This window comes from Polypterus senegalus, chromosome 9, assembly GCF_016835505.1.
Source record: "Polypterus senegalus isolate Bchr_013 chromosome 9, ASM1683550v1, whole genome shotgun sequence".
NCBI lineage: Eukaryota > Metazoa > Chordata > Cladistia > Polypteriformes > Polypteridae > Polypterus > Polypterus senegalus.
The window spans coordinates 124,682,831-125,205,519 of record NC_053162.1 but is presented as its reverse complement, the minus strand read 5'-3'; the positions used below and the strand labels follow the sequence as shown (position 1 = coordinate 125,205,519).

Here is a 522,689-nt window from a genome sequence, read left to right as displayed (position 1 = left end):
TAAAGCTGTCATGAAAGAGCAAGAACAAAAATTAGAACAGGCTGTGCAGAAGAGATTGACACCAGAGATGACATCATTGATGGTAAGGTTGTCAACCACCTGGTATGGATAGGGAGAAAGAGAATCAGAGAATGATGCCATCCCCTGGCTCAGCAGGTAATTATATTTACTAGAGCCCTTGAGCTGTCTCCCATGTGCATTCTTGTGACAATATATGCACAAGTTGTAGATGAATTGTATGAAGAAACTTTTGTAAATGGGCAGTTGCAAAATTGTGTCATACTTGAAAAGTTTTTCAAAGGGTTTATTTTATCCACAGCTTAGATAAAAACACAGAAAAGTGGGAAGCTATTTAAACGTAATGCTGCAATTATCAACAGAGAACAAACTTGATCGACATACTCCCCAAAAATGGGAAAGATTACCCATTACTTAAACAAGCTGCCGTGCACTCAAAGCACACTAGACAGCTACCAAAAGAAATTAAGTTCAAAATTATAACATTAACACCAACAACAACACTATCTCAAGATGCAGCTTAGAAGGAAGCTGAGAGTGGAAATGAGACAAAAGGTGTGAAGGGCATCATTTCGAACCCAAGAGTGAAATTTGGGTCCATAGCCCTTCCAATGGAATATTCAATTACCCAACCTCACCATGAAGAACACAGGATAGACAGGACCTCATAGTTTTAAGTAGTTTTATACACTGCTGGTGAAAGGGGAGTGGGGGGAGAGGTGGAATAATACGGGCTACAAGAAGCTGGCTGCAACCAGAAAACATGAAAGATTGAATGGATTTTAAAGTGAACAGGACGTGACAAGTAATATGAAACTGGACACATTGTCTGATACATAATCACTTTGAATAAAGATTTCTAACATAACAGGAAACACAGGGTTGTCAGAAAGCATGGGGGCTTGAAAGGTCTTTGGATGGAAACCATTAATACATTCAAAGGGAGACATCTTCAATGGTGCGTGAACTAGAATATTTTGAATAAATTCGGCAATAGAAAGAAAGTCTTCTCAATTACTTTGGATGGAATGGACTGTACATCTTAGAGTTCTGTGGTGGACTCTGTTCTATGCACATTGTGCTTCAAAAACATAAACTTTTGCAGCTGGGACTGTACATCTTAGATACTTTTCAACCCACTCAGATCGTCAATGTGTTTCAGAGTGATATCCCAAAGTCCCATTCACAATACAACTGAACCTCATACAAAAGGCTTTTCAAAATCGTGAAAAGAAGTCTATCCACTAATTGGAAACTATTAAGTTTGGAACCAATCCAACTGGTAACCTACAGGGGGTTTCACACACAGCTATGTATTTATTTCCCCCAGAATGTAGGGTTTTTCTATTCAACATGTGTGTAACACCTGAATAACTAAATATTACCATTTGGTGGTATAAATCAAGTACTTGTGATCTGAAGTTATATGGAATATACAGTCTTCCTGTTGGAAAAAAGCAGGAGCACTAACATTGTTTTGCCTGATTCTGATGTTATTCTTGAGATCCTCAAATTCTTGAATAATAAGTGTTTAGAAGATTTTATTCTTGGGAATAATAGACACTGTTTTTTCAGAATGGTTGATGGGATCATATCAATAGCCAAGTTTCCATCCAGTTTTTTGCGACGTTTTGTTATCGACAAACAGAATATACGTAAAAAAATGTGCGAAATTTGCTGTCTCCAGCCTGTTTCCTCCAACTGGCTTTTTATCGATAAAATGGTGTGCGTAATGACGTCATCCCCTCCAAAACGAACTGTCACATAAGTTTTGTTGTATCGTGAAAACAAATCTGCCCTTGAGCCGTTTCCATACATAATTTTGTGTATGTCGCAAATTATCTACCTTTTGTTTTCCATGTTACACCCCCTCCACTAAACAAAGAATCAAAGAAATGGAGAGATTATTCAGACAGTTTTTTGAAATTTGCCAGCTTACTGTTATTTCAGTTTTACAAATAATTGGAATTGTACATAATATCCGAAGACGACAGCAGAATGAAGCAGGTGCTTGTCTGATAGCCCTAGAGCTCGAAGAAAGTACCCCAGTGTGACGAAACCCACGGGTATGGGAGAGACGACGGAATAAGACCTTCTGGGAGGAGGTGGTGGGGAGACACTTCACAGAAAATCTCTGGCTGCAACATTTTAGAATGACACAGCCGACGTTTGAGATGTTGTGCTGATGTTGCGCCCATCACAGGTTGCAACCGACCACCGGTTCCAACCCAAAAGCAGATTGCCATCGCCCTTTACAAGCTGGCAACCTGCGCCGAGTATAGAGTAGTTGGAGAAACTTTCGTGGTTAGTAAAACTACCGTCCATCGATGTGTATGTGCTGTGTGCACTGCTATTAAAGAAAAATGAATGCGGCGTTATATCAGACTTCCGACTGTAGCGGAGACCAATGAAATTGCATACCGCAATTCCTTGGTGCATCCTGTGTCACAGATTTACGGTGCGCTGGATGGCACACATGTGCCCTATTCTTCCCCCGACAGAAGGCTACCACGATTACATTAATCACAAAGGGTGGCCATCTATTGTTCTCCAGGCCCTTGTTGATGACAGGTGCATGAAACAAGACATTTGCGTTGGCACTCCTGGAAGTGCCCATGATGCAGCTGTGTTTGCAGCATCGGATCTGTACAGGTGAGCCTACCTTTCAACATCCCTTCTCAGTGCGATAACAACTGAATTAGTACTGTAACATGCTTCCCTTAAGGTTTTTAATTAAAACTGAAATTTGAATTAATAAAAAATAACGACGTTTAATAAAAAAAAAAACTAAAGTTAATATTAATGAGAGAATTTCTCATATATGCTAAAACATCTGCCATTTAATAATAAGAAAAAAATGTTTAGATAATGAAACACACGGTTTATTAAATATTTTGACTGGCACAGTAAATTACCTTTGCGGTTTTTGTATTATTTAGACATCCTGAGAGACACCCCCAGGCTACAGTTGATGTGGAGGGAGTTCAGGTACCCCTTTTAGTAGCAGGAGACCCAGCCTATCTGCTACTGCATTGGCTCATCACGAGAAATAACGAGTCTCTTCATCAGACCATGCGAACCGCTACGCTATTCTCATTTTGATTGCACGTGATGAAAATGTATTATGTGACACATTTATTTGCGTTAAAGCCCTTTTTTCCCGACAAAAAGTGTTTCCAATGTAGTTTTTGCGACATCTCAAGTATCGATATGGAATTTATGCGCTAAAGTTAAACGGAAAAATATTATGTCGACATGTACAACATTTTATCGATAATTAGCATTTCCATCAGCTAAAATTTGAAGCGCTAAATATTTTTTCGCAAAAACTCCTTGGATGGAAACCTGGTTATTGAGACAGAGCAACAGCTTTACTATTCTTACTACCCAGTGTATAAGAGATCAAGAAGATTAAGTACTTAAAAAACAATACCCACTTTTAATCTTTTATCAGACCTTAGGCACATCAGGTTTATAAGGTCTTTGTAAATGGTAAAAATATACTTAGCCCCTTCCAAATAATGTCTCCACTCTTCTAAGGTTTCTTGTTTTCTTAGTTTTTCTATAGTTTCTTGAGTTAAACCTGGAGCTGCACACAAAAGGCAAAACAAACAAAAATAAAACAAAGCAACCGAAACCCAGACGAGAGGCAGAAATCACAGTCAATAATCAAGCAATACGTCAAAAACCAGGCAGGACACAAAAAATAAGAGAACTCAAAAATGCAAAGACGTTTTTATCCACAGATCAGATAAGGCTCAGTGCAAAAGGCTGACATCGAAACCATACCCCTAGAAATTTGGGACACGACCTTAACAATGGTACACAAAAATGGCATCCATAACAGGAAAAAGGCTAAAAGACATCAGATTTCAACCTTAATTGTGACGCAAATATCCTATTCCTGATCCAATTGACTTAACTTTTTCAAATATAAGTCAAATCAATGTATAACTCAGGGACAATGTTGGGATAACACAGCCTGACACTAGAGGCATCTTCCACAACTATAAAGGGTAATTCCAAATCTGGATGTCTAAGAACTGGAGCTGAGGTAAATAAGCTTTTTATTTGCTCATTGCCTCTTTAGTCCAAACAAATCAGTAGTAAAATGTGAAATAATACTACTAACGTTTTTAATAAATCTCTGATAGTAATTGGCAAAGCCAACAAATTTTTATGCTTGTTTAGGATTTCTAGGAGGAGACTAGTTAAGATTGATTTTTACTTTTGAATCATCTATAGTCAGTCCCATCCTGGAAATCTCATACCTAAAAAACATAATCTTTCCTTTGTGAAATTTGCATTTCACAAGTTTCACAAATAGATATTGCTGCAAAGTAAGCAACACTTTCTTTCCATGAATAATTGTGTTGAAATCAATGCAAAAAATGTAAATGCCATCTATATACAATAAAACACTTATTTCATACATCTCTGAAAGTACCATAAACTAATGACCTAAATACTACGAGTGCATTAGCTGATCAAAATGGATGACTTTGTAGTCATAACGACCTGTAGGAATACTAAATGCAGTCTTCCACTCATCCCATTCTCAAGTTTAGATAAGGTTATAGGCACATCTAAGATCCAACTTTGAAAAAATGCAATGAGATGATTGGGAGAGGATAGTTTATTTTTATGGTTATTTTGTTTAGTTTTTGATAATCAATGCACAGACATAAACCACCATCTTCTTTCTCAACAAAAAATAAAGCCTATTCCAGAGGACTATTGGATGAGTGAACAAAAGCTTCCTGTACATTTTCTATAATATAATCCTCCATGTTTTTTTTGTTCAGGATGGGATAATGCAAATACTTTTAGTTTATGTAGGGGTGTACTTCTTTTGTATTCTTTTGTGGCCATGGAAAACCCATGATTTGGAGCACAAGGGACTGAATAATATAAAATATTAGCTGCTGTTTATGGAAGAGTGTGATTTTTAACTTCAGTATAGGGGTAGTAAATTCTAAATACCCAGAGGCAATAAGCTTACCTTCCACAGAAAGTATTTGTAGTTTGAACTTCAAAAGCACTGGAGAAATGTTCAGTTGTTTGCACAGTCAAAAAAGAATGAATAGAATTAGGGTTAGGGGTAGACTAAGGGTTAGGGTCAGTGGCTCAAAAATTGATGAGCGCTGAAGCATTGGTGTTATTGAGAGAATACGAAATAATCAGTAGATTTTGACACAGGATTTTACAACAAGGACCCACCCTACTAACCCAAACATAGAGTGGATGTTTTAGTTTTCCTGCAGCTTTATGCATGAGGACAATATGTACCCAGCCTAGCCATAATAAAAGCACAAGTGGTCTTTTATTTTGCAGTCTTTCTTTAAGCCCAAATGAAGTTTTTTCCAACTTCATAGGCCCTGGGTTGCTCTTAGTTTCAGCAACATGATCATTTAGGTCCCCCTTTCCCAATTACATTCCAGTCTTCTCTCAGATAAATGAGTGCCCATCTTTTGGGCTACTTCAATAACTGACTTGAGTGTTAACCTGATATTATGTCTAGCTTGCTCATCTTTAATTCCTGTATTACTCTTGTTTGAACACCAAAATTAGAGACATATCAGCCCGTCCAGGCCAGCATATGAAATTCAATAATATAGTAAACGAATAGCGTAACTGTTTTGTACAATCAATCAGATAAGTACCAGGTTGCATTTTGAATATTATTTGACATTGCTTTAAAAAGAACGTTGGCACTAATTGGGATTATCAGAGTAGCGAATAGGATGCAGCATCCATCCATCCATTTTCCAACCCGCTGAATCCGAACACAGGGTCATGGGGGTCTGCTGGAGCCAATCCCAGCCAACACAGGGCACAAGGCAGGAACCAATCCCGGGCAGGGTGCCAACACACATAAACACACCCACACACCAAGCACACACTAGGGCCAATTTAGAATCATTGAATGTTCTTTTTCATGACTGCATGTGGTACCAGGAGTTGCAGTTGCAACCACATAAATCAAGGGCTGTGATGTTGTTAATTACCACTACCAAGTGATAAGCAGCAGTCTAAATCTCTCCTACTTTTTATCCAGAGCTTTAACTTCCCCCTGCACTCTCTGCATATCCAGAAAAATACGTTATGTTGCGGACACTAATTTTCTTGATCAAAGCTGTCAGGAAATCAATAGGATTTCTAATAGTAAATCAAGAGGGAGATGCAAAACTGAAAGGCATCAAACCCAGGAGATAATTAAGTGCCAAAACAACAACGCCAAAGAGCAAGACAAAAATCAAGTTCAAAAGATCAAAACAAAAGTCAGGAACCCAATAGATTAATTCAGAAAAGAAATATTTGAAAAATGTTTAGCAAAGGTTTTATTTTATCTGCAACTCGGCACAGCGAAGTGGACGGCTATTTAAACCCTCCACTGCTCAGCAGGTCACAAACTTGGGTGTTATGTCCCCCAACAACAGAACGGTTACCCTGGCAACTGGAACAAGCTGTAGTGCATTCAAGGCACACGAAACAGCCACCAGAGGAAATACTGTAAAATTCAAATATATAACATTTGCTGTCAGATTCAGTAGTTATTTGCCATGAACGCTAAACCACAAATCCAAATGAGTATTTAACATATTTACCAGTAAACAAGCCAAAGACAAATATGAAATCCAAACAAACTTAATATTCAAATTAAAATGAAAAAAATACAAAGCAAAACAAAATAATTATTTTACCATGTCAATAAAAATTTGGAAAAACCTTCAAATATGGAAAACAATTGCAAAAGGAAATTGAGGGCCAGTGTGTAAGCAACTAATGCCACAGGTTTTTTTTTAAGCTTCTCATATAGCTGTAGCTCTAATAACAATGGCATCTGAGAGACCTTCTTTGTAAGGAAGCCTTGGCCCTGAACATTCAAAAACACAATTAAGGATAAAATGGCAAAACAGTAGACATGAAACAAATGAAGACAGATTGAGGGAGAATGAAAAAAAATAACAAACAAAATAAAAACAATCAAAGCACTGGTGTCTTCCTGATGGAAAGATGGATAGGTAAATTTGCCTTCTAAATCAGTACATAAAACTGATATAGAATAGTTGGGTCATTCATTTGCTCAAATCAAGTGGAATTTACACCTTCAATGAAGAAGAAGAAAAAAATTAAAATAACTGAAAGATAGAAGAGCGAAAAGCACATCAAAGAAGCAACGCATTAGAAATATGAAAACACATGTATTTCACATGTCATTGCTGTCAGGAATTAAATGATTTTACAATTTTTCTTTTATTCTAATTTTTGCCATTTTGAGAGATTACATCAGTGACATTAAAGTAGCCACCTTCATAAGAGTGAAGTGCTGTTTGATGTCTGCACTTTGTTTATAAAAGAAAAATTATCACAGAAACAAAATGTTTAGTTTTTTTTTTTATCAATTTCATTTGTTTTCAACTTTTCTTTTGGTTTTTATCTCTTAGCTGCTTGAGAATTTACAACTTCTACCTATGTAACTCTTTTGACTCTATTTACCTACTCAGCCTGTATATCTACTCTTTCTGGATCCCCTATTGAAAGTTTCCTGGCGCTTAACAATTAAAAAAAAAAAATCTGTTTGATGCACATTTCTGTAACATGACATGAGTTAAAATGGGTGGTGCAGGTTTACTTTGAAAATGTCTGCATTCCAAGTAAAAGCAAGCAATCTTGAATACTCAGTTAATAAACTGGCTAGTATTATGCAGCAGTTAGCTGTAGAGTTTGTTGCCTGGACAGCCAATGCAGCACTTGTAGTAATGTTAAAGGAAACAACCTATAGAAGTCTTAGAGAAATTATGTATATAAAAAATAAATTACAGACATGTTAGTAAATGATCACCTCTAAGCAAGGTTTTTTGCAAGCACAGGCATTTTTAACATCGCACTTTCCCAGGCATCTGTACCAACATGCCTTAAGACCTCTGTTATCATTCCAGTCCCAAAGATCTCCACAGAGTCTTGTCTAAATTAACTAGCAATCCAGTGACTCTCACACCTATAATCTTAAAGTGCTTTGAGAGGCTTTTAATGGTGGAGGTTAAAAAAACCATCGATGTAACAGTAGACCCCAGTTAATATGCTTATAGGAAGAACTGCTCCACTGCTGACGCCCATCCCTTCTGTGAGTCATCTGGCTCTCACCTACCTGAAGAGAAAGGACTCTTTCATCAGATTACTCTTCCTGGATTTTAGCTCTGCCTTTAACACCATCATCGCCCAAACGCTGGTGAACACTCTGTCCCTACTTATATTAAACTCAGTACTTTGCAACTGGATTTTGGATTTTCTAACAAACAGGCCCCAGTCTGTCAGAATCCATGGCATTACATCTTCTGCCATCATTTTTAACACTGGCACCCCCCCAAAAAACACCCAAACTGTATACTCTGATGACCTATGACTGCATATCTTACTATCCGAACAATCACATTGTGAAATTTGCAGATAACACAGCGGTGGTAGGACTTGTCAACTCATATTAATGAGTCAACATACAGAATGGAAGTGGCTATACTAGAGGCTTGGTGCAAGGACAACAACCTCAGCATCAATTTCAAGAAAACTAAGGAAACGATTGTGGACTTTCGGTGCACTGGCGCTATCTCTCCTCTCCCCCTTTAAATCGATGGAGAAGAGGTTGAAATTGTCACCTGCTTCAAATACCTGGGTGTGCATATTACAAATATAAAGAAATGCAACCTCTCTGATAAAGAACACCCACCAATGCCTCAACTTCTTGAGGAGGCTGAAGCGGGCTGGTCTGTGCCCCTCTATTCTGACCTCCTTTTACAAGAGTGTGGTAGAGAGCATCATTATCTCCTGTATTACATTGTGGTACAGCAGCTGCTTGGCCACAGACAGGAGAACACTGAAACGGGTGGTTAGGTCTGCACAGCAGATCATCGGCAGCAGCCTACACAGTAGTCTACTGAGGACATTTACCCCAGCAGGTGCATGAGTAAAGCTTCCTCCATTACGGAGGAAGGAGATTGCACATGGGCTAGCACTACCAGGTTGAGGAACAGCTTATTCTTGGATGCTATTAGACTAAAGAATACAACATCACTATATCTGGATGTATACTCTGTGTGATTTATACTACACTTTGCATTTTGTTCAGTAGTCTCATGTACTAAATTATTCCTACTACCATTTTTACTTGCTGCTAATTACAGGGCATACTGCAATAATATTTATTTTAGCCATCATTATCTTATTGCATTTACACTCACCTAAAGGATTATTAGGAACACCTGTTCAATTTCTCATTAATGCAGTTACATAATCAATCAATCACATGGCAGTTGCTTCAATGCATTTAGGGGTGTGGTCCTGGTCAAGACAATCTCCTGAACTCCAAACTGAATGTCAGAATGGGAAAGAAAGGTGATTTAAGCAATTTTGAGCGTGGCATGGTTGTTGGTGCCAGACGGGCCGGTCTGAGTATTTCACAATCTGCTCAGTTACTGGGATTTTCACACACAACCATTTCTAGGGTTTACAAAGAATGGTGTGAAAAGGGAAAACATCCAGTATGCGGCAGTCCTGTGGGCGAAAATGCCTTGTTGATGCTAGAGGTCAGAGGAGAATGGGCCGACTGATTCAAGCTGATAGAAGAGCAACTTTAACTGAAATAACCACTCGTTACAACCGAGGTATGCAGTAAAGCATTTGTGAAGCCACAACACGCACAACCTTGAGGCGGATGGGCTACAACAGCAGAAGACCCCACCGGGTACCACTCATCTCCACTACAAATAGGAAAAAGAGGCTACAATTTGCACGAGCTCACCAAAATTGGACAGTTGAAGACTGGAAAAATGTTGCCTGGTCTAATGAGTCTCGATTTCTTTTGAGACATTCAAATGGTAGAGTCAGAATTTGGCGTAAACAGAATGAGAACATTGATCCATCATGCCTTGCTACCACTGTGCAGGCTGGTGGTGGTGGTGTAATGGTGTGAGGGATGTTTTCTTGGCACACTTTAGGCCCCTTAGTGCCAATTGGGCATCGTTTAAATGCCACGGGCTACCTGAGCATTGTTTCTGACCATGTCCATCCCTTCATGACCACCATGTACCCATCCTCTGATGGCTACTTCCAGCAGGATAATGCACCATGTCACAAAGCTCGAATCATTTCAAATTGGTTTCTTGAACATGACAATGAGTTCACTGTACTAAAATGGCCCCCACAGTCACCAGATCTCAACCCAATAGAGCATCTTTGGTATGTGGTGGAACGGGAGCTTCGTGCCCTGGATGTGCATCCCACAAATCTCCATCAACTGCAAGATGCTATCCTATCAATATGGGCCAACATTTCTAAAGAATGCTTTCAGCACCTTGTTGAATCAATGCCACGTAGAATTAAGGCAGTTGTGAAGGCGAAAGGGGGTCAAATACCGTATTAGTATGGTGTTCCTAATAATCCTTTAGGTGAGTGTATGTATTAATGGCATTTTGTTATATTTTTCCTTTATCTGTGATACCTTTAAGGGGTTAAGGGTCTACTTTTTATTATGTAGTATTTTTTTTTCTTTTTATGGGATTCTCGTGGAAACTGTTTAATTACTGGGACCTGAGTACCAATCCTTGAGATACTTGAAGATCCTTGATGATGCTTATCAATTTATATTTAGTCGCTAGACTAATAGTCCATGATTTATTACAGTCTTAGCAAGTAATTTATAGTATTTAATTCTGAGATGTACATTGAAAATTTGTATTATTCTTCTTTGCAAGCAATAGAGTATTGGATAGCAGGCTAACCTCACTAGCTAACTCAAATATGGCTGTGTCAAATTGCCTGTGATCTCTGAAAATATTGAATGACTCTTTCAGTTCTTTCATTTCTTCCATCCAATAACTCTGTTTTTCTAGCCATTTATTGACATGCGTACTTTCATGCTTCTACATCAATGTCAGTGGAGGTCCCAGATCAGAGAAATGTTAAGAAGATGAAAAATGTGAAGAAAAGTTGAACAAAGTTGAGAAAGCTGCTTGGATATGCATCAAAAGTGTTTGCATAAACTTTTGCGGAAATTGTAAAGCTGAACAAAAACTATCTTGAAATAGTCAGTGCCTTTTTCAAGTCATGCCAAACAATGGAGTGCAATGTGTTATTGACAATTAATTTTTTTGACTGTCACTTAGACTTTTTCCCTGAAAAGATTGGCATAGACAATGCCAAACATGGCAAGAGAGTCTAAGATTATAAAATAGTAATTTTTACAAGAATTTTAATATACAATATTTTAATTTTTCAGTTGCATGTCACTCAAAAACCTTACCTTATTGAGAAATGCTAAAAATATATTTGGATTCACCACAAAAATACAATCATATTCTAATTTTTTTAAAGGCTTTCTGCACATTAAAATGTTATTAGATTCAGGCTTTATTCCGTGTGGTTTTAAACTTGTGGATGCTTTCTTCCAGAGTTAAAGACTCCCAAATCAAGATATATGAAGCCGCTTCATCACCACTTGCAACTTTTAACATTGACATTGATATATAGACAGTCCCATATTTAGGCTGTTGTGAGGGATTGTTTATCGTGGGGTGCTATAAATTACACAGTACAGATAGCCCTTTTATATATGTTTATTTGATGTTGTATTTATGAGTTTTTGACTTCTCTTTATATCATATAGTATTTCTTCTCACTTTGTATGTTTTATTTTGTTAGTGGTTAAAATTAACAATTTCAAGAGATTTGTACATAATAATTAAAATTTATGAGGAATATATATGTAATCATGAACTTGATAATCACAGTACTTTCAGCCTATATACTCAGCACATGAGACAATTAAGCTGAACTGTACAGATTATAGAGCAGCAGTTTTCTGTCAAATAAAAACTAAATATTTTTAAAGAACCAATTCCTTTGTCCAACTGCACTGTGTGTGGAAACAGAGCCGGCTGAAGGTATAAGCGAGCTAAGCAGCTGCATAGGGTCTTGTGAATACCAAGAGGCCCCCATCTGATTAGGCTGTCATTGAAAATGAAAACTGAATATCATTGAATATGTCAAGGCAATTCTTATTTTTGCATCAGATGCCAGTACATAGTTGAAATTTTCATCTCATCATAGTTGAGGTTTTTGCTCATCTTTATGAGATTACTAATAAGCACTTTTGGTGCCACTGTCTGCTATAGTATGAAGTTCTACAGTATTCTCAGCCTTTCCGTACTAAAATGTGACTATTGCTTTATATTAAGTAGTAAGGAAATCAGTATAGTCATGGTTCAGCACAGTCTGGCATTTTAGATCCCATAAAAAATCAAATCGTTTTCAGGGACTGAAATACTTTCAACAAAAGAGGCTGAGTTGGAAAGTATTTTTTTGTAATAATTAGTAACTTTTTTATAATTGGAAAAAGCAAAATGAGGAGATCTCTACCCTTCAGAGCTGAATACAATCTTTGGAAAAATTGTGTCAGTCAAGGAATGTTAAAAAAAAACCTAACTTCTTCAAAACTTTGTTTTATACAGTATTTAGTATTGTGTTGTGATAAGGAGTCACAGACATTGTGAAAATGGGTGAGAAGCCTCCAAAATGCTCCACAGAAGGCCAAGCTTCCTGTGCCTTCCTGGAAAAGGCCTCACCCCCAATGGGTTTTATCGCTGCTCCACAGTCTTGCCTCAGGCTTTACAGACCCAAAAGAGAATTAAGCTTCAAAAATAAAGTTACAGTATATGTCCCAAAATATCAACATCTCTCAAAGAAAGGAAACCGTGAAAACCTTTGGTTGAAGAAACTAATACACTAAATCATCTTTGTAAATCAAAAACAATTATTTAATAAAATGAAATAAACAAAAATGCTCAAAATAGCAAAAAGGAGTTGCTGAAATACAACTCCAAAATGAACAAGTCTCAATACACAAATCCAAAAAAAATTCATGCCTTGTTTCATGGATTATAAGAAAAAAAAAAACTGCTGGATCTCACTTCTGACTGGAGTAAATAGCCAAAAGGAGGACCCAGCATTCCTCAGAATAGCCCCACATCCTGGGGCTGCACCCACAAAACATAGGAAATGGAGAAAAACTTAAAAGAACTGAAGACAAATAGAAAATGAGAACTTAAATTGGCAGAAATAACATAAACCATGAAAAAAATAATTTAAAATTAAGAAAAAATTGCAATTAAATATAAAATACAGGACATTCAAAATGATACATGAGAAAAATAATGCTCCCATGGAGGAAGAGAAATGGCAATCAATTAGAAGTACATTGAGGGATTTATTGATTAAACATTAAAAGTAAAGAGTAAAGAAAAATCAATGAAAGGCTGATGCGATTTTGGACTTACTGGTGAAAAGAGGCAGTGCAGAAAGAGAAACGGAAGGAAATGTAAAACAATAAACAGAGAGTTAAAATGAAAGATTAAACAAGTAAATGAGACATTTTTATCTGAAAAGTGTTAAATAGTTCATATAATATCTTTAATCCAGGCATGATACCCCAAACAATGTGGTTGCTGGAAAATCTAAATATTTTTCTTGGCAGTGTGTTACAATGGTATTTAATAAAGCAAGCAATCAAAATCAGGCAAGCTCTCAAGATTCAACTGAGATACTCCCAATGTGTCTGTCAGTTTTCTCTGAAAGGTCCAAGTTGCAAGAATCTTTGATTTAAACTACTCCAAGGGTATTTGCATACGTTCCGGTCTCACCATGTAGAAATGACAACACTTTTTATACATGATCCCCCCATTTAAGGGCACCATAATGTGTGAGACAATTGGCATCACATGTGTTTGTGATTACTCTGGGATGTTTCATTGCTTAATTAGTGCAGGCATATTATACCTACGTATTCTACCCTTTGGTGTCAACATAAGGACAACAGTTGTGCCAATTAAAGTCAAAGAAGTTATTATGAGGCCGCAAAACAAGAAAAAAACCATTAGAAACATTGGTAAAACCTTAGGAGTATGTAAAATAACTGTCTGGAATATCGTTAAGAAGAAAGAACATATTGGTGAGCACAGTAATTGCAAATGGACTGGTAGGCCAAAGAAGACATCCACTACTGATGACAGGAGAATCCTCACTATGGTAAAGAAAAAGCCTCAAACGCCTGTCTGAGAGATCAGAAACAGTCTTCAGGAGACGAATGTGTATGCGTCAGAGTCTGCTGTCTGCAAAAGACTTCATGAACAGAAATAAAGAGGCCACACTGCAAGATGCACACCACTAGTTGAACAGTAAAACAGAATGGCCAGATTAACTTGTGAAAAACTACTTCAAAGAGCCTGATAATTCTTGAAAAAGGTCCTGTAAACAGACAAGACAAAGATGAACCTGTATCAGAGTGATGGTAAGAACAAAAGGTGGAGATAAAAAGGAATTGCTCAAGATCCAATGCGGTGGGGGTTTTATGGCTTGGGCATGTATAGCTGCTACAGATACTGGCTCCATTATTTTCATTGCTGATGTAACTCAACGTGGATGCTTTTGGACTCAGTGACAGCTCATTTTAGCAAAAAAAGCCTCATCAATCATTGAAAATGCAATATCTACAAAATGTACTGTTCCTCTAGTCCTCTAGTAGAGTGATTCCTGACTTCTTTTTTAAAGATTTTTGCCCTTACATACATTACATGTATATACTGTATATAGTGACCACATAACCCTAATTTGTGATTAGTGATGTTAGATCATTCAGGTGAATGTCACATTTTAACAAAGTAATGTATGAAACAATAATAGCAAAATGACTGTAAAATATGATTGTTTATTCAATTTAAATTCATCTCCTTCTGCTGCTTGTTTTTAGTAGTATTTATGCATTGCCCTTCTGTGGGTCTATATCAGTATTTTTTTCATTCTCATTTTTGTTGACTTATATTGATTGACCATTTTTCTTTATTACATTTGGTGTTTGCTGAACCTAATGTAGTATTATTTTATTTGTTTGTTTTTACTTTTATTATTACTATTACTTAAAAATTTCAAATGGTCATGGACAAGTCCTCCAACTTGGAAAAAAGTAAACAGGCAGTAACTTACTGGCACAGGTGCTCAAAGAAGAGTCTGTTACACATGTTTCAATATATGTGCTTGTTAGAACATTTTCACATCAAGGTCAGGTATAATAAATCTTTTTGTGTCCTGTGGAACGAGCCCCAGACACAGACAGGCAGACAACGTTTTGTCACCCAACACACACATCTTTATTTACACTATTTACAGTTTTACTTTACTGCACAACCCAGTGCCTCTGCATCAAACCCCAAAGTCCAGGCCTCTCCTTCCAGTGCATGCCTTCTTCGGGCCACCTCCACTCTTCTCCAGCAAGACTTCGTCCACTCCTCGCCCGACTCCAATCCTCGAATGAAAGGAGACGGCCCCTTTTATACAAGTCCGGATGGGCTCCAGGTGCTTTCCGACACTCCTCCGCGGACACTCCCCAGTGTGGCAGAAGTGCCGGCTGCACACCCGGAAGCCCTCTGGGTGTCCCCAGTCTTCTTCCTGGTGTGGCGGAAGTGCTGAGGTTCAGGGCTCTCCAGTCACCAGGGCGCCCCCTGGCAGTGACCATGGGCCCCCACAGGGTTGAGCTTCCAAGCTCTGCACCCGTGTTCCTCAGTGTAACCAGGGCAGTCACCCCCTCGTGGTCTGGAGGAGGCGCAGGCCCTCCTCCAGTCCTCCTGGGCATCCCGGCAGGGTACCACCCCCAGCCGTCTGCCACAGTCCATTGATTTTAATGTAAGGTCAGATCCATGGAAATGTAGACCAAATATCTTTGTACAGCCATTTTGGAAAATGAGACCTTTGTTTCTGTTTGTGAAACTAAATTTTGTGATCTTCTTTTAAAATTCATGAATGATCTCCTGACCATTACTGGTTTTCCCTTTGGCTACATCTCACTTCCCTTCTGAAATGTCCTGCCACTTGATTTAAAATTCAGTCATTCTGGACTTTCATGAAGTCATCCTGATCCTTGTACAAACTACAGCCCGTCTGCTGCATAGCCTGTCTGTGTGGATAATGTTATGGAAAGAAATCCACTATTAACCTTCAAGGTACAGTATGTCACTTTATTTGTAAGACTAAACATAACCGCTGAAGCCAAAGCCGAAAAGGCAGTATCATAAAAGTGAATTTCAAAGAACAGGTTGTCTATATTCTGTTTATGTATCAGAAGATTTAACAACAGTTATGAATTAGTGGTGATATTATTGCAATGATCCATGATTAGATATTTGCCCAGACTGTACCAAGGGGCAATAAGGCTTGAATGATAGAAGACCCTGTTGCGCAATATGACACCCTTACAGTTGAAGATATCAGTCAGAAGCCCACTTGGTCAGTTAAGCAAGGATAGTTCCCTTTAGTTCATTTAGGTAAGCCAGGCTTTCTAAATTCAAGGTCCTGAATTAGCAGCAATCCTTTCTGTGCAGAGAAACCAAATGAAGAGGGGAAAGTTCCAAGCCATTTCTTCACTGGTGATACAGCCTAAAGGATATAAATAAGGCCTATTCTGGCAGAATTATGAAAAAGACAGAAACCAGCTTATGATGAAATTCTAGTTCATCAGGCACATTTAATTAAAGTTTAGAGCTGCCAGTCAGTCAAACATGCACACCCTAGAAAGGTGTCAAGAAGCTCATAATACTTAATTAAAAAATCAAATGCATGTCAAAGAAGAATGTACAAATGCTACATAGGTGGTGGCTAGATTCCACACCCTGTTTGCTAGAACTGTTAGCCAGCAGTGTTGATCACTGAAACTCTGTACCACATATGGACATTTACAGGAAACAAAAGTTGTTTTTGCAGCAACAACTATTAAACTTAAAAATGTATTTTTAAGTAAAATGAAGAAAATATGTGGAACGTGTTTCAACTTTGCGAGCTTTTAGTTCTTTAATCTCTGTGAAATGTCCTGTGTCTTTTAAAATTATTATTTTATTATTAGGAATTCAAGCATAATAGTTACTGGATGTTAATTTAATTTTTTCCTCTCAAGAAAGAAACAATAATGAGACAAACATTCATGTATCATTCAATGTATTTAAGCGTTATTAAAAATGTCTTGGAGATTAGTGTCAAAGCTACCAAACTATAACATATCAAACTTTGCTTTAAATGCCCCTGCTTCTTGCGCTCTACCTATCGGGCACACACTTATTTACTACTCCTTCAGAGGAGGTGCTTAACTCAGAAGGTAAAGACACAAAGAGGAAAAGCTTTATCTAGGCTCTTTTTTTAGCAGAACTCAGGCTCCATCTTTACACAGGTCATTCATCCCAGATCAATTTAATGCATAAATGGGGACCTATTATACTGAAATGACCTTTTGAAATGTATTTACTTTTCTCACATGACCCTCTGAACATAAAATTGCTAATGTAATATCAAGGACAAGCAATACATCTACAACGAAGATTTTGGATTTCATTTCAATGTTTACTATTGTTTTAAATTCTGGTAGAACCCCTTCTCATCTAGCTTGAAAAGTGTAACTCATGCAGCCATGCCCATGGGTGTATATACCGTATTTATGCGTGTACCACGCACACATTTTTCCCCGAAAATTAGCATTAGAAAATCAGGTACGTGTCATACACGAGGAAATGTAATTCTGTAATGTTTACTTCTGCTTGGGCTCACTCGCGTACTCACACTCTCTCTCTCTCTCTCTCTCTCTCTCTGACTCGCGCACTCACACTCTCTCGTGCACTCGCACTCTCTCTCTCTCACTCGCTTGCTTGTCACTCGTGCTCTCTCTGTCTAAACACTTCCTATACAATCACAACGCGTGTCGTACATGGGGCAAAACGATTTTCGTGATTTTCTTTGTAAAAATTAGGGTGTGCGTCTTACACGAGGGCGCGTGGTACACAGATAAATACGGTAATACAACAAATAACAAATAAACTGCAATACCCCCAAAGCTTCCTTCCAAAATTCCCTGCTTGAAGATATACAGTAATCCCTCCTCGATCGCAGGGGTTGCGTTCCAGAACCCCCCGCGATAGATGAAAATCCCCAAAGTAGAAACCATATGTTTGTATAGTTATTTTTATATATTTTAAGCCCTTATAAACTCTCCCACACTGTTAACATTATTAGAGCCCTCTAGACATGAAGTAACACCCTTTAGTCAAAAGTTTAAACTGTGCTCCATGACAAGACAGAGATGACAGTTCTTTCTCACAATTAAAAGAATGCAAATAGATCATCTTCTCTTTAGGAGCAGAGAATTTCAGAGAGAGAGAGAGAGAGCAATCGCAAAGAAAAGCAAACAATCAAAAAATCAATACATGTGCTTTTAAGTTTGCCGCGCCATTTTTTAGAGGAGCGTCAGTATCTTCTAAGCAAACAGCTTCTGTGCAAACAGCCCCTCTGCTCACATCTCCTTCGTCAGGCGCAGAGAACGTCGGAGAGAGAGAGAGAGCGAGACTAAAGCAAACCATCAAAAAATCAATAAGTGTGCTTTTGGAAGCACCGCGATAAAGCGGCATTTCTTAGAGGTGCGTCCGTATCCACTAGGCAAACAGCTTCTGTGCAAACAGCACCTCTGCTCACAGCCCCTCCGTCAGGCGCAGAGAATGTCAGAGAGGGTGAGAGAGAGGCAGAGACAAGCAAACAATCGAGCACCACGCGGGAAGCATATCTTATAGCACTGAGGAGTTTTAGTTAATATGTAATACATGCTCTGATTGGGTAGCTTCTAAGCCATCCGCCAATAGCGTCCCTTGTATGAAATCAACAGGGCAAACAAACTGAGGAAGTGTGTAACATAAATTAAAAGACCCATTGTCTGCAGAAATCCGCGAACCAACGAAAAATCCGTGATATATATTTGGATGTGCTTACATTTAAAATCCGCGATAGAGTGAAGCCGCGAAAGTCGAAGCGCGATATAGCGAGGGATTGCTGTAAACCCACATTTTTTTAACTTCTACTTTCAAATGTTTAATAGTATATGCATACCTTAGGAAAGGACAGACTGAACATGAAATAACCATTATATGTAAGTGTAATACAGTGTAAGAGACAGCCAGCAGCTCAACCTGGCCGGGACTCCCCAAAGATGGAAGGATGGGGGAAGGCAGCTTTTCTTGGAAACTGCCTCCCCCAAGATACTAGATGTCATCTCCCCTGGACTGCAGCAGTGTCCCAGATTCCTACAGGGCACAATAGGACATGGAGTTTGGCACCACAACCCTGCTTGGTACCATGGGTGCTGTTGGAAGATGGTGGGAGTCGGGGCTGACAAGAAAACTTGAGTTCTCCAGCTGACAAGTGCTGACAAGTCACAAGGATGGAAGGAAGGAGGCACTTACGGGTCAAGGACTATATAAAGGAGACCCAGCAAGCAAGCCTGAGTTGGGATACAATGAGATTAACTGCATATTAGCCTTACCTGTAGGGACATCGCGGTTCAAAAATAGTTTCATCCCAAGACCTATAAATGCACTCAATCAGTCTATCAAGTGCTCCTTGTAGAACTGTTTGTACTTATTATTACAATCACCTCACTGTAAACTTGCACTACAGTTATAATTTTGCACAACCTGAGCCACTTTATAAAGCGTGTATTTACATATGATGATGATATCATTTTTAAGATGAAATGCAGCAAAATATGTTTATTACATTATACAGATAAAATGTTAACATCATTTAAATAATCTATATTGTTAATGATTAAACATGTGAGGGCACGGTGGTGCAGCGCTAACACCCCGTTCAGGGATTGTTCCTGCCTTGCGCTGTATTCTTGCTTGAACTGGTGTGACCCTGGATGGATACATGGATAGAATAATTAAACATGTACAATGAAGATATTTTAATGTTCCTTAAAAGTTTTGAAGAATCGGCGTTCTAAGCCTACAGATGGCTTAACATCTTTTACAGAGCTGATTGTGTGGCAATTGAGTACTTGGAGAAAGAAAATGAAGGACAGGAATTGGGGGTTAGTACATTTGAAAGAGACAGTACTGCTGCAGTAAATTATTTTACAAAGGTCATGCACGGCGCAGCACGCATCTTGCGTAAATGTAACAAATTCTGTGCCTTGTCAGAGGAAGAGAAAGCCAGTTTAAGAATCATGTAGTGATTCACACACAAAGAGCACATAGAAGAACAAATACAATACAAAGCATGTAGCAAGCTACTTTAGTTACAATGGTATTTAAGAAACTAGTAAATTAAAGATTTTAAGATGAAGTTTATGATGTTCTACTTTAATGACAAAATAAACTAAAGTGAAAATTTCGAGATTAAAGTTCCATACTTTTTTCCCCACTGTGTGCACCTATTTTTTTTTCTCTGTACCCTAATAAGCTTTCATATGACATTCAGACAGTGGGCTACGACTCGCCTTTTGACAGCAACTTTGATATCTGATAACTTCTTTTATATTTCGGGCACTGTGCAACATTTTGCGAACTTGAACTTTCGAGTTTCTCTGACACTCTATGTCACTCGATCAACTTCCTTTTGTTGTTTATACCACTGTTTAAACCAACAAATAGGACATTTTTTCTTGCCTTGACTTGGTATTTGCTGAAATTCTTCTATATTCCCCCGTGCCTTTGCCATTGCATTTTCACAGAACGCTGAGCTTATGGGCTATTTATACTGATTTGTATATTCAAAGAGGCGTAATTCTGGGAGGAGTTGGCGAGTGGCAGCAGGCGTGTGCACGTTCATTACTTTTCACACAAACCGGGATTTATGTAGCAGAAGAACATGGGAATTGGTGTACGCATAGATTCATGCATCTGGATTTTTTGTGCGTACACACATTTCCGCTTTTGTCCGTTTGCCATTTTTTAGTTATGCATGAGGCCCCTGAATTCCCTGTTTTAATTACTTTTAACTCGCTGCTACTTAGCAATGAGCTGCAAATAACAAAGGAACCAGCAGTTCATAACCTAATTTGTTTGTGTTTATTGGGAAGTGTGTGATTTAATAAAGCCTTTTAGAAAGAAATGTTAGAGAAAAAAATGAATGAGAATTATTAATCTTCTCAGGGTCACAAATCATTTAAATGATATTCCTAGAAAAGAAACTTATATGGCATAAAAATGGCATATTACGCTTATTAGGATTGAACTTGAGGATGCCTCATGTAAAGAGAGAACAGTAGGAGATACTAGAAAGAGCCAGGAAAATTAAAGCCAGAACACATCACAAGAAAACTACAGTTTTCTTGTTTTGGTGGCACCTCCTTGACCCTAACAGACGGAGAGGCACAGTGGAGAGGGGCAAGGTTTCGAGACCACAAATGCAGAAGCAGAAAATACTTCCTCTTTCAGCTACTCCTGTTAGGGGTTGCCACAGTGGATCTTGTTCCATATCTTCCTGTTTTCTACATTTTGCTCTGTCACACAAATCACCTGCATGTCTTCACTCACCACATCCATAAACCTTCTCTTGGGCCTTTCTCTTTTCTTCTTGCCTGGCAGCCCTATCTTTAGCATCCTTTACCCAATATATCCAGCATCTCTCCTCTGCACATGTCCAAACCAACTCAATTTCACCTCTCTGACTTTGTCCAACCTGAGCAAACCCTCTAATGTACTGATTTCTAATCCTGTTCATCTTTGTCACACCCAATGCAAATCTTAGCATCTTTAATTCTGCCACTTTCACCTCTGCCGGCTGATTCCTGGTCAGTGCCACCATCTCCAACCCATATAAGAAAGCTGGTCTCACTACCATCCATGTAGACCTTCCCTTTCACTCTTGTTGATAGCCATCTGTCACAAATTACTTCTGACACTCTTCTCCACCCATTCCACCCTGCCTGCATTCTCTTTTTCCTTTCCACAATCCCCATTACTCTGTATTGTTGATCACAAGTATTTAAACTCATCCACCTTCGCCAGCTCTACTTCCTGCATCCTCATCATTCCACTGACCTTCCTCTCATTTACACACATGTATTCTGTCTTGTTCCTACTGACCTTCATTCCTCTCCTCTCTAGAGCATATCTCCACCTCCCCAGGGTCTCCTCAACTTGCCCTCTACTCTTGCTACAGATCACAATATCATTAGCAAACGTCATAGTCCAAGGGGACTCCTGTCTAGTATCTTCTGTCAACCTGTCCATTTCCATTGCAAATAAGAAAGGGCTCAGAGCCAATCCCTGATGTAATCCCACAAACTAAAAATGAATGCATCTGCACACCTCACCACTGTCACACTTCCCTCGTATGTATCCTGTACAATTTTTACATATTTCTCTGTCACACCCGACTTCCTCATACGATACTACAACTCTTCTCAAGGAGCAGAAGATACAAGTGCCTAAAAATATCACGTGTGTAACATTTCCTGTTCTGATACTTTACATAATACTGGTAATTCAAAATATTAATATTTTGTTAAAACTGTGAATATTAATTGGTAAAAATACTTAAGTAATAAGAATATGGGGTGGCACAGTGGTTCAGTGGTTAGCTTCCTGAATTTGAATCAAATTCTTGGTCATTGTAGAATTTGTGACAATGTTTTTTTCTCTTGATATTTTAGTTTCATCCCACATCCCAAAGATGCACATCTTAACTTAATTAGCATTTTTTAAATATGCACTATTTGAGTGTGATATGAGTAGGCTTTGGCGCCCCTGGAATAGGCTCTGGCTCCAATGACCCCAAACTGGATTCAGTTTGAGAATGTTATGTTAGCCTGTAGTTCTGACACACATCTATCACATTGCTTATTAAGGTATGATAAACAAATGTGCACTAAATTAGGGATCTGTGGTTTAATATCTCATTCTATCTAAATTTGTGTCAGATTTTTGTAATGTTTGGGAATTTCTCTATTTACTCCTTCAGTTTTCTTACAATATTCCTAAATCAAGATTAATACTTCCAGTTTTTCACTATGATAGTTTCAAGCACATCTTTCAGATCCTGCTGGAGTAAAATGGATTGACAGAACCTCTTTGAATTTAGCTGAAATGTATCCTCCATAAACCCTCCGAAAAATACCCCCTCAAATATAAAACTTAACTTCCCCCACAGTTCCCACCTTCTTGTTCTACTGGTATCAATCAATCAATCAATCAATCAACATTTATTTTTATAGCACATATTCATACAAAAAAATGTAGCTCAAAGTGCTTTACAAAATGAATAGAAAAATAGAAGACACAATAAAAAATAAACATAAGTCAACATTAATTAACATAGAATAAGTAAGGTCCGATGGCCAGGGTGGACAGAAAAAGCAAAAAAACTCCAAAAGCTGGAGAAAAAAAAATCTGTAGGGGGTATATCTCAAATAAATCAGGAAACCTTCTTGAAAACATTGCACAATTTTTATTTCTATTAATTTTTCATCGCTGGCGCCCCGCCCAGGGATTTGTTCCTGCCTTGCGCCCTGTGTTGGCTGGGATTGGCTCCAGCAGACTCCCGTGCCCCTGTGTTGGGATATAACGGGTTGGACAATGACTGACTGACTGACTAATTTTTCACCTTCCCTTTTCATTAAAATCTTTGAACTGTTACTTTGAGAGGCATCATCTACCTTTCTGTTACAGGTCCATGGAGCCATGCATATCATTCCCCCCTTAGTTATCTTTGTCATTTTTTATGCAAGAAATATCTTCCAGTATCCATTCAAAGAGAAGAATCATTTTGACCATACAATGCACTATTTAAAATAAGGGATAATGAATTTGTTAAACAAATATGCAACATCCTAGACACACAGTCACCAGTCAGGCTTTCATAAGAATCCCAAAGGAACCCAGATCATATTCCAGATTAAGAAATAGTGCTCAGTTTTGGTTGTAGAGTTCAGTATGATTACATTTGGCTGATATTTATTATATTTAACACAAGCTGAAGATTTGTTGCGTGTCTAAAGAACTAATATTCCTTCTCAAGGTCTAGCAGAGTATATTTGATTCTATTTCGAACATGCCTCTTGATTGTCATCTCAACCTACCATTACGCTTCACTTCGTGAATGGTATTTCCACCTGGCAGCATTTTAATTATATTCCAATTTTTATAGTCTTAGTATTTAAGAAGTATATTTTTTAAACTAGAAAACATTCATGAGCATCAGTAAAAATACCTGAAGCAAGTTAGTAAAAAACCCATGATGATTTGTTTGTAAACAGGCCTAAAATATCAAATGATGAAAAAAGAACTGAAAATTCACATTTTTACTCTTACCACTTTTGAAAATATTACATTTACATTGTAAGATTTAGGAAAGTATTATTAGAAATAATAAGGTTTTGGGTACCAACCAATAACAAAGTATAACAATGGGTGATGGAAACTGGAAAAAGAAAAATGCACACACAAGGTGCAGAAAACATACAACCAATCACAACCATGAAATGCTGAGAGTTTCTTATGTCTTTCTCCACTTCCGCTCGCTTCAAGATTTTTATAGTGCTGACCCAAAAACAAAAGCTGGGTCATTCGATGTCCAGCTGGCGAGTCATTGAACTGTAGATGGAAAAGGTGGTGCAGTTAGTGACTGTATCCCCTCTCCTTTGGGTTGTATTGATAACTTTATAGGAACCCAAAAAGTATTCCCTGGTAAGCACATGCTTGACATGGCCCCACCCCGTCCTGCATCATAAGTGTGTTTTTTTCCCTTTTAAAATACCTTAATACTGGAATTAACCTTGTACAATGTTTTAAAAATTGTTCTGAAATCTTGATATCCTTGGGCAAATAATGGTCCTCAGGACCTTCAGCCTAAATGAAACTAAAATTTAACATACAGAACACAGAAAGTTTACCTATACTGCAAATGTTGCTTATGGTCTGAAACTCAAAAGTACACAGTATGACCAGTAAGCCCCCAAACCCTCCAACACCAACACAACTCCCGGTTCCAATGATAATTTATTTTAACTAATATCTTCACAAGTAATGCACAAACACAGCACAGGTACAATTCCTTGCATTCTCTTTTCCTTTCTTTTCTTCTTCCTCACCTTTCACTCTTCCAGGTGAGTGCTGTCCAGCTCCTTTCCAATTCCGCCTCACCAGGATGAGGTTGAGTGGTTTCCTTTATTCAGTGCTACCACACTACAGGTTGGAAGCACTGCCAGGCCAGGCAGGAGTTCCTTAAGTGGGATGATCTGACCCAGCAGCTCCCCCTGGTGGCACCCATGGAACACCTCAGGACTATCTAATGGGACTGCAATTTCCAGCTCGCTCTGTGGGTACCCATGTAGGCACTCTAGCCCAGGAAGACTGCCACCTATTGTACTGGGGAGCAAATAGGTCATGCAATTGGTCTCCGCTGTCCTATTAAATTGGCCCCAGACTTGGGTAAGAAACCTTGAACTAACCCAGACTGAATGCCAGCCCATGTCTGGTGTCTATGACAACAGCTTAAAAATGATATTTTAAAATGGATGGTCATTGTTTCCATACAGTATATAAAAAAATAATACTTATTATGTATTGTAAATTAATCTTTTAAAATCAGACAAATACATTAATTACACCTAAGATACCGATCTTGTTTGAAGAAAAACTTAACATTCATCTGGTATGCTTGGAATTTTGTAAAATATAAAAAAAAAAATAGCATGGTGCATCAGTGGTTTGTATTGCTGCCTCAGGTAACGCTTATGTAAAATATATACATTTCTGTATTTCTCTCATAACTTTTTTTAGCCTTTTCTATATTTTTTGTCAGTACTTGTGGTTTATGTTGATTGTTAGATCTAAAACAGCTTTAAGTGTAAGTATGTGAGTAAATTATGTCCTGCAGTAACCAGGACTGATATGCAAACAGATAAGGAGAAGACTGATTGTGTGTACCTTCAATGAAAAACTTAAGTTTGTATCTCTTCATGGTTCTCTCACCCTAGGTTGAATATGAGATTTTACTCATTTTCAGCTTTGTCCCACAGCAGTCTACATAAGACAGTAACAAAATAACATTATATTATTTGAAAGATTTATTGTAAACAAAAAAGAAAAACATGGAAAGTTGGTGTGAAATAAATGTTTTACTTATGGTGCAACATTTACAGTTTCTCACGATCCAAGCTGTTACACTAGCTTTGCGACCAATTCACTGGTCTACTAAAAAATATTTTTTCTTTGCTACTGGGAACTTCAGAAGAGCTCTCTATTAATGTTTTTACACTGATTCCATATATGAAAATGAAATTAAGCTAGCACATCAGATTTTTGAGATACACACACACAGACTTTTGAATATCAATAAAATATATTAACACAATATCTGGAGTTTGGACTATGTTCCACCAAAATTGTTTGAATGTGTTTATTCTGAAAACAAACCAGAAGATGATACCAGAGACACTTTAAAACATTTGTACAGTATTTCAATTTACCTCAATATAAAAGCAAGGTCGGTGTGCTCAAAATTGTCTGAGGAAATCGCTTTTGCGCTTGTACTGCATATCCTTCTCTCTTTGCATGAACCAACAGTAGTCACCCATCATGCTCAAAGTGAATTTTCCCCGATATCAGTTTTCCATCAACTTTATATCTTGAGTAAATCTTTCCCCAAGCTCATCTCTGACATCGCTTAGATTTGGTGGAAAAAAGTCGAGATGAGAATGTAAAAAATGCGTCTGCTAATGTACTTTCAGCATATTCTCCACAAGCTCAGCATAATTCTCTGCTCTGTGACTGTGAAGAAAATTCTGGACAACCTGCACGAATGAGGGCGCTGATTCAGTTGGCTTCAGTTTCTTTTTGAACTCATCGTCAAAGATCAGTTCACAGATTTCAGGGCCAACAAAAACACCTTCCTTAATTTTGGCTTCACTTTTCTCGAGACCAAACCTATTTCTTAAATGTTGAAACGCATCGCCTTTACTGTCCAGTCACCCTAGTTGTCCAAGACCTGGAACATCATAACTAAAAACTGGAACATGCTGGATGAAAATGGTTTTCAGATTTGGAGTCAGCAAGTGAAATTTGTTAAAGTACAGGTGAAAGAATCCCAGTAGCAAAATGCTTGTTGACCAGTGTTATTTATTGGTGAGCAGAGCCACTGTTCTGCCAAGTATCACCCACATCACTCTACATGTGATCCTGGACCCTTTCCAGTTAGTTATAAATTACAACATATTCAATGAAACAGCAGAATATACTCTGAAAAATATGGATAAGTCTAGACCATTTGTCAGTATTTCATGGACATTTGGTCTTATAAGAATTTCAAAAAATATCTTGTGGTTTCAAATGTCTCAAAGATCACACTAAGTCTGTACATCAATATGTCATAATTGTTCTTTTTATTTTAACATTACTGCACTACTACTTGTCATTCACTATTCAACATTGCCATCTGGTGGAACAATAGTATCACATTTATTGTTTTGTACTGAATAAAGTATTTTTACATAGAATACATTGTTTTCAGTCTAAGCAAAAGATACGTAGCATGATTCCTTTGCTAATAAAAAATCATAATGCTGTATAAAATAAAATAACATTTTTGCAACATGTGGAGGAATGAAAATAAATGAAAAGGTATGTATATTTTGAGAATACACAAGCATTTGTCTTTTTTTATCTAAAAGCAATATGTTTATTGTTCACTTAAATATTATTAGTTAGAAGATCTTATTTAAGATGGAAAAACATTTAATATTTTTTCTTGTAGTATGCTTAATAAATTTAAAAGATCAAAGCTATACAAAATTAATTATTTAGTAATCCCTTAGGCATCACTATTAAGCATGTGTAATAGGAAAGTGTTCTTGTCTAACTAAAAGAAAACCCAACGATTACAAGAAATTACACATTTTCTTCTATTTCAGAATAGACAAGGGAAAAATCAGCTGAGGTTGTGGCCCTTTCTGTCCAATAGTGTCCAAAGGGGTCTGTTTTTCACAGTCTGTCCTTCTTCATAGCTCTCAGGAATGCTCTGGACAGATTTTATTTTAGCTTTTGTGGATACATCCAAGCCAAATCCCAGAATCACTTTTTATGTCAGGGGTGATTGTCTACTGTTACAAGACTAGAGCTTGCTCTGCTGGCACCTCAGCATTGTTTAAGCTATGCTTGGCTTTCACAGCTTCATGTGTCCAAGGTAAACCTTCATGACCTCCAGTTCCACTTTGGACTGAAATAGACATTTCTTTTCTTATTTCACATTGTGCCTAAAGTGACTGTCTTCTTCTTATTCTTCTTCATCTACATCTATTGCTATTTTAATTTGGGGTCGATGTGCTTGATCAACCTTCTCTACAATTCCTACATCTATATATACAGTATATATTGTAGTGGATGGCCGGCTTCATATTCCGGCCCTCACCCCCAGGCCGCCAGGAGGAGCTCTCCCGAGAACATGGACAGGCCCCGAATTCCAGCAGGGCCTCATGGACCATGTAGTTTTTATGCACAGCCCTGCTGGATACCTTGGGGGCCACTGGGAGTCGCTGTCGGGAGGCCAGTGGACTCTTTTGCGCATTATGACCCGGATATCCGTCACAGGAAGAGTGACGGGCTTACGGGATGAGGAAAAGCATTGTTTACCCTGACCCGGAAGGAATAAGGACTTGTGGACTATTGGATTGAGAGCACTTCTGGGTCGGGGAATATAAAAGGACTGAGGGAACTCCCAAACGGCGAGCTGAGCTGGGTGGTAGGAGGGCAACGCGTCTGGGAGTGGAGGATTGTTGATTTATTAGTGTGAGTAGTTGGTTTATGAGTAGTGTGGAGGGTGTTTTGTGCATGTTAGTGTTATTTAATAAAGAAATCTTGGACTTTTATCCGGTGTCTGGAGTGGTACCTGAGGGTCAAGAGGTGGATAATGGCGTCATCTGCGACAATATATATATATATATATATATACACAGTATATATACAGTACAGGCCAAAATTTTGGACACACCTCCTCATTCAATGTGTTTTCTTTATTTTCATGACCATTTACATTGGTAGATTCTCACTGAAGGCATCAAAACTATGAATGAACACATGTGGAGTTATGTACTTAACAAAAAAAGGTGAAATAACTGAAAACATGTTTTGTATTCTAGTTTCTTCAAGATAGCCACCCTTTGCTCTGATTACTGCTTTGCACACTCTTGGCATTCTCTCGATGAGCTTCAACAGGTAGTCACCTGAAATGGTTTTCACTTCACAGGTGTGCCTTATCAGGGTTATTTAGTGGAATTTCTTGCTTTATCAATGGGGTTGGGACCAGCAGTTGTGTTGTGCAGAAGTCAGGTTAGTTGGACGATCATTTATTTTTAAACAGGACAATGACCCCAAACACACCTCCAGGCTGTGTAAGGGCTATTTGACCAAGAAGGAGAGTGATGGAGTGCTGTAAATGGTCATGAAAATAAAGAAAACACATTAAATGAGGAGGTGTGTCCAAACTTTTGGCCTGTACTGTATATATCTACATATATATATATATATATATATATATATATTGTCACACATGTGCGATTAGGAGGCAGTCAAAGAGCCTAAAGGTGAGTGAAACATCGCGAGATAGAGGGTTGTCACGTGGTACTTACCTAAATCTCTTTTGCTCAACAGAAAATCTGAAAGAAAATAAATTCCTCAACTTCCGACTTCAAAAATGGCTGCAATGACATCACTTCCGGCCAACCATGATGACGTCACTTCCGGCTCCATCAAACTACCTCACTTCCGTCTCATCATTATGATGTTAATTCCGGTTCCTGTTTTCATGCCAACCATTTCCTGTCCCGTAATCCTTTTCCCTATAAATCCGCCATTTTGTTGAAACTAAACTGTTCACTGTTTTGATTAAGACTCTGAATCATTTATTCTTTATTGTCTGGACGACAATATATTGGGATGGTCCCCAAACCTTTGTTTGTGTGTTGTGAAAAATTATTTGGACCAGAACATTCATTACAATATATATATATATATATATATCATTGCCCTCAAAGAGTTCAAATCTTGTAGCACATATTAGCCAGGTAATGAAGCTACGGCATGGGACTGGCTCATTCTGTTGTTTGAAGTTGCAGCAACAGGTGCAACAGGAACGTCTTTTTTGTTTCCCATCTTTTTGCAGATTCTTTCCACTTTTTTCTTCCATCACGAAAATAGAAACGCTTTGTAAACTGTAATAAATATTTTGTTATTATTATTATTATTTCACAGGGTATTTTCTTTCTCTGAGAGTGGGAGGTCTCCTTTAAGGCTTGTTTTGGATTGAAGCTTCAACATAAACTAAGTATGCATACAAATTAGCCATGCCGTGCAATGCTGCCTGAGCACAGGGATCAGTGCTGTATATCCGGTAGGAGTACATATAATATTTTCATTATGGTCAGCTAATGCACTCTTTTTTTTTAATGCATGCGGGGTGGAAGCTTAGAGTACTGACTGGGTCATGACATCTTGCATGCTTAAAGCAGATTGGCAATGACCTTAGAGTACACATGCATGAAAGTCCAACATGTGGCAGCTGCAGGTGTGTGATTTCATAATGACCTCGCAAACCATCATAGGCAGCTGGGAAAAAATGTTCTAAGCCAGTTTCAAGGTGAATTTCCAGGAAAATATTCAGTGAACAAAATCACTGGCAAATACAGCATATTGGCTATGATAAACGATTTGTTGACTTTTTGCCAATCACAATCCCTTTTAATCCCAACTAGGGAGTAGGTGCTTTCTCATCCAGTCCATGACACTTCATTATTTCCGTAGTACAATCACAGGTTTCGCTAAAGGGGCACTACTTCTAACAAGAGCTCTTACTGCCATCTAATGGTCTTTGTATTTGCATTCTAGCCTGCTGAGATGTGCTTTCTTCCTTATGCTTAGGTCTCCATTAGTCCTTTGTTCTACCCTGTGAAATTTTATTGGCATCTTCGCCCCTAGTCTGTATATCTTTCATAGTGCTAATGCACTTTTAGAAAGTAGACCATGCACAAGTAAAAATATAAAGTTGATTTTTAAACATGTTTTTGCTGGGTCAACAAACTAAAATGAATATAAATTTGACAAAAGGGGAGGCCATTCAATCTACCAAACCTTTTTGATTATCTAATAGCTCATCCACATACTTTTTAAAAGACATCAGGGTATCCTCTTCAGATAACTGAATTAGTGTTTTGTATCACGTGCCAATAACCCTTTTTATGAAGAAGTGCTTAAATGATATCCACTTTAATTCTACTTCTGTCACTAAATACATCTTTCATTATTTACTGCGAGGAATACTTTGTGAGTGGTGGCCACGGCTATTACCTGGCCGGGATACCAACAGAATGGAAGTACCAGGGGAGAGGGCATTGGTAATGCAATACCTCCCCCTGGGAAACTAGAGTGCACCACAGATTCCCACAGGGCATGTCGGGAGCTGGAGTTTGGTGAAGCCCTGTTGGGTTCCATGGGGGCCACCTGGAGGAGTTGCAGAGCCTTATAGAGGACCTTCGGCGCACCTGGGAGTGATTCCGGGTACTACTGATGAGCCACCTGGAACATTCCTGGGACATGAATAAGAGGAGCCGCCTCACTCCCTTGAATGGCCAGAGTCGGGAGGAAGAAGGCAAAGCCTGAGGAGGAGTGGAGGTGGATGAACTGGCAGCAAGAAGGGACTGTACAGGTATATACAGTAGGTGTGTTGCCATGTTGGTGTATTGTGCACTTTAAACTGTAAACAAATTGGGTGTTGAGTTTGAACCTTTGTCCTGCCTGTTTGTGTCCGGGTTAGGGTGGCTGTATGTCCCCTGGTGGCTTCACAACTTCTGGATAATTTTATGGATGCCTTTGAAAATTGTAAAGACTCAAATTAGATATGTATGCATTCTTCCTGGCTCAAGATTAAAAAAGACTTCATTTCCTTAGCTTGTCAGACTAAGACATGGCCTTTATTCCTGGGATACTTTTGGTTGCTCTTCTCTTCTCAGCTCCTAGAACTACTATGTCTTTTTTGTAACAATTTTGTAGCATATATTTTATAAAACGGGACCAACATATCAAGATAGAGAAGAGCACTCTGATTTTCACTGTGACTGTGGCTGGATGATACTGCTATGGTATCATCAGCAACAGTATAATCAAGATAACTGGATTAACAACCCTCAGGGCAGACAGTAGCCAGGCAGTCGGTGGCAGATCATGGGGCAGTGGTGTATACATTTTCATCAATAATAATTGGTGCAGAAATCCTGAAAGGATAGTAAGTGTCTGCTCTCCAGATAATTAGGTCTTAACTATAAAGTGTAGACCCTTTTATCTGGAACATTTCATCCCTACAAGACTATTCTTAGTGCAATGACTTTATTGTGTAATTCTGTATTTAAATCCTGCTATAGGATGTCAATTAGATCAACTGGATCCAGTCTTAACTGTGCCACCAGATGCCACATGGCAAGAAATTCAAAATATTACAGACCATAAGCCTACTCCTTTTCCCTGCAAAGACAATTAGGACTTCCTCAACAAACTTAACTATTTCAGAAGGTTTGATGTTACCAATGACACACCTGCAAGGAAATTCACCTGTCATCATGATAACCAAGTATACATCTTGATCTCATCTCAATCCATCCATCTCAAGCCAGGTGATGTTCGGAGAACCTGCACAGAGTCAACCAGTGAATGGCCACAGAGTCGGATTCAGATAGCATACTTTGTTACATGCTCAGGGAATGTGCTGACCAACTTTGACAAAAATAAATAATTTTATTTAGTAAAGGTTCTAATTTAAGTTAGTGTATTCTCTGCCTTTGTTACTAATAACTTATAATTAAGTGTATGTTTAGTTTGAACTAAAGCCCCATAGTTAACTGTGTAAGTTAAATAGTTATTCCCTAATACAATTCGCAACAGGAGAGGATCGGTATATCTTTAGATTGGTTAAATGTGTTTAGATGTGGGAGAAGAAATTCTGGGCCCCCTTTCCCTAATTGCCCTTAGGCAGCAGTAACATAGTGTTTAGGAAGGAAGGGGTATTACATAAGAAAGGTTACAGATATTTTTTCTCCTCTAGAGTAAACTTAATTGACTTCTATATCATGAAGTTTTCAGATGTGCTCAGGTTTCTTACTGTTGCTGAGAATACTGAAAATGCATCACATGCTATTAGACCGGACTCAAATATCAGAGATTACTTTTTTTGATAATATTAGTCCGGTTTCTCCCAGCATACAGAAGATGGCAGCAGTGTGTAGGCAAACAATGAGAGTGGGCAACTCTGCCTGTAAGCCATGTGTTTGGCCCAGGCATGAACTGAATGCTTATTTCTCAGTTTTTAATCAACGGCTAAAATCAGATATGGCCAGCAGAGTTTGTTTTTTTTTTAAACTAATGCGTTGTCACTAAAAAATATTTTTTAACTATTTCAAAACAATAATGCAGATATTTCTTTTTTATTTTTTGAAATGTATATATATTTTGGTGACAAAGTGGCTACCTTCCAGGTTCAGGCTGCTGGTCTAGATTTCCTTTCTAGTCACTATGTGAAATTTGACTGTCTTCCTGTGTCCACACAGACTTTCTCCAGGCACTGCCGTTTCCTTCTTCATCTAAAAGACATACATATTAGTGGAATTTGCAATACTAAAACTGACCATGTATGACTGAGTGTACAAGAAAGAGTGCATTATTATCAACTGGTGCCCCATTTGGCTATGATTTCTGCTTTTTGTATCTGATTCTTCCAGAATTCACTTTGCAATAAGCAGCTTCAAAAAATGAGGGATCTCGTAAGTCACATGGCCAGCAGGAGGAAGTTTAGGTATACAGAGTCAGCTTAAACTAAGGTGTCCATTTTGCATTGATGGAATGGATGTAGTCAATGCAAGTCACTAGACATCAAATGCCAGTGTAAGTAAATAGACCACAAATGTAATAAGCATTGGTAATCTTCACATTTGTTTTGTACAAGAGCAAGGTGAGCATGTCACTTAGGAAAATATGTTTGAGTCAACTTGCAACCTTAAAAATCATTTAATATGCATCTTTAGCAGGACACAAACTCAAAGAAGCAGAATAACTAAGCGGGAAAGCAAAAAAATAAGTAAAACTGATGAAACCTCAAGCATTTTAGAAATAGTAGAACTCGTTTTCAGAGTAAATAGACATAAAATGTATCTTGGGACACACGTGAGTAAAATGTGTTCAATAGCAAAAGTTACCATGGAGCTAATACTCAACATGTTAAGTTACTTGAACACTTTATGATGCATTTTCCCCAGGTACTAATTATATGTATACTCCTTCTCTTTTTAATATTATTGCGGTTGTGAGGAAAATAATATTTTTAAAACTTTGTCCTTTAATTTTATTTTACAATTGTTTTGATAAATTGTATTACAATGAATGAGTTCCACAAGGCTATCAACCACACAATGCTATAAAGATCACATTTCAGTAAAACACAACCTAATGAAAAATATGAATACAACATTCCAAAGAAAAGGTTCAGATGCATTCTATCACAATAAAGCTCCATTCCTACACACAAGATCCATTATAAAATAAGTCTTCATATAAGATAAAATACCAGAAGTAAAAAATAAGAAATGCAGAGCACAAGGCCTGGCAGGCATATTTTAAAATAATAATAATAAAGAGACAAATTCTGGGAAAAAAAACATTTCTCTGTTCCACACTAATTTTTATTTATTTTTTAAACAGTTTTACATAATGTTAATTTACCATTAAATTATCACAAGAACAACAACATTTAATTTTTCATGCAAACGTGTGGCTCAAAGTGCTTTACAAATAGTAAAAGAAAACTTACAATTACAAATTAAAGTAAGTAAAAGTATCCAGTCATTGATCTGCAGTACTTTGGATAATTTGAATCTAGAAAGATGTGTAAGATACACAACAAGATAAATTACAGCACAGAATGATGACGTGTGTATATATTTTAAATATCTAAATTCTATTCCTTGCCGAGATATTAATGTAGAAGGTATTTTTCCAGTGTTGTTTTATCAATGCTTGGAGTTTGTCAGAATGTGTGGGTTTTTGTTTGTTCACCTGCCTCTTCAGGGCTGACCACAAGTTCTCAATGTGATTAAGGTTTGGGGAGTTTCCTCACCAGAGACCCAAAATTTTGATGTTTTGTCCCCCAAGCTATTTAGTTATCACTTTTGCCTTATAGCACCATGCTGCAAAAGGCATTGTTCATCACCAAACTGTTCTTGGGTGGTTGGGAGAAGTTGCTCTCAGAAGATGTTTTAGTAGCATTCTTTATCCATGGCTATGTTCTTTTTTTCTTACATTTACTAAAGATAAAAAAAACAAAAAACCTTTCCTTGCTTCATTGATGATGAAACAATCAATGAGATATAAATTGACATAGTAGCTTATTCTGGGTTTTCCTTTATCTGCTGACTTTTCAAAGTGACATCCTATTTAGTTGCCATTTTCTGTGCAAACACTTTGGCTACCTCAGCAGAATAATGAATGACTAAGTAAAAGGAAATAAGCAGTTTAAAATATATTCTGCTAATCTGACTCCACCCAAAACAACTTGCTCTCTGCCAACTTGTTAAGGACACAAACTACTTCCAAAAAACCGAGATAGAAAGACAGACAAAAAAATTTAAAAAAAAATGGCAACCAACAGTGCTTTGAGTGGAAAGGAAGTGGCGGTACTCCAAAAAATGAGGGGTGGGAGGATTCCCTTTCATACAAATAGATGTTTCCAAATGGGTAGATATAAACCTTGAAAACCAAAGTGGAAAACAAGTCTTCCTCTTGAAAATAACTTGTAAGCATAGACGTATTTCCAATACTCCAAAATGCAAAATGTGGAAGTGCTAATAAAGAATACTAGGGAGTAGCAGAACACTTCAAACAATGGTAATAAGGCTGTTTCTATTTGTATAGTAGTTTGTGCAGTTTATCAGCAGTAGATTAGAACAATGTATATTGATACTGGGATTCCACAAAGACACAGAATCACCACTGTCAGACTGAAATGAGGAAATAATGGTGAAATGCTGAAATAATGGTGGATTCCTGGTTTAAGTGCGATGAACCAGATACTTTGTTAGTGCCCGTGTCTTTTTGAACAATGACAATGGTCCTTCTTTTTGCCCCCAAACTCAATGTATTTGGGTAACTAAATACTTGAGTAACTACATTCTCTGAAAAACAAAAACAAAAAAGAATTTTAAAAAACTACTTAAGACTTACATGTTTTTATTTCAATCTAATACTTAGGTCACCCAGGGAAAGCCTCTCTATGCTTTATTAGGATTTTGAGGCTTGTGGATGCGTTTATACATGTTTCTCCAGTTTTTAAAAATTTAATGCATTTTTCTTCTCTTTAGTTTGTTTAAGTTTAAGTGCTTTATAAATAACCTGTTATGCAATACGTAAGTGTCGGGGCTCATGAAAGGGAAAACACATTTGATTTTTTTTTTGCTGACAATACACAATGTGCTGCTGATGGTTTCCCAGAAGAGTGACAAGGAAACAGAACAGTAGAAATTTGGAAAGGCAAACAATACATACTGGTGTTTTTGTTTTTGCAAAGGTTAAAAGTCACTTTTAAACCACAATAAAATACTGAAATCTGTACAAACTATACATTAACACCAAAGCACAGAGTATAAGGTGTGACATTTTTTACAGCCTTTGCATTTTTTGTGAACGTCTTTTAAAATATTACATGGTAATAAATCATGCATCTAAATTGCATGTCTGCATTGTCAAAATAAAATAGACAGAAATGCAAAAGCTATTCCTTCTTTAAGGTAAATGCCTAACATGCCTTTCACAGCTCACATTTTACCTTTACTCAGTTTAAGATCCTTAAAGTTATGTGTAAAAGTCACACGATATTACACTACTGGCACTTTGATTGCTTTCACAGATAAAGTTAACAGTTCCAGGCTCCCCCAATTACAAATTGAAAAGTTTAGCAAAAAGGATAAATAGGACAGCCTGTGCTATTCATTTGAAATGTCCCCCTCTAAAAAAATATTTTTTTAAATTACACAGATAATGTTAACAGAACCTCCTCCAAGGTATGAGCTTGTCCATCTGGTCTTTCCAGACACTTTCTGTTAAACAGCTGTAATAAGGAAGGAGAGTACAAATCACTAGCAGGGACAAGAAACCCCTCCAAACCATAACATTTTTCATTGGACAATATAACAGACCTGTCCCAGACCCATTATCTAGGGGCCATGACCATCCAATGAGCCTGCCGTGCATTAATCATTTTTTTAATAATTTTTTTTTTCGTATTAAGTATATAAGTAACAGAGTAGGTGATTTTGTTGATTGATAGATGCCCTTATAGTGAACACAAATTCATTTCATATCCAAACTGGTTAAATGGCACTGATGGTAATTCAATACTACCTTGAGCAGTGGCTGGTGCATACATCCAAAATTTCCAGTGTTGACTGTCGCTAACTAGAAAGCAGAGTTCATCAAGTTTGAAAAGTCACATTATAAATATTGGAAAATGTATAAAATTGATCCCACTCGTTAATTGCATAACTCTGACATTGCACCAGAAGATCCCTACATTCAAGACAGAATTCAGGTATCAAGCAGCAGGCGCAAGGCTATTACTGGCATTAGCTGCAAAAGAAGCACAAAGCATAGCTCAAATGTATCATATGTGCCAAGTTTGATTATTTTGGATGACTTGGGTGCAGACAATCCTAACTTAGTTGTAATGAACAAACACCATGGAATTCCACATGGGGCAATTTAATACTATGGTATTAAATTGGTAGGTATGCTTGGAGCTGTAGTCCAATAGGGCAGTCTTCTTGGGTTCCATGGGTGCCATCAGGGGGTGCAACAGGGATACATGATCCCTGCCTTATATTCCATTTGATCCAGAAGTTCACCCAAAAGGCTATGCCCTAGCACCAGAAGTACGCCCCAGTCTTAGATTACAGAAACAACTTAACTTCATGCAACAGAGCTGAAGTCAGGTTGAAGAGGACAAAACTTGCCTGGGAGGACTTGAGGAAAAGAGGGAATTGTGATTGTGTTTATTAAGAAGCCGTTGTAAAGGTAATTATTAGTAATATCCTTATATATGCACCCGATACTTGTGTCTGTGAGGTTGTGTCTGGAGTTTGGATGCTGCAATGCCTCCTAGTGGTCACAAAATATATAAATATAGTCACAAAAACGACCATAAGACGTTGAGGTTTGGGGCAGCCACCCGCATAATTGTTCCTGGCTGCAAAAACAATTCAAAAGGAGTAGACATGTTTACATAACAGAGTCCAAAACAGATCTGATTCTCTTGACACAAGATGGCAGCTTTAAAGGAGGAAGTGATGTCATCATTACTGGAACCGGAAGTGACGTCATTGGCTGCCCTAGAATGGTCTGCAAAAGATTGAGAGGGAAAATTAGTGCACATTTTATATATGGTGGACGACTGGGGGCTATGCCCAGCCAGGATGTTTGGAACGACCAGGATAGGAAGTATTCCTCCCCCAAGCCAGGAGAGGGCAGCCACCCTGGTCAGTATGGGGGCCACGGGAACTAAGCTTGAAAGCTCAACCCTATAGGGGCCCATGGTCACCACCAGGGAGTGCCCTGGTTCTCAGCACTTACGCCACACCCGGAAGTGCTTTCTGGGGGAAACGACCAGGAACACCTGGAGTGATTCCGGGAGCGCAGCCGGTACTTCTGCCACACTAGGGAGTACCGGCGGAGGTTAATCGGGAGGCACCAGGAGCATGTCTGGGTGATTATAAAAGGGGCAACCTCCCTCCATTTATTGGCTTGAGTCGGGAGTGGAGAAAGACTGAGCTCGGGAGGAGAGGAAAGGAGGCGGCCTGAAGAAGGAAAAGGCATTGTGAGGCCTGGACTTTGGGGGAGTTTTGAGGTTGTGTGCACTGTTGTAAATATTAGTTGTGTAAATAAATGTGTGTTGGGGGATTTAACAATATCTACCTGTCTGTGTCCAGGCCATCTTCCCATATTTTATATATATATATATATATATATATATATATATATATATATATATATATATATATATATGCGCATGTGTGTGTGTGTTGTTTTGCTATTCTTGTGTTTCATGTCATTTACATACTCTTTAGCATTTGACTAACATGATATCTGATTCATCTAGTCTTGTATTAAATCTACACTACTCATAATAGTGTTCAAAACCTGCAATGCATTTATTGCGTGGTTGCATTTTTGCTTTGGTGACCTTGGCTTAATGATATTCTTTGGTTAACCCCATAGGTTGATGACTGAGTGAAAGGTACTGTATACTCTGATGCAAGTTCATCTGCTACTCAGAGTACCACTGGCCTCTTGTTACAAATAATCTCTTCATATTAGTGCTTGATTGATTAGTTTCTCAGCATTTCTGTTGTTCATTTATATTAAGGTCAATGCTTAGTTGTAATATTTTAATAAGTGTCACGCACGCGCGAATAGGAGAGCGCAGACGGACCTTAAAACGCTTTGGAAAACGTTCGCCGGCAGGGAGTGGCAGGGTACTAACCTTTCTCCTTTGCTTTCTTCCAGGAAAAAAGACATTCCGCCACCATAAGCTTTCCCGCAGTACGCTATTTCCGCCCTTCCCCCACCATCTTTCCTGACGTTATCAGTCCCATCCTCCCTCACGGTTCCTTCCCAGCATTCCTCCACTTCCGGCTCCTCACTTATAAAATGGCCGTCGACGCCTAGAATGGTGTCGCACATATGAACCTTTTGTGTTTATATTTTGACCTGTTTTGTTTTTTGAATTGTGGATTATTCTACAATATACTTGGCCGGAAACCCCAAACCTTTATGCTGTTTGCTCTTGCATCTTTTACAGTGGCGTAGCCGGCAGGATACAAGTCCAAGAGAAATGACTGAAGGACAAGACCTCAACACAGTGCTGCAGGGGATGAACGGCGAGATCCTGTCCCAGCAGCAAGCACAAGCCGCTACCACCCGGGAGTTGGAGGAAACGAAGGCCAGGTTGGCAGAAGCCCGGAGGGTAAGACCTGATCCGCCTCGTCCAACGCCTCCGCCTCTGGTGCCTATGACAGAAGCGGACGACATAGAGTCCTACCTGGGCATATTTGAAAGGACGGCCACCCAGAACGAGTGGCAGCGGTCTGAGTGGGCGTCCATTCTGGCAACCTACCTGAAGGGACGCGCGCAGTGAGCTTATTACGATCTCCCCGAGGAGGAGGCTGCGAGTTACGACCTCCTAAAACAGGAGATCCTGGCACGCTACGGCATCACGCCGGGCCAGCAGGCGAGCAAATGGCGGAGCTGGCAGTTCGACCCTGAGAAGCCGGCCCAAGCACAGGTCTTCGACTGGGAACCGACAGGGACGGGCGGCCACCCCCGAGCCCTCTCGATGCGCTGCGGAAGCACCACAGAGATCCAAAGAAAAGCCGGCCTCCCCACGCTGTTACAAGTGCAGTGAGACCGGCCACCTACTGCTGACCTGTCCCCTCAACACAACCTCGGAGCCGATGGACTGCACCTGGGCCACCGCGGAAAGGTACTGTACTCTGTCGCACCTGCTGGCAAGTCCAAACACGGGAGTGGTGTTATTGAATGGGCACTCGGTGGTGGCTCCGTTTGACTCCGGCAGCAACATTACCATTGTCGCTCGCCGTTATGTATTACCGCGACAGTGGCTTAAGCAACATTTGCAAGTCACTTTTGTGCATGGGGAGACCAAGTCATACTGTTCTGCTCACTGTTACATCACGTGGAAGGGGCACTTATCCAACTTGACGGTCGCGGTGTTGCCCGAACCCCCCTATCCAGGGATTTTGGGACAAGACTGGTCACACAGAAAACACGGTAAGACAAACAGCGCTCCCGGGGCCTCACTAGGTCTGGTTATGAGGGGGCGAGGCACCCTTCCCGCGGTCTCCACGCCGTGCTCTGGGGCAGGCCCTAATGGGGCAGGCACATCGGGGGATGCTTCCCCGGCGATGGACCCTGACCCGGAAGTATCCGCCGGAGAAGAGACGAGCCAGGGAATACTTCCGCTGACCACCTCACAAGACCCCCTGAGCAGTTTGGACCATCAGTTTCGCTCCATGCCTGCCTCATTTAAAAGGGAGCAGTGCAATGACGATTCCCTGTGGTTTGCCCGTAATGTGATTGTTCTTCCGGGCAGCTCACAAGCTGACGGATCCATGCCACGCGAGCCCTTCTTTGTTATGGAGAATGATCTGTTGTATCGGGTGGCGAAGGTGCGGAAGTTGTTGCTAGTCCCGCGTACCTTCCAGCGGGAGGTATGTGAACTAGCTCATGCTCACCTCCTAGGCGCCCACCTCGGGGCCGAAAAAACCCTAGAAAGGATAAAACTTCGTTTTTACTGGCCCGGGATCAACGAGGAGGTCCGGCGCTTCTGCCAATCCTGTCCGGAATGTCAGATTCGCCAGATTCCTAGGAGGGACCGCGCTCCTCTCATCCCAATACACCTGATAGATATCCTGTTTGACAGAATAGGGGTGGAATTGGTAGGACCCCTGGAACCCTCAAACCGTGGCCATAAATATATATTGGTCATGGTGAATTACGCCACCCGATACCCAGAGGCGGTTCCCCTGCGCTCCGCTAACACAAAAAATATATCGCACGGGAATTAGTCAACCTATTTTCTAGAGTGTGTATCCCCAAAGAAGTCCTCACGGACCAGGGTACACCCTTCACCTCAGATACGTTCAGGGAGGTTGCCAGATTACTGTGAATAAAGCACCTGAAGACGTCTGTCTACCACCCTCAAACAGACGGGCTGGTGGAGCATTTTAATCAGACACTTAAACAGATGCTCCACAAGGTAGTCAACGCCGATGGCAGGAACTGGGACCAACTCCTACCGCTCATGCTTTTTGCTTACCGGGAAGTACCCCAGGCCTCTACGGGCTTCTCCCCTTTTGAATTATTGTACAGGCGACAACCCCGAGGACTTTTGGACATACTAAAAGAGCGCTTGGAGTATTGGAGTATGTGGCGCAACTGCGCGACAGACTCGCTAAAATCAGGCCACTCCTAAAGGACCACGTGACACATGTGCAGGCAGCGCAGGCCCGGTGTTACAACTGCAACTCCGTCCTCCGGGAGTTCCGCCCGGGGGATCGAGTGATGGTGCTTGTTCCTACCTCCTATTCCAAGTTGCTAGCTCACTGGCAGGGGCCTTACGAGGTTAAGGAAAGAAAGGGGCTCATCGACTATTTAGTTAAACAACCTAATCGTCTGCCGAGTGAGAGGATCTACTATGTCAATTTGTTAAAACCTTGGAAGGACCGGGAGGAGTCTCCTGACACTCGTAGATTCCTCTCCCTATTCGCTAGCATGTCTGCCCTTAACCTCGGTGATGAGCTGACACCCCTACAGCGGAAGGAGATAACCCAGGCAATCCAGCCCATCCCCGAAGTAGTGAGCTAGTCACCAGGCCGGACCTCACGGATTGCGCACGATATAGTCACGGACCCCAGAGTAATCGTCCGGGAGAGGCCCTATAGACTCCCGGAGGCAAATTGGAACTGGAGGTGCAACGGATGTTGGATATGGACATTATTGAGGAAAGCCATAGTCCTTGGTCCAGTCCTATCATCCTCGTTTCCAAGCCGGACGGCTCCTGGAGGTTCTGTAATGACTTTAGACGTCTGAATCAGGTCTCCAAGTTCTCCTTATGACATTATGTGCATAGATGAAAACTCATCCATCCATCCATCCATTATCCAACCCGCTATATCCTAACTACGAGGTCACTGGGGTCTGCTGGAGCCAATCCCAGCCAACACAGGGTGCAAGGCAGGAAACAAACCCTGGCCAGGGCGCCATCCCACCGCAGGGCATGCACACACCCACACGCACAGACTAGGGACAATTTAGAATCGCCAATGAACCTAACCTAGATGTCTCTGGACTGTGGGAGGAAACTGGAGCACCCGGAGGAAACCCACACAGACACGGGGAGAACATGCAAACTTCACGCAAGGAGGACCCGGGAAGCGAACCCCGGTTTCTTAACTGCGAGGCAGCAGTGCTACCCACTGCACCACCATGCCGCCCTTAGATGAAAACTTTTAACAAAATACTGCGTCAACAGCAGGTTGATTGATAGATAACCAAAATGAGTATAAAGCAGGAAAATTAAAAAGACTTGGCTCTCACAGTCACAATGAGGCATTATGCAGATGTATTTCTGTTGGTATGAAGGAGAACCCTGTAACGTTTCTCAACACACTTCTGCTAAATAATTAATTGGCTGAAAGATCTGTGTTATTCTGTCAGAGAAAAGATGTGCAGAATTGTTCATAAGGGCAGTCAGTTTTGTTTTAATTTTCTCCTTTGCTATGACCTCCAAGGGGTCCAAAGTAACTGTAACTGATTTTTCAAATAGCTTGTTGATTCCTGGGACTCTTGAAGTGATGTTACCAGACCAGCACATCATAGCATATAAAATTGCATTAGCCACCACAGAGTTATAGAAGGTGTAAAGAATGTCACTTACCACATTAAAGAAATGTAGTCTCCTAAGGAAAAAGAGCCTGCTCTGCCCTTTCTTATATAGTTCCTCTGTGTTCTGAGACGAGTCCAACCTGTTATTAATGTGGACCCCCAAGTACTTTTAGGAGTCAACCAGCTCTACATCCACTCCTTGAATAGTGACCAGACAAAGACTTTTTTGGTATGATGAAAGTCAAATGGTATGATGAAAGTCAATAACCAGTTACTTGATTTTGCTGATTTTAAGATGCAGACATTTCTCTTTGCACCAAGAAATAAAGTCCTTCAACTGACTCCTATACAGTACTGTACTCAGTCTCATCCCCTTTATCAAAACACTTCAGAAGTGAAGAATCATCTGAAAATTTATGCAAGTGGCATTGTATTATATTTGTAGTCACAGGTGTAGAGAGTGAAGAGAAAAGGAGACAGTGCTGTTCCTTATGGTGCTCCAGTATTCATGTCGATATTAGAAACACAGTCCTTGAATCTCACAAACTGCGGCATGCCCGAGAAGTAGTCCAGGACACCATAGGCTCATCCACCTACGTAGCTCTGCGCTTACTGGGACAGGGATGGCTGGTTGGTATTGATACCCACTTTGATAATAAAGGGAGATAATGGGAAAGGAAAATCAAAAATAGGAGCAGCAGTGAACAAAGTCTTAGAGAAGATAATGTTCAATCTGTCTCAGAAGGCCAAAAAAAATTGAAGCAATATTTTTAGTGAAGACAGTAATTTGAGTCACACTAAATCTATAAATTCTGTAAACTAATTGGAAGTGAGCACTTATTTCTCATTATTCAAAGCAACTATTGCACATTTAAGATACGTGCTAGACTGAACAGAAGTACCTTTTCTCTGATCTTTAATAAAAGACCTCCTAAGCTGCATAAGTGCTTCCTCTTTAAGGACAGGTTTCTGTGTGGTTGCCTCCAATGTTACTTCCCTTATACTTTGCCTTTGCACAGTCCTTGTCCCATCTCTTTGTGCCAGCTAGGTAACTTTTTCAAGTGAGTTCCTCACAGATCTCTTAATAATCCTTCATGAAATACAGAAATGATAGAGGCTATATTCCAGAATGTTTTAACTGCCATCATCTTCAATTTGATTATATAGTCAGTGAAAATATATTTGGTTTACCTTAGATTTAATTCTCTGTTGTGCTGCAACTGACTACCTGTGATGACCAGGTTGTCCACAGAGGGCATAAACTTCTTCAATCCAGACATCAATAATCATGTCTGGGATGGATTAGGTGTGGAAAAAAAATTGCTCATGTTGTTTATTTCCAAAAATCAGTGTCCAAAAATAAACAAACCGCAAAAATACATTAATATATAATCCATAAAATCAGTGTCATAGTGCAGTAAAAAAAAAAAAAAATAGTTAAAAACTAGCAGTAAAAACACAGGATGATTTACCTTTCATATATCTCCAGTGCCCCACTCTATTGTCGCCCCTGCTCACCCTCAGGGATCTACTCAGCAGGAGTGAGGCAAATGCAGTCAATCTTTTGACCTGCATCTCAGTAATCTCAGTTTTTTAACCCACCGAGATCATCCAAGTCCAGCTCCCTCGTCTTGCCATTACTACAGGACCTAGGGCACCCAGGAGGGGGCAACTCCAACTGCTTTTTCTCTATTCATTTTTGCCCATGTCTGTCCTACTCAGCCCCTTAATAGTCTATGGGTGCAAGTGTTTTGCTTGATGACTCTGGGGCTGCCCAGCATTTGCACCTGAATACACTCACACAACCAAGGCTAGTGTTCCATATTTATTTCAAATCACATACTGTCACATTACCCCTGAAAAGAAAAGGAGTGTGGTGCACATGCAGGAGATAAGTGGCATGGATGTTAGCTATCAAACGTTGTTATAGCTTGTCTCAATGGCGTCCAACTCAATATTGATGCAAACAAGGCAGTCAGTCTTTATTTTTTCCATAAGCTGTTTGAAGATCAAACATCAGTTGTCACTATGTAAGAAAAACAGGGGTCCTCAATCACAGTCCTGGAGGGCTGCAGTGGCTGCAAGTTTTTGTTCCAACACGGCGGCTTAATTAGAAAGCAATTCTTGCCAATAATTTAATTTCATGGCTTGTTATTGCTTTAACTCGGCTATGTCAGGTCATTCCTGGATTTTCTTTCCCTTTCTAAGGATATCATCCAAATGACTTGAAGGCTAAAATGGATGAGTAATTCTCAGTCCTTCGCTTTTTTCTCTTCACTTTCCTTCCAAGTATTTAATTAAACCCAATAGTGCATGATAAATACACACTGGTGTAAATGGAAACAAGCTAAATGGAGAAATGCTGGTCTCTTGTCATTTGCATGTTATTGCTAATTAAGAGCAATTAAAAACCAAGGATACAGCTGTTGAAGACTAAAATAAGCAATAAGCGTTCAAAATCTTAATAAGCAAGACAACTAAAGTGAAGCAGAAGTGTTACTTGAACAATAAGTGCTTCTTATTAAGCAACTGGGTTGGAGCAAAAACCTGTAGCCACTGCGGCCATCCAGTGCCGTGATTGAGGACCCCTGTCCTACATCACCATTACATTGACTGTACAAGATTATTTTCAGGCATGAATATAACAGGTAATAAAATCGTGGGAGGGAGACACGGCTGGAAAACTGTCAGTCATGTGTGAGTGCCACATGAGATGGACGGGCATCCCTACCAGGAGAGGGTAAGTTTCTTACCTGAACGGGAGGCTAAACAGGCATCCCGACCGAGAGTGAGAAATGTGACTTACCCCAGCCAAGTAGATGGATGGACATCCCAGTCAAGAGGGGATCATTCCTTACCCAGATGGGAAGCCCCAAGCAAATAGACAGGAATCCCAACCATGCACATGTGTAACATCTTCGCTGGAAGGAGGACAGGAAAGGATTGTTTCTGGGGGTGTTTATTCCCCCCCCCAGTCACTAGATGGCAGTGGTCCTTGATATCGACACCCATTTGGGAACCAGCAGGGATTGCTGGGTGTTGTAGTCTGGCAGCACAGTCCTGCTGGGGTCCATGGGTGCCACAAGAGGGCATTGCAGGGACTCCCCATTATGTGTAGCTCTGGCACTGGAAGTACTCCCGGGTCCTCAATAAAAGGGATCAAACTCCCTTGTCCGGGTGAGTCAGAGCTGGGAGGAAGGAAGGCAACACTTGACTAGAGAAGTGCAGTGGTGAAGGGATGGGTATTGAAATGAAAGAAAACCTGTGCTTTGTGCTATACTGAGGTATCTTTGTATAATAAACAACCCTTTATTTGAACCTGGGACTGTATTTGCGTGTTTGTGTCTGGGGCTCACTGCCCCATTTCTATTCCACACGTAAAAAACACTTCATCAATAAATGCAACCAAAAAAAATAATGTGGAGCTCTTATTGCTGAACATGCTCTGGAAATCTGCCTGACAGACTATCCCCTTTACAACACAAAAAAGGGGGCAGGAAGATAGTGAGCAACCAGACTTTCAGTTTACACAAAAAACAAAAGGCCGTTTCAAACAACTGGCACTGTATCTTCAATTGTCTGTTGCTTTTATTGTGTAAGAGCTATCATGGATGGATGGTATCCCGGCTAGGATGGAGAATGTTCTTCAATATTCTACAGCAGTTCCACTTGACCTAGAAGTGCTTCCAAGGTGCAATATTCCGACACTGGAATTACTTCCAAATTCCAATATAAAAGAAGCCATCTCACATTCACCAGGGGCCTCATGTATAATGCTGCGTGTAGAATTCACACTAAAACATGGCATCCGGACAAAGACAGAAGTGTGTGTGCGCACAAAAAAATCCAGATGCATAAATCTGTCCAAGCGCCAAATTCCATGTTCTTCTGCTACATAAATCCTGGTCAGCGTAAAATGTATCACACATGCACGTGCCTGCCACCCCACCCCCTCCCAGAATTGGGCCTCTTTGAATAAGCAAATAAATGTAAACCACCCTTAAGTTCAGCATTCTGTGAAAAGAATGCAAACATGGCAAACGCACAGGGAAAATAGAAGAATTTCAGCGAATACCAAGTAGAGGCAAGGAAAAACGTGCTGTTTGTTGGTATAAACAGTGATATAAACAACAAAAGGAAATTTATCGAGTGACAGAGTGTCGAAGAAACTTCAAAGTTCATGTTCAGAAAGTTTCACAGTGCCCAAAATAAAAAAAAAGAAATGGTCAGATATCAAAGTCTCAGTGAAAAGGCGAGTTGTAGCCCACCGTCTGAGTGTCGTATGGAAGCTTATTAGGGTACAGAGGGAAAAAAAATTTAATAAAAATAGGAACACAGTGGAAAAAAAAACTTGAAATGTCAGCTTTAATCTTGAAATGTCCACTTTCATCACGTTGTTTATTTTGTCATTAAATTAGAATGCCATAAACTTCATCTTAAAATCTTTTAATTTATTCCAATCCTATCATAACTAAAGTAGCATGTTAAATGCTTCATATTGTATGTGTTTTTCTTTGTACTCTGTGTGTGTGAATCACTATGTACTTCTTAAACAGGCTTTCTCTTAAACCGACAGGACACAGAATCCATTACATTCATGATATTACAGCTCTCTGAACAATTTAAATATTAATATGTACTGTATACTTGATATGATATGATACTTGACATTTTTGTGTCTATGCACGGTTTATACACAAGGCCCCAGGTGAGTGAGAATTTGGAGCCGAGTTCAGCAAAGATCATCAGGGATAAGTGAAGAACAATTAAAAGTAAAGAAAAGATCTGAATTGTGTATTCTGTATATTGGAAGAAGAAACCTAGTATTTTCCTTTTCATTAATAAAATTTTATTTGAATCTGGGACTGTCTTGGTGTGGTTGTGTTCGAGGTTTGGGGCACTGTAATGCTCCTACTGCCCACAATTGAAACAAGAAACGTTTGTCACAGTGTCTAGTCCAGCCAGTCTCTTATTAGTCGCCTCTTTTAATACTAATATTGAACGTTTTTCTACTGAATGATTCTAACCTTAGAATCAGGATTCAAATAAACATAACAGGTAGGCTGCAGGTTAAATAGAAAATATAAACTCTAATTTAAATGTTGATAATATATGTTATTTATTAAAGTTATACATCATAAATTGAGACATTTGTGATGAGTTGGCGCTAGGACTAACCCTAATCTTTCATCTAGTGTTGTTAGGGTGAGCTCTACTTCTTCAAAAAACAAAATAGTCTTAAGGCCCTTTAAGAATATACTACAGTGGATTCAGAAAGTGTTCAGTGTAATAAAGCACAAAGCAGCTCATAAAGTGTCTGGGCCACCCAAAGGCAAACCCTGTATATTATAAAGAGCGCAAAAGGCACTAAAGAAAACGTGTGTTAATGCAAAATCGAAACTGGTCCCATTGTGTTGGTCAAGTCTACCCCAAAATGGTCAGGTTTTATTTATGGTGATTTCTGGGAGGAAAAGGGAGACACTGATGGGTTGACCCCGGAAGTGACATCATAGATGGTGGCACATTAATCTTTCTTTCTGCAGAGGGGAAAGAAGAGCTACTGTTATTGCTTAGCACCCTTGGTTGGGCTGGGGTAACATATCATCATCTAAGCCTGTAAATATGTCCCCCATGTTTACATGTGTGATATCAAACACTGTGTTGTGTTGCAGATTTAATCATAAATTTTGCCCAGGATTGAAAACCCATTTGAAGGACTGATTAGAGGCGGTCTCATGGTCTGGAATCCCTACAGATTTTATTTTTTTCTCCAGCCGTCTGGAGTTTTTTTTTTTGTTTTTTCTGTCCCTTCTGGCCATTGGACCTTACTCTTATTCGATGTTAATTAATGTTGATTTATTTTGTTTTCTTATTGTGTCTTTTATTTTTCTATTCTTTATTATGTAAAGAACTTTGAGCTACTGTTTGTATAAAAATGTGCTATATAAATAAATGTTGTTGTTGTAGAGATTCTTGTTTAATTGTGGCTGAATTACTTTCCTCCCCCACCCCCCCCATTTTAAAAGTCTAAAATTATACCAACAGGGTAAAAGTTAGTTTAGGGTTCTGCAGTTTATAGAATGTGATTTGTTTATTTGCAGTATATATGTAATACTGTTTGTTTTATTCCATTATGCAGGCATTGGGAAGGAGGTTTTCAAAACATTAAGTGTAAGTGCTAAATGTATCAGAGGTTAAAATGTTGTTTGGATAACAAACGTGCAGTACTTGATTAAAATGGTAATCATGTCACACTTATTTGTAATTTTGAATAAGGATCCAGAGGGAAGAAGGGCTTTATTTTGGAGTTTCTGGGTTGAATAGCTTAAAACAAAACAGTTCTTCCTAAAGTCAAAGGGAATTATCCTTTTAACCTCACCTTTGCTTATATTGCCAAGATAGGAGTGTTACACACTCTTTACACCATTGTAGTCTGGAGTGTCTACTGCCCTTGGGTGATTTTGCTAAAACCATTACACATGCTAACCCCTACCACACAGCTAATCTCTTAAAGTATACACTGCAGAGGCCGGTATAATTAGACATTAACTGAACTTTATTCATCAAAAAATAAATTGCAGACAGAGCTGATGCAGATGCAATGTTTCTATTACAACTTGCAGATTAAGCGCTGTCCTCCTCCTTTATATATAACATTTTGAAATTTAAGGAAACAACCCAGCACAGGACTAGTCTGTTGAGAAATTGGCTGACAATAGTCGCAGAGCCAATAACAGACATAGTAATACTTTATCCTGGAATTCTTTAAAGTGGACATTGCTAGACTTTGTAACGGCCAGCCCCTTACCCAGCTGGTAGCTACTCTTCCAAGACCTGTGGCCTAGATAAATTACTGAGGCTAATCTACGAATACCAAGCCGTACCTCTAACAAATAAAATTTTCCCCATAAATCGACGGTGTAAACATAAGCACACAAAAGCAGATGTGTAAAAATAAGTGAATATATATATAATGAAACAATAACAAAAAAATGCAACTTTCACACAAAAAATAAGTATATATGAGAAGAGAAGGCGTGCGATACAATTTGCATATTTGCAGCTGGAGATCCACAAAGGGAGAAAATGAATCACATATCAAAAGTAGTCTATTCATTCCTGAGCTTTTAACCCCTGTCAGGGGTCTTCATCAGAGGATAATGCTTAGACTTACAAAGAATCAAATGCAATATATAGCAAAAAATTACGTGGTGGGTAGGTGGCTAAGTCAGTGTGGTCTTATTGGGTGTAAAGTCTTGTTTATTATGAATATGTTCTTAAGTTTGCATATGCTGGATTTATGTCCAAGTGTCTGTTGATGGTGTTCTCATTTGATAACCAGGAATCGGCCAGCTCTCTGGCACTTTTCGTACTGGCCATGAATTTTACTTGTACATTGTCCCAGTTAAAATGTATGTCCTGTTGATTTAGTGTGCATATATATCAATGAATAGCGAGTCCTTTCTTCTGACGCCGTTGCAGTGTTCCTGTATACGTGTTGCGATTCTTTTTGAAGTTTGTCCAATGTATACCGCTGAGCACGAACTGCATGGAATGCTGTACACTGCGTTTCGTGTTTCTGCTGTCGATTTCTTGTTTTTGGCATTAAAGAGGACCGTGCGCAGATTGTTCGTGGGTTTGTGTGCTATTCTGACGCCTGACTTGGCCAGGATGCGCGCTGCACCTTCAGACACCTTGTGGTGATAAGGGAGTGAGTGTCAGGCGGGGTGGGGGTTCTGATTCAAGTCAATTGTTGCCAAGTATTTCTTCTGTGTAGGCTTCGATTAATGAATGTTTGAGTATCCGTTTGAAGTGAACAGATGGAAGAGATAGCATCTCTCATTCGTTTTTGTTTCCTTCGTATTACAGTGGGTGTGGACTCTTCTGAGTAGAGTTCGAACATATACACACACACACACAATTATATTATATAAATATATATAAAAAAAAAACACCACCAAAGCAACAACATGACAACACCATATATACGATAACAAACCCTCCCTTGTCCCAATAACATATAACAAATGCAGGACACAAATAACAAAAAATGAATACGAAAAATGCCAATGATAGTGAACTTGAGTCCGAGTATACAACTGCCCTGAATATGGATGACTGGTCGACAGATAAGTGATGTGTTTGAATTTCCCAGAAAAAAAAGGAACAACCTCACCGTGAATCCTCGGCGTGTGGTGGATAATGTAGTCCAGCCCTGGGGTCTCTGGCGATGATTGAATTGAAAGAAGTCCGGCGGAATGAAAAACAAACTAGCATCAAGAGTGCGATGTGGAAAACAGGTAAAGTTGGTTCATTGTCGTGAAAATGTAATCTCCATCTTTCTCCTTCCCCCTTTCGGTTCCCTCCTGATTGTTTATATAGTAATGAGTCGGCTGTAATTGATTGATTGATTGTAAACAGGTGCTTTCCATCTTGGGGCAGTGGTCTCTCTCCATCATCCGTCCCCCCTGTATTTACGGGGACGACATTCAGTGATACACACATTATAAACAGCAAACGGGACGATGAAAACAAAACACACTCAGTACAAACATTGAAAACACTATTGCTATGTAGCCCCGTTACAACTTGGATTATAAAAGGTTAAAACAAAAAATTGTCGCATAACAAAATTTTTTTCTGGTCATTGCACAAAAGATTATACATTTGTTAATATCTCGTTTTGGTATGGATCTGTTTTACCATCTATTTGATTGGTCTTCTTTTCTGTAACTTACTCCATGAAACCTTGCATAAATGCATGGCTGTCTTCAGAGATTATGACTAATTTAAAGAGAAAATCTTATTAAAGTTTATATTTAAAAAAATTAATGAAAATAACACTGTTTTTATTATAAAACATACCCTAAAGTGTGGACCGTTTATTTAGATGTTTTGTCCTTACTAAAATGTTATATTCACAGTGCTGTGAATATGTCAATATCTATTTGATGAGGTAGTTAAAATTAGTTGAGCAAACTGAACATTGATGTTGTTTATTAAAATTCTGACTTTTATGCATCTTAAACACATTACAAAAGTTAAAAAAAACAAAATCACCCAATAAGTTGTTTTTTCCTTTTTAATTTGAGGAGAAAGAGTCTGACATTTGGCAGGGTTTCATTTGTTTCACATGATAAACACTTTTCACAACAAATACAAAGGAACAAAGTTTGCTGCTAAGTTAGACATGGTACACCTCCTCCTCTCTATCCTCCACTTCTTCTCCAAAGTCAGAGCCCAGTGTGTTTCTTTGAATAATCTTCCAGCCCAAAAGCGACTTTCTGTTGGGGTCAAAATTATCCGAAACTGAAGGTGTAGGTAACTGTGATCTGAACTGCGATTCCCCTGTATCTCCTACTTTCTTGTCCGAATTTTCTCTGGTCATACCATATTGGAATGCCTCAGCATAGCGTCTTAGTTTCTGAGCTGCATTGTCATTCCGGTCTTCCACCCTAGAACAACAAGAAATTAAAATATTTTGCCAGATTTTAAAACTTGGTGTAGTTCAAGTCCAAAAAGGGGGAAAAATTATGTCTATGAGGATGGTGATGAAAACAATTTAAGCCTTACCTAAAGTACCATTTCTTATCTAGCCCATAATCCCCACCCCAAATGCCCAGTCTTGGCCACATACATCGAGGTATCCTTCGCTCAAGCATGACTGTTGTTGCAACCACCTAATGAGAAAAGAGAGAATTGCCATTTATTGGAAGGAATAAAATAAATTTATGGAGAAAGGCAAAATATACATTCTATAAGAAGTCAAAAGCAAATAAAGCTTATTCAAATTTAAAAACCTGAAATTATTTTATGAAATAAATTATGAATACATTTTTTTTTTAAATAAATATGCAAATGTTGGTGATACAGTGATTAGTGCTGCTGCCTCACAGCTTGGGCGCTGCGTTTGAGATGTTTGTGTGCTTTCCCTATGTTTGTGTAGGGTTTTTCTCCAGATTTTCTGGTTTTCCGTTTACATCAAAGTCATGCAGTGGGTGGTTCTATTCTGGCCATGTGTAAGTGTGCCCTGTGGTGGACTGGCACCGAGGGGTAGATTCCCACCTTGTTAATCTTGCTGAGATTAACACTTGTAGATAAGTGGAGTGAAAAAATGATGGATGTAAATGTACTCCACAGCATTAGTAACTGACAGTAATTAGTGGTATGTTCTCAATGATCAAGCATGCAGCATCGTTCCGTTATATATATCTGTATTATAATAAAAAAAATCTTGGGAAAAGATATGACTTTTTGAAATGAAGTCCGGCAAGACGGCGATTTTGCCATTAGATTCTTTCAAGTGACTCCCTACTTACAACCATTTTCAAACAAGACCATGGTCATCTAACTTCTCAGTTGTGTGAAAGCTTTTGCCAGACACACTTCCTGTGCTCTCAGCTCTTATAAATTTTATCAGGACAATAATTTTATACGTTCTAGACACGTCAACGACTAAGTGAAGAAGAAAGAGCAGGGACAAACACTTAAAATAAAAAAAAAAATCGGGTAATTTATTAGACAGAAAGAAATTAAATTCAGACATGGGCAGTGATACATTGCGTTGTCATGATGCAAGTCCAAACACAGAATCAAAGTTCAATGTGATCTTGAAGAAAAGTTAATTCCAAATATTGTTTTTGCTAGTTTTAAAGTAAAAGTGAAAATAATGCACATGTAACAATTCCCATTAAAATAACTCTCTTTAAATTGTATATCCAGTTAACTAAACCTGGGGGTGGGCGAGCGAAGTGAGCAGTGGGGTGGAGCCCCCTAGTTCTAAAAAATAAAACAAACATTACAGCATAGAACCATTTAACATTAATGTGTATGATGAATAGGTAGTCACCCTGAACTTTTAGCAGTAAATTCACAAAATGGCCAGATAGTAGAAATGCAGGGCCTTTAAATGTCCGCATTATTGCTCACTCACTCAATGTGTTATTCCAACCAGCCAGGTGATGTACTGTACATTAAAACAAGCTGTTGTGTACTTAATATGTAGAAGATGTAAGCAAAGTGTACTACCTATTGATGGTGAATCTTACTATTTAGTAATTTAACTATTGTAAAATAGGGAACTTCTCTATTTTTGTTTCATAGTTTAGCACAGCCTTCAGCTTTGAAGAAGTGCAGAAAATAAAAAGAAAGCATTTATACGATTTATTGCCTCTCAAATTAATTTATTGCTAGAGAAACTTCTCTAGGGATATCTATATGAACTCTTTGGAAGACACATGAGGTGTTTCTAAGGGGAAAAATCTTCTTAGACATTTCACTAAATAAATAAATACGTACAAACTGGAAGAATAACAGAAAATTGCCAAATCCAGGCTGGAATTACTGTCAAGTGGGTTTAAATACTGTCAATGTCGTATTTCACTTTATTTTTAATAAATTGGAAAATTTTATAATCTCATGTTTTCATTCTGTCATTTGGAGTTACTTGAAGTTGGGGGAAAAAAGGAATTTAAATAATTACAGCAACAAGGCTGCAAAATAAACTATGAATAAAGTGAAAGAATCAGAATATTATCTGAATCCATTGAATGTACTGTATATGGAGACTTTGAAAGAGGGCAGAAGTCCATGAAACTAAAGCTGATTAACTACCCATGAAAATTAAATTCTCTTGAGTATACCTTGTTCTGTGCTTCAGTTAATTCTAATTACCATCAATCTACCAGCGATTCCATGGCCCACCAGTCACTTTAGACTTGATGATACTGGAACATATGATAAGGCTGGGACACCATTGTCAGCTGAATCCATATATAATCACCCCATATTCACCTCCAGGTAACCTCTATGGGAAAATTAGGTTTCTATTAGAATTTCAGATAAAAAATGGAATTTGGCTATTAAGAAATTTCTTCTTTTCTCTGTGCAAAGCATAATACAATTCAACAAAAATTGTACATGGGACAATGCAGGTCATTTAATTTTTTCTAAAATGTATTTTGACCCAGATTGTATTGGTAAACACTGGCAACATGTGCCTGCCTTACTAGGTCATGTTTTTGAAGTACTCCACACCTGGACCATTTTAGCTAAAATTTTTGCATGATTTCTGGGTCTAAAATCATCACCTATCCTTTAATATTAATATTTAGAGAACAGCAAATGAAAAAGCACAGGTATCCAATACTTCACTCCTCATACAAAGTCTGATTTTGCATTATTGGAAGATACCTAAAACACATTTTATAACTGTATGGGAAACGGATGTCATAACTAGTGGGAAAGTAATGTCTTTATGTTAAAAAAATACATTATATCTCCAAGAAATGGCTCAAGATTTTCTCTAGGATTTAATTAATTTTTTAAAAAGCATGGTGGGTCTTAATCTTTTATATTTTTAATATAATATACAGTATACAAAGGACCACATGGGGCCATATTTGCCACATTGCTCTTTAATGCGGGTAGGAGGAGATTGTTGTGTGTGTGTGTGTTTTTTTTTTTTTAGTTTTAGAAATTTTTGTTTTGTTTTTTAAAACAATATTATTCAGCTTATCCTCTTTGTTTGTCTGGGTCAAATTTTGCAATGAATTTTTGACCCACTTTTACCAGGCCAATTTCCTTCAAATTTTAATTAAATGCTGCTCTCTGGTGACAGTGCAATATTTCATCAGTTTAGAATGGATCACTGCATTAATTATGTTAAAATTAAAGTTTCTCATTTCCTTATATTATACTTTTAGAGATTACACACACACACACACACACACACACACACACACACACACACATATACATATATACATATATATATACATATACATATATATATATATACATATACATACATATACATATATATATATATATATATATATAAATATAATGCTTTTAGTCAACACATATATATTGATTAGCGGTGTTAGTCAAGTGGTTAGTGTGTGAAGAGCAATGTAGACAAATTAAAAAAAAATTATAATTTTTAATTAATATTGAAATTTTGTCAAATTATTTTAATATGACAGTTAAGCAGCGTGTTGGACATTTAATCAAATGGTCAAAGGTTCAAGACCACACACAAACTTTTTTTTTAATTTATTTAATTTAATTTTAAAATAGTTTTTCTTCATTTATATACAAATTTGGTGAAATACTCTTTTCAGTGATTTGGGGATATTGGCTCAATGGATAAAATGATTTTCTAAGAAAGATTGAAGGTTTGATTCTCCAATAGACAAACTCATATTTCTACTACTTCACACATGTAAGGTTTCACCGTGGTTAGGAATTTCTAAAATGAGCAAAGAACATGAATGAATTTTACATTTCATTTTAAGATAGTGGGTTTGATTGCACTCTGTCTCTAATGTAATTTCTGTCAAATCACCTTTCCATCCAAGTCAAGGTTTTTGTAATGTGCCAAGGACTGTGTGGCATTAGGGTGGCTTAAAACTTTTGTTGGTCATATGAGAGACTAAAAATGGCAGAAACCTATCCTCCAAACACAGGACCTGCTTACACACATTCACTCATATTACTTAATCCACATGGACACAACAAAAGTGTGTCCATATTGAGAATGTGGCAAGGCTAGAAATCTAACACAAACTTATGGAGCCATGGGGCTGTAATTCTAGCTACTGCACCCACCATGTCATGTCACCATGTCACCCAGTTTAAAATACTACCTGCAATAAATAACACAAATTAAAGTAGATTTATAATGTAAAAATTGGTTTTGGCACTGCATTACATGCTACGCACATGTTATTACACTATGAGAGGTATTTTCTGCAAAAAAGGAAATGAAAATTAAAATTATAAAATGAAAAAGCAATTTCAAAGGCTGAAAAAATATAAACACCACTTGCAATTTTCAATGTCAACATGCAAGAATGCTGCAAAGATTAAAAATAAAATGAAATAACACCATTTGCAATTTCATTTTTAATGTTTGCACTTCAGTGTAAATAAATGTAAATTATGACAAAGGCTAATTTTTGTCATGTTAAATATTGCAATTAAATAGCACATTAATTACTTCAGAATAACAATTATGAGTGGTCTTCAGATTTTATGAGGCAGTTTTGCGGTGAAGCTCACAATACGGAGATGAAAAGATAAAAATCACATGAATTAATCACAGCCGAAGTGAGAAGTATTCTGTCAATTGAAGTGGCTACATCTACAAAAGACAGAGAATTCTGGGAAATCAAGATGCAAAGCCCCACCCATTGACCCGCATTATTTGTATGTTGAGAACTTGAAAATCCATCTATCCATTATCCAACCCACTGTATCCTAACTACAGGGTCACGAGGGTCCACTGAAGCCAATCCCAGCCAACCCAGGGAGCAAGACAGGAAACAAACCCAAGGCAGGGCGTCAGCCCACCATATTGCAAACGCACACACACACCAAGCACACACTAGGGACAATTTAGGATCGGCAGTGCATCTAAACTGCATATCTTTGGACTGTGGGAGGAAACCGGAACACCTGGAGGAAACCCAAGCAGACATGGGGAGAAAATGCAAAATCCATGCAAGGAGGACCCAGGAAGCGAACTCGTGTCTCCTAACCGCGAGGCAGCAGCGCTACCCAGTGCGCCACCGTGCCGCCAAAACTTGAAAATGAAAAGTTGAAAATGAAAATGCAATGAGCAATAGGTGGTGCCAGTGCTTATTTGCATTTTACTTTTCATTTTTACAGCTTCATTTCTATTCAAGCTGAAAATGAAATTGCAAAAACTGTTATTTAATTTTATTTGTAATTTTTGCATCATTATTGTGCATAGACTTTGAAAATGAAATTGCAAATGAGAGATTGGATTTTCATTTTACATTTTTAATTTTCATTTCCTTTTTTGTAGAAAATACCTCCCATAAATACACCTATAAAATGTGAAAAGTATGCAAATGCAATGTTACAGGCAGTAAACAATTTAACCCAATGAGTGTTTTCCATGTTAACTAATGTTGTCTTATTTTAATTTCTTGTTTTGTCTTTTCTTTTTCTTTTCTTCAGTATGTAAAGCACTTCGAGCTACTTTTTGTATGAAAATGTGGTATTTAAATAAATGTTATTGTTGTTGTTGTAATTACAACACAATTAACCAAAAGCACTATATACAGTTCTGTAATTTAATTAGAAAATTATATATAAAAAAAAAAAATCAGCATATGGTGATTTTACCTGGAGGGTAACTTAAAAATGAGGTGATGTGTAATTTCCACTCCAATAAGAACTTCCCAATAGACTAGTACTTTGGACTTGCAGTGTGGTTGAAATGCACACCCCATCACTAACACTGACTCAGGAACACAAGAAGTCTTCCTAATCCAATGCTTGAATGCCCTACATGAACATGTCTTCCTGCAGCATTTCCCATTTGGTTGAATTCATTGCAACTTTTTTTACAGTTTTTATAAAACAGTATTGACAAATGTTACAAGCTACTGGTGATTGTATAAATGCAGTAAAAACAATGTCCAGTGTACTGTATGTAGCCTATACAAACAGGTAGGCAATCAGGATGAAAAAAGCCAAGACACATGCAAGAGGAAAAAGCTTCATTGTAGATATTTTTAGGAGGACAAAAATCACAGGTAAATCCTTTTTTTTTTTTTTTTCCAAGAAAAATGTACTGTATAACAAGAAGGAAGATCAAAACAAGATTGCTGTAAGCAATTAAGAACATTACTGTACTAGGAGTGAATCATAGACTTAAAGAAAAAAAATCTTTGAGTCATGATTGAGAGAAAAATAACCAAAGCAACACTTTCTAAATTACCTGGGCTCTCCACAGCTCGTCTCTTTCCTGTGCAACCCTCCACTGTGTGTCTGCCATCATGGCGATGAGCAGATTCATCATCAGCAGAAAGGTAAACACAGTTAAAGCTACATGCAGAATCTTCACAATACTTGGTGTCCAAACACTGTAATTCATTGGTATGTCCAGCAACCCAAGAGATAACTCAAACTCCACAAAGAAAAGAGTTGGGAAATCGCCAAACTGAGGATCTTGACTAGGGTCCTGTGTCATGTAAGGCATCCATAGAGCTGGAGTATTAAAAAAAATAAAATAAGTTAAATTGAACTTAAGTAAATATTAACTTACCTCAAACATTTTAGAAATATATTTTTAATAAAACTGTAGTTGAGTAATTTAGACTACTTTGTGATGTTATATTTATACACAACAACAATACCACTTTTTTGAACACCTGTATTATATCACAAAAGAAAGAACTACATAATACTTGCAATACCAAGTCATGTTCTCTCTCATATTGTGCTTTTTATAAAAAGAAACATTATGTTTCAACTGAAAAAGACAGAATATAGCACAGTCCTGACTAAGGAATGAAAGTGTACATAACATACATACACACACACACACACTCCTCTTAATGTAAGATACTTCAGATAGTCTACACTCCAAGAAAGTTTGTGTTAGGTAAGGTTTGAATATTCAGTTGTTGTTTTCTCACCTGTGCTGAAGCCAATCAGAGTAAAGCTCATAAGCCAAATAAAACAAAGAAGGTCACTGAATATTATCTAACAAGAGAAAAAAAAAAAAAGTTGTAAGAATAAATGCATACTACGCAAATCAAAAAAATATTCATGTATTTTAAAGTTCCTTAAAATGTTTTAGCAATCTTAATATTTGCAAATTAGGTTCAAAGAGGATTGTGGGATATGTGCCATCCATAGTGCTTTCTCTGCTTTTTTTTTTTTTTTTAAATGTGTGTACATACATGGCAGACTATTACACATCTACACAAAAAAGTGCCTACTTGAAGATTCAATCATTGACACAAATAAGATAGATAACTAATAATTTGCTTACCACTACTAAACTCTTTATTTAATGTTTCTTAAAAAATAAACTCCACTCTAAAAATGATTTTTTTATATTTTATTTACCCCATTACTTTGCAGAGGTGTACAAGAAAAAAATGTAACGTTAGTTTTTCATGTAGAAAGGACAGCAAAGTTTGATAGACCAGAACCCAATGGTGACCAACACTAGCCAAAAGCAAACCTTAAAAATACCCATGAAAATAATCCTATGTTACCGGTGTTCCACACGGCAAGTCACCATTCATTACGGCATCCCTTTTGTGGGCTACTGATCTCTAGAGCATATCTCCACCTCTCTAGGGTCTCCTCGACCTGCTTCCTACTCTCACTACAGATCAAATTGTCTGATTGTTCTGCAATGTTTCGATAGAGAGACTTTATTAATCCCCAATGAGAAACTCACATACTCCAGCAGCAGCATACTGATAAAAATAATATTAAAACAACAATAAAAAAAGCAGTGCAAGTTAAAAAATGCAAGGTGGAGAGTGCGAGGCAGGTAAAACAGTCTATAATCTTGTATAGTGTTAACATGAAACTGAAGAGTCGATTAATATAGGGGAGGAACAATCTCCTCAGTCTGTCAGTAGAGCAGGACAGTGACAGCAGTCTGTTGAAGCTACTCCTCTGTCTGAAGATGATACTGTTCAGTGGATGCATTGGATTCTTCATGATTGGACAAGAGCCTGCTCAGCGCCCGTCGCTCTACAACGGATGTCAAACTGTCCAGCTTCGTGCCTACAATAGAGCCTGCCTTCCTCACCAGTTTGTCCAGGCATGAGGCATCCCTCTTCTTTATGCTGCCTCCCCAGCACACCACCGCGTAGAACAGGGCACTCGCCACAACCATCTGATAGAACATCTTCAGCATCTTATTGCAGATGTTGAAAAATGCCAGCCTTATAAGGAAGTATAGTCGACTCTGTCCTTTCTTACACAGAACATCAGTATTGGCAGTCCAGTCCAATTTATCATCCAGCTGCACTCCCAAGTATTATAGGTCTGCACTATCTGCGCACAATCTCCTCTGATGATCACAAGGCCAATGAGGGGCCTGGGCCTCCTAAAATCCACCTCCAGCTCCTTGGTTACAACTGGTGTTCAGTTGTAGGTAGTTTGAGTCGCACCATTTAACAAAATCCTTGATTAGGTTCCTATGCTCCTCCTGCCCACTCCTAATGCAGCCCACGATAGCAGTGTCATCAGCAAACTTTTGCACGTGGCAGGACTCCGAGTTGTATTGGAAGTCCGATGTACATAGGCTGAACAGGACTGGAGAAAGCACAGTCCCCTGTGGCTCTCCTGTGTTGCTGACCACAATGTCAGACGTGCAGTTCCCGAGACGCACATACTGAGGTCTGCCTGTAAGATATTTCACGATCTATGCCGCTAAGTATGAATCTACTATCATCTCTGTCCGCTTGTCCCTAAGGAGCGGAGGTTGGATGGTGCTGAAGGCGCTACAGAGGTCCAGAAACAATTCTTACAGCACCACTGCCTCTGTCCAAGTGGGAGAGGGATCAGTGTAGCATATAGATGATGGCATCCTCCGCTCCCACCTTCTCCTGTACTGTACTAAAATGTGGCCAAGATCTTTAGAAACAAAAGTGGCAGTTTAACCATTCGGCTTCTTGTTTCTTATAAGCTGAACAAACAGCTATTCATTCATTTATGCTAAAAGATGGAGGGGAGTTATTTTGACCACCTATAATGGTGGTCAGATGTCAAGATATTTTTGAAATTTTATTAAGCACAGATGTGTGGAAAGGCCTCCAGTCAGTTATTGACCATAAAGTGAAACACATTGCTGTCTGACCAGACTTAACCAATTGTATGCCTTCAGTTATCCTTCATCAACCAGAAGATTGATGTATAGTGGTTTCTCGACAGTGAACAGTAGTAAAGAATCTATACCTGCTTCAACTCTATAGAGATAGTTAGAGATTTTGTTTTTTAATGCTCTCAATTAAAGCAGGTCAAAGATTCAAACCACTTTAATAACATGAACATAAATACCTTTCCTAAAGTCTTTCACTATGTGCTGCCTCAATGACCTGTCACCTCGACATGGGTCATGTGTAAAAAGTTTGTGGAGTTGTTAAAGTACTCTAACATGTACTTAGATCAGTAATATTTGGCCTACTAGGTAAAAAAGATTGGTGAAGGATGAAGCATTTCTGGGACTTCTCCACAATTCTTTAATGTAAGAATTAACAGGCATTTATGTCAACATCCTGTTTATAAAGTATAGTACTGTGTTTATCACAATTACCTCTCTTGTGCTTTTTTACAAACTAATAAACAATGAGTAACAATCAGTTCTCGAGTTACTGGATTTTCTTTTGACGGAAAGTAGGTGGTGAAGCCGAAGGACAAATTTGGCAAACCATTATATGAGTGCCAAAGAGCTTGTGTTTCATTACAACTCCTTTTGTCACTGCAAGTAAATAGCTGTATTTCATATACTGAATATCTAAGAATGGAGAAGTCTGCTGAAACACCACCGTTGTGAGTATCATCATAAAGGATAATCCTTTATTCACCATATACAATTTCTTGTTTTAAGAATTGGTCATTTTTCACATACCCCAACTTACTCTCCAGAGACACTTGGAGAGTATTGGGGTCAGAGTGCAGGGTTAGCTATTTGTACAGCAGCCCTGGAGCAATTGCAGGTTAAGGGCCTTGCTCAAGGGCCCAACAGAGTAGCATTCCTTCAGTCACTGTCAGGAACTGAACTGGCATCCTTTGAGTTGCCAGACAGATCCTTTAGCCAGAGAGCCACCATTGGTGTAAGTAAACAAAATTTCATAAATGGGGTAGCATAAATTACATATAATTAAATATCAAGGAAACAAATTAATTGGCGATTGACTTTAAGTGAGGGAAGATAACAGTCTTGCATTTGTACATCAATGACCAGGTTTGCTCGGTTGTATGTCAGAGACTTAACTTCCTTCTCACTCACTTAGTGAAATGCAAACAAAATTTTGGGGTTTCTCTAGTGAAATTCAATCAACCAGAAACATGACCAACAGCTAGATTTACTAAAGCAATGAATAGCAAAATAGAAAAAAAATGGACAAATGCTTGGTTTTAAATTTTATTAGTGAGAATGTATTATCACATCTTTGCTCAAAGAAGTCAGATTATATCGTTCTTACAGAAGACTCATTTACATATTAATGATTTAAGCAGACTAAATTGACAATGAGTTGGACAAGTATTTTATTCTATTTATTGGTAATAAAACTAAAACTTAGGAAATAATGAGTATTAAAATGCCAATCTCTGTGGTAGCCACTTCAGTAATGTCCGATTCTAAAGGATGTTGTAAAAGGGTAAGTCAGAAAGTATCCACAATAATGCTTGTAACATTTTACAGTGTTGGCTGCATGTTTATAGGTGTGTATAAATTGTCATAACACAGCTCCAAACTGGTATGGCGCAAAAGATACTCAAACTGAACAATTTTCTTTTTAGATTCATCTTTAAGTATTTTCCAGACTCTTTATAGCTTACTTTCCTTTTGGCAAAGCTACTGTATGTGCATGTAACTGGGAGTCATTTTTATTCTTAATTCTCTGTATATGCAGTTTGAAATTTAAAGGCTGGAGATTTCATCTATTTATTATACTCCACTTTAGACTGTTTCTCTTTAATTGCAAGCCAAATTATACAGAATTGCCTCAGCAATTGTACATTTTTAAAGGATAATTAACTGTCAGACAAGTGGATGTCTCTTCACAAATATTAAATGTGTTTACATAGATAATGGTGTATCGACGTCTGTTAGTGCTTACAGTTATGTCATTGATTTTTCTGGCCATGCTCTGCTTATCCTTGATCTTGAAATATCAAGTACTACTAAATTTACTCTAAAGCAGTGACTTCTCATAGTTATTAGTGGATGCAGATTTTAGTAAATGAATCAAACAGATAAATTTATATTTTGGCTGAAACAGATTATTTACAAAATAAAACAGAATAAAAACAAAAAAACCCCCACAACCTCTAGAATACAGGGTAATGCTTAAAACCATTCCAAAAACCAAAAAATTATCAAAAAAAAAAATCAGTCAGGAATAAACTTAACCTGCAACTTATAAAATCAATAATAAATATTCATGGATTGCCCACTACTGAACTTTACAAAATAAGACTATTAAATTACAAGTTAAAAATAAAATCACATCATTTTCATTATGAATACGGAGAAAAGCCGTAGATCTTTAGACAATAAAGAAACACTATTAAATAAACAATGCAGTTTGAATTTGAATTACAGAACAAAGAGAAATAATGAGTTAAGAACCATTTTACACCTTTACCCATTGTAAAGTATTACATTAATGAAAATTATGCTACTGAAAATTAAAATCTATTGAATGCTACAGGCTCAGACAGCTATCAGACAGCTGAAGGCCCAGTAGCCTCTTTAGCATTAGGTTTATTCCACTGAAAAAGATGTAAATTTCAAAACATCACCATAAAGTTATGCCCAGTATCTATTGCTTTATTGATACAAAATTTAGTACACCTCTTTCATGTGAAATGTTTTGAGACAATCACCAACGCAGAGCCCAACTTCATAATAGGGACACTAGAAGCATGTTTCTTTGTGCACCTTTTTAGTTTTTCTGTTGCTTGTGCCTAATTAGCATGATCAACACACCCCTGACATAAACAACAGTGCTTAGGGGGTTAACATCTGTCTTGCCTTTCTATTTGATTGCAATCATTTTGCCTTTCCCCACCCCCACATACCTACTTGCTACAACAAGGAATCTTCAGGCATCTGAATTCACCAAGCATTTCATGGTGATTCAATTGTACAGTGCCGTATGCATTACTTTCACGATCTGTGTCAACATCCGATGACCAATTCACATTTTCCTCACTATTACTTGATTCAACTAATTGTTCAGTTTCAGTTTGCTCTAAAGCGGATTGTACAGCTTTTTATTTTCATGCCATTGTGTTTTGGTTGAAGGTTCTGTCACACTCATGTGTACTGTGGAGTTACCTTACAGTGAAATAACGCATAGTTATTCAGGGTTTTTTTTTTTTTCAGCATGTTATTTCATGCTCTAAATGGCAGCAGAACACGGTTTTGAGAATTGCTTGGGCTTAACACTGTAAAGTATATTATACATCACTTTGAGTCTCACTTGATAATAATCGTATTTACATATACAGTAGTATAATTCTGAACTTGAGCCTTGGGTAAACACCAAGGTGTTTAATGCCAGATTAGTTTATAAATGCAAGACCCAATATATGTGCATAGATCAAAATATTACACTTCAGTCCAAATACCTCATTTGATGTAAACAATATGAATTCAGAGTTTTCATTTTAAAATATGGACCCAGACAAGGCTACGCTCTGCTTGCCAGTTTTATGTACCATCCAAGCTCTAATCATCTATTTTAAGAGAATAACTTAGGGGACAGGGAAGTTTCTCACACATACCTGCTACATGTTATTGGGAATATCTATAAAAATCTTGGGTTACAAGATTCATTTGAATAAAAGTGTTTTGTTTCCTGTGAACAACTTTGCATGTCATCTTAAATTAGATCACTTTTTTTGATCACTCTTACATCATGATAGCCTTAAGCAATGATGGGAATTGAAACATTTAAAAGAAATCTCAGATAAGGGTAAAATTCATATTCAAGAATTTCAAGTCATCCATAAAGTGCATTCCTTCTTCAATCTGTCCAAGGTATGCTGTAATTTAGCTTAAAATTGTACATCACACATACTCAACATGAATAATTTAAATGTGGAACACTGAAGGATTTTTTCCTCTACTCGAGTGAATGTCTTCATTAATCCTTTAAACACATTAAGTTTCACCGGATAAACCTAAAATAAATATCAAATGTATTTCTGTATTTTCAAACGTTTTTTTTAAATAATTTAGTAACAGTTATTAATTCTGTTCTGCAATAAACAGGCATTACTCTGGTTAGCCTTTTTGAATTCTAAGTATAAAAGATGAACTTTTGTTATATTTAGTTCAATGTTCAGCAGTCGCTACTTGGGTAGGAGCAAGATGTTGAATGTGGACTTTGGATTTAATTTTTGATTGAAATTTTGATTCAAGAATAATTTTTGCAAGGTTGTTCTGGTTGTATTTGGACTTACCTGTAGTCTACTTACTGTAATGTTATTTATAAGAGCAATAAAACTTGGAGAAAAAAAATGAAGTGTTGTTTACTTAAAATTAATAAAAACCAAATTCACCTTTCAAGAAACAGTTTGAAAGTTCTTTACAATCTGACAGGAATTATTTTTACTTTCTTCAGATAATCAAGCTTGCTATTATTTTGTATACTAAGTTGTTCTTGTGATAATATTAAACTAATCTCTCTCTCTCCTTGGAGTATAAATGTGTATAAAATAAAACATACTATAATATTGTATATCTTACCGACATGCATGATAGTGAAGCAGTTTTTCCAAAAAAAAAAAAATCAAAATTGCATTTTAGGTATAACATTTATTTGGAGGCTTTCTCTTACCTTCTGTATCACTATAACATATGGCCCCAACATTTCAAATCCTCGAGCAAAGTACAAAATGTTACACCAACACAACACCAGTGCAATTGCCATAACTTCTGTTTCTCCATTTGAACTGGTTAGCCTAAGAATTAGCAACAGAAGTACCAAAGAGGCATAGGTGATACTGTGAAAAAAGAAGATGTGTATCATAAAATAGATATAGATAAATAAGATAAATAGATATAGATGGAAAGATATTTTTCTATATATACAGGAAACAATCAAACACTTAATATCTTAGAGGAGGGGTGTCCAACTCCGGTCCTGGTGGGCCACAGGGGCTGCAGGTTTTCATTCTAACCATCTTCTTAATTAGTGAGTCATTTTTGCTGATGATTAACTCATTTTGCCTTAGTTTTCATTGATTTGACTCAGACCCCTTAGTTGTTTATTTTTTCCTTAATGAACAGCCATACAATAATGAGAAACAAAACAAGCCGCTACATGACCAGCTAACCTGAAAATAAAGAAAGGTAAAGGTCGATCACATTGGTCTATTCAGGTCATCAAAACATCTTGACAGTCTACTAAGGCAGAATGGGAGCAGCAACAAGTCATGGTATTAATGATGGCTTTGATTAACAGCAAGAATTGGCTTCTCATTAAGAAACTGGTTGGAGTAAAATTGGCTGGAGTTTGACCTTCCAATTTAGCTGGTCAACTGTTGACTCGTTTTTGTTTTGTTGCCATTTAATGAGGAAACAAATCAATTCAGAGGACTGAATCCTTAACACTAGAATTACCAAAGCCTACAAAAAAACTCAATCCCGGCCCACCTTAAATCCCTTTGCACCTCTCCTTCAGAGTCTTGTGTTGTAAATGTGATCAGCGCAAGCAAGCAGCCTGCTGTCTCATCCCCCTACCCATCGCCGCAGTTCAATTTGCAAAGAAGGTTCTAAGTGCTCAGTGTTTATCTTGGAATGAAGTGCTTGGAGTTGTAGAGGGTAAATCATATATCATCATTTGGAATACATGCATTTCACGTGTGTTCCAGGTCTACAACGATCTATATAAACACCGCTAAAACAGAAATGTTTTTCCTGTTTTAGTAATAAATGACAAAATGTAGACATGAAGTGTATAATATGTGAACCCTGAAATCCAAATATCAAATAAACACTTTCACAAAAGGTACAAGTATAATACAACAGCTTCTGTAATCAAGAGGTTGCCGATTCGACTCCAGCTGCATCCCAAATTTACTGTTTTGAATAGTGAGCTGCTCTTATTGTGAACATTATACAATAACAAAACAAAAAAAAAAAAAAATATGTGCATCTGTAACTGCCAGGGTAAATTTATAGTACTTGTAAAAGCATTTTTTTCCACTTATTCTCTCAGTCATGATCACAATACAATCCCCCCAATTCTAAGATCGGACTGTGAATGGAGTTTTGAGACGATGATGGGGGATAAAGGCTGAGACAAACACTGGTGAATCTGCCTTCTTAGTATCTCATTGTCACTTGACCATTTTTTATATTCAGTGTTATTGAGTGTTCATGCTCATGCTGAATTAGTATGGTCCATGATGTTCAAAGCCACACTGACAAAAAAAAAAAAAAAAGACATAAGTATATATATTTTCAATAATTAATTTTATGACCTGTATAGTACATTTCAGAAAACATTGTGGCACTGATGCAAAATTATTCATGTTCATTTGCATACCTTTATGCGGTTGTAAACAGTGACTGCGTTTGTTTTTTTTCTCCCCTATCCTGCCCAGTCTCCACATTTTGGTGCATGGTGGTGTTTCTTTTGTACTCCAGGACATGCAAAGGAAAGAATAGTAAAGAGAGGTCAATTCCATGCTATATACAATCGTCCTTCCTACATTTACGACAGGTGTACCTGTTGAGATGTGCACACCTCTTTCTATGCTGTGGTTCCTATTACATTGAAGGAGCAGATGACACCGAGGAGAAGCAGTGGTCTTGAAATAGAAGCTTGTTGATGTTGCATCCTCTTTTTCCAATCACCTTGTCTTGTAAGAAGCGATGCCGAACTTCCTCTGCAAGGTGAGCCAAGAACACTCTTCTTTTCTCAGTGGACCCCATACATGCCTTGCACAGTACAGTACATGTGCATTCATCGTCACCAGGTCAAGCATGTTGTAGCACACAGCAACCAGCCACCTAGGTGTTCAATACATTTACAACACAAAAAGACGCTGACGGAAGGTGCGAAGGGAGTTTTTTTCCATAGGCTTCAGTAATTCTAGTGTTAAAAACAGGGCTATTAAAATGAATGTAAAAAAAGAGTTCATTAGCAGTGAAAACTGCACATTGATTAGGAAAAGGGTTAGAATGAAAACTTGCAGCCACCGTGACCCACCAGGACCGGAGTAGGACAGCCCTGTCTTACAGCATCATAATTACATGATATGGTAAACATATTTATTGCCTTGGATGAGATACTGTACTTGACAATAAAAATACCAAAAACATATTATAACCAAAGGTTGACCAAATCTTACATTATAACATGAAAAGGACCCCCAAGAACAGTCTGTCCAAAATATCTTGCAGCTCCAACTCTTAGTATGTCTGGGATCTGAAGGAGGAAAAAAAAAAAAAAAAACAAACAAAAAAAAAAAAAAAAAACCCAACAAGCTATCAAACTTTTTTTAAAAACCAAAGTAAAAAATTAGCTTTTAAAGAAGAAAAAAATACAACCATAAGTCCCCATCAATATTATCTCTCTTATATTAATGCATTCTAGTTACATTTAAAATTAGCAAGCAGCAGAAAGTGTAGGCTTTAATGCTAAACTAAAGCATCTTTCATTCATTCTGTAAGTCTGCCTATTCTTGCTCTGGTTGTAAAAGCAGGAACTCTGCAGGACCACTGGCCAATCTTCTAAAATATTTGTCATTATATAAAGCACTGCTATGTTATGAAGGAGTATGCACCCATATTTTATTCATATATATATGCAAATTCTCATTTTATTCAGTCCTGTGATTATTTGATCAAAGAAATTTGGCAGGATAGAGATTTAAACTCCTGAAACAAGAAGAGAAAAATACTGTAGATGTCTTTAGGAACATATTGAAAATAAGACTCTCTTAGGAACACATAATATGTAGGTACATGTATTTCAAAATTCAAAATAAAGTTTTATCTAATGGGATGAAGGATGGGGCTCTTACCCAGCCGGGACGTTCAGCATCTCCCTCAAGATGAAAGAGGGCAGGCCCAATGGCTTGTTATGCGCCACGGGTTTGGAGTATGGAAGCTAAGCCCTGCTGGGGCGCATGGGGAATGGCTGAAACCTCTCCTGTTGGACTGGGTGCTCTGTAAGATGAGCTGCCTCAACTCCATTTGAGGAGCCTGAGCTGGGAGGAGGGGAACGAAGTTTGCATGAGGAGGAGAGGAGGCAGAAGTGAGGTGAAGAGAAAGAGAGAAGACAAAGTGTATATCGTTTGGGACTGTGCTGTACTGCATCGGTGGTGGGAAATGGGAGAAGAGTGTTTTCCTCCTTAGAAACAAAGCCTGTGTTGTGCTGGGACTTGTGCTGTGTCTGTTGTGTCAGGTGTTTGGGGAGCTGTGCATCCCCAGTGGTCACACTATCTATATAAATATGAAAACTTGTGTGTATTAAAGTCAGACAGCAGACAAAAAGTAGTAATTTTTTTAGTTTTCAACATTTTACAAAAGTCTCAATGAATTAAGAAACAAATGTTATCTTTTACATGCTGGTTTGAATGTTAATTCAAAACTTAGTTTTCATGACTGTAAAAAATACAAAAAAATGACTCAATTACTTTGCAGTGTCAGGATTAAACAGTCTCACAGAAAGTGCCTTTTATAGTCAAATGTAATTCTATTCCTTTAACAATTTATTTTGGTACAGATTACAAAATCTTACAAGTTATGCTAATTTTTAAATAAGCAAAAGCTATATTTATTATGGAAGAAGATGATCCTCTGTGGCAACCCTTAACGGGAGCAGCCGAAAGAGGAAGAATAAGAAGAAAAGCTACATTTATATAATATGGCTAATATTGTTTTTTCTTTACTGTTTCCTAGGCAGAAAAGAAACAAGAAAAAAAGTGATTAAGTTTTTATCCAGGAAAGTGACAACACAAAGCATTAGAACACAAACACTAAAGAATAACTTTGAAATTAAAATCAGCAAACTTTGCTATGCTGTAGCCAAAAAAACTTCCAAGGTTTAGTAAAAGTGATTCTGCAGTACCTTAAACTTCAATGATGCTTTTAGAATAGATATGTACATTGGAAAAGAATGCAACTACAAAGGAGTATAACTATTGCCAATCATTATGTATAAAAGGAGTACATAGTAAAGTAGATCAACTTTGCATTGAAAAGATACCAATGGCCACTCAAGTTCAAAGCCAGTCATTTTAATTTGTTGTTTCTCATAAGACCACCAACAGTCATTTCACAAATGCAAATATAGGAAAACAAGACTGCTTAATCTAACTTTACACTTTAGGCATACAGTATATAGCATTTCTAATACAGTGATCATAATATCCCCGATTCACAATGTGGCATAGCACTCAAACCATAAATTAAATTTAAACAGTGCAGTAGGTACCCAGGAATCAAAAACATCAGAAGTATAGTGTATCATGACTGAGACTCTTGGGGTTATAGAATTGGCTCGTGTCCACTATTTCATAAGATAACGGGCAAGATAATGGATGATACTGAGGAAATGGCCAATAATTTAGCAGTGTTTGTCGGTCATGTGGGGCTCAGAAGCAGGTGGAAGTAGCAACATTTTACACACTGTTGGACTGCAACCAAAAAACAATAGTGAGGCTAAATGTGCCGATAAAGGACTTTAAAAGGCGAGGATCAGAAATAAGCCATTGTTATTACATTACCTTAAACATTATTATACCAGAAGAAAAACCTGTTTACAGTAATACTGTACAAATATAAACCATGACTTCATAGACACAGGAATATCAGCCAAAGGACAGGACACAACATTCTTTATTAAAATCTAATTAAAATTTCATTGTCCTGTTTAAAGGGGAGTGGGAATTTCTATTTCTGACCAACATACATGCCACCACTCTCTGCTGCCAAAATCTGCACTGCATGAACTACATTTGTTTTCTATGAAAAAAGAAAATCAACCAGCAGCAGAGTATACTGCATAGACACTAAGAACACACCCGGAATTCCTCCAAGTCAGAATATTGAACTTCACTTCTCTTTAAAAAGAAAATTGATATTGAAAGAAAGGGGACAAAAGTAAAATCTGACTAATGGTCACAGAACTAAGTGTATATATTTTTAACATTGCCTGCAAAGTTGACAGCATGTTCTTGAAAATGTTTTTGAAAGGTTCTTCAGTTTAAAGTTAAAAATATGCATTTTTAGTTTTGCATTTTCCATTGAAGGCAAAAAGAATAACCAATACTGGTTTGTTGGTTTAGGAGATACTGTATACATAGAGATACAGGCACACATGACTATACCATTCGTGAAACATAAAAAAACAAAACAAAAAAAAGTCTACCTCCAAAAGCAGAATAACCACAGCTCCAGTTACACTGATTATTTCCCCAATCAGTCTTAGGTGATCATTGTAGGTTACATAGCTTTCCTGAGAGAAAAATAAATAAATGATTGATTTTAGGTCAGTTTTAAAAATGCTATGGCTTCTCTATTACTGTTATCAATACAAGAATTACCTGAAGTGTTTTCTGTACGTAGAGAGTCACGTCTCTTGGATCTGTAGCATTGTCTGTGCGTTGTTTGAGGGGTCGGAAGATGCAGCAGAGTGTAAAGCAAGTAATATAGACCAGATATAGAAGCATCAAGAACCAAAAGTAGTGCTTGCCATATTTGTTCCATTTAAGCTTTACCAATTGATTTAATGGTGTGACTTCAAGAATTCTTCGAGCCTGTTAGGCAAAGTAGCGTAAAAATTAATGGAATTAAAATGGGTTCAAAGGTAAATGGAATTTCCATATCAAAGAGAAAGAAAGAACAGAAGCTGTACAACAAACTATTTCACAACAAGTTTTTTTTTATTAACAACATCAGTAAATTAATATTGTGTTAAAATAAGTTCAACACATTTTTGCTAGGTTTTGTTGAAGTTTTGGGCCATTCTTCAAAGAGAAGATGCGATTCCCCCCCACCCTCTAATTTTAGTTACAATATTACATTTGACTTGTGACTTAAGAATTTGCAATGAGCAAGCACTATAGTGTAAGCTATCGTAATATTTTTTATGACAATGTTTTCTCATCCAATGTTCCTTCAAATAATGCTATTAGTTTTTGGATTTACAATTACTCCTAATTAAACATATGTCAAGTAAGAATTTTATCTCCAGTCTAATTTGTAAAATGAATGTACCTAATCATTATATAACCAGTTTAGCTCAATTCATTTTTGTTGGGGGAACCATTTGATTTTTCTGAATTAAATGTTTTTCAGTAAGGCCTGAAAAGAACATTCATTGAATGACAGGTTTGCTGAGGGGCAGATTCATGAACATGCAACCAACCGACCCGGGTTAATCAAACTAACCGACATGCATTTGTGAAATAGGAGGACATCAGAACATCAAGAAAAGCCACATGGACACTAAGGGAACATGAATATACTTTACAATGAAAGGGATTGGACAAGGATCTGAATCAAAATTAGTACAATTGTTGCTGCTGCTTAGTGGCTCTGTTATTTGTCATAAAGGGGAGCCTCATGATTTATAACTACATGGTATTATTACCTTAAACACTGACAGAATAGATTGCTGAAAATATATGTTGAAAGATCAAGTAAATACATTCCTAAGCATATAGAAACAGGAGAGGTTTAATAATGACAGGCAAGTAATTTTACATTTTTGGGAATGATATGGGAGGACATTTCTGTGAAACCAACCATTTTAATACAATGCTGTTCATATAATGAATATATAAGAAAAAAAATTTAAGTAAATGCGTAGCACAAACCCTAATGAAAAAAAGTGGGAAAATAAATAAAATTGTGCAGGACAAATATATTAGCCAATAACCTATTTGAATTGTGACTTTTGCTGAGCAATTCTGCAGGGCAGAAAAAAAAAAAAAAATTGTAGAAGTTGATTTTAACTATGTTACCACGTTCAACATAAGCAGTTCACAATATTTATTTACCTCTCTTTTTTCACTGCAAACAATAAGCTCAAGAATTGAAGATTCATCGGCCCATGAGTCAATTTCTGTAAGATCGTACAGGTAGGAAGAAAGTGGACCATAGCACCATTGGAAAACACGACGCTTGTTCAATATGTGCTGGAACATCTGGTGAAATTAGTATGAAAAGGAAAAAATGAGAACAGTGCACATTTAAGAAAAAGAAAAAAAAAACCAACCCTATCATCACTAGCTTAGATACTACATTTATACAACCACAGAAAATACATGCAGTCTCACAAGCTTCTAGCCCCTTACATGACAGAAGCAAATAAACAGCTTGTTTCTGACCTTAATTTTCAGTTTAATGACGAATGTTCCAAATTGTTATGCAGAATTGTCTGCTATTCTACAACAACATAATTCCTCAACCGGTGATTCACAAAGTATAGCAAGCACTAGCTTGGGGTTTGACTTCCTTCCAGTAATCAGGCAAATGACCAGGAATTATACTGCAGAATAATATTAAATGTAATCCATTTATCCTGATGTGGTATGATTTTAATTGGCTTTTTATGATAGATTATTAAAAGTTGTTGGGTATGTGGACAGTATGAATTCTGAAAACTGCATTTCTTAGAACAATGCACGATGTATACAAGAGTTGCATGAAAAGCAAATTATAGTTTAAATTGAATAAAAGTATCCAGTGTGTTGTTTTGTAGTTTATTAGAGAGTTAAGCAAATTGCACTGGTTTAGTCTCCATTTGTTTTTTTAGAAGATGCAGATATTTCATAAAATGTACCAACATGCTTTCCATCTTGCCAATGTAAACATTTCTGTACTAGATTCACCCCAAAGTACATTTAAGAATACATTTTGAGTATAACAGTCTGAATTTAAAACTTTTTAATTTTCAGACAAAACAAAGCAAGCAAAAAGTAGAATGTATACTGATGTGCCTCTTTCACCAAAATTACATAATTTTGCTCCACTTTGTTCATGAAGCATTGTTTGTTCTATCTCTTGAACTATCTCATAGTTGGTGAATATAACATACCAGCCATGGTACCTGTCGAAGACTTACCAATTTGAAAGACCAAAATGACCAATCACAGCAAAGCCAAACTGATCAATCAGATTGCTCTGAGGGACTGGATACACAGACTCTAGTATTTTATTATATAGTAGAACATTGGTAGAATAGGAGAGAGAGTACACTGGTTTATTAAACAGTCTTTTTTATGTACTGTACCTATTCATAGAACCAGTTGCACTCCAGTGAATCTATATACTGAACAATGATCAACTGTAATTTGGTATATATTCTATCATTATTAGAAGGGACTTTGCTATTTTCATTTTTATTCACGAACTTGCAAATATACTTAAAATAGTAGATGTGAAATGCTTGAAAATGTTAATGGAACATCAAGACTGATATTAATGGAACTAATTATACCTGGAAGAAGCATATGATGAAGCTGCTGAATGAGAAGAACAAATGATATTCATTGTGAGAAAACAAAGGCAAAAAGTTGTAAGCTTTCAAAAGTGGAAGTCACAAAAACACTGAAAATAAAGCAGATTAGTAAAACTTGACTGGTGTAGTGTTAGAAATGTTGAATGCAGGGAACGTTCTTGGTGCCTCATGAGCAGTTTCCACGCACGGATCGCTATCTATAAAAAATTTATTTGGCGTAAAGCTAGACACATTCTCATGCCAGCTCAATCCATTTTCAGCTTGGTTTTGCAAACTGGTGGCACCCAAAATCAAATCAGTGCACTTTGCCTTTGTGATTTCCGTTTATTTTTTAGATTCACATCCCTAAAATGGCTTTATCAAATACACTGAAATTTACCACATATCTCTCCATTATAAAAAAAAAAATCCTGGAGAGAAACAGTAGGTTGATGAGACATGATCTTCATGTTAAGATCATGAAAGACACTTAAAAGACCTGCGGGACTAGAGAGATTGGCCACGGAGCGTCTCACGGGGACCTTAAACTTGAGACTTTGTGCCAAGAGATTGACCCAGGACCGTCGTGTGATGACGCAGAACATGAGATTCTTGCAAGACACTCCATACTTACAAATAAGAGCAAGGGCAAACTACAACACACTCAGTCGTGTTTTGGCTTTGAGCACACACAGATCCAGGGTTATCAGCGCATATAAAGTGTATAATCACAATATGTTATATATGAAACGTAGATGACTAAGCGAAGAAGAAAGCAGTGCAGAGAAAATAGACTCAAGTGTTGGAGAGACAAAAAAGAAAAAGAATAATCTAGGTGCAAATTCAGAAAATAAGGAAAGTAATTATCAGCCCGGAACAAGTGGAATTGGGGGGGGGAGCACGTCCAATCCGGATATTGACGCTATACACATGCAGAGCAGGTTAGAGATTATGAAAGCAGTGGAATTTGAAAAGCTCAAAAAAAAAGTTGCCACGATACACATGTGGAGAAAGTTAAAGAATATGAAAGTAGGAAAATTAGAAAGTATAAAAAAAAAAAAAAAAAAAAGGTCTCAGGAGCGCAAACAAATGGAAATTATTACTCAAAAAAGGGAAAATAATCACCACGGACCAGGTGCCTCATGCAGAACAGTGTGTGTAGAATTCGCACTATAACATGACATAAGCACAAAAGCCGAAATGTGCTTACGCACAGAAAAATCCAGATGCATAAATCTGTGTGTTCACCAACTTCCACATTCTTCCGCTACATAAATCCCGGTCAGTGTTAAAAGTAACACTTGTGCACGCGCCTACTGTCCCGCCCCGTCTCCTCCCAGAATTACGTCTCTTTGAATATGCAAATCAATATAAATAGTCCTTAAGCTCAGCGTTCTGTGAAAAGACAATGGGAAAAGCACGGAGAAAAATACCAAGTGGAGGCAAGGAAAATCTTACTATTGGTTGGTTTAAACAGTGGTATAAACAACAAAAGGAAGTCGATCAAGTGACAGAGTGTCAGAGAAACTCGAAAGCTCAAGTTCACAAATTCGCACAGTGCTCAAAATAAAAAAAGAAGTTGTCAGATATCAAAGTTGCCGTGAAAAGGCGAGTCGTAGCCCACTGTCTGAGTATCATATGAAAGCTTATTAGGGTACACAGAAAAAATAAATAAAAAATAGGCACACACAGTGGGGGAAAAAAAAGCAGGAAATGACCACTTTAATGACAAAATAAACTACGTGATTAAAGTAGAACATCATAAACTTCATCTTAAAATCGTTTAATTTACTAGTTTCTCAAAATACATCGTAACTAAAGTAGCACGTTAAATGCTTTGTTTTGTATTTCATCTTCTATGTGCTCTGTGTGTGTGTGAATCACTACGTGCTTCTGGGTTTTCTCTACCTCCGACAGGACACAGAATCCATTACATTCGTAATATTACAGCTCTCTGAATAATTAAAATATTGAGAAGTATACTTGATATAATTTTCATGATGATAGGACTTAAAGCATGTTATTAAACATGGGAACACCGTGGCACAGTGATTGTGCGCGACCTTTGATTAAATAATTTATTGCAGCAGTACTAACCACCAATTCCTGTCCTTTCTTTTCTTTCTCCAAATACCCAATCGCCACACAATCAGCTCTGTAATAGACGTTAAGCCATCTGTAGGCTTATAAAGCAGATTCTTCAAAACTTTTAAGGAACATAGAATAATTAAACATGTACCACAAAGTCATTCCATCACGCCAGTCCCAGTAAAGCATACAGTGCGAGGCAGGAAAAATCCGTGAACGGAGCACCAGATCCTTGCTAGCGTAGCAAAACCATGTCCTTTAATTATTAACAATATAGATTATTTAAATGAAGTTAAAGTTTTATCTGTATAATAACATTTTGCTGCATTTCATCTTTAAAATGATATTGTTATCATATGTAAATACGCGCTTTATAAAGTGGCTCAGGTTCTGTATTTTAACTGTAGTGCAAGTTTACAGTGAGGTAATTGTACTTAAGGGCAAACAGTTCTACAAGGAGCACTTGATTGACTGATGGAGTACGTTTAGAACTCTTGGGATGAAACTCTTTCTGAACCGCAAGGTCCGTACAGGAAAGTTTTTTAAGCGTTTGCCTTGTGAGAAGCAGTTCAAATAGGAAGCATGGCTGAGGCAGCGTGTGCTTGATGCTGTATACCTATAATTCTCTTTCCGATCAGCTGCTCCGAGTGGTGCAGTCAGAGTAATATGGAAAGATGATCCGCTGTGGCAACCCCTAACGGGAGCAGCTGAAAGAAGAAAAAGAAGGTGCGGTGAAAGTAACAACGCTAAAGCAGATATGGTATTTGGAATAGTTTGGCCATCAGTTGACCATTACATTGTTACAGGTTAATCACAATCAGATGCTTTAAACTAATAAATATGCAGTTAATTTCAGTGTATTTATAAAGCCACATCAGGAAGGTGGATCTGAAAAAGAAATATAAACCACACAGGAACAGTAGGACTGCTTTGACGCTGGGTGCAGCCAGTCTGGAAAACCAAGTGGAGAACTTACTCTGAGAAATAACGAAAAGACGAATAGAGATCGAATATATGGACATAGGTGTTATGTCAGAAGTATGTAAATATTGTAAGGCTTGGAAGTTTAAGTTAGGAGAATTTCAAAAACCGCGTTTACCTCACAAGCATTTATTGGTTACTTGCCAAAAAAAAAAAATTAACTGCTGATAATGTAGATCGTGTTGTCTTTGCTGAAATTCCAAATAGAGAAAGTTATCCTGAATTATGGTACAAAGTCATTAAACACGTCTCACGTAGCTCATTTAAAAGAGTTCAGAACGTTGGGACTCGAAAGATTCCAAATATTGTTTTTAACGAAGTTCTGAAATAAAAGTGAAACTAATGAAATAGCAACAATTCAAAGAAAAAAAAAATCTTAAAAGTGTGCATCCGTAAAAACAAAAATGGGAGTTGGCGAGCGAAGCAAGCAGGGGGCGAAGCCGATTATAATTGACCTGTAAAAATACAATGGTCCACAGAATGACCAAACTATACTAAATACCATAGCTGCTATATTGTTGTTACTTTCAGTGCACCACAGAGTATTTTAACCCACTGTATCAGAATGTGGAATCGCAGCTATACAGTGGTTGATCGGAAAGCTCTACGGTGGGTTGCCTCAAGAGAATAAAGGGGATATAGCATCTATCCTGGAAAACACTTCTAGTACACGGTCTTTTTGAACTTCTCTCATTCTGCAAATGCTTCAGAGCCTTTCTGGCATGAACCTGGAGACTCCAAACAGTTTCATCCCAAGAGTTGCAAACGCAATGGACAATCAGTCCATCAAGTCCTCCCAGTAGAACTGTTTGTACTGAGAATTACAATTACCTCACTTTAAACTTGCACTACAACCGTAATGTTGCATAACCTGAGCCACTTTAAAAACCATTTGGCTTATCTGCACTATATGTACAAGCAAATTATGCTTATGCTTTTATATTGTATAGTTATTGGTTTTTGCATCATCATTATTATGAAATTATATTATTTTTATTTTATAGGTGTTGAGGACGTCCAGGGGTCTTAAGGACTGGGGGAGCAAGAGTGGCCAGAGCATTGCCTACCCTGGGTTGTAGCGGTGCCTCGGACTCCCGCATGACTTCATGGGAGTTTGAGTTTGGTGCAACCCTGTTGGGATTTGTGGGTGCCTTCAGGGGGTGCTGCAGCAGGGTCTGCTGAACCCTTTTGGGAAGTTCTTCTTCCACACCCAGAAGTGCTTCCGAAAGCTAGGTCATCAAGCACCTGGAGCACTTCGAGGTGCAGTATGAAAGGAATCCGCAGACACTACTTGGGAGCCAGAAATGAGAGAGAGACTAAGCTTGACCGGAGGAATGGAGGAGAATAAGAAAGGAGGAAAAGAGTATTGTGTTTAAGGTGTGCTGTTTATGCTTAAGACTATACTTATGGGAACGAGGAAGGCGTTTCTCACAAGTGAAGAAACAAAGCAAAATTCACCTGTGCTTTTATAAGTGTGCCAGGTTGAATGGCTGGTATACCCCCAGAGTGGTCATAATAGGAAAATTAGTTCATGGAGGAGTTGCATATTTAATCTCATTGTAGCATACAATGACAATAAAGGAATTCAATTCAATAGAAGACAGAAGCCAGTCCTCATCGTCTGTAAATATGCGCCAAGTCAATTTAGATTTCCAAGAGCTATCTTCTTGGAGCTCTTAATACCCTTTTTAATTAAGAGGAAATGCATTAAACTATGTATTATACACTATATTGTTATATTTTAACTTCATTTAAATGAATTAAATAATGTATACTGTTAATAATTAAACGTGTGGGCACGGTGGCGTAGCAGCAGCGATGTGCTGGCACCCTGTTCAGGGATTGGTCCTGCCTCGCACCTTATGCTTGCTTGACTGGCGCGACCCTGGATGGATAGATGGATGGAATAATTAAACATGTACTATGAACATATTTCAGTACTCCTGAAAGTTTTGAAGAATTGGCATTCTAAGCTTACAGCTGGCTTTATATTACAGATCTCATTGTGTGCCGAATGGTTACTTGGAGAAAGAAAAGAAAGGCATTGGGGGTTGGAATGTTTGAAAGAGACAGTACTGCTGCATTAAATTATTTCATCAAGGGTCGCAGCAAGCATCTTTTAGGAGGCAGGAACAATCTCTGGCCAGGGCATCAGCTCATCACTACTACTGCAACACCTTGCCCCCATGTTTAATACATGCTTTAATTCATTTCATCATGAAAATGATAATCAAATATACATCTTATTATTTAAATTGTTCAGAGAGCTGTAATATCATAAATGTAAATGTATTGTGTTCTGTTGGCATAAGAGAAAGCCCATTTTAAAGGCACATAGTGATCCACAAACATAGAACACACAAAATATACAGCGTTTAACATGCTGCTTTAGTTATGATGGGATTGGAGAAACTAGGAAATTTAACATCAATTTTAAGATTAAGTATATGATTAAATTGGACATTTCAACCTTTGCCCCCATGGTGTCCCCATTTTTTCTCTCTTTTGTCTGTATTCTAATACACTTCCATAACACGCTCAAACAGTGGGTTATGACTTGCCTTTTCATGTGGACTTTGATACCTGTCCACTTTTTTTTATTATTATTATTGATGGGCACTGTGCAACTTTCTCAACTTGACATTTTGAGTTTGTGTATCACTCGATCAACTTCCTTTTGTTGCTTATACAACTGATTAATCCAACAACTAGTATGTTTTTCCTTGCCTCCTCTTCACATTCCCAGAAATTCTTTTTTTCCTTACGTGCTTTTGCCATTGTCTTTTAACCAAACACTGAATAGGAAAGGTGATATTTATATCGATTTGCATATTAAAATATGCAAAATTCTGGGAGGAGTCATGGTGGGATGGCTGGCACGTGCACATGCATTACTTTTCACGCTGATCAAGATTTATATAGCAGAAGAACATGGAAGTTGGCGTATGCACAGATTTATGCATCTGAATTTTTTTGTGCATACGCATATTTCTGTTTTTGTCTGTACACCATGTTTTAGTGTGAATTCTATGCATGGTGTTATACATAAGGCCCCTGAAGATGATTGTGTGAAAGAAAGGATTCCTAAAGACTGAAGAAGTATGCTTGCTCCACTGTACACATTAAAGGGTAATCCATTAATGTGCAAGTCAAATTAAGCTTTTGGAGCATGTAATTCTGGTAGTGGATGGATTGCTAAGGCAAGTAGAATAAGGGATTAAGTGAAAGTTTGCAGCATGCAGCTGGTTTCATGCATGGAACTAAAGATCTGATCTTTGTTGTCAGCCAAATGTATGACAAGGATTAGACAAAGGAAAGGATCCTGCATTATACAAAACAGTTACTGGAGAATGTTTTTGGTGAGGGGAGTATTAAGAAAGTTGTGTGAATAAATGGATAAATGTTTTTGGTCTGCCGTGATCTTAATGTAAAACTAAACATGAAGGATGTCTAGGCCGGCAGATGAGCAAAGTGAATTTAGAAGATTAGTTTGGAGTCCATTTCTGTTTATGATACTGAAGGACATGATGACCAGAGAAATCCAAGAACAACTGCCACAGAAACTCTTGTACACTGGTGACCTCATTTTGATTGAATCAAAACTGAAGATAATGTGATAAAAAACTAGTTTGGAGGCAAAAGGCCTCAAACGTTAATCCAAGAAAGACCAAGCTAACGGTTGCAGTAGAAGTGGCAGAAAGCATGGAAAAACGTGTGTGCACAGCCACATGGAGTATGTAGTAAAGGTGATGGGAGAATTTTAATTCAGTACACAGTCTGTCAGGAATGGCTGGGTCAAGAATGTAGTTGTGTGGAGAGTAGTCTGAAAGTGGCAAGTGTGATCATTATTTGTAGAAATTGTGTGAGTGGGATACTAAATTCTGCAACACAGGTCAATTTAGAGATTATTAATGGAGTTGTTTTGACAAACATGGGGAGGTTCCATTACTTAAGTGTCATAAGTACAGTTAGAGGTGCAGGCACAGCCGTGTGTTAACAAGAGTTGCAGGTGCATGAAAGTTTCTGGGAGATGTCCCCAAATTCTGACATCTAAAACAATCTCTTGGAATTGAAGGGTAAAATTTATAAAAGCTGCATCAGAAGTTGTATGCTCAACAGGAGTGAGATATGGTTAATGAAAGCAACACAAATGAGAACAATCAGATGAATGTGTGGAATATCATGGCATGAGAGAAGATGAATTATGATATAAGAATAAGACTCTGTGAAGTGAATAGGTTTTGTACTGAGTAGAAGCAGATTAATAATATATAAAGCAACAGGCAGAGGATGATCACATGAACACTTGCACCAAAATATACATTAATTGAATAAGGCAGAGAGGGCATTGTATGAAATGATATTGGGGGGTTAAAAAAAAAAGGTTTCTCATCCCATAGGATGCCCAAAACCATAGAGCATGGAGGGGAAAAAAAGATTTGGGGGCTAATCTAAGGAAATCTAAAAATAAAATATCGAATACATTGAATATTCATAATAATACCTCTATATTCACAGTTATCTGAAAATATAATTTTGTTTATTTTCTAACAGACGCTACCCAACTATTACAAGTGTTTCCAACGATAGCAGAGTATTTTGAGCATCATTCTATGCTATACTATAGGTCAGGGGTGCCCACACTTTTTCGGCTTGCAAGCAACTTTTAAAATGACCAGGTCAAAATGATCTACCTACATTAAAAATGCTAAGTAATATAGTTGTGAAGGATGGCCGGCCAGTTATCCCGGCCAATACCCCCAAGCCGCCAGGTGGAGCCCTCATTGCAGCATGGAGGTCCCCAGAAGACCAGCAGGGCATCATGGACAATGGAGTTTTTATGCAAAGCCCTGCTGGATGCCATGGGGGCCCCAGGAGGTAGCTGCAGGGAGGACCGAGGGCTTCTTTGTGCCCTGTGACCCGGAGGTTCGTCATAGGAAGAGCGACGGACTTCCAGGTTGAAGAAAAGAACTTTTACTTGACCCGGAAGTGATTGAGGATCACATGGACTGGGGATTGAGAATACTTCCGGGTCAGGGATTATAAAAGGACTGTGGGAGCTCCCAGACGGCGAGCTGAGCTGGGTGGAAGGGTGGCAACGCGTCTGGGAGCTGGAGGATTGTATTATTGTGATTTATATGAGTATTGTGGTGGAGAGTGTGCTTGGTGCACTGTGGCGACAAAATAAAGTCAACTTGAGGACTTTTACCTGGTGTCTGGAGTCGTGGACAGGGGTTCAAGGGAGCGAGAGCGCCCCCTATCGTTCACATAGTATACTTTATACATACAATATATGTTGTCGTACCTTGCATAACTGAATAACCCTTATGGCACAAATAATAATTCATTACATTTATATAGCGCTTTTCTCAATACTGAAAGCGCTATCCACACAGGGAGGAACCGGGAAGCAAACCCACAATCTTCCATAGTCTCCTTACTGCAAATCAGCAGCACTACCACTGAACCACCTGTGAGGATGTCCTCACAATAACAATTCAATATATTTATGGTCACTACAGTATTTGGATTTAATAATCTTCATTTGGGAAATGGCGGATTCCACTGTAGAGGAGTGTTGCAATTTTTGATGCGGGTGAATCACCCTCAACATCTTCCCTTAATGGATAGCACTTAAATGTAGCGATTGGCTCAAGTAAAGACGAGTTTTGAAACTGTCTGTCAAAGTCTGACAGCCAATTTTCAATCTGCTCTGTGTAGCGTATGCTGTCAAGTTGCACACGTGCCTTCCATTGCGTCTCCAGCTCTGACGTGAGGTTTTGGATGTTCCCCAAATCATGGCGCTGCAGCTTTGAGGACAGATATTGCATTTTTTGTTTGAAAGCATTAACTGAGCTACATCATATTGAGCATGGTTTTGTCTTTTCCTTGCAGCTGTAAATTAAGCTCATTCAATATGTTGGTCAGATCGGGAAAAAAAAATGCCAAGTCTAGCAGCCATTGATTGTTATTAAGTTGCTTGTATTCTGCATGTTTAATGATAAGGAGAAACTCCTTTTTCTCCGGCCAGGGGTCTCGAAATCTCAGAAGGAATTTCTTCCTAGCCATCTGTCTCAACGAAGGCCTCTTTTATCATCTCTCCATCTTGGAAGGACTTCTTATGCTTAATGATTGAGTGACTCACCCGAAACAATGCTATGGTGTGTCTGCCTTTGCTTTTGAATTCGCCAAGTGAAAAATGATAGCTGTCCGATTAACTGTGACTTTAGTTCCCCTCTCCTTTTTCTTCTCAGATCGCTTTTCAGAAGGAAGTCAGTTTCGTAGTTTTTATGAACAGTTCGAAAGTGCCTTTTCACATTTTCCTTCTTTGGAATAGCAATGATAGATTCACAGATCAGACAAATGCACTTCGATTGTGACATTGTGAGAGAAAAAAAAATCCTCTTCTAATTCCACATCCAGCCCATATCCTCCCCCCCAACAAATATTTTTTTTTAAATCTTTAGTCGATATAAATTGGAAGGCTAACTAGATCACTTAGATAGTCGGAGTTTTGCAGTAGTTTGCATGTTTGATCGTGCATGCAGGATGACCAGTGTGTTAGAAGAAAAGATCTTAGACTGGCCGCCCTGTATGTCAATCAAGTGGTAAATGCAATAGGGAGGATAGATGATAGACTAATATTTAAAAAAATGTATTTTGAAAATTATATTTTCAAAAATATAATTTCTGAATTTAAGACATCTTTAAGGTTCTGAAGGATGGATCAGAGATGTTGGTCAATGAATTAATGTTAACCATCCTCAAACCTGCTTATTCCAACTCAGAGTAGCCAAAGACCTATCAAGCAGCATCAAGTCCAAGGCATGAAACAGCCTTGGACAAGGTACTAGTTTACCTCAAAATACTTCCACACATAAGTTAATTGGACATTCTAATTTAGCCCTGAATAATGCTCATCTTTTAAATGCGAGAGAAAAAAAACTCTTATAGATAGGAGGAGAATGTGCAAATTGTAGACCAACAGTGAGATACAAACCCATACCAGCGAGGCAGCAGTTCTACTCATTGTTTTACCTATCTGCATTTCTTACTTCAACATCCATACCCAGAATTACAAATAGAGATGTTTTAATCAGTATTAGGAAGCAATAGGACTACAAAATAACAAGTTTCATAAAGGTTTATTTGACTAAATACAGTCAATGACCAAACCATGGGATTTGAGCCACATCTCTTAAACCTGTGAAACTGCGATCACTAACTGCTACAAACACTCTTTTCTGAATCTTTCAAATTTAAATTGCCACAATATTGTGTATGTAGTTACAACAGAGTGTTGCTGAATAGTTTAGAACACTGATTTGTTTTAGGACACAGGAGGGAGACATTAAGTATCTTGTCAGATCCTTCTGTATTCCTATCTATGTATAATTTAGCTGAACTATGTTAAACTACCTGTACTTTTGCCTCATAATGTCTTATCTACTTCAGGAAAACCATATGCACTTCTATCATACACTATTAAGCCCCGTTAAACTGTATTTTCAATAGTGCTTGGTGCTAAACTTTAATTTTCCTTGCAAAGAGTTGCTTTGACATTTAGTATACAATTTATTCAAGATTCAATCAAAGTTAGTCAAAATGAACAGTAAAAGCATATTGTTGAGGCAGTAGTTCAAGAAATCTTAAAACACACATACAAAACATTTATAAAGACAGTACGCAAAGCAAGCAACAGTTTTAGACTGTGTCCTTTAAGCAGTCCAAAAAAGCCCTGGATGAAAATTAAGAGTTTTGAAAGAGAAAAGGAAAAACACACAAAATCACAACAACCACCCCTTTCTGAAAAGAGCTAATGGATAGACAGTCTTCTTCTGAACCCAATGAATGGAACATCCCTGGGCTAGTCAAGGCGAAGAAATAGATAAGATGGAATTCTACTGACTGCTATCCATCACTAGTCTGAAGAACTTTCTTCTGGACTGAACCGAATATTTCAGCATTTGTATTTACCAAACAGAGTATCCAGGGCACTTGTGAGTACTTTATAAATTTATCAAAGAGAAGAAAAAGAAGGACTGTATTCAAGAAAGGTAAAGCCCAACTAACCAACATATTATTAAACAGTGCTTTATTTCAGTCTCAAAGAATAATCTATTGCAGTTGCTTTGTGGACCACATTAATAAAAATAAATAGTGTGCACACTAAAGCTGGGTTTATACTTTACAAGACACATGCTCCAGCGGGCACTGTTGCTACTTAAGCGTCATACCGTTTATACTTGCGCGTGTACTTTACATAAATCTAGAAGATTCCACGAGGTGGCAGTGCGAGATATCATCAAGGTGAGAAAATGTTTGGCTTTGCTGTGTTGTGAATTGCCTGAAACATCCATTAAAATCTGAGGACATCTTGCCACAATATCTCTGAAAAGGATGGGTGTTTAATGATTACATCCATCAATCCAGGGATGTGCCCATTCCAGCTAGCATTGGGCACAAGGCAGAAACAATCCCTGAATGGGGCATCAGCTCATCGCAAGGTGAACACAAGCATACACATACACAAGTGTCATTTTAGTATCACCAAATTCCCAAACCTTCATGTCTTTGGAAGTAAACAGTAGCACATTGTGGAAACACACCAGGAAAACATGCAAAATCCAGGCAGGGAACACCGTGCCGCACCCACAGGTGTAATTATTAACAGTATTCATTATTTAAATGAAGTTAACGACTTATTTGTAAAATACATTTTATTTATTCGTAGGCATCTTTCTAAACACTCAAGGACAGCGAACAATAGGTAAAACACACATTATAAACAAAAGTATAAAAATTTAAATCAGACAAAACAATTGTAATCAAAGAGAAAAAAGCAGTCTTAAACAAATGAGTTTTAAGTTTAGATTTGTAGTACTAGGGTGTTGTACTAAGGAATCCATTCCCAGACGGGTTTATCCATTCCCGGGAATTCAGGAATCCCACATGTCATTCCCAGGAATCCCGGGCTCCCGGGATGACACGGTGAATGGGCATCTCACATGTGAACGGTTTTAGAACAACCGACACTTATTTTTAATAAAACTACTGCAATATGTTGACACCAATAAAAGACTAACCTTATCTACAAGCAGTTCATGCTGTCATATAAGTACATGTATGTAGTCCAGGGGTGCCTTTTCGCCTTTAGATAGATAGAGAGACAGAGAGATAGCATAGTTTTACTTTCAAATAATGCAAAGAGTGTGCGACACATGTTCCGCCCTAATTCTGGGCTCATCAGGCGTACACACTCACTGTACCGTCTCGGGGAGCGAACCTCGGATGTCAGCGCCAGAGGCGAAGCCACGGCGTGCGATTTGTTTATTTGACAGCATGTAGATCGGTGCAATTACATTCATGGCATTCGTAGTCTGAATCACAATCTGACTGTATGGGTGCATGTGGGACGACCAGTCTGTTAGAAGGAAAGATATCTCAGACTGGCCGCCCTGTATGTCAATCAAGTGGCAAATGCAATAGGGAGGATATATGATATTTAAAAGAAATTTTTTTTTGAATGCAATGCGATCTACCTGATCAGATATTGATACACTTGTTCTAAACAACGCCCGCGCTTGCCGTTGCTCTGAAACCCCGCCATTTCAGCTTTTACTGATGCATCCAGTTTCTTGACATCATTCTGTGATGGAAAGTTTCTTGGCACAGATAATGAGGATGCAACAGACTGACACATTGTAATTTCAAGTTGCAGTTCAAAGCTGTTGTCTGACAGACATCAATGAAGTCTGTCCTGTCCCGGCATTTGTGAGCTGCCGAGTGCAGACTCCTCCCAGTCCACTATACTCATTCTTAGTCGGAGCCGGGAGACTAACGACTTACTGCTGGTTGACTGAATCAATCTGCAAAACACTACACCAAGGGCCAAAAAACCGTGCCACTTAATTATTTTCAACTATAACTCTGTTATTTCTTGATCGATTTTTACACGCTATACAGGTATATATATGTGAGCTTGGCCATTCCCGGTTTCCCGGGAATTAGAGCAGTTTCATTCCTGGGAATGCGGAACGAAAAATATCCGGGATTCCCTATGTTGTACCGTGTTAGCCATTATGAATGTAGAGAAAAGCCAAGCAAAATGACATCTTTTATTGGCTAACTAAAAAGATTACAATATGCAGGCTTTCGAGGCAACTCAGGCCCCTTCTTCAGGCAAGATGAAAAAGTGACAATGATTCAATATTTCTAAATGTAGCAATACATGCTATGCTTTAATACATTTCATCATAAAAATGATATCTGGTAAAAAGTCTGCTTGGCGATTGCTGCTGTCAGTTCAAGAGGATGCCCCAGAAGTACGAGTGTGAATTTCCCCTTGGGATTAATAAAGTATCTATCTATCAACTGGATCGGTTTTAAGATGAAGTTTACGACGATCTACTTTAAATGATAAATAAATTACAAAGGTTAGTGGACATTTCACAATCAAAGACGAAATTTCCACTTTAATCACTAAATAGACCTTTTCACTATGTCCTTAGTTTTTTTCTCTGTGGCTCAAATACGCTGCAGTACATTCGGATGATGTACTTACAGCACAGAAGATGGTATGTGAGATTTTTAAAATGTATTGTGTTATTATGTTGGTGAATATAAAAGCACCACGATTGCATTTGTATGTCGGCATTTTGCACACACATCAATTCCCAGAGGATCCTCAAAGCGGCTTTCTGTCACATGTAGATAGTAAACAGAGAATCCGGCATAATGTTCCAACTTGATCACACTGCGTCCTCCGACTTTTTGCAAGTAGTGAAACTTGCAAACGCATTGCGTTAATTTCGGAGGATGTGCTCAGAGGACGCATCAAATAAACGCTGGGAATGCGTGGCAGCCATGATGCGTGCGTTTATGCGTTCCGAGTGTGAAGTATAAACGGGACCTAAAGTGACATAACACCATACCAACCATGGAGCCCGGCTATCAGACACTTTTATCCAAAGTTACAGGCTGCGTTAAAACCAATAGCAAGCAGAGAGAGCATTAGTGAATATCTTGCATCCCTTTGGATTATTTTATAAAAACGAAAAGGGACATGAAGTTTTTTCTAACTTTTATTTACAGGAAAGATAACATATTAAAATACCCTTGGAACGTACAAAAGCAAAAAAGTGTTTTATGTAAAATTTTCAGTTCCTGCCACCCTTCACATAAATTGTCAAGTGTTGTTTGTAGCTTTACACATAGTTAATTTATTACTTTGTTATTCTCATTAAATAACATCTCTTTGACTCTGTCATCTAATATATGCGATATTTAAGGGTGAACCACACTTTCAAAAAAAGTCTAAATGTATAACTCTTGAAAACATAAACACAGTCACAGAAAAATGTGTGGCTCTTGTATACCTCTAACTAATCCTATCAAGACAGTTTGCATTGTATCACTGTTGGGCCACAAATGCTTGGCCACTGCCTAGCATTATTTTAATTTACTCATAGACAAAGTAACAGAAATGGATAGTTACCCGCTGTGGTAGATAGGGGCCGCTCTCGCTCCCTTGAACCCCTGTCCACGACTCCAGACACCAGGTAAAAGTCCAAATATTGACTTTATTAATTCACCATAGTGAACAAAGCACACTCTCCACCACTATACTCATAAAATCACAAATACTAATCACAATAAACAATCCTCCAGCTCCCAGATGCGTTGCCACCCTTCCACCCAGCTCAGCTCACCGTCTGGGAGCTCCCACAGTCCTTTTATATTCCCTGACCCGGAAATGTTCCTAATCCCCAGTCCATGTGATTCTCAATCACTTCCGGGTCAGGTACAAGTTCTTTTCTTCACCCCGGAAGCACGTCATTCCTCTTGTCCACGTGTGCTTCCGGGGCGTAGGGAAAATATCCATTGCTCCTCCCTGCAGCATCCCCTAGTGGCCCCCCTGGCATCCAGCAGGGTTGTGCATAAAAACTCCATTGTCCATGATGCCCTGCTGGTCTTCTGGGGACCTCCATGCTGCAAGGAGGGCTCCACCTGGCGGCTTGGGGGTATTGGCCGGGATAAATGGCCAGCCATCCTCCACACCGCTTAATATCAGACATAAGAAATAGGACTACTGAGATTTTAAAATTGTGACATGTTACTTGTCCTACTGCAGATAAAGCTAGACCAAATTTCAATATAATTTTACTGAAGAGATTCCTCCATGCTACTCATTTACTTAATTGTGCACATAATAGTATATTAATACAATGCAATTACAAATATATGGTTAATAAAAAGCACTAAGAAACTTTTGGAATAATACTAACCACCAAGTTCCCCTCAGCAGCTGCCATTTTAAAGGGAGTCAAGCCTTTGTGATTTTGGATGAAATCTAAAGGGAGCTGTCCAGCATTTGGCTTATCATACGACATAATTAAATCAAATATCTTGCAGGAGGTGCTCTTGTTTGGTTGAAAAACCAGTATGTGCAAAACGGTGTTACCTGAGAAAGACAGAAAAAGTAATTTAAAACTAGTGAATGTAGTTAACAATAAAAGCAACTAAATTGATAAAAAAACACACATTCATTGTTACACAATGATGCAAATACTCCAAAAAACATGCCCAAAAAGGAGCCAAGAAGTAAATATTATTGGAAGGATTGCAAGTGGGTTGAAGAGGTGCAATAATTAACGGATGTAGTATACACTACACTAAACAAGAACATTTAAACTTCCTTACTTTAGACATTTAAGGTAAATGCTGGATACATAAAATGTGCACAATGCTTTGGAAAAGAAAATACATACTTAAAAGGTGAACAAGGGATGGGAGTTATGGGGGGTATTTAGAATATCTAGCACTGTTCAATTCAAACATTTTTAGTAGAGCCACAAAGTCTGCAAATTCATACTGCAGTCATATGAGAAGCAAAACATCTTCCTGCTTTTTGTTTTACTTCTGAAGATTAGTTATACGTTGACATGTATGTTCTTCTCATGCATATATTTAAAAAATGCATACAATAGTTACTAGTTTTAGGATTTAGTCAACAGAAAATGTATTTAATACTTTCTATAAACCTGAAATACCCAAAATGTTAAAATAGTGAGTGATTTGAAAAGGAACAACCAATCCATTGCCATTTACACCCAGTCATTTTTCAATGGATCAATTATCAATGCTTTTAAAAATAAATAAAAAGGAAAATACACTAGAGAATTATTGCACTTTTATATATTAAAGATAACAAAATAATGACACACGGCCTTGGTTAAATTTTGTCATACAACTTGTGATCTTCTTTAAATGTGTAGAGGAATTTAATAAACAGGTAAATAAATTCTAATTAAAAATGTAATGACGAGTAGGAAATAAACTAATTATAATAAAAGTCTACCACCACTTTTGCCTGTCAAAAACAGGACAGAAATATTACCAGTTTAAAATAATATAAATGTATTGTGCTGCAAAGATAAGGTGGTTAAAAGGAAAAAAAAAAAAGCTGACTGGAAAACTAAACAGCTCACCCAAACTGTCTTGAGCATGGATATTTGCCCCTTCTTCAATCAACAACTTCACAATCTCTTCATTCCCAACACTGGCAGAAAATGACAGAATGTGTTCACCTGAAATTCAATGTAGAAAAGCAATTATCCACTAATCCATCCATCCATCTGTCTGTCCTTCTATACCTGCTTATCCAGAGTAGGGTCACATGAAAACTGGAGTCTGTCTTAGCAAGCACTGGGTGCAAGGCAGGAACAATCCCTGGAAGAGGCACCAATACATTAGGCACCCCCACACTAGGGCCAGTTTGAACACCACCAATTCCCCTGAACTGCATGTCTTTGGGCTATTGGAGGAAATTGGAGTACCTGAAAAAAACCCACAAGTACACAAATAGACCACATGATTTCTGTGCAGGAAGCACCTGGGATGAAAACCTTAGTCTCTTTGCTATAAGGCAGCAGCACTACCATTGCATCACCATCCCACACAAAAGGAATTATAAAAGTTTGATACATACACAAAAACACAAAAATACCAGAAAGAAGCAAATATAACTTCTTGTTTTCAGATTAATTAACAGAAAGATTACATTAGAAGAGCAACAGCTTATTAGGAAAGAACTTGTGCTACAATGATGCAAGAACTAAAACGGAACATTTGCCAGATTATATTAGGTATTATAAAACAGATTTAGGAGTAAATTTTCACTCAAGCATTTTCACTATTTTTTAAAATTCAATTAAATGAATTTACTAATTTTACAGAATCAGGCAAATGAAAGAAAACAAATAACTCTAGCATATGTACAGTACTCAGTAAACTCATTTATAAAATTAATCTAATGAAGACTACAGACCAAACAAGTTCTCCTTTAGAAGCTTGTTTATCTCAAACTTTTCAAAGACAAAATTTTAAAATCTTGTCTAAACAATTGCTTAAGTTTTTTTGTTCTTTGTTGTAATACAATCGAGTAAAATTTTCCTGGTGTAAATCTGTGTATCCTAGAGAGGTCCACCTGTTTTACTTTCAGTTGGCTCCTTCAAGAGGTTTCAGCACACAGATAGATGAATGTTGTGGTTAACCACTAACTATGAGAAAATGCAGCTTGTGCTGCAGAGTTCACGGTCTCTCTGAGAGGCCTGAACTACTTTATTTGCAAAACTTAGTATTTCCTTATTTTAATAGAGCCTTGGACCCCTTTATACACATGGGGTCTGAATATAATAAAAATAGAAGTCTGTGTAACTGTCAATTTATGCACTAAATTGTTTCATATTAAAAACTGGCTTTTTTTTGTCAGCCTTGTTTTGCTCGGTTTTTGAAACGGTTATTAAAAGGTCATTTGTGCTCTCTCTCTGCTCTAATGTTGGTAGAATTCTACAGCTCCCTCAAAAAAGAAATTAATTGGGTGTGAAAAGAGCCAGTAAAATAGCAACATGTGCTGAATGGTAATGGATGTATAACTGTTTAAGAAAGCACTAGATGGGAATGTTTCTTGATAATGATAATAAATCATTATAAAGGTTAATAGCCCACTAAAATGAAATTCTATCTAAAGGCCAACTTACCAAAATACACAAGATTTTGTATATTCTTTTGAAAATAAGACCCAGTCACACGTGGTGTGACCACATCAGCTCCCCTGCATATAAGCATCTTGAGAAGATTAATATTTTGATTTACCACGGCAATGTGCAGTGCCGTCTGCCCTGAAAATCAACAACAACAAAAAAAAAAAAAAATCTAAAATTAGTAGCATGAACAAGTATGGTTGAAAAGAAATAGAGAACCTGAATGAACAGAATACATTTAACAGAAATAATTCATTTCTGTGTTAAGCGATGACAGAGGTTTATTACCTCATAAGGACAATTACCTGCATAGAGATCAGAGTTCATGGGTTCATTGATAAGGGCAGGTGCTGCATCCATTAGAGCCACAGCAGCTTCCAGGTTATCAAAGAAAGCTGCAACATGTAGGGCAGTTTCACCAACAGCACCTAATGAGGATTGTATAAAACCTGTTTTTACTGAAACGCCAATATACAGTATACTGAATGGGTATTTGTTAAAGAAAGTACCTCTTTCAAATATATCAACTGATGGGCTATTAACCAAATTCTTAATGGATGTCACATCATTTTCCTTAGCAGCAAATAAAAGTGGGCTTTCATTAATCCTAAAAGAAGACAGAACAACAAATGTGAGAAATACAACTTGGTGCCAAAGGGCAATTCATCCATGCCGATTCCAGGAACACTGTAATGTAATAAAATACACAAGGAAAGAACTTTGTGCATGTGTGCCTATAAACTACCTTTTTAATAAACTGATTTAATTCAAAAGATGGATAAATTAATATATATTTATTAAAAGACCAATAGAAAGGATCTCTTGAACTCCTAATAGATTGAGCCTTCTGAATTTAGGGCTGACAGGAATGGATTACTGTATGTCAAATTTACATCCAGTTAAACACACACCACTATCAAACCTTAATTATAATTTGCCTTAACTAATATTGGGACAAAATTTTTTAACATACTGTATATGTACAATCTCACCAAATGACAACATGCTATATACAGAATAAATAAAATGAGTTGCAGGACTGATTGCCATTTGATTTTGATAGATAAGACACATGTTGCCAGTTGCCCAGATCTAAGCAGTGCAAAAGTTTTTAACCAACTGGCAATAAAATCATTATGAACTTTATCAAACACTGCAGAATATGCAATAATGCATTTCCAAATGTGTACAAGATAGACAGATTATTTGTCAAAATGGTAAATTTAGCAATGCTTTTGTACAGCACCAGGAAGACCTCTCTTTCTAGCCCATGATGTAAATTTGGTAAAAATGAATAATTACTCAGACTATTTTTCTTTAAAACCTATAGTACCTATTGAATCACTTAAAACAACATTTTTCTCTAATGTTATCTTTATGGAGCAAAACTTGTTAATTGTGGGGGTCTGTACAGTAACTATTGTAATAAATGCCTCCTGGCAAATGACAGCCTGTGGACATCAGCATCTTTCATTTAACAGGTTTGACAACATGTTTCAGTAATTCCTTTTTCATAAGGAAACAATACATACAGCACATACACATTATATATATATATATATATATATATATATATATATATATATATATATATATATATACACACATACATACATACAATATTATATATATATATATATATATATATATAGTGTCGAGGATGCCAGGGGCCACGACCTGGCCGGGATGCCTTGGAGGACCGGAAGTGGGCGTGCGCCCATCTGGAATCATGTGGGGGCCGCCTTCCTGTTTGCTTTGGGGGCCACGGGTTCAGGGCATGGAAGCCCCACCCTATAGGGGTCCGTGGTCACCTCCAGGATGTGCCCCAATACCTTGGGGACTTTTGACCTCAGCACTTCCACCACCCCTGGAAGTGCTGGGGGGAAGATTTAAGTGGACACCCGGAGAGCTGCCGGGAGAACATCCGGCACTTCCGTCACGCTGGGGTGTGGCCAACGACGGAATGCCGGGAACCACCTGGAGCTCATCCGGGAGAATATAAATGGGGCCGTCTCCCTTCATTCGGGGCTAGAGTCGGGCGGAAGAAGGACAAGGCACGAGAGAGGTGTGGAGGCGGCCGGAGAAGAAGGCATTGTGAGGCCAGGGCTGACTGTTGGGGTTTGTGCACATTGAATTGGGACTGAGTGACCAATAATTATTGCAAATAAACACGTGTGGTGGTTGAAGAACAACATGTCCGCCTGTCTGTGTCCGGGTCAAGTCCACAATATATATATATATATATATATATATATATATATATATATATATATATATATATATATACACACTGTATATGGTGAAATTATATAGTGAAATAGAACGGCCCGGACACACACAGGTGGACACCGTTTCAGTCATCACCACACGTTTATTTACACTAATATATACAAAGTCTATGTGCACCGCCACCAAACGCCCCAGTTCCCCAAAGTCCAGGCTCTCAACAGTCCTTTCTCCACACACAAATCACTTGGGCCTCTCCTCGCCTCCTCTGCACCGACCTCGTCTTCCTCCTCACCCGACTCCAGCCTTGATTGCAGGGCGGCGGCTCCTTAAATAGGCGGCTGATTGCCGACCATACCTAGCCACCTGTGACAAAAAAAATATATATATTTATATTTATTTATTATATACTGTATACATTTTTTGCCACAGGCATTCTTGCTTGTCATGAGCAATTCCAATGAATTTCTCAAAATAAGGAAACTGCAACAAACCCTGTGTGTGATCCCACCAAGCATTTTACATTAATTAAATTTAATTGTTTGTTTATTGGCTCTTTATGTTTTCATAAAAAGGTTACTTTATTACTAAATGACCAACCAAAGCAAACTGGAATATTCTGTAACCGTTTATGTTAATCTTTTAATGACTTAGTTCAGAGGCCAACATTATATCACAAGAAGAACAGAAATTTTTTCAGTCCAATGGAATATTTCTAATTATATGATCAATGTACAATTTTAATCAGAAGGAGGAAAGCAATAGGCTTAATTAATCTTATGCTTTTGTAAGAATAAATGGATTTATCTTCATTTAACAAAACAATTTCAAATTTTACAATAATTTCAACCTTTCTAGACCAGAGATATCCTGTTTGCATGCAAAAAAAAAAAAAAAATACAAATGGAGTTACAAATATTTTATAAGGATTGTTTTGACTAAAACAAAATTGCTACAAAATTATCTGAAGCAAAAGTTATTAAAAATATTAACCATGCATTTTTAAACAGATTCAAGAAGGAACATCAATCTCCGGATCCTTTCTGCTTGGGTTTCCTCTGGTTGTCTTCCACCGTCCAAAGACATACTGGTTAGGTGAATTGACAATGCTATATTGGCCCTAGAGTGTATTTGGTGTGTGTATGTATGTTCAATCTGTGATTGACTGGAGCCTTTTCCAGGGTTTGTTCCTGGTTTGTGCCCTATGCTAGCTAGGATAGGCTCAGCACCAAAGCCACAATCCTGGATTGGATTATATGGGTTAAATTTTTTTTTTTTTTAAACTTTTCTTTGCTGCCATCTTCATTTTCTTCTACAGCCTCTAATTTTTCTTACAGTCTATTTACATACTCCTGTCTTTAGAATCATTAGAAGAAACCATACAATTTAATTCTTCATCTTTAACTGGTTTCTGAAAGCTCAAATTAGATATTGACAATTTTTTTTTTTTTTTTAAATTGTTCTGCTCAACTGATCACTGATATCATACAATGCATACCTCATGATTCTTCTATAAGCAATTGTGACAGATAGGGGGCGCTATTGCTCTTTTGAACCCTTGTCCAAGATGCCAGACACAATGTAAAAGTCCAAATATTTGACTTTATTTTCCAGTAACGTGCACAAAGCACTCTCCACCCTACTATACTCATAAATCACTAATCAATACACTACAATAATCACAATCCACTACTCCCAGACATGTTGCCACCCTTCCACCCAGCTCAGCTCGCCGTTTGGGAGCTGTCACAGTCCTTTTATAGTCCCTGACCCGGAAGTGTTCCAATCCCCAGTTCATGTGATCCTTATCACTTCCGGGTTAGATAAAAAGTCCTTTTCTTCATCCCGGAAGTACGTCACTTCTTCTGTCACTTTGCCTATGACGCACTTCCGGGTTATAGGGCACATACGACTCTTTGCTTCTCCCTGCAGCTCCCTCTAGCGGCCCCTGTGGTATCCAGCAGGGCTGTGGAAGAAAACTCCATTGTCCATGATTCCCTGCTTGTCTTTGGGGCACCTCCATGCTGCAGGGGGGGCTCCATCTGGCGGCCTGGGGGTATTGGCCTGCCATAGACCACACAATGTAGTTTATCATGTTTAAAGTTGACAATAATTTTCAAAAATGTGTGTGGTGCACATTAGTCCACTGAGAGCAAAGTCTTTTTGCATTATACACAAAAGAATCTACCAAGCAAAAAAAAAAAAAAAATACCTCATACACCCAACAAAAATTAACTAAAAAACACACACATCTCAAACAAAAGACAAAACACATATCTCACTGAAATAATGAATCATTAGTCCATGACCATAGATCTCCTTGAAATGTGCGAACAAAAGGTAACTTTCTAACTTGACCTGATCCAAGACATGAGTGTCCCTGAAAGTAAACTATACAGCAGATTACTCCTGCAGTGGGGAAAAAAATAGAAGAGTACTCAAACACTGCAATTAACTGCTTAGTGTTCTTACATGTGTTATTTGCAGGCTTAGCATATTTCAGGAAAAGGGGAAAACCAGTTTCTGGTTTGGCTATAATGAGTTAAAAGTGAAACAGCTGAAACATATTTGACAAGAAAGTGTTATGAAATTGTCAGCATTTCAACCTGAAACTAATGAAGGTATGTAAAGGTTGGTTTATAATTTGTTAAGATCAATAAAACTGATATAAAAAGACCTGTCAAAAACCTATATTAAAGCTTAATGAGAGTTTGTCAAGTATGCAGATCCACACAATTTAATGCATCTCAATCAAATATTGCATAAATTCACCATAAATACAGTACAATATTATGGGCTATGTTTGTTTCCCCCAAAGTTTAAGTTTGTTCTGCTTAAATGTTTCATTAGCTTTATATACAATAAATGTTGAGAGGATGATGGCGTATTGTTGAGCAATGTTGCCTCATAGCTCCAGAAGGCTAGAGTTACATATCTGGGCTTGGTTATTTTTTTGGACTTGAACATTCTTTTCACTTCTACATGGATTCTTTTTCAACCATCACTTTAGTTAGCTCCCACTCTCAAAATGTATGGTGGTTAGTCTGACTGGCTACAAGACAGGTCCAGTAAAAAAAGTGTTGGAGGATACATGAGATAGTGTTGTAATTGAAAATGCTTGATCCAGAATTAGACCCCTGCCTTTAGCTGCTGCTGAAATAAGTGGGTTCTCAAAGTGAATTTGGATCAAAGTCACTCAAAAGGAACATTAAGATTTTGATTCCTAAGGTATAAAATCTGATGTCAATTACAATGATCCAGATAAATGACATCCAACATTGATAATTATAAAATATTCAAATGGTTATTTTCTGTCACATGCTAGAATTTCTGCTAAAGTGGCATGATAGTTGCATACAACGGTTGTGTACTGGTCAGATAAATAATAAAAATCTTATATAGCCAGGTACACTTACAGAAAACCCCAAGCGCATAGAGTGATTTGGTGCTTTTTCATTGTAGCATTAAACAACAACTAAAAAGAACAGTTGTAAAGAAATAATGCAATTAGAAAAGGTTCATTTTGACAGATGGAACAACTACATAAAGAAATGTATTTTAAAGATTTGAGGCGCATGCTTTATTTGAATAATCCTAGGAAATAACAAAAAATTTCAAACAGTGAAGAAAAACGTGTGTTGAGAGTAGTTCTAACAAAACAAAACAGGTTAGAAGTATATGACAAGAGCAAAATTACACTCATGTGCAGCAAAATTACACTCATGTGCAGAAGAATACAAGTTACTGCCTTGCTTTTGAGCAACCAGCAGTATACACATACGTGTGCAAACTGAGGCGTAGCCCATGTTGGAGGAATCAAGTTACACTGAAGATGCCAAGAATGTAATAAAAACTATTGTATCATACAGGATTTTCCTGAAGTTTCCCTAAAAACAAGAAATTCAATAAATTGAATACATTCATTGTGTTAAGAGGAAACAATCTTTCATGCTCCAGTGCATTCCTTTGAGCTGTCAAAACCACCTCAAAAGGGAAATGCCAAGTTCATCATGGTGACTAATTTCAGAAAACCAAATTTTAAAAATACATAAAAGTCAACTTCCGTTTAACCACCACACATCGGAATGCCTGTAATCCACCCAATGCTCATCCTATATGAACCTTTTACTTTACTTTAAGGTACAGGTGTAGCTTAATACCAAGGCTTTTATCACAAATACTAATACAGGTGTACTAATGGACCTTGGATCTCATACTCTTAAAGCACCTACTATTTTATAAGGCATTGTTATTTATTCATTTATATGCTGCCTCTGAAGCCACAAATAAAAAAAATAAAACTTTATATACATCTTCAGCGCCTGTCCTCTGTATTTGCATGTTTTAAACATCTATTAACTTGGGCTCCCTCTTCAAAATGCATGCCCATAAAGCTTGCTCCTCAAGCTCTTATTTTCAAGGCGCCTTTCTCACATCCTGTCCGGTTTTATACTTGCCTTCTCTGACAGCATGCCTCATATGCCTTTACTTCTCCTCATGTGTCTCACACTCACACTTCCGTTCAATGCTTAATCAAAGCCAAATTGACCAATCACACCAAAGTCAAACTGACGAATCAGATTGCTACTGTTTTGTTACATACTAGATAATATTTTTGGTGTTGGAACCTATTCTTAGATATTTTTACTGAGTGATAACCCTGTATTGGTGACAATGTCAATATTGACTAGCCAACATTTTCCCCATGAATAACACACATTAACAAACACTAAAGGCAAGTTTGATATTTCCTATAAAATAGTGTATATAAAGGGGAAATAAGTTTTATACTCCTCCCAGAAATAACCTGACACAGGAGTGTTTAATATTGGATTAAATTTAGTTTCAATTGATCTTTTTAACGAGAAACCAGGATATGTGTTTTTCACAAGTTTATTTGAAATTTACCGGCAAGTGAACAGAGAGGAATAATTTTTAGTTTGTTGGCAGCTGACTCATCTAAAATTTCAGTACACATATCTATACCTGATCTGGGGAATTTGGAGGCAAAGTCAACACCTTGAACTCTGTGATGTTCCTCTGACCATTCTTGAGCAACTTTTGTTGTATTTGTTCATTTAACCCCTATCTGTTGTGGAGGATGGCCGGTTGTTTATCCCGGCCAATACCCCCAAGCCTCCAGGTGGAGCCCTCCTTGCAGCATGGAGGTCCCCAGAAGACTAGCAGGGCATCATGGACAATAGAGTTTTTATGCACCGCCCTGCTGGATGCCATGGGGGCCACGAGAGGGGGCTGCAGGGAGGACCGAAGAGTTCTTCGTGCCCTATGACACGGACGTTCGTCATAGGAAGAGCGACGGGCTTCAGGGGTGAGAAAAAGCATTGTTTACCCTGACCCGGAAAGAATAAGGACTTATGGACTGTTGGATTGGGAACACTTCCGGGTTGGGGGATATAAAAGGACTGTGGGAGCTCCCAGACGTGGAACTGAGTTGGGAGGCAGGGTGGATAAGCGTCTGGGAGTGGAGGATTGGTTTATTGTATTTTGTGATTTATTATTGGAGAATTGTGGAGAGGAGTGTGCTTTGTGCACATAATTAATATAATAAATAATTATTTGGACTTTTATCTGGTGTCTGACGTGTGGTCTGAGGGTACAAGGGTGCAAGAAAACCCTTAAATCTGTCACACTGTATATATTAAACAATACATCATCATAACTGTGATGTTGAAATCTTTTGGTGTTTTGAGGTAACACAACAGCTACAGAAACAAAGAAAAGAACACTTTAATGTGTTAAGCAAACATTAATTTTTTTATTATAAAAAAAAACTATTGGTAAGTGAAACAATTTGCACAAAACGTGGTTTCACAAGAAAACAGTTTCATGGTTTAAAAAAAAAATATATATATATATCTAATTCAAAATGTTATCACTTTTAAAAAATTTCTTACCTCTGACTTTGTTTTAAGTGAGCTTCATCAATCTCTTGTTTCCAGTCTTTCTTGTGTTGGTATCGATACACTAGCTCATTCCACCACTTATATAGTAAACTTCTGGCTCTTAAAGGTAGTGGAAGAGACATATTGGTGGTCAGTTATCTAGAAAAGATGACAAAATATATTTGTGATTATGTGTTTGTGAACTTACTCTGGGCATTCTATATGCAGCATCATCAGTAATAGGTAGTCAAGAAATGGTATTCTTTGGAGTTTCTGTTCCAAGAAGTGAATCAACAACTTCAAAATAGTTGAATTCATCTTGAAGAAATTCAATTCACAAGTGATTGTACTGCAATATTTAAGGACAGACAGACATACCTACCTATGAACCTCAAGAATTAGTGCAACTCAAGAAACAACAAGGCCCTAAAGGTTCAAAGTTCCTTTTCAAAAGGAAAGCTCAGATTCTCAATCAGTTTAATAGATCATTCTTAAATTTCTCACAGACCTATTTAGAGATTTCATGTTTTGTCACTTCATACAAAAATTTTCTTGATCTTAAAAAGACTATACTAAAATGTTCAGAAGGCACTGTACAATTGTCTACAATGTACAGGAAGAGTCTTTCTGCATAACCTATTTAAAGTTTTTAATTTCAAGCTTGCTTTAATGATTCAGTAGAATGTTTCAGCTGAAGTACAAAGCAACATGAAGGTTTGCTTAATATGTAATCATGCAGTAGTCTGAACGCAGTAGACATACAGTACATGCATGCAGATATGTGCAACAGGCACATGAAAACAAATCACAGAAAACTAAATACAGCAAAAAGTATTAAAAATTACCAAAAATTAAATTTTAAATTTGTAAGCATTTCAACACACAAGCACAATAATAATACAAATTCAGAACGGTTTATGACATTTGTCAAGTAACTGCATGATTAACTTGAAAATCTAATTGAATGTAAAACTAAAAACAATTATAATGGTTTTTTTTCATGTGTATGTTCCAAGGAAGAAAAAAATTACATGGTTGAAGTTTCAATAATTGTTATTATAACTTTTTGCAGTTCTATTAATGACTAGCAAAATACCCGTGCTTCGCAGCGGCGAAGTACTGCCTTAAAATTTTTATTAAGAAGAAAAATAAACCTTTTTAAACTGAGGGAAAATATACCAATAATTATTTGTTAATGATCTCTTTGTATACCACATTGTGAGTTCGGCCCCCCGGTTGTAATATAACCAAGCTGTGCGCTGAGCTTACTCTTGAGCATGCAACGTACAGTTGGCCATGTGAACAGCAATCTTGTTTCATATCTCACAGCTTGGATTGCTGCTGTCATAATCGGTTTGAGTTTCATGGTTTGTTTCAATTACGACAGCATTTGTAGGACTTGTGTTGAAGAGACATTCTGTATCTGTCAAGCGTTGGAAGTATACAACCGGTTTCTTCGATAACTTCATATCCAGCTTTTGAGAGTTTATACAGTAATCCCTCCTCGATCGCGGGGGTTGCATTCCAGAACCACCCGCGATAGGTGAAAATTCGCGAAGTAGAAACCATATGTTTGTATGGTTATTTTTATATATTTTAAGCCCTTCTAAACTCTCCCACACGGTTTATAAATATTCCCCGCACAGTTATACAGCATAAACCCTTTATATTCTCTTAGTTATTAGGTAAGATTCGTTGAAATTATGTATGTAAACACACTTTTTATACAGTATACTACTCACAAACATACGCATCGTATATCACTGAGGAGTTTAATATGTAATACAGTTTTAAACATATTGTAATTGATTAGGTAATATAAAAATACAAAGTGAAAAATCTATAACATGTAAATGCTGTACATAAAACCAAAATGTTATTTTAAAGATACTGTGGAGCGTCTCCGATATCACAGATGTTACAACCATTACGATAGACAGGTCACCGGCAAAAAATACCTACAATGCAAGAAAAATTGTATAAAAGTAGAAAATTAGTTATGGGTACTCACCAACAATGACACGACGACTTGTCCGATAACGATGACATTTACTGCACTGTCACAGCTTTTCTAAAGGAGCCTCTTCAGGCCAACAATTGTACCTTTTCAGCAATTGTTAACATCTTCCGTTGGTGCTTGGGCACAGACCCAGAAGCAGGAGCAGCAGCAGATCGTTTTGTAGACATAACGAAGGGCTTGACTACAGTACGCACAAAGAAACACGTTGATGCCGAATGAGCGAGACGAGATGCCGACTTCACAAAGAAACATGTTGATTAGCTGAATGAGCGAGACGGGATGCCGGCTTTCAGCGAAATCGAATTCTGCGCTCCCCGTCGCAGAGCCAATCAGCACACAGGATCTTAACTGCGTGCTCTGACTGGGTAGCTTCTCAGCCATCCGCCAATAGTGTCCCTTGTTTGTATTCAAATGGACAAACCAACAGAGGAAGCATATACAGTACACGTACCAGAAATAAAAAGACCGCAGACATCCGCGAAGCAGCGAAAAATCTGCGATATATATTTACATATGCTTACATATAAAATACGCGATAGAGCGAAATCGCGAAAGTCAAAGCGCGATATAGCGAGGGATTACTGTACATTCATAAACATCAAAGTGTCCACTACTGAAATCATCACCTGTCAATCTAAGATGTTTAAGAAGCATTGGCGGTTGTCGAAAGGTGTAAAATATTTGGCCATTTCGGTACACTTGAAAGTGACAACCGAACAATTCAGCGGCAGCCATCAACTCATATGCAGATGCATAGGTGAAGGACTTAAGCATTTCACTCTTATAGTGCTCCTGTGTAGTATAATTATCTCCTGTACCGTCATCAGTCCACACCTTGAACCTGTCCCAGTCATTCAATACATAAGACACAATGTTCCTCTGGATATCAAGAGTGAGCCTGATATGGCCGTGCAATATATAACACAGAGAATGGAAAAGGTAGGTGCCATCTCCGGGCATGGAAACCACTTGGTAAGTAACAGTTCTTTGATCGATGGTGATCACCTCGATAGACATGTTAATGGGGGTACGGCTGGAATGATAAAGGAAATGAGTACCTGAACAATGTAAAGGAAGTCTAAAATACCTACACAATAACTATAATCATAATAAACGAACAATAAAACAGCGGAGAAGCCGTGGATTAAATAAAAAGGCTGTAGTTATCAGCAGGGAGACGTGAATCCCGTGGCAAAGCAAGGAAGGGAATGTCGAGACTGGAGCAACGGACGGCCTTATATAGGCTGGCAGCCAACAACGTGGGAGGTGTTGGGATGGGGGAACCAACGCTGCCTCACACGGTGACCGAGCTGCAGGCTATGGATGTATATATGTACACAAGTAGGATTCAGTTAGTGCTGGGAACCCACGTACCATATTTCTTGAAGATGGGCCCATAAGTAACAAAGACCGTTGAAAAGTTCAATATGGCGACCGACAGTGGCATCATACCACCGAAATAAGTACCAAATTTCAGCCTTCTACCTACACGGGAAGTTGGAGAATTAGCGACGTTGTAAAGTTCAATATGGTGGCAGACAGTGGCGTCATATCACCGAAATAAGTACGTACAGTAATCCCTCGCTATAACGCACTTCGACTTTCGCGGCTTCACTCTATCGCGGATTTTAAATGTAAGCATATCTAAATATATATCACAGATTTTTTGCTGGTTCGCGGATTTCTGCGAACAATGGGTCTTTACATGCTTCTTCAGTTTGTTTGCCCAGTTGATTTCATACAAAGGACACTATTGGTGGATGGCTTAGAAGCTACCCAATCAGAGCATGTATTACATATTAACTAAAACTCCTCAATGATATAAGATATGCTTCCCGGCTTCATTGTTTGCTTTTCTCTGTCTCTCACCCTCTCTGATGTTCTCTGCGCCTGATGCAGGGGGTGTGAGCAGAGGGGCTGTTTGCACAGAGGCTGTTTGCCTAGAGAATACAGATGCTCCTCTACAAAATGCTGCTTTATCGTGGTGCTTCGGCATACTTCAAAGCACGTATTGATTTTTTGATTGTTTGTTTTTCTGTCACGCTCTCTCTCTCTCTGACATTCTCTGCTCCTGACGGCGCTCCTTTGAACAGAAGATATGTTTGCATTCTTTTAATTGTGAGAGAGAACTGTAATCTCTGTCTTGTCATGGAACACAGTTTAAACTTTTGACTAAAGGGTGTTATTTCATGTCTAGAAGGCTCTAATAATATTAACAGTGTGGGAGAGTTTTTAAGGGCTTAAAATATATAAAAATAACCATACAAACATATGGTTTCTACTTCGCGGATTTTCATCTATTGCGCGGGGTTCTGGAACGCAACCCCCACAATCGAGGAGGGATTACTGTACATTGGTTTCGGTTAGCGCAGGGAAGCCGCCTACCAAATTTCGTGAAGATGGAGCCATGAATAAGAAAGTTCAACATGGTGGATGTTGTTGACCATTATGCGTAGAATTTCGAAATGAAACCTGCTTAACTTTTGTAAATTTTAGCCTTCTACTTACACGGGAAGTTGGAGAATTAGTGATGAGTGAGTGAGTGAGTGCTTTGCCTTTTATTAGTATAGATTAGAATAAAAAGGATAGACAAATGTCTTTTGAAAAGAAAAATGGAGTGTATTTCTTGCTACAAAGTGTTTTCAGAGGAAGATTTTTCTCCTGTCCCTTTTTATCATTGTTGCTTCAAAAAAAGAGAAGACATATATGTCATTATGTCATAGAAACGAAACTTCATGTTATGAAAACCTAATACGTTATTTTTAAAATCTCCATCACCGATATAATTAGAGACCCATGTGGAACCAGTTAAAGCCCATTTTCTGTTTTCTCCTTGGTATATTCAGTGATCCAGTTGTTTCATTGCCAATTTTGGCTCTGCTTAATATTTGTAACTTGTGTGGACTCATGAAATCCTTCTGCAATTTTTCTAACATACTTAATGTTTGGCTGAATGGGTACAGATTCTGGCTATTAGCAATTCCAAACTGACCTTATGTCAGCGAGTGTGGACATGTGTAAAAGCGAGCTCTGTGATATACTGCCATTCTGGCCGAAAGCTCTGGCTCTGACTGGATTCAAAACTGACTTAAAGCAAGTTTCAGAAAAGAAAAAAAAAACAAAGCCTGGGTCAATATTTAAAATCATTACGGTATATCACCATAAACCAGGATTATTTTTTATGTAGGGTTAGTTTAGATCAATCACTCTCACATAAAATTAAAGATTTTAAGTGACAATTTTTATTCAAAAATGCACTAGAAATCGTTAATACGTTTTTATCTTGTACTTTATCTTGTATTTTGTTGGCTATATGTGACTAAAAATAAAATTGTGAGCCAGCCATTAAACAATTCTCTCTCTCTCTCATACACACACACACACACACACACACACACACACAAAACCTTTTAAAAGGAAAAAAAGTGTAAATGCAGAACCTTCTGGATAATTTGCAAATTTTAATACTTAATAAATGACAATATTGGGCAAAAAATAAAATGTCATCATATACCTGCTAAAAACCCTTTATAAGAAAGGAATATAAAAAGAGGACAAAAGATATCATCAATAACTTCCAGGCATAGTTCCACTTACACATTTCAGGGCATAGTGTTCTTGTTTCAGAACCAAATGGTTACATTTGGAATATTTTGAAAATGCTTTCTTTAAATGAAATCATTATTCAAATTACAGGATAATTAATAAAATGACACAGTGAACAATTAAATGAAAAAGTCACAACACACACAAGATATATTAAAATAATTAAACCTTTGTAAGAAAACTGTTTAATATAAAAATCAAAATAACCAAATTCTGTAATGGACAGATATTATAAACCCCAATCTTTGAAATTGGAACCCTTTCAAGTACAGTGCATTTTAATTGTAAACACACTGTGTTGTTTCCTTTAAAAAGGGGTCTTGCTACAATATGTTTAATAGATTCAATGTTTTTACATGTTCTAAAATTTTCACTAGCACCACACATATGGACTTTTCATTTCACAAAAACAGACAAGTGATATTTAAACAAACACACACACACAGACACACACACATTTGGAATGACAATGTGCAGAATGATCTAGTAGACCCTATTCCAGCAATGACATAGTTAGAAAGGAAAAAAAAACCCACCGAGGACAACAGCTCCTATTTATATATATATAAAAAAAAAAAAAAAAAAGAAGGAGTACCATGCTTAAAATCATATACTACAAAAAAAAACTGCGAATGCAAATATGGATAGTCAAGAAGATGCATGTGTTTTGTGGACTTGGAAAAGGCGTTCGATCGTGTCCCTCGGGGAATCCTGTGGGGGGTGCTCCGGGAGTATGGGGTACCGGACCCCCTGATAAGAGCTGTTTGGTCCCTGTACAACCAGTGTCAGAGTTGGTCCGCATTGACGGCAGTAAGTTGAGCCCGTTTCCAGTGAGAGTTGGATTCCACCAGGGCTGCCCTTTGTCACCGATTTTGTTCATAACTTTTATGGACAGAATTTCTAGGCGCAGCCAGGGTGTTGAGGGGGTCAGGTTTGGTGGACTCAGGATTGGGTCACTGCTTTTTGCAGATGATGTTGCCCTGTTTGCTTCATCAGGCCGTGATCTTCAGCTCTCTCTGAATCGGTTCACAGCTGAGTGTGAAGCAGCTGGGAATAGAATCAGCACCTCCAAATCCGAGACCATGGTCCTCAGCCGGAAATGGGTGGAGTTCCCTCTCAGGGTTGGGGGAGAGATCCTGCCCCAAGTGGAGGAGTTCAAGTATCTCGGGGTCTTGATCACGAGTGAGGGAAGAATGGATCGTGAGATTGACAGGCGGATTGGTGCGGCGTCCATAGTGATGCGGGCTCTGCATCGGTCTGTCGTGGTGAAAAAGAAGCTGAGCCATAAGGCAAGGCTCTCAATTTACCAGTCGATCTATGTTCCTACCCTCACCTATGGTCATGAGCTATGGGTAATGACCAAAAGAACGAGATCGCGAATACAAGCGGCTGAAATGAGTTTCCTCCACATGGTGTCTGGGCTTTCCCTTAAAGATAGGGTGAGAAGCTCAGCCATCCAGGAGGGGCTCAGAGTAGAGCCGCTGCTCCTCCGCATCGAGAGGAGTCAGATGAGGTGGCTCAGACATCTCATCAGGATGACTCCTGGACACCTCCCTGGTGAGGTGTTCCAGGCACATCCAACCAGGAGAAGGCCCCGGGGAAGACCCAGGACACGTTTGTGGGACTAGGTCTCCCGACTGGCCTGGGAATGCCTTGGGATTCTCCCGGAAAAGCTAGAAGAAGTGGCCGGGGAGAGGGAGGTCTGGGCCTCTATGCTCAAGCTGCTGCACCCGCGACCATCCTCTTCCGCTTATCTGAGGTCAGGATGGATGGATGGAAGCTGCAGCATGCTAAATAAGTGGGGAACCCTTAAAGATGTGCCAAAGGTATTTTAGAATGACAAGTATGGGACAAGGTGGGTATTGCCCATTCTGTTGTGCTTTAAGTGCCACACAAAACCTACTAAGAGAGAGTTGATTTAACAAGAAATCAGAAATCCAACTGCTCCTTGCCCCAACCTCCATTCCAGAATGTGATGTACAAAATAATGCACCTATAAGCAGGTTCTGGTTCTGTAACTGGAAGTGGCCTTGATGTAATCACCAAAGGTTACTACAGTTTCCTTCAAAACTAGATGCACTTCTCTCTTCTTAGCTTTCAGTTTTCAAAGTGTATCAGAAGAATCCTCCATTTGAGCATGGAGCAACAACTTCACACAACATCAGACATTATTCTTAAAGACTTGGGCTCTTAACACTGCTCATCTGTACCAAGATGAATTATTACTCTAAGTAAAGAATAAAATAGCCATTCTCTTCTGTATTGTATGTGTCCCCATCTGGTCTGTCTTGCATCTCATCTTTTACGTCAATATACACAGTGCCCTCCATAATGTTTGGGACAAAAATATTTTTTTTTTTACCTCAACTTACCCCTCTGGGCTGCAATGTAAAATTGCAAGTCAAACAATTCAAATAAGATTAAAGTGCACATAGCAGGCTTTAATTTAAGTGTATTTACATACATTCTAGTCACACCATGTACTATGGAAACACATTTTCTCTATGGTGGTAACGAGTGAGATTAAAGCACTTTCTGGTCTCTGGCCCACAGTTCATGTTGTTGAGTAAACTAGGTTTATGTTAGACCAAAAATCATTAAATAATTGATAGTGCTTCTGTGAGTTGGCACTGTATGCAGCATGGGAACACTCAGATACCTGCCTCGTCACCTTGGCCCCCAACACAAACCCAGAATAGTGTTCAACTAAGATTAAAGTAGCAAAAGTCAGTGAGAGAAAATCTCCACACAATGTCTACTACAGAATTCAAATATTCAGAAATGTAATTTTTCACTTTTTTCATAATGCAGTATACAATACACCTATCCATCCATCCATCCATTTTCTAACCCGCTGAATCCGAACACAGGGTCACGGGGGTCTGCTGGAGCCAATCCCAGCCAACACAGGGCACAAGGCAGGAACCAATCCAGGGCAGGGTGCCAACCCACCGCATTCAACAATACACCTATCCCCTGTTTAAACCTGATTATAGCAGCTTCAAGGATCTCGGGACCAAAGCCCATCCAGAAATATTGGAGAGAAAGACAGAAGACAACCCTGGGTGGGACACCAGTTTATTTACTGCATGCAAAAATAAAGCAAAACAAACCCATATAGAGACAAAGGAAAACATACAAAAGCCAGCTAACCACCATGTTTCAAAGGGCTCATTCCAGCTATCTAGGAGAAGAGGAGCTACTTGGAAATTATCAACCAGTTCACAAAGTGGGTTGAGGAATTTCCCACTAACCTCAAAAATGCAAGTGGAATAACTTCCTATTTAGTCAATGATATTTATTATAGCAGATTACTCACTTCACAAACAATGTATGGGAAAATAAAGCTTATTTTAGGAAAAAATATATATATATTTTAGCCTATACCTTCAAAGTTTTTATCCAAGACATCTTTAACTTCTGCCACTAAAGAATCCAGTAGAAAGTCAGTAGTGATGTATAGAAACAGCCGAGTTCTGCAAAACCAACATGCCCACCTTTAGAAGTATACAGTAACTTAGTCTAAGCAATTAAATATATGCCACAGAGCCCTGCCCATCTGACTCAATCACAACAACTTATGCTTGCTGGTTTATTATTTTCAGTTATGATTAAAAACCATCTTCGAACGAGCCAGTGGCATGCTGGCAGAAACAGACTGGCTAATCAGAAATCCCACACCATGCAGTTTACCTGTCACCAGCTTGAGACACAAATAAACAACTATTTCAGAACTCTCACAGGGACTGCCCGAGTGGACAATTTAATTCAGTTCATACGGACTGTAGTGGTTACAAAGTTTCACTGTAATTAGTCTTTAAATTAGAGAACATTTTTTTAGAACTGACCTATTTTCAGCACTCACTTAATTTACAATTGACCAAAGCTGTTAAAGCTACAAACTGTGAAAAGTGTGTCCACATGCTTGCATTTATTCTCACACATTTATTATTTATTTATTTTTTAAACTGCATACTATATGAATTCAACAGTGGCAGGTATGAGCAACAATTATGACTCCTCTACTGGTCTTCCTATATGCTACCATATCGGATATTAACTACATCATAATACTCTCACCTTATTAGGTATACTTGCTTGTTACCACAAAATATCCTATAATGTGCTTGCCCCTCAATATACATATTGTACATAATGCAGACATAGTGGGTATTGCACAAAGCAAGTTCTGAAATCAAGGTTTAGCTGAACAAGTCTTGTTTGAATAAGACTCGTTTCTAATCAAAGTTCAATCAGTTGCATGAACACAAAGGGTTTCTTATTTTATTAGCTCAAGATAGGCTTAAGCACTCTTAATTTTTAACCAGCCCCCCAAAAACATTGTTGGCTGTATCTATCATGGTTCAAAAAACACAGATGGGAGAGTGTCATGTACAGACTGAGTACCTGCAACTTGACTAAGTGTGAAGCTGGTGGGATACATGGAGCATTATGGGATGGCTTTGAAAAGGTTTGAGTTTTATTTTAACAAAAAGTAATGCTTCAGCTTATTACGATTCCTTTTCTACACCAGCATACTTAAAAAAATAAAAAAAAAATAAAAAAAAAAAAGTGGGGTTGGAATGTATCCTCTATTAAGGCGAAAGAGAAACTGCATGGTAATTTATAGCAGACAGATTAATGCCCAAGTACATTAGGGTTGTGAATTTGTGCAATGCATAGTTAAACGTTGATGGAATTATTCAAAATAAAAAAGGTTCACTTGAGTTAACCAGCTTGATTGTGAAAGCAGTCGCTAAATGCCAGGCTTCAAGCACTTAAAATATGTATTCTGCAACAATGTGATTGATGTAAATTAAGCACCCTTGGCAAGAAAAGAAAAATTATACAAGAATATATTTCAGAATTACTAGGGGGAAAAAAAAATGGTATTGCACATTTAGCAAAAAGAAAGCGTCACCTTCTGTCACTAATGGGGTGAGGTGCCCCTGCAACTGGTCATATTCAAAGACATTTAAATTTTAAAAAGAAAAAAAAAATTTAAACTAAACAGTACTAAAAATGGCACTTTACTGGGTTGTGTTGTTTATTGTAGAACTATTGCTTGCCCTGCCAAAAAAAAAAAAAAACACACACTACATTCTAGGAAGGGTTCTTTGCATATGCAATTAGTTCTTTGAACTTTGAAAAGGTTCCTAATATGTTGGAAAAGCAAACATTGTGTACAGTAGGATCCTTATCAGGACACAAACAGATCAAAAAACCTGAAATTGGTCTATTTTATTGTATGCAGCAGAAGTCCTTTTAACAGGATTACCTCATTTTTCACAAATCTGATATTTATTCATGGTGGCTGTTATGAATCTACATTAAAGTTCTTTCTGAATCCTTCATATGGGATGTTCTTTTGGGAAGCAAAAACAGTTCCTCTATGGCATAACTCTGAAGTACCACTTTGGCACTTTTGTTAAAAAAAAAAAAGTTTGGATTAATGCTATGGAACAATTTGTATTTTATATAGCCAGCCTCTGCAGTTATTCACAGGAGTGCAGTCTTTTGGACTGGTTACAGTTGAGAATCCTAAAGAACATTATCTAACATCACTGATAATCAATGGACAAGAACATTTTACTAAGTTTCACTTAACAGAAAATAAATGAAAATAAAAACTATTTTTTCCAGAAGTCCATATAACTACTTTAAGGCAAAGGATATACTCTTCGAAACTCCAGACATACAAATGCCTTTCCAAAATTCTCTGCATGTTCAACACTGTACAGAAAGCTGCAAAGAAAAGAAAACTGATGCCTACTGTCTGCACAATTTACTGCATCAAATTGACCTAATAATTCACAGCTTCAACTAACTAAAACTGTTTTTTGCAATTCCAAAGTTTCTCTCCAAGAAAACATCATCGGGGACAGACTGGTATTCTGCAAAAGGTACAGGGATTGGACTGCTGAGGACTGGGGGAAAAGTCATTTTCTCTGATTTGAATGCGATATCAATACGAATTTTCAGTGGATAGTAGTGTTTAATGTTTAAATGATAGTATAAATAAGAATTCAGCAACAATAGATATAAAATCCTTCTGTTAACAATAAAAGATGCTGACTAATAATAATTTAAATGTATGTTAAGAACTCTTAAGTATTTTCAGAGTATACTTTAGGTTATAAGCTTTTACCAAATTATAATTAAATTAGATTAATTTAAGTGATAGTGTAACTAATTCAACAATATTAGGTATTTAAAAAAACAAAGAAATTTTCATAAAATGTGGTTTCTCATCAATCATGAAATTTATGAACTCTCAGTCTGCAAAATTCTTAAGATTCATCTTTAGCTTGGTGTAGGGCTGACAAAAAAGCGATGACAAGTTGCCTCAGTTACCAAATGAGACTTTCCTTAATCCACTTTTGTAGAATGTACACTGGCTATTAGAAATCAATTTCTCATAGCAGAATTTTACTGCTCATAGGTTGATCTTTGATGGCTCATGATACTTCAGAGATTCTTATGTATCTTTCATTTAAGAATCAACTGTATCAAACATTCCTTAGAAGAAATAGATTCAGGCAAAAAGGTGACATGAGATACAACTGAAGTAAAAGGAGTTAACATTGAGAACTCTGTTTGAAAAGCTTGTTATATTTTGTGGGATCTTTTTCTATCTTAAGTAGAAGAGATCTTAAGAAATATTTTATTGGACTGATGCATGCATCCAAAGTTACATTTCTTTTGTTTGTACAATTGGAGCACAGGCAGATAAAGTGAATTGCAAGTGGTCACAGTGTCACTAAAAGGATTTGAAGCCTTAACCACCAGAACACATTGCCAGCATTTTCTTCCAGAATGACTATGATTTAATTGAAGCACAGCAATATAAAATTAAATTAGAGCAACTAGTATTGCAAAAGCCACAAACAACGTTCCACACATCACACCATATATTACAGAGCACACAATACAAATACTTTCAATTTGCAAAAAAAATGTCAAGACATTACTTGAAAAATCTGAGTTCATTGTGTGACTTTGCTGAGATCTTGGCTGAAACTCAAGAGGAGACACATAAGAATACCAGGATATTTTTTTCTTTACAACAAAAATTTGAGAAGCATTAGACAGAAGAAAAATGTCTCAATTTTATTTATATTTCTGATCTCACTGTTGTCTAGGAAAATCCAAAAGGTTATTAAAGATCTTTTTCATTTCTTTGAATTCAGTGTGGCTTAAAGGCTGGTTTAAACTTGACAAGTCCATGTGTAGGGAAAATGACATCAGACCTCTTGGCATTTTCGCTCTGAGCAGTACAGAATGTTTTCTAACTACGCAGCACTAAAACAAAAGGGTTACAGTAACAGGAAACAACAGATTGAGCTTTTGTGCAAACAGGAAGGAGATGCTACAGTGGACAGAAAGTCCTCAAAATTAGATGACTGAAGGATTGAATAATACTGCAAAGTCCAATGGATACTGATTTCTGCTGCAATATAAAAATTGAAAGGTCAGATTTGGCATAAAGGGTGGTACGGTGGCGCAGTGGGTAGCACTGCTGCCTCACAGCAAGTAGACCTGGGTTTGCTTTCCAGGTCCTCCCTGCGTGGAGTTTGTATGTTCTCCCCGTGTCTGCGTGGGATTCCTCTGGGTGCTCTGGTTTTCTTCCACAGTCCAAAAACATGCAGGTTAGCTGCATTGGCGATCCTAAATTGTCCCAAGTGTGTGTGTGTCCTGCGGTGGGTTGGCGCCCTGCCCGAGATTGGTTCCTGCCTTGCACCCTGTATTGGCTGGGACTGGCTCCAGCAGACCCCCGTGACACTGTGTTTGGATTCAGCATCATCCACAGATTTATGTGGTATAGCGGGTCCGCGGCATCAAAAAAAATATGGCAATGTTTTTAAATCCATAGAGCCATGTCAGTATCCATGGGCGCGGTTGCACGACCATGGGGAGTTAATGAGGTAGTTGGGGCAAGTCACACCTGCACATGCGGGTACAGTCATTCTCAATTGCTTTATTGGCTTTCTGCGGCGTGTGATATAAGGTGCTGCGCCCACGGAGATGTGAATATATATGGGCCGGCACAAGGGGAGGGATAAAGAAAAAGGAGAAATCGATGGAAGATGAAAAATGAGACAAAGATCGAAAGAGGTTAGAAGACGTGAAAGGCAGTCTTAGCAGGAGGATCTGGCCACCTGAAAAGAAGAAACCATGTGAGCTGGGGCCTCGTGAAGGAGTGTTCACTGTGGCACTCTAGGGGTTAGTTCGCCCCGCTGAACATTCAGGTGGAGTGTGGCGAACAAGGCAGGTGCCCTCCCTAGACTTCCGAGAAGGAAGGAGAGCCACTCTTGGATGCTTTGGCCATGATGCCTGGAGGCAGCCAAGATGGAGGTCGGCCGAAAGGAGCTCATGGATGTGGAGTCTTCGCTGGCTACGCGAAAAATTGGTGAGCCGGGGAGAATAAAGAAGAGGCGGGCAGAGATCAGGATGAGTTGGTCTGCATTTTAATGAAATTATTTATAACTTTTTATACCCATGATAGCATGTTGCTGAAGGGAAAAGTGGAGACGAGGAGGTGATGGGTAGGTATGGTGTCAAGGAGAGGAATTAAGAAGGTCAGAGGATAGTGGATTTTGCCAAAAGGATGGACATGGCTGTGGTGAATACGTATTTTAAGAAGAGGGAGGAACATAGGGTAAGTACAAGAGTAGATGAAGATGCACACAGGTAGATTACATCCTATGCAGAAGAGTTGGTCTGAAGGAGATTGAAGACTGCAAAGTGGTGGCAGGGGAAAGTGGAGTTAAGCAGCATAGGATGGTGGTCTGTAGGATGATGTTGGAGATCAAGAAGAGGAAGAGAATGAGGGCAGAGCCAAGGATCAAATGGTGGAAGTTGAAAAAGGAAGACTGCAATGCTGAGTTTAGGGAGGAGGCAAGACAGGCACTGGGTGGCAGTGAAGTTACCAGACAGCTGGGAAACTACAGCAGATGTAGTAAGGGTGACAGAAAGAAGAGTGTTTGGTGTGACATCTGGAAAGAGGAAGGAGGAAAAGGAAACCTGGTGGTGGAATGAGGAAATACATGAGAGTATACAGAGAAAGAGGATGGCAAAGAAGTGGGATAGTCAGAGAGATGCAGAAAGTAGATAAGAGTACAAGGAAATAAGGTGAAGAGAGAGGTGGCGAAGTCTAAAGAAAAGGTGTATGAGAGGTTGGACATTAAGGAGGGAGAAAAGGACCTGTATTGATTGGCTAGACAGAGGGACTGAGCTGGGAAAGATGTGCAGCAGGTTAGGGTAATAAAGGATAAAGATGGAAACGTACTCACAAGCGAGGAGAGTGTGTTGAGCAGATGGAAAGAGTACTTTGAGAGGCTGATGAATGAGAGAGAAGAAGAGGAGGTTGGATGACGTTGAGATAGTGAATCAGGGAGTGCAATGGATTAGCAAGGAGGAAGGACAGCTATGAAGACGATGAAAAATGGAAAGGCCGTTGGTTCAGATAACATACCTACGGAAGCATGGAGGTGATTAGGAGAGATGGCAATGGAGTTTTTAAACAGATTGTTTAATGGAATCTGGAAAAGTGAGAGGACGCCTGAGGAGTGGAAAAGTGTACTGGTGCCGATATTTAAGAATAAGGGGGATGTGAAGGACTGCAGTAACTACAGGAGAATAAAATTGATGAGCCACAACACGAAGTTATGGGAAAGAGTAGTGGAAGCTAGGTTAAGAAGTGAGGTGATGACTAGTGAGCAGCAGTATGATTTCATACCAAGAATGTTTGCTCTGAGGATGTTGATGGAGAAGTTTAGAGAAGGCCAGAAGGAGTTGCATTGCGTCTTTGTGGACCTGGAGAAAGCATATGACAGGGTGCCTTGAGAGGAGCTGTGATATTTTATGAGAAAGTTGGGAGAGGTAGAGAAGTACATAAGAGTTGTACAGGATATGTACGAGAGAAGTGTGGCATTGGTGAGGTCTGCAGTAGGACTGACGAACGCATTCAAGTTGGAGGTGGGATTACATCAGGGATCGGCTCCGAGCCCTTTCTTATTTGCAATGGTGATGGACAGGTAGACAGACGAGATAACACAGGAGCCCCCGTGGACTATGATGTTTGCTGATGACATTGTGGTCTGTAGAGAGATTAGGGAGCAGGTTTAGGAGAGCCTGGAGAGGTGGAGATATGCTCTAGAGAGCAGTGGAATGAAGGTCAGAATACAGGTGTGTAAATGAGGAGGTGGTCAGTGGAATGGTGAGATTGCAGGGAGTAGAATTGGCGAAGGTGGGCGTGTTTAAATACTTAGGATCAACAGTACAGAGTAATGGGGATTGTGGAAGAGAGGTGAAAAAGAGAGTGCAGGCAGGGTGGAATGGGTGGAGGAGTGTCAGTAGTAATTTGTGACAGAGGAGTATCAGCAAGAGTGAAAGGGAAGGTCTACAGGATGGTAGTGAGACCAGCTATGTTCTATGGGTTGGAGATGGTGGCACTGACCATAAAGCAGGAGACAGAGCTGGAGGTAGCAGAGCTGAAGATGCTAAGATTTGCACTAGGTGTGACAAGGATGGATAGGATTAGAAATGAGTAAATTAAAGGGTCAGCTCAAGTTGGAGGATCGGGAGACAAAGTCAGAGAGGCGAGATTGCATTGGTTTGGACATGTGCAGAGGAGAGATGCTGGGTTTATTGGGAGAAGGATGCTAAGGACAGAGCTGCCAGGGAATTAAGATAAGGTTTAAGGATGTGGTGAGAGAGGACATCCAGGTGATGGGTGTAACAGAACAAGATACAGAGAACAGAAAGATATGGAAGAAGATGATCCACTGTGGCAATCCCCAACGGGAGCAGCCGAAAGAAGAAGATTCCCATTTTCACTGTTTTTATGGATTATTTATTAGAACTATGGAGCACTGCACTATTTACAGTATTTGAACACTGTTTTTGGTTTGTTTTTAAATAAAAGCACTCTGCACTTTTTCCACTATCCCCTTTGCTTCATTGTTGAGGTCTTCACTGCCTAGCTCATCAGCGACGTTACCAACGGTGTTGGGTTCAAGAGCTGGATGGAAGCATGGAACAGAGCCCACATCGTCACATTCTAATTGCTCAATATACAATGAGCAGTAAAGGGAGTGCTAAAGTAGTAGTTAGATGCTGCTAAAATGAAAATGTTGAGATGGATGTGTGGAATTACAAAAAAAGGACTGACTAAAAAATGAGATATCTAAGAAATTACAGGAAACTAGGTTGAAGTGGTATGGACAAGTAATGGAGAGAGACAATAACTATCTGGGCAAAAGAGTGATGGGAATGAAGGTTCAGGGGAAAGAGAAGATGAAGGAGGCCAAAGCGGAGGTGGATGGATAAAGTAAGAGAAAATCTGAAGGATTTACCTAATAAAATATACTCAACCAACCATAAACTTACCATCAGGATCAAAGAGTATATGAATTAGAGTGAGTGCCCCAAATTTAGGGTGTTCATATGAAATGTGTCAATTTACTTCATGAGGTTAGTCCATCATTCATTTTCTAACCTGCTGTATCCTGCAGGGGGTGCTGGAGTCTACCCTCACCAGCCCAGGGCGCCAGACTGGAACAAACCCTGTAAAGGGCACTGGTCCATTTCAGGGTGAAAATGAGGTGAGAGTATATAATAAACAAGAATATTTGTGTCAAATGTTCGAAATACAAACAGTTAAACTGAAACTTACATTTTAAAGTCTAAATATTATTAAGTTCAATAGAAATTTGCCATTTTCACTTTCTGATAGAGGTCCATAGAGTGCTAAATCCCTAGTAAAGGATCAAAAATAACATCACATTCACTGAGCTTAAAAACAGTCCAAATTGATAACCCATATGCCAGTGTTTGAAAATTGATATTTCTAACCTTCTGAGGGTGGCTGTTAAGAGGGATAGGACCACTGATAAAAAATAAAATATAAAAAATATATATTTGTGATCTGCAACCATAAAATGACACTATGCATGCCTGTTCCCCACTTTTTCAAAGTTTTATGAAAAGATTAAAACTTTGACCTCTCATATCACCACTGGGGTCAGTTACTGTGGCATGCACAATTTTCAAGTCCTTCCAATCCTTTTTGATAAAGACATATGGGTTTACTCTTTATCATATAGGTGTAATTTCCCTCACAAAATATGGTCCAAAAATGGGGGTTATGCAGGCCTATAGGGACTAAAATAGAGGGGAAACTCCAAAAATCTAATTACCTTGAATATTAGACATCAGGATGATTCGAATAGTAGGTCATATGTGGGGGTTTTCTTGTATGGGAGTCAGGAGCCACTGAAAAAAAGTAGTGATTTCAAAGCATTCATGAGTAAAAGCATTCATGAATAATTCTTATGATTACAAAAATGTACAAAAATGTTTTCTGCTTAATCTTATCAACGTGCTTCAAAGACAAAAAGGCAGAGAAAAAAAAAAAACTATAGCATTACATTAAAGGCATTCTTTCCTCTGATGTTATAAAACATAAGCTTACAACTGCAGTAATAAAGTCATACCATAAGTAGTCAAGTATGTCATATTAAGTATCATATTTATTAACTTTACAGTAATAAACTGTCCAGTTTTAAGAATGATGTATCATTCCATTACAACGGAAAAGGGTTAGATTTTGGTCTAAAAAGTATTCTAGTTTGAACAGAATACTCCAAGACTAACTGCGGATCTTGGACATAGTGCCAGTTAACTACTTGTAGGTTTTACTTCTTTAAATATACAACTCATGTACGATGCTGCAGAGATATCAAAAGTGAATGTGCGAAAGTTAAAGACTGATCACATGAGGAAATCCAGCAATACACGTTTAACTTTCTGTTCAATCATAAAGTGTATCCATTCCTACAACCGCCATCCGATTTATTAAGCTTCATAAGGAGACAATGCTAACGTAAGCCAACAATGAAGAAATATTTTTAAAAGTTTTTCTAAAATAACATTAAGATGCATGAAATGCTGTATAAAGATCCTGGAGTTTATAACAATATTAATACCATGTTTGCAAACTAATTTATTTCCTCCTTAACTGTTTTAAACTGAAATTGCAAACATCAACACGTTTAGATTTTACCGATTCAAAAATGCGAAAGATGTGGGTTTCCTTCGCATCACAATATCAGCATAAGAAAGTATCAAAAAAACAATAGAACGAGAAAATGCTGACAGTGCATCTTGAAGCCACCTGCCTTCTCACCTTTTTTATCATCACATGCCAATATCACTTTTCCTGTTTTTCACTTCGATTACATTATAAACGTCAGTCAGCTTTTTCAGATGCTGAACTCAGCTCCTTTTCCCAAAGATAAGAAAATAGCTCAGCCCCCGCATGGACTCGTCGTCCACTGAGCTCAACGGCTGCCCAACCCACTTGCGGGTGTGTGGAGAATCAGCCAACAATGCAACATAGTTTCAAGGGGGCCGGGTTATTATTTCCACCCACTTCACCTGCTTAAAACAGGGCTGGGCTTAAAGTGAGAAGAATGTAAAGGAGTGGAACTCGTCGTTTAGTAGAGTGTGGAACAATGAACAAATAAAAGAACTGATGGCATCTTTATAACTATTACTGTACAACTACTATTTTAAGCGTAATAATAACAATAATCGTGTTATTTGGGGGAAAACAAATGCCCTTTTGTGTTTCGCATTAATTCCAGCTGCCAATTAACTCACAACGAATGTATTTGGATTGTGATAGAAAACACACATTATCTGAAGCGAAAACGCCACTGACAAGAAGGTGCAAATTCTATTAACACAGCCACTGGGTACGCCGGGAATTCAAAGCCAGAATCCGCAAGACAGCAGAGCTAAACTCTGTGGTATCGACCCACTGTGACAGAATAATTTTAAATTAGGACTCACTCTCATTTTCTCCGACAAATTCCCTTGTTTGTTAACCGCTTTATAAAGGGTTATATCACCGTCTTGTCAGGACGATCTTTGTTCTAGCACATAAGGTAAACATCATTTATTGTGCTGCATTGAGTCTTAATTAAGTGATGCAATATATTTAAACCTGATTATCAAGTGAATTATTTCATTGTTCATCTGCAATTTTTATAAACAGGACAAAGAGTTGTTAAAAAGGTAGTCAAATTCTGGATTGAATCCAGGAAGACGTCAGCAAATTAAATTTACTGGAAACTGCTTTCCATTTGCCACACCTCAATCTAAAGAAGCATTTGTAAAATAAGACTGAACAAGTAATCTGCAGTAGTGACACACAATGTACTAAATTTTTAATATTGTAAAACCTGTTAACCGTCAGGGTCAAAGAAAAAAAATTTGCGCACGCCTGCGTTTACCTATTACTGTACTACAGCCGGTAAGAACGCTACGAGCTGTGCACATTGAAACAACTCTCCCTTGTGCTAGATCAGTGGTTCCCAACCATTTTCGGCAATGCCCCACCTAGGCCTCTCCAAAATCATGATGGCCCCCACTGTAACATATTGTAACGACACGGCAGCAAGCGCTGGCGGCATGATGCATTGTGAGTAATTTATGTAAAGTTTACTGTTGTGTTAAATTAGCAAGGCAATCGAATTATTGTTCCTGTTGTAATTGTTGTATGTGTTTGTGTTCAACTGGTGGGGTGGATTTGGGTTATTGCCGTCCGGGGTTATTAAATTGTAAATAGTTACCATCAATGAGAAAGGTGGCTTCGTTAATGACCTTGGCAATGGCTACGCAATGAGATTGAGCTTTGTTTTCCGACTATCTGCTCTAATAAAGAGATACAACAGCACAGAGCTGTGTATTGCTAAGATTTCAACTAAGCAATGAATGCCGAGACACTCGGAGTGCGGTGTATGGGACACGAGTGCTCGCTTGCCTAATGAGCTAGGTACAGCTGCGTGCATGCCGCTGGCCGACCAGCTTGGGGGAAATGCACGGCTGAGATCGGCTTTGAAAACTTTAAGACTCAACCACGGGTCGCTACAATATATCTTATTCATATTATTACCAATTTAAAAAGTAAACTCCTACTCACGTGGAGGAAGCCCATAATGTCATTAATTTGGTCTAAACAAGATTCCAAAGAACATGGAAACAAAAGAGGGAAAAAGAATAGTTGAAATACTGACAAAGAAATCACTAAGAAATTGTTTTAAAAAATTAATATAATATGAAGTAATATGAAAATAAAGCTAATAGTTTTGAAAACATACACTCGCCTTAAGGATTATTAGGAATACCTGTTCAATTTCTCATTAATGCAATTATCTAATCAACCAATCACATGGCAGTTGCTTCAATGCATTTAAGGGGTCCTGGTCAAGACAATCTCCTGAACTCCAAACTGAATGTCAGAATGGGGAAAGAAAGGTGATTTAAGCAATTTTGAGCATGGCCTGGTTGTTGGTGCCAAACAGGCCGGTCTGAGTATTTCACAATCTGCTCAGTTACTGGGATTTTCACGCACAACCATTTCTAGGGTTTACAAAGAATGGTGTGAAAAGGGAAAAACATCCAGTATGCGACAGTCCTGTGGGCGAAAATGCTTTGTTGATGCTAGAGGTCAGAGGAGAATGGGCCGACTGATTCAAGCTGATAGAAGAGCAACTTTGACTGAAATAACCACTCGTTACAACCGAGGTATGCAGCAAAGCATCTGTGAAGCCACAACACGCACAACCTTGATGCGGATGGGCTACAACCCCACCGGGTACCACTCATCTCCACTACAAATAGGAAAAAGAGGCTACAATTTGCACAAGCTCACCAAAATTGGACAGTTGAAGACTGGCAAAATGTTGCCTGGTCTGATGAGTCTCGATTTCTGTTGAGACATTCAAATGGTAGAGTCAGAATTTGGCATAAACAGAATGAAAACATGGATCCATCATGCCTTGTTACTACTCTGCAGGCTGGTGGTGGTGGTGTAATGATGTGGGGGATGTTTTCTTGGCACACTTTAGGCTCCTTAGTGCCAATTGGGCATCATTTAAATGTTTAAATCCCTTCATGACCACCATGTACCCATCCTTTGATGGCTACTTCCAGCAGGATAATGCACCATGTCACAAAGCTTGAATCATTTCATATTGGTTTCTTGAACATGGCAATGAGTTCACTGTACTAAAATGGCCCCCACAGTCACCAGATCTCAACCCAATAGAGCATCTTTGGGATGTGGTGGAACGGGAGCTTCGTGCCCTGGATGTGCATCCCACAAATCTCCAACTGCAAGATGCTATCCTATCAATATGGGCCAACATTTCTAAAGAATGCTTTCAGCACCTTGTTGAATCAATGCCACGTAGAATTAAGGCAGTTCTGAAGGCGAAAGGGGGTCAAACACAGTATTAGTATGGTGTTCCTAATAATCCTTTAGGTGAGTGAATAATAAGAGATGTGATAGTCATAAATATAACTTTAATGAGGGCTTTTTCTGTAATATTTTGATTATTTTATATTTTTGCAAATTTTTTCATTGTTACAATTCATATTATATTAATGGTAAAAATGATTTCTAAGTAGAAAAACCCAAGCTGGTTGTAAAATCATAAAGTAAAGGTTTCTTCACCATCTCTTATATGTTTATATAAATATATAAATGTCTCTGTAAAAAATAAAAATTATTTGTTTATTTTTTGTATCTTTTTTAACAGTGAATTTCAGTTTTTTCATTTTAAAATTCTTTAACGTACCTAAATTCTCAAATTTCCTCCCTAAAAAATCAAATTGCGCCCCACATTGGGAATCACTGTGCTAGATGCAAGGGGGACCCACTGTGGCGAGTTTGGGAAGCACTGCACAAGTGTGTAGTGTCTTCCCCAGCACAAAGTGTCCGTTACGTATCTTCAGTTTTAATAGCGTTGTAGCTTTTTTTTCTTTGGAATTAATCTACTATATATTGTTATGGCATTTACTAAAATGCGTAAGCGTGTGTTTTTTCCGAACAAAGATTTTTAGTGAAGCAGTATTTAGTTGTATGAAATTAAATCAAATGTGAAAAACTGGCTGTGCAAAAATTTGGGTATCCTTGTAATTGTGCTGATTTAAACGCATGTAACTGCTCAATACTGATTACTTGCAACACCAAATTGGTTGGATTAGCTCATTAAGCCTTGAACGTCATAGACAGGTGTGTCCAATCATGTGAAAGGGTATTTAAGGTGGTCAATTGCAAGTTGTGCTTCCCTTTGACTCTCCTCTGAAGAGTGACAGCATGGGATCTTCAAAGCAACTCTCAAAAGATCTGAAAACAAAGATTGTTCAGTATCATGGTTTAGGGTAAGGCTACAAAAAGCTAACTCAGAGGTTTAAACTGTCAGTTTCAACTGTAAGGAATGTAATCAGGAAATGGAAGGCTACAGGCACGGTTACTGTTAAACCCAGGTCTGGCAGGCCAAGAAAAATACAGGAGCGGCATACACGCAGGATTGTGAGAATGATTACAGACAACCCACAAATCATTTCCAAAGATCTGCAAGAACATCTTGCTGCAGATGGTGTATCTGTACATCATTCTACAATTCAGCACAACTTGCATAAAGAACTTCTGTATGGGCTGGCGCCCTGCCCAGGGTTTGTTTCCTGCCTTGAGCCCTGTGTTGGCTGGGATTGGCTCCAGCAGACCCCCGTGACCCTGTAGTTTGGATATAGTGGGTTGGATAATAGATGAATGGATGGACATCTGTATGGCAGGGTGATGAGAAAGAAGCACTTTCTGCACTCATGCCACAAACGGTCACTTGTTGTATGCAAATACTCTTTTAGACATGCCAGATTCATTTTGGAACAAAGTGCTTTGGACTGATGAGACAAAAATTGAGTTATTTGGTCATAACAAAAAGCACTTTGCATGGTGGAAGAAGAACACCGCATTCCAAGAAAAACACCTGCTACCTACTATCAAATTTGGTTAAGGTTCCATCATGCTGTGGGGCTGTGTGGCTAGTTCAGGGACTGGGGCCCTTGTTAAAGTCGAGAGTTGGATGAATTCAACCCAGTATCAGCAAGTTCTTCAGGATAATGTTCAAGCATCAGTCACAAATTTGAAGTTACACAGGGGTTGGATATTCCAACAAGGCAAAGACCCAAAACACAGTTTGAAATCGGCATTCATGCAGAGATAGAAGTACAATGTTCTGGAATGGCCGTCACAGTCCCCTGACTTGAATATCATTGAAAATCTATGGGATGATTTGAAGCAGGCTGTCCATGCTCAGCAGCAATCAAATTTAACCGAACTTGAGAGATTTTGTATGGAAGAATGGTCAAAATATCTCCATTCAGACACTCATCGAAGGCTATAGGAGGCGTCTTTAGGCTGTTATATTTGCAAAAGGAGGCTCAACTAAGTATTGATGTAATATCTCTGTTGGGGTGCCCAACTTTATGCACCTGTCTAATTTTGTTATGATGCATATTGCATATTTTATGATAATCCAATAAATTTAATGTCACTGCTGAAATACTACTGTTTCTATAAGTCATGTCATATATTAAAAGGAAGTTGCTACTTTGAAAGCTCAGCCAATGATAAACAAAAATCCAAAGAATTAAGAGGGGTTCCCAAACTTTTTCATATGACTATGTAATATATATGTGTGTGTCTGTGTGTGTGTGTGTATCTTTATATATAATATGCTATCGTGGCTGTCAGTTTGTCTTTCCAGGTTTTAACATCACCTGTAGATCGCAAACTGATTGACCTGAAATTTGATACACATATACTACGCGACATCTACTATCCGCCTTCGGGGTGATGATTGACCTCCAAGGTTATTACTATTTTTATTTTAGTGTAGAATCAACTCTTGGCATTGAGCAGCATGGCGGCTGTGCAGCTCATGCATATGGGCGCCATTCTCATCCCTACCACCTTTGCCGTCACTTCCCCTACCTCGTCATATCTTAATTCATTCTTGAGGCAGATTGAAGAATTAAGTTCCAGCTTAACTGAAAAATTAAAGAAAACGTAGTAAGTAATTGCAACACAAACACAGACTTAATCAGTTTTAACGCAAAAAGATGCAGAAAAAAAGAAGAGAAGAAACAGGCAGCTAGGGTGGAGAAAAGAAGAGCTGCTCAGGAAGCAACAAGCACATCACCCTCTGAGGAAACGAATGCTAAACGCACAGAGAGAGTATGAAAACTATGAATGCACAAGTCAAGTATATTAACTGTACGTTATCGTGCAGTATGCTGTTACAGGTATATATATATGTGTGTGTATATACAGTATGTGTGTTGTGGACTATGCCCGGCTGTTTATCCCAGTCAAGACCCCCAAGCCACTAGATGGAGCCCTCCCTGCAATGTGGAGATGCCCCGAATTCCAGCAGGGCATCATGGACTTTGGAGTTGAAGTGCACAGCCCTGCCGGATAACGTTGGGGCCGCCAGGGGTCGCTCCAGGGACAACCAGGGACTGCTATTTGCCCTATGCCCCGGGAGTATTTCCAAGTCACATGAGCGGAAGGGATGATATAATTCCGGGCTGTCACAGTTGATTGTGGCTCATCTAACTAAGGTGGATGCTTTTCAAATTTTCTGCATGTAGAGCAAACCTAAAGAGTAATCAAAATTATTAATAAAAAAAGATCAGGAGTGAAATCTTTTTATAACCAATTTGAACTAAATAATTTTGAGGTATACTGTGGAAGGATCACATAAGAGATCTGTTCGGGAATCATCCCCAGTTAGAATCACCATCAAAATGTGATGACTAATTGCAGAAGGCAGCTCACGTATTTCCATTAATCCATGTTATATTCATTGCCATTTGACGTCCATGAATTCCGTCATTGAATAAGGTGATAATAAACGCACTGTGGCAGATCTGGTTGAATTTGCTCTGCTGTACCCAACATTCAAAGGTGTCAATCCGCAGCACAACAGAAAGGCTGAGAGACACAGCGCAGATCAGTCACAGACACACTGTCACACAGACACAAATGGGACACTCCAAGGTGAGCACTGCATGTATCAAGTGATCCACAATCCGTGGATAAAATATATTGTACTGTATATTTAAAGTGTAATGTGAATAAAAGTACATGCTGCACAACTAATTGCAATTGTCTTTAAAAATAAATAGCAGCCTCTGTAGGCGCCTTTGTGGTAAACAGAGAACCTGGCGATTTTTACGAAGGTCAGCATTAAAGATCCTCTTCAGTGCTGAGGCAACAAAAAGCACCGGGATTAACACATCTGGACCTGCTGTTGAAAAAAGCACCCCTCCCCCGTGAACAAATTGTTCAAGGTCCGGATAGGCGATTGCTAAAAAGGACAATAATAAAACATTTCCTTAAACAAATACGATAGTTGTCCTGTCTGTATCATTCCTAACCAATCTTCCAGTTACAGAAGCTCAATCCCAGTCACTAACACTCAAAGTAAGAACCATTCTACCTAATTAATTTTTAAAAATGTAAACATCTAAACCTGCAATCAACAACCATAATAACAGTTGAAATCATCACTCAAATGATTTGTTTTGTTATAAACATGAAACAAGATGCACATTTATGTTTAATATATCTTTACTAGGGGTGTGTGCCCCTTGGCTGCCTATGGAGTTCCAACCCCACTTTGATAGCTTGCCTTGCTCGCTATCGGTCCACGGTGGAATTTTCTATTAAATGGGAAAAAAAAAAGAAAAGCTGACTGTTTGGGGTAACAATTCACACTGGAAGGACATGGGACCTGAACCCACGCATGCCTTACTATGTGGTGGCAATGCTACTGCTGCACCACTACTGTTTTGATCCGAGTGGATGTATATAATGCATTTTTTTTGTGTAGGCCTATGTATGTTAAATTGGTAGCACTGACATGAGAGTATCATTTTATTTTCCTAATGAAGACAAAAAAATATATATATAGATGTATACTATATGACATATGGTTCTGAAGAAAAATAAGCATTGTATGAAAACGTTGCATAAGGCGAAGAAGGGATATTAAGAAGTAGTGATTATTACAGAGAGAAAGGTGTCTTCGCCCATATTACTAAAGCTCTTTTTTGCAGCATTATGTATTCTAGAAGTCAGCATTTGAATGATGTATAATTTATAGTTTTGATTCTTGTCACTAAGTATTATTAGGCACAATCATTTTAAATGCGTTGATCATCCACAAACATTCCTTTTGACTGTCAATTCTTTCGAAGTTTTGAATGCTGCTGATGCTATATGTGCTTCAAATGGAGCTTGATGAATAATGATTTGAAGCACTCAACGGACATGAGCACTGATTAATGAAATGTGAAATGCTGTATGAAGCACCAAGCAGACATGCGCACTGGAATTGAATCATGGAGCATGGTTTGAAGCACTGTGCAGACATGCACACTGGGATTGAATTGTGGAGCAGGGTCGAAGCACTGTGCAGACATGCACAATGGGATTGAAGCGCGATTTGAAGCACTGAGCAGACACGTGTATTGGTTAATGAAGCATGGTTCGAAGCACAGAGCAGACATGCGCATTGGGATTGAATCATGAAACGTGGTTCGAAGCACTGAGCACACATGCGCACTGGTTAATGAAGCATGAAGCTCAGTTCGAAGCAGCAAGCAGACATGCGCACTGGTTAATGAAGCGTGGAACGCGGTTCGAAACACCAAGCAGACATGCGCACTGGTTAATGAACCATCTATTGAGGTTTGAAACCCCGAGCAGACATGCGCACTGGTTAATGATCTGTCAAGATGGTTGAAGCGCTGAGCAGACATGAACAGTTAAAAGAGGCTTTGTGAAGCCTTAACACACTCGAAGGCATTGTGCTCTATATTTTTGAGAGTCAATCTGACACTTAACTCTCTACTTATATTTTGTAATTTGTATTGACACTATACACTTCAGTTGAGACAGTTAAGTGATGGACTGAAACGACAATTCAGGTAGTTACTGACAATTCATTATTGTTTTTGTGAATTGCTGTGATTTCCTTCACCTGATACACAGTGTCAAAGATATATTTTCATATATCAACTTTATATATATATATATCTATACTAATAAAAGGCAAAGCCCTCACTGACTGACTGACTGACTGACTGACTCACTGACTGACTGACTGACTCATCACTAATTCTCCAACTTCCCGTGTAGGTAGAAGGCTGAAATTTAGCAGGCTCATTCCTTACAGCTTCCTTACAAAAGTTGGGCAGGTTTCATTTCGAAATTCTACACATAATGGTCATAACTAGAAGCTATTTTTCTCCATTTACTGTAATGAAGTTGAACTCGAAAGCCATGGAGGGCGGAGTTTCGTGTGACATCATCACGCCTCCCACGTAATCACGCATTACGTAGAAAACCAGGAAGAGCTACAAAAAGCGCTGAAGAAAACATGTATTATATAATTAAGAAGGCAGCAAAACAATTAGAAGCGAGCGAGTGACATATAAAACCATATTCAGCGGCTCACGTGAACTGACCCAGTGCGCAGACAAAAAGCAACAGTTCCAAAGAGTGCTGAACAAAAACCGAATTACACTGCTACCCTCAAATAGATCAACCACATGCCGTGGCGCAATGGTAGAGCCTAGGCCTCTAGCGCTGGCGTCCGAGGTTCGATTCCTGAGAGGGAATGCACTAAGTATATACGCACGCTTCTCGATTCATTTTAGCCTCGCATCCCCTTGGTTTGAGACATATGAAAAAATATGCGGTTAACGCAGAAAGACAGATCACCAATTGAAGCTTCATGAATAATGGATACTTTATTCGCGATCAATGATTGTTTTGGTAACGCCATACTCAGTGTATTCATTAGATGAACTGTAAAAAAGTAAGAGCGAGGGGAGAGTAACTTATTGAGGCACACAGGCAAAACCACAATAGCACGCGGGCTCGATGTACTGAAGTGCGCGTCAACTCGATCTGAATTGCGCGATCACATTCGAAAAAATATTTCTTTTCAAGTTCTATTTAGTCCATATGTGTCAAACTCAAGGCCCACGGGCCACATTCGGCCCGGCGTGTAATTATATCCGGCCCGCGAGATCATTTTATATACTGTATTATTTTTATTAATGGCCTGGGGATATGAAGCGCTGGTAAAACTATAAACTACAGATCCCATAATGCAGCACTTACAGCGTTAATCAAGTCTAGCTTATGATGGCACTATGAGACAAAACATCAAGATAACCTGAAAGACCTGAATGCAATGCACAAGATACAGAAAGCAGAAGAGTTAAAGAAGAATCTGACACTTCAGCAGACGTTTTTACCCGTGCAAAATCACAAAGTGATTTCAAGTGAAGCTGCTTTTATGGGAGACACAAATGCACCAGTGCAACTTGCCCCACTTTCCCTGTTGCCAAGTAATGTTGAACCAAGTCGGCACAATGGTGTTCCCAAATACGCACTTTGCTGATAAACTGAGCGCACTGCGCACTGAATTCACGCGGCGCTTTGGTGACTTTGAAGAACAAAAAAATAATTTTGAGTTATTTTGCAACCCATTTGCCGTCGATGTGGAAACTGCACCGGTGCAGATTCAGATTGAGGTGATTGAGCTGCAGTATAATGGCACACTGAAGGCAAAGTACGATACTGCAGGGCCCGCACAGTTTATTCACTCCATTCCCGCACAAATGCTCCAGCTCCGTTTACATGCGGCTCGACCCTTGTGCATGTTTGGTAACACATATCTGTGTGAGAAGCTCTTCTCAGTCATGAAGACTAACAAAACAGCACACAGGAGTCGCCTCACTGATAAGCACCTGCAATCCATCCTGAGAATCTCCACAACACAGAACCTCACACCAAACATAAACAAACTTGTTGCCAAAAAATGATGCCACACGTCCAGCTCTGATAAAATGACATAAGAGCAAAGACAACTGAATGATTTGATTTGTTATTGCTGAAAAGAACAAATTTTATTTATATTTCCTGGTTTTGTTATGCACCATGTTCATTTTTTAATTTGTATAATTTTGACAGGATATATTTTTATGGAGAGCAAAATCTTTTGGGATATTTAAAATAAAAAAAGTTTATTTTTTATATAAAGTTTATTTTTTATATAAAATTACATAAGAGTAAAGAAATTTGAATGTTTGTTCTTTTAACATTTACTTTATTTCTAACTTGTATAATTTAGACAGGATATATTTTTATGGTGAGCAAAATATTATAAGTTATTTAAGGTTTGAGTTGATTTATTCCAGAATAATATTCTGTCGACTAAATAAAAATTCCTTCTATTTAAAATTTAAATAGAACTTGAACAGAAACGATAGTTCATAATATCCACGCAGACTTGCATGTAAGAGCGGGAGTCATCCGTTTTAACAAACAGCGTATTGCACTGATACGAAATAGCCTGCCCATTTAATTATTTAGGAATGGATAAATAAATTAAGATTTTGTACAAATAATGTTTTTCATTTATCTTCCTTCATGGATTCTGTCACCCCCAGCAACAGTTGCTCGCACCCCAAAGACTGTATATATGTGTATATATATATATATATATATATATATATATATATATATATATATACTGTATATACCTGTGTGTGTGTATATGTACTGTATGTATGTATATATATGTTTATATATATATGTGTGTATGTATATATATATGTATTTGTGTGTATGTATATATATATGTGTATATGTACTGTCTTCCCCGGCCGGGACATACAGGAGGACGAGAGGAGGGCTTGTGCCTCCTCCAGACCGCGAGGGGGCGTCCGTCCTGGTTATGCAGGAGGCCTCGGGTAGGGGGTTTGGAAGCCCAGCCCTGTAGGGACCCGTGGCCAACCGCCAGGCGGCGCCCCAGTGCCTTATCATCCCGGGAGCCCGGCACTTCTGCCACACAGGGGTGTGGCCAAGACTAATTGCCGGGAAGCAGCTGGAGCCCATCCGGGTTCCTATAAGAGGGGCCACCTCCCTCCAGTCATTGGTGGATGTCGGGAGGAAGCAAGACAGAACTGGAGAGAGGACTGGAGGCAGCCAGGAAAGAAAGGCATAGAGACTGTGAGCCCTGGACTTTGGGGAATCGGTGCAAGAGGCACTGGGGTTTGTGCTTTGTAAATAATTCATGTAAATAAACGTGTGTTGGGTGAACTTACGATGTCCGTCTGTCTGTGTCCGGGCCAGCGTTTACAGTACATATGTATATATATGTGCATGTGTGTATATATGTATGTATATATATGTGTGTGTGTATATATATATATGTGTATATGTTTATATGTATATATGTATGGATATGTATATATTTATATACGTTTTATATACGTTATATATGTTTATATGTGTGTGTGTATATATATATATATATATATATATATATATATATATATATATATATATATATATAAATATATGACAGAAACACTCATAACAGTGACAAAACAATTACATTGACAATCATGTTACGTTATTTTCAAAATGTTTCCTTTTCTTTTTCATTACTTCTTTAACACACTACTTCTCAGCACAGGTATTTTGCTAGTATATAATAAAAGGCAAAGCCCTCACTGACTCAATCACTCACTCACTCACTCACTCATCACTAATTCTCCAACTTCCCGTGTAGGTAGAAGGCTGAAATTTGGCAGCCTCATTCCTTACAGCTTACTTACAAAAGTTGGGCAGGTTTCATTTAGAAATTCTACACGTAATGGTCATAACTGGAACGTATTTTTGTCCATATACTGTAATAGAATGCAGCTCGAAAGCCGTGGGAGGCGGAGTTTCATATTAAAATATTTAACCAATCACATTTCAGCTGTCATTTGTGTGCCAGGCAGAGAGAATAGAATGCAGCTCGATTGCCGTGGGAGGTGGAGTTTCGTATTAAAGCATTTAACCAATCACATTTCAGCCATCATTTGTTGCCAGGCAGAGAGGCTTTCACAATCTGTTGTGGAGGCACTCTAACACAGAATAAATGTCGATTAACCTGTTGCTTCAACCAATCAGATTTTGAGTTGGTGTCAGTAGGGCCCTCTAGCAGGCGTACGGCAACATCACCGTATTATATATATATATATATGTGTGTGTGTGTGTGTATATGTATATATATGTTTATATGCGTGTGTGTGTGTGTGTGTGTGCGGGTGTGTGTGTATATATATATATATATATATATATATATATATATATATATATATATATGTATATGTATATATATATATATATATATATATATATATATATATATTGTGAACTGGGACCCGGACACAGGCAGACGGACATTGTATGTTCACCCACAAACACTGTTTATTTACAATATATTGACAATTTGTTTCAGTGCACTTCCCAGAGCCTCCAGCACCGTTCCCCCAAATGTCCAGGCCTCACAGTCTCTGTGCCTCTCTCTTGGCCGCCTCCCGTCCTCTCTCCAGCTCTGTCCTCTTCCACCCAACATCCACCAATGACTGGAGGGAGGCGGCCCCTTAAATAGGAACCCGGATGGGCTCCAGCTGCTTCTCGGCATTCCTCCGTAGCCACACCCCAGTGTGGCGGAAGTGCCGGCTGCGCACCGAGAAGCCGTCCGGGTGTCCTCTGTCGTGGCGGAAGTGCTGGGCTCCCGGGATATTCAGGCACTGGGGCGCCACCTGGCGGTGGCCACGGGTCCCTACAGGGCTGGGCTTCCAAGCCCTTCATCCGAGGCCCCCAACATAACCAGGGCGGATGCCCCCTCGCGGTCTGGAGGAGGCACAAGCCCTCCTCCTGTCCTCCTGGGCTGTTTATATATTGTAAAAGATGCAACAATAAGCAGCATAAAAGTTTGGGGTTTTTCGGCCCCGTATATTGTAGACAATCCACAATTCAAAAAAGAAAACTCAGGTCAAACATAAACACAAAAAGGTTCATATGCGCGACGCCATTCTAGGCGTCGGCGGCCATTTTATAAGGGAGGAGCCGGAAGTGGAGGAATGCTGGGAAGGAACCATGAGGGAGGATGGGACTGATGACGTCAGGAAAGATGGCGGAGGAAGGGTGGAAGTAAGCGTACTGCGGGAAGGCTTATTATGGTGGAGCGTCTTTTTTCCTGGAAGAAAGCAAAGGAGAAAGGTTAGTACCCCGCCACTCCCTGCCGGTGAACGTCTTCCGAAGCGTTTTAAGGTCCGTCCGGGGTCTCCTATTCACGCGTGCGTGACAATATATAAACTGCTCAAAAAAATTAAAGGAACACTTTGAAAACACATCAGATCTCAGTGGGAAAAAGATATCCTCCTGGATATCTATACTGATATAGACTGGGTAATGTGTTAGGAACGAAAGGATGCCACATCGTTTGATGGAAATGAAAATGATCAACCTACAGAGCCCTGAATTCAAAGACGCCCCAAAAATCAGAGTGAAAAAATTATGTGGCAGGCTAGTCCATTTTGCCAAAATTCAATTGCAGCAACTCAAAATTGTACACAGCACTTTGTATGGCCCCTGTGTTCTTGTATACATGCCTGACAACATCGGTGCATGCTTCTAATAAGATGACAGATGGTGTTGTGGGGGATCTCCTCCCAGATCTGGACCAGGGCATCACTGAGCTCCTGGACAGTCTGAGGTGCAACCTGGTGGCATTGGATGGACCAAAACATAATGTCCCAGAGGTGTTCTATTGGATTTAGGTCAGGAAAGTGTGGTGGCCAGTCAATGGTATCAATTCCTTCATCCTCCAGGAACTGCCTGCATACTCTCACCACATGAGGCCAGGAATTGTCGTGCACCAGGAGCCACTGTACCAGCATAGGGTCTGACAATGGGTCCAAGGATTTCATCCTGATACCTAATGGCAGCCAAGGTGCCTTTGTCAAGCCTGTAGCGGTCTGTGTGACCCTCCATGGATATGCCTCCCCAGACAATCATTAACCCACCACCAAACTGCTCATGCTGAATGATGTTACAGGCAGCATAATGTTCTCCATGGCTTCTCCAGACCCTTTCACTTCTGTCACGTGCTCAGGGTGAACCTGCTCTCATCTGTAAAGCACAGAGCACCAGTGGTGCATCTGCCAATTCTGGTATTCTATGGCGAATGCCAATCGAGCTGCATGCTGCTGGGCAGTGAGCTCAGGGCCCATTAGAGGACATGGGGCCCTTGGGTCACCCTCATGAAGTCTTTCTGGTTGTTTGGTCAGAGACATTCACACCAGTGGCCTGCTGGAGGTCATTTTGTAGAGCTCTGGCAGTGCTCATCCTGTTCCTCCTTGCCCAAAGGAGCAGATACTGGTCCTGCTGATGGGTTATGGACCTTCTATGGCCCTCTCCAGCTCTCCTAGAGTAACTGCTTGTCTCCTAGAATCTCCTCCATGCCCTTGAGACTGTGCAGGAGACACAGCAAACCTTCTGGCAATGACACGTATTGATGTGCCATCCTGGAGAAGTTGGACTACCTGTGCAACCTCTGTAGGGTCCAGGTATCACCTCATGCTACCAGTAGTGACACTGACTGTAGCCAAATGCAAAACTAGTGAAGAAACAGTCAGAAAAGATGAGGAGGGAAAAATGTCAGTGGCCTCCACCTGTTAAACCATTCCTGTTTTGGGGTCATCTCATTGTTGTCCCTCTAGTGCATCTGTTGTTAATTTCATTAACACCACAGCAGCTGAAACTGATTAACAACCCCCTCTGCTACTTAACTGATCAGATTAATATCCCATAAGTTTCATTGACTTTATGCTATACTCTGATTAAAAAGTGTTCCTTTAATTCTTTTGTGCAGTATATATATATATATATATATATATATATATATATGACAAAACAATTACATTGTCAATCATGTTACGTTATTATTAAAATGTTTCCTTTTCTTTTTCATTACTTCTTTAACACACTACTTTTCCGCTGCGAAGCGCGGGTATTCTGCTAGTATATATATATATATTAAAAGATTAGATAAATTTTGCAATCTTTTTATGCAACACTTAATTTTCATCAAAACCGTACGTCATATAGTATATATCTATAAATATCATTTTTTCGTCTTCCTTAGGAGAAAACAACAATGATACTCTCATGTCAATTAAACCAATTTAACATGCATATGTCAAACAAAATATATTGTCTACACCAGCTGAGGTAAGAACAGCAGTATTAGTAGTAGTTGTGTGGAATGCTTTAATTTCTCTGAATAGGTGGCTCAATGATATTTCAACTCTCTCTCAGTAAAGTCACCAGGGGTTCACGTTGCCGATTCTTCTCTTGTGAAAAGTTTTTTTTTTCTATTCCTCCATTTAACAAAAAATTCCACCATGGACCGATAGCAAGCAAATTGAGCTATCGAGAGAAGGTTGGGCACATGCCCCTAATTATATTGTGTATGTAAAAAGTTTCACTGTAAAACGTAATAAGCTTCATAATTGAGTGTTTGGAGACCCTGGTGTTGTACTGAATATTTATTGTAAAAAAACATAATATGAACTACTGTCCAACATGCTTAAATGGGTCTTTTCGTTTCTAATCGCTATATGGGACAATTCACTATAAGCACTTTCAGCCAATCAGCGCCTTCCAAACATGCACCAGGACAGCGTGAACCTTTATTGTTAGTGGTGCGGCCCTCTCGTTTCATTTAGTTATTAGACTATTTACTGTTAAGTACTGTTTGAGCTACTGTTTAATACAACAAGTGGTTTACTTAGTTCTTAAATCAATATTGAAATGCACACACAAGCCTCCTAAATTATTTATTGAAATGCCTACAATACATTTACAGAGAATGTTTTAGGAAGCTGTAGTTTTTACTTGTTCCCGTTATGAATTATAATTTCTCAGTGTTACATATTATTCGTTACTACTCATGAGTCCTTGATTCTGTTTTATATTCTGTATATGCAAACATTTTAAATGGAGCATTTATTAAACTGACTAATGCAGACTTGTCATCTTCTTAAAATGACTTTATTTATATGATATTGACAATTAATCATAAGGTGAAAAATCAAGGAGGCTATGAGTTTGCAAGGACTGTGCTGTTTCTTTTTTTTTGTGACATTGTGTCAGTGCATGACATTAAAAATGCATTCTGTCCTAAATGACAGCACACACGCTTTTTGATATTTCCTAAAGGCCAATGTGTCTCAGTTTGTTCATTAATATATTTTGACACTGTGTTTTAATCAGAATTATTATAAACATATTACCCTTATTTATTCCCCATGTAGATATGTAACGTTTGGTGGGAATGCATAAAAAAGTACTAATACACATAATAGTTATTTTGCCTGGTTTATAATAAACAAAACTCATCATTTATCTGAATTGTTCTACTTTGCATTTTTACATTTGGCAATGGAATGCTTCAGTATACGTTCGATTTATTACACGTCTTAAGGTGTACATGGTCAGTATTCTCCATTTCATTTGCCCCCAGTGTAAAGTGTGCCAATGTAACTGAGGTGTGGCAGAAGAGCTCACATAATGGGAGAAAAGGCACCTCCTCACCCTGATGCCCAGGCTCTTCTCATAAATATTCCCATCTTGTGCTTTTTTCTTGTTCCTGCCAGTTTACTATTATTATTATTATTCAACACTTATGTAAAGGAAATATATGTCTTATTTTATATATATGAAAGGAAGGATGGTAAAGCCTTGAATGAAACTCAGTGTTGATGCTTTGGGTAACAAGGCAGGTAAGGAGCAGGGAACATTAAATGTGTCAGTGACTGCAGGGGATTGTGTAACTGGAAGATGGTTTAAGAATACAGAAATTACAAAAGCTTGGTCTTTCAATAATTCTATTTACATCAATGATTTATCTGTTGTGTTACAGTTCAGAAGGCTACTTATTTATCCCCCACCACAGCCTTTGACCAGATGCATTCACAAGGAATGGATGATGCTGACAAAGTCAGGTGCTTTTTTGAAAGTTTGGATCCAGATATGCTTATCCAGCTATTCATTCTTGTTAGTATTTGAGTGACCTTTATGTCCACCTCTGGATAAATTTGCATAAAGTTTCTTTTCAACATTTTGGTCTCATTAATGCAGAAGGCTTTCCCTAAATTTCAGAAGATGCTGTCGATAGCACTGATTCTGTTTTAAAGACAGCTGTGATTAATTATGCAGAACACGCTTTTTTTCTTACATTGCTTTTTGGAAATCAATAATACATATCAGCTACAGATCTGGGAATCGCCGAATACTAAAAACGTTCAATGAGGAGTGTCTTGCTCATTGTGATGACCAAGTTGGCTTTGGTGAAAAGTTTTTTAGCCTCTCTGATATGATCGACATGGAGTAGAAGAGATTCTGGATTGTTATAATATGTGCTGCCTTACTCAAATATGCTCATCAATTTGTTACAGATTCTAAGTGGATACAATTCCACACCACGAACAAGGTGCCCCATGTTAATCGTTCATAATGTCTCCTAAACATATTTGTTAACTTACAGACAAGTACTACATAACTGTCTTTTTAAAAAGTTCTTTTTTTAGCTTTGGGCAAGGACCACACACAAGCCCCAACTAGGATTTGAACTTGTCTCAGCACACCTTACAGATGCAGCAAGGCCTACTGCTTTTACACTTTGAGCCAAAGAAGTTCGGTTGGTGAGCAGCTGACCAAATCAGCTGTTGACTGCACAGATATCAATGATGTCATGATGCTAGTGTACCTCAAAATCACATGACGGGTGCATCTGAAAAAAGCCTTGAAGCCGTGGTTCGAGCACCAGCACTCGAAAGCTTGACACGGTGTCAACACATCAGTATCCAGCAGCCCATAACTAATAAGCAGGAGTGTTTGGGGTATAGAGGAAGACAGAACGTGTGTGGCAGGAGATAAACTATTAGGTAGGGAAAGTTTTCTTTTATTGTTTTGGAAATGTGGTCCGTAACCCATATAATGGAGTAAAAGACAGGGCATGGTATCCAAGTAAATCATCAAAAACTCCAGAACCTCAGAGATGTATTTACTTATTATGTTTGTTGTTACAGTATTATATGAATTTAATTTTGTTAATACTATATTATATTTTATTAATATAGTTTTGTTTTTTAAATAAATATGACTATTCGCTAATCTAATCTACTGTATATCATTTTTAAAGTAGCTGTTCTGTTATTTGTCCTTTCTCTTATCCATCATGGCCTACAACCCAAGCCCTGACGGATAATCAAGATATTACTGAACTTCTTTCTGAGGGCAAATACTGCTGCTCCTTACTAAGTGTGTGCATGCTCAGTAAAGAGTATCCATAAATTTGTTTTCAGCAATTTCTTAATAGGTGGGATTACATTAGGGATTGGCGAGGAGATTAGACAAGAGTCCCAGTGGACTATGTTATTTATGGATGACATTATGATCTGTAATGAGAGTAGGGCGCAGGTTAAGAAAACCCTGGAGAGGAGACATGCTTTAGAGTGGAGGGGAATGAAGATCAGTAGGACCAAGACGGAATATGTATGTGAATGAGAGGGATGTCAGAGGAATGGTGAGGATGCAGGGAGTACAGTTGGAGAGGTTGTATGAGTTTAAATACTTGGGATCAACAGTACAGAGTAATGGGGAGTGCAGAAGAGAGGAAGGTCAGAGGAATAGGAATGGAGCTGCCAGGACAGAGGAAAAGAGGAAGGCCTATGAAGAGATTTTCGGATGTGGTGAGAGAGGGTATGCAGGTGTTGGTTGTGACAGAGCAAGATGAAGAGGACAGAAAGATACTTCTAACAGGAGTAACAGAAAGATAAAGAAGTCTTGCAGGACTTGAACTAACTATACCATGAATAGTATCACCAAGCCATAGGCCTGTTAATTAATGTATTCTGCTTAGTATAAAACATCTAAAATATCAATAGAAAGTTAAAGCAGACAGCACAGTGATGCAGTGGTTAGCACTGGCTTCTCATGGATTTGGCTTCTGTTTGTGATGAATTCAACTCCTACCTCTGAAAGAACATTTCCCATGTGTAGAGTGAAGTTGGGGACATTGAGTGTGAATGGACCCTGCTCAAGTCCTTAGCTATGGAAGTGGCTGCTAAAAGCTGTTGCCTTAAGGTGATTGAAGCATCTGATGGAGACAACCGTGGGACCTAATGGTGGACATTAGAGGTAAGGGATGCTGTCAGACTGAAGCGGGTGGCCTTTACAGAAATGCTTTCTTTTGAATCTTTTGACACTGTTGAGATGTACCGACAGGCTAACAAAACTATTGCAAAAGTGACTGTGGAATCAAAAGCTTGAGAATGGGAGGATTTTGGAGAGGCCGTGGAAAAGACTATCAGCTGGCATCAAGACTGTTCTGTCAAACTTTTCAACCCCTCAGGAGGGAATAGCATGACCTTGCCTAGATGGTGTTAAGCAGGGAAGTACTGACCTTTTCTAGGAAAATTGTCACACTGTGGTAGGAACACTCCAAAAACTCAATGAGCATGTCATCCTACCACTGTTGCTAAAGTCACTATGGTGGTAAGGCTGCAGGTCTGAATTAAATCTGACTGCAGATGTTGAGAGCTCTAGACATTGTTGGGATAGCGTGCTTAACTCGTCTGTTCAGTGTTGCATGGAAGGCAGGTAAAGTACCCTTGGAATGCCACACTGGTGTAATCTGCATGTTTAAACATAGGTGACCAGAGGGTGTGTTCATACTACAGAAGGATCACTCTTCTCCATCTCTCAGGTAAGGCATATGCAAGAATATGGAGGAACTAATACATCCAAAGGTTAATCCAAAGATACAAGAGAAACAATGTGGATTCTGTTCTGGCTAAGCAACAGCAGACCATCTCTTCTCCCTGGTGCATTGGCTGAAGGGTTTATGGCAACATGATAACCCATTCTATATGTATTTTGTAAATTTGGAAAAAGCATATGCCCGTATCCCATGGCCTGTGTTATGGGAGGTGCTGCAGAGATATGGGGTAACAGGGCTGCTCTTGCATAATATTCATTCCATATATAAATTCAGTGAGAGTTTAGTCCAAATATTTGTTGACAAAGCTATGTTGTAAGAGCCAATCTTAGAAAGTTAAAGTTTTGAGTTAAACTCTCATTAATGTTTGCTTAATTTGAATAGAATATAATTTCTTTCATAGTCATAGCTAATGGTGTAGTCTTTTCCCCCTATAAGTCAGTAAAAGATAGAACTTTCTTGCTATAACTGAAGTACCAACAGACAGACGGACCTACCTAAGAAGTGAAAGCTTCCACCCTAAGCATATAAGGCGATCCATTATTTTCAGCCAAGCAATACGGTACAATCTTATTTGCTCAGACCCGACAGACCGGGATCAACAACTGCAGGAGCTCAGACAAGATTTAACCAGACAAGGTTATACCCGCAAAACAACAGACACTCAAATAAGAAGAGCTACTGCCATACCCAGAGACAACCTTCTGGAATATAAAACCAAAGACAACAAGAACAGCATCCCCCTTGTTGTCATCTACAACCCACATCTTGAAACACTTCAAAAAATTATAAAAGAACTTCAGCCAATGCTAAACAACGACCAAACACTGAAAAATGTACTTCATGAACCTCCCCTCCTGGCATACAGACAACCACCAAACCTTCAGCAACTAATTGTCCGAAGCTCCCTAAATGAACCAACAGAAAATGGCACATCTCCCTGCCTACAGAAAAGATGTAAAACTTGAACATCACATAAAGGGATCATTTTCCTGCAAATCATCTAATGTGGTCTACCTAATTCTCTGCATGAAATGCCCTGACACTGCACTCTATATGGGAGAAACTGGACAAACACTCCGCCAGAGAATTAATTTACACAGGTTCCACATTAAATGTGGCAACATAAATGTTACTGTAGTGGCCCACTTCAACAGCCGTGGACACTATCAGAGGGATTTTAAAGTCACAGTGCTTATGGGCAACTTCAAAACACAGCAAGGGAGAAAAGAATGGGAAGTTAAACTCATGTTAAAATTTAATACATTACAGCATGGCTTGAATAAAGACAAGAGTTTTATAGCCAGATATGATTGTTTACCTCTCTCAGAATGACACAGATAACCTGACTACAGACCCACATTGTTTTAAAAAACTCATTAGAAACTTCAAAAGACTTTTTTGGACAGTTATCTTATTCAAAGATCTTGACCATACATTGTTCTTCTTTCTCTTGTTAAATTAACCCTAGCCTTAATGACTCTATTAATTTTTTTACATTTACGATTTTTCATTTAAAGATTTACCAGTGTTGTTTCTTGTCCTAGATTGTATATAAACATAGGGAACTCCAGTTTCTGTATTACATCTTGCCTGAAGAAGGGGCATGAGTTGCCTCGAAAGCTTGCATATTGTAATCCTTTTAGTTAGCCAATAAAAGGTGTCATTTTGCTTGGCTTTTCACTGAGATACAGTGTGATAATGGCTTCAGTTGTTGTTTAGAACAGGTCCCAGTACATAGGGACTTAAAAGACCCATTTTCTACTCAGAGATGGGATAGGCATAGAGTTTTCTAATTGTCGTTTTGAAGTGGTTCAGAAATGTTAAGTAAATAGTAACGATTTGAAATGTAACAAGATTTAAGCTTTGAACAGAACCTTTCTTAATAAGAATTTTTTCTTTTATTTTGCTATTTTAATTTTCTTTTTTGTTTGAACAGTTTTACTTTTAAAAACAAAGATATTTTGTCTGTGGAATCATTTCTCCGCGTTAGGCTTTTATTGAATCCCATTTTTTGAGTTAGAGCTGCTGGACTTGGGTAATTTTGGACAAACGCAGCTACATATGTCTTGTCACCTGTCCTTTCTGTGGTTTTAAAGGACAGGATATCATGGTGTAGTGAAGGAGGTAATGGTGTCCAGTTGAGGAGGCTAGGGGTTGCATCATTGCTTTATGCAGATAGTCCTGTTTGTCGTGTCTCACTGTAACCTATGGCACACACTTGAGTGATCTGCTACTGAGTGTCATGTGGTTCATATGTGGATCACAAATGCAAGTCTGGGGTAATGGTTCTCTCTCAAAAAAAGTGGATTGCTCTCTTCAGCGGCCTAAAAAAAAACAAACTTTTTGTGGATTCAAGTGTGAACATGTTTGTAGCCAAAAAAAAGGGAAATGCGTACGGTAACAAAAAAATTACATTTATTAAACATGGCATACGTATTTTTGTATGCAATTTGCACTTTATAAATCACAATTGCTTTGTAAATGTGCTTTTGTAAACACACCGCGTTGCTAATTAACTTCATACCTAAGCAAACAAGATGCTGCAGATGTTCATTGCCTGGTAGAGCAGCCTTCTGCCTGAATCCCCATCACCTGTCTGTGCTCTGTAAGTGAGTAACATTAAAATACTTCTCCTCTGCATTCTGGCAGACCTGGCACATGTAATGATGTAATTGCTGACATAATGAATAATATAGAAAGTATGAAAAACTCAGGGTTCAGCCAGATACCTTACCAACAAGCCATCCACCACATCCAGTACTGTCACATTTGCCAAAACAAGTTTGCCTCAAAATAAATTAATCACAGGTTGACCCAGGCCACCAAGACTTTGTTTTTCTCATCTTGGCATCACATATGACGTGTGCATTAATAAAATGTAACTGCTTCTTCTTCTTCTTTCTGCTACTTCCGTTATTGCATACAGTTAATAAAGGTAGCTTTAGTCTCGTTTGGTGCCCTAATTGCAATTTTAGTGCAGTAAAGTGCTTCAATTATATTAGGAGAATCAGACATTACAGCAAATTGCCTTTTTATGTTGACAAAAATATGTTTTATATACAAAAACTGAATGTATTGTCTCCATTGTAAGCTAATGACTTTCTGCACAGCTAGCATGATTGAGTGCAGCTTGGCTGAGACTTTCCTGGACTGTTGGTCAATTCCCTGAGAAGTGACAACAGACAGCCGATATAAACTGACAAAAAAAACACAATTTCTTCAGTGTTAATACACAGCATTGGTTCTCTTTAAAAAGAAAATGTAATCTGTACATCATAATTATCACTTTGAGGTTTAATGTGTTTGTCACATTAACACACATTATAGTAACAGCTCAGTGATATAAATGATTATTGTTATAAAATAATTCATATCCCCAAACTGGTATTATATTATTATAATAATGTGTGTGAGTCCTCATTTAGCTTGTCTGTTTCAATTTTCCTGTTTGATCATGGGTGTCCTAATTTCCCAATTTCTCAAAAATGTTGTGAACACATGGGTCAGAGTTGCCATAAATGCATATGTGGCGCACATATGGGAGTCTGTAGAACCAACACCATTGATAGATATGCCCGAGCTGAGCTGACAAATGGGGACAAATCTCAGATGAAGCATGGGAATGGTGGAAAAAGTGCTCAGGTGCTTTTATTAAAAAAACAGTCAAAAGCAAAACTAAAAAGTGTCCACAGTGCATTGTTCTAAAAAAAACAGTACATAAATCCATAAAACTAGGTGAAAAGTGGGGGGATAAAAATCATAATAAATCCATTAAAATCAGAGGTTAAAATGCAGTCTCTAACTCCTCCCAATCTTGGCACACCTCCTTTGTCACCCCGGCTCACCCATCACTCACATAGCTGGCATAGACTCAACAGCCACGAACTCTTTTCTGCTGAACCCCGTCTTGGATTCCTAAAAAATGTGCAATCAGACCGTCTGAGGTCGGCTCTCCTCCCGTCTTTCTTCACGCTCACTCAGTTGCACCTAGGATGCCTAGGGAGGTCATCTGCCTTGCTCACCCTACTCCACCCAAATATTCAGTGTGGCAAACTAGCCACTAGAGTGCCACAGCCTACACTCCTTCATGGGGCCTCAGCTTGTACTGCCTTCTCCTTCTAGCTGACCAGATTGTCCTCCCAAGACTACCTTTCACATCCTTTAACCTTCTTCTCATTCTTTTGATCTTTTTCCCTCCCGATCCCCCTGTGCCGTCCCATACTGATATGGCTCCGTGGGTGCAGCACCTTAATTACATGCCACAGGAAGCTGATGAAGCAAATGAGAACGATCATGCCTCCATGTGCAGGTGCACTTACCCTAATTACCTCTAACTCCCCGCGGTCATGCAATCGCACCCACAGAGACTGACACAGCTGTCTGGATTAAAAACTGGCCATATTTTTTGAAACCGCACACCCACTATAACCCAGCATATAAATGCATAAATGTGCATTTGCACATTTCAGGCCTCTTTTTGTTTGTACACATTGTACATTGCCTTTAGTGGAGGAATTCAAGTATCCTCATGTATGGTCATGAGCAAACTGTAAATACTGAAAGAATGAAATTGCGAGTTTATGTTGCAGAAATGAGGTTTCTTCAGAGGTTGGCTGGACTGACACTCCATTGTACGGTGAGGAACTCAGCGTTTCTGGAGAGTCTCAGAATAGAGACTCTGCTGTTGTGGATTAAGAGGGGCAAATTGAGGTGATTTGGGCATTTCATAAAGATGCCCCCCATGCAGCTTCCCTATTTCTGTTGCAGGAATATCCCACTGAGTAAACACCCTGCAGCAGACCCAGGACACGCTGGAGCAATCTGGACGTCGTCTCGTCTCTCTATGTACCTGTACAGTGTATAGCAGAGATGACAATAAAGTTGACTTTGACTTTTGACTTTGAGCAATTATATCTAAGGGCTAGCTTTGAAATGCCAGGGGTGTCTGGGCTGATCTGCGTAGCTTGCTGCCTTCATGACCCTCACCAGAAAAAGCAGTTTCAATGATAAGGTGAAATTAAATCCAAATTTAATGATGGCTTGCTATCTGTGTGGAGTTTTCATGGCCCTGTTAGTTCTCTGAGTGTCTGTATGAAATTTCCTTAGGGTACTCTGCTTTTCTTTCAAAAGTTTAAAGATGCACATTTTTTTGCCTCACTTCTGCACTGTCTTGTGCAAAGCAGGCTGCAGAGAGCTTAAACAACTCAGCACATCCACATAAAAAAACGACAAGTGGTGAGCGACCTATCTTGAAGGCTTTTACTGGACATACTTTGTTGTAAACTGAAATATATACAAAAGAAACATACAGACATTTACAGGTGTACAATCAAAGACAATAAAGAATGATTTACAAAGCAATACATAGCAGACAGTGTACATTAAACAATAAAGCTTTAAAAGACACTTACAAGGCGAGTGATTTCCACGGTTGGATCAAGACAAAGAGAAGCGCATAGACAGTGGTTCAAATTGCTGCGTACCACAACTAACCAGACACAGGAGTTTATATACCCCAAGGATACGTTTTAGACGTGACTGAAACAATAGATAAAGGGGTGCCTATGTGAGACACATGGGGTGTATTGTATTCAAATGTTTATTATGGGACCTATTACGTGAGTTTCATAGACTTTTATAGTACCACTGTGAATGTGGGACGTGACTGACTGGTGTGTTAACAAATGACAAGATGAAGGGGGAGCACAGTTCAACAAATAACAGTCTCAACTAACAAGATGTGGCGCAGAACACACATATTGTTATGAATTCCAACTTAAGCTCGTACTGGCTTCCAGGAAAGTTTAGGACAGGTTTCAAAACCCTCCTTTTAACAATAATAATACATTTTGCTTATATAGCACCTTTTCTATTAACATATAAAGCCTGAAATGGCCAAGGTCCTACTTACTTATCTGAACTTATCATTATTTACAAACCAGAGCACACATTAAGATCTCAAGATGCTGGCCTGCTTATGATTCCAAGGATTAATAAAATACCAATGAAATGTTGAGCTTTTAGTTACAGGGCCCCAAACCTGTGGAATGGTTTGCCTGCCGCTATAAGAGAGGCAACTTCTGTCTAAACTAGAATCCTTGAAGCCTACAAAAAAACTGGTAATCCCAGCAGACCTTAAATCCCTTCGCACCTCTCCATCAGCGTCTTTTGTTTTGTAAATATGTCAATCAGCACAAGCAGCAAGCAGCCTATTGTCCCATCTCCCATTTTGATTGAGCTCAACTCAAGCAAAAATTTCTCCCAGCTCAAGCCAAGGCTCCTTATCTGTGTATGAGGTTCTTGGAGTTGTAAAGGGTAAATGATACAGTATATCGTTATTTGGAATACATGCATTTCATGTGTGTTCTGTGTCTGTTTTTTATTTATTTTGATCTTGCCTGTACTCCATAGCATAGTGTTTTCAAATAGTGACATTTTCATGTTTGAATGTGTGTGTGCGTTTATGTGCGAGCAAGAGAGGCAGAGACAGATTCAATCTCATTCAAGTAGTTACTGGAATATAAAATAAACACTTTCACTTTCGTATAACAAAACAAGTGTGCTTTTATTGAAGAATAAAACTGAATAACAAAAAGTTCAAGTGACAACAAGATACCCAGAAGACACGATTGACCAGTATTTGTATGTCTGCTTATATTCCTTCAACAATGTCTTTTGCAGATTAAAAAAACTTTACACTGGCTGTTGCAGACTAAAATCAAAGGCTTATTCTTTTTTGGGCACATACACCATCAGTATGAGACAGCTGGATCTAAACACTTGCGTGGCAAATTCCACATGTACTAAAGTGACTATAGCTACAGATGGAAGTCCCGTTTTACTTTATGGTGCCAAGCAGAGTTGCGTTGTAGTGCAGTGGTCTATTAGCCAGCAAAAGCGTTGTGAAGAAGCTGTCTGTTACAGTCGTGCTTTTGTCCAGTCTGATAGTGGTAACGGGCTATCATATCTTTGATTGCCAGTACAAGAAATTGTTCTGAGCAGGTATCAGCCACAGCACCCACTGTTGTCATTGCTGTTCTTGTGAAAAAAATGGAGATAAATGCCATCAACTCATAGAGGGAGAGGCAAGTTCGTTGTACCATGTGAACGTCACTGAGAGAATAATAATGAATAATAAAAAAACAAGCCTAACAAGTAACCAAAATTTATACCGCATGTTACAGTCTAAAATTAAATATTTTTATTATATTATAGTAATAATAATAATAGCAGCTCACTGCTTAAAATTCGGAGCACATAATCTTGAATCTGGAGCGTTTGGGTTATAAGGTAGTGGTTCTTTCCTCTGCACCATTCAAGAACATGTATACACTCCCTGTCGATTGACATTTGAGCTTGGGTTTTTAACTCTTTGACAGCAACATGTAAATCAAATGCTTTTTTTCTTTGGTTATATTGTTGAATAAAAGCGCACATGTTTATTTGTTATTTAGACTAAAGTCTTCACTCATTATACACGTCACGTCATTAGTAGTATAACATTGAAAAAGTTTCTGGTTTAGGTATGTGTTCAGCATTTCTAGCATTCCCTTTCATCCTACACTTACCCAGATCTTTGTAGACATGGAACACACATGAAAGCATGTATTCCAAATAATGATATACTGTACTTATCCTATACAACTCCAGGAACTTCACACGCAGATAAGGAGCCTTGGCTTGAGCTTAGAGAACTTTTTGCCCGAGTTGAGCTCCATCAAGGTGGGAGATGGGACAACAGGCTGCTTGCTGCTTGTGCTGATCAACATATTTACGAAACAAAAGATGCTGATGGAGAGGTGTGAAGGGATTTAAGGTAGGCCAGGATTACAAGCTTTTTTCGTAGGCTTCAGGGATTCTAGTGTTAAGCCCATGCTGAAGATTCACTACTTCAGTTTAGCAAACCCTGAGTAGAACTGCTGATTAGCTGTGCATACTGCATTTCTGTTGTTAATCATTAGTACAAAAATATAATATTTATAAACTGTTTTTAACCCGGTTTCTCTTCTCACCATTATCCTATGCTTGCCTACTTATGGAAAAATTATCTTAGGTAAAGGAGCACTGGAATCATTGGATAGAAGTGTCCTTTCATTAGATTGGCTGGCCCAGCACTGAGTCTGCTGTAGAATGACAAGTATAGGGGAGGCAGGACGTTTACTGTGCCTGGCTTGTCTATTACTTCTTTTCTATAATCTGACCATGGTTCTCCAATTGACTGATGGACAGATATTGTTGTTTTTCATTTATGTTAGTTTCTGTTTTGTTTTTGATTTATTTTAACAAATCTAAAAAATATATTATAGTTCTGTATGTAGTGAGTGGTATAATTTATACTTGCATTTTTGCCTTGAGAGATGCCATGGCACTCTGAACACTGTGCAAGAACAAGTAGTTTGTACTATTGTATGTCTGATGTAGCGATGATCAATCATCCTTCAGCCTTGCAAGGAGTATTACTAGTGTTCTCTTTTGTGTGTTTTATTTACTCCATTTTGTGACATACATTATGGGACATTACATGCCCAACTTCCCTGACAAAACGTACCTGGAAGGTGGTCTCTCTCTGAATTGTCCTTGTCAATGTTTCTTCAATTTTTTTTTACTGTGAGGTTTTTTTGGGAGTTTTTTCTTGTTGTCTTCAAAGGTCAAGGGTGAAGGACTGTCACAAAACAGGCCCTGTTAAAGCATATTAATGCAGTCCTTGTGTGATTTTCAGCTATACAAGAATTGAGTTGTTGTTATTTGACATCTCTAAAATAAGCTTAGGTTAGTTAGTGTATGTGTGTGCTCTATTATGGATTAGCTCTACGTCCATGATTCCTCATATGTCCCTGATACTGCTGGAATAGTCTCCATTTCTAGAAAGACTGAACTGGACAAAGTGATTAAATGTGATAGATGGATATTTAAATGAAAAGTAGAGGCAATATTAAAACTTATAAAAGCAATGTATTCATATTGATGAAAACATTGTCCCACACATTCTTAAAATTAATAGTTCTTTAATTGTATTTTACTGGGGTGTGTGATTCCTTGTATATCCATTGCTTGACAAAGAACCATTTCATTATGGAAAGGGTTCTTTGCATATGAAATTTTTTGGGCGGCTTTATAAAGATTCCGAATATGTAGACAAAATATACATTTTTAATAAATAGCTAAATACTAACAGATTAAGAAAATCAGCAGTTATATTGTATGTGGCAGAGTCCTTTGAAAATCACAAACCCACTGATATTTCACAAAATTCTTTTAATTTTTTCATGGATTTTTTATGCAACGGATCTAAATAAATAGTTTCTTCCTGCAACCTTCATGTAGATTGAATATTGAGAAAAAAAAGGCTCTCCAATGGCAATGCTCCGAAGAACCATTTTGGCACTTTTGTTTCTAACAGTAAATGTGTTATGGGTTCTCTCCTGGAATTGCCATCTTCTCGTGGTGAATTGCTTTTTGTGCCTCTGTGATCCTTGGAACTATGTTGTCTGAAGCAGAAGCTTGTGGTAGGGCCTTCCAAGACAAACTGGTGCCCATGTGAGGAGTTAGTCAAAAAGTGATTCACAGCCCCTAAGTTTGCATCGTCACAAATATAAAAATAATACCCCACACAGTATCAGTTACAGTGGCCTCCTGGAACCATGCCTGGGGGGAGTTCCCGCAGGTGAGTCCCTGGTGGTCGAGACTGCCAAGGGCCTGGGCAGGCACAGCCTGAACTTGCAATTTAAGACCATCCTCTTATATTGGCCCACCACCTATAGGTGGAACAGGGACCAGGTGCAATATAACCTAGGCATCATTCAAAGGCAGATAACTTGGTGGACTGTAATACACACACATAAACTGACTCTTGTGACATGAAATTTCGCTTCCCTTGAGGGGCAAAGAGCGGGGGTTGGCGGGTGAGTTGAAGTGTTACCAACTAGATATAGTTGCATTCATGTTTACCCATTCACTGGGATCTTTACTCTAGAGATGCCTAGGGAAAGGGGGTTGGGCAGTAGTGGGGTTCTTATTGTGCTCCTACTCGGTTAATTGCTGTGTTGGAGTTTGCCCTAGAGAATGAGTGGGGGATGTCTCTGTAGCTGAAGGTCATATAGGGAAGAATTTTGACTTGCATGTGCTTATGTGCCAAATGATAGCTTGGACTATTAGAATTACTTAATGTACTTGGAGGTAATCATGGAAAGGGTCCCAGTTAAGGACTACATAGTTCCCCTGGGCAAGTTGACTGCCTTCGTGGGTAATGATGGAGGCAGTTGGAGAGATGATTGGGAGGAACAGCCTGCCTGATGTAAACCAGAGCGATGTTTTGCCCATAACAAAGACCATATCTGAACACAATGGTGGCTAATAAGTATACTTGGTGCCAGAGCACCTTAAGCCAAACATCTAAGATAGATTTTATAATTGATTCATCAGATTTGTGGCCTTGTGATGAGTTGGGTCAGATGGCAGAGGTGGTGCCTGGACAAACCTGGAAACCCAAACAAGAAGTGAGGAAGGGCAATGGAACCTCAAATCCAAAAGAAGTAATGTGGATTCTGTTTATGCTGTGGAACAGTGGAACACCTGTTTAACTTCATGAGAATCCGGGATAGGGCATGGGAGTACACCCAATCAATCTACAAGTGTTTTGTGGTTTTAGGGAAGGAGTAAGACTGTGTTCCTCAAGGGTTTCTGTGGCAGGTTCTGGGAAAGTGTGGGGTTTCATGACCCCTAGTAAGAGCTATTTGGTCCCTGTATAATCATTGTGAGAGCTTTATCCATAAATCAAAAATCAGCACAATTCCCTGTGGGTGTGCAACACCATCAGAGCTGTGCTTTGCCTCCTATCCTGTTTGTGATTTTCATAGACAAGATATCAAGATGCAGCCAGGGAGGGAAGGGTGTCCAGTTTGGTGGCCTTGGAATTGCATTGCTACTTTTTGCAGACAACGTAGTCCTGTTGTGAACTCCAGCACACATTGGAATGGTTTGCAACCAAGTGTGAATGCACATACAAATTTGAGGCCATGGAAAAAAGTTGATTGTCCTCTGTGAGTGAGTGGTGAGATACTGTCTCCAGTAAAAGGAGTTTCAATATCTCAGGTGTCTTGTTCAAGAGTGTGGAGAAAAGAAATGGTGAAATTGACGGACAGACTGGATGGCTGAGTGCAGTTATGTGGCCGCTGTAGCAATCCATAATTGTGAAGAAAGAACTGAGCCAGAATGCAAAGCTCTCTATTTATTACTCAATCTATGCCATGTAAGAGAAACAAAGGACAATGATAAAGAGTTCGGGTACTCACTTGGTAACCCTGTATAACTGAATGGCAAATAAAAATTGCAGAGAGGTCTTTTCAGATTTGAATCAGGACAGAACTGGAAAAGATGGCAGAGGACATCACTTCTGGTGTCAGAAAAGTCTGAAAAAATATGTAGGTCTTTTAAATGCAGAAAATTCAAAGTGGGGTGGCAAGATTAAAACTGACGGCTTGTTCTATTTTTTGAAATTGCGCTGAAGGCTCTCTAAACTGTCTGTGCCGGTGCTTTGCAATTTTATTACATCAAAAAGATAGAAACGTCTGGTAAATAGCAATAAATCTATCATTGTTATTATTATTTCATAGGGTCTCCTCTGTTTGGGGTGGGGGTGGCAACAGGCTCATTCAAGATTTGTTTTCACTCTTTGTTTGCTAAGTGGCTAATTATTATGCATGTTTAGGGCAGAAGCCTCTGTCTCCTATGTTAACGTGGAACTCGAAGATCAACCTACACATTTGGCTACAAGCACAGATAACTCATCCTACTGAGTCTATAATGCAAATGATCAACATTATATAACCTGGGGTGGTACCACCAATGTTAGATGTTACAGCTGCAGAGGACGCCACTCTGGCCTCACAAAGCATTATGGGGCACTGGCATTAAAAAAAAAAAACTTCTAAACCGGCCGAATTATCAGTAAATAATTTGACGAACAAGGGTGAACGCATATGCAGCAAATTCACTGAGAATAACACTTCGGCCAAATACACTGATCAACATTAGTTACAATTTGCATTTTGAACATGGGATGTTGTCTCTGTTTTGTAATTAAAGATGTAATGTTTTTGTTTTTATTCATTGCATCTTCCAAATCTATTTCTTCAGAAAGTGCAGAATCCTTTATCATATTCAGTCACTCTTACATTGATTTCATTGCATAAACTGGCCAAGAATGCTCTGTGATTTATGTTTAATATTTTATTATTGAAAAAAAAACTATATGGGTCATCTGAACTTTTTTGAAAAATGACAATATTTCATATTGCCTTGGTTCTTTGCAAGCAGTAACCTTTTGACAGAAGCTCTGTGTTTGCTCTGTTTTTCTTTTTGTTTCTGAAATTATTTTTACCAGTTAATAGTCTGGATAAAGATTAGATTTATTCTGGCTTCTCACTGATAGTAGCATCTAGAAATCAGATAAATGGAATTTAAATGGATTTTAAATTTACCAATGTGTAAGAACAATTTGCTAATTAAATAAGTTATTAAATATTTGTCTATATATTAGTGCATAGTCCATGGGAGGTTCTTACAACCTACAGAAGTAGAATTGAATTGGTATATTCTAACTATTTCTAGTCTCTCTGACTAAACAATATACTTCTTTAGTGACCTGCCTTGCCGTGTGTAAGGCGTTGAGGGCACATGGTTTTAAAGTGTGTCTTATGTGCCAATTAACATGAAAGACAACGTGCTCTATTGAATTTGCAGCACCATATGTTTAAATTGTACTGAAGAAGCAAAGCATCTTTACGTATAGAAACAACTAAAGTTTGACAAGGAAAGCTAAGTTTAGAGAAGATACATTTTTTCTAATTTCTTGCCTTTTATTCTACGTGTGTAACAATCTTTAATCTTTATTCTTGTATGGACACTAAATCTTTTAAAATGAACTTTTGGACTGAGAGATTTCTTCCGGCATATGTTTTATCCGTGCCTGATCCTGCCTTATGCACCCACAGGTACACAATGATCTGCACTCAATGCAAACTCGGATGTCTCGACTGCCCTTGAAATGGACTGTGAATTGGGAGGGTTCCAAAGAAAATTGTAAGTCGACCATATATCTTTTTACAAGATGAGGTGCCAAACCACTAGCGCAAAAGAACAACAACAACATATTGTTTTTTTCTCCTCTTCGCTATTTTGTTATGAGATTCATTCTTTCTGTCACTCATAATGTTCCCATGATCTGCTGTCATCTCCAGTCTTGGCTAGTTCTAGCTGGGAAGTTCATTTTCATCACCTTAGGGAAATTCTGTAATTTTGCTATTTGTCATGTAACTAGCCTGAAGATGCAACATAGAGCTGCTGGTCAGGGGGTGGGGGATACCATACATACAGTATTATTCTGGTATTCTTTTTTCATAAGGTCACATTTATAAGTTCAAGGCAAAGAGTATCTTCCTTTGCTTTAGGAACTACCTTTAAATCACTAGCATTTCATTTTGAATTGTTAATTTATTCAAGTTAACTTAAAAGTTATTATACAATTAGGACAGGGAAACTCCAACTGAAATAAAAGCAAGCATATGGATCTTTCACTGCAAACTGAGAAGAAGTGAGTCCATATAATAAATATTTAAGTACTGAAAATTATTTTACATTTTTCATTTTTCATACATTGGATGGACTAATTTCATTATTATAAAAATGGTAACCAAGATTAGTTACACTATGAATTTAATTTCAAAACTTACAATTACTTTTTACAATGCGGCTGCTGGGTGGAGTATGACAGTTTGCACTACTGTCACACGGTTCCAGTCAAAGTTTAAAAGCCAGCTTAGTAATAATAAGGAATCAGTTGAATCAGAAAAACTATGCATTGGTTCATAAATTATCTGCTATTGATTTATAGTCAAAGTTTCCATAAAACAATATTTTTCTTTACAATACCATTTTAAAAAAGTTTTAGCATTTTATGTTGACATTTTAAAATATTCATAAGCATTAATTTTCTGAAACCACTTAGTTCAATATTGGTTTGCAAGGAGTCCAAAAAACTTTTGGTTCCAAGGAGAACTTGGAATGGGAGGAAATCACCATGACTTGATAAAACCCACATGATAACAGGGAGGCCATAAAACTTTACACAGAGATAGAATTAAAGTCAGGATTTTATGCAGTTTTAATTCTACCTACTATAATAAAGTCAGGATTTTATGCAGTTTTTCTTCTACCTACTATACTACACTTATAAAGGAAAAGAGAATTTATAAAAGTAGATGGCAAAAGAGAAAGGAAAGAGCTGTATCCAAGAAAGCCTTCATTAAGTACATGTCACATTTAGTAGTTTAAAATAATATAACATTTCCCAAAGACATTGAAGTATAAGAGAGATATATTTGGCTTCAATGTTTGCAAAATACCAGATGGCCTAGCAAAGCCAAGGAGTTTCAAAGTTGAGCAAGTGTATCAATAGTTTTTATATCTCATAGTTTAGGTTTTCACCCACCATCATTTTAAAAAGACTGAAGAGTCTGTTGAGATACCCAGGATATCTGAATGCAAATAACATTAGATTTCCATTAGGGAAGGAATTGGTGTCTTGCTTTATCTCTCAGAGTTTGTGTGTAATCAAGGGGGTAAGATTTAGTACTTAGGTAGACAAATATTGTATACAAGTGAATGCCTAAAATAGATTAAAGAAAACATTCTTTACTAGAGGGTATATTGGCACTCACTGTTTTGGAATATACATAAAACATCTTCCATCTCTTGTATTTCTTTATTAAATGTAAGCAAGAGTTGTCTCTTAACCAACAAAGCTTTGAGAATACTCATTTCTCTACAGCAGTTTCTCTGTACTAGACAGAGGAATATTGAGGTACAGTGTTTCACAAAGAAAAATGTATAATGTGTAAAAATGTTAAAAAAAAAAAAGGCTTTCAAAAAATGAATTTCTCTGAGAGCTGTTCAAAAATACAAAAGTACATAATAAACAATTGAATGTGGAATTTTTAAATATATTATGAATTAGTATGGGAAACCCTGATTTTAATGAAAATTTTTCATTTCATACTTTTTTTCATCTTTGATATATAATTCGTTTGTATTCTTGGTATTGTGGAGTGTTTAGTTTCACTTTTTTAATATTATGTAATTATTTATTAATAAAAAAAATGAATGTGGTGGAAACTAAGAGGATGGGTTTAGGAGCAGGTTTAGGAAGAAATGTTTAAATGAAATGAGGAGACCACCATCAGGGAGGAGCAGTTTGGTTTTATGCTGAACAGAGAAACATAAAGAAGCATTGAGAAAAAATGATGACCTTGCATATGGCATTTATAGTCTGTGGGGCCGGGTGACATAGACATGAACAATCAACAACATGGCAGACAACAAGGCAACTGCAAGAGATAAGACTCTTTAAACAAAGCCAAACCTACACAAAGAATCCTTTCCAGTCGTTTACTTTGTTTGGCACTAAAGCACTCAGTTACATATCATGTTTCTACCACAAAATTTAAAAAATGTTTGCTTGCTGTTTGTTAACTGTGATATCAGAACAAAAGATGAATTCCAGCAGATATGATGTATTACTCACACACACACTACAGCCGAATGACCATTGCCCATTCACCTAACCTGCCTGTCTTTGGACTGTTGGAGTCTCCACATTGGGAGGACCTGGGAAGCGTACCCATGTCTCCTTACTGCAAGGCAGCAGTGCTACCACTATGAAACCATGCCATTATGGCACAAGCGTAGTTAAACACAAAAAAACACAAATAAGCCCAAGTTAACTTGTTTATTGAAAAAGGTATATCTACAATTTTAAATGTAGGTTAGATTACAGAGTCTTATTAAAACACAGTTGTGATAAGTAACAGATATTTATAGCAGTAGACAACAGTTATAGCCTGGTAGTCAGACATATTAAATAAAACTATTATTACTGTTAATCAAAAATGTACACACAGGTGAGCCTAAGTCCACTCTAATTAAACCTAGGCCTACCTATTAGTCAATTGTACAGTAGTACTGTATAGTACTTCAGTTGTAAATTCTTATTTTAAGATAGAGGCATGCATTTTTATATACATTTCTATTTAAATTATGTACGGTGATTGAAAAGGAATCTGCACAATTTGCAGCCTAGTTAGTTACTGTTCATCTTGTTAGTGTACATGACAGAGAAACAGTATGTAAGCAGCAGGTCTTGAATTTCAGTGCTGGACTGTGGAAATTATGCAGATTATATGTTCCACATTGTTTAGCTTGGTAAAGCAAGAAAATCTCATGGCAGTTTTAAAGCAAAAAAAAAAGGCTTTCCTTATTGCCACTTTTATTCCTGTACAAAATTAATTCATTAATAAAAATTATGATTCATTGATGTTTTGAGATTGCAGTGATGTGAGCTGCAATCATCTGAATCTGAACTGTCACACATTTAAATAAGGGAGTTAAAAATGATAATGATGGCTATCATTTTTTTAATATGTGTAGCAATATAATATATATATAATATATATAGGGCAGCACGGTGGTGCTGCTGCCTCACAGTAAGGAGACCCGGGTTCGCTTCCCGGGTCCTTCCTGTGTGGAGTTTGCATGTTCTCCCCATGTCTACGTGGGTTTCCTCCAGGGTGCTCTGGTTTACTCCCATGGTCCAAAGACATGCAGATTAGGTGTATTCCCGATTTTTGATTGTCCCTAGTGTGTGGGTGTGTCTATGTGTGTGTCCTGCAGTGGGTTGGCACCCTGCCCGGGATTTGTTCCTGCCTTGCGTCCTGTGCTGGCTGGGATTGGCTCCAGAAGACCCCCGTGACACTGTGTTAGGATATAGTGGGTTGGAGAATGACTGACTGACTGACAATATATATACCTGATAAAGGAATGAAGAATTTTTGTTTATCATCTGAATGAATGAACACGGTTGTAGTTGCCCATCCAACCATCAGTCTATACTCCAAATTGTTTATCCCATTCAGGATTTCAGGTAGCAGGTGTCTATCCCAGCTGCACTGGGCACAAGGCAGGGATTAATCTTGAAATGCCACTCTTACCCATCCACACTTACTCATATGGAACCAATTTAGAATCACCTAATGATAATCTTACATGCAAAACTGGGATGTAGATGGAAAACTGGGATATCCATAAGATACTCCTCTCTGGTAATGCAAATTAAAGTCCTAGCATGTAAAAGTGTAGGTCAGTTACAATAAAATCAGCTGCTTCCTATATTAATTCAAAGATATATTTTATTAGCCTTTATGCTAATTACTGCACGTCTGTTTCCAGCTCATGGAAGTACCTCTATTATGCCTAAAATTTTCTAGATTTACCATTTGGTGTATGCAGGCATGTGCAACCTTAACGTAAAGACTGAAGGCTAAAGCCTGTAATTCTTGGCATTAAAAATAGGACTTTTTTTAATCCTATATTTTCAAGCCTCTTTCTGTTAAGATTATATGCACAAGCCACTGAAGACCTAGAAAAAAGTTCAGTACCGTTTGCTCCCTTAAAGGTAGCCGCGGTAATTAAAAAAAAAAAAAAAAAGAAGAAAAGGAAAGAAAGAAAGAGCACAAAACACACTGTTCAGAAAGTAGCTGAGGGGAAACTTGCTCAGTCCTTAATTTTAGTTAGCTGTCTTTCAAACAGACCCAGTGTCAGGTTCATTCTTTAGGTTTTCACCTTGTTTTTGTCTCCAACTTTTATTATTTACACACCCATAATTCTTGACCCAGCAGCTTCTTTTGTTTTTTTTTTCTGGTTTTGACCTTGTCCTCACTCATTCTTTCACAATCATATCCTGATTATTTTGTACCTTCTCACAGTTATTATCGGGTACACTGTATGCATCTTTAACAACCATTAAGGAAGTCTTATGTGTCCCTTCCATTTTGTAGAAAAAAGCCAGATGTTTAATGTCCTCATTTTAAAAAGAAGATCAAAGTCTTGTCATGGAAAGAACAGATAAGAAGAAATTTGTTTTGTCAAATTTTTGCTAGCATCATGCTGTCTAGCAAATACCTGGCTGAAGACTGGTCAGTGCTATTGCCGGTCATCCCCAAAATCTTCTGTTATGTCATGCAGTCTGTGTAGATTGTGTGTGCTTTTTCTGGGGTATTGCAGCTTGTTCTTTTTCATTTTCAAAGCCACTCACTCAGTTCTGCATTGGAGGTTTTGCTGTTTCAATGTAAGTAATTCATAACTAATGTATTTCCCATGTGGTTGAAGGATGTCACTTTACTTAATATTTAAATCCATACTACTGTATTTTGTCAGATGATGAAGATGCCAGACTGTATTTGCAATGATCTGATTCCAGTCGTGACAGAACCTTCTCAGTCCAATTCAGGGTCAAAAAGCTGTCTCATCAATATTTTGGAGAAGGCTGAAAACAGACCTGGACAAGCTAGTCCATCATAGGGACCACTATCATTCACACACACACCCACACACACCACAATTTGCAGCTGCCAAGTAACCTAACTAATTCCTTCTCAGATTGAGCAATGTTCAGCCATATTCATTTTCATTAAATGGGACTTGTGATGCTATGCAGTTATGAAAAATGTTAGGGAATAACATAAGTAAAAGGCAAACTTTATTACAGGAAGTGACCATTACGGATATCAGATGAATTTGACACTGTGATGGTAAATTAAAGGATGACCAGATTTTCACAGTCCCAACCTGAGGAACTTGTTTAGCATGTATGCAAATATAAAGCCTGTCCTTATTAGTTTAATGCCTACTTTATCTCATCATCATCAGAAAGAGATTGGAGCAAGGGAAGAAAAAGACAAAAAAAACAGATCAGGTTAGGGAACATTTACTGGTATAGCGCGATGCCGCACCCACCACACAACAAAACAGCTCGGGATCCTGGTTAGCTACCCCCCAGGCAGACTCGCGGTCTAGTTCCACCCTCTGGGAACGACCCTCTATCTGACGCAGCTAGGTGTTAGTGTGCATTTCCTTGGCCTGGTCTAGCCACTCTGGTTCTCAACAATTAGGATCATGTGAGCTGGATCACCCTTGGGGAATTGCGCCACATGACCACAGAGCCATAACTGACATTCCCTCACAATGAAGGTAATGTGCCTCCTTTGGGACTCCATGAACAATGCCTCATTCAACAAAAAGTCAAACCTGCAGTGCCCAAGGATTCTAAAAGAGACACAGTACCAAAGGAGTGCAGTCTTCATCTCAGGTCACTGGATAGCATCCATGTCTCGCAACCATATAGCAAAACAGGAAGTGCCAGGATTCTAAAGACTTGGACCTTTGTCCTTCTGTATAGATATTCGGAGTGTCACACACCCCTTTCCAGCAACCTCATGAGCCCCCATTCTCTCCGAATCCATCTGCTCACTTCATAGGAAGAGTCACCAGAGACATAAATGTCACTGCTAGGGTAAGTAAACTTCTTGATAAGGTTGACACTCTCACCGCAGACAGACACACTGCTGATGGCTGTGCCTAAGAGGAAATAAAAGGCCTGGATCTTGGTTTTTATCTAGGACACTCACAAGCCCAAATACTCAGACTCTTTACTCAGTCTCTCGAAAGCCTCGATCACAGCCTCCATGGACTCCGCAAAGATCACAGTATCATCAGCAAAGTCAAGATCAGTGAACATTGAACTAAGTAGGAGCAAGAACACATTCCTGATGAAACAAAAAAAAAATCACAAATGAGTACGTGGGATTCCACACTGCATACAATGGAAACAAATAAATGGCATTACTCTGTTTTTGTCTTTTTTTGTTCAATAATGATGCTGTTCAAATTTAACACAATTTCTTAATCAACCTTTGCCCCTCAGGAGTTTTGACCATGCTATAATATGTATATTAACTCAAAGGAGAGGGTATGGGGTGGAGGGAGGATCCCCCTTGGATTTTCATATGCTTGGATTTTATAGGCAGCCTATAAAAACTGGCACATTTTCATATTCTTCAGTTGTTTATACAGTACAATTTATTTTTGTATAGCCCAAAATCACGCAAGGAGTGCCACAATGGACTTTAACAGGCCCTGCCTTTTGACAGCCCCCCAGCCTTGACTCTCTAAGAAGACAAGGAAAAATTCCCAAAAAACTCTTTAAGGGAAAAAAATGGAAGAACCTTTGGGAAAGGCAGTTCAAACAGAGACCCCTTTCCAGGTAGGTTGGGCATGCAATGGGTGTCAAAAAAGGGGTAAATACAATACAATACACAGAATAGAACACAAGTAATCCTCAATACAATATAATTCAACAGTAAATGATATCATATAATGCGATTTGGATTTGTTCACAGTCTTGGAAACCTCGGCCATCAAGCTGCCTCCCCCTGTTGGCCATTCAACATCTGAGTCAGGGCTGGGCCAGCTACTACGATAAAAGGACCCCTCTACCTGACAATTCCTGAGATCCTATATCAGAGATGAATTTACCCAGTGCAGGTGGAACAACTTGGCAGTTGGGCAGTGGCACCAAGTGCCACATTTGAGTACTGAGAAGAGAAAAAAAAAATAGGTGAGGGTTATTAACAAATTATAACTATCATATTACTTCTGTTTTAGAGCTATTGACTAACAACAGAGATGCAGCATGTGCAGTTAATCAACATGTTTAGTCAGGATATGATAAACTGAAGCAGTGAGTCTTCAGCCAGGGTTTGAAAGCTGAGACTGAAAGGGCATCTCTTATAGTAGTATGCAGTATAACTAAAGGCACAACCTTCCACTATTATTTTATTACTTAAAATCATAAGCAGACATGCATCCTGAGATCTTAATGTACGTTCTGGTGATTTTTAAATCTGGCTTAAACTTAACCGGGAGCCATTGTATGGATTTAAGAACTGGAGTTATGTGTTCATATTTTCTTGTTCATGTAATAATTCTTGCTGAAGCATTTTGAATTAACTGGAAGCTGCATAAAGGACAGTTTGAACATCCAGTGAACACCGAAATTGCAGTAGTCAATCCTACTAGAAATAAATGCATAAATTAATTTCTCAGAATCACCCTTATTTAGAAAATGCGTTTATTTCCCAACATTTTTAAGATGGAAGAGACATGATTTAGACAGCTTTGAAATTTTCACTTTAAATGACATGCTAGAGTCAAAGATAACTCCTAGATTGCAGGCTGATTCAGTAAAATAAATGGTGATTCCAACTGAGTTAAATGATGACAAAATATTGTTGCAATCAACATCATTCCCTCCAATAATTAACATCTTTGTTTTATCGTTGTTTAAAGAGAAGTAGTTCTCATCCATCCACTCCTTTAATTCACTAACACAACTAATTAAAGATAACATTAGAGAAACTTCATCTCATCTAAAAGAAAGCTATAACTGGGTGTCATCTGCATACTAGTGAAAATTAACATTATGTTTTCTAATGATAGATCTCAGTGGAAGCATATAAAGTGAAAACAGTAAAGGTTCCAGTACTGAGCCTTGCAGGACACCGTATCTCAGTTCTGTGCATAATGATGGAGTACTGTCAGCACATTTCTGTACATGCTGAAATTGATTTGATAAATAAGAGCTAAACCAGGCAAGGACAGTGTCTGTAAGCCCAACATCATTTTCTGGCCTCTGTAGTAAAATAAAATAGTCAATGGTGTCAAATGCTGTGCTTAAGTCTAACAACATAATTACAGTGGGGTTTCCTTCATCAGAGGATTTCAGAATGTCGTGTGCAACCCTCATTAGTGCTGTTTCTGTACTATAACCAGTGCGGAAGCCAGACTGGAATTTCTGAAATAAATTGTGATGCATAAGGTGTGACTAAATTATTTTAGAGAGAAAGGATAAATTTGAAATGGGTCTATAATTATTAAGCAGGCATGTGTCTAGGTCTGACTTTTTAAGTAATGGTTTGATGACTGACTCTTTTAGTGCATCAGGTACTGCACCATGCAATAATGAACTATTAATAATGTTAAGAACATCAATTGCACTTTTTACTAGTTTTGTTGGCACTGGATCTAGGGAGCAAGTAGTTGATTTCATTTTAGAAATTAAAGTCAAGACTTCCTGCCCTGTTACAGGATTTAAATTTCTAAAGTGTTAAATGCAATGTGAGACAAGGTCTGCCAAGCTAGTATGTGGTTTGCACTGTGATGCTGAGATCTGGGATCTTATATTTTTAATTTTCTCATTATAGAAGTTCCTAAAGTCTGTACTGCTAATGTTTGTTGGTATTTTGCACTGTAGATATGAATTCCCATTTGTTAAATTAGCCTGTGCTAAGCAGTACCCTAGGATTTTTATTATTGCTATCTACTATTTTAGAATGTAGTGTGAGCAAGCTTTTTATATTTTTTAACACTCTCTGTCCATGCAATGTGAAAGACCTGCAGCTTTGTTGTTCTCCATCTGCGCTCCAGTTTTCGACTAGAGCTCAAGTGTTCTCATTTAATCAGGAGAGATTCTATGTGCTTTGCTTACTTTTGTTTTAAGAGGAGCCACTGCGTTCAGAACATCCCTCAAGGTCACATTATGAGAATGCATAGTCTGAGATTGGGTCTATCCCTGTTACCATGACATCACATTGCGCTAGTAAATATCATTGACAGTGAAATAGTAAATTATTGTATTATGCAGATAATGGTGCTGTGAAAATGATTTAGTGTAAATGTTTATTTACTCTTGTGCATAACATCACTGGGTGAATCATTCATAGCTAGATAATCTTTTGTTTTCCTTGCTTCCATTTTATACTTATTAAGATTATATAACATACCTGTTCCAACTTAAAGCATCAGGAATAATGCAACGTACTTGTTCGCTTTAGCCTCTGCTCAAACTACTGCCAAGACTTCTTAAAGCAGGAACAATTTGCTGATACAAATGTTTCTGCACGTGGCTTTATAGACTTTCCAGTGAAGAATTGCATACATGCGCATTATCAAGCAGTCAGTGACAGTCCACACAGTCTGCTGGTGTTTTATTAACTTGTATTGGGGATCTGTTTGCCATCAGTTCTGGCTATTCAAGGAAAAAAGGGGAAATATATAATATATATATATATAATATATAAGTTGATGTAACCACTGTCAAGGTAAAATTGAAATGGTAAACTAATTCATTGTTGAAATTACACAGAATGTTTCTTCTTAAATTCGCCAATGCTTTTCAGTTGGAAATTTTTAAATTTTGAAGACGGAGCTGGTGAAATGCTACCAGTGTCGTGAATAGAGCAAATCATGTCAAGTGAATCTAGCATCATGCCAACACAAAAGGCTTCCTTGCCTTGTTCTCCATGCTAATCTATTCCCATTAGAGACAGCCAGAGACTAATAATAAAGTGTGCCAAAGGACCTACTAGTCTCAGGTAGAAGTAACAATATGCTGTATTTGAAGATAAATAAGTAAATGAAAACGCTGAAATATCAATATTTATTTTTTATTTTGATAACATGAAGTCTAACATGCATAGTCACACTTTCCAGCTGTTATAGGCCACATGGAATGCCTTTTAAAATAGCAAACACGCGCCTGAAACAGTTATTTTTACACTGTTTCCCTATCGTGTACCAATTTAAGAATGTTGGATTGTCCATCCCACTGTGTGTCTCTCTCTCTTTCTCTTTATCCGCAATGCACAAAAGACCAGTCGCTATAATTTGAATGGGCTGCTATTTACTCTCTACTCAGGAAGTTTCTGCCTGTATTCTTAAACCTTCCTGAAACTTGTGGAATAAAGATCTCTATGTACCTGTGTGACATGTTTCTGTCAATCAGGCATCCAGACCCAGTCTATTTTCAAGGAAATTAACTGGCTGAAACATTGTGTTAACCGCATTGCAGTTTTACCCTAAATTGCAATAAATTGCTCTTGCACAGCACATGCTTAATTTAATTTGTTTCCCAACAACCTATTTGTTTCAATAGTTTCTGACAGGTAGACACATTGGGCACAATCAATGATGTATAAAGTTTAACTAATTCTGCCAATTCATTATACTTTTTGAGGACTGGATTGCTAACTGTTGGAGGGGGAGGCGGGTGCCCCTGACCAGTCAGGACAGTCAGTTAGTGTCCGGGCCACTCTGCACAACCCCACACTAATATTAATTTCTGACTTTGACCCTGCTGTCAAGTCTAAGTATTTACTTTAGTGCTGTGAACAATCTTTAAACATGTGTCAATGAATCCCATTTTTGAATTCAACATGGAATCAATATACTATTCCCTGATGATCTGCCTGGTTAATATGAGAAAATGCTCATATCCAACACAGATTTAACATGCACTTCAGAAAAGTTCATCCACCTAAACCTAAGCATGTTTGGGCCCAGCCTGTACTTGGATGGAAGACCATCTAGGAAAAGCTTGAGCAGCTGCTAGTAGAAGTATTGGAGATGCCAGCAGTGGACGCAGCAGTGAATATAGATCCCAATGCCCCAGTGCAGTGACGGGCACAATGTGCTGTAAAAATGGTGCTATCCTTCAGACGAGATGTAAAACCAAGGTTCTGACTCTCTGTGGTCATAAAAGATCCCTGGGTATCATTTGTAAGGAGCAGGATATATTCCAATGTTCAGGCTAAACTGTCCATCACAGCCTTGTCCATTCTGGCCCTCTAATGCCCCCCACCCATGTCTCTAATTGGCTATCTCTCTCTCACCACTTCACCACCTTAGAGATAATGTGTGGTGAACATACTGGGGCAATAATGGTTACTGTTGCATTTTCCAAGTGGATGCTACACATTAGTGGTTGATGAAGTGGCTCCCCACTCACTGTGTAAAGCATTTTGAGTAGTGAGAAAAGCACTATATAAATGTAAAGAATTATTATTATGCCTGGGGTAAAAGGATAACCTATCGATTCCCCTGCTGATGGATCCAATTGTAACTATTTACAGGAAAAACACATTAAACTAATTTAAACAGAAAACCAAAACCTTACTTTTATTTATGCTATTTTAATGAAAAAGTAAAAAATGGAAAAATCCTGAAAAATAATGAACTTGTTTAGCAACATTGGTGTTAGTTAAAAATTTCACCTTTAGCACAGTTAATTGATGATAAAATTGAACCAGCAAACTATTTAATCAACACTTAAACATTCCAAGATTTCTATTATGTAACAGATGTTTGTGGAGTATTGTCACTCAGAAATGTTTCTGCGAAATCCTTGTTAATCACTGTCAATCTGCATTCTTTCTTAAATGTCATTAAGTTCATGAAACCTGTTTGCCCTGAAAGCCAAGGCCCTTTCTGTTACTGCTTCCAGCAAATATAATTGGTGAACATTCGATACATGTCTTCAATAGGACTTTTTAGCAGGCAACATTTCTGTGGCCTTTTAAATATAGGTAATTATTGTCATACCTCTAACATTTGAGTCATTGTGATTATTTTGACTTGCAGATTAATGGTCAGTTAAAAAAGTTCAAAATGATGATCATGGTGATGACATTTTGCACAAACTACAACTGGTTGTTTAAACGGAGCATTGTGTTTATCTGCAATTGTCCATCCATTATGAAAGCTAGTGAATCCAGGTTAGGGTAGCTGGATATATCTGCAATCATGATTTTAGTTCATGATATTAACCAAGGTGTACTTAATAAAAAGATATTTTCTGGTTACTAATTCTCAAAGGCTTGATTGTATTATTTTTATCTAAGTACAGAGTAACACAACAACAGAACCACTTGCCTCTTTTTCACATGTAATGTTGGTTTCTTCAAGAAATTATTGGTCACTCATATTATTCCATATATTAACAGATGCATGGCACAGATCACAAGAAACCTTATCTGAAAGATTCTCAGGACAATTCCAACGAATCTACCCTTACAGACTTTGTGGTAACAACTATAAAAATGTTGGTTTAAGAATACACAGAGTACAAAGTCACAACATCCTCACATACTGTATGATTTGTTGCTGTTAATGTAAATAAATGGGTTAGATAATAACTTGCATAAGCCTTGGATTAATCTGGGATGCAGAAAAAGCATTAAAACACTAAACCATTACAGGACACACTTGCAGACAGCCACACCCACAACCTTGTCCTATTGTCAGGCAAATTTAGAGTCAGTAATTGGCCTTAAATTCACCTCTTTAAAAATAAAATTGGAGTATCTGAAGAAGAGCCACATTGAGAATGTCCAACCTCTAAATATATAGAAGCCAGAAATGAAATCAAAAAAGAGATACAAGGCCACATTTCTGTCTCAACATGTCACCCTGTACATGTAGCATTTATTTGATCCATCCATCCATTTTCTGGATCCTATTTGTTCAAATTGTGCATCCACAGTTAGCTAGAATGCATACCATCAACTTGGGTGAAGAGTCATTTGTTAGCAATGTTGAAAAGTCATTATTTCTTCTTTTTTAGTTTGTACATGTATTTTAACTTGCTTATTTCAACCCAGTATTTTGTTTAGGGCAGGGGTCCTCAATCACGGCCCTGGAGAGCTGCAGTGGCTGCAGGTTTTTGCTCCTACCCAGTTGCTTAATAAAAAACACTTATTGCTAAAGTAACACCTCTGCTTCACTTTAGTGATTTTGAGCCCTTATTGCTTAATTTTGTCTTAAACAGCTATTTTAATTGCTCCTTATTATCAGTAACATGCAAATGACAAGAGAGAGCAGCATTTCTCCATTTAGCTTGTTTACATTTACACCTGTGTGTATTTATCTGCACTATTGGGTTTAATTAAATACTTTGAAGAAAAATGAAGAGAAAAAAGTGAAGGACTGAGAATTACTCGTCCATTTTAGCCTTCAAATCATTTGCATGATAGAAAGGGAAAGAAAATCTAGGATATGAGAATGACCTGACATAGCAGAGTTAATTTAATTTCATAGCTTGTTAGTGCTTTATTGGCAAGAATTGCTTTCTAATTAAGCAACCAGGTCAGAACAAAAACCTGCAGCCACTGCGGCTCTCCAGGACTGGGATTGAGGACCCCTGGTTTAGGGGGTTGATTCTGTCCCACATGAATTAGGTATAAAAAACAAGTTTATTTGTAAATCAATTGCTGGCTACAAATGTATATTCCAAGTCAGTTTTAAGTTGCTAATCAACCTAATGTTCACATCTTTATGATTTGATGTGATGTAAATGTAGCAATAGAAAACCCATGAAGACAGAGGAACAACATGCAAACTCCACAAAAACCATGGCAGCTTTAGAGTTTAAACCCAGGGCCCCGGGACTGCTCTAGTTACAAGCTGAAAACTTAAAATTATTTTATAAGGATAATGTACTTCTTTACATTTGTGCTCTCGTTTTGAATTTTGCCCTTTCTCTTAGTCATCTGGCTTCTAATTATATCCATAGTGCTTTTTTCCCCAAACACAAAATAAATGGTTAAAAACTTCTGTAAATTTATAATGTTTTCAGACTCTAAGTGAAATAAAATGCTTTGAGTTGAAAATTGAGTTGATTTGTTGAAGTAGTCTAGAATATAGCTAGGTGTTTTATTTGACATTAAAAAAAAAATCATACTTTCTATTTTTACGTAAATAACGTACTTTCATACTGGATTGATTATGTTGATGTAAAATACTTTAAATGAGAGGTTGCTCAGTTCTAGTCCTAGTGGACAGCATTGGCTTCTTGTTTTCACTGCAATCAGTTTTTTACACAGAGACTGGTTTGTGTTTCAATAGAACAAATACCAAGTACCAGTTTAGCCATGTTGGATATTTTAAATCAAAAAGCTGTAGCCTCTATCATCCAGATAGTGAATGGAAGAATGTTCCTTTAAGAAAAATTAAATGTAGAGTGAGTTTTGTTTAAAACGCAGGAGTAAAAATAATGGATACATTTATTTCTGTTCAATCTGTTCTTAAATTGAGATTGCGGCATACTGCTAGATACACTTACATGTCCACAATATCATTTCAGTAGTCTTAGTAACTGTGAGATTTCAAGGTCATAAGCTAAAGTTTCCTTACAAAATTAAAATGTATAGTTTGTATAAAAAACCTGTCAAAACATTTCCTGAAAACAAATAATACTAAAATTTCTATATTTTTTTCTGTGGTAAAATTCTGCAATATTTCATTCTTATGTTTCATATTATTCTTGAAATTATTATTGAAGTAATTAACTCTACAAGTAATTTTCAAAATATTAACAAGGTTTATTATGCATTCTAAATTGAATAAGGGAAAGTAATAGTTAGTGAAACATACAGAACAAAGGCCTCATGTATAATACTGTGCATAGAATTCACGCTAAAACATGGCACACAGACAAAAGTGGAAATGTAAGTAAACACAAAAAAATCCAGATGCATAAATCTGTGCATACCAAGTTCTGTACACTTCCCCTTTACAGATCCCAATGAATGTGAAATTTACCACACATGCACACCCCTACAGCTCCACCTCAACTCATCACAGAATTTTGCATATTTTAATATGCAAATCAATATAAATACCACCTTCCATTCAGTGTTTAGTTAAAAAACAATGGAAAAGGCTAATATAAAAAAGAAGAATTTCAGTAAATGCGAAGTGGAGGTAAAGAAAAAACTACTATTTATATGCTTCTGCAGTGGTATAAGCAACAAATGCATGACAGATGCACTTGAAAGTTCAAGTTCAAAAAGTCACACAGTGGCGAAAGAAAAAAGAAGTGGTCGGATATTACAATTGACATGAATAGGCGAGTCGCAGCCCACTGTCTGTTTATTCTGTTTCAGATGATATTACAAAAACTGACCCCTGTGCGATGCTCAGGCAGTGATGGTGATGCTGTGCTGAGCATGTCTTTGGGTGCTGGCTGCATACACACCTCTGCCTCAAAAACTGGCTATGTGCTGACAGATGCTATTTTGGAGTCACAAAATGCAATATTGGATGCAGTAAGAGATGTGGAAAATGAACCAAGGAATTTAAGGGCTGTACTATGTGATAACAACCACAAATTACATTAATTGGTTAAAAAATAAATACTGCATCTGATTATCTGTTTTTACATTCTGCTAATTACAGTCAAGTAAAGTTTTAATGCTATCCCACTTGGCTGATCATTTGGTGGGTTAGGGTTAGGTTCATCATAGCACCTCTCTTCAGGTACATTCTTGCACACTGCAACACACTTTCTGTGTGCTATAGAGTAGCCCATTAATACAGTGGAAATGCTTTCTATTTACATAAGCAATTCATTCTCTGAAGGTGCCTTCATAGTGTAACCACAGCACCAAGCGCCACAACGGACAGATTCTCTGCTCTTTACTTTGAGGTGACTCACTATCCTTATAAGGACTGCTTGCCTTTTGTCGCATTAGTTGGAAAAAGCACTTGCAGCTGTGTAGAGCTGCTGTTTTTATATGTTCTCCAGCTATATATCAGCAATGCCAGGTCCTTCTTTTGGTGATTCTTCCCTGGCTGATGTATTTTGTCAGGAGTCATTATAATAGCAATGTGCATGCAGTTGACTGCTCCGATTACATTTGGAAATCCAAACGTTGCTGTGAATTGCATTTTTATGTTTTCAAGTTCAACTACAATGTAAGGAAATCGTATCTATCTGGATGAAAAGCAGATAATACCATCCTATACAGTTGGCCTGGTGCATCTCAGTGATGCTTGTGAAATACCCGATCGTCAGCAAGTTCATGTATAAAAGCTTCTGTGGCTAAAAACCTGAGAATGGACAGAACTTGCAAAGGATCAAGTAAAGCACAATTCCACAAAGTGTGCCTTTGTAAAGCTGGCACCAGTTCAGCACACAGCTCTAAGAAGATAGCTCTTGGAAATCAAAATCAACTTAGAAGCCAGTCATCTGTAAATATGCACGCTCTTGTAATTCTTCCATTTGCAATGTCTTCTAACAACACTAAAGCAGTCATGGTAGTTGGAATAGTTTGGCTATTCCGTGCACCATTACATTGTACTGGAATGAGTACAATCAAGTGAATTATATTTGTAAACGATATGCAATTAATTTTGGGACATTTGATAAAACCCTCATCATAGATATGAATGTAAAAAAGAAAAGCAGACTACAGAAACAGAACTACTGCTTTGATGCTAGGTGCTGCCAATTTGCAAAACCGAGCAGAAAAGTGTATACGTAAGGGGGGACCCTGCCATACAAATGTGTATGGCTTTACATCAAGTTTAGTTTTTATACATCTCGAAGTGAGCATGGAAATGGGCATACGCAACATTTTTGTGTGTTGTGACAGTTTGGGGTTGTATCGCTCCCTTGAACCCCTGTCCAAGACTCCAGACACCAGATAAAAGTCCAAATGTTGACTTTATTTAAATGCCACAGTGCACAAAGCACCCTCTCCTCCACTCTACTCATTAAATAATCACAAATAACAATAATAAACAATCCTCCACTCCCAGACGTGTTGCCACCCTTCCACCCAGCTTAGCTCGCCGTCTGGGAGCTCCCACAGTCCTTTTATTCTCCCTGACCCGGAAGTGTTCCCAATCCCCAGTCCACGTGCTTCTCTATCACTTCCAGGTGCAAGTCCTTTTCTTTTCACCCCGGAAGGACATTGCTCTTCCTCTGACGCATTTCCGGGTTACGTAATAAGTTTGTACTTATTAAATATTTTAGTTGCAGAAGCTACAGCTTAGTTCTTTTATTGCTATTCTTGTATGTGCTTTCACTCACTTGTACTTTGTAAATTGTTCTGCATTAAAATATCAGCTGCTACAAATAATGAAACATATGCACAGATCTTTCTCTTTAAAAATCTGCTTCAGACTACTACATTACCCAAAAGAGTTAACAGACAAAATGCATACTCAGCAGATTGCAAATTGCTGGAATGTGCACTTACTGATAGTCTAAAGATTGCGCGTGATTAGTCCTTGTTCACACGCAGACAAGTTATCCTTGCACTGCACCATTAAGTTGACATTGAGAGTCTCATGTTTACCATTTTATGTAGACAGTCATGCATAAACAGCATGAGACTGCTTTATGTTGAAATTCCTTTTAATTCTCAGGTACAAGTGACTGAACAAGGCATATTGTTATCTTAATTTCAATCAGATCACAGATGTTGCATTTGCCTTGTTTTTGATTTCAGAAAGATGAAAAACAGTTGAACTACAGTGCGTACTACTGAGAAACATAACAGTAAATAATGATAAAGGTATGAAAGTGGCAGGATATTTTAAGAACTGTGGCAGATTTCAAAAAACGTTATGTTCTAACTTAAACAAAAAATAGGTGCTGTCACCACATGAACATTTTTGCTGTTGAAGTAGTTAATAAATATCTAACGTTAAGGAGCATTCAGTGTATCATTTGCCTACCCCAAATATTTGCTTTTATTTTAACTAATCAACAACATGGAGAGATAAACACAAGGAGTGTGTAAAGCCCACCTGAAGTGAAACTGGCTTTTAAACTCAACAGTGGGTTTAGTTTCAGGCTGAGAAACACTCTCTTGAGGTTCTGGGGTCTTTCCCTAACAGTTCACTAAGAATGCTCTAGGTGAGTGGTCTTTAAGTTCAGTTCTTGTGGGGAGGAACTGAGGCTACAGGTTTTCATCCCAACCAAGTTTTTATTCTGTTAATTTTATTCTTATTTTAATTAAGCAAGTTATTTCCCTTTTTCTATTTTATTTCTCTATCAATCAGGAAATTACAAGCTAGATAGGCTTCATAGGCTGACTTAAAGGGGTAAAAGTTTATGTTTGCAAGAATTAATGCCTTTTGTTTTTTAATACTTTATTCTTTTGGATGTCCTGATCATCTAAGCCTAGTATCTACTAATATTTACACAAGTGGGTAACAGTGAAATAGGTGCACTTTAGCATTCATTATTGCTTGCACTGATGCTTGCTTGCTCTGCTCATCATTGTCAGTATTTCGATACAATTATAATAATAATAATAATAATACATTTTATTTGAAAGCGCCTTTCAAAACACTCAAGGACACTGTACACAGTAAAAAATAATAATAAAAGTAAGAAAATAAAAAGCAGGCAAAAGAGCAGGTAATTTACAAGATCATAAAAACATAAAACAGTTCCAAGATAGGAAAATGGAGAAAGTTATGTGGGATAAGCTATTTTGAATAGGTGAGTTTTTAGTCTAGACTTAAAAAGAGAGAAAGAGGTGATGTTTCTTATTTCAGGAGGTAGGGAATTCATATTATGAGTGCAAACTCCACTGAAAAAAACCCAAGTAAAAAGAAATTGACTATCAAGAGTTTAGGTAAAAACAGACAAAGTAGAGAAGCCACTGCTGTACGTCATTCCTAGTTAAAGGGCTGGGCACTACTTTTAGCTGTCCGGTGGGCTTCCCACTGTAACATGGAGTGGGAGTGTAAATATTTACCTCTGTATCACCATGCTGACCTGATTTCTTCCATTATTCTGCCAATCCACATTTTTCATCTTGATTCTTTGTTTAGAAGGAGCAATTGCTTCTAGGATATTCTGCCAACACATAAGTTATACCACTGGTTTCATCCTTCATCCTGCAACTTCATAACTATTTGTGTTGTCAGTTTTGACTGCACAAGTCCCATGGCTTCTTACTGCGCCGCTGGGCCCTGCTACCATCCTGTCCTGTTTTTGCTTCTTTTCATATGAAAGGTCTCATTGTCCTCTACAACTAGTTAATTTAATAGCTTTCTTCATGACATCCAACATGCAGCACACAAGTGATAACTTTAATACACTAATTCAAATATAGCACATATTTAACATGCTGCCTCCCTGTCACACAGCTAAAGACAATGCATGTGCAATAAAGATGTTGCAGTGGTTAGTTTGCATGATGCTACAGCCTTATGAATCCAATTTGTATTCCATGCTCTCATTCACTGTGTGAAATTTGCCCGAGTGTTGATCTGTGATTGACTGGTAGCCTGTTCAGAGCTAATTTCTGCCTTGCACCCTATGCTGTTGGTCTAGTTTATGTCCTTTAATTCTAAATATGATGAAGTAGGTTTGAAAAAAGTTTTAATGGAATTGTGAAGACATAGACATACTCATCATGCACCTGGTGACTACTGCACTTCAACACTAAAGTCCGGAGTTTTTGTTACTTAAGTTATGTACGATTACACAATTCTGCACACTGAAACAGGTCTATAATGGAAAACGAGTTAAAGCTGTGACTCTTGGCAGTCCTTCAATTTTAGCACATTTGAAAAATTATACAGTGTTTTCATCATACTTCTGTAGTACTATTTATTTATTTTTTGAATGTTATTAAATTATTTACTATCGATATGTCTGATTATACTTTTGTCACAACTTTTTACACCTTTTTTTGTGTTTATTTCAGTACCAGCTTGGACTCAGGCCAGATTAGTGGGTACTAATAATACTGTAAATATATTTTCTTCTGATGAATTTATCATTTTAAGTGTCTAATGTCAGTTATATTGCGTTCTCTTTCATGTAATGGTGATAACATATTTTCTGTTTTTCAAATATATTTTAAAAAGCATTACAGATCATATGAATTCACTACTTTTTTCCATTTCATACTCATCTAATAAGTTTCAAAAACATGGTGCATTGAGAGGTAAAAGATATTTTTCCACAAATTACAATTACTTGATTTTGAGTCTTTGTCCAGGGGGCACCACTTTTGTAATTAAAGTTTCATTTCAACAACAAATTTTGGCTTTTGTCTGCACTCACTGTTTAATTTTAGAGGGACTTTAATGTATTTTCCTTACTTATAGCTTCATGGTTGAAAAGTTGTTGTTTTTTTTTTTTAAACTTTATAAATGCCATAAAGAACAATGTTTTATTTTGCCGGGCGGCCATAATGGAAGGACAATACAAATGGAGGTATATCCAAGCTAGGATGATGTCTAGTTCTAATCCCGGTCAGAAACAAAGACTAATGGATGGGTGGGGGAGTTTGTCTACCAAAGACAATATATTCCACAGAAGGGAAGGAGGTAGTGCTACCTTGGCATGGTCCCAGATTAGACACCAGCAGGGCTGTGTGGTACCTGTAGATATGTAGGAAGGCCCAATATAAATGAAGCTGCCTTACCTTGGTCAGGAAATCAGAATCAGGAGGCAGTGGGTGACACTTAACAGGAGGAGCAGAAGGTGAGAAAGAGCATTCACCTGCTTTGTAATTGTGATTTTGATGATTGTGCACACTTGGTGAGGTATTTTGGTGTAATAAAATGCTTTATTTGAACCTCGGACTGAGCTGGGTGATATTGTGTGTGAGGTTTGGGGCTCAGTGGTGCCTCCTTGTGGTTACAACTTGTATTTCTTCAAACTAAATGTATCCACTTCACCGTCACCACCTAACAGAGCAAAGAGAAGTAAATTTTTCCTGTCATGTAAACCCCACCTGCTATTTTCAAACTAGCTTATAGCCAATTATATGATGTATAGCGTGGATGTGATTAAGATTCAAGTGACTGTCGTTCTTATGACTGTTGCCCAATCTAACATTCTCAATGGTGAGCTTATCCTGGCAGTACAGAGCTCAAGGCAGGAAACAGGTCGAGACAGAGTGGTTAGTCCATTGCTGGACCCACTCATGCACATACCCAAGGCCATCTTAACAGCATTAAAGGCCCCCAGGCAAAGCAGTGCCCTGGGGCCCCAACCGACACAACCATTTACAGGCATAAAAATGTAAATTGTTGATAACATTAAACATGTATTTATTGTATTGATACTTACAATAAAATCAGTGTTTAAACATTAAAAAACATGCAAGACAGCAATGATTAATCAACACAAACATTTGAGCAATATAACACGAGCCTTGAAAAATTCATAATTTCAACATATAAATGATTCTCAATTGGTAATCCATACAGGCAGAGATGGCACAGTATGAAATTACTATGAATTATTTATTATTAATCAAGTGTTCAGCACAAACATTTGTAAAATTTCTTTTCAGAGAATTGAGTTGATGTGACATTAACATATACGCTTTTACATTATGTAGTTTACAAGATCCGTGCACATACTGTACATGCATGTGAGGTTGCAGAGATGACCGTGATACTAAATCAGAGGCGAATGCCAATGTCCACTTGTAACACAATAACAAATGTTTATAGTTTAGTATTGTATAGTATTTATTTATTGACAGCAAGTCACAACATACATAGATTAGCATGGGGCCCCTATGCTCCTGGGCATGCCCATGCGTTAAGATGGCCCTGCACCATCCTCACTCTCACAAAGATCCAATATGGAATTGTGTCTTTGGATTTAAGCGAGGAAAATCCTTATAGACATAGGGAGAACATGCATAATTCCCTTGGTTGTGACTGTGTGAGGAGTTCTAACCCAGCACACTCTATCTGTGTTATCCACTGTGCCACCATTCCACTCACTATAGAAAGATATCTGCTAACACAAAATTTTGTATTGGGAATTAAATTCTGCCTGGGAGATCATTACTATTTAATACACTATAACTACACTGCTCACAAAAATTAAAGGAACACTTTAAAGAAACACATTAGATACATCATATCTCAATATGAAGTTGGATATCTATACAAATAACGACAGGGCAATGTCTTAGGAACAAAAGGATGCCAAATCTTTTAATGGAAATAAAAGTTTTCTGCCTACGGAGGGCTCAATTGTGTAGACACCCTAAAATCAGAGTGAAATGAAGATGTGGCAGGCTAGTCCATTTTTTTCAAAAACTTAATTTCTGCTACGCAAAATGCTTTTCAGTATCTTGTGTGGCCCCCACGAGCTTGTATGCATGCTTGACAACGTCGGGGCATGCTCCTAATGAGACAACAGATGGTGTCTTGTGGCATTTCCTCCCAGATCTGTATGAGGGCATCCCTGAGCTGTTGTACAGTCTGAGGAGCAACCTGGCGGCGCCTAATGGACCGAAACATAATGTCCCACAGATGTTCTATTGGGTGTAAGTCAGGGGATCATGAAGGCCATTCAATTGTTTCAATTCCTTCATCCTCCAGGTACTGCCTGCATACTCTTGCCACATGAGGCCGGGCATTGTCGTGCATTAGGAGGAAACCAGGACCTACTGCACCAGCGTAGGGTCTGACAATGGGTCCAAGGATTTCATCCTGATACCTAATGGCAGTCAAGATGCCGTTGTCTAGCCTGTAGAGGTCTGTGAGTCGCTCATGCTAAACGATGTTACAGGCAGCATAATATTCTCCACGGCATCTCCTGACCCTTTCACGTCTTTCACATATACTCAGGGTGAACCTGCTCTCATATGTGAAAAGCACAGGACGCCAGTGGTGGACCTGCCAATTCTGGTATTCTATGTCAAATGCCAATTGAGCTCCCCGGTGCTCTGCAGTGAGCACAGAGCACAGTAGATATTTGGGCCCTCAGGCAACCCTCATGAAGTCTGTTTCTGATTGTTTGGTCAGAGACATTCACACCAGTGGCCTGCTGGAGGTCATTTTGTTGGGCTCTGGCAGTGCTCATCCTGTTCCTCCTTGCCCAAAGGAGCAGATACTGGTCCTGCTGATGGGTTATGGACCTTCTATGGCCCTCTCCAGCTCTCCTAGAGTAACTGCTTGTCTCCTAGAATCTCCTCCATGCCCTTGAGACTGTGCAGGGAGACACAGCAAACCTTCTGGCAATGACACATATTGATGTGCCATCCTGGAGAAGTTGGACTACCTGTGCAACCTCTGTAGGGTCCAGGTATCACCTTGTGCTACCAGTAGTGACACTGACTGTAGCCAAATGCAAAACTAGTGAAGAAACAGTCAGAAAAGATGAGGAGGGAAAATGTCAGTGGCCTCCACCTGTTAAACCATTCCTGTTTTGGGGGTCACCTCATTGTTGCCCCTCTAGTGCATCTGTTGTTAATTTCATTAACACCACAGCAGCTGAAACTGATTAACAACCCCCTCTGCTACTTAACTGACCAGATTAATATCCCATAAGTTTCATTGACTTTATGCTATACTCTGATTAAAAAGTGTTCCTTTAATTCTTTTGAGCAGTATATTAACAAAGTGCATTCTTATAAGAGTTGTATATTGGAATTTATTTGCAACATTCATCGTACATAGTTGCTGTGTTTTTCTCAATGTCGGCTTTTGGTATCACTATCTCCTCATATTTTAAAAATGAAACAGGATGGTGACAATTGAATGACCAATGGTAGACACGGCTTTAAGCCATCATAAATGACACCAAGTAGTATAGTAAATTTTAGGATGACCAGAAGGGGGCTGATCTGCCAGTTAGCTTTGGTAAACTCAATTTTGATATTACATTTTCTAAAAAAATCTGTGATTTTCATGCATTTACTGTATTTTTTCTGTAAAGCATAAAATATCAGAAATTCAAAATTTTATTGTGTCTGGGACTATGACGTTAAACTGCATCCAGCCCTATAAGTTGTCCTCCACTTGCAGGGAAAACTTGGGAGTTGGTGGCAGAATTGGCACTTCAGCCACTGTAATTACTTCATGCAGCTCCAAAATGGCAGACAGGACTCCTTTCTGCTCTCCAGAAGTAGAGTAGCTCTGCTGCAGCCACCCATAGGAAGGATGCTCGCATTATGATGGGGATGGGGTACAGCCCTTGGGAGCCTCATTCCCAGAAGAGCCAAAACTGCTGGAGAACCAATGGGGCCAGGCCTGTTGAGGATCTGAACTGGTGTGGTGGTGAGGCATTGCCCAATGCATGGTAGCACTCGGTCCTAATTTGAGGTGGTCGATCCGGGTAGGTGCTTGGAATGTCTTGTCTCTCCTGCATGATGATCATTTTCCTCTGCTGTCAGAAGCATCACAGTAGCAGCACCCTCTGAGGTGTGCAGACCTGGGGTCCCCATGGGTCTGACGACCATATTGAAAGTGGCTCAGAGTTCCTTGACTTTACAAAAAGTCAGGGGCTGTGGATCGCTGGATCCTAGCTCCTGGCTCCAGTGCCATGAGCCACATCATTGGACTTGGTACTCCAATACTGGTTTTGTTAAAAAACGCTGGTCTATATGAATGCTGGCTATTTTAATGCCACTTGAATTTTTCATAAAGATGTTTTACATCTCAGCCCTCCATCGTTATCCATGTGTAATCTCGTCCTCACACACTTGCCTGCTACCGAATTCCTAAATCAGGTCAGTTAGGTCCAAGCTCCTTTATCTTTATATTTTATGAAGGGGTGTTTCATTAAAGAAATAACCAAATTTGATTTGATTTCTGAAATAACGTTACTGGCGAGTGTGAACTGTGAACCAGGAACGTGAACATGAAATAGTTCATCGGTGATTGTCCAATCACATTTGATTAAAAAACCTAAAACAGTACTAATTTGCTGCCAATAAATGTGGTAGTGTCCAGGGCATACAGAGCTGCGTCCCCAGAAGAATATGAAACCAACCAATTAAAGCACAGCCTCAGGTCACCTGCATGCCAAAAGATGAAGGACTTAAATACAAGTTCATTTGGCTGGCATCCTTCACTCTGGAAATGTAGGTATTAACACAAAAATGAAACAAATTAAACGAAGTCCAAACTATTTTTTAATGAATGTTGACATGTGATGACACCAAGCACTTTGTGCAAATAAACAAATTTATTTCATGATTATTTCACATTATCTAACTAATTTAAGTAGAGTTTATAAATATATATATAATTTGAAGATTTTTTTTATTAATTTAAGAGATAATTATAATTTTATACATCACATTCATTCACCACTCCATTGTTTTCTAAATAAACAGGAACTTGGGAGTCTTTGCAGACAATTTTTAAGCTTTTTGATGATTTCATGGACTGATCCTTAAATCCTCTATTAAATGAACTTTGATTCACAGGAGGCTTTGTCAATTCCATCTCTTCTATGCAATTCTTGTCTGAGTCAGATTCAGTAATTTCATCATTAAAGGCTTGAACGTGACGGTGCAGTTTCCTTGTTCCGTACGTTTTTGAGTTTTCAACTCTGTATGGAAATCAAAAAGCAGTAAACAATTACAAAAATATCAGTAAGGGCACAGATAAGTAAAGAACAACAACATAAATGTGCTTTTATTCCTACCTTAGATACCACTTGCTCTCTAATCCATATTGTTTTCCACAGATCCCAAACCTTGTCCACATCCATCGAGGCAGCCGTCGTTCCAGCATTAGTATAGTTGCTACTACCTATGAAAAATATTAAAGCTACTTCAGACTGGATCAATTAACTTTACATCTATTTATTTAAGGGTGGCTAATTGGCTAGCAATGCTGTCTCACAGTTCTAAGCTTCTGGGCTGTAATCCAAGACTGTCTGGGTGGAATATTAACATTTTTGATGAGTATGTTAAGGTTTTCCACAGCTACTTTGATTTGCTCACAAATCACCAAATTATTGTAGTTAGGCTTATTGGTGATTTTAGATTCGCCCTGTGTAATTAAGTGTACCCTATAATAGCATGGTTGTTTTCTGACATACCTCTCTCTATAATCATTTATTGGAGTAGCTGGTTTAAAAAAATAAGCCAATTTATTTATTTCCCTTATTCCTTTGTAAACATAACACATTCAGTATAGTTTTGGTTATTTATACTACTGGATGATAATAAACCCATCCATCCATCCATCCATTTTCTAACCCGCTGAATCCAAATAGGGTCACGGGGGTCTGCTGGAGCCAATCCCAGCCAACACTGGGCACAAGGCAGGAACCAATCCTGGGCAGGGTGCCAACCCACTTCAGGACACACACAAACACCAAGCACACACTAGGGCCAATGTAGAATCGCCAATCCACCTAACCTGCATGTCTTTGGATTGTGGGAGGAAACCGGAGCACCCGGAGGAAACCCACGCAGACACGGGGAGAACATGCAAACTCCACGCAGGGAGGACCCGGGAAGTGAACCCGGGTCTCCTAACTGCGAGGCAGCAGCGCTACCACAGCGCTACCACTGCGCCACCGTGCCGCCCCATAATAAACCCAGTTCTTTAATTAAAAAAAAAAATGACTAAATATGTTTGGTAAAAATCTTATTGAGCTAAGAAATGGTCAAACTAAACATGCTAGAGTGAAGAATATGTAAAGAAAAAATCATAGTCACAAAGCTGAATGCAGTATATATATATATATATATATATATATAAAGTATGTTTAAAAAGCATTTTAACAATGATTGAAAAATAGCTTATAATATTACCTAATTAGATAGAAACATAATAATTACCTTTAATGAAAGTGATATGTATAAACAAAGCAAAAAAAAAATTACACACACCTGGGGACTCATGCATAACGTCATGCGTAGAATGCACACTATAACATGGCATATGGATAAAAGCGGAAATGTTCGTATGCACAAAAAATCCAGATGCATAAAAATGTGCAAATGCCAACTTCCATGTTCTTCAGCTCCATAAATCCCAGTCAGCGTGAAAAGTAACGCAGGTGCACACACCTGCTGTCCCGCCATAGCTCCTCCCAGAATTACACCTCTTTGAATACGCAAATCAATATAAATAGCCCTTAAGCTCAGCCTTTTGTGAAAAGACAATGGCAAAAGCACCGGGGAAAATAGAAGAAGTTCAGAGAATACCAAGTGAAGGCAAGGAAAAACTTACTATTTGTTGGTTTAAACAGTGATATAATCAACAAGAGGAAATTGATCGAGTGATATAGCGTGTCGGAGAAACTCAAAAGTTCAAGTTTACAAAGTCGCACAGTGCCCGAAATAAAAAAGAAGTTGTCAGATATCAAAGTCGTCGTGAAAAGGCAAGATGTAGCACACCGTCTGAGTGTCATATGAAAGCTCATTAGAGTACAGAGAAAAGAAAAAAAAATAGGGACAAAGTGAGAAAAAAGCTCGAAATGCCAACTTTAATTTCGAAATTTCCCCTTTAATCACGTAGTTTATTTTGGCATTAAAGTAGAACACCATAAACTTCATCTTTAAATCGTTTAATTTACTAGTTTCTCAAATACCATCGTAACTAAAGTAGCACGTTAAATGCTTTGTTTTGTATGTGTTCTTCTATGTGCTCTATGTGTGTGAATCACTACATGCTTCTTAAATAGACTCTACTCTTCCTCCGAAAGGAAACAGAATCTTTACATTCGTGATATTATAGCTCTCTGAATAATTAAAATACTGAGATTTATACGTGATATCACTTTCATGATGATAGGAGTTAAAGCATGTTATTAAACATGGGAACACAGTGGTAGTGATAGAGACGAGCTGGTGCCTCGTCCACAGATTGTTCCTGCCTCCCACAGGATGCTTGCTGCTCCGTTCGCGATCTTCGATGAAATAATTTACTGCAGCAGTACTGTCTCTTTCAAAAGTACTAACCCCAAATTCCTGTCCTTCCTTTTCTTTCTCCAAGTAACCAATCCCCACACAATCAGCTATGTAATAGATGTTAAGCCATCTGCAAGCTTAGAATGCCGATTCTTCAAAACCTTTAAGGAACATTGAAATATTTTGGAATACATGTTAATTATTCTATCCATCTATCTTTCCAGTGTCGCGAATTGAGCGTGGAAATGGGTGTATGTAACATTTTTGTACGTACACACCGTTTATACACAAGGCCCCTGGTAACCACATACATGAACACTAACAGCACTAATACCTTTGATTTCTTTTCAGTTTAGTTTCATTGTAGTTTATGCTTTTTCCAATGTTCTTTATGATTAACTGACATATTGTAGTTGACCTAATTTGATTAAATATTTCAACACCTTGTTAATTGCATACGTTTTCACTGTGATTCCCATGGCCTTATAATGATTTTTGGGAGACTATCCTTGAAAGCATATAGTTTTTTTTTAAACAGAGAAAGTATGAAACACTGAAATGGTAGATGAGCACCTGTTCAGAAATTAGGGGATCAAAATAGATACTATTATACAGTGGAAAAACAAGCAAAATGCATTGAACAGAAGCAGTTTATATGGTGCCACAGGAGGTTACCTTAAAAAGCAACCACTTCATTCTGGAAGAGGGTAGAAATCAAGGACCACTTCTATTTAGTTTGACGATTCTGGTTTTGAGTTTTGATGTAATAAGTATTAAACATTATGGTTTATTTTATATGTGAATAAATAGAAAATCTCTGAGCAACTAAAAGCAATGTTTTTTAAAATATTAAATTAATTGGAGATTCCAAAGTGAGTGATACTGACATAATCAAAAAGCCCAAGATTAAAAAACACACTGGTGCTACATAACATTTACCTTGGGGTGTTCAAACAAAACTAGTGATTTTAAATATACTGTAAATACTTATACAGTAATCCCTCCTCGATTGCGGGGGTTGCGTCCCAGAACCCCCCGCGATAGATGAAAATCCACGAAGTAGTAACCATATGTTTGTATGGTCATTTTTATATATTTTAAGCCCTTATAAACTCTCCCACACTGTTAACATTATTAGAGCCCTCTAGACATGAAATAACACCCTTTAGTCAAAAGTTTAAACTGTGCTCCATGACAAGATAGAGATGACAGTTCTTTCTCACAATTAAAAGAATGCAAATATATCTTCTCTTCAAAGGAATGCGTGTCAGGAGCAGAGAATGTCTGAGAGAGAGCGCGCAAGAGAAAAGCAAACAATCAAAAAATCAATACGTGCTTTTGGGCTTTTAAGTATGCTGAAGCGCCACGATAAAGCGGCATGTTTTAGAGGAGCGTCCGTATCCTCTAGGCAAACAGCCTCTGTGCAAACAGCCCCTCTGCTCACACCTCCTCCGTCAGGTGCAGAGAGAGTGAGAGAGACAGAGAAAAGCAAACAATCAAGCACCGCACAGGAAGCATATCGTATATGATTGACGAGTTTTATTTAATACGTAATACATGCTCTGATTGGGTAGCTTCTAAGCCATCCGCCAATAGCGTCCCTTGTATGAAATCAACTGGGCAAACAAACTGAGGAAGCATGTACCATAAATTAAAAGACCCATCATCCACAGGAATCCGCGAACCAGCAAAAAAGCCATGATATATATTTAAATATGCTTACATTTAAAATCCGCGATGGAGTGAAGCTGCGAAAGTCGAAGCGCGATATAGCGAGGGATCACTGTAATGTGTCTTATAGCAAAGCATATTTGAGAAATAATTATGGATTGGAAACTAACAAACATTCTCCTGTTACATCAAAGAAGTGAGTTACCAGGCCAACCCTAGTAACTATAGTCCATATGCCTTAATATAATCACAGCAAAATTAATGGAAGGAACTATTACAGATGATATGAGCAACAAGTAAGAGTATTAATGAAGAGTCAATATGGATTTAGAAAGAAGAAATCATGCTTAACAAATACTGTATATTAGGAAGCAACAAAAGAATTCTGTCATTGTGGTGTTTGTGACATGAAATACTGTATGTTGGATTTTAAGAGAGTTTTGATAAGGCTCTCACATCTGTAGTGTAGGATATGCTGTACAAAATGATTAGATCAGGGTAGAAGGGAGCAGGGAAAAGGACTACATCAAGAGGTGTAAAAAGTAGATACATAAACTTTCATCATTGACTCCTACCCATAAAAACAGGAACTTAATCCATGGGTTATTGAAAAACTGGCAAGAGCTTGCCTTACCTAACTAGCTTTATGACAGCTGAACTAAAATGCTGGTAAAAAGTTGCACATGGCAATGAGGTTGGACTTTCCAGAACTGCAGATGTCTTGACAGCTTACATTGTGATTGGCCTCACTGTATCTGAAAACAGCACATCATAAATCAAGCCAGCACCTGTATTTTCTGAGAAAAATATGCTGGGATGCACAGCACCGAGCAAGAATTAATCATTTACCAACTGTGACTCTACAACTGTAGATGATCACATGAGGAATATAAGTATTCATATTTCATGAAAAATAGGCAAATGGCTAGGAACATGAATATCATAGGCAGGAACTCAAGACCTCTTCTTGGAACCATAATCCTTCCAATTTCTCTAATACATGAATTTGATATTGTCTGTACTTCAAATTCAGATTCCTTATACACCATAATGGGAGATGAGGAATTGGATTGAGGGATCCAAATACAGGATGCCAATAATTTCAGACTGAATACTTCAAAAGGAAGAATGTACTTCTAAAACATGAGTGTATAAGTTAAGTGACTTACTTGTCTTATGATTTTGAATGGCCTTCTATATTGTGGGTACCACATTTGAAATTGTATATCTAATCTCAATTTTTTTTGTGCACATCCACACACCCTGAACTATTGTACAGTGATGGTACTTGTCATGTTGGTCCTCAAACTCCTTGTATTTAGCATTGGCTCTGATTAGGCTGGCACAGACCCTGGACCAAATTTGCTTCAAGTAATGAATTGTATTTTTAGAGCCCAATACTGGGGAAGACATTGGAGAAACTGACAAAATAGGTGGTTTTAAACCATGCATTTACTGAAAGAGGAAGATTCCACTCCAGCTAGACTTTTGAGCATTTGTAACTCTGCCCACAGCAAATAATTGTATCCATTCAACTAAAAGTCAGAAACATGGCAGCAAAGATAATTTTGTAGTTAACTATTGATCCTCTCCATGACACACACTTTGGTTCCATTCCTGAAATAATAGATACAGGAAACCAGTGTAACAGAAAAATATGGGCAATAAAGAATTCCGACAGCTTCTTAGCTGTGGATGATTTCTTTAGTAGGATAAAGTGGGTTGCTTTAAAAACAAAGAGATATTTTCTGGCTTGCAGAATTCGGTAAATAAACTTGAAGTTAATTGTCATGCATACATACAGTGGTGCTGTAAAGGTTTCAGCTTAAAGTTACCTTCAAATGTAAACAGATCTTTAACTAAACCAATGAAAAGGGATAAAGAAAACAATATAAAATAAACAGGATGCAAAATGTTATGTTATTTATTGATCAGACCTATCTAACACTGAATGTTTTTGTCAGAAAAATATTATTGAACCATTCAGTTAAGTTAAGTTCAATTAAGGGGATAATTAGAATAAGAAATGTCAATTAATGGGATGAGAATTAACTCTGAGTTTGTATGGACCAGCCCTATTAACAAAGCATAAACCTGAGTTTTAACTGCCGGAGTCTGGTCTTGACCATACTGGTGTTTGATTGCATGCCATGACTTCTGCAAAGGAAGTTTCAGGGACCTCAGAAAAATACTTTTTGATGCTCATGAGGCTGTAACAATAACTAAAGAATATTGGTTTCATTAGACTACAGTCAATCAGATAGTGTACAATTGGTGAACATTCAACATCATTGTTACTCTCCTTAAAAGTATAATATTCACAAAGATCTCATATTCACAAAGAGCACTTGCAGTTGCTGCTCCTCACCTGTGGAACTCTTTACTTCATTACATAAAGGAGTCATCTACAATTGAACTGTTCAAAACAAGACTAAAGATCTGATGGTTTCCTCGTTGTGATTATGTAACATTACTTCCATTTTTTATTTATTTTATTTATGTTCATATATTTTATTTCTATTTATGTTATTTGTATGTTTTCTTTTATTCTATTATTGTAAAGCACTTTGCCCACAACATTCCTATGTTGTTTTAAATGTGCTATATAAATAAATTTACATTGACATCTCCAGAGTAACACTTAAGGATCTGCTGCCCTCTCTTGCACTGCCTAATGGCAGTGTTCCCTATCCATGCAAACATTAAACAAGAAGAGTGTACATGGGAGGACAGCAAGAAGGAAGCCACTACTCCACAATAGGAACACTGTTGCCCATTTACATTTTGATAATACTCCTAACCAAGGAGATCACTACAAGAATGTTATGTTGATGGAGAAGCCAAACATTTTTTTTTTTTGGTGTAAAATGTTATGTTTGACAAAAGACAAATACTACATTTCCACATAAGAACCTCATGCCAACCATGTAATACGGTGGTGGTAGTATCAAGGTTTTGGCCTGTCCTGCTATGAATGGTTTGAGACAGCTTGACATCATTGATGGAACTATGAATTCTATCTAGATTGTACCAGCAAATTAAATGGGAGAATGTCAAGGTGTCCGTGTGCATACTGGACCTCAACAGAAAGTGGTTCTTGCAGTGAGACAACAACCCTTATAGATGCCACGGAGGCTGGATGGGCATCCAGGCCAGAAGAGGGGATAGTTCCTTACCCGGATAGGAGGCTCCTGACAGGCAGATAAGCATCCCAGCCGGGAAGGAGAAAGGGATCAGACCCAGAAGCAAGGACCAGAAGAGATGGACGGACAGCCCACTGAAAAGGAAAGATGTTGCTGTGGGCTTTTTTCTCCTCCAGCATACTAGATGGCAGCAGCCCCGGATATCCGTGCCCAGTGGGAAGCCAGTAGGGCATGCCAGGAAATGTAGTCCGGCAGGGCAGCCCTGCTGGGGTCACTAGGTACCGTGAAAGAGGGAGCTGCAGTGAGACAAACCCTCTGCTATAATGGACTTCCATGTGACCTGATGAGGAGCAGTCACATGGATCATCCCAGGGCAAGCTGGGAAAACAAACATGGCCAGCAAAGAAGGAAAACACAGGTGAGTTCCCCTTTAATTCTTCCTAGGGGCTGAGTGTACTGATCCAGGCAACAAAATTTTATCACCGAGGCTGATCAGTCCTGTCCACGATCGTCCGGTGTAGTGACCCCGGCTGAATGATGGTCAACTCTCAGACTGATGGTTTATGAATGTTTATTACCATTTCCGTGACCTTGTTTCATAAACACTCCGTAAGAGCTATAAAGGCAAAGTACAAAATAAAAAGCATGTAAATAACAACAAACATTCATAACTTTTGTTTTGCATATAACACAGAGAAATTAATACCTTGGTCACTTTTCAGCGAGGTGCTGTTTGTTAACCCCATATGTTGCCATTTTCCTTTCCTATTCCCCACAAAAACTACACAATTATGTAAACCAAACACACCCAATAACTTATTAGAATAAAACTCACTGAAACACTGTGATTCAAGCCCTGCAGAAGCATCATGTGTTTCTTATATCCGAAGCCACCTCTCTCAGAGATTCTACCGCTTATACTGACAGAGCCTCAACCAGAAGTGACCGTCATATCTGACGGAAAAACATGAAGCCTTCTCAAATAACCCATGGAAAAGCCAGAGGAGCCAATTGATCTGGATAGGCTTGAGAACTTGGTAAAGCTGTTGTTAACTCTGTGATATGTCCTGGACAATATAGTGATTGCTGTTAGAGAGGTCAAGAAACTGGCAGAGGGCCCAATAAAAGCTGTACACCAGTATCTTCAACAGAGGGTCATAGCGGTAATAAATAAAGTTGATTTGGCTATACAGGTAAGTGAAGACTGTATAGTATATGAAATGGGAGTGCAGTGTGAATCAGTCACTGAGTCAGATGATGGGAATTCAGTAACACTCACTCCAACAAATAATATATGTGAGGGGAAGAGATGAACGGGCAGCCAACTGAAAAGGAAACATGTCACTGGGGGCTTTTTTCACCCCCAGCACACTAGTTGGCAGCAGCTCTTGACATCCATGCCCAGTGGTAAGCCAGTAGGGCATGTCGGGAAATGTCGTTCAGCAGGGCATCCCTGCTGGGTTCAATGGGTGCCGCAAGAGGGTGCTGCAGGGAGATAAGCTCCTTGTTATAATGGACTTTCATGTGACACAGAAGTGCTTCCATCGGGTAAGAGAATTAAGGATAGAGAGAAAACTTGTGTTTTCGTGCTTGTGATAATTAATGGAGGTGAACTGAATAAACCTTCCATTGTTTGAACCTGGGACTCTTTGTGTGTTCATGTTTGGGAGGTTGGAGCTCACTGATGCCCTGGTATCCTTCACACCCTAAACATGCAAGTTACTCTACCACAGAATAGTTAAAGAAGGAGAGAGCATTTATGAAATGGCTAAATAATAATAATAATAATTCTTTACATTTATATAGTGCTTTTCTCACTACTCAAAGTGCTCTCCTAAATGAAATACAAACCTTAATCCAATAAAAATGTTATGGCATAATTTGAAGAAAGCCCACTAGTATCATTAAGATAAAACAGTTCTGTAAGGAAACTGGTGGAATGGGCCAAACCTCCTCCAAGCCAATATGTGGGACTGATCAATACTTATTCAAGTCATTAAGTCATTGCTGCTCAATTAGGTCTCACCACTTACTGAAAGCATAGATTAACATACTTGTTCCAGCAAAGACATTTAATGATGCGTCACTTTGAACTATAAATTAATTAAAAGGTATAATATTTTTGTACTACTTGTTGTTTTTTTTTTCTCTTTATCTATTTTTATGACTTAAATGGAGGTCTGATCACATTTTTATACCAGCTTATGCAAAGATTCAAAAGAACTCCTAATGAGTCCATAAACTTTATATCATCACTGTAGTATAATGACATTTTTATTTTTATATTTCCTTCAGTTCCAAATGAAAAAAAGATATTGTATATGATTTTTTGATACACATGAGGACATTTATTTTTCAGTATGAGTGGCTGTTGAGTTGTAATGAAATTAACCGATAAAGGCTGTAGAAGACCTACTGGGAACCATGGTAGTTCTTATTCTCTACTGTATATTATACAGTACAACTTTTAAACAATTTTCAATAGCCAGCCACCAAAAATGGTTCAGTATAAATTCTTTTGTAATGTACAGTGTCACACATGTGCAAATGTGCCTGAATAAAGATAATTCCACACCAGACCAAGGGAGGCAAGGTGCACTGACTTTCGCTCTCTCAATCCTCTGCCGACCGTTCACGGGAAATCCCACCACCTATGATAATGTCACTTCTGGTTCTGGCGCCTATGATGACGTCACTTCCTGTTTTGGCACCTATGATGATGTCACTTCCGGTCCCAGGCCTTAAAGCCGCCATCTTTGCTTCTATAAGTCAGTTCTGTCTTAGACTTTGTACCAGTTACAACTCTCAAACATTTACCTATTTGCAGTCAGGGCATATTACATGGGTGGCTGCCCCAAACCTTTTTGATGTCCCTTGTGTACTGTATTCTTATCACAAAGAATGAAGCTTTTAAGCCAACACATCTGCTGTGGATTTATTCATTATGAACTGCAATACCTGGGGTTTGTTAGGTTAGGGGCTTGGCTGAATTAATTTAAAAGTAAGGTTTAAATAATAATAATGTAGCATAGAAGAAATTATTACATTTATTATGAAGTATAATAGGAACTGGATCTAGGTCATTTGCCTTGTCATCATAATGCAAAAAAGCAGATAATCTGGTTTTCTCCCCAAGGCAATAGGAGACATTAAAATCAAAATGGCTATAGACAGAGCCCAAGAGGCATAACAAAGGTTAAAATGTTTTGCAATCTTCAAATAAAACTCTGTATGTCTCACTGATATTGCAACCTGGATGAAGGAACATCGTGTTCAGCACAAAATGGCAAAGACACACCTTCTTTTAATCACAGCTCATCTTGTCTGTTCAGTATCTCATCTCTGTACAGCTTGGTTCATTATCACTAACACCTTCCAAATTGGTATTCAAAATTGGGGTGGTAATTGATGACCAGCTTTTCTTCAAGGATCATGTTACTATGGTTTCTCTGCCTTTCAGATTCACTCTGTACAATATCCATAAGATCAGAATGTATCTGATAGAATATTCAGCACAATGTCTGGTCCAGGCTCTGGTCTTTTTATGGCTGGATTACAGCAACTGTCTGCTGGCTGAAGCACTGACATGTGTCACCAAGCCACTGCACCTCAGCACCACACTGGACTAGTATGAGGTTTTTCACAGTGGTCCTTCCACCAACCCCAAGTTTCCCTGTAAATTGGAGGACCTGCTTGCAGATTAATATATACCCAGGACAAAGGTATTGCAGGTTGCTCAAGGGCCAAATGGAGTAGTCACTTCTACCATTTACAGGATTCAAACCAGCAAATCCGAGTGCCAGCACAGATCCCTAGCCTCAGAGCCAACACTCTGTCCTATATTAGTAAAAGTAGCAGCTGAAATGTAGGTAAATGGCTCCAATACCTGTCTCCTGCAAGTAAACAAAAAATACCATAACAGACCAACTGGACACCAAAAAAAAGTGCATGAGTAGAAGCCCAAAATGACACACTAAACCAAAAATCCAGTAAAGAGCCATTAGTGGCAAAAAAAGTCCTTAATTTCAATTTAGCTTTTTTGTGAATGGATCCTATTTATATGAAAGCCACCCATTACTAAACACGCTTGCAGCTGCATGTGAAGATGAATGTGAAGGTGAATCCGATGAATGAAAGGACAGCAATGTGTACAGAGGAAATGGTCACTTGCACTTGAAGAACAGCCATAAAAACTACATAATTATTCAAACACTGGACAAAAGTAAAAGTAAAGATAAGCATAATAAGGACAAATAGTGAAACCAACAGACAATCACATTGCAAGTAGCAGTAATTGAAGGTGCAATTTGAAGATAGTTATAGCATTAAGATATTTTTCTGAAGTGACAATGAATCCAGGTGAAGGACAGATTTCTCAGCAAAATGATTCATACATTATGTGGGAGATGAAGTATAATGTAACTAAATATAGTTTTACATACATCTGAAACCTACAATTACTCCTAATAAGAAGGATTGTGGAGAGATAGTGTATTCATAACTTTCACTTATTATGTTAATACAAAAAAGAAATTAAGAAGATAATAGGAATTTGGCTTATTTGGCACGCTTCATGGAGTAAAAAACAGAGTAAGTTATTCTTGAGTTATACAACAGACTTACGAGGCTAGATGCTTAGTACATTATAAAACATTAGCATCTATATTCAAAAGAAATAAAGTACTAAAAAAATCCACAGAACAGCTGCTAGACTGGACTGCAGAATATTAAAAACTAAGGAAAGATTTAACAGGTCTTGTTCAAAAAGCAGACGCTTTTTGTTTACTTTACTTTTGTTGTTTACTTTAGTATCTCATTGTTTGACTTTTGCTCTTAACCAGACATTACTATGTTTAATTCTCTGTAGTGTATTTTAAGATTATTTATGTACTAGTACTAAAATATAGAGAATTCCAACAAAAAACAAGTGGCGTCCAGTTTTAAAACAAGACCCGAGTTAACAAGCTGAATCTTTTCAGTTCATGAAAATGCAGATTAAGAGCTAATATTATACAGATCATTAAAGTTATAAAGTCAGTTACTGTGCTAGAGCTGATGCCAGCAGTTACTTTAAAATTAATTATTCACCAAAAACATGGGCATATATAAAAGTTTGTTAGGTATGTTGAAATATTTGTCTACACAAAATGAGCCATACATACATGGAATAAGTTACCAAGTATTAGTATTTTGGGGACCTTAAAATGTTAATTTGATTATATATTGTATGCATTTGATGCAGAGGGTTTGGAGTTCTAGGTTGTTTTTTAATGACTTAATATGTATAGTATACCCACTTCCTAAAATTATCAGAATGAAACTGACAAAAGAAAAAAATCTCAGGGTTCAAAAAAAGTGGCAAAAATTGTTCAGATCAGGTTTTCATTCTAATCCTTTTCCTAATCAGAGAGCAGTTTTCACTGCTAATTAACTCATTTTCCCTTCATTTTAATAGCAGTGTTTTTAAGGATTCAGTCCTCTGAATTTATTAGTTTCTTCGTTGAATGGCAGCCAAATAGAAATGAGATGTGAAACGAGCCAACAGACGGCCAGCTAAATTGGAACGTCAAACTCCAGCCAGTTTCACTCCAACCAGTTTCTTAACGAGAAACCAGCTCTTGCTGTTAATTAAAGCCGTTATTGAATATCATGACTTGTTGCTGTTCTCGCTATGCCACAGCGGACTGTTGATTTTACTGTTTTTTCTAAGACCACCGTCAAGATGTTTTGGTAACCTGAACAGACCACCATGACCGAGACCTTCACCTTCCTTTATTTTCAGGTTAGTGGGTCATGTGGCGGCTTGTTTTGTGTCTCATTATTGTTTGGCTGCTAATTAAGGAAAAAGGAATAACTAAGGGGCCTGAGTCACGTCAATTGAGAATAGGGCAAAACAAGTTAATCAGCAGCAAAAACAGCTCACTAATTAAGAAGATGGTTAGAATGAAAACCTGCTGCAGCCACTGCGTCCAACCAGGACCAGAGCTGGACACCCCTGTATTGACCCCTCAAAATCCTTGCATTTTGCCATTTTCACTAATGTTACACAGTCAGTAATTATATGAATTTACTAAATTGTCAGCTCACCCAGATGCACTTACAAGTGAAAAAAGTGCACCCAGCTATTAATTAACCTTCAAGTAGATATAAAGAACACCCTGCCCGGGGTTTGTTTCCTGCCTTGCGCCCTGTGTTGGCTGGGATTGGCTCCAGCAGACCCCCATGACCCTGTAGTTAGGATATAGCGGTTGGATAATGGATGGATGGATGGATAGATATAAAGAAATATACTGAAAGCAAGGTATTATTTCTGTCAAAACACTGGATATTTTTTAACTGTTGGCAAAATGATTGCTAAAATAAAAATCAACATATTGAATTGTCACGGAATTTTGATAACTCACTTGGGCTCTCCAAATCTCATCTCTTTCCTCTGCCACCCTTGTCTGTGTGTCCCCTAGCATGGCAATTAGCAGATTCATGATGAGGAGAAAGGCAAAGATGGTTAAAGCTGCATGGAGAACTTTCACTATGTTTGGAGTCCACACTGAATAATTTAGTGGAATATCCAGAAGTCCTAGAGACAACTCAAATTCTACAAAGAAAGTTGTGGGGAAGTCACCAAATTGTGGATCAGCAGAGGGATCCTGAGTCATGTAAGCCATCCATAGAGCTAAGGGAAAATAAAGGAAATAAATGTAAATTGGAATATAAATGTACAGCATAAATCCTCATATGAACAAACAACAATAAGGAAGCCAAAATTACTTACTAACCTGCAGTGAAGCCAATCACAGTAAAGGTCATCAGCCAAATAAATCTCAACATATCACTAAACATAATCTGCCAGAAACAAAAGGACATGAATTAAATAATAAAAGAAAATTTTCTGTTTTTGTATATTTTGTAGCAAATGATAATGTTTACTGTTTGACAATGTTATTTTAACTGAAGTGTGTGAGACTCAAGGACTATGTTTCTGATGCAGATGTGAGCAACACTGGCGCACTACAAGGAACAGTCTTGTCTCCTTTTCACTTCACTCTGTACACCTCTGACTATAAATATAATAGCAAGTCTTATCAATTGCAGGAATTCTCAGATGATTTTTCATTTATGGATAATATTGATAAAGGGGCATAAGAGAGAGTATAGGAATTAGGTGGAAAACTTTCTTTCTTGGTGCAAAGACAATCATCTGCATCTTAATGTCAGCAAAACCAAGGAATTAGTTATTGGCTTTCGACGTGCCAGAGACTTTATGTTCGGTAACTATTCAGGAAGTAGATGCAGAGGAGGTCATCTCTTACAAGTACTTGAAGGTCCACATTAATGACAGGTTGGACTGGTCTCAGAACAAAAACGAACTTTATAAGAAAGGGCAGAACTGGCTCTTTTTCCTTAAGGGACTGCTTTTCTTTAATGTGGGATGTGACATCCTTTACATTTTCTTCAGCTCTGTGATGGCCAGTGAAATTTCCCGTGCTATGATGTGCAGAGCTGGTAACATCACTTCAAGAGAGGCCAATTGAATTAACAAGTTAATTAAAAGGGTAGCCTTAATTATGGGATGCACTCTGAACCCCTAGGGGTAGTAGCGAAGGAGAGAATTAAAACAAAACTGAATGTCATTATGAGCAATGCTACACATCATGACACTGAGTACTTTTAGCCAACTAATTATTTAGCAAAAGTGTGTGAAGAAATGTTACTGGGGCTTCTTTATACCAACGTCAATATATCTGCAGAACGCCTCACTGTAACAGAGACAGCCAAGTCAAAAGTTGTTTTTCTTTTTCATTTTTTTGCTTTTTAGACATTCTGGTATGCATTCATACCATGGTGTGTGAATATGTGTCTATCTATCTATTTGTGTGTTTATTTATTTAAAGAGCTTCTGTAAAAAGCCACATTTCCCCAGGGCAAAAATAAAGTTCTGTATACCTATAAATAAAGTTCTATCTAATATGACTGGTTCAATTATACTGTATATGCCTAGATGCCTAGAGGCATAGGTTATTACTCTTGCTTCTGAGGAAAAAGTGGAATGTAATGCCCTCAGCTGTATGTGGGTGATAGATCTCTGGATATTGCAAAGCATATCTTGTGTCTTTGAACCAGAAGTTTATGAATAGTCTGCCAGGCAGGTGATAGATAATATTAGAGCATCTCTGTACACTATAGAGCAGATATTCCTATCAAGAGGAAGTCAAACCTTCATATCACATAATAAGAGGACAAGAGAGAATCTGCCCATGTTAATGATTTAAATATATGTATATTATAAGACATCATGCTACAGGGGTCAAGAAAGGTACCTGCTAACACAGTAGAGGGAGTCAGATTATTGATTTGTCAGGAAAATAGTCAGAGGAATTACAAAATAAAGTATATTGGCAGTTTTACAAGCAGTTTGTTTTCCACATTGCAGCATGCCTGAATGTCTGCTACACACAAATACATTTATATGGTGCAGACACCATATTTTCTCATTGGCTGATCCTTTCTTAGTGTGTGATAGATTTTTATATTCATTGGTCTTTGCTTTCAGTTTTTCTTTTAAGCTGTTTAGAACTGCACTAACCCAGGCAGACAATATTTGAAAAGTATAGGTTGACTTGTATAACGAAAGTTTATTAGATTTCACATAAAAGATATGTATAAAGTAGGGGAACAGTAGCACAGTGGTAGTACTGCTACCTTGCAGTAAAGAGACCAGGGTTTCCGCGCTTGGTTTTCCCTGCATGGAGTTTGCATATTCTCCCCATGTCTGTGTGAATTTCCTCTGGGTGCTCTGGTTTCCTCCAACAGTTCAAAGAAATTAAAGTTAAGTGGATTGCCAATACTAAATTGGTTTTTGTGTGTGGTTGGGGTGTGTATGTGTGTTTGCCCTGCTATGGGCTGGCACTATACCTAGAGTTTGTTCCTGCCTTGTACACTGTCCTGCCTGGGATAAGCTCCAGCACACCCGGCGACCCTCTTCAGAACACAAGGAGTTAGAAAATGACGGACTTACTCATTTGTAGACTCATGCCAATGAATTTTATTTTGAATACATTAATTAATGTAGCAAATATGTTTTCTTGTATTTTATATGACCCTACAACCCTGAAATAGATTAAACAGGTTCAAGAATGTTATGTTGTTTTAAGAGAAGAGTAAATGAATATATGTTGACAAAGATGGCAAAATATTACCTTAAAAATGTGCAAACTTTGTTAGAAGTGCTATACAAATAAATAGAGAATAATGGTGAACTATGGAAGAGAATTAAAGTGAGCAAAAAAATAAAAGTTCTTTAGAATTACAGAAATCTGAAATTCAGATTACGGCAGAAATTTGAAGAAAGGCAAACAAGTTGAACAAAGAGAAAAAGGTTGAGTTATAAATATAATGACAGCTTAAGTAGTTGATCAGTATTATAGAATGTTTAGTATTTTTATTGCACAATCTCATACTTGTCTAGTTTTTCAAGTATTGCACTGCAAGTAAGTACAAATGATCGCTTGTCATTTTTGTATTTAATGGGATAATTATATGTTGTAGTTGCTAGTATAGCTTCCACACAAATCCTAAGAACCAGATTTCAATATTGGCATGGAGTTTGCATTACCTTGCCATACATACATAGGCTTTTTTCTACCATGTGTGTGGTGTGGCGAAAGCATTAAAGTGGTCTGTATGTATGTGTGTAATTAAGGCCTCTGGTGGGCTGATGTAATATCCAGGATTTGTTCCAAACTTGCACTCTGTGTTGTATGGAGAGCTGCAGTTTCCTTGTAATGATGTCATGGACTAAAATTGCTCACAAATTAGATGACTGTTTACATCAATTCATCAACTGAGACATGACTAAATGCAATAATAAGAACTAAACTTACCTTGTGAACCATTACAACATATGGGCCTAGCATTTCAAATCCACGAGCAAAAAAGAGTACATTACACCAGCCAAGCACCAGTGCATATGCCATAATTTCCATTTCTCCTTTTGAGTTTGTAATCCGCAGCATAAATAGGATCAGTAATAGACAAGAATACGTTATACTGCAGAATAAAAGAAATCAAATGAAGAAATTTTAAATACAAATAATATGTGTGGCAATCCTTTTTAAAATGTTGCTTTAAAGAGTTAATACCTGAAATGTTTTGTGATTCTGAATTATCCAATAATAATTTAACTAACACACTCCTAGATTGAAGCAGGAATAATAGGTTTTAAAATGCAACTAACTTCAAAAATCTTTTTTTATTCATTCCATTATTATAAATCATGCCACACTTGCTTAACAGATAAACATTCATCCATCCATTTTCTGACCCACTTCTGAAGTTCAAATAAAATGTTTATAGCTCTGTGTAATGTACACTGAAGATAACATTTGAAATTCATCTATGTAGGTAGTCAAAAAATATTTGATGCAGTGAGAATTATTTGCACCACTTAATTTAATATATTTTAAAACCCAGCCACAGGGGATGCAGAAACCAGTGAGTTTCTTTGTGCCGGTCCCAAGCCTGGATAAATGGGGAGGGTTACATCAGGAAGGGCATCCGATGTGAAACTTTGCAAAAATAAATATGCAGACAACGTAGATGGTCTGCTGTGGCAATCCCTAACAGGAGCAGCCGAAAGGAGAAGAAGAAGAAGAATATATTTAATATTAACCACTATGTTAAAACTTCATGAAAATATAAGAAAATGTACAAGTTGCAGACAGTGGAGCTACTGCCTTACAGATTCAGTGTCTTGGGTTTGAATGCTGTGTGCATTGTTCTTATGGAGTTTGTTCGTTATGCCTTGTCTCTGTATGAATTTTTTTCTATGTGTTCTAGTTTTCCTGACAAGACATGGCAGTCAAATTAACTCTAAATTGCACACTGTGTGTGCATGAGTGTCCTAAGATGAAATGATGCCTTTGTTCTGACAATTTGTTCATAGCATCATATGTCTGCTCTCAGTGAATGTGTTGTATTGTATTGTATTGTTCATAGTTACAGCAATTAGCTCCGGTCCCCAGAAGACCTGAATTGGGTAAAAAAAATGTATTAGCTACGTGCTAGCACTTCATAATAAAGAGCATTTGCAGTTACAGTGTACAGTGTGCACAACTTTTTTTTATCTTTTATCTTAATAGATAGATAGATAGATAGATAGATAGATAGATAGATAGATAGATAGATACTTTATTAATTACTTTATTAATCCCAAGGGGAAATTCACAATAATAAAATAAATACACTTACTAAATGTTTTAGATAAGAGAACTGAAAGACAGTTATTTTTTTTGCCTTATTCCTCCATTCTATAATTTATTAGTTAGTTTACTAGTTGCAATTCCCTCCAGAAAAAGATGTGAAATTGGTGATAAAACTAAAGTTTAACTCAAATCTTTCTTTTTTTAAATCAAAAAAGCCTCTTAAAAGGAAGAAGCAGTATAAATGTAATCAATCATTAAAATTTGCAAGTTGGAATGATGAAGGCCTCAATCATGAACTTAAGATAAAAAAATTATCTTCCCATCCTTAAAGGCTAAGATAGTATTTTTATAGGTGGCCCACCTTAATATGTTAGGATTTAATTCACAACCTGATTATATTTTAGCACAACAAACAGGAAGTCAGCCCAGGTTTAACCATTAAACAAAAACTGCACATTTTAAGGTCAGCTAGAGAAAGAGAGCATCACAGATTGTGTTCCCCCAGCTATCATGCCATTATCTCTTTAATTGCACCACTCTGCTTTTTTTATAACTGTCCTTATGCAGTATATCATGTTTTACTTTAATCTGCATTGTTAAAAAATGTCTTCTTTGACATGGTGAGTAGCATTGAAAAGTTTGGTTTGAAGTTGTTGTTAGATGTCAGATATGTTTCTGTATTGAATTTTGCTTTTATCGATTGTAAACAGAGCTGGCTCAGTGTGGAAAGCATTTATGTCATCATCTAATTTGTATAATGGACCCTTAAGCTTTATTATTTTCTTTACTGATTTTTCAGTAAAGAGGTCAATTTTAATCTCTTATTTCACCTTCAACTCTTACTGAGTCTTAATCTCTTCACAGTTATGCAAGGAAAGGGCCAAAGGGGCTCCATTGGTGGACTTAGTTTAGAGCATTTATTTACCTTGACCTGACTCTGAATGTGACTATAGAGATGAAGAATGCAACTGGAAATAAAATTCAAGGCCACTAAGAAATGACTTGCACATTTAAGGAAATCTATAAATTCTTATATTCCTCACAGTGTAAAGAAGGCAACATTTAATCCATGGATTTTTTTTGATGAATTACAAATAAACTCATACCTCAGCTTGAAAACCTTAGTTCAGAAGAGCTTAATAAACTTCTGAGGCTTCCTGAAATTCAAGATGCCATTAACTCATTGCATAGTGGAAAGGTGCAGGTCCAGACGGCTATCCAGTGGAAATTTAATAAAAGTTTTTAACACAGTTAGTTCTTTCCATTATTGCTACCAGTATTTATTGAAGCTACAGAAAAATAAATTCCAACAAAAACATTATGCTTGTTTTCCCAAAGTAATTTAAACACTTGCTGCAATGTGCATCATAGGGAACAATTCCACTTTTGAATTTTAATGTTAAAATACTGGGGAAAATTTTATCTAGAAGAATAGTGGAAGTGCTTCTCTCAATAATAATGTCAGGATTATTAGTGGACAAAACAGAAGAATTTATTTTGTGTACAGCTGCATAAAATTACCCCTAACATTTGTTTCACATGTGATTTTGCTATTGCAACTTGTGAAACGCAGTAAAAGGAAATTGTGTTGGATTTTATTTATTTGTTTATTTTTTTGTGGTGGAAAGTAAGAAAATGTTGCTCCATAAGGTTTATTCTTCCACCAAAGCTGCTGCATCTTTGCTCAACCATACCCTCCAACATCATCCTGATGACTCACAACTTCTTCCCTGGAGGCTGACATGTTCTCATCTGCACTTCTTACGTGCATTTTCATTCAGTTCCACCTTCCACCACTCATTTATGGTGAAAAGCAACACCAGCCTGTATTCACTTTACCCAACTTTGTATGCCAGAGGTTTGCCAGCAGGCATATCCCCAGGCCAATACATTTTTAGCAGTGGCAAAATGATTTCCAGGTAAGTGTTCTCTAGTTACACCCTCTTTCCATGTTCTTCACTGCAGTAAAGTGACAAGCTTTTGCACATGAAGAAAAAAGTTACAGAAGAGATAAAAATATATGTGTCGATGCTATAAATTTTGTTTGTGAAAAAACATAGTTTGCTTTAACATTTTTTGTGCAAAGCAAAACTAAGTTTCACTGTGAATTTAATTTTGTGAAGATCATTGCTCATCACTAGTTTAAATCAACCCAGATTTATTAAATATAGATATTTACTATCTAATGTTCATCACATGTTTAAAATAATATGTTCACCTACTGAATCTGAATCTTCAGGGATTTTACTATGATTGGATTCAGAAAAAGCTTTTGCTCTGTTTACAATATTGTTCCTTTTTGTTTTTGTTTTTTTTATCTGCAAGGATTAAATTACTTTGTACTATTCTAGAAGCCTCAACACATATTAATTACATGAACTCAGATTATTTCAAATTAGAATGCAGAACCAGACAAGGGTGTCCATTATTACCAATGCTAGCTATTCAAGACACAGTTAGAGATAAGAGATCATAACTGAATGGCTTAAACAAAAAATATCTCTTCACACTGATGATATGATGGTTTATATCACAGACCAGCATGTATCTTAGTCATTATTAATAAATCTGCTAGGAGAATTTCATAAGACATCCAGATTCAAAATTAATTTAAATAAAAGTGTTTTTGTCCTGGGAATTCTCAGACTAGTCTAGATAGCATTTTGCTGATTGCGCCAGGACAGATTAAATACCTGGAAATAATTACAATTACAAGGACATATAAAGATTTATTTCAACAAAACCTTTGTAGTATGACTCAAAATATAAAACAGTGAGTTAAAAGACGGTCCTCATTTCATCTTCCTTTAGGTAGGAGGATCAAAAATTACAATTACAATGGAGATCTTTCCAAACCTCCTACACCTCTTTCAGATCATCTCTCTGTGCTATACATCAAAAAAACTGTTTTTTAAGAAGTAAGATTCAGTTGAAATATTGTTTAATTGGAACTCACAACTGCCATGAATTAAACAACAACGGTACAGAGAGGTAGAGCAGAAGGCTGCACAACACTAGTTAACTTTCAGTTTTATTAATGGGCTGCAAATATTGATACAATAAAATAATGGAAATTAGCAGAAGTTCACAAGTCTGCACCGGCTTAGTCTGCAGCAGAAATTAAATCCTGTTCTAAATCTTCCTTGCATGCTCTGCTCTGTGTTCTAGTCAACAATTACCATCAATTTACCAGCATCTCAGTTTTTCACAATTTACTAAAGATATGGAACTAATGTAGGACACATTTTAATGTGGAAAAGCGCCTATTTGTTGGTTCCATACACCTCACCTATTTCAGTCATCTTTAGCCCACATAGAATTCAACATAGGTCAATAGGTAGACTTTTATTTTCCCAGAAAAAAATTGTTTGTAGTAACAAAGTATAAAACATAGGCCACTGTTACATAGATACAAGAAACAAACCAAGACACTTCAACTAACAACCAGCATTGTCATAAGTACACATGATGAAGATTAGTACAAAGGAGAAGAATCACCTTACAAAGTAACAGAAATCAAAATGCTTCTAGCTCTGGAAATGGAAAAGTTTGCAAACTAGTTGCTCTTTACCTTTGAAGCCTAAATTTACAGTCTGATGGCAACAGCTCAAATTTCTGATAAAGAGGATGACTATTGACTGACAGAATTCAAGTTTACTTTCTTTCTAATCTATTTATGATACAGCTCAGTGATAGAGGTCTATTGCAAACAAATAATTTTACAAATTTTTACAGGGCTGTTAAAATAGTTTATATTCTTAATGCTGAGGTTGCCAGAGGAACAATTATAAAAGCAAAAGTAACAACAGATTTAATAAAAGATCTATTAAAAAGTGTTATTACAATTTTGACCACTTTTAAACAATTGTGTTTCCTAAGAAAGGACAGTTTAGCCTGTTATCAGTGATCATCCCAAGATATCTGATTGATAATGTTGAGAGGCTGGGAGGAGTGGAGTACCTAAACTCTACAGCCATACCCTTAGAGATATTTAGCTGTGAAAAGGTAAGATCACATCATTGAACAAACTCATCAGCAATAGGTCCATGGCTGTCCTCCTTGTCTTGTGGAAGACTGACAATAACAGAGCATTTACAAGTTTCAGAATATGTCTGTCCTTGACATGTCAACTCCTGCAGTCATTTGTATATAAGATAAACAAAACAGAAGACAGACAAATACTTTGAGGTGTTCCCATATAGTGGCACGGTGGCGCAGTGGTAGCGCTGCTGCCTCGCAGTTAGGGGACCCGGGTTTGCTTCCCGGGTCCTCCCTGTGTGGAGTTTGCATGTTCTCCCCGTGTCTGCGTGGGTTTCCTCCCACAATCCAAAGACATGCAGGTTAGGTGGATTGGCGATTCTAAATTGGCCCTAGTGTGTGCTTGCTGTGTGGGTGTGTTTGTGTGTGTCCTGCGGTGGGTTGGCACCCTGCCCAGGATTGGTTCCTGCCTTGTGCCCTGTGTTGGCTGGGATTGGCTCTGGCAGACCCCCGTGACCCTGTATTCGGATTCAGCGGGTTAGATAATGGATGGATGGATGTTCCCATATATGAGTTAAGACTATCAGAAAGACAACCATTAACACTCACGTTCAACATGATTACTGCATTTAGTGTGCATGCCAGTCATTATCTTCATGCTATTTCAAAATGAACCCAAGAGAAAGTAGGGTGAAATGACACCTTTTATTGGCTAACTAAATAGATTACAAATACAAGCTTTCGAGGCAGCTAAGGCCCCTTCATCAAGGTTACAGCAGCCTCCTGTATAAATCTGTATCAATCTATGGCTAACACAGTACAGCACTCTACTACAATGAACCCAAGGTATCAGCCCACAGTTCATTCAATTTTGTGCTTATATTTTAGCTTGCTTGCTTTATTTCATTTTTCACCTACTGTTCAGTTAATGTGCCATGTTGAAATGGGAATCCTTATCCCAGACGGTTATCTTTTTCATTTCTGACTTTTCTTTTCTTAAAGATTTTTTTACAGGTAGGAATACATTTTAGGCAGATATGTTCATCTGTACCCAAAAGAGGTGTAACTTAAAATTCACATGCACTTTTGCAGAAATACTCCACCCAAAAATGGTATTTTTTAAATGCCACTTACCCCTAGTTAGTCTCATGTTTTCATGCTGAATTGAGAGAAATTTATCACATAACAGAGCTCAATGGTCACCAGTTCTGCACAAGTGTAAATAATGTGAAAAACATCCATGGAAAAAGAATAAATAAAACTTATGTTGTGTCACATAATCCAACCAAAGTCTTGAAGACCTGTCATTCATTGGCCTTGTCTTCAATTGAATAGTCTCTCTCATTAGTATTTGGGTTTACTGGTTGAGCATGAGCTAATAATTCAAGAAGTAACTATTTAACAATAGATAAGCAAAAAAAGCATTTGTTTTACACATTTTCGGCTAGCATCTGGATAAAAGATGTGTATTATGCGACACAAGTAAAATTAGTTTTTTTTTTTTGTTCTTTCATCCAATATTGTTTCTTACATTGTTTGCTATTGTAAAGAACTGGGGTCAGAGTTGTTAAACCTGAGTACACACAAAAAGAGGCTTAAAATATGTGTACATAGCTTCCCATGCAAACGTCTGGATTTAATAAAGAAAACATGACTTGAGAATGTGTGTGTATTTACAGCAATCCATTGTATGTAACATTTTGGAGAAACTAGGAAATGATTACATTCTCAATAAAGTAGGGAAATTCACCCAAACGTTCTAAATGACAACTCACATGCATAATAAATCATATCACCAAGCCATTATTAGACTGATTAGGCTGTGCATTGACATAAAAAAATATATTGCACCTTAAAAGTGATAATTATGATATACAGACTACTTTAGTTCGCTTTTAAGTGGACCAATTCAACGCAATTGCAATGAAGAACTTTTGAGTTTTCATCAGTGTATATAACCTACATGATCACTTCACAGGGAACTGACCAACAGGTTAACAGTATCTCAGCCAAGCTTCAAACCATCATGCTCACTGTACTGAAAGCCATGAGCCAACTGATGAGGCGCTACATTTAGATTTCATCTGCCAGAAGAAAGGGCCTGAGCTGTCTCAAAAGCTTGCATATTGTTATGTGTTCAGTAAATAAAAGGTGTCATTTTGCTTCCCTTCTCATTGCATCCATAATGGCCAACGTGGTTCAAAACACTACTACTACAACCATTTTGGGAAAAAGAAATTGTATATCTCTTGAATAAACTTAGTTAAATATGCTAATATTTTAACAGCAATAATTGGAATAATACCAAATGGAATAAAAGTGTGGTGTGAAAAATCACTTGTAATATCTGACAGAACATTAGATGCAAAAAGACTCAACTGGAAAAATCCCAATCCACCATCTCTAACTTATTTGTAAAAGAATGTTCCAAACTGGAAAAAAGCCATTCAGTAAGAACTGATTATTATAATCCTAAAGTAAACAAGAGGGGCCTGTGCTCAACATTTTTATTTAACATTCTGTTCCATCCTATAGAAAGATGTTTTATTTATGACATGCGTTTATCTAAAGCACCACTGGAAATAATGTCTTCCACCTCCTACTGTAGTATTTCCTATTGTTCTGTGACAGACTGTATTGTCTTCTTCCTATTGTTTTCCTGGAAGCAAATCACATTTCTTTTATTTATTTTGCTTAATATTTTATATTGGGTGAGCTCAACAAAGAAGATGTGTTCATTAACCCATAGTTTAACTCTCAACTTTCTATCTTTCTATTATATTTTCATGTTTCATTCATGCTTGCAGGGGTTACTTTTTACTGCCTAAAATATTCAATTAGTTTGTCAAGTCTAACTGTCTATCTCTATAATAGACAGTCTGTCTGGGTTTCCTTATCACCAGAATCTGGCCTTTTGGGACATTATTAGGAAAACTACAGTCAGAAAATGAATGGATGGATTATTAAATTGATTTTCTGACTTATTTCTGCAATAGTTATGAGGCTTCAACATGCAGGTACTTCTTTCTAATTCGGCAAATCATTTTTCTTTGTTACTCCTTAAACAGTGATGTCTGTAGTCTTTACATCTATATTCTCCACACACACTGATACAGCCTAGTCAGTGCAATATAATAAGTGGAAAAACATAAAATAAAATAAATACACTCACATAATAACATGAAATGGACCACCCAAAACTGTCTGACCAAAATATTTTGTAGGTCCAACTCTCAGTATATCTGGGACCTTGAAAACAGAACAAAAATTTATTCAGTTATTGGAAATAGATAGATAGATAGATAGATAGATAGATAGATAGATAGATAGATAGATAGATAGATAGATAGATAGATAGATAGATAGATAGATAGATAGATAGATAGATAGATGCTTTATTAATCCCAAGGGGAAATTCACATAATCCAGCAGCAGTATACTGATACAAAGAAACAATATTAAATTAAATAGTAATAAAAATGAAAAAAATTAAAATAAAAATTAATGTTAGCATTTACTCCCCCGGGTGGAATTGAAGAGTCGCATAGTGTGGGGGAGGAACGATCTCCTCAGTCTGTCAGTAGAGCAGGACAGTGACAAAAGTCTGTCACTGAAGCTACTCCTCTGCCTGGAAATTACACTGTTAAGTGGATGCAGTGGATTCTTCATGATTGACAGGAGTTTGCTTAATGCCCGTAGCTCTGCCACAGATGTTAAACTGTCCAACTTTAATCCTACAATAGAGCCTGCCTTCTTAACAAGTTTGTCCAGGCCTGAGGCGTCTTTCATCTTTATGCTGCCACCCCAGCACACCACTGCATAGAAGAGGGCACTCGCCACAACTGCCTGGTAGAACATCTGCAGCATCTTACTGCAGATTTTGAAGGATGCCAACCTTCTCAGAAAGTATAGTCTGCTCTGACCTTTCTTACATAGAGCATCAGTATTGGCAGTCCAGTCCAATTTGTCATCCAGCTGCACGCCCAGATATTTAAAGGTCTGCACCCTCTGCACACAGTCACCTCTGATGATCACAGGGTCCATGAGGGGCCTGGGCCTCCTAAAATCCACCACCAGCTCCTTGGTCTTGCTGGTGTTAAGGTGTAAGTGGTTTGAGTCGCACCATTTAACAAAGTCTTTGATTAACTTTCTGTACTCCTCCTGCCCACTCCTGATGCAGCCCACAATAGCAGTGTCATCAGCGAACTTTTGCACGTGGCAGGACTCCGAGTCATACTGGAAGTCTGATGTATATAGATTGAACAGGACCGGAGAAAGTACAGTCCCCTGCGGTGCCCCTGTATTGCTGCACACAATGTCAGACCTGCAGTTCCCAAGACGCACATATTGAGGTCTGTCTGTAAGATAGTCCACAATCCATGCCACCAGGTGTGAGTCTACTCCCATCTCAGTCAGCTTGTCTCTAAGGAGCAGAGGTTGGATGGTGTTGAAGGCACTAGAGAAGTCCAAAAAAAATAATTCTTATAGCACCACTGCCTCTGTCCAGGTGGGAGAGGGATCGGTGAAGCATATAGATGATGGCATCCTCCGCTCCCACCTTCTCCTGGTATGCGAACTGCAGAGGGTCGAGGGCATGGCAAACCTGTGGCCTCAGGTGGTGAAGCAGCAGCCGCTCCATGGTCTTCATCAGATGTGACGTCAGAGCAACAGAAATGAGACACAGGTGGTAAACTTTAACTTTACAAATGCCTTTCAGTGCTGTTTCTGTGGCTGATGTTGATACTGCATTCTTTAAATAAAAGCTCAGTTAAAAAAAAAACAAAAACCTAAAGAATCCTAAATTACACCAAATGACTTGAATAGAGAAACACCTACCACTAATAGAAGGATAACCACTGCGCCAATTAGACTAATCATTTCACCAACCAGTCTGAGATGATCATTGTAGGTGACATAACTTTCCTGAAGATAAATGAAACATTGTGTTCAGTATAGTGATAACTTTAATAGTAAACATCAGTTTCTTATGAGTTGAGATTCTTAAGAAGGCTGTCATTTGTTCATGTTTTTCGCATCTCTCAAACATGAACTTGATAAGCAGGTTAAAAGAAAGATGGTTGTATTATTATTATTTTCTAAATAAAATAAATCAGAGTGTGGCTGCAGTGTTTAATCTGATTATCTATACAATTAAGTTTAATTTTGATGGCAGTTAATTTTTAAGTGAGAAAACTTACTCTAATATCGTCATTTATAAAACTTGCGATGTACAAAAAGAGACACATACAGTGTGTACACAACCTTCAATTCAAAAGTCAGGATTTATAAAAGAAAACTTGACAGGAGAGCTTTGACCCATGCATAAGCAACATTTCAGAGAAAGTGAGAAATGACGACACTCTTGATAAGATAGATAGATAGATAGATAGATAGATAGATAGATAGATAGATAGATAGATAGATAGATAGATAGATAGATAGATAGATAGATACTTTATTCATCCCAAGGGGAAATTCACATACTCCAGCTGCAGCATACTGATAAAAAACAATATTAAATTAAAGAGTGATAAAAATGCAGGTAAAAATAGACAATAACTTTGTATAATGTTAACATTTACCAACTCCGGGTGGAATTGAAGAGTTGCATAGTGTGGGGGAAGAACGATTTTCTCAATCTGTCAGTGGAGCAGGACAATGACAGCAGTCTGTCGCTGAAGCTGCTCCTCTGTCTGGAGATGATACTGTTGAGTGGATGCAGTGTATTCTCCATGACTGACAGGAGCCTGCTCAGCGCCTGTCGCTCTGCCACGGGTGTCAAACTGTCCAGCTCCGTGCTTACAATAGAGCCTGCCTTCCTCATAAGTTTGTCCAGGCATGAGGCACCCCTCTTCTTTATGCTGCCTCCCCAGCACAACACCGCATAGAAGAGGGCACTCGTCACAACCATCTGATAGAACATCTGCAGCATCTTATTGTAGATGTTGAAGGACGCCAGCCTTCTAAGTAGTATGGTCGGCTCTGTCCTCTCTTGCATAGAGCATCAGTATTGGCAGTCCAGTCTAATTTGTCATCCAGCTGCACTCCCAGGTATTTATAGGTTTGCACCCTCTGCACACAGTTGCCTCTGATAATCACGGGGTCCAGGAGGAGCCTGGGTCTCCTAAAATCCACCACCAGCTCCTTGGTTTTGCTGGTGTTCAGGTGTAAGTGGTTTGAGTTGCACCATTTAACAGAGTCCTTGATTAGGTTCCTATGCTCCTCCTCCTGCCCGCTCCTGATGCAGCCCACGATAGCAGTGTCGTCAACGAACTTTTGCACGTGACATGACTCTGAGATATATTGGAACTCCGATGTATATAGGCTGAAGAGGATCAGAGAAAGTACAGTCCCCTGCGGTGCTCCTGTGTTGCTGACCACAATGTCAGACCTGCTGTTCCCGAGACGCACATACTGAGGGCTGTCTGTAAGATAGTCCACGATCCATACCACCAGGTATGAATCTACTCCCATCTCTGTCAGCTTGTCCCTAAGGATCAGAGGTTGGATGATGTTGAAGGCACTAGAGAAGTCCAGAAACATAATTCTTACAGCACCACTGCCTCTGTCCAAGTGGGAGAGGGATCAGTGTAGCATATAGATGATGGCATCCTCCGCTCCCACCTTCACCTGGTATGCAAACTGCAGAGGGTCGAGGGCATGGCAGACCATGGCCACATGTGATGTCAGAGCGACAGGACGGAAGTCATTCAGCTCACTAGGATGATACCTTTGGGACTAGGGGGATGCAAGATGTTTTCCAAAGCCTCGGGACTCTCCCCTGTTCCAGGCTCAGGTTGAAGATGCTCTGTAGAGGACTCTCCAGCTCCAGCGCACAGGCCTTCAGCAGTCATGGCGATACTCCTTCTGGACCCACTGCTTTGCTGGCATGAAGTCTCCTAGAACCAAGATCCTGTGGTAACCTATCCATTGGTATAATAGTGACCATGAGCTACCAATTTTAATTAAGTCCATTGTACAAGTTTAGTTTTTGAGCCCTGCTGCTTAGGAACCTGAAGCAACTATTATAAGTTGTCTGTGTAGTATTCTGTTTTGTAAAAGTTAAAAAGTTATTCTCTCATTGATTTTCAGGTTTTTACATGTCCTGTCTGTCTAAGCTGTGCAATTTAATAAAAAAATTCTAAAAAGTTATAATACAATACCATAATACAATGAATTATCCAATGAGTAATTTCCAAACGTTTCTTAAACCCACCGTAATACTTTTAATCTATGCAGTTAAATTGAGAGGACTTCAAATAATTTCCCCTGATCACTTTAAACTGTATATAACCACAAATTCTTGTATCTCATCACTTGACTCATTAGCATTATAACTACTAGACTAATAATACTCCCCTCTTTTATTTTTCCTTCCTGCTATTCACACATCATCCTTATTCTACATATTAGGCATACAGAAATGTACTTTGTCAGCCTAACATATAAATCTGACTGGATTCAATCAAAATACACTTGCATTCCTTCACCTTACAAATTTTATTGTAAAGAATTTGACAAATCACACCTTTAAAAAAAGACCTTAAAGAACTTGATGTACCTTGAGCTAATCAAAAAATAGATATGCTGTATTATATTCTAGAATATTTAACAAATCATTATTGCAATACTGTTTTCAATATACTTTAAAGTAAAACAAATTTGACAAATGCTTTCACATGGATTTGTCATTAGAAATCCCTCTCTACATTTCTCAGTAGAATGTCAAATCTTGACAATATTACACTTTAAGAAAATTAAATAAAGATCATTTTACAATAGAGGGATTACAGTTTGACTTTCTTAACCTTATTTGCTTATCAGGAAAGTGAAAGATTTCTTTGGCCAATGTATAATAATCTGTTTTACTGATATAAGTGTATAGTAAGGCCTTCATGACAAACCAGTTTACTATTCATTTCATTTTGTAGTGAGAGCTAAATATATAAGTGAGCTAGGGTGACTTTTGCAGCTACACACAACAAGTATTTATGCTTCAAAAGTGGAAAGTGCACATAAATCCTTGTATTTGTTTTGGCTTTAAGCTAAATGAAACTTAAAAAACATTATCTGATCATATGTTACCCTTTCTTGACAGTTAAAGGATCAAGTTCCCGTAGCTTGTTTTGGATTGCCTGAACTCTGTCACCTAGGAATAGTATTACAAGATTCCTCCTCAAATGTTACAATTTCTTTTTCTGAAGGTTGCTTTGGGGAATTTCTTTGTAGGACACTCTGTACACTTAAAAAAAACTCCTACCTGCTTTTTGTTGCTGTTTATCCATGCATTTGTGTAAAGCAGGGTCTACTAATTGCAGTGATTCAGGTTCTTTTATTTATTGTCTTTTACCAGCTTGGTGCCACATATGTCCTTTGTAATTGCTTATTTCATCAATAAACCTCTACACTAGTTTCATTTTTTGACAGTTTTTTTCAAGGAAACCTAAATATTTTGGTTATATGCCACACATTACACTGTAATACAATGAAAAGATAATAGTTACTGAAGATAAGATTGGAGATTATGGCACAGGTCACACATACACAGAAATCTGAAGAAATCCAATGAAGAGAAAAAAGAAACAATAGAAGCATTACATTGAGAAGTAACACTACTGTAACGAAGATAACATTTCAGTTGTTTTCAGGTTATTAAATAAGACTAATATTTGTTTTTATTTTAGCTAACCCTAATTTTATCAAAATAACATGTAGCATTTAAGTGAATAAACTGTGTATTTAAACAGGAGTTGATCAAAAAAGATTTGGAGAAAATCAAGTGCAGGCATATGACAGGTAGTCCTGATAGGTAGGCAGTTAGGAATGGTGGGAGAAGCTTCAGAAGAAAAGGTGCAATGGACAGCGAGAGAAGTGACATTTTAGAAGACATTGTGGGTAAGGTTGAGACCACTTTAAGAAGAGGAAAATGGAGTCTGTTAGATCTATTCTTTTTTTGAACCATCAGCTAAACAAATCAACAGGAAAAACAATATGTTTTAACAAAAAGTTGAATTCTATGATGCATTTATTCATTCTGGGAAGCATATGCAAAAGTAAAGCAAATGTTAAATATAAGTATTACTATCTTTTAAAATGTATATGTTTAAGCTCAAATAAACTAACCAACAGCCCTGAGAGAACAGTTTTTTGGTAAGGGATGCCTCCAACTATAAAAACTATACAACATGCATTCATGATCCATATAGGTCTACGTGACTTACATACAATACATGCATTAGAAATGAGTTATCATGTTTAGCCCTAATGCAGCAGCACCCACCATAAATCCCAATTATCTTTTGCGTTAACGGAGAATGCAAAACTTTCCTCATTGTGGTGGTTCTATAACAATTATATCTTGATACACCTTAATAGTTTAATTCTTTGAAAGACCACAAACTATAATAAACAAATATATACTGTGTATACATCAAAATGTAATACACTTTTACTTCTGAAACACACTTTTAATTGTCACCCCATACTATGATCATGAAGAAGAAGTAAGTAATAACACTAACTTACCTTTTACTTGAATACATTTGGAGCCCATCCCAGCGGTCATTGGGCATAAGGCAGAAACTGCACTTGGACAGGGTTCCAATATATTGCAGGGTAAACACACATACTGTATATGCATCCACACAAACACATACTAGGGACAGTTTAGTAACAGCAATTCACAAACCTGTGTCTCTTTTTATTATTGGAAGAAACCAGAGTGAACTTACACAGACATGAGGAGAACATGCAAACTCCATGAAAACACACACACACACACACACGCACACACACATACATACAAACATATATTTATATATATATATATGTTATGGAATATGGCCCGGACACAGACAGGTAGATATTGGTTTAAGCACCACACACGTTTATTTACAACTATTATTTACACAAGTGACACAGCACACAACCCAATACTCCCCCAAAGTCCAGGTCTCACACAATGCCTTTCTCTCTTCAGGTCTGCCTCCACTCCTCTCCTCCCGAGCTCTGTCCTTCTTCCTCCCGATTCCAGCCATCGAATGGAGGGAGGCGGCCCTTTTAAACCCACCCGGACGTGCTCCAGGTGCCTCCCAATGAGCTACTGCCAGCACTCCCTGGTTTGGCGGAAGTGCCAGCTGTACACCCAGAAGCACTCTGGGTGTCCCTGGTCTTCTTTCCCCCGTCACCTCCGGGTGTGGCGGAAGAGCTGAGGGTCAGGGCTCCTCAGGCATTTGGGCACCCCCTGGTGGTGACCACGAGCCCCTGTAGGGTTGAGCTTCCATGCTCCTTTTCTGTGGTTCCCATAGCCACCAGGGCGGTTGCCCCCATGTGGTCTGGAGGAGGCGTAACCCCTCCTCCGTTCCTTCTGGGCATCCCAACTGGGTACCAACCCCAGCCACTTGCCACTATATATATATATATATATATATATATATATATATATATATATATATATATATATATATATATATATATATATATATACTACAGTATATGACATACTCTGTATGAAAGGTGTGTAGATAAATGAAAAAGGGAAAAATCTAAATCAGAGACATATCGGTGGTAACTCTAAAATGAGAACAATGGGAACAGTAGAAAGGAGAAGGAGATAGACATTTAAATAGATGGAATATGTGACAATTACCTGCACGTCTTTTTTTACATATAGCAAGACATCCCTGGGATCTGTTGCGTTGTCTGGACGTAATTTAAGTGGTCGAAATATGCAGCACAGGGTAAAGATGATGATGTACAAAATATACACAAGCATCAGTAAGCGAAAGTAGTGTTTCGCATATTTCATCCACTTTAACTTAGTGAGCTGCTTAACTGGAGCAATTTCCAGAATTGTACGAGCCTATTAAAAAGAAAATTGATAAATCAAGGTGTAGAATATGAATATGCACAATGCTACTGGAAAACATAGTAAACAAAATGGAAAAACGGGTATCATTAAACAGTATTGTCTTCTGTAAATAGATCAAAGATTTAAGGTGCCACGTTTTGTCTCTTCATACGCTTTTTACAAAGAATATGAATGCAGAGCAAGTTTCACTCATTTTTTCAATGCCCAGACTACTATTACTCTGAAGTATCACTAGTTGCAGAGCTCAGCAACTGAAACTTTTCATAATTTAATTTAAAAGATAGCATTTTATTCTTTTTAACAACAAATATAAATTATACAAAAACTTGATTATATGGTTATATGGATAACTCATTATATTTTCTAGGTAAGACATTAAAGGTCTTAATACATCTTAGCGCACTAAATAAAAATTGCAGGAGACTTGTTTAATTATAAAAGCTTGGCTTAAAAGAGTTTCACTCCAACAATGACAAGGAAACTAGAGTTGAAATATTCATTTCTAATGTTACTAGTGAACTAATCTCCAACTCGGAAGGGCACTGCATAGTAGAGAAAAAGAATGGAACCAACTGGGAAAATAAAGAATTAATAGTTAAACATCTCTCTTTAATCGCTAATATGAATACTTGTAAACTCATAATAACATATTTTAATTGTGCAATAAATTCTACCCTAGATAGATCATCTCCAACTCTAATAGCAATGTCTAATGTGGCCTTGATAACTTCATGCTTTATCAAGGACCATAACATGTCTGACCAAAGGAGATTTCTCTACCTGCATTAGAAACAATGTTTTTTGCCTCCTTCGGTAATATCACAAGACTAAACTGGATTTATTAAAGGCAGGCACTTAGCTTCCAATCTTCAATGCCTGTTTAATGTGATATATTCACCCACAAAGTCAAACGCCCAGGAGATATTATTATCGTTTGATGCAGAAAAAACATTTGATATGGTTGAATGGAACTACCTTTTTACCATATTGGAGAAATTTAGGTTTGGCCCAAACATCTGTGTATGGATCAAACTACTGTATACCAGTCCAGAAGCTTCAGTTTGTATTAACATTAATTCAGACTACTTCAAACTACTGTAGAACAGAGTACTAGACAAGGATGTCCCATGTCACCACTGCTGTTTGCAATTGCCATTGAGCCACTGGCTGCTCACTGTTGAAATGCTTATGAGATAAAGGGGATTATCAGAGAAGGACTGGAACAGAAAATTTCTCTATATGCAGATGATATGGTACTATATATATCAGATCCACAAAATACTGTGATTGCAGTCATAACAGCACTAATAGAATTTCAAAAGATTTCTGGTCTCAGAAATTGAATTTGATCAAAAGTGTGCTCTTTCCAGTGAATTCTTAAATACAGGATTATATTGTACACCTTCCCTTTTACCATCATAAATCAGTTTAAATACCTAGGGGTAAACATCATGAGTAAACATAAAGCTTTTCATTATAAAAATTTTGATGTCTGCATGGAAAAAAGTAAGCCTTGCATAGATGGTCTATCCTTCATCTCACTTTAGCTGGGAGATGAATATCCTTCCTAAGCTTCTTTTTCTATTTCAAAAAATTCCAATATACATCAATAAATCATTTTTGAAGAAATTACGATTCAACTATAACCTCACTTATTTGGAATTCAAAATAGCCCACATCCAAAAGGTGCCCCTACAAAGACCTAAAAAAAGAAGGTGGGATGGCTCCACCTAACTTTCAATTTTATTACTGGGCGGTGAATATACAAGCTATAAAAACCTGGACATTGACACAAATAGGTAAGCAGATGCAGGCTTGGTCCATAAGAGAAATAAAATCCTGCAGTAGTTCTTTGTATTCCTTGCTGTGTACCCCAATAAGTACAAGTCATCGCCAATATCCTAACAATCCAAGTGTGCTTCACTCACTCAGAATATGGAACCAATGTAGGAAGTATTTTAAGATAGAGAAGCTTTTGTCTGTTGCATCTCTGCACGAGAACCATCTTTTTTCACCCTCTCAAACGTACCCAGTTTTTAATGTCTGGAAAACATCTGGGATTAAATCACTTAGAGATCTGTACATTGACAACATCATCACATCCTACAAACAATGACACTCCAAATTTAACTTTCCAGCAACACATTTCTTTCACTACTTTAAATTAGAAACTTTATTAAACAAAACCTACCCAATTTCCCTCACCTCCCACCTACCTCTATACCTGAAGAAATTTTAAACAGTCTTGAGGACTCAAACAGCATTTCTGTAATATATGAAAACAATATAAAGTCCCTCACTTTCAAAGATCCCAGAGTACACTGGGAAAAGGATCTCTCACTCAGCATCTCAGAAAAGGAATGGTAGGTGAATTCAGTCGAGCTCAAAATGTGCAATGTATACAATTGTTCAACTTAAAATTATATATTGAGTGCACTCCTGGTGTTTAAAAGTGTCCGAAATGTTTCCCGGGCAGGATTCAACCTGTGAACATTGCAATCAAGTTCCAGCCTCACTGGGCCATATGTTTTGGGCATGCACCAAATTAATATCATTCTGGACAAAAATCTTTAAATCCCTATCAGACACCTTGGTGTCACAATCACTCCTAACCCATTAACAGCTGTGTTTGGTGTTCTTCCAGATGGGCTTAAAGTGGAGAAGGACAAACAAACTGTGATTGCCTTTACTTCACTATTGACACATAGACTTATCTTGCTCAACTGGAAGAATCCTAACTCACCTCTTTTAAGTCAGCGGATAACTGATGTTATATATTATCTACAATCGGAAAAAATCAAATTCTCACTTAGAGGATCTGTACAAATAGCATTTTAGAATCCGCATTTAAATTGAGGATTCTCTCCCCTCTTTTTCTATTATATCTATCTATCTTTATTTATTTATTTACATATTTTTACTATTATTAAAGTTCTACTCTGCTGACCTAGCTCTCTTTCTCATGGGTGGGAGTTTATTTGTTTCAAACTTGACTTGCATGTATGGAATGTTTTTTAATTTTAATAAAATAAATATACTGTATAAAATAAGAAACTTTTTTTCTTTTAGTACATCACACTTATTTTTAAATCGACTACTTTTTTATTGACAACAACCTGTTTCTTTTTATTAAGTCTAACACTCAAACTATAGCTAAGTAGATAAATGCTCTGTTTTGCTTCATGCAACAACAAATTACAAGACAGAAATACATCACAATAACTGATATCACTAAAATGGATCACAAATATGTTAAATTGCCTCTCCCTGCAGTTTATGAAAAAAGACTTGCATTGCATATAGACGTCATCTTGTTGATCACAGGAGAAACAGAGCAAATAATACTTAAGTAACAACACCCTTATTATAAACATAGAACAAAGGCTAACTAAATTCTGGCCCAACCAATACATAAAAAGAAATCCAATTGCAAATATCAACAATCTAGAAGGATGTAGGTGGAATTTAAACCACTCAACATAAAGAAATGATATATTTAAGAAGTATTTACGATGATACATACTTTTGAATGCATTGAAAAGAAGGTTTTTGCCAAAGACTTTTTTGAAGAAATATAAAACCTAATCTAAAACTTAAATCACTTTGTGATAGCTACATTCAAGGAAGCTAAAAAATGAACACCTTCTACGTTAATCATTACATTACGAATAAGTTATAATTTTTTAAAAGAAAAATAAAAGTCAATTTGTTTGCATGTCCTACAGGAGGATTTTGGTAAGGTTATTGACTGTACCATGTACATTTGGGTTTATGTATTTCCATATAGGAGGCTTTAATAATTTTTGCCTCAGATTATTTTTTCTTTAAGGTTACATTATATTTTCTAGTGTGATGAATCATAGGCTGTCTTTGAATATCTTTATAATATTTTTTCTCTGAAGATTAATTATTTTGATTATGTTTTAGTTCTGTCATGGCACCATTTTGTTTTTGATGTGGATTGATAATAAAAGTGCATTTGAGTTTCTGAGTAAATTATGGTTCAAGATATATAGTTAACATTATACAACCATGAGTTTTGGTTGGCTATTTTTGGTATTGGGTTATCATTCAGATTATTATCTTTTTTTTGTTTTATCTAATATTCAGATTTTGAAAACGTCTCAGTTCTTTGTTGAATTCTACACAATAAAAATCTGATCACAAATTAAAAAAAAAAGTATTTGCCAAGTTTTTTGTGTTTGATTTCCTCATCTCCTGATGCTCACTTTCCATCTTCCTATCCTTCTTGTACTGCTACATGCATAACATTATGTGCATGTTCTTGCCCAGAAGCATTTGTTCACACTAATAAAATACTTATATACCCAGAAATACAGGTCAAGTTGTCCCATTTATGAACAGTTTCTTTTTAATGGCGACAAAAATGAATGTGGTATTTTCTATTAAGTGTTACAGACAGAAAAGGAAAGCATGAGGAGCTGAGCAGACCAGTGTCTGATTGTTCTTTTGCACAGTACTACATCACAGCTATGCCTGCTGCCATAATTGTGTTCTCTCCTTCAAATTTTCTCCCATCCTTTAATTACAATGGTGCAGTAAAACAGACAGAAAATGTGAATGATCCAATAATGGAGTCCAAAGAATTTGGTGCATCTTTAATATTTTTCTTTCTTTATCATCCTCTTATTCTACACTGCTGTCACCGACTAGTTCACACTAATTTTGCCACCACCATCCCCATCTGTTCTCGTCATTCATAAATCATTTTGAGAAGTGTGATATTTATGGCTTTTTTCTCCTTTTTACTGCACAGTTAATGGTTTGTGTTTCCTGACTGTTGTCTGCATTATGTTACATAATGCAGTAGTTATGAATGAACTTAATGGGAGCAAGTAAACAGTTCTATTACTCAATAGATGAATGTGGGCTGCAGTTAGAGACTGCTTGCATTATTGAGTCATTAATAATGGGAAAACATTTCATTAGAGTTTGTTTTGATCACTGCTATTAAAAGTTGAATAAAGTGTCATTATGTTTGTTTTAATGGAATCTGGTGTTATTTTAGGAAATATTTTCAGCTTTGGGAATGCATACTTTTTTTCCTATTTTAATTAAATGTACTTAATGTATTTAATTATATGTAACTTTGTGATTAATGGAGTTTGCTTTACAAGGGCTTTCCAGGAACACATTGTGCTCGCACAACTATAAACACTAAATATTTTGCTGTAGAAAACAGAACAAGATAGGGGTGCAACTTGTCACTTACACTATTTGCCATTGTTATTGAACCTCTTCCTATTCATATTGGATATATCCTAAGGGACAGACTTCAACAGAAAGAACCTCAATATGCAGATGATAGGGTACTTATACTACTGGACCATATTTACCATTAACAGGTTAATTACGTATATTGTATAAATTCCATAAATGTCCTGGTTCAAGATTAATTTATTATTCCCAATCAATACTGTTGCAGTTGAGCTTCAATTCAATCAGTCTTCTCTTACTGTCTTAATTAAAAAATCAAAAACCTAATTAAACTTAACTTAAGAACCCGATGGAAGGTGTTCAGCAGGATGTTAATTGATGGGCATTAATATCAGTTTACATTAGCTATGATAATAATAACAATAATAATATTAAGTACAATTTTAACACAAATGTAACTACATCCATTTGGAATTTTTAAAAAGTTGTGGATTTAAAGAATCAATGCCAAAAAGAGAGACATGATAGGGGACATGGCACTACCTAACTTTCAGATGGTTTGTCTGGATGTTTCACTATTAAAATTGGTGCACTGATAACTTGAGAGACATATGAAAGTTGAAATTGTAATCGTGCACAGAATATTGATTTGTTTTGTTTGGAATTACTTTATTTTACCATGTGTTTTAACTAACCTGTATTTCTATTGGTGTGCATTATTTAATTTGTAAAGTTGTAAATGTATTTTTTCTGTTGTGGTCAGTAGAGGGCACCACTGAGCCCCAATCCCCAAGACACCACACCACTCAGGGTTCATCTATGACAGGTCCCAGACCAAACACAGTCCCTGTCACCCTTTCTTTCTTTTCTCACCTCCACTCTCTACCAGCGAGTGATGTCCACCACCTCTTGACTCTGACTCCCTTTGCACTCCGGGGCAAGTTGAAGCACCACAAAACAGGGAGCTCCCAAACAGGTTCCAAATAATGCTAAGGATGCACAAACTGGATCCTGGCAGAAGAGCACTGCCACCTATCATACTCGGGGATTAACTGACCCTGGTAGAAATACTCCCTGTCCATCCGGTAGTCCTTTTTCCCAAGTGGAAACTAGGAACCATCCTGACTAGATTACACCTCCATTTAGGCTGCCCTTCCATCCTGGCCTCCCCGCCAGGTAACACATTCCTCTCTTTCCCAGGTGGCATGCTTGTCCATCCATTATGGCATCTACACTGTAAACAATTCTTTAAGCCTGCACTTAGTGTAGAACAATACAAAAATAAATTGAATTGAACTAAATTTCCTGGAATTGTTTCTGATGATTATATACTATGACACTTAATTATTACTTTCCAAAAACAAGACAAACTATAAAATACATAAAATTAAGGTACCTCTCTTTTTTCACTGCAGATGATAAGCTCCAGGACTGAATTGTTCTCTGCCCAAGAATCAATTTCTGTAAGGTCATAGAGACAAGATGACCGTGGTCCCAAGAGACACTGGTTTATTTGACGCTTGTTCACTATATACTGAAAGATCTAAAAGATAAGACTGAACTTTAACATTGTGTTGTATCCATCTTTTGCAGTAGCTCCTCCATATTTGATTCCCCTTAAAAACAGATGCACATTTAAGACTTAAAGGGTTATTTTTTATGTTTATTTTTACAGCAATACCTTACTGTATTAGGCAAAATATTAGACTGACTTGTTTAGCTGGATAAAAAAAGAAGTACCAACTCTTGGTTATGAAAATAAACAACGTATTTTCTTTGCTTACAGCAGCAGTTGAAATCTTGTGAGTGGAAACAGTAGTAGCTTTGCCCACTTCTTCATCATGGCCTTAGCTATCCACACATCTATTCAATTATCACACTGGTTATTTTACTTGCATATAACAAGTATTTTCTCATTCAGCAAGGCCGTATTTTAGGAACACCATTATTAGGTACTTACTTTTAGACACATTTATTTGTGGGTAATTTCCACATGAACGTTTACATAAATATATTTTTCTATTTGGATAATAAAATGTTCTTTCTCAGTTATGGTACTTTTAGATATATTTGATTAGTACAGTAATTCAGTACTTACAGTACATGCTAGGTGGATTTTAGACTATGGAATGCTATTGTGTTCTACCCGTTATTACACATATTTCCACTTTTTTCCATGTATTCATTTAAAATCTTTATATTTTTACATTTTGTCAAGTGAAGCATTAGCTTTTATTGAAACAGTGGGTACAAAAACAACCATCAGATCTTCTACTCATTCATAGAAGTCATCAGTTGACTAGGAAGCATGTTTTCATACTGTGGAAGGAAAGTCACACACACAAGGAGAATAGCTAAATTCTGCAGAGTAGACTCCAAAGTCTCAGAAACTCATTTCTCTGACAGGTGAGAATATAAACTGTCAACAATTACTGAAACAATGGACCACCAATTAAATTCCATATAAACTGACAAAAACCAAGTCCAAATCATACCAACCTCCAAGTTACCCTCAGCTGCAGCAAGTTTGAAAGGAGTCAATCCTTTATTGTTCTGGATGAGATCCAATGGAATTCTACTGTTTTCCTTCATGTCATAGGCCATGATTAAGTCATATATATGGCAGGAGCTAATCTTGTTTGTTTGAAAGATCAGAATATGCAGCACTGTATTACCTGAAAAAGGAAAAATAGTGTTTGTTAAATACAGTATGAGGCAGTGACGAGTTAAGCAAATATAATATAGTCTCTAATACCTTAAAACTTGTTCAGAATGAAATGATAAAAATATGCAAGCTTTTCAGCCTGAACCCAAACAGAGTATGCTGCAATGCTGATTTTGTAAGTTGGCAAGGATTAACTCCTGTGTACTAAAATACTTAAAATACAAGTTTCAAGCATTTGTGGTTTATAGTGTGTGTTATTGTTCCTAAATGAAGTCAAAATGGATGGCAAAAATCACAAGATCTAGTATTGTATGATCTCTGAATTTCTAATTCTAAAGAATAGTATGCCTATGGAGATTCATCTAGATGACATATACCAGGACCATTCTTCTTCATATGCCACAATCAAGATGGGCTTGCTGATTGTTCCAAACAATGTCTGACTACATTTGTTCTTCCAAGGTGACTCTCAAACTAATGAATTTACACAGGAAGAAGTTTATGAAAAATTTCAGAACTGGGGATAAAAGTTGTTTCCTCTTTATAACCCAGAGTCCTAACAGCAATCAAAATAACTGAAACATAGTGAGTCTCCTACACCAACATATATTTCAAGGCCCAAGATAGTGCACAGTTTTCTGTGATGTTGAGGATGTAGTTCAAATTGATTACATGTCTCAAAATGACCTCAACGCAGGTGTTTGCTGTATTTGCTTTGGTGTTTGTGACCATCACTAATGTAAAATCAGCAAGGAAAGATGTTATTTATCCCCTTTCTGCTTGATGACAACGTCCTTGACCATAGTGTTACAAAGGCTTACTCTGTGAGACTGGGGATTCAAGGAGATATCAAATCCACGCTTTACTTCTGACCTCCCCCTATGTGACTACCATTTGTTCCCAAATATCAAGGGCTACCTACAGTGCATCCGGAAAGTATTCACAACACATCATTTTTTCCACATTTTGTTATGATACAACCTTATTTCAAAATGGATTAAATTAATTTTTTTCCTCAGAATTCTACACACAACACCCCATAATAACAACTTGAAAAAAGTTTACTTGAGGTTTTTGCAAATTTATTAAAAACTAGCAGAATACCCGCGCTTCGCAGCGGAGAAGTAGTGTGTTAAAGAAGGTATGAAAAAGAAAAGGAAAAATTTTAAAAATAACGTAACATGGTTGTTAATGTAATTGTTTTGTCATTGATATGTGTGTTGTTCTCATATCTATCTATCTATCTATCTATATATATATATATATATATATATATATATATATATATATATATATGTTGTTCTCATATCTATCTATATATATATATATCTCTATCTATCTATATATATATATATACCCGCGCTTGGCAGCGGAGAAGTAGTGTGTTAAAGAAGGAAAGAGAAAGAAAAGGAAACATTTTAAAAATAATGTAACATGATTGTCAAAGTAATTGTTTTGTGTATTTGGCGACAGCGTCACAAAGTTGTTTTCGGTAGCTGCATCAGAAAATGTACCACGACGTCTGACACGCCTCCTTTTTACTGTTTTCTCACAGCTTGGATTGCTGCTGTCATATATATATACACACACAGATACACACACACACACACACACATACATACATACATAAATATATATATATATACATATATACACATACATATCTTCATATCTATATACATATCTACATATACACATATATATACTATATGTATATATATATACATACATACCTATCTACATCATAAATACACACACATACATACATACACACACACAAATTATATACATGGGTGTATGTATGTATGTGTGTGTGTGTGTGTATATATATATACACATACATATACTTGTGTGTATGTTTGTATGTGTCTATATGTGTGTGTATAGGTTTGGTCACTGAGTGCAAGGGAAAAATAATAAATTATAGTCTATAAGTTATTAAACAGTAAAACATTAACGTTTTAAGAAGTACAGGCACATTGAAATTACATTTTCTATGTGAACGTTCAAATTTGTGCCTCTGGTAATGTGCCTTACCGGCACATTTAAAGAAAATTAGTTTTGTGTCCTCTGCAGTGTTAAGAGAAAGGCTTTGGTTTGGGATAAAAGGAAAAAAGGTGTAAAGAAAGGAAAGTTGCCTTTTTCTTTTATATAGTATAGAGAGATGTGTTAAGCTGGCGTTATGATCGCCTTTTGGGGACAGTCGCGGTGGGTCTTGTGTAGACTGGTGAGACGTCCTCGCCATTAATCGGCTGTGATGGCATTGTCAGTCCTCCAGTCCTGTGCGTGTCTTCTTAATCCGAGCTGAGGACCTCATAATCGTATGCGTGCAAAAGAAAGTGTGAATCGCCTTAATATTATTTTGCCGTGGTGTAGAAAAGGGGTCCGTGTTTGCACTTGTCTGGGCTATAGCGCGGGGAGGATGAAAAAATTAAAAGTGCTCACTTTGACTTAAGGCAGAAGCGCAGTCAGCGTCTCAAAGGCGGCACAGCTATGCAGCGCTGGCTGCTCGACTTTTGCTGGGCAGGAGACCCCAGTTTTGCAGACACGTTCATGATATCAAAAGTCTCAGCGCTCTTTGGAGGTCATTCATATATATATATAGCAAAATACCAGCTACTGCAGCGAGAAGTAGTGTGTTAAAGAAGTAATGAAAAGTAAAAGGAAACATTTTAATAATAGCGTAACATGATTGACATTGTCATGAGTGTTGCTGTCATATATATGCCTGCCTAAATAAGTCACCCTCGCTTCGCTCTTACTTTTTTACCATTCATTTAATCATGGCTAGTGGCGGAAAAATTATAAAATGGAAGGAGGATGGCTTTACCAAAACAATTATTGATGGCGAATCGATTATTCATAAAGCTTGAATTGGTGATCTGTTTTTCTGTGTTAACCTCATATTTTTCATACTTCTTCTCAAACTAAGGTGGTGCGAGGGTAAAATGAATCGGGATGCTGATCAATGTAATCGGTGTACCAGGAAATCATGCATTGACAAAAGCTCCCCTTTGCTTGTAATGCAAAGTGTGATTAAATGCATTATTTTTAACGTTATGGAGCACATGCATCAAAGCTTCTCAGCTGTGCTTGTGCTAAGAAAAGGAAAATTTTAAAAATAGCGTAACACGATTGTCAATGTGACCTTTTGTAAGTAGTGCCTGGAGGATTCAGTGTGTAGAAACTCTAGAGACAGCGTGTGTATTAACTTGTGGATTTTTCTGTGAGTATTTGGTGGCAGTCTGACGAAGTTGCTTCGGAAGACAATGTTAGCCGCGGAGCTCAGCTCAGAACGAAATAAGATGAATGGGAGGGGAGATGATGACGTGACTCCCCCACCCGCCTTAACTGTCAATCCCCACAAACACAGTCTCTCGGAATTTGCATAAGCACACCCCTTCACCTACAATTTTAACTTAGTTACAAAGTGATCAAAACTCTCGTTTATATCCTGCGTCCTCTCATTAAACTTGTATCCCGCATTACCTGTGGGCATGTGAAACGCCAGCGGTAGCCTGTCTATGAACTTAATTTAAAGTTTAGGTTTACACCTTGCTTTCTTTCCGAGGTAGCAGCACTCATGAATATGGTAGTATATGTCACTCGCTCGCTTCTTATTGTTTCGCTGCCTTCTCAATTATATAATGCATGTTTTTTAAGCGCTTTTGGAGGTCTTCCTGGTTTTCTACGCACTGCGTTGACAGTCAGTTCACGTGATTACGTAGGAGGCGTGATGATGTCACACGAAACTCCGCCCCCCCGTCTTTCCAGCTCAACTCTATTACAGTTAATGGAGAAAAATACCTTCCAGTTATGACCATTAGGCGTAGAATTTCGAAATGAAACCTGCCCAACTTTTGTAAGTAAGCTGTAAGGAATGACCTTGCCAAATTTCAGCCTTCTACCTACACGGGAAGTTGGAGAATTAGTGATGAGTCAGTGAGTGAGTGAGTGAGTGAATGAGTGAGTGAATGAGTGAGTGAGTGAGTGAGTGAGTGAGTGAGGGCTTTGCTTTTTATTAGTATAGATAAAAAAAATTGAGAAATCACATGTACATAAGTATTCACAGCCTTTGCTCAATACTTTGTCGATGCACCTTTGGCAGCAATTACAGCCTCAAGTCTTTTTGAATATGATGCCACAAGCTTGGCACACTTATCCTTGGCCAGTTTCACCCATTCCTCTTTGCAGCACCTCTCAAGCTCCAGCAGGTTGGATGGGAAGCGTTGGTGCACAGCCATTTTAAGATCTCTCGAGTACTGTGTCCTCAGCAACATCTTCCAAAATATTCTATAGAATTCCCAAACAATCCCAGCCATTTTAAAATACATAATCTCTCCAGTGTACACCTTCCACTGGATCTTTTCCAAGTAGGCTATGTCTAGTAAACCAACCCTGGGAGGTGCCATGGGAATATTTTACTATAGGTTCAAACCACCTCAACTGTTTCCTTTAAACCTGGAGAAACAACAGTACAACTCCTATGCCCTCTCATATTACCGAGTTCTTCACCTTGTTGCCCTGGCAGGAATCTCATTATGAGCACTTGTACTCATGATCGCATTCTTTTGCTCACTACCCGGAGGTTGTGATCACAGGTCAGGATGGGTAAAACTGTTTGGTAAAATGGAAGCTTCATCTGAGGACTTAGCTTCATCTGCATGGTACAGTATAACATTTGCAAAACTTTTCCCCCTCTTGTGAACAAGACCACATACTTGAACATACTTGAACTCCTCCACTTGTGGTAACTGTTAATCTCTCACCACTCTTTTTCAGGGAGAGGTCTATGACCTCATATTTGGAGGTGCTGCTTTTTATTCCAACCACATCATACTTCTTCAAACATTTACAAAGTATGCTGGAGTTAACAGTCACACGAAGCTAAAAAGAACAAAACCATTTACAGTCAGCAAAGATACAATTCTCAGGTTTCTAGACTACATATTCTCCAGTCATCAGCTGCATACTGACATCCCGTCCATGAAAATCATGATCAGGAGGGGTGGAAATATTCACCCTTGGTGGAGTCCAATATACATACTAAAAGAAGTTGGCTGAATGCAAAATATGTTAACACAACTCTTGCTCTGCAAATACAGGGGTCCTGGAGCCTCATACTCTTGAACAGTATTCTCCAAGATACAAAGTTTTAAACCTTACCCATTTTTCCCACACAAAAATGCAGAAAGAATTGGCAGATATTCATCATTATCAAAAATCTGTGCAAGAATAAAGAGCTGGTCCACAGATCAACAGCACAGATCTGAGATTTCACTATTGGAAGGTTTAGTGTGCCTATTTTCATCCTGATTGTGTCTGTCATTTGACTGTCATCTTTCATTTGTAGGTGGTAAAAGCACATTGTGAGTGTATGTGATTTTTCAAACTGAAAAGTATCAGTCTATGTGATCACCTAATCACCAGCTGCTTGCAAGGGAACACTACTCTGTGGTAAAATGCAATTAGCAGTCTGTGGTGATCTGCTGTGGCAACCCCTAATGGGAGCAGCTGAAAGAAGAAGAAGAAGAAGATAGTGTCCAGGTTTTAACAAAAAACAGTGTACTCAGGCTTGGTATTTGGGGTAAGTATAGGTGCACAGTAGCATGGTCAAGTAGTTCTGGGGTGTTATTGAGGAGACAGGCTAGATATGCATTCACAGTTCAGCAAGTTTTCTCATTAATGGTGTGGGGTGTGTAATTAGGCACCTGTGCCCAGTGAAGTATAAAAGGAACCTCGCAAGGCAAGGCTGTCTTTGATTTAACAGAGATAATAATTTGAAGAGCACAAAAAAATTAATAATGTATACAAAGTAATTTATTTTTTAAAAGTAATTGGAAAAAAATATCTATTTCATGAATGGAAAGAATCAAACAGGAAATGTGAGTATAACTGTATAACCTACCATGTCGGTCTTGAGCTCTTATATCTGCCCCATTCTCAATCAAGAAACGAACAATTTCTTCATTTCCTGTGCAGGCCGCAAATGACAAAATGTGTTCACCTGGAATTTGACACAGGCAAAAAAAAAAATAAAATAAACAAAAAACTAAGTAAGTGACAACTACGATAAAAATTAAATATAAGTCCCAAAGGTCTAATTAAGTTCTGACCTTAATTTAAAAAATGCTAAAAAAAATTTACCTCAGAATTTTTCAGGACTGACTAAAATTATCACTTGGTCATAAATCAGAATTTCAAGTTAATTTTGAAAAATAAATACTCTGAATAACAGTTCCTCTGTTTCCACAGTGTGTGTTATTTGGATAAATAATAGTAAACAGTTTAAAAGTTTTCATAATGAATGATTTGATACATCTAAAGTATATAATTTCAATTTTTTTATATTAGATTATTTTCAGAAATGCATAGGAGCATAGTAATTAGCAATCCTGGCCCACATCTCCAGTAGACTGGATTTGAAGTTCTTTTTTGTTTGTTTTTTTTGACGTACTCCAATTTCTTGTCCACATCCCAAAGAATTGCATATTAGTATAACTTGTGACTCTAAACTGGCTTGATATGATTGTGGGGGTGTGACTATAATATGTGATGAACCCCACACAGAGTTGATTCTCACCTTACATGTCTAAGGACAAGATTCTATAGAACTTTAAGTGAATTAAGAGGATTCAGAATATCAAGAGGTGGCTTATTTCCCATATTTTTGAAGTCTATGCATGTTACAAAATTCATATACGGAATCCACCCATTTGTTACGTGAACTTGTTTATTGTGATTAATATTCAAAGGATCAGATTTTAAATTGAAATTAATTAAGTTATTAAGTTATTTTTGTCTCAATATTTTTCTATTGTATGTTCAACAGACAATGAATGAAGTACTTTATCTTTAGCTGGTAAAGTAAATTTACAGGCAGTTTTTAACTTGCTTCAAAATTATCAAAAATTGATTGAAATTTACAATCATTTCCGCTGCTAAAGAATAACTGCAAGTGTTCCAGAAAAGCTATTTATGTTTTAAAACTTTCAGATGTGTTTATTGTGTGCTTTGTTTCATTATTTCATTTAGAAATGCATCCCCCTAAAGTCTGAGATCTTTCAATGGTTGCACATAAACTATTGTATTTAAGAATTTGTTGTAGCTGGGGTAAAACCTACCAATATAATTTGTTTTAATTCGGTGATTATGGTGATTAACAGGGCAGTTTATGTTTTGTAGTGAAATTGGAAACCTGGGTATTTATTAAAAAAGAATCTCAGTGATATTGGGAGAAGGTAGTTGTCAGTAAAAAAAAAATTAAAAAGTTGACTGATATATATACAGTAATCCCTCACTATATTGTGCTTCGACTTTCACGGCTTCACTCTATCGCGGATTTTAAATATAAGCATATCTAAATATATATCATGGATTTTTCGCTGGTTCGTGGATTTCTGTGGACAATGGGTCTTTTAATTTATGGTACATGCTTCCTCAGTTTGCTTGCCCAGTTGATTTCATACAAGGGACGCTATTGGCGGATGGCTTAGAAGCTACCCAATCAGAGCATGTATTACATATTAACTAAAACTCCTCAATGCTATAAGATATGCTTCCCGCGCTGTGCTTGTTTGCTTCTCTCTATCTTTCTCGCTCTCTCTGCCTGACGGAGGGGGTGTGAGCAGAGGGGCTGTTTGCACAGAGGCTGTTTGCTTAGAAGATACAGAGGCTCCTCTAAAAAATGCCGCTTTATCGTGATGCTTCGGCATACTTAAAAGCCCAAAAGCACGTATTGATTTTTTGACTGTTTGCTTTTCTGTCGCGCGCTCTCCCTCTCTGACATTCTCTGTTCCTGACAAGCATTCTTTGAAGAGGAAGATATATTTGCATTCTTTTAATTGTGAGAAAGAACTGCCATCTCTGTCTTGTCATGGAGCACAGTTTAAACTTTTGACTAAAGGGTGTTATTTCATGTCTAGAGGGCTCTAATAATGTTAACAGTGTGGGAGAGTTTATAAGGGCTTAAAATATATAAAAATAACCATACAAACATATGGTTTCTACTTCGCGGATTTTCATCTATCACGGGGGATTCTGGAGCATAACTCAACTGTCGAGGAGGGATTACTGTATATATATATCTATATATATATATATATATATATATATATATATATATATATTTTTTGTCACAAGTATCACTCAGAGACATCATAAAGGTTTGGGGCAGCCACCCATATATTATATCCTGTATACATATATATATATATATATATATATATATATATATATATACAGTATATATATACTGTATACACACACACACATATATATATTGTGGCGGATGGCCAGGGCCCATGCCAGGCCCCTTCAGTATATGTTCTGGGGGAGCAAGCATGGGAGACCCAATACTTCTCCCTGGACGCTAGATGGCAACCGCCCAGGGTTGAAGCAGTGCCTCGGACTCCCACAGGGCTTCATGAGAGTTAGAGTTTGGTACAGCCCTGTTGGGTTCTGCAGGTGTCGCCAGGGGGTGCTGCAGCGGGAACTGCTGGGCCCTTGTGGGCAGTGTTTTCGCCACACCCGGGACTCAGCAATCAAGCACTGAGTCGGGAGAAGGAGGACAATGCTTGCCGGGAGGAGTGGTGGTGAAGAGTTTTGGTGGCTGTATTGTGTATTTGGGACAGTGTTGTGACTGAGGGACATGGGGAAGACAAGGGCCCCCAGTCGAAAAAAGAAAAATAAATTATTTAGAATGGACTGAGGTGACTCCTTTTATAGAGCACCCAGAATTGTTCAAAGTGTCACATGATTTTCTTCCATCAGCAATTCTGGGTGTGGCAGCATTCCTGCCATGAAGGGCTCTGCCGTTCTCCATGTGCCAAAAGGCTGTGATAACGGGTCCCAACAGGACTGAGCTTCCAAACTCCAAATCTGTGCCAGTGTCCTAAGCCGGGGGGACTGCCCTTTGCTGTTTTGGGGGAAATAATGGCTTGTGCAAGCTCTCCCCCCTGGTCCTTCCTTTATGTAGGTATCTGAGAGAGGAGAGATTGTGTATATATTATCACACATTTGTGCTTGGGAAGCAGCTGAACGGCCGGAACAAAAGTAATTCCACACCAGACCAGGGGGTGGCAGAATGCAGTACCTCTTTTTCTCACTTTCCTGCAGACAGTTCGTGGGAAATTCTGCCTGACGACGTCACTTCCGGGCCCTGTGATGATGCCACTTTCGGCTCCACCCACTGTGATGATGTCACTTCTGGTTTAAATCCATGGACGAAGACCCTCCTAGTTCTGGCCCTTTTGATGACGTCATGTCCGGGTCCAACCCTATGGCGGAGGACCTTCCAGTTCTGCCATAGATGACCTCGTTTCCTGTTCTGACCTTTAAAGCTGCCATCTTACCTTCATACCATCAGTTCCATCTTGAACTCAAACCTATGCACATCAGTGACATAACATATACCCTTTTGCAGCCAAGGAACAATATATATGTCTACTTATTGTGACAATATATATAAGATATATATATATATATATATATATATATATATATATATATATATATATATATATATACAGTATATAAAGATAGAGAGAGAGAGACAGAGCAAGGAAAATGCCACAAGACTTCTTAGCCAACAACACACTGTGTCTGCCTGGGGGTGCTGGTGCCCATCCTAACAGAAAAGGTAAAATGAATTAGATATTTATTCATTTAAGAAATTAAGAGCAGTACATGATTATATGTGTATTGACTGGCTGAAAAATGCCTGAGAGAACTGGCCTGCTAAGCACTAATGAGACATACAAAAAGACCACTAGAAGAAACACTAGTATTTAGTAACTAGTATCTTATTCTCTATTAAGAAAAAGAAGGGAGACGGTCATCGAAGTAACACAAAAATGAAAAACAGATGTGAAAAAGGCAGTACAGTATTTATATTTGTGAGAGGAACAGTTAGGCAAGTTGCTCTAACTTGGAAAACAGTCACTAGGTTTTGTTTGAATCTGTGTTTTGACACTTAATGAATCTGTTTTCATTTTAATTTTGATTCAGTTTTTGTGTCAGTTTATAAGGAAAATGCACTGTAAATGCCCTTATAAATTTCTAAGTGGCATTAAATTATAACCTTAACCTTGCTGCACTGTGACAGCTGTATGTGCAATGTTTCACAATTTTTCTGTTAGTGCAGTCATTCCCTTAATAAGAATAAGTGGAAAAGATGATGGGGGTTGCAAATTTCAAAATTCCAGATGTTAGAGCAGAGTTTGCATACCAGTCTGGTGTATAAAAATATAAATAAAATATAAATATAAATAAAATTATTTTATTTTGCTTGCTAGTTTCTAATTAAAATACACAGTTTGCATTAGAAATGAAATGAAGCAGCTCACTTTGCTCATGTATCGCTACTGCCTCGCAGTTAGGAGACCTGGGTTGGCACCCTGCCCAGGACTGGTTCCTGCCTTGCACCCTGTGATGGCTGGGATTGGCTCCAGCAGACCCCCGTGACCCTGTGTTAGGATATAGCGGGTTGGAGAATGACTGATTGATTGATTGACTTTGCTCATGCTCAGCTACACCCACTAGATGGTACATGCCTGCACTTTTACATTTTTTCAGTGCTTATATATGCACCTTAGTTCGCACTATGAAAGACGTGTGTGTGTGCGTGTGTGTGTGTTTATGGAGCGGTTCGCTGTGCTCACACTCAGCAAAGCCACTGGATTTGTTGTGAATTCTATAGATGATGTAAAAACTTATACATGTGTGACTTGCACTTGGTGAAAAGGCGCATGCATGAATTTTTACATTTTTTGGTGCTTGCATATACCTCACTTCTTAATCAACCTAAGCAAACAAACTCAGATTTGTGGTACATACGTGTTATACGTTCACACAACAAGGTATTGTACGTTTGCCTGAGACAGGTTCCAGCCTGTCCCGCTTAATTTGTGCCACAGTGGGTGTATTCTATTCAATAACTCATACCAATTTTGTTATTCTCATTTTTGAAAATGCTGCTGCGTACATTAGTAAATAATCACTATGAATAAGCTCTTCTTTTGAAAGGTGTGTGCCTGTTTTTAAATTTAAATTTTAAATTAAAGTATTGTTAATCGGTTATTTATTATTTTTTTTAGCTGATTTCGGGGTCTGGGGTAACAAAGCAGGACTTTATACTCACTCTAAAAGTGAACGATTAAGAGCTATTTTCATACGGAAGAAGGAGCTCATATATCTCTTGTAAAGGTGCTTGTTAATTCATCATTTTTTGGGAAACTTGCCTCAGAACATTAACTCAGTTAAATTCTATCATTAAGTAACTGCTTTAGTGAAGAAAAATAATGGGTAAAAGAAATACTTTGTCTTTAAAAAAAAAAAGAAAACAGTTTTAGTGTGTTTTTAATTTTGAAAGCAGAAAATCAACACTAAAGGTACTTAAATCAATAGGCTCCAACTATTAATTCCACCTGAAGTATACATGTTACTTCTAACCCAGATTTAGGTTTTAGTCACACTCATAAAAAATACATTCTGCAGCTTTTAAATATTTAAAAAATTAAGCTCTATTCAAAACTCAATCACAGCTGACATTTTTTACTAAAATAATTTTCTAATTACAGAAAATAAAAATGTTCCAATGTTTGTTTTCTCATGTCCATCCATTCATTTTCCAACCTGCTGAATCCGAACACAGGGTCACGGGGGTAGCCGGAGCCAATCCCAGCCAACACAGGGCACAAGGCAGGAACCAATCACGGGCAGGGTGCCAACCCACCATAGTTTCTCATGTTCCAAAACTAATTAAATATAGAGGATTAGACACGTATCACCCCATGTTGCCCTCAGGATAAACTTGGTGAAGAAGCAGTAATTTATGAGCCTGATTTCAGTCTTCTTTACTTTTAGCCAATGTTCAGAAAGATAAATTTCTTCATGATCACCACATTTTCACAACAAGGGGTTGACAGTGATGGAGACCTAAAAATACACTCATTGGATGCTTCTAAATTGTTAAAGGTCTGTCTTGAAGCTAAGATCTGAAACATGGAGCACTGATTGCAGTGTCAATTCATGAAGAAGACAGCCAAGAGGCTGTAACCCATCCAGTTCCATGCAAGGAGGCTCGACTGTCCATATATAATGGTTATGCTGTCACAGAGAAGTGCAGCATTAAACACTCCACCTGTACCACGTAAAGCACAGTTCTTAAAGTCATTGCTTCATCACCTGAATGCACAAAACGCTCAACATTCCTGTGTCAGGGTCAACTGTTTTAAATATTACTTTTATTATCTCTGCCGGGGGTTCTTTGTGTAAGCTTTTGCCTTTGTTGTTTGTTGGTTTGTTTTTTTTTTAACCTCATGAAATCCCTTGGTTCATGTATTCAGTCTAAATACTTCTGGTTTTGATTTTGATTTTTGATTTAAGATGTTTTATCATGGTCATTTTGTCCTTTCTGACAAGGACCATCTTAGAGCAGGCATATCCTCAGAGGTCATGGCACTGTCAATCACGACTTGACGGGATTAAAGGTAATTGAAGAAAATACTTCAACAGCCAACTTCATTGATTCCAAAAACCTTAAAAAAAATATAATTCTTTTCTATGTTTTCTTTCTCTGGTTTTTGAACTCTTTGCAATCCCTTTTGACTTCAGCTTTGTCTTGCAATTCTTTGCTTTGCTTACTGTACTGTTGTTGCCACGGGGGTGCACAAAACAGTATGTTTCTCCGGTCCCAAGCACAGATAAATGGGGAGGGTTATGTCAGGAAGGGCATCCGGTGTAAAATTTGGCCAGATCAACATGCAGACAATAATAAATCTATACTAATAAAAGGCAAAGCCCTCACATACTCACTCACTGACTCACTCACTCACTGACTCATCACTAATTCTCCAACTTCCCGTGTAGGTAGAAGGCTGAAATTTGGCAGGCTCATTCCTTACAGCTTACTTACAAAAGTTGGGCAGGTTTCATTTCGAAATTCTACGCCTAATGGTCATAACTGGAAGGTATTTTTCTCCATTAACTGTAATAGAGTTGAGCTGGAAAGACGTGGGGGGCGGAGTTTCGTGTGACATCATCACGCCTCCCACGTAATCACGTGAACTGACTGTCAACGCAGTGCGTAGAAAACCAGGAAGACCTCCAAAAAGCGCTTAAGAAAACATGCATTATATAATTGAGAAGGCAGCGAAACAATAAGAAGCGAGCGAGTGACATATACTACCATATTCATGAGTGCTGCTACCTCGAAAGAAAGCAAGGTGTAAACCTAAACTTTAAATTAAGTTCATAGACAGGCTACCGCTGGCGTTTCACATGCCCACAGGTAATGCGGGATACAAGTTTAATGAGAGGACGAGGATATAAACGAGTTTTGATCACTTTGTAACTAAGTTAAAATTGTAGGTGAAGGGGTGTGCTTATGCAAATTCCGAGACTGTGTTTGTGGGGATTGACAGTTAAGGCGGGTGGGGGAGTCACGTCATCATCTCCCCTCCCATTCATCTCATTTCGCTCTGAGCTGAGCTCGCGGCTAACGCCGTCTTCCGAAGCAACTTGTCAGACTGCCACCAAATACTCACAGAAAAATCCACAAGTTAATACACACGCTGTCTCTAGAGTTTCTCCACACTGAATCCTCCAGGCACTACTTACAAAAGGTCACATTGACAATCGTGTTACGTTATTTTTAAAATCTTTCCTTTTCTTAGCACAAGCACAGCTGAGAAGCTTCGATGCATGTGCTCCATAACGTTAAAAATAATGCATTTAATCACACTTTGCATTACAAGCAAAGGGAGCTTTTGTCAATGCATGATTTCCTGGTACACCGATTACATTGATCAGCGCATCCCGATTCATTTTACCCTCGCACCACCTTAGTTTGAGAAGAAGTATGAAAAATATGAGGTTAACACAGAAAAACAGATCACCAATTCAAGCTTTATGAATAATCGATTCGCCATCAATAATTGTTTTGGTAAAGCCATCCTCCTTCCATTTTATAATTTTTCCGCCACTAGCCATGATTAAATGAATGGTAAAAAAGTAAGAGCAAAGCGAGGGTGACTTATTTAGGCAGGCATATATATGACAGCAACACTCATGACAATGTCAATCATGTTACGTTATTATTAAAATGTTTCCTTTTCTTTTTCATTACTTCTTTAACACACTACTTCTCCGCTGCGAGGCGCGGGTATTTTGCTATATATATATATATGAATGACCTCCAAAGAGCGCTGAGACTTTTGATATCATGAACGTGTCTGCAAAACTGGGGTCTCCTGCCCAGCAAAAGTCGAGCAGCCAGCGCTGCATAGCTAGCTGTGCCGGCCTTTGAGACGCTGACTGCGCTTCTGCCTTAAGTCAAAGTGAGCACTTTTAATTTTTTTCATCCTCCCCCTGCGCTATAGCCCAGACAAGTGCAAACACGGACCCCTTTTCTACACCACGCAAAATAATATTAAGGCGATTCACACTTTCTTTTGCACGCATACGATTATGAGGTCCTCAGCTCGGATTATGAAGACACGCACAGGACTGGAGGACTGACAGTGCCATCACAGCCGATTAATGGCGGGACGTCTCACCAGTCTACACAAGACCCACCGCGACTGTCCCCAAAAGGCGATCATAACGTCAGCGAACACATCTCTCTATACTATATAAAAGAAAAGGCAACTTTCCTTTCTTTACACCTTTTTTCCTTTTATCCCAAACCAAAGCCTTTCTCTCTTAACACTGCAGAGGACACAAAACTAATTTTCTTTAAATGCCGGTAAGGCACATTACCAGAGGCACAAATTTGAACGTTCACATAGAAAATGTAATTTCAATGTACCTGTACTTCTTAAAACGTTAATGTTTTACTGTTTAATAACTTATAGACTATAATTTATTATTTTTCCCTTGCACTCAGTGACCAAACCTATACACACACATATAGACACATACAAACATACACACAAGTATATGTATGTGTATATATATACACACACACACACACACACACATACATACATACATACATACATACATACACACATATATATAATTTGTGTGTGTGTATGTATGTATGTGTGTGTATATATGATGTAGATAGGTATGTATGTATATATATTATATATATATGTGTATATGTAGATATGTATATAGATATGTAGATATGAAGATATGTATGTGTATATATATGTATATATATATATATATGTATGTATGTATGTATGTATGTATATATGCATGTGTGTGTGTGTGTGTATATATATGACAGCAGCATTCCAAGCTGTGAGAAAACAGTAAAAAGGAGGCGTGTCAGACGTCGTGGTACATTTTCTGATGCAGCTACTGAAAACAACTTGGACGCTGCTGCCAAATACACAAAACAATTACTTTGACAATCATGTTACATTATTTTTAAAATATTTCCTTTTCTTTTTCATAACTTCTTTAACACATGACATCGCTGCGAAGCGCGGGTATTTTGCTTTATATATATAAATCACAGCGACACTCATAACAGTGACAAAACAATTACATTGACAACCATGTTATTTTCAGAATGTTTCCTTTTCTTTCTCTTTCCTTCTTTAACACACTACTTCTCCGCTGCCAAGCGCGGGTATATATATATATAGATAGATAGATATATATATATATAGATAGATATGAGAACAACATATATATATATATATATATATATAGATAGATAGATATATATATATATATATATAGATAGATATGAAAACAACACTCATATCAATGACAAAACAATTACATTAACAACCATGTTACGTTATTTTTAAAATTTTTCCTTTTCTTTTTCGTACCTTCTTTAACACACTACTTCTCCGCTGCGAAGCGCGGGTATTCTGCTAGTAAACAATAAAGATTTCTGTACTGGATTGGTCAATTCCCGAGTTAACAACGACCGCCACCAGTACTGATAGCCAACAGGGTACTGGTGGAAATTGGGCTACTGTTGGCTGAAGAAGGAGAAGAAGGAGTGGAAACATGTCAGGAGGAAAGAGGAAAGGAGGAAGGTAAAGAGAGTGGAAATGAGGGTAGGAACTTTGAATGTTAGCAGTACTGTATGACTGATAAGAGGAGAGAGTTAGCCGATTTGATGGAGAGAAGGAAGGTTGATATATTGTGCGTGCAAGAGACTACATGAAAGGGGAGTAAGGCCAGGTGGATCGAAGGTGGATTCAAATTGTTCTATCATGCTGTGGACGGGAGGAGAAATGGGTTGGGGTTATTCTGAAGGTACAGTATGTCATGAGTGTTTTGGAAGTAAAAAGAGTGTCAGACAGAGCAATGATTATGAAGCTGGAAATTGGAGGTATGATGATAAATGTTGTTAGTGCATATGCACTGCAAGTTGGGTGTGCGATGGATAAGAAAGAAGGTTTCTGGAGTGAGCTTGATGAAGTGATGGACAGTATACCCAAGGGACAGAAAGTGGTGATTGGAATGGATTTCAATGGACATGTTGGTTAAGGGAACAGAGGAGATGAGGAGGTGGTGGGTAGGTATGGTGTCAAGGAGAGGAATGAAGAAGGAAAGATGATAGTGGATTTTGCAAAAAGGATGAGCATGGCTGTGGTGAATGTGTATTTTAAGAAGAGGGAGGAACATAGAGTTACATACAAGAGTGGAGGAAGATGCACACAGGTAGATTACATCCTGTGCAGAAGAGTCAATCTGAAGGAGATTGAAGATTGCAAAGTGGTGGCAGGGGAAAGTGTAGTTAAGCAGCATAGGATGGTGGTCTGTAGTATGACGCTGGAGATCAAGAAGAGGAGGAGAGTGAGGGCAGAGCCAAGGATCAAATGACGGAAGTTGAAAAAGGAAGACTGCAAGGTTGAGTTTAAGAAAAAGGTAAGAGAGGCACTGGGTGGCAATAAAGAGTTACCAGACAGCTGGGCAACTAAAGTAGAATTAGTAAGGGTGACAGCAAGAAGGGTGTTTGACGTGACACCAGGACAGAGGAAAGAGGAAAAGGAAACCTGGTGGTGGAATTGGGAAGTACAGGAGAGTATAGAGAGGAAGAGGATCGCAAAGAAGAAATGGGATAGTCAGAGAGATGCAGAAAGTAGACAAGAGTACAAGGAGCTAAGGCACAAGGTAAAGAGAGAGGTGGAGAAGGCTAAAGTTAAAAGCATATGATGAGTTGTAAGAGAGGTTAGACACTATGGAGGGAAAAAAGGACCTGTATCGATTGGCTAGACAGAGGGACCATGCTGATGAAGATGTGCAGCAGGTTAGGGTGATAAAGGATAAAGATGGAAACATATTCACAAGCGAGGAGGATGTGTTGAGAAGATGGAAGGAGTACTTTGAGAGGCTGATGAATGAAGAGAATGAGAGAGATAGAAGGTTGGATGATGGGGAGATAGTGAATCAGGAACTGCAACAGATTAGCAAGGAGGAAGTAAGAACAGCTATGAAGAGGATGAAGAATGGAAAGGCTGTTGGTCCAAATGACATACCTGTAGGAGCACGGAGGTGTTTAGGAATGATGGCCGTGGAGTTTTTAACCAGATTGTTCAATGGAATCTTGGAAAGTGAAAGGATGCCTGAGGAGTGGATAAGAAGTGTACTGATACCGATGCCAATTTTTAAGAATAAGGGGGATGTGCAAACCTGTAGTAACTACAAGGGAATAAAATTGATGAACCACAGCATGGTTATGGAAAAAAGTAGTGGAATCTAGGTTAAGAAGTGAGTATGGTGTTATGCCAAGAAAGAGCACAACAGATGCAATGTTTGCTCTGAGGATGTTGATGGAGAAGTACAGAGAAGGCCAGAGGGAGTTGCATTGTGTCTTTGTGGACCTGGAGAAAGCATATGACAGGGTGACTTGAAAGGAAATGTGGTATTGTATGAGAAAGTTGGAAGTGGCAGAGAAGTATGTAAGAGTTGTACACGATATGTACAAGGGAAGTGTGAGAGTGGTGAGGTCTGCGGTTGGAGTGATGGACGCATTCAGCATGGAGGTGGGATTACATCAGGGATCGGCTCTGAGCCATATCTTATTTGCAATGGTAATGGACAGGTTTACAGATGAGATTAGACAGGAGTCCCTTTGGACTATGATGTTTGCTGATCTGTAGCGAGAGTAGGGAGCAGGTTGATGAGACCCTGGAGAGGTGGAGATATGCTCTAGAGAGGACAGGAATGAAGGGCAGTAGGAACAAGACAGAATACATGTGTGTGAATGAGAAGGAGGTCAGTGGAATGGTGAGGATGCAAGGAGTAGAGTTGGCTAAGATGTATAAGTTTAAATACTTGGGATCAACAGTACAGAGTAACAGGGATTGTGGAAGAGAGGTGAAAAAGAGAGTGCAGGCAAGGTGAAATGGGTGGAGATAGTTTAAGGAGTAATTTGTGACCAGCAAGAGTGAAAGGGAAGATCTACAGGATGGTAGTGAGACCAGCTTTGTTATATGGGTTGGAGACAGTGGCACTGACCAGGGAGCAGGAGACAGAGTTAAAGATGCTAAGATTTGAACTGGGTGTGATGAGAATGGATAGGATTAGAAATGAGTACATTACAAGGTTGGCATAGGTTGGACGGTTGGAAGACAAAGTCAGAGAGGCTAGATTCCGTTGGTTTGGACATGTGCAGAGGAGAGATGCTGGGTATATTGGGAAAAGGATGTTAAAAATAGAGCTGCTGGGCATGAGGAAAAGAGGATGGCCTAAGAGAAGGTTTATGGATGTGGTGAGAGAACATGCAGGTGATGGGTGTAACAAAGCAGGATGTAGAGGACAGGAAGATATGGAACAAGATGATCCGCTGTGGCAATCCCTAATGGGAACAGCCGAAAAAAGAAGAGGATTGTTGTTCTTCTGGTTTTGACTTTTGCTTCAGAATTTTGACTACATCCTTATTTTCCAGTTGCCTGCAGAAATCTTATACTCTTACAGCAGTAGTCTTCAAAAAACAAGCCACTTTAAACAAGCTTTTGGAATTTTAAAACAATGCTTGTTTTTTGTTACTTCTTTTGCATACCAGTGTATCAAAAGTGAGAACCATCACTGTCGCATATTAAGTCGAACACCACCTTGGTATTGACTGGTATGACCGATCTCTTTCATCTCCAAGGCACACTGGTGGTTGTGTCTGTTTCAACACAGTTTTTACTGTTCTACAGCTAGTAGATGAACAAGGAACAATATCCTGATGAGTAATCATAAATAAGTATTTTCAAAATGCAGAGGTTTATTTATTAACTGTAAGCTTGCATGTGCATACATGTATTGTTGTTTTGAATCCCATTTCCTCATTACCTCTGCTTTACCCTATTGATCACAAACATGGAGACCCATCAAAATGAAATGCAGAAAATATATTCAGCAAACATCCAGATAAAACAACACATTAAAAGCTCGCAGTACATTTACACAGAGATTTTGTTAATTCTGTTCTTTTCACTCCCTGGGATATTTTAACATTCCAAGCTATAAAAAAAATAAAATATCCATTCATCCATCCATCCATCCTCTTCCGTTTATCCAAGGTCGGGTCGCGGGGGCAGCAGCTTGAGCAGAGATGCCCAGACTTCCCTCGCCCCAGCCACTTCTTCTAGCTCTTATGGGAGAATCCCAAGGCATTCCCAGGCCAGCCGGGAGACATAGTCCCTCCAGCATGTCCTGGGTCTTCCCCGATGCCACCTCCCGGTTAGACGTGCCTAGAACACCTCACCAGGGAGGCGTCCAGGAGGCATCCTGATCAGATGCCCGAGCCACCTCATCTGACTCCTCTCGATGCGGAGGTGCAGCGGCTCTACTCTGAGCCCCTCCCGGATGACTGAGTTTCTCACCCGGATGACTGAGCTTCTCACCCTAGGGAAAGCCCAGACACCCTGCGGAGGAAACTCATTTCAGCCGCTTGTATTCGCGATCTCGTTCTTTCGGCCACTACCCATAGCTCATGACCATAGGTGAGGGTAGGAACACAGATCGACTGGCAAATTGACAGCTTTGCCTTACGGTTCAGCTCCTTTTTCACCACAACAGACCGATGCAAAGCCTGCATCACTGTGGACGCTGCACCAATCCGCCTGTCGATCTCACACTTCATAATTCCCTCACTCGTGAACAAGACCCCAAGATACTTGAACTCCTTCACTTGGGGCAGGATCTCGCCTCCAGCTCTGAGAGGGCACTCCACCCTTTTCTGGCTGAGGACCTCGGATTTGGAGGTGCTGATTCCCATCCCAGCCACTTCACACTCAGCTGCAAGCCAATTCAGAGAGAGCTGAAGATCACGGCCTGATGAAGCAAACAGGACAACATCAACTGCAAAAAGCAGTGACCCAATCCTGAGTCCACCAAACTGGAACCCCTAAACACCCTGGCTGCGCCTAGAAATTCTGTCCATAAAAGTTATGAACAGAATCGGTGACAAAGGGCAGCCCTGGCGCAGTCCAACTCTCACTGGAAACGGGTTCGACTTACTGCTGGCAATGCGGAACAAGCTCTGACACTGGTTGTACAGGGACCGAACAGCCCTTTTCAGGGGGTCCGGTACCCCATACTCCTGGAGCATCCCCCCCCACAGGATTCCCCGAGGGACACGGTCAAACTCTTTTTCCAAGTCCACAAAACACATTTAGACTGGTTGGACAAACTCCCATGCACCCTCCAGGACTCTGCTAAGGGTGTAGAGCTGGTCCACTGTTCCGCGACCAGGACGAAAACCACACTGTTCCTCCTGAATCTGAGGTTTGACTATCCGACAGACCTTCCTCTCCAGAACCCCCGAACAGACTTTTCCAGGGAGGCTGACAAGTGTGATCAATAAATAAATAAATAAAATAAGTAAGTAAAATAAAGTTTATAGTAAACTTTAAACATTATTACAAATGATACTTCTATTAAAACACATGTATTGATTATATTAATAATTAGTAGCAGTTGTAAGAGTATAATGTGATTTTAGTAAATTAATACTGTACTAGCTGTGCTATCTAAGATGAGTTGAAATCTAAAAAATCAGCATGCACCTCAGGATTAACGTTTGAAATGCACCGTGCAATGCATATGGATCTGTTATATGCCATTTGGCATGAAATTTCTAAAAGCAGTGTTAATATTTGTGATGTGCAACCTATTGGAATGACAGAGACATAGCAACTGGAAAGACGCACAGATAGACACACAGACATTACACCTTTTATTAAGTTGGATTTTGTAGCATGCCAGATGTGTACATTCAGTATGTAGTGCTAATATTGTTTGCAATATATTCACTTGCAATGATCCACTATTACTGAATGTATGGTATTAAATTGATTCAACTATAGGACATACAGGTTTCAGTTCATCTGCTACTTTGATCAACTTTAGAGTGCAGCAGCTGTTGCTTAATTTTTTCACAGTTAGGAACAGGTTTAGTTAGACTAAACCGTAGGCTAAGGTTTTTTTGTTTTTTTTAAGATGGAGCACAAGGTTAGCTCACAGCTGCAGAACAACCATGGGATGAACTCCTGTTAATATGCTGCTTTCAGTTTGTTTCAATGGACCATCTATAACCAGCATTGAAGCAAGACACATTAATATTGCGGATTCCTGGCCTAGTGCGTTTATTGCATACTCCATCATTAAATGAGTATACTGTAGGTCACACAATGAAGGAGATAGTACTGATGAATGAGACTACAGCGGTAGCAGCTTATCAATGCTGCTCTAAATAAAGATACTGGATAGACCCTATGATATTGAATTAATTTAGATATTTCAATCAATAATTTTCTTAAACTACATATTGAAACACAAGGTTGTTGAGGAATAGAGGCTGTCCTAGCAATACTGGACCAAAACTGGATGACATGGCTGTCATAAACAATTTAGAATTGTCTGATCAACCAGAAAAGCACATCTATGGGATGTGGGAGGAAACTAGAATCATCTTCAAACAAACAGTCAGAGCCCATGCTTGTAATTTGAACTTAAAACTCTAGAGCTGCAAGTTAGCGGTGCTACACAAAGCACCAACATGAGTCTCTTCCCCTCTAGATTATGAAAAGTCCCAGTCATATTTGGCTGTTGAATAACATTTTTATGTCACTGCTCTATCTTTCACTTTTAAGAAGTTTCAGACAAAGCTTATTTTTCAAGATATCAAAGTTCTTACCAAAATACACAAGATTTCGTCTCTTCTTGCGAAGGCATTCACCTGTTGCCCGAGGGGAAAACACATCAGCTCCTCTGTGAATCAGCTCTTGGACAAGGCTCATATTCTCATTCAGCACAGCTATATGGAGTGCTGTCTCCCCTGAAATGCAACAGCTTGATATAATAGACAAGCCAATCTGACTGCATTATGAAATAGTAAATAATCTTTTGACACATAAAAACAAATAAATCAAAAGATCAAATAATATGTAGTGACAGAAAGCAAAGAAAAATTTTAAAACACTTAAAATTATGTCTTAAAGCTCCCACACCCAATTATACAATTGCACATCTGATTGCCCATTGATACCATGTTTATGCAGGGCTAAAAATAAGTTTGCATTTACCTTTGTAGAAGTCAGACACAATCGGTTCATTAATGAGGTCAGGTGCCACCTCAATCAAAGCAACAGCAGCTTCTACATTGTTGAACAAAGCAGCAATATGAAGTGCCGTTTCCCCAAGTGTCCCTGCATAAAAAGCAAATTAACTAATAGATTACTTCTTTTCTACTAAGTATACAGTATTTTTTTACTTTGCAGACCATACCTTTCTCAAAAATATCTATTGTGGGGCACTTCATTAATTTCTTTATGGATGCCACATCATTTTTTTGGGCAGCAAGAAAAAGAAGATTCTGGTGAATGCTGCAAAAAAGAAAATGAAAGAATTCACTAACTCCATCATTTGTATTAAGTTCTTCAAACTATTGAAATTTTATATTGATGTTCACCTTAACACTAGCAAGATATCAATGTTTGTCAGCATACCCTTTGTAAACATTTACAGTTTTTAAAGATTAAAATGTTATTAAAGCAACCCTATCTATTAATATGCATTAACTAATGTTTGTCTGTATATTGATTACATACATACTGTATATATTGTAATATGCAGATATCCATTCACTCAGTTTTCTTTTACCTAAACACTGAACTTCTCAGCAAGGTAAGATCTGTACTGGATTTATTACGAGTTAATCGTATTTTACAGGAAGTGATATACAGTATTTACTGCAAGACAATTTGCTGTGCCCAGTCAAACAAGCAGAAAAAATAATTCTATTCTGGCTCTTTTAGGTTTTAATATTTCAGTGCTTTGGCTGGAGATTTTTCAGAATGCAGCTTTAACGAGGGTATCTTTCTAGAAACTAGTGATGAGAGAAAAAAATTGCATGATACTGAATAGGTTGAAAACATTTGTTTTGTTTTGCAAAAAAAAAATTCACTAAACAAATGGTGTTTTGCCACAAGTAAAATCTGCACTATTAGCATATATATTTTCAGTCAGTCAGTCATTCTCCAACTGGCTATATCCTAACACAGGGTCACAGGGGTCTGCTGGAGCCAACACAGGGTGCAAGGCAGGAACCAATCCTGGTTCCTACAGGACACAAACACCCATACACCAAGCACACACACTTTGGACAATTGAGGATTTCCAATACACCTAACCTGCATGTCTTTGGACTGTGGGAGGAAACTCATGCAGACACAGAGAGAACATGCAAACTCCATGCAGGTAGGACTCGGAAGCGAACCTGGGTCTCCTTACTACGAGGCAGCAGCGCTACCACTGCAGCATTGTGCCACCCTATATAATTTCATCTCATTTGCAATGTTTTTCTCCATGTGCAAAGCATTGCAAAATTTAGTCTGGTGCATTTAGTTAATATTTAGTAAAGAAGGAAGAAAGTCATGAAGCGCATTGTGCACATACAAAAGAACAAACTTGGCAATTTACAGTTCAGTATTGTCCCTTTGTTATAGGCTTTATAACGATATAGTGTTAAACATTGTAAATGCAACATAGCCTCTGTGCATAACACTTTACAATGCAATCAGCTTGTTAGTATCTTATTTTAGTTTTTGTGGAAATACGTTGTAATTGTATTAAATTTGCATTTACTATCTGTTTATATCATTCATTTTGCCACCTTATACATTCTCTTTGTATAAGTGAGCTAAATAAAAACAACCACCTAATTTCAACAGGTGTATTTGAAAGAGAGTTTAATTGACTAGTAAAATGAGCATTGAATTCAGCAAGGCCACTAGAATTCGGGACAAAGATGAGAAGAACATGTACAGTATACCACACCAACAGGACATACTGTACTAGGCTGGAATTAAATCAAACACTAAGGCTTGACGAGTCTGGAAGATTAAAATGTGGCTAGTAAAGTTAAAATTTACTGAGGACTCTTGGCCATAGTGTAAACATGCTGTTAAATTAAAAGAACAAACCGCAGGAGAGACTTTGCATTCTTCTTTCTAATTTATACCCCTTAGGACACAACTGAAATCAAGAATATCCATATATGAACAAAATGCTTAAATCGAACAGGTATTTTAATGGTGCATGGAATAAACTAACTTGTTAAGATATTGACTTTATCTATCTAGGCCATTAAATCTAATACCTTATTGTAATTGGCCTACAGTCAACTCAATTAAGTTTATTATTATTAAATGCACTTTATTTTACAAGTAAATATACATAATTTTGATATCAGCTCTTAGCTACAAGCTACACAAAGGCTGCTTCTTGACATTATGGCCAAGATAACCTTTTTAGGTACGTTCGCATATAATACACAAAGCACCTATTGCGATACCCCATGTATGTTTGTCTGTCAATTTGCATGAAACATCTCATTCCTCTGTTGACCAGTTTAGTTGAAATGTGGCACACTTATTCTTCAAGGAAATTTGCCAAGACAGTATGATTTTTGTTGAGATATCTTAAACAGATCATGCTGTATACAGTTTTAAAATTTCAAGATCTCCCATTGAAAAGCATTGGCGAACTTGCAAGCCTATTTATCTTAAAACGGAGAAACATTCATTCATTCGAAATTAATTTACCGTTTCAACTTTATCTTGTCAGCGATTACACCAATTTGTATATTTTGTGTATTTTTTTCTCTTTTTCACCTCTGTTTGCCAAGGACTGCATGCATGGATAGAAAGTCTTTGTCACTGGCTGTTTACTTGCATGAGGGAGCAAGTCGAGATGGCTGATTGCTCTATGAAGTCTTCCCAGCGAATTGAGCACAAACAGAAGAGAAGCAGTGCATCAGCATCTCACTTCTCTGAATGCTTTAAGTTGTAACAGTCAGTCGGTCATTGTCCAACCCGCTATATCCTAACTACAGGGTCACGGGGGTCTACTGGAGCCAGTCCCAGCCAACACAGGACGCAAGGCAAGAACAAATCCCTGGGCATGGGCGCCAGCCCACCGTAGGGCACACACCCACACACCAAGCACACACTAGGGATAATTTAGGATTGCCAATGCACCTAACCTGCATGTCTTTGGACTGTGTGAGGAAACCGGAGCACCCGGAGGAAACCCACGCAGACACGAGGAGAAAATGCAAATTCCACGCAGGGAGGACCTGGGAAGTGAACCCGGGTCTCTTTACTGTGAGGCAGCAATGCTACACTATTTATCAGAAGGATTGAAATTAAGTCTATGAAGAAATTTGCTACAGTACCATCCTGCTACAGACTAACACCGTTCCTCTAGTTATGTACAGTAACAGCATGGTGGGCACAAGCACATTTATTTGAAGGTAAAAGAAAAATCCTTACAATGACCTTATTCTGAATGTGTATTTGAGCATACTATCTCACAAACTATGCAATGAAGCAATGCACCATTCAGGGTTGGTTCCTGCTGTGCAGCCATTGCTGTTAGGGTATGCGCTGGCTCCATGAGACAACGAACTGGAAGAAGGTTTGAGACTTTTATGTTATTACTAGCTGTGTTACCTGTTTATGTAATTAACGTCGACCTCAGTGTTAACGTTTGCAGTGCACCATCTATTGGAATGTATTTTTGTAATGAATACAGTAATAAAATGTATTGCATTTTTATTTCCAACAGATAACACATCACAAATATTTGTAGCAAAATTCATTACTACAAATGTTTGTGATGTGCCATCTTTTGGAATGACAAATATGATGCATATGTCTATGTTATATGCCAGTTGGTATGGGATTCATCAGGTGTTCACAATTCCTACTTGCCCTAATGCATGCAGAAATCATGTTGCAGTGTGACAGTTTTTCCATTTCGGGTAGTTGCTATAGGGGAAAAGTGTAGGATTTTAATTTGGTTGGATCCATAAAAAAATCCAAGAACTGCCAGTGGTGTAGCTAGTACATTAGGGGGCCCATGGGAAAAAATATTGAGGGGGCCAAATATAATATTAAAGGAAAATGAAATATAAATACTTCAAGAAATAAAACTTAATAAAATGTAGATATATTTAGTTAAATATGTAGTTTCTTTAAAATAAGTTTTTGTATGTTAAATATGTAATTTTTGTGTAAGAGAATGAAACAGTAAATACATTATTTCAGAACATGAACAGGCCATTTAAAATTTAAATACTGGGTAAATTATGTGTTATTTATTTAATCGAAGGAAAATTTATTGCAAATTAATTTAAAACTACTATTACATGTATATCTTATTAAGCGGGCACTATTGTTGATCAGCAAAATTTGCCAAAACGTATCTTGCAGCTAATATGCTGTGTTTGCTGGTGACCTTGCTCACCATATATTTTCTGTGCAAGCATGTTAGATCTGATTGACATGCCACGATGTGAGTGCTCAGCCTATATGTGTACATGTCCCAGATGAACTGTTTTACCCATTCAATAAATATGAAGGCCACAGGTTTCTCAAAATGTTAGCAAAATAGACAAAGAAAAGAAAAAGGCATAATTGGACACACTGATGGTTGAGGCACAGACAATACAGTCTGTCTATTTTACAGAGGGAACTAGAGCTTTGCAATCTATACAATTTACTGTTGCATGGGTTTATTACAGTTTCTTCCAGTAAAGGCTTCCTAAGATGCTTTTGTCATTGGCCATTTACTTGTTTGTGTGTCACTATATGATATTTTGATTATATTTAGACTTTTGAAAATCAACAATTTATATTGACAGTCACAATCCTGCTCAAAAAGTGCTTGCTATATGGACTGGTAAACTTGAAACCGTGAAAATATATAAAAAAAAAAAAAGTTGGTATTTCCTGTCCACTCCTCGTGGTTGCTACGTCCCTGTCGCCGGCATGTTAACATGCGATTAGCTTAAAGTTTTTTTCCCTTGTGAAAAATATTTCCACAGCATTCAAACTGTAAAATGTTTAAAAACCCACTCCAGTTATAAATTAAATGTAACATTATTACAAAATCTTCCAACAACATATTGTAACAGCTTCACCACCCATGTCATATTCAAAGGCACCCAACAAGTATAAGTGTTACAAAGACTAGTAGAGATGAGTTTAAACGCATATCACACATTATATGGAATGCCTGGTGCTCTAATTGTATGACATAAACCATTATACATCTAGGTTAAATGCAGCTGGAAACTTAATATCAATATATTTATTTTTATTATCTCCAGTTGTGCAGTGATGCTTTTTGAATTGTTCTGAAGTTCTGTTTGTTGTCATCTGTACACAATAATTGAACATAGAAAATAATGTGCACTTTGTACTGTACTCACTTGTTGAAATTTGCTCTGGCGTCGCCCCTGGAGCTCTGTTCACCTTGCCCCCTTTTAACCCACTTTAGCATACGTGGCTCCTTCCTCTCCCCTGCTAACTTATACCTGCATCAGTGTAGTTTTATGAAGGGGCTGTTCAGCAAAAAAAGATTGGTTCATAAATGTATACATCAGTGGTTCTCAACCTGTGGGGCGGGCCCCCCTAGTAGGGCACGAAGTAATAAAAAGGGGGGGGGCGCAAAGATGTGAAAAAAAGAAAACAAAAATCAAAAATATGAAAAAAACATCTGTTGAAACCAAAACAAATTAACTTAAACTACATTCTGATACTAGAACAATAAATATAGAGTTATATAAATGTCGATAAAAGTTAAGTAGGTATAATAAAATATGTATCTACTTTTCAAAAAAATGTTAGGAGGGCGCGATTAAAACTGTTATGAAAACTCGGGTCGCAAATACTTAAAGGTTGAGAAATGTTGGTATACATTGATTCAAATACATTGGTCTGAATATATACATTGGTTTGGATACAGCTGTTCATATATATATATACAGTATACATATATATATATATACATATATATATATGCACAGTACTAGGGGGCTTTGCCCCCTGCTCACTTCGCTCGCCAACCCCTCCCTCCGCACAGCGCTTCGAACATTTAAAAGTCTGTGCAGCAGCTGTCGGTTTGTCTCACTAACTTGTCTCATGTCCAAGAAAAACACATCTCGTCTCCTTCTAAGCCTTCAAAGATTTTTTTTTATAATAGAGAGATATGGTTTCAGATATATACAGTACATTGATACTGGTTTAGATATTGTGGACACAAGGCAGACCTCCAATTCCCCCAAACACCCAACAAAGATTGGCATGGTCACAAGTTAAAAAGCACAAGAGTCTTTTAATGTGGTAAAAATTCCACTTCCATAGACACAAGTACAATAAAGTACAATAAGCACACTCTTTGTCTCCCTTTCTATCTCTGTCTTTCACTGGTCACCGCCTCCTACACTCTTCCATGCATGTTTTGTCCACCTTCCACCTGACTCTGGCTTGTCCATTTGAGGCAGGCAGCTCCTTTTTATCTAGTCTGTGCAGAGATGCTTCTGTTGACATGACATTGCAGCTCCAAAGTACTTCCAGCTGAGGTTGGATCCCTATGGAGTAGGGACTCCCAAATCTCACATCTCCCTCTGCCAGCCACAATGCCTTTATACCAGGACTACAATACCCAGCATTCCTTCTGGGCACCCATGTGGGGATCCAAGCCTGTGAAAGCAGTCTCCCCCTGTCATTCCACCTCAAGGGGGTCCTGGCTGGGTAACAACACAGGCTGCTCCTCACAGTGTCCCTCCCTCTGCTGAACTTTGTAGTGTAAGGTGTCTGGTCCCATGACGGCCGCTGTTCTCCAAGGGAGGATGTTGAGGTTGGCTAGTCCATGACTCCATCCTGGATTAAAGAGACAACAACATGATGGGGAGGCGATGCATTGACATTGCCTCATGGCATCTAAATCTGTCACAAAGGGACAGTGCCTCCAGCCATGACCTGGCCAATGGCAATCACAGCACTGCTGCCACCCTTTTGGGGCCTGTGACCTGCAAGTCCAGAAACAAGACTGGAATCCCTGCTTCCCCTCTGGCTTAGCCAGGAATGGCTTGTCTCTTCATTTCAGTAAAGTGAGGCCATCAGATGCATGTGAGCACAATGGCTCCATCTTTCTCCCCCAGGCAATTGGTCATCACATGTTGCTTGTCAGAGCCAAACTACTTGTCTCCCTTCCCCTTCCAAACCATTTGGGGACTATTCGCATTGATTTCCTTCATTATGTACAGTACTGGTGCCACTTACCTCTACTGCCAAGTCTACCTTAATAGGGAGTCCGAGGCCAAGTCTCCACAGGTATTTTTCCATCTGTTTCAGGGGTGCCATAGTCTCCAGTCCCTCAATCATCATGTTCAGTCTTCCAATGATATGTAATAAAGAATGCACAGGCTGGAGCACCCTCTCCTGCTCCTCCACATTAAAATTATCATTAAATGATTGTTTTGGACAGAGGTGGGTTCAAATACTGACCAATCCTGTTCAACAGACGTGAGCTGTAGAGCACAGGCCTCTCCTGCGCATGCTCAGTCAGTTGTTGCATGATCTTATGGGAGTTGGAGTTTTGGAGGTTTGCTGTTTGTCGACTGAGATCCACCTTTATCAACACTCATTCCCTAAAACCTCCATACCTGTGGTGAAGACATGTTAAGCTCGCATCCATCACGTCCATCAGGCAGGGTCTTTAGAAAGCACAAGCATCCATCTGTGCCTTTCCGCAATCCCTTGGGGCAAGTCACGTCAATCTTCAGGAAGTTATAGGTTGAGGTCCACGCCACTCAGTTCATCTGAGCACATGCCATTGTCGCCAGTCCCAGGAGCATTCAGTGGCCACAGACAGGCTACTGGGCATTCGCCATTTATGAGGTATAAATATTGAGCACACATAACCCAGTCACAGGGCATTGAATCCCTGTATCCATTGTATACCTCAGATTAGACCCCGTCATTCAGTACTTCTATCTCTCGGATGGCCTTTTCACTACTCTAGTCGGCTCCACTGCTGATGACGATGCTGTGCGCTGGGCCTCTCGCTGCCTTTCTGACCGACCTGGCTTTTCTCCTACCCAGTTGGACGGGTAAGGGGCACGATTAGCTCACTTGTGCTGTAGCACTGTTGTGTCACGGTTTGTCCACAAGAAAAATTTTAAAACAGGTTTCTGCCAAGTAGACGGCCAGAAATTCTGCCGACTACGCCACTAGTGAATAATTAGTTAATATATATACATTGGTTTGTATAGGTCCGTTCTGATATATATATTGTGACAGATAGGGGGCACTATCACTCCCTTGAACCCTCCGATCAAACGTTAGACTCCAAGTAAAAGTCCAAATTTTGACTTTATTAATAATGTTCAGTGCACAAAGCACCCTCTTCACCACTATACTCATTAAATAAACTGCAATACTACAATAAACAATCCTCCAACTCCCAGACACGTTGCCACCATTCCACCCAGCTCAGCTCCCCATCTGGGAGCTGCCACAGTCCTTTTATAGTCCGTGACCCGGAAGTGCTTCTGAACCCTCAGTCCATGTGACTTCTTAGCACTTCCGGGTAAGATCAAAACTCTTCTTTTTCTTCACCCCGGAAGCACGGCATTCCCCTTGTCCATGTGACTCGGACGTACTTCCGGGGCGTAGGGCAAATAATATTCTTTGCTCCTCCCTGCAGCTCCATCTAGCGGCCCATGTGGTATCCAGCAGGGCTGTGGATGTAAACTCCATTGTCCATGATTCCCTGCTGGTCTTCGGGGCACCTCCATGCTGCAGGAAGGGCTCCATCTGGCGGCCTTGGGGTATTGGCCGGGATGACAAGCCGTCAATAGACCACAATATACATTGTTTGAAATACATTGGTTTGGATATATACATTGCTTTAGTAAATCCATTCAGATATATACAATGATTAAGATATATGTAATAGTTGATATACATTAGTTTAGATATATATACTGTATTTTGGTTAAAATAGATTGGTTTAGATATTACTGTACATCTGTTCATATTGTCTGAGACACACCCACTTGGATATGTTGGTCAGTTCAGATATATACACTCACGGGCTAATTTATTAGGTACATTTTATTAGGTCAACTGCTTTTTAATGCAAATTTTTAATCAGCCATTCACATGTCAGCAACTCAATGCATTTAGGCATATATACATTGCCAAGACAACCTGCTGAAGTTCAAATGAGCATCAGAATGAGGAAGAAAGGTGATTTAAGTGACATTGAATGTGGTTGTCAGTGCCAGATAGCCTGGTCTGAGTACTGTATTTCAGAAACTGCTGATCCACTGGGATTTTCACACACAACCACACTAGGATTTACAAAGAATGGTCTGAAAAGGGAAAATATCCAGTGAGTAGCAGTACCATGGACGAAATTCCCTTGGTGATACCAGAGGTCAGAGGAGATTGGAGCCTGGTTCAAGCTGATAGAATGGCGATAGTAATTCACATAACCACTCATTACAACCAAAGTATGCAGAAGAGCATCTCTGAATGCAGAATATATTGAACCTTGAAGCAGATAGGCATAGCAGCAGGAGACGACACTGGGTGCCACTCCTACCATGCAAAGAATAGGCAAATAAGGTTACAATTCACATAGGCTCACCAAAATTGGACAAAAGGAGATTGGAAAAACATTGCCCGGTCTGATGAGTCTCGATTTGTGCTGTGACATTTGGACAGTAGGATCACAATTTGGCACCAAAAACATGAAAGAATGGATCCATTCTACCTTCTATCAATGGTTCAGGCTGGTGGTAATGCAATGGTGTGGGGGATATTTTTGGCATACTTTGGGCCCCTTAGTACCAACTGAGCATCATATAAATGCCACAGCCTATCTGAGCATTGTTACTGACCATGTCCATGTTTTTATGACTTCAGTGCATCTATCTCCTTATAGATACTTTCAGCAGCATAACGAGCCATGTCACAAAGCTCAAATTATCTCAAACTGGTTTCTTGAACATGTCAAAGAGTTCACTGTATTCAAATGGCCTCCACAGTCACCAGATTTCAATCCAATACAGCACCTTTGAGATGTGGTGGAATGGGAGATTCGCATTATGAATGTGCAGCTGACAAAACTGCAGCAACTGTGTGATGCTATCATGTCAATATGGACCAAAATCTCTGAGGAATGTTTCCAGCACCTTGTTGAATCTATATCAAGAAGGCAAAAGTGCAAGTGCTTACGTCTAAATAGAACATTGTTCTCTTCAGAATATAATAATTTATACCTTCCTGACATAGAACACCTTTAAATGTAACAATGCCAATATGGAATATCAGAAATCCTCAAGCTGCTTTCTATCAGTGATGAACTTCTGTTTTAATAAAACAAAAAAATGATTGCCCCTGACAAATACACTAAATCAGTAGTGTGTGCCACCGACGATGTGCGAGTTTGTGTATATGTATGTGTATGTGTGGTTTTGTCAGATTACTATAAAAAGAATTAAACATCAGTTATTTGTGAAGCAAGAATATTCTATTATATTTCCTCCATAAAGACGATGTTCTTTTAGCAAACAGGACTCTTACCCTTCCTGACGTAGATCACCCTTTATCACTGTGCCGCTTTCAGTCAAAAATAAATAAATGTTTGATGAGGTGAACAAATGTGACATACTGCTGTGATCAATGCTTTCTGTAACTCGGATTTTGAGAAGAATCTGTCCTGGAAGGGACAGGAGGAAGTGAGCAATGAGCCAGGGTAGGATGGAGTAAAGTGAGGAGGTGGGTATCTGGGGATGTGTTTTATAATAATGAAAGAAAAGGGCTTTGGAATCAAGGACCCACAACCAAGATGGCTTATGAAATAAAATGTGACCAACAGGCATATGCTTCTTGTATAAAATATGCACAATAACAACAACAATGTAAAAGCAATGATGAAGTGAAACAGAGATGTTAAACTTAGGTGGCTACGCTGTGCCTACCAGTAAATTTCAACCATTTTATTTAAACCAATATACATACCTGAACCAACCTGTACTGTATATCCAAACAGATGCACAGTGATCCCTCCTCGATCGCAGGGGTTGCGTTCCAAAACCCCCCTGCGAAAGGTGAAAATCCACGAAGTAAAAACCATACGTTATATTGTTATTTTTATATTGTCACACTTGGGTCAAAGATTTGCACAGAAACACAGGAGGTTGTAGAGACAGGGACTTTAAAACACTGCAAACAAACATTTGTCTCTTTTTCAAAAGTTTAAACTGTGCTTCATGACAAGACAGAGATGACAGTTCTGTCTCACAATTAAAAGAATGCAAACATATCTTCCACTTCAAAGGAGTGTGCGTCAGGTGCAGAGAATGTCAGAGAGAGAGAGAGAGAGACAGAGAGAGAAAAGCAAACAATCAAAAATCAATAGGTGCTTTTAAGTATGCGAAGCACCGCCCGACAAAGCAGATACAAGGAAGGGAGCAATGTGAAGGTAGCCTTTCAGCATTTTTCAGAGGAGCGTCCTTATCCTCTAGACCAGTGTGCGAACAGCCCCTCTTTTCACACCCCCTCCGTCAGGAGAAGAAAATGTCAGAGAGAGAGAGAAAATCAAACAATCAAAAATCAATAGGTGCTGTTAGAGCATTTAAGTATGCGAAGCACCATTCGGGAAGCATGTCATATATCATTGAGGAGTTTAATTTAATACATAATCCATGCTCTGATTGAGTAGCTTCTCAACCATCCGCCAATAGTGTCCCTTGTATGAAATCATCTGGGCAAACCAACTGAGGAAGCATGTACCATAAATTAAAAGACCCATTGTCCGCAGAAATACGCGAACTAGCGAAAAATCCGTGACATATATTTAGTTATGCTTAGATATAAAATCCACAATGGAGTGAAGCCGTGAAAGATCACTGTATCTTAACCAATATTTATATCTGAACTGATGCATCTGAACTGATGTATATATGTAAACCAATCTATTTAAACAAATATTTATATATGTCATACCAATGTGTCTGAACTGATATATATACTACTGGTCAAAACAGCTTCAAGCACAGCTTCACAGTTATCGAAAAAAGCTAGTCCCAGTTTCTACTGTGAAGAGGAGACTTTAATCTGCAGGTTTGACAGGACGAATGGCAGTAAGAAAGCCATTCCTAAATGGACAAAACACAGCCTGGAAATAATCAGCTGTGCAGTACTGCAGAATGGATAAAGTCTCCACTTCACAGTAAAAACTGAGACTTGCTTTTGACTACAACTGTTAAGCTATGCTTGAAGTTGGCGACTCTCAGAAACTTTTCTTCTGATTGGGCTCCGACTTTGGGCCTTCAAGTTCTCTTCCTATCAGAGTTTCTTCCAGTTTCCAATTGTTGTCCAGTTGGATTGTTTAGGACACTGTGCTCACTGGCACTTTGATATTTTTGCAATTTCTCATTATGAAAGGCCTACACTTCATGCTGGTCTTTCTCACCAATTTATTAATTGATATTTTCTTGCAATTACCACTGGAATATTGTCCAAGTAGTAGCTCAGAGGATGTAGTAACACAATCTGTTCCAATTCTGCTTTTTTTCTGAATGTCCCCTCATAGAGTTTCGCCTGCCTGCTCTCTTACAAGTTTAGTTTCTGCCCTATGTATATCCACAAAAAGAACAGATGATATTTTATCTGCAAAAAGAATAAATTGTATTATTCTTAGTTTGTTACTTGTGCTAAACAATGGCAATCTTTTTTGTAATTATTGTATAAATGAACTGGCATAGTGCCTGCATGTCAGCCTTGTCATGGAATTTCCTGATTTTAATCTCATCTGGGGTGTGTGTGTATGTGTGTATGTATATGCCAGTTGTACTTTTTTCTAGTATTTCTCAAGTCTGTCACAGTGTGATCAGATTGCAGTTTGAATGTTTCTAAAAGTGATGATTGTCATGTTAATGTTAAGGATAAAAAGTGACACTGCAGACAGTTTGCATGTTTGTGAAACCTTTTTCATAATAACTTAATGCCTTTTCATACTTAGTATGTTTAAAGTAAATCAAATTAACTTCAGTTTAAATAAATGGCAAAGTGAAAAAATAAGATAATTAAGAAAAATAAGTCTGTTTTTCCTTCAAATTAGGAAAGAAATGGGATTTCATTAAAAAATATTTAGCTTCTTTTTCTGATCTGTTTATGTAGTATTTGAACTTTTCATTTTGCATGTTGTTTAATAAAAATATTAAATGTGATTTCAAGCCTGTGAGAGTTTCATCAAGAACTGTAAAGTTTTTTTTTTGTTTTTTTTTAAGATTCATTTTGAAGAAACTACTATGCATTTTCTAGTTATTTATACACAGACAGCTTGATCCAGGTCTATAAAAGACCCGTTGTCTTCTATTGATGGCAACCCTGCCCAACAGTTTGTGATCCTATAATGTATTCATACAAGGAGGAGTCAAGCTAAAGTGAAAAAATGGGATTTAATAGAAAATGGAACGAACCTCAACAAAACTGATAATGTCATTTCTAAATGTAGTCTCTACCCTTCTCAATGCACTTGCACCACCTGCCTGGAAGTGCTTGGATTCCAGCAGAATAAAAGGTTTTGTTGCAACCACTCGTGCACCTCTTTCTTCACGTCATCATCTGTCACCCAGATGTTTTTTTAGAGGTCCAAAAAGGTGTAAATCACATGGTGCCAAATCTAGTGAATTTTTCAAACTTCAGTTTCTCCAGACAAGCCTTGGTGTTCTTAGCAGTGTGAGGGTGGGCATTGTCTTGCAGCAAAAGGACTCCTTGAGACAGCAGTCTCCACTGCTTGGATCAAATAACAGGCTTCACATTGGTCTCCAGTAAGTCACAGTAACCTAAAAAGCATTAGTCTGAAAATTCAGTGAAGTTTAAGTGTTAAGGAAATGTTTAAGTAGCTGTACACTAAGGGTGGCAACTGCACATTGTCAGGTATAAGCAAACAAGAAAGAATTTTGTAACAAAAGTTCATTATATAAACACCACTGTTTCAAATAAGAGCGTTAAGAAATTTTCTTATAGACAATGGATTGAGAGAGACTCTCGACTCACTGCTATTTAAGCATAGGAACTGGCATAACATGCAACATAAAGAGATTCAGAAATTGGTGGATATAAATATTGCATACTAGAGAATCGAAGTACTACAGCTGTTAATGGTATATTTGGTTGTTATATCTCTTTTAATTATTCTTCACGATAAATATAATGTATGGGTGCCTTTACTTTTGACTTTTTCACATTTATATTTAAGTTACTTTTTCTCACCATACAGGTACATTTATTTACATCTACATTTATTTGATGTGTTCTAATAGATGGATGTCCTCCATGGTGCAATATACTGTAATGTGAATTGAACATTGTTTGAACTGTCAGGCATTATTGTTTTAGCTGTAAGGACTGTGCATTACTTATGTGCTTCAAAAAAGAATGAAACAGCCTTGTTTTTCAAGCTAAATTATACAGTGGTGTGTGATCAGAAAGATTAAAAATGTGCATATTTTGGGTAACTAAAATGGTTAGTTGTATTATATAGTGTTATGAATGCTTGGCCAAATAGTGATCAGAAAATAAAATATTTAATTTATCTTTAATTGACTGAATATGTCAGAGATGAGTAACATCTAACTTCACGGTGGAAAAATTCAAAGATTTGTCTTTTAGACATATAGGAATCTGGTACACAGAAAGACTGAACTATTTATTGACTGAACCAAGAATTACAGACAAAAACTAAAGCTTAGTTATGACCAGAAAAATCACCAAGGGATTACTTTCAACTGTTCTTTTTTAAAGGCTACAATTTTCATTGTTTGCTAAGGTGCTTCCTGCTTTGGCAGCCTGCTGGTATCATCAAGGCCACATAAGTAGCAGTAGTGGTGATTATAGAAAGTAGAAAACAAAATGGCACTAGTGACTGAAGTCACCAGTAAAACAGTAAAATAATAATAAAAATAAAAACAAATGTATCAAATACAAAAAATTAAATACAAAAGGTTAGAGTTTCGAATGTGTTCCTAACATATAGACATGTTGTTTTCTAATTAAAAAAGTACAATGAAAACAGTCTAACTAAATTTCTAGGTATAGTTTTACTAGTAAAACTCAGGAGAATAAAATCTTTTGCTTATTTCTTTTGTATTGTGCTTCAACGTGCATGCCTTATTAATCCCCTGGGCCTACCACTATGCAGAAACGTTGGGTTAGCACTTCACATCAGTATCAATCAATCCATATATCAATCCATTTTATAGCTGAGTTTTCCAGTTCAGGTTCATGGGTAGCTATTGCCTATCAATGTACAACTGGAAAAAGGCAGGAACCACTCTTAGCTGATTAAAAAGCCACACTTTCACATATACTCAATCTAACTCTGAATGGGCCAGTTTAAAGTTTTCAGTTAACTTAACTTAACATAGCTTTCAGATGTCAAAAGTTCCAGATGAAAGACCCATATAGACACAGAGATAACATTCAAACTCCATACAAATACTGACTTCGCTAGTGTTCTGTCATGCAATTAAGAATGCTTATAGAAAAAGACTAATTGCCAAAAAAAAATAATTAGCCAGATTCCCCTGGGGACAAATGAAGTTCTACCTGTCTGTCTGTCTGTTGATCCACTGCCTAATTAATGTTATTTTTGACCTGCTATAATGGAAAATAAGATTGCAGAGTTAATTAGTTTGAAGGGTTAACAAAAAAGAGAGATAATAAAATCTTTAAACAAGTGGAAATTATACAGAACTGAAGTTATGTTTTCAGCAAAAAATATATATATATCATACATGCCTTGTACTACTGTACATATGTGCTAATTAAAAATTATTTTATACAAGTAAAATTATACCTTAAAACATGTTCCTTAATTCAATATGGTGTTATGGATCCTATAGCAGCAGTACTGTGTTCAGAGCAGAAAATAGTCACAAACAGGGTGCCAGAATATCTCCATGTCCATTCACACATGCACAATCTGAAAAGAGTATATATCTGGAATTGCAGAATAGCCTCACTTGCGTGTGTTTCGTGATGTAGGAAGAAAACCATGGCACCCAAAGTAAAACCCATACAGACATAGGGACAAAATACAAACTGCACACAGACAACATCTCCGCATTGGATTCAAACTTAGGACTGTAGATCCTTAAATCAGTATTATTATTATTATTATTATTATTATTATTATTATTATTATTATTATCATATCATCTACATATGTAGGTGTTTTATGCCGTTTTAGAAGTTATTCCATTATTAGACAGGGGAAACAAAAACAAAGCATGCCATAATTAAAGGAGGTTATTTCAATATAATAAGAACAACAATGAATAAACATATAAGGGCTTAATTGTTCTAATTTATGCTCCTCCTGATCACTAGTAATGTCGTTAAACTCCTTCAAGTGAGCTTGGTTATAGAGAAAGATATCCTGACTCAAAGTCAGATATCTTCATTTTCTTGTAAGAGCTTCACAGTTCTTACTCAGTATTGCCCAATTAGGAACTTGCAAAATTGATTTGCACTACTATAGTACAAATGAAGACAAGCAGAATTACCTTGTTTAGTCCTTACTTACCTCTGGAACTGCTGTAGGTGAGCTTCATCTACTACTTCTTGCCAGTCTTTCTTGTGGCTATGTCTATATACAAGGTCACTCCACCATTCGCTCATTAATTGTTTAGCACGTAAAACTAGAGGTGGCTTCGTGGTGTTAAACTCTGCACTGGACACTGTTAAAACAAAAGATATTTTTAACATATGTTATTAAAATGGAAGATCTGATGTGACATTATGTACTTGAAAAATGCTATCTGAAAGCCCACAATTAACATACTGTAAGTGATGTTATATAAAAGAAATTTTCAGAATTAAACACATTCTAATACTCCAGTTCTTATAAGAATTTCAGTAATTGCTCTTGAATTACATGAAATTTAATGAAGTTTAAACCTCTCCTAGTGGTGTGAATTAGAATTAGATATACAATTTCAACATAATATATCATTCTCGAATCCACTTACATCAACAACATTTATTTATATAGCACACTTCCATACAACCAATGCAGTTAAAAGTGCTTTACTAGATGTCAAAGATGAAGTTAGAAGAAAAGAAAAACAAATAAGATTAGTCAATAATATTAAACAATAAGTAACAAAGAAAGGAAAAAAAATAATCTAAATGATATTAAAAGCAGATAAATATCAAATAGAAGAGTAGTGTCCTTATATACAGTACAGCGCCATGACATACTGTAAGTCTCTAAGGATAAGCCCAAGGATAAGGTCAGATGGCCAGGAGGACACAAAAAAACAATAATAACTGAAAAAACCTCCGGTTAGAGTGGAGAAAAAACAAAATTTTCAGGCGTTCCAATTAATTCTTAATGAATTTCAGAGTAACATGGGGCTGGAGCCTAGCCCAGATTCAATTTAGTCAATTTTTTTTTTTCATATTTTCACAGAGTGCAATCCCGCTAATACAGTGTTGGAACACTGCACATCTTTATACATATACTGCAATATGATCCTGTCATTCAAAAATAAGCACAAAACGAGATGGAGGCCTCAAAAAACCATAAATCACACCAGCTGTTCACCCAGGTCTGGTGCCCCTGAGCAAGCCTCTCGACACGGAGTTTAACCGTAAATCAAAAACAAGTCTTCAGTCCTACCTAGGCTTTTAAATAATAGAAAAAAATGGAAAACTGTAAACCCTCTGGAATATAAAACAAAACAAAGTTTCTTTATATTTAAAGAATTGTTGAAAAGGAATTCTAAAATAGAGCAAGACAAGCAAGGCAAGAAAAAGGAACAACATTGGTAAGCAACCAAATCCAACAAAACACAAGCCAAAAACAGTACCTTTATAAAATAGCAGTGGTCAAAGGGTAGGATAGACAAATATGAAAAAGAATTGTAAATTGAAAAAAAACAGGAATCAAAATTAGTGTTTTAAGATGCTTTGAGAACATACAGGATATACGACAGAAGACAATAACAAGGAAAATAAATACATACAATATGTTTTTAAACATAATACAAAATGACACAACAATAAGCAGCACAAAATCAATAATATCATGATAGATATAACCATAAAAACAGATCTAAAAACATCCAAAATGATATTTGAAAATCATTCCAAAAATTATATAAAAATGAAAAACAAGAGCCAGAGAAAGAATCCTGGTTGAACCATAACAATACAGTAAGTGTTTGACAAATTAAAGAAATGTAGCCCGGCAAAGGTTACTGTAATGTAATGTAACTGTGCATTACATATTGGGAAATAATAAGTTAAACGTCTGTTGTAGACAATGCATGGTGATGGCTGAAGCAGTAAAACAGGATTTTCCAGTTGAAGTAGGGCATACTTTAAATACTCTCCACAGGTACCATATCTATCCAAAATACATTGCACAAAATAGGCTCTTTGCTGTGATTACGCAGATAGACCCTTGAAAAAAGATATTTATTTGAATGACTTACAGCTTGGCATAGTGGAATTGGATGTGTGAGTGGTTAATGTTGTCTTAGTAAAGAAAAAGGACAATAGTTGGAGGTTTTGTGTGGATTATTGCAAATTAAATTAAAGTGACCCACAAGGATGCATATCCTCTTCCTTGAGTGGAAGAGTCATTAACCACATTAAAACAGACACAATGGTACTCTACCCTTGACTTGGCTAGTGGATACTGGCAGGTGGAGGTTGCTCTAGATGATCTAATTGGTTTGTACAAATGGAATCGAATGTCATTTGGTTTGTGGTATGTCTGGCAACTTTACAGTGTTTTATGAAATAATGTTTAGGTGATAAAGTTTGTAAATTTTTATTTGTGTATATGGATGATGTTATCATCTATTCACCAGATTTTGAGACCCATTTGCTGCATTTGAAAGCACTGTTCAAATGACTATCTAAATATGGATTAAAACTTAAGCCAGCCAAATATTATCTTTTTCAGAGACAAGTGAAATACCTGGGACATGTTGTAAGCAAAGCAGGGGTGTCCCCAGAACCTGAAAAAATTAGCTGCAATAAGAGAGTAGCCATCACCAATGACTTTCAGGGAAGTCCATTCTTTTTGGGGTGTGTGGGATATTACAGATGATTATCCCCTCTTTTGAATAATTGTGTCCCATTGCATGCCTTGCTTATAGACCTATCAAGGAAGAAATAGACTGCATCCATAGAGTGAACTTCAGATAGTCAAGCTGCTTTTGAGGCTATTAAAAGTGCTCTGATTTCTCCACCACTTTTGGCTTTTGCAGATTTTAGTAAATCTTTTAAGCTGTACCATGTCATGATACCAGTATAGGTGGACTGGGTGCTGTTCCCTCCCAGGAGCAAGAAGGGAAAGAACATGTTATTTCTATGCCAGTCACAGTTTGCATCCTGTGAAACAAAATGATGAGAACTGTAGCCAGGGAAAGAAGGGTGGCGGCTTGGCAAACATCTACTCATGCTGGTTAAAGTGTAAAGATGTTAGTTTTGGTAAATTCAAGTCCTTTGAGTATCTCGCTGTTGTTATTCATGGAGATTCTCAAGTTCTAGTATTATCCGTGTATAGACCTCCTAAATTTAACGTGTCTTTCTTTGAGGAATTCTCAGACTTAATGTCAATTTTAATTACGAACTATGACACACTCTTAATAGTCGGCGACTTTAACTTTCATATCGATAATCAGTGTGATCTAAAAGTAAAGGTATTCATGAACCTCCTGGACTCTTTTGATTTGAGACAGCTCGTTAATCAGCCTACACATAAAGCAGGTCATACGTTAGACTTAGTAATTAGCAAAGGACTAAAAGCTGATCTAAAGCAGGTCACTTATATTGGTCTGTCAGACCATTTCCTTCTACTAATTAATATAGAAATAATGATAGAAAACATTCACGAGAAGCATATTGTTAAAAAATTTTTCTTTGACTCATCAGCAGCTGTAAAACTTACAAACATTCTAAGCAATCAGTCCGTTTATAGTGCCAACTATAATAGCGAGGATAATGTAAATAGTAAGGTAGAAAGATTTAATACTAAAGTGAGAGCTGCTGTTGATATAGTTGCACCTGAAAAGACTGTTAAAAAATCTTCTAGCATTGTTATACCATGGAAGACCCAAAGAGTGTCTGATTTAAAGAGAACATGTCGTAGAGCTGAGCATAAATGGAGGAAAACTAAACTGATTATCCATTATAAGATATTGAATGTTAAAATAACAGAATACAATAACACAGTCCGTCTTGAGAGGTTCACAGCTGTACTTATCAATAGCACCTGATGACTCTGACTCTCTCGATTCACTAACACAATGTCTTACTTGTATTTCTGAATGGATGAATAGTAATTTTCTCAAACTAAATAAAGAGAAAACTGAAATTTTAGTTATTGGCAACACTGGATACAATGAGGTTATCTATACTAATAAAAGGCAAAGCCCTCACTGACTGACTGACTGACTGACTGATCACTAATTCTCCAACTTCCCGTGTAGGTAGAAGGCTGAAATTTGGCAGGCTCATTCCTTACAGCTTACTTACAAAAGTTGGGCAGGTTTCATTTCGAAATTCTACGCATAATGGTCATAACTGGAACCTATTTTTCTACATATAGTGTAATGGAGTTGAGCTCATGGCCGTGGGGGGCGGAGTTGTGTCTGACATCATCACGCCTCCCACATAATCACGTAAAATGACTGTGAACAGCTACTGCAGAAACAAAGCACGGTCTGAACCGTAACTTTAAATTAAGTTTGTAGACACACTCCCGCTGCCGTTTGTCATGCCTACGACCAATGTGGTATTCGCGAGATACAAGTTTAATGAAAAGACATGAGGTAATCACGTGAAATGACTGTGAACAGCTACTGCGGAAACAAAGCACGGTGTGAACCATAAGTTTAAATTAAGTTTATAGACACACTCCCGCTGCCGTTTGTCATGCCTACGACCAATGTGGTATTCGCGAGATACAAGTTTAATGAAAAGACACGAGGTATAAACGAGACTTTGGATCACTTTCTAATGGAGTTAAAATTGCTGTAGCAAGAAACTTTTAAGTGCTGGGTCTTAGCTAACATTAAATAAACCCGTTGACATCGCGAGATCGCACGAGCACAACTGAGAAACTTCGATGCATGTACTCCGAGCGGCTCACGTCAAATGACTTTGCAGGACTGGAAAACATAAAATTAAGTTCATACACACGCTACCGCTAAATGTTCGCAGGCAATTTCCACAACTTAATCCCGGGAATGCCTGTTGAACATCTTACATTGACGAGTACCGATTTGGGTGGTGAACACTTCGATGAATGAAACCTGTTATCTTTACAGTGGTTGACAAACACGGAATATAACTTGAACACAACACATCCTCCAAATACGAACCTGATTGCAAGAAATAATGATAATCAAATCCATTATGACAGCAACACTCATAACGGTCACAAAACTATTACTTTGACAATAATGTTACGTTATTTTTAAAATGTTTCCTTTTCTTACCACAAGCACAACTGGGAAGCTTTGATGCATGTACTCCATAACGTGTTAAAAAAATAACGCATTTAATCACACTTTACATTCCAAGCAAAGGGGAACTTTTGTCAGTGCATGATTTCCTGGTACATCGATTACACCGATGCACACATCAGAGCTACAAAAATGTAACAGTCGAATAAAAGCGCGTTGCTACGACGGATCGGAGGCAAATTTCATTTCAAAAGACTACCCGACGGAAGCCTTGATAAAAGCGTGGTTTTGTGCAAACTGTCCAAATACGAACCTAATTGAAAGAAATTATAATCAAATCCTTGATGAAAGCAACACTCATAATGGTCACAAAGCTATTACTTTGACAATCATGTTACGTTATTTTTAAAATGTTTCCTTTTCTTAGCACAAGCACAGATGAGAAGCTTCGATGCATGTACTCCATAACGCGTAAAAAAAATTAACGCATTTAATCACACTTTGCATTCCAAGCAAAGTGGAACTTTTGTCAGTGCATGATTTCCTGGTACATCGATTACATTGCTACACATATCAGAGCTACAAAAATGTAAGAGTCGAAAGAAAGCGCGCTGCTACGACTGATCGGAGGCAAATTTCATTTCAAAAGACTACCCGACGGAAGCCTTGATAAAAGCATGGTTTTGAGCAAAATGAAAAGCAAGCAAAATTAGATGAATTACAGAAAGCGGTCTTTGTGGCTCTTACTGGGGATCATTGGACTTCCGTGATGGTTAGTAATTCTAATTACATCTACTTACAAAATGTTCAATGATCACACTGTTTTAGCCTAATGTACAAAATAATTTTGTCTAAGGTTACTCAGAGTTTAAAGGTAAAGCTGGTCAAATTACCTTTTATGTTTCTGCCTTATTTTTTAAGAAGAAAAACTGCACTTTATGTTGAAATTTTTCTTATTATTATTTAAAGACAATACCATTCTGAAAATGTACTTAAAGTACTTAAAATACCACTTTATTTTTAAGCCTGCCCAATTTTAGCTAGGGATGATATTTTTGTTTCTGTTTTGAATTGAAATGCAGTTTAAAAGCATTTTTTTTCAGAAATTAAAAGAGCTTGAGTTTACAATATTCATGTCCATGTCTATTATTTGATTCTGTCGCCCACTAAAACCCTTTTAAATAAAAAAAAAAAAACATTTGCGATTTGGGGCAAATTTTCATGTGTGATTACATACGATTAATCAAGATTAATTATTACACAGCCTCTAATTAATTAGATTAATTTTTTTAATCGAGTCCCACCCCTAATATATATATGTATATATATGTAGATATGTATATATATGTGTATATACAGTATATATGTAGATATGTATATGTATATATTTGTATATGTGTGTATATATATATGTATATGTATATATATATATATGTGTGTATATATGTAGCGGTGCCACATAGTGTTTAAATGTCAGTGCTGTGTGTGTCTCGTTTTCATTGTCCCATTGACTGCGTTGTGTGTATCAGTTAATGTTGTCCCCGTAAAGGAGGACGGATGATGGGAGGAGTTCACAATCACTTACCTGGAAAACACCTGTATGTCAATTAATCAATTACTGCCGTCACGGATTATTTAAGGAGAAGAGGAGGAGACGAAAAAAGGGGAGACCAGCACGAGGAGAGAGAAGGAGAACAACCAATAACGCATTCACGATTACAACCTGCCTGCCGTTTCATTCCATTGCGCTATCATCCAGTTTGTATTTCATTCATCCGGACTGCCTTTCAACCTGCTTACCGCTGAAGACCCCGGGGTCGAATCATCATTCGCCGCACGCCGAGGAATCACGGTGAGGTTATTCCAAACGCCGGGAAATACGAACATTACTATCGTCATTAATCAGTACCCGTATTCAGGACATTTATTTCACGTACCGGACTCAAGTTCATGATCATTCCGTTTGCCAGCCATTTGTCGTTTGTGTGGTGTGTGTCATATGTAACGTGGACAAGGGAGGGGATTTATATATATATATATTGTCGGGTTTGCTGTGGGATTGTTGGGGTGGAGGAATATTTGAGTGTACATTTGTCTTGTGGCGTGTCTTGTCCCATTTAATACATTTATTCTTGTTTCCTTTTACATTCTGCTTATTGTCTTTGCTTTTCAAACCGTCGATTGTGGGGAAAGTTAATCTGTGTAGGAGTACGGCTTGACAGGAAAAGGTTTCTCAGTCAATTATCCAGGCCACAGGTCTTGGAGGTGTAGCTGCCGGCTGGGAATAAGGGGTCGGCCGTTACATAAGTGGTGCCCTCTCTGAGGAATCTTTATTTAATTCGATCACTGTCTGCCTTTAAATTTTCCCCAAAAATATCATGTCTTTAGGGCGTGCCGAGCAGGACGACACCATTGCTTCGCCGGTGTGATGATGGAGTAGCCGGGCGCGCACGTCACGGTCAGAGCGTGTTCAGCGGTGCGAGAGGTGGTGGATTCTTTGCAGTCGCTGTACCTCGAAGATCACTGTGGACCTGAAGAGGAAGGCCTGGAGGACGTCTCGCCTCTGTGGGAGGATCTGGCGCAACAAATAACCCGGCTGGAGGAGAAGATCCGCGAGGTTGCGAAATGCGCTGGAGCGAAGCAGCCTTGCGGGCTCGCATCAGCAGCTCCCAGGAGGAAATGAAAGAATACATCAACGAGCAAGTTCAACTCCTGGGGCGGGAAATCGTGTTGTGCCTCCAGAGGCGGGATCGACGCTGGCAAGATTCTCTTCAGGGGGAAGTCCAAAGGTGTCTCCAGAAGATAAGACCGTCGCCCCGTCATTCAACGCCGTACGTATCTCGGGAGGGGAGCGCATGCCTCAATCGGCCATTTGTTCCTGGGGTGCGCCTGTCTTTTCCCAAGTTAGGGGCTCCATATAATGTCGATGATGTCCTGAACTTTGTGGAGGACGGGGAGGCGTACCTGGCCGTTAACCCTCTAACCCCGGAAGAGCTAATTGGGGTGATAGGGACATCCCTCTCGGGACGGTGCGGAGCTGGTGGCTGACGGCCAAGAAGACCATTTTCGACTGGGGATCCTTTCGTCGATCTTTCCTCGCGGCTTTTCTTCCGGAAGACTACGAGACCGAACTGGAGGACAAGCTGCGGTCCATGGTGCAACTACCTTCACAAACCATCCGGGACTTCGCCTATGAATACCGGGCTTTGTGTTTGAAGTGGCGGCCGGCTATGGCTGAAGAAGAGGTGGTCCGCCGCGTCCTTAATGCCTGTAACCCGCGGTTAGCTGGGAGTCTCAGGGGGGTGGTGGGATCGGTGGAGGACTTGGTGAGGGTAGGCTCCCAAGTGGAACGGGACTGGGGAAACTCCAAGACGTACTGGCACAAAGTTCAGGCCAGTACACGAGAAACCCAGCCCCTAAAACCACAACGAGCCAAACCTTGCGGTCGGAAGCCGATCTCGCCATTATGCAAGCGAGCACGTCCCTTCTGATCGTCCCAGTGATGCTGCGGGGGTGGCAGATGGATGCGGTGGTGGATACCGGGAGCCACCATACTTTAATCCGCTCAAGCCAGTGGGAGAAGATTAGCCGACCGACAGACAAATTAACATCTGCCCCGTCCGTCCGATTTGTATTGGCGGATGGGAGTGAACACAAGGCCCTGGGCAGAGTCCCCTTGAGGTACAGTGTACTCGCCACCACCTGGGATATGAATACGTATGTCCTGGAGGACCAGCACCTGTCAGTTCCGTTACTCCTTGGGCTGGATTCTCTAGCCACCATGAGGATGACCATCCATCTCAGTCCCAGGGGGTATACGGTACCGGGGGAAGGGATATGCGAATTCATTTACAAATCCAAAGAAGATCTGGGCTCGGAATTTATCGGGTTTTACGCAGCAGAGAGGAGCGGCGCAAGCACCTCGGCGGCAGCCCCAGTGGAGGGACAACCTGAAGAGGTGAGGCCGGTGCTGAAGAAGTGGGCGAGGTGTGGACGGAGAAGTTAGGAGTTGCCCGTGGGGTGACCCACATGGTCCACACCCTCTCCACTGAAGAGGGGCGTCATTAAAGAACACCTCGATCGGATGCTCGCCGAGGGAATAATAGAACCATCTTCCTCCTCCTGGGCGTCCCCTGTGGTCCTCGTGAAGAAGTCGGATAATTCCTATCGTTTCTGTGTGGACTACAGGGGTTAACGAGAAGACGAGCCTGGACGCATATCCCATGCCCCTGGTTCATGAAATCCTGGAGTCACTGCATGGAGCTGCAGTATTTAGCACCTTAGATCTCCGCAGTGGCTATTGGCAGGTGCCGATGGGCGAGGGAGTAAAAGAAGACGGCAGTCATCACCCCTGAAGGCCTGTTCCAGTTCAATGTCATGCCTTTTGGGCTTAAAAATGCTGGGGCCACTTTCCAGCGGCTCATGGAGCAGGTTCTGAGGGGGTTGATAGGCAAGATCTGCTTCGTGTACATCGATGACGTCATTGTTTACTCCCTTCTATAAATCAACATCTCCGGATTTAGACACCATTTTCCAGCGATTTCATCAAGCGCACCTTACGCTGAACACGAAGAAGTGTACCTTCATTCAACCCACATACGCTTCCTCGGGCACATTCTTTCATCGGAGGGGTCGCTGTAGACCCCGAAGACCTTGGCCATCCGGGAGTACCCCACGCCCACAGATTTGAAGTCGTTGCAACGTTTTCTTGGGTTAGTGGGGTGGTACCATAAGTTTATTCCCCGGATGGCAGATATAGCGGCTCCCTTGAACCAGCTTAGGAAAAAAGATGTCCCGTGGGAGTGGACGACAGAATGCCAGGGCGCGTCGGCGACTAAAGAGCCACCTACAAGAGCCACCCGTTCTGGCCCAACCGATCCACAGCTCACCTTCCAGGTACAGACAGATGCCAGCAACCTGGGGCTCGGCCGTGCTCACTCAAAGAATTAACCAGGCTGAACATGTCATCGCGCGTACGCCTCACGAGTTTTGCGCGGCGCTGAGCTGAACTACTCGACAGCTGAGAAGGAGTGTTTGGCTGTCGTGTGGGCTGTGGAGACATGGAGACATTATTTGGAGGGTTGAATTCGAAGTGTACACCGACCATCACGCTCTGACCTGGGTGTTCAATCACCCGAAGACCTCCTCCCGTCTGACCAGGTGGGTCCTCCGCCTCCAGAATTTTACGTTCAGGGTGACTTACCGGAAGGGCTGTGGTAACATCGTGCCGGATGCACTATCTAGGGTATCGGAGCCGTCGGGGATGGTGTGTTTGGCAGAGGCGAAAAAGATGATCCTCCCTCTGCCAAGGAGCCTTGAAGACCTAGCCCAAGCACAAGCTACCAGTCCATTCTGCCAGAACATCAGGGAAGGGCTGGAGCAACAGCGAACTGACCGGGTACACTTTGTGGACCTCCAAGGGGTCTTGTACAGGACTATTCCATCCACCCTTGGGGTCTGCAACATCAACTGGTGGTCCCGGAAGAGCTCGTCCCGACTTTCTGAAGCACTACCATGACAGTCCTTTAGGTGGTCACCTTGGAAGGACAAAAACTTTATTAAAGATTCTGGGGGTTGCGTGGTGGCCGTCTGTCCGGAAAGACGTGTGCCACCACGTGAAGACGTGTGCCACCTGCCAACAACTAAAAAACCCACCTGGTAAACCGGCGGGATTACTTCAATCGACGATCGCAGATGGACCAGGAGAGACTTTGGGAGTCGACCTAATGGGGCCATTTCCTATCACCAGCTCGAGGAAGACCGTCCTGATGGTAGTAGTAGACTATTTTTCGAAGTGGGTGGAGCTGTTTGCGTTAGCCGATGCAAGGGCTAACAAAATATGCTCCATCCTGAAGAATGAAATCTTCACCCGCTGGGGGGTGCCAAGAAACATCATCTTGGATCGGGGTCCGCAGTTCACAAGCTCCATATTGGATGAACTTTATGCAGCCTGGGGAGTGAAGAAAAACCTCACCACCGCTTACCATCCCCAGGCCAACATGACGGAGCGAGTGAACCGGACCCTGAAGAACATGATCGCCTCCTATGTGGGTGAACGCCATCAGGACTGGGATAAATGGCTCCCCGAGCTCCGGTTTGCCCTGAACACGCGGTGCATGAAGCCACAGGTGAGACGCCTGCTTTGGTTGCGCTGGGCAGACAGCTTAAGGGCCCACTCGACCGACTCCTTCCCAGCACCCCTAGTCCAGAATCCACCAGTTACAATAATTTGGTTAAGGTAGAGGGTTTACGGCGGAGAATCCAAGGGAGGTTGGTGAGTTCGACATCCAGACACGCCAAACTGTATAATGCCCGGCGGAGGGAAGCGCACTTCCAGCCGGGTGATTTGGTCTGGATTAGAGCTCACCATCTCTCAGATGCCAGCAGAAAATTCTCCGCCAAGCTAGCGCCTAAATGGTTAGGTCCAGCTAAAATCATTCAACAAACAGGTCCAGTCAATTTCCAGATCCAAAGGGGTATCGGCGCTGCCTCCAAGTTAGACACCATCCATGTGGCCAACCTCAAGCCGTGCCGGCCCTCCCTTGTCCAAGGTTGGGGGAATGTAGTGGTGCCACATAGTGTTTAAATGTCAGTGCTGTGTGTGTCTCGTTTTCATTGTCCCATTGACTGCGTTGTGTGTATCAGTTAATGTTGTCCCGTAAGGAGGACGGATGATGGGAGGAGTTCACAATCACTTACCTGGAAAACACCTGTATGTCAATTAATCAATTACTGCCGTCACGGATTATTTAAGGAGAAGAGGAGGAGACGAAAAGGGAGACCAGCACGAGGAGAGAGAAGGAGAACAACCAATAGCATTCACGATTACACCCTGCCTGCCGTTTCATTCCATTGCGCTATCATCCAGTTTGTATTTCATTCATCCGGACTGCCTTTCAACCTGCTTACCGCTGAAGACCCGGGTCGAATCATCATTCGCCGCGCCGAGGAATCACGGTGAGGTTATTCCAAACGCCGGGAAATACGAACATTACTATCGTCATTAATCAGTACCCGTATTCAGGACATTTATTTCACGTACGGACTCAAGTTCATGATCATTCCGTTTGCCAGCCATTTGTCGTTTGTGTGGTGTGTGTCATATGTAACGTGGACAAGGGAGGGGATTTATATATATATATATTGTCGGGTTTGCTGTGGGATTGTTGGGGTGGAGGAATATTTGAGTGTACATTTGTCTTGTGGCGTGTCTTGTCCCATTTAATACATTTATTCTTGTTTCCTTTTACATTCTGCTTATTGTCTTTGCTTTTCAAACCGTCGATTGTGGGGAAAGTTAATCTGTGTAGGAGTGCGGCTTGACAGGAAAAGGTTTCTCAGTCAATTATCCAGGCCACAGGTCTTGGAGGTGTAGCTGCCGGCTGGGAATAAGGGGTCGGCCGTTACATGTTTATATGTGTGTGTGTGTGTATATATATATATATATATATATATATATGCCAGCAACACTCATGACAATGACAACACAATTACATTGTCAATCATGTTACGTTATTATTAAAATGTTTCCTTTTCTTTTTCATTACTTCTTTAACACACTACTTCTCCGCTGCGAAGCGCGGGTATTTTGCTAGTCAGAAATAAACTTGATGCTTTTGGATTAAAAGTCAAGACGGAAGTAAAAAACTTAGGGGTAACTTTTGACTGTAACCTGAATTTTAAATTGCATATTAATCAGAATACTGTACTAGGACAGCAGTTTTAACTTAAGAAACATAGCTAAAGTTAGACCTCTTATATCATTGAAAGATGCTGAGAAATTAGTTCACGCTTTTGTATTCAGTTGACTAGATTACTGTAACACACTCCTCTCAGGACTACACAAAAAATACATAAATCGTTTGCAACAAGTGCAGAATGCAGCTGCTAGAATCCTAACTAGGAAACGAAAATCCGAACACATTTCTCCAGGTTTGATGTCACTACACTGGTTACCTGTGTCTTTCAGAATTGACTTTAAAATTCTGCTTATGGTTTATAAAGCCTTAAATAATATCGCTCCATCTTATATATCACTCTTACACCTTACATTCCAAATCGTAACCTTAGATCCTCAAATGAGTGTCTGCTTAGAATTCCAAGAGTAAAACTTAAAAGAAGTGGTGAGGCAGCCTTCTGCTATTATGCACCTAAAATCTGGAATAGCCTGCCAATCGGAATTCGCCAGGCTAATACGATGGAGCACTTTAAAAAACTGCTGAAAACACATCACTTTAACATGGCCTTCTCATAACTTCACTTTAATTTAATCCTGATACTCTGTATGTTTAATTCATTATAATAACTATTCATGGTAGCTCTAAAATCAATACTAACCCCTACTTTCTCTTCTGTTTCTTTTTCCGGTTTCTTTGTGGTGGCGGCCTATGCCACCACCATCTACTCAAAAAATCATGATACTCCAACATTGATGAACTAAAAGCCAGAAGTCTGCATGACCATCATCATCAAGTCCTTCTGTGAGAACCCTAAATACAAAGGGGACTGTTTCATTTATGTGAGGTAGAATGCCCAGAGGGGACTGGGTGGTCTCATGGTCTGGAATCCCTGCAGATTTTATGTTTTTCCTCCAGCCATCTGGAGTTTTCTTTTTGTTTTTTCTGTCCTCCCTGGCCATTGGACCTTACTCTTATTATATGTTATTTAATGTTAAATTATTTTAATTTTTTACTATGTCTTTTATTTTTCTATTCTTCATTATGTAAAGCACTTTGAGCTACATTTCTTGTATGAAAATGTGCTATATAAATAAATGTTGTTGTTGTAGCTCCTTCAAGCTGGAACTATTGGGTCTTAAATTGGCCATGATAGAGAAGTTTAAGGATTATCTATTAGGTACTCAATTCTTAGGTTTCAGTAATAATAACCTCTTGGTGCACCTTAAAACTGCTCAACTGGAACCCACGGAGCAACAATGGGTTGTTCAATTAGCTAATTACAATTTGAAGATAAAGTATCACCTGGGTTTGGTGAATAAGAACGTTGATGTTTTGTGTAGATTGCCTCAGGAATTACAAACCAGTTGTCTCGTAGTATCTACCAGTGCTGGGGAAAAGTCAGTACAAGATATTGCTGTGAGAGTCTAATGGAGAAAACACAGCTGGAAGTTATTGGTGATGCAGAGAAGTTGGCCTTCAACGTCTGAGCGGAAAGCCCAGTCTATGGGCTGTCAGAGACTATTGTGTGCTGGTAAGAGATTGGCAAGATCTTTTAACTGGGGAATGGAATGTGCAAGTAATTTTTTCATTAAACTGAGGAGGAAGGAGAAAAGACCTTGTTCATTTTGAGAAGAAATTGTTTTTAGCCAGGAATAGGAAAGGATGTTGGATAGTGAATAAAAGAGTACCTGCGTTGTAACCTGAGTAAGTTGGGGCCGGAGGCAATGGCATCCTTGCACCCAATTTCCTGGTCTGCTTCAATGGAGTGTGAGCATGGTGAACGCAGCCCCAAGCAGACATGGCCGTTCCTCCGAAACCCCCTCTTAAACACTGATACAATGGGAAATTTTTCATCTCCTCTTTGCGGATCAGCTATTAGCCTGCTGCTTGCTGCCGTGTCACGTGTTCTGCATGTCATGCGCAGTTTCAAACTTTTAAAAGACTTCACCACAGCTGACCTAGTGTCTCACTGCCTTGTCTCTTTTCCCCCAGACATCCTCTGCTTTATTTTTTATGCTTTATTATGCTGTATTCGAATATAGTTTCTGTTTATTGAAAACCCTGAATGAACCTGTGCAGCTTTGCGACCCAAGCATGACAGGAGGTTGTAGCAATTCATTATTTATCTTTGGGTTGGGAGGGTGATCCAAGGTCTAATATTTTGGTAATGACAAACCTTTTTTTACAAAAATTCCTTTGGGTAATTCCAACTAGAGATCAGAGAGTGAGTACTGCAGTTAGGGTTTTGTGGGAGGTTTTGATCCAGCCTTTGGGTGTCCAAAAAGATTGCTGTCTGATCGAGGAGCAGGTTTTGAATCTGCAATATTTCAAAACCTTTGTGAGATGTATGGGTGTGTGAAACATTAAACAACTACCTACCATCCACAGGGAAATGGAGCATGTAAGAGATTTAATAAGACCTTATTGGAGCTTTTGGCCACCATAGAGTAGGAGGATCAGCAGGATAGGTAGAAACAGTTTTTGCCAACACTGGTTCATGCCAATAACAATACAATACTTGCTAGTACCAGTTTCACCCCTTTTTAGGTATTGTTTGGGCAACATGCAAGGCTTCCCATACATTTGGTGAAGGGAACTTTTCCAGCTCCAAGAGAAGGAGTAAAGGATGTAGATAAGTGGGTGGCTGAGCACAGATAGAAGTTGCTTAGAGCCTACAAGTATGTATTGAAGTTTGGTGGACAGAATAGAGAAATAGATCAGAAACATTACAATCAGCATGTAAAGGGAAATCCTTTGTTATCACGCACCCAGGTATTGGCTGACAATTTTCAGCTGAAGATAAGTTGGCTCTTTCTTGGCATAAGCAGCCTTGGATTATGATTGGCCTTTTCAGCCCTTGCAACCAGTTTATAAGATGCAACCAGAATGAATATAGAAGAACAATGTGAGGAAATACATGTACCTAGGGAGTGAAGTGGGACCAAGTGAAAATGGGGTCCTTGGTGGCAGGGCCTTGGAACAACAAATAGTAGTACCAATTGCACCCTGCCTATATTTTCAGTAACCTCCATAGACCCTACACAGGAGAATGGCAATCAAACTCTGTGCATGGAGGAATGTGAGTTGAGGAGGTCACATAGACAAAAAAGAGGAATTTCCCCCTCTTGAAATATCATGAGGAATTTTGATAGTAGTAGCGACTAGCATGAAAAATACTCAATCAATTAACAAAGCAACAATTACAACACAAATAAAATCAAATAATCAATTGCTCAATCAAAGAAAGGAAAAAAACACAACATAATGTGGAAATCTGCCTAATTAAACAATAAAATACACTTAAAAAAATCCCCCAGGCATATAATACTTTTTTTTTTTTTTAACAAAATTTGAAAACATACGCATAGAGTAACATTCCGATGTATTCAGGGACTTAGTTATCTAATTTGAATGTTGGAGAATTTTGTTATTTATTTGTGTCATCAAACAAGTAGATATTTCATATTATGTCACAAGAGTCATAGTGGCACAGAAGCTATGTTTCTGCTGATTACTTACGATCTGTTTTTACCAACAAAAGTGGCTACTGAATTTATAAACTGAAATTATTACTCTAAAGCTAAATCTGAAACAGTAAACTAATCTCTAAGTGAAAATGTACAGAATTTCTTAAGGGTAGTTGTTAATCCATTCATTTCTAAGCCCATATTCGAGAGCAGGGCCACAAGGCAACTAGAAGCTATCCAGACAAGTAGTGGGTGTAAGAATCCCTGCCTGCCCATTAACATACACACAGACACACACACACACACACACACACACACACACACACACACACTAGTGCCAATTTAGAATCCCCAATTCATCTAATCTGCATGTCTTTAGACTCTGAGAGGAAACTGGAGCAATCCCACGTAGACCCACATGCAAACTCCACACAGAGAGAACCTAGGACACAACGCCCGGATTGCAAGGCAGCAGCACTAACATTGCATTACCATGGCATGTATTTTCAAATTATTAATATCTTTACATTAATTGTGGCCTCAAAAAACATTGAGGAAAAAATACCCTTTTTTGAGAATTATTTTATAACATAGTGTATCTGTTGGTTGGGGCCAGGCCCCCACAAACCTTTAAACACCATCCATGTCTGTATGACATTTTAATTGCATTAATCAAACAGCATGATAGCACTGTACTTAATCATTGCTTCCTCCTGGTGCACGTTTCCTAGATTCAAATAATACAACCAGTCATTTTGTGTGCGGGTTTTTCTCTGGGCACTACAGCTTTCACCTTTCCCAAAGACATGAATTTTAATTTAACGTAATTAAAAACAGGCCTTGTTTGAGCATGTTGTGTGCAGAAGTGGGCATTCTGATGGACTGGCACTCGATGCAGGGCCTGTTCCTGCCATAGCCTTAATTTGATAGGCTCCAGCACCCCATAACTCTGAATCAGATTAAGTAAAACTGAGAAAAATATTTTATGTTATATTTAGAAATGTGCATTCCAAGGTTGGAAATGGACAGTGCAACATACTAAAGAACAAATGAATTGAGTTAAAACTTTTATCTCTGTATGCAATAACTTTATAGAAAACCCAGATACTTGAGCTGCAATGTAATACATTTATTCCAGGATTATAGGGTATGAGCTATGTTGAAAGACTAAAGAAGGTTTGCAGTTTAAGGGACATGAACTTAAGTGATGACATAAGAAAACAATGCACACAAATGTTAGAAAATACTTTCTACTCAGAACTGCACACACTTTAAATACATAGTACTGATATTTAAATTTGACACAGCACTAATTTAGAAATACCATAGGAAAAGAAGTTGAGAAAATTAACTGGGTTATTTGAGTTTATATAATTTTATTAGGCAAGCATGTGCATATGTTTAAAAATTTTACTAGATGGTTGCTTATACACTGACATTTTAAATTACTTATATGATAACACAACCTTTATAAGAAACATTTTAAAGAATAAAGTACATAAGAATGCAATTCTAGTACTAAATGCCAACAATTCTTGGAAGTACATAATCCAGTGACAATTGAAACATGATATGATTTTTAGATAAAAATCAAAGGTTAGTAAAATTAATGGTTTGGAGAGAAAAAAAAGTTTTTTTTATGTCATGCTGTTTTAATCTTAAGTGCCGTCTCACTTTTCAAAGAAAAAAGATGTAATGGCTACTATGGGAAGGCTGAGAATAAACTTGATATACCTTGATATATAGATAAATGCTGCAGTCAAAATTAGCTTTTTTCAGCTTAGGGCCATCACCTAAATGAAACTATTTCTGTTTCAACTCCTTTACACCACCATAATTATCTCTATAGTGGTGTTTCTCTGTCCAACTACAGGGAAAATTCCATTACAATGAATATCTTTACAACAAAATTTTCATTACAAAGAAGTATTTTTATGGTCCCGACAGTTTCCCAATATGACACAATCCTATAGGAATCTTTTTACTATGAAATATATTCAGCAGATACTTTCATTACAACGAAGTGCCCAAAAGACCTTTAAATGACTTTGACTGAATGAATCATCCAAAGAGAAGTTAGTTCTGTGGTCACAGCTCAGTTGTGCACAATGATCCCCAAACTAGAAACATTGAATTTTTTTTTCTTTAGAACTTTACTTGTACTATTTTTTTTTTTTTTTTGCTTTTTTGTTTTGGTGTTTTTCAGTGATACCTTTTGCTTATTGCTCATCAACATTTGAAAAACATCCATTGGAATTTAATTAATTATCACCTTCCTATAGAAATGGCAGACATGAAAAAACGATAAAAGTTCATATTAAAAAAAAAAAATGTAAAATTTTTGCAGGTCTCGATTGCGGAAAAAAGTAAAAAAGACATTGCCAGTTAATTTGGAATTTTGCTTCGAAACCTCTTATCTTTTTCTAAAGACCAAGCAAAAAAAGAAGAAAAATCCCGGGTTGCAAACGTATGCGAACTGCTGCATTTGAAGACGTCGAAAATGCAGTTTTTATTTGGTTCAGTGATGCTCGTTCAAGAAACATTCCTATTAGTGCACCACTCATTCACGAAAATGTGAGGTTTCTAAATTTTCTTGGGACCTCCCCTAACTGGACAACACTCTGAAGATCACCATGTCTGTGGAAGACTGTTTATCCATTACCAGAGCAACAGCAGGCTCACAGGTGTGCTGCGGCTTTTTACTGAAGCAAACAGAAAAGATCTCAGTGGGTGATGCAAGGAACATTGTAAATGCAGGGAACAGCATTACTTGGCCACTAACCCGGCCATGACCCTGCCTGACTGCAGTGTCTGTGTATAGGAGAGTGGCAGATCATGCTACAAAAAATAACCCTGCTGTTCCTGTTTCAAGGTGAAAAAAGCTGGTTTTGCTAAAGTATTGAGATTAGGCCTCGTGTTTTGGGGTGCAAGACAAAGACTTATAACGCAACCCCGATCTTTTATGACATTCTTCTTTGTTGCTTCACTGCAGCGCTGTGAGCATGCTGTTGCCCTGCCCCAGCAACGCACAAACAATCTTCCATAAATGCGGCAATCGCGCATCCGGAAGCACTTCAGCATGTTGTTCCTGTTGGGTGGGGAGTGGGGGGCTGGGATCCCAAAAGAGTTCAAAAACCTCACAATATGAAGAAGAAGAAAAGGATGATTCAGCTTCTGATTTATAGCTGTGCTGTCCACAACATGCTTCCATATTTAGATAATATTCATGTCGAATCCCTCCCACCCAATTACACAGCAGTGCTTCAGCCATTGGATTTGGGCACCATTCGCACCCTGAATGTGTATTATCTTTAGGAAATGCTGAGAAAAATTCTCGTCAGCATAACTTTAAGGCATGGTGGCGCAGTGGTAGCGCTTGTGCCTCGCAGTAAGGAGATCCGGGTTCGCTTCCTGGGTCCTCCCTGCATGGACTTTGCATGTTCTCCCGCGTCTGCGTGGGTTTCCTCCTACAGTCCAAAGACATGCAGATTAGGTGGATTGGAGATTCTAAACTAGCCCTGGTGCGTGTGTGTGTGTGTATACTGGGCCCTGCCCAGGATTGGTTCTTGCCTTGTGTTGGCTGCGATTGGCTCTGTGACCTTGTGTTCGGATTCAGCAGGTTGGAAAATAGATGGATGGTGTGGGGAACAGCCCGGACACAGACAGATAGACATGATGTTTAAGCACCACACACGTTTATTTACAATCTTATCTATACTAATAAAAGACAAAGCCCTCACTGACTGACTGACTGACTCACTCACTCATCACTAATTCTCCAACTTCCCGTGTAGGCAAAAGGCTGAAATTTGGCGGGCTAAATCCTTACAGGTTACTTACAAAAGTTAAGCAATTCTGCGCGTAATGGTCATAACTGAATCCTACTTACATACATATATACGTCCATAGCCTGCAGGTCGGTCGCCGTGTGAGGTGGAGTTACGTCCCCCATCACCACGCCTCCCACGTAGTTGGCTGCCTGCCTATATTGCATCCCCCATCCCCACGCCTCCCACGTAATTGACTGCCTGCCCATATAAGGCCATCCGTCAGCAGCAATCCAAGCTGTAAGAAAACAGTAAAAAGGAGGCGTGTCAGACGTCGTGGTACATTTTCTGATGCAGCTAGACGGAAACAACTTTGTGACGCTGCCGCCAAATACTCGCAGAAAAATCCACAAGTTAATAGACACGCTGTTGCTAAATACTCGCAGGCAAATCCACAAGTTCATAGAGACGCTGCCGCTAAATACTCGTGGGCTAATCCACAAGTTTATAGAGTCTCTGTCGCTAAACACTCGCAGGCAATTTCACAAGTTCATAGACACACTGCCGCTAAATATTTGCAGGCAAATGCACAAGTTAATACCGGGAATGCCTGTTAAGTATCTTAGATTCTTGAGTAGCAATTTGGGTGGTGAGATGTCTAACGAGGTGATCACCAGAACCAGAACTGTCACTAACCGAGTGGTTTCCATGCCTGGAGATGCCGCCTGCCTTTTACATTCTCTGTGTTACATATTGACGGCCATATCAGGCTCAATCTTGATATCTGGAGGAACATTGTGTCTTATGTATTGAATGACTGGGACAGGTTCAAGGTGTGGACTGATGACGGTACAGGAGATACTACACAGGGGCACTATACTAGTGAAATGCTTAAGCCCTTCACCTATGCTTCCGCATGTGACTTGATGGCTACCGCTGAATTGTTCGGTTGTCGCTTTCAAGTGTATTGAAATGGCCAAATATTTTACACCTTTGGACAACCGCCAATGCCTCTTAAACATCTTAGATTCACAGGTGACGATTTCAGTAGTGGACACTTTAATGTTTATGAATGTTTAAACTCTCAAAAGCTGGATGTGAAGTTATCGATGAAGCTGCTTGTATGCTTACAACGCTTGACAGATGCCGAATGTCACTTCAACACAAGTCCTGCAAATACTAACGTAATTGAAACAAACCATGAAACTCAAACCAATTATGACAGCAGCAATCCAAGCTGTGAGAAAACAGTAAAAAGGAGGAGTGTCAGACGTCGATGCAGCTAGATGAAAACAACTTTGTGACGCTGTTGCTAAATACTCGCAGAAAAATCCACAAGTTAATAGACATGCTGTCACTAAATACTTGCAGGCACATCCACAAATTAATAGAGACGCTGCCACTATATACTCGCAGGCAAATCCACAAGATCATAGAGATACTGTCGCTAAATACTCGCAGGCAATTCCACAAGTTCATAGACATGCTGCCGCTAAATATTCGCAGGCAAATCCACAAGTTAATACCAGGAATGCCTGTTAAACATCTTAGATTCACGAGTAGCGATTTGGGTAGTGAACACTTCGTTTAATGAAACCTGTTATCTTTACAACGGTTGACAAACACGGAATGTAACTTGAACACAACACGTCCTCCAAATACAAACCTGATTGAAAGAAATAATGATAATTAAATTCTTGATGACATCAACACTCATAACAGTGACAAACAATTACATTGACAATCATGTGTCACACACGTGCGCATGGGAGGCAGCTAAAGGGCTTGAGTGAAGGCAGTTCGGAGGCATGCCGGGGTGTGGCAGAGTGCACTGACTCTTTTTCTCCCTTGCCTGTAGACCATCCCCGGAGGATTTCACCTGGCTCTCCTGACATCACTTCCGGACTGAGCCAATGGAAGTCGGCCACACCAGCTCCAGTCCCTCTGATGTCACCTCCGGCTACGAGCCAATGGTGGAAGACCACGTGCCAGATCCATATGACCTCACTTCCTGTCTCCCCTTTAAAACCTGCCCCTTTTCCTTTGTTTCCTCAGTCTTGTTTTGGACTCGTTGTATGCACTTCAGTGCTCTGTTTTGAAAAACGACTTTTGCAGCCAGGATACCACAATATACGGGTGGCTGCCCCAACTCTTTATCTGTCCATGTCTCGTTCTTGTGACAGTGGCGTAGTCGGCAGGATGGAGAAGTCCCGGAAGAGAAGGGGACAGGACCTGCAATATACCCAGGTGGGAGCGTACCGGGGCCGAGTATTCAGGCGGGGAGGGTGCCCCGTGGTTCGGCGTGACCCGGTGCGGGCTCCGCTCCCGGCACTCATAACTAGGCCATCTGGAGAGGCCAGGGAGTGTGCGGGTGGGGCTCACAGAATTGGGCTGCCCTGGAGGGGGGAGGCAAAAGGGACTCAGTATGCTCTCTTGGGGGAGAGTGCCTGCCTCCCTGTGAAACCAAAGCCCCATTTACCACCTAGGGGTGCCCCAGACTGGCAGGTGAATAAAATAAAAAAATGGAGGTTGGACCCTGAGCGCCGACCAACAAACAAGCCTGGTCCTTATGGGCAATGGTAGGGCATTGGCTACGGCCATTTGAAAACACGCCCTACCAAATAATAGAGCAGGTAGCTTGCTATCTGCTCCTGGAAGCGCTTCCCCGTGGCTTCACCCAGCCGGTTTGGGGCAAGCAGTTTAAGAACATGTCTGAGCTCATAGAGCTTATGGAGACGCAGAGGGCGGCCTCACACTCTGGGGGAGCAGAACCGTCCTCATGTCAAACTCAGCCGGGTATGTTCCAAGACCTAGCCCCTCCCTGTACAATCCGGAGCTCAGTATGGCCCGCGTGCAGCGGGGCGCAAACCGCTTGGAGGCAAGGAGGAATGCAGGTGGAGGGCGAGGAGGGTTGGTGTGCTCTGGCTAATCCGTTGGCGGTCCCACATACTGGCGTGGTGATCGCCAACGGACACAAGACCACAGGTTTGTTCGACTCCGCAGCAACATTTCCATTGTTGCCCGCCGCTTTGTGCAACCGCAACAGTGGCTAAAATTTAAGACCGGTATAACCTGTGTCCACGGAGACATCCGCTGGTACAGGTCCGCCGCTGTGTCATCAGTTACGGAGGGTCAGTTCAGAAACTCACCGTAGCGTCCTACCTGATCCTCCACACCCGGTGATACTAGGGCGGACTGGTCTAAAATCAAAAGCGGTGAGACACATACCACTCCCGGGGTTAATTTGGGCCTCGTTATGGACGGAGATAACCCGTCTCAAGCTGCCTCCACGCCGTGTAATCAGCCGGCAGAGAGAGCGAAGCGTCGCCCTGACTGACGTGGCAACTCCCGGGCCGTCGCGGGCTAACACGTCATCCACCAACGCCGCGGCGGAGCGGAGGAAACCACGCCCATTGAGGTCGACGCTGACCCTCTCTCCGTGTTGCGGTTCCAATTTAAAGAAACGCCGGCTTCTTTTAGAAGGGAGCAATGGAATGATGACTCCCTGAAGTTTGTAAAAAATGCAGTGGTCCTTGTCAATGGCCAGCGCACTAATCAGTCGATGCCACAGGGCCCCTACTTTGTGCTAGATAATGACCTCCTTTACCGTGTAGCAATGCATGACGGGCAGGAGACGAGGCTGCTGCTAGTGCCGCGTACCTTCCGGCGGCAGGTCTGCGAGCTAGCACACGCCCACCTCCTAGGTGGCCACCTGGGCACCGAAAAAACTCTGGAGCGGATCAAGCTCCGCTTCTACTGGCCAGGAATTAATGAGGAGGTTCGTCGCTTTTGCGCTTCCTGCCCGGAGTGTCAACTGCGACAAATTCCTAGGAGGGACCGTGCTCCTCTTGTTCCTATTCCACTGATTGACGCTCCCTTCCACAGAATCGGGGTCGACCTGGTGGGACCCTGGAGCCCTCAGCCCGAGGACACAAGTACATTTTAGTCCTCGTGGATTACGCTACACGATACCCCGAAGCTGTTCCGTTGCGCTCAGCTACCTCTAAAGCCATCGCACGGGAATTACTAGGGTATTCACGCGCGTGGGGATCCCCAAAGAAGTCTTGACAGACCAGGGGACCCCCTTCACCTCGGAAACGTTCAAGGAGACTGCCAGATTACTGAAAATAAAGCATTTAAAGACCTCGTGTATCATCCTCAAACCGACGGATTAGTAGAGAGGTTTAATCAAACTCTCAAGCAAATGCTGCGTAAGGTGGTCAGCGAGGATGGAAGGAACTGGGATCAGCTCCTCCCCCTCGTCCTTTTTGCCTATCGGAAGTCCCACAAGCCTCCACGGGTTCTCCCCTTTGAACTACTGTACAGGCGACAACCTCGGGCATATTAGATATTTTGAAAGAAGGCTGGGAAGAAGAGGCTCTTCCCTCCACAAACATACTGGAGTATATCGCGCAGTTACGCGATAGATTTGGAAAGATTCGGCCTGTCCTTAAAAGTCACATGGAGGAGGCTCAAGCAGCACAGGCCGGTACTACAACCGGGCACGTCTCTTCGGGAGTTCCGCCCGGGAGATCGGGTCATGGTCCTAGTGCCTACCTCCCACTCTAAATTGCTTGCCCACTGGCAGGGCCCCTACGAAGTTAAGGAGAGGAAGGGACTGGTCGACTATTTGGTGAGTCAACCCAATCGTCGGCCAAAGGAGCGGGTTTATCATGTGAACCTGCTGAAACCGTGGAAGGACAGGGACCCCGATCCCTCCTCCGCCAGCCCCGCCACTCTTCGCCACACACACGACCTTAACTTCGCACGGACTTAAGTCCCAGACAGCGGCAGGAGCTGGAAACAGTTATCCGGACCGTTCGGGAGGTAGTCAGTGAGAACCCGGAAGGACCTCTCTGATTGAGCACAACATCGTGACAGAGCCCGGGTTGTTGTCCGAGAACGCCTATCGCCTTCCCGAGGCAAAAAAGGCTGAAGTGGAGCTTGAGATCAAGCGCATGCTGGAGCTAGGTGTGATTGAGGAAAGTTATAGTCCCTGGTCCAGCCCCATTGTGCTCGGCGGTAAGCCTGACGGAAGTTGGAGGTTCTGCAATGACTTCCGTCGGCTTAATCAAGTCTCCCAATTTGATGCTTATCCAATGCCACGCGTGGGCGACCTCCTCGAGAGGCTTGGACAGGCTCAATACCTGACCACACTTGACATGACGAAAGGGTACTGGCAGGTTCCTTTAACGGACTCCGAAGGAAAAACGCGCTTAGTACCCCTAGCGGACACTGGCAGTATCGTGTCCTTCCATTTGGGTTACACGGGCTCCAGCAGCCTTTCAGCGGCTGGTGGACAAAGTGCTTCGGCCTCATAACTCATACAGTGCTGCCTACCTGGATGACGTGGTCATCTATTCCAGCACATGGAAGGAACACCTACAGCATGTCCAAGCGGTATTACGGACACTTGGTGAGGCGGGCTCGGATTAATCCCAAGAAATGCTTCTTGGATTAAGCGAGGCCAAATATTTAGGCTACCTGGTGGGTCGGGTACCGTAAGGCCACAGTGCTCCAAAATTGATGCCATTCTGAAATGGCCCGTCCATGAACCAAGCGGCAGGTCCAAGCCTTTCGGTTAGCGGGTACTACCGCCGGTTTGTACCCGGTTTTGGAGAGAGCGGCGCCTTGACTGATTTAACAAAGAAGAGGGCCCCAACATTGTGGCATGGACTGAAAAACAGGCGCTGCATTTGGTGACTTAAAGCAGGCCCTTACGCCCACACCTGTTTTGATGGCACCTAACTTTTCTTTGCCTTTCATCCTCCAGACGGACGCCGGACACAGGCCTGGCGCCGTGCTGAGCCAAAGCGTCGATGGTGTGGAGCACCCCATCATGTTCCTGAGCCGGAAACTGTTGGACCGGGAGACCAGGTATGCTGCGGTGGAGAGGGAGGCTCTGGCGATTAAATGGGCGATTACTCAGCTTAGGTACTACCTGTTGGCGGGAATTCACCCTTGTCACGGACCATGCACCTCTACAGTGGATGGCCCTCCACAAGGAGTCGAATCCGCTGGTCACCCGGTGGTTTCTTGACCTGCAGCCGCATAAGTTTTCGCGTTCATCGCCGGGCGCTCCACGCCAACGCTGATGCTCTTTCTCGGGTTCACGACCTCTCGGTTAGGGTCGCCCGACCCGCCGGGTCTGGGCTAAGGGGGGGGCCTTGTCACACACGCGCATGGGAGGCAGCTAAAGGGCTTGAGTGAAGGCAGTTCGAGGCATGCCGGGTGTGGCAGAGTGCACTGACTCTTTTCTCCCTTGCCTGTAGACCATCCCCGGGGGATTTCACCTGACTCTCCTGACATCACTTCCGGGACTGAGCCAATGGAAGTCGGCCACACCAGCTCCAGTCCCTCTGATGTCACCTCCGCTATGAACCAATGGTGGAAGACCACGTGCCAGATCCATATGACCTCACTTCCTGTCTCCCCCTTTAAAACCTGCCCCTTTTCCTTTGTTTCCTCAGTCTTGTTTTGGACTCGGTTGAATGCACTTCAGTGCTGATTGTTTTGATAAAACGACCTTTTGCAGCCAGGATACTACATTATACGGGTGGCTGCCCCAACTCTTTATCTGTCCATGTCTCGTTCTTGTGACACATGTTACTTTATTTTTACAATGTTTGCTTTTCTTTTTCATAATTTCCTTAACACACTACTTCTCCACTGCGAAGTGCGGGTATTTTGCTAATACACAATAAAGTGCACAAACCCAGTGCCGCAGCACCAAACACCTTTCAAGTTCTGGCCTCACAATGCCTCTTCTGGTCCGCCTCCACTCCTCTTCTCCGAGCTCTGTCTTCTTCAGCCTGACTCCAGCCATCGAATGGAGGGAGGTGGCCCCTTATATACACGCCCGGATGTGCTCCAGGTGCTTCCCGACGCTCTTCCGCCGGCACTTCCGCCACACAGGGTTGTGCACCTGGAAGCACCCCGGGTGTCCCTGGTCCTCTTCCCCCAGCACTTCCAGGTGTGGTGGAAGTGCTGAGTTCCAAGGCTCCAAAGGCACGGGGCGCCCCCTGGCGGTGACCACGGGTCCCTACAGGGTTGAGTTTCAAAGCTCTGCACCCGTGGTCCCCAAAGCAACCAGGGCGGTCACCCCCACATGGTCTGGGGAAGGCACAAGCCCTCCTCTGGTCCTCCTGGGCATCCCGGCCGGATCGCCACCCCAGCCATCTGTGACAGTGGATAACTTGTAGACAAGAGATTAAAATTAGCGTGAAAGAAGCTATTGAAGTGATTGCAAACGCCTGGACGCAAGCTAAAGAAAGCACTATAGTGACAAATACAGAATCTCATTACTATGAAATTTTCATTACAATGAAATATTTTTTAGCTCCCTGGCAGTTCGTTGTAACAGAATTTTACCTGTAATTCAAAATGCTGTTGCCAGAGTCTTGATTGGCTGTAAAAAGGACATTATGTTTCAATTCTGTTAGCTTCTCTTCACACATACACACATTCACTTGATGCTGTGGCATCTTCACTATAGTAACAGCCTCGCTTCTTAACAAGGTCAGCTCCCACAATCTATTATTTTATATCACAGTTTAAACCTTACTTTTATTTACTTGCTTTTAGGTAACAAGTAAAGTCCTGTTTAACTTTATTGTTTTAACTCTCTTGCTTTACTTTCTAAACATATATGCATTTTTAATTGCTGTTAACTGTTAGTCATGGTTCTTAGCTCTGTATTGCATTTACCTGTGTTTTTTTTTTTATCTTTTTATATTGTTTTCTTCTTTACTGTTGCTGATTTTATTGTTTTAAGGCACTTTGGTGAACTCTTAGTTGCTTTAAAAGTGCTAAATAAATAAATTTGACTTCTCACAGTTTTGGCTGCAGAACATTATTTTCACTTCTGACTAAGTAATAAATTGAGTTCTAGCCTTGTCCTCAATACTAATTGCTCCAAACCAAACAGTAAAATGGAAAATGTAAGGATGGACTTAGTCATTGATAACAGGGCTGAAGTGAAATATCAATTACTTTAGCAAATTACATTCTTTAACTGTCTTAGAAAATAAAACCTATATTGAGCCTTCTTAACAATGGAGTGTAGGTTAACTTCTCATTTGAGGTTTCAGTCTCCAGGAACTTGAAAGACTGTATGATATTAAATGATTAAAATATTGTATTTACAATTTTAAGTAGATAAAAAGGGTGGTGGAATGCATAGCATAGGGGGTAATCTGAGTATAGCGGCCATTAGTTTTCTTCACTCCAGTGTTATTCCCATTAGTGAGAACTAAAATTAAACAAGTCATTACTGAAAAAATAATTTTCTAACTAAACTAAACTTAAACTTAACTAAAAATGAAAAATAAAATTTCAAAAAGACTGAAAACAGAAACTAAACAAAAACAAAGATATTAATACATTTAACAAAAGTAGTTTTTGTAATTTTAATTTGATTTTCACCACACTAGTCTGTGTGCATAATACACATGCGAGCATGCAGTTTCATCCATCCATCCATCCATCCATCCTCTTCCGCTTATCCAAGGTCGGGTCGCGGGGGCAGCAGCTTGAGCAGAGAGGCCCAGACTTCCCCCTCCCTGGCCACTTCTTCTAGCTCTTCCGGGAGAATCCCAAGGCATTCCCAGGCCAGCCGGGAGAAATAGTCCCTTCAGCGTGTCCTGGGTCTTCCCCAGGGCCTCGTCTCAGTTGGACGTGCCCAGAACACCTCACCAGGGAGGCATCCAGGAGACACCCTGATCAGATGCCCGGGCCACCTCATCTGACTCCTCTCGATGCGGAGGAGCAGCGGCTCTACTCTGAGCCCCTCCCAGATAACTGAGCTTCTCACCCTATCTTTAAGAGTTTCCAGTTTCCAGTATCTTTATTAAATATGGTATTATTTGATAATTGAGCAATCTTAAGAGTGACTGGGAATGTGTATTAATTTGTGTGCATGTGGACATAATCCTCACTGCTGGCATCTGAATCTATTGATTTCATTGTTCATTTCATATACCAGTCAGCATTCCATTCTACAACTGAAGCCTCATCATTTGTCAATAACTTATTCTTTGGATTTCATTGGCCACAAATGGCCATTAGACACAGATGTTCCGTTGTCAGCAAATGGCAGGCAGCTTTTAGTAAACTTCAATGAAAATGTGCTTAAATGAAAAAGTGTCACTCATTTGGAAGATTCAGCCTAATAAATCAGAAATTATAGCCATGGAGGATTTGTCAAGCTCAATTAGTTACCCCCACACTTCAAATTCAGTCAGCATTTAGACTGGACACATGTTATCTTTATACACCAAAGAAGGTAGGAATTTCAACAATTTAATCTTACTACCCACAGATATTAATTGTTCATTGTTGGTACTTTGGGTGGCACAGTGGTAGTACTGCTGCCTCGCAGTAAGGACAGCCAGGTTCGGTTTCCCGGGTCCTCTCTGTGTAGAGTTTGCATGTTCTCCCCGTTTCTGCATGGGTCTTCTGCGGGGTGCTCCAGTTTCCTCCCACGGTCCAAAGACATGTAGGTTAGGTGTATTGTTGATCCTCAATTGTCCCTAGTGTGTGTGCTTGGTTTGTGGGTGTGTGTGTCTGTGCAGCAGACCTCCGTAACCCTGTGTTAGGATAATAGTGGGTTGGAGAATGACTGACTGACTGTTGGTACCTTTGCAGTGACAGAATAAGCAGATGTGTATTATGTGGTCAATGTCATCAGCTGAGGCAACATTACACACATATACTTAGTTTTAATCAGGTTATTATTATTTATGTTTCACCGTGGGTTGTATGGTGTCGCAGAGCGCATTTCGTCACACTATTGCGATGAACTTCTCTATGTTAAATGCTTCATCAATAGCAAATGGATGGACTGCATTAGTCTTAATATATTTAGAATGTTACAATATTCTAAAGCTTTTAACAGGGGTTCATGATGCATTGTGCTTGGGAGCTCATCAGCACTATTAATTTTGAAATATGCCATCCTGCTTGGTTTATTATAAAAACAGTAATGTACCTAATCTGTGCTGCGTTGAAATAAACTCTGCTGATGGTTATGTGTGCAGTAAACGTTATAACATTCCAGTGTTTAATATATGGCTATGGCTCATCAGTTATAAAGCACTAGAACTATCTGATTCATTGCAGAATGCAATCTTGATATGCCATGCAAATTTATCCAGTGTAATTAATGCTATCTTCAGTTGTTTTATTGTATTCTTTTGACTGTTTCTGAAGAGTTTTGAGCATTTGAAAGGTGCTATATAAATAAAATGTATTATTATTATTATTATTATTATTACACAGTTCCACAAGTCCAGGTTTGTTTGCTAACCTGGTCAGTGCCTGTATTGAGTTTCCATGTTCTCTCCATGTATACATTGACTGAGTGTGCATAATTTCAGATATTGTTTAATAGCTTTGATATTAGAAGTGTCTCATTAAGCGCTCTCAGTTACCAAAATCTGTTTATTCCTACATGTGTTGCTAAATTTCAGATTTTTAAGATTAAGCTCATAGGTAGCTCCCCTGCTTTTCCATGTTGCTCATTAAATGAAAGATCTGAAATGTTACAATAAAAGAGGTTGGGTATTTAATGTACATTTTTGCTTATACAAATGCAGCTTATACATGGAAAAATCTCTATTTCTGTTATTGTTAGTATTAACACAGTTGAAGTAGTGACTTCAACTGTATTTCAAAAAATAAGAATTATTCCCTGAAAACATATATTTTCAATGTTTCAAAATAGATAGATGACATATAGTCAACATCACAAAATATCAGAAATAATATAAAATAAAATTATATGTGTGGTTAAAATGCAATATAAAATTTAGGTCAGAGTCCATGATTAAATTCTATATCTCAGCCTTCACCTTTAAACCTAAAGGATCACATTCTTTCTAATACCCTCACTATTTCTATTTTTACCAATAACTAAGATTATTTTTTCTTATTTAGTTTGATTAAGCTAGTACTCTTCCATTCAGAAACAGTGCTAAGAAATTGGATCAGAGAGGCAAGAGCGTCAGATGAGTCAGGTGCTATAGATAAATAATTGTGTGCATCATTTGCATAACTGTGATAGTTCACCTCGTTTTTTGAGATAATCTAGCACTTAGACTGAAAAAAGAAGCGAACCTAGAATAGATATTAGTGTACATCATATACAGTATCATGGATCTCCAAAGTACAATCACCACAACTTACAAAGAATTTTGAAATAAAACTGAAACAAATTTAAGAAACCTCTAGAGAGGCCCACCCATTGTCTAAGGCAATTTACAAGATTATTTTGACCTACAGTGTGAAGTGCTGTACTCAAAAAAAACCCAAGATATATGGCCTCTGTCCACATTAACCCACAAATCATTTACTATTTTAAGCAGTACAGTTTCTGTATCTGATTTGTTCTTAAACCTGACTGAAACTTATCAAGAAAAGAATGTTTAGCCAAGTAATCATTTAACTGTTTAAAAACTTTTTCTAGAATTTTACTTAAGAAAGGACATTAGAAATTGGTCTAAATTTGTTAAAGACAGAGGAGTCATGAGTATATTTCTTGAGCAGGGGTTTAACAACTTCAGTCTTTAGACAGTCAGGGAAGATCATTGTATCTAATGATGAGTTCAGTATGTCAAGTACATTATCAATAAGGACATTGGAGGCTTCTTTGAAAAAGCCTGTTGGTACTGGTTCAAGGATGCAAGTGTATGGTTTCATCTGAGAAATTATTCTGCATAGTTAGGGTAGATCTCTTTCAGGGAAGAAGTTCAATTCTCTTAAAAGAGTATACTGGGATAAAACCTATAAGGCATTAAACGGTCTAGCCCCCGCCTATTTGAGTGTCTTGCTCCATTGTCACAATCCCCCTCGTGTTCTTAGATCCGCAGATCAGCTGCTCCTAACTGTTCCCAAGGCACGTTTTAAAGCTCGTGGTGAAAGGGCTTTCTCCGTCTGTGCACCCAGGCTCTGGAACTCCCTGCCCTTAGTGGTTAGGCAAGCCGCTTCAGTCGCCACATTCAAATCTCGCCTAAAAACGCACTTCTTCACATTGGCTTTTAATTCTTAACCTGTTTCATTTTCCACTTGCCTTTTGCTATTGTCTCTATTTTATTTGATCCCTTGACCTGTTTTTAGTATCTCTGTTTTAATTCTCTCTTAATGTTTATTTTTAATATTTTGCTTTTAGTCCTGCTTGTTGTAACTGTACAGCGCTTTGGTCAGTTGTAATGCTGTGTTTTTAAGCGCTCAACAAATAAATATGGTATGGTATGGTATGGTATAAAATAGGATTAACTTTGTGGAGTTGTACTATATTTTTTCTAATATAATTTATTTTGTGTATAGAAAATATGGCAATAGATGTACAAGTTTCAATTAGTTGTATTTAAAAGGCATTCTATTGAATGAAAACAATTATTGGTTGGGAATAAAACTATTGGATTACCAGCATTATCCTTTATAATTTTATAGAAATAGGATTTCCTCTCAAGGTGGACAGTGTTGTTATACAGTATTTAGTTATTTGTGCCTTCAATATATCATAGTGGACTGTTAGTTTAGCTTTTCTCCATTTGCACTCACCTCTTTTGTATGTTCTGTTCATATCAGACACTCTGGGTTTTTTTTTTAAATTTCATTAATCCCAAAGGAAATTACTTGATTTTTTCGTATACCCCTTGGGATCAGAGCGCAGAGTCAGCCATTGTACAGCGCCCCTGGAGCAATTGAAGGTTAAGGGCCTTACTCAAAGGCACAGCAGAGTAGGATCTCTTTTGGCAGTGACAGGGATTCGAACAGGCAACCTTCGGGATACCACCGCAGATCGCAGATCCTTAGCCTCAGAGCCACCACTCCACCCTTTTTTCTGAGTTATGATAGTGCTGCAGAATTTCTTAACAGTTTTTTAAAGGGGCTACTATGTCAGTTGCAGCTCTTATGTTAGCATTCAAACTTCCCACCTTATTTGTTACATTACTAGTTGTATTAGGACAAGAACTACTTTCAGACTGATTCCTTAGAATATTAGCAAACCTTGAAGCTGCAGATGAATCAAAATAATGATTTTTAACAATGCACTACTCATTAGTTATAGTTACCAATATTTCTAAATCAAATATTATGCTGAAAATGGTCAGATATACCGATATCCACGACCTGTTTACAGTCAACTTTTAATCCTTTCGAACTGCATGTGCCCCCCTCTTACGTGTGGGTTGACTGATGTGCTGATTAATATTAAAAGAGTGCAGTAAATTCATGAATTGTCTTGCTTTCAGGTCAGTCTGATTTTTTTCATGAAAATTGAAATTGCCTACAATTAGGAACTTGTCATAGTTAGTTATTATAATAGATACTAATTCTGAAATTACCACAATAAACAAAGAGTTATATTTTGGATGCCTATAAATGGTCAATATGAGAGACTGCAATATTCCTTGAATAACCACTTCAAGATACTCAAAATATACAAAAGTACCAAAACCGACTTCTTTACAGTTTAATCGACTTGAGTAAATACTCATTAAACTGACACCTTTTTTGCCCTGGTGAACCGAATGAACAAAATTGTAATTTGAAAGTGCTGCTTCAATTAACACTGTTGCAATATCAATGCTGGGCCACATTTCACTTAATGTAAGAAAGTCTATTCTTTTGTCAATGATAAGATAATTAGTGTAAAAAGTCCTGCTTTTAATGCTCTAATATTTATTAAAACCACATTTAAGGTATTGGAAGAGCAGAGCTGAATCAGAATGTTATAACAGCTTGAAATGGTAATTAAGTTATTCATGTTTATGCCGCTTTGTCCAGATTTTTATTTAAACTCCGGTCTGTTACGGTAGTTTTAATACAGGGCACATCTATAGGTGAACTGGTAAATAGCTTATTTGCATTTATACCATTTTGTCTGTGTTTTTTAGTTAGACTATGGTCTGTTATTAGAGTGCTAATACAGAGAACGTCTGAACCCACTATATAATTATCACATCCTAACAGAGGATTATACTGAACATTTGAACTAAAACTATGTAGTCAAGAAAAACAGGTTACCTTTTAAGATATTTTTGGAGAGAACCTGAACGCTGAATCTGTTTTGATACAGGCCATCATTTTTGTAAAAATCAAGAGGTCCCAGTTGTCAATGAAGCTAATGTTTCATCTCTCACAGAAGGTTCTCATGCATGTGTTTAAGTCCAGGAGTCATATGTAAGTTTGTTCTAATCTACACAACATGGAAGGGGACCTTATGCAACAGTTTTCAAAGCTGGGGTCCTCTTCTTCATGTCGTAAATGAGAGATATGAAGTTGAATGTCGTTGATGCCAGCGTGGATTACAGTTATCCCAATTGTCCTGAACTTTTGCTTCCCAAGGAGTGTTTAGGCTGTTCTTTCTATATCTTTATCTTGTGTGTCAGGGAAACATGACACAAACATTTTACAGTCAGGTAACCAAAAGTTCAGGTGGTGCATGATCAATTCTCCTATAACCATTACATTACCACTGTCTGCAGGCATGGCAGAAGAACGGAGAAGGTCAAAGCAGTTGTGAGTGGTGATACTATATTGAGGAAGTAGAGATGACCTGGGTTTGGTCACCTCCTTCTGTTGTTGATGTTTCCAGGTTCCATTATGATCCAGAGCATAAGCCGGTGTAAAGCTGAATCGGGGCAAAGGTAGCTGAATTAACCTTGATGAAGTTTGCAAGGGGTGAGCTTTCTGATCCCTGAGATGCTTTTCTCCGGAAAAAACCTGTTGAATCTGCATCTCTAGGGATTCCAGTTCTTCAGCAACATGTTGAGGCTCACAGTCAGCTATCTTCAAAGTGTCTTCACACCCAGACATATATAGTGGTGACACAATACAGCCTTGACAGAGTCTGACATCCACAATGAACAAATCTGACTTAATGTTAAGTATTTTGACACAGCCCTCACTGCATTAATGTAGGGAACAAACAGCATGCAAGAACTGCACTGCTATTCCATATTCCTGCATCACCTCCAGCAACACATGATGTGGGGCATGGTCATATGCTTTTTCCAGATCTACAAAACACATGTATACTGGGTTATCATACTCCTATGCACCCCCCAGAAACTACCAGGAGAAACAGCTGGTTTACTGTTCTGGATGGAATCCATATTGTTCCTCTTGTATTTTTGGCTCTGCTATCAGATGGATTCATCCCTCCAGCACCCTGGCATACAGTATGCCTAACCTATAAGGCTAAGAAATGTGCAATCCCTTCATAGTTGGAGCACACCCTCTGGTCCCCATTCTTAAATATGGGAACCAACACATCAGTCTGCTATTCCAAAGGTGTGTTACCTGCCTCCCATGCAATATTGAATAGATATGTTAGCCACACTATCCTGACAATGGTCCAGTGCTTTCAACATCTCGAATCAGATTTCATTCACCCCAACAGCCTTAACCATGTCCCCCCATTGAATCTTCGGATGATTATAGTGACTTTGACAATATTGATGGGATCCTCCCCACTGGACATTTTCAATGCTGCCAACATTATGTACACCTGCTCGAGTAGTTTCTCAAAGTGTTCCTTCTACCACTCAACAATTTCCCGAGAAGAAGTCAGCACCTCTCCATCCCTCCTTAAATCAGTCTGGGCAAGGTTGCAACTTCCTCTTCTGAGGCGTTGAACAGTTTGCCAAAAGAAACTAAAGGCCATACACTAGTCTTTCTCCATGACTTCTGCAAACTCTTCCCATGCTTGAGGTTTTGCTTCCACAACCACCTTTGGAGCAGTCCTCTCAGCCTCTTGGTACCTCTCAACCGAGTCAGGAGATTCCACAGAAATTATTTTCCTGAAGACTACCTTCTTTAGTCTGACAGCTTCTCTCACATCTATTGATGTCCACCATTGGGTCCTAGGGTTGCTATCACGAGCTGCCCTGACCAAATGCTTTCACAATTGAAGTCTTTAACAGGATCCATTCAGACTCAATGTCCCCAACCTCAATCTGCACATGGGAGACGTTTTTTGGAAGGTAGGAGTTGAACTCATTACAAATGGAAGCCTAAACCAGACATTTCTAGGCCATTCCACACAATGATGTCCCTTCAGGTATCTCTGTCATTGCACAGCTCTCAACTGGAGGCTTGTATCCTCCCACTTGCATGAGGTCTTTCACACATGGTAACTCCAGAGTAGGAGAGGGACCACCCCACAATCTAGAGGTTTGGTTCAAGAACACATACAGTGGAGGTGACATCAACTATATGTAGCTGGTACTTTTGCACCTCTCACACCAGGTTCTTTCCCTTTTAGAGAGGTAACATTCCAATTACCCAAAACCAGTCTTCATTGCCAAGATCTTGTCCATCTGGGTCCTTCCTGCCATTGTCCATCATTAAACTGTCATTAGACCCAACCCTCCCCATTTGTCTTGCAGGTGGCAAGCACACATGATGGCTCTGTATTGCCATAATGCATGTAAATTATATTAACTTTGGTTATTTATTTTTTGCAATGAAATGATTCTTTGCAATTTAATACTAATATTTTATATTTGTCTTATTAAAAACATTATTTTACCATGTCAGTGCTTTAAAATCCATTAGCAGTAATTACAAATAATTAGATGTTCTTTACATTTAACATGTAGCATGGTATAAGACTTATAAAAGTACAACAATATTAAAATTACTGTACTTTAAAAACAAACTTGTTTCCAAAAATCAGTCAATCAGTCAGTATGTCGGTCATTTTCAAACCCGCTTAATTCTGAATAGGGTTGAGGGTGTCTGTTGGAGCCTATCCTAGCTAGCATAGGGTGCGAGGCAGAAGCAAACCCTGTACAGGGTGCTAGTCCATCTCAGTGTTTCAATAAACTGAAATGATAATAAAAAGAACTTTAATATATTACTTCTTATTTTACCCATGTTAAAAATGTTTGTATTGAAACTTTTTGGCCACTAATTTCAAATAAAATAAAATTTTAATATATTGAAAATGTTACTGGGTCTGTAAGCCTTCTCAGAGACACAATGCAGAATAGGACAGGAGTTGTAACTTTGGAGTCTGCATATTCTCTCCATTATCTTTACACATTTACTCTGCTTTTTCCCGTTTCCCTCTACGCCCCATGTTGTAGATTGAAATACTGTTAAATTTACATTGACATTGTATTAGTGTGTGCACTGTTAGATTCTGGCATATATTCCTGGTTTGATTCTTACTTTGACTTTGACTCTAATGTTAAAAAAAGCAATAGGTTTGCATGTGTTATTTTAGAAGTGGCTCCAGACTCACTGTGTAAATCACTTTGAGTAGCAAAAAAGCGCATTTAAAGAATTATTATTATTATTATTATTATTATAGCAGACTACAATTTGCAATTAAAAATGAAAGGATCTTACTACAGAATCAGTTTATTTCAAGTAGCATTTTCATAAACTAAACACCTACATGTTTAAGAGCAAAAAAATACAATACATTCCTTAATAACTATCAATTTTCTTTTCATTTTTTTCTTTACCATCTCAGAAAAATAGTAAATTCCTCACTTGGGAAGATTCATTCTACTAAATAAAATGACACAAAAGGCTGTTTTACATGGAGATATATAGTGAGTTATTCTAATGTAATGTTAATGTATTGTGCAAAATTGTATTGTAAATATCTCCAATACATTTTAAGTAGATAGGAAATGTCTGCACTGATGTTTATGCCTAAAAATTATTGAAAATTGCAGTTTAATAGTGAAATAGCAATTACAGATAACTTTAATGTGTTTTAACTAAACATATCAAAATATAGTGTTATATATCTATAGTAAAATTTTAATAGAGAAAAGTCAAGCAAAATGACATATTTTGTTGGCTAACTAAAAAGATTACAAACTGCAAGCTTTCAAGGCAACTCAGGTCCCTATATATATTGCAGATTGTAGATATTACATCTGAAATGTAATTTTTATCAATTAAAATGCAATTACATGTGTGTCACATTTAAATTTTGACTAAACATGCACATATCTGAAATATAAATTCCCCTAAGCAGTCAACGTGAAAATCCCTTAGCTGAATATATTAGAGACCAGGAATTTAAGGACCTTCAAATCTCGACTCGATATTATTTTGGAGAATCTAGAATAGGACTGACGAGGTTCTTAGGCTGAATGCCCTGTTCTCATTAAAAGTGCGGTAATATCTATAAATACCGAAATTTTTTTTTCATATTCTGTCTAGTCAATATTACAATTTGAATTTTTATCATACAAAACATTTTGTGGATGTCGCAATTTTAAAATCTAGTATCTAGTTATTGGTACTCATGGGAATGTAATTTTTATTCTTCATAGCGCAGTTATGGCTTGCCAAATTAAAACAAAAAACATTAAAATGGTTTGCTAGGCATCCGATCTCATAATCATTCAAAACTGTCGTCACTTGTCTCCAGCATAGGCAGAAAACGCACAACACACAAATATAAACTGAGTCTGGTTGTTAAAATTCTTAAGGTTAGGAGTTTACTAATGTAACTTAAAATCAGAAACACAATTATAAATATAGCCTTGCCGGTTATTTCGGAATGCAGCATCTGGTTATTACAATTAAACAATGTCAAATATATAAACGAAGTTTTAAAATCCTTTCTTTACAAAGCGGAGAGCAATTGAAATGTTAACTTACTTGTCTAGTCTGTGAAGCTGTCCAAAGATTTCAAATGGCAGGTTAACTTACAGCGTGTACACAGCAAAGTCTTATACTTTTCATCTGTCTCTGTTTTTGATTATTTAATAATGCCCTCTGTCTTGCAGACTTTATCTCTTTTTGTGGAAACTGATGACTCCACTCACAGCTATTTACTTTAAGTCTTATCTGTTCCTAAGATGTGTCGCACATGTAAAATTCAATTTGTCAGCCTGATCTCTATCGGTAGGGTTGGTAATGCTGATGCTGCTCATTCTGAGCTCCAGAGTAAAGACACATTATACTGGTATTTTTATACATGATTTTACCTAACCTTCCCCTCTGTCTGGGTCAAATTTTGCAATTTTATTACCCACTTTCATCCATCCATCTATCATCCAACCCACTATTTCCAAACTACAGGGTCACGGGGGTCTGCTGGAGCCAATCCCAGCCAACACAGGGCGCAAGGCAAGAAACAAACCCTGGGCAGGGCGCCAGCCCACTGCAGGGCACACACACGGGCCAATTTAGAATCCCCAATCCACCGAACCTGCATGTCCTTAGACTGTAGGAGGAAACTGGAGTACCCAGAGGAAACCCACACAGACACGGGGAGAACATGCAAACTCCACACAGGGAGGACCTGGGAAGCGAACCCGGGTCTCTAAACTGCGAGGCAGCAGTGCTACCACTGCGCCATCGTGCCACCCTTACTCACTTTCACTGAACAGATTTCCTTCAAATTTGTCATCTCTGGTGACAAGGAAAAAATTAATACGTTTTGACCTTGGATAAGTACATTAATTACGTTTAATTTAAAATTTTCATTTACCTATATTATACTTTTACCAGTTGCACATATATAGTGCTTTTAGTCAACACACATATGTATGAAAAATTAGCGGTGCTGGTCGAGTGGTTAGTGTGTTGCACTTTCGATCAAACAGTCAAAGGTTCAAGACAAATGCAGATAAGTTGATTAAAAAAATAATTTTTCATTAATTCAGTTAAGCAGCATTGGTCAAATGATTAGCATAATGGACTTCAATTAAATGGTCAAAAATTCGAGACCAATGTATACAAACTTTTTTCTTTTTTTTTGTTTTTTTTTTAATTTTTCCAATTATTCATCATTTATGTAGAAATTTGGTGAAATACTCTTTTCAGTGATTTGGAAATATATCTCACTGGGTAAAGTGTTGGGCTTTTCTAGGCACACTGAAGGTTCGAGTCCCCAATGTACAGATGCACATTTCCAGTACTTCACAGGTGTAAGGTTTCACAGTGTTTAGGATTTTCTGCAATGAGAAAAGAAGATGAATGAATGTTATGCTTCATTTTAAGATCGTAGGTTCGATTCCACTCTATTGTTAATGTCCATCCATCCATCCATTTTCCAACCCACTATATCCTATCACAGGGCCACGGGGGTCTGCTGGAGCCAATCCCAGCCAACACAGGGTGCAAGGCAGGAACAAATCCCAGGCAGGGCGCCAACCCATTGCAGGACACATACACAAACCCACATCCCTAGCACACACACTAGGGACAAGTGAGGATCGCCAATACACCTAACCTGCATGTCTGTGGACCATGGGAGGAAACCGGAGCACCCGGAGGAAACCCACACAGACACAGGGAAAACATGCAAACTCCATGCAGGTAGGACCCGGGAAGCAAACCCAGGTCTCCTTACTGCGAGGCAGTACCACTGCGCCACCGTGCCGCCCCTTCTATAGTTAACCTGGTCAGAAATTGCACTTTAACGAATCTATGCATTTTAATTGAATTACATTAATTGTTTTATAAACGCTCCAAGATTTTATGTTTAGTCACATATGACCAAGAAAATCTTAGCAGAAGAAAAGAAACTGTGTCACTTAAAAATATTTACTATTTACACAGGGGATGCACAAACCAGTGTGTTTCTTCATGCCGGTTCCAAGCTCGGATAAATGGGGAGGGTTACGTCAGGAAGGGCCTCCAGTGTAACATTTTGCCAAATCAATATGTGGACAACAATACAAATTTCCATACCGGATTGGTCAAGCCCCGTGTTAACATTGACCGCCCCAGTAGTGTTAGCAAACAGGGTGCAGGCGGAAATTGGGCTAGTGTTGGCCGAAGAAGAAGAAGGAGAAGAAGAAGGGGGAGACATGTCCGGAGGGAGGAGGAGAGGAGGAAAGTAATGAGAGTGGAACTGAGGGTAGGAAAGTGGTGATTGGAGTGGATTTCAAAGGAAGACTGCAAGGTGTAGTTTAGGGAGAAGGTGAAACAGGCACTGGGTGGTAGTGAAGAGTTAACAGACAGTTGGGAAACTAGAACAGAAGTAGTATGGGTGACAGCAAGAAGAGTGCTTGGCGTGACATCTGGACAGAGGAAGAAGAAAAAGGAAACCTGGTGGTGGAATGAGGAAGTACAGGAGAGTATACAGAGGAAGAAGATGGCAAAGAAGAAGTGGGATGGTCAGAGAGATGCAGAAAGTAGGCAAGAGTACAAGGAGATAAGGCACAAGGTGAAGAGAGAGGTGGCGAAGGCTAAAGAAAAGGCGTATGATGAGTTGTATGAAAGGATGGAAACTAAGGAGGGAGAAAAGGACCTGTACCGATTGGCTAGACAGAGGGACAGAGCTGGGAAAGATTTGCAGCCAGTTTGGGTGATAAAGGATAAAGATGGAAATGTACTCACAATGAGGAGAGTGTGTTGAGCAGATGGAAAAAGAGTACTTTGAGAGGCTGATGAATGAAGAGGACAAGAGAGAGAAGAGGTTGGATGATGTGGAGGTAGTGAATCAGGAAGTGAGATGGATTAGAAAGGAGGAAATAAGGACAGCTATGAAGAGGAAGAAAAATGGAAAGGTCGTTGGTCCAGATGACATACCTGTGGAAGCATGGAGGTGTTTAGGAGAGATGACAGTGGAGTTTTTAACCAGATTGTTTAATGGAATCATGGAAAGTGAGAGGATGCCTGAGGAGTGGAGAAGAAGTGCACTGGTGTTGATATTTAAGAATAAGGGGGATGTGCAGGACTGTAATAACTACTGAAGGATAAAATTGATGAACCACAGAATGAAGTTATGGGAAAGAGTAGTGGAAGCTAGGCTAAGAAGTGAGGTGATGATTATTGCAGTATTGTTTCATGCCAAGAAAGAGCACCACAGATGCGATGTTTGCTCTGAGGATGTTGAGAGAAAAGTATAAAGAAGGCCAGAAGGAATTGCATTGCATCTTTGTGGACCTGGAGAAAGCATATGACAGGGTGCCTCAAGAGGAGCTGTGGTATTGTATCAAGAAGTCAGGAGTGGGAGAGAAGTATGTAAAAGCTGTACAGGATATGTACAAAGGAAGTGTGACAGTGGTGAGGTCTGCGGTAGGAGTGACGGATGCATTCAAGATGGAGGTAGGATTACATCAGGGATCGTCTCTGAGCCCTTTCTTATTTGCAATGGTGATGGACAAGTTGACAGACGAGATTAGACAGGAGTCCCCATGGACTATGATGTTTTCTGATGACATTGTGGTCTGTAGCGGTAGTAGGAAGCAGGTTGAGGAGACACAGGAGAGGTGGAGATGTGCTCTAGAGAGGAGAGGAATGAAGGTCAGTAGGAAGAAGACAGAATACATGTGTGTAAATGAGAGGGAGGTCAGTGGAATGGTGAGGATGCAGGGAGTTGGCAAAGGTAGATGAGTTTAAATACAGTATTTGGGATCAACAGTACAGAGTAATGGGGATTGTGGAAGGGAGGTGAAAAAGAGAGTGCAGGCAGGATGGAATGGGTGGAGAAGAGTGTCAGGAGTAATGTGTGACAGACAGGTATCAGCAAGAGTGAAAAGGAAGGTCTACAGGATGGTAGTGAGACCAGCTATGCTATATGGGTTGGAGACGGTGGCACTGACCAGAAAGCAGGAGACAGAGCTGGAGGTAGCAGGGTTAAAGATGTTAAGATTTGCACTGGGATTGACTAGGATGGATGTTATTAGAAATGAGTACATTAGGGGGTCAGCTCAAGTTGGATGGTTGGGAGACACATTCAGAGAGGCGAGATTGCGTTGGTTTGAACATGTGCAGAGGAGAGATGCTGGGTATATTGGGAGAAGGATGCTAAGGATAGAGCTGCCAGGGAAGAGGAAACGATAAAGGCCTAAGAGAAGGTTTATGTATGTGGTGAGATAGGACATGCAGGTGATGGGTGTAACGGAACAAGATGCAGAGGACAGAGAGTTATGGAAGAAGATAATCCACTGTGGTAACCATTAACAGGAGTAGTCGAAAGAAGAAGATGAAGTAAGCCACATGTTTTAAGTACTTCAAGAACATATGGAAAAAGAAGCAACAACAGACAGTAAATGGACCAGGGTTAGCAAGACATTTGTTTTATCATGCTAGAAAGTACTTGGACCAAAAAAGCACCTGCATAAATGATTGATTCCATTGGAGACAATGAACATTTGACAGCAGAGGGAGAAGAAATCAGTTACGACTGATTGCTGAATGAGAACAGAGAAGTCAGGGCACAGACAGAGTACATTAAAATAAAAAATGTGCAAAGAATAGCATTAGAGCAGACAAAAGGCACTGTATGTAAATGGATTGGCAGCAGAGGCAAAAGACACAGTAAGACTAGGAAATATTAACGATTTGTATGACACCAACAGAATGCTGTCAGCAAAGTACAGCAAATCAGAAAGGCCTATGTAGGATAAGGAAGGAAAAGCACTGTTGGAAGAGGGACAAGCAAAGTATAAGATGGGTGGAACATTTTGAAGAACTACTGAACAGATCTTGGCCTTTGAACCTATCCAATGTACAGCCAACAGCAGAGGACGTAGACAAAGACTATTGTATTCCAACTAAAGATGTAACTAAGGAAGCTATTAGACAACTGAGGAATGGAAAGTCAGAATAGACAGTATCTGTTCACAACAACTTCAAGCAAATCTAGATACTACATCTGAGATACTCTACTCCCTCTTCAGGAATGTCTTGGTAGAGGAACAAGTACCATCAGAAAAAGATTCCTAAGAAAGGCAACCTCAGCACTTGTGTTAACCACAGAGAAATCATGCTATTGTCAGTTCCTGGAAAAATGTGCAACAGGATTATCCTTGACTGAGAGAGAGAGACAAAGTTAATGCTCAATTAAGAGATCAGCGAGCTGGCTTTCACAAGAACATATTGTTTTCAAACCAGATTGCAACATTATGGATCATCGTTGGCTTTGAAAAGATGTTTGACAGTACGGCCGGGGAATCCAATTGAAAGATACTAACACACTATGGTGTTCCTAGAAAACATATCAACATTATTAAAAATTCAAATGATGGGTTGTCATGCAAAGTCATCAATGGTGGACAACTCACTGAAACCTTCCCAGTGAGAGCCAGGGTAAGGCAAGGATCTCTACTTCCACTGCTTCTGTTCCTGCTCATAATCAGCTTCATTATGAAGTTATCAACAACTCAGATATGGAATGGAATCTATTGGACTTCTTGGAAGCAGCTTGATGATCTTGACATTGCCAATGTCCTGGTGCCAATATCTTAAAAGCTACCTCTTCATAAGTTGTGTTTTATATTAATAAATGAACAACTAATGTCATCAAGACCAACATGATGTGGGTGCTTGAGAGAGCCAACAAAGTACTTAAAACTCATTCATTAAATGCAAGATAACAAAGCTCTTCGGGAAACACTTGCAAAACACCCTTGTTCTTTACTTGAGCTCTTTGTTATGTTGTTCTTTATGTACTAACATCGGTTGTTTTCGGCAAATGTACCCCTCAATGAAAACCTGCCATTTCCCCAGTAATACAGGCTAAAGATTAGCACAATTACCCATGCCACAGTGAAGTTAGCAACAGTACAGAAAAGAAGTCAGCTTATTTTAAAAAAAAACTGCTAAACACTCATTATTTTAACATGGCTTTCTCATGTCTTCATTTTAGTTTAATCCTGGTACTCTGTACATGCATTTAATTATCATTATCATTCATGGTGGCTCTGAAATCCGTACTAATCCCTACTTTCACTACTGTTGTTTTTCTGTTTTTTTGTGGTGGCGATCTGCGCCACCACCACCCGATCAAAGCACCTTGATGTTCCTACATTGATGGATTGAAGGCCATAGGTCCACATGACCATCATCATCAACTTGTTCCACGTGAAGCCTGAAAACCATGAGGACTGTTTGAGATAATTTATGTTAGGTAGAATGCCTAGAGGGGGCTGGGAGGCCTCGTGGCCTGGAACCCCTGCAGATTTTGTTTTTTTCTCCAGCCGTCTGGAGCTTTTTTTTTAGTTTTTTTCTGTCCTCCCTGGCCATCTGACCTTAATTTTTCTCTATGCTAATTCCAATAGTATTGCCTAATTTTATTTCTATATTTTGTCTTTGTTTCTCTTTCTTCATCCTGTAAAGCACTTTGAGCAACATCTTGTTTGTATGAAAATGAGCTATACAAATAAATATTGTTGTTGTTGTTGTTACCCCATTTAGAGGGCTTAGGCATATTTTTGCTTTCTTAAATAAATTTCTGGTTCATGATTTATTTTCTTTTCTGTATACTTTTTGTTTTGGGTGATAGGTTGCAGGGCACTTCTCAGTCCACTGGTTCAAATGAGCACCAGCAAAGATTGGTTCAAAGTAGCAAGGTAAAATTCAGGATAATCCAAATTAGTTCAGTTCAGCTGAATTTAGTTCAATTTATTATATTTGAGCACACTTACAACCAACAGACTAGAACACTATACAATAATTATACTTATAGTATGGCTAAAGGATAAAAAATGCAATATAAACACAAAAATTACTATGAAAAATAAACCAAATAAACAGAAACACCATTCTAAATTGGATGCAGGTGTGAGGATGCTCGATGATGGACTTGCGTCATATTTAGGGTCAGTGTGTGAGTGTATGTTGTGTGTGAAATATGAATACTTTGGTACATGTATAATAGATTTTGTGTGGTATGGATTGAATTATGGACTCATTTAGTGTGTTTATAAAAATCACAATATTTCTGTCTGTAAGTTTGTCTTCAGAGATGTTATGTTTACTTCAGTAGGGGATTTTGTGTATCATGGTAGATTCTTAAAGCTTGGCAAAAGGTATTCTTTTGTTTATATTTATTGGCAGCAAGGAAGTGTAATGAATATTCACTAGGTCACTATGACTTTTTTGTGTTTAGAAAGATTTTCACTAATATAAATGGCCTTCTTATGATATATTATTATTCCTATGCAATATACCAACATATTTTCTTTTTAACTAAACAAAGACGGCAGTACCTGCAGATGCTACTGCACCACCAAGTCTGAAAACTTTGTTACAAAGTGTGTTAAATGTTGTCTCTCATATGGATTGTGCTGCTTATATTATCTGAAAAACATACCATTGCTGTACATTGCTTTACAACACTGCTTAGCGTAAAACATTTCCCCAGAATTAAGGGAGAAGTTGAGCAGCCACGGCATTCTGCAAAGATCACTCAGCTAGACCACAGCTTACATGAACTGACAATCCGAAGAATGATCCACCACTTCCGTAATCATTGTAAATGAAAGCAGAAGCAAGGTTAATAAACTGATGTCCATCCACATTGGCTAGAAGAAAATCAGATCAAGCTGGCTTTTCCTTCTATCTTGCTTTCAAATATTCGCTCAATGGACAACAACCTGGATCACCTCAGACTTCAATAGATAACCAAGACAGAGGTGAAGAACTGTTGCAGTTTTATCTTTACCAAAATGTTTTTGCATTATAACATCCCAGTTGCAGCCATTAATTTGGACGGGTTAACCACTTTCTGTGCTTACATAGCCGTTTCAGAAACCAGTAAAGTATGTGGAGGTAATCTGTTTATTTATGTGAATGACGATTGGTGAAGAAATGCTGCAATAAAGTCACGTCACTGCTGTCTAGTACTGGTACATCTAACTATAAAGTGCCGTCCTTTTCACGTGCCACAAGTGTTTACTGTTGTCATTATTCTGGCTATTTACGTGCTTTACGTCAATGTCTTGTGTTTCTGAATGGATGTGTAGTAATTTTCTTAAGCTAAATAAAGAGAAAACTGAAATTTTACTGATTGGCAATAATGGATATAATGAAGCTATTAGAAATAAATTTGATACGTTAGGATTAGAAGTCAAGATGGAGATAAAGAATTTAGGGGTAATTATTGACTCTGACCTGAATTTTAAATCATATATTAATCAGATCACTAGGACAGCATTTGTTCACTTAAGAAATATAGCAAAAGTTAGACCTCTTGTATCATTGAAAGATGCTGAAGAATGAGTTCACACTTTTGTTTTCAGTCGGCTAGATTACTGTAACGCACTTCTCTTGGGACTAGCCAAAAAAGACAAAGAGTAAATCATTTGCAACTAGTGCAGAATGCAGCTGCTAGAATCCTAACTAGGAAAAGAAAATCCGAGCACATTTCTCCAGTTTTGATGTCACTACACTGGTTACCTGTGTCATTCAAAATTGACTTTAAAATACTGCTTATGGTTTACAAAACCTTAAATAATCTCGCTCAATCTTATATTTCTGTCTGATGCCTTTCATTCCAAATCGTAACCTTAGATTTTCAAATGAGTGTCTGCTTAGAATTCCAAGAGCTAAACTTAAAAAAAGTGGTGAGGCAGCCTTCTGCTGTTATGCACCTAAAATCTGGAATAGCCTGCCAAAAGTAATTCACCAGGCTAATACAGTGGAGCACTTTAAAAAACTGCTGAAAACTCATTATTTTAACATGGCTTTCCTATAATTTCATTTTAGTTTAATCTTGATGTTCTGTATATTCAATTAATTATCTTTACTATTCATGGTGGCTCCAAAATCCATACTAACCTCTCCTCTCTCTTTTGTTCTTTTTCCAGTTTTCTGTGGTGGCGATCTGCGTCACCACCACCTAATCAAAGCACCAAGATGTCCCTATATTGATGGATTAAAGGCCAGAAATCCACGTGACTGTCATCATCAAGTCCTTCTATGAGAACCCTGAATGCTATGAGGACTGATCATTTAATGTTAGGTAGAATGCGGGGGCTTGGTGGTCTCATTGCCTGGAACCCCTGCAGATTTTATTTTTTCTCCAGCCATCTGGAGTTTTTTTGTTTTTTCTGTCCTCCCTGGCCATCGGACCTTACTTTTATTCTATGTTAATTAGTGTTTTCTTATTTTAATTCTTACTTTGTCTTTTTTTCTCTTTCTTCATCATTTAAAGCACTTTGAACTACATTATTTGTATGAAAATGTGCTATATAAATAAAGGCTGTTGTTGTCGTCACTCCAAGAGTTTATCTTAAAGAAGCACTGAGTGTATTTTATAGAAATGTTACAGAGGTGCAAACTGAATATTCTGGTGGTTTTATTATTGTGGCTGGAGGATTGTGTGCTGAAAAGGAGGGCATCCATAATCTTATCCTCTTGTCGCCAGACTGGATAGGTGAGAAAGTGGGGTAGAGCTTTTACCAAGAAGTTGCAGGGCACCAGTTTGACCACCTTCTTAGAGCTACTGACTTCTGATTTGAGTAAATGCCTGACACCATACCACAGCAGCATTTCGGCTTTCAGTTGGTCGTAATCTTCAGCAAGCTGCTCATCAAAGTCATAATAAGCCCACTGAGCCACTCCCCTCAAGAATACCACCAGTATGTGTGCCCACTGCATACACTCCCAGAGATGACAGATAACAGTACACTGAAGTACTAGAAAATATATCTCAAAATCATCATCCAGATGTAACAGCAACAGATCAACCATTAGTCGCCCCTTTTTGAGGGCGACATGTGCCAATTTTGTACCTCCACCCTCGCAAGCTGAGTCTGTTGTTTCCAAATCTGGAACCTGAGTCCCTGGAATTTTGCTGCCATGGCCTGAATAATTGTTGCAACTTTTTTTCTTCTGTCTTCCTTGCAACATGAGTAATCCTGAAAACTATAATAAACAACACAAAAAGGTCATAAATAGTTGGGGCACCAAATGGTGGACCCTGTATAAATGTTGAAAAAGCAAAAAAAAAAATGAGTTTACAACAATTGTGATAATATCTTTTCAGATGCAAGCCCAATCCTGGACTGCCTTAAAATGGTGGATCTTCTGGTTATGAGTTACAAGTCCTTCCAGCTTTAGAAAAAGATCATGGTGTGTGGTACGCCAGAAGTGATATCAGTGATGGTATAGCTGTCGATCTTTCAGTCTGCAGAGGTAAAAAGAGACAAGGCATTAGCACAGGGTGCCAACCCCTGGAGCAAGAGGTAATTACCATCACAAGAGCTTTTAAGCTCTTCTCTATGAGCATACACTTGACACTATAAATTCCAAAATCAAGAATATTAAACGGAACATTAAAAAAAGAAAATCACAGAATTTGGTCAACAGAGCAGAAAGGAAGGTGAAGGGAACAATGGTTTTAACTTCCTGCTATGGAGGATGGCATGTAGCAAGTCAGTATCTTAAACAGACTTCTCAGATAAATGTGACCCTAATGACTGCAGCACCTGAGAGTAGTTATTTAGGCAGAGCCTCCATCCCTTAAATCACAGGAAACATGAAAGGGAGCAAAAATGAAGAAAAGTTAAAAACAAAAATTAAAATGGTAAGACAGCAGAAAAAAAAGAATATAATTACAGAGATAAATTTAAATGGGGTGAGTCACTGTGGTGAACATATTAGATGTTAGAACACACCCTAATTCAGATAAAATGAAAATGTATCCACCTATGAGATGGCTACAAAAATCTGTTGATGAACCCGATCAGCTTTAACCTGCATAAAATGAAAATAGCGCATAAAATGCAAATAAAAAAATAAACACATTATTTATGAAAAAATTAATACATGAAATAAACATCAAAAAATGAGTGTGTGGACTAACCAATAAAAGGTAGATGCGTGACGTAAATAATAAATAACAAGTCTGTGAGATTCACATCAAAACATGGGTGGACAAAATCAAGATTAAAAAATGAGTGACTTTCTATAGTTGACAAGCAAGAACCCTAACTAGTAATTTGATGGAAGAGTTTATGAGCAAGAAAGGGAGGAACGTTTGAAATAAAGTAGGATCCTTAGCTTGTTTTAAGAGTAGAGTAATAAGTTCCATGTTAATTCTTGTATTTAAATCACCAGATAAGATGATTTCTCAAATCAAAATAAAGAGAGAGATTTGATAGTCATTTCCAGTGGGTTTAAATTAGTTAAAATGTGAGTCCATCAGCCCTAATAGTCCTTTAGCTGTGTCCACTGTCTTTATCGATTCAGTTATAGGGGCATTTGAAAAGGAGGCTTCCTGCTCAGTATGGTATGTAAATGGTGCTTTGTTTAATAATTTCTCAGTTTCAGAGGATGAGCCATTTCATTGTTCTGAAAATTAGATTACAATAACATTCAGTAAATTCTTTCTTAGTCATCCTAGGGGCATAATTTATTTTAACACTTTAATAGAGGGAATTGATGGATGAGAATGCTTTTTCTTGTTTCTTAGAGCTAGTCGTTTCTAGGTTTGGCATCTGATACAAAATAGTGCATTTAATATTCTGCCCTTTGGAGTAATAATGGATTTAGTTCAGCTCTATTATTGGTAATGGATTATTGTTTTGAGTTGAACATGGGAGGTTTGTTGATTCTAGCACAGACATCTTAGATTTAAGGTCAGTGATCACTTAGGCCTTAAATTGGGGGTGATGGGAGGAGAATACAATTTATGAATAAAGTCCCTAATTGCTTCCTGGAATATGCAATGAATGTCAGCTGAATTTAAGTGATAGTGAACTGCTCACAAAAATATTTGTTAATTTAAAGAAAAATACCAAATATCAATTGTGGGGCATGACCAGGGATATGTTTTAAATACAGATTGAAATTATGATCGGAAATGGGCGAGGAGACAAAAATGGAGAAAAAGGAAATTTTTCATAGAACATGTGAAGAAGGCAAAAAGATTTTGAGAGATTAAGATAATTACAGAATTTATCTATAGTTAAGATAGATTGTGGGGAGTAATGTAGTAAGAAACAGGGGGATCTATCTATCTATCTATCTATCTTAACTCACCACAACATTTGCATCAATATCAACTACTAGTTTGCAATCCAAAACTTTAAAAGACCAACTAGTAAGGTCCATGAAATTAAAGGTACAACATGGGTTTAAATTATAAAATATTACTGCTAATTTGCCATCCCCAAAAAACCCTAAAAAAATAGAATCAACCAATACAGTCTGCAATCAACATTTTTTAATCATTTTTTTATTGATATCAAAAACAAATAGTAAGCCAACAAAAAAGAATAATGACATTTTCATGTGTAGATTTTGAAGAACCCAATACCGCTACCCCCCAACCCAATACCCAACCCAAACTGGAGCTATTTAAGAAAGTATATTACGTTAGAATTAATAAAACACTCAGGTCACTAATAGGCTCCAGAGGTCCACAAGCCCAGCTGAGTAAATAAATCTAATAGAATAGTGTCAAATTGAATTCAGGCAACTGATACGTAGAAAATGATGTGTTTTAAATGTGGAACAATGCAACAAATCATGCAGGGTGCCCTGATAAAGATGCACAGTGTCAAAAATGTAAGTATAGCCATTTTGCAAAGATTTGTTTTCCACAGCGTAATATATATGCAGATGTACATCAAGTAACTACTCCTGAAGTTATGGTGTTGCATTCTGAAAACAATAATATTAATATATCAGACAAGATCATGTACATTGTTTCGATTACTACTGTATCTGAAGAAATTCCAGTTATCCTGATGCTTGATATATGTTCAGCTGTTACTATTTTACCTGTATCTGTTTATTGTAATTTTTTCACAAAGAAGTCATTTACAAAACCAAAACTGTGAGCAGTTAGTTAACTAAAAGAACAAATTCCTGTTTTTGGATGTCTGCCAGCCTGCCAGTGACTGTAACATACAAGCCCAATAGTGTGGACGCTGAGTTTTATATACTGTAGTAAATGAAGGAACACCTATACTGGCTAGAGATCTTTTTGCTGCACTTAATATGCAATTAATGGGTGGCTGCATTACTACATGGCCATTTACTTCAGTGCAGCCAGTGTCAGCAATCACACCATTGGTTAACAACAGTGGACTGAGCTGTGTAAAAGATTTTCTGCATAAAGTAAAAATATGAGCAGATGTGAAGCCAGTTCAACAGAAATTGTAACGTATACCTTTCTCAATCAGAACAGCTGTTTCAGAGAAGCTAAATAAGATAGTAGAACAAGATGTAATTTAAAAAGTGCAGTCATCTGAATAGATTTCACCAATTGTAGTAACAATAAAGAAAATTGGAGGGATTAACTTATGTGTTGATTTGTGTGAGCCTAACAAAGCAATTGTAATTAACAGTTATCTATTACCAAATATGATTGTTATAATAAATGTGTTGGCAATGTTTCATCTACCCTTTGCTATGTTTCTGTGTTGTGTCCTCATCTACTAGGTTCATCCTCTGGTACATTATCAGTTGTAGTGGGTTCAAGTGTCTCACTAGAAGGACCCGGAAGCGTAGGGCCGACCACACCGACACAATGGGTCAGCTCCTGAACTGCATGATAAACAACTTAAAGTTGTTTTGTACTGCATTAATGCAGCAGGATTGCAATTGAATGTTTTGTTTAAACTGTCATTTTGAAAAAAATTCTCGTTCTTAGGTCACATCATTTTCAAGAAGGCTTAAAGCCAGATCCAGAAGATTTGAAAGCAATCATGCACGTATTACACCCTCTGATTTGCAGGAATGACATTCCTTTTTGGGTCTCACTTCTTGGTATGCTAAATTTATACCTAATTACACATCACTGGTTGAAGCACTGAGAACATTACTTTGTGGAACTTAAGTTCTTATATGGTCTGATGCAGCCCAGTACAGTTTTGACACTGTAAAAGAATTCATTGTAAATAGCCCAGCACAAACTGCTTTTGACACTACTGTAGGCACTACTGATGCTTCAGACTACAGCTTAGATGCAGTCCTTACACAGATTCACTCAGATAATAAAGAGAGAAACATATCATTTGCATCCAGACCACTCAGTGAAACAGAATGAAAATACTCAACAGTAGAGAAAGAGGCTCTGGCATGCATGTATGGTACAGAAAAGTGGAGAACTTACCCGTGGGGATATCACTTTACATTACGGACAGATCATATAGCCCACTGACGACATTACCAATAACTAAGGGACTGGGAAGAACAGAAACGTGCATAGCCAGATGGTCAGCCAGACTTCTAAATTTCAATTACACCATTCAGTACAAACCAGGTTCAGAGAATATTACAGACGATTGCTTGTCATGGCTACCTTTACCTACACCAAATAGTACACCTGATGAGGACACTAACGAGTGTGACACTGATAAAAGTATTTCCTTCCATTATTACACCAGAACAATTTAAAAATGCCTGGTTTAAATGCCCAATACATATTAAGCTAAAAGAGCTTTTGTAAAAGAAATAGCCAAAATCTGAAAAGTTTGGATCTAAATCTTCAAGTGTATTTCAAAGAGAAGCATGAGTAATCTTTAATGGATGACTATGTCATTCATGTATCTCATCTCTTGCTGGTGCCACAGGACTTACAGGACAGACTTGTACGTATTGCACATGAGAATCATCAAAGAATTGTCAGAACAAAACAGAGATTGTGGCATCTTTTTGGAAGGCCTGGAATGGATCCCCTGGTGGAAGTAACAATTTTTTTCACATATAACATGTCAACTTCATGACAAAACAGCTATTATACACATTCCACTTCAGCCAATATCTTTTCATAACTTTGCATGGGAGAAACTTGTAACTGATATTATAGGACCATTTGCTGATGGAGCCCTGGACTACCATTTTGCAATAACTCTGATAGCAAATGGCTAAACGTAGCTTTTACCACTGCTACTGTGAATTCCATTCCGCAAGTCATTTTTCAGCTGAGTCAGACACCCAAGGGAAGTAATTTCAGATAATGAACCTCAGTTCGTCTCTGCGGAATTTGAAACTTTCCTGAGATAGAGGAATATAACACACAGGAATTGACATTGCACTATCCCAAGGCAAATATTGAAATTGAGAAATACAACAGCAGTCTCAAAGAAACACCAGCTTTGAAGGACATTGGAAAACATTGATTTTGGAGTTCTTACTTAACTATTGAGCAACTGACCATGTAACAATTACGATGTGTCCTTTAGAACTACTTCATGGTAGACAGATGCTCACAAAGTTACATATTGCAGTGTTTTAAGAAAACCTAAATCCTGAAACACAGAAGGAAGCTATTATGGATACAATAAAACAAAAACAGAACTAAAGTAAAATTTAAAAAGACCTGAAGCTAGGAGAAAGTTGATTTTCAGCTTTGATCTTCACTACAAGTGAAAAACCAGGAATACAAAAAAAGAGTAAAATCTAAGCTTACTAGACCACTTAGAGTATTGAGAAAGAAAGGACAGTATACGTAGGAGCTGTCAGATAGATGTATATGGAATGCTGTTTTTCTTGCTCCTGTTTGTTTAACCTCTGGAGAGGCAATTGATGAAGGACATTTATCTATTCCTAATATGCAAAACAACCTTGCCTAATCTGAGTTAGAAAACCACCTGTGTGGGCAAATGACTACCAGATGTAAATGACAATAATAGTTTAATTTTGTTTGAATGCCAAAATGTATTTTCACGTGTATCTCAACTTTAAAAATCCTGTATGATATCTGAGATGATTCAGTTCATGCTTTGTTAGTTTACAAAAATATAATTGGTACAAGCTTTACTTACTTCTTCTTCTCTTGGCCACTCCCGCTAGGTGTTGCAACAGCAGATCAACCTCTTCCATATCTTTCTGTCCTCTGCAACTTGTTCCATTGCACCCATCACCTGCATGTCCTCTCTCACCACATCCATAAACCTTCTCTTAGGCCTTCCTCTTTTCCTCTTCCCTGGCAGCTCTATCCTTAGCATCCTTCTCCCAATATACTCAGCATCTCTCCTTTGCACATGTCCAAACCAATGCAATCTTGCCTCTCTGACGTAGTCTCCCAACTTGAGCTGACCCTCTAATGTACTCATTTCTAATCCTATCCATCCTCATCACACCCAATGCAAATCTTAGATAAAATATCTCCTTTAAAACATAGGGAGGTTTCCTTTAAACGTTCAGCTCCTTGGTATAATTCAGAATTGCGATCTATGAAAGCAGCTGGCCGACGCCTTGAGAGAATGTCACGTAAGACTGGCCTCACCGTGCACATCCAGGCTTTCTCTGACCACCAAAGAGCTTACAGAGAAGCACTAACTGCTGCTAAGAACACCCACAATGGCAGAATAAAAGAAATTGGCCACGATAACCCAAGGGTTTTGTTCTCTGTAGTTAATAAACTACTCGAACCAACATCTGGCCCAACTACCTCTTCTACTGAAGTCTGTGAGGAATTCCTCCACTTCTTCCATAACAAAATTAAAGATCTAAATAATTCAACTAACATAAATACATCATCTATTTATATCTCTCCCTGTTTTCCCACTCCATCCAGCTCCTTCTCTAAGCTCTCACCAGTCACATCTGCGTTCGTTAATAACCTGCTTTGTAAGATGAGGCCGACTACTTGTGTACTGGACCCCATCCCCAGCACACTACTTAAATCCTGCCTTCATGCCATAATCCCGACTGTTAAAACAATAATAAACTCATCCCTTTACAGTGGCTCTGTACCGTTCACTTTTAAAATCACTTCTGTAACCCCAAATGTTAAAAAAGTCTGGTCTTGATGCTGACAATCTTAACAATTTCCGGCCTATTTCCCACTTAACTCTCCTGTCAAAAGCTCTTGAGCGTGTTGTAGCCTCCCAGTTCACCAATTACTTAACCTCTAATAATTTGATGGAACCCTTTAAATCTGGTTTCAGCGCGCGGCACAGCTGTGAAACTGCTCTGCTACGGGTAACCAATGATTTACTTATGGCAGCAGACTCTGGACAAACCAGCATATTAATTCTATTAGACAGCAGCATTTGACACTGTCAGACATCACATTCTACCGTCCAGAATGGAGAACATGCTGGGTATCTCTGGCACTGCACTCCAGTGGTTCAAGTCCTACCTGACTGATAGGCAAGAGTTTGTTAGTCTTGGCAACAAAAGATCCAGCTTGGCGTCAGTCACACAAGGAGTTCCTCAGGGCTCTGTCCACGGCCCTCTTCTCTTCTGTATTTATATGCTTCCTCTTGGCCATATTATTCATAGCTATGGACTGGGTTATCATTTTTATGCAGATGATACTCAACTCTACTTCAATGTTAAAAGTGGAACTTCATCAGAGCTTTCTCAGCTCACAGCCTGCCTTAGTGAAATTAAAACCTGGATGGAGCAGAACTCTTTAAAATTAAATTGCAACAAAACTGAACTCCTGCAAATTGAGACTAAAATGCAACTTAATAAAATGAGCTTCTTCCTAGTCCATCTTGGCGGTGATCTTATCAGACTTGCCTCTATCTTGGTGTCACTTTTTATTCCTCCCTCTCTTATTCCACCCACATAAATCACATTAAGAAACTTTCTTACTTTCACCTCCATAACATATCCCATGTTCGCTCTTTCCTCTCCTTTTCTAATGCTGAGAAACTTGTCCATGCTTTTATCACATCCCGCCTTGGTTATTGTAATTCGCTGCTGGCAGGTGCCCCTTCTAATCTTATATCACAGCTCCAGCTTATTCAAAACTCGGCTGCAAGAGTCCTTATTCGAACCAGCAGCAGCGAGTACATCACATCCATCCTGCTCCGTCTTCACTGGCTCCCTGTGTCTTACAGAATCGAATATAAAATCCTACTAATAACCTACAAAGCCTTAAATAACCTTGCACCAAACTACATCAGTGACCTTCTCCATCACTATGTGCCTGCCTGCCCACTAAGGTCCTCTGATTCTGGCAATTGTGTTGTGCCCAACACTAATCTACACTCCATGGGTGACAGGACCTTCAGCTGTTGTTGTGATGTAAGATTTTGCATATAACTTGATAAATGTTTTGCATGTCTTTATTTGTAACTTAGGCGAAGCAATGTAGTTTAGTGTTACTTTAGTGATTTCGTGTTTGCCTACTTTACGACTTTTCTTTGTAATTTTACGACAGGATTTGGGGATGTGTCTTAAACCAGTTTGATGAGTATTTCTTTGCTAAAGTCTTTCTCTCATCCCCCACACAAAGCCAGGTTAGCTTAACATATGGTCTTGGGGGGTTGCAGGTGTTAAGATGTACTATTTCCCCCATTGGTCTGAGATATGGCTGTCTGGATTGGCTGTAGGGGTTGGACAGAAAACCTATAAATTTGCTTGTTCAACCACATTCTTTCTCTCTAACCAACATATGATGAAGAAGCATCTCTCTTGCTAACCTGTGATGACGTAGAAGTATCTTTCTCTTGTTAACAACTGATGAAGACCATCACACCATGAACTGATGAAGACAACACAATGAAGAGCACAGCACATATTGAACAGACATATGGCTGAAAGCTGAGCACCAATGATGCCTTAACTAGAGACATTTTAAGTAACTACAAGTCTGTGTGCCACCTGAGTTACACATCAAAATTTTATCAGGTTGTATGGTTGCCAATATTCAAATGTACTGTGCATTTTGTTATTATTTATGAATATTTATGAATATTATCAGTAATACATTATGTTATATGTAATTTAACTCCTGCTTGTCTTTTTACTACATCTAATTGCCTGAGGTTATAGATATAGAAGGAAAGGTGGGCATAAATTATATACAGTGGTAAATCTATGAGATTAGGCATTCTAAAGCTACATATTAATAATACAATAGGGGAAAGTAGAGCAATATATATTACTCTACCAAGATAAAACAGCTGTATAGCGCCCAGACTCTGGAATGACCTACCGAAATTAATCAGGTCAGCTGACTCCATGAATTCTTTTAAAAAAACAACTTAAAACTCATCTGTTCAGGAAGGTTTTTAGCTGTACTTGACTTTATTACCTTTCTCTCAGTTTACCTCTCTGTCAAGATGCTTATGTAACCTGTATGTGTGTGCTAGACCATCAATTATGTTGTCTGTTAGGCTTTCTCTGAATTTGCTGTCTTAATCTTCTTTATTTATTTATTTGGTTTGTACAATGCTATATACTGTATACCCTGCCGTTCTTTCTTATATTCTGTAAGTGCCTTGAGCATGGGAAATAGTCCTCTCTCTCACGCCTTCAGCTAGTTCAAAATACAGCTGGTAGGCTCCTAACTCGTGCTAGCCGGAATGATCATATCACTCCCATTCTGTACACACTGCATTGGTTCCCAGTGTTTTATAGAATTCATTTTAAAGTTTTGGTACTTACTTTCAGAGCTTTGCATGAACAAGCTCCGGAGTACCTAACCAGCCTGCTCCAATGACATACAGCTTGCTGGACTCTAAGATCTGGGCAACAGGGTCTTCTTGTTGTCCCACGCACTTGGCTTAAAAACCCGTGGGGATCGTGCCTTTCAGTCTGTGGCACCAAAACTATGGAATAGCCTGCCTTGTGGTCTGCGTGGAGTCGAGTCTGTTGATTTTTTTAAAAAAAACAAGTAAAAACATTTCTTTTTAAGCAAGCTTTTAATCAGTGCTGAATAGTTCCAGTTTGTTTATTTATTGGTTTTGTTTATGTTTTTGTTTCAACTGTTTGTATTTGTTCTGTATTTGCTGTTCAGCGCTCTGTGACCTTTAGTCTGTGAAGGGCGCTATATAAATAAACTACTACTAGTACTATATAAATAAAATGTATTATTATCTTTAACTCTGCCACCTCCAGCTCTGTCTCCTCTTTTCTGGTCAGTGCCACCGTCTCCAACCCATATAACATTGCTGGTCTCACTACCGTCCTATAGTCCTTCCCTTTCATGCTTGCTGATACCCGTCTGCCACACATTACTCCTGAAACTCATCTCCACCCATTCCACCCTGCCTGTGTAATGGGCTAGAATTCAGTATTCTAAAGAAAATTACATTTCTGTGTGTTACTTATTGTAATGGGTTATAAACCAGTGTTTTAAAGAAAAGGCAGAATTTCTGAAAAATTCTGCTACAGGTTATTGTTGATGGTTATCTACAGGACATAAATATTTACCTGCCTGGCTAAATAGTCAGACTGCTTGATTAAGTGTCTCATCCACACACAATGTGGTGATACAGAACTGTCAGCTTCCTTTGGTTTGATTAAGTATCTCATCCACACACAACGTGGTGATACAGAACTGTCTGCTTCCTTTGGAAATTAACAAGTTCTGGGGACATTGGTTTATAATCAAGAACTTTTTGATAGCTGGCCACAGTACCATTGTTGAACCAAAGTAAATGTGTTTACACTATTTTTTCAAGAGGAGGAAATTGGCTTGCACCATTGTTGATCTATGCAGAAACTGAAGCATTTTTATATCTTTCTGGTAAACGGAGAATAGAAAACAGAACAGAGAAATATGGTCTGAGTCTCGGGACTGCTGCCTGTTTCTTTTCTGCTGTTCACCATATCACTATGTCTACACCCTGTAGCAACAGTGGCTTGTACCTTGCCCAGGTTCCCCTAGGCCTCTAATGAAGAGAAGGAATCACATTGCATGACAGTTACAGTCAAAATAAAGAAACTTTTTATTAAACAAATTTTGCATACAACTTAAACTATAATTTTGACAACATATTTTCAACCATCCAAAGAGGCATTTACACTTAGTAAAATATCCAGAGGTGCTTGTCAAAAGTTGTATTGCACTGAACATGTCTTAGAAAAGGAATAAATAGTAAATATTTTTTGTAAACCAACTACACTTTCTGTTAATGTTAATAATCTCTGTCCACTGACACGTCAGCTATATGGATTTTAATGGCACTGGTTATCTTGATCTACCACTTGCTTTTTTTGTCGTAGGCAGTACCTCTAGCAAACGTGTCTATAAGTGACGTTTGACTTGAGAGTTCTCTAGCTTTTTCAGTTTTACCTAAGGACGTGGGGGGTGCCAATCTTGGTTCCATACATTCATGGTACTCCAAAGCATGTTTTTTTGTGTTGCCGCCTCCGGTGACAACTTTATCTCTACAGCATTGGCAGTAAATAGTTGTTTGGTCCGCATCCGACTTTTTAAAACCAAAGTATCTCCAGACAACAGACATGGCTCCTTTTTTCAGCAAACATTCTTCTGTGTCATCATGTTCAACTGTATCGTCTGCTACAGCTTCAGTTTTGGAATGCTTTCTATCCATTTTCACCGCTCAAAAGCTCCACTAACGCATGAACTTTATTGCATGCGTGTTTAGCGGTGTAGCAGTGAAAATGGTCCCCCTCCCCCTTAGTTTCCCGCTGCTCCATGTTCCGAACATTGTTCAGGCTATATAAACCGTTATTGCAGTATAAGGAAAATTTCATATCATAAAAATAAAAAATGTTTTTTGGTATGAACCGGTATACCTCCCAGCACTAGCTAGTGGTGAAATAAATCTAGAAAAGTTGCCTGCTGTGGTCTAGAATTCAGAGGTTTGATTTTTCAAATGAATATTCTGATATCAGCCATAATTAGAACAGAAAAGTAATTGTGAGGAATACAATATAGGAATTGCATAGGCCATTGACTGTGACAAGCCTCCTGTTTTGACTATTGATTAGAAAGCTTTATATGACTCGGGATCCTGCTCATGAACATTCCTAATCCCCCTTTTAATAAATGTAATTTTCCTGAATGCCACCCCACAAAAACCACCACTAAGTAAACACTGGGAAACTTTCAAAAGTTGTTAGCATTATATGATGGCTATAACCCTGAGTTTGCATTTACCCCACTAACAGTCTCTTCCTCAGTGAAGAACACTGATACAATAAAAAACAAAGGGTTATGGGAAATAAAGTTTCTTTGAAAACAAGATTCTTGAATGGAACTATGAAGTGAATGAGGAAGAGAAGGAGGTGGAGTGAGATCAAAGATTGTGGCAGATGGTCTGCAACCCTCAACAGTGTCCACCCCCAGTGCATCTAAAAAACAAAAGAAAGAACATCCCCTTATCATAAAAAATACAAAAGATTATAAAATAGTATTAAACTGAGCATTCATAAGCATTTACAAAGTTTCATTTTTTTATAAAAAGAAATACCATGAAATGCAGATCAACACAAGATGTTACCTTGTAAAAGGGCAATCAGCATTATGATAAAAAGAAACCAGTAGCAAATAACTTATCTGTGGCTGTAAGAGTTTCATCCACAAAGTCATATGCTGAGTGCACTCAACCATGAGCTGCCTTTAGGCTTTGTTGAGTATATAAGGTAGTGCTGGAATCCATCATGTTTTGCTTTTTTCATTACTGGGCCAATTGCATGATTACCATCTTCTGTAAAATGACTGAAGTTAAGAAAGAAATGCAGGCATGAACCTTTAAAAAATGTGAGTACATAGAGTTTCTTTAAAATTTTTTTGGAAGTTGCTAATAACTCAAAAGTTTAATCATAAATATGTAGGGCCAATGGAATCACTATGACCAATACATATCTAGTGAGCTTATATGATCTCTGGGGTGTATTTAGGCAGCCTTTTAAAACAAATGGACAACATTTGGGTCAGAAAAGACTCCCATGGGCTCCCTGAGCATGGTAGTTTTTAAATTTTGTACAAGCCGTGCCCTTGTAGTCATTCAGTTTGCTTTTCAGATCATTTAGATCATGTTGAAATGGTAGCCATGTTAAAGGGAGTGTAATTCTTCAGTGATGTTTCTCTTTGATTTTTGAGATTTGACCCTTAAACTGGAAAAGTATGCTTGCATTATACCATTTTTAGAATTGATGTGCCTCATTTAAATTCCATTTCATGGTGTCCCAATAAAATTCACCATATTTAGCTGTAAACACACTGGAGAGTTAAAACTACTTTGAAGAGTATGAAGCAGTAAAGTGAGACCTGCACCCTGTTCATGACACATTTAGCTTTACAAGGTAAGTAGAGAAACCCAAGTTTTTAAATATAGTTGAAGGAGAAGTTTGGTATTTTTCAGGTTGAAGATATATTAATTTGTCACATGAAATTGCATTCCAAAGCAAAGTATATTGCGTAAATTTTAAAAAATAACTAGCCAGCTTTTGCATGTTGTAATGGAACTTATGGATACCACAGTCCAATCGTAGAGAAAAGCCTTACAATTTACTGACTGCATCCATTTCTCAAGATAAAAATGTTATTGAGTATTGATCCATGCCATGAGGTTACACACATTACAAAATAGATTGTCCATTTCATTTTAAGAAGGAAAAAAGCAAAAATCAACCCCTTGTTGTGAGATTCAGCCATTTTAAAAAGAGACTGGCTATGAGTTTTACTTCACTGCTGGTCTTCCTCCTTCAACATCCTTCATTAAATATTGATACTCATATGTGAATATGTCTCTGTTTTGTATCCATCTAGCCAGAAATAAATAAAAAAAAACAAACTTACAATTGGTTATATTCTTTCACAATATGGAGGCTTATTTAATTATTTCACAGATACTGTCTGCTACAGCTGGAATGATAATGTACACGTTTTCTTCAGTGAGAGAGAGAGAGAGAACACACGTGTAGCAGGAAATCAAGAACCGAACAGACATTATAGGCATCCATTTATCCATCCATCTACAGTGGTGTGAAAAACTATTTGCCCTCTTCCTGATTTCTTATTCTTTTGCATGTTTGTCAAACAAAATGTTTCTGATCATCAAACACATTTAACCATTAGTCAAATATAACACAAGTAAACACAAAATGCAGTTTTTAAATGATGGTTTTTATTATTTAGAGAGAAAAAAAATCCAAACCTACATGGCCCTGTGTGAAAAAGTAATTGCCCCCTGAACCTAATAACTGGTTGGGCCACCCTTAGCAGCAATAACTGCAATCAAGCGTTTGCGATAACTTGCAATGAGTCTTTACAGCTCTGGAGGAATTTTGGCCCACTCATCTTTGCAGAATTGTTATAATTCAGCTTTATTTGAGGGTTTTCTAGCATGAACCGCCTTTTTAAGGTCATGCCATAGCATCTCAATTGGATTCAGGTCAGGACTTTGACTAGGCCACTCCAAAGTCTTCATTTTGTTTTTCTTCAGCCATTCAGAGGTGGATTTGCTGGTGTGTTTTGGGTCATTGTCCTGTTGCAGCACCAAGATCGCTTCAGCTTGAGTTGACGAACAGATGGCCGGACATTCTCCTTCAGGATTTTTTGGTAGACATTAGAATTCATGGTTCCATATATCACAGCAAGTCTTCCAGGTCCTGAAGCAGCAAAACAACCCCAGACCATCACACTACCACCACCATATTTTACTGTTGGTATGATGATCTTTTTCTGAAATGCTGTGTTCCTTTCACGCCAGATGTAACGGACATTTGCCTTCCAAAAGTTCAACTTTTGTCTCATCAGTCCACAAGGTATTTTCCCAAAAGTCTTGGCAATCATTGAGATGTTTCTTAGCAAAATTGAGACGAGCCCTAATGTTCTTCTTGCTTAACAGTGGTTTGCGTCTTGGAAATCTGCCATGCAGGCCGTTTTTGCCCAGTCTCTTTCTTATGGTGGAGTCGTGAACACTGACCTTAATTGAGGCATGTGAGGCCTGCAGTTCTTTAGATGTTGTCCTGGGGTCTTTTGTGACCTCTCGGATGAGTCGTCTCTGCGCTCTTGGGGTAATTTTGGTCGGCCGCCACTCCTGGGAAGGTTCACCACTATTCCATGTTTTTGCCATTTGTGGATAATGGCTCTCACTGTGGTTCGCTGGAGTCCCAAAGCTTTAGAAATGGCTTTATAACCTTTACCAGACTGATAGATCTCAATTACTTCTGTTCTCATTTGTTCCTGAATTTCTTTGGATCTTGGCATGATGTCTAGCTTTTGAGGTGCTTTTGGTCTACTTCTCTGTGTCAGGCAGCTCCTATTTAAGTGATTTCTTGATTGAAACAGGTGTGGCAGTAATCAGGCCTGGGGGTGGCTACGGAAATTGAACTCAGGTGTGATATACCACAGTTAGGTTATTTTTTAACAAGGGGGCAAATACTTTTTCACACAGGGCCATGTAGGTTTGGATTTTTTTCCCCTAAATAATAAAAACCATCATTTAAAAACTGCATTTTGTGTTTACTTGTGTTATATTTGACTAATGGTTAAATGTGTTTGATGATCAGAAACATTTTGTGTGACAAACATGCAAAAGAATAAGAAATCAGGAAGGGGGCAAATAGTTTTTCACACCACTGTATCTTCCTAACTTATCCAGGAGAGTTTTCAGGGCAGTTCAGGAGTCTATTGCATAGAAAACATATACACTTACAAATACACCTAGCCCACTTTATCAACACCAATTCACCGAAGTTTAATCAAATTAAGGTTTAGTACGTTTTTACAGAGGTTTTCTGCAAGTTCTGCATGGAGTTTACATGGTCTCCCCATTTGTTTATAGATTGATTGATGATATCAGTGAAGGTCGGTGAGTTTATTCGCTCAAAAAAGTTATCCTCAGGTGTTTCATCATAATATCTTCAGCAAGATTGACTTATCATGCATTAAAAATGTGATAATTGATTTATCATACTTTAACCTGTTCTACTGCACACTCTTGTCTGAGTATTTTTTTTTTAATTGTACATGTGCATGAAATGCCACAGAAACTGTGTGATGTTCAGATGATTTCTTGGCTTTTTCAAATATCTAAGGTTTTTATTAAAAATACAATGGAGTGTAATCAATTCAATTCAGAAATACTGTTACTTGTACAAATTACAATGAAACTCATATGTGGTAGTTTCTCTACAATGTCACTCTGTGAATTTCACTCTTTATGCTATGTAAAAAATAATAGCACACTGCTTAGGAAAACAATAATTGAATGATTTGAATGCACATCTGCCTATTATTAAAAGCCATGGCTGAGCAAAACTGCTGAAGAAACCTAGTTGAAGAAGAAAAAGTAGTATAGATAATAAGCAGAATATAGCTTGCCGATGGGGGGCTTGTCATTACTTTACCCATATGTAATAAGTGTATAAGTTTAATATGTCACTGTGCTCTGTGCAAATATATTTTATAAATCTACCTTTTTCTACTCACATGCGCAGCTGACACAGAGCCAGATTTAGCACAGGGTTCATCATATAAGAACTACTAGGCAAGCATTTTAAGACAAGGCAGTTAAGGACAACTATGAAATGGGCAGTCAGACTAATGACTATTGTGTACTATTTCTGTGTCAAACAAAAAATAATGGCTAAATTACATTCCATTTGGAAAACTTAAGTCAGCCTGAAGCCTCTCCTGAATGAAATGGTTGTGACATTTTATTTTTTTCTCTTCTCTTCAACAATAGCAATTCAGATCTTAATCATATTAACTTATTAAAATTTAAATTTACCAGTTTTTCTTTGATTTTCATACTCTGATTTCAGGGATACAAAAAGATGAATGCACAGTTTACTAATTACAAATGCCTATGGTCTCAACAATAAAACTTTGAGTTGCTTTGAGTGGTAAAATATACAGAAGCTGAAAAAACAGCTTTGATATATAAAACCTGGCATACACACATTAGTATGCAATATACCCTTTATAAATTACAATCACCTTGTAGTTGCGTATTCATGAATATGCCTCAAACTTTATCTAGTTGTCTCAATAAAACTACCATCTCTGAACCATTTTAATTAACCTCATACATACAGTGCCCTTCATAATGTTTGGGACAATGGCCCATTTTTCCTTGATTTAGTGCTGTGCTCCATGGTTTAAAATTACTAATCAAACAATTCAGATGTGATTAAAGTGCACACTGCAGACTTTAATTGAAAAGAATGTGCATACATTTCGTTCGCACCATGCAGAAATGCTGATACTTTTTCTACATGGTCACCATAATGTTTGGGAGAATTGGCTGTTTGTGATTACTCAGGTGTTTTTCATTGCATCATTATTGCAGGTATAAGGCACCTAGGCTTACTTCTACCCTTTTGAGTCTTATGTTTCCATTGTTCAACATGAGGACAAGAGCTGTACCAATGAAAGTCAAAGAAGCCATTATGAGGCTGAAAAACAAAAATAAAACATGTCAGAGACATCAGTAAAAACATGATTACCTAAATCAGTCACCTGGAATATCATCAAGCAAAAAGAACGCACTGGTGAGCTCAGTAATCACAAAGGGACTGGGAGGCCAAGAAAAAACTTCCACTGCTGATAACAAAAAAATACACACTATGGTAAACAAAGAGCTCCAAACGCCTGTCTGACAGATCAGAATCAGTCTTCAGGAGGCAGATGTGTATGTGTCAAAGGCTACAATATGATCCGCAAAAAACATCATGAATAGAAATACAGAGGCTCTACTGCAAGATGCAAACCACACGCTTGTCACAAAATCAGAATGGCTAGATTACAGTTTGTGAACAAGTACTTAAAAGAAACAGCAGAATTCTGGAAAAAGGTCTTGTGGACAGACAAGTCAAACATCAGATTGAAGGCAAGAGCAAAGTGTGGAGACGAAAAGGACCTGTCCAAGAATCAAAGCATACCACCTCATCTGTTAAATATGATGGTGAGGGTGTTATGGCTTGAGCTTGTATGACTGCCACAGGTACTGGCACACTTATCTTCATTGATGATGGAAATGCTGATGGCAGCTGCACAATGAATTCTGAGGTGTATAGAAACATCTCATCTGCTCAAGTTCCAGTAAATCCTTCCAAACTCATTGGACGGCACTTTATCCTACAACAAGATAATGATCCCTAATGGCTAGGAATGGGTTATTGAGCTATTTATATTTATATATGGGTTATTTACAGCTTTCTGCACACTCATCTTTGACTTTACCTAATATAATTATTGACAACTAGAGATTGCATTGGTTTCTAATTAGGAAGCTTAAACGAATTCTTCAGTACAAATAGGCAGCATTGGCCCTCTTAAAAGGCAACTACAATAGAATCTATTCATCTTATTTACCACTTTTGAGGTTTAATATGTTTATTATGTCACCACACAATATAAAAACAGCTCAGTCATATAAACTATCGTATGTTGAATTGTCATTTAGCTGATTTGGCTGCATTTCCCTTCTGTATCAAGGGTGTTGTCATTTCCCAGTTTCTCTAAAATGTTGAGTACAGATGGGGCAGAGATACCATAAATACACACAATTTCTCCTGACAAGTTTTGTTTTATAAATCCCAGCATTTGCCTGGAGGCCCAAGACATGCATTTGCAAGTTTCAAAAAAATCTGACCCCTGGTCTCCACTCTCCACCTATAAAGCATCCATGGACTGCTCTTCTAATAAATTCTATCGACCTACCGTATATACTCACGTATATGTCGGGTCTTGAAACCAGAAAAATTGATCATAAAATCAGAACCCGACTTATACGGCATTCAAAAATGCAACACTTAAATTTGCCTCCTCCAAACTTGCACTAGTTTTTTCAGACACATCGAATTTTGTTGCAGCAGCATTTTCTTTTGCCACTTCAACGACTTTTAATTTAAAACCAGCTTCATATCTTCTTCTGATCAAACACTCCATCGTAGATAAGGGATACTCTTACAATAAAGGCGTATGTGGGTGTGAGATACTGTAATGGCTGACTCACCCTCCAAAACTGGCAACTACACCACCAAGACTCATGGCCTGGCAAGTGGAGGACATTAGCCAGAAGAGCTGTACTTCTTCCATATAAACTTCCCCAATCGATGATCAAAAATAAGCCAAAAAACAAGCAGTATGTTAAATAATAAAGTGAGTATATATTGATAAAGAAAGAAATGAAAAAACTCCAAACAATATATATATCATACACCAACCGACCTCGACATAACATTTAACCCCAAAAGTGTCCGGCGGAAAGTATAATAAAAAGTGCAGCACAAAGTCAGTATACAATACAAACCCTCCCTTGACCACACACTGAACGCAAACTCACTAATACACACAGAAAACACGAAACGCACATAAAAGTCCAGAAGATTTAACAGAAAATGGATAATGTTTGTGAACCTGGTTCAGCTGGAAAAATAGTTCCATGGAAATTACACAGATGAAAATGATGGCTTGCTCCACTCCCCAAACAACAAGAAACAGTCTCATCGTGGTTGTCCTCGGTACGTGGCATAATCCAGAACCCTGGGGCTTTGTTAGCAAAGATGTTGTTATCGGGCATGGAAAGTGGTAGGTAGATAAAGGTGTGAATGATTTGAATCTGTGTTTTCTCCTGACTCTGTAATGAAATGGCAGTCTGGTAGAACAATTTTTTTTTTCTTTCCGTCCTTCCATTTAAATAGCAAATAATCAGATGCAGGTGATAGAATTAACAGGACCAATTATTGTGAGGGGCCACGGTTCCACAGTTATCCTTCTCCCCATTGTTTCCAGGGGAGCATATTTACATAGACACACACACACCATGTAAACAGGAGAATGCTATGAAAGACGGGACTCAGCACAAAATACATTTACGACAACATTAACCATGTAGCACCGCTACAATACGAACAACACTAAACAGTGCAAACATTGCTTCGGAATAGTTCGGTATTACCGTGTGGTCACGTAGGCACAATACATAGAAAAAAAAGGCTGTGTGCTCAGTGGTTACTCTCTCAGGTGGGTGTTGGCATATCATAATCTCATGGACCAATAGTGTGAGTTTTCGACATTCGACTTATATGACTGACATTATAAAATACTGGAAATTATACAGTAAAATCAAACCCAGACTTATCAGCAAGTATAAACAGTAATTTGATTTCTTTTTTCCACCTTCACAATGTCTGTTAACTGCAGAAACACTTTAACAATTTTTTCTCACCTTTTTATTATAATCCTGTATTATACATGAAACAAATTATTTTATTATACATGTGTGACTTCGTACTGTGAACTTACCTACTTCATGCCCACCACAAATGACAAAGGAAAGTCAGCTTTACTTGTTATGTGAGCCACACCTGACCTGTAATTTGGACTAGGGTGATGCTCATTACTATGGCGAAGTCCAGCAGTTTCAGTAGTGAAAGATTGAGATCTCATTTTGTCAATTATATGATTAAAGATGTTCATAAAAGTCTGCACTGCCAACGTCTGTAGGTATTTTGCATTGCGGTTCATAACTGCTATTTGTTAAATTAGCAACTCCTCTAAACAGTTCATGGGGATTATTTCTGTTGGTATCTATTTATCTAGAATAGTGTTAAAGAAATACCATATAAAGAGCTTTTTCTTAACTACTGTCTGTCTACACAGTTTGGAAGACCTGCAGATTCTATGCTCAGATTTTCAGCATTCTAATCAAAGACTGTGAGTACTCTCATTAAACCAGTATGAGTTTATAAGTGCTTTTATGAACGCCATTTCAAAAATTACTTTTGGCCACTGGTTCAAAACCACCACCAAATATAATTTATTGCCAACCTGTACATCTTATTATTTAACCTTTTTAATCAATTTGTTACAAATATTAATTTCATATGCAAAAGAATTGCTTCAAATAAAAGCATCTAATATATTTTTGTCAGTTGGAAAATATTAAATACTAGCAAATACCCGTGCTTCGCAGCGGTGAAGTACTGTCTTAAAATTTTTATTAAGAAGAAAATTAAACCTTTTAAAACTGAGGGAAAATATACCAATAATTATTTGTTAAGGATCTCTTTGTATACCACATTGTCAGTTCGGTCCTCCAGTTGTAATATGATCAAGCTGTGTGCTGAGCTTACTTTTGAGTATGCAACGTACAGTTGGCCATGTGAAAAGTAATCTTGTTTTAAATCTCACAGCTTGGATTGCTGCTGTCATAATTGGTTTGAGTTTCATGGTTTGTTTCAATTACGACAGCATTTGTAGGACTTGTGTTGAAGAGACATTCGGCATCTGTCAAGCATTGTAAGTATACAACCGGTTTCATTCGATAACTTCACATCCAGCTTTTGAGAGTTTAAACATTCATAAACATCAAAGTGTCCACTACTGAAATCGTCACCTGTGAATCTAAGATGTTTTCGAGGCATTGGCGGTTGTCCAAAGGTGTAAAATATTTGGCTATTTCGGCTCACTTGAAAGCGACAACTCAACAATTCAACGGCAGCCATCAACTCACATGAAGAACCATAGGTGAAGGACTTAAGCATTCCACTCTTATAGTGCTCCTGTGTAGTATAATTATCTCCTGTAGTGTCATCAGTCCACAACTTGAACCTGCCCCAGTCATTCAATACATAAGAAACAATGTTCCTCCGGATATCAAGAGTGAGCCTGATATGGCCGTGCAATATTGTAACAAAGAGAATGGAAAAGGCAGGTGTCATCTCTGGGCATGGAAACCACTCGGTAAGTGACAGTTCTTTGATCGATGGTGATCACCTCGATAGACATGTTAATAGGGGTATGGTTGGAACGATAAAGGAAATGGGTACCTGAACAATGTAAAGGAAGTCTAAAATACCTACACAATAACTATAATCATAATAAACAAACAATAAAACAGCGGAGAATCCGTGGATTAAATAAAAAGGCGGTGGTTATTAGCAGGGAGACGTGAATCCCGTGGCGAAGCAAGGAAGGGAATGTAGAGACCAGAGCGACGGATGGCCTTATATAGGCAGGCAGCCAACAACGTGGGAGGCGTTGGGATGGGGCACCCAACGCCGCCTCACACTGTGACCGAGCTGCAAGCTATGGATGTATATATGTACGTAAGTAGGATTCAGTTTGCGTTGGGAACCCGCATACCAAATTTCTTGAAGATGGGCCCATAAGTAACAAAGATCGCTGGAAAGTTCAATATGACGGCCGACAGTGGCATCATACCACTGAAATAAGTACATACATTGGTTTCGGTTAGCGCAGGGAAGCCGCCTACCAAATTTCGTGAAGATGGGGCCATAAATAAGAAAGTTTAACATGGCAGACGTTGTCGACCGTTATGACCATTACACGTAGAATTTGGAAATGAAACCTGCTTAACTTTTGTAAGTAAGCTGTAAGGAATAAGCCTGCCAAATTTCAGCCTTCTACCTACATGGGAAGTTGGAGAATTAGTGATGAGTGAGTCAGTGAGGGCTTTGCATTTTATTAGTATAGATATTTTATGTTAGTAAACAAAGTTGTTCTAATTCCTTAACTGCAATTGCATGCTATGTACCATTTGTGACATTAAACCTTACTATTTCATTTTGTTCATATAAATTTCCAACAAGTCAAATTAGTAGACTTTCTAGATTGCTGTTGATTCGGTGCCTGATATGAAGAAAAAAAAAACCCATTTAGTATAAAATAAAAATGATATTAAACAGATATTGCATTGCTCCAAATATGAGACAACCAAACATCATTTCTGTTTTTTTTTTTTGTTCTGTTGTTTCATTTTATCAGCTTAAACGAAACAGGAGAGGAGCCTTAAATTACAACTCAGTTATTTCAGGTGGAATTATATTGTCTGTTTGGAGAAACACTTATTCTCTGTATCATATCATATGAAATCAGAAATAAGGATGCCAGAGGAAGGACCTATTAATAATTAATATCAACATACATTTATGAGCAAATTATACAATTTTAACAAATGACCATAGAAAAATGTATCTGTTCCTATGAGTAAATAAAACACAAACTCAGAGATAAAAATACTGTTTTAGCATATTTGTTCAAAATTTGTTCAGTTAAACAAGAAGACAAGTTATGGACATGAATTATTGTTCTTCCACAAGGTGAAAAGATGGCAGACTAATAAAGAAAATGGAAAGAGAACCAGAAGATGAATGTAGTAACCAAAAACAAAGTAGGGTTCAGAATCACAATTGTGCAACTAAACCCAAAATGAATACAAGATGCAAAATCAAAAGAACCTAAGAGTATTAAGAACTGAAAGACCTATAAAGGCCCATTATTAAACTATCTTTGCTTTAGATAATTTTTGGAGTTTATGAGACTCTTTTATAAATTCCAGCATAGCATTATAGCCCTTTGATATTATGGTTTTCACTTGTGTGGTTTAATGATTCAGAATCTGGCATTCTAGTTTATGATTCATAGGTTTATCATTTTGACTTGATTTTCTGTCTTAGAGTTTTGGATCAGCTTGAATAATAGTGGTAAATGACTCCTTACAGTCCAACTATGCTAACTATTTAGCCCTGTGATTTTCAAAATTTTTTTAAGAAACCTTTTTTGTAATTTTCTTTGTCAGAAGATAAAGGCAACTCTTGGTCTGTTAGCAATTACATCTTAGCAGTTCTCTCTCTAACATTCTTTTTGTTAAAAGACTATATGAAAGAGCCAGTTGGAGATAAAATGGCAGGAAGTTAGCGTTCGTGCTTTGGTTCAGCTTATCCACTTCAAACTTTTGCAACTGGCATAACAAAGAGTTAATGAACCTAATATCTTAATCAAAGCTGTACTCATGAAAGGTTTTTACTATCCACACATTTAGAAGGTGACTCACATATGGTACTGGCTTAAACACAGTCATATCTATAGCATAACAATATGTGATTACCAAGACATGTCCCTGACAAAAGGACACTGTGTTGTAGCAATGGTGCCATTAAAAACAAAATGGCATTGTGGGAAATTTTGGTAACATAAAAAAAAAATTAACACACAAATTAAAACATACAAGGCAGGCAGCATTATCATCACATTTTCTGGAATTAAAAAAAGAAAAAAAATTAAAAATTATTCATAGTAGGAAAAATTAATACATTTACAAATTTCTTATGACAATTATATGTTAGTTGAAAATTACCCTGAAATAAACTAGTGCACTATCCAGTGTTAATTCCTTCCTTGCACCAAATGTTGAACTGAATTTGTAGCAGCACATTTTCTTTTTCATTGTTTATCTGTGAAAATAGTGTATGTCCTTGTTCTAGAGTGTCACTGAATGATGTGAATAGTGGCAGAGATTTAACAGTTAAATAACTGTGTAACTGTAGGGCTTGCATTTTCAAGGAGAACTGAGAAAGGCCCCACCAATCAACATAATTCTAAAACCTGAAGTCTCATTTTAGGACTTTTGAATCATTTGCCAAGAAGGAAGAGAAGAGATGGAGGGGTTAGTCAGGCTAAAAAGAGTATCCTGCTGGACTGGAGTGGAATATTCAGAGGTTGGCTAGTGCTCAGCTGAATAAAAATAATATTAATAATAATTAAAAAAAAAAAAAACACAACAAGTAGGTGCACACTTCTAATGGCTATGGAGATAATGCAGAATCAATGAACACTGAAAGACTGATGCTTCAAAATACCAATATGACTGATAACGTTACTCTCAATTTAGGATACCGAGCTATACAAGTTATTGGGTCTGCTAGTGATAAGCAGTACTTATGTTTCATCTGCAAACTAATTATTTACACTTGCATCAACAGGATTTTGTAAATAAAGTGGTAAACCTTGCTAATGTAGGAGTTTCTTACAAATTAAACAGGATTAGTAATGGATGGTTTGAATTGGCCATTGAAGAGTAAAGTTTCTGGGAAGGGAAAAACAGAAATCAATCAAACAAACAAAATAATGAACAAGCAAAACAATGGGCACTGTGGCAGTCCAGGACTGACTCTATTATAAACTGCTGTATAATCTGAAGACCTCTGAATTAACTATACATAAATTAACCTTGATTGGAAACTAAAATGTAAAAGATTTGTTTCTGATTGATTCTTTGTTTTATGAGGAGCTTCATTACGTAAAGTCTATTGTACAAATGTAACTTATAGTTATTAGTAAGAAACTCTACAATAGCATTAATCTCTTACAGCAGCTTAGGCCTGAACTTCTTAGCATAATAATGAAGTAGTGGTATTATTTAAATACCTTAGTTCTCTGTCTGAACATATCATTCATTGCTAAGACAAGGAAGACCTCAAAAAGAAGTCAAAAAATGAAATAGTTTAAATTAGGAACATTAAAACATAAATTGGCAACAGCAAAATTTTCAAGATTATCAGTCTGTAAGGACTAAAAATATATTAAACTGTAAAAAAAATAATACAAACAAAATGTATAGAATCTTGCTTTTCAGGTATTTATTGTGATTTTTAACATAGAATGTTGTACCATACTAAATTTTATTCTCAGTTAATATTGTCTACAAATGTTTTTAAAATTCCCCTTAAATAACCATTTGCACAATTTTGAACATTAATAAATACTGTATACATATACTACAGGTAAAATTCTGTTACAACAAAGTGCCAGGGACCTAAAAAATATTTTGTTGTAATGAAAATTTCATAGTAATGAGATTCTGTATCTGTCACTATAGTGCTTTCTTTAACTTTTGCCCAGGCATTTGCAATCTTTTCAATAGCTTAATCTTTTGCGTTAATTTTAATCTCCTCCTGTTTACAAGTTATGCTGACGAGAATTTTTCTCAGCATTTCCTTGGGATAATACACTTTCAGGGTGCAAATGATGCCCAAATACAACGGCTGAAGCAGTGCTGTGAAATTGGGTGGGAGGAAATCAATGGGAAAATGTGGAAGCATGTTGTGGGCAGCACAGTTGCCAATCAGAAGCTGAATCATCCTTTTCTTCTTCTTTATATTATGAAGTTTCTGAACTCATTTTGGATCCTCTCACCCCCCCACCCAACAGGAACGACACGCTGAAGTGCATCCCGAAGCACGATTGCCATGTCTGCAGAAGATTGTTTGTCCGTTGCCGGGGCAGGGCAACAGCAGGCTCACAGTGCTACAGAGAAGTGCCACAGAAGCAAACCCTAAAAGATCGGGGTCACGCTGCAAGTCCCTGTCTTACACCCTAAAACATGTAGGTGTGTCTCAGTACTTTAGCAAAACCAACTTTATTCAGCTTGAAACAGGAACAGCACAGTTATTTATTGTAGTGGGATCTGCCACTCTCCGATACACAGACACAGCAATCAGGCAAGGTTTGGGAGTTAGATTAGGTTAATAGCCAAGTAATATTGTTCCCTGCATTTATAATGTTCCTTGCATCACCCATTGAGGTCTTTTCTGTTTGCTTCGGTGAAGAGCCGTAGCAGAGCTGTGAGCCTGCTATTGCCCCGGCAATGGATAAACAGACTTCCACAGACTTGATGATCGCACTTTGGGACGCTCTTCGGCGTGTTGTCCAGTTGGGGGAGGTCCTAGGAGAGTTTAGAAACCTCACATTTTTTTGAATGAGTGCCGCATTAATAGGAATGCTTCTTGAACGAGCATCACTGAACCACATAAAAACTGCTTTTTCTTCAAATGCTGCAGTTTGCATACTGCAACCCAAGATTTTTCCTCTTCTTTTGCTCAGTCTTTCAAGAAAGTTGACAGCGTCGATGGCAAAATTCCAAATTCACTGGCAACGTCTTTTTTCATTTTGCCGCAATTGAGAGCTGCAAATTTTTTTCTAATATGAACTGTTATCGTTTTTTTGTATCTGCCATTTCTATAGGAGGGTGACAATGAGTTAAATTCCAATGGATGTTTTCAAATGTTGATGAGGAATAAGCAAAAGGTATCACTGAAAACCACAGAAAACAAAAACAGCAAAAAAAAAAATTACAATGTTTCTGTTGGGAGATCATTGTGCACAACCAAGGTGTGACCACAGAACTAAGTGCTCTGTGGATGAAAATTTCGTTGTAAATATATTTGTTGTACCGGAATTTTTTCTGTATTTTACTGAAACATATGTTTCATTTAGAAATGTTAACTTATGATTATGCTCATTTCAGTTCACAGATATTAATTGCTGATAGCATTTGCATCATTTATACCCACATTATACTGAATGGAGTATATTTTGTCAAATCTTTCCTTCTGTATATATTTTGTCACTATCTGCCCTGCATATGAAGATGACAGGTAAAAGCACATGTGAACTTTTTTATTGTTGTCATTATTTAAATCTGAAAGTTAACTACTTGTTCTTTTTAAGGTAAAATTATTATTTCAGACATAACATATATCTTCCAGTACATCATTTTCTACATTCACCTGGTTTACAGAGTTTTTACTGGCGATTTTCAAGCCTTTTAAAGATGTTTGGGAGTGATTATTGGATTCTCCATTAGCAGAACATGGATTCACATTAGACACTGCCATTCCTATCTCATGTGTGAAGCTCTCATTGAAGTCAGATTTATTATGATTCAGTTTCTTAGTAGCATGTGTTTTACAGCTTTCAACTCTAAACGGAAATTAAAAAACAGAAAGCAATGGTAAAGACATCAGCAAATGAACACACAATTAAAGGATACAACCACAAGCATGTTTTTATTCTTACCTTAAGTACCATTTGTTCTTTAATCCATATTCTTTTCCACAAATACCAATCCTTGTCCACATCCATCGAGGTAGCTTCCGTTCCAGCATTATTATAGTTGCTACAACCTATAAAAAGTATTAAAAACTTCAGGTTGGCTCATATTACTTTTCATGAATTTAGGAGTGGCCAAGTGACTACTACTACTGCCTCATAATTCCAAATACACAAGTCCTCAATGAGATGACATTTCGTCACAGTATCCATACCTAAACTGTACCAGTTTCCATTTGCCAAATAAACAAACATGCACATCTTTGGGACGCTGGAATAATCCAGAACACCTACAGAAAACCCACCATTTTTGAGGTACCAGTGCTAATCCTTGTGCCAACTGCCAAACATTTTTTAATGTCAAAAAATGTTAAGCCAAAGAATTAAAGTTAAATTCAGCCAAACACCATTTAACTGGCTGAACACAGAAACAAGAGAAACAAATTTTGGCACTTGTGCTAGAGAAAGAAAAAGAGTCTAATAATAAAACATGGCACGCTTGTGCAGTTAAAGTAGAACATACAGTGGTGTGAAAAACTATTTGCCCCCTTCCTGATTTCTTATTCTTTTGCATGTTTGTCACACAAAATGTTTCTGATCATCAAACACATTTAACCATTAGTCAAATATAACACAAGTAAACACAAAATGCAGTTTTTAAATGATGGTTTTTATTATTTAGGGAGAAAAAAATCCAAACCTACATGGCCATGTGTGAAAAAGTAATTGCCCCCTGAACCTAATAACTGGTTGGGCCACCCTTAGCAGCAATAACTGCAATCAAGCGTTTGCGATAACTTGCAATGAGTCTTTTACAGCGCTCTGGAGGAATTTTGGCCCACTCATCTTTGCAGAATTGTTGTAATTCAGCTTTATTTGAGGGTTTTCTAGCATGAACCGTCTTTTTAAAGTCATGCCATAGCATCTCAATTGGATTCAGTTCAGGACTTTGACTAGGCCACTCCAAAGTCTTCATTTTGTTTGAGGTGGATCTGCTGGTGTGTTTTGGGTCATTGTCCTGTTGCAGCACCCAAGATCGCTTCAGCTTGAGTTGACGAACAGATGGCCGGACATTCTCCTTCAGGATTTTTGGTAGACAGTAGAATTCATGGTTCCATCTATCACAGCAAGCCTTCCAGGTCCTGAAGCAGCAAAACAACCCCAGACCATCACACTACCACCACCATATTTTACTGTTGGCATGATGTTCTTTTTCTGAAATGCTGTGTTCCTTTTACGCCAGATGTAACAGGACATTTGCCTTCCAAAAAGTTCAACTTTTGTCTCATCAGTCCACAAGGTATTTTCCCAAAAGTCTTGGCAATCATTGAGATGTTTATTAGCAAAATTGAGACGAACCCTAATGTTCTTTTTGCTTAACAGTGGTTTGTGTCTTGGAAATCTGCCATGCAGGCTGTTTTTGCCCAGTCTCTTTCTTATGGTGGAGTCGTGAACACTGACCTTAATTGAGGCAAGTTTGGCCTGCAGTTCTTTAAACGTTGTCCTGGGGTCTTTTGTGACCTCTCAGATGAGTTGTCTCTGCGCTCTTGGAGTAATTTTGGTCGGCCGGCCACTCCTGGGAAGGTTCACCACTGTTCCATGTGTTTGCCATTTGTGAATAATGGCTCTAACTGTGGTTCGCTGGAGTCACAAAGCTTTAGAAATGGCTTTATAACCTTTACCAGACTGATAGATCTCAATTACTTCTGTTCTCATTTGTTCCTGAATTTCTTTGGATCTTGGCTTGATGTCTAGCTTTTGAGATGCTTTAGGTCTACTTCTCTGTGTCAGGCAGCTCCTATTTAAGTGCTTTCTTGATTGAAACAGGTGTGGCAGTAATCAGGCCTGGGGGTGGCTACGGAAATTGAACTCAGGTGTGATACACCACAGTTAGGTTATTTTTTAACAAGGGGGCAATTACTTTTTCACACAGTGCCATGTAGGTTTGGATTTTTTTTCTCCCTAAATAATAAAAACCATCATTTAAAAACTGCATTTTGTGTTTACTTGTGTTATATTTGACTAGTGGTTAAATGTGTTTGATGATCAGAAACATTTTGTGTGACAAACATACAAAAGAATAAGAAATCAGGAAGTGGGCAAATAGTTTTTCACACCACTGTATTATGCTGATCTTGTTTAATTAAGAAATAACCATGAGAAATGTGTATTTAAATTAAAGTATTAAACCCAATTAGCATGTCAGAATGAAAATTGTGTAGTATAGAATAACCATAAATCGGATAATTAAATGTACTGTATATGCTAAATTAAATTAAAAAAAGAAATTTGATTAGGAACAAGAAAAACTTACACGATTAGTTAATTACCTAGAAACAGAATAACCTCCCCTAATCAAACTGGACAGAGACAAAATATACAAACAAAACTCAAAATGAAGGCTATATATAAGACAAATGAATCAAATACACATTGGGGTTATACATAGCATACCAGCAGCAGTGATGTCTGTAATTTCTTTAAGGTTTTGTTTATATACAATTTTTAAGCATTTTTGCTATATGTTTCTTTATATATTAGTTCACATTATGCACTTCACTAATTTGAATCCCTATTCAACTAACTGTATAACTGTCTACTGTGATCCCAGAGGCCTTATAATGAATTTCAGACCTTCACTGAAAACAAACATCCTTTAGATAGAGATAGTAGGAAAACATTGAAACTAAAGATAAGCAGCAGTCCAAGGGTTAGTGGATTTATACAGACACCATCATACAAAAGATGAGCTGTGTTGAAGAGAAGCACATTTGATCTCACCCTACATTGAGGAATTAAAAATTACCCTTAAATAGTAACCTCTTCTTAACGGAATACGCTGGTGAGTTAAGAAAACTGCAACCACTGTTATTCAGTATTTCATAGGAATAAATAAGGACTAGATGATATAAATGACCTGTAAAGTAGTAAGTAGAAACATTTGTGATTTATCTTCGTGTCAACATTTATTAAAAAAAAAAAAAAAAACATGGGACCCTCTAAGCAGCTATAAGCAATAATTATGACATATGAATTGATTTAGAGATTGAAAAGTAAAAGGTAATAAACAACAAAGAAATGACAAGTGCTTTATAAACTATACCCAGGAGTGTTCAAGAAAGCTGGGACTACAATATATAAATTCTTAATATGCATTTTTCAACACTCATTGCATACTAGAGAAATAATTATAGACTGGAAGATAGCAAACTTTTTTTTGCTGTGTGAAAAAGGTGAGCGATCAGACTGACTCTACTAACTGTAAACCAGGAACCTGCTGAGTTCACAAGAGCTTACTTCACCTAACCAGCCCTAAACCAAAATAAATTGATGAACTAACCTATAACAGCTGCCTCCTGAAATCAAATAAAAAAATAAGACACAAAGGAACAAATGGACAGATCAAATACTGCACTAGCAGAAAAACAAACCATGACGGCACTTGACGAAAATGATACTAGAATTACTTACTACTTACATTGTGATTGGACCCAATTAATCTAAAAGCCAGCCATCGCTAAACATGCCAACACCTGCATCCTAAGAAGCATGTGACAGTGTGCACAGCAGCAGGCTCAGAGACAACAATCACCAGCTACAACTCTACAACTGTGGAAATGACAAAAGTGACTAAAAAAGACATAAGCATAACAATGCCAATTAACAAAATGCATTCAAATAAATATTTTGATTAAAGCATCCCTCTTTCTATATCGTCACATTCAGATGACCTATTTTAATTTCTCAAGCAATCTGTGATGAAGCAGCACAACAGTGTTGGAGCATAAATATCCCAGACTAGAATCCAAGACATCTTCTGTGGACCATATCTCTTACAAAGTACAGTATGAGTTGTGCATGTGGGCTCCTCTCACATTTGAATACAATATTGTCTCCGTATCATACTATAGTTTCTCAATCCACTATGATGGGAAACAAGGAATTGAAATACATAAGACACCATCACTTTCAATCTGGACACATGGAAGAAGTGATGCACTTTAAAACAAGACAAAGAAAGATTAAGTTAATGGCTGTACTTGTTAGGCTACGTAAAATAGCCATACACACTGATCTGTTATACAGTTATATGAAAAAGTTTGGGAAACCCTCTTAATTCTTTAGATTTTTGTTTATCATTGGCTGAGCTTTCAAAGTAGTAGCTTCCTTTTCATATATGACATGCCTTATGGAAACAGTAGTATTTCAGCAGTGACATTAAGTTTATTGGATTAACAGAAAATATGCAATATGCATCATTACAAAATTAGACAGGTGCATAACTTTGGGCACCCCAACAGAGATATTACATCAACACTTAGTTAAGCCTCCTTTTGCAAATATAACAGCCTCTGGATGCCTCCTATAGCTTTTGCTGAGTGTCAGGATTCAGGATGGAGGTATTTTTGACTATTCTTCCATACAGAATCTCTCCAGTTCAGTTAAATTTGATGGCTGCATGGACAGCCTGCTTCAAATCATCCCATAGATTTTCGATGATATTCAAGTCAGGGGACTGTAACAGCCATTCCAGAACATTGTACTTCTCCCTCTGTATGAATGCTTTTGTAGATTTCGAACTGTGTTTTGGGTCATTGACTTGTTGGAATATCCAACCTCTGTGTAATTTCAACTTTGTGACTGATGATTGAACATTATCATGAAGAATTTGTTGATATTGGGTTGAATTCACCCAACCCTCGACTTTAACAAGGACCCCAGTCCCTGAACTAGCCACACAGCCCCACAGCATGATGGAACCTCCATCAAATTTGACAGTAGGTAGCAGGTGTTTTTCTTGGAATGCAGTGTTCTTCTCCCGCCATGCAAAACTCTTTTTGTTCTGACCAAATAACTCAATTTTTGTCTCATCAGTTCAAAGCACTTTATTCCAAAATGAATCTGGCTTGTCTAAATAAGCATTTGCATACAGCAAGCGACTATGTTTGTGGCGTGAGTGCAGAAAGGACTTTTTTCTCATCACCCTGCCATACAAATATTCTTTGTGCAAATTGCGCTGAATTGTACAATGATGTACAGATACACCATCTGCAGCAAGATGTTCTTGTAGGTCTTTGAAGGTGATTTGTAGGTGGTCTGTAACCATTGAAATCAGCAAAATTACAAGGGGACCCAAATTTTTGCACAGCCACTTTTTCACATTTGATTTAATTTCATACAACTAAATACTGCTTCACTAAAAATCTTTGTTTGGAAAACACCCCAGTACTCAGATGTTCCTAGGAAATGAAAGACATACCACTGTTATCGTTTTTGTTGAAAGTAGAGTAAATTATTATGCAGGCTGAGAGGGGTTCACAAACTTCATATTACTGTACTAGCAAAATACCCGCGGTTTGCAGCGGCGAAGTACTGCCCTAAAAGTTTTATTAAGAAGAAAATTAAACCTTTTTAAACTGAGGGAAAATATACCAATAATTATTTGTTAAGGATCTCTTTGTATACCACATTCTGAGTTCGGCCCTCCGGTTGTAATATGACCAAGCTGTGTGCTGAGGTTACTCTTAGGCATGCAATGTACATTTGGCCATGTGAAAAGCAATCTTGTCTCAAATCTCACAGCTTGGATTGCTGCTGTAATAATCGGTTTGAGTTTCATGGTTTGTTTCATTTACAACAGTATTTGTAGGACTTGTGTTGAAGTGACATTCAGAATCTGTCAAGCATTGTAAGTATACAACCAGTTTCATCGATAACTTCACATCCAGCTTTTGAGAGTTTAAACATTCATAAACAAGTGTCCACTACTGAAATCGTCACCTTGAATCTAAGATGTTTAAAAGGCATTGGCGGTTGTCCAAAGGTGTAAAATATTTGGCCATTTCGGTACACTTGAAAGCGATAACCGAACAATTCAGCGGCAACCATCAACTCACATGCAGATGCATAGGTGAAGGGCTTAAGCATTTCACTCTTATTGTGCTCCTGTGTAGTATAATTATCTCCTGTACCATCAGTCCACACCTTGAACCTGTCCCAGTCATTCAATACATAAGACAGAATGTTCCTCCGGATATCAAGAGTGAGCCTGATATGGCCGTGCAATATGTTCCAAAGAGAATGGAAAAGGTAGGTGCCATCTCCGGGCATGGAAACCACTCGGTAAGCGACAGTTGTTTGATCGAAGGTGATCACCTCGATAGACATGCTAATGCGGGTACGGTTGGAATGATAAAGGAAATAGGTATCTGAACAATGTACAGTAAGTCTAAAATACCTACACAATAACTATAATCGTAATAAATGAACAATAAAACAGCGGAGAAGTCGTGGATTAAATAAAAAGGCTGTAGTTATCAGCAGGGAGACGTGAATCCCGTGGCGAAGCAAGGAAGGGATTGTAGAGACTGGAGCGACGGACGGCCTTATATAGGAAGGCAGCCAACAACGTGGGAGGCGTTGGGATGGGGGACCCAACGCCGCCTCACACAGTGACCGAGCTGCAGGCTATGGGCGGATATATATATGCGTAAGTAGGATTCAGTTAGCGTTGGGAACCCGCGTACCAAATTTCTTGAAGATGGGCCCATAAGTAACAAAGACTGTTGAAAAGTTCAATATGGCGGCCGACAGTGGCATCATACCACCGAAATAAGTACCAAATTTCAGCCTTCTACCTACATGGGAAGTTGGAGAATTAGGGACGTTGGAAAATTCAATATGGCGGCTGACAGTGTCGTCATACCACTGAAAAAAGTATGTACATTGGTTTCGGTTAGCACAGGGAAGCCGCCTACCAAATTTCGTGAAGATGGGGCCATGAATAAGAAAGTTCAACATGGTGGACGTTGTTGACCATTATGATCGTTACGCGTTGAATTTCGAAATGAAACCTGCTTAACTTTTGTAAGTAAGCTGTAAGGAATGAGTCGGCCAAATTTCAGCCTTCTACCTACACGGGAAGTTGGAGAATTAGTGAATTTTGGAAAATTAAATATGGCGGCTGACAGTGGCATCATACCACCAAAATAAGTACGTACATCGGTTTTGGTTAGTGCAGGGAAACCACCTACTAAATTTCGTGAAGATGGGGCCAGCCTTCTACCTACACGGGAAGTTGGAGAATTAGTGACATTTGGAAAATTAAATATGTTGGCTGACAGTGGCATCATACCACCAAAATAAGTACGTACATCGGTTTTGGTTAGCGCAGGGAAGCTGCCTACCAAATTTCGTGAAGATGGGGCCATAAATAAGAAAGTTCAACATGGCGGACGTTGTCGACCGTTATGTGTAGAATTTTGAAATGAAACGTGCTTAACTTTTGTAAGTAAGCTGTAAGGAATAAGCCTGCCAAATTTCAGCCTTCTACCTACACGGGAAGTTGGAGAATTAGTGATGAGTCAGTCAGTGAGGGCTTTGCCTTTTATTAGTATAGACTAGCAAAATACCCGCGCTTCGCAGAGGAGAAGTAACGTAACATGATTGTCAATGAAATTGTTTTGTCACTGTTGTGAGTGATGAGTGTTATTTACATATATAATATTTACACACACACACACACACACATAAACATATATATATATATACATATCTATACACACACACATATATAAACATATATATATACATATACATACATATCTACATATCTACACACACAGCTATTTCGTATCAATGCAATACGCTGCTTGTTAAAACGGATGACTCCCGCTCTTACGTGCAAGTCTGCGTGGATATTATGAAGTATCGTATTTGTTCAAGTTCTATTTAAATTTTAAATAGAAGGAATTTTTATTTAGTCGACAGAAATATCTTTGGTAGGAATGGTAAAAACAGACAGGAATATTATTCGTGAATAAATCAACTCAAACCTTAAACAACTTATAATATTTTGCTCTCCATAAAATATATCCTGTCTAAATTATACAAGTTAGAAATAAAGTAAACGTTAAAAGAACAAACATTCAAATTTCTTTACTCTTATGTAATTTTATATAAAAATAAACTTAGATTTTAAATATCCCAAAAGATTTTGCTCTCCATAAAAATATATCCTGTCAAAATTATACAAATTCAAATATGAACATGCTGCATAACAAAACCTGGAAATATAAATAAAATGTGTTCCTTTCAGCAATAACAAATCAAATCATTCAGTTGTCTTTGCTCATATGTCATTTTAGAGCTGGACGCCTGGCATCTTTTTTTGGCCACAGGTTCGTTTCTGTTTGGTGTGAGGTTCTGTGTTGTGGAGATTCTCAGGATGGATTGCAGGTGCTCATCAGTGAGGCGACTCCTGTGTGCTGTTTTGTTAGTCTTTATCACTGAGAAGAGCTTCTCACACAGATATGTGCTACCAAACATGCACAAGGTTCGAGCCGCATGTAGACAGACTTTTTTTGTTCTTCAAAGTCACCAAAGCGCCGTGCAAACTCAGTGCGCAGTGCGCTCAGTTTATCAGCAAAGTGCGTATTTGGGAACACCGTAGTGACGACTTGGTTTAACATTACTTGGCAACAGGGAAAGTGGGGCAAGGTGAACTGGTGCATTTGTGTCTCCCATAAAAGCAGCTTCACTTGAAATCACTTTGTGATTGTGCACGGGTTAAAACGTCCGCTGAAGTGTCAGATTCTTATTTAATTATGCTGTTTTCTGTATCTTCTGAATTGCATTCAGGTTACCCTGATGTTTTGTCTCGTAGTGCCGTCTTAGATTAAATTCTGTAATTACAGCCACATTAGCTCCACAAATGAGACACACTGGTTCAGTAAACACATACTCAGCCTCTCATCGGTTTTTAAAGGCTCTATTTTCAGAATCAACTTTTCTCTTCAGCATCGTGTGAGCTAGCTTCACAATAACTTGCAGCATCATAAGGTAGACTTGATTAACGCGGTTAGTGTTCGGCAAGGCAGCTGAAGCGCTGCATTATGGGATCTGTAGTTTATTGTGTTACCAACGCTTCATATACCCGGGCTTTAATAACAATAATACAGTATATAAAATGAAACTCTCCCTGGTTTAATGAAAATACTCGAGCTCTTAAATTAGAGTGTCGAAAACTGGAGCGCAGATGGAGAACAACAAAGCTACATGTCTTTCAAATTGCATGGACAGAGAGTATAAATAAATATAAAAAAGCCCTCTTTAAAGCTCGCTCAGAATACTATTCTACATTAATAGATAGCAATAATAAAAATCCTAGGGTACTTTTTAGAGCAGTGGCTAAATTAACAAATGGCAATTCAGATCAACAGTGCAAAATACCATCAGATATTAGCAGTAGAGAGTTTATGAACTTCTTCAATGAGAAAATTAAAAATATAAGATCCCAGATCTCAGCATCACAGTACCTATTCTAACCATTATCAATAGTTCATTACTGCATGGCACCGTACCTGATGCACTAAAAGTGTCAGTCATTAAACCTTTACTTAAAAAGTCAGACCTAGACCCACATATACTAAATAACTATAGGCCTATTTCAAATTTACCATTTCTCTCTAAAATACTAGAGAAAGTAGTCGCCAGTCAGCTTCAGTCACACCTTACGCGTTACAATTTATTTGAGAAATTCCAGTCTGGCTTTCGCACTGGTCATAGTACAGAAACGGCACTAACATGGGTTGTAAATGACATTCTGATATCCTCTGATGAAGGAAACTCCACTGTAATTATGTTGTTGGACTTAAGTGCAGCATTTGACACCATTGACCATTCTATTTTACTGCACAGGCTAGAAAACGATGTTGGGCTTACAGGCCCCGTGCTCGCTTGGTTCAGTTCTTATTTATCAAATCGATTCCAGTATGTACAGAAATGTGCAGACAGTACTCCATCATTATACACAGAAGTTCAATATGGTGTCCCGCAGGGCTCAGTACTGGGACCTTTACTGTTTTCACTTTACATGCTTCCACTGGGATCTCTCATTAGGAAACATAATGTTAATTTTCACTCGTATGCAGATGACACCCAGTTATACCTTTCATTTAAATCAAATGAAGTTTCTCCGATGTTGTCTTTAATTAGTTGTGTTAGTGAATTAAAGGAATGGATGAATGAGAACTACTTGTCTTTAAATACAGATAAAACAGAGATGTTAATTGTTGGAGGGAATGACGCTGATCACAGCAATATTTTGTCGTCATTTAACTCAGTTGGAATCCCAATTAATTTTACTGAATCAGCCTGCAATCTAGGAGTTATCTTTGACTCTAGCATGTCATTTAAAGAGCATATTACAAAGTCGTCCAAAACATGTTTTTTCCATCTTAAAAATGTTAGGAAATTAAGGCTTTCTAAATAAACAGGATTGTGAGAAATTAATTCATGCATTTATCTCTAGTAGGATTGACTACTGCAATGCGGTGTTCACTGGCTGTTCTCTATACAGCCTCCAGTTAATCCAAAATGCCGCTGCAAGAATTATTACAAGAACAAGAAAATATGAACACATAACCCCAGTTCTTAAATCTTTACACTGGCTCCCAGTTAAGTTCAGGGCAGATTTCAAAATCCTCCTTTTAACATATAAAGCATTAAATGGCCAAGGTCCGCTTACTTGTCTGAACTTATCATGACTTACAAACCTGAGCACATTAAGATCTCAAGATGCCGGTCTGCTTAGGATTCCAAGGATTAATAAAATAACAGTGGGAGGTCGAGCTTTTAGTTACAGGGCCCCTAAACTGTGGAATGGTCTTCCTGCTTCCATAAGAGATGCCCCTTCAGTCTCAGCCTTTAAATCCCGGCTGAAGACTCACTACTTCAGTTTAGCATATCCTGACTAGAGCTGCTGATTAACTGTACATACTGCATCTCTGTTGTTAGTCATTAGCACTATAACATAAGTAACATGATAATTATATTTGAATACTAACCCTCACCTATTCTGTTTCTTTTCTCGGTACCCAAATGTGGCAATTGGTGCCACGGCCCACCTGCCAAGTTGTTTGCCTGCCTATGGTAAAGTCATCCCTGATGGAGGATCACAGGAATCATGGGAAAGAGGGGTCCTTTCATCGGAGCAACGTTTCAGCCATGGCATGGCCAAATGGGGAGGCAGCTAGATGGATGAGGTCTCCAGGACTCTAAAAATATCCAAACCTAATTATGTCATATCATCTACTGTTAAACCGTACTTCTAAAATTTTTATTATTATGCTGTCTTAAGGAATTGTTCTGTTCAGTATATTGTATTGTATTGACCCCCTACTTTTGACACCCACTGCACGCCCAACCTACCTGGAAAGGGGTCTCTCTTTGAACTGCCTTTCCGAGGTTTCTTCCATTTTCCTACAAGTTTTTATTGGGAGTTTTTCCTTGTCTTCTCAGAGAGTCAAGGCTGGGGGGCTGTCAAGAGGCAGGGCCTGTTAAAGCCCATTGCGGCACTTCCTGTGTGATTTTGGGCTATACAAAAATAAACTGTATTGTATTGTATAGTGTTGGTTCGAGCAGATAACAATAAGTTTGTTTGGTTTTGGGAACGTTGGTTTGGTGGAGCATACTTTCCAGGACTAACATCGTCGACTGATATAAACCCTTCGACAGCTCCGGAACCGTAAGTAATTTAGAATGTATCGCCATTTGGTTGGTTCATCAAAATCTATCTTTGAGCAGTTCGGTTTTGGTACCTGTCCTTCTGACATCTATTGGCAAACTGAGTAACGACGGCTGGGTATTAACAACGGTCATTGTTTAAATTTTAGCCGATCTCAGATCTAAAATGACCACGCCAACATAATTATTACTCCAACTCTGATTAGAGTCGTAAAATACGGTTTGTTTTGAAAATTTGTTTTGCTGTAAAAAATCAAATGAGGTGCGCCGAAGAGCTGAGTTCACGTCTTACAGCCCCGTTTAAACAGGAAGCTCTCCATTACATTGGTCGAAAAGGTCTATTTTAAGCACAAATCAGTGCTATGATATCAAAATCATTTCAAGGACTTAAAAAAACAAATAATTCTTTGCGGAGAAAGTATGGATTTCACAAATGTAGAATTTGTAGCCCGATTCGATCTGGCTCCTAGTTGCTAGTTAAAAAAATAAGTAAAGTACAAGCAAAATCATAGAATAATATGCCAAGTGGACTAAAAATATAAAAGCAATTAAAAAAAAAATTGATGAATATATATAAATATAATAAGTAGAGGCAAATATAGCACCTTCTATTTCATAAAGGCATACTCATACTGGAAAGCATATTATCATGGCACAAGCAACTGGTGGCAAAGGCAGTAAGCAATCCTTATTATCCTAGAACTAGGCCTTAATATCCTGAGACTTCAATTAATCTTTAGCTTATGTTACTTTAGCTTGGTGAAACACAATTGGATACAAGCAGTCAAATACTAAGAAGGAAATGTCTTCCATATGCAAACTGCCAACTACTAAGCTGACAAGTATATCATAATAACACTAAACTACCCCCGTAGGCCCACAGATAAAATATTTAGATGCACCAAGAAATGCTCACATTTTTCTATATTCTTAAAGTGCCACAAACAGTTAATTGTTTTTAGTTTGGATCTTGCCACTCCACATAGCAAGTATAGTCTTGTACTGAGTAAGTAGAATACTTTGCATGTAAATTAGGATATATATATATATATATATTGCAAGTATTCAAAGTTCCCCATAGTTACAACATGTGCTCCTAATTAGAAGGTGATTTAGATTTCAGAGTCTTACCACCTTGCCAACTATAATGGGATCTGAACAGCAACATTCTCTTTGAGAAAAGATACGCAAGAGAGAAACAGAAAGAGTAAAAACCCTTCTGTGTACCCCAGGTGAAAGTGTTAAAGCAGACCAGGTAAGCAGATGAACTGTAATAAGTAAACTAGCAAAGGCTCAAAACCAAAAATCAACCTAAGCTGTTGTCTAAGTCACCACATGAAACAAAAGTCAAAAAACAGTAATAATCATTTTGTTGCAAGGAAAACAAGCTAAGCATTTATGACAAAAGGTTTGAAGAATATCCACAATCTTTGATGATAATGTATACACATCTTCCATTTACAGTTTATTTCATCACACAAACAAGCAACTGTTGTCACTCCATAGCAACCATGTCACAAAATGGCAGTGCTCACAAGAAAAACCAACTAGTGCTGCAGTAAATTAAACAACAAAAGGTAAAGAAAGAAGTAAAAGTGAATTATTTAAGTTTAAAAACATTGAAAATAAGAAACCGATAGGAAAAATGTATTGACTAGAAAAATATTGTGTGTCTATGCTTTTCATTAAGTCTAGTGCAAATTTTCAAAGTCAAATCAATTAAATCATCTAATGAGTCTCCAACTCTTGCCAATTCATATTTTATAGCCTCTGAATAGCCTTCATGAAAAGTTGAGCAAAAAAAAAAAAAAATAGAGCAATATCATTTCAGGGGCACATGCACAAAAATGTTGCGTATGCCCATTTCCACACTCACTTCGAGATGTATATAAACTAAACTTGGTGTAAAGACACACACATTTTCATGACAGCCTCACACCATACATATGCACTTTTCTGCTCAGTTTTGCAAATTCGCGATACCCAAGCGTCAAAGCAGTGGTACTGTTTCTGCGTCAATTCCCTTTTTTTTTTAGATTCACATCTATGATGCAGGCTTTATCAAATACACCAAAATGAACTGCATATTGTTTAGAAATGTAAAGCACTTCATTGTAATCATTCTGTAACAACATAATGGTATAAGGAATGGCCAAACTATTCCAAATACCATAGCAGCTTTAATGTTGTTACTCTCAGTGAACCACTGCTGCTGATTGGAGAGCTCTATAGTGGGTTGTGTCAAGAGCACAGTTATTATAGCACACGCTGCAGCGCTAAGGAAGGCCACCAGCATCTGCAAGGATTCCATTAATCCATGCCACAGTCTATTTGAACTTCTCCATTCTGGCAAATGCTTCACAGCTTTTCCTGCATGAACCTCAAAACTCAGAAATAGTTTCTTCCCAAGAGCTATAAACGCACTCAGTCAGTGCATCAAGTGCTCCTGGTAGAACTGTTTTTATTTATAATTACAATTACCTTACTGTTAACTTGCATTTTAACTGTAATATTGCACAACCTGAGCTGAATTATTAACCATTTGCACTATCTACACTAGATGTACATGTATATTGTACTTATGCTTTCATATTGTATGTTTTTCATTGTTTTTATTCATATTAATATTTTTTATTATTTCATGGGAAATTTATGGAGGAGTTGTATATTGAATTTCATTGTACCATACAATGATAATAAAGGAATTCAATTCAATAGAAGAGAGCATGTATTTACAGATAATTATGACTGGCTTCCAAGTCAATTTAGATTTCCAAGAGATATCCTCCTGGAGTTATTAGGATTTACAGTATACTTGATATCATTTTTATAATGAAATGCATTAAAGTATGTATATTACATTTTACAGATAAATTGCTAACTTCATTTAAATAATAACTGTTAATAATTAAACATGTGGGGTCATGGAACTAGAGCAGTAGCAATGAGCTAGTGCCCTGTCCAAGATTGTTCCTGCCTCATACTCTAAGCTTGCCCGTACTGGTGTGACCCTGGATGGATGGATGGAATAATTAAACATGTATAATGAAGATTTTTCAGTGTTCCTTAAAAGTTTTGAAGAGTCTGTGTTCCAAGCTTACACCTGGTTTTGCATTTATTACAGATGCTTACAGATGCGTTCTAAGCGTACTGATGGCTTAACATCTATTACAAAGCTGATTGTGTGGCGATTGGTTACGTGGAGAAAGAAAATGGAAGGACAGGAATTGGGGGTTGGTACATTTGACAGAGATAGTACTGCTGTAATAAATTATTCCATTCAGGGCAAGGTAATTATAGTTAACAAAAACTGAAACTGTTATTAAAAAAGCATTTTAATAAACTGAAATAAAATAATTAACAATACTGAAATGAAAAACTAAAACTAAATGAAACTATTAAAGTAGCTAGAAAGACTAACTGAAATAAAATAATTTACCAAAAATATTTTTAGTTTTCGTTTTTGAATGAATATTCTTACCGTTAGTCTTTAACCCTTGTAACTTTTAACTCTAAAACAAAAAGTAATCCACCACAAGCCACCAGCATATATTCATCCAGTGGATGGCAGCTGGTGAAGGAGGGAGGGTGTTCACAAAGCATTTGTGGTGCAAGAGCGAGCTGAATATGGGCGTGTAAAGCATGTGAAATAGAAAGCGATTTACTATGCCACCTTTCTTTGTGCTTGCTGTATTTCAAGATGTAATTCAAACCCCTGGAATTGAAATGTGCTGGTCAACAAAATCTTTACCGCATGGACAGAAAAATCATGAGTGAGTAAAGTTTCAGTTTATTTCTCAGGTGTCTATGTTTTATTTACAATAATTCACCTGCCACTTCACACAAAGAAATCCTTCTTTTAAATAAAACTGCACTGATGAATAGACTGACAAGGTCATCATACAAGATAAGCATATTGTTACTGACTAAACACTTTTGCTTTAAAAAAGTAATTTAACAATGAAGCGCTACAAACCTTGTAAACTTCCTGAGTTGGCAACGTCTCTACTGAACTACAGGTAGGTAAGCAAAGAGTGTCTGCCAACTGGTGAAAAACTAAACATACTAATGTGTTTTTGTATTTATTCTATATTTATTAATTGTTCTTTTTTTAGTTTATATTCACAGCTCAAAATACCTGATATTGTGAAAATAATCTATTAGCAGAATTATGTTTTAAAACATTTGTCCCCCTTTTTTCAGTTTCTCTGTCTCTCTCAAAATAGATAGATGAAATATCTTATTCTTTTTGTTCTTAACATAAGCCATATGATCTATATTGCATACCAGAGAGTTTTCCTGCCTTGCATCCAAACCTGCAGGGGTAGACTCCAGGGGCCTCATGTATAAACGCTCACTACAAACGCCACTTCCACGCTCACATCACGATGTATACAAAAAGCCACACACATTTTCACGCCAGCTAAATCTTTGGTGTACACCGGTTCTCCACTCGGTTTTGCAAACTGGCGACACCCAGCGCCAAAGCAGTGCTTTTGTTCCAGTGTAGTTTCCCTTTCTTTTTTAGATCCACATCCCTGACACAGCCATATCAAATACCCTGAAATTAACCGCATATTGTTTATTAGTTTAAGGCATATGATTGTAATTAATCCGTAACAATATAATGGTCCACGGAATGGCAAAACTATTCCAAATGCCATCGCTGTTTTAGCGTTGTTACTCTCAAGTATTTATCCCACTGTATCTGAGTGTGGAATCATAGCTCTACAGCAGCTGATCAGAAAGAGAATCATTGGTATACAGCATCAAGTACACGCTGCCTCAGCCATGCTCTATTTGAACTGTTCCCATACGTCAAACTCTTCAAAGCCTTTCCTGTAGGGACCTCACGGTTCTAAAACAGTTTCATCCCAAGAACTATAAACAAACAAACTCAATCAGTCCATCACATGTTCCTTGTAGAACTGTTTGTATCTATAAGTACATTTACCTCACTGTAAACTTACGATGAAGTTATAATACTGCACAACCTGAGCCACTTTATAAAGTGTGTATTTACATATGATGACAATATCCTTTAAGATGAAATGCAGCAAAATATGTGTATTACATTATACAGATAAAGTTAACATCATTTAAATAGTCTATATTGTTAATAATTAAAAATGTGAGGACACGGTGGACAGCGGTAGAGATGAGCTGGCGCCCGTTCAGGGATTGCCTCGTGCTGTATTCTTGCTGGGACTGGCGCAATCCTGGATGGATAGAATAATTAAACATGTACTACAAAGATATTTCAATGTTCCTTAAAAGATTTGAAGCATCAGTGTTCTAAGCTTACAGATGGCTTAACATCTATTACAGAGATGATTGTGTTTGCGATTAGGTACTTAGAGAAAGAAAAGGAAAGACAGGAAGTGGGGGCTAGTACATTTGAAAGAGACAGTACTGCTGCAGTAAATTATTTCATCAATGGTCGCGTACGGCGCAGCAAGCATCTTGCGTGAAGCAGGAACAATCTCTGGACAGGGCGCCAGCTCATCACTATCACTGTGCCACCGTGTTCCAATGGTTAATAAAATGTTTTAATTCTAATCGTCATGAAAATGATATCAAGTATACAGCTCAGTATTTAAATTATTCAGAGAGCTGAAATATCATGAATATAATGGATTCTGTGTCCTGTCAGAGGAAGAGAAAGCCCGTTTAAGGAGTATGTAGTGATTCACACACACAGCACATAGAAGAACATATACAAAACAAAGCATTTAACGTGCTACTTTAGTTATGATGGGATTTGAGAAACTAGTAAATTAAATGATTTTAAGATTAAGTTTATGATGTTCTCCTTTAATGACAAAATAAACTACATGATTAAAGTGGAAATTTCGAGATTAAAGTTGATATTTCGAGCCTTTTTTCCCCACTGTGTGCCTATTTTTTTCTTTTCTCTGTACCCTAATAAGCTTTTATATAACACTCAGACGGTGGGCTACAACTCGCCTTTTCACGGCAACTTTGATATCTGACAACTTCTTTTTTAGCTTTTTGAGCTTTCGAGTTTCTCTGACACTGTGTCACTCAATCAACTTCCTTTTGTTCTTTATATCACTGTTTAAACCCACAAATAGTACGTTTTCCTTGCCTCCACTTGGTATTTGCCATTGTCTTTTCACAGAATGCTGAGCTTAAGGGCTATTTATATTGATTTGCATATTCAAAGAGGAATAATTCTGGGAGGAGTTGGGGAGTGGCAGCAGGCATGTGCACGTGCGTTACGTTTCATACTGATTGGGATTTATGGAGCGGAAGAATGTGGAAGTTGGCACATGCATAGATTCATGCATCTGGATTTTTTTGTGCATACGCACATTTCTGCTTTTGTCCGTACACTATATTTTAGTGTGAATTCTATGCACAGCATTATGGATGAGGCCCCAGGTTTTTTGCAATCCTGCTCTGGATAAACAGGTTTATATAATGTACTAGCAAAATACCCGCGCTTCGCAGCGGAGAAGTAGTGTGTTAAAGAAGTTATGAAAATGAAAAGCAAACATTTTAAAAATAACGTAACATGATTGTTAATGTAATTGTTTTGTCATTGATATGAGTGTTGTTGTCATATCTATCTATTTATATATATATATATATATATATCTGTATATATATATATATATATATATATATATATGTATATATATATATATATATATCTGTATATATATATATATATATATATCTGTATATATATATATATATATATATATATATATAGCAAAATACCTGCAATTGGCAGCGAGAAGTAAAAAGAAAAGGAAACATTTTAATAATAACGTAACATGATTGACAATGTAATTGTTTTGTCATTGTCATGAGTGTTGCTGGCATATATATATATATATAAATATATATATATATACACATCTATACACATATATATACACAGTTATATATATATATATATACATATACACACATACATATATATACATACTGTATATATACATACTGTATATACACATATACATATCTACATATATACTGTATATACACATTTATATATACAAATCTACATATATATATCCACATATATATATATATTAGGTGGGACTCGATTAAAAAATTAATCCAATTAATTAGAGGCTGTGTAAGAATTAATCTTGATTAATCGTATGTAATCGCACACGAAATTTGCCCCAAATCGCAAATGTTTTTTTTTAATTTAAAAGTGTTTTAGTGGGCGACAGAATCAAATAATAGACATGTACATGAATATTGTAAACTGAAGCTGTTTTAATTTCTGAAAAAAAAAAAGCCTTTAAACTGCATTTGAATTCAAAACAGAAACAAAAATATCATCCCTGGTTAAAATTGGGCAGACTTAAAAATAAAGTGGTAGTTTAAGTACTTTAAGTAGATTTTCAGAATAGTATTGTCTTTAAATAATAATAACCAAAATTTCAACATAAAGTGCAGTTTTTCTTCTAAAAAAAATAATTCAGAAACATAAAAGGTAATTTGACCAACTTAATCTTTAAACTCTGAGTAACCTTAGCCAAAATTATTTTGTACATTAGGCTAAAACAGTGTGATCATTGAACATTTTGTAATTAGATGTAATTAGAATTACTAACGGTCACGGAAGTCCAATGATCCCCAGTAAGAGCCACAAAGTCCGCTTTCTGTAATGCATCTAATTTTGCTTGCTTTTCATTGTGCACAAAACCATGCTTTTATCAAGGCTTCTCGGAAGTCGAAATGATCAGTCGTAGGAACGGCTTTATTCCGACTCTAACATTTTTGTAGCTGTGATGTGTGCATCAGTGTAATGGATGTACCAGGAAATGATGCATTGACAAAAGTTCCCGCTTGCTTGGAATTGAAAGTGTGATTAAATGCGTTATTTTTAACGCGTTATGGAGTACATGCATCGAAGCTTCTCAGCTGTGCTTGTGCTAATAAAGGGAAACATTTTAAAAATAACGTAACATGATTCTGCGTTAACCTAATATTTTTTCATACGTCCCAAACCAAGGAGATGCGAAGGTAAAATGAATCAGTAGCGCGTACATACTCAGTGCATCCCTCTCGGAATCGAACCTCGAATGTCGGCATTAGAGGCTTAAGACTTACAATTGAGCCACAGCATGTGGCTTGTCTATGCGAGTATGTACTGTAGATCGGGTATATATATACATTTAAATATATACCCGCGTATCGCAGTGGAGAAGTAGAAGTTATGAAAAAGAAAAGGGAACATTTTAAAAATAACGTAACATGATTGTCAATATACAGTAATTGTTTTGTGAGTGTTATTGAATGTTGCTGTCATCAAGGATTTGATTATCATTATTTCTTTCAATCAGGTCGTATTTGTACGATGTGTTGTGTTCAAGTTACATTCCGTGTTTGTCAATCGTTGTAAAGATGACAGGTTTCATTCATCGATTCGTTTCTTACTGCATCAATAAACAGCTCGTCTTCTTCTTTATCTGAGACCTGACACACTGCATGCACGGGTTTTTTACACTGTCTTCCTTTAGCGGGACATTGACTTTTTCCACCGTGTGCTTTGTTTCCACAGTAGCTGCATTTATGAATATGCTTATCAGACGCTTCATATTTTTTGCTGCCTTTTCAACTGTGTAATTCGGTTTTTGTTCAGCGCTTTTTGGAACTGTTGCTTTTTATCTGTGCACTGCGCCAGTTCACGTGAGCCACTCGGTGTACTTGCATCGAAGGTTCCCAGCTGTGCTGGTGCCATCTCGCTATGTCCATAGCTTATTTAATGTTACCTTAGTCCTGGCACTTAAAACTTTCTCTCGCAGTTTCGCTGAGTTTGTGTCAAACACCACCCTGACCATCTCATCTTCCTCTCCATAAGCACAGTCCTTCACCCGTGAATATTTACCCGTGGCAGTTTGCTATTGGATTGCCGCTGACGGACGGCCTTCTATGGGCAGGCACTAAATTACAAACGCCAGCGGCAGCCTGTCTATGAACTTAATTTAAAGTGTAGGTTTACATCGTGCTTTGTTTCCGAAGTAGCAGAACTCGCTTCTTATTGTTTCGCTGCCTTCTCAATTATATAATGCATGTTTTCTTGAGCGCATTTTTGAGGTCTTCCTGGTTTTCTATGTACTGCGTGATTACGTGGGAGGCGTGATGATGTCACACGAAACTCCGCCCCCACGGCGTTGAAGCTCATCTCCATTACAGTAAATGGGGAAAAACTGCTTCCAGTTATGACCATTACGCGTAGAATTTCGATATAAAACCTGCCCAACTTTTGTAAGGAAGCTGTAAGGAATCAACCTGCCAAATTTCAGCCTTCCACCCACACGGGAAGTTGGAGAATTAGTGATGAGTCAGTGAGTGAGTGAGTGAGTGAGTCAGTGAGTGAGTGAGTGAGTGAGGGCTTTGCCTTTTATTAGTATAGATATATTGTTCCTAATTTCAGATACTGTCTCTGTTGTTTTGTGCCCATCCACAATCCTATTACCTACTCTTGCTCTGCTCATGAAGGGTTTACTGTTCTTATGCATGGGCTATTCAAGTCTCACTGCCCCTTACTTTGACACTAAATGCTTGTGTTCCTTTGTTTCCCTCAATACAGCTAGGTGGGGTCTGCACACTGATTCAAGCCCAACAGCCCTGCTGTCCCTAAGCCCCCATGATTTTCATAATCACAGCTGTCAGAACAGGATAGAATCTGTTTTCTGATATTTTATATCTTTTCAAGCCTGCAGGTGGTAAAATTCTGTCTATAAACTGAATGTGCCGGAGATGGAATCAGAGTGGTTGGTACAAAATAACAAAGAACAGTATAGGAATTTTTTGATTACGATATCAAAGGCTTTAATTGTAAGCACATTGTTTTGGAGCAGAATATGTTGTGTGCTGTAGACATTTAGAGTAAAAACCCCTCAAACCTTAAACTTTACATAAATTTCATTATAAATTGGTCAATACTGGGCAATACAAGGAAAGGATAAGTGCCAATAGTCAGCTCACATTTGTTCAGCACAAATTGTATAGAAAATATTTAAAAAATTATAAAATTGTTCATATTCATTATCTGGTTTTGATTGCTTGTTTTCATCGAGGAAAAACAAAACCAGATAGTAAACCATGTAGCGTAGTAAGCTTCCACTAACATTAATTGTATCCAAATCCGTTAAGTGTGCGGTTCTGTCTGATTGTGACACTACACTAAACTCCATAGTAGCTCCATGCCATAATAATTACGAAAACTAAAACTGAAACTAATAGATATAAAAATAAAATAGAAATGTCTTTGTTAAATAAAAAGTAAATTAAAACTAAAAATACATGATGAAGGAAGACTAAAACTAAACTGAATTTCCAAGTAAGGTCAGAAAAAATATAAAAATAAAAACTAATATAAATATGCAAAACTATAATAACCTTGATCCAGGGTAACACCTGTCCCAGCAAACATCGCTACCACTGTGCCACCGAGCCCCCACATGTTTAATTCATGCTTTATTGCATTTCATCATGAAAATGATATCTGGTATACATCTTAATATTCTAAAATGCTCAGTGAGCTGAAATATCATGAACATCCTGTTGGCGTAAGAGAAAGCCTATTTAAGAAGAACGAAGCGATTCACAATTGGGTCGTGGTACACATAAAATATGAAGTATTAAACATGCTACGTTGTTATGATGGGATTTGAGAAACTCGAGTAAATTAGATGTTGATTTTAAGATGAAGTTTATGAAGTTCCACTTTCATGACAAAATAAACTGAGATTAAAGTGGAAATTTCAAGATTAAAAGTAACATTTCAATTTTAATCTCCACATAAACTTTTTTTTCTTCATTGTGTCCCTATTTTTTTTTCTTTTCTGCGGCCTTAATACTCTTCCATCAGAAACTTGCTTTTTCATATCAACTTGACATCTGTCCACTTCTTTTTTTTTTACTTCAGGCACTGTGCGACTTTCTGAACTTGAACTTTGGACTGCCACTCAATCAATTTAATTGCGTTGCTCATACCATTACCTAAGCCACCAAACTGTACATTTTTCCTTGCTTCAACTTCACTGAACAGGGCCTCCTCTTCGTATTCGGTAAAATTATTCTTTTTATACACATGCTTATACCATTGTCTTTTAATAAAACACTAAATGGAAGGGGCTATTTATACTGATTTGCATCACAAACATTAATACTTGCAATGAATCCCATACTAAATTCCATATAACAAAGACATATACATTGCACGATACACTACATACAATAATGCTGGGGTCTACGTTGATTTCTTAAATTTCAAACAGTTTTAGATGGGAAGCATAACTAGCATTGTATAAAGATGTAAGGCAGATTTAACACATGAATCTTTTCAGTGTAAGCAAGGAACAATTAAGAGGTGATAAAATATACTGTATATACTTTTCTTTTAATTCTAAAGAGAGTTATTAGAGTTTATACCAACTGTATTACTTTTAAATGTGATGATGTGGGTTCTGCTCCACGCTCCCATCTTCCTTCTGGGAGCCCTTGAACCCAACGCTCTCGGTAATGTCACTGATCAGCTAGGCAATGAGGCACAATATAGCAAGTGAAAAGTGCTTTTATTTAAAACCAACAAACAATAACACTGTCCAAATAAATAGTGCAGTGCTTCACGAATAAGTCATTAAATAAATAATCCATTAAAACAGAAGTGAATCCGTGGAGGTTAAAACAAAACCAATATATAAATCCTTAAAAAAAACGACGAGCTTAAAACAATGGCTGGAAGCTGTCTTTTTAAAAAATAAAGCCCGGTGCCTTTCTACTGGTGACTCCTCTACTTCTCCCATCCAGGCTATGCACCAGGGGAGCCACCCTACCTGCAGCTGACCTTCTTCTACCTTCTGTTCTGGAAGCATCCCGATCCCTGGCTTCGGTTCAGCTCTCTCTAGACGGACACTTGGCTTCCCCCAACAGCCAGGACGCTCACGCTGGGGAATCCACCTTCCCAAGCCTCCCAACTCTCGCTCTCTTCTACGGCGAGTCATCCTTCTTCCAGTCACTCCCACTCTTCACAAAATGCTCAGCGACCACTACCAACTGCCCTAGGTGTCGGTCAAACACCCCGCTAGGGCTCACTGTCCAGCTGCCTGCGAGCCTGCGCGCACTCGCTCCGGCTATCCTCTCCCTGCTTTCTGCCTTCTTCTCCTGCAACCTTCATTTGTCTTTTCTTTTTCTCCTCCCCGCTAGCCGTCTCGTGCTTCTATTTATCACGGGGACGTGGATCAGCTGTGGCAATCAGTATCTCCCAGGAACAAATACGGATGTGGACGACACCTTAAGCGAAGATCGCCCACATCACGAATTACCCCAGGAACCACTTCGGCCACACACACCACGCTCCCTCTCTAAGCCAGGAGTGCAGTGATTATTTATTTAAAAAAGTGGCCCTGTTGACATGAGCTGTGGAGAGGTGGCTAGACAGGAAATTTTACTGGAATTATTGGAAAGAAACTGTTAATTGGCCTTCACATGATTATTTTAGAAAAAAATGTATGACTTTTTATATACCAACATATGTATTAGTAATATAATATATTAGTTGAATATAACCGATGTTTTAAGTAATTAATAACTGGATAACTCACCTGGGCTCTCCAAATCTCATTTCTTTCCTCTGCCACCCTTGTCTGTGTGTCTCCTAACATGGCAACTAGCAGAAACATGATAACTAGGAAGGCAAAGACCGTTAAGGCTGTATGGAGAACCTTCACTATGTTTGGAGTCCACACAGTGAAATTTAATGGTAAATTCAACAGTCCCAAGGACAATTCAAATTGCAAAAAGAATGTTGTGGAGAAGTCACTGAAATGGTCATCTGCAGCAGGATCTTGAGTCATGTAAGGCATCCACAGGGCTAGAAAAAATAAAGAAATATTAATTTGTATATGAACAATATAACTAAATTTACTAACAAATTAAAATAAAGAAGGAGAAATTATTTTTGTTACTAACCTGTACTGAAGCCAATAAGAGTAAAACTCATCAGCCAAATAAATCTTAACATATCACTAATCATAATCTGCCAGAGAAAACCAGAAAGAATTAAATGAAAAAGGAATATCTTCAGTTTTATTATATAGTATTATGGTACTATTCACAATATGACATTGTTACTGCAGATTGGCATTAATATGACAAAAAAGATAACAGTGGTATGTCTTTCATTTCCTAGGAACATCTGAGTACTCTGGTGTTTTCCGAACAAAGATTTTTTTAGTGAAGTACAGTAGTATTTAGTTGTATGAAATTAAATCAAATGTGAAAAACTGGCTGTGCAAAAATTTGGGTACCCTTGTAATTTTGCTGATTTGAATGCATGTAACTGCGCAGTACTGATTACCTGCAACACCAAATTGGTTGTATTAACTCGTTAAGCCTTGAACTTCATAGACAGGTGTGTCCAATCATCAGAAAAGGTATTTAAGGTGGTCAGTTGCAAGTTGTGCTTCCCTTTGACTGTCCTCTGAAGAGTGACAGCATGGGATCCTCAAAGCAACTCTCGAAAGATCTGAAAACAAAGACTGTTCACTATCATGGTTTAGGGGAAGGCTACAAGAAGCTATCTCAGAGGTTTAAATTGTCAGTTTCAACTGTAAGGAATGTAGTGAGGAAATGGAAGGCCACAGACACAGTTGCTGGTAAACCCAGGTCTGGCAGGCCAAGAAAAATACAGGAGCGGCATATGCACAGGATTTTGAGAATGGTTACAAACAACTCACAAATCACCTCCAAAGACCTGAAAGAACATCTTGCTGCAGATGGTGTATATGTACATCGTTCTACAATTCAATGCAATACATAAGGGTACAAAGGAAAAAACCAAGATGCTGACTGTATATTCCCCTTTATACTGTACTGCATGTACTATAGCTAAAATACATATTACAACTAAAGACATATTGTGTGTAAACATTCAATCTGAATAAAACAGTGACCCCATTGTTGCTGTCTCACAAATCCTGATACCCAAATTTGATTCCTTTCCATACCTATATAGACACACTGTGGGTATTCTGAACTGGTCTGCTGTATGTTTGTATAAGTAAGGCCTATAGTGGATGTGGAGTGATAACCACCATAACTGGCCCCCAGCTTGTACACTGTAATGTCAGGACTGGCCCAAGTTGCTTGTGATGCTGAGCCAAGACTAAATAAAATAATATGAAGGAGGGAAACAAAAAAAAACTTACCTTATGGACCATGACAACATATGGACCTAACATTTCAAATCCACGAGCAAAAAAAAGTACATTACACCAGCCAAGCACCAGTGCAAATGCCATAATTTCCATTTCTCCTTGTGAGTTTGTTATCCGAAGCATGAATAAGATCAGTAATAGGCAGGAATATGTTATGCTGGAGAAAATAGAGATGTTGAATGAGATAAAACTTCATAAAACAATAATTCTGTTATAACATTTTACTATGATCTGTGAAAGTGTTAGATATTAGGATTTGAAATGGACAGGACTGTTTCCTGTGTTGTGCTCAGTGCTGCAGAGATCTGCCCCAATGTGACTCCGAATTGAATTATACAATTTTGAAAATGCTATGTTCATATTATATGAGTTTCATGCTATTCAGCCAACACTTAGTATGACAAAGGGTTTTTGCAGATGAACAACTTGTTTATTGTGAATAAATAAATATTAGATGATCAGAAGAAAGTACTCTATAAAATACAAATATTTCACATAATTAACTCCTGAAAGCAAATATATTAATTTGCTCTGCAGGTTTAATGGGTTATCATGTATTATAAATATTCAAATATTAATTCCGTAATGTAAGAAATCATCAAAATACTATATAAAAGCCTAGTTCTGATCATATTATACTATGTGTATCATACAGTTAATGGATGTACTTTATTCAAATCTGGAAACTTTAAAAGATTTATTTTATTACATTAGATGGTATAGAACATTCTCTTTTGAAACATACAGTCTCAGTATTGGACCATTTAGTTTCACATTATATTAGTGAATATTTGCAAAATATTAGTAATATTTTACTTTCCCAAAAATAAACGATTTCGGCACTAATACTAATCAAACAGATACTAAAAATGTAAAATAATAAAGGATGTTCTTACAGGTCTCAATAAAAAGGGCTGAACTACATCCACTATTATATATTTAAACTGAACAACCAACATCATATTTTAAGTAAAAATAAATGCTTAGCCTGATATGTCAAGCAAATATAACATATATAGGAATACAGCATAGTAATTTGTAAATTAATAGTGTAAGTTACATGTATAATAAAAATGGGTCTGTCTTCATTGCGACGATCTGTTAAATGATTAATTGAACAATAAATGCCTCTTCCCTATGCAAAGTCTTTTCAATTACTTTTCAGTCTTTTCAAATATTCTGGATGCTCTCATGCAAATTTCATTTCAATTCATAAATTACAGTTGTTTACATATTTTCACTTTTAAAGCACAAGCACTTTAAGTGACCCATTCAAAATTACACTTTCATTATCTAAGCAATGTGTCGATATAATTAATATTTTAATTAAAATATTAAGTGACAACCTTTAAGAAGTATCTGGATGAGATATTGGGACAATGTAGATATTAGCTAAACAAATAAGCATGATGGACTGAATGGTCACCTCTCATTTGTCAGATTTCTTATGTTCTCATAGTCTTATATTTATATTGACCTTCAGGTTTTCAGTCTATCATAGCGACTAAGCCACACTGCCCTTTAAAATCACACATGTTGCTTTGCCCTCCAGTATGCACACTGCTCAATTAACAAAGCACTTAACCATCACAGCCTAACGCCAAGTTTCAGGGATATCAATCTGTACAGTTATGAACCATAAGCGATTGTGAATCAACTTCACCTGCTTTGGTGCAAATTAAACTGACAATTGATGTACTGAAGAGGCAATAGCAAGACAACCTCCAAAAAGCAAATGGTTTTGCAGGTGGTGACCACATACAATTACTCTCTCCTTATTCTTCCTCACTAATTCTTCTCTAGTTTTGCATTTTGCTAGTGTCCTTGTCAACCAATTCAGGTTACACAGGTAGTCCAGCCCCTTTAGAATGGCAAATCCATACATGCCACTGCCAGAAAATCTGCGGTGTCTCCCAGCACAATCGAATGAGCTTGGAGAAGATACCAGGAGATGGCCCATTACACAAAAACAGCTAGACAGGGCCACAGAAGAACATCAGTCCAGCAGTAGTCCCAGTATCTGCTCTTTTGTACAATTAGGAACAGGAGAACCACTGCCAGAGCTGTACAAATTACCTCCAGATGGCTACTGGTGTGCATGTTTTTGAACAAACTGTCAGAAACAGACTCCATGAGGGTGGCATGAGGGCCCGACATCCTCTAGGTGGACCTACTGTCAGGAGTGCAGGCATGTTGGGGACATACAAATTACCGGGTCACATTACAAGTTGCTATGATGAAATTCACTCAAGTTGGATCAGCCTATGATTTCAATTTTTGACTTTGACTTTTGGTGTGATGTTGAGTGTGATATTTTAGGTTTCTCCCACAATAGGGTGGCAGCCTGCTCTGGTTTTATAATCCCTTGTTATCCCAAATAAAGGATATGTCTTTCTTTGACATTGCTAGAAAGACTGGGTTCAGAAAATGGATGGATGGATGAATTCATAAATTGAATTTCTTGTGGAATATCAGTAATACTTTGGTTATGAGGTTTCACACACTCATAAATACTTTTCTGGATTAGGTGAAGAATTTTTTTCCTTGGTACTCTTTAAAATGGTAATCTGCATGTCTGGTTCCAACACTCACTGATACAGTTCAGGCAGTCCATTATAATGAGTGGTAAAAGATAAAATAAATATACTCACATGATGACGTGAAAAGGGCCACCCAAAACGGTATGACCAAAATATTTTGTAGCTCCAACTCTTAGTATATCTGGGATCTTGAAAATGAAATGAGACAGAGTTGGTAAAGTTTAATTTCACTCCAAATGCTTTTCTTATTTTTCTCATGGCTGAAGTAAACACTGGTTTAGGTACATTTTAAATGAAGGCTGGGTGAAGTAAAAAAAAAAAATTAAACATAACAGCAAATTGCTTCAATACATGGACACCTACCTCAACTAGAAGGACGACCACAGCACCAATTACACTAATCATTTCACCAATCAGTCTAAGATGATCATTGTAGGTGACATAACTTTCCTGATGATAAATAAAAAGGGTGAGACTTTTTATTTAGCAGAGTCATAACTTCAACTGTAAAAATCAGCATCACTTGACTTGAAAGTCGTAAGTAGGGTATCATCTGTTTTAAGCCTTTGGCAACTCAGAAAGAAGGATGAGTGGATTGAAGGATTTTCTGTTTTCCAACAACATAAATCAGAGTGTGGCAGTAGTCTTCATTTCTATGATCATTGTAAATATGTTTGAGTTTTTAGGTATTTAGGCAAGAAAATTTATATTTTTACAAAAGAGTAGGAAGCACTGATGGAGAAAAAGTGATACTTAGTAAAAAGATAAATAAAAATATACAACATAGGAGCACAACACAATTAAGTACATTAGATGAAAGTTCAAAGCTACATGGAAACAGTGACTCTGTATAGAATCTGTAAATGACCTGGTGTTAAATTAAATTATATAACAAACTGATTGTGCACACCTTAAAAATCCTTTGCCAGTAAGAGAAAGCACAACAAATGCAGCATTAGCATGGGAGATTCAGCTGTGCCGGATGTAAAGAATTAAACACAGAAAAAGACCCTTGCATATGTTGCCAGGCAATCCCATTTTCATTTTTCATTGAAAAAGTAACTACTAAGAAATACCAAATATTTGATAAGCTTTCTCAGAAGTATGAGGATAATTTGTCATTACTGATGACACGGCAGAGTGGTGGCTCTGAGGCTAAGGATCTGCGCTGTTATTCAGAAGGTTGCCGGTTCGAATCCCCATCACTGTCAAAGGAGCTCCTACTCTGCTGGGCCCTTGAGCAAGACCCTTAACCAGGGGTGCTGTATAATGGCTGACCCTGCGCTCTGACCCCAAGGGGTAAGAGAAAACTAACAAATTCCTAATACAAGAAATTGTATAAGGTGAAATAAAGAACACGGCGGTGGGCTGGCACCCTGCCGAGGGTTTGTTTCCTGCCTTGCACCCTGTGTTGGCTAGGATTGGCTCCAGCAGACCCCCGTGACCCTGTAGTTAGGATATAGTGGGTTGGATAATGGATGGATGGAAATAAAGAACAAAAAAAAAGTAACACTGGTTATATTAAAGTAAGGCTCTACATATTTATAGCTTTATGTTAACTCTAATTTAATTTTGATATTTTCTCATTACTTTAACTGGACCATGATGAGGCTGTTCTCCAATATTTGGCGGTGCCACTCTGATTAAAGCAGATTGCAGAGACCAGTGATGCAGGTAAGAATAAATGAAAAATGAACAAATCTACATAAGGCTATTCTCCTATTGCTGAAACTAATTATCACTGACATATTTATTTTGTTAGAATACCCAGAGAAGACTGATTGGTCTTTTGACATCGGAATCCTTAGAGATTCATTTTTTCCAATGTCCTTATCTGCAAGAATTTTTGTCTTCCTGTTCTCTCTGGTTACCCGACCATAGTATAGTATTTGTTTATTAAACTGAATACTTATGGTCCCATCCTTAGTCTTAAAAGCAGTTTTTATAAACAATAGCACTTTAGGTTTTAATTTTTTTGTAACTCTCTGTGATGTATCTAATATTATTGCAAAGCAGTTTGAGCTACTACTTTGTAAAATAATGTACTATGGAAATGTTTTTTATGTCAGACGAGAGCATAGATCTTTCAAGACTAACATAGAATGTCAAACTTAAAACCATCTAGTTATGTACTGTTTATAAATAGAAGGAAAAAAAAAGATGACCACAGAGAAAAGACAAAAAATAATTTATGAATAAAGTTTGATGTATTATACTAAGTGAATGTGTGTACACATGCAGAAGATAAATATAGATGAAAATAGCACTAAGATGGCTACTACTACATTTGAGAAAGAGAGATAGAAAGAAAGACATGACCTAGGTGAAGGTATACCACGTTTCCCTAGGATCTCAAAACAGACTATGTACAGAGAGAGGAGACATGAGGCCATGTGGTGGCAGTAGTGGAGTTGCTCCTTATAAATAAAGGGATTATGTTGTCTAATGGGAGTTGTGAGACACCATGGAGGTATAGCAAGAGGCCAGGTGATTCCTTGGCTTTAAGATTGCATTCAATTCTAAATAGAAAAGTGTGAGACTTTAAAAATTTTTAAATGGTCTGGTGACCTAGTACTGAAGGGAAAGACCTGAAACTATAAGGAAAATAGAAAGTTTAGTTCTGTAGGTTTAAAACCTTCAATGGCATAGATTTAATTAAGCCAATGGCAAAGGCTCAACTGGACTGAGGAAGGTGTTGTTTTGATGGTCAGACCACCCCACCTGATAAATAGGAGTGAACAATCATGCAGAAATGCTGTATTTGGGTCCTTGAATCATATCATTAAGGATCTTAATTCAGAGAAAATAATTGTAAGCTTGCCCCATTAGTCGTAAAGTTCAAGTGAGGGTAAAATAATTTTTTTATTTTACAGAAAATGATTAATGTTGGAACACAATTGTGTGTGGCAAATGCATATATACCATGTTTGTGAAAAAATATAATTTTGCTTGAAAAACACAGAATGTATCCTTTAAGAACAAGTCTTGTAAATTGTTTGCAGGCTATACGTGAAGTGTGAGAGATGGAAGAGGTATAAGGGTATGTTGACGTGACTGAAGGTTTTGGATTTTGTCGGTGTTGTGACATTCTATATTACTCATATAAAACAAGAAATGTTTGCAGAGAGCAATATTAGACCTTAGCTGGTGCTTTTGCTTTGGGTGAAGGCTAATTTCAAACTGTCTTGTAAAACTCTAAAATTAAGAAGTTAGATTTCCTGAAAAAGCTGAACATATTTGGTATGAGCTTGGAAGAGAACCCATTTTCTTTCAACTGTTGACATCACCTATAGTGTAATCTTACTGCATTTTTTCCATAAGTGAATGCTGTGTGATGAGGACGGAGTTTCTAGAAAGCTTCTGTTTCATTGAAAGGTGATTAAACTAATGTAAAACTAATAAAAACTTTTTGTTTTGGACTGACCGGTGACTTTCTGGGCAAATTAAATGTTAAACTGGAGGTACTAAAGGATTTAAATAATGTATTGTGGATACAGAATTCTCTAACTCAGTTGTTTGATTTATTGTGTAACTTAATGTTTATGAGTAGTTTTGCTTTAAGTGAATATTTTTTTCTTTTTATCAGTTAAATCGATACTGGATAATTTTCTTAATAGCACAAGTTTTAGATTACATGTTTGTTTTGTGCAACAATTTACCACATTATAGCAGGGGCATTTCACCTATCCTCTTGGGCTTGGTAAGGTTTTGGGTGCAAGTCCTGAACTTACATCTGGCACAACTGGGTTGGGGACTTTGATCCTTTTGCTTCATCAATTGTCCAAGGAGGGGAGTCCTAATAAGGATTTATTCCTCTAAATGGTGAGGCATATCCCCCTGCTATAGTGACATTGTTTCTCTAAGATCCTTCTCAATTCACTGAATTATTTCCTTGATATTAAAGTCATATCCGTTCATTTCTTATACTCTCCAAATCTGGTAAAGGGGGGTAACATCTTGGTTGTTTATTCAGTCTGGCACAAACACAATCCCATCCTCCACAACATTTGTCTTTATATTGGAGGCAGTTTTCCACCCTGGAATGAAACTTATGACACTTGATGAAATTTATGAAAACTGTAGACCTGTAACATTTCAATATCAATGTGGAATTTTTTTCTTTTTCCTAAATCCTTTGTTTTTAACAGTCAACTTCCATTAGCATTTAAGACAAATGTCCCTATATCCTCTCCACTCTATGTCCAGCCTTTTAACATTTTTGTGTATAATGAAGCCAGTGACATCCTTGTATGGGTCTGATAGACCTCTATCTCTGTCTTCAGTCTGGTAGCGTGACTTGCATCCTCCAAGCTCCATCTTTTTGATAGCCATTCTTAATAACATCTCTGTATTCTCAAAAAACCTAAATAAACAGCATATTAAACGAAACTTTGTACATTGCCTTTTCTTATTGCTACATACTTTATGCTATGCATTTGGACATCGATTCTGCTTGTCTCATTTTGCGCATTTCTTCAGACATTTTGAAAAATGTCCCTAATTTCTTCTTTTTTGTGTGTTGTCTCTAACTGCTTGTCTTCCATTCTTTCTCTGTAAACATTCCCCTTTTGCCACCTACATGTCTTCTATAGGCCCAGAAGGTGATCCAGCTTGCAGGATCCTCATTGTGGCTGGACCAGGCCAAGGGTATGTCCACAATAACACCTGGCTGTGGCAGATAGATGGTCATTTCCGGAGGGTGGGACTGGACTGCATGTCTGCCTGTGGGGTTGCCAACAGATCCTGAACTGTTTCGTTGTGTGGTGGATGCGGCAATGCACTGTACCACTGCATGCTCCCCACCCTGACCTGACCTATCCACATATCATCCTTATACTTCATATTAATTTCATACAAAGTTATTTTGTTGACTTTATAATATGCTTGTTTTCCCTAAGCATATTTAAAAGTAAAAATGTAAATAAGGCATGTGTCTGAAAGATTTTAAAGAACCTGGATATATTTTGAGCCAATCAAGGAAACCAATTTTTGAAAAGACAGAAACCCAGGATATACATCATAATTGCAATTCTTTTTCAATACTCTTTAAACTAACTGGATTTTTACAAATACCTCAAAATGGATTTGTCCTTTGAAATCTGTATTTTGTTCAATGGGATGGAAAATCAAAACAATACCACCTTTTATAAAAAGGAGGTGAAACATCAAGCACGAAAAGGAGGATTACAACATAACTTCTTCTACTTACTGCTTGTTTCCTTGTAAGGAAAAGTAAAAGAATTTTATGATCAGCCTCTTGCACAAGCTGGGAAGCCCTTGCATTTATGTTGGCTCTAAACTAAATGAAACAAACAAATTACAAAAGGAATGCATGGTGCAGCATTCAGGTACGTTTAGGGACTTACTTAACGCTAGAATCCCTGAAGCCTATGAAAAAACTCGTAATCCCAGGCCACCTTAAATTCTTTCGCATCTCTTCGTCAGCGTCTTTTGTTTCGTAAATGTGTCAATCAGCACAAGCAGCTAGCAGCCTGCTATCCCATCCCCTAAACCCCCAGACAAAGACCGACGGAGCCGAGTCCGTCGCAAAATTATCAGAGCTCATGTCTCTTTATCTGGCAGTGAGGTGCCTGAAGTTGTATTGGGTAAAAAATATATCTTTATTTGGAATACATAAATTTCATGTGTGTTCCATGTCTACAATGATCTGTGTAAGTGTAAGATGACAGGAACTGCTGAACACATACCTAAGGCAGAAACGTTTTCCATGTTATACTAATAATGATGTGAAGTGTATAATGCGTGAAGACTTTAGTCTAAATATCAATTAAACATATGTGCTTTTATTCAACAATATAAGTGAAGAAAAAAAAAACAGCATTTGATTTATATGTTACTGTCAATGAGTTAAAAACCCAAACTCAAAAAACATTGCAGTTAAAAACCAGTGCTGAAGGAGTACTGCCTAACTTGTGCGTGACTAATGCTTTATTAACTTGTATTTGGGTACTTTAATAACTTATTTTGAGGATCTGTTTTGTTATAAGGAATGGCTATCAGAAAAGTAAAAAAGAAAAATACACAAAATATAAATGTAGCAAGGGAAATTGTAACAATAAATCAATCAGTAACTGTGGGTTCCACAAAATATTATACTGTTTTAGAGGAATGCTCCACCCAAAAGTTATATATTTTTAGATGGTATTTAACCGGCACAGTTTGTAGTATCAGTAGAGTTAAAGTTTTAACATTATTCATGCAGGATGGCAATAACAACGTTTCTGATGGGATAGAGGTCTGTAGTGACCAATGCCAATCAGTAGTAAACAATAACAAAACGTCTATGAAAAAACCTCATGTTACTCACATTAAGTTATCCAGTCAGTTGCTCATAATGTAGCAAATACATGTATTCTTAGTAAAATTTTATTAAATAATCCACCTCCGGAAAACACTCTTATTAATAAAAATAAAATGCACTTAACCACAACTGAGCATTTAAATTGAAGAAGAATAAATCTCAATAAAATGTAACTTTTCTAACAAAATTCCTTGAAGAATTAGTATACTAGTGGGAAAGTGGTGCTACAAGCCTTCGGTGCGTTCTGTGATCCTGGGAAATGTGAACTCACTACCAAATAAGATTGACAAACTGGCTGCGCTGGTGAAAAATGTCAGGACTAATATCCCTGATGCTAATGTGGAGCACCCCGGGTTTAGCACAGTTAGAGCAGACGGACACACAAGTACCTGCGGAAAGCGGAAAGGAGGAAAGGACTCACTCTCTATGTAAATACAAGGTGGTGTAACTCTGGACATGTAAAAGTTAAAATCTCCACTTGCTGCAAGGACATCAAACTGTTGGCTGTAAGTCTTCGTCCCTACTACTTGCCTAGAGAGTTTGGACACGTCATTGTTGTTATTGTTTACATCCCTCCTCGGGCGGACGTGGAGATAGTGGGCGACATCATCCATTCTGCTGTTGCTAAACTACAAATGCAGCACCCCGAGGCGCTTGTGCTAATTGCTGGAGACTTTAACCATGTGATGCTGGACAAAACATTACCTGCCTTCTCCCAGTATATGGATTGTAACACCTGGGGAAATAGGACTATTGACCTACTGTATGCAAACATTAAAGACGCATACAGTGCCACCCTGCTGCCTGCGCTTGGGAAGGCAGATCTGCTGGTTCTGCTTTAGCCTCACTACAAAACCAAGAGTGAGGGAGCTACCTACAACCACACGCTCATTCAGGAAGTGGTCCCCTGAGGCAGAGCAGGCTCTGAGAGACTTTTAAAGAACTACGGACTGGGATATCCTGCAGGGATCTTATAGTGAGAACATTGAGAATGTTATTGACTGCACTACTGACTACATCAACTTCTGTATGGACATTGTAGTTCCAGTAAGAACACTACGCTGCTATGCTAACAACAAGCCATGGATTACAAGTGACATCAAGGGCCTTTTGAACCAGAAGAAAAGGGCTTTTAAAGGCGGTGATCAGCATGAGCTCAAGCATGTGCAGAAGGAATTCCGAGTCCAGCTGAGGGCGACGAAGGAGCAGTACAGGAGTAAGCTGAAGCAGAATTTGCAGAATAACAGAATAAAGGAAGTGTGGTATGGGATGTAGATCATCACTGGCTGCAGCTCGAAGCAGGGTGCTACCATCGTGAGAGATATGGAGAGAGAAAATCAGATGAACAACTTCTTTAACAGGTTTGACCACCCTAACCCACTCTCACCTCGGAGTACTGTACCCTTCACCCATCCTTCTGCTGATACCAGCATAGGAGAGCGTTTCCCCCCACCCACAATTACAGCAGCCCAGGTAAGCAGAGAGCTGAGGAGACTTCATGCTAGCAAAGCAGTGGGTCCAGATGGAGTATCGCCCCGACTGCTGAAGGCCTGTGCATTGGAGCTGGGGAGTCCTCTACAGCGCATCTTCAACCTGAGCCTGGAACAGTGAAGAGTCCTGAAGCTTTGGAAAACATCTTGCATCACCCCAGTCCCAAAGGTATCACGTGCTAGTGAGCTGAATGACTTCTGGCCTGTCACTCTGGCGTCACATGTGATGAACACCATGAAGCGGCTGCTGCTTCACCACCTGAGGCCACAGGTCTGCCACGCCCTCGACCCTCTGCAGTTCGCATATCAGGAGAAGGTGGGAGCGGAGGATGCTATCATCTATATGCTACACCGATCCCTCTCCCACTTGGACAGAGGCCTCACGCCTGGACAAACTGGTGAGGAAGGCAGGCTCTATTGTAGGCACAAAGCTGGACAGTTTGACATCTGTGGCAGAGTGATGGGTGCTGAGCAGGCTCCTGTCAATCATGGAGAATCTACTGCATCCACTAAACAGTATCATCTCCAGACAGAGGAGCAGCTTCAGCGAAAGACTGCTGTCACTGTTCTGCTCCACTGACAGACTGAGGAGATCATTCCTCCCCCACACTATGCGATTCTTCAATTCCAACCCCTGGGTGGTGGATAGGGGTAAATGTTAACATTATACAAAGTTATTGTCTGTTATACCAGCATTTTTATCACTCTTTAATTTAATATTGTTCTTTATCAGTATGCTGCTGCTGGAGTATGTGAACTTTCCCATGGGATTAATAATGGATCTATCTATCTATCTATCTATCTATCAGATTTTGACAAAACTAGTCGAATGGAAGCCAAGCCGCTTCAAGCAGAAAGACAGACAGACATGACCATGACAGCAGCTATTTTTCATATTTTATGTGAATATACCTAAAAACATTATCTGTTTGCTATATTTAGCACCTAAAGCTCTGTTGACAGTTAAAGGATCTACTACATATAGCTTGCTCTGGATTACCTGAACTGTAACATCCAGGGGTACTACAACAACAGCACATTTTCACACAAATAGTGCAGCTCAAAGTGCTTTACAAGATAAAGAAAGAAAAGTTTATAAAAAAAACAAAAATAAGACTAGGCAATACTAAGTAACAAAGAATAAAGTATCGATGGCCTAGAGGATAGAAAAAGAAAACAAAAAAACTAAAAAAAAAACAAAATCTGCAGTGGTTCTAAGGCCATGAGACTGCCCAGACCTCACTGGGCATTCTACCTAACATAAATTTATCCTCATGGTTTAAAGGCTTCATGTAAAAGAATTTGATGACTATTACAATATTAGATTCCCCCACTGTCCCAGTTTTTCTTTTGTTGCTATTGCTTCTAGGAAATTCCTTTCCACTACACCGTATATGCTTTGAAGACCTGCTGCATGTTGTCATCTGTTGTTTGCACACAATAGCTATTTGACACATTAGCAACTGAAGTTAGAAAAATAGCGTATTAACAGTTGCACAGCATAACAAAGGTAGATAGGGTTTGAAAGGGTACTTAGACATCAAAACTACAGATAGTTATTAGAATCATTAAGAAATTACAAATTTGCATGTGAAACAGGTTGGTTTTCAACATTTCACTTGCATCATAGCAGCGAATGGATGCTAGAGGACATGGTGAAGCAGAGATCAGGTCAGAGTGTAAAAAGCACTAGAATATATTAGGTGGGCAGCAACCTTCACACTCAGTTGTAAATATGAGCTGTTGAAGGTATCTTTCCCAATATGAAGTTACAACAATGCAGCCTACAAAAAAGAGACAACTGATCAAGAAGTCAAAAGGACCAGTTAATGAGGAGGGATCACATTTAAAGGATTGCTTACACAAAGGAGGAACGCGCAAAGACAGTGAAGAAATGTGTTGAGTGTAAGGTAAGTAGAATAACTATTTTTACCTTCAGATTATTTTAAATATTTTGGTCTGCAGTGCATAGTCAAACGTATAAGCATTTGCTTTAGAAATGTCATGAAGAGAACTACTGATATGATTAAATGAATAAAAGGCAAGAATGTAGTAGGAGAATTGTTAATGTAATACACAAAATATACTAGGAGATGATTAAGAGATCAGCAGATGTCCTGTAAACAACAAGACTGGACAACTGTCACATTCAAAGATATTTCCAGGGTAATAACTGAACCTAAAAGATGTAATAAAAACAAGAGTGTAACAGAATAGACTTTTATTTGGATAAGTTATTTGGGTTTAAGCTAAAGAACCAATCAGAGTGATGTATGCATTAATTAGCACTGCTATGTAAATTCAGTTGTTTATAAATGGGACCTCTGCCCTTACTTTTTTGATCATTCTGTAATAGACTACTGTGATGAATGCTCCCTCTTCTGCATTTGCTGAAGAGATAATTAAATACACAATTAACAGGTTTGCTCCTGCCTGGTTACTGACTCAAAGAGGTTTTATCAAATTGTCCTAGTAATGGATACATTTCTTTCTTTAAGTAATATATTGATTTCTTCTGCATAAGTCATCCATGGTGAAGCTGAAGTGTCTGAGAGTATGTTAACCTAGGAGAATGACAAATGAGGATAAAATACTGGTCTCAGAGCCAAAGAGATAAGAAAAAATAAAGTGAAAATGGAAAGAGAAAAGAAAAGAAGCAGTAAAAGTAATAGGATGTTGAAAAGGAAGATGTTGGAATTCTGTAATGAAAGACTGGAAAGGAACTGAATGAAAGACAGAAGGAATTAAAATACTGTCTGAATCATGCAGAGGAATAACAATTTAGGGGGAAGGAAAGATTGGGTCTTCAATAAAAACGAGATCAAGTTAGGGTTGAATGAGCAGGTGCACAGGCAGATAGATAAAAAGAGAATAAAGAGTGGAGCTTTTGGAAGCCAATTAAGTTAGGAAAGCCAACAAAAGATAGTGAAGACAGTTAAAAACTAACAAGATCAGGGAATGAAGAGTCTTAATTGTGGAAGAAGTTCATTAAGCAAATACAAAGATTAAGCCAGATCCTAATGAGAAGTAACCTGTAAATTATAGATTTAAGACATCACATTCACATAGAATGTAATGAAGAAGCATTTAACATATCAAGAACTGGTCATGCAGTACAAGTTAAGCCTGCTGTTTCTTAAAGAAAGAAAAGCAAAAAGTAACTGAATTAGCTGACATGAAGACAATACAGTATGCTTTTTTAACCGATGACACTAATCTTTGTTTATGACTTTGACTCTGCATTACTTCTTTCTACACATCAACCACCTATATAATGTTGATTGATGTGTATAGGTATATGAAAAAAAGAAGTCATAACAATAAAAATTTTGAAAGATGATACTGCACATTAAAATGCTGCATACATCCATCCATTTTCTAACCCGCTGAATCCGAATACAGGGTCACGGGGGTCTGCTGGAGCCAATCCCAGCCAACACAGGGCACAAGGCAGGAACCAATCCTGGGCAGGGTGCCAACCCACCGCAGATGCTGCATACAAATACTGATCATTGTTAATGTATCCCTATATTTTTTAAAGAGTACAAGTATAAGAAAATGTGCTGCATAAAACAAAGCGTGAGCCTGGAATGTTTCTAAATAGACACAAAATGGTTTTAATATAACTAAAAGGATAGGTTAAAATCATTTTACAATCCCTTCCTTTCAAAGATCCAAGAGGACACTGGGAAAATGACCTCTCAATTAATATATCAGAAAAGTAGTGGAAAGTAGCAATGCAGAGAATTCATTCGAGCTCCATATGCGCAAAGCATACAATTATACAACTCAAAATTATATATCGAGCACATCTGTCTCGACTAAAACTCTCCAAAATGTTTCCAGGGCATGATCCAACCTGCGAACGTTGCAACCAAGCCCCAGCCTCACTGGGTCACATGTTCTGGGCCTGCACCAAATTAACATTATTCTGGACAAAAATTTTTAATTACCTCTCAGACAGCCTTGGACTCGGATGGGTTTAAAGTGGAGAAGGACAAACAAATTGTGATTGCATTCACTACACTGTTGGCACGCAGACTTATTCTGATAAACTGGAAGAACCCAAACTCTCCTCTTTTAAGTCAGTGGGAAACTGATGTGTTATACTATTTAAAATTGGAAAAAATCAAATACTCAGTTAGAGGATCTGTACAGACTTTTTTCAAAACATGGCAGGATCTAATCAGTAATATTTTAAAATAAGTTTATAAAGCACAGAGAATTTATTAATTTAGGTATTTTTACAAGCCTTAAATTTTACACCGCTTTGGCTTGCTCTCTCTCTCAGGGGTGGGATCGATCTGTTCTTAACATAATTATTTTTTTTTGTAAAAACTTGATTGCTATGTATTGATTGTAATAAAATTAATAAATAAAAATTAAAAAAAATATATATATATATAACTAAAAGGAATATAAACGTAAAGCTACATAAAATAAGTATAAAGCTATATATTTAAAATTAGATTCAAAAAGAGGTAGAAATTAATTAAAATGTACTACATAAATACACATTGAGACAGAAAGTTATAGATAAATAGAAAAGATAGTATTTTAAATATAGGGCATGAAAGATTTAAAGGCAGATTGATAAGTAGGTTTAAACTAATAGATGCATATATAGATGTAAAATGTGAAACAAAAAAGGAGAAAGATATTTTTAAGAGAAGATGTAGTAAGTTTTACCTGCACACTTTTTTTAACATATAGCAAGACATCTCTGGGATCTGTTGCGTTGTCTGGACGTAATCTAAGTGGTCGAAATATGCAGCATAGGGTAAAGATGGTGATGTACAAAATATACACAAGCATCAGAAAGCGAAAGTAATGCCTTGCATATTTCATCCATTTTAGCTTGATGAGCTGCTTCACTGGAGTAATTTCCAAAATTTTATAAGCCTATTAAAAAGGAAGCAGAGAAATCAAATATCAATAAAATATAATGCATATTCATAAAAATCCTGTGAAACATGAAGAACAAGAAGCATAAGTATCTTTACACCATATCATTACAGCAATTTGACAAGGATTTAGGGTGTTTTATACACCTCTATGTGCATTTTTATATAATAATTCCATAAGATTATTTAGAGAGAAAGGAAAAGATATCCTTATTTTATTATGCCCAGACTACTACTTTAAAGAGTCACTGGTTTCAAGGCTTGGCATCTGAAACATCTAACAATTTTAAATAAAAATAACTTAAAAAATATGAAAACTTCTTCTTTCATCAAGAAACATGAATTCTAAATACAAAAACTCAATAATGTGGATAAATCATTAAATTTTACAACTACTAAGTGTTAAAAAAATGCTTTAGTTGCCTTGCATTTTTATGCAATCGTTTTGTTCACCCCACTGAATTAAAGCTGAAAGTCTGCACTTCAACTGCATTGGAGTGGTTTCATTTAAAATTCATTCTGGTAATGTACAAGCCAAAATTAGAAAAAAGTTGTCTCTGTCCAAATGTTTATGGACCTAACTGTATGTATATTGTGGCAGATTGGGGGGCTGTTGTCCCCTTGAACCCTCGGACTAGATGCCAGACACCAGATAAAAGTCCAAATTATGAATTTATTTGAACAATACAGTGCACAAAGCACCCTCCTCTCCACAATACTCATATAAATAAACACAATACACAATGATCAATAATCCTCCACTCTCCCAGACGCATTGCCACGCTGCCACCCAGCTCAGCTCAACCCTGGGATATCCTACAGACCTTTTTATAGTCCTTGACCAGGAAGTGCTTCTGAACCCTTAGTCCATGTGATTTCCTAGCACTTCCAGGTCAGATAAAAAACTCTTCTTTTTCATCCCAGAAGTACGTCATTTCCTCTGTCCCTGTGGCCAGGACATACTTTTGGGTTATAGGGCAAATACAAGTCTCTGAGTTTCCCTGCAGCGTCTCCTTACGGCCCGCAGGGCTTTGAAGGAAAACTCCAATATCCATGCTGCCGGAAGGGCTCCATCAAGTGATGTGGGGGTATTGGCCGGGATGAACATACATATACATACATACATACAATGGGTACGGAAAGTATTCAGACCCCCTTCATTTTTTCACTCTTTGTTATATTGCAGCCATTTGCTAAAATAATTTAAATTAATTTTTTTCCTCACTAATGTACACACAGCACCCCATATTGACAGACAAAAAAGAATTTTTGAAATTGTTGCAGATTTATTAAAAAAGAAAAACTGAAATATCACATGGTCCTAAGTATTCAGACCCTTTGCTCAGTATTTAGTAGAAGCACCTTTTGAGCTAATACAGCCATGAGTCTTCTTGGGAAAGATGCAACAAGTTTTTCACACCTGGATTTGGGGATCCTCTGCCATTCCTCCTTGCAGATCCTCTCCAGTTCTGTCAGGTTGGATGGTAAACGTTGGTGGACAGCCATTTTTAGGTCTCTCCAGAGATGCTCAATTGGGTTTAAGTCAGAGCTCTGGCTGGGCTATTCAAGAACAGTCACAGAGTTGTTGTGAAGCCACTCCTTCGTCATTTTAGCTGTGTGCTTAGGGTCATTGTCTTGTTGGAAGGTAAACCTTCGGCCCAGTCTGAGGTCCTTAGCACTCTGGAGAAGGTTTTTGTCCAGGATATCCCTGTACTTGGCCGCATTCATCTTTCCCTTGATTGCAACCAGTCGTCCTGTCCCTGCAGCTGAAAAACACCCCCACAGCATGATGCTGCCACCGCCATGCTTCACTGTGGGGACTGTATTGAACAAGTGATGAGCAGTGCCTGGTTGTCTTCACACATACCGCTTAGAATTAACACTAGAATTACCAGAGCCTACGAAAAAACTCGTAATTCCGTCCCACCTTAAACTGCTTCTTAAATCCCTTCACACCTCTCCGCCAGCGCCCTTTGTCTTCTAAATGTGCTGATAAAGAGAAGCCGGCTATTCCATCCCCCACCAATTTAGAGCGTGCACGAACTTCTCTCAGCTCATGCCTTGATTGAGTATCTGGGAGTGAAGTGGAGTTTTAGAGTGAAATAATAGATCGTTGTTTGGAACACACGCATTTCATGTCTGTTCCGTTTCTACAGTAATCTGTGTCAACACATTGTTAAAACAGAAACTTTTTTTATATTCTAGTAGTAGATGACAAAATGTAGGCATAAACTATATAATGTATGAAGCCTGAAGTCCAAATAGCAAAGAAACATTTTCACAAGAATAACACAATTGCACTTTTATTCAAACATATAACTGCAGAAAGAAAACGCCGCCTTAACATGCGACATTGACACCACTTTACTATAACTGACTCTGTGGTTCAATAGATACAGCCCCCGCTTGGGAATCAAGAGGTCACGGGTTCGATCCTGCCCCTCCCTTTTCAGAAGTAAACTGTTCTTAGTCTTACTGTTTTAGAATAAAAACATACTTTTGATTTCAGTCTGTAACAGCCGGTGCAATTTATGATCTTTGTAAAGGTTAGCTTTTTTTTTTTTTTTTATTCACTTTTCACTCTCTCAGTCGCGTTCAGAATCAATCCATACAACCCCATCTGACACGGCTGTTTTCACTAAAGACGCTATAGCTCTGCAGTGTACCACGATGCATACTAACGCCCACCCCGGTTCTGACACACAAACGCTGGCGAAGCTGCCTTCTTCGTATCTCACCGTCACTTGCTTTTCTTTTTATTCAGTTTTATTGAGTGTTCCTGCCAGTCCCGCATGTTGCTGTATGCTTTTTCTTTTGCACCCCATGACATGCAGAAGAAAGAATGGTAAAGACCAGTAACTTCGGCGCTATATGCAATCATCAGACACTCCCCATCTGCCCGTGTCGTTCAAACACAGGAACATATATTGGTGTAAAAGTATAACAAAAGTGCACTTTTATTCAAGTGCACTTTTTCCATCGCCTTTTCCTGTAAGAAGCAGTTTACACACTTCTCTATGCTGTGGTTTCTATTACACACCTGAAAGAAAGACAATATATGTGAAAATATAATCGCACTAATGCAATATTATTTGAAAACGAACAGCGTCAGATCGGACTGGCAGGAACACTCAATAAAACTGAATAAAAAGAAAATCAAGTGACGGTGAGATACTGAAGAAGACAGCTTCGCCAGCGTCTGTGTGTCAGAACCGGGTGGGGGGTGCGTTAGTATGCATCATGGTACAGCACAGAGCTATAGCGCGTCTGTATTCTGTTTCTATTGTACTCCAGGGCACGCAGAGGAGAGAATAGTAAAGAGCAGTAAGTTGGGCTATATGCAATCATCAGACACTCTCCATCTGCCCGTTGTTTTGTTATACTTTTCAATACTTTTATACTGCTCAAGCGGGCATGCTCAAAAATACACGTGTAATGCCACGAAAAGTGCACGCAGACACTTCATTTCGCAAACAAAACAAGTGCACTTTTATTCAAAACTACCTGTATAACCGAAGAAAAAAGAAAGCAAGATACAGTAGGCGATTGATACGACATCTTGCGGTGCAATGCTAAGAAGTGAAGATTTTCATTCCGTGCTATATAAAATCATCACATTCAAATATTAACAGTTCCCACACACCCACTTTCGTCAGGTGCTCATTCAGTGTAACAGAAACCATAGCACAGAGAGGTGTGTACACGGCAACAAGTACACGGTCGTAAATGTAGGAAGGACGGTCCTTGGGTGTGTGGAACTGTTAATATTTGAATGTGATGATTTTATATAGCACGGAATGAAAATCTTCACTTCTTAGCATTGCACCATGCAAGATGTCGTATCAATCGCCTACTGTATCTTGCTTTCTTTTTTCTTCGGTTATACAGGTAGTTTTGAATAAAAGTGCACTTGTTTTGTTTGCGTAAATGAAGTGTCTGCGCACTTTCGTGGCATTACACGTATTTTTGAGCATGCCCGCTTGAGCAGTATAAAAGTATTGAAAAGTATAACAAAACAACGGGCAGATGGAGAGTGTCTGATGATTGCATATAGCCGGGTTACTGGTCTTTACCATTCTTTCTTCTGCATGTCATGGGGTGCAAAAGAAAAGCATACAGCAACATGCGGGACTGGCAGGAACACTCAATAAAACTGAATAAAAAGAAAAGCAAGTGACGGTGAGATACGAAGAAGGCAGCTTCGCCAGCGTTTGTGTGTCAGAACCGGGGGGGTGGGCGCGTTAGTATGCATCGTGGTACACTGCAGAGCTATAGCGCGTCTTTAGTGAAAACAGCCGTGTCAGATGGGGTTGTATGGATTGATTCTGAACGCGACTGAGAGAGTGAAAAGTGAATAAAAAAAAAAAAAAGCTAACCTTTACAAAGATCATAAATTGCACCGGCTGTTACAGACTGAAATCAAAAGTATGTTTTTATTCTAAAACAGTAAGACTAAGAACAGTTTACTTCTGAAAAGGGAGGGGCGCAGGATCGAACCCGTGACCTCTTGATTCCCAAGCGGGGGCTGTATCTATTGAACCACAGAGTCAGTTATAGTAAAGTGGTGTCAATGTCGCATGTTAAGGCGGCGTTTTCTTTCTGCAGTTATATGTTTGAATAAAAGTGCAATTGTGTTATTCTTGTGAAAATGTTTCTTTGCTATTTGGACTTCAGGCTTCATACATTATATAGTTTATGCCTACATTTTGTCATCTACTACTAGAATATAAAAAAGTTTCTGTTTTAACAATGTGTTGACACAGATTACTGTAGAAACGGAACAGACATGAAATGCGTGTGTTCCAAACAACGATCTATTATTTCACTCTAAAACTCCACTTCACTCCCAGATACTCAATCAAGGCATGAGCTGAGAGAAGTTCGTGCACGTTCTAAATTGGTGGGGGGATGGAATAGCCGGCTTCTCTTTATCAGCACATTTAGAAGACAAAGGGCGCTATGGAGAGGTGTGAAGGGATTTAAGAAGCAGTTTAAGGTGGGACGGAATTACGAGTTTTTTCGTAGGCTCTGGTAATTCTAGTGTTAAGGCCAAAAAGTTCTATCTTGGAGTTTGCTAAAAGACACCTGAAGGACTCTGAGATGGTGAGAAATAAGATTCTCTGGTCTGATGAGACCAAGATGAATGCATATTTTTAAAACACATTATTATCATTCATTTATAAGATGCACAACATAAGAGAAGCGGGAAGGTGGCACATTGGTTAGCTCTGCTGCCTCAGTTCTTCAAAAGAATGGATTGAAACCTAGCCCACTCATTAAATGTATTTAATCTCTCTTTCTCTTTTTTTTTTTTTTAAAGAAAACACTAAGTATACTGGTTTGTGCTCAGGTTTCAAAGAAGTGAGTTTAAAGCGGACTCATCATTGTCATTGTCATCATTGTCATGTGGCCAGCTTATAAGAAAGTACAGTATGTCTTTTGATGGACTGATGATCTGACCCCTGATTCCTGCCTTCTGCTGAATTCTGCTAGAACAGGCACATACTCTCCTTGTGATCCTGAGTTGTAGTAAGTGGGATAAAAAAAAATGTAAAACAATATGAAGAAATGCACCATATAAAGGAAATTTAAAATGAAGCTACATTTAAATATATAAAAATATAATTCTATTTTATAATCTCACCACTGTTTAAATTTCCCATCATTTAAAATTCATAATATTATCATAAATACAGTCTTGCGTTTGGATATTGAAAGGTGACTTCTGCCTTCATTTTATGTTGTAAGCCATTTATGTACTCATTGGTGACACCTATTTATTGCATTATTATTATTATTTTTTTGATAGACAGAAGGGAGATGCCTATGTAATATGTATGCAAAATGGGGCTGAAAGAAATAGCATTACCTTATTATTATTTGTTACTCATCTATTAAGTTATGAAAATGTATTTAGGTTTACCACAAGGTGTCAAATGCTATTTATAAAGGCAGTCACTTGGATATTGCAACTGCCTGTAATACTAACTAAACTCCTTAAAATCATCTTGGAGACATGGTTTGGGACCTGGCAACATAATGCCTTTTACTTGAAATTGCACAACATTGATCTATTTAAAATTCAAATATGCCTCTTAGTGAATGGAAAGGGCAGATTTCAGAAAAGAACACCTTCAGACTTTCTATGCCTGAGCTTTATTACTTAACTTTTTAAATTAGCCTTACAGGAGTCACAGCCTATTTTTACTGTTTTCAATGTAAACAATGTTTCAGAGATACGGTTATAATTGAACATGGAGTACTCAGCATGACAAAAATGTTAAGTATGACAATTACATTGCAAATCACCATCCAGATGTTGTAAGTGAAATCTCAGTTGATCTAGCTTTCTATACCACTTTGTCCTAGTGAGATTCACACAGAAAACACAGAGAACAAGGCTGAAAAGACTTTCCTAACCCAAAAGTATCCACTATCTTCTGGGAAATTCACTGAGAGGCATTATCCTTATAGCATGTTCACCCCGAGTCTCTGCCAAATGGGCTATGCATACCTTGTATAGGGTGGTCCAGATCAAATTATGCAATTTTCATTACGCTATAACTTATTAAGTTTATTACATAGAAAATCACCCGAAAAATCCCAGACCATCGAGAAGTGTGCGAACTGACGACATGAAGAATTGTCTCTGCGCCGAAGTGGAATCGTCCCCGCATAAATCAAAGTCATCCAGATGATCTGGATCTGCATAATTAGATCAGGACCATTCTTAATTACACATCCCTACTTGATTCCAAAACCACAAGAATCAGCTTCTCTCAATACTGACCGCTGACACTATCCTTACCATTAAAGAAAGAAAGTGTTGTTTAAATGCTTAGCTACAGTTTTTTCTCATCATCCTGCAATTCAATGTTCAGAGAAGGAGAAGGATTGAACATACCATATCATTTTCTAAACCCACTTAATCCTGAGCAGGGTCATGGGTGGCTGAGGACTATTCTAGCAAGCATAGGGTGTAAGGCATGAACTATCCCCTGGAAGGGTACCATTCCATAGAAATATCATGTTCCTTAAGCCTTGTTTTAAATTTAAGTCACTGATAAAATTGACTTATTTTAATGCAGGCAGTGAAAAGGGATCTTTTTCCATTTTGCTTTCAATTACAAAACAAAATAGTTAAAGGCACAAACACTAAATATAAAAACAAAAAGGCATACAGTTAAATGCTTATACAGTATATGAATAATGGAGTAATTTTTAGAAGTAACTCATGCTGATTTGCAATAAACTTGTAACAATTTTGTTTGATATTGTAATTAATGAAACCCTCAAAATGTGTTTCACTCCCCCACTGTTAGTTCATTTGCTGTGCCTTTTTTAAAATCACTGAAATGCAACAACTGTAAGTTTTTGGTTTTTAACAATAGTGAAATGTTTCACATATTTGGTAAACAATATGTGAAATCTGGCAGGACTCTTAAATAAGACTTGAATGTGCCAGCATTAAAATGGCTACACGATAGCTTGGGAGGCATATGATACTTGAAAACTAATATTTTTGAACAGTATTGAGGCTGAGAATAAGAAGTTATACACTATTAAATCAATAATATTTTATTCTATACTTGTTGGAAAGGTGAGGTACTATGACACTGAATTGCGCACATAATTAAAACAATAAATAAATAAATAAACCACCATCGTACCTCTCTTTTTTCACTGCAGATAATAAGTTCCAATACTGAGTGGTCATCTACCCACGAGTCAATTTCTGAAAGATCATAGAGATATGATGACCGTGGTCCCAAAAAACAGTGGAATATGCGACGTTTGTTCACTATATGCTGAAACATCTAAAAGATGAAATTTAACTTTAAAACTGTGGTTGACACTATGCTCTTCCAGTAGTTTCTTCTATTCTGACTTCTTTTAAAGAAACAAAATGCTTAAAATAAATCACTAGACAGACTAAGGTATATTGTACCAACCTTGACCAGTTCTTTAAAAAAAAAATTTTAAAAAAGTAACGTTTTCAGGCTACATACTGTAAATGCAAAAAATATATTTTCTAAGCATTGCAACTTAGTAATGCTGTATTTTATGAACATTACATTACAATGAATGTGCCATATTAGTTCAGTTCATGGGCCCCAGTGGGATTTTAGAATATGTAATGCTTGTATGGTTTTCCACTGTTTACATTAGTTTTCCATTTATTTTCCATCTATTAGCTTAAAACCTGTATCTTTTTACAAAATATCATGCACTACTGGAAACAGTGGGTATAAAGATAACCAGAAAATCTTCTGCAATTTTATTTCAGGTCATTGGATGACAAAGAAGCTAGGATAACAGGCAAACTCCAAACAGAAGACACAGTAGGAGAGGAAGAAAAAGCCCAAGCACACTGAAACAGCAGTACATCCTGTCTAATGCTAGTACTGAATATTTTCTTTAGAAATAAATAAAACTCTGAGCAACATCTTTAACCAGCATCTCAGTTTTGTCACAAATAAGAATATAAACAGAATTTCATATAAAGTGCAATCAGTAAAATGGTGACTGGCTGATTTAATGTCATCATTTAAACAAAAAAATCAAATCAAAAATCATACCAACCATTGAGTTACCCTCAGCTGCAGCAAGTTTCAAAGGAGTCAATCCTTTATTGTTCCGGATGATATCCAATGACATTCTACTGTCTTCTTCCATGTCATATGACATAATTAAGTCATATATTTGGCAGGATCTGAGCTTGTTGGGTTGAAAGACCAGGACATGCAAGACTGTATTACCTGATACACAGATGAAAAATGTGTTTGTTAAATACAGTATGATCCAACGGTGAGTTAAACCTATGTACATTACTCTTTAATGTCAGAAAACTGGTTGAAAAATGAAATCACTATATGTACATATGTGGGGTAAACGAAAGGTTTCTAACCTGCATCTGAAAGGGGTATTTTGACTTTGTAAGTGGCAAAGTATTAGATCTTCTATACTAAAACATTTCAATTGATGTTTTGGAATTTATAGTATACAATGCATATTTTTGTTTCATAACAAAGTCGAAACAGATGCCTAAAATCACAAAATGAATTACAGTGCATCTGGAAAGTATTCACAGCGCATCACTTTTTCCACATTTTGTTATGTTACAGCCTTAGTCCAAAATGGATTAAATAATTTTTTTTCCTCAGAATTCTACACACAACACCCCATAATGACAATGTGAAAATAGTTTACTTGAGGTTTTTGCAAATTTATTAAAAATAAAAAACTGAGGAAGCACGTGTACATAAGTATTCACAGCCTTTGCTCAATACAAAATTGAGCTCAGGTACATTCTGTAGATTCATGCTTGTGTAGTCAATCAATTTTATGATCAATATTATTGGCAAGCTTGCAATTTAGGTATTATCATGTACAATAAATTAAAAAATTATTGCAAATGCACTAACTTTTGATCATCAGAATATTTTAGTTGGGTGTCCAAAATTATAAAAAATAAAGATATCTGTTCAACTGTTCAGTAGTTTAATGTTCACAGAAGAAAATTAAAATAAGACCAGAACATTACTAAAAGCACCCTTCCATAATATTTATTTGAACATGTTTTGGTGAGGAATACAGCCTTCAATTTTTTTCTAGGCATCTATTTCCTTCTTGCACTTTTTTGCTGTTAGTATTCCCAATCTTTAGTTGAAACTTGTTCTGCTTTGGAATGCTTTCTTTGACCAATACCAGATTTAATTTTTTCCAAAGGTTTTTGATCACATTGAGATCAAGAGTCATTGCTGGCTATCGGTGTTTTCAAATTAAAAAAATAAATAAATTTAAACATGTCAATACGGAGAAAATAATAATTCCATTAACTAAAACTAAAATATTTTGGAAACAATTTTAAAAATTATTTTTAAAGATAGAAAAAAAGAGCAACAACAGGATAAGAAATGTGCAACAACAAAAAGAGATTAAATTCCCTTCCCACCAGCAGCTACTCCACCTTCATAGTGCTAGCAGCATGCCCTACGTATTCCTATTACAACAAAATAAGCAATTTTTAAATAAGTCCACTTCCTTTTTCTAAGGATGTTATTGTGGATGGAGAAGATAACTTAACATAAGCAGCAGAAAGTTTTAAAATATGTTCCTTAAAGAGTGTATTGGACATTGGTTTTGCTTTTTCCAGAGAGATTCCAGAAGAGATTCCAGAAGGATCTTAGCAGCTAAAGAACTCACAGAAATCAATTACTTATTAGGGGATATAAAAGAGGACAATAGAAAATCAAGAACTAAAAAAGCTGTGCAAGGAATAAAAACATCCAAAACTAGCAAAAGAGGTGAAAACAGAGGTGATATGGTAGGAAGTTGGGACCAAAACATATGAAAAAGTAGCCTGGCTCTTTCAGAGAGCATAAATTATAAACTGGATCTTGGACTAACTTCATTAAACGTTGTTTTAAAAGAGTTGTATAAATCGTATGAACAATTTTATATTGAATAAACTGGTGATTCATATTACTGGAGCAGTTTTTCACTTCTTTAAAGATTTAATCCCAGTTTATGACAGAAGAGGAGTGCAGATTTAAATCCCACATACTGGCTTTTTATGAGCATCCCAGAGATGCACAAACAGCACAGATACAGGTTTTAATTGAAAAGTGGTTGTTGAAAAATGAATGAGATATGGGGAATGACAGAAGGATTCCACATGCTTTGAGAGCAGACCGAGCTGTAGATAAAAGAAAAAAGTTTTGAAAGGCAGTGAAAATTTAGAGGAAAGGAATGAAATAAACCCTGAATACCCAGAGAGATTGCTGAGTATATAAGTACCAGAAATGGGCCAGCACGGACATGAAAAGAGACGCATACCCATATTAAGAGCTTTATTATGAAAGATAGGTGTCTGCAAATACCATTTCACATAATTGTGCCTCTAAGTGTGCACAAAATAAACTCTTCAAAAAAATTAATGGAACACTTTTTAATCAAAGTATAGCATCAAATCAACGAAACTTCTGAGATATTGATCTGGTCAGTTAAGAGGCAGAGGGGGTTGTTAATCAGTTTCAGCTGCTTTGGTGTTAATGAAATTAACAACAGGTGCACTACAGGGGCAACAATGAGACAACCCCCAAAACAGGAATGGTTTAACAGGTGGAGGCCACTGACATTTTTTCCTCCTCATCTTTTCTGATTGTTTTTTCACAGGTTTTGCATTTGGCTACGGTCAGTGTCACTACTGTTAGTACAAGGCGATACCTGGACCCTACAGAGGTTGCACAGGCAGTCCACCTTCTCCAGGATGGCACATCAATACGTGCCATTGCCAGAAGATTTGCTGTGTCTCCTAGAACAGTATCAAGGGCATGGAGGAGATTTCAGGAGACAGGCAGTTACTCTATGAGAGCTGGACAGGGCCATAGAAGGTCCTTAACCCATTAGCAAGACCAGTATCTGCTCCTTTGGGCAAGGAGGAATAGGATGAGCATGACCAGAGCCCTACAAAATGACCTCCAGCAGGCCACTGCTGTGAATGTCTCTCACCAAACAATCAGAAACAGACTTCATGAGGGTGGCCTGAGGGCCCGATGTCCCCTAGTGGGCCCTGTGCTCAGTGTCCGGCACTGTGGAGCTCAATTGGCATTTGTCATAGAATACCAGAATTGGCAGGTCAAACACTGGCACCCCGTGCTTTTCACAGATGAGAGTAGGTTCACCGTGAGCACAGCTGACAGATGTGAAAGGGTCTGGAAAAGTCGTGGAGAACGTTATACTGCCTGTAACATTGTTCAGCATGACCAGTTTGGTGGTGGGTCAGTGATCGTCTGGGAAAGCATATCCATGGAGGTATGCACAGACCTCTATAGGCTAGACAATGGCACCTTGATTACCATTAAGTTTCGGGATAAAATTCTTGGACCCATTGTCAGACCCTATGCTGGTGCAGTGGGTCCTGGGTTCCTCCTGGTGCATGGCAATGTGGCGAGAGTATGCAGGCAGTTCCTGGAGGATGAATGAACTGATACCATTGACTGGCCCCCACACTCGCCTGACCTAAATCCAATAGAATATTTTAATCTGTCTTTCCAGTAATTAAAACATTACATAGTGATCTGATTATAAGTTTAGCTCTTTGGATATATAACTATGTAACCGACCTTAATCCACTGCTTTCTTTATGTATACTGGATGAGGAGGCCTTGGAAACCTTTATTCACAAATGGGCTAACTCTATCAACTGTGGCTAGTGGAGGGTGAGTGACCAGCTGGCCAAGGTCATTCTAACTTCTATGATTCAGATTCTGATCACCATTACAACTAAACTATTTGATGTGATCACTCCTGCCTTCTGTCTGTGGTCCTCCAGAGGTTAATTTTTCTCCTACTGCACCAATCTTAGGAGTTTTTCGTTTTCTTCTCCTCCTTGTCATCTGGTTAATTAATCACATTAAGGATTCAGTAACTTTAATATATTAATAATAAAAACAATAATATACTAATATATCTATAGTTTAAATCAGTATAAATTGATAGAATAAAAAGTCCCCTGAATTACTAATTTCTTAATGTGTAGATCAGAACATGGTAGCTATGGATATATATATTCACGCAACTCAGAGGAAAAAAAAAAGAATTGCTTTATTTCACTAAAATATTGCTTGCTTGCAGTGATAGATTAAGTACACGTGTAGCATGCAATCAATGCTATCAACTGAACTGACGCTACACATATACATTTAGTTTAATCAGGTTATTGGTAAAGATGTTTTAACATGGTCAGAGCAGTGCAGCACAGCACCATGAATTCAGATTTGATTTCTAGCCTGGTCAGGGTCATTATGGAGTTTTCATGTGTGCGGGCTGTGTGAATGTGACTACAGAAGATTATGTGTTTTACACATAATGTTTATTCCTATAAATGTGTTGTTGTTAAATATCATCCACCCCATTTAGGCACAGAGTGAGCTATGCAGGTTTCACATGTTGCTCTAACAGTTGTTAAGTATTTGATGTAAATAGAAATGCACAATATACATGCAAAATCATTAATCTATATTTCTGTTATTAACACAGCTCAAGCGGTGACTTTAAAAGCAGTTAAAAAAATAACCAAAATAAGAAGACTTGAATTGAGTAGACTGACAACATAGCATCAGCAAGTATAAAAAATTAATTTAAAATAAAAGTATATGTGTGCGGTGATCTTACTGTTCACAAAGGGAACCACAAAAATTAAAATGAAAACCTCTTTTGAATTAAAATAAAAATTTGAACTAAACTTATTGCAGGTTAAAGTAACAAATGACATCAGAGCATACTATCTGCTTGATGGTTGCATTTTTTGATCATACTTGAAGACCTGAACTGCCTGTCTCTTGACTGACATTGAACTCGACATTCATTCTTAATGTTCTAGGTGATGAGTCAATGTCGTGGTTCATTGTCACTTTTTGAGACTGAAACTGACTGAGGCTCCAGAAGTTACCCAGTCACCAATGGCTCACCAGCAAATACTACTTCTATATAGGCATGGTGATAGGAGTAGATCACAGTGTCACTGTTCAAGACGAGGTTCTCTTTTATTTCATAGAAACTATTATGAGGATCATTAATGAAATTTTCTTTGGATGGTGCCTCCCAATAGGTCAATTTTCTACGTGTATTCCTATCAGAAGCATATACCTCCAGACAACATTACTGTAAGAATCATTGAGCCACCCAAACTCCATCACCATGCCAAGGTCTCAATCTTATGGTGGGGATATAAATGTGTATTTTAAAATGTTATTACTTTAATGTATATTTCATAAAACTATAATAAATATCTGCAATAGTTTTTTTTTATATAAAATAATAGTCAAAAACTATTTATTCTATGAATGGGAAGTATCACACAGTATCAAAGAGGAAGTGTAAATATATAACCCACCTTGTTGATCTTGAGCCCTTATATCTGCCCCATTGTCAATCAGTAAACGAACAATTTTTTCATTCCCTGTGCAGGCTGCAAATGTCAGAATGTGTTCACCTGGAATTGGACAAAGACAAAAGCACAAAGAAGGCATAAGAAAGTGACAAGAATAAAAATAAAATGCAAACCCAAACATTTGAACTGATTCTACTATTTTTTCCAAGACCGGTTACATTTATTACATAATCAAATAGCAATCAGAATTTTAAGTTAATTTGGATAGTATAAAATCCTGGTAAGTAGTTACTGTTTTCACAATGTAACTAACTTGGTTGAATAATTGCTTATTGTTTAACATTTTCATGAAAAATACTTCAAACTCTTTGTCACGAAGACATCTCACAATATGCCTACCAAGGAGATGATTAGTGCAGAATTTGTAATACAGTAGAATAGCATATTTTATACTAAGCATCAGAACCTAGTGTAAATGAACTAAATGTGCATAAAAGACATTCTTTCCATATTGGAAAGTAAGGACTATTACTATACAGAACATAATTAAAAGTTATTAAATTATTAATTAACTGCTTTAGTTAGGCAAATTAACAGGTTAGGATAAACGTTTTCCAAAAAACACTACATTCTCTAGCTTGTAAACATTTTGAAATTAAACTCAATTCTAAATTGAAGGTGAAGTTATTATTGTGAGGTTTTACGGTTCTCTTCCTGTCTTATTTCGCCTCCAGACCTCACCCTATTAAGAAGTGATACAGAAGAAGTGAGGAAACTAGGACTAGGTTGCTAAAAAGTTTTTGAATGTCTGTTTTTTTCTTGTTCAATAGAGGATTTATAAGATTATATCCATTTTTATATACTGTAAAGTTCATGTTAAGCACAAAAAGAGACAACTGGCTGACAGTAGGTACCTCAGTAGAAAGTGCAGACATCGCACTATAATAGGCCACTTTCTACTTCAGACCATGAAAAGTCACATTTACATTTGGCTGTCAGAGGATAGTTCTTGCATCACTGCTAAATTCTTCACCATTGAACAAGTTACAAACAGAGCTTGGTTTTTGAGCTTGTTTTTTTCAAGATATAAAGGATCTTACCAAAATACACAAGATTCCGTCTCCTCTTGGGAAGGCATTCGCCTGTTGCCCGAGGGGTGACCACATCAGCGCCTCTGCGAATCAGCTCTTGGACAAGATTTATATTTTCATTCATCACAGCAATATGGAGAGCAGTCTCTCCTGAAAAATCAATAATATAATATAATGTCACAAAGTAATTGTCTTGCATTATGGGATAGTAAGTAATCCTACTTGTCAGTTAAAACATGTTAACCAGAAGATCAAATAAAATATGACGACAGAAAGCAAAACTAAACAGTACTTAGAATTATGTCCTAAACAAGCTTTCTATTTCAGCCACTTTGCTGTAATATTAAGATTGCATATCTGATTGCTCACTCATATTATGTTTATACAGGACTGAAAACATGTCTGCACTTACCTTCAGAAAAGTCAGAAATAATGGGTTTATTAATGAGATCAGGTGCTGCCTCAATCAAAGCAACAGCTGCTTCTAGGCTGTCAAACAAAGAAGCAATATGAAGCACGGTTTCTCCTAGTGCACCTGAGCAAAAACAAATGGACCAATCAATTACTTCCATTACGCAAAGAGAAATTAGTATTTTCTCCTAAATATACAGAATGTTTTGAAATACAAACCATACCTTTCTCATATATATCTGTTGAGGGGCACTTGATTAATTTCTTAATAGATGACACATCATTTTCTTTGGCAGCAAGAAAAAGGGGATTCACATGAATCCTGTAAACAAGAAAATTAAAAGAATTCACTAATTCAGTATTTTGTATTTGCTGATGGAATACTTTTTACCTGTAAACAGGTGCATAACAGCACAAATGAATGTTAATGTATGACTATCAGTATACATTTTATTATAAATAAATACAGTACATTGATGGATTTTCTTGCATGAAAAAACTGCAGTTACAGTTAGTGCATTTTAAGAAAAAGTGGTAATTTTTTTTAGCTCCATGACCACCACAGAACATTAGAACATTAGAAACTATTTGAGGAGGCCATTCAGCCCAACAATGCTCACCAATCCTATCCACCTAATTTCACCCAAGTAAAATTGTTGAGTTTGGAAGGTCTCTAAAGTCCTACTTTCTGCCACACTACTTGGTATATTATTTCATGTGTCTAAGGTTCTTTTCTTAAAAAAGAAACTTTCTAAAGATTATGCAAAATTTAACCTTAAAGGATAAGTTTGGTATTTTTGAAGTCGAAGTAATTTCTTCACAGACCTGGTATACATGCCTATGCCACATGAAATTGAATTGTAAAATTAAACACTTTCTACAGATTAAAAAAAATATCTTGCTTGCTCTGGCACTTTACAAGGGAGGGCATGGGGCACGAAGGAAAAGGTTAAAAAGCAAATATGTCCACTGAGATAGCTGTCTAGTATTGATCAGCACTTCCTGTGTTTCCAATGCACGTTTGTGACAACAAAGGGGATCTGGAAATAATAATTGTATCGCATATGCCTGGTAGTATTTTACTTGTGGTAAGGATACATTTACTGTTCACTTGTTTGAATTCTTATGTAAACGTGGAAGTGAATTAAAACAAAACCAACCATGTGGGATGTTCACTGTGATTTGGATTATTGAGAGAAAACCCCCCTCCCCAGGAGTGTCAAAGGTTGATGCACAGGAAGACTAAGTGCTGAGCTATCATACACAGCTTGTCTTCTTTTAAAGAAGTGTAGGACAAGATAAAAAGAATGAACGGTAAATACTTGAGTAAGAAAGATGAATTGTCTAAAAATTGATTTTGGGTATATAAAAGGGGATATGGATAAAGCAAATATATTTGCAAAAACTTTTAGAAAAGTCGCTGAAAATTAAAATTTGAATGAACAATTTAAAGACATTAGAAATCAACATACTATGAAATATAACTAGTTTCTGAAGCATTGGTCTGAAGACAATAATTATGTGAATGACAAGTTGACTTTAGTAGAACTAAAATCAGCGACTTCTGAAGGAAAAATATAACTCCTTAATTAGATAAAAGGCCTTTTACCAAAAGCATGGGAAAATCAGCAGTATTACCGATAGAGAAACCAGGCAAGAATCAAATTCTTCTATTCATATAGGCCTATAGCACTTACATCAAATTTTAGCAAATTGATGGAAAGAATAATTAATAGCAGATTACAGTTTTTTTGGGAGAAATAGGAATTGATTACAGTATTTCAAAGTGGATTTAGTAAAGGCACGAGTACAACTGATCATATTTTGAGATTGAAATCTGAAATAAAGAAGGCCTTCAGTAACTAGGAGATACAGTGGTGTGAAAAACTATTTGCCCCCTTCCTGATTTTATTCTTTTGCATGTTTGTCACACAAAATGTTTCTGATCATCAAACACATTTAACCATTAGTCTAATATAACACAAGTAAACACAAAATGCAGTTTTTAAATGATGGTTATTATTATTTAGGGAGAAAAAAAAAATCCAAACCTACATGGCCCTGTGTGAAAAAGTAATTGCCCCCTTGTTAAAAAATAACCTAACTGTGGTGTATCACACCTGAGTTCAATTTCCGTAGCCACCCCCAGGCCTGATTACTGCCACACCTGTTTCAATCAAGAAGTCACTTAAATAGGAGCTGCCTGACACAGAGAAGTAGACCAAAAGCACCTCAAAAGCTAGACATCATGCCAAGATCCAAAGAAATTCAGGAACAAATGACAACAGAAGTAATTAAGATCTATCAGTCTGGTAAAGGTTATAAACATTTTGTGTTTACTTGTGTTATATTTGACTAATGGTTAAATGTGTTTGATGATCAGAAACATTTTAGTGTGACAAACATGCAAAAGAATAAGACATCAGGAAGGGGGCAAATAGTTTTACACACCACTGTAGTTGTTGCAGTATTTTTAAGACATGGAAATATAATATGTTATGGAGAGATGGGTTATTAATTTAAATATACAAACTAGGATTAAAGGGGAGAATATTTTGGGTGATAAGGGACTTTGAAAGGACCTAAGGTTGTCAATGAAACATCAGCAGAAATGAGAATAGAAAATGGCACACCACAAGGTAGTGTTTTTAGTTCAACTTTATTTTTTTTCCCCCTTTTCTTTTAAATGGTATTGATTTTATTGTAATCATTCCATACAAATAGATCAAGAAAGAGAGAAAGAGAGCATGGTCAACGGAGCAAAACTTAAAGCTTGTAAAAATACATAAATTGATGAGCTTAATAGGCGGATAAAGATAAATGGAGAAGAAAAAGAAATGCAAAGAGAATTACTTCCTCAGTGCTTTAGGAGCTTATTCTAAAATATTATTGATTAGATCCTGCCAGGTTTTGAAAAAGTTGCACAGATCCTCTAGCTGAGAATTTGATTTTTTCCAATTTCAAATAATATAAAACATCAGTTACCCACTGACTTAAAAAAGGAGAGTTAGGATTCTTCTTGTTTATCAAAATAAGTCTGTATACTAATAGTGTAGTGAAGGCAATCACAGTTTGTTTGTCCTTTTCCACTTTAAGCCCATTTGGAAGAACACCAAACGCAGCTGTTAATGGGTTAGGAGGGATTGTGACACCAAGGCTGTCTGAAAGGCACTTTAAAAATTTTGTCCAAAATGATGTTAATTTGGTGCCGGCCCAAAACATGTGACCCAGTGAGGCTGGGACTTGATTGTAGCGTTCGCAGTTTGGATCTTGCCCTGGAAACATTCTGGACAGTTTTAAGCGAGACAGATGTGTTCAGCTGTTCTCCCCGTGTCTGCGTGGGTTTCCTCTGGGCACACCGGTTTCCTCCCACAATCCAAAGACATGCAGGTTAGGTGGATTGGTGATTCTAAATTGGCCCTAGTGTGTGTGCTTGGTGTGTGGGTGTGTTTGTGTGTGTCCTGTGGTGGGTTGGCACCCTGCCCAGGATTGGTTCCTGCCTTGTACCCTGTGTTGGCTGGGTTTGGCTCCAGCGGACTCCCGTGACCCTGTATTCGGATTCAGCGGGTTAGAAAATGGATGGATGGATGGAAGTGTTCAGTATCACAGGTGCCGCAGTGGCAGTGCTACTGCTTTGCAGTAGACAGACTGTGGAAGATTGTGGGTTCGCTTCCCGGTTCCTCCCTGTGTGCATAGCGCTTTGAGTACGGAGAAAAGCGCTATATAAATGTAATGAATTATTATTATATAATTTTGAGTTGAATAATTGTATGCTTTGCGCATATGGAGCATTCTCTGCATTGCTACCTTACACTCCTTCTCTGATATGTTGAGTGAGAGATCTTTTCCCCATGGTCCTCTTGGATCTTTGAAAGGGAGGGACTGTAAAATAATTTCATATATTGCAGAAATGTTGTCTGAGTACTCGAAACTGAGCAATATTTTTTCCAACATAGAGGAAGGTGCGAGATGAGGAAAATCGGGAAGGTTCTGTTTAACAAAGTTTCTAATTTGAAGATAGTGAAAGAAATGTGTTGCTGGAAAGTAAAATTTGGAATGTAATTATTCATAGGATGCAAAGATGTTGTCTGTATAAAGATTTCTAAGTAATTTAATCCCAAATCTTTTCCAGATATTAAAAACTGCATATATTTGCGAGGGTTGAAAAAGCTGGTTCTCATGCAGAGGTGCCACAGATAAAAAATTCTCCATCTTAAAATGCTTTCTGCATTGGTTCCATATTCTGAATGAGTGAAGCACAATTGGGTTATTAGTATATTGGCGATAACTTGCATTTATTGGGGCATAAAGCAGGGAATATAAAGAAGTACTGCAGGATTTTATTTCTATTGCGGACCAAGCCTGTGTATGTTCATCTATTTGTGTCCAGTTTTTTTATAGCTTGTATGTTTGCTGCCCAGTAATAAAACTGAAAGTTAGGTAGAACCATGCCACCTTCTGCCTTAGGTCTTCGTAGGGTCGCTCTTTGGATATGTGGATGTTTTGAGTTCCAAACAAATGAGGTTATGGTTGACTTTAATTGCTTAAAAAATGATTTACTGATGTATATTGGAATGTTTTGAAATAAAAAGAGAAGCTTAGGAAAGAAATTCATCGTAACGATGTTAATTCTTCCAGCGAAATTTTGTTGATAAAGAGCTTTATGTATACTTATGATATTTACCCCTAGGTATTTGAACTGATCTGCAATGATAAAAAGGAAGGAGTCCAATCTAATATCGTATGCTTGAGAATTCACTGGAAAGAGCAGTTTTATTTAAATATTTAATTCTGAGACCAGAGATCTTTTGAAATTCTGTAAGTGCTGTTAAGACTCCCCCCTCGAACTGCCACTTTATCGTGGTAGAGGGGTTTGCATGTACCAGTGATCCTAGGAGATCTGTTGTCCGGGGCTTTACGCCCTTGGTAGGGTCACCCAAGGCAAACTGTTCCTAGGTGAGGGATGAGACAAAATGCGGTTCATCAAACCTCCTATGAAGAATAAAAATTTTGGACAGCGTCTTCTCTCGCCTGGAAATGGGTTACCGGGGCCACCCATGGGGCTCGGCCAGGCACAGCCCGGAGGCAACGTGGGTCCCACTTCCCATGGGCTCACCACCTATGTGAGGGGCCAAGGAGGTCGGGTGCAGTGTGAGTTGGGTGGCGGGGACCTTGGTGGTCAAATCCTTGGCTACAGCAGCTGGCTCTTGGGACGTGAAATGCACCTCTCTGAAGGGGAAGGAGCCTGAGCTAGTGCATGAGGTCGAGAGGTTCTGGCTTGATATAGTCGGGCTCACTTCGACACACTGCTTGGACTCTGGCACCAATCTCCTTGACAGGGGCCGGACTCTCTACCACTCTGGAGTTGCCACAGTGAGAGGCGCCGAGCGGGTGTGGGCATACTTATTGCCCCCCAATTTGGAGCCTTTTCATTGGGGTTTGCCCCGGTGGACGAGAGGGTAGCCTCCCTCCGCCTTCGGGTGGGAGGATGAGTCCTAACTTTTGTTTGTGCGTATGCGCCAAACAGCAGTCTGGAGTACCCACCCTTTTTGGAGTGCCCGGAGGGGGTGCTAGAGGGCATACCTTCTGGGGAATCACTCATTCTTCTGGGAGACTTCAATGCTCACGTGGGCAATGACAGTGAGACCTGGAAGGGCATGAATGGGATGCCCCCCCCCCGATCTGAACCGAGTGGCGTTTTGTTATTGGACCTCTGTGCTCGTCATAGATTGTCCATAACGAACACCATGTTCAAGCATAGGGGTGTTCATATGTGCACTTGGCACCAGGTCGTGTCATCGGCCTTGCGGCCACATGTCTTGGACACTCGGATGAAGAGGGGGCGGAGCTGTCAACTGATCAGCACCCGGTGGAGAGTTGGCTTCAATGTTGGGGGAGGATGCCGGTCAGGCCTGGTAGGCCCAAACGTATTGTGAGGGTCTGCTAGGAACACCTGGCAGACTCCCCTGTCAGAAGTAGCTTCAGCTCCCTATGGAAGAACTTTGACCATGTCCTGAGGGAGGTGGGGGACATAGAGTCCGAATGGGCCATGTTCCGTGCCTCTATTGTTAAGGCGGATGACCGGAGCTGTGGCCGTAAGGTGGTCGGTGCCTGTTGTGGCGGCAATCCCCGAACCCCTTGGTGGACACCGGTGGTGAGGGATGCCATCAAGTTGAAGAAGGAGTCCTACAGGACCCTTTTGTCCTGTGGGACTCTAGAGGCAGCTAATAGGTACCGGCAGGCCAATCGGAATGCGGCTTCGGTGATTGCTGAGGCAAAAACTCGGGCGTGGGAGGAGTTTGGGGAGGCCATGGAGAACAACTTTTGGATGGCTTTGAGGAGATTTTGGTCCACCATCTGGCGTCTCAGGAGGGGGAAGCAGTGCAGTGTCAACACTGTATATGGTGGGGATGGTGCGCTGCTGACTTCGACTCGGTACGTTGTGGGTCGGTGGGGAGAGTAATACGAAGACCAATCCCACTAACATGCCTTCCAATGAGGAAGCAGAGCCTGGGGACTCGGAGGTGGGCTCCTCCATCTCTGGGACTGAGGTCACCAAGGTGGTCAGAAAACTCCTTGGTGGCTGGGCCCCGGGAGTGGATGAGATACGCCCAGAGTTCCTCAAGGCTCTGGATGTTGTAGGACTGTCTTGGTCGACACGCCTCTGCAACATCGCATGGACATCGGGGACAGTGCCTCTGGTTTGGCAGACCGGGGTGGTGGTCCCCCTCTTTAAGAAGGGGGACCGGAGGGTGTGTTCCAACTACAGAGGGATCACACTCCTCAGCCTCCCTGGAAAAGTCTATTCAGGGGTCCTGGAGAGGAGGGTCCATCGGATAGTCGAACCTCAGATTCAGGTGTGGTTTTCTTCCTGGTCATGGAACAGTTACACTCTTAACAGGGTCCTGGAGGGTGCATGGGAGTTTGCCCAAGCAGTCTAAAAGTGTTTTGTTGACTTGGAAAAGGCGTTCGACCGTGTCCCTCGGGCACCCTGTGGGGGGGTGCTCCAGGAGTATGGGGTACCAGACCCCTGATAAGGGCTGTTCGGTCTCTGTACAACCGGTGTCAGAGCTTGGTCCGCATTGCTGGTAGTAAGTCGAACCCATTTCCAGTAAAAGTTGGACTCCACCAGGGCTGCCCTTTGTCACCAATTCTGTTCATAACATTTATGGACAGAATTTCTAGGTGCATCCAGGGTGTTTAGGGGATTCAGTTTGGTGGACTCAGTATTGGGTCACTGCTTTTTGCAGATGATCTTGTCCTGTTTGCTTCATCTGATTTCCCTTAAAGATAAGACGAGAAGCTCAGTCATCCAGGAGAGGCTCAGAGTAGAACTGCTGCTCCTCTGTATCGAGAGGAGTCAGATGAGGTGGCTCGGGCATCTGATCAGGATGCCTCCTGGACGCCTCCCTGGTGCGGTGTTCCGGGCACTTCCAACTGGGAGGAGGCCCTGGGGAAGACCCAGGACACACTGGAGGGATTATGTCTCCCGTCTGGCCTGGGAACGCCTCGGGATTCCCCCGGAAGAGCTAGAAGTGGCGGCCCAGGAGAGGGAAGTCTGGGCATCTCTGCTCAAGCTGCTGCCCCCGCGACCCGATCTCGGATAAGTGGAAGAGGATGGATGGATTGATGGATGTTAAGACTGTAGGCACAGTATTTTGTGGGTCTGATATATACAGTACCATATAATCTGCATATAGAGAAATTTTCTGTTCAAGTTCTTCTCTGATCAGCATTTCGACAGTGAACTGACATTTAATGATAAACAAACAATCTACCTAGTATAGTATCAGATTTAGATATCTCTTTATTTGCAGAAGATGGGGCTATTAGGAAGAGAGGAAGAAACTTTGAATATCTCCGTCAGGAGGTACAAAGTACGGTCTGAAATGTTGAATTATGGGCCAATCATTGGCATTTTAAATTGTCAGTAGCAAAAACAGTGGCAGTGCGCTTCTCATTAAGAAAAGTAAATCCTTGCTTGAGTATAATTTTCCAATAGAATGGAAGAATGAATTTAGATTTTTGGTAATGATATTTGATAATAAATTAAATAGGAAAATACATACTCAAGAGATTATTAAAAAAAAACATAACATTAGACTTAACCATATGAGATGTATGTCTGGACAGTTATGGGTGCGCAGATAGAACAGCACTACTTAAAATATAGACCTCCTTGATTTAAACTATATTGGATTATGGATGTCAAGCATATGCCTCAGCAGCCTCAGCCTTGTTATCATGATTAGATAAAATACAATACCGGACAATTAGAATATGTTTAGGCACATTTCCATCTACTCCTACAAATGCACTGCTGGTAATGATAAAGAGAAATGCCGTTAAATGCCTTAGAAAATGTTTGCTTGATCTGAACTATTGGGCTTATTTATGAGACAGAGAGGTTGGGAGGATGCACGGATTGCACGTTGCCGCATCCACCACACAACAGACCACCTGGATTGGGATCAGAGTGCAGTGGGTGACATGTCGGCACGACACTGGAGCAGTGTGAGGCTTTTAATGGTGGCTGAAATTCCAGTCCTGTCACCAACCTTCAAGTTTTCCCTGTAAGTTGGAGGACCTGCTTGTATGGCTGTATGCAGATTAAAGTCATACCCAGGATGAAGCAATTGCAGGATAAGGGCCTTGTTTATGGGCCCAATGGATTGGAGACACCTCTGGTGTTTATGGGATTTGATCCCTAGCCTTAGAGTGGCTTATTTAAGGCAACAATAATCATCCAACTGCTGAAATTTTGAAAGACTGCTGGAAATATCAGTATGGAAAAACAAAGCATTACTCTTTTGGGAAAAAGAGTGATATTAGTATCAGATTTAGATTTAGAGGAATACTCAATAACGTAATTTCAGTATGGCCACCATGGTATTTAGCTAGGCCAGATATTGTTTGTAATTTAACTCAAGAAATAAATGATACACATTGTGAGGCCCGGGGTGCGTACAGCCCCCCTAACCCCAACACAGACAGGCGGAATGCACAGGTTTTGCCACATAGCACACAGTTTATTGCCTTCCAGAGCACAAAGTAAAGCACAGAGCATAGTTCCTTCTTTGCTGCCAATTCTTCTGCCTCCACTCCTCCTCAGGCTTTGTCCTCTTCCTCCCGACTCCAGCCACTGAGTGGTGGTAAATGGCTCATTTTATAGGGCACCTGGAAGGAGTCCAGGTGCCCAATGAGCTTCTTCCGGCAGCACTTCCAGGTGTGGCAGAAGTGCTGCCAAATAGGGCCTTGTAAAAGTCCAGAAACTGTCCTGGAAAAACTCTACCCATCTCCCAGCCCCCTCTTTTTCTGCAGTTATATTCTTGAATAGAAGCGCAGTTGTTCTATTATATTTGTACCTTTTGTGAAAGTGTTTCTTTGATATTTGGACTTCAGGCTTCACACATTATACACTTCATGTCTACATTTTGTCAATTATTACTAAAACATGGAAAAGGTTTCTGTTTTAACGATGTGTTTATATAGATCGTTGTAGACACGGAACACATATGAAATGCATGTGTTCTAAATAACGATATAGTATTTACAAAAGGTGTCATTTTGCTTGACTTCTCACTCTATACAACTCTAAGCAACTGACACGCAGGGAAACAGACTTGAGCTGAGAAAACTGTGTGGCGGTGGGAGGATGTGATAGTAGGCTGCTTGCTGCTTATCAACACATTTACAGGCCAAAAGATGCTGATGGAGAGGTGTGAAGCAAAATAAGGTGGGACGGATTTTTTCGTAGGCTCTTGTAATTCTAGTGTTAAAGTCTTCCATATATTCACATTTTGGAAGAGTAATTTTGCCGATTCCCACACAGAAGAATGCCTGGCACTAGTGAACTACAGTATATTGACATAGTAAAATTTGTCATTGTGACGATGTGGGTTCTGGCTCCACGCTCCCATTGCTATACAGGAAGCCCTGAACCCAACACCGTCGGTAATGTCACCAATGAGCTAGTCAGTGTAGGCACTAAGCAAGGGGACGGTACAACGTGCAAAAGTGCTTTTATTAAAATGAATTCAAAACAGAGTGTTCAATAAATAAAGTGCAGTGCCAAAGTTCTTCAATAAACAAATAATCCATTAAAAACCAACGCGGAGGTAAAACCATTAGAAAAATCAATCCTTTAAAACCAAAAGGTAAAATGTTTCTTACAGGAAGCAGTTTTTTTAAAAAAACCAACAACAAGAAGGCTGGTACATCTTTCCTGTTGGCGTTAGCGTCTCACCTGCTTAGCCCGTTTGGGCTTAGCAGCAGGCAAGATGCTCTCTGCAGCTGCCCTCTTCTTTGCACTTTCGCGAGACTGGAGACCTCCCGATTCCTGGCTCCGGTCTGGCTCTCATCCCAGCCTCGGAGACTAGGCTTCCCTGACAACCAGAACGCTCATGCCAGGGAGTTTACCACCTAAGCCTCCCGACTCCCACAGCCTTCTCGGCCTTACGCAGCCAGCCATCCTTCTCTGGTTACTCCCGCTACCTGGTCACTCAGCAGGAGCAACATCAACTCAAACACCTGGGTGTCGGCCTAACACCCAGCTTCCTTGCAGCTGCCTGCGAGCACTCATTCGCTCGCTCGCCCGCTCTTCGCGGCGCTCTCTCTCTCTCTCGCACCGACCTGCTTCCTCTCGCTCCCGGTAACCTCCGTCCTTTCTCCTTCTTTCGTTTCATCTCTCCCAACCGACTCGCGCTTCTTTTTAAAGGGCAAGGGGCCATAGCAGCCTATTAGCCATGGGTACGAATCACAGATGTGGGCAGTTCCTCACCTGTGCACTCGGGGAGAAACGCCCACACCGCAGAACCGCCCCGTGGCTTGCTATGGCCCAACGACTCCTCGCTAAGCCGCCGCGAGAGCGTTGACTATTTATTTAAAACGCCCTTTGCTAAACGAGCTGTGGACCCGCTATACCATTGTCATTAGATACGGGGGTCTTCACAGACTGTCTTAAGACTGCTGTAGATAAACCTCTACTTAAGAAACATAATCTCGACCCCTCGGCTCTTGAAAATTTTAGACCCATCTCTAACCTGCCTTTAAGTAAAATTCTGGAGAAGGCAGTCATTATGCAGTTAAATGACCACCTCAATAAACATGTATCCTTGATGAATTTCATTCGGGTTTTAGAATAAATCACAGCACAGAAACTGCACTCGTTAAAGTAGTAAATGATTTACGGGTAAATGCAGGCAGAGGCCATTTATCTGTTTTCATCCTCTTAGATCCGAGTGCCGAAAATTGACACCATTGATCATAATATTCTTAGAAATCGCCTTAGTCAATGGGTGTGCCTCTCTGGCAGGGTCTTAAATTGGTTTGAATCCTACCTGGCAGGGAGAAAATTCTTTTTTAGTTGTGGTAATTACAACTCAAAGACACAGGATATCCGATATGGTGTTCCACAAGGCTCTATCCTGGGTCCGCTGCTCTTCTCAATCTACATGCTCCCGTTAGGTCAGAATATCTCAGGGCACAACGTGAGCTACCACAGCTATGCTGATGACACACATGTATTTATCAATAGCACCTGATGACCCCGATTCTCTTGATTCACTAACACAATGTCTGACTTGTATCACAGAATGGATGAATAGTAACTTTCTCAAGTTAAATAAAGAGAAAACTGAAATCTTAGTGATTGGCAATAATGGATACAATGAGGCTATTAGAAATAAACTGGATACATTAGGATTAAAAGTCAAGACGGAGGTAAAAAACTTAGGGGTAACTGTTGACTGTAATCTAAATTTTAAATCGCATATTAATCAGATCACTAGGACAGCATTTTTTCACTTAAGAAACAAATCAAAAGTTAGACCTCTTATATCATTGAAAGACGCAAAGAAATTAGTTCACGCATTTGTTTTCAGTCGACTAGATTACTGTAACGCACTCCTCTCAGGAATACCCAAAAAGACATAAATCATTTGCAACTAGTGCAGAATGCAGCTGCTAGAATCCTAACTAGAAAAAGAAAATCCGAGCACATTTCTCCAGTTCGGATGTCACTACATTGGTTACCTGTGTCATTCAGGATTGACTTTAAAATTCTGCTTATAGTTTAAAGCCTTAAATAATCTCACCCCATCTTATATATCGGAATGTCTGACACCTTATATTCCAAATCGTAACCTCAGATCCTCAAATGAGTGTCTCCTTAGAATTCCAAGAACAAAACTTAGAAGTGGTGAGGTGGCCTTCTGTTGTTATGCACCTAAAATTAGGAATAGCCTGCCAATAGGAATTCACCAGGCTAATACAGTGGAGCACTTTAAAAAACTGCTGAAAACACATTACTTTACAATGGCCTTCTCATAACTTCACTGTAACTAAAATCCTGATACTCTATATATCCAACTCATTATAATAACTATTCATGGTGGCTCTTAAAACCGTACTAACCCCTACTCTCTCTTCGGTTTTCTTTTCCGGTGTCCTTTTGGTGGTGGCTTGCCACCACCATCTACTGAAAGCACCGTGATGTTCCAACAATGATGGATGGATTAAAAGCCAGAAGTCTGTATGACCATCAACATCAAGTGACTCTGTGAGAACCCTAACTACAAAGAGGACCATTTCATTTATGTTAGGTAGAATGCCCAGAGGAGACTGGGCCTGGAACCCCTGTAGATTTTTTTTTTTTTTTTCCTCCAGCTGTTTGGAGTTTTTTTGTTTTTTCTGTCCACCCTGGCCATCGGACCTTGCTCCTTTACTATGTTAACAAATGTTGTCTTGTTTAAATTTCTTATTTTGTCTTTTATATTTCTTTTTTTCCATTATGTAAAGCACTTTGAGCTACTTTTGTATGAAAATATGCTATATAAATAAATGTTGTTATATCAGAAGCGGAAGTTTCACACTGATATATAGTGCTTCTTTAAAAAAAAAAAAAAAGTCAGAAACAGTCTGTCACCTCGCACTCAGCAGGAGGATACAGAAAAAAATATAAAAACACAGAATTTCTTATCAGTAAAAACATTAATCCAAACAACTTTGGACTTGCAGTGCCACAGAGCCTTTGACCTTTTTCTCTTTGTACATATAGGGGATTCTGAAAGCTCTGTGGACTTTTCATTTTTTTCACATTTTGCTTCACTGCAGCCTTGTGCTAAAATCATTTACTCCCTACATCAAGCAGAACGCAATACCTCAGAATGACATAGTGAAAACAGGATTTTAGAAATTTTTCCAAATTAAAAATAAAAACCTGAAATAAATATCACAGTGACAAAAGCACTCAAACTCTTTAATCAGTACCTAGCTGAAGATCCTTTGGCAGAAATTGCAGCCTGAGTGTTCTTGGGTCTGATGAAACAAGTGTAACATACCTGAAGTTGGGAATTTTTTTCATTCTTCTCTGCAGATCCCCTGAAGCTCTGTCCGGTTGGGTGTAGACCATTGGTGGACAGCTATTTCCAGGTCTCTCCAGAGATGTTTGATCGAGTTGTCTCTAAGCCATTGCTGCGTTGCCTTTGCTTCATGCTTAAGTTAATTGCTCTGTTAGAAAGTGAACTTTTGACCTGGTCTGAGCGGTATTCATTAATGACATCTCTGCAGTTTGCTTTTCTGTGGCAGCAACAGATGGAGCAATCTCGGAGCATAATGCTGCCAACACCGTGATCCACCACTGGAATGAGCACAGGTGATGAACAGTGCCTAGTCTGATGCAGACATGATGGAATTTTTGGGTTTATCAGACCAGATCTTGTTTATCACAGACTGACAGTCTTTTAGATGTTGGTTTCGCAACTCCAAGCAGGCTTCCATTCATCTTTTACAAATGAGAGGCTTCTGCCTGTCCACTCTGCCACAAAGCCCAGCTTAGTGAAGTGCTGCAGTGATAGTTGTTCTTCTGGAACCTTCTCCCTTTTCCACCAGGTTCTCTAAAGCTCACCTGGAGTGACCATGGGTTTCTTCATCACCTCTCTTACCATGACCATTCTCCCACAACTCAACAGTTTGACTGGGTGACCAGCTCTAGGAAGAGTCATGGTTGTTTCCAACTTCTTCCATATAAGAGTTAAGCAACTGTGCTCTTGGGAACTGTCAAATGCTACAGGAAATTTTTTTTGATGCCTTCCCCCGATCTGTGCCATGAAACAAGACTGTGTCTGTGCTGTTCAGGCAATTTCTTTGACCCCATGGCATTTTTTTTATTTTTTTTGCTCTGATACACATTGCAAACTGTTGGACTATATGTAGACAGATGTGTACCTTTTCTAAACATGTCCAATCAATTGAATTGACCAATGTGGTGTGGTGGTGAATGTCTTATGGAGTGTTTTAGTGGAATTATTTTATTTGTGCATTTAGAATTTGCACTGAACATACTAGTTAATCAGCAACAACAGCTGAGGTTATTGGCACACGCTGTATAAAGTAGAGAGGGGCTAAGTAGGGGAGAAAAAGTTGTTATAAGGAAACTGAAAGAAATGCAGGATGCTTAAGAGTCGTCTATTCAACCATTTTTTTTTTTTTTTAAATTCTGTCATTTATTTCAGGGTCCTAGCCATAATGAGTGACAGTCAATTGCAGGGTGCATGTATGGGCAGTCAAATTGGCAGCGACACTACAGATATTGTGATAATGTGCGAGTAAAACTCATGCAGACAAGGGAGGAACATGAAAAATCTACACTGACAACACATCCAGGATTCTGGATCTGTGAAGCAGCTGCAGAAACTATTGCTTTACCATTCTGCTCCATTTCATTATAATTATGTCAAAATATGAATGTTTCTTTTTGCCTTTTATGCCATTCAAAAAATTGCCCCTTCATTTCACCAAGATAACAAAAACACAATATGCCATAATTATTGAGCGGATTGGAATGTAACTAGGACAATAGTGAAAAGACGGTAGTGACTGAATCGTCTCCGTTTGGATTTCCAATGTTCCTACTTAATGGTCCCAATTTGTGTTCCATTTCATCACTGTTGATGTTGCTTCACTTCTTGGTGTAAGCCTAAGTATTAAGAAAGACATTCTGAATCAAAGTCAGATATCTTCAATGTATTTTTTTGAGCTTCCCTGCAAGAGCAGTTCTTACTGCATAATATGACTAATCAAAAGGCAAGCAGATTTAATTTGTTTAGTCATTACTTACATATGGAGGTGTTGTAGGTAAGTTTCATCCATTGCTTCCTGCCAGTCTTTCTTGTGATGATGTCTATACACAAGCTGACTCCACCAGTCGCTCATTAATTGTTTAGCACGTAAAACTAGAGGTACTTTTGTGGTGTTAACTTCATCAGCCACTGTTTTTTTAAAAAAAAAAAAAATAGAAACATTATGAAAGCAAAAAGTTCTGACCAAACATTATACTTATCAAAAATAGTAAGTGAAAGTGCACATATATTTTAAGTGCCATCATTTTAAAGAAATTCAAAATTAAAGACAATATTATAGTATAATTTCTGTACAGTAGTTTTAACACCAGACATATGTAAAACTAATGGAAAACAAAGTTTAATGTTGAACTCTCTTACCATGTTGTAAATGAGTTAGTTATTTGATTCACCACAGAACATAATATCCTGAAATCTACCTAATCTAGTTCAGGACTGCATAGGGCTTGAGCCTATCCTGAATTCAATGTAGTGCAATTTTACTTTAATAGAACACGGTTTCTCATGGGAAAGGATTTGAATACTGCATAGATCATATAAATAAGAAATGGGAAAATAACATATGTATCCTACTTCTACACTGAGTGTTTCTATGAACAATAATACATAAAAGGAACAATAAATGAAATTAGTAATTCTGGTTCAGGTTTTGTAACGGTAATAAAGCAAGGAAAATTAAAGAAGAGTAAAGTAATACAAGTAAAGCCAGCTAGCTTCTGAGAAAAGGAAAAAAATGTATTCTATTTTACATAGATCTTGAGGAACCACATCTTTTAATGCCAATATTTCTTGATAAAATTGAAAATCAAAATAATCCCAACCTTGAACAACTGGCCATCAAGCCCTTCGTGGACATTCCACAACAGAATAGCGTACCAGTTAGGGCTAAACATTCATCAGTTCCAGATTTAATATAATTTGCAACTGTTTCAATAACTGATATTGAAAATAAGCTTTTATCCTCATTTCTGAGTACACCAACCATCTTTAAATATTATAATCACATCTGACCTCAGACTATGCAGATTCATTATGGTTTGCTCATTATCAAGCAAAATGTAACTCTACATATATACACAATGAATAAACAGAACAAATGTGGCCATCAGTCTTGCTGGTTAAGCATCCAATAATGATCATTAAAATATTGCAGGATAATATTTTAGCAGAATTCCTTGAAATATGGTCTTGTACGTTTTTTTGCATTCATTCTTAACTCTTCATGATTCAAGTCAGTGTCTATATGTTTTTCATTTGGACAGGTGCACATTTCATTTAAATAATAGGTTTATGATTACTATATAGTGCTAATGATTCAAATGGATTTAAAGTACAGAAAAGCAAATATTTTGGCCTTTTGTTACAATTTTCTGAAATGTATCAAATGCAGAGCACAGATGTCTGACACAAGCAAAAAAGGAGATGGAGAATTAAAGGGCTGGGTAGAATGGCTTCCAAGATATCAGTGTGTCGCCACAAGATGAGAAAACAGACTCTTCATGACATTTGTAAATGAAGATGCTCAGTGTATGCCCAAGTTTCTTAAAATATTTTAAGAAATATATGTTAAGAATATAATACGTTGCCGCCTGGGGGTCACGAGTAACCATTGTATTTAATGGAAACGGCTCACATTTGGTTTGTGAAGTATGTCGTGGTGGGTTTCAGTGGGTTGTTTAAGCATTCAGCATTACTCTGCTATGAAGGTTGGCAGTGATTTTCCAAAGGCAACAGAGGCATTTTGACCCTGACTTAATACATTAAACTGGAACTAATCTGCCTCATATCTTGCTTTTTTATGTTGTATGACTGCATTCATAATGAAGTGTTAAGCTTGTGTTTCTTCCAGAGGGGGCTGGGCGGTCCCGTGGTCTGGAACCCTTGCAGATTTTATTTTTTCTCTCCAGCTGTCTGGAGTTTTTTTTGTTTTTTCTGTCCTCCCTGGCCATCGGACCTTACTCTTATTCTGTTAATTAGTGTTGGCTTATTCTAATTCTTACTTTGTCTTTTATTTCTCTTTTCTTCATCATGTAAAGCAGTAGTATTAGGCATGCGGCTTCTGTCAAACTGTCAATCAAAATGATTAATGATCTAAAGTCCCGTCCCCTTGTCCCCACCTCTTCACGTGACCTGACCCCACCCCCTCCACGTGATTGGTGGATGTGAAGGGAGGCCCTGGAACATTAGCAGGTACAAAAATGTCAGGTACTGTGCGGTTCTCCAGGAAACTATCCGGCCAATACAGATCACCAGGGGCAGGTACCTGAGGCTCAGGCTCCTAGATCTGGTCAGCTGAAGGCATAAGGTCTGGCCAAGAAGGCTGGTCTGGAGGCTAGCTGTTAGGCGCAGAGTACTCAGAGTTGGGCACGATAGCCTCAGGTCAAAAACAGGCTATCATAGGGGGCCATCTGGTCCGTAGACCATCATGGCTGATCAGAAACATAGCCGAAGAGATGCCGAATGTTAACCAGTCAAAACAAATTGCTGAAAAAGTTTTTTATAGCCTGGCAAATCCTGGCCGCTTGGGGAGGTAAAGACTCTTTGAAAAGAGACTCCCACCCCACCGGCCTGATTGGGCCTCCTTTGTGTCAAGAGTATTTTGATGGATGTCTTTTATTCGGGTCTGTGAAATGTACTTCTGCATAAAAAAACCTAAGGTCTCGGGAGTATGGTCACTGTGAATAGTTAATACAGAAAAGAGAATACAGAGCACACGCCGCACTTGTCCCATCTCTTTTGAATAGCCCTAGGTGAATTTTGAACATCATGTCCTATGACTGGTTAACACTGCGGACACAGGCGCTAGATCTCCGTCATATTGACCATTACAGAGTAAAGATTATAGAATCTTTTGCACTCTCCATTACAAGATCCATAGCACCCACAGGAAGTTTGACAATTAAGTGAAGACCCTTTAGTTTGTCAGAATCATGGGGGTAGCGCACAGGTCCATATTCTAAAATATCTTAGATTATATCTATTTAGTTAGCATGTCGGCACTGTTCATTTTCAACATATGTGGTATATTTCCCTGAACAGGGGCTTCTTGTCAAAAGGTTAAAATAAAACAGAGATCCGAGATACTCCTATTGAAACAGCAACATTTGTTATATAGTGTATAGGTTTGTCGTGCATTCTAATTCTTAAAGCTCTACCAAAATATTGTTAATTTCAAAGCAAAATGCAACCAATCATTTTGTTTATAACTAAATTAAATAAACCTTATAAATAGATCCCGGTGCTTGATAATACTTAACAGTAATTGATATCATTAAATGATACTTCTGTGTTTTATTCAGGTTTAAAATTTTAATATTTTAAAAATTTGCCTTTTTAAGTTTTATTTAAAAATGAACTCTTTAGGACATATTCAGACTATTCCAGACTGTGCATGTCAAAGAAACCTTATTATTTATTTCAAAAGGTTTCTTTTCGTGCTGGTTGTCACCTATCAATGTTTTTTATACATCACGACAGTTTTTCAAATTGTAATAACTCCTTTATAACTCCACTTTTTCATGTGGTTATTTACTTCATAATTAACTTTATTTATTTTGGCAAAAATGTCCTTACCATCAAGACTACCAGTCTAGTTCAGATTCTAAACTCCAATATTTAATGTTCTTCCTGAATCAGGAGGAACACAAGCCTCACTTTTAGTGCCAGATAAGATTCTAACAATAACCGGCAAATGTTAATTAGCCTCATACTAGCAGATGTTAAATAATGTTTTCCCCAACTCTTTCCAACCCCGTGGAACTGCCTAAATAGATGACAGTTTAGCTGATAATATACCGCAGAACACGTAGGTTCTGTTGTAGTGTGCTGTGAGCTTGGGGTGATCCCTTGTTGATCCGGTCTTAATATGTTTTTAATCTCCTCTGTGACTTAGTATTTGTAAATTTTAGTTTTTACTATCTTATATTTGTGATATGGGCGAGTCAATGTTTCATTTTGGAATAATAATGTCTAGCTTAACTCTGCCCCTGACGATGATCCCTGCAAAAACCCTGGTCCTTTGACGCATATTCAAAGAGAGCGCAGACACTTGTTGACTCTTGGAATCACAGTTCAAACTGACGTCCCCTTCACCCTGAATGCTACTAAAACAAAGGGTGCTTTTTCACAAACAGAGAGGAAAAGCAGTTTTCAATGATAGCTGTCCTAAGTCACCTGGACTATCTAAAAGAAAGAATAACCCTCCCAGTTTTAGTAAAATTATAATCCTTGTGGTAACGCATATAATAGATATGATCTAACTATTCATAAAAATACTTTCCATTTTGATTGGCCTAACGTGTCCAAAATAAACCTAATCAACAGCCCTGTAGTGTATAGGCTTCTATAACTTACTATAACCGTTCTTATTTTCAGGGGTTCATAACTGTTGTAAAATGGAAGGCTATTACCAAGCATTAACAGAATTTCTAAAACTTTGTATTATACAAAGCACCCCGAGTACCAAAGTGTTTATAACCTGTTGATGAAAATGCGGTTTTAAATTAAAGCCTGAACAAGATAACCGTTTTCTATTCAACATATAAAATGTTTAGTAAATAAAGAGACTAAACACAATTTATAACAAAAACTGGAACACCGATGGACAGCTGAATAACCAAGGGAATCTAATTTAGCTTGAAATGCCGCAGAGTGTTTTACAAATCATCCCCTAAAACAGTGGTTCTCAAACTGTGGGCGGACCCCCCTAGGGGGATGCGAAGATGTGAAAAAAAGAATCAAAAATATGAAAAATACAGTACATCTATTGAAACCAAAACAAATTAACTTAAACTACATTCTGATACTAGAAAAATATAGAGTTAGATAAATGTCGATAAAAGTTAAGTAGGTATAATAAAATATGCATCTATGATATATCATTTATTTAAAAAGGACATATTGGTATTAGTGGGGTACTTTCAAAAAACGTTATGGGTTTCGATTAAAACGGTTATGAAAACTCGGCTCGCTTTTGCACCATATGTTTAAGTTACTACTTACTACTGTCACAGAAACATTTGCAAAGGACTGCTGAAGCTTACAAATGTGTAGGATATTACATTTAAAAACCTTAAAGAGAATAATAAGTGGCCCACCAAAAATAAGGTTTACTTAACAATGCACAAGATGGAAAAAGGAGGTACCAGATTAAAAAAAGAAAGTGAAATCCTGATCCTCAATAGACCCTGACTAGTACCGTGTTAATATATTGGATACTCTGTCCCTGGTGAAGTAGCTTAAAACATACCCCAGTAACACACGCACTCAACCCTCTGCTGAAGAAGGCGGCTTGTTGCACCGTTAAAAAAACTCAGCAATAGAAAATTACCGTTAAAAGAAAAAACCTTTAAAATCAGAAATGTGGGCCTCTCAGAACCCTATTAAGCTTGGTCATTCCTTTCATCACTAGTTTAATAGGTTCAAGAGTACAGATATGAATACTCGCGCAAGATGTGCCTTGTACCTCGAACACTTAAGGCTCTAAGACGGCAGAAACCCCCGGCTTTCAGCATCCTTTTAAACACTATGGAAAGTGAACTGGATAAACAAATGAAATTTATACTTGAACGCTGTGACTTGAGCACCGATGCAAAATGAATACTTTATACGTCCGTCTTGCAAAGATCCCTGACCTTTGTGAAAAAAGCGGATAAAGAAACCGGTACCACAGAAAAATGCATGTAGATATATACTTTTTAAAATCAGACAATGTAATCTCAGAACTGCTATGTGTTAAGATATAATCTCCTATACACAGGTACATATTAGAATATTCATTTACCCCATGATTCAACAATATACTTGACACGTCTAAAATCATCCAGACTTTGGGGATACTAGTTTCAATTAAAATAATTACATTTCGCGAAATGAATGAAAACACCGTTACAGTAAGCTCTTGGAGTCTGCCTCTAACTGGTTGTCCAAATGAGAGTTTATAAAGCAAAAATGTTTTGTTATCTCAGCCTTTTAAAAACAGACGGCTCCGTACAGAGAAAGTCAGTTTCGAACGATTACGCATTTCACAAGCGGGGCCCTTTTGCACTTAGTTCAGAATACTGACCTCTTAACTATGCCAGAGCTAATATACAGCCTGTCTGCGCTTTTAAACCCTGCCTCTAGCTAAACAAGCACACCTCATTATAGCCTTCTGGCTCTAAGAGCAGAAGCATATGAGTTATGAATGAATTTTCAGAGACAAGAAATTTAAATGTGATAAAGGAAAAGTTGTCTTGGAAACAGAATGACTTCATCATACCTATATTACCTTTATAAAATCAGTACAAAAGCTGATCAAAAAAAGAATAAAAGAAAGATCGTGACTTATGGCTGATACCTCAAGCAACGCAAAAAATGGGTCACCTGGAAAAAACAAAACATCTAGCAATACCAGGTTGTGTGGTGTTCACACTTTATTTTGTTTTATGGCACTGTGTATTTGACCTATAATCTTTTGCCTGTTATGGAGCTCTGTCTAATTACCTGAAGGTACAGGAATTGGGAAGTGAACTATTATGGTAAGAAAATGTTTTAAAGGTCTACATAAGTAAGAGTATAAAGGGGAAAAGTGTCACCCTAAGACCCTCCCATGACAAAACAAAAATCATAGCTAAGGTAGAAACCTGCTTTCTTATAAGTCTCCGTTGAAATGCATAAGTGTATTTACAGAGTTTTCTTTTGTCAAAAGGCTCCTAGGTTATAGAAATGAGCTAAGCAAAAAATTAAAACTCATCACTGGCCACAGCAAATCCAAAAACACACATGGAATCTGTCTCTCTTGAGCATTGTGGTGTTACTTTTTAAAATAACTTCATTATATTATACTTACAAAAAGAGTAACCAAACATGTACAATAACAGGGCTTTTACAGGCAGGAGTGTTAAAAGACACACAAAGCGTTTGTAGCATGAGACTGCTCCATGTCTTGAAAGGTAATAAATCAAAGTGGGAGGTTAGTATATGACCCAAGAGCCGTGAACGAGGAAGTATGTAAATGGCCGGCAGAGATCCCTAACCCCCAAACATTCCTGAGAGTACCAGCAGACAAGCTTTCTGCACGCGGCAGGGGGGCTCAGACCGTGTCTGCGCTCTGAGGTCTGCTTTCAAGGAGGGGCAGACATCCATGAAATGGCTCCTGACAGTTTCCTGGGGCAAGCAGGTGGGTGTGAGGTGTTGGCGGGTTCAAGGAAGGGGCAGACATCCCTCAAACTGCCCTTGACAGTTTGCTTAACCAATCAGTTGCAGGGGAGGGTTCAAGGAGGGATCTGGGCGGGGACAGGGTGTCCTTCACATCCACCAATCACGTGGGGGGTGGGACCTGGTTACGTGCAGGGGCGTGGCCAAGGGTGGCGCTTCCGGACTTTCGTCGTAAAGGGCGGGGCTTAAGGTCATTAATCATTTTGATTGACAGTAGCCGCATGGCTAATACTACTTGATTGACAGTTTCACAGAAGCCGCCGGTCTAATACTACCTAATGCACTTTGAGCTACATTATTTCTATGAACATGTGCTATATAAAAAAATGTTGTTTGAAGAAAAAAAAAAATAAAGAAAAAAGGTAGTTCAGTATAATTTATTGTATGCCTTATTTATGCTTGGTAAAATTAATGTAGGACATAGGGACAATTCTGCAAAAATAGTGGAGTTTTTAACCTCTTTTTAAACAAATCTATGAAAAGCACTGAAGTGCAGTTTCAAGTTACTTCAATTTTTTCACACATTTTTTTCATGTTTTAAATGAAGTGATTAGTTATGTTAATTTATTTAATTTGATGGCTTAGGTGGGCAAAGGAAAAGGAAAATATACCACACAAAGGTGTCTGTGGCACACTTTTGAGTAAGAAAGGACCACTAGATTCCCACAGAATAGAAGTACAAACACTAAACCCCTCGCGACATTAATGTAAAGGGGAAAAAATTAGGAAAAGTGCTGTAATCATGTAAAGATTTTTTTTAAAAAAAGTGCACACTGAATTAACAATTCTGAGCATACTAGAAATGGTGATATGTTCATCAGAATAACTGAAGTCATCGTCTTTGAAAAATGAAATCAAATTTAAATCAGATATTTTGTTCTTCTATGCATCAGTTTTATGGAATACTTTAAATTCCACTCTTAGGGTCAGTTATATAAGTCAGCCGAATATACTGATGTATACTTATTATGTTACGAAAAACTGAAAAAAAGGCTACAAATTCTGACATTTTTATCATCATGTGAAAATTCATTAACAACCCTACATTTACAGTACCATTTCTTTATAAACCAACTAGCCCACCCCCAACCCCCTGGGCACACTATGTGACAGCCACTTTGCATTTCTGCTGCTTGTGTTGTGAAGAGGGGGGCTGAACGCTTGCTAAGGAGATGCGGTCGCTCCTCCGAAACCCCCTCATAAATGGGGATACAATAGGAAACAAATACATTTGTTTTTACCTCCTCTCTGCACGATCAGCTGGTGGCTTGCTGCTGCTGTCGTGCTACATGATCTGCATGTCGTGCAGTGCTTCAAACATTTACACACCTGTACAACAGCTGTCCTTTTGTCTCACTGTCTTGTCTCGCGGGACGTTAAAGTGTCTCTAAGAAAATCACGTCTCATCTCCTTCCAAGATTTTTTTTTTTTTTTTATAATAGACAGATTAGGATTAATTTAGCATTTGTTACACCTTTAGTAACAAAGACAAGATTAAAATGGCATGTGTTCATTTTTGCAAATATTTCAATGACTCACAAGTAGTATCTAATTATGGTCAAATGACTGTCACCTAAGTGTTGTCTGTGATTAATATGTCATTTGTGTAAACCTGGAGCTTCCAAAGCACAGAAGTGTAAATACTTATGGAAACACTAACTTCCGAGTTTTTCTTGTGTGCATCCAGCCTTGCAAGCAGGTCCTCCAACTTGAAGGGAAATCGTGGGGATTTGGTGGCAATATTGGCACTCCAGTCACTGTAAAAACATTCACACTGTTCCACTCCATTCAAACTAGTGTGTCACCCATTGCACGACTGTGCTCGGGTCCGAATTTGGAATCCTGAAGTGGTTCGTTGTGTGGTGGGTGCGGCAACAAGCTGTATCAGTGCATGCTCCCAACCTCCCTTTCTTTCTCTTGTTCAGTTAAATATCTACAGAAATTGGTTTAGAAGTTGGAACTGCATTCTTACAGAAGAGGTCACGTTAAAAATACTGAATGAATAAATGTGAACAAATCTTCAGTCATACAGAAAATTATGATGACTTTCAAGGGGAATGAATACATTGGCATGCCACTGTATATATGAGAACTCATCTCCGAGCTTATAAATGGGAAATGCAATATAAAATCGAATCAACTGAAATGAGTGGAGTTTTTGGACTCCATATTTATATAGAAAAAAAGTGATACAACAACATGAGAAAAAAAAGAAAGCAGGACATCAAAGAGCCACTATATTTTTTCCTGGGCTATAACAACAACAGCATTTAATTTATATAACACATTTTCATACAAATAATGTAGCTCCAAGTGCTTTATAGAGCATGAACTGTGTTGATAGACTAAAGAAACTGAATTCTTGTAGTTTACAGAAACTGAACTTATGAGGAAACATCACAAAAACATTAAATCACTATGGTAAGCTGTTAAACTTCAAAACTAAAACTAAGAATTTACAAGCTCAACTAGAAGTTGGTTAAGAGCAAATTTTATAAAAATATTAGAAAATATTTTGCCCTTATAGAAACACTAATTTCAAATGAAATTTTTAAAAAATACTAGAAATGTTACTAGGCTGTAAGGTTGTGGAGGTTAGCACCGTTATCCATGTATTCCACAGATGAGTTAACTTCACGGCTCAGTCAATGTGACGAGCTTGAATATTCTCCCATTGTATGTAATCATTCTCTTTAAATTTTCCAGTTTCTCTCCAAAGTGGTTGTAGATTGCACAGACTGACATTTTTACATTGACACTGTAGAAGTTCCTGCTATGTTAATTTCTGGTCTCGTATCTCTTCCTGACCTGATTGTTGCTGTTAACTCAATTCTGTTGGCATAGACTATTTTTTTTTTCTTTTTAAGCATTTTATTGATTTTATTAACATCAAATAACATTCCATACCAGCAACTCAAGTTTAACAAAATTAGGTTCAAAACAAATTAACCCCCACCCATGAGAAACAGAGCTAGGCCAGCAGAGTAAAACTTTAAACTAGTAAAAATAAGTAAATAAATAAATTAATAAATGAATAAAAATAAATAGAGTAAAAAAGAGGGGAGAAAATCTCCTTCCTCAGTTTAAATGCTTATTATAAAATGTTACTGGTTAGATCCTGCCAGGTTTTGAAAATATTTTGTACATATCCTCCAAGTGAGAATTTATTTTTTTCCAATTTCAAGTAGTATATAACATCAGTTACCCACTGACTTAAAATAAGTGAGTTAGGATTCTTCCAGCTGAGCAAGATAAGTCTACATGTTAATAGTGTAGTAAAAGTGAGATAGACTTTAATGGAAAAAAATGATAAGGAAAACTGATGGCTAGATAGGGGTCTTTTTATTGTCTGTAAACTACATGAACCATAAAGTTTCCCATTACCAAGCTGGTTTATTCCATGTTGCATTCCTTTAAGCTAACCATCTGCAGGATTAAACAGCAGAAGGGTACAAACCATTCCTAAGCACCTTCTCAAATTTCTTACTTAACCATCTCAGAAACACCATTAGGTCAATTTGATCTGATATACAAGATTATTCTAAATGAAATCAATAAGAAAAACTGTTAACTTTGAATATCCCCTGCTAAATCCTATTTTAAACTTTGTCAATTACATTTTGAACAGTCAGAATGATAACTGCAAATATTTGTAATTTCATTTTGACTGAAACAAAGGAAATTACAAAACTGACAGCAATGGAGTGTTCATATGTGAAACTGCATATTCACTGTTCAAAATAAGAATTACAGATATAACTGATGTTCTTTAAGAAAAAAATACTTTACCTTGACAAAATAAAAGCAGAGGTGCTATATCAAAAATTCAAGCTAGTTAAAATTTTGTTGCAGATGCCCCAAGTTTTAACTTTGAGTAGTCAACATGTAATTTCCCGAACAGAAATCACTCTAGACGAAAAAGTGACAAGTGTCTCATTTGTATGGCGCTTAATAAATTGTTTACAAATTTCTAGTTCACATTCCGTCTAGGCAATACTGAAATACAGATATGTATAATTTGAAAATTATGCTGTTGATATTTCAAATTGGAAATGTAGTAATTTTGACTTATCGGAACCTAATTGTTATTAATTAGAGTGTGGTTATGACTTACCAAATTACAACATCAAATGTTAAAGTAACTTGCCATAGTTTCAGGGTATTTTAAATTTCAAAAAATTTTGTATTCTACATATACATAATATACCCAACACAACCAAACGAGATTTTACATGCCTAAATTATAACCTTAGGCGTTCATTAAAGTCAGTTAAATTATATTGTATCAGCATATTAATGCATTTAAAGTACAGCTTTGTCGGTTATTTCAGAACAAGTTTATCTCGCTTTCAGAATCACGTAGCAGAAAACAGCGTAAAACAATAAAATCCTTAGCTTATAAAGCGTTCAATTGCTGAAATAACTTACTTGTGGCTGCCAAGTGTTGCCAAAAAAAACCCAAACAGCAATTGGAATTGAAGCGTATGCGCCACACTTGCCTCGTTTTATACCCTTTACCTGCAAAACCTGTCGTCTTTTTGATGATTTAATAGGTTTATAGCACCAGTTTTCTTTTCCTGGAACAACATTGAAGCTTTTTTTTTCAGGAAATTAATTCACCTTCAACCAATCAGCTTTAAAGACAACCTCTGATATCATAAATGAGGTACTGAATGCTAGGCACACAGTATTATATTTTTAAACAATCAATTAAAAATTGGATTACTTCAGGAACCAAAAAGATTTTTTTCAAAGTAAGAATCTTGCATGTTTCCTGCAAATTCCAGTTTATTCCGTCAGCGCCGATATTTACAGATGATTGGCTGCTGAAGGACTGCCCTAAATAACATAAACGCAACGACCACAGATCTACCTGATAAAGTAACTCTGCCTTTCTGTACGATGTTATCCTTATTTTAAGACTATAAACACACTCGTTTGCTGTGATTTATTGTCAGTCCTCTCAGTGACTGAAAATGTGCTGTACACGCAAAAAAATTCAGCTCTTCGTCAAGATGTCTATTTGTGGAGCGCTGCTCGCGCTATTAATCATCGATACACGCAACACAAGTTTTTTTTTCTCATAGTTTCACGTTAAACATAAGCAGAGACACATATTTACCTAATTTGATGTAAGAGTTCACGTGGTGACCAATCCAACCATTTTCCAAACCTGCTGACTAGAGGAGGGTCGAGAAGAAGCTGGATCCCAGCAAACAATAGGGTCAAGCAGAAACCTACACAAACCTAAATTGTAGGTGTGTGTGGTGGCAATTTTCCATTATAATCCGGCGAGATAAAGTTAACTTGAGGTTCAGCATTATTTTAACAATTAAAGCCCCGTTTCCAAATGTTAAAGTAATTGGGGGGAAAAACTTGTGTAAGTAAATCGCATTTTGCAACTTTCAATTCACAAGCGTTCTTTTTTACCTTAAAATGTGAATTTTATTTCGCTAAAATGAAATTGTTCTCAAAACGCTATAAATCACTGCAATCCAGGGCCGTGTCATGGCATAGGTGGTCTAGGCAAGCACCTAGGTCGCCTTCTAGTGGTCAGGGCGCACTACTGCAGTCCCATTTGTAGATTCCTACCTTTATTTTAAGAAAAAATATGTCCGGACCGGACCAGAACACAAAGAAATGTTTATGCTGTGCGCTTCAGTAGTGCCTGCAGTGTCTGTATTATGCACAGCACAATCTGTTGCCCAGAAATGGCCCTGGGCGACGATACATTTTCAAGCAATACAGAGCTACGAACAGTCGGACTTAAAGCAAATGTCATATTGTTTTATATTTATATTATTTTCGCATACATGATGTTCGTCCTAATGTCTGACGACCTACTCAGTCCAACAATGATGATGACGCCAAAATTAATAATACAGAAGACATAGACTTGTCGAAATAAAATTAAACGATAAAAACGGCAACAGCACTGTACTACGCTCTTAAGTGAATCGCTAAAAATTGATTTAACCCAAATAATGACGGTCTGCCAAATGGACATATATTAAAACTTGTGTTAAAACTTAGCAAATATCGCATTTTCTTGCTCTCCGTCATTTGCGAGATTCGCTCTGGGCACGCTAAAGCCTTTTTGTTTTGATAGATATTGCATTATTTGCATACACGAGCAGGAATTGTGGGTAAAGATTCATATTTAAAGATAATCATTATATTCTCCGTTTCACTGAATGTTGTCATTATGCTAAGTTTTTAATTTATTTTATTATTTTAAACGACATTACATGTTACGGCATATAGAGGTGGGTAAAAGTAAGTTTACTGCTGTGAGTATGTGAGGCCGGCATTTTGAGCACTAATGAGATTGTACCTATGTGCACGGTGCCATTGTGAATTTTTTTTAAGTTAATAAAGCTATTGTAATAATCTGCATGTCTTTTTCCATACAACTGTAAACGTGTTTTTGCTCACCCCGTATGCATGTATATATATATAAACAGTACCTGCCAGATAACACAATATACCTGACACGTGTTTCGCCGTAACTGGGGCTCCCCAGGTGTGTGAACATCTGACGTCAGTTCCAAGCCTCCGAAACTGCGCCACGGCGGCTGGTCCGATTACCTAAAAGGGTGAAGATCGGAGAAATCAGAGTATTACATTCATAGGTCTGAATCGCAATCTGATACAGAATGTCACCATCATTAAAAGGTACACGTTGAGCTGGTAAATTAAATAGATAACTTTAAAAGACGTGGGCAGTTTTTACCAATGACTGAAGTGTTTATTGATTTTCTTTAGAGTAAAGCTAAAAATAATAAATGAAGAGTACTAATACAGCCCGAAATGGCACCCCTCAAGAGCGTATTTTTCTGAGACAGTCTTGTAAACAGACGCTGCTATAACTCGAAGTTCTTAAATTGTGAATTCGAAGTCCTCAATATTCGCCGTCCCCAGTGCTATTCTGTTCTCATCCGAAACAAGTATGGTGTTTAATCTTAATTTCAAAAGGTGCACTTAATTTGTGAATTTTTTATTTCATTTTCACAAGCTGTCAAATATTTTACTGCTTCATTTTGCAATGAAGATTTATAGAGTGAGGCTTTCTTGTAGAATAAACACATCCATAAATGAAGTATATTCCAATATAGATCAAAGCAATAATATTGGTGCCTGATGTTGATTTTTTAACTTGCACTAAAATATTGAGTTGTTTCTCCTTTCACATCTCCTACATTTTCTTATTAAGGAATGTGAATTGGAAATTTAAAAGGAAGTAAAATTGTTCAGCAATAACTGGAATACTGTAATCTGCTCCCTAATTCAACATGTCTTCAGCTACTTCCTAAGATACTAACTGAGTTCTTAGGTGGGCTCAGTTCTCTTACAATATGAATAAGTACTGTGCTGCCAGCAAACCTCACTCCTGACTTTATTGTTAACATTGAACCATGTCACACAGTCAGTATTTCTTCAAGATACAGTAAGTCACAAACTAGGGTGGTGGATAGTGAAAAATCTTCCTGACTTATAATTTTAAAAGTGGTTTTAGAAGGATTCTTTACTAATCAACCAAACTCAGATGAAAGTAGGTGGGTGAGTGGTGAAAAAAAATGGAGAGAAAAAAAGAAAAACAGACTATTACTGACCAGTCTCTTACCATATGCTCATTTAACCCATGGCCTCCTTCCCCTTACCTTATAAACTGCTCTGTTGTAAAGTGCTACCTTTCTCACTGCTTCTGGAGCCTTTCCTCTGTAACATTGCTCCACACTGCCCAATGACCGCAAAACAAAATGGCAACGGAGGTTAGACAGACCTGTACCTTAACTTGGCTCTGTATGATCTGTTGCATTCAGCATTCACATTTACCAGGTGTTGGCAAATAGGCAAAATATGAAAATTTATATGCTTTAAGATTTTTCACACCTGCTTTTTGCATGAAGTGTGCAGTAGGTAGTGTTAAGAACAGTTTATGTCCCAAGCTTTTTTTTTAATGTTATGTAAAATTGCTTGACTTAGTTTTTGTTACTTTCTTTGCTGTGTGCTGCTGACAATGTTTTTGATGTTACTTGTTTCTCCTGCTTGTCTTTTTTCATGTTAAGCGCTGTTTTTGTTAGAATGAATTTAATTACTCACATGTTGACAATGCCAACAGAAGTGCAGAAAATGAATTGTCTTATACCAGGGGTCCTTAAATGAATACTCCACCCAAAACATATAATTTTGTTTTATCTGTTACATAGGTATTGGCTCCCTACTGGTCCCCATTGAAGCTTGTTGTATCACAAGCTTTGTCATCTTCATTCTCCATGAAATCTAGATAGTAAATATTTTTCTTGGCCATCACTAAAAACAACACAAAGTAAATTACAAATAAATAAAATAATGCTCTTGTGTAGAGTATTCCTTTAACTTCAGTCCTGGTAGTTTGATGGAGGTTGTATTTTTATGCATGCTCATGCTAGTCTTTGATGCAATATACTAGAGTAAGTTTATTGAAAACTACATACATAACAGCTAGAGTGTCCTCTACTGTTTCTTATCAGTCCCCCCTTTTCTAAATAAGATACCATTTCTGCATTCACAGTTGCATAAAGTAATCATTTGTACACGAATAAATATAGCATCAGTGTCACCAACATGTAATTGCAATAACCATTTTAAGTTATTGTAAATAGTAGCATCCTGCCAAATTCACTGAATAAGGTTCTAATCTTTTCTTTTATAGTACTAATTCAAATTATAAGCAATGCTGACTAGCACTCTTTAATGGTTTAATAATCTTTTAGGTTTAATAATCATTCACTTTGGCCTTTATACTCCAACTGTCAGAGGGACTGAAAGTTTTAGGTCTAAGCTCTCAACTTCAGCTGGAGTGACCACTTGTTTATTTTCAGCACTGAACTGAGTACCTAATAATCCTGAGCCACAAGAGCTCTCTGGACCCAGGAATTCCTTAGGTGAGATTTTTAGTAGATGCCGTTGATTCCTACTCAGTGTGTTACCATACTCAGTAAATACTTACTTGAACTTGGTAATGTCTCTTTGATAATCTTTGCAATTGGCCTCCATTTTTCATCACATCTGACTCATACTAGGTCCCCCTGTCCTAGTGGACACAAAGGTTTAGTTATAAGAATCTGGTATTTGTGTTGCCTCTGTGAATATCGTTCAGTATGCTGAAGAAGATGTTGATCTGATAGTAGTTGTGTCCTTAACTTAGCTTACACCTTTCATGGACCCTAGAAAAACGTCTGCTTTTATTTAACACCTTTCCAGTTCAAATGTTCCAGTGGTGTCTTTTTTTGTTTCAGTATCCAGCCTACAGATTAAAAAGTTTGTTAGAATATCCTGAAAAGGACTATAAAATTATGGACCAGAAGATGACTAGAGGTAAAATACAAAAGAAAAGTTTTACTTTGTAGCAGGGGTCATAGATAATAATAGATGATAAAAACTACAAAAATACTAAAACCAAAAAGATTAGTCAAAAAATAATGCATACAATCTTCACCAGAAGTTTCAAAAACAAGATTACCAAAAGAACTGCAATGTAAGGGATATGAAATTTATACAGATTGTTAGATATCAACTGAACAGAGCAACCATATTTCATAGTAGTTGTACTATGATATTTCACCAGCTTCAGCAGAGATCAAATACTGTAGGGCAAAGTGGTGGCTCTGAGGCTATCTGTGCTGGTATCTAGAAGGTTGCCGGTTCGAATCCCCATCGCTGCCAAAAGAGATCCTACTCTGCTGGGCCCTTGAGCAAGGCCCTTATCCTTCAACTGCTCCAGGGACGCTGTACAATTGCTAACCCTGTGCTCTGACCCCAAGGGGTATGCGAAAACGAACAAATTCCTAATACAAGAAATTGTATAAGGCGAAATAAAGAACAAAAAAAAAAAAAAAACTTAACAATGGTTATAGTCAGAGGTGGATCTACCCTTAGGGCATTCTGGGTGTGTGCCCTGGGACCCCAGATGGCAAAGAATCTTTTCACCAAATCCCCTTGACAAAACTGTCATGTGTCCATGCGATAAAAATAATTGCAATCACCAAGACCTAAAAGCCCATACTCAATGAAACAATCCAATGTTCACATGTTGTAATCACCAAGGGGAAATCCCCTGCTCAATTTAATGATTATGGGACCACACAAATAAGTTATCAAGGGGAACTCCCCTTGGTCTATAAAAAGATTGTGGGAAAGTGTGAAGATGTCACCAAGGGGGATTCTCCCCTCAGTCAGTTAAATGATTGAGTTTCCATACACCAAAAGCAAGACTAGGAATTATTGCGCTGCATTAAATGACCAGGGGCCTCATGTATAAACGGTGCGTACGCACAGAAATGTTGCGTAAGAACTTTTCCACGTTCAAATCGCGATGTATAAAACCTACACTTGGCGTAAAGCCACGCACTTTTCCACGGTACCTCATGCCTTGTCGTACGCAAGTTCTCCGCTCGGTTTTGCAAACTGGCGGCACCCAGCGTCAAAGCAGTGCTACTGTTCTTGTGTGATTACTCATTATTTTCATGACGCGGCTTTATAAATACACAGGAACTAACCGCATATTGTTTATTAGTGTAATGCATCTGATTGTAATTAACTCGTAACAATATAATGGTCCAGGGAACAGCCATAGTATTCCAAATACCATAACTGCTTTCGCGTTGTTACTCTCACTTCTTCTTCTTTCAGCTCCTCCCGTTAGGAGTTGCCACAGCGGATCATCTTTTTCCATATTACTCTCACTGCACGACTCGGAGTATTTATATCACGGTATCTGAGTGTGAATCACAGCAGCAGCTGATCGGAAAGAGAATTATCAGTATACAGCTATAAGGACACGCTACCTCAGCCACTGCAAAATGCTTTAAAGCCTTTCCTGTACGGACCTCGCGGTTCAGAAACAGTTTAATCCCAAGAACTTTAAATGCACTCAATCAATTGCTCCTTATAGAACGGTTTGCACTTATAAGTACAATCACCCCACTGTAAACTTGCACTACAGTTATAATATCTCACAACCTGGGCCACTTTATAAAGCGCGTATTTACATATGATGACGATATCATTTTTAAGGTGAAATGCAGCAAAATATGTTTGTTAAATTATACACATAAAACTTTAACTTTATTTAAATAATCTATATTCTTCACTGGGAGTGTCGTGAAGGATAGAATAATTAAACATGTACTACGAAGATATTTCAATGTTCTTTAAACGTTTTGAAGAATCGGCGCTAAGCTTACAGATGGCTTAACGTCTGTTACAGAGCTGATTGTGTGGCGATCGGTTACTTGGGGAAAGAAAAGCAAGGACTCTTGGGGCGGCCATGCCAATATATATTGAATATAAAACAGAAAGAGAAAATAACAACACAGCTAAAACGCAGCGACAAATTTCGACAAAAGATAAATATTTGTCATGAGCACGAGGCTCATGAAACAAATGTTTAATAATGTGCTTTAGCTCCTATCATCATGAAAATGATATCACGTATACATCTCAGTATTTTAGTTATTCAGAGAGCTGTAATATCACGAATGTAATGGACTCTGTGTCCAGTTGGAGGAAGAGAGCCGGTTTAAGAAGCAAGTAGTGATTCACACACATAGATCACATAGAAGATCAAATACAAAACAAAGCATTTAACGTGCTATTTTGATTACGATGTAATTTTGAGAAACTGGTTAATTAAACGATTTTAAGATGAAGTTTATAATGTTCTACTAAATGACAAAATAAACTACGTGATTAAAGTGGAAAATTCGAGATTAAAGTTGACATTTTTCCCCACCGTGTGCCTTTTTTCTCTGTACCCTAATAAGCTTTCATATGACACTCAGACAGTGGACTTACAACTCTTCTTTTCACGGCAATTTTGATATGTGACTTCTTTTTTATTTCCGGCACTGTGCGATTTTGTGAATGTGAGCTTTCAAGTTTCTCCAACACGCTATGTCACTCGATCAACTTCCTTTTGTTGATTATACCACGGTTTATTTGAACAAATAGTATGTTTTTCCTTTGCCTCCACTTGGTATTCGCTGAAATTCTTATATTTTCCCCGTGCTTTTCCCATTGTCTTTTCACAGAAGGCTGCGCTTAAGGGCGATTTATATTGATTTGCATATTCAAATAGGCGTAATTCTGGGAGGATTTAGGGCGTTACAAAATGCGCGTGCACGAGCGTTAGTTTTCACGCTGATCGGGATTTATGTAGCGGAAGAACGTGGAAGTTGGAGTACGCACAGATTCCTGCATCTGGATTTTTCTGTGCGTAAGCACATTTCGGCTTTTGTGCTTACGCCATGTTATAGTGCGAGTTCTACGCACGGCCTTATACATGAGGCCCCAGGAGTCTGCACACTGTATTGTTTTAAGTATGACTAGCTCTCTGTTATTCTTTAAATCACCCAAGGGCTTGTGGGGGTCTTAATTTGGGCTTGGTTCTAGCAACCATAAACAAAAATTGAGCAAACTAATGACACCCACAGAAATTCAAAATGGTATTGTGAAATACAAAATAAAATATGCAATCCATAAACTAAGAGAGATTATGCAAAACATACAGAGAATCACAACATATATATATTTCATTCCATTGAATGATAAAAGTGCAGCAGTCTTGTGTACACCAAAACACAGGAAAATGTGTAAGCCAAAAAAATCTGATTTACAAAACCTGACATTTGCACATTTCTATGTAATTTACACTTTAAAAATTACTATCATCATGTAAATATGTGTACGTAAATGTGCCTAAACTCCCTTCCGATTGCCATTCTGAAACAGCTATATATGGATCATGCAAATCTGCCTCATATATATATATTTTTTTGTAACAGATTAAGATGCTTGCTCGCACCCTTGCACCCTCAGACACCACGTCCGACACTAGGTAAAAGTCCAATAATGATATTTATTATATCAATAATGTGCACAAAGCACCCTCCACTCCCAAATACTCCAATAATAATAATAACAATAATAATAATCCTCCACTCTCCCAGACGCTTAGCCACCCTGCCTCCCAACTCAGCTCATCGTCTGGGAGCTCCCACAGTCCTTTTATATTCCCTGACCCGGAGGTGTTCCTTCCCAACAGTCCACAAGTCCTTATTCCTTCCGGGTCAGGGTAAATAATGTTTTTTCTCACCCCGGAAGCCCGTCGCTCTTCCTATGACGAACTTCCGGGTCATAGGGCATCAAGAACTCTTCGGTCCTCCCTGCAGCTCCCTCTCGTGGCCCCCATAGCATCCAGCAGGGCGGTGCATAAAAACTACATGGTCCATAATGCCCTGCTGGTCTTCTGGGGACCTCCATGCTGCAAGGAGGGCTCCACCTGGCGGCTTGGGGGTATTCCCCCCCCCAGCGACGAATTATAAAGATTCGGAGCGGCCTGCCCCGAGAGGGAAGTCTTCCTCCAAGAGGACATTCCGGTTGAGCCTTGATTAATCTGAATATCTTGGTCCCTGGAGAACCTAGGGGGAATATTATTCCAGTTTGATATCTTGTCCCCCTCTCTCCAAGGACAGTATCGCCAAATGTGGCCCAACCTTCGGCACCCGTAGCACTGCCTCCGTCCTCCTGGTATTCTCCCCCTGCGGGACTGAAAACAATTGGGAAATGTTAGGTCCGCCCCTTGTTTTGCTGGGAGTGAAACCCCTGCCGCCTCTAATGGTGCTTTCTCTCTTTCTTTGTCAGGAGACCCCCGTTTTATTTTCGGGATCTCCTGCTTGATCTGGGGCTTGTCCACAGTCTGAGTCTCTACTAGATGAAGAGAGACCCTTTACTGTCTGCACCCCTTTTACTTTATAAATTACCGGTGGCGGCGTCTTTAGGGCTGTCTCGCTCCGGGAGTCAGCACTGTGTAGCTGCCCCGGATCAATTTGCCCTTCCGCTGGCCACTCGGTTATCGTACCGGCCTCTCTTGTAGGGCACGCATCCACTTGGCACCCGCTATGGATTAAACGCGGGCCCATGTCATTCTGCGTCCCTATTTCATTATATACGGTACCGGCTTTACCTACCTGTACCGCTAAATCAATTAAGACAGGTGGCTCCCGAGACAATCGCCGCAGGTACTCATTTAATTTGTTCATAGGCTTTTCAGCCGCTCCTCTCAAGTCTGCAACGATCGTCTGGATTGTTTGCACCACCTGTAAAAAACTGTGCACGGGCTGAAGCAACTTCTCCAGCTCGTGCACGTCCAAAAATTTATTCAATACAACCGGAGGCACGCTCAAGCCATCATTAGCCTTACCCTCCGGCTGGGAGCCAATAAACACGGCCGCTCCTGGCACGTGCTTCGACAGGTCCCGCAAGGGAGCCTGGGATTTGGAGTTTTTTGGAGGACGCGGTGCGCTTTTGGCTGACTGCGATCAGTCTGCACCAATTTGTCGACAGACCGATCAGTCATTTCCCGGACCTCCTTACTTTTTTGCAGGGAGAGCGGTGCTTCGCTCATCTCCCTTTTCCCCTTCGGAAAAACCAAGTCCGTCTTTTCTTGGGTGAAGCCACAAACAGCTGAACATGGAACGTCACCTTCCTGGAATTCTTCGTGGTAGGTCACGTGTCCCTTGCCGGCACCCGTAATGCGGAAGTCCTTCGGGTTGCTCGTTTGCCTGAACGAGAGCGCGCCATCGCTTTCGGGTTTGTCTTCTGCCTCCCGCAGAGCCTTCGGATGGACATCTGGGAGGTATGTACATGGGACATCATGTGTTAAATTAAAAAGATTGTAAAGTACATTCCCAGCACATACCTCGTCGGAGACGTCTTCCTCCGGAAATCTCTCCCGAAACTCGTAGCTGCTTCATGGCTCGTCTTGAGCGTAGGCAATGCCGAGCTTTAGACCTCCGCTGTGACTGGCGCTCTGCTTTGTCTTCTTCTTCCCCATTACGGACTTGAAAATAGGGATAGTGGTGTTTTTTCCTGTGTGTGTCGACGCTGTCTTCCCGGGGTATTCTGTCCACAATAAATTTTTTTTAAATACAGGTCCTCTGCCAAACTGACGGCCAGAGAATCCTGCCGGAGCTACGCCAATTGTAACAGATTAAGATGCTTGCTCGCACCCTTGCACCCTCAGACACCACGTCCGACACTAGGTAAAAGTCCAATAATGATATTTATTATATCAATAATGTGCACAAAGCACCCTCCACTCCCAAATACTCCAATAATAATAATAACAATAATAATAATCCTCCACTCTCCCAGACGCTTAGCCACCCTGCCTCCCAACTCAGCTCATCGTCTGGGAGTTCCCACAGTCCTTTTATATTCCCTGACCCGGAGGTGTTCCTTCCCAACAGTCCACAAGTCCTTATTCCTTCCGGGTCAGGGTAAATAATGTTTTTTCTCACCCCGGAAGCCGTCGCTCTTCCTATGACGAACTTCCGGGTCATAGGGCATGAAGAACTCTTCGGTCCTCCCTGCAGCTCCCTCTCGTGGCCCCCATGGCATCCAGCAGGGCGGTGCATAAAAACTACATGGTCCATAATGCCCTGCTGGTCTTCTGGGGACCTCCATGCTGCAAGGAGGGCTCCACCTGGCGGCGTGGGGGTATTGGCCGGGGTACATGGCCGGCCATATCTTACAATATATATATATATAAATTAAGGGAGCACTTTTAATCAGAGTATAGCATCAAGTAAATGAAACTTCTGGGATATTGATCTGGTCAGTTAAGTAGCAGAAGGGGTTGTTAATCAGTTTTAGCTGCTTTGGTATTAATGAAATTAACAACAGGTGCACTAAAGGGGCAACAATGAGACAACCCCAAAACAAGGAATGGTTTAACAGTTGTTGGCCTCTGACATTTTTCCCTTTTCATCTTTTATGACTGTTTTTTCACAAATTTTGCATTTGGCTACTGTCAGTGTCACTACTGGTAGCATGAGGCGATAACTGAATCCTACAGAGGTTGCACAGGCAGTCCAACATCTCCAAGATGGCACATCAATACGTATCATTGCCAGAAGGTTTGCTGTGTCTCCCAGAATAGTCTCAAGGGCATGAAGGTGATTCCAGGAGACAGGCAGTTACTCTAGGAGAGCTGGACAGGGCCGTAGATGGTCCATAACCCATCAGCATGACTAGTATCTGCTTCTTTAGTCAAGGAGGAACAGGATGAGAACTGCCAGAGCCCTAGCAAATGACCTCCAGCAGAAGTGTGAATGTCTCTGACCAAACAATCAGAAACAGACTTCATGAGGGTGGCCTGAAGGACCGACGCCCTCTAATGGGCCCTGTGCTCACTACCCGACACTGTGGAGCTCGATTGGCATTTGCCATAGAATACCAGAATTGGCAGGTCAAACACTGGCGCCCTGTGCTTTTCACAGATGAGAGCAGGTTCACCCTGAGCACAGGTGACAGGGTCTGGAGAAGCCGTGGAGAACGCTATACTGCCTGTAACATCTTTCAGCATGACCGAATTGGTGGTGGGTCAGTGGTCTGGTGAGGCATATCCATGGAGGGACGCACAGACCTCTATAGGCTAGACAATAATAATTAATAATAATAATAATTCTTTGCATTTCTCACTACTCAATGGCACCTTGACTACCATTAAGTATCAGGATAAAATTCTTGGACCCATTGTCAAACCCTGTGCTGGTGCAGTGGGTCCTGGGTTCCTCCAGGTGTATGTCAATATGGTGAGAGTATGCAGGCAGTTCCTAGAGCATGAAGGAATTGATACAATGGACTGGCCCCCATGCTTGCCTGACCTAAATCCAATAGAACACCTCTAGGACATTATGTTTCGGTCCATCCGATGCCACCAGGTTGTTCTTCAGAATGTCCAGGAGCTCAGTGATGTCCTGGTCCAGATCTGGGAGGAGATCCCCCAGGACACCATCCATTGTCTAAGTAGGAGTATGCCCAAACATTGTCAGACATGCATACAAGCACGTGGAGGCCATACAAACTACTGAGTACAATTTGGAGTTGCCGCAATGAAATTTCGGCAAAATGGACTAGCCTGCTGCATCATTTTTTCACCTTGATTTTCAGGGTGTCTTTGAAATTATCCATCTGTAGGTTGATACTTTTAATTTCCATCAAAGGAGTGGCATCCTTTTGTTCCTAACACATCACCCAGTTCATATCAGTATAGATATCCAGCATGATTTTTTTCCAGTGAGATCTGATGTGTTTTCAAAGTGTTCATTTTTTTTTTGAGCAGTTTATAATGAACATGTAAAGTGAAACAATGGTGACAAGAGAAGAGAGGCATAAAGTTTGAAGACTGAGAGATAGAAGTTCTTGTTTCTGAAGTGGAGGCATGCAAGGATATTTATTTGGTGGCCTAAGAGCAAGTGTCACCAATAAATACAAAAATATTAAATGGCAATGTTACTGCCACCATGAAAGCATCAAGCTCTACCAGATGCAACATGCCTGAAATAAAAAAAAATGGAACTACCTCAAGGCAGAGGTGAAAAATAGGATTGCTCATCACTAGCAGAGTGTGTGTGCAACAGAAGGAGAAAAAAACACATCAACGGTCTGTGATTTTGATCTGCAAATGGCATCTGTAATTAGTGATGCCTTATTGTGCAGTATTATGCTAGAGCATACAGATGTGGCAGAGGAGATAGCTTCAGGAGAATCAGGTTAAACACTTAATGTACATTCTAGAGTGAAATAACTACACCTGTGCAAAATACAGGTGTTAATAGGCAGGTAGAGAGTGGAGTCATCTGGCTTCATATCAATGAGGTCAAAGAGAAGAAGTTTACTATGCTGTGCCACGTTATGTAGCACAATACATGCAACTATGATTCTGCTGATTTTTTTTTAGGTTGGTACAGCAAACTCCCTCCTGATGCATCCAGCCACCACCATCTGCATTTGAGAAGTCCTATAGTGTGCTCAACAACTGAATGTGTAAGAGCATGTGCAGCTTTATAGCTCCTCTCCTTAGCACTCTGGAGTTCAGGGAAAGGCATAAGGAGGCAGTGTTTGAGTAGGTGGCCGCTATCCCCTGGATCATGTAATAACCTGATTGTTGTTACAATGAATAGTGTTGGCCATATAAAACACTGAGGGTTCAGCTGGTTACCGAGAGGGGGTAAGCAAGTGCACTGCCACTATCCTGTGCGTGCGTGTTACTGACCCATGAAAAGGTAAAAGTACACTACACTGTATGCAGCAATCACAATCCGCACCATCAGCAAGTTGTCTGCCAATGCTACTTTGTATCAAAATAAATGAATCACGATTTTACCCAGGTCAACAAACTACAACATTTGTCTGTCTCATCATGGCGTCACAAATGACTTGTGTGTTAATAATAATAATATTAATAATAATAATAAAAATACATTTAATTTATAATAACATCTTTACCATGCCTATGGAAAGCAACTGCTTACGGTTAACAAAACAGCTTAATTCTCATCAAGTGCCCTTATTGCAATATGAGTTCAGCCCATTGCCCTGATTATGTTAGGAAAACTGGACACTGCTGCAAATTACCTTTTTCTGTACACCCACACCATATGGAAAATGAATGTATTCATTCAGTTAGTCACTTAATAGTCTTCACTAGAGCATGAATAATTGAACTGAAGTTTGGCTGAATATTTTCTGACTTGTCAGCCACCTCTCTCTGGTGGGTACTTGTTGCCAGAAAGCTATCCGTTATTAAAACCTGGGTATGAATAGATATAACCTGATTTTGGCCACTCATCAGCATGAACAAAAAGCTCATTCCTTGTTGCATTTAACCATTTCCATAATCTTTAACCAGCATCAAAAAAGCCATGTTGTGTTAAACCATTAGGTTATGAATAGGCTATAAGGCTGCGGTGGGTTGGCACCCTGCCCGGGATTGGTTCCTGACAACAGGAAACCTATATAAATGGAGGAAAACCCAAGTAAGTTCTTCAGTTCAAGTACGGAGCATTGGTCTATTCATCATATTTATCACTTTTGAGATATAATGTTTGTCACATCAAATCACAGTATAATAACAGCTCAGTGATATGAATTATTGTGTGCATGAGAAATCATTTACCTGATTTGGCTGCATTTCCCGACTTTATCAAAGGGGTCATCATTTCCCATTTTCTGTTGTGTACAGCTGGTTCAAAGTTACCATAAATATACACAAGTTCTCCCGTGAAGTTTTCTTTTATAAATCCTGATGTTTGTGTGAAAGGTTGAATACTCATATTTTGGGCCTCATTTTGTGTATATGCAAGTTTTATATATCTGATCCTTGGCACTGTCCTTGAACTACTTGTTCCACTGGTACAAGCACTTCCTTATCAAAAGTGTCAAACTTCTTATAGTGTTGGGGGATTAATATAGTTATTGTTTAATGTATGCTTAGCAATCCATCATGATTTGGTGGTTTTGGGTGTTGTAGTTTTTTTTTTCTTCTGTCCACTCATTTCATTATGTGTCCTATATCTAATAAAGTTTTATTGTTATTTTTATTTATTTGCTTGCTGCTGTTTTTGTAAACATAGGACTCTGTTGATACCGCATAACCACCAGAAGCTGCAACTTGTTACATTATCTCTAAGTGGAAACTTTTTGTTTAAGTATTGTCTCTAATGTCCAAGATTTTAGATTCCAAAGTAAATGCCTTTTGCATTAGCTAGCATAAACATCTTTTCAGGAAATTAGAATGACATTTGACTTTTGCCTACAGGTTTGGTTAACATTTTGATCCTGGTGATTTGGTTTAACTTGATCTTCTAGCTTTGACCACTTCATTTTATTTTATCAAACAATACTCATTTTCATCTGCTGGTGCATTTCTCTTTATTTTTAATGTTTTTATTATTGTTCTTATTATTCTGAACTGGCTGTCCACTTGGCGGTACACAATCAGTCAGTCATGTCTTTCTTTAAATAGCATATTTCACAAAGCACAATCTCACAAGGTGCCTTACAAAACAATAACAAAGAGAAAAATAAGGGTGAAATTTAAAGTAGCAAGAGAAAATATAAGATCATCTGATTAAGTTCCAGGCTGAGTTACCCAAAACAATAAATCTTAGTGATTAATCAACAACTTTAAATTGCACATATATAATATACGAGACTCTTTTTTCATGTGTTCGTAAAAACTCCTTTTAAGCAGCTACAAATGACCATAAAGTAGAATTTAACCTCACCCCCAAAATTACCTACAAAAAAGCATTACAAATCAACAGAAAAACAATGTTTTAAAAATAATATCATTATATGTTTTCATTATTGGTCCTGCAGTGAAATTAAGTAAACTTTTTAAAATAAGTACAAAGTAAAAATAACATCATAATTTAATGACCAAATACAACAAAGAGTATAAATAAACAGAAAATGCTTATGTATGACATGTATTGTTTCTAAGATGAAAGCAAAAGAAATGACAGGCATGCCATTAAAGAAGAGGACACCTTTCTAAAGATAAACTTGTTTTCCTTTAAAATGACAGCAGAGCAACACTGTTTAGTTAGGCATGCAGCAGCAATTTCAAAGGTTAAAAAAGCCAAAACTGGTGCAATACAGTGAAAAGAATAAGTCTGCACATTACAACCTGTTTTACTCTTGTTTAGACACACAGACACCACCTCAATAGTATGGTATGTATTTAATTTTTAAAGTCTGTTTATCTTTCATAATCATAATTGAAGTCAATAAATTCCATTATACATTAACACTAGAATTACCAGAGCCTACAAAAAAACTCATAGATCCGTTCCACCTTAAATCGCTTCTTAAATCCTTTCATTTATTTATTTACTTAATTCCTACAGCGTAAAGTCACAAGTAAAATGCAGAGCTTCCCATATACATATACAAAGTACAGCGATGGCAAAAGTGCAATGTGCATTCTTGCTCTGATGTAGAAGGGTCGTCATGATCTGAGTTTACTTCTGTTATAGCACGTCTATGTGAAGACAGCAGTGTCAAATGTGGGGGTGTTTGGGCTCATGAACGCGGCTGAGATAATAAAACTGAATAATAAAAAAAAAAAACAAAGCTAACCTTTACAAGTATCATAAATTACACCGGCTGTTACAGACTGAAATCAAATGTATGTTTTTATTCTAAAATAGTAAGAATAAGAGCAGTTCACTTCTCACAATGGAGTCATGGTGGATTAAACTCGTGACCCTTTGATTCCCAGTCTGCAGCTGATATTGTTGCACCACGGAGGGAGTCATAGTAAATGCGTGTCAATGCTGCATGCTAAGATGGCTTTTTTTTCCTGCAGTTAGATTTTTGAATAAAAGCGCTCTTGTTCTGTTATATTTGTACCTTTTGTGAACGTGTTTCTTTGATATTTGGACTTCAGGCTTCACACATTATACACTTCATGTCTACATTTTGTCAATTATTACTAAAACATGGAAAAGGTTTCTGTTTTAACAATGTGTTTACATAGATCGTTGTAGACAGGGAACACACATGAAATGCATGTGTTCCAGATAACGATATAGTATTTATAAAAGGTGTCATTTTGCTTGACTTCTCACTATATACAACTCTAAGCAACTGACACGCAGGGAATTATATAGTTTATGCCTACATTTTGTCATTTACTACTAGAATATGAAAAACGTTTCTGTTTTAAAAATGTATTTACACAGATTACTTTAGAAATGGAACACACATGAAATGCGTGTGTTCCAAATAATGATCTATTATTTCCACTCTAAAACTCCACTTCGCTCCCAGATAATCAATCAACGAATGAGCTGAGAGAAGTTTGTGCATGTTCTAAGTCAGTGGGGTGATGGAATAGCCGGCTGCTTGCAGCTTGTCTTTATTGGCACATTTAGAGGACAAAAGACGCTGGCAGAGAAGTGCGAACGGATTTAAGAAGCAATTTAAGGTTGGACGGATCTACGAGTTTTTTAGTAGGCTGTGGTAATTCTAGTGTTAATATTCTCACAGTCATTCCGGTGGTGCACTTTGTGTTTACTTCTCAGAGATATCTCTCTATTAAAAAAGGAAATCTTGAGACGAGACGAGACTATTTCCAAGAGATTTTTTCAAGTCCTGAGAGAGGAGAGATGAGACTTTTGCCAAGAGATTATTTCAATTCTCAGCCTCTTCCCAACCATATTCAACCACACACATGGCCCTCTCACCTCTCATTCGTGTGAATGCTTTTGCCAAACACATTTCCTGCTCTCTTATAAATTTTTACGTTTTCCTCACTTTAAGCTCCCAATAAAAGAAGACTTATTATGTCCAAATCTTATTGAAGAATTTCATCCTGAAGGGTTATCAACAGAAGAAATGAATACATGGGCAATCCTAGCACTGAGAAACGATGAAGCCAAACAAATTAATGCAAAAAGTGACAGTCAGTTACACAGCAAATTGGTTAAATGCGTATCAATAGACTATGCTGAAACAGTTGGTGGTGATCGTGCGGAAGATGAAAACATCAACTTACAATATCCCAAAGAAAATCTGCAACCGTTAACACCGTATGGTCTTCTACTGGCCAAATTACTTTTGAAAGAAGAATGCATCCAAGAAAGGTAATGTAGTACATCTTCCGTGGATATCATTAGACACCAAAGGAGATCTTGATATGCCATTCATATTAAAACGTTAACAGTTTCCCGTTAGAATAGCTTTTGCAAAGACAATTAACAAATCACAGAGACAAACGTTCGAAAAAGTCAGTTTATTTATTGGAAAGAAAGAAACGATATTCACTCACGGGCAATTATATGTTGTGGTGTCACATTGTAAGTCCAAACACAGAATTCAAATTCAATGCAATATTGATGAAAGTTGAATTTAAAAAATTGTTTTTACTGAAGTTTTACAATTAAAGTGCATGTTTAAAAAGTATTTGCATGTTAATATCAAAACCAAACAGAACAAAAGCATATATTGTAACGAATAACTCTAACATAACATGAAACATAATTTACTTCAAAATATTACATTTTACTATTTTTTAATATGGTTAATAGCTTGCTGTAATTTAAAATAGTTCTATTATGCGTATGTAACAATTCCCATGAAAATAACAATCTCCTTAAATTGTACATCTACATCCCCATACACGAGTGGAAGATCCACAAAGTGGCTAGTGTGTATTGCCAGCCCATGGATGGCGAGCGTAGCGAGCAGAGGGCAAAGCCCCCTAGTAGGATATATATAAAAAATGTTATATATTATTTAAAGGGAACCCACATGAAGTTAGCAAAAGTACATTTTCCATGTAGCTATGCTGTATTAGCATGGATATTTATCTGTACTTTAAGTTAGCTGCTTTGTAGTGCTCCACATGTACAGCTTTACCTGTACATGTACAGATGCTTCAAGCAAATAGACTTGCCAGCTTGACAAGCACAAAAAATGGTTGTCTTCAAATCTGAGGTACACAGATGCCCACACACTGTGCTGCTAGTTTTTGAAAATGTCTTTTCTCAGCCATAAGAATCTGGCAGTGTTCTCAACACTATGTCGTGAGTATATTATCATAGAAGTTCCATTGTTCTTTATTTTGGTTCACCTATGCTACAGTTACGTTTAATGATGTTGTTTGTAGGAATATTAGGCACTATTTTATAGCTTCCAATGTGTACAGCTTTACCCACACATGGACAGCTGCTTTTTAAGTAATGATATTTACTAGCTCAGCATAAGCAGACCAAATGGTTCTCTTAAGTCCTGAGTTATGCCTGTGTCTACTCATTGTTCTGCTACTTCTGAAAATGTCTTAACACTATACCTTGACCGAATCAAATAATATAAAAATCACTATTGTAATGAAGCAAAATAAAATGCAGTAAAACCAAGTGTAGCAAAAATAGGAAATGTATTTGAATAGATTTATTTGAGATGTACTGTATTTGCTGTTTTTCCCCATTCTTCTTTGTAAAACTGCCTCAGCTCTATCACATTGCGTGGGGATTGTAAATGGACAGCCTTTTTCAACTCCACCCACAAATTGTTTATTGGATTGAGATCTGAATGAGAAATATAGGACAGGAAAAAAACAGTTGGTAACTAAATGGAGAATTCTTATTTTCTGTTTTCATAGTTTTTTTTTCATGGATTAGTATTAAATACTTGAGATGCAACATCTACAGCTTAGTTCTTTTATTGTTACTCTTGAATATGTTTTTCCTCTCTTTTGATTTATAAGGAGCTTTGGATGAAAGCATCAGCTGCAGTAAATAAGCAAATATTTCCTTGCATCTTTATATTACTAAATCCAGCTAACACCCAAATTCCTTCATCTCTCATCTACTGTATATTTACTCTTGAAATGATTACTAGTTAGGGTGGATGTCCTATACCGCTTCCACAAATACTGAAACTACACAACTGGAAGAATATGGACTATACCATTTGAATTTGGAAAAAAATAAAATTTTATTTTTGAGGAACATTTCATGATTTTTTCAGAATTTGGAAAGAACTCATCAATGTATTTGTGAGGTAAGCATGCTCCATTTTTCACCAAGCACTCTGAGTTAGTTGGGGATTGACTACTGAGTTTCTTGGATTATCTTTGAACACTGTGGTTTGCTAATGTGTTGTGTTCATTAAATAAATAAAATATTTTAAAAATACACATTAGACTCCAATACCTAAACCATTTAACTGAAAAATGCATAATTAGCAGTTACTAGAATGTTTAGTAGAAACTAGATTATGTATCCATCCTTACATCCATCCACCCATTCATCTCTCTATCTTCCAAACCTGTTTTATCCTGAGCAGTGTGACTGGAAAGCTGGAGCATGTCCCAGTAAGTATAGGATGCTAAGCAAGTACAAACCCTGGATAACGCGCCAGTCTATAAAAGGGTGAGCAAACACACATAAATCATTTCCAATTTAGCATCACCAATCCACCTAACATTGGTACCTAAAATATGAGTACAGTAATTAGTCTTAGACAAGAAAAGTCTGCTGTATGTTTAAATTCCTTTAATTGATCAGGTATAATTACTTAAAAATGCATTTTGTCATCTTAATTTCAATCAATTTATAATTTCTGTGCTTGCCTTTTACTGAACAGAGAAATAGTTGAATTGCATACTAATAAACATCCATGATCATTAAAATGATAAAAGTGTGAAAGAGGTAGGATGTTTTTAAAATGGCCATATATTTCATGGTCTAACTTAAATGAGCATGAAAAAGAGAACTGAAGCTAAAGCAAAACGATAAACACTGTTGCAATTGGTTCTAAACAAAAGATTGTCTTTGGTATTGAATTATTTGTTTGCCTACCTTATACTATAGTATTTACTTTAAACACACCCTCCACTTTTACTTTCTCTCTGCCCCCTCTCTCTTCCTTTCTTTTCCATGGTGTCTTTGTCCTGCTAGCTAGATGGTTATCCACAATTCATCTCTTAACTCTAATATGTCCAAGTAACTTGAAAATAGTGTCCTGTAAACATTAGAACATTAGCAGAATCTAGACAAGAAAAGGCCATTCATCCCAACAAAGCTTGCCAGTCCTATCCACTTAATTCTTTGAAAAAAACATCTAGTCTAGTCTAGTAGTTCCTAAAGTCTTACTGTCTACCACGCTATCCATCCATCCATTATCCAACCCGCTATATCCTAACTACAGGGTCACGAGAGTCTGTTGGTGCCAATCCCAGCCAACACAGGGTGCAAGGGAGGGCATACACACACGCACCAAGCACACACTAGGGACAATTTAGAATCACCAATGCACCTAACCTTCACGTCTTTGGACTGTGTGAGGAAACCCACGCAGACACGGGGAGAACATGCAATCTCCACGCAAGGAGGACCCGGGAAGCAAACCTGGGCCTCCTAACTGCGAGGCATCAGTGCTACACACTGAGCCACCGTGCTGCCCTCTACCATGCTACTTGGTAGCTTATTTCAAGTGTCTATAGTTCTCCATGTAAAGAAACACTTCCTAATGTTTGTGTGAAATGTATCCTTAACAAGTTTCCAACTGTGTCCCTGTGTCTCGATCCACTGTACTAATTCCCTTCATAATTTTAAACACTTCAATTATGTCACCTCTTAATCTTCTTTTGCTTAAACTACAAAGGCTCAGCTCTCTTAATCCTTCTTCTTTAGTCCTGGAATCAGCCTAGTTGCTCTTCTCTGGACATTTTCTAGCGCTGCTATGTCCTTTTTGTAGCCTGGAGACCAAAACTGCACACAGTACTCCAGATGAGGCCTCACCAGTGCATTATAAAGCTTGAGCATAACTTCCTTGGACTTGTACTCCACACCTTGTGCTATATAACCTAACGTTCTGTTAGCCTTCTTAATGGCTTCTGAACAATATCAGGAAGTTGATAGCATAGAGTCCACTATGACTCCTAAATCCTTCTCATAAAGTGTACTCTTGATTTTCAGACCTCCCATTGTGTATTTAAACCTAACATTTTTACTTCCTATGTGTAATACTTTACATTTACTAACATTAAATTTCATTTGCCACAAATCTGCCCAAGCCTGTATGCTATCCAAGTCCTTCTGTAATGATTTAATGGATTCCAAATTATCTGCTAATCCACCTATCTTGGTATCATCTGTAAACTTAGCCAGCTTGTTACTTTTATTCCTATCTACAACATTTATATATACTGAAAATAACAGCAGCCCTAGCTCTGACCCCTGTGGAACACCACTCTTAACATCACCAATTTATGATAAGGTTCCTCGCACCATCACCCTCTGCTTCCTGTATCTGAGCCAATTCTGCACCCATCTAAAAACATCATCCTGAACTCTAACTTCTTTTAGTTTGATGCCCAACCTCTCATGTGGCACCTTATCAAATGCTTTCTGAAAGTCAAGATAAATAATATCATATGCTCAGTTTTGGTCATATCCTTTTGCTGCTTCCTCATAGAATTCCAGCATGATAGTAAAATGAGACCACCCTCTTCTGAACCTATGCTCTCCTGTTTCTTGCCATGTGCTGCTCAATCTTATCCTTAATAATTCCTTCCATTAATTTTCTTGTGATGCATGTTAAGCTTACTGGCCTATATTTGCATGGATCTGCCTAGTCACTGTTTTATATAACTGGATAATATTTGCCATTTTCCAGTCCTTCAGAATCTCCCCAGTGTGCAGTGACTTCCTAAAAATATGTGTTTGTTTATATACATATTCACTAGCCTTCTTAAGAGCTTGAGGGTAAATATTATCTGGTCCTGGTGATTTGTTTGATTTCAGCCTATTTAATCTGAGCAGTACTTCTCCCTCTACAATTTCCAAATCCTTCAGTACCTCCTTAGTAGTCTTGTTTACCACTGGCAGGTTATCCACTTCATCACTTGTGAAGACCTCAGAAAAATGCAAGTTTAGAGAGTCCACTATTTCACTTCTGTATCTTTTAATTCCCCTTTACTATTTCTGATGCACTTCACCTCCTCCTTGACTGTTCTTTTACTATTAAAATACTAAAGTAATCTCTTAGTGTCGTGTTTCACCATATATGCTATATTCCTTTCCAACTGTCTTTTAGCTTTCCTAATATCTTTCCAAATGGTTGCCCTCATATTTTCATACGTCCTTCGATTCACTTTGGAGATATTAGTCTTATATGCCTGATAAAGCTGTTTTTAACTTTTCAGCTCCTTTTTAACTTTTTATTAACCAACAAGTGGAGTTTTTTATATTTCCTATTAATTCCAAATTTAGGTATGTACCTGTCCTGCATTACATTTTAAACCTGTTCCACTGCTCCTCAAATGTCTCCACACTTAAAAACATATTCCAGTCTATCCTTCGTAGACTTTGCCTCATCTGCTCAAAATTTGCCCTATCCAAGTTAAACTTAACAATTTTAGTCTTTGCATCTACATTCTTACAAAACATTAAGAACTGTATATTATGTTTATTTGACCCTAGTGGTTCAATCACCTATACACCCCTCAATTCTATCCTGATTATTACAAAATACTAAATCCAGACCAGCTTTACCCCGTGTTGATTCTTTAATATACTGTGTTAAAAAACATAGTCACTGATTACTTCTAAAAACTCCTACTCTTGTGCTCCTCCATTTGCAAGGTTATCCCAGTTAATGTTTGGATAATTAAAGTCCCCCATATAGTAACCCCTTGTAAACTTGCTATTTTAAATATTATTAAAAAGATGTGTGTTGAAATTATTGTCTGCATTGGGTAATCTATAACACACTCCTAAAATAAGGCCTCTTTCCCTAATGCCTTCCATTTAAATTCTGTTTGACATAAACAGTAACTCCACCTCCTTTTCTGTTCTGTCTATGCTTCCTAAAAAACATGTAACCCTCTATGTTACACTCATCCTTATCTTTGTTATTTAGCCAGGTTTCCATTATTGCTATAATATCATAATTATGCTCTGCTACATACAGCTCCAACTCACTTGCCTTATTTTTGATACTTCTAGCATTAAGGCAAGCTATTTTTAATGTGTTACTACTTCTATATTTAAATGTTGGGTTAGACTTTACATTACTATGCATTTTTATTTCTACATCATTGTTTGTTCCTACACATGTAGCTCTAAATCTGGCCTGTCCTAAACTCCCTGCTTCCCCATTGCCTAGTTTAAACAATCCTTGACTAGCCTACACATACGCCTCCCCAATATATTGGTGCCCCTCCGGTTCAGATATAACCTGTCATGGTGGAACAGATCCCATTTGTTCCAAAAGAAGTCCCAATGCCCCATAAACCTATACCCTTCTGCCCTGCACCAAGATCTGAGCCACGCATTAAGCCTTCTAATCTAATCAGTCTTACCTGGGCTGGAGCCTGGAACCTAACTCTAATTAACTAATGTGGATTGCAGAACTGACAGGCTACCCTTATGTATGTCTTTTGTTCCAACATGGACAATGACAACTGGATCCTCTCCCACTCTGGCCAAGAGCCTATCCCTAACCCTTCTAGAGCAGTCCCACCACCTGTGCACCCAGAAGGCAACACACGTTGCAAGACTATGTTTCTGAAGAAAACTTGCACTTCGATCCCCCTAATGACTGGGTTCCTAACTATTACTACCTCTGTCTTTCTGAGAACAGGTTTTGAGGTGGCCCACTGGAGCTCCTCATCCTTCCCTTCTTACTCAGAATCATCAGAGACACTGTCCAGCTCTGGAAGTACCTTTAAATGCTCTGCAACTTATAATTCTGGGGTTGATGCCCTCGGACAGTGTGCACTCTTTACGCATTGTGATCATGCCCCACCTATATCTACCTGTCTGGTCTGGAATCTTCTCCCACACCTCCTTAGGGGTACACACTATCTTTCTAAAGAACACCTGGGTCAGGGTCAATTCTCTAATAAAACACAGGCCAGCCAGCTCATCCTCTAATTCAGTGACCCTGAACTCAAGGTGCTGGATCAGATAGCATCTCCTGCAGATGTAGCCCTCATACACAACTGGCTCCTCCATGCCATCATCTTAAAAACACCAACAACCACAGGACTTGCATTGCCATGGCCTTATTTTTAAAATTGGATTCAGGATTACTAAAACTGCCTTAACATTTTCTTTTTTAATTAAAATTAAAGAATTATAAAAAATTATAGAATTGCTACAGGTATTTTACACCTTCTGTCCCCTTAAGCCCCTATACTATTCTCCTTCTCAACTGCCTGCTGTTTGTCCTTCTATGAGATTAACTTTACTTTTCTCTGTCTGTTTTTCTAACTTTGCACTCCTTGTACTCCTTACGTAAAAGCTCTGCACTCACAGTTTTTTCACTGAGTCCATATTTTTTTTTCTCTGTGGCCCTTATATGCTTCAATACTTATTAATTATGTACTGCTACATCGCAGTTTTGTATTTACAGATGCCCATATCAGTTACTGCTTCTTTCTACCTTTCAGCCTCCTTGATTCTGGTTCAAATACAGATAACAAGAACAAGTACATGTATAAGTACAAGGGACTTTTCCAAGCGCACCTCCAAACACCCACTACTTTTGCTCCTATGTGGGTGAAAAAAAAGCAAAAATCCCTTCTAAAAGGAAAAAAAGTTTTTACAATTCCTGCATGGTTCCTTAGCGGCAACCAACACCCAAGTTTATAGGAGCAAAATGTATTATTTTAATTAACTCTTACACCACAGAAAACCCAAAAGCTCTCAACAACTCTCAGCAGCCTCTCTTGTTTGCAAAGTTGACGTCATCATATCCTCTCCTCAGCCAACCTCGTATCAAGGTTACAAGAAAGCTCAGAAATATCCTCTGAAAGTCTTGATATTTTTCCTGAAAAGCTCCTGGTTTTGTTCAAGGTCAAAGTTCATTCCTTAAGTTCAAAGTCACAGTTAAAGGCCAAGGATCTGCTGGTAGCAGCCTGATGGCCTAACCTCCAGTACAGGCAACGGTGGGTTCACATTCAACACTTTGCTTCTATCTGTTGACCAGGGAGACTTGTTCTACTATTCTGCTCATTCTCCACTTCATTTTTATTTTTACTTTTGTAGCCACAAAGTAATTAGTCCTAGGATAGTATGTTAACATGTAAGTTATTCTACTCACTGGTCATGTTTTTCATAACTACTAGCTTCAGCAGTGCCAGCTCATCAGTCAATATTTCAGATGGCCCTGTGGAGTCCCATCCCTACCCTCTGATACCTTTTTTCTGCTTTAATTTCCACTTTTCAACTCCTTATCCTCTACTGCCTCATAAATTCAATTAATATCCCATGTCCAATCATTGACTGTGTGTGACTGTTAAAACACTTCCCCCAGCCCTAATTTGGATTGAGTGGATTTAAGAATTTTATGTTATACTGAATTCTGAAGACACACATTTATCATGCTACATTGATGTTTACATTTCATCATCTAGATAAAAAGTAGAGTCAAGTGTTATGTTAATAGTTCATGGTAATTAGACAATGTCACACACAAATATGCGCTTTAATGTCAAAAAGTAAACCTCTGACCATAAGTAATATTTAAGTTTTTAGCACATATGTTCATATTGAGTTTTCACAGTTTCCCTGTGTCTGCATGGGTTTTCCTCCATACAGTTTAGGCTAATAGACAAAACAAAAGTATGCAGAGCTCTCTTATACTTTAATGAACTTTGTGATGAGATGGCCTTAGAATACTAACACATCCTGAAGTAGTGAATGTTCTAAATGCCTTTATTCTGTTTCTAAATTGATCACTCATTGGCAAGAGCAGCAACAGACCAAAAGCATTATAATTAATAAAAATTAAAATATAAATGGACAACATCAAAGTTGCAATAGCCTGTATGAACTAAAAGCATTAAACTGTGCAAAATGAGAAAATACTATACAAATAAAATGTATGGAATCTTAATTTTCAGGTATACATATTGCAATTATTGTCATTTTTAACATAAACAATGGTTAAACATACCAAAAATTTTCTGAGTTAACATTTTTTTAAAATGAAAAACGTTAGTGCCCTACATTCTGTACACATTTATTATACCGCCACATTCTGAACAATGATAATGGAATCAGTATAATTAACACTTTTAAAGAAACTTCTCTTGAAGTTTCAAATATACTAGCTGCTAGTTATTAATATCAGTACACACATGTTGTCAGTCTTCCTTATTTATACTTATACATTGTATGTCATTTTGTCTTGTCACAATTTTTTTTAACATTAAAAAATTGTGAAAAAAACAGGCCATTTAGCCTAACAAGTTCATCCTTCTTATACACCTAGATTGTCCAAAATAACATCAGCATTCTTTTGCATGAGAACCTGTCAGCTAAGTTAGAAATACTATATATACACTTCCATTAAAGATTAACATTTTCTTAATTTAAGAGAAAACTATAAGTTTAGACATCATATACATCTCCCAGTCCATCATTTTCTAAATACAAAGAGTGTACAGGGCTGTTGAAGATGATATCCAGGCTTTCTAAAGATTTCTGGGACTGATCCATGGATTCCTCATTAAATGTACTTAGATTCACTTTAGACATTGATATATTCATCTCTTCCATGTAACTCTCATCTGAGTCAGACTTGTTCATTTCGTCATTACATTTTTGAATATTATGATACAGTTTCTTTGTAGAGAAAGTTTTAGGGCTTTCAACTCTGAATGGAAAATGAAAAGTAGAAAACATTGATAAAGATATCAACAATGGCATACACACAATTAAAGGACAAAGCGATGAAGATGAGGTTTTTATTCTTACCTTAAATACCACTTGTTCTCTAATCCATATTGTTTTCCGCAGATCCCAAATCTTGTCCACATCCATCGAGGCAGTCTTCGTTCTAGCATTATTATAGTTGCTACAACCTAAAAAAATATATAAAACTTCCTTTAGTTTGGATCATTATACTCTATGCATTTGAATTTATTTAAAGGGTAACACTTTGTGCTTAGTCTCCAGCATGGGTGCCTTATTGCTCCAAGTGTATAGGTTAAACTCCTGCTGCTTCCACAATGGAGGCTTTGAACAAGGTCCATTTGAACTCTATGTCCCTAGCCTCCCCTGGGATGTAGGAAAGCTCTTTCAGAGGTTGGAGTAGAAAGTCTTCTGGACAGGGGCCTCTCCCAAACATTACTAGGCCACCCATACTACTTGCTTGGGCTTTTCAGGACTGTCCGGGTCTGTCCAGGCACCTCCCCCACCATCTGACTCAACTCACTACCAGGTGGTGATCAGTTGAAACCTCTGCCCCTTATGACTAATTTTATTAGATCAAATAGACTGTCTTATAAGAATTCTTTGTAGTTATCCTTCGTATGTCTAGTTATTTTGTTACAATATATTTGTGTAATTGCTTAAATTCTTGGCTATTGAATATATTTTGTGATGATCACAGCTGCTTTCTAAGTGTGTCCTTTTATCCTTTTTTCTTTTCCTTCTATTTTGAACATATAACATATATTTTATTTCATGCTTATCCTAGACATCCTTGTTTTACTATTGAACAAAAGCAGATCATTTTTTACTTAGAGACAGTTTTACAAGCAGTAAACAAGAAATAGACACCACAAGATAACAATGGAAGACAAAAATATGACATTAGCTTAAGCCCAACTCACCATAGCAAAATAAAGAAAAATGCTAGTAAAGAGTGATGAGTAGCAATGAGGTCAGTCTTTTTAAATTGACAAGGCCCTGACAGCTTAGTTTGTGATTATACCCTACTTATCTGGCAAGAACATTAAGGCAACATGTGCCTAGGAAACAAATACCAACTGTGATTGGTCCCATGGCTCAACATAAGTTACTTGACTAGTCAAATACCAGAAACAAAATTTACCATAATGAGTCCACTCTCAGTTGGCTGATAAAGTCTGATGCTAGTGATCAAACTGAGAGAAGTGGTAAATTAAGACACAGTGTGCAAATAGGTGCAAAAATGGTTTTAACACAGAAAGGAGTCATGTATGGCATAAAGAACATTTTATAATTTAGGTGATGCTAAAAAAGTAATCTTTCACGAAACACTGTTGGGGGTGCTATTTTCATTTCATTAAATGTCCAAGGGTAGGTAACTAAAAATCTATACAAATTTGCTGATGGCATTAAACTAAGCAGAGTGGTGGTTGTTTTAGAGTTAACAAAATCAATACAAACAGACCTGAATTGACATGGGTGGACATATGGTAGATGAAGTTTAGTTGTAAATACAATGTTTTACACAAGCAACGAATAAATATTAAATATATTTTTTCAATGGTAGATCTAAAACTTGAAAGTGCTCTTTATGTGGAAGTTTACCAAGTCAGTGTAGTATAGCGGGTCCGCAGCTTAACATTTACTGTTAAGTGGCCTGTTTTTAAGTAAATAAATAATTAAATGGCCAGCTCAATCTACATGGGTGTGCATGTTAACGCAGCTGTGGGAGATTGGTGAGGTAATTGAGGTACGACGACCCTGCGAGTGCGATCTGTCTCAATTGCTTAATAAGCTTTTTGTGGTGCACAACTGAAGCGCTGCGCCCATGGAAGCATTTAAGGGAGGGCTGTCACAAGAAAGGAAAAGAAAAGAATGAGAAAGAAAAGAAAGAACAAAGAACAGCTTCGGGGGGGAAGAGGCACAATGTGGCAGCCAGCCAGTGTGGAGAAAGGCAGCGTGGACATAAGCCCCACAAAGGATCAGCACACTAGGGGCAGATCGTCCTTACTCAATATTGGTGAGGAATCGGTGCAATCAAGAGGTAGTCCTACACCAGAGATCTGAGGTATGCAAGGGGAGTGAGAAGGAACATGGAAGAACACCGGACCCCCTAGCAGTCTGGCTGATGCCACTCGAAGCAACTAAGATGGGGTCTGATGGTGAGGACTGCAGCTGTAGTGTCTCCTCCAGCTGAGCAAGCAATGGGTGAGCTGGGGAGACAAAAAAGGACTTGCACTGGGCTCATCAGACAGAGCATGAAGAACCCAATGAACTGTTGGTTTACTCTCATTTTTAATTCTGATTTTTAATCTCACATACTGTCGCCAGTTTTTTAAGGATTATTTATTTATTTATTTTTTTTTTTTTTGAACAATGCACTACTTGAACAATTTTTGCTTGGATTGTTTTAATTAAAGCACTGGAGCACTTCTGTACTTTTATGCACCTATGCCTCTTGCTTTGTGTGAGTGTCATCATCTGCTGGCTCATCTCCTGGGCACATTATCAGTGGTATTGGGTTCAAGAGGCTCCGCAGAAGTACTCAGTAGCATAAGGCCAGCCTGCACCATCACAGTCACACTACTCAAAAAAAACCCCAAATGAGACTATAATAGGAGGTTATCTTACATAACATGCACTGCAGAGTAAAAGTCAAAACAGGTTATTCTTGAACTGCACAACATGATGCACAATATCTTGTGCCTTTTATACCTCTTTTTTTAAATAAGAAATAACAGTATTCAAGAAGATCTAAAACACAGCTGTTCGACATGTACTTGGATTGCACAATATTAAAAGAGTTAAGGAGATTAATATTTTTGTTTAAGCAAATTAAGATGTGAGGTTATTGAAGTGCTTAAAATTATGAAAAGAGTTTTTAGTGTTGAGGGCATCTCTTGCTTTAAAATGAGTTCTTCATCATAAGCATGGGCACAGATGAAAGGTGGATAGGGGAAATTTCATAGCAATATTGAAAAGGCTTCCTTCACAATGGGAACCATAGACATATGGAATAAGTTACCAAGTAGGGTTGTAAACAGTAGTACTTTGGTGACCTTGAAATCTAGATTTGACAATATTGTAGCAAGGCTGAATCTTGCATCATCTGGCTTTAGCAGTAAGTCAGCAGCAGTATGAGCCAGCTTTGTATTATTCAAATGAGAGACGTCAGTGGCCGCCACAGGTGAGTCTATAAAAATGTCAAGCCTGCCACATGTCACATGTACACCATTCTACTTTGACTAAATCAAGAGCGATGAAAAGAGCAAATGAAATGAGCAAAAATCCATTGTGTTGGTGTTGGCAAACGATACGATACATTGTAAAAGTTTGATGAGCTATTTTGGACTGAATAGCCTGCTCTTACTGAAACTTCTTAAATTTGTATTTCCTGGAAAAAACTTATTAAGGAATTATATTAAAATATTACAACTTTATAAACATTATTTACTCATGATAAGATAGCAAAGTTTTGGGTTGCATTTACAAAGATACTTTGAAATCACAGCCATCCTTTTCAATGACTCTAAATACATATATGCTTCAAAGACAGATTAATCTTCCTATTCCACATTGCAAATCAATTCATGGGACCTTTAGCAAGTATTTAAATCAGCGTTTCTCAACCTTTAAGTATTTGCGACCCGAGTTTTCATAACAGTTTTAACTGCGCCACCCCTAATATTTTTTTGAAATGTAGATGCATATTTTATTATACCTACTTAACTTTTATCGACATTTATCTAACTCTATATTTATTGTTCTAGTATCAGAATGTAGTTTAAGTTAATTTGTTTTGGTTTCAACAGATGTTTTTTTCATATTTTTGATTGTTGTTTTCTTTTTTTCACATCTTCGTGCCCCCCTTTTAGTTACTTCACGCCTCCCTAGGGGGGCCCGCCCCACAGTTTGAGAACCACTGATTAAAATAAATGTATGATTGCCTGGTAAAAATTCAGATTTAGTGATTTAATAATAAATTGCAAACATTATTTAAAACATTGTGCTGACACAATAGTGATAGCAATTACTTAAGCTTACTTTTGTATGTAATTAAATCCACTTCATAAATACACTGATAAAAACTGAAATATTATGTTGGATGGTATGATTTCTCTCAACCTTCATTTAAAACAAGCTATTAAAGTCCCCCCCTAGTTAACATGCCTGCACAGGTTTACGGTGCATTACCTATCTGCAGAACAATAGTGTTTGTAGTGCATAGACACTTGCTTAAAGTGAGTACTACTTTATTTACAAACACATTTGTATGATCAAAGCAATTTCCGTATAGAGGCTTTGGTTCATGATACAACTAATATTGTCTTTATGTAGATGTCAAAATTTTACTTGAAGATGGTATATAATAATAGTTATTACTATCTAGAACAACTTAAATGTGTTAAATGTAGTCACTACTGCCTCACAATAAGAAGACCAGGGCTTCTGTCCCAGGAGGTATAGGTGATGCTCAAAATATCTTTGCATATTGCATATTGTAACCAGCTTAATAGAAAATTGGGTTTATACAGTGTGGAAACGACCCGGACACAGACAGGCGGACATGTTATAATTCACCACCACATGTTTATTTACACAATTATTTACAAATATGGTCACTCAGACCCAGTTCCTTAGTGCACAAACCCCAACTCTCACTCAGTCCTGGCCACAAATGCCTTCTTCGGGCCGCCTCCACACCTCTTCTGCCTTGTCCTCCTTCCACCCGACTCTAGCGCTAAATGAATGGAGATGGCCCCTTTTAAACAGTCCCCGGATGAGCCCCAGGTGTTCCCGGCATTCCTCCTCTGGCCACGCCCCAGCGTGGCGGAAGTGCCGGCTGTCCTCCCGGCAGCTCTCCGGGTGCCATCCTAAATCTTCCCCCCAGCACTTCCTGGTGTGGCGGAAGTGCTGGGGTAACAAGTCCCCAAGGCATTGGGGCGCCTCCTGGTGGTGACCACGGGCCCCTACAGGGTGGAGCTTCCATGCCCTGTACCCGTGGCCCCCAGAGCAACCAGGAAGGCGGCCCCCACATGATCCAGGGTGGGCTCTGACCCTCTTCCGGTCCCTCACGGCGTCCCGGCCGGGTCGTTGCCCCTGGCATCCCTGACAACAGCTAATTATTACAAACGTGGTAATTAAAAATACATTAATGTAAATGCAAGACTGATTCACCCTACTCATTAAAATATGAGGGATCTTTTTAATTTAACTAAAGTTGATATGACTCAAAATGCCTATTACAAACTATGGCCATTCATTTTTTTGTTGACTTGAAACATTGTTTTTAAAATGTGATTCACAATTTTGCAAATTATCAGGAAACATATTAAATACTAATAAAAGATTTTTTCCTTAATCATTGGGAAATATTATTGTCAAAAATGATGTTAGGTTCAAGTAAAGTAATAAAATTGTTCCAGGCATCAAAAATAATAGGCAGTTTGGTTACTCTGTGTTCAAGGTCTTTGTATTGTTCCATTTTCACTGATGGTGCACACTCAGTAATTATTTCAATTTACAAACTGTTAGTTCCACAAGATACATATGCAAGTCAGAAAGAGTGCAGCTGGCTCCTGCATCAATTGACTTTAAAGTAGTATAAAGAGGTAAAAGAGAAACAAGGTATTTCTTTAGAAGAATTACATTTTTCAATGCTAGGAAATGGATTGTTAAACTAATAATGTATATCATAAATTGTTGCTAAGGAATTTGGATAACTCACTTGGGCTCTCCAAATCTCATCTCTTTCCTGCGCCACCCTTGTCTGTGTGTCCCCTAGCATGGCAATTAGCAGATTCATGATGAGGAGAAAGGCAAAGATGGTTAAAGCTGCATGGAGAACTTTCACTATGTTTGGAGTCCACACTGAATAATTTAGTGGAATATCCAGAAGTCCTAGAGACAACTCGAATTCTACAAAGAAACTTGTGGGGAAGTCACCAAATTGTGGATCAGCAGAGGGATCCTGAGTCATGTAAGCCATCCATAAAGCTAGAGGAAAATAAAGGAAAGAAATGTAAATTTGATTATAAATATACAATATAAACCCTTATATGAATGTATAAAAATAAGGAAGCCAAAATTATTACTCTTACTAACCTGCAGTGAAGCCAATCACAGTAAAGGTCATCAGGTAAATAAATCTCAACATATCACTAAACATAATCTGCCAGAAACAAAATATCATGAATAAATGACAAGGGAATAGCTGCAGTATGACTTGGTTTACAGTATGACAGTTAGCAAAATAGTATTTAAATAGCTGGTTTTATATTGTTTCTCATAGGTCTTGCTTCTAAAAACAAAAGTGGAATAATGTTCTATTGAAAGTGGGTGATAGAATGGCTGATGTTGCAAAGCAAGTTCTTAGTGTATATATGAACTGGAAAATTTCAGAGTTTGGGTAATCCGTCTATGAGAGCATAGCTACTGTATATGCTAAGGACAAATATTTCTGTCCCAAGGATGTCACACCTTCACAAAGAGCAAAATGAGAAGAGATGTCACAAATTCACACAACAAAATAAGAGAAGAAAATCTGATTAAGGACAAGCTTTTGATATAATATGATAAAGGTAACAACTGGCAAATAGCATACAATCAGATTACTGATTTGTCAGAATCTAAAACTATAAGTGACTTGCCAAATTTGTAATTAAAGTAATATAAATATGAATGTTTTTAAAATTAGTTTAAATCCTAAGCCCTGTTTTTGTTTCGCTTCCATGGCCCTTAAACCTAAGGCCTAGTGTCACCAAAAGCCTTGCTCATGTTGAGTTTGGATTGTACTGGTTTCTAAAAGTGTAGGTGAAGTCACATGTAGCTTTGCATTATGCATATGTCATGATGGAGGGGATGATAACAATAACACTAATAAACTACAAACAAGACTCAAATCCAAAGGGATAGTCACATTAATGATTATGAAGATATTTGCTCTACACCAAAGGAAAAACATTACAAAGTACACAAATTGTTTAATTACTCGTGACACATTTTAGAACTCAAACAGACAACTTCTTACTTCTTCTTCTTTTGGCTGCTCCCATTTAGGGGTCACCACAGTGGATAATCCATCCATCACTCTTTAATTTAATATTGTTTTTTATCAGTATGCTGCTGCTGGAGTATGTGAATTTCCCCTTGGGATTAATAGTATCTATCTATCTATCTATCTATCTATCTATCTATCTATCTATCTATCTATCTATCTATCTATCTATCTATCTATCTATCCCTTTTTGTACATCATTTTCTGCAACACAGATATCCTTCATGTCCTCCCTCAACACATCCATACACCTCCTCTTTGGCATTCTTTTTTTCCTCTTCCCTGGCAGTTCCAACATTCTTTTCCCAATATACCCTTCATCTCACACTGTCCTTATATACATCTTACACCACTCTCACATACTTTTCTGCTCCTCCTCCTGACTCATACAGTACCATAACTCTTCTTTTTGATCTTTTGGATCATGGTTAGCAACCCTCAAGGCAAACACACAGTCCAGTACCACGCTCTAGAAATGACCATTTATCTGCAACAGCCAGGTGTTACATGGGCATTCCCTTGGTCTGATCCAGCTACTCCGGTCCGCAGCAATTAGGATCCAGTGTGCTGAATCACCCTCAGGAAATTGCACCACATTGTGGTAGTGCTGTAACCTTCACTCCCTCACAATTCAGGTAATGCACCTCATTTGGGACTCCATGAGCAACTGCTCATTCTACACATAGTCAAACCAGCGGGACCCAAGGATTCTCCAAAGATACACAGTACCGAAGGAGTCCAGTTTTCATCTGAGAGATGGACTAAGACAGATCAAAGACACCATGACAGCAAAAATAACAGTAAAATTCAAGTCAATGTTCTCATTGTTCTGATCCTGTCTGATAGATAGATAGATAGATAGATAGATAGATAGATAGATAGATAGATAGATAGATAGATAGATAGATAGATAGATAGATAGATAGATAGATAGATAGATAGATAGATAGATACTTTATTAATCCCAAGGGGAATTTCACATAATAATAATCTGAAGGAATAAACTTACCTTCTGGACTATAACAACATAGGGGCCTAACAGTTCAAATCCACGAAAAAAGAAGAGTACATTACACCATGCAAGCACCAGTGCAAATGCCATAAGTTCCATCTCTCCATCTGAGTTGGTTACCCGTAGTATAAGTAAGATCAGTAATAGACAAGAATAAGTTATGCTGGAGAAAAAAGAAAGATTCAGTGAATGAGGAGACATGAATACAAATAATAATTCTATTGTGGCTTTTTAAAAAAAATCCTTGAAAGAGTTACAGTTCAATATCAGAATTTTTTGCACTTCTGAACTAGTTGGTTGTAATGTATTCCACAATTTAAGTAAGAATTGTGAAAGTAGTTGCAGATTTAAAAGTGCAACCAATTTCATATTCAGATATCAGTTTTTCTATTTATCAGACCCTCTCATTATATTATAAATGTAGCTATACTTGCTCAATAGATAACCATTCATCCATTTTCTGACCCACTTCTCAGATACAGTCTGAGATTTCAAAGCACATTGAGCACATTTATGCTGATTTTGCTACACAAAAAAAAAAAAAAAAAAAAAGCTGCCCATTTTTGTGCCTGACTGCATATGTAACTGTATTAATCACGTTGGTTATACTTAGTGAAAATATAAACAGACAGGTGCCATGAAACATACATACATACACACATACTTTGTAAATAAAGACATTGGGTGCCATGATGGTACAGTGGGTAATGCTGACGCCTCATGGATCCACGTCTCTCATGCATGCCCGCATTTTACTCTGAAAATTCTAGTTCACCTGCCACATCCTCAAAGTCAAGGAAATTACGTTAACTTCGTATTCCAGATTGGCCCAGTGTAGGTGTGAATTTGTTGTGATAAGATGGTGGCTTTTCTAAGATTTTCTCCTTCTTTCTGCCCAATGCTGTGTTGATAGTTTCTGTCCCCCTGCAACCCTAAAGAAGTTAAGGATGTTTGATAATGTTACACTAGGTTCATGCTGTTCTGCTGCTATTTAGAAAGGTAAAGTGTCTGCATATATAGTTGGGGAACAAATGCTGGTAAAGGAGAATTGAAATGGTGTTACCTTGGCGCATCAAAACATAGAAGATACCCACTTAATGTGTTATAAAGCGAGCTTGAAAATTGAGCCAGCTCTGCTACCAAATATTATTATAGGTCTCAGAATGGAGGGATAAGGTGGTGGAAGTCAGGAGGGCTAGTAATAGATGAGTTAATATAAGATAATTATTTGTAAATTAAATTGTGAATGTAATTTCTGCACATGTACTTCAAATGTTTTGTGAAAAAGAAAAAAGGAGGCATTTAAGAGGCACTGGAAGCAGAAGTGAGCTAGGGTTAAGGAATGGGGAGATAATTATGCCCAAGCAGATATGAATGGGGGAGTGGGAAAGAAGAGTGATAGATACAAAGTTGAATACAGAGAATGTGGATTTGAAAGAAGAAACAAATAGGAAGAATACAGTATGTTCCAGAAAGCAGCTTTGGACTGGTGTGCTAAACGTCTGCTTTCTGAAAGCACAGCAGAATGTGACAACTTGTAAGTGTAGTGGAGCTCAAAATCAGATAGATTACATCCTCGTGAGGGGAGGAGACATAAGGTTTATAGCCAACTGTAAAATACCAAAAAAGCCTTTAGGAAACAGCACAGGCTCATACTAACTGATGTGGATGTTTGAGGATTAAGATGTGTGGTATGATGGAAGAAAAGAGTGAGAAGTTTAGAAATTCGATAAGAGAAAACAGAATTTTTTAGGTATTTCCATTGGGAAATTTAAGAGAAATTAAAACATTACGCATGAAAGTAGCAGAGACAGTGTTGAACATAATCCACTACAAGGTAACATGTGGTTTTGGTGGGATAATGAAGTTCAGGAAGCAGTAAGGAAGAAGTCAAAGGCACTTAAGGATTGTAAAGTGAGGCATTTGATACAGAAGTAAGGATAACAAGAGCATGGGTGGGGGAATATATGTTTGTGAAATTGAAAGCAAGACAGGAAAAAAGTATCATTAAATGATAGAAATGAACAGAAAACAACAAAAAAGGTCTGGAAATTATCTTTATAATTAAGAATAGAAAATATACCGCAAAATAAAAATGGTATTAAGAATAGATGGTGGTTCTAAAGGTTGGTTCTAAAAAACTCACAAGAGTGGCAGAAATGATCTGAGGTGTCAATAACAATGGTGGGAACTACATGTGGAGAAACAGAATGTGTAAGATACAATAGATTTACAACAGAGTTCAGCTCTTAGCCCTTTCCCCATTGTTCTTGTTGTCAATATTCTCATGCTAAAAAAATTCTTTAGTTGCCTCAAAGTTTCATGCAATCGTTTTGTTCAACCCACTGAATTAAAGCTGAAAGTCTGCACTTCAACTGCATCTGGGTTGTTGCATTTAAAATTCATTGCGGTAATGTACAGAACCAAAATTAGAAAAAAGTTGTCTCTGTCCAAATATTTATGGACCTAACTGTATGTCCCTCAAATGACAATACTTAAAAGTTTTTTATTTATATTTTTTTTATTGCATCCGAAATGGAATCTGGCAGTGTTTCTCAACCTTTGTGGCTTCAGGACCCATTTTTACCTTTTTAAGTTCACTGATGACCCACATATAGCAATCAAAATCTAAAAGCAGGTTTTGGAGGTTGAAATGACTATGAGTGGAAGAGCGAGGTTTCCCTTGGTGAAACAAGTGTGGTTTTATCTGAGAAAAATAGCACAGCACTGTCAAAAGTTTTGGTGGACTGGGAGTGGTTTCTGTGCATCTCAGCAGCTGAAAGAAGATTTTTTTTTCTTTGTGTGTTTGTGACCCAGTGACTAGCCGATTTTCTGATGTAATTATAAAACATCATTGTGCATTGATCACAGTATACTGTACATTGGGTATTGATGTTGTCATGCTAATTTTTACATTTTTTATTTTAAAAATCTAAATATCATATAGGAACACTAAATGGCCAATGAAAAATCATCTTAGAAAACCTTTACTAGAAGAATTCAAAATAAACACACACACCACAGTAAATTATATAGATTACTGGCTCTCTCTGTAGACAGAACATATTGTCCACGCCTCAATCATCAGTGTGTCCAGTTATGCCTTTTTGTTTTCTTTATACATTCAGAGCACCGTACAGCAATAGGCACGAGCGCGCCTCTTTTTTTTTTTGTGTTAACATTTTGAGAAGTCTGTGGTCATCATATTTTTTGAATAGGTAAAACCGTCCACTGGGGCCATGTACACATATAGTCTGAACACCCACGTTGTGAAAGGGAACTCTATACAGTGTGAGTAGTGGCTTCCCCACAATTTCTAAAATAAATCACACAATGCATGCCCGGTGTTTTATTGAACCACACAAACTAAAGAAATGTGCTCCAAAGCTGTTCTGCACATGCGCAGTATACATTTCACCTCATACCTCACTGTACCCATCGATTTGTGCAACCTTCGGAAAAAATGTTGGCTGATGGTGGGTAATACCATAAAAATCTTATGTTCATCCTAATGTTTTGACTTTTAAATGTATAAATATGTGCTATAGTAGCATATTTCAACAAGTCAGCACAAATCATCAAAACACTGGCATTACTGTAAGCATTCGTGAATGTTCTGCACATGGCTGCTAAAGCTCTGTGATGTCATGCTGACCTCACAAAGCATCACAGAGCATTCGGAAAATATTGGAAAGAATCACAGAGCACTTGGAAAATAATTTTCATCTAAACCCGCTGCACAACGTATTTCTGGGAAATATTTGGCGAACATAGCATATTAGCTGTAAAAAAACATATTGACGAATTACACTGTTTAACACTAGATCTATTTAACATTAGAATCAGAGACATGGGCAATAAAGAAAAGAAAGGAAAAGAAACTTGAAAGAATCAAAAATGAGATTTCAAAGGCTGGCTTTCTTAATGAGTCCAAGAAATAAAGAGATTAGGATAAGGACTGAAGTGTTACATATCAGTAAGAAAATTAAATACATATTCAGATCGTATGGGCAAGTAATTAGTAAAAACATATAGGGCATGAATGACAGAATATAAAGAAGGCTTACCATAGAGATAAGGTCAAAGGAGAGACAGTTGCTAAAATAGGAGGACTGTGTGAAGATGAATATGAGGAAGAGAGGTTAAGAGGGGATAATGTGAAGACTAAGTGAAGATGGAAGAAACTCCTTAAGGTGGCTGAGTCTTAGCAGTGGGATAGGAAGAAGAAGAAACATGTTTGCAGAGAAACAGTATGAACTGTCTTTAGCTATTCATAAATAATTGCTGTGTATGGGTCTACTTAGCCCCAGACTGGTCAGATTGCCCAAGCTGCCCCCATCCACTGCTGACAGTACCTACAATGGGCACATGAGTGTCAGAACTAAACCATGAAGCAATGGAACAAGGTGATTTGGGCTGATGAATCACATTTTCTTTTAGATCATGTGGATGGCTGGGTGCATGTGTGTCATTTACATGGGGAATATGATGATATGAAGATGATAGCAGGGTGGACCTTGAGAAGAATGAAGGCCAGTGAAGGCAGTGTGATGCTCTGGTCAATGTTTTGCTGGGAAACTGTGGGCCCTGGCATTAATGTGTATTGATATGAACAACCTGCCTAAAAGCTGTTCCAGACCATGCATACTCCTTCATGACAACAGTACCCCTGATGGCAATTGCCTCTTTCATCAGGATAATGTGGACTGCCTCACTGCTAAAATTGTTAAGGAATAGTTTAAGGAACACGTCAAAGAGTTCAAGATGTTGAATTGGCCTCCAAATTCCCCAGATCTAAATCCAATTGAGCATCTTGGGGATTTGCTAGAAAAACAAGTCTGACCCATTGAGTTCCCATCTCGCATCATATAAACCTTACAAAATCTACTGCTAAGCTCTTAGTGACAGATACCACAGGACACCTTTAGAGGTCTTGTGGACTCATTGCCTCAACGGGGGACCTACACAGAATTAGGCAGATGGTTTTAATGTTGTGGATGATCATTGTATAATAAAAAAGCAATATGAAGCTTTTCAAACATTCAACATTTAAATCTGCAAAATATTCTATAATAGTTTTAATGTTATACTATGTGTATTGTTAAGCAATTGGATTTACTTCTGGTAATTTTAACTGATGTTTTGATGACATAAGACAAGAGACAAAAAAATGACATTTTATAGAGCATGTTTCTCTGAAACATATTAATATTTCACTATTTAATTTCTAGCAATATTAGTAAAATACAACTTAAAAGTGAAAAATAACAAAATTGTTCTTGCAGTGTTGTATGAAAGGGGGTACTTTAAGACAAATTTTGAGTTTTAGTGAGTATTGTCATTAAAAATACAGCAATATATGGTATGTTTAAAATGCATAATCAACTTAATATTAAAGAGCAAAATACATGTATTTTGATATTTTATAAAATTTTAACATATAGCAGTACAAAATAAAATTGTTTAATAAAATAGAAATGCAGAGTGTAAGTTATATGAAAATGGAGCTATATTCAGTTGTATGTAACAATTTGTACAATAAACTTCTTCACAGTGCCAGATATTTTTCACCAAAATATTTTTGTACAAAATACATTTCAAATTCTAAGATGATGCTGGCATGCGGCACAGCAGTTAAGAAACAAAAGTGGGTCTGAGTGAAGGGCAAAGTCTAGTAAATACAGTATGACACTAGGCAGGCTAGGAATGGGTTAGCTTCTGTATATTATTATTTCAAAACAAAATATGTTCATGTGTATGTTTCATAATACTTTGATCCAAAATGAATTATTTATTAAATTTTTACATATATTCATTTGTAGTAATTATGTGCAATATACCGCATGTGCTATATAAACTAAAATCAGTAAGAATGTTAATGATACAGTGTAAAGAGTGTGACAGTAACTTTAAATCTGTTTGTTTACTTTTCTGGAATTAAGATCTTTGCCCCTCACTTCTGTGTCCCTTATGGTGGTAACAAGGTACATTGTCATTGACCTATTGGTTTCTTTCAAGGAAATCACATTTCATATGCTTCACTTTACCCTTTTTAATTTTTTTTTTTGTTTTGATTGGTTGACAAGTATATACTGTCACATTGTAAGTGAGATAGGCTGTGTGAGTTCACCTTATAATAAGCGAGCTAGGGTAAAAGAGTTCTTATTATAATATTCAGACAACTTCTCTGGGTTCCATTATCTCCTGTTACCTATTACTCCTGAATTGGAATCTCACTTTATTTAACTTTGTTACAAACACTATGTTCATAAAAATGAATAAATCAATGAACTATTAAATTAATATTCTTGAATAATTTATAAATAATGAGCCTTCAAAATATATGTGGAATTTCTGAGAGACAGATATTCTTTAATACTGTATATTTAGTAACAAAGTGTTTAAATCTATTTTCCACACTCACTGATACAGCCTACTCAGTCTAAAATAACGAGTGGTAAAAAATTATAGAAGAACAAACACTCACATGATAACATGAAAAGGACCACCCAAAACTGTTTGACCAAAATATTTTGTAGCTCCAAGTCTCAGTATATCTGGGATCTTGACAATGGAAAAAAAAATATGAATTACTAATTAGGAAGTGAGACACAGCTGGTACACTTTCAGTTTAATTCAAATGCATTTAATTATTCTTCCTGGGGCTGAGATTAACATTAGTGTATGCACTTTATGTGTAAGTTAGTGTTTTATCATGGGAAGGCTTTTAGGGAAAACCTTCCTGAAAACAATAAATCCTTTTTTTATCAAATACATAGACTGTAGTTATAAGTTTCACCTCTGCTGCTACTCCTGTTTCTCTATTTACACATTTAACAGTTTTTAGGGATATACAATTCACAACTACAATGCACTTGCACTCAAGACTATAGTATACTACCTTATGACTTCAATTTACTGTAGCATATTTCTTGTACCCTGGATTGATCTTCATGAGAAAAGAATTACTTTTTCCAGTTCTCAGCGGAACAAATAGAACAAAAAATACAAACAAAAAAGCAGGCTTAACAAAGTTTTAATCTATAAATATTATACTTGTATAAACCAAAAGTATAATACAGATGTGACAATTGTGGCAAACGACCAGGGACCTTGCCCCACTGAGATGCCTGGAACAAGGAAGTATCAGGAGAGGGGCAATATATTCCCCTGCAAGAGGGCAGCCCTTCTGGATTCCATCCATTGCCACCACCAGGGGATGCCTGGATGGTTCCCGAGCCATGGACTGCAGCGCTTCCACCATACCAGGAAGTGTTGCCAGAACAGGAACCAGATACGAACGGAGTACTTCCAGATGCAAGTGCAGCACTTCCGCCACACAAGGAAGTGCTGCTGGAAGATCATCAGGGAGCACCTGGAGCATATTCGGGTGTGCCATAAAAGGGGGCGCCTCACTCCATTCGGGGAGCCAGAGTTGGGTGGAAGAGGATGGAGCTTGCGGCGGGAGGAGTAGAGGTGGCAAAAGGACTATGAGCAATATTGGGGGTTTTGTGCACTGTGTGTGTCGTGTAAATAAATGAGTGTGAATTTAGACACCTGGGTCCTCATGTATAATGTCGTGCGTAGAACTCGCACTATAACATGGTGTAAGCACAAAGGCCGAAATGTGTTTACGCACAGAAAAATCCAGATGCAGGAATCTGTGCATACTCCAACTTCCACGTTCTTCCGCTACATAAATCCCAATCAGCATGAAAAGTAACGCTCGTGCACGCGCTTTATGTAACGCCCCAGCTCCTCCCAGAATTACGCCTCTTTGAATATGCAAATCAATATAAATCGCCCTTAAGCTCAGCCTTCTGTGAAAAGACAATGGGAAAAGCACGGGGGAAAATATAAGAATTTCAGCGAACACCAAGTGGAGGAAAAACATGCTATTTGTTAAATTAAACCGCGTCATAATCAACAAAAGAAAGTTGATCGAGTGACATAGTGTGTTGGAGAAACTTGAAAGCTTACGTTCACAAAATCGCACAGTGCTGGAAATAAAAAAGAAGTCACACATCAAAGTCGCCGTGAAAAGGCGAGTTGTAGCCTACTGCCTGAGTGTCATATGAAAGCTTATTATGGTATAGAGAAAAAAAAGGCACACAGTGGGGAAAAAGTACGAAAGGTCAACTTCAATCTCGAAATTTCCACTTTAATCATGTAGTTTATTTTGCCATTAAAGTAGAACATCATAAACTTCATCTTAAAATCGTTTAATTAACCAGTTTCTCAAATCACATCGTAATTAAAGTAGCACGTTAAATGCTTTGTTTTGTATGTGATCTTCTATGTGCTCTGTGTGTGTGAATCACTACTTGCTTCTTAAACCGGCTCTCTTTCTCCAACTGCACACAGAATCCATTACATTCGTGATATTACGGCTCTCTGAATAACTAAAATACTGAAATGTATACGTGATATCATTTTCATGATGATAGGAGTTAAAGCACGTTATTAAACATGGGTTTCAAGGCGCAGTGATTGTGTGCGACCTTCGACGAAATAATTTATTGCAGCAGTACTCAGGGGCGGCTCTAGGCTTGTGGTGGCCCTGGGCAAAGGAAGAATCAGTGGCTCCTTCGCCCGCCAATGTCAGTAAGGTAGCTTATGCACGGTGGATGGCCACGTCCGTTGCAGATACTGCATGGCCGCCTCGTGCTCATGAAACAAGCATTTAACTTTTCCCGAAATTTGTCGCTGCATTTTTAACTGTGTTGTTATTTTCTCTTTCTGTTTTATATTCAATATATATTGGCGTGGCCGCCCCTACAGTCCTTGCTTTTCTTTGTCCAAGTAACCGATCGCCACACAATCAGCTCTGTAATAAATGTTAAGCCATCTGTAAGCTTAGAGCGCCGATTCTTCAAAACGTTTAAGGAACATTGAAACATCTTTGTAGTACATGTTTAATTATTCTATCCTTCACGGCAGTCCCGGTGAAGAATATAGATTATTTAAATGAAGTTAAAGTTTTATCTGTATAATATAATAAACATATTTTGCGGTATTTCATCTTAAAAATGATATTGTCATCATATGTAAATACGCGCTTTATAAAGTGGCTCAGGTTGTGCGATATTATAACTGTAGTGCAAGTTTACATTGGGGTGATTGTACTTATAATTAGGCTACAAACAGTTCTACAAGGAGCAATTGATTAAGTGCGTTTAAAGTTCTTGGGATTAAACTGTTTCTGAACCGCGAGGTCCATAAAGGAAAGGCTTTGAAATGTTTTGCCGTGGCTGAGACAGCAAGTGCTTGAAGCTGTATACCGATAATTCTCTTTCCGATCAGCTGCTGCTGTGATTCACACTGAGATACAGTGATATGAATACTCCGAGTGGTGCAGTGAGAGTAATATGGAAAAAGATGATCCGCTGTGGTATCTCCTAACGGGAGCAGCTGAAAGAAGAAGAAGGTGCAGTGAGAGTAACAACGCTAAAGCAGTTATGGTATTTGGATTACTATGGATATTCCCTGGACCATTATATTGTTACAAGTTAATTACAATCAGATGCATTACATTAATAAACAACATGCGGTTAGTTTCAGTGTACTTATAAAGCCGTGTCAGGAAAATAAGGTGTAATCACAAAGAAACAGTAGCATTGCTTTGACGCTGGGTGCCGCCAGTCTGAAAAACCGAGCGGAGAACTTGCGTACGACAAGGTATGAGGTACCATGGAAAAGTGCGTGGCTTTATGCCAAGTGTAGGTTTTATACATCGCGATTTGAACGTGGAAAAGTTCTTACGCAACATTTCTGTGCGTACACACCGTTTATACATGAGGCCCCTGGAGTCCGTGCCTGGCTGTGTCTGAGGCTGGACACAATTAATACCAGCACAACCTGGATCATTCTGTGGTTCAGAAAGGAGATGAAGATCAGCAACACATTCAACGTTTAAATGTCAGCTAATAAATTCTAAAATGTCCTGTCTATAAAACTAAATGCATTCTTCTGACGTTAAAACATAGAATATCAAAGTGTAGTTTGTGTTTAAGTAAGGCACTTCTTATCCATATCAGATGCAGGAGCTTTATTCAGAGATGACATTTTAAAACTATTTCAGAAGCAGCAGCTTTGTATCCTGGGATATCATTTCATAAATATCTCAGAAGCAGCACTTTCATTTCCCTCCTACCCCACAACAAATTTCACATCCTGATTCAGCACTTAATGGAATATCCTAAACACACTTGGTGGTAATATTGTGTGTGTGGGAGGGGGGATAAGTAAAACATCAAATCAGCTGGTTTTATCATTAAACTTTCATAAACAAATAACCTATTCTTAAAATGAATAACATACAATTATAACAATGCCAGATATTATAAATGCACAACAGCAAAAGAACATTAACATACAAAAGAAGTGCACTTTTGCAGTACTTAAATCAGTTAATTTCTCCTTTGTATATTTTAATTTCTGAGCATTTTTAGTATCTATTAACAGCTAGGTAAAAAAGTAGAGGAACCTAAAATTAGAGCATATATCTAAAAAAGAGGAACACCTACCTCTAAAAGAAGGATGACCACTGCACCAATTACACTAATCAATTCACCAGCCAGTCTAAGATGATCACTGTAGGTGATATAACTTTCCTGAGAATACATGAAATTGGTAAGACTTTATATTCAGCATAGTCATAACCTTGGTTGCAAACATTTCATAAACAGGCTGTCATTTGTCAAAATTTTTGATAACTCATAACCTTGAACTAGGTAAGCAGATTAAAAAAAAGAACTGGTTAAGAGAAGGAATTTGTATATTTCCCCAAAGCATAAATCAGGTTGTGATCTTTACTATTAAATTTAGATTAAAAATGAATATTAATATTTTTTCCAAAAGTTAAAAACAGTAAAAGAAAAAGCAAATTCTGGGAACACATTTAAATAAAAATATAAGACAAATAATTCTTTGATAATAATTCTTTGCATTTATATAGCGCTTTTCTCACTACTCAAAGCACTCAGCAATTGCAGGTTAAGGGCCTTGCTCAAGGGCCCAACAGAGCAGAGTCCCTTTTGGCATTTACGGGATTCGAACCGGCAGCCTTCCGATTGCCACTGCAGATCCCTAGCCTCAGAGGAACATAACAAGATGGATTACAAAAAGTTTAAAGCTACATGACAATAATGACTCTAAATCGCACTTGTATAGAACCCCATTTAGAATCATAAGATGTTAAGTTAATGAGAAATGCAGTGTCCAAGGCCAAAGAATCCGAAAATGTACACACCAATGTGAATCAAAAATAAACACAATTACTACTATTAAATAAACACAAAATAAAATAACACAGGTACTACTACTACTGGTGAGGCCAAAACCCCAGTCACACAGTTAGGTGGTTCCACCTACTTTAGCTCTAAATACAGGAGACATGACAAATCAACACTACATGAATATATAATAACAGCAAAATTCATAACATTACCAAAACACAATGACAAAACAAAACCAAAAACTGAATTAATAACATCCATCCATCCATTATCCAACCCGCTATATCCTAACTACAGGGTCACGGGGGTCTGCTGGAGCCAATCCCAGCCAACACAGGGCGTAAGGCAGGAAACAAACCCTGGGCAGGGTGCCAGCCCAGTGAATTAATAACAGGAATATAAAATTATATTTAGACCTAAATAAACAAAATGGATAATATCCTGAACCATCAGGGGAGTTAGTTTTTTGTAATAATAGTTTTGTAATATGTACATTTTCTAATATATTCAGTAATAGTAAGTTTTTGTGATATGCATAAATTCAAATTAAATGGAAGTTCTAGCTAGTGAAGTAATTTTTCCAAAGTTGATTTAATAGATATTATTTTTCAATTTCCAACATCATAATTTTGTCCAGTATGAGTTTTAAAAATAATTTGCACAAAGATTAAGTTTTTCTTTGTCCGGCAAAATCTGCAATAGAATTGTCCTGCACTGGACAAATCTACTAAGTTGAATTGAAAGATGATATCATTATGACAAAGAATGGGTGCAGTTGTAAATACATTGTCTAATTTGTCAAATAACTAAGTGATATAAAAGATAAAAGTTCAGTTCAGTTTCCTGGGAACTTAAAATTTAAATGAAAGCTACCTTCATTTAGTTCATTTTTCTCCCATAAATGCATATGCTGAGAATATCACAGAGTTCTTGTGAAATATATAATTTTCTAATTTTTATGTACAAATTGTTTTTATGAAGACATAAGAAAGACTTTCTGACATGTGAGACATGCTGTTGCATATTCTTACAAAAAATAGTATACCATCAATGTAAACCAACATGAAGGCATCCAAAACATTTCTAAATATGTATTTTACAAATGCCTAAACTACTGGTGCATTGGCTAAACCATATGGCCAGATACTATATTTGTAATGACTTGTAGTTATATTAAATGTGGTTTTCCATTCATCTCCTGTGTGCATATGGAACAGAGAGAGACAGTATGAGTCAATAATATTCTGGTAATTTAGCTGCTTAAATATACTACATGAGAACTGGAATATAAATTGTTGGAGGGATGTGCCTAGGCTGACAGGATAGTCAGTTAGAAATTAATTCCTGGCTATGCTCATGACAGTATGTTATTAAACAGCAACAAAACAGTAGAAAATAGAATTTAAACAAACTCATTTTACAATACTCTTAAGTAAAAACATTTTACAAACTCTTTTAGATGATTTTGTCATTTGAACCCTCCCTCTATTTTGTTCAATGCACTACACAATCATGGCAATATCAAACTTTATATAAAAAAAGGAAGTGACATTTTGCTTGTTAGTGGGATTGCAGCCTTATGTGATAAATGGATTCCTACCCTAGTGACACAATCCATCTTTCTCAGGATTGCCTCTGAGAAATTTCTTTCCCAGTGTGCTTATAAAACATACAGCCCACCATAAGCGGAGAGATGAAAGGAAAGTGAAAATAGGAGAGCTGGGAATCTAAGTTAGGATATCAGACAAATACACTGAAGTTTTTGTCCTAAAAGTGCAAGAAATTGTCCAGAGAAAAGAAACTAGGTTGATTCCAGGACTGTAGGGGATGAGTTATGAGGAAAAGATTAAAGGAGATTAGTTTTTTTCGGTTTAAGCAAAAGAAGATTAAGAGGTGACATGACTGAAGTGTTTAAAATTATGAAAGGAATTAGTACAGTGGATTGAGATTGTTACTTCAAGATCAAGATTTTTCACAAACATTAGAAAGTTTTTCTTCACAAAGAGAATCATAGACATATGGAATAAGTTGCCAAGTAGTGTAGTGGACAGTAGGATTTTGGAACCTTCAAAGTTAAACTTGATGTTATTTTGAAAGAATTAAGAAGATGGGACTGACAAGCTTTGTTGAGTTGAATGGTCTATTCTCATCCAAATTGTTCTCATATTCTAAAAAGTAATTAAAAACATCAGAATCACAGAATGAAAAGACTGAGTAGATGACAGAGTCATATTCATCTATAACGCTGTATGATTTACCTAGAAAGCCCAAGATAACGGTAGACCCTGATGAGAAGTTTTAAATTAGAGACTTTAACCATCTATTCAACCTTGACTGTAAATGATGAAGCATTAAAATATCAAGAATCTGTAGTCTTCTGAGACTATACTGTTTGTTAAGAGAAGAATACCATAAGGAACTGTACTAGTTGTTCTGAGGTAAACATGTTTATTTGTCTGATGACACATTTCTCCAGCTCTTATGACTTTAACTCTAAATCAGTTCTTTCTGCATAATATCCAACCTTGATAAGGTGATGAATGGATAGTGTATATGGAAAACATTAATCAAAAATAAAAACACAGACGGATAATAAATGAAAAGTTAATAGAAAAATACTGGTAACAAATCAGTGCCCTTTACTAAATTAAGAAGGAGAATATGAAAAAAGGGAACCAGACATATTCAAGAAATAGGCAGAAAAATTTCCAAATAATATAACTACAAGGAACAAAAATACAGAGGTGGATAGAGAATTCACTATTAAAATATATACAGACTCCCAGATGTACAATTTAATTAAATAGTACTAAAAACATAGAAAAAGAAAATTACAGACAAGAAAACATGATATATGAAATACTGAGCCTGAAAGATGCATACACAGATGGAAATGGAGAAATTCAAATTAGAGACATATGTGTTTAGATAGTGAAATGTTTAAAAAGTGAAAATGTCTTCCTCTGTTTTTAGGAGGGGAAGTATCAGCATTACCTCCACATTTTTTTTCACATATAGCAGAACATCCCTGGGATCCGTTGCATTGTCCGGACGTAATTTAAGTGGTCGAAATATGCAGCACAGGGTAAAGATGATGATATACAAAATATACACAAGCATCAGGAAGTGAAAATAATGCCTTGCATATTTCATCCACTTTAACTTGACCAGCTGCTTCACCGGAGTCATTTTCAGAATAGAACGAGCCTATTAAAAATAAATTTGAAACAGTTAAAAAAAATCAAGGTATTGATAATTCATAATGTCCCTGGAAAATGTGATGAACAAGGTGCATCAAAACACATCATTCAGAAACATAGTGCTCTGTAAATATACAAATGTTTCATATTTCTCCTAAAACAATTTTATGAGGGTTTGTAGAAATCACGTTTCACTGAATTTATGTAATACTTTGGGAACTACTCTGCAGTAGCACTGGATGCAGAGTTTTGGCATCCAAATCATACCATGCTTAAACAATAAAAGATAATATCTTCTCTCATTTAAAGATATAAATTCTAAAATTCAAAAACTTGCAAATAGGTTCAATAAAGAATTCCTCATTAATGTTCACTGTGATCCCTAATATAAACCATCATAAAAATGGTTAGCAATGTTAGGAACTTCTTCTTCTTCTTTCGGCTACTCCTGTTTGGGTTTGCCACAGTGTATCATATTTTTTGCATATTAATTTGGCAAAATTTTACACCGGATGCCCTTCCTGAGGTAACCCTCCCTATTTATCCAGGTTTGGGACCGGCATGAAGAAACACACTGGTTTGTGCATCCACTGTGGTTGGATTAGGAAAATAATCACATAAATCAACAATAAGCATGAAATCAAAGTCACGGAACATTAAAAATATGTAATATAAGTCAAGATCATAATTGTGAGTGTATTGTCACACACCCTCATTGCTTAGTTAAAGGTTCTGGCACTGCCCCATACTCAGACTAAACTGGGAAAAACAAAAAACATCTTTGCCTATCTGTTAAGACAACAGTATTGAAACCACTACTCCCACTTTAATCTTTCAGGTGCTCCTCTATCCTTGAAAGACAACTGAATATTAGGTTATTTGATCTCATAGATCTCCAGGTAGATGGTGTTGAAGTTGAATCTTTTAACTGAAATGTAATATGTTATTACTAATTGTATGCTTAATTGTTCTGCATTACACTTATTTTAATGTAATAAAAGTAATAAAGAAATAACTTGGAGAGCAGTCATGAAGATTTTGAAAACAGTATCTGTTTATTATTATCATTACTCATTTATAAAATACACAACATAAAAGGAAACGGGGCATCACAGAACATTTTTTTCACTGGTGCCTCAAAGCTCTTGAAGGCTTGGTTTAATTCCATGTCTACGCATTATGTGCAGTTTGTACTTGCCCTCATCTCAGTGTGTGAATGCATTTTTTTACAGCTCTCTGTGTTCCCATGTTTCTAAGAAATGACTGCTAAAATGAGTTGCTGCACTCAAATGGCTTGGTATGAATATGTATGTTCTGTAACGGACATACACCCTTCAGGCTTGATTCCTGTCTTGTGCTATATATTGTCAGCATACGCAAAGGCCCCTATCACCCTAGTTTGCAATAAGTGGGTTACAAAATGGACAGATTAGGATTAAACCAAAAATTTATGCATAAAAATATGATTCTATATTTTATGGTTACACTGCTGCATAAATTTTAATTTCCTCACATTTGTACAGCATAAACCTATCATAAGTATAGTCACTTCCATTTGAGTACTAAAATGTGACTTCTGCTTTACTTTTGTTTTTTTGTAAACTGTGACTGTAGTCCTTGGTAATCTAAATTAAATTCACACTGTCTCCAGTTCTTTCAGAAAGGTGAATTACTACCACATCATAAACAAGACAAAATAAAATAAAAATAACACGGTACCTCTCTTTTTTCACTGCAGATAATAAGTTCCAGGACTGAGTTGTCATCTGCCCAGGAGTCAATTTCTGAAAGGTCATAGAAATAAGTTGATCGTGGTACCAAACAACTCTGGTGAATGCGACGCAAGTTCACTATATGTTGAAACATCTAAAAGATAAGACTGAACTTTAGAATTGCATTGCACTTAGCTTTTCCAATAGCTCCTTCATAACTAGTTGTTCATTTTTATGGCATTTTATGCTGTTAGATGCCAAAAAAACACCACAATGTTACAGAGTTAAATTAGTAAAAAAAATAACATATGTATTTCCATATGTGATGAGGAAGTCTGGAGTGGCTGCACATCGTCACACATGCATATAACAGTTTTGTTTTTCCTTGGCAACACTATAGTTTACCAAAATTAATTTTAACTCCTGATTGTCAGAAGGATTTTATTTGTATGTTAATGTCTACACAAACCTTTACAAGAACTCATTACTCTATTACGTAAATAAAGTGTCACTGCTCTGTTATGATTTATTTGTACATACTGTATGGTTAAAATTTTCATTTATCAAATATTTGAACAATTCTGGGCAACATTTGGATGCTAGTTTGTGGTGTTATGGGTCCACAGCTCATTGAGCATAGGCCATTTTTTAAATAAATAATCACTGCGTTCGTGGCTTTGTGAGGGGGTGTAGTAGTCGTAGCAAGCCGCGGGGCGATCTGCGGTGTGGGCGTTTCTCACCGAGTGCACAGGTGAGGGACTGCCCACATCCGTGATTGTTCCCGTGGCTAATGTGCTGCAGCTGCTATGGCCCCTTGCTGTATAAAAGAAGCGCAAGTCGATTGGGAGAGGGATCAGAAAGAACAAAAGGAAAGATCAGAGAAAAGAAAGGAAACAAAGAGGATGGAGGTTACAGGGAGCGAGGAAGCAAGGCGGTGCAAGAGAGACAGACACGCGGAGTGTGTAGGCGAGCGAACGAGCGCTCGTGGGCAGCTGTGAGGGCCTGGGTGTTAGGCCTAAACCCAGGTGTTAGAGTTGGAAGGCGCTCCCGCTGAGCGAGCAGGTAGCGGGAGTGACCAGGAAAAGGCGACTGGCCGCAGAAGGCCGGAAAGGCAGCGGGAGTCGCGAGGCTTGGTGTTACAGTCCTTGGTGTGGGCGTCCTGGAGACTAAGGAGTTCAAGTCTCAGGCCTGGAATGAGTGCCAGACCAAAGCCAGGATCGGGAGGTCTCCAGACCTGTGTGTGAGTGGAGAAGGGCAGCTGCAGGGAGCGTCTCGCCTGTTGCATGGGCCCGTATGTGAGAAGCAGGTGAGATGCTAGTATTGTTTTTACCTCCACGTGTTTCTTTATTGGATTATTTATTTGAACAGTTTTGAAAGCACTGCACTTTATTTGAACACTGTTTTGTTGATTGTCTTAATAAAAGCACTTTGCACTTTTTGAACTATCCCCTTTGCTCAGTTTTTGCCTCCACTGTCTAGCTCAACTCGGTTATATCTGTTGACAGTGTTGGGTTCAAGGGCTTCTGCCCCTCATGGACCCTGTGATCATCAGAGGTGACTGTGTGCAGAGGGTGCAGACCTTTAAATATCTGGGAGTGCAGCTGGATGACAAATTGGATTGGACTGCCAATACTGATGCTCTATGTAAGAAAGGTCAGAGCAGACTATACTTTCTGAGAAGGTTGGCATCCTTCAACATCTGCAGTAAGATGCTGCAGATGTTCTACGAGACGGTTGTGGCGAGTGCCCTCTTCTACGCGGTGGTGTGCTGGGGAGGCAGCATAAAGATGAAAGACGCCTCACGCCTGAACAAACTTGTTAAGAAGGCAGGCTCTATTGTAGGATTAAAGTTGGACAGTTTAACATCTGTGGCAGAGAGACGGGCACTAAGCAGACTCCTGTCAATCATGAATAATCCACTGCATCCACTTAACAGTGTCATCTCCAGGCAGAGGAGTAGCATCAGTGACAGACTTTTGTCACTGTCCTGCTCCACTGACAGACTGAGGAGATCGTTCCTCCCCCACACTATGTGACTCTTCAATTCCACCCGGGGGAGTAAATGTGAACATTAATTTTATTTTAATTTTTTCATTTTTATTACTATTTAATTTAATATTGTTTCTTTGTATCAGTATACTGCTGCTGGATTATGTGAATTTCCCCTTGGGATTAATAAAGTATCTATCATTCTATCTATCTATCTATCTATCTGAACAGTGATGGGGCCGAACCCGCATCGTCACATAGTTGCATTTTAGATTATGTCATGTTTGTATATTCTTTCCTGTGTTCATGACTTTTGACTTTGTTTTCTTTCTTTCCATTTGTCTATTCATTTAAAGCCTGTAATTTTTGGCTATGTCATATGGAGTATACAGTAGGACAAAACTGAAAACAGTGGGGAACACTGACAACCAGCAGATCTTCTACCAATTTACTGCAGGTCACCATTAGAATAAGAAGCATGTATGTATACTGAGAAACAAAAGTCATGCATGTGAGAACAAAAGGCAAACTCTGTACAGAAGACTTAATTAAAAGGACAAAAATAGAGCTCAAGCACAATGAAGCAGCAACCCATCCTGCTACATCTATGTTATTCAATGTCTTCCTCTACAAATAAGAATCAATAACCAGCATCTCAGATTATTGCACAGAACAATCACTAATGCCTTTATTTAAACTCACAAAAATCAAGTCAAGATCATACGAACCACTGAGTTACCCTCAGCTGCAGCAAGTTTGAAAGGCGTCAATCCTTTACTGTTCCGGATGAGATCCAATGAAATTCTATTGTTTTCCTTCAAATCACAAGCCATAATTAAGTCATATATCTTGCAGGAGCTGATCCTATTTAGTTGAAAGACCAGAACATGAAGCACTGTATTACCTGATAGAAACAAAAATACAGTATGAGCCAATAAGTCATATTGTATATATTATAGTCTGTAATGGCAGAAAATTAAATGACAAAAATCTGTACATACAAGGCATAATCAAAATGTTTACAGTATGAACTTCAAGACAGTATTCTGATTTTATAAGTGAACAAAGATTACTTCCTGTGTAGTAAAATCTGTGAATTACGAGTGTCTAGTATTTATCGTTTACAACGCATATTTCTTTTTTCACAAGCAATCCAAGATCAAGTTTTGTGCAATCACTGAATTTCTAATGCTATAGAATAATATAACTTTAGAAATTCATACTTGACTAGTCAATGTGCCCCAAATCATTAAGACAGAAAGCACTGTAGGGGTTTAGTTATAGGTCACATGAATCTATTCTTCATGAACAAACAATATGAGCAAATTCTTTATATGTGAGCATGTCCAATGTTCTTGGGAGAAATTTGAGCTAATGAAATCAGACTGGGAAAAATGTAAAAGATTTCATAACTGGGGATGAAACGTAAATACCTTATAAGACAGGGGTGGCGAACTCCAGGCCTGGAGTGCCGCAGAGGCTACAGGTTTTCATTCTAATCCTTTTCCTAATCAGTGACCAGTTTCCAGTGCTAATTACCTTTTTCCCCATCACTTTAATAGCCATGTTAGAAGAGTTCAGCCCTCTGAATTGATTCCTTTCTTCATTAAATGATAGCCAAGCAGAAATGAGATGTGAAACGAGCTAACAGATGACCAGCTAAACTGGGGCTTCAAACTTCAACCAATTTCACTCCAATCACTTTCTTAATGAGAAGCCACCTTCAGAATGTTTTGGTGACCTGAGAGGTCAACCTTACCAAGACCATCACCTCTCTTTAATTTCAGATATTGTGTAATGGGCACAGGGGAGCTGGTCATGTGGTGGCTTATTTTGTTTCTCATTATTATTTGGCTGCTAAGAAAAAGTAACAACTCTGGGGCCTGAGCCAAGTTAATTAAAAGATGTAATCAGCAGCAAAAACTGGTCACTAATTAAGAAGATGGTAAGAATGAAAACCTGCAGCTACAGCTGCACTCTAGGCCTAGAGTTCACCTCCCCTGTTATAAGAAATAGCTCAAAAAATACAAGATGTGATTCTCCAGCATCAACGAAATTCAAGGCCTTTTCCAGTTCTAGCAAGATCATATCAATAATATTTTATGATGTTGAGTGTGTTGTCCATATTTATTACATGCTTCAAATGGCCCTCAGAACTGGTCGTTCTGGTTTGCATTTGTGTTATTGCTCTCAATCATAGAAAACCAGCAGGGAAAGCTGTCAGCTCTCATCCTTCTGCTACATGACAATGCCCCTACTCACACTGCTGCAAAAGCTGCTCTAAAAAACTGTGAATTTGATGAGATGACACACACACACATTATTCCGCAAATCTGGTTCTGTGTGGCAAGTACCTGTTCCCCATTCTGAAGGGCTGCTTCTAGATACCTTATTATGCCAATTATGACATGTCAAGTCAGATACAGAAGAGTGGTTTGACAAGCAAGATAAAATGGAATGAGTGCCACAGAAATGCTTTATTAATGTTAGAAGTGTGTTCACAAGGGTTATATTGAAAAATAAATGGGTCTGTTTTTACTGGTGTTTTTCTTAATAAGTCAGACTTAACATTTTTGACTATCTACAGAAATGGTTCAACCTCATTGCATTCTGCTTATCCTGATGTGGACCATACTAAGCTAGGATGACTAGGCTACCATGTTCATGGGAACTTTGTCCAGCACCTCTGGGGTGTAGACAGCTGAAAGATATAATCCGTCACGCATGTCCTGGAAATGCCCATGGATCGCCTAACAGTTAGTTGCCCTCAGTAACATCCCAAGGGTGGTGCCAAGAGGGCACCTAAAATACTGTACATCCCCAAACTAAATTAACTAGTTTTGAACTGACGAAGAAGCATGTCAACTCCAGTACCCTCTCAGATTACTGAACTATTCACCCTATTACAGGGGATGAGCCCGGTAACCCTAAAAAGCCAGTTAATTTTGGCCATTTGTACTCACAATCTCAATTTTTTGCATACAACCCATGTGAGAATAGTTGAGGATAAATATGGTGTGGAATGGTAAATTGAAAGCTTTGTCACAGAATTTATTTTCCACTTCATTACCATAGTCTAGTAGAATCCCTTTCTAATGTGCTCTATGCTAATTTGTCAGTCAATAACACAATTAACTCTTTTCTCATTTGTAAACAAGACCCAAGGTACCTGAAGTTCTCCAACTGGGGTTATCGTTCACCCCTTTCCTGAAAAGCACAATCTACTCTTTTCTAGGAAAGGACTATCACCTTAAATTTGGACGTGTTAAGTCTTATCCCAAATAAGTCATACTGTTTTGAACCATTTTAGCACATGCCAGAGATCGCAATCTGATGACGCGAAGAGGATAACATTATCTTCAAACAGTAGACATGCAATCCTTATCTTCCCAAAATAACATACTCTCTAATTGTTGGTTGCACCTTAATTTACTGTACCTGAAAATCATGAACAGTAGGTGACACAAGATGCACTACTGTTTTAATTCAATTCCCACATTGAACAGACTTGACTAAATGCAAAGTATGCAAACACGGCTCTCATGCTGCAAATACAGGAACTGCATAGCATGCAACAGCAGCCATGGAATCCCATACTCTTGTAACATCTTCCAGAAGGCAACAAGGGGTACATGGTCATAGGCTTTTTCAAAATCCACAAAGCACATGTAAACAAAATTGAATAATTCCCTTGAACCCTTACATATCTGTGCAAAAGTAAAGAGTTGGTCTAGTCTTCAATGGTGCAGACAGAAATTTCATTAATCATCCTGGATCTGAAGGTCAGCTATCAGACAGAGACACTTACTTAGGTCAAGTATTGCCTCTTCCTTTAGATCAGATTGCCATAAACAACCCTATCAAGGACAAAGACCTACAAACAGAATAGTTCTAAGAATCACTGAGATAAATTACCACACCAAAGTCACAATCCTAGATGACCACATACCATAAGCTTGTATTCCAAAAATGTATTTGATTTTGTGTATAATGAAAAAAAAGTGAAAAATAATCATCAAAAATATTTGTAGTATATGCAGTTAAATTTCTTTTAATAAACCAGCAGAAGTTATGCTTTACATTCATGGAAAGAATTACACTATTTGAAAAAACAGAAATGTAACTGTGTGACAAACCATGTTTGTCTTGAGCTCTTATGTCTGCCCCATTCTCAATCAGTAATTGAACAATCTTTTTATTTCCTGTGCAGGCTGCAAATGCAAGAATGTGTTCACCTGGAATATGAAAATGATAAAAGCACAAAGTTGAGAAAGTTGCAAGGATAAAATACAATACAAACCAAAAGGCCTGATCCAATACACAAAAAGGAAAGAACAAGAATGAAAAATAAAAACCCTGAAGGCAGTTACTCTGTTTACACAATGTGTGTCACTTGGCTTAATAATGGTTAATATTTTGAAGTTTCCTTGAAATATAAAATAATATCTATATTTAATTTTATACCTTTCTCAAAAATATCTGTCGTAGAGAACTTGATTAATTCTTTCCCTGTGAGGATATTTTGCATCCGGATATTTTTTGACATATAACACCCCACTTTCTCCTCTCCTACACTTGGTCTTTCCTAAAATATATATAATCATTGCTATTATATTTTTCTCCATCACTTTAATTGATCCATTCTTCTGTAATTCCAACAGTATCATAATCACAACTTCAATACTACTACTTCTAGCTAAATCATTTTTTTTAGGTTTTGTCTTCCATATACTGTATGTCTTACTTGTGTCCATGCTGACTACTTTTAATACTAAAAACTTCTCCAAAAGTCATTGCCTCCTGAATATTTGTTGCATTTTTTTGTTTACTGTAGCCTGTCACTGGCAACTTTGGGAGTAAGGCAGACCTAATACTTGATGGAATGCCTGTCTTAGATAATTTAGAATTTCCCAACCCACATACACTCCATATCTTTTTTAATTTGGAGGTGGACAAGACGCCTTTTACTTATTTAGATTTCAGGGTTGAATTTGAACTCAGAATTTTTGAGCTATGAGTTATCAGCACTAGCCATAACACCATCATGAACCCCTTCCTTGTCAACACCATTAAAAGTCACATTTCTATTTTGCTATTAGAGTATATTATTTGTAACATTGCTTAATCCTTACCAAAATACCCAAGATTTTTTGTCTTTTTTTGAAAGCATTCTCCTGTTGCCCGAGGAGTGTCCACCTCAGCTCCTCTGTGAATCAGCTCCTGGACAAGATTCATATTCTCATTTATCACAGCAATATGGAGTGCTGTCACCCCTGAAAAGGAACAACTTTATAAAATATCACAGACAGGGTAATCTCATAGCATTTTCTTTATCATCTGAAACATGCTAATCAGTAGACCAAATGAAACAAAGTCATGTAAAGTAAAATCAAAATTAAAACCACTTGTAGATTATGTCTTAAACAAACCTACTTTTGGCAGCTACTTCCAATTATCAGATTGTATATGTGATTGCTCACTCATATTGTGTTTATGCAGGGTTAAAACATGTCTGCACCTACCTTTATATAAGTCTGAAACAATGGGCTCATTAATGACGTCAGGTGCCGCCTCAATCAAAGCAACAGCAGCTTCCAGGCTGTTGAACAAAGCAGCAATATGAAGTGCAGTTTCCCCAAGAGCACCTGAACAAAAAACAAAAGAATCAATGGATTACTTCCATTAGGCATGCAGAAATGGGCTTTTTCTACATAGTGTACAGTATTTTTGCATGATTACAGAACATACCTTTCTCAAAAATATCTGTCTTGGAGAATTTGATTAATTGTGTAATAGATTTCACATCATTTTCTTTAGCAGCAAGAAAAAGAGGATTTTCATGAATCCTGTGAACAAAAAAATTAAAGTAATTCACTAAACTGGGAGATTTTATTTTTGTTCGCCATCAGTAAACTGATGCCTAACTTAACACTAAAGAGATGATATTGTATGACTATTAATATACATGTAAAAATGTTTAGTACTTTTGAAGGTCAGAATGCTACTAATGCATCTCTTTATAACAAAATATTTTAATTAATGTTTTTGTCTATACATATGACCTACAGTATAATAAACTGATAACCATCCATTCTGTCATTGTAGTGAAGCAATGCAGAACTTGTCAGCAAGGTAAGTACTTGTACTGGACAAATCACCAGTTGATTGCAGTTTGCACAAATAATATATTCACTAGTAGACAATTTGCTGTCCAGCCAAGTGAACAGTGGAAAATCTGGTCTATTCTGGCCCTGCAAAGGTTTAATATTTCACAGTTTTGGTGACATATAATGGTTACTGTATATGATAGCAATCAGCTGCCATGGTCAGTGTAATGCATGTTTGAAATAGGTGTTTGCTCATTTAGTACATAGTTAGTCTGATCGTTTAAAGTTAAAAAATCTTCACTTAATCAAAATTCAATACTTTCAGATTGTTATTGAAGATTTTTAGTCGCCTCTATCCTTGTAAAAAAAACTTTAACTCAGAAACATCGTTAGGTATTCAGCACTGGCTGCGAAGTCCAGATCATGACATCTGTATCGATTTTAGGTTTTAACTTTGACTAGGCTAGTCCAAAAGTTTAATATTGCTTCTTTTTAGACATTTTGATGTGTACTTGCTTTTTTTTGGCTCAGATGTCTTATTGTATAGTAACTATCTTTCAGCTTCATGGACAGATGCCTAGACATTCTCTGTATGATTCTTTTTTTTATACAGTTCATCAATTTTAGTTCCTTCATTTATGGCACATCATCCAAGTCCTGAGGTAGTAAAGCATCTCCACACCATCATACCACCACCACCATGTTTGACTGTTGGTACGATGCTTATACTTTGCAGTGCTATGTTTATTTTACATCAGACATAACAGAAGCCATGTAGTCAGTAATGTTCCAAATTTGTTGCTTCTGTCTGAAGGGCATTTTTTTAAAAGGCTTAGAATTACCCAGGTGCTTCCTGGCAAATATATATATATATATATATATATATATATATATATATATATATATATATATATATATATATATACTGCTCACAAAAATTAAAGGAACACTTTAAAGAAACACATTAGATACATCAGATCTCAATATGAAGTTGGATATCTATACAAATAACGACAGGGCAATGTCTTAGGAACAAAAGGTTGCCAAGTCTTTTAATGGAAATAAAAGTTTTCTGCCTACAGAGGGCTCAATTGTGTAGACACCCTAAAATCAGAATGAAATGAAGATGTGGCAGGCTAGTCCATTTTTTCAAAAACTTAATTTCTGCTACTCAAAATGCTTTTCAGTATCTTGTGTGGCCCCCACGAGCTTGTATGCATGCTTGACAACGTCGGGCATGCTCCTAATGAGACGACGGATGGTGTCTTGTGGCATTTCCTCCCAGATCTGTATGAGGGCATCCCTGAGCTGTTGTACAGTCTGAGGAGCAACCTGGCGGAGCCTAATGGACCGAAACATAATGTCCCACAGATGTTCTATTGGGTTTAAGTCAGGGGATCGTGAAGGCCATTCAATTGTTTCAATTCCTTCATCCTCCAGGTACTGCCTGCACATTCTTGCCATTGTCGTGCATTAGGAGGAAACCAGGACCTACTGCACCAGCGTAGGGTCTGACAATGGGTTCAAGGATTTTATCTCGATACCTTATGGCAGTCAGAGCACCATTTCCTACGCAGTAGATGTCTGTGCGTCCCTCCATGGATATGCCTCCCCAGACCATCACTGACCCACCACCAAACCTGTCATGTTGAACGACGTTGCAGGCAGCATATCGTTCTCCTTGTCTTCTCCAGACTCTTTCACATCTATCACAGCTGCTCAGGGTGAACCTGCTCTCGTCTGTAAAAAGTACAGGGCGCCAGTGGCAGACTTGCCAATTCTGGTGTTCTTGAGCAAATGCCAGTCGAGCTCCACGGTGCTGGGCAGTGAGCACAGGGCCCACTACAGGACGTCGGGCCCTTAGGCCATCTTCATGAAGTCTGCTCCTAATTGTTTGGGTAGAGACATTCACACCAGGGGCCCTCTGGAGGTCATTCTGTAGGGCACGAGCAGTACTCAGCCTGTTCTGCCTTGCACAAAGGAGCAGGTATCGGTCCTGCTGATGGATTGAGGACCTTCTACGGCCCTGTCCAGCTCTCCGAGAATAACAGCCAGTCTCCTGAAATCTCCTCCATGTTCTGGAGATTGTGCTGGGAGACACAGTAAACCTTCTTGCTGCAGCACGTGTGGATGTGCCATCCTGGAGAAGTTGGACAACCTGTGCAACTTCTGTAGGGTTATGGAATCGCCTCATACTGCCAGTAGAGATGATTACTCAAGCCAAAACTAGCACGAGTGGAAAACCAGCCAAAAAAGATCAAGAGGGAGAAACTTTAAATGAGGGTTTTCTAATTGTTGCCACTTTAGTGCACCTGTCGTTAAGTCCATGAACACCAATACAGCTGAAAATGATTAACAATGACCTCAGCTGCTTAACCAACCAGAAAATTATCAGACAGGTTTAATTGATTTCATGCCAGGCCCAATAAAAAAAGTGTTCCTTTAACTTTTGTGAGCAGTGTGTATATATATATATATATATATATATATATATATATATATGTCAGGGATGCCAGGGGCCATGACCCGGCGGGACGCCAGGAGGGACGGAAGAGGGTCAGAGCCCTGCCTGGACCACGTGGGGTTTGCCTTCCGGGTTGCTTTGGGGGCCACGGGTCGAGGGCATGGAAGCCCTTCCCTGTAGGGGCCCGTGGTCACCGCCAGGAGGCGCCCCAATGCCTTGGGACTTGTTTCCCCAGCACTCCCGCCACACCAGGAAGTGCTGGGGAAGATTTATGACGGCGCCGGAGAGCAGCGGGAGGACAGCCGGCACTTCCGCCACACTTGGGCGTGGCCAGAAGATTGCCGGGAACACCTGGGGCTCATCCGGGTCCTCCATAAAAGGGGCCGTCTCCATTCATTCGAGGCTAGAGTCGGGTGGAAGAAGGACGAGGCAAGAGGAGTTGTGGAGGCGGCCCGAGAAGAAGGCATTGTGGCCAGGACTGAGTGACTGTTTTGGGGTTTGTGCACGTGACTGGGTCTGTGTGACCAATGAACTGGGGTCTTTGGGACCTAAGTATTGTAAATAATTTGTATAATAAACGTGTGGTGGTGTTTTAAAACAAGATGTCTGCCTGTCTGTGCCCGGGTGGCGTTCACATCTGGCGTAGCCGGCAGGATGCTCCGCCTGTTCCAAGGCGGGGACCTGTTATCAAAAAATTTGTTGTGGGCGACCCGGCGCAGCAGGGGACCCTGCGTACCATCGGGGCTGCGTGCACACAGCCCCGCTGGGTAAAGAACCCCACGGACCGCCAGGGGTCGCAGGAGGCCGTTATTCCCTGAAGTGGGCGGGCGGCGCATTGGAGGAGTGCAGCGGGCTCCCACAATCAGCGCCATTGCTGGAGGCGCCCGGGACGGCATGGCGTCCAGAGAGGCCACGCCGAGGACGTTTCCTCGGTTAGACGGGACCTGGGAGGTGAGTTCCCTGCCTATTGGCAGCCGGCCCTTGGGGCCGGGCGTGTTTTGTTTTCCAGGCAGGGACCTCCCGGATCCGCGTCAGTGGCGGGCGCATGCTGGTTTGCGGGGCTCCGGTAGGACGGCGGCAGCCGCGAGGGCTGCGGAGGAAGAGACGCTGCAGCTCGAAAGGTGCTGGCAACAACAAGGCTGCCGGCAAGCGCGTCGCCGCCGCCGAAGGGGAGCCAAGCTGGCCGCGACCAGAAGTCCCTCCCCTGACAGGCACGCGATTGGGCGGTGTGTCTTGTGTGCCCGCCGATGACTGCAGAGAGGCGGACCAAGGAATGTCCATCACGGGTGGGGAGACCCGATTGGGCGGAGGAAAAGGTCCACAGGAAGTGGCCGGCGTCGGAGGCTGACAGCCAGGTAGGCTCCGCGTCGTTTAACTTCCTGTCTTTGCCGGCTGCTCTGGCGGAGCTGGGGTGTCTCTTCAGCCCGCCGAGCAGCGTGTTACAGATGCTATGTGCCCTGCCGGGCTGAGGTGCTGGAACTGGAGAGGAAGGCGCTCGCGGCGCTGAGAACGTTTCAATCAACAGCGGGGCGTGCGGCGCTGGAATCTCCAGCCGGAGAGGTAGCGGAGGCGGTGAGTACAGCCGACTCCGTACAGCATGCGGGAGGGTCTGTTGAAAAGGCTGTGATGATAACGATCAGTTCGAGTAAGCAGCCCTCCGACAGGAGGTGCGGCGCCGCTGGCTGTGCGCTTGGGCGAGGGGAGTCGAGAGGGCGCTGAATGGACACGGGCTGCTAAGTGCCCCGGGTCCTAGCGCCCTCGCCCGAGTCGGCTGCGGTCTTGCGCCGCACTATAGGGACGCAGACGGGACAGAGGCGCCTTTTATTCCATAAGGAGTCTCAAACCGTCATGGCGTCCCAGAGTGAACGGAGGAATAAGAGGCTGGGTGCCGATTCCTCCGATATGTTGCGGACACAGACGGGAAAGGGGCTCGTGTTGGTTATCGAGTCGCATATCGTCAAGGCGTCCAAAGTGAGGGAGGATTAAGCGGCTGGGTGCCGCCTCCTCCAATACAGTGAGGCAGCGTTGCTGGGTGCAGCGTCGGCTGGCCGCCCTCTGAGGGAGCAGAGGGAATCCCTGAGGCCGGCGGTGAGAGAGCAGGCGGTGCCGACAGTTCCACTATCGAGAGGGACACGGAAGCCGCGGAGAGGGTGCCGATCAGGCAAGTGCCGGGTGCCGTTGGAGGGGAACGCTGCCCGTGCGGCACGAGCTGGGTGCTTTGGCAGCGGTTCTGCCCCTGTATTCTCTTTGTAGGGACGGACCCGGCGAGTTGAAGGACCCCTTCGTGGCGGAACAGCCCTCTGATGTCGGGCCGTCTGCAGAATGATCTCTCTGCCGGTGCGCAGGTGCGCTCACAGCTGGAGGAGCCTACGGGGAACAGTGGCTCGGAACAAAGGCGTGGAGGTCTCGGAGGGGGTGCCGATCGAGGAGGCCCCGGGGTGCCGGTAAAAGGGGGGAGCACAACCTGTGCGAGGCGCAGGGATGCACCATGGGTTGGTGCTCGGATTGTGTCTCCGCCCCTGTCCCTGCTAGGAGTGCGGGGCGGACCCGGCTATCCTCGAGTGGGACCCATTTCGGGGCTCTGCTGCCCTCGCGGGACGGGTCGCTCTTAACCACGAGTGGTCTTCGCTGGCTGTGGGGCACTGTCAGGGATGCCAGGGGCCATGACCCGGCGGGGCGCCAGGAGGGACGGAAGAGGGTCAGAGCCCTGCCTGGACCACGGGGTTTGCCTTCCGGGTTGCTTTGGGGGCCACGGGTCGAGGGCATGGAAGCCCTTCCCTGTAGGGGCCCGTGGTCACCGCCAGGAGGCGCCCCAATGCCTTGGGACTTGTTTCCCCAGCACTCCCGCCACACCAGGAAGTGCTGGGGAAGATTTATGACGGCGCCGGAGAGCAGCGGGAGGACAGCGGCACTTCCGCCACACTTGGGCGTGGCCAGAAGATTGCCGGGAACACCTGGGGCTCATCCGGTCCTCCATAAAGGGCCGTCTCCATTCATTCGAGGCTAGAGTCGGGTGGAAGAAGGGCGAGGCAAGAGGAGTTGTGGAGGCGCCCGAGAAGAAGGCATTGTGGCCAGGACTGAGTGACTGTTTTGGGGTTTGTGCACGTGACTGGGTCTGTGTGACCAATGAACTGGGGTCTTTGGGACCTAAGTATTGTAAATAATTTGTATAATAAACGTGTGGTGGTGTTTTAAAACAAGATGTCCGCCTGTCTGTGCCCGGTGCGTTCACAATATATATATATATATATATATATATATATATATATATATATATATTAGTCACTAGTTTTGTACTTGTTTCTCTCTTTTTTGCCCAATGGCTTTCTTTTTTTATGAATTTCATGTTATTTAAGAGAACAAAACAAATACAGCAATTTCAGCCAATGACAAAATTAAGTAATGCAGCAATAAAATTGTTGTGTTTGAAAAAGAAAAAAAATTGGGGAAAAAAATCCTTCAAAACTATAAAGAAAACAGCCTCCTTCACCCAGCTACATCAATGAGATATATGATGAAAAGACAAAATAAGCTATATGTAAATTGTTCATTTATATGAAAACTGTAGCAAAAGTCAAACAAAGACACAATACAATATATTTTTTTTTGGTATAGCCCAAAATCACACAAGAAGTGCCACAATAGGCATAAACAAGCCCTGCCTTTTGCCATGCAGTGGGTATCAAAAAAAGGAGGTAAATACTATAGAATACACAGAACAGAACACAAGCAATACTCAATACAATATAATAGTGCAATAGAAATATTACAAGTAAAGAAGAGAATTCAACAGTAGATGATATTACATAATACGATTTGGATGTATATATATAAGCTATATATAAGATATAGCTAGCTATTTTACAATAACAAACTGTCAAATTCTAAAAAATTCCTGAACTGCTCCTTGAAGAAAGAATTTTAAGATTATATATGAAATCACTTTCCCATAAATGTATAAGAGGTAAATTAGGATTCTTCCACTTAATTGAGGCATGTGGTATTGTATAGGATATCATAATGTATTTTCACTTGTATGATTTTATCATATCTGGTATTACTTTAAATATTACTTTTAAAGGTGCTGGAAGTGATTTCAAACCGAAGGCAACCAGAAAAATATGCAGACTTTTTATCACAAAATATTCTGATTTTACCGCATTCTTAAAACATAATATGACCCAGTGAGGTGGGGACATATTAACAATGTTTACAATTTAAATAGTTTTAAACATTTTCATACACATGCGCATGGGAGGAAGCTAAAAGGCCTGAGCAAAAGTAATTCCACACCAGACAAGAGGGTGGCGGAGTGAACTGACTCTTTTTCTCACTTTTCTTCAGACTGTTCATGGGTCATGGGAAATTCCAACTGGCCCTGATGATGTCATTTCCAGTTCTGACCCCTGTAATGATGTCACTTTTGGTTCCGGCCCCTTTGATGACCTCACTTCCAGGTCCGAGCCTATGGATGAGGACCATTCCAGTTCCGGCCCTTTTGACGTCACTTCCTATACTGGCCTTTAAAGCCATCATCTTTCCGCTATCCCCTCAGTTCTGTTTTGGACTCATCTGTACAACATTTAATCCTATTTTGCAGCCAAGATATAATATACGGGTGGCTGCCCAAACCTTTTTTGGACTCTGTCAATTATTGTGACATTGGCGTAGTCAGCAGGATGTAGGATTTCCAGAAGTACCAGGACCCAGACCTAAATCATATCCAGGTGGGAAAGTACCGTGGCTGAGTTTGACCGGCCAAAATAAACAAAACGGGGAATGCAAGGGTGGGGCTCACAGGATTGGGCTGGTCCAGATGGGGGAGGCAAAAGGGGCTTATTATGCTCTCTCGGAGGAGAGTGCCCTCCTCCTCACTAAGGCAGAGCCCTTAGCTAAACATGGGGGTGCTCCAGACTGACAGGTAGAGAATGTGACACGGTGGAGATTTGACCCAGAGTGGCCAACCCACCAACTGGGTTTCACCCTGTGGGCAAAAGTAGAGCAATGGCTACGGCCATCGGAAAATTATACCCTACAAATACCTACCTGCTCCTAAATTATCTTCCAAACGGCTTCCCCCAGCCAGACTGGGAACTACTATTTAAAAGCATGGCTGAGCTCATAGAGCTCGTAGAAATATATAGGACAGCCTCACAATCAGGGAGAGGCTTTGTTCGATTCCGGCAGTAACATTTCTATTTTTGCCCGCCGATATGTGTTACCGTGACAGTGGCTAAAAAATAAGACCTACTTGTACAGATCCACCACCAGTGTCATCAGTTACGAAAGATCGCTAAAAAAACTAGCTGTAGAGGTTTTTCCAAATCCACCATTCTTGTTGATACTGGAGCGTGACTGGTCGAAAATTAAAAGTGGTTCAGCACTTTCCACTCCTAAATCAAAATTAGGCCTAGTCATAGACAGAGACAACACGTTTCAAGCTGCCTCCACACTGTAATTAGCCAGCAGAGAGAGGCAATGCATCCACTCAGTGTGATGTGGCATTTCCCTGCCATCACGGGCCAAAACATCATCCAACGCCGCTGCAGAATAGAAGGAAACCATGCCCCTTGAGGTCGGTCTTGACACCCTCTCCCAGTTACACTATCAATTTAGAGAAACACCGGCTTCATGTAAATAGGAACAATGTAATGACGATTCCCTTAAATTTGCAAAAAAATGCAGTTGCTCTTGTCAATGGCCAACACACTTATCAGCCCAAACCAGAGGGTCCTCACTCTGTTTTAGAGAACAATCTCTTGTATCAGGTAGCTGAGCATGAGGGGGAGGTTCGGAAGCTGCTGCTAATTACCCGAACCTTCTGGGGCAGGTTAGTGAATTATCACACGCCCATCTCCTAGGAGGTCATTTGGGCACAGAGAAAACTTTGGAGCAGATTAAGCTTTGCTATTATTGGCCAGGAATCAGTGAGGAGGTTCCTGCCCAGAGTGTCAATTGCGACAAATTCCTAGTAGGGACTGTGCTCATGTTGTTCCCATTCCCCTGATTGATGTCCCCTTTGAAAGAATTGGGGTTGACTTAGTTGGACCCCTACAGCCCTCAGCCCAAGGACACAAACATATTCTAGTTCGCGTAGATTATACTACCCGGTATCCGGAAGCTGTTCCATTGCGCTCAGCTACATCGAAAGCCATTGCACAGGAATTGGTAGGGGTCTTTGCACAAGTCAGCATCCCTAAGGAAGTCTTGACGCACCAAGGGATGCCCTTCACCTTGGAGACATTCAGGGAAACAGCCAAATTGCTCAAAATAAAGCATCTAAAGACCACAGTGTATCATCCTCAAACCGATGGTCTCGTAGAGGGGTTTAATCAGACTCTCAAACAAATGCTTCGCAAGGTGGTCGGTGAAGATGGAAGGAATTGGGATCAGCTCCACCCCCTCGTTCTTTTTGCATATCAAGAAGTTCCACAAGCCTCTACAGGGTTCTCACCTATTGAATTACTGTATGGATGATAACCCCGGGGTATATTAGATATTTTAAAAGAAGGGTATATTTGCAGACCATTAATTAAAGGAAATTGGGGTACCGCCACATCACCTTCCCCTTTAGATTTCTTTAACATTCTATTTTTAAACCATAATTGTTTCTAATGCCATAAAAAAACAATGTTACAACTGTAAAAGTCAAATTCATGGAGCCAGTTCAGGGTAAGTATAATACAACATACACACTGAGTTACCCAGTGATGATTACACTTCTTAAATACACTATGAACTACATAGTAATAATAACGCCTCTGTGATGAAGATAGTATAACAGAAGTCATCTTGACAGCTCAAATGTATCAAGTGGTGTACATTGCGTGCTGCATGGAATTAAAGGATTGTAATGGATAAGGGAATTCACCAGGCTCACATCAAGGTGAATTTAAAAAAAGAGACATGTGTGAGACTGATAAAGGTTGAACTAGAAAGGGACTGAGTTTGAAGAATTATTGAGCAAGAGGAAGAGTGCAGGAAGGAACATCATCAGGAAAATGGCAGTATACAGATTAATAAAGGAGCTATGATGAAAAAGAATGTTGGCAGATATTAGAGCAGGCACCTGTAGGCAAAAAGTGATGAGGGAGGCATGCTTACTACTTTCCTATTGTTTATTAACAAAGTTTTAACTTGTTCTTGTTCATTAGTCCTGTTGACTCATTGAAAACCATCTCCAAGTGCCAATGAACAACAAAGATAAAAACTCTTAATTAGTGTAAGATACCCTAATTCAAGATTTTCATAAGAATTGTAATGATTTATTTCATAATGTTAGAGTAAATAGTAAACAAGAATTTGAAATATTAAAATATGTGCTTCAATTTAAATGTCTAGATATTCTCGATTGTAATAGAAATATGTAATGTATCGCCTTTTGATAGAAGTCCATAGAGGGTCTACATCCCTAGTAAAGGATCAAAAATTAAAAATAGCATCATACTCATAATCACTAAACTTGAAATAGTCTAAAAAGAAAGTCCACATTAGATTAGATAAATGTATTAATCCCAAGAGGAAAAATCACATGCATACATCAGCAGAAATATAAAAAACAAGGATACAGGCTCACAGGACAGATAATACAATCAATCAATCAAGCAAACAAACAATAAGCAAATACATATATATATATATATATATATATATATATATATATATATATATATATATATATATATATATATATATATTGTGCTGAAATTTAAAGATGGACTTTTAAAGAACACTTTACTGGTTGATGGGATAACTCTGTAGTAATAGGTACTGTAAGATGGGATGGTAAAAGGAATAAGGGAAAAACTGAGTGAAGAGATGAAGAGTATGAATCAAAAAATATTACAGTTAGAGGGCGTCACTGAGGTAACACTGCGGCTTGTAATGAACATGCTTGTTTCCTTAGTGGTCAACTAGTCACATTGCTTGAGAACTGCTCATCTCTCACCAGCACAATCCATTGAAGTCAGCATGACAGAGCTGTGTTTATCTGCTATTCCACAAGAAATAGGGAAGAAATATAATTTTTCATATATAAGCTGAAATGGTGGGACAGGAAGTACTTGCTTTACTGGACACTAGTAGTGATCTGTGCATGATTCAGAGAGAATGGCTGTGAAAATTAAGCCTTAAGAGGTTGAAGCAGGTAGATGTATATAAAGTGTGTCCTTGGTGATGTAAATAATATGCAAATTCCAGACAGATATGCAAACTCCAGTCTAGATTTTGAACTCAGGACACTGGATCCATAAGATAAACGCACCTACCCACAGTACCACCCTAAAAGTAATCCATTTGCTGTACATAATTATTATATAGTGGGCAACAAAAAGAAAATATATTTTAACATCTAAACAATATTCATAAATATGATCAAATTACTTCTTTAATATATTTCTCCATTGTACATAAATTGATATTTTAACATATTGTATGAGTCCCAGACAAAATTTCTTGCAACATTCTGATTAATCCTTTACCTTTTTGTTTCAGCCTTAATTCTGTTACTTCAACAACAGCAGCAATGTTTTCTAAGGGTAATGCTAACAGAGAAATAAAAGAACATAAAGTTCTAAAAAATGTATAAAAATATAAACAAGAAGGGATGTGTCTAGGCTGTGCCAACACCGCGCTAATATCTTACATGAGCTTTTTATGCAACTTTTCTGTACCTATATTAGAGAGTTAATACCACTGAAATATACACTTTAAATCTAGGCTGTGTTTTCAGTTTGATCATCTATAAATAGTTTTTAAATAGGAATATTGTGAAAATTAATCATAGAAACACAAATGTTCAGTGCAAATTTTGGTTGTTGTTAAGCATGGCTCTGTGCCAGAATATATTTTCCATTAATAGTTACACCAAAGTAGACTTCTCTAGCGCCTTCAACACCATCCAACCTCTGCTCCTTAGGGATAAGCTGACTGAAATGGGAGTAGATTCACACCTTGTGGCATGGATTGTGGACTATCTTACAGACAGACCTCAATATGTGCGTCTTGGGAACTGCAGGTCTGACATCGTGTGCAGCAATACAGGGGCGCCGCAGGGGACTGTACTTTCTCCGGTCCTGTTCAGTCTATATACATCAGACTTCCAATATGACTTGGAGTCCTGCCACGTGCAAAAGTTCGCTGATGACACTGCTATTGTGGGCTGCATCAGGAGTGGGCAGGAGGAGGAGTACAGAAAGTTAATCAAAGACTTTGTTAAATGGTGCGACTCAAACCACTTACACCTTAACACCAGCAAGACCAAGGAGCTGGTGGTGGATTTTAGGAGGCCCAGGCCCCTCATGGACCCTGTGATCATCAGAGGTGACTGTGTGCAGAGGGTGCAGACTTATAAATATCTGGGAGTGCAGCTGGATGACAAATTGGACTGGACTGCCAATACTGATGCTCTATGTAAGAAAGCTCAGAGCAGAATATACTTTTTGAGAAGGTTGGCATCCTTCAACATCTGCAGTAAGATGCTGCAGATGTTCTACCAGACGGTTGTGGCGAGTGCCCTCTTCTACGCGGTGGTGTGCTGGGGTGACAGCATAAAGATGAAAGACGCCTTACGCCTGGACAAACTTGTTAAGAAGGCAGGCTCCATTGTAGGATTAAAGTTGGACAGTTTAACATCTGTGACAGAGCGACGGGCACTAAGCAAACTCCTGTCAATCATGGAGAATCCACTGCATCCACTTAACAGGATCATCTCCAGGCAGAGGAGTAGCTTCAGTGACAGACTGCTGTCACTGTCCTGTTCCACTGACAGACTAAAGAGATCGTTCCTCCCCCACACTATGCGACTCTTCAATTCCACCCGGGGGAGTAAATGCGAACATTAATTTTATTTTAATTCTTTTCATTTTTATTACTATTTAATTTAATATTGTTACTTTGTATCAGTATACTGCTGCTGGATTATGTGAATTTCCCCTTGGGATTAATAAAGTATCTATCTATCTATCTATCTATCTATCTATCTATCTATCTATCTATCTATCTATCTATCTATCTATCTATCTATCAAATAGACACAAAAAGCATATTAATTATTTATTGTTTATTATTCCATAAGGAGTATAATCACTCATTACTTCATTTCCTAGTTATATGAAGATGTATTTCAAGAGCCTTTCAGGGTTTTTGTTGTTGTTGTTGAAGTTAAAGCAGTACTATAACTGGTTTTCTAAAACTAGTAATTCAAATTTAAGTTTAAATTTAAGGAGGACTAGACAGTTTTACTGCTACAGGTAACTGAACGTTTGTCCCATTCATTCAAAACAATAAAGATACTGATGGCGAGAATACCTGATCTTTTCAAGTATTGGGCATGCCAAGAATAACTGGAACCACTCAGAGAGAGATTACACTTTATTGATTAAACTAAATTTTAAATCTCAGCCATAGTATATTTTCTATTCTCTTTTTTTGGTTTTCCTTCACTTTTCTCACTTCATCTTCCTTTCCAGATGAGCAGCTATGCTGGGGAAGCTAAATGTTTAAGGGGTGTAATCTGAAATACTAGAATGCTTTTGTAAAAATTAGCTCCACTCTCTTTAGATTTCTTTCTGAGATGTTTGACAGTTTGAATCAACCTTTCTACAAATCCATTATACTGGGAATTGTTTGGACTTGATGTAATATGTGCAAAGTCACATTGGTTTGAACAGTTTTTGAACTGAACAGCTGTAAATTGTGGTTCATTTTACTGAAGACTTCATTTGGCACCCCTTGTCTGGAACAAAAATAGCTTTCAAACATTTTACTACTGGAGTTTGGTTTCGTCCGTTACGAGAGATGGACATCTGAGGCGGAACTCTGTTAGTACTGGTGTTATTTTATGTCTCTTTTTATCATACCAAGGTATTCTGTATTTACTCAACCCAAGGGGGTTCAATTACAGTATTTGCAAGCATATATGAGCATGAGTTGTAGAAAAAAGTCTCAGAAAGGAAAAGGCAGCTCAAGCTTCATCCAAGCCTAAACAGGCATCAAATTCAAACTCAAGGTACGGCCTGCCAGAGACTGACCTGGAACAGACAGGTGAAAGCACAGATTTCCGGGGATCAGACGCTGCTGCATCGTCTACAACTGAGAGCGAAATTGGGAGCGAATGTGCGAGCGTGTCGGGCCAGGATAACTCGTCGAATCCAGAAGGTTTATTGAAACTGAAAATGCCTTATCTTCCGTGTTGTCAACTACCCCTCACAAGCCAGCAACACTGACTCCAACTGGGCTTGCTACTTCACCCACAGACCACGGAGAAGACCAAAACGATCTGTTCAAGCTGAAGGCAAATATCACCGCAATGGCCTCAAGACATAAAGGAGCTCAAGAATAATATAAAAAAGGATATAAATGATATAAAGAAAGAAATAAAAGACAAACACAAGAAAATCAAGAAGCTACTTCAGGATTTTGAAGACAAGGAAAAACATTCAAGTAATAGCTTTGAGACAACCTTTAAAGGTATTCTAGAAAAAAATTTTAGGAAAAAATGCAGGAAAATGTGTTTAAGTTTGAGAATAAACTTAGAGCATTTGTCGCTCAATTTGAAGACGTTAAGCAAACATTCACAACTCAAATTGAAATTGCTGAACAACAGGCATCTACCACTGACAGAAAGCAATGGCTTCAAATTCCAAATGCAAAGTGCTTGGAGACAGACTAGCCGCACTGGAAGATGAATGCAGATGGAATAATATCAGAATTGATGGTCTACCCAAAAATCATGAAAGTCCAAATCCAGTGAAATTCGTAGCTGAACTATTTCCTAAAATAATTGGAGAGGACTTCAAATCAGGCACTGAGACAGCAGCAGCTTACCACATACGTGTATCGAATACCTCAAAACCCAGGACTTTCATTGTGTGCTTTGAAAAATGACAATTTAAATTACATACAATGTTACTTCTCAGACAGAGACAACAGATTATATTTGAAAATAATCACATTCATATTTTCCCTGATTTCTCACCTTCAACAGCTGCTAAACTTGCCTCATTTTATAGCATTAAACATTGCTTACGGAAAGCCGAGATCAGATACAGCCTCTTGTATCCTGCCAAACTGAAAGTGGTCATTCAGGGCAAGCTCTACATTTTTAATTCTACAGAGGAAGCACAAAAAGAGCTAACAAAACTGATCCAGACATTTTTGAAATATGATTGCTAGTTGCATTGGGTCCTGGCATGGTAAAGAAGATCTTACCTGCTGTTTGATCCACTCGCAATGATACTGGTACTGTAATTATACATCTTATTTCCTTCTTGGCCACTTTTTGTTTTCGTTTTTATTACAATTATATGCATGTATGTATGTGTATTTTTTTTTTCATAGGGGACTGTTTAACATAATACCCTTGGTTTACTGTATTAGGGCTTACTATCAAGCGTTATCTGTTTATCCACGGCTACTGTTTAACATCTTTCCCTGGGTTTACTTTCTCAGGGCTATTTAAGATTATATCCTATGTTTATATTATTTGGACTGTACTGTCAGTAGATATCGCTATTTTAACCCTTATACACCACTGCTGGAGAGCTTGTTTTGTTTTGGACGTGCCTTGTCTCTAGGTATGTCAGAGGACTGGAACTTTGTGAAGCATAGTCTAGCCTCTCGTGGAGGTGGGGGGGGGGAAATAAGCTATTTCTAATCCTTTTAATCCTTATAATTGTAAGAGCTGACGTAACAGTAGGCTTTATGGCAATAACTCCAGGAAAAACTGGAAATTAAGGTCAAACATATCTTATGTAATAATCTTCTATCTTAAATTAAGACTACTAAATGTCAACAAAAGTTCAGAAGCAATGTCTCCATGACTAGTTAACTTTGTGTGCTAGAAAGTTAAAGGTCTCAATCACGAATTGAAGAGAAAGAAAGTATTCTCTCATCTAACAGGTCTAAATGCTAAAATAACATTTTTACAGGGGGCCCACTTATTAAGCTAGAATTAGTTTCATCTGCACAGAGACGGGACTGGCCAAATATTTAATTCCAGCTTAACAAAGAAAACTAGAAGTGTGGGAATTCTTACACATAGAACAGTCTTTTTTGTAGTAAAAGATGTATCTGATTCTGAAGGGCGATATGTGATCGTCAAAGGAAATTAATTTAACTGTAATGTGATTTTGACAAATATCTACACACCCAATGTGGATGATAGGGACTTCATCTAAAACATATCTGCATCCATTCCCAATGTGAACACTCATAAAATTACATTGGCTGGTGACCTTAATTGTGTTTTAAATCCAGACTTATCAGACCATTGGAGATTTCTAAACCCAAACTCAAGAGCATATTACTTCTGCTCATTAGTGCATCACTGTTACTCAAGAATTGATTATTTTTTTATAGATAACAATTTCTTGCCTAAGATTAAATCTTATGAGTATGACACTACTGTTATCTCCGACCATGCCCCTTTGATCATGGCGCTCAAAACACTATGCCCCACATACTCATCTCTCAGCTGGCATCTTAACCCCCTTTTATTAGCAGTCAAGAACTGTGCAGAATTTATATCCAAGCAAATCAATTTTTTTTAGAAACAAATGCATCCTCACAGGTCTCTGCAGGAAAACACTGAAGGCTTTCTTAAGAGGACAGATTATTTCATATCTTTCCCACAAAAATAAATCGGAAAGCAGAGTTCATCAGTGAAATTACTAGAATAGATCAAGATGAGGCATTTCATGGGAAGACATAGAGAACTCACCCTCTTGACAATTAAAGAAACAGAACATCTCATTTTTAAATCAAGATATCATTACTATGAAAACAGAGAGAAGGCTAATAAGATCTTAGCTTGACAAGTACACAAGCAGGGAGATTGCAATGCAGTACCAGTAATTACCTACAAAGACGGAGACAAAATCATTGACCATAAAAATATAATGCACATCCTTCCTAAGTTTCTTTTTCTAATTCAAACAATTCCACAATAAATCAATTAATCATTTTTAAGAAGTTAGATTCAATCAAAACCTAATTTATTTGGAATTCAAAACATCCACGTATCCAAAACGCAATCCTACAAAGACCTAAGGCAGAAGGTGGCATGGCTCTACCTAAATTTCAATTTTATTACTGGGTGGTAAATATGCAAGCTATAAAAATATGGACATTGACACAAATAGAAGAACATACACAGACGTGGTCCACAATAGAAATAAAATCCTGCAGTACTTCTTTATATTCCTTGCTTCATTCCTAGTAAATACAAGTTATCGCCAATATACTAACAACTCAATTGTGCTTCATTCACTCAGAATACGGAACCAATGTAGGAACTACTTCAAGATAGAGAAATTTTTATCTGTGGCATCTCTGCATGATAACTACCTTTTTACACCCTCTCAAAAAATGCAGTTTTTAAGGTTTGGAAAACATTTGGGATTAAATCACTTAGAAATTTGTACATAGACTATGTCTTCACATTCTACAAACAATTACACTCCAAATGTAACTATCCAGAAACACATTTCATTCACTACCTCCAAATTAGAAACTTTGATAAACAAAATCTGCCCAGTTTTCCTCCTCTCCCACCTACTTCTATTCCAGAAAAAATATTGATCAGTCTTGAGGACTCGGACAGCATTTTTGCAATATATTGTGCAACTAGACCCAGACACAGACAGGCGGGCATCGTTTCTTCACCCAACACACTCATTTATTTACAATAATATTTACAGTAATTCAGTGCACTACCCAGTGCCCCCAGCACCGATCCCCCAAAGTCCAGGCCTCACAGTCACCAAATGCCTTCCATCTGGCCGCCTCCACTCCTCTCTCCGAGCTCCGTCCTCTTCCACCCGACTATTGCTCATGAATGAAGGGAGGCGGCCCCTTAAATACCAGCCCGGATGGGCTCCAGCTGCTTCCCGAGGAGCCTCCGCCGACACACCCCCGTGTGGCAGAAGCACCAGTTGTGTAGCCGGAAGTCCTCCGGGTGTCCCTGCTCCTCTTCCCCCCAGCAATTCCTGGTGTGGCGGAAGTGCTGAGGTCCAGGTTTCTTCTTCCAAGCCCTCTACCTGTGGCCCCCAACACAACCAGGGCGGTTGCCCCCTCGTGGTCTGGAGGAGGCACAAGTCCTCCTCCGGTCCTCTTAGGCGTCCCGGCTAGGCTCCACCCCAAGCCGCATGCCACAATATAAAAACAAGTCCCTCCCTTTCAAAGACCCTAGAGTACAGTGAGAAAAGCTTCTCTCACTCAACATTTCTGAAAGGGAGTGGAAGGCAGCCATGCACAGAATTCACTCTAGCTCCATATCCACAAAGCATACAATTATTCAACTTAAAATAATCTATTGAGCACATCTGTGTCATTTAGAATTGTCCAAAATGTTTCCAGGGCAATATCCAACCTGCAAATTTTGCAATCAAGTTCCAGCCTCATTGGGCCATATGTTTTGGGCGTGCACCAAATTAATATATCATTTTAGACCAAAATCTTTTAACGCCTTTCAGACAGCTTTGGTGTCACAATCTCTCCTAGCCCATTAACAGCTGCGTTCCGTGTACTTCCAGATGGGCTTAAAGTGGAGAAGGACAAACAAACTGTAATTGCCTTTACTTCACTATTACCACGTAGACTTATCTTGCTCAATTGGAATAATCCTAAATCACCTCTTTTAAGTCAGTGGGTAACTGATATTATATGTTATTTGATATTGGAAAAAATCTAATTCTTATTTAGAGGATCTGTGCTAAACTTTTTTAAAACCGGTCAGGATTAAATTAATAACATTTTAGAATATGCATTTAAATTGAGGAACCAGATTCTCTACCCTTTTTTTTATCTTGTCTTGTCTTGTATTATCTATCTATCTATCTATCCTACTATTAAAGTTTTACTCTGTTGGCCTAGCTGTGTTTCTCATGGGTGGGGGTTGAACTTAGTTCTGTAAAATGTAACTTGCTTTTATGTAATGTTATTTGCTTTTAATAAATTCAATAAAATGCTAAAAAAAAAAATACTGCTTCACTCAGTACTCAATGCACACACTTTAGGATATGCAGAACAGTAATCACTGACTATCAGAAATTCTTTCCTATGACATAAACAAATCAAAACCAAATTTTTCATATGATCTCTCTGGTAAAGGATGAGGTGTTAATGGCTCTGCAGGATTATTAGGTCTATTTTTGAAACATACTGAACATCTTACCAGTTCGTCACTTACCTCTTTATTAATCTTGGGCCAAAACATTACCTCATGTGCCCTTTCCTTACACTTTTCAATTCCTACATGCCCTTCATGAATTTTTTGTAGCATCTGCTTTCTCACTGATATTGGTATCACAATTTTACAGCCTTTACAGATAATCCCATCCACATCTGTAAATTCTACCTCACAGTTCCAGTACTCACTTACTTGTGGAATGCAGTCATGCTTGTTTTCTGGCCATCCTTGAATAATTACGTCTTTCAGTTTCTGCATTGCTTTATCATTTTCTGTCTTTGTTCTGATAAGCTGTGTTTTGCTGTCTGACACTGGCATTGCTGTTACCACCATATATACATATACTTCTATTGCCTCTGAGATCTTTTGTTCATGTCCGTATTTTTCATCTACTGCTTTTGACAGGGTGTTAGCTGTAAACATCCATCTCCCAGGAGTCAATGTTATCTGCAGAGTGTATCTTTGTAAATTAATCATCATGGATTGTATACATAGTGTACAATCAGTTTTTTGTTTAATAAAGCAATCAATGGTTTGTAGTCTGCTTCAACCATTACAGTTTGTCCAGACACAAATTGATGAAAGCATTCACACGCAAGAGTCATGTTCAATAGCTCCTTCTCTATTTGTGCATATCTAGTCACGGTTCCAGTAAGAGACATAGATGCATATGCTGCTGGCTGCCATGTTTTTTCATGCTTTTGTAGTAGCAAAGCTCCTAATCCATATTATGAGGAATCAAATGAAATCTTGATTGGTTTATGTGGATCATTGAACTAATATATATATTAGACACATTTGGAATAAATTTTGAGAGATAACCATAAATCTCTGTATGTCTTTCTTTTAATAGCAGATACATTTGATTTATCAGGTTTTCCTCTTTTGCTGCTTAGAATTTCTCCTATAAATGTTAGCTTCTGTATTCCTATCATATATTTTTCTTTAGCTTTAAATTTAATGCTCTTGTAGCATCCAATACTTTCTTCAACCTTCCATCATGTTCTTCTTTTCAAGATCCCCTTACAATTGTGTCATCCACAGAGGTGTCAACTTCATCTAAATGTTCAAAAGCCATGTGTACTGTTTTGTGATAGACCTCTGGCAATGATGCTATGCCAAAAGACAATCTCAGAAATCAATATCTGCCAAATGGAGTATTAAATGTGCCTAATTTAGAACTAGACTCATCCAATTTTAGCTGTCACAGTCCTGAAGAAGCATCTAGTTTACCAAAATATTTTGCATTTGCAAACTGTGCCGTAATATGTTCTCTTGTTGGAAGTTTGAAATGTTCCCTCTTGATAGCTCAGTTCAGGTCTCTGGGATTGAAATATATTCTTAAATTACTGTCTTTCTTTTCAACAATAACCAGAGAGCTCACCAACACAGTAGGTTCACTAACTTTCTTGATTTCTTTCATGCTTTCTGGACTGGCGAGCTTTGTTGGGCTGAATGGCCTGTTCTCATCTAGAGTGTTCTAATGCTCTCAGTTCTGTCCAGTTCCTTTTGTCCTTCAGGGAAAAACTGACCTTTCTACTGGGGTGCATGACAGGATTTATGCTGTTTTCTGTGCTTATCATGTGTTTCCCAGAAAGACAACCCAGTTCTTTAAAAAGATCATTATTGTTTTGGAGCAGTGTTTTATATTGTGTGCTGCCCTCCATGTTAATACTAAGTACTTTCAATCCAGTTAATTTTCTCACAAGCAGACAATCCTAAAATTTCCTGAACATCCTTTCGCATGACTACAAATAACAGTGAGTATTATTTGTTTTTGTATACAATACTAGCCATACGTTGCCCTTTAGCAGGTATTTGCACTCCTGAATATCGAGTATTTTTTTTTCTGGATCATGCAAACTTGGTCTGGGTTGTAGTTTTCTATTTCTTTTCAGGCATGATGTTCACTTGTGCTCCGGTATCTAATTTAAATGAAATACCTGGATTGTCCACTTGAACTGCCACTATTTCTTTCTCCCATTCACTTTAGTCAATGCATCTACACAAAATTCCTCAACTTCAGTTTCTTCTGCAGTGTGAACTTGGTTTTGTTTCACTTGAGACTGACAACAGCATGCAAAATGGCTGTATTTTCCACATTTTTTAAAAACTTTATTGTATGCTGGACACTGTCTATGAGCATGATGTGATCCACAACGTACCCATGCCTGTTTTATGCTGTTTGTTTTTTACTTCCATTTTTATTTTTCTCTGTATTTACATTTATTTTATTCTTTTCTTTTTTGTTCACTACATGTACTGATTTTTCTTTATTACAACTTTCTTTTACTTGTACTTTCATTGTTTTGGCTGCCCTGCTTATTCTTACTACTTTTTCCAAATCCCAATCCTGCTTTCTTAGTAGCCTTTCTCTAAGTGCGTTATCTGGTATTTCATAGATAATCCTGCCTTTTATGAGGGAATGATTAACTCCCATTAACTCCCTAAATTCAGACATTTTACTCCGTGTGTGCAACTTGGTTAATCCTGATTAATCGTTTTAAGCTTGCATCTTTATACAAGTAAATAAACTATGCCTCTCATAAGTGACATTCTATTTTGGAATACAATATCTTTCAAATTTATCCAGTGTAACGTCTAACTTCATATGTTTTCCAGGATCAAACTGAAAGTTGTTATAAATCTCCAACACTTCCTCCCCAGTTATTTGTGATAAAATGGATACTTTCATTTTTTTCATCTGCACCAATTGCCACTTTTAATCATTGTTTAAATCGTTTACAGTTCTTGGCAAGATTACCTGAAAACTGAAGGCTAGGAAGTGGCTGTAAATTCACAATTTTCATGACATTTTCATTCTCTCTTCTTTTCATTTGAAACAATTCTTTCCACAACACATTTCTACTTCAATTGCACCACTTCTGACACCATGTCAGGTTCTGAGATCCATCCATCCATCCATTATCCAACCCGCTATATCCCTACTACAGGGTCACGGGGGTCTGCCGGACTCAATCCCAGCCAACACAGGGCACAAGGCAGGAAGGTTCTGAGATATATGAGTCAAATACAGTTGAATGTAACACAGAGAGTTATTTAGTGAAAACTTTACTGATTTGATTATAAGGTGCTTCACTTACAGGTAAGCCATAAATCAATTCTATTTCCGTGAATCATCTAAGGAGCATCTAACAATTAACAATAACTGTAACATAATAAGTGTAACATAAAGGAGTGTTTGAAAATTACTTTTCTGACACTAGACACATCCATACATCTATTATCCAACCCGCTATAGACACTAGACACATCTCAAGGATAATTAAAGCAAATAGGATGCACCTGGTCACAATTTGGAGTGCCACAGCAAAGGGTCTGAATACTTACTGTATACAAATAACAGATTTCAGTTTGGGCAGAACGGTTCGCTTCCTGGATCCTCCCTGCGTGGAGTTTGCATATTCTCCCCGTGTTTGCGTGGGTTTCCTCTGGGCGCTCAGGTTTCCTCCCACAGTCCAAAGACATGCAGGCTAGATGGACTGGCGATTCTAAATTGGCCCTATTGTATGCTTGGTGTGTGGGTGTGTTTGTGTGTGTCCTGCAGTGGGTTGGCACCCTGCCCGGGATTGGTTCCTGCCTTGTGCCCTGTGTTGGTTGGGATTGGCTCCAGCAGACCCCCGTGACCCTGTGTTCTTTTTTTTTTTAAGAATTTGTTGACTTTTCTGAAACATTGTTTTCACTTTGACCTTATGGGATATTAAGTGAGAGACTAGAGGGAAGCCCTCCTGGGCAGCTGTGGCACAATGGATTCCCACAGGGCACGCTAGGAGCTGGAGTTTGGCACAGCCCTGTTGGGTTCCATGGGGGCTGCCAGGGGGAGCTGCAGAGCCCTACAATGGATTTCCACCACACCTGGGAGTGATTCCAGGTAACGCTGGTAAGCCACCTGGAGCTCTCTCAGGAGGTGAATAAAAGGAGCCACCTCACTCCATTTAGGGAGTCGGAGTCAGGAGGAGGTGGATAAAGCTTGCCAGGAGAGGACTGGAGGTGGAGAAGAAGAAACAGGAAAGGTTATTGGGCTGGACTGTGCTATTGGGTGCTTTATGTACTGTGTTGTGGGGAGAAGAGAAAGAGTGCTTCCCCACGTGAATAAAACGTATGCTGTGTGACAACTTCATGTCACTGACTGTATGTGTCAGGTTAGGGAGGCTGTAGCGGCCCGGTGGTCCACAACGCATTTTATTATAATAATGACTACATTTAAATGCTTTTTTCTGCATAGTAAAATTACTGGAATACATTAACAACAAAGCTTGTTAAATCAGCTGAAAGGTCTCAGTATGAATTACTAACAATTGTCTAAATCAAAAAATGAGACAAAAAAGGTCCCAAAAGGACCGGGAACAGCACTGGGACGATGTCTGGATCCATCTTGGACTCCCAAGTCGCTGCTGGGAACCAGTTTGTCCGAGTTGTACGCCATTTTTACAGACTGACAAAAACACACCCAAAACTCCCCAAAAAAATCAATTTTACAGGAAAAATTATGCTCTAAAACATTATATGCCAGTGCCTGCAGGTGAACTGACACTCTAAAACATTATATGACAGTGCCTGCATACAGTATATAGCACCCGATGACGTGTTCCGGCCAGCCAATCACTGTAATGCCAGCACCTGACATGGCTACTGGCATTACAGTGAGGGCAGCACTTACCTGCCCCTTGACTGGCTGTCTCCAACCCGCGAAACGTGCGGGGCAGAGACTCGAGCATGGCACACGAGCACATGTGGTGCTCGTTCGAGTAGTTCTATGCTCCAAACATAGTGATGCTCGAGGCGAAGACATGTACAGCCGAGCATGCTCGCTCATCACTATTCACCACCTCTGAGGACATGCCCCTAACAACCAATGCATTAGCCCTAACAATGGGAAACTCAAATGGCAGCAATCACAAAATTACTAAATACTGGATGAAACGGAAACAAAATATATTTCAAATTTCAAACAATCAGATGTGTACCCCAACCTCAGGGTGTTTCAGCCTTTTACTACAAGTCACCCTCAGCTGTGGCAGGCCCGCCACAGGCTGATCAGACCTGGGTATATTTTGAATGGTTACTAAGTGGTCATTTGCCAGCCCGTACTGTCTCCTTTCGCTTCATGCACAACCAGTGACTGCTTCTTTCAGTGACACTGGTGAATTCCTTAATTGCCTTTCAATTGGCCTGCCCTCTGATGCCCACTTCCTTCAGCAGCCTTGTAGTGGAACTGGCTACAAAGCCCCTGCAGCCCACCTGTACTGGATGCACCTTCACTTTCCAGCCTTGCTCCTCTGCTTTAGCTGCAAGATTGGTATACCACAAATTTTTTCTTTCATATGCCTCATCGATGACATCCTCCCAAGGGACTGTCAGCTCAATGATGAAGACACATTGGCAGAAGTTAGACCAAAGGACCAACTCTGGGTGCACTTCAGATGGGAAGGTGAGTCTCTGATGTAGGTCAACACGCACTTCCCAATTCCTGGCTATATTCAGCGGGCATGAGTCAGAAGGTGAAGACTTGGTCCACTGTTTCTCCTTTTACCAGATGAAGGAAGTTAGTTGTGGGAAAGTAGCCTGGGCATTTAGGGGGAAGGTGTTAGTTGACACTCTCTTGTCCTCTAGTGCCAAGGCCATGCACCTCAGTACTTGATTATGACACCATGTATCTTCCTTGCATTAAGCTATTCTTATAACCCACCAGAATGCGTTTGAGGTTTGCCGGGGCCACACCCTGGTGACAGGCTGGGTCCTCTCCATGCCAAATAATATGTGACTCTAATGATGAAACTTAGCCTGTTTGTTTCCATGTTCCACAGCTCGCTTCGTGTGATTTTATGACACTCTATGCCATCCCACCTCATCCAGCAGTCTTGCTGGGCTAGGGAGACCGCACTGGCACATCTGGCTGCTTCCTCATGGCGGTGTACCTCGTCCACCACCAGATGCTAGCATTCATTTGGTGTAGCATTTTGCCATATGGGTGTTGTTGGTTCCAAACAAATTTTCTCCTCTGCCATGCTGGACCTCACAATGTTCCAGTGTCTGAGAGTGGCCTTTGCTTCTGCCAATCCTGAAGCTGTGTCCCATTTCCTTCCTGTTGCTGGGATTAGAGCAGCATTTCTTATGAAAAGGTCACAGGACTTTTTGATTGTCATATCTAGTTTTGCTTTGGTGCATTTATATTTCTCCACAAAGCTTGATATAGGCAGAGAGAGGGCTCCATTCCCATATAGGCCTATGCTGCTGATGTATCTTGGTAGTCCAAGCCACCTCCTCATTTGTTCACTAACTATAATATAGGATAGTGTAACCTCATACATGGTAATTGACCACATTAGAGAAATTATGGAAAAAGAATAAACTCCTAGCATTATTAATCCTACTTAATATATACTTTATGCTTGCTTTATGCTATCTGGTCACTGCCAATATTGTTACATTCCATAAAATAAGCCATGCATATTGAGGAACATATGCTAAAAGAAATCAAAATCTTAATTTTCTCATTTGTAAGAGCTGCTTCAAAAAGCCAATAATTACTCAGTATACCTCTGCTTTAGAATTGTTTTTTACACTGCATAATGGTATAATGCAAATAATCAGAACATAAAATGTAATTAGTTTAGTCCTTACCTGCAATGCTGTTGGAGGTGTGCTTCATCAACTACTTCTTGCCAGTTTTTCTTGTGGTGATAACTATATAAAAGTTCACTCCACCATTCTCTCATTAATCTTTCAGCACGTAAAAATAGAGCTGGTTTTGTTTTGGTTAAATCTGCACTTGGCACTATTGAAACAAAGAATACATTTAACAAACAATATGAAATTAAAAGATCAAACCTCACATAAGTCACTTGAAAAATGGCTGAAAGTGTATAGTTTGTATACAATAATGGTTTTCAAACTGTAGAAATTAGCAAAATTAAATAAAATGTGACTCTAGTTCCTGTATATTGGTTTCAATAATTGATGCAAATAAAAGTTATGGATTAAATATAGTTTAGTGATATAATGTCATTTACATATCCAATTCACAGCAGAACATTCTAATCCAGTCTTGGGTCTCAGGTGGCAGAAGTCTGTCCCAGATTCAATTCAGCTCTATTAAATTTTAATAGAGCACTACTCTCACAGGACAGGATTAGAATATTATATAGATGCACAAATACAGATGAGTAAGAGGAACAAATCAGCCTCTGTATTAAATACTTCTGAATACTTTTGGGATATTTCCTGTGGTGTTTCAGTGCCAGTCAAACTGTCATGCACGTATTAATCCATAAAAAGGCAGCCCCTCTTTAAATGATATAACTCTTATTTCACGTGCAGGTATCTGGGAAAAGAAGGCAAATCTAACCTGGCCTCCCCAAATGGTACAACCCCACACAAATGAAAATGAAACTATCCATCCTTCAATCCATTTCCTTAACCTGCTCATTGCATTTTAGCATTTTACAGTGAACACCAAAAGTAAAAGAAAACAAGAAAGGTGATGCAGAGAAACCGAGGATTAAGTGAAGGAAAAAAAGCACTGGTGCAGGAGGTTGCAGTGTAACATATAATAATAACAGCTTTATTTGGACCAGATGGGAAAAGTTGTCATTCGTTCACTTTACAATATTGGTTCATGACTTCAGTAGCACTAGTTGACAAAAAAGTAGCTATCCGTCATATTCTATTAAACACATAGAGATTGTAGCATTACTAACAAAGTGTGTGTAGCTAATATTGGTGTGCAGTGCTTCACTGACAACAATTTTAACATTAGTTCACTAAATAATGTAGCACCACTATCTAGGTTTTGTACCTTTAGGTTTCTGCAAGCTTTGATTACTTTGCACATCACATATCTTGGTTTGCTTTTCTATTATCACCCTTAACAATTTCCATGAAAAACCCTGTTGTGGATGTGGTAAAAGTGATTGGAAAGTTTGGCATTAACTATCGAGTGTACAAAGCTGAAGCTACCTATACTCTACAAGACAACAATCTTGACCACAGCAAGAGGTAGCTCTAACATCTACATGAGTGCAAAGACAGCTGATTTAGGAGTTGTATGTCTCTTTTTATTTGTTGGCAATTATCATGACAGCCCTTAATAACCCAGGCACACCCTCAGGAGTAAGGGTGGGTTGGTCTATATAATGTCAGTCCAGGGCTGAAAGACTGTTCAATTCCATCTATGTGTCTATGCAACAAATAAAGGGAAAAATAAATGAAAACATTTAGTAATCCTGGTTAAAGGTTGCAAGTAGTAATAAAGAAAGAAGATCTAAAGTAAAATAAGTAAAGTTAGTTGGAATTTGAACAGAAGAAATCAAACATTCCCTTTTCCGCAGAGCACGGAATAAAACCCTAACCAGGAGGCCCACATTCTTTGCAAAAATTGAAAATCAAAGTTTCAGTCAAATGCCCATCCTGGACATGTTATAATATAATAGCATACGTGATATTGTCACAAGTTCAATGAGTCCATCTTGTAATAAAAGTTGTACTTCAATAACTGATAATGAAAAAATAAGCAGCTAAATCCATTTCAAGCACAACTATCAGGGGTGTATTTGCCAAAAACTATTAATTTTAGCATTAACCAGCAGCTTTACAATGCTCGTATGTAACATACAAGCAATTTTTTTGTGTGTTTCCCAAAACGTCACTCTATCAGCATTTAACATGCAAGGATAAAAGTAATACTTTACCCCATAAAAAAAGACTGAAAACTAATAACCCAATTGTGCTCCACTCACTTAGAATCTGGAACCAATGTAAAAAGCATTTTAAGACGGAGAAGCTTCTATCTGTGGCACCCCTGCAAGAGAACCACCTCTTTCAACCTTCACAAACATATGCAGTTTTTAATATCTGGAAAAAATTTGGAATTAACTTGCTTAGAGATCTTTATATAGACAACGTCTTTGCATCCTATGAACAATTACATTCCAAATTTAACATTCCAGCTACACATTTCTTTCACTATCTTCAAATCAAGAACTTTGTTTAACAGAACCTTCCAGATTTTTCTCATCTTGCACCCTCATCCACGCTGGAAAAAATATTGCTCAATTTCAAGGAATTAGACTCCATCTCTACAATATATAAAATCATTTTACAATCCCTTCCTTTCAAAGATCCAAGAGGACACTGGGAAAAAGACCTCTCAATTAATATATCAGAAAAGGAGTGGAAAGTAGCAATGCAGAGAATTCACTCGAGCTCCATATGTGCAAAGCATACAATTATACAACTCAAAAATATATATCGAGCACATCTGTCTCGACTAAAACTCTCCAAAATGTTTCCAGGACATGATCCAACCTGCAAACGCTGCAACCAAGCCCCAGTCTCACTAGGTCACATGTTCTGGGCCTGCACCAAATTAACATTATTCTGGACAAAAATTTTTAATTACCTCTCAGACAGCCTTGGACTCACAATCCCTCCTAACCCATTAACAGCTGTGTTTGGGGTTCTTCCAGAGGGGCTTAAAGTGGAGAAGGACAAACAAATTGTGATTGCATTCACTACACTGTTGGCACGCAGACTCATTCTGATAAACTGGAAGAACCCAAACTCTCCTCTTTTAAGTCAGTGGGAAACCGATGTGTTATACTATTTGAAATTGGAAAAAATCAAATACTCAGTTAGAGGATCCGTACAGACTTTTTTCAAAACTTGGCAGGATCTAATCAGTAATATTTTAAAATAAGTTTATAAAGCACAGAGAATTTATTAATTTAGGTATTTTTACAAGCCTTAAATTTTACACCGTTTGGCTTGCTCTCTCTCTCTCAGGGGTGGGGATGGATCTGTTCTTAACATAATTCTTTTTTTTGTAAAAACTTGATTGCTATGTATTGATTGTAATAAAATTAATAAATAAAAAAAAAAGACTGAAAAACAACTGATAGACAAAACAACAGACAACATTGTTTGCATTCCATGATACTTTAGTTATTGCATATACTGTACATTTGAGAAACAAAAAAACAGCATACGCTGTCTAAGGAAGTGTAGAAAATTTTAATTCATACTGAAATTTGATGATGAGTCTGTTGTGATGTGAAAATTTGCATACAGGTTGATAAATATTTTGTGTATCTTTATTTGTAACTTAGGCAAAGCAATGTAAAATTAGTGTTACATTAGTGAGAAGCATTCATGTTTACCCCTCTAGGACTAAGTCAGGAAAGTGAATTTTATGACAGGATTGAGGGAAGTTCCTCAAACAAGTTTAGCAAATGTTTCTTTGCAGGCCTCTCTCTCAATCAACCCCCAAAGGAAAACCAGACTGCCTAGCTGGTAAGATTCACGACGGCAGGTGTGAAGCTGTTCTCTGCCCCATTGGTCTGAAGTATGTCTGTTTAGAATTGACTTGTATCACAAGCCTTTAAGTACCATGACACCCTATTGGCTGTAGGGGTTGGAGAGAAAACCTATAAATTTGCTTGCTTTACCCCTATGTCTCTCGCTTACCAAACTGATGACAGACCATCTCACACACTATGAACTGAAAAGGACAATACAATGAAGAGCACAGTCCGGCAGCCATATCAAGACAGGCATGCGGCCTGTACTGATGAAAGCTGACCACAAATGATGCCTTAACTAGAGACATTTTAAGTAACTAATAAGTCTGTGTGCCACCTGAAACTACACATCACCATAGGTTGCTTGGTTGCCAATATTCAAATATATTTTGCTTATTGTTATTATTTATGAATATTATCAATAATACATTATTTAAATTGTAACTTAACTCCTGCTTGTCTTTTACTACACCTAATTGCCTGAGGTTATAAATGTAGAAGGGAAGGTGAGGAGATGTTATATGATACAATTCCTTATAAACAGTGCTAAGTCCGTGAGATTTGAGGCATTTTGACTAAGGCTACATATTAATAATACAAAAGGGGAAAGAAGACAAAACAGAGTCCACCTCTGACTATCAGTATGGGCTGTCCATAACAGCAGACCAAGTGAGGAGACAACTGAGGAAGCTATGCATAGGAAAACCACAAATACACATAGAGTCTGTCCTCAGGTTCTTAACACCTGTGCTCACCAGCTTTGCTGTATCCTATTTCAACTGGTCAGTCTGTCCCTAAGGCCCCTGAGTGCAGCTGCTGTGTAAAACCCCCTGCAATGCTCATGCTCCAAAAAGGGCAGGTGCCTCTACATCTAATAACTACAAATCAGTGTCACCTATATCTCACATTATAAAGACCTTTGAGAGACTGACTAGTCATATACTACAGTCGCACAAAGATCGTAGTGAAGAATGCAGTCATCTATCTGTTTATCCTCAAGGTTTATACTCACCTGGACCAAGCTGGCAGCACTATGAGGATTATGGTTTTTTTTTTTATTATTTCTCCAGATACCATTCAGCCATCCCTGTTAAGGGGTAAACTCAGAGATATGTAGGTGGATGAGCGTATAATGTCCTGGATAATGGATTATCAGTCTGGCAGACCACAGTTTGTAAGGCTCAAGGACTGTGTTTCTAGGGTGCTTGTGAGCAACACTGCAGCACCACAAGGAACAATCCTGTAACATTTTCTCTTCGATATGTACACTTCATACTATAACACCAGATCATATCACTTACAGAAATTTCTCAAATGATTCTGCATTAATGAGGTGTATTGATAAGGGGGGTGAGACACAGTATAGGGAGTCACATGGAAAACTAGACTTCGTGGTCCAGAAAAAATGGTCTGCAACTTAACATCAGCAAAACCATGGAATTGGTTATTGACTTTTGACATACAAAAGAAACTCTATATCAGTGGTGGCGAACCTATGGCACGCGTGCCAAAGGGGGCACTCATGGCCCTCTCAGTGGGCACGCGCGCTGTCGCCCGAGCACAGAGTTCGTTACTATAAAGCCAGAGGAATGCGGGGCCGGGCTGCTCCCCTCACCGCTCCCCCTCTTCACGCGCCGGAGGACTTTTCTCACATCACCCGCCCCTCTGCCCTGCAGCCCAATGGGAGCGCTTCCTCCCTCTCCTGTCTGGGGTAAGGCGGGCGGCACACATGCTGCTTGAGTGTGCGGCACGGACTGCAGGCTTTTGAGTCTGTGATTCCCGTGGTGGGGTTGGAGGGGATGTGGTATAGCGGGTCCACAGCTCAAAATTGAAAAGGCCAGTTTTAACAGATAATTGCCGCACTCACGGCTTAAAGGGGGTTAAGGTAGAGTGGCCGGAGCGGTTTCCGGGAGCTTTGTGATGCGGGCAGTCCTCGCTTAAGCGCACAGGTGAGGAGTCGTCCGCATCTGTAATTATTGCCGGGAGTTGCTAATCGCCACACCTGATCCACGACCCCGTAATATATAATAGAAGCTTTGGGGGCGGAGCTTAATAGGGAAGACCTGCGTGAAACACTTGAGAGGATCGAAGGGATGACAAAGGACAGCACAGTTAGTTATGAAAATGAAATCCTTAAAGTGTGGAATTCTCTGCCAAATAATCTTAAGTCAATGAAGGCACTTGAGATTGCTTTCCTTACTTTGTTTGGAACATCTTATGCTTGTGCGCAGCTGTTTTTACCTTTGAATTAAATCAAATCTGACACCAGAAACAGACTAACAGATGACCTGAGTGCTGCATGTGTTGCTCTCAAACTTACAAAGTATGAACCAAGGGTAGACAAATTATCAGCATGCATACAACAGCAAAAAGCACATTAATTGTTCAAAAGCATACCGAATGCAAACTTTTACCTTTCAACAAAAAGTTGTTTGTATCATTGAAAGCTCCATTATTATGTTTTTCTTTTAAGACAAAAGATGTTAATGTATGAGTGGCTTTTCTAAACTAAAAGCTCAGTAGATAGACAGACAGAGCATCAGTATTGGCAGTTCAGTCCAATTTATCATCCAGCTGCACTCCCAGGTATTTATAGGTCTGTACCCTCTGCACACACTCACCTCTGATGATCACGGGGTCCATGAGGGGCCTGGGCCTCCTAAAATTCACCACCAGCTCCTTGGTTATGCTGGTGTTCAGTTTTAGGTGGTATTCAGGTTAAATTGCCATGTTGGCACTTTGCGATAAATAAGTGGGTTTTGGATTGCAGTTTGGGCACTTGGTTTCTAAATGGTTCGCTATCACTGCTCTATATCATCTCACTCTATAGTGAGTGGATGTAGAGGAGGTGTACTTCTACAAGTACTCAGGTTCCACATCAATGACAGGGTGGTCTGGTCTCAGATCACAGAGGAACTATATAAGAAAGGCAGAGTAGGATCTTTTGTCTAAGGAAACTGCATTCCTATATTGTAAGTACTGACATCCTTCACATATTCTACAGCTCTATGCTGGACAGTGTAATTTTCTATACTGTGGTGTGCTGGACCAGTAATATCACTTCAAGAGAAGCCAGCTGAATCAAACAAACTAATTAAAAGGCAGGCTCTGTGATGGGGCACACTCTGGACCCCTGGAGTGAAGGACAGAATGAAAACAAAACTGGTGCTATTATGAACAATGCTGCACATTCACTGTTTGACACATTAGCTTTGAGTACTTTAAGCCAATGGGTTACTCATGAGAAGTGTGTCAAGAAATGCTACTTGGGCTCTTTTATGACAACATCTGTATGATACCTGACTGAGACTGCAACTGTCAAGTCAAACGTTTTCTTTCCTTTTAGTCATTATGGTGTGTGTTCAGACCATACTGTGTGTGTGCATGCACATGTATATATATTTACTACATGACTTTCTGTAAAAAGGCTAATTTCCCACTTGGAAAAAATCGAAACAAACTTTATTTAAAGATTATTGAAAAGTAACAGATTATATACATTACAGTTTACAAAATGTTAGGCTGTCCAGATGATATCTGTGCATCTGAAGGAGTGTGCATTCTTATAAATAAACACATCAAATTGGTTCATCATAGCAATACCATATGGATTGTTCCCAAAAACACAATCCACATGGAGGACCCAGAAAAAAACTTTTTTAAAAACCCATAAGAGGGTCAATACATTACAATTAATAAATTATAAGAGAGCTGTGAAATGCCAGTGGGTTCATAATTTTAAAATGGCCGCATATAATAAATCAGCCTAATTCAAGTATTCTTAATCTGTCAGTGATCTACTAGACAACTATACATTAAAGATTTCTGTTTTGTCCACATATTAAACACCTTTTCAAAGTCCAAAAGATTAATTTCATATGCCAACAACCATTTACAAAATGAAATAGTTCTTTGCCAAGAAACAGTTTAAGGAACCACACACACCACTAAAGTGCCATAAAAGAACCATTACTATTTTTTTTTAATCACTGTTTGAAAGGCTATCTTGTGCCTTTTTTCAGAGTGACACTGTGTTATCTCTCTATTATAAAAAAAAAAATCCTGGAGAGAAACACAAGGGCATCTTCACGTTAAGATCATGGAAGACATTTAAAAGAAACCGCGAGATGGCCACAGAGCGTCTCACCAGGTACTTTAAACATGAGACTTTGTGCCAGGACTATCTCGCGATGACATGGAACATGAGATTCTTGCAAGACATGCCCTACTTACAATCAATATCAAATAAGCCAAGAGGCAGCAAAACATTCAGTCGTCTAAAGGATTTGAGCAGACACAGATCCAGGGCACTTGGCGCATATAAAGTGCATAAGGACAGTATGTTATAAATTAAATGTCGACATCTAAGCAAAGAAGAAAGCAGTGCAGAGAAAAGAGACTCAAAAGCGTTGGAGAGAAAAAAGAGTGAAAAAGAATAATTGAGGTGCAAATTCAGAAAATAAGGAAAGTAATTATCAGCCTGGAACAAGTGGAATTGAAAAAAAAAGCACGTCCAATCCGGCACAGAATTAAAAGACAGGTTAAAAGACAAAGTAGAACTTCATAAAGACGTTCAGAAATGCTGGCGCTAAACACATGCAAAGCAGGTTAGAGATTAGAATTAGAAAAATATAAAAAAAGAAAGTAAAGATCGCAGTAGCACAAACAAACAAACTGCCTCATTTAACTATGCACCAGTATAACTTTGGTTTTGCACAATAATCACTACACTATTGCACCTTAATACTTAATTCTACTTTATTCACATAATTTTACTTATTTATTATGTTCTACTATACTGTTATCTTTCAATCTATGACTTTTTGTTAATCTAACTGATATTCTTCTAACTTTGCACAGTTTTTGATAAGTGGATCAGGATGCATTTCACTGTGTGTTGTCCTGTTTAACTATACATGTGACAAATAAAGAATCTTGAGAATTTCAAAAACTGAGTTTACCGCACATGCATTTATTGGTTACTTTGTAAAAAAATTATTAACTGCTGATGATGTTGATTGTTTTGTTTGTGCTGAAATTCCAAACAGAGAAACCTATCCTGAATTATGGTACAAAGTCATTAAACACATGTCTCACTGACCTCATTAAAAAGATTCAGCATATTGGGACTCACAAGATTACAAATATTGTTTTTACAGAAGTTCTGAAAGAAAAGTTAAACTAATGAAATAGCAACAATTCAAAGAAAAAAAAAACAAACATGAGGGTTGGCGAGCGAAGTGAGCAGGGGGCAAAGCCCCCTAGTCATCTAAAAGAACAAGCTCTTTTTAGAAAAGTAGGGTTTTGATTTACAAAATCATTTGTCTTATAAACAATGTGACTGATTTTGTGTTTATTAAATTATAATGTTTACTTCATATTACTTTTCAACATTTTATTTTATCCCACTTAAAGACCTAAACCATCACCCCATAATGAGAGTTTTGTCTATCGATGCTTATGATTTTTTGGGAAATAGCATGACAAACTCGCTCATGTATTATAAAGTTGATTGTTAATCAATAAGATTCATTATTTCACAAAATAAACACAATACCATCAGTAGACATTTAAATACTCTACTGAATTATTCTGAGCTACAAACGATGGTCTGCTGGCAATTTGTCTTCATTCTGGCTTTATTGCCATATAAAACTTCTTTTCATGCGCTGACCCAATGCTATGCCTGATGAGCCATTCTTGGCCTGATTCTCACTCTTCCTTTTAGGTGCCCTGGGCAACACATTTTTCGCCCCAAATCTATATATTGTTTGACCATCTTAACTTGTAGTGCTGATGATCCTATCTTTTAGAATACATGATATTTAGGGTGTTTACATGGGTTGAAAAGAAGCACAAAACTGGATCAAAATATGGCCCAATGTTATTTTCCCCCAGATGTATTATAGCAGGTGCCAATTTCAGTTAAATATTAGAATTACAATTACCAACAAAATTTAGCAAACAGAAGATGGGCATTCATAGGGTGAGGCATAAATTAGGAGTTTAAAGCATGCAAAAACATTGGCATCAGTAAGGAAATAAAATATATGGTTTCTGCACTAGAAATGTGCACTTACTTCATTTTCTAATGAAATCTATTTGAATATAATTGGCTGAATTCTAATTTTATGAGCTAGCACTTAAGTACGTTATGTAATTTTCTGACGTAGATGTTTCCTGATATATGCTTGTAAGTAAAGTTATTTTTGTGAGGAAATGCCTAAAGCATTAAGACTTCATATTTAGAATCTGCTCTATGGACATGCTGTGTCAGCAGATGTAAAGCACTTAAACACTCTGTAATAAAAGTAATTCTAAGCAGCTTTAAATAAAAATATCAGCTATAAAAACCAGTAAAGGCCAATTTACACTTTCCATGCATTGTATTTTCTACAGTACATGAAGTTTTACATTTTTTCTTTAAAAGATTACTTCTAAATACAGTATCTCATATTTTAATATTTCAAATATCCTTGGGCACATGCATTAATTATTGAATCTACTTAATCTATCTAGGAATCACAGAGATCCTTCTGCCCTGCTTATAAGCTGCATATTGATTTATTACGAAATTCACACTGAAGTGTCAAATTGTTTTGTTTTTTTGTCTTCTTTTCTAATTTGAAAAAACCCAGTAGTATCAAGTCAATTCGTCTTAGCCATTTGTCTTCATTATGGTTTAGAAAATAAATATAGGACAGAAAGACAGTTTTACATAAACAACTGAATTTTTCAATAATTTAAGACAAATCCATTTAAAGCACTGAACATCAAAACCTAATTATTACAAAAGAACAACAAAAATGGGTTAAATGATTAGCCACGTAAATTACATAGATTTGTTTCTATAAGCAGACAATGAAAATAGATGAATGTATCAGACTAGCGTCCCATTTGTCAATGACGGACAGTTTGGGTAACCCTCACACTTTTCTCACTGATTCATTCGCTTCTGATTTGTTTCTTTGACTCTTCTGAGGAATACTTCGATGCTTTAATCACACAGAGAGGAAGTAAAAATTTGCGCCTGCCGACACGATAAGACCGTTTACGTTCAACCACTTGAAAACTTCTGACCACCACCTGAGCTGTGCATCTGCATAAAGTCAGCAAGTATGAGTATGAGCTTAGGAATTAAATTAATTGAAGGTAGTTATACAAAGAACACTTGGTGCAGTTCAGTTTTGAGTGAATTGTTATAAATTGCATTCGTCACTATGTTAGTTCACAGTAGGTGCATTTACATGTGCCTCAGTAACCCGAAATCCACTAGTAATCGCCACTCTGTAATCAACCAAAATCTGTATTTTAAAAAGTACTTAAACCCTTATTCCGGTTAGAGAAACCGAGTTATTGGCCTCTAAAAAATATATGATAAAACGTGGCTAACCTCATGATGTGGCCACGTTAACCCTTGACCGGGTTGCTGTTGGCTTTTGTTCGCTAAATATGACCGTAGAACTCTGTCAGCCTACACATTTGCTTCGCATACTCTTTCAGCAGCGACGGATATAAGCGTTATTAAAATAAATTTAAAGATACAAACGTTTAGGCCATTGCATTGTTCCTTCTCCAGGCTGAATTAACCTGCCTTAATATTAAAAAAAAAATGTTAAATATATGATGACGAGCTGAACATACAGTACTAAACTGAGCATAACAAGCTTTGAGAGCAGCATGGTAACACGTTGAAGCAACTTGCGTTACATAGTCCGATTACTTTTTAAAGTAACCAGCAACTTAACGCAATACTTATATTGAAATAAAAATGCATGCGTTATTGTTATTCCAGCAGCACTGGCTGTAAGGCAAAATACACTTGCCGGGTCCTTTGCACGGCTCATTCTCACAATCAAGCAGAAAAGAGTGTGCTGCACGCATTTTGGTAACTGAAATCCGAAACAGAGGCCTCAGTTTAACATATTTATACATCACAAGAAAATTGTCACTGGTGTCATGTTGATTTTCAGATTCACGGTGGTCGATGATGATGTTTAACTCCTTTTCGGATAGTTTACTGACGTTGGAGCGTTTTGACAAAGGAGAATGCCAGGAGATTACTTGGCCAGGGCCACGGATTTTTAAGAAACTGGGCTTCTGCCTTAACCGAATCATTCACCTTAACCCAGATATACCCAAAAACACTCAGTGTTTTTTATCGTGCGTGTTGCCAACTTCATTATACGCCAAGTTAACCTGTTTATATAAATATGTTAATATAAATGTAACGGCGGAGGAAAAACAATACATACACACAGTACTTTTCTCGTTGCTCAAAAAATACATTTCCGTTATTAACATTTACGGATATTGCATCACAATTAGAGCGCAAAGCGTCGTTCTATATTATCAAACAATTTCAACCAATATCTCACAGGTTCGTCTATGGCAACGCATCAATTATTCATTCATTGAATATTCTTGCACATTAAAACAAGAGATTGATATTGAGTGCTAAAACACAACTTAAATGTAAATTTGCATGCATGTATCTGATTAAAAACATCGTCGTTTAACCATTTATTATATTATATATTTTTGCTCCGAAAATATATGCTGAATTTAATGCATTCTTACGAGAATTCTTTACAGGGTAGACTTTGTTTCATCTTTATCAGCATCATCAACGCAAACCCGGTTTAAAATTGCATGAACTGAAGTGACACAACCAGAAACACCTAAAATACATCGTTTAAAAAGTCGTTTTATTATACGCAATGCTTTTGCTTGGGCATCTAGCTGCCAACTTGCCAGTTAACGAAAGCAATACGAGGGATGTTCAAAAAGTTTCCGCACTTTTATAGTTTTGTTAGAAACAGTGAAGGCGGGAGGAGTAATAATTAGGCATTAAAACGTTGGTAAGACGCTGGGAAACTTGCATCGGAAGCGAAGGAGACTATGTAGAAAAGTGATGTAATTTGTTTTTGAAATTCTTAATAAACCGAGTTTAAAAAAGTAAGGAAACGTTTTGAATGTCCCCCATATATCTGTGCTCAGTGGTTTCGTGATCAAATAATCTATCAGACCAGTAGAACATTTATCAAAATGGTTTGCACGTTTCCTATTAGTTTGTTAAAAAAAATTAAATCATTACAGAACTCTTACTGAATAAAATTACTACTTTTTTTTGGTTTGTGATTTTCTGAACTTGTCCATCAGTAAACCTTCTTTAACGAAATCAAAAGTTTTTCCCAATGTTCTTGAAAGGAAAGTTCGATGTTATTGACACCTTAACTTACTACAGCGTTGACTCAGACCCATGTCATTGTTTCAAATCATTTTCTGTTCTTTGAATTGTATATTCTTATTGTGTATATATTCTTTTAAATCCTTATGTTCCTTCTAAAACATTAATCAATCTATAACCAACTTGCCTTGCCTTTAATAGGTAATTCTCAAATAGGGGAGGTAACTGTTGATTATTTTCATATCCAGTTATTTCAAATGTCATGTTAAATATGTGAATTTTCTTTAATATGAAAATAATTTGCTTCTTACATGTTATAGTGAAACTGAAAAAAACGTATTTGGCTAAAAGAAAACACTGAGCATAAACTTTTAACAATTTTCTTGGTTGTGTCTGAATATAAAATAGATGTCAGCATGATAAGATCCTGCCTCCAACTGTGCTTCCAGCCTAAAAAAATATGTGTCACAACTACAGATGCCTTTGCATGAATAGCTAACCAAACATCATTTGTATTTCATGGTAGATTAGCCCTCCTTGGTATAGTCTAATTTCAAAAATTTTAAAGAATCTCCCGTTATATAAATAAACAAAGATAAAAATAGATCTATAGTGGATTGCAAATGTCATTTTAACTTTTAATGCCAGTTACACAGTTTTAATTAAGCTCCAAAATAAAAGTATAACAGTAATACTAAAATGTAATATAGTTTAGTTGAATACCTGTTTCGTTTAATATGATGTATATCTTAGACAATCAAGCTCTCTGGGACCAGATGTCTTCAAAACAGCATTAGCTGCTGGCCAGGGAGCAGTCCTGGATCAGGACATAGTTCATTGCAGGGCACACTCACACACACACACACACACTCACACACACACACACAAACACAAACACAAAGCAACTCACTCACTCCATTAAAAACTAGATCTGTTTCTTTCTCCTTTTCTGCTCCCTGGTTCACACCTGAACTTCAGCTCTTGAAAGCCAAAGACTGGCAACAAGAACGGTTATATAAAAAAACTGGACTCTTTGCTCACAAAGAGATGTACAAAAACCATATACTTTATTACAAGGACTGTATTGCCCAAACTAAATCTAACTATTATACTCTCATTATTTCTTCCAATGAAGGCAACAACAAGTCATAATTTTCACTACTTTACAATATCACACAACCCCCGGATTCTTTACCCTCTCACCTTTACTCAACTGAATGTTGCATTTCCCTTATGTCCTTTTTTAATGAAAAAATCCAGGAGATTCATCAGTCTCTCTGTACGGATTCCTCCAGTACTTCATTTGAATTCCACCCACCAACTCACTTATTTTCCGCTTTTCAGCTTCCTACTTTCTCAGAAATCTCACATTTGTCTGTAAATCTAAGCCATCCACCTGTCAACTGGACCCTACAGTTCTGGTCAAAGCCTGCCACCCCTCTCTGGTCCCTCTTATTTCTGCTATAATCCACTCTTCTCTCACTACTGGTACTGTTCCTTCATCTTTTAAAACTGTTGCAATAACCCCAATACTGAAAAAGCCTGGTGCCGATCAGACTAATTTCATTAATTTTTATCCTATTTCTAATCTACCCTTCATTTCCAAATTAATTGAAAAAATAGTGGCTATTCAACTTCATTCTCATTTATCTCAAAATAACCTGTATGAACAGTTCCAGTTGGTTTTCATCCCCTCCACAGTACAGAAATGGCACTTATAAAAATTACTAATGACTTCCTTATGGCAGCTGATTCTGGTTTAATTACGATTCTCATCTTCCTTGATCTGAATGCAGCCTTTGACACTATTTGTCACACTACTCTTCTCAATAGATTATCTTTGATTGACATTACCCATACTCCACTAGATCCGTTCAGATCTTACCTCTCAGGCCACAATCAGTTTGTTCAGCTTAAAACATTCACATCCCAACCCACTGGTGTTACTTCAGGTGTGCCCTCCTTTTCATTATTTACCTCCTACCCCTTGGTAATATCTTTCATAAATATAACATTAGCTTCCATTGTTATGCTGATGACAACCAGCTCTATCTCACTAGCAAAGCTACTGCTTCCTTTCCACCCTCCTCACTTATTGATTGCATAGCAGAAATCAAATCCTGGTTTTCTTCAAATTTTCTTAAATTAAATAGCGACAAAACTGAGGTTCTCCTCATTGGTACAAAATCAACATTATTGAAAACTGATCATTTTTCCTTTGTTATTGATAATTCCTCTGTCTCCCCTTCCCCATAGGTTACGAGTCTGGGTGTCATCCTTGACAGTACTTTATCCTTTCAGTCCAACATCAATAACATCTCCCGGTCTGCATATTTCCACCTGTGTAACATTAATCGTATTTGCCCATCCCTCACTCCCTACACCACTGCTATCTTTGTTCATAGCCTTGTCACTTCTCATCTGGATTATTGCAATTCCCTTTTCTTTGGTCTTTCTGGCAAATCTCTTTATAAGCTACAACTGGTCCAGAATTCAGATGCCCACATCATTACTAGACCCCCTCTATTCACCATATCACTCCCGTTTTGCAGCAGCTTCATTGGCTTCCAGTTCAGTTCCGAATTCAATTCAAAATTCTCCTACTAACGGTTAAGGCTATCCACAACCTTGCCCCTCCATATCTGTCTGTCCTCCTCCATGTTGCCATTCCCTCCCGTACCCTTAGATCCTCTTCCACCATCCACTTGACTGTCCCCTTCGTCCATCTTATCATGGGGAGCAGAGCATTCAGTTGCTCTGCTCCTCAGCTTTGGAACTCACTACCACCTGTGCTTAGAAATATTGAATCATTTTCACTTTTCAAATCTAAACTTAAAATTCATTTGTTTAAGACTGCTTTTTTTCTTTGATTACAGTCTCACTTTTGTATTTTACTTTTGTTTATAATCTGTGTTTTATCTATTGTTCAGTGATCTTGAATGTTTAGAAAGGCGCCTACAAATAAATAAAATGTATTATTATTATTACTCATAGGGACATCAATATATTAACTTAATCACACGATTAATTTTAGTGTAACTGCAGCATAGACCATAATAATAACGTTAAAAGTCCTCAAAGAGCCTGTATTCAATACAAACAGCCAACTGTAGAATGTTTTTAGTTACAGTAAATGGTAAGGCAACATTTCAAAATACATGAGGTTATTAATCTTGGTCTACAAAAACAGATAAATGAGGCAAAGTTATAAAGTTGTGTTAAAATTGTATATCTCAAGTGAAAATATGTGGCAGTGAATACCAGTTTTTAAGGCAAACAATACATATGCCGTTTGCCATGCACAGAGAAGATTACAGGAACAGAATGCAAAAGCCCCAAATGGTTCTATATTGTACTGGCTAACATTTTTACTTGGCCACTTTATGAGTTTGTGCACTAGCACTGGTGTCCTTTTCTGAGCACAATGCTTCTGACATAGACTCCAATGGTAAAGAAAAAAAAACGGTTTAAGAAAATTGAGGACTGATATGTGTTTGTTTGCAGATAATAGACTATACTTTTACTATTAAATTTGGAAAGATCTCATTATCGAATCCAGCTAGTTTCCCGAAATCAATGACTTGTATTGGGTAAAGAGCGACTCTTAATCGACCGCTTTACGAGCAAATACAAAGTAGTATACAGGGTGGTCCAGATCTAAATTTACAGATCTAGATCGTCTGGATGACTCTTATTTTAGCGGAAACGATTCCAGTTCGGCGCAAAGACGATTCTTCATGTCGTCAGTTCGCACACTTCTCGATAGTCCGGGATTTTCGGTTGTTTTTCTATAAACTTAATAAGTTATAGCGTAATAAAAATTCATAATTAGATCTGGACCACCCTATACTTAATCAACACGCAGAATTATATAGTTTCTAAGATGAACGAACAATAAATGACAAGAGACAGTCAAAGAAAAAGGTTTTTCAAACGAAAGCATTTTAGTCAGAGTGTCCTTGTTTATAGGCATGCGGCAGAATTCAGTTTCAAAAGTCGGAAAAACAAAAGTGGCTTGAGACAGTGAAGAGCATATACCTGCACATCACGACGGTGATCACGAAGGACTTAACGTGCTACTTTAGCTTCGGTGGATTTCGGGAAATCTTTTAAAATTGACGATTTACCTTAAAGCCGACATTAAGACGTTCGTACTTTAGGGTGCTTCAGGGAAACTCACTAACCTGCTTGACCAAGTGCAGAAAAATACAAAACAACCTTAAATACATTGAAAAAGTGCGATTTAACTAAGAAAAATAATGAACACGTTATTTGGGGACATTTAATACACAGAAAAGATCTAAGGATTTGAAGTTGCTCGAACATTATAGAGTTTGTGTTAATATAGATCTGCAATTGGAAATTTCCACATTGACTTTAATGGAACCTTTATACCTAAAATTTTATTTTTGCTTGATAAAAAGAATTTAAAACATTTCTGAAGTGTTTTAATTAAATGTATAAAAATGTAATTTTGGTTTATAGGATTACAGACACTGTATCTGAAATGTACACCTTAACTATTTATAGGTTACTTGCATACGTCTGAAATTTTAATCAATGTAATTAGATAACTGGAATTCAAATATAAGGGCCAGTTTGAAAAGTCCCTCAAATGTAAACATCTCATATACACATTTCTAATTCGTATTTTGTGTAGTCAATACTAAATCGTGGATCTCTATAATTCCAAAATGATACTAGTATCTAATAAATTTGATTCACAGGAATGCCATTCTTAGGCATCAAAACGTATAGTTGTGACTTGTTAAGATAGATAGATAGATAGATAGATAGATAGATAGATAGATAGATAGATAGATAGATAGATAGATATTTTATTAATCCCTAAGGGGAAATTCACTAATTCACAAATTGAATTCACAAATTAAAACGTTAACTGTTAAAACAGATTGAAATTCTTAATAAGCAGTTTTAAAAGTGCGGAAACGTTTTTAACGTCTCTTGTATACTTTTTAAAACTCTATTTATTACGAATTTAACAAACAAATTACTTCACTTTTCTACTCTTCGTTTGTGATGCATTTTTTCCCAGCTTCGTACCAACTTTTTAATGCCCAGTTACTACCCCTCCCGCCTTCACCGTTTCCAACGAAAATATAAAAGTGCGGAAAGTTTTCGAACATCCCTCATAAATACCAGACATAAATATAACCTGAATCTGACTGGTGTTCAAAATATTACAGATAGGGTTTATAGCAGCATAATATTTACAATCATTACACCATTTTCTTTGGATTTCGCATTTAAACAATAGCTAGAACTGATATAATCTTCCATTTACAAAGCATACAATGATTGAAATTTTAACTTACTTGTCTGTAACACGGCCGAAAATGTCGAATAGCAGGTGAATAGTGCGTGTAAATGCTTTCCTTTTTATTTATACTCTTATACGTTCACGCTTGTCGCACCTGTCACATTGCTTGATGATTTAATAACGCTCTTTCTGATCGATTTAATGTCGTTTTGGGGAACCTGGCACTTTGTCACAGTGACTAAGCTCCGTCAAAGAATAAGACGTCCCACAATCACGAACTTTTCAGCCTATCTGCTGGGAGGGGTGGTGCTGCTCACGCTGCTCATTTTCAACAAGATTAAAACGATGCGGTATAGGCTTCGTTGTATGGATAATTTATTATTATAAAGCTGCATTGCTGTGCCCCGCGTGAATAATAACACACAAATAATCCCTCCATAACGTAAGATTGTAACTGATGCATCCTGTCAACGCCTGGAAACAGAATGATTTTCCAAGACTGCATCCGTCATGCTTGTATACGCTGTGTCGAAGCCGGGTCCGGTTTATGTGATAGAACATCTCAAAGTCGTTTCTTTGCTGCTCAAAACCGACCATGCAAGACTGAGTGAGTGTCTCTGAGCGCGCCTTGTGAGTGACCGTTTGTGTTTTGGAGACTGATTCCAGTCTTTACCCCGATTGAGCAAAGATGAGCTACGGTTTAAAAAAATTTGGGATGGAAATTAATGGATTTTAAAAGAGAAACAAAGTGTGAAATTTTCTCAAACCACTTACCAATTGGGTCATCAGTGGAAAACGTAAATTTGCCCTTGTGGATTATGGGAAGCAGATGTCTTAACCGGGGTA

At 38.3% G+C, this 522,689-nt stretch overlaps 4 protein-coding genes across 8 annotated transcripts; all 4 read right to left on the bottom strand.

Moving 5' to 3' along the window:
* Positions 1-52,428: 52,428 nt before the first annotated feature.
* On the bottom strand, positions 52,429-120,595 carry LOC120535726 (transient receptor potential cation channel subfamily V member 5-like). 2 transcript variants are annotated; one of them, XM_039763752.1, is made up of 17 exons: positions 120,404-120,595; positions 119,415-119,490; positions 101,601-101,747; positions 93,969-94,066; positions 93,765-93,887; positions 93,457-93,597; positions 91,906-92,004; positions 90,703-90,878; positions 73,905-74,051; positions 72,447-72,659; positions 72,272-72,358; positions 69,246-69,322; positions 66,725-66,890; positions 59,819-59,885; positions 59,119-59,387; positions 52,938-53,044; positions 52,429-52,819 (listed from the first exon to the last, which is right to left on the bottom strand). In XM_039763752.1, exons 3-17 carry the CDS (start codon positions 101,729-101,731, stop codon positions 52,549-52,551), a joined length of 2,172 nt encoding a protein of 723 aa, XP_039619686.1. In that variant the 5' UTR covers positions 101,732-101,747; positions 119,415-119,490; positions 120,404-120,595; the 3' UTR covers positions 52,429-52,548. The 2 variants fall into 2 exon arrangements, 1 of the variants encoding a protein (XP_039619686.1); XR_005634965.1 differs by lacking the exon at positions 52,429-52,819 and adding an exon at positions 55,007-55,170 and having other exon boundaries at positions 52,960-53,044.
* A 58,578-nt stretch (positions 120,596-179,173) lies between these two features.
* Positions 179,174-298,172, bottom strand: LOC120535725 (transient receptor potential cation channel subfamily V member 6-like). 2 transcript variants are annotated; one of them, XM_039763750.1, is made up of 16 exons: positions 297,969-298,172; positions 259,517-259,670; positions 243,347-243,444; positions 243,145-243,267; positions 242,757-242,897; positions 226,557-226,655; positions 220,483-220,658; positions 219,380-219,526; positions 212,584-212,796; positions 206,772-206,858; positions 205,108-205,184; positions 196,638-196,803; positions 193,533-193,599; positions 193,161-193,429; positions 179,722-179,828; positions 179,175-179,625 (listed from the first exon to the last, which is right to left on the bottom strand). In XM_039763750.1, coding segments are annotated over exons 1-16 (2,190 nt in total). In that variant the 5' UTR covers positions 297,970-298,172; the 3' UTR covers positions 179,175-179,360. The 2 variants fall into 2 exon arrangements, with proteins under 2 accessions (XP_039619685.1, XP_039619684.1); XM_039763751.1 differs by lacking the exon at positions 226,557-226,655 and having other exon boundaries at positions 179,174-179,625.
* A 9,903-nt stretch (positions 298,173-308,075) lies between these two features.
* LOC120535723 (transient receptor potential cation channel subfamily V member 6-like) lies at positions 308,076-419,645 on the bottom strand. Of its 3 annotated transcripts, none has more exons than XM_039763748.1 (17): positions 419,161-419,645; positions 406,820-406,970; positions 391,926-392,023; positions 391,703-391,825; positions 391,300-391,440; positions 390,203-390,301; positions 384,886-385,061; positions 383,973-384,119; positions 376,088-376,300; positions 363,950-364,036; positions 363,698-363,774; positions 361,038-361,203; positions 359,800-359,866; positions 359,433-359,701; positions 335,275-335,381; positions 334,986-335,178; positions 308,076-308,178 (listed from the first exon to the last, which is right to left on the bottom strand). In XM_039763748.1, the coding sequence occupies exons 2-17, from the start codon at positions 406,912-406,914 to the stop codon at positions 308,119-308,121; spliced, it is 2,118 nt and encodes a 705-aa protein (XP_039619682.1). In that variant the 5' UTR covers positions 406,915-406,970; positions 419,161-419,645; the 3' UTR covers positions 308,076-308,118. The 3 variants fall into 3 exon arrangements, with proteins under 3 accessions (XP_039619682.1, XP_039619681.1, XP_039619683.1); XM_039763747.1 differs by lacking the exon at positions 419,161-419,645 and adding an exon at positions 418,467-418,781 and having other exon boundaries at positions 308,078-308,178; XM_039763749.1 differs by lacking the exons at positions 383,973-384,119; positions 419,161-419,645 and adding an exon at positions 418,467-418,781 and having other exon boundaries at positions 308,078-308,178.
* A 25,355-nt stretch (positions 419,646-445,000) lies between these two features.
* LOC120535722 (transient receptor potential cation channel subfamily V member 6-like) lies at positions 445,001-522,066 on the bottom strand. The gene is made up of 16 exons (XM_039763746.1): positions 521,899-522,066; positions 503,699-503,852; positions 478,042-478,139; positions 477,816-477,938; positions 477,426-477,566; positions 476,430-476,528; positions 473,022-473,197; positions 470,312-470,458; positions 468,387-468,599; positions 464,682-464,768; positions 460,643-460,719; positions 454,153-454,318; positions 452,192-452,258; positions 451,815-452,083; positions 446,150-446,256; positions 445,001-446,048 (listed from the first exon to the last, which is right to left on the bottom strand). Coding segments are annotated over exons 1-16 (2,190 nt in total). The 5' UTR covers positions 521,900-522,066; the 3' UTR covers positions 445,001-445,783.
* Between the last annotated feature and the right edge of the window lie 623 nt (positions 522,067-522,689).

Bases quoted from the DNA above. Each gene is read 5' to 3' on its own strand.
- LOC120535725 (XM_039763750.1), bottom strand. The intron at 243,268-243,346 runs GTATGGTCTGCA...CTTTTTATGCAG, and splicing joins AATAGATATTTTTGAGAAAG to GGACACTTGGGGAAACGGCA. The intron at 220,659-226,556 runs GTAGGTTATACA...TTCCTTTTTCAG, and splicing joins AAGAGCTCAAGACCGACATG to GTAATACAGTGCTGCATATT.
- LOC120535723 (XM_039763747.1), bottom strand. The intron at 361,204-363,697 runs GTGAGTATATTT...TATTTTCTCCAG, and splicing joins GGCCCTTTTCACGTCATCAT to CATAACATATTCCTGCCTAT. The intron at 335,179-335,274 runs GTAAGAATAAAA...ATTTCCGTTTAG, and splicing joins AAGAACAAATGGTACTTAAG to AGTTGAAAGCTGTAAAACAC.
- LOC120535722 (XM_039763746.1), bottom strand. The intron at 478,140-503,698 runs GTAAGGACTAAA...TTTTGTTCACAG, and splicing joins CACCTCCAACAGCATTGCAG to GATTCATGAAAATCCTCTTT. The intron at 460,720-464,681 runs GTAGGTGTTCCT...TCCATTGTCAAG, and splicing joins TGGTCATCCTTCTTTTAGAG to ATCCCAGATATACTGAGACT.
- LOC120535726 (XM_039763752.1), bottom strand. From the start codon at position 101,731: ATGTCTCTTCCACTACCTTTAAGAGCCAGAAGTTTACTATATAAGTGG. The intron at 93,598-93,764 runs GTAATTGTCCTT...GTTGATTTTCAG, and splicing joins GAACTCTGATCTCTATGCAG to GGCAGACGGCACTGCACATT. The intron at 52,820-52,937 runs GTAAGGCTTAAA...TTGTTGTTCTAG, and splicing joins GATAAGAAATGGTACTTTAG to GGTGGAAGACCGGAATGACA.